Source organism: Cuculus canorus, chromosome 2 (assembly GCF_017976375.1).
Source record: "Cuculus canorus isolate bCucCan1 chromosome 2, bCucCan1.pri, whole genome shotgun sequence".
Classification (NCBI taxonomy): domain Eukaryota; kingdom Metazoa; phylum Chordata; class Aves; order Cuculiformes; family Cuculidae; genus Cuculus; species Cuculus canorus.
In genome coordinates, this window is record NC_071402.1 from 135,941,699 (window position 1) to 136,445,719 (window position 504,021).

General features: G+C 38.2%; 9 protein-coding genes and 1 long non-coding RNA gene across 25 annotated transcripts; 6 read left to right on the plus strand and 4 right to left on the minus strand.

Moving 5' to 3' along the window:
• Positions 1-7,392: 7,392 nt before the first annotated feature.
• On the plus strand, positions 7,393-22,013 carry FAM133B (family with sequence similarity 133 member B). The gene is made up of 11 exons (XM_054058661.1): positions 7,393-7,547; positions 11,552-11,649; positions 12,286-12,364; positions 14,633-14,707; positions 14,880-14,912; positions 15,313-15,381; positions 15,969-16,064; positions 17,302-17,349; positions 19,058-19,153; positions 20,299-20,343; positions 21,875-22,013. The coding sequence occupies exons 1-11, from the start codon at positions 7,524-7,526 to the stop codon at positions 21,959-21,961; spliced, it is 750 nt and encodes a 249-aa protein (XP_053914636.1). The 5' UTR covers positions 7,393-7,523; the 3' UTR covers positions 21,962-22,013.
• A 2,305-nt stretch (positions 22,014-24,318) lies between these two features.
• Positions 24,319-33,079, plus strand: CLXN (calaxin). Of its 3 annotated transcripts, none has more exons than XM_054058657.1 (7): positions 24,319-24,492; positions 24,796-24,937; positions 25,608-25,763; positions 26,850-26,954; positions 28,541-28,692; positions 30,881-30,985; positions 32,943-33,079. In XM_054058657.1, exons 1-7 carry the CDS (start codon positions 24,319-24,321, stop codon positions 32,991-32,993), a joined length of 885 nt encoding a protein of 294 aa, XP_053914632.1. In that variant the 3' UTR covers positions 32,994-33,079. The 3 variants fall into 3 exon arrangements, with proteins under 3 accessions (XP_053914632.1, XP_053914633.1, XP_053914634.1); XM_054058659.1 differs by having other exon boundaries at positions 24,351-24,492; positions 24,793-24,937; XM_054058658.1 differs by lacking the exon at positions 26,850-26,954.
• A 153-nt stretch (positions 33,080-33,232) lies between these two features.
• RBM48 (RNA binding motif protein 48) lies at positions 33,233-38,290 on the minus strand. The gene is made up of 5 exons (XM_054058662.1): positions 38,152-38,290; positions 36,492-36,682; positions 36,216-36,361; positions 34,418-34,947; positions 33,233-33,469 (listed from the first exon to the last, which is right to left on the minus strand). Exons 1-5 carry the CDS (start codon positions 38,275-38,277, stop codon positions 33,383-33,385), a joined length of 1,080 nt encoding a protein of 359 aa, XP_053914637.1. The 5' UTR covers positions 38,278-38,290; the 3' UTR covers positions 33,233-33,382.
• A 132-nt stretch (positions 38,291-38,422) lies between these two features.
• Positions 38,423-64,038, plus strand: PEX1 (peroxisomal biogenesis factor 1). 5 transcript variants are annotated; one of them, XR_008448507.1, is made up of 24 exons: positions 38,423-38,553; positions 40,670-40,813; positions 41,916-41,999; positions 42,242-42,356; positions 42,446-43,218; positions 44,625-44,744; positions 46,810-46,933; positions 47,166-47,275; positions 48,604-48,704; positions 50,226-50,358; positions 51,070-51,166; positions 51,873-52,043; positions 53,364-53,518; positions 54,778-54,967; positions 55,160-55,329; positions 56,176-56,310; positions 56,899-56,963; positions 57,432-57,574; positions 57,652-57,755; positions 58,853-59,029; positions 60,385-60,615; positions 62,313-62,521; positions 62,839-62,969; positions 63,899-64,038. XR_008448507.1 is itself a non-coding variant. In XM_054058652.1 (24 exons), exons 1-24 carry the CDS (start codon positions 38,446-38,448, stop codon positions 63,981-63,983), a joined length of 3,879 nt encoding a protein of 1,292 aa, XP_053914627.1. In that variant the 5' UTR covers positions 38,423-38,445; the 3' UTR covers positions 63,984-64,038. The 5 variants fall into 5 exon arrangements, 4 of the variants coding, with proteins under 4 accessions (XP_053914627.1, XP_053914629.1, XP_053914628.1 ...); XM_054058652.1 differs by having other exon boundaries at positions 62,313-62,525; XM_054058654.1 differs by having other exon boundaries at positions 62,313-62,516.
• A 29,044-nt stretch (positions 64,039-93,082) lies between these two features.
• GATAD1 (GATA zinc finger domain containing 1) lies at positions 93,083-98,110 on the minus strand. Its single transcript, XM_054058660.1, has 5 exons — positions 97,819-98,110; positions 96,779-96,904; positions 95,990-96,049; positions 94,115-94,298; positions 93,083-93,379 (listed from the first exon to the last, which is right to left on the minus strand). Exons 1-5 carry the CDS (start codon positions 98,023-98,025, stop codon positions 93,189-93,191), a joined length of 768 nt encoding a protein of 255 aa, XP_053914635.1. The 5' UTR covers positions 98,026-98,110; the 3' UTR covers positions 93,083-93,188.
• Positions 98,111-104,328: 6,218 nt separating this feature from the next.
• Positions 104,329-192,974, minus strand: ANKIB1 (ankyrin repeat and IBR domain containing 1). Of its 5 annotated transcripts, XM_054060430.1 has the most exons (22): positions 192,759-192,973; positions 180,188-180,280; positions 178,920-179,029; positions 161,728-161,996; positions 145,950-146,250; positions 140,549-140,731; positions 132,680-132,797; positions 129,165-129,373; positions 126,840-126,928; positions 124,995-125,139; positions 123,484-123,650; positions 119,737-119,825; positions 118,614-118,744; positions 115,947-116,081; positions 115,290-115,376; positions 115,130-115,196; positions 114,604-114,749; positions 113,745-113,923; positions 112,882-112,933; positions 109,598-109,709; positions 107,829-107,962; positions 104,329-107,529 (listed from the first exon to the last, which is right to left on the minus strand). In XM_054060430.1, the coding sequence occupies exons 4-22, from the start codon at positions 161,913-161,915 to the stop codon at positions 106,783-106,785; spliced, it is 3,279 nt and encodes a 1,092-aa protein (XP_053916405.1). In that variant the 5' UTR covers positions 161,916-161,996; positions 178,920-179,029; positions 180,188-180,280; positions 192,759-192,973; the 3' UTR covers positions 104,329-106,782. The 5 variants fall into 5 exon arrangements, with proteins under 5 accessions (XP_053916405.1, XP_053916404.1, XP_053916406.1 ...); XM_054060429.1 differs by lacking the exon at positions 178,920-179,029; XM_054060431.1 differs by lacking the exons at positions 178,920-179,029; positions 180,188-180,280 and having other exon boundaries at positions 109,598-109,691; positions 192,759-192,974.
• Positions 192,975-193,080: 106 nt separating this feature from the next.
• Positions 193,081-215,528, plus strand: KRIT1 (KRIT1 ankyrin repeat containing). The gene is made up of 18 exons (XM_054060433.1): positions 193,081-193,147; positions 194,343-194,414; positions 195,322-195,443; positions 195,879-196,038; positions 197,424-197,516; positions 198,049-198,178; positions 200,236-200,479; positions 200,781-200,896; positions 201,332-201,475; positions 202,553-202,709; positions 202,991-203,098; positions 204,717-204,873; positions 207,459-207,610; positions 208,275-208,441; positions 210,620-210,707; positions 212,382-212,588; positions 212,903-213,019; positions 213,785-215,528. The coding sequence occupies exons 3-18, from the start codon at positions 195,342-195,344 to the stop codon at positions 213,851-213,853; spliced, it is 2,211 nt and encodes a 736-aa protein (XP_053916408.1). The 5' UTR covers positions 193,081-193,147; positions 194,343-194,414; positions 195,322-195,341; the 3' UTR covers positions 213,854-215,528.
• Positions 215,529-217,731: 2,203 nt separating this feature from the next.
• On the plus strand, positions 217,732-229,920 carry LOC104057509 (lanosterol 14-alpha demethylase). Its single transcript, XM_054060707.1, has 10 exons — positions 217,732-217,893; positions 219,515-219,613; positions 220,625-220,801; positions 224,240-224,366; positions 225,436-225,610; positions 225,789-225,908; positions 226,345-226,540; positions 227,106-227,201; positions 228,086-228,254; positions 228,899-229,920. The coding sequence occupies exons 1-10, from the start codon at positions 217,741-217,743 to the stop codon at positions 229,075-229,077; spliced, it is 1,491 nt and encodes a 496-aa protein (XP_053916682.1). The 5' UTR covers positions 217,732-217,740; the 3' UTR covers positions 229,078-229,920.
• Positions 229,921-230,437: 517 nt separating this feature from the next.
• On the minus strand, positions 230,438-344,431 carry AKAP9 (A-kinase anchoring protein 9). Of its 6 annotated transcripts, none has more exons than XM_054060702.1 (51): positions 344,254-344,431; positions 321,302-321,571; positions 313,946-313,990; positions 307,646-307,699; positions 307,056-307,226; positions 304,369-304,524; positions 301,759-301,956; positions 298,828-301,272; positions 297,056-297,269; positions 296,194-296,273; positions 294,384-294,522; positions 293,836-293,957; positions 291,804-291,909; positions 291,201-291,399; positions 288,800-288,884; positions 287,877-287,969; positions 286,289-286,624; positions 285,167-285,391; positions 283,438-283,578; positions 282,807-282,907; positions 281,868-282,073; positions 274,624-274,835; positions 269,615-269,777; positions 266,192-266,404; positions 264,954-264,992; positions 263,527-263,759; positions 261,061-261,180; positions 257,681-257,857; positions 257,450-257,554; positions 256,867-257,019; positions 256,440-256,619; positions 252,049-253,128; positions 249,055-249,201; positions 248,171-248,674; positions 247,675-247,738; positions 246,870-246,988; positions 245,936-246,127; positions 244,926-245,111; positions 244,131-244,275; positions 243,160-243,379; positions 241,966-242,116; positions 240,399-241,067; positions 238,486-238,691; positions 237,481-237,589; positions 236,206-236,391; positions 235,382-235,582; positions 234,756-234,988; positions 233,679-233,764; positions 232,890-232,965; positions 231,551-231,690; positions 230,438-230,964 (listed from the first exon to the last, which is right to left on the minus strand). In XM_054060702.1, the coding sequence occupies exons 1-51, from the start codon at positions 344,299-344,301 to the stop codon at positions 230,921-230,923; spliced, it is 11,787 nt and encodes a 3,928-aa protein (XP_053916677.1). In that variant the 5' UTR covers positions 344,302-344,431; the 3' UTR covers positions 230,438-230,920. The 6 variants fall into 6 exon arrangements, with proteins under 6 accessions (XP_053916677.1, XP_053916676.1, XP_053916678.1 ...); XM_054060701.1 differs by lacking the exon at positions 307,646-307,699 and adding an exon at positions 313,036-313,098; XM_054060703.1 differs by lacking the exon at positions 307,646-307,699.
• Positions 344,432-453,197: 108,766 nt separating this feature from the next.
• LOC128851425 (uncharacterized) lies at positions 453,198-486,658 on the plus strand. Its single transcript, XR_008448803.1, has 3 exons — positions 453,198-453,223; positions 454,447-454,987; positions 480,609-486,658. It is a non-coding gene; the product is annotated as an uncharacterized LOC128851425 (long non-coding RNA).
• The last annotated feature ends 17,363 nt before the right edge of the window (positions 486,659-504,021 follow it).

Here is a 504,021-nt window from a genome sequence, read left to right on the forward strand (position 1 = left end):
CTATATCTGCCATTGAATCTTATATGGGTTTTATTTTTAATGTAATATTTAGCTGCATTACTTTGAACAGCTTTAAAAGTATAATGTCTTTGAATGCTCTAGTTAAAGAATTATACCCTTAAAAAGATGCCTTAGAAGTTGAAACGTATACTTTGGAAATTATGTTTATAACTCCTGAAAGCATCACAGGGTGCTTTTGTCTGTATGTCTGTCTTCTACTTTTCTGTGTAACAGTATGTATTTGTATTTCCTCACTAGCTCCATACTCTTCAGTCTGAAGGCCCAAGGATGCAAACACATGAATACTGTACCTCACCTGGGCAGTCCCACAGAGCTGAGAGGGGTTACTCATGTGAGGATAGGTGCTCACAGAAAGTATTTGCAGAAAAAGGCTTTCCTTTAGACACTGACTGTAGTTGTGAGGACACACGGTTAATAACAGCACTGAGACACCAGTAAATGGGGTCAGTGTTTATTGAAGATGTGGAGACATTTACCTGCAAGTTATTTGACATTAACCTAAATTATTGCTATTGTAATTCCGTATATTATTATGAAAGCACACTAGTCCTGTTAAAGGGTAGTTGCCAAAAAATCTGTCAAGTCTTGCTGCTTTGTTGTTTATTTGCATTTAGTATGCATTTTGGTTGTTGAAGTGGAGCTAGTTTCATAGAGAGGCAAAAAGCTAGGTCAAAAAAAAATTATAAATAAGCTTCATACTGCATATTGAGTTTTGCAACTAGAGTAGTATGTGTGTTCTAAGGGGTTTTATGCATTAGAGTACTTTTGTTTGTTTTAGTATGTAAAGAAATAGGATTACTTTGAAATGCTATTGTAGAGATAATTTACACATAGTGGGGGAACGTTGTCTGAAAAATTAAAATTAGAAAACATTACGTAGGCTGCCTTTGGCTTTACTGTGTCTGTAGAGGATCCAGCAGGTATCTGTTGATTCCAAATGCTTGAGCCAGCGGCCAAGTTTGTGTGGCATCTTGTAATTGAAGGAAGTTTTTTGCAATGATAAAGTTGCCCATCTGGGCCGTAAGTAAAGTTGTTGGCTAAATAAAAGCACAAAGGCAGCAGATTTTAGGAGTTTCTTTTGTGCATGGACCATTGCATGAAATAGGATTTGGGTTCCAAAGTGTTTTAAATCATTTAGCATAATTTACTCTTGTTGTAACTCCGTTGACTACAGTTAAATTAAACCAAGAATTTGACCTTGTGAGTCTACAAATTTCAGTGTCGAGCAGCTCAGGTCTAGATAAAGATACTTGACCTTAGTAAATCAGCAAGAATACTATCTAAATTGTAATGCATGGTAATAATCTTAACTCTAGTAACATTATTTCTCTTGAAACTTCTATTCATTACTTTTTTATACAAAAGTTCAGCAGTGCACTTAGTGGCATTGTGATATGTGGAGAAAAGCGTGATGCTGGTACAGAAAAGTATCAGAAACAAGATTCATTTCTTACTGCTCCAGACACTCCATGTGTGCCTTCCTTACATGTTACAAATCCCACTGAAGTTGACAGAGGACATGTATGAAGTTAAGCCTGTTTGCACCTCTCACGGGATACTGGTTTCAGAATCTGCAAGAGAAGTTATGTTTTCAAAAGGCATTATTAAAATTTGTGGTTTCAGATTTACAGAATACTATGAACAGTGATGACAGCTTCTGAGACACATCCAGAGTAACTTTATTAACTGGTGTTACATCAGACCAACATTCATTAGCAAATCAAAATCTGTCTCAGTCCCTTTATTTCTCAGTATGATTTTACAAAAAAATACCATGAAAAACATTCAGAAAGTTAAAATAGCTTTTAATTCTGTTTGCCTTATTTTTTCCCTCACCTTCCTTCCCCCCTCTCTCCCTTTGGCAATAAAATATCATTGCCTCTGGGGGTGTTTAGGATCTGATAATTCAAGGGAAACATACCAAGCAGTTTTGAATATTTTTTTTCATTCACCATAGGGCATATACTCAGCTGGTGAAAGCAGCATAGTCCCGTTGACTTCTACAGCATTATATCAGTTTATGCCAGCCAAACAGCTGGTACGTCGAGTTTTAGCATTTCAAGTCACTTTACCTACACGTGCGGTAGGATTTTGTTTCGCAAGGTGGAAAGTTACCTATGGTGCAAACTCTACTACCTAGACTACCATTGATGCCTATTCACAGGACATGATTTCACTGTATCACTTCATACTTGAAATTCATTATGTTCTTTTAATCAGGGTACAAACATAAAAAGGTGCGTGTGTTACTGTTTCTTTTAAAGGTGCGGGTTTTTTTTATTGTTCTGTGTGCTTAGTAGTTACTACTCAGTGTTCTTTACATTTTTTGCATTCAGCATTTAAAACCACCTGTGTGTGAAGCACAGTATCACCTGCAGAGGTACAGGAAAATGTAACGGTGATTTCTTGAATTGTTATTCAAACATGCTGGTTTACCTTTTAGTCCTCAGTGTGACATCAAAGGGCTACAACGCGCAAACTGTGGTATATAGAAGTACTGCACCATTGTGGTACATGAAATCTCGCAGCCTCTCTCCTCGCACAGCTGCTGATTACCATATACACATTGGAAAAAAAAAGTATGTTTCTGCTGTACAGAATGGCTGGCAAATCATGCATACATTTTGGAAACTCTAGAGCTCCTTTAGCAAACTTCCAAACCAAGCCCTTTGATCTAATTGCTTGCCTGCTCTGTGTCCCATATTTCACCCTTTGGGCTTTCTGCTTTAAGAACACTCTCAGCTGGGGCTACTTTACTTTGACTGCATTGATGTTCATCGGAGCATGCACCTTACCATACACCATACTCTAGCTTTTACAAGTTTGTAAAGATGGTTGACTGCAAAAATAATCACGTGTCAATACAGTGAAATTAAATTAAGGCACACAGAAGGTTATCAATATTGTATTTTATCAGAATTACAGTCCTTTGGAACTGAACGTTTTGCTGCTGGCAGTGCAAGAAAAGCAAAGTTGTGTATTTATTGTTGGGTGCTGAGGGTTCAGTATGAAAATCCATATAATAAAAATTTTCACGGTATCAAGTTCTTTTTAGTTGTTCCCAAATTACTGGAAATTAAAAAGGCAAAAAAAATTAGTTTTGTATTTAAAACTGCTTTCCTGAGGTTTACTTCCCCTTTCTAGCTATTTTTTTCTTTCAGCTAAAATGTAAAATGAATACAAGTGCAGTAAGTATTGTGTATTAAATACAGAAAATTAGCAACATTGTTTTCTATTTTTTATGTTTGCAAGAGCTTTTCCCAATACCCTGGGTATTCTAGAAGATCAACCACCAGACACAGAAACATAAGCACATGCACACCCTTTCAAGCATCTTACCATATACCTTTATATAAAATCTAACCTTGTTTGTTCTAAAAATCTAACCTCATTTGTCCTGATTCCTCATTTCCAAACTACTTTATTGCTTCCCTAGGATGAATTCAATGTGAAAAGAAAAAAAACATTTCAGTGATCATTTTTTCTTTCAAAAGCATAACGTTGTTGCAATAGCTATGAACACTACCTGGTTCAGGACTAGTTTGTCTTTATTGAAATCCTCTTTGGTTTTGTTTAGGTGAATTGTGCTTTAGTTCAGCTGCAATGGCTCTCATTCATTCATGAAGTGCAGTATTTTCCCCAAATGTTACTTGATCCAGCTACTGCACTAACGTGTGGTAGTTGTTTTCTCCTAAGGATTCTGCTGCTTTCATCTTCCATCTTTTAAGACTCTGAGCACGCTTTATTGATTGTTTTTTCTTGATTTGCCATAAATATGGCTAGTAACCTGTCTGGGTAGATTGAAATGCTACAAGTGCGTGTTTTGAGTCAAACATAAAACGACACAACATCAAACTCTAAACCCAAATGCATATTTTCTGTCTTTACTCCTTACCAATCTAAAAATCCTCATCAAAACAACTCAAATAAAGCTTCAGCTTCTTGGAAAGATCATGAAGTGCCCTTTAGAGCAGGATACAAGTGTTTTCTACTAACAAGGCCCCCAACGAGCCACCCGACATAGAAATCAAAAAAACTATTAGCTTAAGTGTCCAACAGATTTCAGCTTCTGGAAGAAAGTTCTAGAAAGAAATGACTGCAAAGCTCACCAGGCCCCGAAGCCACGAATGTTTGTACAACTTAAAACACAAAACTTTGTACTGCTCATAGAAACTATAAAGAACCATTAAAGTCCTTAACAAAACATAGTTATATACACTGCAGGTATGATGCAGCATTAAATAAAATCAGCAGCTACCTACATTATGTGACATTCCAAAGTAGTCTTTAAGCACATTATAAGATTACAAATAGCAGCCCATCCAGAGACAGACGCAAAATGAACAGCAGTGGGGCCTGTGGCTGGGCACAATATTCAGTAACCCATATTAGCCATAGCTAATACCTTGAGAAAAAGAGAAAAAAGCATGGAAACAGATTAAATAAGAGCTGCTATACAGATCTGGATATTATCCCATGCCTTATAACTGATACTGCTCAGCACAAGATGTCAGAGAAGAAAATGCGACAGTCTGTGGACAATTATGTAACAAGTTCTTCATAAGAAAATTTCCTTCCTAGCACTCATCTGTGAGAAGGTGAGTTATCCCTGCCATGAAGTTCATGAAAACCAATTATGGAAGAGATAATTCTATTTTTAAAAACTCCATTAAGCAATATACTAAGGACACTGCATAAATAAGCACAAATGTTACTCTTCTCCTTATCCACATAAATGTTCTCACCCTCTTTGCCTCAAAATTATCTAATGACAGTAGATGTCACATGCTTATTAGCACCATAGAAACAAATGTTCATTTTAAAAGACTTAAACACGTTGTCTTTGTCTATCATTTGCCTGCCATTTACTGAGACACCGAAAGCAAGAGTTACAGTATCTCTATCATTCCTCATTTTACACCCATCGGTTTGTGTTGCTTTTTTTCCCTCCCCTTCAATACCCATGGTCATCTTTCAGTCTCCTGTCACACAGAAGTCCTTTCTCAAAGTATTTTCATCCATTTTTAGACATCTGATTTATCTGGCTGAATTGTCTGGCTGGTCTCCCAAGCCTCCTTCACAGCCAGGGAAGAAAAGCTAATGGGGGTCTAATTAAAATACTCCAGCGTGCCCAGTAGAGGACTCCCTCCTCCCCACTGCCCACACAGGAGCCCCTCACCCCTGGCTTCCTTGGATGGCAAATCTGTGTATTTCCAGAGCAAAGCCACCAGAGCCCTATGGCCCAGTGCTTTGGATGAATCAACTCTCCTGGTTCAAATTTGGTCAAAATATTTCTGAAAAGTAATTCTGTCCTAGCAGACTTGACACAACTTGGGTATTGCCTACCTTGCTACATCTGAGCTGAAGTCCACAGAGACCTGCTGTCCTACCTCCGTGTCAGGGTAGGGATGGACAGACAGCCCTGCTCCCACACCTGGGGCCACTCTTGTCCCATCAAAGGCTGCAGCAGCGCTGGGAACATCCTACACAGGTGCAGGGCGGTGGTGTTACTCATCTAAAATAGGATTAGGCAGTGTACTCCAAAATCTGAAAACGTGTTCAGGGGGAGGATGTCACCATGCTTCACAAAATGGGTATCAAAACATACTGAGTAATACTCCTACTCGTAATTTTATATATTTTAATGCAGTTTGTTTCTTCTGTCTTTAATGTACTTCTCGAACATCACAGGCAGCTCAGTGAGTGCTTCTGCCTGACACATTTCCAAAGTAGCCCTCCTTGGCTTAGAACATACCAACTTTCTCCTAAGGAATTAGTTACTTTCTCCTAAGGAATTAGTTACCCCTTCCCTTATGCTCTACCTTGCAACTGTACATTCTATTTGCAACTGAGCAAATTTTACTTGCAATTGTGGTGTAGTCACCTTGTTAGTTTTCTTCTAGTTCCTCCCAGCCTGCCCTTGATTTTACTCAATAGCTTGGTATCACAAATTCTCATGGACTCAACAATATTCCCAGCTACTGCTAAAATATGATGAATACAGCAATGCTACTTCAGAAACAACTCGTATGTGCTTTGTATGACTGACATATTAATACGTACTCAATTTCCTTCATTTTTACAAAGCTAAAAACTAACAGGGAATCATTTTTAGCAGTAACATTGCAAGGAAAGGACGTTCTGAGTGAGTAGATCCTGGTGATTCCCAGGCTCATTTCCAGATCGGGGTGAACCAAATGCAAACTGGTCAGTCATAGAATCATAGAATAGTTTGGGTTGGAAGGGACCTTAAAGATCATCCAGTTCCAACCCCCTGCCATTGGCAGGGACACCTCCCACCAGACCAATCTGCCCAAGGCTCCATCCAACTTGGCCTTGAACACCTCCAGGGATGGGGCAGCCACAGCTTCCCTGGGCAACCTGTGACAGTGCCTCACTACCCTCATAGTGAAGAAGTTCCTCCTTATGTCCAGTCTAAATCTGCCCCTCTCCAGTTTATACCCATGGCCTCTCGTCCTATCACTACAAGCCTTTGTAAACAGTTCCTCCACAGCTTTCTTGTAGCCCCCTTCAGGTATTCAAATATTACAGTGAGCAGTGCAGATGGACAATGAGGGATGAATATCAACTTTTCTTTTCTTTTCTTTTCTTTTCTTTTCTTTTCTTTTCTTTTCTTTTCTTTTCTTTTCTTTTCTTTTCCTTTTTTCTTTTCCTTTTTTCTTTTCTTTTCTTTTTCTTTTCTTTTTTCTTTTCTTTTCAAATAGAGCCCCATTTCATCAGATGATATGCCAGGACCCGCCGCTGGTACTTCATAGTACTCAGTCTGTGCATCCGCTGATGGGAAAAGGCAAGGCTGCAGTCCCAGACATAGCTGACTGCTACAGATCATAGAATCATAGAATGGTTTGGGTTGGAAGAGACCTCAAAGGTCATCCAGTTCCACCTCCTGCCACGGGCAGGGGTGCCTCCACCAGGTCAGGCTGCCCAAATCCCATCCATGTGGCCTTGCACACCTCCAGGGATGGGACTTCCACAGCTTCTCTGGGCAGCCTGTGCCAGTGCCTCACCACCCTCACTGTGAAGAAATTCCTCCTTATATCCAGTCTAAATCTGCCCCTCTCCAGTTTATACCCATGGCCCCTCGTCCTATCACTACAGGCCTTTGTAAACAGTCAGTCTTCAGCTTTCTTGTTGCCCCTTCAGGTCGCTATAAGGTCTCCTCAGAGCCTTCTTTTCTCCAGGGTGAACCACAGGGACAACAAGCCCTCCTGGTGAGGTTCTGCGCGCACCCCGGTACCCGCTCGGGACCGGAGCACCCAAGCTCCCCCACGGCAGCCCCCCCACCGCCGCCCACCGCCATCTTGTCTCCGCCCCCTCCCCGCCCCGCAGCCAAGCCCCGTCCCAGGCGGAGCCGCGGCGGGCGGGGCTCTGCGGGTCCGGGGCCGCCAGGGGGCGCCGCGTGGCTCTGTCATCCCCGCAGTTCGGCGGCTGCTCGGGGCGGTGCGGGGAAGGGCCGCGTCCCGCGGGGTCTCGGCGGCGCCATGGGGAAGCGGGACAACCGCGTGGTGAGCGGCGCGGGGGGCGGGCGGGGCTGCGCGGGCCGCTCGGGGCGCGCGAGGGACGGAGCCGCCGCACCACAAAGGCGGGGTGGGGGGGACCCGCATGGGACGGGGCCGCGCGCTGGCGGAGCGCGGCCGCGGCGGGAGCCGCTGCCTTCCTTGTACGAGGAACGCGGCCCCGGGGCGGCGCGGGGCTCGGCCTGCACGGGAGGGGGCACCTGCAGGGCCAGGCGGGGCTGGCCGCACGCTCCTCCCTCCGCCTGCGTGTCCGTAAACTTTTTTTGTGTCAGTCAGCCATTCCCCTCATGCTCCTGATCCCTTTGGGCATGGTAAATTGACAGTTAATGAGGTTTATGGTTAAAAACAAGGCGTGTTGCCTTCATGCCCTCCCACCCCCCTTTCTTTGTGTCTTTGTGGTCTCCGTTCCGGGAGATGCTGGACTCGATGATCCAGTGGGTCCTTTCCAACCTAGTGATTCTATGATTCTGTGTCTCTGCATACTGCGGTGCAATGGTATGTCCCAGACATAGACTAGCACTGGGACAGGCTGCTCGGGGAGGGGGTTGAGCCACCATCCCTGGAGGTGTTTAAAGGAAGAGCAGATGTTGTGCTTGGCGGTATGGTCTAGTGGCAGACTTAGCAGCGCTGGATCCATGGTTGCACTCCGTGATCATAGAATCATAGAACGGTTTGGTTTGGAAGGGACCTTAAAGATTACCCAGTTCCAACCCCCCTGTGGCAGGCACATCCCACCCGACCAGGCTGCCCAAGGTTTCATCCAACCTGGCCTTGAACACCTCCAGGGATGGGGCAGCCACAACTTCCCTGGGCAACCTGTGCCAGTGCCTCACCACTCTCACTGTGAAGAAATCAGTCTAGTCTAAATCTGCCCCTCTCCAGTTTATACCCATTGCTCCTCATCCTATCGCTATAAGCCTTTGTAAACAGTACCTCCGTCTTCAGCTTCTCTGCAGGCCCCATTCAGGTACTGAAGTATTACAGTATTCTTCATTTTGCAGTGCACATGGATAATGAGTGATGAATATGAACCTTTTTTTTAATTTTTTTTTTTTCAAATAGAGCCGTATTTCATGGAATTCTATGCCAGGACAGGCTGGCACTTTATAATACTCACTCTGTGCATCTGCTGATGGGAAAAGGAAAAGCTGCAGTCCTAGCCATAGCTAGATCAGGCCTAAAGGTCTTTTCAAACCAAAATCATTCTATAATTCTGTAGACATATTAAACAAATGGATAGTGACGTGCCTTTGGTAACTGTATCAAGGGGTCAAAATAATGGTGTGCACTGAGAAAGAGTTGACAGTGTTTGCAAGATCTGGTCTATGCTTGAAATGTATTACCCTTTTTTCATGTTTGTTGGGAGTGTTTGGATGTCTATTTAGTTATTCCTAATTTTCTTTTACTAGAACAGTTGGGATGCACCTACCAATGCCAGCAAATCTTTATATTTCTAAATAACGTACGTTATGCCATGATGGCTGCTAGTACAGACAAGTTATAGGACCCTTTCTTCTCTGCTGTGATCATAGATCTTTCTGCCTGTTACGTCTTTCCCATGTCCTTTCTTAAATACGCTGTCATTTCAACTATTTGGAGATGGAAGTTTGGTTTTTTTCACATCTGCAGGATTCTTGCAAGGCAGTAATAGTTCGTCTCTAGCCCAGAGAACCCTGGGTGACCGAAGGTACCTTATGCTTTTCATGACCATGAAAGCTCTACAACAAATAGCTTTTAATAACTGCTTGAGCAAACTGCCAAAAGAAGAAAATGAATGTGCAGACAAGCGCTTTCTTTATTGAGGGTGCATTTCTGTGCTCTCTCTGGCTAGTGACAGGCAGTTTGGCAAAGTAGTGTAAATACTTCTAAGAAATGTTTATTGGCAAAGTAATTCTTTGTAAATAAAACCGTTTGAAATTATAAGAATGTTTTTAAGACATAAATTTCCTAATCATGGAATATAGAGCTGTATTCAGTCATTATGTGCTTGCTGCCAGAGAGCCACTGAATGGAGGAAGCGTCATAAATGGTTATCTGGGCTCAGTTTGGGGAAGTAGAAAAACAACTTTGGTCAGTTGTAGGCTCCTCTGCAGGTAAAGAGTTTTGTCAGGAGTTTGTTTGGTTTTTTTTTTTAGAAATAATAATTATGTAAGAAGCTAGAGCTTTTGGATGTAAATGCTTGAATGATAACCAGAAGAGTTGACTCACTTTGCTCACTGGAGTAAGCCAAGTCATTAATTACATTTATGTTGTCTTATCTAGTGGAACTAGTACAATGAAATTACTTTTGTTTAATGAAAACAGTGTTCAAATGCTGCTTTCCTGCATTGCCAAAGGATCTCCTTTTCCACTCGAAGCTGAATTCAAATGCAAAATTTTTACTCATTTGTAGATTTGTAGTACAAGAAAATGCTCAAGTTAAAGATACGTATTCACATTATTAAGTGCTGTAACTACTTGAGTGCATACCTGGCTACGGAAGAAGGTGCCAAGCTGAGACTAAACTAGTTTAAATTGGCATGCTTCACTGTTTACTTTCCCATGTGAGTTAACCTTTTTGTGTGAATTAAAGCAGCAAAACAAGGCCCCAAGAAGCAGCAGGAGCGAATGTCACACTTAGAGTTGCAAAGTCAACTTCAGTCAAAAAATGGTCCATTTCAAAGAGTCCTTTTGAGATTGCTTCAGTGTGCCCCAGCTGGTGGAACATGAGCCAAACTCAGCATGGGGAGTGCTTCCCTCTGGCCCGCTGCCCCATTCCAGGCAGAGCTCAGACTCCCTCTTCCAGGACTACATGTAGCCCTAATAGCTGAAGGCCACTAGCCTGCTCGCAGTCCAGCCCAGAAACCCAGCATTGCTGTGCCCACTTCTTCTGCAGTGGCGGGGTTGGGGGTAGGAGGGGAGGCAGCAGCAAATGCTTCTGACAGCTTTCACAACTGTTCCCCTACTATGCGTGGTGGTGCCTGAATGCTCACTCTATGGCCTGATGAAAAGCAGTGTTGGACACGTAAGAGCAACACTTACGGTTGAATCTTTACTTTGAGTCTACACAATTTTCTACTCCTAAAAAAAAAATAGATTGAGCAACAAACACTAGTCATTGTTCTGGCTATTTGATTTTTTCCCTTGTCTCCAAACTGCATACAGTAAGAACAGTGTGTGTTCTGTTTTGGAAGAGCAAACTGTGAAGTGTTCAGATGATGTAGTGATAAAAGCCCATGAGATAAGGGGGTATTAGTACCTCCCGTTCCCGTGAGCCAATTATTATTGCCATTAAAAAAATCTGAAGGTTTGTTTGCTAGATTAGAGTTTCTCCATTAGTTGGTGAGGTGGATTATGGATTCCTGATTTTAAATTAATATTTTATAACCTATTACATTTTTATAGTGAATGTGAAGAAGACGCATGGCTTTGAAAGACAGAATACCTCCTAACATTGCGTTTTGGCTTTTTTTTTTCCCTTTTTTTTCCCCCTCAAAGTAGCCCTAAGTCACAGAATTTTCATACATGTGTAATTGCAGCACAGCAGCGCTGCTTGCTTGCTTTGGCGTTACAGCAAGAAACTTTTAGCAGAATTTGTTGACACTTGTCATCAATTTTGAGCTGAACTTGAACATCAGATCTGTTGTCCCAGAGAGTAAGGACTAAAATTTAATTACATTTCCAATATACCAAGGAAGAATATTTCAGCCATCATGATACTGTACTCAGTTTGCAAAATCATTGCTCGGAGAGAGGAATTATTCTGAGGAATGTGGTCTCTTTTTGAATGAGTTCTTTCTGCTGTAGTATAACTCAAGCTGAAAGCATTTGCTCAGTCTTTCTGCCAGACAAATCAACTTGATTTGGTTAAATATTTTATATTTTTAGAAACAAATTGGAATTCTTTTTCAGTGAGTAAGAAAAAGTTTCTATGAAGAACAAAAAGGTTAGATTTTTGTTATCATAGTGCAGCTGATGAATTTTATATTTCTTTTCATTGTTTCATGTTCAAGGCTTATATGAATCCCATAGCTATGGCCAGAGCGCGAGGTCCTGCCCCAAATTCAGGACCAACAATACAAGACTACTTGAACAGGCCAAGACCAACGTGGTAAGTGCTAATACTTGTCTGCCCTCCTAGCCTTTTGAGTAAAAGATTTGTTCTCTGGTACCTACATCCTGCCCATAATACCCAGTAATACATTTTGAAGCATTCCTTGTCTCTGGCCGAGGTGTTCTTTTCTAAATACGCATTCAGACTCCCTTTTTAAAAACAGTAGTATTTCCTTTTGAAATGCAGATTTCCCATTTGTCCTTTTACCCTAATACCTAAAGCCTGCAGATATATTTGATTTTTAAACAAAGTAATCTCTAGAAAAACATTCTGCTGGCATATTCTTAGAACACAGTTTACCCTACTCAAAAAAATCATCACTTTGAGATCTTACCTACAACTTACCTCGCGTTCAGTTACTTTACCTTTTGCCTCCTCTTGTAAGGCTTTAGAGAACAATTTACCTAGTTGCAAAGTTAGGTTTAGATCTTTCAGAGGTTTAGCTACTGTACTTAAGTTATTAGGGTTAGGTTCCCATATGCATAGCAACTAAGATGCTTTCGTTCTTCTTTCTACTGGAAGTTCAGCCAAAGCTAAACCTCAAAAAAAAAAAAAAAAGCACAAAAAGTCACAGACACTGAAGAAGGTTTTTTCAGTTGTGTCAATTTGTTATCTATCGCCATTTTTATGCAGGGAAGAAGTGAAGGAACAACTAGAAAAGAAAAAGAAAGGATCCAGGGCTTTGGCTGAGTTTGAGGAAAAGATGAATGAGGTTGGTAATGTTATTAGTATATTAATACTTGATTCTTCTTATCTTATATGCTACTTTTCCTCCACTATCATTAACAGCACTGAGTACCGATGATATTTCATTTTACTCAAGTTCTTAATGAAGTTTTATTTGTATCAGAAGTTAAGGTTACCACTTAACCAATGAAGAGCTACTCTCAGTTCAGAGAAACACTATAGAAAATGTTTTGAGAATTGCTGCTGAATAAAACTTGAACTTTTCTTAACTGTGAATATAGTTACACAAATGCGTATGTTTATATTAATAAATGAAACTCATGCATTTTCCACTATGATAGACCCAAAATTCGTTGTGCTAATCTTCACTTGCTTAAGGTCACGAAATCAAAATATATTGGAAAGAGGAGTATTACTGGCAACAGAAGTCTTTGGCAAGGAACGTATGCCTAATATTAATATGGGAGAAAGTATACAGTATACAGATAGGACTGTAAAACCCTTCTTTCTCTCTCACCCTAAGCTGATTACATTCCATGCTGATTCCCCACTATAAACGCATCTGTTCTGATGCCTGTATCCAGTACCTACTGCAAATCAGCATGGCATAAGAAAGTTTCACATATAACTCTTGTTGTATAGGAAGAAATTAGTATAGAGTGAATTTAACTGTTCCTCTTCCTTCTTGAGTTCTGGCATTTTGAGATAAGCTTCAAGCAGTAGTCTTAATCATCATGTGTGAGCTTCTGGTCCACTATGCTCCTCCTCTGTTTCTGGGAGGACATAGTACCCGTAGCGCTCTTGCTATACTTTTTTGCCTAAATCGTTATATCAGTAACGATGGTCACAGGCTGACCTTCTGAGAGGATTGGTTGTTCTGTGGTCTGTGAGTTTTAGGATGGTGCGTTTGGTTTAGTATATTATCAAATTCCTTTCCTGCTTTTACCTTTACTTTATTGTGAAATAATTGAAACTGGCACTGATAGAAGAGGACAACCTTTCAGTATGGTAGAAGGGTAGGAGGGGATGCAGGAAATCATGAAATGGCCATGAGTTCTTCCTAAAGCTCCTAAGAATGAATCTCTGAACGACTGAAACGATTACAGGTCTCTGAATGCTGTCTTATCTCTCCTATTTTACTGACAGATTGTGCTTTTTTGTTTAAAGCATAATGCTAGCACAATCTTACAAGAATTTAAAGAGAACACCTGCCTAATAAAGCACAGGCTGTTAGAGACCCCTCAAGTAGCTCTGGGTAGCTGGTATATCAAAGTACACAACTGGCTGCAATATTGCATAGATATTACCTTGGACCACGGAAGCACTTCATGCACAGCACTGTGCCCAGGCTAATCTGTCATGTCTCTCAGCAGCACTGTTCAGCTAATTCACAAGGTGCTGACTTGGGCATCTGTGTATCATACTGCATTGCACAGGTATAATCTTACTTATTTCCTGCTATTTCTGTCCCTTCAGCACAGTATGTGGATTGTCATTACTTTTCCAATGCAATAGTAACATGGCTTCATTGTGAAAAAAAGGAAGATCATAATAAATAGTAATAATAGTAATAAAGAAGGGACCACATGATATGTCTGACACAGGAAGCAGGAGTAGCGCAGATTGAAGCTAGCAGCCTTTCTGTGTAATGGGGACAGGTTGGATCTTTCAGACCTCTTGAAGGGAGGATTTTAGGTAGACCTAGAGACCTTGTGTGGGAGTGAAAAAGAGGAACAAGAGGAGAATTTTATCCATGCAGTGTGCTTGGCCTAACAAAAATAAGAATGTTTCTATTAATATGTTTCTAATAATTTAATCTAATGTTGTGACTGTTGTGGGCCTTATCAACATCAACAAGAGACACCCATACTTTGAAGAAGGGCCAGGAGAATTTGTCTTGAAATTTTGTTTCAGGCAATTTTAAAACTAAGGCAAAATAGTGATTTTTCACGTAGGGTACCCTGGCTTTCTAAAGTGCTGTAGCAAAAGCACTGTGATACAAAAGCAAAAATACCATAATTGACAGCTTTCAAGATAAGTGACAGTCTCTTAAATCCAAATAACTTGAACGTTAAGGTGTGAACTAACATAATTTTTTGATGAATATTAATCTTCTGTAAAATCAAATGCATTATAGCCTTGATTGATATTGTATGCTGTCTGTATTCTGTGGATTTTATGAAAATCGTAATGTTGGGTAGAGGACAGGATTTCAAAAACAGTTTCTTAAAAGCAGCTGTTTAGAAATGACACTCCTGTCACTGTCACTGTTTCTGTTTGGTTTTGTTTTCAGAATTGGAGGAAAGAACTGGAAAAACACAGGGAGAAGTTAATGGGTGGAAATGAGAGTTCCTCCAAAAAGAAAGAGGTAAATTATTTTCAATTTCATACAGTCTGTGTTTGAAATTGGATTTATCATTGATGCTGCCAGTACAGGATGTCATAAATACATTTTAAAAGCCAGCGTCAAAGTACATAAACTGAAATGCACAACAAAAGGAACATGATGCCAAAATAACATTTGTTTTATTCTTTTTAAGAAAAAGAAAAAGGAAAAGAAGAAATCTAATAGGGTGAGCAAAATTTTCAGTTTTCTGAGCTTTTTTGCTTTAGGGTTCCTCCATTTAAGTTCTCTTGGAAAGAGAAAGTATAGCTGCAATTTTGAATTTAGCTGTTAGATTAACTGGTTTTTATTTGAGAGGGGTACATTCTATACGAGGAGAATTTTACATCCGTGTAAAGGGAGGGATAGAGCATTAACTAGATATCATTAAATGAAAAACGTTAGAAGTTACATTTAACAGTTTTATTTGAGAAACTGTATGTATGATCAGTTTCTTGGAATTAAAATTCTATTGATTAATACTTTCCAAATGAAGAGATTTTAAAGGGAGTGTTTGGATGGACTTTTGACTATCTGCCAGACAAAATGCTGCATCTCACAAGCTCCACTTTTTGTTGTGTTTGGTCAAGTTGTCTTCATCTTCCTCTTCTTCATCAAGCTCTGATTCTTCCAGCAGTTCATCTGACTCAGAAGATGAGGTAAGAACTAACTGACTAGAATCTAACTTGCTTTTGTTCACGAGGCCTATTGAACAAAGATTTTGGTAAAATATTTTAGAATATTGTTTGAGGGTTTGGTTTGCATAATGTATTGGCACATATATTCAAGTTGTGAATTTGAGATATTTATCCATTCAAGAATTTCTTTATGAACCCTATGAATTTTGGGTGGCTGGCTTGTAAACTGGAGCAATTTCTGTTTTAACATTGAATTGTTCACTCTTCCAATAGAATCCCCCATCTAACCATAAAAATGCAAACATACCATTTCTACTTTTTAGCAAAAAATCTTTGTTACAGAGAATCAGCTTCTATAGCACACACCTAAATAATAAAGAGAATCTAGAAAACCTGGATTTTTCACCAGTTTACATGTTTTTCAATCCAGATGAGCTATGAAAGTCCTCTGCTAAAAGAATCAATTGTAGTGTTCTTTATTCCTCAAGAGAACTTGCTAACATATAGGAATTTGGTGTTCCTGCTCTTTATAGTTAATGTGAGTCTTTAATTCTGGTGAGACTAAATCAGGGTTTTCTTTTTCTTTTTCCTACAATATTTGTGGACAGGATAAAAAACCGGGGAAGAAGAAAAAGAAAAAGAAGTATCGCTCCTCAAGGAAATCTTCAGCAAGCTCAACTTCTGAATCTGAGTCAGACAGCAAGGTAAATATGTAGTTGTGTTTCCCTTGGCAAGTTTCCTTGAGCTGTGTTATAAAGACATAAAATTTCTGATTTTATCATATCAGTTGGTTGGGGTTTTTTATCTTCCAAATTTAAAACCATGAAATCTTACTGTAGCTGAGCTGTGCTTGCACCTTTCCAATTCAAACGGGAGTCTGCTTCCACTGGTCACAATGCCTGGCAGAAATAATTTGATCATTGGAATATGAACATGACTTATTCCAGCTGTTTTTCTGAATTCAGACATATGCAACTTCTGTGCTGCCCAAATATTTAGTTTTAATGCTACATTAATACTTAAAACATTAAAATATTCTGTGGAATTCTTGTGAATATGGTAATTGAACACCATCTGTGAAAATACGGGTATTGCAGGATATCACTGGCCAGAATACTGCCTTTCTAAATACCTGTGGACTGAGTAGTGTCCTGTTGGAGAACTGAGCTTTTCCCAAATGCATATTAAATTGAGGGTATGTTTTTACTTTTCTGAAAGGAAAGCAATGTAGATACAGAGGTTGCCGAATGAACAAAAAAGTGGAGAAGATATATGAGGTCATTTGTTCTCTTGCGTTAGCATTTTTGTGTGTCATAGTAAATAGTAACCATAACTCTTGCCTAAATATTAATAATACAGTGAGTTCTTAAGATTCTGTGTGTAGACTTTATCGCAGGCTCTCGCTGGAATACCTACTTCAGTGTGGTATAAGTTGTGGCAAATCACTGTTGGCATACAGCTGTGAATTTGTTCTAGTGACAGTTTGAGAACTTTTGCTACGTGAAGGGATACACAGGTACCCTTACTGCTGAAACTGGAAGGCAGGAAACTCCATGGAAATACCTGCTTAAGCCCTGCCTGATCAGTGGAGATGGGCATGGACAGAGAATAAAGATTCCAACCTGTTACGTGTTGGGCATATGTTATGTATGTTAACACTAGTGATAGCTGGTATCCTTTACAGAGGCTCTCTGCATATACTGCAAGTACTCTGTTACCTGATTCCATACAAATCTTTTCACACTGCTCGTTCAGGAAATTAGCAACTCCATCAGGATTATGACTTTTTCTTATTTTTCTCATTAACTGCAAGGCCGAAAGAATAGCTTTGAAGAACAACCTTCAATAGGCAGAAAAAGACAAAGGGTCAAACTGCTTTTGGGATTTCTACCTTCTTCCTGAAATAATTTTGTCATGGTTTATGTTTTTCTCTCTATTTAGGACAGCACAAAAAAGAAAAGGTCCAAGGAAGATTATGAAAAAGAGAAGGTATTTTTATTCTTTGAAATACATCAGAACTACATTTTACATACATAACGGAGCTCAATTTACAGCTATGGAAATTTTCTGTTCAAAACTACACCGTCAAAGGTGTTCAGTGCCCCCAATTTGAGGTAGATATTTAGTTGGGCTCAGCTCTTGTTTTAATAATTGTTGTTAGTGGAAACTGTTGGATTTGTTCTTCTTTCAAAGGTAAATGAAAAAAAGTGTCTGATCTGCTGTAGTAGATCAGCTGCATTCTAGTATTTTGGGTTTTATCATGAGCTGTCACGTTGAGCTAAAAATATATGTGATGGTATTTCAGTGGCATGCCTGGCAGTATACAGGCTTGTTGCTCTAGGTTAAAGAACATCAAGCAGAGGATATATTCATCTAAATGTAGTCATAGGTACTGTACTTATGCTGACTTCGAAAATTTGCAGAGGAAAATGTATTAGCTTAAGAGAAAATTACCTTATCCTGTCTTTTCTTTGAACATGAAAACCCTCTCTTCTTTCCACTAACTTAGCATTTTGTACACACATCTGAGGACTTTTCTTCCTTCCATTATGTTCAGTGCAAATAATCTTGTTGACTTTAATTTTAGTTATTTCTACTCTTACATTTAAATTAACAATACTTTCACGGTCCACCCTAGTTTTTCTCTACAGTTACCTTTCTTATCACATTGACCTCTGCTACTCCAGTTGGCAGTACTGAGTTTGACATACAAATTCTCCATTGGATAAGACAAATGTGTTGATTTCTCTTGTTTCTGTTCCATGGTTTCTATTTCCCACCAACTTCTTCTAATTTTGAGTAGCTTCTTTTCAAAGACCAAGTGTTTATCATAGCCCTTTATTGTAATGCTGCTTCCTACACATATCTTCGGAAACCAAAAGGTGTCCAGGACTAGAGGCCTTTCCCTACCTGAAGATACCGCATCTCTCAAATGGGCAGTATCACGTGTACTTTTCCTAAGTACTTTTGGGAAAGGATTGAGATACCTATAACAGACTAAATCACATGGCTGACATGTGTGATCCTACATAACAGAAAGATGAGTAGCAAGGATTTTTTCAGTTTCTGGCCTTAGAAATTGAATGGAAGATCACAGTAGCTTCAATTTTAGGAACACCCTGGCAGGTCCAGAGCAAAGGAGATGGGGATGGAAAAGTAGCTCATCAGAACCATCTCATGCAGCATTGAAGTTTTAAAAAATAAAAAGAGACTGTCCTTTAAATAAACTGAGATGTTGAAGTGCAGCTAGCAGAGACAGCTTGTCCTGGTTGAAAACATATATAGAGGGGGCTTTCTCTTTCAATTTCATCAACAAAGCCAGAGTGTTTGTATGCATGTATTGTGACCTTTTCATTTCCTCAACAGTATTTAAAAGTGGTGAGACGTTTTATTTTCAAATGCTTACTTCATGTGTTGTTATTTAAAATAAGACTATATTGTGGTATTATTCCTCACTTTTCAAAGGCTGCTGTATCTTAGTAACAAGAGAAAGGAATATAGAGAAAAAGATTATTTCCAGTAATAGCATTTTAACAGTTGTTAGGGTAATTTGTTGATTATGAGTAATTAGTTTGATGTCAACAATATTTAATAATATTTCACAACTTAGCAATAATATTTCAATCTAAGCTTTAAGCAGAAGTTTTATAAAATTTGAAAACCCTGACTTTACTCAAAAGTGTGTTACTTTGTGTAGGAAGGCAAAAATCACCGCAGGAAAAGGAAGAAAGCCGATCGTGTTGATGGACCTTTATCATCAGAATCCATGTCGGAATCGGATCAGACAGAGGAGGTCAGCGTGAAATCTCAATTTTAGATGTTAGAATGCTTTTAGTAGGGTCCAGAGGAGGGCCACTAAGATGGACTAGGAAACCTAGCAATCAAGGCTGAGAGAACTGGATTTGTTCAGCCTTGAGAGAAGGCTTCAGGGAGACCTTATTACTGTGTACCAGTACATGAAGGGTGTCTTACCAATACGATGAAGACTCCCTTTTTACAAGGAGTCACAGAAGAAAATCTTTCACAATGAGAACAGTTAAACATTGGAATAATCTCCTCAGGGAAGTGGGAGATTCCTCTGCACTAGACACTTAAGGTTCAGCATGACAGGGTGCTGGCCATCTCATTTAAACTATTTATCACCCAAAAGATTGGACAAGATGATCCTTGAGTTCCCTTCCAACCTGTCATTCTATGATTCTGTGATTTGCATGAGTGAGTGAATAAACTAGCTTAGATTTAGTCCTCTCTGCACAGTTGAATTTAAAGGGTGCAGCACACTCAAAGTTCTTTGTGTTTTTCTCTTTAATATAAACTTGTAGTAAGAATTGTTTACCTATTACCTTCTATTACCTACAAGTAATTTTGAATTAATTTTCATGAAAATTTTCAACTTTTTATGGATGTTTTAGAGCTCTATGAAATGAGGCAAAGTGATTGGTGTGGTGCCCTTCGGAAGATCTCTCTGATGTTTATGAATAGATAGGCAGATTTCAAGATGGCTAAAATTTTTTTAGCCCCTTTTCCAATGATTTAAAAAAACTTGGACGTAAAAATCTTACTAGCACCCTTCTGTATATCTACTTTGAGGATATGTATTATTGTAGGATTACAAAATTTGGGAAGGTTCAAATGTGATGCATTTTTTCATTAGAAATTTTTACCAGTTTATTAGCTTAGTAATTTTACCCTTTTATCTCTGCTATTTCTTGTTCTGCTGTGTATTAAAGGGAGAGCGTATTCCCAAATGAGAAGTTTATAGGATAATGCATATACAACACAGATAACAAGTGCTTCTTCATGGGTTATTGTTCAGTGCATTCTACCACTGTTAGGCCATCACTCACTTATATAAAACAAAAGCTCGAACTTTTATTTATAACAGCATTTCTAAAGCTGCTCCCCCATTAAATTTGATTTAATTTTTTTTTTTTTTAGGTGCAAGCAAAAAAGAAGAAAAACAATGAGGAAAAAGAGAAAACAGCAAGTATCCTCCTTACTTATACTGTTGGTTTAGGATACAAATACTCTCTATACTTGGTTAGATTCCAATTTCACATTTTTAAGTAATACAAATATTTTATAGCAAAAGTCTGCTGCCACATGAATCTAATGTAATGATTCCTCTAGTTACCTGCTGAAATCACTTTTTCAGTTGAATTAAAGGAAAAACTTGTCACTGTAGATATTTGTCACTATATAGATACATATGATTTCAGATTTATATAAGTTAAACATTTTCTGTAGCTTATGTTTTACTCTGTATAGAGCTACGGATACCTATATAGCATTGGGTAGGGTAGCAGTTTGTTGCAGAGACATCAGTGCTGTTCCTTTGTTAGTGTTGTGTACTGTTCTTCCGTGGTAAGGAAGGCCATTGAAAAGGGCCTTGGTACATAATCGCCACAACATCTGTACTAATAGAGTTCTTCCCACTACCACAGAAAAAGCTGTCAGCAACCTGTTACTTTTCTTGATTTCATTGATTAGTTCCTGTTGATAAAAGTGAGAGGAAGGTTCAGCAGTGATTCATGTAGAATTCAGATTCATCTCATGTACCATGAGGCTCCTCTGTTAGTAGTATAGTGATTCTGAGATCCAAAATACCCACTTGAGATGTCTGTATATCTTTCTGTCTCCCCTGTCAGCAGCAGTGTACCGAATTAGACATGTCAGTTGTCTAGATAACTTGGGGCAAAGAGAAGGCTTACATTAGTCATCGAAAATACATGCATAGGAGTATTAGTGATGCTTAATATGCATCTTCCACGGAACTTGGGTTTTTTTATAATTATCTAAGCTGTTTGCCATTAAAACTTCTAGTGATTGATTGTGGGTTTTTTTCATAGAATTGTGTAAGTAGAATGTGTAAAACAAAGCTTTTATACCAAGACTGGTTTATTTACATAATGTCACACCTATTCAAATTCACACCTATTGCAAGAACACAAGATCATATTTCTCAGCTTCTGTATTACAGTGATCAGGATAATAACTTCAGGACTGAAACCAGTAGGGTTAATTGAGTGTATTCACATTTAAAATTGAGATCATAATTATTTGATTTTAAGTGAGATGCAAGTGCTGGAGAGCCTAGCCAAGTGTAGTTGAACTACTTAATTTTACACAGTAAATACAAGCACTTATTTTAAAATATGTAAATATCCTAGTTATTCCCACATATATAAGATGTCACCGTTTCTCAAAGCACTTCCCTGTTACTTCCTCAGAAATCTATAATGCACTAAAAATTATTTAAAAAATTAGTAAGTGTATTAGCCACAGTGATGAGAGGCGTGAAATAGCCAGGCCATCATGGATATTAATTGAAGGCTGCTCATAATAATGCAAATTCTTGGGTAAAGTATGAAATTTCTTCTTGTGATTTCTCAGTTGGCTTTTACAAAAATCTCTTGAAATGTAATGTAAAGATACTTGCATTTTGCATTAGCTGAATCTAATAGATGGCAATTATATTGTATATTAACTTCCATATAATTTTATTATTTTTTAGGATAAAACAAAAAAGAGAAAGAAGCACAAGAAACATGGTAAAAAGAAGAAAAAGAAGATTACTGGTTCAAATTCGGATTTGGAATAATATTTTTAAAAACTCAAGATTATCAACAGAAGTGCAATGACTAAAGGAAACTTAAACTGTGAAATGACAGCAAACTTTACCAAACTGCATGAGTTTTCCTGTGATTTAGAAATATTCCTAATCTTTCAGTAGCCAGCCAGATGCAGCTGTGCTGGGAAAGACCATTGTTATTGCCTGCTGCTTAATACATGGGGTACAACTTTAATAAAATTCCAGTAAGCAATTGTTAGGTGTTTGATACAATGAGAGATGGTAGTCCAGCTGAGGTGTAGAGTATTGGAAAATAAGACTTAACCTTTTAGGCAGTAAAAGTAGTCTTTTAAAGCATTAGTCATAGCCTTTATTTGTAAATCAGGACAAATAACATACTAAGTCTGTTGGGCAGGTTAATATTATACATAAGCTATTACGAGCTAGTGTCTGCTAATGGCATTTGCAAAATAGGACATCAAGGATAACTTTTAAAATGCTGCCTTTGTAGAAACGTTTATCATTTGCCCCATTACAGTCTTAATGCTTAATGAGAAAGGGAATGCTACTGTTTTGGCTAACTGAATAGGGTGCCTTTGCCTTTGATTCTTGCAAATCTCTGCTATTTTTAATCCATGCAGCATCTCCAGTTCTAGGGAAGTTGGAACTATTGTCAGCAGACTTTTTCTGAATAAGCAGTTCTGGGCTTCTAAGCATGTGCTTCTGCATTAAGCAAGAGCAGTGACATTTTGCAGTGTAACTGACATTCAAAACCTGAAGATTTTACCTCTGCTTCTTTGAAACAGAGAACTTTGCTAGTAAATATGCTTATTTCATTTAATGTAATTTTGATTTATTTGAACACTTCTTGCAAACACTGGTAGCTTTTTTTTTGCATTATCTTTAGGATTGGTTTGCATGATTTGTACCGTTTTAAAATTAACGAAATGCAGGTAATCGTTTGTTGTAACCAGTTCTATGAATTACGTTCCACATGCAGAGTTTCATGTATGTATTGAGTTATAGTTAAGTTCATTGCTGTGTTTAAGTGCACACTTAAAGATATTTAGCATGTAAAAAGCAGGGTTTTGATACCTTAACAGCTTCATATTGAAGCTGATTTTACTCTTAGGCAAGTTCAGTGGCAGACCTGTTACGTGATGTCTTGTTAGATAAAAAAAACTACTGCCAGAATCTCATTAAAGATACTGTTTAAACAGTTTGTATTTATATTTTTGTACTTGAGGGCTACAGAATGTTGACCTAAATCATAAAGCTGTTTTAGCTTCAGTTAGTTGCTTTAGAAATTGAAAAAAAAGCTTTTATGAATTATATGTGCACACAAGAAAACACAAGCAACCATTTGATTTTAGTTTTTACATTAAATTCTTCTATCTTCCATTGAAGTGCCCATTCCTGGGCCTCGTGTTAGCCTTTAAAGCCTGCCCGTCCATCCCGAGTGGTCAACTATAGATTGTACTCTTGATCCACCCCAGGTGCTAACTTAAAACTTACCTTTGTTGCATACAGGTGTTTCAGATATTGTATTGCCAAGAATTTTGAGACCTTAGAGACCGTGATTGTTAGTCTGCACACCGTAACTAAGAACTGGCAGAAAAAGATGATTTTGTATTGCTGTTCTACAGAGAAATAGTCTTCTCAAGTTAGGTTTTTGGGAAAATATAATCATAGAGTTGCAGCAATGTCCCTCTAAACCATAGTAAGAATATCTTGATCAAATATTTTATACTGTTGAGGTTGATGTGACCGATTCTAGACACTGTAAAGGCAAGATGCAGTAAACAGAAGGGTTTGGGGTTCATGTTTGGTTTTATTGAGGTTGTTTTCTTTATAAGTTTTGGTGTTGCAGTTTTGGTAAAAGAACTTGTAATGAACCATAGCACAAATGCTCTGTCCTGTGTGATACCTTGACTTTTACACAACTGCCTGCAACAGAAAGAAATAAAAATGGAAATGAGAGCTCCAGTCTTCCAAATATGTAAGCCAGAACGTCAATTTAGTTGTCCAACTGTAACTCTTAGTTCTGGTCAGCTGTGCGTGCTTCAGATGCTGCTGTTGTGCTTCAGAAGTGGTGTGGCTGCTCATGGAATGTCTGGGCACAACTCTTGCTTGGATGGTGAGATTACATTAACGACTGTGGTGCAACTTCTTTTCCATCCTTTTTTTCCCTGAAGGAAGAATGAAGTCCGATTTTAGCTTTCCTGATCTGTACACATACACTGAGTACATGAGGTGGTGATGGGAGTTTTGGGCACCCTGCAGATATGTTCCAAGCAGCGGGGCCGAGTAGTAAATTGTCTATGTAGGAATATTTTAATAGGTTCATGTCTTTTGACAGCAGATGAACACACTGTAGTGTACATAGAATGGTTCGGGTTAGAAGGAACCATAAAGATCACCCAGTTCCAAGCCCCCTGCAATGGGCAGGGACACCTTCCACTGGATCGGGTTGCTCAAAGCGTTATCCAACCAACACCTCCAGGGATGGGGAAGCCGCGACTTCCCTGGGCAACGTCTCCCAGTGCCTCACCACCCTCACAGTGAGTGATTTCTTCCTACTGGTAATCTAAATCTCCCCTCTTTAAGCTAAAACCTGTCATCCCTCGTCCTGTCCCCGCACTCTCTGATAAACAGCCCCTCCCCATCTTCCGTGCAGCCCCTTTGGGTACTGTGAGGTCGCTATAAGGTCTCCTCGGAGCCTTCTCTTGTCCAGGCTGAACATCCCCAACCCTCTCAGCCTGTCTATAGCGTTTCATTTTTAGGCTCTTCTTGCCAGAAACGTTTTTAGAGATTTGAAATTCGGTTATTTTCTTTTTTTTTTTCCCCCGACTGTTTTTCAGTAGACGGTGCAGTCTGGCGGCGGTGCCCCTGTGCGCGCGCGGCCCGCACCCCCCCCGCGTTGCCCGGGGAGCGACGGCGCCGCGACCATGAGCAAGAGGCGGCTGCAGCAGCTGGGGGACGCGCTGGGCCGATCCGCCAGGCACTGTGAGTCTGGGCCGGGGGCAGCGGGAGCCGCGCCGTGCGCGAGGGGTGCGGGGCCTGCACCGGCGCTGCCGAGCTGCTTCACCGTAGAATCACAGATCATAGAATGGGTTGGGTTGGAAGGGACTTCAAAGATCACCCAGTTCCAACCCCCCTGCCATGGGCAGGGATATCCCACTGGATCAGGCTGCCCAAAGCCCCATCCAACCTCGCCTTGAACACCTGCAGGATGGGGCAGCCACAACCTCCCTGGGCAGCCTGTGCCAGTGCCTCATCGCTTTCATGGTGAAAAAATTCTTCCTTATGTCTAGTCTAAATCTGCTCTTCTCTAGTTTATACCCATTGTCCCTAGTTCTATCACTACATGCCTTTGTGAACAGCCCCTCCCCAGCTTTTTTATAGCCCCTTCAGGTACTGGAAGGTCACTATAAGGTCTCCTCAGAGCCTTCTCTTCTCCAGACTGAACAACTTCAACCCTCTCAGCCTGTCCTCCTATGGGAGGTGCTCCAGTTCTCTGCTCATCTTTGTAGCCCTCCTCTGGACCCATTCCAACAGTTCCATATTTTCTTATGCTGAGGATTCCAGAACTGGACACAATACTCCAGATGAGATCTCACATGAAGTGAGTCTTACTGAAGTTCCAAACCATGTTCCCTTGTGTTTGGGCTGGCAGTTAACAGAAGTGAAGTGGAGTGCCTGATCAAGCTCTTCGACTCGCTGGTGGCCAAATCCAGGGTCTGCTCTGCTGCAGTTGGCTTTGACCGAAACATGTTCCGGGATGTCTTGCACTGCACCTTTGGCATGACGGATGACATCCTCATGGACAGAGGTGAGGTCAGCAAGTCTGAGAGGATGGAAGATTTTAGAAGTATCTAAAAGAAGATTTTGGAAAAGTATTCTGTGAGGGCAAGTGACTGCTGGCATAGAGATCCTGTGAACAGCACTGAAGGGACTAGGCAGGCAATGCAGGGAGGCAAGAGTGATGAACTGAATAACCCTTGAAAATGTAGTGATTTCATGGATGCATAACATGAGGGCCACATTTGAAGTTGATATGAGAGTTGCATGAATGATCTCTGAGGTACAGGTGTCTAGAGGACACATGAGTCTGTCATTCCTTTCAGTCTCAGGCTGCCAAGAGCTACCTCTTGGTTCAACTTTGTCCTGTACACAAAGAGTACTTAAATGCCATAGAAAATACCTTAGGGGGACACAGTCTTAAAAATGCTTACATACAAGGGGTCTGGTTTCAGTTTGCAAAAGCAAACCTATTGTTTTCCAATTCCAAAATTCTTAGCTGTGTGTGCAGAGGTGTTCCTGTAGCCAACTTACTAATTTAGCCTTCTAAAACATGAATTATTACAGTTGTTAGTTGGTGCTTTGAATTGTGTCTTGGATTTGTAGTACTATATTACAGGCTGCATGACTAGTGAAGCTGCAAGATTGAAAGTTTCTTACTTCAAGGAAGGGAAAAACAAAAAAGGTACATACAGGAGAAGGTTATTTTTCTTTGTATTGTTTTTAGGATTACTTTTTCCAAGATTTTCTGACATAAAATCTAGTAATTAAAATTGTCTTCTGAGTGCAAATCTGTGCTAGTGTAAGGGATATTGGTTTGTTTGGTGTACATCTCCATGGAAGCAGACTTAATGTAGTTGTTTAAGTCAGGAAAGCAACAAATAAAGTGAAATGGCTTGCCCCAACAGGGTCCTGGAGTGGAAGATCAATAAACTGAGGGTTGAAATCCCCATCATTGTTATGGCTTAGAAAGATTCAAGAAAGGTTATTGTACCGTGACAAAAGCAAACATCTTTAGAAAAAATATGGGTTTATATTTTCACTGAATTTAAGAAAATAATCTTTTGTTTATGTTTCCCTATTAAATAAATTTAAACTTATCTAATATACTTCCCAGTGTTCTGCATTTTTGATAGAGACAATGATAACTGCATCAATGTGATGGAATGGGTGGAAGGTTTGTCAATATTTCTTCGGGGGACACTGGAAGAAAAGATTAAATGTAAGGTTCATCTGTATGGTAGTATTTAGTAGTAATCATTGAATTAGTGAATATTAAATTACACATTGCTTTTGTCATAATATAGTAGTTACTCTTACAAAGTATTTGGTAATCAAAGAGTTTTCTTCTGTTTAATGCAATGAAACAGTTGTGAAACAGCTTCTCTGAGAGAGTTTTTTCTGTGTAAACTGCTGTTATCATAGCTGCCACCTTACTTTGTTGCTGAGGAAAACTAGCATTTGAACTTGTTCTACAGTATACAGGTTTGACAGACTGTGTGATTTTCTATTCACTCAGAAAACTAGAAAGAAAAAGATGCAGCTCAAGAGTGATTTTGGCTAAGTAACGCGATGCCAAGCCAACCAAGACCTGTGCCAGCATTCATTTAGTAGCACAGTGGGGACACAGCAGCAGTTGCATTAATTCTAGCAGTTCTTCAGCTTGGAAGCATAGTGGGAAAATTGAGTCTTTTTGTAAGATGGTTGTGAGAACCTCCACAGTAATGATGGAGAAAGATATAGGAGGAAAATAGCAATAACTACAATTTAAAGAAACAGATAAAAAAAAAAGGGGGGGGGATGTAGGGAAAGTTGTATTAGAGAAAGGAGAATGTCAGCATGTTGTTTTCATTTGATTTCAGCATCAGCTCTTCCTAATGCACTATATAAATTTACCTAGAAGGTGACCTGAGATGTCACAGCACTAGGATGGGGGCCAAGGATGTAATTCAGTATGTCAGTACAACTACCAGCAGTAAAATAGGCAGCCCCTGCTGTAAGCACTATAGCGTATACCAGTGCATAATGATATACAGTGTTGTCTGGCATTAAGTGTACTCCAGTATGGTTTTTTGCTGTACACTTAGTCTTTGTTAGGGAAAATAAACCCATCTTGCGTTCGAAAACTGAAGAGTTTTGTTTGTTTGAATAAGTTTTGTGATGGATAGTAAAGTTTATTATGGTCATAGATTTCACATTCCAGAGAGGTAGAAACAATTAGAAGATACATTAGGCAGATATTCATACATAAAATACGCCATTACAGAGACTTCCGCTTTGCACTAGGGAATTCTTCAGTTCTCTTTCCCATGCTAGTACAGCTTATTTTTCTTTTTCCTTTACTTTTCTAACCCAGCTGGTGAAATAGCTAGGATATGTTTTGTGGGTGCAAAGTCCTTTTGATAGAGACAGCTGGTCCCCACTCGAGGAGGTTGGGCTTCTAAACCAAAATGTCATTTATATTCTAAATTGACACTTTCAGAGAAGTTAAGATCTGTAAGTTACGATGGTTGCTGTGAAACGAAGATAATTTATTTGAGCAGAAAGAGATTTTAACTATGAAGGATAAATAGCCAACAACTGATTACTAAATGTATCAATGTGACATATTTTATATATAAATACTAATATAAATTAAATATAGTATTAAATATATAATATATATATTATAAATATTAAATATAGTAAGTATGGCTCAGTAGTTATGCTGTACAACATACAATTCACATTTTCTGTGTACAGATGACAGCTTTAATGGTGTGTGATGTAGTTTGTATGAACTTTAAATTGATTTATCTTTCAAAAAAGACTGTTTTGAGGTTTACGACCTGAATCGGGATGGATACATTTCAAGAGAGGAAATGTTTCAATTGCTGAAAAACAGCCTTCTCAAACAACCATCAGAAGAAGATCCTAATGAAGGAGTGAAAGACTTGGTAGACATAGTAATGAAGAAAATGGCAAGTACTTACTCGCTGAGATACTTGAGTGTCTTTCAAATATTCATTAACTGAACCTCAGAATATTCCTATGAGGTAACTAGATACTGTGACTGTTCTACAGTGGGATTCTGAGCCATGGAGTTAATTACATACTTGAGATAAACAAGTCTACTAATGAAAGACAGAAATATAATCCAGATCTAATGAGTCCCAGTCCAGTATCCTCACATGAAACTGTTAATTTAGTATATGAATGCATTATAAGCTTTATAGTATAAACATTATATATTTAAACCTATTATCTATGTGTGTGCATAAATGTATGGGCATACTCAGTCAAAACAAAAGCCCAGTCAAAAGTGGGAAATTGAGAAGTGTAATCTGCATTAATTTCAGTGTTAGGTGCCTGCAGTAGCTTTATTATTAATTACATTTGTGTTTTATCAATTGGCCATGAAATGTATTTATCGTATATACATATATATAATATCAGTATAGTAATCTCAAGGTTATTAATGTAAAACTGGTCTTACTGCGATTAATCTAGGATATCCAAATCAGCCAGGGATTGTGTTTCAACATTTTCATCAAATCGAGAATACAACCTCACCTCCTATGGTGGTGTTCAAAAATCTTGCTTAAACCCAGGTCTTGAATCCCAACTCCTTTTATTTAACCCTGTGTTTTCTATTTTTCAAACCCACCTCAGCTGAAAGGTTCATCTTACTCTTAGTTCTTAACAGTGCTGAGGCTAGTTTCACGCACAAAGCAAGCAAAGACTCAGCAATTTGTTAATCTTTGGAGCACCTACATGCTCAGCCTTCTTGCAGGTTGTATCTAAAATTAATACCCTTGCGTTTTGGCTGGTTTTGAGTGGGCTATGCTATTCCAAGCACAAGCAGTATCCTCTAGATATAATGAAGTCTTCATATATATAAGAACATGTATAAACTAATCATTTACATAATCTTGTTAAATAAGAACTTCTGCAAGCTCTGATACTTGTTTGGAGAATGTCCAGACCTGATTTGACTGCTGGGCAGTTGTCCAAATAGGATATTGCTGCCCACGTCAGATAATTAAATAACTAATTATTAGATATCCAAAAATGCATTTGTGGAATCCATCAATCAAAGAAAAAAACTACTCTTTGAGCAATTGCCTGCAGGTCCTACTGCATTGTGACTAAGCATGCCTCCAGTCCCATAACAGTGTTTTTATACTTAGCAGTATTTGTAATGAAAATGCTCATACCCTGCTTTCCCCTGTGCTGAGGAATGTAAAATGTAGAGCCTACCCAGCCACTCCATTTCTCTTAAGCATCCAGTGGCAGGCTTTCCTGTCAGGAATCTCTCTGCCTGCATTGCTCCTCGCCTCTCCTTTTCTGGATGTTAGAAGCTGTACTCCCTGCATGTTCAGCAGCTATGATGATTCAATGGCTTGATCTTAAAAAAATTTTATTTAGCCCTGTGTCTTGAATACTAGTGGTATCTACCCATGTATCTTTATTATAAGCCTTTATTTTAAGTGGTTTGAAGAAGTACTTATGCTCACCATAGCATTTGTTGGTGTTTTAAGCTGACATGTCAGTAGAACAGGATGTTTTCCAGTCACAGAAATACTAGAAACACAAGAATGCTTTTTCCACCCAGAGGAATACTCTGCTACGCAGAGAACAGTATGAAATAAGTGGGTAGGCATCAGCATTACTGTACGTGCAAAAGACAGGGCAGAATTGTGCCTGCTATAGAAACTCCTAGGGTAAAGTAGTTCCAGTCTCATTAATAGGACGCAGGTACACTTATGATGTAAACACATATACAGAATACAAAATATCCTACCATAAAATACAAAACAATCTAACATTTTCTCCTGCTTTTAGGTCTCCTGCTTTTAATTTATCTGAGTGCAACTGTCCTTGAGATTGTCCATGCAATTCTCAGCTCAGCCTCTTCCCATGCTAAAGTTTTGCCTTCTTCAGAATTCTGCTAACAAAGCCGTATGAAGTAGTTGAGCTTTCTCCACCTTTTATGCCTTATGTAGAAGCAAATGATACAAATAGTGTCTGAGCAGAGACTGATGGCCCAAGTAAAATGATTTTTGCACACAATCAAACTAATATCCATGTCAATAACACATCTGTTAAACAAAAATACAATTACTACAAGTAATCCTCCTTTGCTGAAGGGTTTCCTTCCTTTTGTAGGACTATGATCATGATGGCAGGCTTTCTTTTATGGACTTTGAAAAAGCAGTCAGAGATGAAAATCTTCTCTTGGAAGCCTTTGGACCATGTTTGCCAGACATAAAGGTACATCAAACTTGAGTTTAAAAACAAAACAAAACAGTGCAATACTTTCTGTACTATTGTTAAGGAGATGAAAATATTATGGTATTAACTGTCATTACATGGGGCCTGATGAAATCAACTGATAAGCGGTGCAGTTATGAGATATGCACGTGCCACATTTGTATCTACTTTTCACAGCACTGTTGCCCTGTGCAGTCAAACACTGGTACCAGAGGGCATAAGAACACGCTGTTATTTGATGTTCATTTGTCCTGGGTCAGCAATATAATGAATGATCCTCAACGGGAACCCTCTCAGACTAAGAAAATGAGACTGTTCTCTTAAATTGTTTATCTGAAAGCTTTGCAAGAATAAAACTTTTATTTTTCTTTCTTCAGTGCTGCTGGCAACACTGCCATCACTTCACTTACAGTCTTTTTTGGGAAAGACTGGTAACTTTCTGAAAAAAATTACCTTGAGAGTGTTCTTCACCTCAGAGTGTGGCACTGCTGTGTTTTAATTACATCTAACTGGGCTTTTTTTTATTAGTGATCCATCTAATTCAATTCAAAAATTTTTGAAGATGGCAATTTAGTGCTCATTTCCTCAGTGTTAAGTTCAACTGTGGAGAGCATTTCTGCTCTATGATAATTTTTTTTTTTCCTAATCCAGTAATCCCGATCCCATTTGAACTGTGTACCACTTTTAAATACTGAAAGCTGTGCCTTCATGGAGATGCAAAAACAAAATTCTGGAATAGATGCAGTGATTCCTAGAAGCAGAAAAGTTCTGCAAGGCTGCTGTGAACAGGGCAAGTTTTCATTTGCTAGAAGCCCACAGTCCTTGCCAGCTCACCTAACCTGGTAGGCTGGAGGATATGATCAGGGAGCCTTGTAGCCATGATTGCAGGCTGATTTGAATCACATCAGCTGCAAAGCAGCCGTTTCCAAAATGTCAGACTTCTGGCAGGCTGTCAAAAGACTTCAAAACGTTTGGGGAAACCCAGGTAAGTACTCTGGTTGTTACACTAGTGAAAAGCTTTTTAAGTTTTCTAGCAAAATTACGCTCACCAATCAGCATAGAAAAATAAGTTGCTGTCTGTCAGTGTGGGTGATAGAGCAGGTACACAGCTCAGGCTGATCGTGGTGGAAAATTAATCTTGTTTCTAGGTTACGGTATTTGGCCCTTTGTTCTGTACCCTACGCAACTGTTGTCTTTTCACTGGGTCTCTGGTTTCACGCTTAAAAGAGAACTGTTTATGCATCCTTGCAAGGTCTAAAGACAGTACATATATTTTGGCTATGAGCTTAACATCATTCACTAGCTTCCCCAGTGAGGTAGCATTGGGGAATATTAATTGTACTCGACACAAATTAAACACTCATTTGTTTTTAAGTACATTTGTAAAAACGTACTGAGCAATGTATTGGACAGAGTCCTACCACCCTAAGCAGTCCTACAAGGAGCCTGCAAAGATGCACCACGAGCTGATTCCTCGTAGATGCTTGCACCATCATCAATCCTGTGACCATCAGCACGAAGCACCTTAGCCCAACGTTCTGTTCACCCCCTCAGTGCCTGTTCTGCTGCCTAGAAGTAGCCCCTGAGTGCTCCCACTCCAGGATGTTATACCACCACGCTGCAGATATTTCCTATCTCATCACCAAGGGAAATGCCACTATTTTACATTAATTCACCCCAGTCTCTGCCAGTCCCTGGCATTCCTGCTTCCAGTTAGTTTAACTCATCCTGCAGCTGGGCCTCCTGTACCAGATCATCCCTTGGTCACACGTCACCTCTTCAGTTAGAACTGGGATCTTGGTGATGACATCATTACTGCTAGGGAATTTACCTTTTCTAACCTAAAAAGCAAGAGATAGCCTAAGTCTTAGGATTGTTACTGCTTACACAGTTCAGTTCAGCATCTTCTGATTAAATTTAAATCCTTACTGTTGTTTGTTTGTTTGTTTTTAAACAGAGCAGTATGGCATTTGAAGAGAAAACATTCCAGGAAACTCGTAAACTGTAACTCCAAGTGGAATACTGTTGTAAGACGTTTCTTTCTTCACCATTTGTTATAGTATAGTACAAATAGGAGCAACTCAAAACTATTACTTAGTTTTAGAATTCCTTTACTGTAAAAGCTTCTGAATAAACAGAATTTACTTCTGTTGCTCTACCTAAATAGTGTTCTTCAATGAGTTATGAAATACATTATGGCACAAGGTACACACGACAAGGTTGCAACAATAATATATTATATTGGTTTCTTCATTCCAAGAAACAAATTGATACAATTTTTAACAGGCAATTGCTTGGAAATACGGTATAAAATAGTTTTATGTTTGACATAAGAAAATAAGTATTTTAAACTACATCCTTTAAAAAAGGACTGTTGGAAGATGCTGCCAGCAGTATTTATATTCTTCTTCTCTGCTTTACAACTGGTTTGGCTGAGCCGCTCTCTGGCTTTTCCACAGATGTTCTTGAAACAGAATCTGCTACCTAAATTGGGGAAAAAAAAAAATCTTAGTAATTATAACCACTCCTTTTTTTTTAATTCTGGTTTTCAAGTAAGGCCATGTCTCCAACATTTTAATATCAGGAGGAACGTTATTCCTATAATCACACTTGTATTGAATTTTCCTGAAGAAAAGGGGAAGAAAAAGAACACCAAAGGCAGCATTAAACACTTCTGGAAAACAGAAGATTTAGCATTTTTGGTTTTTAACCACATAAACTGATTTCAAATACTCAGTGTTACAGATCGTATCCCCCTTCGCCCCACCAGAGGTATTTGCAAAGTAAGGTTTGGCATGCTTTTTTAACTCGGGTATTTCAAGAAGGGAAGACAAAGCAAAAAAACATGTGTTAGAAACATATTTTAGAAATTTATTTAATATAAGAGGTGCTTTATTCACAAATTCGAGTAGAGATAAGCTCTTCAAAATCAGTCTAGTTAGTCATAGCCAAGGGAGCTTTGTCATATCTTAATTTAAATGGCAAGGTCTATCAGGAGTGTTTAACCGTCTTATTGATTAACCTCCTCCACAAAAGATTATATAGCTTACGACATGATTCTCAGCATAGAATTTGTGGTTCTGTACATCTTTTAATGCCATAAGGAGTGCTGGAGCAAAATTAGGTTAAATGCCTGACTTTATTATTTGGGGGGGGGCGGGGGAGAAGAAATTGTCATTTACTAAAAATCATTTAGGGCTTTGCACTGATGTTTATACTTTCTGAAGTGTAGTGTAAGAGGTATGGAGTAGAATGGCCTGCAATATTCTGCACTACGGAAGAGTTAAATAGTAAGAACACTAGCTTCAAGTGGCAAATAAACTGATAATACTGAATACACGTTGAATTAAGTTACTTTACATTTAAGTTACTGTTATGGGTAATGAGCACATAATGCATGATTGAAAATATCAGAACTTTCAGAACCCATACCTCCTTCAGTTTACTTCGAATTAATGTAGCTGAAGTATTCAAGGAATCATCATCCATATCCACTTTAGGTATTTCTGGCAGCTGTGGACCAATAATAACTTCAGTATTGTCTGTACTTGGTCCAATGAGGGAACACTTGTTACCTTCTTCTCTCTTCCTCTTACGTTCTTGCAGATGAGTTGTACGAGGCATAAACCTATCAACTCCATTATCAATTGGAACTGTTCTTTGCTGTGTTAAGGAAGCCGGTGGGGTACATCCTCCCGGCTGTACATGTAGAGGTAGGGATGTGCTTTGACCAAAGTACCCGGAAGTTTCAGCACAATTGTTGTCATGCTGGGAAAATGTCCACAGGCTCTGGTTCTGATTCCCAGGTGGATATCCTGTATTTTGGGATACACCGTGAGAACTTGTAAGGCAGGATGGATCCCAGTTACCAGTTGTACATGACCCTGGAGTAGTCCATGGACAGTCAGAGTTCTTTGAGATGGTCTTCTTAGACGCCTCTACTTTCTTGAACACAAAGCAATCTTTAAAACAATGAGAAGAGTAGCTTCACTATTTCATGCCATAATGAGTACTAACATAAGAAAAAATACTTAATACAATTACAGAAGCGATGCCAGTGATGCTGCATTTCCAACCACCTTTCTTTGTGTCTTTTTTCTGAAGTGGCACCTTTCAAACTAAAGTTTTCCAGGCTAGCCCCTCTGCTGGTTTGTGAGGAATGCCTGAGTGGAAGTACTAACGCAGTTTTGAGAACTTGAGGCAAGCAATCATTTTTATCTCCAGTTATGATTTCAAGGATGGGCTGTCTTGCAACATTGAAAAGCACTAGTGTTTTGATGTTAAATATCAGTGATTTTATTCCCTTTCCATATCCCCATGAAATGAATAATGATATTGGTACCTAAGCACAAGAAAGGAGAAGCCTGTGCTTAGCCGTTTGGTTATTTCTCAGCTCAGCCAGCCTTCAGTGCTTCCTGGGAACTCTGCTGTACAGCAGCCTTTGTAAATCCAGTCCATTCTTAGCATTCCAGTACCTAAAATGAGCCTACAAGCAAGCTGGAGAGGGACTGTTTACAAAGGCTTGTAGTGATAGGACAAGGGGCAATGAGTATAAACTGGAGAGGGGCAGATTTAGACTGGACATAAGGAGGAATTTCTTCACTATGAGAGTGGTGAGGCACTGGCACAGGCTGCCCAGGGAAGCTGTGGCTGCCCCATCCCTGGAGGTGTTCAAGGCCAGGATGGATGGGGCCTTGGGCAGCCTGATCTAGTGGGAGGTGTCCCTGCCCACCGGAGGGGGTGGAACTAGATGATCACAGAATAGTTGGGTTGGAAGGGACGGTCCCTTCCAACCCAAACTATTCTATGATTCTTCCAGCTCCGATACATGGGCTGGAGAAATTTGCTGTTAAAGGTTCTGGTATAGTCACCTTCCTTACAAGCTATCCCTTTGGGTATGAGTGAGTAAGCTGGAAAAATGAGAAAAAGCAAATCCCAAATTTTCTGCCAGTGCTTTAAATTTCTGACAATATTTTGAAAAGAAAACAAAGGGACAAGAAAATACTTCATTTTTAAACCCTAAGCATTCTTTTAGTCTTATCGAAAAGCTAAAAGTTGCTTTGAAAAAGATACAGCCCTCTAAATATTGAAAGGTGCCTCTGTTGTGCTGCAGACATACTTACAATGCAGGTTGAAAACAGCCAGATAGCAAGCATTTTCTTTAATGGACAACTTTAACCAAAACCCCACCCACCCCTGAAGTGGTTTTGTAGGAAATGTAATTACAAACCTCTTTGATTTGTTGCTTTTGCTACATACTTTCTTCTGTCCTGCAGTTTCTCCCTAGTTTCTTGGACTGTTTCAAATTCTGGAGCATAGCACACATGTAGCAAACTACCAAAGAAACTTCGTTCATCCATTTTTTTCTTGGCCACCCTGAAGGGAATTAAATTGTATTGGCAAAACTGAGGACTTTACATCAACTGTTTATTTACAATAACTTAAGATTCTAGAGAAGGTGTAAAAGACTAAGACAGCAAGAGACAGATATTGCTTTGTCCAATACCTTGCGCACTGCAGTTTTTGGAATTTTATAAGATAAACTTCAGTAAATTGCTCTGCTGGATATTCATCTAGGGCATGATACTCTTCAATGGCACCATATAATGCAAATTGTTCGACTAGCTCCTTCATAACGCCTAATGCAGGAACTCCTTGTATTAGTAAATAACGAGATTCCAAGTTGATAGTATAAACCTGGAGGGGGGGGGGAAAAAAAGAGTATTAAAAGTGTTCCCATTTTTGCTCTACTGCAAAATTAACAAGTTTTCTCACTGTTGTTCCTCGAGTCTTCTCAGGATGGTGACAATCCCTCTCTATTTTGGCTCTAGACTCTTGTAGGAACAGTAACTACACAGTTACCTGGGACCTATCTGTCACCGAGAATGAACTGAACTCAAGCTTTCTACTCTAAGTAAAGCACAAATTAGAGTTCACTGTTCTCCACCAGGTCAGAGAACTGCCACTGAGTAAAATCTGTTAAGTCCCTGGCCAGTTCCTTGCAAGACTGACTAGTAACCAGTTAGGATAAGGCTCTGTCAAAATAATGAAAAGAACATTCTGAAACTGTTGTTTGCAGGCAGAGCGGCCACACAGATAAGATGCAGGGAGAGGAAAATAAAAAGAGCATCACGATTCCTTGTGGTAGGGGATGGCGTGCAAACCTGCCTCCTTGCTACAGTCATCAAAGAGCATACATTTTTACGATAGATACGAGATACTGAGAGAACCAAGGTGAACTTCCCCTAAAAGGTGAAATAAAACAACCAAATGACTCTCTTCTGCTTTGTGTATTGACTGACGCATAGCACAGACTCTAGGGAAAGTTCTGTGACAGCTCACTGCATCCAACAGGGAACTAAACCATAAGACCAAAAGAAATTGATTCTTATTTTGTGAAATATAACCCCAAACATTTAGACCACGTGAGTTACACTTCTTCCTCAAAAAGTCAATCGATGCAGGACAGAGAGAGAAAAGATTCAGGAAACCAGCTCTCAAACCACTGTCACAAAAGATAATCTCTGCAAATAGGCCACATCAGTGGTTCTTACAATAGCAGCTTACTCCTGCCCGCTCTCTCTCAACTCAGCGCTAGAAGGTGCCCTTACAGCACACTGTACACTAAGCGCACAGGCAAAAACCAAATCCAACATTTTTGCTGCTGCAATGGAAGCTCCTGCTCTGCGAGAGGCGAGGCACACAATGCGGGCTGTTCCCTTCGTGTCCCCAGGAGCTGCTGGACACAGAAACAGCCTTATGGATGCGAGCCCTGCTGAGACCCCTGCTGAGGTCCTTGCGGGCGTCCACCCACTACGTGTTGACCACCATCGGCAACACAGCACTCGGCTCCAAAGGTTTCCTTGTGCTGTCCTTAACCTTCGGGTTTCCCCCTCGCACGGAGCTCTCCCCCCGCGCTACACCTATTTCTAGGCGACCGATTCAAAAAACGCAACGCGGGAGCCGCTGGACCGCGCAGCCCCGACTCCAGCTCCTCCTCCTGCTGCCCGCTGCCTGCCCGAGCCGCGAGGAAGAACGGGAGAACACCCAGACAGCCTCTAACAAAGGGGGCCGTGCGGCGGCACAGCCACAGCAGCAGCAGCAGCCGCAGGAAGGCGGGGAGCGCGACTGACACCCTCCCTGCCCCCAGGCAGCCCCAGCCCCACCTTCACGGCGCGCGGCCGCCGCCCCTCCCGGTACTTGGCGCGCGACTCGCAGACCGCCAGCTGCACGTGGTGCCGGTAGGCCTCGCCCAAGCCCCCGCCGGTGCTACCGGCGCTTCCGGCCGCCATCTTCCCATCGCCCCCCGCGCCCCGCGCAGGCAGCTCTAGCCGCTTGCCGAAAGATCGGGAAACGGACGGAACGCCGCGAATGGTTCCGCGCCGCGTCCCATTGGCGGGCAGCGGGCTCGAGGCGGCGCCGGCAGCGCGTGTCGGGGCCGAGCGTGCGGCACCGCCGGCATGTGGGGTAGCGGCAGCCCCGCCGCCGTGACTGCGGTCCTGAGCGGGACCCGAGACTGCTTCCTGCACCTGCCCTCTGGGCTGGCCGCGCACCTCCGCCTGCAGCAGGTACCGGGCCCGCCGCGGGGCGGAAAGCTCCGCGCAGGGGCGTGTCTGTCTGTCTGTCTGTCTGTCTGTCTGTCTCGGGGTGGAGGGTATCTGGAATGGTGTGCCTATGTCCTTCCTTTCTCCTTGGCTGCGTTGCTGCCCCTTCCCCTTAATGATAGAATCACCAGGTTGGAAAAGATCTCTCGGACCATCGAGTCCAACCATTCCTGTCTGTCACCAAACATGTCCCTGAGCACCTCGTCTGCCCGCCTTTTAAATGCCTCCAGGGATGGTGACTCCACCACCTCCCTGGGCAGCTTCTGCCAGTGCCAGATGACCCTTTCTGTGATTTTTTTTTTTTTTTTTTTCTGATATCCTGTTTGAACCTCGCCTGGCACAGCTTGAGGCTATTCCCCCTTGTCTGTCTCCTGTCACTTGGGAGAAGAGGCCAGCTCCCTCCTCTCCACAACCTCCTTTCAGGTAGTTGTAGAGAGCAGTGAGGTCTCCCCTCAGCCTCCTCTTCTCCAGGCTAAACAACCCGAGTTCCCTCAGCTGCTCCTCGTAAGACTTGTTCTCCAGCCCCTTCATCAGCTTCATTGCTCTTCTCTGGACGCGCTCCAGAGCCTCAACATCCTTCTTGGAGCAAGGGACCCAGAACTGAACACACTGTTCAAGGTGCAGTCTCACCAGTGCTGAGTACAGGGACAGGTATCCGGGAATTCATCTCCCAGCAGAGCCCGGTCTTGCTGGCACCCGAGTCTCTGTCAGTGTTATGTGACTTGTACCAGGCTGCACAGTACCCCAGTAACTGTGGATGAACCTTCAGGTAGGGGGCAAATCCGAGCAGACACGTAATTCTTGGAGTACCTAAATCTTTCCCTGTGTGTAAAGTGCCTCCTGCCCCGCGAAGGCGCATTAAGCACACAGATCAGTTGCAGACAGCAGCGCGCCTGAGATGTTAAATGCTACTTCTCACATGAAAATGAGCAACCCCTGCATGCGCCCCTTGTGCGCTGGAGAAGTGGGCTTGTGTGAATTTCATAAGGTTCATCAAGGCCAAATGCAAGGTCCTACACCTGGGTCAGGGCAATCCACAGTTTCAATACAGGATGGGGGATGATGTGATTGAGAGCAGCACTGCAGAGAAGGACTTGGGGGTGCTCATTGATGAGAGGCTTGACATGAGCCGGCAATGAGTGCTCACAGCCTGGAAGGCCAACTGTATCCTCGGCCACATCAAAAGAAGCATGGCCAGCAAGTGGAGGGAGGTGATTCTGCCCCTCTATTCCTCTCTTGTGAGACCTCGTCTGGGCTGTTGTGTCCAGTTCTGGAATCTTCAACATAAGAAGGATATGGAGCTGTTGGAACAGGTCCAGAGGGGGCTAGAAAGGGGTGTTGGAATTAGATCATCTTTAAGGTCCCTTCTAACTCGAACCTTTCTATGATTTTATGATGTCAGGATTCTTCAGTTTGGAATTGGAATAGCTGCATGGTTCTGAAACAGATTGATAAAATCATTTTGGGTAGAGTGTGTGTGATTTGTGACTTAGTGTATTCCCCAGCTCCTGAAAACACTTTTGGAGTCCATGTGAACATTACAATGCATGTGAAGTTTAAGCATATACTTGTGTTTTCTCCACATATGGGAAACAGATATGCTTAGCCATACATTTCTGGAAGACATTTGTTTGGTAGATTATAATACAGAAGAAAGGAAAAGGAATTATTTTGCTTACTTAAAAACAGGCCATAAAAATGAAAAGCTATTTAAAAATTGAAACCAATATGTGTTTCTATGGTGAGAGTTCTGTAAACAGGTAACGTGAAGAAGAACACTAAGGAAGGTCTTGGTTATTAAGAAGTTAACCACTCTGCCAGAACTGAAAACAAACTCTGTCATCTTTATACCCTTTATTAACATGTTGTAAACACTGAAACTTTAGAACATGTAATTATTAAACAACATTATTAGTTAAAATTATTAATCACAACATTATTAATTAAAACAAAGCACGTAAAATCTAGAAAATATTTTTTGTTGTTTTGATCTCTCTAATAAATACAGTTTAGGTTGATTATTAATTATTTTGTCTCGCTTGTTTGATGTTATTTTATGTTATTTTTTTGAAACTCATAGGGCCAAGCTGTGGAAGTATCCCGTGGTGACCAGTCTGTATTTTTGAGCTGGATGGAAATCAGACATCGAGGTCACCAGAGTGAAAATATTGCAGAGATTAACAGACATTTAGCAGAGAAACTTGGCATTACAGATGGAGAACAGGTTTGAAATGCAATCTTTTTTCTTATTTAAGTAAAGAGTGTGTTGCAAGATACCTGAAAAAGATAGTAGCTTAGAAGTTAGTTATAAACTTCTTGTTTCATGTATTTAGAGAGTTACTTCTTCTATATCTGCTTATAAGAAAGATTAACAGTCCTGGAATGTCTCAGACATGGAAAGATTTGCTCATTAAATCACGAACAACTACCTAAATAATTTTAAAATAGGCTTGTGGGTAGGTCTTTGCAGGGCTGGAGCCACTATCTGCAGTACCATTAATTTTAGGAAAATACACTTTTAAGCAATAAAACAATTTGGGAGTTACTTCATGAGAATATTTTTCCTGGAGTTCCTGTTATTTTAAAGTAATTATTGACTTACTACCTGTTTCTTCTTGTATGACTTATTTGAGGTTTACTTTTAAATCCCTTTTTTCCCCTTTCATATGTCCCTGTGTGTCCTCTCTGAATGTGTGTTTAAATTGGCCTCAGTTTTCAACGCTGTGTTAGACTTCTGTTAATGATTCCGTCATTGCACAGAAGTGGAAGAGATGCCCAAGAGACAGGCAGAGCTTTCTGACATGGGACTCAAAATCTCAGCACGAAAAGGGTATTTTATATTAATAGGTAGAAATTTAATATAAAGCAATGGGGCTGCTTCCTGTGAAGCTATTAATAAAGGAGCTGATTTTGCTTTTGTACTGTAATTTTTCCTCATTTCTTTATCTTAGCTAAAATTTGTGCACAACTAGACCGGTTTTTCAATGCTCTAGAGTCCAGGACATTTCAAAATAAAAATTACTAAATGCAAAGACAGTGTGGAATCAGTATGCATTAAAAATTGATTGACTGTTACCAGCTTTTCACGTTCCCTTCCATTCACAGTGCGTTGAAGTCCTCAGGCATGCCCGATGCAATCCGTTTCCAATACGTTGAACATCCATCTTCTGTTTAGTGATTACTTAGTGTCGTAAAGAAGATGTATGTTCCAAGTGGTGAAGCATACAATGAAGGACATGTCAGCTTTCTAGTTGAATTAAAGATGGAGATTTTCTATATTTGAAAATAAGAAGTCAAATGTTTTGAAATAATGTTATTTTTGCCAGATATTCCTTGAACCCTGTTCCCACGTTGCCTCCTGTCAGCAAGTAGAAGTGGAACCACTCTCAACAGATGACTGGGAAATTCTGGTAATAAAACCTTTTCCCCTATTCAAATCCTTTTCTTACAGGTGGCAGAGATTTTGACACAAGCAGTTTTTTGCACGGTGCCCTATTGTTTTAGCCCCTAAGGAAATACTAAATGTAGTGGGGTTTAATTGTATTTTATATTTCAAATGGTGAATTAGAAAGAGACAAAGAGATTTTTATCTTCAAACAAATGTTAGAAATATATGCAGTATTTAATTTAGAATGATATCACATTTTCCTAGGAATTGCACGCTTCCTCTCTTGAAAAACATCTTCTGGACCAGATTCGAATAGTATTTCCAAAAGCCGTCTTTCCTGTATGGGTTGAACAGCACACTCACATTTACATCAAAATCGGTAAGCAACAGTGAAGGCTCTTGTGGTGTCTTGAGTTTGCCATTTTGCAGGAGTGGATGCACTCATTGACCTGCTTTGTTCATACTCAGGTACACTTGTGCCAGCAGCCCCCTATGGGAGATTAGAGCCCTGCACAGAGCTTCTCATACTTCCCAAAACGCGTGAACTTGAGGAAAATATCACCAGCACACCTTCCACAGAAAGTGATGTCTTGCTGAAAAGTTTTGTGAAAAATAACATGGAGCAAGAAGAAACAATAAAGGATCCATTTGCCAACCAACCTTACTTAAAGCCTGGAGTCCTTGAACAGAGTAAGGCTGATGCAAACGTGACGTTCAACTCAAATGTTCTCTCAAATATATGGAGTTTCATAGGGAGTGTTTTCTCTCATACATCTGAGCAGAAACAAAAGACTATGTGTGATAAAGATGAAATGAGCACCTTCAAAGACAAGCTGCTGAACTTAATTCACATGGATTCCATTTTTAGAGTATGTCAGTCGCAGCCTCCCAGCGTACAGAATGCATCCGCCACTCACGCATTTCTGAAATGCAATGCTATTCATATTTTTCCATGGAATTTAGAATTTATTGATTTGGATCCAAATCCTGTAGTATCTTATGGGAAAATTAATCAGCTGCTTTCCCCAAGACAGCGTCATCAAGAAGCAAAGCAAAACCTGCCATTTGAGAAGCAAAAGCATTTGCCTAGTACACAAGACAAAAATCATGCTAATTCTAAAAGGAATCAAGCATCCAGTGAGGGATCTGTTGTTCAAATCGTTTGGAATGGATTTGAAGACCTAAAGAGTGCCATAGAATATGGCCACAGTGGGGAAGCCCTACATGTTGGAAGAGTTTGGGTCAGTTTGAGCACACTGTCTTTTGGGCTTTTTATTGGATAATATATTCTATTGGATAATTGGAACTGGCTAATTAATGTGCAGTTTTGGGATATAGACTTTGTGTTAAGCTTTCAAGTATAGTAGTCTAGAATCAAAAAACATTTACTAGTTGTGCTTTGCTAAGCCACCTTATTCTGGACTATGTTACTTTCCATCATTCTCCAAGATGTACAGTGTACTCTGGGTTTCTGCACCCTTAGCATTTTTGCTCCAAACAGGGAAAATTCTTCAGTGTTTATGGAAGGATGCATGCTTTCTTCAGAATCTGATGCTAGCCACTGTATTCATGATGGTGTGAAAGTATCTGTGTACTTAGATTCAGTAGTGCACAGTGAAATTATCAGTCAGCACTTTAAAAAGTGCTTTGGACTCTAGATGTCATCAAACTGTAAAGTAATAGGATCATTTATCCTAGTGCCTCACAATGTTTGTAAGTGCTTATATATACTCTTTAAAATCTTAAACGTAATATCAAACAATTAGCTTTTATATAATTTTAACTATTTTAGTTTTACATACTATTTTGCAAGGTCACACTGGTCCTGATGTGCAGTCACTGACATTTCAGCTTATTCTGATAGACGTACAGCCTGCTCATGTTCTTTCTTTCCTGAAAGCATGTGTGGGATCAATAAAAATAGAGGAATTGCCCTCCATTTCACCGTTTGGCTATTTTTACGTAATATACATCTCACTTGAATTTTTGTTGAGAATGAGAACAAGAGCCTTCAGTTATCTTTACATCTCTTGAAAGATTTAGTGATAACAATTTTCCAAATGCCAGCAGCCATAAAGTCTTTCAGACTTAATATAACATTTATGAGATGTGTTCAAAATAACACAGAATATTTGAAATGTAGTTTCCTTTTTAAAAGGGTGAACTGGCTAGTATAATTTAGTACTAATCTCTGTGCTGCAGGTGTGCTTAGTTCTGATGCATATAATGGCCTATTTATGTTTACCTGCCCATGTAAAATTAATTCTAATCAGCAAATGAAAGTAGAGTTGTTGATTTTCTGCTATACTAAAAACATTCTTTAGGCATTTTAAGAAGTCCTCCTAATTCTTTTTCAACCTTTTGGGCTTTTTTGGTTTTAAGAGGTTAGTAGATGGTCAGCTATAGCAAGCACTTTCACAAGTGCGATAAAGGGCAATTAAGAATGTGCATCAGAGCACAAGATTTAGATACCGCCATCCATTTTATCATTTCCTTCTTAATTCTTTTGGAGATTACAGTAGAGAGATGGATGATGAAATGTAGAGATACTGTTAGTGATGGAGAAACTGATGTTGTATTATATATGCAATAGCTGTTTAACTTCCTGATATTTCCTTTTTCTTTACTTTTATTTTAAATATTTCAGATTCCAGATGGTCTGAGAAAAAAACTACATATCGAAATGCACTCAACAGTCCGAATTAAGTCAGTTGAATCTATTCCTGAAGTTCCTGTGTCTCTTAGACTGCAACCCAAACAGAATTTAGTGAGTTTATATTCTTGATCATATATTTGTTTTGTATATTTTGGAAAACTAATGATGTTGCTGTGGTGAAGGTTGGAGGTTTTTCAATGTTTGTTTTAGTTTGTTGATAGTTTCCAAGTTGTCTGTCACATATGACATTATTCCAAAGGGATTTCTTTTTTGAGTAATTACTTGCTTTGTCTTTTTACTATGCAGGTCATTTAAATAAAGAAAGTACTGTGATCCGCTTAAACAAGGCTTACTTAGTAATGTTATTTTGTATTTTGATCAATAATGCTGTAAACATCAAGCCATTGAATTTCATTTTGCACTTGGCAAATTTCAAATAGTTTGGCGTATTATCTGTAACAATTTCCTATTTAAAGGAACTGGCAGAGGTCACAGAGTGTGGAAAAAATATAACCGCTGAATTTTAACAATTTTAACTCCTAGTTTGCTGAAGATATTGGAGGAATGCTGTATAGTAACTTTTAAATCAGTCTTCCATTATTCTCAAATTATGTATGTCTTCAATGTCTTTCTTATTAAAAAGTATGTTGACGTCGTGAAGGAGAAATGTCAGGGAAAAGATGCATTTTCTGTCTAATCGGGTCTCAAACAAAAAATTGCTGTCAAAATGGCAACAATAATCAATAATAATTTTGCATGAGACCCTCATCAGCAGTATGTTAATACTGGTTCCAATCTAGCGAATTTTAAGTTTATACAGTTAGTTCTATATAAACAAAAAAGAGTCATAGTCTTAAAGAGGAAGCATCCCTTTTAGATCTTCTGGGAGAAGACATGCTTATCCTTTTCAAACTTTGCAACGCCCAGTGGATTTCCTAAAAATGAAAATTGCGGTCAAATTATTATTATTTTTTTAGTGTGCAGTTTAGAGTTTTGCTTCCTTTGAATGCTGATACTTTTCCCCCTCATGCTGAATATTTGATTTGCTAGAGTTATATCATTGAATCTCTTTGTTTTCCTGCAAGTGTGACATATCTTCTGAGTGAGCATCTGTGACAGTAAGAACATACTTTGTACCAGTTCTCAGTCTGTCAGATGTAGCTCTGGAATGACTTATTTCTTCATAGCTCACTGTATGCTTGTTCCTGTGTGACACTGGCCTGATTATTTCCTGCATCAGCTGCAATTCAAAACTAAAAATACAGCACTTGCCATCATAGCAAGGCTTATGCATGGTTTGTTCTTTATCACAGATATTCTGTTTTGGTGTCTTGCCTTTACAGAGGAATGGTTGAACTGCATTATTATTTTTTTTTTATATTGGAGTTAAAAGAATATTGAGCAATTTGCTAAAATTGTGCAAAGCGGTTACGTGTGTTTTTATGTGTTTTAGATACAGGTTTTTCCCTTTTTTGTTCAAACTAGACAGAAAGAAAGATGACAGTAACTTTAATTTTTCTTTCTGAACACTGCTTCTATGATCTGTGTTGATCCTCCTTTTTTAGATAGGAATTATGCTTCTATGATTAGGAACTCAGCCAAAATATATGTGATAGAGACTGAATTTCATTTCCTATTCCGTTTATCTAGGTGATCTGGGGTAAGTTGTTTGATCTCTTTCTCTGCCTGTTGAAATTTATTGTTGGTGCCCTTGATCTAGGTGAGCTCAGGTTTCTTTGTACAGGAGCAGGGTATACATGGAGGAGCGGGATGAAGTGGGCACCCGGAGTAGGTCTCAGGTTGATATTGGTGTGTCTCTTGGATGCTCTTTCAAGCCCAGGAGCTGAGTAGTGCTCTTGGATCAGGCAATACGGGTAACTAAAAGAAGAACTAAATATTTCCCTTGCCCTTACATCAGAATTTCAGAGATAATGTCTTTAGAGGTGGTGGAAAATTGAACTACTGTAGCAAGGACTGGACAGATGCTTTCCATAGAGCAGTTGATGGAAATGGTGTTGGTTGGCAAAATGTTATTTTCTTTATAAATAAAACTGGTTTGTCTTCTTCCATCTCTCTGCTCCAATAGGGGAACAAATGCTTCATGCGTAGGAAGAAAACAGTTTTATTACTAACCCCTTATTTTATCGAATTTTCCTCTTTCTTTTTCCCTCTTTAGCATAAAGATATACTTGAAGATGATGTTAAATCTGCTTTCAGTTCTTGGCTGCAGGATTCTGCTACTGATGATATTCCATGGATAACAACAAGCACAGACTGTATACTTCTGTCTCTTAAAGAAGGTGAGGATTATACTGTGCTGTGCTGTAGCTGTCTTAACTGCCCGTTGTGGAGTTTACTTAGGCAATATGCTGTTTAATCTCATGAATTATGGCTTAATAATGACGAACCCTTTTATTAATTCATTTTGGATTATATTGTGGTAACTCAAAATACATTAATCTGTTTTGGCTTGTGAGGAATAAAAATTGAATGTATTTGGAATTTCAATAGTTATTCCTTGTTTTTTTACAGGAATGGAGGAGTTTTTCCTTAGCGTAGCGCACCCTACGCACACTGAAGAAAATAAGTCTGAGAATATTTTTATACTGAGTCCCAGTTTACTGCAAAAGACTAATATACAAGTAAATATCACTTAGTATCAGGTATCAAGTAATTTAAATAGTTATATATGGTTAAAAATATGTTCCATTTTATATATAATTTTTTTTGTTTCCTTCTAAATAAATAATTTCCGTCTGTTAATTAAATTAAATATCTGCGTTCTTTATATATTATTTTAGAGCCTCAGCACAGGTGAGATTCCAGGCATGCCACACCATTTCCTGAATTTCATAGTCTATATTAAATGTCCAGAAAAAATAATCAGAGCAAAGTCAGTACTGTCCAAGTTTGAATATACTATACTTATACTTAGTTGTTCTTTCCCTTAATACTTAAACCACGGTAAATTAACTTCACAGTGTATCTGGCAGGAACAGTAGCTTGTTCTGACAAAGATGAGACACGTTCCCCATTCAAACCTACAAAGCTCATGCTGCCTTGTTGTTTATATAGTTTCTGTGCTTCTGTTTCTTCAGTTTCTTCAGACATTCCTTTCTCAGGAGAATAAATATTTCTATTTAATATTAGGATTCCTGTTTCCATTAATAACTCTAATTGAACCAGTGCCTGTAACTCCAGGTTTATGGTTATAGGAGTGAGATAACATTTTTTCAGTTTTTAACTGTTACAGTTAATTTTTAGCAGAGAATTAAGGTGGCCTGGTTTTGGTTGTTTAGAATTAGAGTTTTTGTGCAAAAATTAGGATTCCAATTTGAAAAAGAGATAAAACAAGAGCTTTATTTCTATTGCTAGTAGAGAAGTACAAGAAGACTCCTGTGAATTTGGCTAGTGACTGGTACTAAGACAAAAGGGCAAAGTGCATTCTTAGCAGCAGCATCGGCATCTCCTACCAGCCTGTTCGTATCTGTGAACTGCTCTGTTAGCTCTGCTTGCTTGCCTAGCTTTCCATGCTAGCAACCTGGTGAATTAGAGTGAAAAATTCATGCAGATGAAAAAAAGTCAGGTGTTTTGTTAGGTTACTTTTCAGCCAGGTCAAACTCCTGATCTGATTTGCTATCATGCCTTACATGCAGTCATGCCAGCACAACAGGGAGAGCACAGGAGAAGGAAACAAGTAGGAGAAGAGATGATGAGCTGCATTGTCTGGTATAAACAGCACTTGGCCTAACATCTAATCACAGATTGTTATATCAGTAAACATTGGATTTTATTTTGGAAATAGTTGTATGAATGACATTTTACCAGTGCATCTTTCTTTCAAGTGCATTAAGCTTCAGCAAAACATACATGCAACGTTTTTTTCACATAATTCCAAAAATGACTAATCATTTCTATATCTTTCTTCTGTAGTTATAGTTAATGTAAAATACTCTTTCCTTTTTTGTAGGTTCTTCTACATCCTCCTAGTAGAAAAGCTGATGGTGACAGCCAGCCACCTATGTGTGATATAGACAGGAACCTTCCTTACCGCAAACTAAATGATTTGGGGTGAGACATTTTCCTAGTAGAAAATATGGGAGGGAACGGGAATTAAAAAAAAAAAGTAGAATATTGGTGGAAATGGAGATTTTTTTTGAAAACTAAGCCACATCTAAAAAATTCCTCTGGCTTGTGTCAGGTTCAGACCTTGTCCTAGTGCATGTAGATTGTTAATTTTCTTCTCTGAGTAGTTTTACTGAAGGAAACTGAAAATTCCCCTGCCTGAAGGGAGTCATATGCTGAGAAGTTCACTGTGTCTGACAGTAGGATGGGTTGTCTCAGGACTGCGGATGTTTCAGAAGAAATGCTGCTAGTTCAGTGACTCTTCCTGTCTTCTGCATCGAATGAGACAGACCTCTGTGTAGCAGCAGGGGATGCTGGGGTTGTTGGAGGGTGTTTTGGGCTGGGGTTTCCCAATGAGGAAAAACTTATACGTTGCATTCTGCGTGTCAGTCCTCTTCTCAAAGTAACTTAAACCTGTTCAATGAAATTTAATTGTATGGATCTGAAAGAAACTTAGCTCCTAGTTTTCTCCGAATTGTAATCTGAGGAGAGAAATTAAGAATAGTTTTCTCCACTGCAAAAAGTGCAATATAAGTGCAACAGCTACTTGGTTAGCCTGCTAGATGGCTAGTGGCAGCATATAGCCTTATAACAGCTCTGATACTCGCCATAACACATGCTGGCTCTTTCACAGTCAGTAACTGAGTGATGCGTTAAGCTGTGGTCATTAGAAGGGAAGACAGTGGTACTGCCTAGCAAACTTGTGTCCCCTCTGTTCCATCTGTACCTTGAGAAACTTGGAGTATTGTGGTAATATGCTATCAGTGTTGTGAAATGCAGCTGAGGATATTACTGAGCTGTGGTGAGAGGCAACTGTGTATATTATTATTGAAGAGGGAATGGGAACTGATCTAGGAGTAGTGTGGTAGGGATGAGATGTGTTTTTAACATCCCTACCCTACCCTGAACATACATTGTTCATTACGTTTCTTATGGAACATTGTTTTTTGTGTAAAGTTGGAATGCAAAACTGGTAGCCTTGCTGTTTGTGGACCTGAAAGGAGCACTATTGTGTCAAAAGTCACAAAGATTTAGGGCCAGATGTTTTCAAAGAAATTATTCGCTGTTTTATTTCTGAAAAGGCTAAGAAGTTTTCTGACCCAGGTACACTCTGTGTTTTACCAGGTTGTTGCATTCCTTAGTAGGCTGTTACCGAAACACTCAAACAGATGAAGATGGTTAGCTCATATTTTCTGAGACCTACCTCCTGCTAGAGTGGTGTACAATGACTAGATAGCCTTTCCATTATGGAGCGGATTTGCAGTGTCTGTCTGTGTCCACTGTATCACCACAGCAGAATAATGATGCTGTGTCTTCATACTGAATTGTATTTAGCTTTTTCCTGAAAAGGTGAAGAACACTACAACGTGTCAGCATTGAAACTTCACCCTACTGCAAGCTATTATTACCTACTTCATGTGTACTGATGCCACCCTGGGCTATTTTAATGTTTTATTCACTCTGCAGAGGAGTGGACAATTTAGGAGCATCTTCCTTTGAACACATAAGACACAGTCTTCTGGGCCGTCCTTTATCTCAAAAACTGGCTACTGTTGCTGTGGGACTGCGAAGTGGAGGGGTGCTTCTCACTGGAGGAAAGGTACACTTCACTACTCTCTACTTGCAAACCCTCACAAATAGTTTTCTGCAGTTACAAAACTGTTTTCATTACTTTTCTTTGATGCCATGTGAATTCCAAAGAATTACAAAGAACAAGCCGAAAAAAATAGCAGTTGACTGAAGAGAGTTAGTTCAGTAAAACATTCTATTATATATATATGCACATTATAAGCACGCTTTATCAGTATGTATTTGTATTTCATGTGTATATATTGCTATAATGCAATTTCAATTTGTTCCCTTAGGGGATTAATTCACTTTGTGTTTATAGTGTAATAAACACTTATTGTCTCTGAAATATTTGAATGGAATGAGAATATAATATTTTGTCCTGTGTAATAACATAAAATGGCAGTGGAGCTGTTACTGTTATTTTCCTCTTGGCTCTTGAATATTGCCTCCATTTTTTATTATATTACCCTGAAACTAGCAGATATCTTCACACTGAATTCACTGGAATCAGAACACTATCTGTAGTCAATGTATCCACTATGAATTTGTTTCGGACTAGGACTTTGGTCTCTACTAAATGGTATGAAGACAGAATACATATATACTTCTCATGAGAAATAAAGCCAGTGTGCATACAGCTTTCCCAGCTTGTTAACTGGTGTACACTGGGACAAAAACTCCACGGAAACAGGAGGAAATAGTTCTGTCAATTTACATTACCTCCCATTTATTTTTGTAGGGTAGTGGAAAGTCGACATTAGCAAGGGCCATCTGCAAAGAAGCGTTCGACAGAGTGGATGCTCATGTAGAAGTAATTGATTGTAAAGCTTTAAGAGGTACGATAATTTTTTTTAATCTCAAATGTTTGCTGTCTGATGAAGCACAATTATGAATTTGTATTTAGTTTGAATATTTTTTCTAGTATTAATACTGCTTTCACAAACAGATGCCCCACAGTGAACATCTTTAACAGTTTGACGGAAATACAGCTACCATAAGCTTATTTCACACTGTTATCAGTTTCTGTCCCAGGGACCACCGTTCAGAGCATCCTTGTGTGCTTATGTCTAATTGCTACAAAACAGAAAAAAGTTGCAAGTTGAACTGAGTGGGAAAAGGACAAAAAAAAAAGGCTTTCTTACTCTTTCATTCACTAGCTTTCCCAAATAGTCTCGGTGTTACAGAGGCAGAGATTACTCAACTGTTTTCTTAGAGAGCTCTTATATTACATGGCTGTACTGTTTTTGCGTAAGTGCCTACTAAGCTCCCTGCTCAAGAGAAAAAGGGAAAGACTTATTAAGAGCCAGTTAGTGAAAACTGGTTAGTCTGATTTTAGAACAGATAGATCCCTTTAGTACTTTTGTAATAGAATATACGGACTCCTTTCTTTACTGACAGTTGAATCTGGCTTAATCTGTATTTATAGGAGTAAAGTTGAGCTACACAAATCAAAACATTGTAGTATTACTTAAGCAAGATGCAGTCATTCTGATTATTTGTTTCCTAATATGTTTTGTTATTAAAGTTGTGTTTCTGTTTTAGGAAAAAGATTAGTAAACATAAGGAAAAATGTGGAAGAAGCTTTTTTAGAGGCAACGTGGAGACAACCATCCATTCTTTTGATGGATGATCTTGATCATATTGTTGGAGTACCTTCTACACCAGAGCATGAGAACAGCCCTGAAACTGTTCAAAGCAATAGATTTGCCTATGGTAATAGTGTGCTGCCTCTGTCTGCATAAAAATATAATGCAATTTAATTTCTTGCACCTGAATTGTACTGTCCCTCTGGATGATGTGGTATTCCATGGCAGGGATTCACAAATTATGGTATGAAGACCACTTGCGGACCACTAGGTGAATCAAAGTAGTCCACTCGGGAGCTGGGAGTAGTCATTGCTAATGGTACATACACCACCATTGCTGATGGCAGTGCCTATTATCAGTACAACTGCCAGTGGTGAAGGCTTCTCAGTTCCTTTTTGTGTTAGTCATGCACTCAAACACATTTGCAGTTGCTTACAAATTATGGATGAATTTTTAACTGATTGGTAAGATCAATATTATAATTGACATATCATTACAATGTATCTATATATATAAATTTGATACTCACTGATGTTTCAAACCAACTAATCTTAGTTGAATATTAACTCCTTTATCATTTTACGTCGTATACTTCGTAGAACTTCTGAGTTATTTTACTATGTAACAATCCACAGATTTTAAAAATAAGATTATCAATAATAGTTTGACATCTTGCTACAGTTCCTTCCTATTCCCTAAAATCTAGGCAGTGATAAGTTGCAAAATAGGAAGTATCAAGATTAGTATCTTTATTTTTTAAGCTGTATTCAACTCTCATTCATGTAAAATTAAACCCACAGCAAAAAGTATCTTGCATTTTTTAGCTAACTTTGAGGGAGTTAGCATAATTTTTTATTAAAATACTCTTGAAGTTCAGAAAATATTATCATTGCATCTTTTTTAAAAATGTGCACTTAAGTTACTTGCAGAATTGTGTTAATACTTTATTTGCAGAAATAATGCATGCAACAGAGATTTAGAGTTTTAAAGATTATTCCTTGGAGATCTACCTTGCATCCGTAATTTCCTTGATTTTCATTTTTTCCTAGTTTACCTATTTTCCAGGCTTAGCATCTGTTTGTATTCCTTCCTTTTTGTTTGCATGGAGGGAATAATATTTCTAGAAAAGGGATCATAGCATGCAAAAAATCACATTTAATATCCTGTGATAGACAAGATGGGTGATGCTACAAATTTAGCTTTTAAAGAGCACTTCTGATGGTATTTTGTGAATGGGATGTACTATCCTGGAGAAAAATAACTATACATGTTTTAGTTTTAATTTTAAAAAAAAGCCTGTAAACATGGAAGTAAAACAAATGTATAATAAGATGTTACGGGGTTTATGCCCTAATACTGCCCTCCAGTATAGTACAAATGTCTGTTATGAAATGCAGAACCTTTTGTTATTTTGCAATTCAAGGAGCAATATCTTTTTGGTTTTAGTTTTGAAGGACCTGATAAAAGAAGTTATTTCCATGGGGAGTTTGATTGCATTAATTGCCACAAGTCAATCTGAACATTCCCTTCATCCTTCCCTAATTTCATCTCAAGGAACTCACATATTTCAGTGCTTCAAATCTATCCAATCTCCAGATCAGGTAAATTCAGTTACTTATTAATTTGGTTAAAAAGTTGTTTGCCTTCCCTGCAGCCTCAGATACAATACCAGAACAGCTACAAAAATAGCAGGTTACACCCAAGAACAATCCAAGGATGAGAAAAAGTATTGAAATCTTAGAAGTTCTTTCATGATACTTCAGTACTTCAGAATTTACATCTGTCATTATAGAGAAATTAAAAAAATAATCCAGTGAAAACTCCCAGTTGACCCCACTCTCCTCATCTTCCATGGCAAGAGAAGGGTGTATTCAGAGGACGTGTCAGTTCAGTGTAAAATAAGTCAGGTTGTCTAACATGGGTGAGGTATGTAGTCTTCTTGTTGCCTGTAAGGGACTCTAGAAGATCAGCTTTGAAAACGCGTAAGTCGCTAACAGTTAGATAAATGAGATTAAACCAAAGTGTGTTTTTTGATTGCTCAGAGGAATGAGTATGTCCCTAAAACATGCATTTTAAAAATATTAAAACTAAATCTTAATTTTTGGGGAAGATTTTGGTTTGGTTTTCTATATTAATTATATGCTGCTACTTTCCATTTCGAAAAGTAAAAAGGATAGAGGGGGAAGAATAAACAGTAACTTCATTGCAGGAGAAAGCAGCACCTTGTATTTCTGCGTGCCCTAATGGCATGACGAAGACATGTCAGTCATAAAATAACATGAGTTGTTCCTGCCCATTTGGCTTCTGTCACAGGCTAGCAATTAAAAGCCATTGAGGAGGGAATTCTGCATTAGATACACAGTCCCTTTCTCATGCTTCTTCAAAATCTGCCTTTTATCATTTAATACTAATACATGAATAAGGGTGTGACATCACTGAAAAATATCTCAAAAGATACCAAGTTATCAGGTATGTTTTTATCTAATACAATATATTTAATCTCAAATATGTTCTAGTAAAATCAGCAAAATGGAAGGTGTTCCTTTTCCCGTGAAACAGAAAAAATAGGTGTAAAACAGTAGAATCTGAGGGTAGAGGGTTGTTTGCTTATTGTTGTTGGATTTAAGATGGCTGTGGCAACATAAATATTTAAAGTTTTGAAACTAGTGAATTTATTGAAATTCACCTGAAGAACTGACTTTTGTTTGTATTCGTACCTGCTCAGATTTGCTTGGAAGCTTGGTGACATGTAAATATTTAATGAAATTTTTGTAACTCGTATGTATTTCCTTTTTTAATTTCTGAAATCCGTATAAATAGTAAATTCAATATACACTTGCTGCACAATTCTGTTTTTCAGAAGCAAAGATGTGAAATGCTGTATTCCATAATAAAAGAAAAGCTTAATTCTGATACAAAGAAGTTCTCTGATCTTGACCTCCAATATATTGCAAAGGAAACAGAAGGCTTTGTTGCTAGAGATCTTACTATGCTGGTTGATCGGGCTGTACATGCCTATGTTTCCTACAGGAAGGCTTTTCAAAGTGGTGGTATGTTGACAACAAAATCTCTTATTTCGTAGTCTGTTATGAAGAGCCTGTGCTGTAATACAGGAATAAAAGGCCAGGATTTGTGTTTTATAGTTAAAATTTGTTTAATTGTTATGTGAGGAGTTTCTTACTAGTAGGCTGTGTGTTTCTTTGTTCAGGATTTCTTTTTCCTTTTTTTTTATTTTTTTAAAGCAGAATTTAATCTGTCAACTATGGATTTTCAGAAAGCTCTGAAAGATTTTACTCCGTTAGCTTTGAGAAATGTCAACCTTCATAAACCTAAGGACATTGGCTGGGACAGCATTGGTGGCTTAAAAGATGTGAAGCAAATACTCATGGACACTATCATGTTACCTGCAAAGGTACCCAATTCTTTTAAATTAGTTACTTGAATTTTGTACATAATATTAGTAAGGGAGGAATGATTTTTAAGACGTGACATTGTATTTGACAGAAAGACAACAAGTATGATTTTAAGCTCCTTTTGTAGCTTCCCAGTCTTCAGCTGTCTTCATCTACTGGAAAACTTTCTCCTTCCACTTCCTTCTTCCAAATACAAAAGGCAATGACTTGTGCTTTTCTACAGATCGTGTGTTGCTCTAGAATATTGTTGTATCACTGACGTCTTTGCTACATGCTCTGTTCCAGGGTTTGTGATTAGCCTCTGTGAAGATAGCATTTCCAGCTGTCTTCTGCAGTGTTTTGACTAGAGAATTACTTTCTCTTGGATGAATGCCAGTCCATCAATTCGCCTTTATTTTACTTTGGCCTCTCCGCCTTGCTTAAAACTTCCAGCACTGAGATGAGCCATCTATTTCAGTCTTCAGAGAAATGATTGAACAGTTTTCTGTTTAATGGACAGAATCGTTTATACTACTATAATTTAATCACATTGATCAGTTAAACAGGAATTTAGAAGTACCAATATGGATATTATAAAGCTCTAGTGCATCACTTTTCTGTCCTGTTTCTGCTTGGCAGAAAATGCAACTTGTTTGTATTTTAAGTACCCGTGAAGCCTAGGAATCCATTTCAGCCATAAGTAAACTTAACAACGGTCCAGGTGAGCTCCTTGATAATAATGTGGAATAAGTAAATTAGATGTGTTATTAGACAAAAAAAAAAAATCAACGCTAATCAGTGATGTTACAGTACACTGCAGAATACTTATATCTTTTAGAATGTGTCTTGTTGAAACCCTTTTTCAGTATCCAGAATTATTTGCAAACCTGCCTATACGACAGAGATCAGGAATCTTGCTGTATGGGGCACCTGGAACAGGAAAAACACTGTTAGCAGGAGTAGTTGCTCGAGAGAGTGGAATGAATTTCATTAGTATCAAGGTAAGAAGATTTTGAAGATTAATTGATTCATTTTATTAACTGAATGAAATTGCATAATGTAATACCTGTGAGTATGTGTTCATGAGGGCAAAATACCAAAGTAAGAAACTCACATTTAAAACTTGGTATGTGTCTGAATATCCCACCATCTGACTTCTAGAACTTCAGTTTTATTACTGAAATATTTTGGTATTATTCACTAGACAGAATGACAAGACTTAATAATATGTTCTTAAGTTTCCATTTCTTTATATAAAGATCCTGGATTTTGGTTCCACTGGACAATGAAGTTGAGCAATGTGTTTTAAGCTTATTTTTAAAATACAACATAAGTTGTTGCCTTGTGATACTGTAACATATGTTCTGTTATACTAGAAAAATGGAAATTATTATTTTAAAATAAGTTGGAATGCTTACACGATTATTTTCACTTATTTAGACCCCTCAACTCTTTTGTTAAAATAAGTCACTCTTTTGATTACAAGAAAATTCACTCTAGTCTATGAAATCTATGCTGCTGTTGAATTACACATTAAATCTAAGAAATATATTGTGAATGTTCTTTTCTGATTTCTTTTTTTGTTTTAGGGACCAGAGCTGCTTAGCAAGTACATTGGAGCAAGTGAGCAAGCAGTTCGAGATGTCTTTAACAGGTTGGCTTTGTAAAAATTTATGACACTATCAATGAATTTTTGTGGTCGAAGCTCCAGCTCTGAGAAATAATTCTGTTATTCTAGGAGAATATGCGTGCTATTGGAACGTATGTAGCCTTTGTTCCTCATGTAGTTCGTAGTGCAGGTGGTCTTAGTGTTAGATGTACATAAGCCAAGACCTCATCTGCCATGATTGGATTTTAGAGCTTTCATATATATTGACACAACAACTGAGTACTTCAGAAATTATGAGGTGAGTACACGGTATGTCATAAAAATGAACAGTGATTCCATTGCAATACAATTCTTCAGAACCTCTTAATTTCTACATAAAACAGGTTTTCTGTTCTCTTGTTAAAGATAACTGTTCTCTGAAGCAAAAAACAATTACCTTTAATATTTCTAAGCAGTTTTACCTGTGACCCAAACTTAAACAGAATTTAAGTGCTGCATTTTTTTTCTTTTCAGAGCACAGGCAGCTAAGCCTTGTATTGTTTTCTTTGATGAGTTTGATTCTATTGCTCCTCGACGAGGTCATGACAACACAGGAGTTACAGATCGAGTGGTTAATCAACTGTTGACTCAGTTAGATGGTGTAGAAGGCTTACAAGGTAATAACTCATCTGTGTGCTCCTTTTCATGCAAAAGTTTAGCAAATGTTAATGATCTCTTTCTGCACTTTCCAAAGGGGTTTATATGCTAGCTGCTACTAGTCGCCCGGATTTGATTGATCCTGCTTTGCTAAGGCCAGGTCGACTGGATAAGTGCCTGTACTGTCCACCTCCTGATCAGGTGAGGAAACGAAACAAGGCAAGGAAAAGATATCAATTAATGGCCTTTATTCTTTTCTTTACATTTTGTGGCATTTCAAACCAGGAAAAATTGGACTTAATTGCCCAGGTCCAGTTATACAACCGTATAAAATGTTTCACTGATATTAGTGTCAATGTGTTCACATAGAGCTGGGGAAAGACAAGGCTCTTTACCACACTCTTCAGGATCAAATCATGTTCCTGTGGATATAGCTGATTTAAAAAGAAAAAGAAAACTAATCTACGGGAAAAAAAAATTGGACGCTGGGTAGTGTTTATCATGTTCTGTGTCTTTCTCTGAATTGAGTCCAGTGGAACTGCCATTTGCTTGAAGTGATGAACCATCACCATTTCCAACCAACTGTTGAATTATGTGAAGTTTTCTGTGCAGTTTTATTCCAAATGCAGTTGATCCCACTCTCCTTTACCTAAATTTAATTTGGAATATTCATAGATAGGAAAGGAATGCTTCCCATTGATTTTAGAGGGGTTTGGATCAGGCCTTTGAGGCCGTACAACATGGGTTTTTAATGAGAAAAAAGAAGTGCTGTTCATTTTCAGATTAGTTGGCACATTTAACAAATAGCATGTCATTTTATTCTGAAACACATGTGAAGGAAATGATCCTGTGCCTTAAGAACACAGATAAATTTTCTTTTCCTTTCTTTTTCCCCTCGTAAATTTCTAATTTAGAATATGATCAGATAAACAGAAGTTTTTCATTTCTGTAATACTTCTCTTTGCAAAAGGACATATAAGTAGCGGAGTTCACTTCATATATATATATAATATATATAAAAATCACAGATATCAACTGGATATTTAGAGACATATATTTCTCTGTATACTGTTCAGTACAGTTCCTCTTGGACTCCTCAAGAAATTGTAACAAAATGTGCCTATGTTTTAAAAATCAATTACTTTACAGTATGTCCTTTATGTACTATCACTAGATACTATTTTCTTTAAAGATCATTCCTCTCTCAGACAGGAAATTGCTTGTGACAGGGCCAAAGCACTATCTAGCAATGAGGACAAGGAAAATAGCTGACATTTTTGTTTTCTCCCTTTTTGCAGAATTCACGGTATGAAATTTTAAAAGCTCTCAGTCATTCCCTGTCCTTGGCAAACGATGTGGACTTCCAGGATTTGGCAGCTAAAACAGAACGGTTCACAGGGGCTGACCTAAAGGCTTTATTGTATAATGCCCAATTAGAGGCAATCCATACTAATTTAGGTTCAGGTTTAACGCAGGTAAATAAAATGTATTTATAATAATGTGACAAATTAGTTTAAATACTTCTTAAACACAGTGGTTTTTCATGTTATGGTAGGTGTTTAATGTGAAATAGATTTATATAAGCCAAATCTGTTTATCATTGTTATGTGGAATGGCTGACAGATCAATAGGAGTGATCACACACAGAGTTTCTTAGAAGCAGTTAGCAAATTCAGTTTTGAGATGGTACATTTTGGATGATGGAGGAAGTAGGGAATTGGTGAGTTTTGTGGAGTTTTTCCAGCAGATTGTGATCTGAGGTCAGGAGAGAAGTGGCAAGTTGCATCTGAAGTGACCTGCTCTGGTTCATCTTCCAGGCACCAGCTCTTATTTGCACTTATAAGGTACAGGATCCCACCCTTGGTTTATAGCCCTTATGTGACTGACGGGTCTTTTTCTCTTTAAGCCTCCATTCAGCCACTCTTCCTCACATTTTTAAAGCCTGTCTTCTGGTTCTAATTGGAAAGGGTCAGGCATGACTTCAACTACTTGGAGGTCAAAGGGAAGGGTTGGGTCGGAGCGCAAAAGCAAGGAGACTCCTTGGGTTCTTTTTTCCAAGCTGGGATGGGGCTCTTCATATTGGGTGGCATCTGCACCATGTATTCCCTAACAATCCCCCTTCACTTGTAGCATCAGTAGATAAGTAAGTTGTAAGGATACCTGATGATTTGTCTTAGGCAGCAGTTTCCAGAGTGGTGTGCACCCACCCCAGGTGGTGCACAAGGCAATCCATTGAGGTGCAGGAAGAAACTACTGAAACTTCAATAGTACACGTATATAAATTACAAATAAATATGTATATATATTGGGTAGAGTGTGCTTAGAATTTTTTTAGTGATGGAAGTACAATCATTTGGAAGCAACATCATTTCCACATCAACACTTAAAATGTGTTGATTGACTAAAGATGAGTACAGCAATTAGGTACTGTAAAGGTAGGCTCACCAGCCTCCTAGACCACTTTACACAGATACTAAATTGCTGGGAGGGAATGGTTGAGACAAAAGCAGTATGGTTCTACAACAGAAAATGTACATGAAGTTTTCCAACACTTGCTGTTACTGAGTGAGAGGGTTTGTAACACAAATAAAAACTCGAGATTATCTCCTCAAATTATTTTTCTAGCATGAAGACGGAAAGTTTGGCTTATAGGCACTGGATTTTCATAGCAAAATATTTGGAAGTTTAGTCACAAAGAAAGACAGATTGCTAGAATCAAATGTAAATTAATACTTCAATTTGTACTGTATATGATTTATTTTTCTTTAATGTATTTCAGATTGCACTTAGTCATGAGTTAACACTTCCAATGTTCTGTTCTTTGTCACAGGATTTTGGTTCTCGCTCTGATAGTGACTTCAGTCTCTCTTCCATGGTTTTTCTAAACCACAGCAGTGGCTCAGATGATTCAGCAGTAGATGGAGAAGCAGGGCTAGAGCAATCTCTTATTTCTTTAGATATGTCTGACTTGCTTCCTGAAGATCCAAGGTCCAACATGTATCGTCTTTATTTTGGAAGCTCTTATGAATCAGAGCTGGGAAATGGAACTCCTTCAGAACTGGTAAATTACTTACTTAATATTTTGAGTTTTCTAAATATTATCAGTTATGAAGCGGAATAACTCTGCTAGGGAAATGATTTTGTAAATACAATTATGTCTGCTTTGTCCTTCAGACTGTCTTCATCCTATAACTTGTGGTATGTGATGGGGAAGGAGATGGAGGGATATCATCTGACAAAATACAGTATGCACTTCTCTGCAGCTTTGCCGGACTTTAACATCAAAAGCCAAAAATAACAGATTCAGATTGTTTCCAAAAAGTTGATGCTTTCTAAAACTAAATTGCTCAAAGTTCTGCCTGAGCAAGTTTATCCATCATTTTGATGAAAAACGTGGGATTTTTTTTAAGATACTTTACAAGCAATTTGCTACACACAAACACAGCAACCCTTCCCTTACCAATTTTTTTACCAGCCTTTGGAAGAAATTCTGCACCAGCTGAGTAAGATCAGTCACGTCACTTGATTTTTAATACTTTATAATGCTTTATAATGAAACAAATTGCATTCATACTAGATCTTACCTTCTGGTCTTAGTGGCTTGTTGCCTTCCTAAGTTGATTACTAAGACAGGTTTTGACTTTTTGGTGTGTTTTGTTTGTGGTTTTTTATAACTTAGCTTTATTACTAAACAGTGACCATTCAGCCTCAAGAATTAAGTCATAATCTTAAGAAACAACAAACTTTTTTTCATATTCCAGTAGAGCACGCATTAGTGTACATCTGACCATGGGATTGTGTGAACAATAGAAGTAAACCTTAGTTTCCATCATTGCTCATAAGAAGCAAAATTCCTATTGTTGTAGTACCACACTGTGTAGAAAGCAGCACATTTTTTTGGCTGGCTTGCAGATAGGGCTGTGCTGGTTGGCTACCCAGCACCTACCTAGTGGCCAGTTGGCCAGCTTGTCTCATTTGGCTGCCAGGCAAGCAAAACAGAATGTGCTGCCACTGAGCTCCTTACGATGGACACATGACTTCAGAGTTTGCGTGTGATCCACAGGACAGTAATTCTCAAGATCTGTTGTGGAACTGTGATTACAAGTAGTTATCAAAGTGGTTAGACGCTTGTTGTCTTGCATTGATTCCTAGAGACAAAAATAAATTCTCTTGACATTGGAAAACTAATTACTGACTGTTAAGGTGCTTTTGTATGTTTTATCTTGCAATATAGATGATGGTGTTCCATTAATACACCTTTGGAGACTTCAGTTTTCCTCTGACTTTCTAAGTTCTTCAGCAAGGCTAGAAGGAATTTGATCTCTGAGTTTGTTGAAATTTATAGTTACATATTTTATCAAGAGCACAGAGAATTTGGAGGTGATGACTATTTAAATTATCAGTCATTCCAAAGCTACATAAACTTGCCCAGATTTAAGAACCACTGATTTTCATACATAAATAAAACAATGGACTTAGTAAACTTTTATTCTTTCTGAGATAGGCCATTGCAAGATACTTAGATTTGTTCCAAGCATGAAACACTTCATTTTCAAATTTGTACTTTTCCACAAACACCTTGGCAAATTAATCTAAATCTTTCTGTTCAGAAAGTTATGTACGTGATATATTTTTAAGAGAAAGTACTCTTTTTTTTTTTTTGCCAGTAGGGGCAAGGTTATACTGAATTGTAGACTGATGGAGTTGCTTTTTTGGATTTATAATGAGTCAATGTATTTCTCCTTGTGGTCAATTTAGAGTTCTTTGTGTTTTTCTGGACCAAACTCCATAACTCACGATTTTATCAGCATGACTCAGAGAGAGGCAGCATCATCACAGCCTTCAGTGTTTAGAAGAACAGTTTCTCAAGATGACTCCCTGGAAAATAACCAGGAGCAGCAAATGGAGCCCCCAAGGACAGAAAACAGTGCTATCAAAACCAATTACAGAAGCAAGAGAGGAGTATGGCAGGTTTTTTTTATTATTTAGTCTTAACCCTCTTCTGTTGTTTTCCTACATTTCTCAGTATTTCAATTACTAAATTCTGCAGTAGTAAAAATATAATGTAGCAAAAATAGCAAAGATGATAAATTTTACCTATTTTAGGAAAATAAGCCAAATCTTAACATTCATATAACTAAACAGTTACTTCTGTATTATTAATATCGGAGGGGGAGAAATTGTGACTGTATAATACACTGAGGAGGTTCCAGAGTCAGTGATATTCATGGCACTATGTTTCAGTGGTAATTTTATGTTGTCTGTTCGTGGCTCTCTTTTCAAGGAGGACAACACCCTTAATCAGTCAGTGCTTGCCAAGAACACTTTAATTATTACCCAGTCCCATCTGATGACTGCACTTGAGGGTATAAGACCATCCATTAGCCAAGATGACTGGAAGAATTTTACTGAACTGTAAGTATTAATTTTTTTAGTAATTGTAAATTCCGTGGAGATTTGGACTTTTCTTATTCCTAACTCATGAGAAAGAGAACAGTTATTTAATATGAGAAGTGGCAGCAGAGTTGAATAGCTTCTGACAGCAATCTTTTTCAGAAATATTAAATAACATATCAGGAAAGGTGAAATATTTTACCAGTGCATTATCTTTTATTGCAGGTCCTACATTTTTATTAATGTAGGACCCAGAAATTCTAATCACAGAGCAGAAAACCCTTGTATTTTGTTAAGAGCTATAGCGGTATAACAAGGCACCAATTCGCTAAGACTTTGAGCTAGGTCCTTCCTGTTCCCACTGAGTAGTAGCCCCTTGTATCTTCAAAATGCTGGGCTTTGACTCTCCATAGTGCTCTTTGTAGCTGCCATCTTTTGGAAAAGGCAGTAATCTGCAGAAGTATAAACATACTGAAAAGGAGAATGTATCTCCTTAGACTTGGAAATGAGTGGAGTGCAAAAGCTGGAAAAAGGCATCAGGCTGTTCTGTGATCTCATCTGACATGAAGACTCCTTTTAACGAGTTGTCCTCCTCAGCTGAAACATGGATAAGCAGATCGTATAGCAGAGGAAAGAGACAAGGACAGGAGAGGAAAGGAGGAAGAGGAGAGATGCTTCCCAGGAGTCTATAGCACACTGTCCATTTCTGTTCTTTGTCCTCCCTTCCCCCACCCCAAAAAAATTCTAAAAAAGGAGAGGTGGGGAAGCTGGGCAAGGAGCTCCGAGTTCAGTTTGTGGATGAAAACTCCTCAGGTCCCCAGGTCTGAGGAGACATGCACTCGTCCATAAAAATATACTTAGATTCTGTGTTGCATTAATGTGTATCTGAAGAGGCATATACAGAGAAAGGCATTTCATAAGCATTTGCTAATATTTGTTTCTGATTGCAGGTATGATAACTTTCAGAACCCCAAGAAGAGGAAAGGACAAGTTGGCTCAACCTTCAGACCAGGACAAAAAATTACTCTAGCTTAGTAACTTGTATTAGCTTGTAATTGTAACTGAAAATTACAAATGTGATTAAATCAGATTATTTATAAAAAATACAGATTTATTAATGCAGCAGTTGGAGAAAGTTTCTTTTAAACTTAAACTGTAAAATTGTTGCATTTTATTTTGAAGAAAATTGTTTTCCTTCAAATTCATATTAAATTTTGAGAGAACATTGGTTACATTCTATCCAGTTGTTTATCACATAAAATTTTTTATTTTTCTTTTTATCAATACGATTGCCAAAACCTAACAGTGATACAAAGGCTTAGAGAAGTGTGGTACTTCATATGTTCATCGGTAGGCAACTGTCTAATGCATCCAAAACTACTATAGCAGGAAAAAAATAATCGTATCTTGTTTTCTGCCACTCTTTATTATTCAGAAAAGTATCAAGTTGCATTGCACAACTGTATCTTCTTGGAGATCTGATGTTAGAAAGCTTTCTAATGTTACATACTAAAATTATTCATAACTACTGTCTTACCTGAAGACTGTTACAGAGTTGTCTTCCTCAGCTGACACATACAGAAGCAAGTTTTAACAGAAAGGGGGGAAAAGGAAGGGGCAGGAGAGAATTAGAGATGTTTCCGATGAGTCTATATGGCCCTTTCACAACATTTTGTCAGTGCTGGGGAGGTTTGGTTGTTTTTTCAATAATCTACTACTCACCTTCCTGAGCTAATTAGAGAACATTGATTTTTATTCTTTTGGTGGTCTTTCATAGCCAGTATATACTTTTTCACATTTCTGTTGCTTTGGGCCACGGGTCATTGTTACCCTTTCTGTGATCAAGAGTGCATCCAGGCTTCCTCTGATCACTTTGTTCAGGTACATTAGTAGCAGCAGCCTTCCTTGAGACGCTTCTAAATGTTTGATTATGTGGTCCTACTACATATTCCAATTGGTTATTTCATTTATTGAAATGTATCATGCTGTGTAAGTAATTAGAAGAACATGCCATGTGACTGTGTGATTTTATTGTTCCCTGCTGTCTAGGAGTGATTCCCATTCGCAGTGCCAGCAAATAACCCAAAGAATGTATTATTTGTGTGTTTATTCTTGCAGCCTGGTACAGGTGAAGCCTGCTTACACTGCAAGCCTTGATACAATATAAGTCAGCTCATAGCAGTTAGTACCCCCGATTTTCTTATTTATGCTGAGCTATTGCTTTTTGCTCATGCTTCAGTAGGTTTTGAAACTGAAAGTCCTTCTCGCATTACTGCAAAGCTCTGCTGTTGTCAATACCACCATATCACTAACATACTTATTTTTAAAAGTGAGTATGTTTGTTCAGCACTAGACCTATATCCTAGCTTACCTCTAACCTTGAATTCATCTTTCTTACATAGTAGTGTCACTTGTTTCCTTGTTCACCTTGTTTTAAATGGCTGTAGAGATTAATATGAATAGGGGCTGAACAGATAAGCAATTTGCTGCAAAGGAGCAAGTCATTCCCTGTCAGATGCCCCATGGTTACTCATATTTACACAGTAGTAAATGTAAGGTACTTCGAAGAAATTAATCTTTTAATGGAAGAGGGGGCAAAAAAAGCATTGATATTGTTAATGAAGTGCAGTAGCTGGCAAGGTGTAACTATTTACTGTGCTTTGTTTATGTGTTAAAATTCAAAATTCTTTGTTTGGTTTGGGTTTTGGGTTTGGGGTTTTTGTATTTCCTTTTCCAGGACTGGTAATTAATTTTGGGCATTTCTGGCCTTTGGGATGTAGTTTATTTGTTTATCAATTCCTTGGAGGTTTTTTTTCCAATGATTATTCATCCGCTTGCATTTTGGGCTCATTCAAAATACTTTTTTTCTCTTCCTTGAGCTTCTAATTCCAAATAGTTTTATTCTCTAACCTAAGGAAATGTTATAGTATCTTCTATTCAAATACTTGCATTTGAAACTTAAGCCCAGTTAATTTAATTTGTTAGTTCCTTTAGTTTCTCTAGCAGCTTTTCACTTATTCTTCCACGTACTGACCTAAAGATTTTCCAGTCAAAGGTTCTTTTCTAAAACCAGTACTTCTATAAGAAGGTGGTCTTATATCTCCTTCCTTGCTAAGATTGTTTAAAATGCTTTGTAGTTTATTATATCTTTTCTGTTTGGTAAAGAGATTTTCAACAAAATCATGCAGATTAGCTCAAAATTAGTAGTAGAATCTGTTCTTTAACTCTAGATAATGGATGTGCCAGATTAATTAAAAATATAAATGCATTAACCTTCCTAGTAATTATAATCTTGTAACGCACTGATACTTAAATCTGAAAGGACTGATCAGCGGCCAAACGTATTTAAAACAAAGTCAGTGCAATAATCTGTGGAATTATCTTCACATTTGGAATCATTTAATTAAGATATAATACTTGAGTGCGAAGTATGATATTGTAAAGTTAAGGGGGAAAGCATGCTTTCATTAGACATCAAAGTCCTATCAGTCCTTAACCAAAACCAGATATTATACTGTTGTGGAAAATGTTCTTAAAACCCAGGAAGCCTAAGTTCCAGATCTGCACTCTTCCTTGCTACATGCAAGGAATTTCACAGGTGTGCTGAACTAGCACAGATGTGCCTCTGTGTGTGTATATACACATATAGATAACCTTGATTCCTGCCACGGGTAATACTATTTAATCCAAGAAAGCAGGTCACTATTAATAACTAGTTGCTGTGAGGTGATCTTCAGTTACATTCTGAATTATATGAACATCTCATCTTAAAAGATGGCAGAGTATCTAAATGAAGCCTGGCTAAGATCTGTTACATGAGCACAGAACTCCATAATGTACCACGAGCATAAAGTCTGTCGCTAAATAGAGGATAATCCCTTCCATACAAGTGATGTGCAAGAAATTTCAGCTGGCCTGAGGAGGCTCTTTCACAAGGCCCAGTATTAAGAAATACACCAACAGTGAGAAGGGACCAGTAATGAAGTTTGTTTCATGTTGCATAGGGCAGCAGGGATTTAGTTGCAGTGGCCTGAGAAGATACCACAGGCAGCCAAATGATGGATGTTGTGTTGAACCTTTTGTCCACTGTTTCCCAGTCTCCTCCATCAAATCAAGAACCAAGTAAACTCTCTGTGAACCTGCAACTGGACAAATTCTGTGCCTCCCTACTAGCTGATTTGCAATTCTTACCTCTAAGTGATACTAATGCCAGTCTTTCTGGGTATATATTATGGGCTGTAAAAAAAGGCTAATAACCTAGGGTAGCTTTTCCCTTTCACTCCTGTCATCACTAACATTGTCAGCTGTCGCTGACCTTTTCTCAGTTGCCAACCAGTCTTTCGCTGTAGTTGAAGGACTTCTGAAGAAGTGTTAAAAATAGAGGTAAACACTTACCTAATTTCTGACATGTGAGGGATTGTTTCGCTTTGCTAATAAGATCTCTGCTTCCTCTCCTATCCCATAATTCTTCTTAAAAGAAATGCTTAGGCAGCTTTTGCTCTAAAAATTTGAAGTTACCTTCTCACGGCCTTTGAAAGCCATACCTGTTGTGAAGCAATCCGCAGTTCTGGAGTGAGTCTGTTGATGAGTGGAAAACGTTTCTGGGAAAAGGATTAGTCAGCGGAGTTGACTCAACTGAAAGGCTCCGATGTCTCAATATTGAGGGAACTTGTTAATTCCTAATAATCAAAATCTGCCATTCTTGCTGTTCCAAGAATTGAGGACGTTGAATACCATCCACTGTGTTAGGTCCTTTGACTGTTAATGCTCTTCTGCCTTAAATCACATTTGTTGTTTGTTTGTGAAACAAAATTTTTGTTGTATGGGGAAAATTTCAGAAGGTAGTTATTGTATAACTTTTAGTTCTTAAGGAATCAAACTTTGTTCCATTTCCGAAGGGAAAAAATAGAGAATATTTCTTAACCCAGCTGAAATGAAATTATAAAGTAAGCAATGTCTCATGAGGCTTAGATTACATTAACCTTAGGTTTCATATTAGACATTACCAGTTAGAACTCTGCTTGACAGTATTTTAAGCATGGCAGTTAACAGTCTGGTTAAAACATGCACGTTTTATGTTTTACATTAAATTTGAAAAGTACTTTGGATTTAGTTCATCCAAACAAGCCTAAAATTTGTGTGCACCGGTCTACATTTAGTGTCATACAAGAACTTTCTCCCTCCCCGTCTTCTGGGAAGCAAAGGAAATTCCTCCAGCCCAAAAGCAAACAAATCTTTTAAAATATAGTTTAAAAATAAAAGCATTGTGTGAATTTAATTTTTTCACAGAAACTGTTCAAATGAACTGATGTGTGTGTTTGAGAGAGTGCGTGTTGTGTGTTTATACATATATATAAAAAATACAAAACAGTATATATTTGGCTTTTTAATATCATTAATCTAATGTATCATTTTACTTGTTGCCTAATTTATTTTCCAACTCCTAGTTATTAAGAAAATTGTGAAATGTATGCATGCTGTATTATTTCACGAGGATCTGACTGTTAATTATTTAATACCTTCTAAGCTCATGTAACAGGCTGGGAGTGAAGCCAACTTTCTAAGGAGTTAAGATAATCATAAAATCATGAGCAATGCAGGAACTTGGGACAGATCAGAACAAGAACAGAATTTCTTGCATGATTTAGGAAGCATTCACCTTACAGAATGAAGCTGGGAGACTGGACTACAATTTGTCTGTGTTAATTGACAGGTATGTAATTTGCTTCACTTTCATTGGTGTCATTTGGGAATAACTTGTTTGCAGCTGCCCTGCAGGCCTAAGGTGGTTTGGCGGAGGTTTTTCAAAGCAGCATTCTCCAAACATTTCATTATAGCGGTTTGCAGAATCTCCGTTGCACTTAGTGTGCCCTCTCTTAAAAGTTGGCCATCTGTTGGCATGATCTTGGTGTCACATATAAGTATGGGTTAAGTGAAACGTTTTACATTGGGAACATAAGGGAGATGGCAACTTGGTCCTGATGATAATGTGTTTGACCTCAGTGCAAGCTGTTATAACGCTCACAAAAGTTCAGCATTTATTAACACACAGTTTGCCTCTGGGACAAATTGTGAGACATTAGTTCTATACCACGTTTTACATTTTTAGTGAGTCCTGTAGCAGATTATTTCTATTTTTCATTTACATATGCACAACAGGATTGGAATGTTACAAACCTTGCTTTAAGGCACAATTGTTAGTTTTCCCATTTCTAAAATAGCCCAAAGGGTAACAATTTGTCATAGGTACACTGAAGTAAAAATCTATTAACTAAGGTTTAGTGTGCTCTTCCAATTATAAAGTAGAGAGATCTAGGATAAAATATTTTTAGATGCATAGATGGTGGTCAGTAAAGAAATACTAAACTGTTTTGCCGGTATTCAGGTCAGAAGTGCAAGTCAGACACAGAAGTGAAGCGTGAAAAATTCCTCCTCTGTATTCTCTGACAGCTGGTGGAGCTTTTGTAGGACTCCTAAGTCCACAGCCTTCCTGTAGTGTCGCACAGCAGCAACATCGTCACAGCTGTCACAGGTGACAGGTACCTGTTGTATCAGCAGTGCTGTCCCACACTAGTCTCCAAAAAGCTTTACTAGCTTGAATTAGTTGAAATTATTTACTGAAGAATGATGATCTCAAGGAAAAGATCAGTTTGGGATGCCTAGGGGCAAAAAGACCACTTCTTTCTTCACTGTTCACACAAAGCAGCTCTTAACAGCCTGCAGCGAGGGTTATTACTTAACTTGGGCACAGTTATAACACAGCAGGTGTGGAAGTCCAGTGGATGCTGATACTAGGTTTTGGTACAGCAAAAATTATTAAGGTTATAGAGCTGTTGGGTGATTCCCCTGACGTCCAGAGATCAAAAGCTTTGTAGAATAAAAAGCGAAAGATATTTGAAAGCACCCATAAAATCCAGTCAATGCCATGTTATACAAATCCACCATAAGCACTGCTAGGATTAAGGCCATTCTTATGGTTTTGTTTCATTTTTCTATCAAGAAGATACTCGATTCCTTTAGATTCAACGCTAATCATTTCCCTAATTATTGCCAAGTTTCAGGAAACAGCAATTAAATTATTTCTTAATAAAGCATATTACTTTAATGCAATGTCTTGCTAAAGCACTATTTAAATAATTATATATAGATATATACGTAACTCAATCTAGATAGAACATCATGACCTTGTTTAGATACTAAAAGGATACAACAGTTTTGTGCATTGCAGTTTCGGTGTTTGCCAAGAGTTAACTCACAGCCCACTTTTTAATGCCCAGTTTTCCAGGAATTTAAAATTTGCCAATTTTCTGAATGTGTAAAATGCCTAAAAGGTATTTTTTTAAAATGCTTTAAAGGACCAAAACCCCCTTAATTCAAAAACAGAGTTTAAAACATGGATATAGAAAGAAACACTTGCAGTGAGCATATTGAGACTTGCTTTTCCTGTGGATCCAGGGGAGAGAATAACCCCCCTCTCCTCTTTCCCACTAGCAGATCCCATCGCCCTTCCCTGCAGATCCCACTACCTGATCCCCAGCGTGCCAGGGCTAAAGCAGGAATCTCGACCCTGGAGCAGGTGACAGGGAGTTTGTTTGTCTGTGCGGGTAACAGGAGCTCAAATCGCAGCTGCAGGAGCGGCCACGCACCTGCTGAGCCCGGCGAGTTTGGGAGCCCCCCGAGCTCTCTTAACAGCTGTTGTCTCTTGCAGAGCATCCTCAACCCGGGCACGAGCGAGAACAAGCTGTGCTTCGACTTAGTAGAGGGGAGAGTAAGTGCTGCTGTCTGCTGGCTAATTGGGATTTAACCGCTACTTCGGCTTGGACTGGTTTTAGTGTCCAGTTACCAGTTCAGCACAGGGAAAGGGATAATCGGGAGGACACGGACAGTGCAAACAGCTTTCCCAAGGACGCATGGTTTATATGTTTATATCTGCTGCTCCAGTTGCACACACAGAAGTAATTTGCCAAGTAATATTTACACTGAAATATTTACATTTTAGTTGAAAAACAGAATAATTTTGGTCTCGCTTAAACTTAATTCACGTTTAATTGAGCAAAAAGTCCAAACAGAACTGACCCAGGAGACTGTTCCTGCTGCAGCAGCAAATTCTGCTTTGGAACGCTGGCCTTCAGGAAGAAGTAGGTTTTCAAAGGGGGAAGTGAAGGCCTTCTAAGAAACTGACTTGGCTGATGTCAAAGCCAGAACTTTGACTGGAAGTGATCCATCCACGAAATGCAGACTTTGAGCAAAATTAAAGCTACAACGTAAATGTTGCGCCGCCATGCATCACAGTAAGAGCTTCTCTTTGAAATGCAACTATGAGAAAATGTCATATTGTCTAAAGGAGGTGTTTCCTCCCAAGTTGTTAATTCTAGCTCGTGCTGGAAAGCACGGTGTTCTGGCTTATCTTTTAGCAAAACAAAGGCCTAGCTGCTAGGCCGGCTTCTGCAGCTTCCCCGTTGCTTCTTGATCCTCCTTTCCACTGCCGTGGGGTAACGGATCTGCACCGGAGCAACTGCCTTTGCAGTGCTTGTGACAAGGTGTCAGCCATAAACTCGATACATAGAGCAGTTGACAGTGCTGGCTGTTTATGTTAGAATTAAACCAGTATCGATGCCACAATGAATATAGGACTGAGCCAGTTTTCAGGGGGGCACGAAGGGGGCTCCTGCTTTGAGAGCAAGAAAGCCACTGCTGGTAATACATCTAGTTTTCTTCTGTGAGAGATAGGTGTGCCGCCACTTTTCTTCTGTTGATTGAGAAGCTAATCAAAGCTGATGTGAATTAAAAGCTGATACAATAAATATTGCAAGAATTGTTAGAGCTTTGATATATCTCAGAAGTGGCTGCTGCATAATCTCTTGGGTACAGCAGGTATGCTTTTCCTTAATGTGTTTTTCAGGATCTGTTTTAATACACAACAGAACGATAAATAATTCTTCCATCATTTTCTTTCTTGTTTTGGTGATGTCTTAAAGGTGTTTTCTAGTAACTTAAAACTAAAAAAGATAAGTGCAAAGCATAAAAATAATACTCATCAATTTTTATATTCTTCATTTCCTTAAAGTTACCGAATAATGTTTTTTTTTTTAAAAAAAATCAAGTATTACTCTGCTATAGCAGAATTCCCAAGAATGCAGTGCTCTACAATACCTCTCTTTCATGTCACTAGCTCACAAGACCTGACATGAATTATCTGGAGACTAATCTTTTCCAGTATTCTGATAGACAAGGCATTTGAAGGTAAGAAGTTTATTTTCCCATTTATCACATTGGTTGTTGTCAGTGCTGGTCGTGGCTCCCGTGATGCTGGGTGTGGTTTCATTGCTCTGGTAAGCCTGAAGGACGGGTGTGTAACTGTCAAAAGCTGACAGGCTTTTGAATGGCTGTTCAGGAATTTCTTTTCTGGATTTTTGTTCTGATTTTCTCCTCACCCTTGATGTGCCACAAGGACCTGGAATGGCAAAGGCCAAAGATTCAGCGGCTTGTTTGCAAACAAAACCATATATTGATGTGGTGAATCATACTGATGCAGTGATTCAATCACTCCTGGAATTATTTGTTCTAATCTTGGTGAGGGATAAACTGAAACTCTGGGGCCTGTGAAGAATAGAGATGAAATATTGACTCCCTGAAGGTCAGTAGGAACACCACCATCACTTGGCCTGGAAGCCTGTTATCTAAAGAATTGTCATTAACTCAGGTGTCACTGTTTCTACTACCCAAATTCTTGTCCTTTCTCCAAAACCAGATCCCACTTGGGCTCAAAGATACTTTATTTTCTCATTTTTCTCATGTACAGCAATGACAGTTGAGTCACAGTCACTCTTATTCAAAGTAACAGGTGACTTCTCTGTGCCTCTGTCTCACCAAACGTAACACACTGGATATTAAAGGAAATTACATTATTTAATCAAGATCTTCAAGGATTTCATAACAGAACAAATTATGCATTTGTGCTGGTTTTGATAAGCGTCCTTCTTCTGTGTGTATTTTGTGAGGGTTTTTTTCCTGACAAATATGTGATTGCATATTTGACTTTAATTCTGTGTTCTAGCTTCAGAGAAGAAATTACCAAATTTCTAACTGACTGTGCCAGAGCTACAAAAGCACTGAATCGGAACATGAAAGACAAGTACTTTATCTATGCACCTTATTTTTCTTAAACTGATCAAGATGAATAGATCTGAACACAAATTTCAGAAAGGTATGACAGGAGGGATACATGCAAGATTTTCTGAAGTCTTAGTAGTGCTAATTTACCATTTGAAAAAGTGGTCAAGGTGTAAAACTCAAGGATTAATGTTATAGATGTAGCAGTGCAGCTTTTTCACTCTGTTGATTTTGGAATTTAAGCTAGTGTTGATATTTGTGTTGATATCAAGCTGAGTGGTGCAGTTGCCACACCAGCAGGATGGGATGTCATCCAGAGGGACCTGGATGGGCTGGAGAAGTGGGCCTCTAAGAACCTCAGGAGGTTCAACAAGCCCAAGTGTAAGGTCCTACACCTGAGTTGGGGCAATTCCCATTTTCAGTACATGATGGGGGATGACATGCTTGAGAGCAGCCCTGCAGAGAAGGACTTGGGGGTGCTGGTCGGTGAGAAGCTCGACATGAGCCAGCAATATGCGCTCACAGCCCAGAAGGGCAACCTTGTCCTGGGCTGCATCAAAAGAAGCGTGGCCAGCAGGGCGAGGGAGGTGATTCTGCCCCTCTATTCCTCTCTTGTGAGACCTCATCTGGAATACTGTGTCCAGGTCTGGAATCCTCAACATAAGAAGGATATGGAGTTGTTGGAACGGGTCCAGAGGAGGACTACAAAGATGATCAGGGGGCTGGAGCACCTTCCCTACGAGGACAGGCTGAGAGAGTTGGGCTTGTTCAGCCTGGAGAAGAGAAGGCTCCGAGGAGATCTTATAGCGACCTCCCAGTACCTGAAGGGGGCCTACAGGAAAGCTGGAGAGGGGCTATTCGTAAAGACTTGTGGGGATAGGACGAGAGGGAACAGGTACAAACTGGAGAGGGGCATATTTAGACTGGACATTAGGAAGAATTTCTTCACTATGAGAGTGGTGAGACACTGGCACAGGTTGCCCAGGGAAGCTGTGGCTGCCCCATCCCTAGAGGTGTTCAAGGCCAGGTTGGATGGGGCCTTGGGCAGCCTGATCCAGTGGGGGATGTCCCTGCCCATGGCAGGGGGGTTGGAACTGGATGATCTTTAAGGTCCCTTCCAACCCAAACTATACTATGATACTATTTATGAATTTAAGAATTTCAGGAAGTGCTGATATTTCTGCTAAGTATTTCATTCCTAAATGAAAGGTTGTCCTACTTCTTTCAGATAACTCTTATGAATGACTGTTGTGCTGATTTTGCTACTCTGTCAACTGTATTATGTGACCCCAGTGGTAAGTAAAAACTCAATTATTTTGCTTAAAAGCATTTGTTTGCAGTGAATATAGTTGTATTGTGACTTCTGACAGCCTGCTGTTACTCTTACCTGCCTGAATGAAGCAAGATGTGGTGTTTCTTTGTCACTGGCAGAGTGTTTTCAACGTAATGACTCTATTTCTGCAACGGTGGAAGACGTTTGAGATATTCGCAAACCCACTTGCTTTCCATAATGCAGTCTATGGGGTTTTTAAGAGCTTGATAGGAAGAGAAGGAGAGCGTAGAGAATGCAGTGTATTTTGAAAAATTATGAGAAAAAGAAGTGAGAACCGTGGTGGAAGCTGGAGGGAGTAGGCACCCGGGGAAGGTGGTATACTGGGTTAAAACGTGGGACCCAGAGACAATTCGGGTAACTGGCTGTGGAAAACATGTAGAAGAATTTGGGAGAGAGAAATGGAGCTGCTGCACAAGAGGGATTCCAGGTCAAACAACGGTGGTAGTGAGGAGGAAGCAGAGGTGGGAATGCAAAGCAGAAGGATGGAGTCCTAGGAAATAATCTGCTCACAGCAGAGGTGACATTAGGAGGAAAACCAGAGGTCAGCAAAGGAAAATAGTTCCCTCTCTGGTTTGGAATTAGGAAAGCCGAGTAGGCAAGCAGTACAGCAGAGAACGGGGGAATCCACAAAGACCTGCCAGGGAGGGACAGTGAGCAGGATGACTTTGGTGGCCTCCAGTGCAGCAGGCTGTGTCACCTCCATAAGACCCTGTTACTGGCACCAGAAGCCCTTGCAAGGAGGGTGGAGTGCTAGAGAATAAAGTGGTGTGATGACTTCAGCATATTGGTGACAGAAGAACTTGTTGTCAGTGCCGGTCATGGCCCCTGTGAAGCTGGGTGTGGTTTCATTCCTTGCGTAAGCCCCAAGGATAGGTGGGTTACTGATAGCAGCATGCCTGCAGGATTTTGGGTTCTTGTGCAAGAGTTTCTTTTCCGGATTTTTGTTCTATTTCCCTGCCCTCAATGTGCCACAAAGATCCAGGGGCTTGTTGGCAAACGAGACAGCATGTCTTGATATGGTGAATCGCTCCAGGAATGATTTGTTCCAGTCTTGGTGAGGGATAAACTGAAACTCTGGGGGCCGTGAAGAGAGGTTTTTTTAGCTGTAAATGATAATGTTTACTGAAGGCTACTTGTTTCCACGTCTATTTTAATATGTTCTGATTTCATTGTACCTGCACAGCTTTAACAGGAAGTCTTCTGCTTCAACGCTGACAGGCTCCCCCTTAGGTTAACATAGGAAGCCCATTCCATCTCCACTGAAATCCTGTCACGCAGGGCATTTGCGGTGTTTCCAGGAGAACACCAGCCTGGGACTACTTCCCAGCAAAAAAGTGAGGAGGGAACCTGTTTCTGGAGTGTCACAGGCTCTCTTGCTGCAACATAGCTCTTTGGCAACCATATAGTAGTAGTCCAGGGCTGCAGCAATTCCTGACGAAAAATTGAGAGCAAAACATTAACAAAATATTGAGCGCAAGATCCTTATTTGTCATTATTATTTAAATAAATACATACATAAATAAATAAAACAAGTAGTGGATCAGTTCCATTCCCTTTTCCTGAAAATATATACAACTCTCAAATCTGCTTTGCAAATGCTAAGGAAGGATATTGAGAAAGATTTCAGGTTGATTGATGTATGCTAAATTTTCAGTTTTGTTTAAATATTGGTTTGGGCCACAGTGAAGACTTTGAGATTAAATTTGATATCACATCCTTAGATTGCCAGTTTGAAATAATTGCTCATGAGAAATGTTAATTTCATTTTTTGATGTTTTTAGATAGATACCTGATTCCAGCTCCATACTGTGGTGGTATAAATTTGAAAACATGACTCTATGGTGGAATGCAGACTGTTCATGTGCCCTTGTTCAGTGAGATAAAGCTTTAGCTATTCGCATACGTTAAGAGACATTTCACAAAAAAAGTCTGAAAATGCAAACTGAAACCAAGTGAAGAGACGGGACCAGTCTAGCACTTTCAGAGACAGCCTGTCTTTTTCTCAGACTGCAGCACGACAGGAGGCTGCTGTCATCAGATGTGTAGGTTCATGTTTGTTCTGTGCAGACACTGTTCTACATTGACATGCTGAATTATAATTTGTCGGCTTAAAGTCTGTCGCTCCTCCTGAGTAAATTTGTTTTGCAGATTTTTCCCCTTAAGCACTGAAAGATGTATCTACCAGATAAGCTGTGTAACATTGGTTCACCCTTTGAAAGCTCAGTAATCTGTGAGGCAAGTCAAAGTGGGGGTAGCATCTGCCGTAAGACCAAATCATGCAGTCAGAGGGGGAAAAAAAATGATCTTTCAAGTACACAGATTCTTCTGTAAGTCTTTGGCAGTGTAGTCTTGGATAAGGACAATATTTAAAAACAAAATAGTTGAGCTTATATAGAAAAGACTGATCTTAGTTTCAGATTCCTTTATTTTATAAAAGCCAGTAGCTGTTGTACCAGCAAGAGTATTTCTCTCACTTAGAGAGTATTTCTTAACTGTCTTCTTTCCTTTTATTCGTATTTGTAATATTTTTTTTACTCTTGTTGATTATTTTTTTCTGTAGGTGACTGACAAAGAAAGTCACCTTTTCCAGTTAACAGTTGAAAAATTACAAGATGCATTGCAGAGAGCTGAAAAGCAGGCATCAATAAGTTTGATTTCTGATGTTCATGTTTTCCTAGTTATTTTGTAAGCAGCACATGTTTTTGGCATTGAAGCATTTGTAAAATTTCATCTGTGCAGATTTTCAGCTTTGTGGCTGAGGTACGTCCAACTCTTGCAACAGGAGTAAAATTGATTTCATAATCTGGGCACTGTAACCAAATGCAGAGAATCCCTGACTCCATTTTATGAAGAACAGATCTTGTGTTTCAAGACCAAGTTTGTTCCTCTGTAGATTTTGATGGAATCCGAAGGGTTGTAAACAAGCTATTGTTCTGACCCTCAGAACAGAGAATACACTACTGTTATGACCCACTCAGTTAATTAAAGAAACACGTCTTATGTGATTTTGAAAACGGTTCTTCTGAGTTCCAGGTACCAAGGAATTGCTAGCAAACAAAATATGACAAATGTAATTTTTCCATAGAAAAGAAGTTTCATTAGTTCAAAATACTTAGCATGTTCAGTGATTTTATTCTGATCATGCTTGCGTAAGTGAGGATATTGTTGCTTGTCACATACAATTTATTTTTCACATTCCTCTCTGCTTTGGAGACTGCTTTTCCTCCCTGTGGAAATGTTTGGGTTTGTGAGTGTCCACCAAATAGTGCTTACCAGTATTTCAGGTTAAAATATTTCCTATTCTTACTGTCTTGCTATTCATAATCCACTCACTTCATGGAAAATTGTAAATGAACTTTAACTTAACTATTTGTTCTCGTCCTTAAAAAGATCCAGCAGAGGAAGCACAGGCTGAATTTTAAAACATTTTACCAAAGATGTAGTGGGGATGGCAGTGATATTTAAAAGCATTAAGTGAGATAGACTTCTTTTGTCCTCCTCCAGGATAGAAAAGGAGGTTTAACAGTTGATGAAGCATATCGTTACAAGGAAGGTCACTTAGAGAGGTCGGTTGTAAGTAAGGTCCTATAGAAAAGATGTGTATTTTGGATATATACAAATGCGTGCATACATTTTTTTATAGATAAGTTGAGGCTGTCCTAGTTAGCTAATTGCTTGATCAGCATGGTGTCTATGTTTAGACACCGTCTGTATGTCTGTGCCTTTGGCAGCCCATGTGAGTTTGAGCATTCAGACACTTCTCACTTCATCCTAGCAGAGGGAGGCAGCTAACATCCCTGCTGTGTTACTGTGGCTGTCAGCAGGTGAAGTGGCTCGACAAGATGCTGTATAACAGATCAGATTAACGCTTTAGAGCTCTGCATGTGTTTGTCATCCTTCTAGAGCTGAAACTGTTCCCATGAATAATAATATTATAAACATCTGCCTTGGTTACATGCAATATCATAAATTGCTGGAGGTGCTAGACTAGCGCAGCAGCTGAGAAACTGCCATCCCACAGCAGCTGTTCCTGTGAACAATAATGCCTCACTCCGCATCTTCTGCTTAATACATGTCAGGTGTCAAATACACTGAATATACTATTGTGGAAGGAGTACTTGTTCAACAGCTGTTTGTGCTTAGTATTTGCATCTTATCTTACTTTCAGGTAATTTCTTCTTGTAGCTGGAATCAAAGGCAATACACTGAAAGTTCATTTCTTGTGAAGTTCTTGCTCATAGTACATTAATGTTCAAACAAATTGCAGATGGAGGGAAAGCAAATACCAAGGCTTAGTCATCACTGAACCTGATTTTCTGGACTTCCTAGGGAGTTGGTCTTCACAAATGTTCTCCTTTGGAGGAAGCTCGGGTGGAGTTAGAATTTGCTCTTCTAAAAGGTGGAAATGCAGAAACAAAAATACTAATTTGATTTCAAGTTTATCCCAAGCATGAAGTAATAAAGCCACTCCTCATGTTGATATGTTCAAAGACTCGAAAAATCCTTCTAGAGTCATTGCACTGTTTCATTGTGTACAATATATTTGCTGCATATCGCTTATGTTACTGTGCATTAAGATTTTTTTTTAGCAAATAGAAAATAGAAGATTTTCTGAAAAATGCCTGTAGACTTAAAAAGACTGATTATGTTGGTACTTGTAATCTAATTTTTGATCATGTAGGACTCTTCTTATTACACAGCAGAATATTTACAATCTCTTAGAATAGTGGAACAAAAAAATTTAGCTTCTGTGGAGAAAATTTCTGTAGCAGAAATCCTGCACTATTGATAAATATAATTAAAAACTAATTATTTGACCAAGACCTCTGCGCATCTCGTAGAACACCAGGTAATTAAATTTTCAGTCTTCTGCAGATTCTATTGCTTGCTTAAAGAAAAAAGCACCATTGAAAAATTAATTAATTCTCAGGTTATTAGATGTCAAGGTCCCTTTTTCTGCTCAGCTTTCCCATGTTTATTCACAGTAACTTTGCAAAGCTCTGGGAAATTATTTTATTTTATTATTTTATTATTCCTGTAAAACCTCTACATTAACCCCTACAACACCATAATCTTGCCTGTTGATATCAATGGGTGTTTCAAATGAGTGCTAAACTGATTTTCATTCACTAACAAACTATTCAGTATGGGGGGTTTTGTGGTAGTTTTAAATTATGAAACAAGGTCGGTAGCTGGAACATTAGTCTGTATTCTAATTACGGTACGTAATTAAAGAATTTTCAAATGCTGCTTTTCAGCTAAGGGTTTGCAAACTTCGTCGCTGAATCCTCACCAGTCATTGGTGTAATGTTTTTGGTGTCTCCAACCATCAGTTTTTCTTTTTTTCAGAGCATCTGAGTCAGAGCATGAATTCTGATCCACCCTGACAATCCATTAGGGGACATTAACCCAGCACACTTACTGAAAGAACGTCTAGAGTTTCTGCACAGGTTTGAGCCTTAGTGCTGTTTGTTTGGTGTTTGATTTTCTGCTAATGCAATATAGAAGTGGTGAAAAATCACCTTTGGTGATCACCTGTTCTCTGCTTGTGTATTTGGAGGAGGTGGTGGACAGGTCACATTTACTGTGTAGCTATCCTCTTTGCTTGGCCTTCCTGCAAACACTAGAATAAATTGCTTAACCTGATATTCAACAATGTCTTTCTGAATGAAATACATTTGGGATTTTTTTTTCTTTTATGTATTGTTTAAACATGTGAAGGCTTTTATTTGCGTAACAATCTTTCTTTACGCTTTAATGCATGGCTTGAAAAACTGGCAACAGGTGATTAACAGACTTTAACAGTGGTAGTAAATGTGGCCTGCACTGCCATTTGAAACATTATCAAAATAAGAAGGTCTTAACATTTGATATTGAGGGGGAAATAATTGCATTGACAAGGAGGAATCAAACAGCCTGAAGTTTTGTAGCATCTTTTCATAGAATCATAGAATGGTTGGGTTGGAAGGAACCTTTAAAGGTCATTTAGTTCTACCCCGCTGCAGCCGGCAGGGACATCTTCAACTTGATCAGGTGGCTCAGAGGCCTGTCCAACCTGACCTTGAATATTTCCGGAGGTGGGGCATCTACCACCTCTCGGGGCAACCCATGCCACTGTTCCACCTCCCTCAGCGTAAAATATGTCTTCCTTATATCTATTCTAAATCTACCCCCTTATAGTTTAAAACCATTACCCCTTGTCCTGTTATAACAGGCCCTGCTAATAAGTTTGTCCCCACCTTTCTTATAGTCCCCCTTTAAGTACTGAAAGGCTGCAAGGAGGTGTCCTTAGCGTCTTCTCTTCTCCATCCCAACTCTCTCAGCCTGTCTTCAAAGGAGAGGTGTTCCATCTCTGATCACTTTTGTGGCCCTCCACTGGACTCACTCCAACAGATCCATGTCTTTTCTGTGCTTGCCCTGTTTAGCTTGAGAGGTGCAAGCAATTCACTTTACATCAAAGGAAGATACTTCTGAAATGTCTCATCTTAATTCCCCTTCTTTTATCCTTCCTCAGCTCAGTGATTGTGTTCTAAGCTCTAACAGTCTCCTGAATCCCTTGATTTCAAAACACTTCCTTTTGAAAAGCATCTGTATTTTTTTTGGAATAGATGTATTCCTTTATTCTGCTGGTGAGCTTCTGCCAAAGAATGACTGTAAAATCACGTACATGCTTTGAAAGCTACCAGTACTTAGTTTATGGCAACGTTAAATAGAGTAGGTTGATATTAATTGTCCATTAATTACTTAAGACTGCTTTTGTTTTATTCAAATTTGAAATGGAATAACTTAACATTCTTGCATTTTTTGAATGATTTTCTTTTGATGTAAAAAGCAGTGGAGACTGGTAAAATTCAATGCGCTACATCCAGTTACCAAGTTTTTGGAAAGGCAAATATACCTCTTCTCAGAGTGCCCCATGGATTTCAAGCTGCAACCAACTTAAGCTGGTACTAAAATAATGCTATAGGATAAGGATTAGAAATAATAATTTCATTTTTAATGAAAAAATTGTTCTGAAACAAAGCTTCCCTTTAAACCAAAATATAGAGTCAGCAATCAGATTAAATAAGGTATTCTTAGAAGAGGGTGCCTGCACGTGGATGTTGAAAACCGTTCTGCAATTTTTCCTGTGTTTTCCAAATATGCATATGGCTTGTTAGTATAATGTATGATAACATTACTTTCTGTTTACTGTGGTTTTCACAGTGGCAATCTATTAGTTATTTTAAGTGCACGACAAGTCTTTTTCTAAACCTAACATCTGTATTTTGCTTGAAGTTTCACTGAAAAATCTTGTGGGGTAGAGTTTTATCGTAAACTGCTGTGTTAATTTTATATTTTAAGTAAGAGTTGGGTAGGACCATGCATATTCCAGAGAACAACTAGGTTGTGCATGCAGTTGGACTCTCTTTCAGATATATGGAATTCTATTGCTGCTGAGAAATATAAGAAGTGCATAAATAGAGGCTGGTGATGCACAAGTACTCGCAGTACACTTTATGACCTTAGGACCTCTGTAAAATTCATAGAGGGAACAGAATAGCAAATAGGTGTGCTTATGGGTACTTTGCTATGGCAGTAGTTAAGATTTTATACATATATCTGCAAATAAATATCTTTTAAATATGTTACCATGTCTATTTTTCTATACATAGATATGAATTGCATGTAGTAATGGATGAAATATATATGCTGTCTGTTCATGATACCACTTTCACCAGTGTGCTTAGCTTAGGTTGGTAAGTGTGTTTCTCAGTGGGGTTTAGGAGATATTCAATCCTAAATAGAACCCATGCCTTTTTTAAAAAGTTCTTGTTAGCTAGTGCAGCTGGTGTAGTTTGACCTAATTCCTACCTAAGTCTTTGCAACTATGAGACCAGTTAATACAAGAGATCTTCTTCACAGACAACTTCAAATTTTTTAGATCTCTCATTTCCAGCTGTGTATGACACAGTAATCATAATAAAAACAGGCAGAGCATTTAGTCATTATGTCTCTTTGCTTTTCTTTGTTGTTCCCTCTTACACAACCTGAGAGCAAGATTCTCACTGTAATGGTAAGGAAATTGCCTAAGGTTGTGCAAGTTACCTTCTATAATGAGTCTCCTTTCTGACTAGTGTGCTGTTGGACTCTTAGTTTCCTTCAACAGGGGATGAAAAGAGTAAATGTTTCAAGAATATTTAAACTTATCAGTAGGTGACTTATAAAACTTCTTCCCCTCAAAGTATGTGATTATCTTTAACTGCATACATTTCCTACTGATGGGAGATTGCCAAGTACAACCAAGCCCAGTGAGTGACAGGGTACTGCCTCACCCATACAGGATCGGGAACCATAAATGAAGCCTAAAAAGTACTTTCGTTTTTGTGAAAGTTCACCCAGCTCCATTAGGCTGACGAAGGAAGTTTCCACTCTTGGTCCTGCTTGTGCAAAGGGGAAAAACCCCATCATCTGCAATGGTACATTCAGGTGTGTTTTGTTTAGTTGCACCTCATTGTGTAGATGCATACCCTAAAATGTTCACTTTTCCCTTCTCAAGCCTGAAATGCAGCATAGCTGAGCAGCAGTTCTCCATCAAGTACAAGAGCAGTTGTGCATCACTTGTGCAAGTACTGCTTTTGTTTTAGTATGGAGTGGGACTCTAGGATATTAACTGGATCGCTGCATCTTAGTGCAGATCCTTTCTGGGTTTTTTGTTGTGTAAATCAGTGCCTCAGCACACACCTGAGAGATCAGTGTCATAGGGTAATGTATTTTTAAAAGACCTCTGAAAAAAAAAGCCATGTCACTTTAAAAAGGATTATATACCAACTTTACTAAAAAAAATACTACAATTTTACAAATTTAAACATTTTTGTAACCTGCATAACTTATTCTTCTATAACAACTGTTCTCATCTTCCTCTTTTCTCATTCAGTTTACCAGATCCAGAAAGGACACAGTTTATATGGGGTTTTAGCAAGGTACATCAAAATACTGTGTTTTTTAATTTAAGGCATTTCTCCACAGAAATTAGTTGGACTGTTCTGACATAATTTGTGTTACGGGTGCCAAACTGAGCTTCTCTTTCTTTATTAATTTGTTTTCTTCTTTGGTAACATAAAATTCATTAAAAATTCAGAGTTTAATTTGGGATCTACTTGGCAGCAACAGTTAATGCATCTGTATTAGAGGTATCGAAATATAAAAGCACATTTCAGCATGCAGCATTTTGCCTTTTCTTCTCTTGGAAGGACCAGTAAACTCGTGAATGCTTGGAAACAATAGTAAGCTATAATGGGAACAGTCCAAGGGTATGAGCCAGCCATGTTTTCATTTGTCTTACAAGCAACGATGTTCAAGTCACTGACCTCCCTGCCCCAGGGTTGTTTAGAAGTTGCTAGCTGTCTTTTTTCATGCTCTGGACTCCATCTGGCAACACTGAGAATTTACCCCTGAATGTTTTTTTTCCTACGCATCACAAGAACTTTAGACTTGGTTGCTTGACAAAGCACAAACATGAAGTAAATTTGCACCTTGATCGCTTCTTTTTGTCCTCCAAGGATTTTGGTATGAGTGGTTTCAGAGTTGGAGTGTTGTACATGAGAAATCATGAAGTTTGGAAAGCTGTGAATCAACTGGCTGCCTTCCATTGCTGTCTCAGACCTGTCCAGCACGTTCTCAGTCAATTCCTTAAGGACTTGACTTTAGAGGTTAGTCACACTAGAAACATTTCCATTGAACTGTTTTATTTTTCCATTGCACGTGAAAATAAATCAATTATATTTTGCTTGCTTTGATAGATTGGCTGGATAATGGTTTTTTTGCCACCAACAAAAACTTAACGAAGCACAGAATATTCTTGTGAATGGGCTGGCAGATGTTGGAATACCTGTGCTCCAAAGTTCAGGAGGACTCTATGTGTGGGCAGACTTCAGGAAGGTATGTAAGACATTTGAAAAGGGTGAGAATGTAAAACTTAGAAGTATAAAAATTACTTGTGTATGTCATTGCACACTTCATCAAGTCCTGGAAAATCCTTTCAATGAATTTATGCACTTGTTCAACCTTGAATAAGAAATTATCTCCTTCTTTTAGTTCTTAAAATCACAGACATTTGAAGCCGAACATGAATTATGGCAGAAGGTCCTTGATAAAAATCTCCTGATTAGTCCTGGAAAAGCTTTTTATTGTTACGAACCTGGATGGTTTAGACTGGTTTTCTCCCACTCTGTAGATAAGATTTATTTGTGTGAGTTTTACTTTCAATATGGTATGTAGTAGCATACAAGCTTTTAAGAAATGTTAATGTTATAAATAATATGTTCAACCGTAATTATTCTCTCAGCTTGTGGGGGACATTTTTAGATTTTGTGTGAACTGAGAAATGTTAGTGTGACCCCAAGCATAGCTTACAAAGCACTTACATTGGATTATGTTAAATCCCTAAAGCTTTCAGAATTTAATTTTAAATTTATTTTTATTTCATCAGCAGTAAGGAATCACACTTTATGTGAAAGGATTTTTTTGTCTTTCAAATTATGTTTTATAACATGTGGGATCCTCCACCATCCCTCATTTTTACGTGTTTCAGATTGAATATGACAAATGTATCCATCTCTTATGCTGTAAAATATTTAACCTTGAACAAATGCTTTATATTGTTGGCAAAGTGGATGTTTGTGAAGTTTATAGAGTTATAGAAATATGTAGATTGAAAGGGAACTCTTGTGTCATCTAGTACAACTTTAGGCTCAAGGCAGGGCCAGTTTCTAATTCAGAAAGCAAGTTGTTCAGGGCCTTGTTCAGTCAAGTTTGAGGCTCTCTGAAGATGTAGGTTATGCAACCTCCCTGAGGAACCTGTTTCAGTGTTTATTCACTCTTGTCATGAGCTTTTTTTTCCATATGTCCAGTTAGTATTTACTTGAGCAAATGTTGCACAGTTACATTGCTGAACCAGTCACAAACAACACATCTACTTCTGCAGAGGCTTTATGCAATCCAGAAAAAAGATTCTCCAGGCAAACCTTCAGACACACCAGCAAAAGGTATCTCCCAGGTAAAAAATATACTTGTTTATTAAAATCATATATGCGTTTAATGACTTGAAGTAATTTAGCATGCTTATGTTTACTAAAGGTGTGTATGACGTCAGTAAGGCTGTAACTTTGCATAACATTCTTATTTCACCGTGACCATGGCATTAATAATCTTGCAACTGGACATGCTAAAATTAAATTTCAAGGAAAAGGGACCTCCTGGATGTTGTGAAATTGGCCTCTGTTAAGTACAGCATTTCATTTTACTCCATTTCAAGTGTGCTGTGTGTCAGTAAAATCAGTGTCTTTATAGATACTCGCACAGCTGTTGAATTACAAAATTTTGAAAACACCAGTAAAATGGTTGTGTGTATTCCTGTACATTATGGACTGTATATTTTGATCACAATAATCAATGTAGTGAATCAAGTGATATACAAATTTTGCTAAGCTTTTGTAGCTGGCAAAATGTTCTTGTATATTCATTAGAGCTTCCTAAACATATACATCTCGAGCAATAATTACACCTTCCTGTATACACATGCTAAGTACTTTCTGAGAAAGCATTGAGATTTTTGGCTTCTTGGCTCCCTTTGCAATTATTGCTGTATGCTTGTATTCATTGGGTAGTGTTTTAACATATTAACTGTAAAAAAACTTGAAGGTCTATAATGTATACTCATTTGACAGAGTTGTGTGGGGACATTTTTGCTTTGTTTTTTATTTGTTGGGGTGTTTTTTAAAGTATTGTCAGAATTAATTCACCTTGTGCTCCATGATTTAGGTTTGGAGAGAGTAAACTAGAACTACAGACTGCTGCTGTAGAGGCTCAGAAGGAGGATTGTCTCACTGGAGACCCCTAAGAAACTTGGAATTTGTTCTCCTGATAGTAACATGGCTTTGACCTGTCTTGCGTGGCATTTAAACTTGGCAGCCTTACACTGTTCAGGCTGATCTCATTAAGATAAATAATCTGCTGTACGGCAATTTTTAAAGCTTATAGAATCATGGGATAGTTGAGGCTGGAAAGCACCTCTGGAGAGTGTATAGTCCAACGCCCCTGTGTGGAGCAGTGTCAGCCAGTGCAGGTTGACCAGGGCTTAATCCAGCTGGGTTTTGAGTATCTCCAAGGAGAGAGACTCCACAGCCTCTCTCAGCAGCTTGTTACTGGACTAGATCACTCTTCTTAACTAAAAAGACTTTTTCTTGTGTTTCAACAGATTTTTTGTGCCCATTACTTTTTGTCCTGTCACTGGACACCAAGAAGAGCCTGGCTCCATCTTCCTTACACGCTCTTGTCCGGTATTTATACACACTGCTAAGATCCCCCCTGAGCCTCCTCTGATGCAAGCTGAAGAGTCCCAGTTCTCGCCCTCTCCTTGCATTTCAGATGCACCAGTCCCTTCGTCATTGTTGAGGCCCTTCACTGGATTTGTTCCTGTATGTCCATCTCTGTCTTGTACTGGAGAGCCCAGGACACTGGGCCTCGGCACTCCGGATGTGTCACACTAGTGCTGCGTAGAGAGGGCTGTGGTGGTTAACGTACTCATCTGATCTTGACAGGGAGTGAAAAGTGAAACAGCACCAACAGCAAATTAAAAAAATAGTAAATAAGGTTTTCAGGCTGGTAAAAACAAAGGTTGGTAATAATACACTACAAAAGGCCTTCATAAAACTTGCTGACTGCACTGTATAAATTTACTGTAAGTGGAAGGAAAAACAGTATGAAAGAGCCTAACAATCATTACCTTCAGTAATGATCTCCCATGAAACTCAATGTCATTAGCCTACAATACTTGTTTCTCTTTATAGCCTTATATGAGTATGTTAAGTTTTGACATACCATTTCCACTTACCTCACTAAGCAATTAAGCCGTAGTCAGGTACTGCAAACTCTGCAGGTACGAAGCAGATGCTTTTGGTTTTGCTTTGGCCAACAATAAATGCAGCATCTACTTCCATTTCCTCCACAGTTTGTGATCAGCTTCTCATGAAGAAGGGGACAGTTTTTTTTAGCAGAGGTCTGTTACTAAGCAGTTTAGAAACAAAGATCTAAGAAAGCAGGAAAAGCGAAATAGAAGTTACTAGACTCAACACCACGAAAAACTACTGACACCTGATACGAAAGGCTTGCTTTCTCACACGTCCTACGACCATCCCACTCTTGGCTGCACGCAAAAGATGAACACAGGTAGGTTTTTTTGACAACCTTTTCTACCGAATATTTGAGAATTCTTGAGAATTCTTAACAAAGCCTTCCCTTGCCTATTCATTACGTTCTCTTCAGTTAATTCTCATTTTGAAGTTATAGTCATTAATTGTTTTGTGACATTTTGGAAGGTGAGAAATATATGGAAAAAACAACCAGGCGCACAATAAGGATCAGTGAGACAGACGATGAGTCAGCAAGATCTTGGCAGGAGAAACACCCCACCAAACGACGGAAGAGGGAAGATCTCCTGACATTCTACCTTCGTATTCAGGATGCCAAAAAAACCTGTTCCTCTGTAAACAAGAAAAAGGACATTCTCACTCTTCCTTGTCCAGACTCCTTGAGAAGAGGTAACTGGAAAATTCCATACGTGTATTCCTGTAATTTGGGAAATAGATACTCTTGAGAAATGCACACTGATTAACAGGGCAGGATATCATTGCTTTAATTCTTACTGAAATCTAGGCTTGGGAGACAAGAGCTTCCCAAATTCTGCTTACATATTTAAGATGCATTGCCACAAGCAGCATTAAAGTGTGACTTTATCCAAATGTGCTCTTATCAGAAAGAAAGGGATCATTCACTGTATAGGATATGACACATCATAGTCAAAAGGATTATTGGAGCATGACCTTCTGAAGACAAAAATAAACATTCTCACTGATGTCCCCTAAAGAACACCCCATTATGTTATGTGTTTTGAACTTGGATCAGTTAACAGAGACAGTTTACAGTGGGGCACATTACACTGACAAAGTCAGCGGTGATGATCTTCAGGAAAGAAATGGACACTAGGGCCATGAACAGATTGTGTAGGAGGGCAGCAGTGACTTCTGAAAATAGCTTTGACCCTAAAGAAAACCTAAACTGCTTCCTGAGAAAAGAGGAACACTCTTGCTGTGTTCTCCCTAAATGAAAGTGTTCAAAAGATTTCAAAGGAGCCCAAATTGCCACATGTAAGCAAACAGGCGCCTGAGTCTACTGTTCTGAATCAGCTTGATGGGCAATGTTCAGCACAATATAATCTGTATGTGTTCAGATAAAAAACACCTTTCTATCCACAGCTAGATTCCAATTATACTTCTGTTTCATTAAACAGACATTGAAGTACTTCAGCATTTCATTGAGATGCATGACCCAACTGGTGATGTTGTCCATGAAGAAGTTGTTATTGTCACTGAAGAGACTGAAGTTACCAGAGAAAAATAACCTCACAGAAGCTGTAAGCCAACTGCAAGAATAGAATCAGTCAGCAAGCAGATATTTCCCAAGAGACAGCATGAGATTGCCAACTAGAAAGGCGGAACCAATAAATTAATGTAGCCTTCCTGAAGGCAAGGCTGTGAGGGTAAGAGAGAGAGAATTGCCAAATACAAAATTCTGTTTTCAATGATTCAAGATTCTGCAATGGGGAATATATTAAAATAACTATTAGCTATTGTAAAAGTGTATCTGCTTGGGTAATCTCCTAAATGTTTCACAATTTTGGACAGATGTAGTCTGTTAGCTAAGAGATAAATTAGTTCTGTCTGTGTGGTAACAGATAAAAACTTATGATTTATTTGTCTGATCTTTCTAACTCAAGAATCGTAAAGAACAGTTGACACTACAGTACTACTTCTATTAATATTTTTGTTCTCAGTTCTATAAGGCTATTAAGGCTTTGTTAATCAGTAACCACAATAAATGTGATCTTTGCTTCTTATATAATATTCATTGTAAAGTTGAAGACTTCATTACCTGAAGTTGAAGGCTGCATTATCATAGTCATAGAATGCTTTGGATTGGAAGGGACCATGAAGGTCATCTAGTCCAACTCCCCTGCAGTGACATCTTCAACTAGATCAGGTTGTTCAGAGCCCCATCCAACCTGATCTTGAATGTTTCCAGGGATGGGGCACCCACCACCTCTCTGGACAACCTGTTTCACTCTCAATGAAAAAAATTTCTTCCTAATATCTAGCCTAAACCCTTTTAGTTTAAAACCATTAGCCCTTGTCCTATTGCTACAGGCCCTGTAAAAAGTTGTTCCCCATCTTTCTTTAGTAGTCTTTAATAGTAAGGAAAGTCGTTCCCTGTGTGTACAACCCCAGGAGTTAGAGGAGCAGAACAAAGCTGCCGTGTTCCAAGAGGAGGTGGTTAGAGACTCACTTGCTCAATTAGACACACAAGTCTATGGGTCTGGATGGGATCCATCCAAGAGTATTGAGGGAGTTGGCAGACATGCTTGCCAAACCCCTTTCCATCATCTTCTAGCAGTCCTGGCTTACTGGGGAAGTTCTACTGGACTGGAGGCTGGCTGATGTTATACCCATCTACAAGAAGGGTCAGAGGGAGGATCCAGGAAACTACAGGCCTGTCAGTCTGACCTCAGTGCCAGGGAAAGTCATGGAACAGGTAATCTTGAGTGCAATCATGGAGCACATGCACAAGAACTGGGTGATCAGGCCCAGTCAACATGGGTACATGAAAGGCAGATCTTGCCAAACTAACCTCATTGACTTCTATGACAAAGTGACCCACTTACTTGATAAGGGAAAGGCTGTGGATGTAGTCTTCTTGGACTTCAGTAAAGCCCTTGACACAGTTTCTCACAGCATTCTGCTTCAGAAACTGTCTGCCTCTGGCCTGGACAGATGCACTCTCCTGGGCAGAAAACTGGTTGGATGGCCGGGCCCAAAGAGTAGTGGTAGATGGAGTTAACTCCAGCTGGAGGCCAGTTACAAGTAGTGCCCCCAGGGCTCAGTGCTGAGTCCAGCCCTGTTCAATTTCTTTATCAATGACCTGGATGAGGGGATCAAATGCACCATAAGTAAGTTTCCAGATGACACTAAGCTGGGTGGAAGTGTGGATCTGCTGGAGGGTAGGGAGGCTCTGCAAAGGGATCTGAACAGACTGGACCACTGGGCTGAGACTAATGGCATGAGGTTTAACAAGGCCAAATGCTGGATCCTGCACATGGGGCACAACAACCCTATGCAGTGCTACAGACCAGGGGAAGAGTGGCTGGAAAGCTGCACGAAGGAGAAGGACCTGGGGGTGTTGGTTGACAGCCGACTGAACATGAGCCAGCAGTGTGCCCAGGTGGCCAAGAAGGCCAGCGGTGTGGCCAGCAGGTCCAGGGAGGTGATTCTCCCCCTGTACTCGGCACTAATGAGACTGCACCTCGAATCCTGTGTTCAGTTCTGGGTCCCCTCGCTCCAAGAAGGATGTTGAAGCTCTGGAGCGTGTCCACAGAAGAGCAACAAAGCTGGTGGAGGGGCTGGAGAACAAGTCTTACGAGGAGTGGCTAAGGGAACTGGGGTTGTTTAGCCTGGAGAAAAGGAGGCTGAAGGGAGACCTCATTGCTCTCTACAGCTACCTTAAAGGAAGTTGTAGAGAGGAGGGTGCTGGCCGCTTCTCCCAAGTCCTGTCCCCATCACAAGGGGGAATGGCCTCAAGCTGCGCCAGGGGAGGTTCAGGCTGGACATCAGAAAAAATTTTTTCACAGAAAGAGTCATTGGGCACTGGCAGAGGCTGCCCAGGGAGGTGGTGGAGTCACCATCCCTGGAGGTATTTAAAAGATGGGTGGATGAGATACTCAGGGGCATCGTTTAGTGGTTGATAAGAATGGTTGGACTTGATGATCCTGGAAGTCTTTTCCAACCTAGTGATTCTATGACTCTTATAGGCCCCCTTCTAAGTAATAAATGGCTGCGATAAGGGCTCGTTGGAGTCTTCTCTTCTCCAAGCTGAACAATCTCAACTCTCTCAGCCTCTCTTCATAGGGCAGATCATCTTAGTGGCCCTCCTCTAGACCCACCCCTAACAGGTCCATGTCCCTCCAGAGCTGGACGCAACATTCCAAGTGTGGTCTCACTAGAGCAGAGTAGAGGGACAGAATCACCTCCCTCGACCTGCTGGCAATGCTTCTTTTGATACAACTCAGCATACAGCTGGCCTTCTGGGCTGCAAGTGCACACTACCAGCTCATGTGAGACCTAATCTGCAGTACGTTGTTCAGTTCTGGGATCCTCAATGTAAGAAGGTTATGGATATCCCTTCCACCCCTATTTTATGATTCTATGCCATTCACCAAGAGCCCCAGACCCTTCTCCACAGGGCTGCTCTCAATCTCTTCATCCCCCAGCCTCTATCAATACTGAGGGTTGTCCCGATGCAGGCGCAGGACCTTGCACTTTGCCTTGTTGAACTTCATGAGGTTTTCACAAGACAACTTCTTCTGCTTGTCCACCTTCCTCTGGATGGGATCGCACCACTGAGCTTGGCATCATCCACAAATTTGCTGACAGTACACTCAATCCTATCATCTATGTCATAGATCAAGATACTAAACAACACTGGTTCTAATTAGATCTAATTAGATCACACCTTTCTTAACTTTAGTACTGCCGGTGACTCAAATGCAGTGGGAGCTGACATTTTCAGTTGAGTCTGGCTTTCATTTCACAGTGGCAATGCTCACAGTTCAGCTTTTTATGCAGTTAAAACATAAGCCTAATGCAACTTGTACGGACTTTCACACAATACATGACAGTTGATTTGGGGCTTCTGGGTACTATGGTCACATACATAAAAAAAAAACCAAAAATGCTGACAAGATCTGTAAATGTAAATTTAAGGCCACTTACAGCTCTTATCCTTCACAGGCAACAGGAACCACTAATCCTGGGGAATTCAGGCCACACAAGCACATCCAATAGCATTTGGAGCTGTTCAGTGCCAAAACCACTGGTATTTTAGTATGTGGCATTTCTCCCACTCTGCTATTTAAATATTTTCCTTTGTATCTGAGATAGTTAATATATAAAAATAGTCTTTATATCCCTTAGCAAATGTTTTTTTCATTTCAATTGCTTAAGGATATTTTTCTTACCATCATTAATTGCAACAACTGATTAAAAAAACATTTAAAATGAATTTTAAATTAACAAGGGGCACCAGGCACAAACTGGAGTACAGGATGTTCCACCTGAACATGAGGAAAAACTTCTTTACTGTGAGGGTGACACAGCACTGGAACAGGCTGCTCAAGGAGGTTCTGGAATCTCCTTCTCTTGAGACATCAGAAACTCGCCTGGATGTGCTTATGTGCAACCTGCTCCAGGTGAACCTGCTTCCGCATGGGGGGGTGGACCAGATGATCTCCAGAAGTCTCTTCCAACCCTTACCATTCTCTAATTAACCATCCAGCTAACACACACACACAAATAGTTAACTATATGAAACTCAAATCATAGGCTAGCAAGTAAATAAGGTAGAAAGTAAGAACACTAAAGGCAACTTTTAAAAGTCAATTATTTGCTTACCAGAGTCAAAGATGACATTAAATGTAGTTTTGTCCCAAAATGAGCAATAATGTCTGAAGAACGGAGCACAGAAATGACGCATCAAATGGAAAGAAGATTTCCACTTTGAAGATCTAACATAATTTAAAATAAATAAATACCATAATCGATGAATTAAAATGAACATTTTATGCGTTTTTTTTTAACTTCTTGTATGGGGTTCACAGACCTGAGAATACACTCAAAATAACTTGTCCAAAGTATTCCTTTGAAAAATTATAAATTATTCGTAACAGTCTCTTTAATGGAGATTGCAGGAGTAGGTCCCACATGAGTCCATATATAGCCCTTCTCTGGTCTTGTAGGAACAGTAGGGAAGGGAGATGATCGAGATTTGAAATATTCCGAAGGTGCATGACAAACAAATTCTAAATATTCCATTTTCCTTGGAAGATCTTCTTCTGGTCCTAGGAAAAAAAATAAATAATGTTCAAAAATAAAATTTAAAGGTGTAAAATTGGAGTATGTAGGACTTAAAAATATGTGACCACAGCCCACATCCCTCAGAGAATGATTTTTCAGTCAATGACTTCCCTGGATAAGTAGCCTCAAACACCAGGCAAGAAACTGCTACCTTTATTTTTTGCTGGGCTGATCTTTTTTTCCCTTTCCTTCCATTTCAAGCATTCAGTTATGTGAGTGAAGTACTTCAGTTAATATATTTTAAATAGATACTATCTGTGGCCTGCCTGTCAAAAGGACTTTTCTGAATCATTAATAATTTTATAATCAGTAGCAGAACACTGTCTATACCAGGGCTTGTGTGTTATGTATTTTAAGTTCCCAAGATGAAGATCAGCTAATTCGGGTGACTCTAAAAGAAACAGATTTGACTGGTGTATAAGGTTTGTACTGTAATAACTTTGATTCTGTCTATAGAGTGAAACTTGATTCTTAAAGTTGCAAGACTGTAATTGTGCCCGTCAGCACAAATACTCAAATAATTACACTCACCGCAGCAGTGCTAATCATATTATATTGATAAGATAAATAAAAAAGGTTATTCAAGTAAATGAGATGCTTACAGGATCTAAAATGTGAAAATTGCATAAATGATCTTGACAAGTTAAAAAGTTCATTTAAAAAATACAACTCTGCATTAGTCTAGGCACATTTAAATAGTTGTATAAAACGAAGATTACCTATGATATAGGATGCTGGGTCAAAACAATCTTTGGGGCTGGCTTGCGTAGGAATGAGCCAGGTTAGAGCAGCACTCTTTTCACAGTATTGGTCCTGAATAAACCCACGGATCTGAGCGTAGTATGTTTTTCCATCCTGCTCATCAACCACTGAAACAACATCTCCAATTTGATAGTATACACCCTAGAAGACATACAAACAATAATTAAACAATCTGATTTTAGAACCTTTGCTCTGTGATTCTGGTTTATATCTTAAGTACTGGTATCTTAAATTATCTCAAATTACCCCAACTCGAAAGACAGCCTTAATTCAGCCACATGCAAAAGTACAGTGGCGTACGACAGAGTGCTGCATCACCTAAGCAGTCATCAGCGCTGCCTGTCCACAGTCACCCAATATTGAGAAGTCTGAGTTCAGTCCCAGAATTGCTTTTGTGACTAGACAGGCAATTCCACATGGTGTCTATCTGCTAAATGTCTCAGAAGCAACACGGTTTCATCTTTCTTCAAGTCACAGCTCTCTCAGCTGCTCTATATCCCCCTCTCCAAAGGCTCCCATGCCTCCTGTCTGCAGAGCGGCAATGGTCTCATTCTGTCAGAAGCAGGAGAGTGCGACACCACCTTCTAGAAAAAGTAACTTCAGAAATTTCCCTGTATATGCAGGGAATGCAAACTTCTGTGTGTGAAGAAACTCACCCATTTGAATGCAAAGAGCAACAAAACACAGATCCACCTCCTGCCAACCTCCATTGAGCCCTGTAACGTGTGAGACTGCGCAGCAAAAGCAACTCACTTCATGTTATAAGTGTTGCACAGCACAACACAGTGGTTGCACTATGAAGGATCAGAGTTTGCCAAGAACCACCCAAGAGGGTTTTGTTTTTAAAAAAAGATAAAAAGAACACAAGACTCCCAAACAATCCCCTTCACAACAACACAGCAAGTACAATCCAACAACCTCTTTCAGAACAATAAGAAAAGCATCAAAATAGAAACATTTTGCATTAAAAGATCAGGTTAAACTTTTGACATAACTCATACTAATTTCTGATAAAAACAACAACAAAAAAAACAACACAAGAAAACACATTAATTCTTTTCTGAGCTAGTCAACCGCAATCAGAGATTCATCTGTGATGCCAGACATGAAGCATCTGGGGAGTATCTGGTCTCTGGGGAGTATATGGAAGCTCGGTCTACCATTTCTCTGGCTGCGCAGTCTCCCACTGGCTGTCCTGACCTTTTCTTTGGAGGAAAAGACATTTCAAATGGTTTGTTTGTACTATGGGAAAACAAAAGCATATTTCAGAACTTCAAAACCCTAACACCTTGGCATGCTGGTAAAAATGCTCTCAAGTACAAATGAGAGAATTCTTGCTTCCGCTTTCACTGCAATAGTCAACAGACCCTACGCCCAGGGTGTTCGAGGCTGCTTGCACCAGCTCTGAACCAGGGCCAGCGTGGGTGTTAGGACAGTACACCTCATCCCCTCTACAATCCATATCCTTTGCACCTAAGGTAGGAAAGCATCACACAAATTTAAATAATCAGCTATAGTTGCTTTTGCTTGACCTCTGCACAGTTAAAGTTAAAACTTTAAAAACCTTGATAGCCAGTAATTACTAAGGAAACCAGATGCATCTTTCTCTTGCAAATAAGAAATGGAACAGTAGCAACTAGATAACCTTCTGCAGTAAACTAACTTGCAAGACTTAAGGGCAATAACATAAGCAAAATCCTGCACAACTGCTAGGCAATGAAGAACGGTTTCTGTGACTACAGCCCTATTGCTTTCACTATCTGTGGTACTTCTTGAAATTGGAAATAGAAACAGCAAGACTGTTTTTGCAAACAAGTTTGAGAAAGCCATACCTTATAAAAGATTGATTCTGCTGTAATTATAGTGGATACAGACTCAGGAGCCTTGATGGGCTAAGGGAAGAATACAGAAATGGAAAATCAAAAGCATTACAACAAATCAACCATATAATGTAATTCCAGGTTGTTTTTTGTTGTGTTTTTTTTCCTCTTATACAATGTACCAAGGTAGATTAGATATTATGAGGAAATTTTTTACTGTGAGTGTGGTGAGGCACTGGAACAGGTTGCCCAGAGAAGCTGTGGATGCCCCATGCCTGGAGATGTACAAGGCCAGGTTGGATGTGGCTTTGAGCAACCTGATCCAGTGAAAACTGTCTCTGCCCACAGCAGGGGACCTGGAACTCAATGACCTTTTTAAGGTGCCTTCCAACCCAAACCATTTCATGATACTATAATTACCTTCTTTGAAAATTAGAAAATGCACATAATGGAGTCCAAACATTTCAAATATTTGTACTTTGAAACTGAAAACAATAAAGTTAACATTTTGACTCTAAAGATTTTCAGTGGGGAAGCATTATACTCACATGACCAGTTTCTGTTTAGACTGAACTCCTTCCCTCAGGAAAGGCGCCTAGAGGCCTGGATGCCGTGCAGATGCAGGCGGCTGTGCCCACACACCGAGAAATGGCCCCACTCTGGCTTTGGCAGCGACTGCAGCCACTTCCCACTTCAGACTGATTTTGCACCAGAAGCTGCGCGGCGGGGGGGGGGGCTCCCGATCCAGGACTCCCGCCCACCATTCCCCGACAGCCACCAACACCGCACATCCCGTCTTACATTTTTCAACTTGAAGATGTGCCTCCTGCCCTTGCCCTTCGTGGAAACCTTCTTCTCTGCAGCAGGTGCTGACTTGTACTTGGTGTTCCTCAGCCGTGCTGACCGCCGGTGGATCTCCTGCTTGCTCTGTGGGGGGAATCATAGAATGGCTTGGGTTGGAAGAAACCTTAAAGATCACGCAGATCCAACCCTGCCATGGGCAGGGACACATTCCACTAGATCAGACTGCCCAAGACCCCATCCAGCCTGGCCTTGAACACCTCCAAGGATGGGGCAGCCACAGCTTCCCTGGGCAACCTGTGCCAATGCCTCACCACTGTCATCATGAAGAAATTCTTCCTAATGTTCAGTCTAAATCTGCTCCTCTCCAGTTTATACCCATTCCCCCTGGTCCTATCACTATAAGCCCTTGTAAATAGTCCCTCCCCAGCTTTCTTGTAGGCCCCTTTCAGGTACTGGGAGGTCACTATAAGGTCTCCTCAGAGCCTTCCCTTCTCCAGGCTGAACAACCCCAACTCTGTCAGCCTGTCCTCATATGGGAGGTGCTCCAGCCCCCTGATCATCTTTGTAGCCCTCCTCTGGACCTGTTCCAACAACTCCATATCCTTCTTATGTTGAGGATTCCAGAACTGAACACAGTATTCCAGATGAGGTCTCACAAGAGAGAAATAGAGGGGCAGAATCACTGCCCTCGCCCTGCTGGCCACGCTTCTTTAGATTCAGCTCATGATACGGTTGCCCTTCTGGGCTGCGAGCACACATTGCTGGCTCATGTCGAGCTTCTCATTGACCAGCACGCCCAAGTCCTTCTCTGCAGGGCTGCTCTAAATCACATCATCCCCCATCCTGTACTAAAATCGGGGATTGCCCCGACCCAGGTGAAGAACCTTGCACTTGGCCTCGTTGAACCTCCTGAGGTTCGCACAGACCCACTTCTCCAGCCCGTCCAGGTCCCTGTGGATGACATCCCATCCTTCTGGCGGAACGGTAGGATAACGGCTGGATAACGACCCGGGAGGGCCCCGTCCCCCTCTCCTCACCTGTTTCCCGCCCCCCCCGCCGCCGCCGCCGCCGCCGTTGCTGCTGTGCGGGGCGGCGGCCGAGGTGGTGGCGAAGGCGGCGGGCGCGGGCGGCGCGGAGCGGGCCGTGCAGTTGTTGCACAGGATCTCGCCCTGCCCGCCCTTTTTCCACATGGACGAGGAGGTGCTGCGGCACACGCTGCACGTGGGCTTCAACCCCAGCGGCATCCTGCGGGCGGCGGCGGGGCCCGCGGCCCCGGGCGGCGGCGGATCACTGCGCCCGCTGCAGCCCCGGGCCCACACTCCCCCCCCAACCCCGCCGGAAGTCGCCTCGGCGCCGGGCAGCGCCCCCTGCCGGCAGCGCCCGACAGCGCCCTTTGCTGGCAGAGCCGCCGCGGGGCGGGTCTCGGGGCTGCGGAGGCGCTGGGACACCGCCCACCAGACCAGGCTGCCCAAGGCCCCATCCAACCCGGCCTTGAACACCTCCAGCGATGGGGCAGCCGCAGCTTCCCTGGGCAGCCTGTGCCAGTGCCTCACCACTCCCATGGTGAAGAAATTCCTCCTTATGCTTATCCTAAATCTGCCCCTCTCCAGTTTATAACCATGGCCCCTCATCCTATCACGACAGGCCTTTGTGAACAGTCCTTCCCAGCTTTCTTGAAGCCTCTTCAGGCACTGGAAGGTCATTATAAGGCCTTCTCTTCTCCAGGCTGCGCAACCCCAACTATGTACAGCTGCCATCCTTCCTTCTCACCTGAAAACCAAGAGGTGGACTCAAAGAGTCATTCTGATTCAGGAGGACAGTGACTATGAATCATTACCTCAATATACACCAGCTTTGTTCTTTATTAAGCCAACAGCCCATTTTGCATGGACCCTCGTCACACATCCAGTGATTTTAAAGGCTAGAGAATGAACGCGTCTCTTTGTGAAGCTTTGACAGGTACACATGCGGGAACCACACATGCGGGAACCATGGATTTTCCTGCTGCAATTTACGTGACCGCAAGCTATCCCTTACAGCTGTTTTGTCATCCCTTATAGAGGTTTCACCATCCCTTACAGATGTTTCTCCCGTCTGTTGTTGAGATATATCCACTCACACACAAAGACTTACAGCCTCTTTATTTTCCATACGTAGCCATCACCCTTCACTCTTAGGTGCTATTTAAACCTTTGGTGATCCATCAACTTTAAGTTGATTTCTTTTTGTCTTGTTCTCAGTGGACACAAAGAACAAACAATTTTCTCCTTTAATAACATATTTTATGTAGAGGAAAATAATCCTGCTAAAATAAAATCATTATTTTATGTAAAACAGAGGCTATTTAACTCAGTGCTATGGTGGTAACAACTGCAGAATGAATAGATATAATTTGCATGGATCTGTTTACAGCTGCTCCACTCACATGCCCCCTGCAGCTGCTGGAGGGCACAGTTGTTACTGTCCTTGTGGCTCCCCTCCGTTAGTACCGGCTCATGAGCAACTACACCTAACCTCTCACACTCCTCTCTTTCACATCAGCTTTGACTTTCTTGTCTCGGGTGTCAAATTTATTTCCGCTGTTTGATTTAAATCCTATTTTACCTTCGTCTCTTTTCAAGCTGTTCATAGTCCTTGAGTTGTCATTCTTTTTCTCTGCTTCTTTGATCCACCCCTCTGTAGTTTTATGTGGTTATCTAGCAGATTAGTGATCTTGCAGAAATGTTTTAACTCTTCCTGCTACTTTTCTTGCAGCATCTGGGTGCTTTCCTGCCCAACAGCCTCAGAAGTCCTCTACTGCTGGGCCCCCTTCAGCACTGGGTACTTATTTTTGTAACAGTTAACAGATTTTTGCTATTGGATCTTCTTGCAAATAGGGATCCTGTAGTACAGGCTTTCTGCTTAACAGGTTGTGTTTACCGGTTATCATTTCTGCTTCATTTGAGGCAGTTCTTAAGGATCTAATGCTTGGAGCAGTTTTAATACAAGTCTTTGAACAGAAATTGAATTAGCCAGACTGCATGCCACTAAAAAATATAGTAGATTTAGGTTTTATGATGCTGATGCAATACGATGCTCCTTGGGAGTCACTTCACTTGTGATTTTGGGATTCTCTCTTCGCACCAGTGACCAAAGTAGGTCCCACTGTTAACTGGGACAAAGGAAGTTTGTTTTCTGTATGTGTGCTTTTTGTTACAGAGTGTTTTCTTGTCTCCATTATAAGCCAGTATGACAGATGCAAGTCAACATTGATTCCTAAAGGCACTCGTGCACATTCCCACTATCCATGTAAATTAACTTGTTAATCACGTAGACTTCCTCTTTGTTTAATTAGTAAAACTTTATAAAGGAGATCTGACAGTTGTATAAGATTTCATACTAAGTGCAAATCAACCTCAGTTATTTACCACAGCTGGTTTATCATTGTTTTACACTTAGATTTCAACACCATGACAAAAGTTTGTCCTTTTCAGTCAGGTGCACTTAACAGATTACTTGGGATTGTCGTTGTAGTAATATTTTAATGAACATTCTCTTTGGGGTAGTGTTGTGGTTTAACTTGGCAGGCAGATAAAAAAAACATATAGCTGTTTACTCACCGCCCCCTGCAGCTGGATGGAGGAGAGAATCAGAAAAAAAAAAAAGTAAAACTCATGGGTTGAGATAAAAACAGTTTAATAGGACAGAAAAGGAAGATATTGATAGCAACGATTAAGGAATATACAAAACAAGTGATACACAGCACAACTGCTTCGCAACTGCTGACCAATGCCCAGGTAGCTCCTGAGCTGTGGTTCTCCCAGCCAACCTCTCCCCCATTTATACACTGAGCATAATTCATATGGTATGGAATATCCCTTTGGCCAGTCTGGGTCAGCCATCCTGGCACTGTGCCCTCCCAGCTTCCTGTGTTGCAGGCTAGCAAGAGAAGCTGAAAAGCCCTTGACTGTTTAGCAACAACTAAAACACCAGTGTATTATAACATTATTTTCATTTTAAATCTAGCACTATACTAGCTACTAGGAAGATAAGTATCTCTATTACAGCCCACACCAGGACAAGCAGGCAGCTCCCTGCCCCCCTGCTTCTGATGCAGGTTCAGCTGCATTTTTTTAAAGCGGTGCTCCAGTCCTTCCGTGGCTGTAGTTCTACACATTGCACGGGGAATCCCTGTTTCTGATCAACTGTGTAGTTAGAGCCTTTCCAGACTCCTAAAAGGTGGCTGGCTCATGGTTTGGTTTTGTGACTTTTTGTCTCTTCATGCAGTGAAAAGACCTCTTGTAGTAGGCAATAAACTGAGCCTGAGTTTCCTTTGTTATCTCCAGCAGGATTTCAGTGTAGTATCTGAAATGTTCCTGGTTCTGATCTTAGCGCCTGTGGCCTTTGGCATTCTTTGTGACACCCTGCAATGGCAAGTATATGTGAGTACCTGAGACAATTGTGAGTATACCTCATTTTCTGTGAAGCTTTGCAGCACATCGATCTATTTGTTGGATTCTACAATCAGTTCAAACTTGCCTAAGGTATTTTCCCATGCTTTAGTCCAGGACTTTTTCCTACAGTTTTATTCCTTGTCAGTCTCTGTTAATGAACTTCAACCTTTCTCTACTTTGTTATTACAATGGAACGTAGAACTACACTATCCTTATTTGCATTCACTGAAGTTTCATCAAAGATGGAACTGGATGGCTGTGCTGTGTTGATACAGCAGAAGCCCTGCACTCGAGCAAAACTTAGAAGGGCTGACAAGCATGAAAACAGTGCTGTAATAGGAAATTATAAGAGGACGTATTTTCTTTAGGTAACAAATTACTATTACGTGTCAGTGTAAATTTTTCCAGTGTGAGTCTACAGAGCAGAATAAGATAATTTATGAAAAATGTTTTGTCCTTCAGCTTTTTAACAGTAGCTACAAATAGGTAACGTCCTACTGTAACAGCAGCCTTTAGTACAGTGTTTTAGTAGCTTATTCAAAGTGCATCTCTGGTGTTATCTCACCCTAGTTTAAATTTCTAACACTATTTTAGAGAATACCTGAAGCAGAAAGTGCAAAAATCCATCAAGACTGGCTGTGTATCAAGGGGAAGTTACTTCGTCTAAATACCTTACACATTTCCTTGTATAATGAATAACCATTACGTACACCATAAAGGACTACATCCTAATGTTTCTTTCTGTGCCATGTGCTCTGTATGCTCACTGTGTACACAAAAAGTAAGAGTGGTTTCTACTTAGGCCATCAGTCTGTCTACCAATTTATCTGCCTTCCAGGACAGAATTAATCTAAAGTCATGGAGAATGGAGTTGGATGGCTAAATTATAGCCAAGCAGAATTTGGACTGCTGTACTATAACAGTCTCAGTATACGCTCCAAAAAACCCCAAAACTGAATTTTAAATGGGTGGCCTGCTGCTGAATTATAAATATAGACATTGTCAGAAGAGGGCCTCAAAGCCCAGATGCCTGAACAGAAAATAAAGACATCCAATTTCAAATAAGACCTTTTTCTTTTTTTTTAATTGCAGAATGTAAAAGCTTCTGCTCTAACATATATAAATTCTCTAAAAGTATTCTTTGTAATTGCATTAGTGAATCTTGCCTGGCTAATTAATACGGCATTGCTGTTCGTTTGTATCCCTAAAGGTCATGATGTTTATGAAAACATGGACATCAAGACTGACAGTGGCATTTGCAGAATAAAAAACGTAGTGTCTGAGTAAGAACTTTTTTTCAAATACATTATTACAAATAAAATTGATCTGATAATCAGTGCAGAGAAGGGGCAGTGCCCAAAATAGGATGGATGAATAATTTGAATAGCTATGTTCACTGTTGCTTATAGAAAAACACCTGAGTTCACAAACTGGTAAATACGCCTGAAAACCACTTACGTAAAGGTAAATCATTCTTACATAGTGAACAATTCTTACGTAAAAATCCTGAGACAAAATCCCCCATCTTATTTCCAGCATCTTTTGGTGGATATGACACTTATGCTTGGACAAAAACACAATAATCCGAGTCCTGAAGACTATAAATTTGCAGCATTGAACATCTATCTGGATATAGTAAATATTTTCTTGCTTATATTCCCTTTATCTGGATATTCATGCAATTGACCAAAAAAGAAAAAATATATGCAAAACACCTTCTTAAGTCCACATTTCACTGCAGAAAGCATTTCTGTAAAGATCAAGACCTCCTTCTAACAATTATCTCTAACATTTTGTAGGTGAGATGTAACCTTAAGTATCTATGAAGAGTTGAGGAAAAAAGGGCTTTGCAGTTAAGTTAGGAATTTTTTTCTTTATGCTGCAATTAATTTTTTTGGAACTACTTGAATTATTTTATGTGGTTATACATTTGGAGAATAGCATAAATTCTATCCTTACCTAAATTTGAAGTGGAATGAAAGCATATCTTTGCAGAAAGTCAAGCCTTCATTCCTTTGCCCTCATACAAAGACTGACAGCAAACACAGCTTTATGCAGTATATACAGAGAATCCATCTCCTGCCTTTTGATGCACATCTTGTGCTTTACCTTTCAGTTAAAAGGATGAGATGGTAAAAATGACCCTCAGTTTTGCATCATCATTGGCTTCTCCACATATTTCAAGTTTCCCTATCTGGCTGATCTACAGAAGAGCACTAAGACAATGATCAGTATATTGGCTAATTCTGGGTAGATTGTCTAGACAATTTTTAGTAGAGAAACTAGCTATCGTTTTATTCATGTTTGGCTTCCATGAGTATTACAGTGGGATACCTTGTGCATGCTGGGAGACGGGGGAGAAGGTATTATAATAGTGAAATTGGCTTTCGTAAACAAATCTCTGAAAATGGGCTGTGGGGCTATCAGATTTTGAAGCATATTGTAGTGAACTTAAACACCTCAGAAAGTATGTTCTAAATTTGTATATCTATTAGTATGTTCTACTGCCATAAAACCAAAAATCTCTCTTATGATACTCACGATTTTAGTAATACTCAGTACTTGCTAATTGCACCATATGCAGTGACACCATAGCAGCAGGTGATGCAAAGTGCCGTGCAGTGACTAATCCAAATTTGTATATTAGATTTTAGAAGCTCTCCAGCATCTTGGCATGCTTGTTGGAGGAAGCTAATTAAATTACGGTAACAACAAACAGAAAAGTTTAGTGCCTGTTAATGTAACAGAGGCGGTCCACAATTTTGTGGAAACAATGGAGACTGGATATTAAGTGGCACTTAATACCAATTAATAGAATCTTCCTCAAAAATTAGCCCTTCCACCCTCTTTAGCACCACTATTTGTAATGACAAGGCATTACTCTTTACAAGATCCAAGTGCGCAATATGCTGTAGACAAAATTACCTATTTTAGGTTTTGTTGCCACAGCCTAAGGAAGGTAGTTACCTCATATTTACAAATCGTAACATTTAGCTTACTGTGGGGTCCCCAGCTAATCTGACACAGGAGTGAACATACCCTAAAACTGCCTCTCATCAGCCTTAAGAATCTGCTAGTGTAAGTCTAAGATGTAATGAGACAGAACGGAATTAGTTTAAGTAATAAATGTTTAATCAAAGAATTTTACATATTATTAACAGCATTCATTTGGCCAAACATCTACATGGTTGTAGTATCCTACTTGTATATAAAGTGGGAATGTATCAAGTATAGACTATGAAAGTGCAAATAACAATTCAAGGTTAGAGTAATTTTTTTACATTATAAAATTAACAGGTTTACAAAATAGTCTTGCCAAACTTTATTTTTGAATTGTAAAGTCAATGACTATGATGTTAAAATAAGTACCAAGAAAATACAAATTTAATAGGCTAATTTCATGCTCATAAGAGTAACACGGAAACAATGGATATACTGCACAAGCTAACCAAATTACAAAAACCAGAACCCACAAACTTCACTATCTTCACAGAGAGCACTCTTACACATCTTACTGTAACTTTGCAAGACATCGCAATGCAATACACAATCTTTTTGTGAGAATCCTTCTGTTCAGAAATTACAGTTCAAGGAAGCTATGTGAGTTAAACAACTTTCAGACCAATTCATGACGATAGTTCACTAAGAACTGTTTTAGTTGAAGGATTTTATACCACAGAACAATTGAAAATAGGTATTTTTAAAAAATGTCCAAAGGTCTATGACTATGTCAGGAGGAGGAGGGTGGCCAGAGGAAAAGTTGGAAGATGATTTGAGATTATTCTATTCCATTCTCTCTAAAGATGCTTGCAAAATGAAATGGTTTGTATAGGGTAAGGGTAAAATACTCTTATTTCATTTTTTACTAATGTGAACCTTGTGACTGCAAGGTTCAAAAGCTGGATTTGCATGAATTAGTTACCAAAACACTCACTTGAACTCACAGTAATCAATACATAAACTTTGCTATCATGACACTTGCCTATACACACTCAGTAGTAATAAACTTTTTATATCATATCAACAAATCTCTGGTAACAGTTAAGCAAAACTTAAAATGGAGTGCATGTAATTTGCTCGTGTTATGACAAGTTTTGAGTATATGTAATTAAAACAGCCATTTCAACAACTTACTCTAGTTGTAATTACATACTGTACCATTGTATCTCACTAACTGTAGATTGATGCTTTTAAGCAAATCTAAAACCAGTATTTTATTTTTTTTCACGGTACAACAACCAGTAGAAGGGTTTTTTGTGTGTATGTTTTTTAAAATTTTTTTTTTTTACACTAAACAGTAATCACACAGCAAATGAATATTGTGCAATTGAACAAATACCTAGCAGTGTTTTGTTTATGCAAAAACACTGACTGAACATTTAGTTATTTACTGTAAAGGCAAGGCCATGGGTGGTTTTATGGAGGTTTTTGCAATTAATAGCATAGTTACTCCAGAACAGACACTGAATTTTAATTACTTGTTTAACTGTGGCAACTATCCAGTTGGGTTAGGCAAAGGCACCGTTACATGTTGAGCAGAATGCATCATCCGAACTTTATTTATGGGACTGGCTAATATATGAAAATCCTGTATTCCTATTTTTTATAAAATGTTATCATTAAAAGTGATTGCACTATTAGTGCATAGAATGCTTTGTAGAATTATGAAAACAAAGAACTATGATTGCACTTCCATTAAAGTGTCTCTTAAAATACAGCATAGCTGTTGCTAACTCACTGTATTTTAATATTTAAAATAACTGTTTAACAGCAGCATTAGGTTTTATTAACTTAAGATACAGGCGACATGTAATTAAATGCAGTCACCATGGCAACACATGCCAGTTAAATTTAGAGAAGCAATGCTACCCAGTGATTTTTTTCACTGCTAAGATTGTGGGATTAGTTTGATAGAGTAACACTGCACTGTTTCGTTAGGCTACTGCCAGCTAACTATGCCAGTTTGGCACGTTTGGACTGTAAATTGACATGAAAAAAATCTTTGCTTTTAATGGGAAAAAAAAACCCTAAAATGCATTCCTGGAGCAGTACTAAAGAGAAGCATTAAACACCTCCATTCACACTGCTAACAAAAATGAAAAAATGAGTAAGGAAAAGTTATGGAAAAGAAAATAAAAATGCAAATAAATTGCTAAATGTTATTTTGGTGAAAGAATGAGTTCTAAAAAATGGAATAAACTATTTCTTTAGGCAAACCAACCAAAAGAATCAGTGTAAGCCTTTAATCCGTACTTTCAAGTTAAGGATCATCAACCTAAGGCTAAACAGATGCTGCATTGTATTAGGAATGTGGAATACAACCTACTTATTCCTTTTTCTTGAGAGCAAAAAGGCAAGTACTACCTAATTAATTAAATGCAAAGGATATTCCTTGAAAGGTTCACATTATTATAAAGAACTACAATTCAAGAGAACTCCTAAATATCTGTTGTTGTGTCAGTGGTTAAAACTGAGCTGTAATTATGTGGATCAAAGCCTCCATAATGCTTACTCCACATACTGTACCATCTGTCACCACCATTCATTTACTCCAGGTTGAGATTTTATTCATACCAGATGCACATGTTCAATCCATTCACTTGAGGTTTGAGGAGTCTGACTGGAAGCATCTCCTGAAGCATCCATTGTTACCTCCCTGCCATTATCACCACTTTGTGAGACTGTTGCACCTGGAATAATGTTTTCTTCAGAAGTGCTTTCATCTGTTTGGGTTCCTCTGCCTTCGTTTTTGAGTGCATCCTCAAATAGTGCATGCTCTTCTAGAGGCTCCAGCCCTGTGTCTCTAAGATTTGGTTGCCCTGCCGACCCATCTTCAGTACTGGGTTGCTGTGAATCCTCATCCATTTCTGTACTTGTTGAGGGGATCAGAGCAATACTCTGTGGGTTCATGTCATGAAACCAGGCCATAATATTTCCAAGTAGATTTTCATTGGTATTGGGATCTTGACTGCTGGAATCAGCATCACTAGATGTTGAGTATAATCCACTTCTCATATCGCTGCAGGGGTGTGAATGAAGACGATCCGCTGAAAAGGGATCACTGCCTGCACCTAGTCTCATCAGACTGTCGCCCAGTTCTAACAGCTCTGAGCTGCTCAGAGCGCCTCTTGGGTTGTCTATACTTATGGGAGCAGAGTCCAGTCTTGTAGGCAAAGAGGTACCTATCGCTCCTAAAGATGCCTCATTGTTTAGAAAGTCTCTAGTTTCTTCATCTAAGGCCAAGCCAGATTCTTGTAACGATAACTGAATAGCTAGCAGGATGTTTGGGTCATCTTCATCCAAAGAACTCAGAGCCTGTGGAAATACAGAAGGTTGCTTTCAGAATAAAACTTCCATCTTGTTGCAGATTTTGGATGAAAAGTAATTTAGGCTCAAACCTGAGACAGTTGACAACAGAATTTAAAAGATAACTATTGTTACATTAGTGATCATTCAGCAGTTCTTACCAGTGTGAATGGATCATTTGTAGTCTTAGATTCTCCATTCTCATTGAAGAATGAAGAAAATTTGCAGAGAGACAAACTGACACAGAAAAGCACAGCAGAGGAAGGCAAGCAAAGCACAGAAAATGGAAAAGAGATTAGGTGGGATACCTGAAGAGAATCCTGGTTTTCAGAGCGACTGACAGGGGTATAGTCATGAAGCGAAGAGCTGTGCAGAATACCCATAGAAGCTGAACTCACCATGGAGGTGCCATGTCTTCTACTACTGCCACCTTCCTGAGTGTCTGTTTGGGCAATTGAAACAAAAACGGTTGAAGAACCAGTGAGGAATCCTTCTCCACTATTATTCACTGACAGAACTTCTTCCTTTCCTTTGGATTCCAGCTGTGTGTTTACTCCTTTATTCACTCTGACCCGAATAATCCAAACCCATCCTTCCACATCGACTGTTATGCAGTAGCAAAACACCACACCCATTGTTTTAGGAGTGACTGCCTGGTGCATTTGTGCCTTTCTGCTCTCAATACCCTTCTTCTCTTTGAAAGGAAGAGGTATGCCATCAGGAGCACGAGCCTACTGGCAGGAGGGGCAAAGTGCTTCTAAGGCACATATTAGATTTATGGAAAGTCCTGAAAAATACTGCACATGAACACAATACAGAGTGCATTTACAGGTCTATAGGATGAAGTTTGCTCGTTTCTTTGTTCTTTAAAAGACAGCAACTCAGCTGTAATGTTAATATTACATTAATTTTTACCAGAACATTGCAATACAATTAAGAGTAGAGTCATTAGCATATACCTCAGCAATCACTGACATTGCTGCTTTCTTAAAACAACCAACAAAAAAGAGAAGTAAAATGCCATTTCCAGAAAAACTGCTCTGCAATAAAAATAAATGTAACTCTTTTGACTTTGTAAAATGGAATTTTCCACTTATTCAAAATGACATAAGGTGACACAGGCTAATTCTCTTCTGCATGCTTTAATGGTACACATTGGTCATCACCACAGTACTCAAGTGTTCAGTCAAATATTCGTCCACCAACTAACAAGATGGTTTTGCAATTTACTTGTAATAAGGAAGGACTAAAGCTCATCAAAAATTTTTTTACTGTCTCTGAAATAAAGAACACATTTGTTCATTTCTCCTCAGTAAAGGATTTATCCTTTTGTTTTTAAAGGACAAGGTATGCCTAGGACTTAAGTTCATGAGACACAGCGATCAGAGTTTTGCAGTGTGGCTTAGGGACTAAGCACGCAATTGGCAGCTCTGAAGAAACAGCGTCACAATTTGATTTGGGTTTGAGCTATTTTTGTACTTTTGCAAAAGCTCCTGGCAGAACGGAGACAGCCCAGACAGGCAAGTTACAGTGACCTTAAGGGACTGCACTACCAGCCACAGTCTGCTTACGAGAGTGGCATGCTGGAAGCTGTAGCCCATGCCAACTTGCTTCCTGGCTGTCTTTGCCAGCACAGGAGTTTCTGAGCAGGGTTTTGGAATACAGCCTTATGACGATTTTCCAGCAGGCCTGTAGCAGCGGGAACCTTCTTCTACATTCTTTACACACAACTGGTCCTTTTAATTGGCATAAAAGAGCTGGTATATAGATAAGATTGTCATATGAAGTATGTTCCCTTCAAAATCTCTTCAGAAAAGCAAACCTGCTCTAAATAGCTGAGGAGCTGTTAGTGGGAAGATCAAAGCATTTCTCTTTAAAAAGAGGAGCAGCCACAACGAAGACAGCAACGCTTCTAAGATCACACATAAAGACGCAAAAATAAGCCTTTGTTTCCTGAAAATACAGCAATGTATTTGAAATGTCTTTAAAGTGTATCCACAGAAGAACAAACACTATGGTCACTATTAGCAATCTCTGAAATAGGAAGAGAAAAAAACAGCCTCAGGCAGGAACATACCTAATGTACTCTCGCTGGGGTCATCAGGGTCTGGAGTATTACTCAGCAGACTGTGCATGTCTCCACGTCGACGCTGTCTGTGCCTCCTCCGATACTGAAATTCAGCATATTCCTGCATAAACCAAAGGTTACAAAATACAGGGCAGCATGCAGTAATATTTTTCTGATGTAACGAGCACCACATTTTTATAAAAAAATGTGTGATTTTATATATTTATTATAAAATCACCTGTTTTCAGAAAAATAAATTGCAAGTTATATCGTGCAATGCTTCAGATGAATAATAAAAAAAATCCAGGGTAATCCTAAATCTGTAAAATAATGAATTAGCAAAGAAAAATACTTAATGTATTACCAACATTTTAATACTTGCAATCTCCCTTTTTAAGGAATTCCAAGTACACATTTTTTGTTTAAAAGCTTTGATGCCAAACTTTATATACACACACATCGACACACTTTTTAATAAATATATACCTAGTGATTTTAGACCATAAAAACAATTAATCTGAATTAGACTAATAGATCATCTCAGAGTCCCTGCTGCCAGCAGCTGCCAGTTGAAAATAACCTCTAAAAGACTACAGAAAGCTGGCAGACGTACAGCAGGACTTTTTATACTTCTTCCAGCCTGCAGGACACTATGGCTCCAAACTTCTTAAGCCACAGCTAATACTTTTTATTGAACAGTCTTTGACAGATTTTTATTCCATGACTTACAAATCTCCTCTATTTCTGCTTAACCTGAGCTGCTAATGAGCTACACCATGTGGATTTCCACTCCTGCAGCCTGTAATTTCTCATGCTGTGTGTATTTACAAAAGACAATTTATTTGTGGAAAAGACTCATTTTTTACTACCAACATCCTAAGGGTTAAATATTTTAGTACTTGGAAATAAATATTTTGATTTCCATGCCTTTCCTAATATTAAAATACTAATTTTATGCTTGAAGGCAGATTTCCAGATATGGTTTTTTGTTAGTACAGCTGACACTGACCCTGACCCATAGGTAAGATCTTTCATTAATTTCAGCTATTCATTTACACTAGGCAATAAAACTATACACACAGGAGCTCTTTAGAAAAGAATACTACTTATTACCCTGAGCTCCAAGTTGGGAAATCTGTAATCCAAAGTCTTCATTTGGCCAGATGAATTGGGAAAGATAACATTACCATTACCTTTTCTTTCTCACATTAAGTCTTCACCCTAGAATATCTCAATATGTATAGTATCTAAAACTTGAATCCAGAAGTATCATTTCTCTTACACAATGACGTTATAAATTTTGATGGTATTATGATGGTATGTTGTCTTTCCACAAAATGCTTCAGACCAAATTCTTATTCATAATGACACAGGCAAACCAAAAAGAATAGTCACAAAAATTATCAGTGGGGGCTAATTTAGATATGTAAGAAGACCCATGAATATTTTAAGAACATAAAACCAGCTGTACTGGACCAGACAAAAGGTTCTTTTAGGCAAATATTCTGTCTTCAAGAGTAGTTAGGAGTAGATAGTTGTCAGCCTATTGAACCGCATAAAAAAAAGAGCAAACATGAAGTGATTCTTCTCTAAAAATATTCTACCTGCTCCCAGGGAGCTCAGGGATTTCCTAAATGGAAGGATGTGCCGGAAAGAACAGAAAATCAAAACTTGATATAGAACAATATAACTTAATTATTTTAAAAATATATAATTATATCACTGTGAATCAGACAAAGAATAATGGGAAGTGACACAGAACACCAAGATTCATTAATCATATCAGATCTTATCTTTTAGCTGTTTGCAAGGAAATAATAGATTTTACCAAATACCATTTAACTTTTACTTGCTTTTAACCCTTAGAAAGATGTATTGATTACTACTGATAACATTTTATTTCTGATTACTTGGAACAATTTTATACATGTGAGCAAAGTAACTTTTAATTTTGCTGGCTAGGAACATCACGGTTTCACAGAGTGGCCTACAAGAAGCAGTGTTCCTTGCTAAAGCCAGTAATATTTTGTTTTCTGTAATAATCTGGTATTCACAGTCATTTTACTATTTGTCCGTAAAAGTACAGTTCTATGTTAAAAAATTTCTAGTGAAATTCACTAAAATAAACAAAGGTGACCATTACTAATTCTACAAATTAGGTGGTTGCAAGTATTCTTGATAGCTACAGAGCAAAGAAACCAGTTTGAATCATACAATGCCACATTTAGGCAAATCATAAAAGCTCATAAGCAATCATCTAAGCACAAATGCAAGGGCATCTACTGCTAAACAGCTTATCAACATATGTCTTATCAGCTTTTTCTCGTAACCAGTTCCACTGATAATACATCACAATGAGTTTGATCAGATGCAGAATTATTCCAAAAGAAAGGAATAAAGGAACTAGACAGGAGAAGCAAGCTGATCTTTTGTGGAGAAGCAAGCTATTTTCTCTCCAGCGCGATGCTCACCAACAACAATAGCAAAGGAAATATATAGAAAAAGTACACATAGGCTTCCAGGATGCTTTAAAATTACTAGTTAGAAAGAAAACAGCACCAAGGAAATGCTGAAACAAAGTCTCCTTCCTAACTGAACGTTTTAATCTAATGCTCTCAGAATATTAAATAAAAATTAAGATGATACAGGAAAGCTTTATAGGAAGGTCCTCATATTTTAGCCCAGAATCTTGAAAATTATTTACTCTTTCCTACATATAGATAGCGGACTCTTCACTTTAAAAATTATAATTTTATTCTTGTTTAAGTAGCAGAAGTTCATCTCAAATATTTGAGTATGCAGTTTCCATCCTGCTTCAACACATACAAATAAAAAGAAACATTTCTAAAGGCCAACAATATTTAGGTGCATGTATGTTTTTGTTGGGTTGTTACAGAAGGATGGAACTTTCTTCTTGTCAAATTCTGCTGTTATGTTGCTTTCAAAAGTACTTACACAATTTCATATATTTATTACTTCAAGGTTCCCCAGCACATAGGCACCAGTTCATATACAATTTTAAAACTGGTTATGTACTTGGAAAATGATGACTACAACATAGCTTGTTTAATGACTTAAATAAATAATTAAGTAACTATAGTTGTGTTAGAGGCACTGTCATTGCACAATTACCTATGCATATATTTCCTTCTATTGTGAAATAAATAAAATGGTAAGCTTAAACCAATTTGAAATGCTTTGAATCAAAATAAGGAAGCTCTTCATGCAGATCGCAATCATACCTGTGTTTTTAGAATATGCAGAACTTAGAAAAATAGAAAGAAATAGTTTACCTCGGGGGATGCAAATCCTAAATACTCCCAATCCCATGTTCCACCAGCAAAGCTATAAAATTAAGAGATACACCATGAAGTTCAGAAGTAGAACAAAGTATGAACAACCTCCAGAGCTTCAAAACCTATCAACATCTAAAAAGTAGTGCAATTGTAACTCTCCAAACTTAACAAGTCTTCTGATTTAATTCCTACCTCAAAATTCACTTAGAAAACCATACAATTAATTTGTGGACTATTCCAGAACTGCTTGATTTTTCAGCAAATACTTATAGATTTTTGGAGTGCACCAGGTATTCAGTGGCAATGTTGAAGGAAAAAAGGGAAACTGAAGCCATGACATCTACTCATTATTATATCACAAATGGGGAAACAATTTAGGCTGCAACATACGGAGCAGTGATTCTGAAATGTAATTTTCCTCAGTGAAAAGCTGTTAATTCCACAAGGATCAGGTGTCCAAGAAAATCATAGAATCCTTAGCAGAATCTACTACTAATGATCCTTAGGTTGGATCATCAAGTCCAACCCTACCTGTCTACTACTAAATCATATCCCTAAGCCCTTCATCCACCTGTCTTTTAAATACCTCCAGGGATGGTTAGTCAGACACCTCCTTGGGCAGCCTGTTCCAGTGCTTGATAACCCTTTCAGTGAAGAAATTTGTCCTAATGTCCAATTTGAACCTTCCCTGGGGCAGCTTGAGGCTATTCCTTCTCGTCCTAAAATGTCACTATTTGATGACTTAGAACCACCATGTTTATCAGCTCCACTTTACCTCACTGTCCAAGAATGACAGTGGCTCACCCACTTTGGCAGCTATCAATGAGCTTTTGACTTGCACGGTATTTTGTTTGGCTTACCTGCGTCTGGGTGCTTCTGGCGAGTCTGCAGGAGCAACACCACGGGCCACAGAGGCCAGGAACTCTTGCCGCTTCTGCTGCACAAGACAAGCTGCACGGATGATTTTATGGCGAGGAGTACGAAGGTAAGGCCTGTTCACTTTCTGTGCAAGGTCTTCAGTGACCATTTCTAGGTCTGTCTGCAATAGTTAACAAATACAAAATGAAATAATTTTACAATTAAATGAAAATCAGGCAGAGCTCTACACTACAAATACTAAGCAAAACTGTATTAGATTCCCTAGAAATACCATTCGAAATACCAAAACACCCCAAAAAGTCTGCCCTTCTAGCCTACCCTTTTACTGACCAACATGCTGTTTTCCAGCTTGGGGTAGGGCTTCCCTGCACTCTGACACATTGAACATCTGCAGAGGCCCTAAAGGAAAGGAAAGGAGGCAGCAGCCTCTGCTGCTGCTGCCACTGGCACCCAGGTACTCCCCGAGTCTTGCCCTCACCCACTTGTCAAATACATTAGTTGGGAAAGACAGGAAAGAGGAGCTACAGAAGGAGACGAAGACTGAAGTTAAAATGTTCTCTTCAGAAAAGCAGGTTAGCAGTAAATAATTATCTTTCCCTCTCCCCCAAACATGTCTTTAATCCTTTTCCTTCCGCAGCAAAGTACTGTTTTTCATTTGTTCTAAAATTGAACTAAAAGCTACTCTACCATAAAGTAATAAAAATGCGTTAGTTTTCCAAATGTGGTTACAAATACAATGTAGATACATCAGTTTTACATTACAAAAATAGCAAAAAGACAATGATAACTAATATTACCTAAAAAATAACATTAGTTAAGGAAAATATATGCATATGTTACCTGCATAAGTTCAAATATTTCTTTCTTTGTGCTTTTAGGCTCCAAAAAGAATCCATATGGATAAGAACACTTAAGAATGCGGCGAGTTTTCAGAAGCTCGTGTACTGCATCTTCAATGAATGTGGTATCAGGACAGCCTCCCTCAGCTGTAAGATAAAACAAGCACTGTGAAAATATTTTCCTGCTGATGTCAGCATTTCTATTAGCGTAAAAACTTTCCTGCAAAATAACAAAATTTATGTGCATGTCAGTTAAATATTTTGCAAGTAAACAGTAGCAGGTTCTCAATGACTACGTAGTGTTCTCACTAAAAGAAGTAAGCACAGCTTCTCCCTTACTAATCCTACTTTCTCCTTGAGTCTTTAGAATAGATAAGATCAACTGTACATTTAGCTTTTATCCACAGCTAATCAATTCTATTACTGGAGGGATCACATCACACAGCAGACTGACGTGAACTTTATGTTAGCCATAACAGAGTTGATTTGATTTTAAATCAAATTCGCAGATTACAGCAAATACTTACTTCCACTGAGAGCTCTACTCAACTGTTCCATCTTTTCTTTGGCTGTTTTTAGAAGGCGCTGTTCTAACTAGAAGAAGAAAACACAGAAAATACAATAAGATAATTATTTCTCGTTGAATAAAACAAAAACAAAAATCAGTAAAAACAGGTTGACCCACACCTGGTAGCTAAGTTCATGGTTCTTAAATCTTGTGTAATAGTGCATAAACCTATCAAGCTCTTGAAATCTTCTATGCTTCTTTTCAGCCTGGAAAACAATTGGGAAACAAAAGAAACCAAGATAAATCTTATGATTTAGTTCACCAATGACCATTAGATATAATTACATAACCAACTGTTTCTATTCCCACTATTTGTAAAGTATTGGATACGAAGCTGATGAGTGCCATGTAAGTAAGGAGATAACTGTAGTTTTTGAAATTCAGAATCTTCAAATACTATAAGCAATAAGTTGATGGACTTTTTGTGCATGCCTTAAGCAGACTTTCCAAATGCCAGAATTAAAGCATATCTTCCATAGTGCACAGCAGCTCATTACAGTACCAGCATACCCATTTCACAAAAGGAAACCATGGAACAGAGAAGTGAAATGATTTTGAGCGAAGTCAACCAGTGGCTCTTAGCAAAGCCAAAAACGGAACCAAACCATGTGTTTCTATCCACAAATAAGCAGTGTTTTCTTTCTGTCTTTTTGATATACTTAAGGTTGTATTTTTCCATTTAGAACTCAAGTTTGGAAGAATTTTGATTATACTTATCCCAAAGAGAAAACTGCAGCCTTAGCGCTATTTTTGAAATACATGCGTTTATTTGTTACCTCTACTGTCATCTCCTTGGACTGTTCCTCTACATGTTGAATAACCTCATAGCGAGTGCATCTATAATAGCCGCCAGTGGAAGAGCTGTGCTTCTTCCATTCTTCTAAGCATATCCAGCAAAAGTCGTATTTGCACTTCAGAAAGAAAATAGAAGGGGAGGGGGGAAAGAAGCTGATACATTGTAGATTTGCAGTTATGCATCATTATGGCTCCATGAACAACTGAATTAACATAATTCTGAGTGTGCTTATGGTCAGAACAATTTCTGAGGAGCCTACTTCCTGCTTTATCTACTACAGAAAATCTGTTATGAAATCATGTCAGTCATAATTTTTGCGTCTTGGATCACAAGATTGAGATGGATCTACAAGTTAAGCTTTAAGTGGATGAAATAAAGCAAATTATATATAAATATAGCAAATTTATAAATATATAAATAAAATTAGATATAAATAAAACAAATACAGCTGATTAGGCTTCTTTTTTTGTTTTATAAAAAGACAGTCACATTTTTTAAGTGACAGAGAAACTGTTCTTGAGAAAGGGTGAATTTCTTTGTAAGACCCATTAAAACATATGTGATCATCTCTCTCCATGACCACCGTACATCCTCTAATCTCTCACACTTCCAAAAGCCTTCTCAAATATCTAAGGTTCACCCAGAGTTCCCAGCCCCTCCTCCAATATTTCAGTCTCACTAAACATTCAAACCCATACCACCTGTTTCTACCCACGTCCCAAAGCCCTGAGCTCCGTTTCGTGTGCCCTCCTGATCACCTAGCAGTGCAGCAGCACTGCCTAGGCTTAACAAATCACATCTGCTTCCTGGCCACTGTCTAAGCCAAGCAGAAGAGGTCATTCCTGAGCAGTAACTGTCGAGTAGGTGTTTCAGCCTCTCTCTTGGTGGCAGCACAAATTAAGTTTCGGCACCACACAGCTATCAAATTTCCTGAAACTTGCAGTAATTTAGTAACCACAAATCCCCTCCTGTTCTTTCGTATTTGGTTCAAAGCACGCAGAAGGTAAAAAAAAATACTCCAGGTAGGGGACTGAGAGAGCGCAGGACCGCCTAAGCCTTGTCTCCTTAGAAACTGGGCTCAAAAACCTGTACGATGTCTGCTTAAATAGAGAAATGTGATTTTACAAGTAAAGAGTATCTTCCTTTACACCAAAGTATGTTCTAGCTGCCAAGACACAGTCTAGCTCATCACGTAGCTCATCCTGAGCAATGACAGAAAAGCCAAAAGCTCTGTCACAGTGGAGGAAGAGACAAGCAAGGTGTCCACAATACCTTGTGTCTGAGCCTACCAATGAGCTCAAGGACACCCCTCCTTTCCTTCTTCACTAGGCTGAGGAAGGGCAGCTTCTGTTTGCAGAGATTTCTCCACCAGAAAAGGAATCTGACCGTTTTATGGACACTTTAAGCTGTTTCTAAGGTGCAGCACCAAAGAAGAAAAGAGAACTGTGGTTGTCAGCCAGTCCCTCAGAATGGTACTGATTAAATTATCTACATTTAACAGTGTTTAATGGCCAAGGTTTCCTCCAGCCTGAACGTACTTTTGTTCGCTTGAGATAAGCTCAGTGGCAAAAGCTGCAACAAACATATCTTTTACAGTTTTTAGCACTACAGAACTTTTAAAATAATTTAAGGGGAAAAAAAAAAAAAAACCAAACAGCAAACTTGGCATAAACAAAAGTGGAGGAGAATCTGTTCTCTGCTGCCACAGACAAAACCAAAGAAACGACACACACAAAAAAGCCCCAACTTTCAATTCATATGACAGAAAGAGAGAATATCTTACAGTAATATAAAGAATACGGGATCTGCATAGCAATGGATAGAGACTAAGACATTTCCAGAAAAATCAAGAGAATTACTTTCTAAATCTCTTAGCTTTTTTTGGAGGCCAACTAGGTCAAGTGTGTGCTACTTTCTGATTTGTAATGATGTTCCCCAAAGAGGTATAAGCTGTAGTTGTGTAAGTTATTTCTGACAAAAAAGAAACAGTATTCTAAATACATTGCTTTTAACTAATTTGAGAGAAAACGCATTCTCAAATGGTACTGAACTCACAGCAAAAAATATTATTTCTATTTTGGTAACATAGTGCAAACTCATGACTAATTTTTTGGCTGCTGTCACCAGTAAGTTCTTTTTGGAATTACTCTCCACTGCATTTTCATTCCTACTGATTAATTCTTGTTTACAGTTTTCCATTTAAACATCTCTGGTTTTTTTCTGTGTTAGAGAAATAATGCAAAAGAAAAAATGTAATAAGGCGAAACCTTTATTGGAGCTTGCAGTTCCTTAAAATGTTTTATATTCTGCCAACTAAAAATGTTCTTTCTCTTCTACATTATTAAAGATGACTAAACTACTAATTATTTCTGTTTCCTTAAGCTTCACACTGTATTGCCAGTAATTCTTAGGTGTTTATGAAATTTTGATCATTACAGTGTTCATCTGCCAGCCAAACAGATTTCGCTAAATATTAATCATTCTCTAAATACATGCAACCTGCCATCTGCAAATGATCTAATTCTTGCAACAGGTCCCATCAGATCTTAGGCATGACATTTCAGAGGTTTTTGTGCTCCAAAAACATACACAACATACAAACTGGAATTATGGTTTCACAACAAATTATATCAGGGTTCCTTCTTACCTTTGCACATTGCATGTGGTTGCAGCCCTCATTCTTCTGAATTGGAGATTTGCAGTTGGCGCATGGTTTGGAGTTTGTTAGTAACCACAGGCAGTTGGCAGCATCTTCATACGCCTCACTCACTCCCACAACTTTTTGAGAGTGACAGGAGGATATGGAGCATGCAAAACCAGAGAAGTTGAAATTGTACTTGTGTAATCTTTTGTGAAAATCATATTAGAAAAGACACACGTTTACCTGTTTCTTGTCAGAATATTGCAACACTTCACTATATATTTCTCACATCTATAAATATATGCGTTCTTATATGTAATATTTTACACATATTATTTCTATATACTTCCACATCATTTCTATAAAAATTTATATATAATATATTTGACTTTTATAATATATAGATCAGTATGTATATAAGAGAAATATTGGCATAATTTCACAAAGTATGGTAAATTTAGCCTCTTGATGAAGTTTTCTATGCTTTACAGAATATTTGTAACGTTTTAGGGAAAGGCTCTGAACCGCAGTAACCAAGTTAAGTTAGTATTTATTCAAATTACTGTTAACCTTTAATTATTTTGTTAATATTGACCAAGAATATATCTGTCCTGCATAAACCCAATCTTTATTTTTTTTTCAGTAAAACTTATTTATCATTAAGCCATTCCTCACAATTCCCTTGCAGTTCATCCCCATCTCACTATTATTATCACCTGTTGGCCTAAATTACTTTTAAGGCACACAAACAACTGCATGGAACACAACCAAACGGTGCAGACTGGGCTAAAGGATTTAAAATTGCCCAGGACAAATAAAATTATATTCAGGAATAAATCAATTAATTAATGAGACAAAGCTGCATAAGGAAGGGAAAGGGTGTTGTATGCCCTGACTGAACCACACATAGATTTACAGGGAGGAATAGCTTACAAACAGTGTACCATAATGCTGAACAATAGGCAGCTGAAGTGTGAAGATGCCCCTCATTCAGGGGTTTCATTTTCTTCCCCTTTTACCCTGTCTTTCAACTGATGTAAAGTTTTTAGTTAATGTAACAAAAAAATCCCTCTAAACCCAAACGAGAACACAACAGCGAACAAAAATCTTCTCCAGGCATGATTCTTACGTTCTTCTGGTTTCATTTCAGATATTTTCTGTAGCCAGTCTGTCCAGGTTTGGCAGTCACAAGGTTCATGTGCTTCACCAAGACATTCCCTGAAAATGAAGATGTATACACAATTACTTACCATGCAGAGATTTAGAATTAAAGGCAAAACTGTTTCAGCTAAAAGACACGGAAACATGTCAAGATGAAACTTTAATTAAGTCAGGAAGATAAAAAGCCTTCCAATTAACATTCTTTCAAAAATACTCTTAGATTACTTGTTCACAAGCAAAAATGACCATTTTTCAGATTAATAAAGAATTTAAATGATACTAGAAAGGAATTTTTCAAGATGATAGTCAGCTGGTTTACAGCTTGAGTTATGCCTGGGTACCGCTTTAGTGCCGCAAAAAGTGCTGGTATAGTTTCTGTGATAAAGGTAAACTAGAATAAAGACATTATCCAACACTAGGTAGTTTGCTATAGCTGAAATGTATTTTATGTAGAGTTACTTGCATCTATTCAGCTGTAATTATTTATCTTTAACTAGATTCAAGCTTTTAATCTAGAGAAGACTGAAGCCCTTTATCACCAGCATTAAGTATTTTATGGATGTTTACTCTTTCCACCAGTCTCTTAAATGGGAGCTTTCACATAGTTACATAGACACAGCGGAGAAATGAGTCCCTTGAGCTTCTCTTGAAGTTACTACTAGCTTTAAGGGCGGAAATCACTGTTACACAGTGGCAGATATATGGCTTCCAGATTGTGCTTTGGTGTAGATGTGTCAATAAGGACTCCATATTTGTAATAACTCCCTTTTTTACTGGAATGGCAGCAAATAGCCTCAGACATCTGCCACATCAAACAAATCAGTTCAGAGGGAGTATATTTCAGATGGGCACCAGCTGCATCAGAGCATACACAAGTTTGCTGCAGATCCAATGGTGAACTGCTCTCTGCAGTGCAGATTCAGACGCTACATCAATACTCTTCTGATCACTCTTGTCCACATGTTAAGAGGGAACGCAGAAACAAAGAAAAGGTTACAGCAACAGTTTTCAACTTTTTTCCCACTAGCTAGTCTGCTATCAAACAAATGTAAAATCACCACACAAGGATCTCTTGTTTGGAGATACGCAAGATCTGTAGCTGGGAAAGACTGTGCTGTAATGAATAACTGGTCTGTAATAAGGCAATCTCAGCCCTGGTTGACAACTGATACCTTTCACTTCTGTGGGACAGTGGTATATTTAAATCATTGACTTCCAGAAAGCCAAGACATCTCACACAGTATTTATTCTTAGAAAGGACTTAAATAGCAAATATTAGGTTTAACAAACTCATTTTTAAGTTAAAAGCTCATTAGTCAATCTACTGCTGGGGATGAGGAAAGGCTGTGTCCTTGACATTTTAAAATGCATAAATTTCTGGATTTTTATTGAAGTGTAATCATATATATAGTATGTATCTCTATCTAGATCTACATCTATAGGATAGTCACAACAGTCACAACTGCTCCTCATGGAAGCAGTTCTTTCCTCAGCCTACCCCAGAACTAGGATTTTTATACTCGGATGCAATTTTTCTAGAGTAAAAGCACTGAGCCTATCACTCATAAAACTTTTTATGAAACAAAGCTGTATTTTGGATAGACTCCATGACACCACTGAATGAAGGGAACTAACACCAAATGGCTGTGAAAATTAACAGCAGCAGCCTCCCTAGGCTGCCTTCCTCAATACTCAGTAGGATGATTTGTTTGAAAGTATAGTACATACTTAATAAAACTGTATAAAGTTTCAACAATTTAAAATTCATAGTTCCATATTAAAAAAAAAAAAAAAAAAAAAGGAAAAGGAAATCGCTCAGCAGACTCAGAGAATTTTTTTGCTTTTATGGGCAGGAAGGCTACAGACCTGAAGAGTAAATGAATATCTAAGGGATGGTTGTGGCCTTCTAATATATAAATTCTATGAGATCTCTTACTAAATGCAGTATCAATTGCTATTACAATTGGTAAGCTGTAGATTATCTGGGTAAACTTGCAGAAGTGAACTAAGTATGGAAATGTGAATGTATTGATTGAACTTTAAAGAGACAATGCAAGCTCCCTTGAAGCATACAATAACGATGAAGCTAAGAATACACTTTTTTTTTCTCCAGAGGAATTCATTCATGCACAGGATTTTTGTACTATAAGACTAATAAGGCTGTTGTCAGCAAATGGTTCTGATTTATAGTACTGCAGGAAGCCTTCGTTGCTAGCAGAACTTTTTTGTCATTGCTGAAACTCTTCATGCACTTTTGTGGGGACGTAAAAAAAGCCTTGAAAAGGCTTTCCTGGACATTTTGCTGCTAAATTGAGGTCTTTTTCAAGACCGTAACCATATTTGCTTGTGCAGTATCTCAAAGCACTAACATAAAAAGAACATTCAGAAATATTATCTGGAAGCATAAAAGAGATTTCTCATGATAATTGGCCAATCAGAGGACATTTCCACACTCCAGAGTACATTCTGGGGAGCTACTGCATTCAGCCCATGTAAAAGAAACAGAAGCTGCCAGTGTCTAAAGGACCATGTTGATATTACACTAAAGTGGTCTCCAGTTCTCCAGGTTAATGGAAAAATTGATTCTTTCTGTAATCATAAGCAAGGATGAGAGGATGATACCTTCTTGTGGAATGGTACTAAGGTTTGTTATATGCTCATGGTAAAAAGCATTTTCTGCTTTGTTTCTGAATGTTTTCCAAATGTTTCTTTCCAAATTCTCCATCCACTGTGAACGACCTCTTTCCAAGAGGTTCTCTTTTTCTGGCTTTTGGTTTTTTTTTTTCATTATTTCTACCTTCCTATGATTCCTTCTTCCTTTCCATTCATATGCAGAAAGAAGTAAAATCAGTGTTATTTTTTTACTGAGCTTTTTGATATTTGGAATCAAGCAGATTTTTCAGGATCTCTTCTTCTTGCATCGTGGTTTCAATTAATCGGCTTGCCTGAATGTCTATTCTTTAGTTGTTGTTTTTTGTTTTTCCAACAGTGAAAAGGATGTCCCACTACAATAGGTATAAACTGTCAGTCTGATAGGCTCAAGGAACTAGGATAGGGCTATGCTCTGTGCTTCAGAAAAATATCCCTCCACATTTTTGCTTTTGTTGATATAGTTGTTGTCCTTTCCTTAGAACTACTGAAGACAGGCAATCTGAGGGTTGTTTTTAAAATATCTTACGGCTTTTTGCTCCTTGAGCTTTTATTCACCTTAAGGCTCAATACGAGATAACATAAAGAAAAAGTGCTGATCCTGAAGTTAAACGATTGGAGGGATCCTGCAAATAGAATGGCTATGTTCAAAGCAAAATGCCCTCCAGGGTCCTGGTTTCATCTCCAGCTTCTTTGATGTGATTTTAATAAAATTCATAAAGAGCTAAAAATTACTGATTTTCTGTTTTACAATTCAGAACGTGCCACGTTTCAATTCTACAACTCACCAGATCAGACACAAAAATCCCTCCCACCACCATCCTGCTTCTCCTCTGTCTCCTCAGAATAGACCATCGCAACAAGCCATATCGCTGCTTTGCATTTACCAGAGTCAATAATGAGTAAAATATTTGTGTATGTGAGGTCACATAGTGCATGGATACAAGATAGTATAGTCATACCATCCCATACAAAGTTCTGTTGCACATTTGGGATCAAGTGGGATATTTAAATCCATAGAACAGCAGTGACTGTGAGTTTATGTAGGTAAGTTTCTAGTACTAACCAGCAGAAAAGATGTCCTTTGCCACAGTCTACAGCAGGAGCTTTTAGCATAGGGAAGCTAAGTGTATCCGATCCTGTTGAATTTGATCCTTGTCTTGTCAGCCTTACTGCTCTTTCGCAGCCTGGTATTGGACACCACTTAATAGCAGGATTGTTTTCAACAAAGGCCTGGAGGAAGAAAGGAAAATATTTTACCATGTAAGATCAGATTACATCATTGATATAAACCAATCTGTACTCATAATCTTCCACTGAAGAACAAAGCCAAAAAGAATCAGGACAATCTTGTAGCTATGTTGATAGGCTTTTAAAAATAGTTATAAAAAGAAAATAATTTAAACGTAACCTTAAAAATGGTTGTTGTTTATTTTTTGAAATAACAACAGCACTCTGCACCTTTGCTAAGATGCAAATGACTTGCATCTCAAACAAAATGTTCAATGGGTGTAAGTCAATTCCTTTGTGATATGGCTTACTGTAAAATTCTACTATATATGGATCGGCAATACATTCATTAACAGAGCTGACCTTGTAATTTAAAAGATTTAAAACCTTATTGATTAAAACAAAAATCCCACAATATATCCCACCCACAATAAACTTGAAATCTGAGCTAGACTCAGGCATTTAGCTCCAATCTTTTTTGGTTAGTGTAGAGGTCTTTTGTAAAACTTATATCTACTAAATTACAAGGAAAAGGAACTTTCACTACTTTACTTCAAACCTATGCTGGTCACCAGCTACTTGAAATATGATCATGCAAAAGATTAATCTTATCTGGTCATTTAATTTCATCATTCCTTGTAAGACTCTGTTACTGTGTATTAAAGAAACCTGTCACACAAAGTATTGTATTGTAAACAAAAAATATTTCTATACTGTCTTTTGCCCTGCCACCACTGACAAAGTAGCTCACTACTACATTACTATAAAAGAAAAAAAGGTGAATTAAAAGACTTTTAAAAACAATTTGCAATGATGGAAATAAACACATTAAAAAAATCCAATAGGAAAACCAAATCAAGGTTTTCCTACTCCTCTTCCTATATACAGCAATCATATCAAGCACTGGATGGAAAAAAGATGAAGTAATTCACTTCAATAATACTTCAAACAGGTATTATTTCTGAATGTAAACAGCCTTTTGGTAATAAAAATAATCCAAAACCTCTTAAAATTTTACATTGCCAACACAAACAAGTCTGGCTGACTAAATGCTTCATATCACCTGTTACAAACAGAAGTTTGATCACATGATTTTATTCATACTGCACTAGGTCACACATTATGAAGAATTATTAAGCAATTAATACAACTTTCTTTTTTCTCAGTGATCTATTAAACATTGATATTGTGGCATATAAGACAGCCAGTAATTCAGTGTACATATTAACTTATGAATTTCTACATGAAAAATTACAGATATATTGCAGCATTTCACACTGAAGCTGTAAGGTTTTTTTTATAAACTGAAATACAGTTCAAGAATACAAGAACAGTTTGATAACTTACCTTAATGTCAAATTGAAGGTATCTTTTGTCCATCTCCTTGGAAACGACACTTTCTATGATGTCTACAGGCACAAGCTGGAAACAATCATATGCTGGGCAAAAAATGTTGTGAGCTTCACCCTCCTGAATTTTCAGATTCAAAAATCTGCCAGAATTTTGTCAGTCAGTATTTGTGAATAAAAAGTAAAAATTAAAAGGTTGCTGAATACTTTATACTAGGTTCACAGATATCCACATCAATTTTTTAAAAAAGAATAGTAAGCATCCTTTTCCACTTCAAAAGGGCTGCAGGTTTGCTGAACAGCATAATTAAATAAAAGAATGCTGTCATCGTTCAAAAGTGAACATCATCAGCTATGCTTAGCCCTGTGTGTTTGTAGTTTCCATCCTCACCATTTAACAGAGACAGCTATGCAATGTTTAATTAAACTTAGCATTACTTCTAACTTAGATCAGAAACAACAGGTAAGTGTAATTAATATAGGAAATAATTAATTTGATAGGCAATTAATTTTTACAACTGTGCTACTCAGAACAGGTCTGCTCTTGGAAACAAATTTCTAAATGGAGACCTTTACAGTCCCAAGCACCAGGATGCAAGACAGAATGAGCTCACAAATCTGATGAAAGCTGGACTTTACTTAACAGTGCAGAAGGTGGCTTAGTTTAAAAGCTGTAACCTACTAATCTGACATCAAGGATGATATTCAACTTATCTAACTTTAATAATCTAAGGGACAGGCAGCGAGTCTAAGTTTGTCACCTGGGATTCTTTAATAGTTGAGGTAGAGAGACTTGCAAAGTCATCCCACCTTAGAGTCATATCTTAGAATGGGATAACTCAGCCCTGGCTATGCTCCGAGTAACTTAGGGATGACTGGCCCACAAAGATGAATCGCACCGCAAACACTTGCTTGACATTGAACTGTAGCTCTGAGTGCACGCACAAATCACAGTACACATAGTTCAGCACCCAAATTAGAAGCACTACGTCAAGCCAGTGATCTCTTAGTAACTTCCAGGTTGCTGCGTAACAATTTGCAAGACAACAGAAGCATGACTATTCATTTTCTTGACACCGAAAAGAATAGCCTTCTAAAAGCTCATGTGGAAGGGAAAGTGCTCTTCCTTGACATAGCAGGAATGGGTTCATGTAAATCGGGCTGATCTGCAGCGGGACTAGCTGTGCTGATATGACACTGTAACACGACACTACGGTGGTACAGTTCAAGTAGTACAATCTCATGAATGGGGACAAAGATGAATATAAAGGCACTGCATACAGATATAATTATTCCTGGGAAGTATGATTAATATTTATGCTAGCATAATTATCCACATCTTGAGGTTTTTACTAGCATTACTATGCTGACTTTAAAAATAAAGGTAACAACAAAAGCATTACACTAACGGAACTTTTAAGCTAAATCTACTCCTCATTTATTAACCCTCAATGTCAGAAAGCATTTTAGTTCCTTTTCTGACTGGAAATGGACTTACGATGCCTAATTTTAGTGTGCTAAACTAAGAGGTGGAATTGCATATGCACACTGCCATCATCAGACATACATTGTACAAATAAAGAGTAGGCTCATTTCTTTACACACAGGCTTGAAACATTCGCTTAAGGGTTTTGCTGCGTCTGGACCAAAACAAACACTATGTAAGCCTAAAACAGTTGATGGCCACTGTGAGTGATGAATTGAATATTCGATAGGGTCGGACCAGCATCTATTTGAAACTCAAACAGTACTTTAACATTAGCTGTTTACAGTCTCTGCCCTTTCCCCTTCAAAATGGCAAGTATGAAGGTTTCCCTAAAGACAGAGAAGTGCATATACTCACGCCTCCCAGCACGCTCTGCAGAAGTCATGTCCACAAGGCATATCCACCGGGTCTTCAAACACAGAAATATTACACATACAAATGTCACACTGCAGATGAAAAAAATACTTCTGATTAAGAAATATCCTAAAACCTTTCATGTTGTTAGCAGGATTGGTATGTTGGAAAATCTCAGCAAGAATTTAGAGAAGTTTTTGCAGAGGAAACCATCTAACTGTAACCAGAAGAAAAGTTGCTTATGCTACAGAAATATGAATACGAAAGATGAGGTATCTCTGTTTCTACATCCCCCTATCCAAACAGCACATTTTGGGGTGCATTCCGTCATGTCCTTTGGCTCAGTAAGTGCTTTACCCTGCTGAATGCTGGGACCTCAGAGTTAGAGTTGTAGGGATAAACGGGACCTGAAATTTTCATCAGCTTCATAGGCAGCCAGAAATGAAGCTTGGAGATGACAGAGGCTAAAGGAAATGTTTAGGATCTCACACAATCAGGTCCAAATCAAAACAGAGCAATTTGGCTGTGCAACAGCAACAATTATTTAAAGTAATCATCTACATAAACACTATTTTTTAAAAATATTTTGAGGCTTTTGATCAAAATAAAGAATAAGTTAAGCTATAAATATTCCAGCAGGAGACACCACTGCTGAATTTTATACAACTAAGTTCTACAGGAGAAACCTAAATATTGAGACCATTACTCCGAAAATATTTAAAGCACGGGATGAAATTACTCATTGCTTGTGGTTAAGTGTGAAAATAAATACTCACATTTTTCAAAGAGTACAAATGGATTTTTCTTTCAATTGGAACAAAGATTGCATGAAAATTTACTCTAACACTCAATACACTAGATATTATACACACATGATTTTTAAAAAGTTAGCCCATCATATGCCACCTTTTAAAAGCACTTCTGTTACGGCCAAAGCAAAATCAAACCAAAAGAGTTGGCCTTTAAAGTGCAAAACTTGATGAAGTAATTTATTATTGTTTCAGTCGTTTCAGATTGTATTGCCAAAATTAAATATTTTAGAAGTTGACAATGCATCAAAAATGTTCATTATTAAATTGTTAGGAGTTACATAACTTTAAAATAAGGAATTTCATGAAGGCCTGTGTTCAAAATATCAAGTATGGAACATATACTGGATCAGTTTTAATTCTAAGATAGGACGTGTAATGCTAAATCTGAGAAGGAGTTTTACAGCTTGTGGTTTTATTTTATCTACTCCTTTTATTTTTCATTTTCATGCCAAAATAAAACAGTTTAGAAGAAGATGTATTATTTCATAAAGAACATTTTGAAAACATTATTTTGATAGCTCTTTATACCATTTAAATGTGAACAGGAATACTAAACATATAGCTCTGGATGTGGATTTAGATACACTCCATCTAAAACGGCCATCATTAGCTAAACCTGCATTCCTGCCTTATGGACCTTCAATGACAAATAAAACATACAATGTAAAGTTGAAGACATGTAACCTCTCATTACACATTTTAATTAGGAAATATTCCTGGACAATACTGAACTACTAATGTAACTGAATGTAGGATAACATTATTCCTTCTATATAACTTCTTTTTCAGCATTATAAAATTAAAGAAAGAAAAGATTTCTATGCAGGAATGCAAAATCTTAACTTTAATATGAGATCAGGGGATGATCCATTTGCAAGACTGCATATAATATTCTAGAAAAATGCTTAGGTCATGGAGCAAAAGTTTTATAATGCTGCAGCTGCAGATTATTAAAAAAGAACTCTGTCTTCCAAAAGAACCACACTGATTTTAATGAAAGGCGCTTTCATATTTCAAATTTGCAATAGCCTTGTAAACTGCTTGAAGCAGCCCACACATAGTAAAAGTAATTATACGCTTACAGTACACCAATGGGCTGACATTTCAAAATGCAGACAAAGAGAATTTTGTTTTCCAAAGAAAAAATTTTCAAAAGGCAGGGTTCACGGCACTGAGCACTTTCAGGGAAATGGATACAATGAAATCCAACATCTTGATAAGTATGAGATGAGAAGAGAAGCTCAAAAGAGCCAAATGCACCGATGCGGTTGTAGCTGGCTGAAATGCTATTTTGTGAGTGACAGCCAAGGTGAAAACAGAGTGCCTTCTAACAGTCAGATGCTCAATTGTGTGGTTATACAGAATCTTAAAAAAGTTAAACTCTCTGTTCACCACTTTTGGAAAGAGAAACACTTTACACTTATTTTCAGAATCACTTATTTTCAGCTCTCCTGTCCACGTAGGTGCACCATGTTCACAAAAAAGCTCTTTGCCCCACATCCATTTCTAAACCTACCACAGCTGTCTCAATGTCTCCTGGTGAGGGGCTGATTTCATCAGGGGAAGTTACAGAAGAGCGAGTAGTGCGTGGAGTTCGTGGAGAAGGGAGCGTATCCCATGCATTGTATCCACTTGGAGGGGGAGTTGGCATCTGAACCCCTGAACGTTGGCAGCAGTTCTCCGGATTAGACATCCATGCTTCAAGTAACTTCTCTCTGTCCCAGTCTTTAATAAACAGACAGATGCAGCATATTATGCAGCTGGCAATGTTTAAAATACATTTTGTAACTGCACTCTCAAAAGAATGTATAAACACTAAGCTAAAAAATTCAGAAATAAATTAATGTGATAAAGTGCAAGTGAATGGAACTTTAGACACCGAATTTTAGAGAACACATTCCAAGATAATATGTAATGCAATGTACGAATGTAAACATCTGCACTGCAAGCATCTCCTTTCAGAAATGAGAACTGCAGTGACTTGCAGTCAGATCAAATACATAACAGCCCTTACCTCACAGAATTTTCAATACTTTCACTTTCTATGAAAAACACAACTATTTACTATTGATTCACTTTTACTGATTGTTATTGTTGCCTATTTACAAACAGAAAAAGAACTAGTGAAACAAATTTTATTCTGTATGAAGACCTTAAAATTAACTCAAATCTTTCTTAATCATTGTTTCTTATTAGTCTTATTCCGAAGACTAATACTAAAGATATCTTAAGAATAGTGATTTTTTTCCCATTAAAAATACTTAAAATTTCTCATTTAACCTATCAAATTCCTGTCTTGATTTGAATCTAAAGCCATTGACATTATGCACAGATCGGATGAATGAGAATTTCAGAAGGAAAGAGAAATTTCTTATTTTTAAAAAATTTAAAATGGATATTTAAAATAAGTATTTTACGTTTGCTTTTTTTTTTTTTTAATTTTTTTTTCTTTTAACATTAGGTAGTCCCACTGGAAACTTAACGTTATTAATCAAAAGATCAGCGTTGTTTCTACTGAACTTTAAAGTTTATAAGAAAAAGACAAATAGCATTCCTATATTGTATTAATGCTGGAAAAAAGGTACATATTCAAAGCACTGAACTTGGTGAAAATATTGCCTCTGCCAAATAACAATTGCTATCGTACTAAAATCTGCTCCTTCCTAACAGGCAAAAGAGTCTTTTAACTGGAGATGATTGCTCAGGTGTTTACTTATCTAAGCTAAAACATATCATGGGTTAGTTGAATTTCATTTATTTAAAGACATGGATCCTAAACATATTTACACTTCAAAAAAGATAAATGTTACTAGCATTTTTCAAATTACCCTGAGCTTATAGTCTTTCAGAGGTGAGTTAACTGACGCTAAGACAAAAAAAATGCTGAAAGTTTTCTTGAGCTCCTTTGTTTGTAGTGTATCTTTAAAATTACCCAGGATTAAGATATGCCACTAAATGGCTTTCACTGTGCTTTCTTTACTAATTTATGAGTTTTAGTAAAATCTGACATAGTTTGTTGAACTGCCTTTTTTTACCCTGAAATCAACTGCTGTCTCATGGACAGAAGAGAAAGAACAATGTTGAAAAAAATCCTTGGAGAAAAACTCTAAAGTTATTTATTGTCATGATTGCCATAACAACATTTTTTATCTTGATCTAACTCTACATAATTCTGTCTCATAATTACAAAAAAAACCAAACCAAAACCCACTCTACTCTTAACCCTCCTGGCCTGTGTCAACGAATTGATGTAGTTGTTTGATAAAAGAAAGCAAAGTTTGATGGATTAAATATTACATGTCTGTAAACTGTTAAAAAGTCTTACATAACAATGGTCTTTCCAAGAATTTAAAACACGCTTTTCATAAATAATATATGAATTAAGTTAAGATTTCACATTATTCTTTTATGGATTTCAAGGTTAAATGTGAAAACATTACAGTTTGGCATTTGCTGTTTCCTAATTGTCTAAACCTTTCCGAAAGGCTCAGTTATCCCTTTTACCAGTCTGAACCAATTCTACGTCTTCACTTCATGTAAAATAAATTATGTTTGAATAATTTTCAGTGTGTGACTACAGCTGCAGGCAAACCAGTTAACTTTCTCATGACTTGCAAATTGCCTGTGCTTCTTTCTCTGCACTGGCCAATTGCATCAAGCTACCGCAACATCACTAAGGCAACATCAGAAGAACGACCTTTGCAACACAGACCGATTTCTTCTCCCCTTTCAACTCCTGCTCTCTAGATGCTGGCAGACATTTCTCCACAGTTTATATCAACCTCACTGCTTTTGGACTTAATATGACTGTACTGTGATTTGAATAGTTCTGTTACCATTTTTTTCTTCAAAATATCTGCACAGGGTACAGAATCTGCCTACCCATTCAGTCAAATTTTTAGAAACAAAAGTGTTCTGAGAATCCAAAATAGCATTCAAATAGTGCACGTATTATAAATACATTATAAGAATTAAGCAAATAATCAGCGTTAAAAAAACATATATACAAAGACTGTGCCTTAAATACCATCAGATACACAAGTTATGTTGACTTAATTCACTATTAAAAGGAACAGAAATACCCACTACTGAAAATAAAGTAAAACAGATGAGTTTTAGGTACCATACCTTCTCACGAAAGTCTGGAAAATGTCGTGGGTTTAAAACAATGTTTCCCTATTTTACTCTTGCCATTTTGCTTTCACAAGGATCCCACAGAAATAACAGGTTATGGAAGCTTAATCCAGCAATGAACATGCAAACCATGAACTGCCTAAGCAGTTCCAGTGGCATACAGTAACAATACAGATGCTTCAGTAAGCATAAGTTTTGAATACTGAATCAAAGCCTAAAGCTTCCACAGCGTTTGAGACAGATACTTTTGCTTGGACTGAACACACTGAGTCCAGTATACTCCCATTCTGGCAACCCCAGTTTAAATTACATGACAAGAGCATAGGCTGATTTCAGTAAAATTAAACTAGTTACAGATATACACATAGAAAACTATACCCTGTATGAAAAGAGTAACTATAAAAATCCTCCAAAGGACATACACTCGTAAGATCTCAACCCCAAGGCAACTTCTAACCATTTATTACAATGGTCAGACTGTTCTGATTGTAACAAAACAATAAAAAAATCCTAAAAAAAATTGATGTACTTCTATCCACAAATATGTAGCGGCAGAAAACAAATGGTCTGACAAAAAAAAGGTACAACGACTTTGACTTTTTGACATATAAAACCGTGGAAGTTCCACTTCCATGTCTCTCACGAAAACAAGAAGGCTCTGTTTTTCCACACTGCGTAAGTTAATGTCTTCCATTATAATTCCTAGCTTGGATCACTTTCCTACCAGCCTCCTTGTCTGCCTCAATGCTTTTTGACATACTGCAGCCGCATTTCTTTCTGCTTCTGGTATTTGATTAACTGTTATTTCTCTTTTACTTGGAAATAACAAGTAAGCATATAGCTGCAATTCTGACTATGCCGAAGACAGTTTCTTTAGTCTTTAAGTTTTTGGATTACCATGTGCCCGAAGTAGAGCTTCTGCCGTAAACAGTGGGGCTTGGAGCATGTCAGCAGATTCCACAATCAGCATATCTTTAAGCCTTCGCAGGTCCTGAAGTCTTAGCCCCTCATATGGCTTTGAGAAGAAGAAGAAAGACAATTTACATCTAGTAGTATTTTCCAGTTAGTCTCCAATTTCATATTAAAATGAAAACACTCAGAGCACTGTTACTGATCATCATCTCAACTGTGTGGTAATATATGACAAAATCTATTCATTGTGCAGACCAACGATGATGCAAAGCTATATGGAAACACTGTCATTTTTCAATATTTATAGTAGGATCTTTGTACATTTCAAAATATAAGTCAGTATCTTTAGAGTTCTCCATTATAGTTGGAGGCCACCTTCAAATGACGAACTAGCCTAACATTTTCACATAATCTAGCTGAAATTTGAAGTGATTAAACCTCAAATACTGTGGCATGGGTATGAAAATACGTGACTGGATTTGAACTAAAGATTTCAGGGGAGAGCAAAAGAAAGGGCAGGTTAACATATCGCATATAGATCCTCTGATCTAACTAACTTTGTACATGACTTGAGACCCACTGAATTGATCTGGAAGAGGGTACGTTGAGACATTGGGTTGTAAGAAGGGATATGCTTGTGAACAGAATGAGGTACAGGGCTTTTAAGGCAATATCCACCCTTGCAGAACTGGAGCAATCAACCATGGCTAGGATAGATGAGACCTGCAGTTAGAGGTTCACAGAAACACAGAATGGTTGAGATTGGAAGGAACCTGCGGATGTCACCTGGTCCAAGCCCTCTTGCTCAAGCAGGGCCACCTACAGCCAGCTTCCCAGGACCATGTCCAGATGGCTTTTGAATATTCCAAGATTAGGGATTCATCATACATGAAGATGTCAAAACTCTCTTTGAGAAAGAGTGGCCAACTCTGATAGCCCTACACAGTCAAAGCATCATCCAGATGCCTTCCTCGTCTGGAGCTCCATCCCCTTATTACAGAATAAAATAAAGGTCAAATTAGAAAGACAGAAAGGCAATAGTTTTAGCATTCTGGACTAGTTCCAACCAAGATACTAGAGATGCATACAGACTGCTTCTTAAAACTAAGAAAGGAAGAACCTGACAGCAAATAGTCTATTGTTAGTGTTGCAAAGTGAAAATGCCCAAAAGATGGAGAGAAAGAGAAACAAGGGGTGGGATATACACAGTGAATGGATACAAAGGGTGTGTAAAAAAAAAATTATTCTTACATGTACTGGTTTTATTTATATAAAGGACAGCTAACAAAAAGATAGACATAAAACCGGTACATGCTCAGGACTAATTAGGAACCTGGCCACCAAATGGCAACTGTCTTCACCAATTTGGAGAAGAAAGGACACAGAGCAGCAGTGATAACAGAGAGCCACAGTTAAGACCATGCAACGTTATTTTACTGTCTTTAGTTTGATTTTATGTAAAGCATAGTCCAGGACGCTCCAGTACCAGATAATATGCACACACATGTAGGCACACATACATACACAGACATGAAAAAAAAACAGTTCTGTCCTTGGAAGCTTGCAATCTAAGTAAAAGTCTACTGTGCGCATAACTCTTTGAGGATAACAAGCAGAAGGCATAAGAGATGTGGAGAAATGGATACCCTGGGCCTCTAAATAATTTTCTTCTTTTGAGATACCTACTCTAAAAACATAACATGTTTCCTACGTTCTAGATATCATACTAAAATTTATAAAATGCATCTAAAAACATAACTGACTCCCACAAGGATGTCTTCTGTAATTTAGTCAGTAATATAAAAGCAGAAACTTTGTGATTGGCAAGGATAATATGGTGCCATGACTGGGTTTTTGTCCTTTTTGAGAAAGCGAGAAAAGCAGAAGAGAAATGGACAAGTATCCTGACCTTTATCTTGATTGCCCAAGTTCAGGAAGTTGCTGTATGCCCTTCCATTGCTGATCATGCATGACTCAGTAAAGGACAACCTGAATATTAACGGCTTGCACTGAAATAAATCTGGACCACTTGATTCATAGCACGCTGAAATGTGACTGACCTATTTAATTTCTTACAAAAGAGATCATTTATAAGAACATATCAGAGAGACAGGCATACAAACAGCTGGGTCCCTGGATGATTGTAATTTCAGGAACATACTAAAAAGATGGAAGCAAAGAGTAAGTTGTCTTGACTGAATCTGAATGGCATTTTGAACTGCAATTGTAAAGCACAACAGTACTCACTTCCTGAAGACCAGACATATCATAAAAAGGAATGTCTTTTCTGTTAAACCTGCTATGTACACACAAATTTTAGGACCTAGTCCTTTATCCTGCAGATATGCTCAAAATTATATTTAACTGATTGGTTCCAGGTCAATCACCAGCAATCACCTCCCTTGAGTAAGAGACTACTGCATTATCTCAGCAGGACCACTCCACACAACCTAGCAGGGATACTGGGATCCTGCAGTTTTTAAGAATTTTATCTTTTTAAGAAATGAGGGAAATATTTCTTAAGAATGTGTTTGAAACTTTAAACATTTGTTTCACAAAATAATTTATAAAACCACAGAAGAAACTCAAAGAAAGGAACTTTTAGGCTGGGTCCCTTGCTTCAAGAAGGATGTTGAGGCTCCAGAGTGTGTCCAGAGAAAAGCAACGAAGCTGGTGGAGGAGCAGATGAGGGAATTGGGGTTGTTTAGCCTGGAGAAGAGAAGGCTGAGGGGAGACCTTATTATTCTCTACAACTACCTGAAAGGAGGTTGTAGAGAGCAGGGTGCTGGTCTCTTCTCCCAAGTGACAGGACAAGGGGGAATGGCCTCAAGCTGTGCCAGGGGAGGTTCAGGCTGGACATCAGGAAAAACTTTTTCGCAGAAAGGGTCATTGGGCATTGGCAGAGGCTGCCCAGGGAGGTGGTTGAGTCACCTTCCCTGGAGGCATTTAGAAGGCGGCTAGGTGCTCAGGGACATGGTTTAGTGGTTGATAGGAATGGTTGGACTTGATGATCCTAGAGGTCTTTTCCAAACTAGTGATTCTATGATTCTAAGTAGTTTAATCGGGAAAGTGAAGGCTTTCTACAATGAGAACTCCTAAAAAAATGTTCATGTATACAAGACATAGTCTTGTAGAGACTTGCAAAGACATAACCTTTAGTTATAAGGATTTATATCCTTTATGTAACGTCCAAGAGGTTTGGTTTTAACTACTTCAAGGATTAATGACTTAGCTGTGCACCACCACATACTGCAAAGGATTTTGATTACAGCTCAAGATGCTCAGGGACCTCCTTTAATACTCATTTGTGGAGGAGCTCTTTATTGATATTTGCTGTGAAATTGTTCAATATTAGCATCATTTAACTATATAATGATTTGGGAACATACTATTTGAAATACTACTTTAATGCACCGGTAATTCCTACTACAGATTTCAGTCCTTTTTTTATTCTCAAAACTCCTTCTTTTAAACTATTTTCTTCTCAATTTTTTACTACTAATATTTAAACATCATAAATTTTGTAACTGTTTTTTTCCTGAATGTACTTTCAATATGTAGGCTGATTATTTTAACAGTTCATTTCAAACTATTATTATTTTCTTCACTTTTAAAGTACCATTAAAACACACAAGGGCAAAGTAACTCTTTGCTACAGCGATGACTGCATAATTAAATAGCATCAAATATACTTCATGTAAATATCCTCCTTTATGGGTGGATGGAGTTCTATAGTTAATGGAGTCATATATTTAAAAAAAATAAAAATTATCTATGCTCCATTTAACTCATTCAAATACAAGTGTATACACTATATGTATATCTATGCTTATATATCTCAACTACCTGTAGTCTTTTCTCTACTTTCACTTAATAAACCATTATCTATCTGTAGAGATAAAGTATGTTTTAATCAGTTTAGAGAACTCTTTGTATTTATTATATTTGCATTATACATATTTTTATATGACATCAATTCTGAAACTGAATAAAACCATTCCAATTACTATACACTCAATAAATCTGTGATCCATTCACTAGCAGCACATTTCTGCAGTATTCAGTGGCACATGTAAAATGAACTAATTATATACTTTGTTATTGCACAAAATATTTCTCTGAGTCTGACTGAGAGCCAAAACTGTTCTGGACGACCTGCTCATTCCCAGGTGTTTCTTACGTAAGTGTAAAACACTGCATGATGTGATTGAAATGAAGGGGCCTGTTATCTTCCAGGGATACAACACCAAAACAAATATGCTCCCATGCTAGAATAAAGAGCAAATTGAAAGACTGTGCAAATAAAACAACCAAAATCTGTAAAAACAGTTTAAAAAATAATTAGTTACAGTCATATTATTTATTACAACTTAATTAGATTTAAAAGATCGATATAAACTTAAGATTTTTCTGTAAAAGAGATACTTTGTTGATAAACAGTCTCCAAAAAAGTAAGAGAAAATAATCACTACAAAGAAGGCAACCTGAAATATTCTTCTGGCTTGTTTTCTAACAACCTTTCCACTGCTGAGGCATCATAGGTGGGTATTCTTTCCCTACAAGTAACTATGCCGCTAAGAGAGTCATACTTTATACTCTGTTCTTAAAATAGTTGGCATTTCCATTTTACATAGGGAAAAGCAGGTTATTTGTGTGTTGGTACACGGCCTTCCCTCCAAACTGCATTTTGTTGAAATGCACTTAGCAATAATCATGTTTGTGTTTATATTAGGGCCCGTTTGTTACCCTTCTTTAACAGCATTCTCACTAAAAATGTTTGAGGTGTACTGAAAAAAAGCAAAAAAGAAGTGTTGCTTTAAAAATATTCTTCAGGGAACACTAGTAGAATGAGATTTTAAAAGGCTAGGTAAACGTATGACAGAGATGGATTTTATTCAGAAACCCTTGTGAAAAGAGTAAATTGAACTGACTGAAGATGAACAGCTCTTTGCAGTCGGGTTCTCAAACTTGAAATGTAGGTCTACTCAGCAACCTGTACATCTTAACAGCTTGAAAGCCTCTATAATCAAAGAAAGGTAAGTGCAAGCTATTTTTTCCACTATGATGGGCGCTGCAATTCTGAACGTGAGGACTCACATAACTCCTTGGTAATATTTCAACGTGAAGAACAACATGAACTGGTTCTCAATACCAGAAACAAAGCTTTGTTACTACTCTGAGTATACACGCTTAATTCAATGACACTGAACAGAGCACTACAAAAATCTTTTGCTCTGTATGAGAAAGAGGATTATTTTCTGCTGTACACATGGCAGGTCTGGAAGGGGAGATATTGCACACAATAATTCCAGATACTACTGCACATATCATAAATACTGGAATTAAGACCATTTGGCTGTTTTACCTGGAATAGTTTTTAGATGTGTTATCTCTTCCTCTAACCTTCATTCCAGAGATGCAATGACTTTGAAAATGCATTTCTTGGCGCTTCAAAGTTTCTTAATTCTTTATGAATTTTTTTTTGGTGTGTTTTGGAAGGATATTAAAGGGCATTACTGAACAATTACAACCCAAATACTGTGTTAAACAAGCATTTTGCATTTGCTTCCCTCAGTGCTTAATATTTTTGAAAAATGAAATTGTGAAAACAAAAGCAGAGGACCACCTTTGAGGGCCAATTCTGCTGAAGGATATATGTTCTGGGGAAAGCTTTTGGATCACTTCTCACGTGACATTAAGATAACAGCTGGATGCATCACCATAGCCAGTGCTAAGCGCAACTTTCACTGCCCAGCCCAGACATTTGTCCACAGACCTGGAGAATGAAGACATGTAGTTATTTGGACTGCAGTCCAGTGCTAGTCTTTCTAAGGCTTTTTTTTCCCAACCCATTTTGGCTGCCCTGAAGGTTAAGACTAGAAGATTAACTTCCCCTGGCTACACCTCTTGGCATCTCGTTAACATGATTACCTTTTACTCCAGTCCTTTCTAACTATCAAGTCTTTAATCTCATCTTGCTCCAAGCATCTACATCAAACAGTTATGGGACACTATTTTCTCCTGCCAAAAATCCCGTTCAAGCGGTTCTTGATTTGCTACACCTATATTTCTAAGTTCACTCTTCTCCTAGCTGTGCTGGTGCATATGCCAGCAAACACATGGTATAAATATAATGATAAAAAATATTCGGGTTAAATAAAACAGTTGCATATTAATGCTCTTTAAAACCTTTTATTCTTTTAAGACAAATCATTGCTGTGATGCAGTTGACAGCACAACCATCCAAATAGTTCTACTTGTATAACCAAAGGAGTGGCAAAGTGTAATAGTGGCAGGCAACTGCTGCAGTCTTTTAAAGTGGTTTGGTCAACGAAGAAAATAAAACGTCAAACTATAGTCTTACAACAATCTGGGTGGCTCTGTATGGGAATATTCAGATAAACTATACTGTGTTAATTACATTTGTTATTTCAAAGTACAATTCAAGTATATTAAACCCCATCTTAAAAGAATTTAATTAAGATTGTTTATGTTTGAATTTATTCAAGAAAATTAGCCAGAAAATGAATTGAACAGTACAAAGACTTTCTTACTTTCAAATAAAACTGACCGTGCATGGCATTTTTCAAATAAAGTGACCATTTGCTGGGGAGGGACTTTTTACAAGGTCATGTAGTGATAGGACAAGGGGAAATGGCTTTAAATTGGAAGGGTGGAGATTTAGATTAGACATTAGGAAAAAATTCTTCATGATGAAGGTGGTGAGGTACTGGAATAGGCTGATCAGGGAAGCTGGGGATGCACCTCCCCTCCCCCGGAGGTGTTCAAGGCCAGGTTGGATGGTGCCCCTGAGCCTGATCTCGTGGGAGGTGTTCCTGCCCATGGCAGAGGGGTTGGAACTGGATGATCTTTAAGGTCCCTTCGAACCCAAACCATTCTATGGCATTTTTCAGGCAAACAGTAAAAATGATATAAGCCTACTCATACCTAAACGTGAATTACTTTTCTTTTAAATGCCATTAGGTCATAAGCTAGTAAAGGCAAGGCCATGATGCTTTTGAAGGGAGCAGCCACAAAGAACTCTACTGTCCTTCAATTTACGCAGAAATACTTTACTGAATCATATAATTTACTTATATATTAACTATGTATTCTTATTTAGATTTTTAGTTACTTAAAATCTGATAATTGATGGGGGAGGGAGTTTTTATGCAGAATCTCTGGTCAAGCTGTCCTTCACAAATCACAGTCTTCTGGAAGGTACACCATTATTGAAGCAGATTTGTGTCAGTGAATTGTCTCTCTCTCTTTCAAAAATTGACTTTAAAATAACAACATCTGTTATTACCTGTTTTTCATACAAATTCTGGTATGCAGTAGCTTCAGGCATCGTGTTATAAAATAAGAAAGAAAACGCACTGTTTTGAAATCCTGCACTACTCAGTTGTTTTTTTGGTGACATTCAACCCAGTGTCAGTCTAGGAAGACCCACCAGAACACTCTATCCCACAGATTTTCTCCATTTCAGAATTTATCATTTTCAGACAGACAAGCACCTTAAGAAATAAAAATATGTAAAAAAATGTTTGGTTTAGAGCAACTGTTTCCCAGCTTACTGGTCTCACTGCATTTCAAGCCTCACAGCCTGCAACACTTTCAAGCCAGTCCACATAATTAAGTAAATGAATAAAACTTCTCTTCAGTTTTGACAACAGTTTTGTTACATTCTCCGATCTTAACTTCAAAGATACAAGGAACACTGTCAATATCAAATGGTTTACAAATACAGAGTAAAAAGCACCGCACCTACTGAAAAACTTCTGAGTTTCATCACAATGTAATTGCTACAAATATAAATGTGTACAACATCCCAAATTTAAAGTATCCTCTGACCTCTTTTTTGTCTAAAGCAGCATATTCAGCTTCAATGCTTTCAGCTTCAGGATCACGTGAAAATACCATTCGAGATTCCAGATTAAGAGCCAGCTCTTTATGATGTTGTTTCTCTGCACAGTCACACGGGGTATCTTTATTTTCATTTTCTGCAAACAAATCTCCGCCATGTTTTACCAGAAGCTGAAAAGTAAAACAGCAGAGTAAATAGTTATTAATTACCAACTCTAATAATACCCTGAAGACAAGTCAGCTGAGAAAAGAATAATAAAAAAAGAAAAAGGAAAATAGAAAGAAGAAACAAATATCATAGCAATGTTCTTTGGCAAACAAAGATTCTCTGTTTTCATTACATAAATTACTGCTTGATTTCATACAGAATTATATCTATACCCACCTTACATCTATGGAACCAGAAACTGTCAGAAATGCGTTACAAGGTAATGCTGTACAACATGTCTCTGTTAGGTCTGAAACACTAAAATTCTGCTCTACTGATATGGATAGTGCTCCATAGAAAATGAGGGGCTTGAGGTCTTCAAGTACCTGGCAAGATGAAGCTAGATGCTTTAAGTATTCTTTATATATCGGTGTAACTCCATCATTCTTCCCTGCACCAGTACACTGCTAGTGACAGAAGATGGGAGAGTAAGTTGGAAGTAAGTAAGAGGGAGTAAGAGGGAAGATGGGGCACCAATTCACAGACAGCATATAATACTCCTGGTGGCAATATCTTATTTTTAAGGACATGAGAAAAGCGAAATGAAAGAATTCTAATTCTAATAATTCTAATATGGCCTACTACTGTGCCTTTTCAGCAACCTTGTCCCATGCCAGTAACCACTCAGAAACGGAGTCTCTAGCTAATAAACACTTATTTTTGCTGCTCTCATTACCTTACAAACTGATTTAAGAAAGGACAACAAATGCCACAGATTTTAAAGGCGAACAGTGGACCAGCCTACAGTTACCTTGTTCTACCTAGACTTTGTAACATTGGTAAAACTTTGTTAACCGAAGCGTCACATCCAGTCACTACATTTTAAACTCCAACAAAAATTTAACTGAGGCAACTAAGACACCAACAGAGGAAGAAAAGCGATAAACACAATTGAAAGAACACTCCATAGACCTACGAAGCTCAAAACCTAGTACACACGATGAGGATTACATTACTAATTTAAAAAAAACATGAAAATGCCATTTAATGTGCCAAATATAACAGGACAGAGTGGAATATAGCTGCATAAAATCAAATCTATTCAGCATGAAAGTTAAGGTTTTTTTCTGTTCAGTATTTTGAGATAAGCACTTTCACTTTGTCCAAACTATCTTTAGCAATGGGTTCCACACAGCTGTTCTGCTCAAAAGAGAAATTTAACACGTGAATGGAGTTGGACCAAGATTGAACATTTGATTACCAGCTCTGAAGAAATCAACTAGTAGGTGGTTCATCCACAAGGTATTATGCTTGTTTTTTTCCTTTCCTTGTGTAGGTGTCGTGGGGACAGGAGAAGATACAAGAGAAGAAAAGAAGATACAGAAGAAGATGCAAAGCTATGGAAAAAGAAGGAGACTAAAGAGGAATGCTGCTCTGAAGTGAAAGTAACCACCACAAAACCAGGCAGGCAGTGAAGAAGAAAAGCAATAGGTGCTCCTGAGGTTCTAAGTAACCTTCAGTTTACTGGAGAGAGGGAAGACAACTTGAGGATTAGGCAACTCAGGTTTTCATCTCGTTTTGTTAAGAATTTTAATCCTCAAATACTTCCAGGAATAAAGGGATCGTTGTTGAATTCCTCACTAAGCTCTGTTTTGGGCTTTTCATAATGTAATATCCCTGTTCATAATCCTGTTTCCTGCTGGAGGAGTTCGACAGACTACAGACTATACTGGAGGACTCAAAATACCTCAGATACTATTGAAGGATCCAAGGCCCTCTATCCTATTGTAGGACACATAACAGAGTTTGAACCTGGGGGTATACTCTATTATGTTTTTAATTTTTTTTTTTTTTTTTTTTAACCATGCCTAGTTAGACTAAATATCTGTATCCAAACTGTGGCAAAGAGCAATCCATGTGGATCAAACTGTAAATTCTTCTTCAATGACAAACTGAAAGCAAATTAGAGTCAGAAATTGTTTACTCAATTGGACAGTATGTATTGTCATAATACAACACAGTTTATGTAATTAAATGGGGAACTAGCAGTCTAGCGGCTGGATTAATCTAATGAATCATATTACAGCCAGTGAGAAATAGAATGATAATTTATGAAGAAACACAAACCTTGAAATTCCATGGTAAGTTTAAAACCAATTGATTTTACAGTCTGCAGTTAAAAGCTGAAGCCCAGATCCAGAACCACAATCTACTCTGCCACAACTATAATTCTTTTTGACATTATAGTCTGCCTGAATCTTCTGTTGTGAGCCCATTTGCGTCATGCTCTTGAAATCGAAACTTTTGAACAACTGTGTTTACCTCTAATACAACTGTAGAGCCACATTTGGGGCCATGAAGGCAGAATGACTGGGGCAGAAGACTGCTTCCTCAAATCCCTTGTAAATCTGAAGTTTAAGTTACCTGAGGATCTTAAATACACTTATATAGAGAGAAGATTAAGAAATAAGAGTTTCTGTGGATAATGTAATTGTTCCTTCTTTTTGCAGTATATATTGATATGGGTCCAACAGTAAGCACTTTACAAATCAGTGTAATAGACATAATATTTCAATAATGTGAATAAGTGAGCTTGTAAATACCAGAAATTCAAATATGTTGGGAATTGGTTACCAGACTTTCTGTTTACTATTCCTCTACCAGAAGGGAACATTCTCACATCAAACCATTTTATAGGAGTGTTTTTCAACAACTTTGCTCAAAAAAGTCATTAAATGCTAAATCCCAATACATGTCATTTTCTGATGTGACATGCACATTTGTCCTCTAATGTACAATAATGTTTAAAAGCAAATGGATCTTCCTGGAGAAGGCTACATACAACAACTGTGACTGAAAATCCCTGTAGCCAGAATTTATCAGTCAGCTGGATTAAACAAATGACATTAAAAAAGAGAGCAAGAGAAGAGGGCACAGTCCTTTGCAATTAATATTTTTGTTTATCAAATCTAAAAAGAATTAATAGTTAACAAACAAGATAAAAGCAGCATTAACACAGACCTAGGTCATCACTTGATATTTGTACACAAATCAATAACAGCAAAAGAGGCGCTACATCAATCATATAACCACACAAATAAAGAAAGATTAATTCTAGTTGACAGGAAGAGCCAGGCAATACCTGTGTGTAATTCAGTTACCAAGTACATTATTAGCTGAGTCTGAGTCTAATTCAACTAGTAAAGACTGCTTAGTGAGTCGTCTCCCTGATGAAACTCAGTAAGCATGTAAATAATTTCTAGGGACGTGTTAAAGACAAACAGCGTCAAACAGGGAGCTTGCTGAGCTGTAACAACACAGGGCAGAGAGGAAAGGAAGTACAGGGGCAAGATTTAGGCTGTGATAAAGGGGGTTAAATATCAGAATCTAATAGCAGCATTCTCTTAATTCCTCTCTGTACTAAGCAAGGGATCAGAGAGACAAACTCAAGTGAACATTATTTAGTGATAGGACACATGGCAATAGTTCAAAGCTGTGCCAGGGGACGTTTAGACAGGACATTAGGAAGCATTTCTTTACTGAGAGGGTAAATGTTGGTAATTCAAAATGTTACCATCAAAGAACCACTTGATATTAATACCCAAAATGTTCTTAAATTCATTATTCTTGCAGAATCAGAAAGAAGACAAACAAACCACTGCCTAATTTCAGAAAGTGGTACTAAGTAAAAGCATGGAAAAAATCCTAGAAATATTGGAAGAATTTGAAGGCAGAACAACAGGCCAGAATCATATCAGTAATAAAAACCAGAAGTTGTCTCCAGGTGAAGAATATGTAAAGAAGAAAATCTGGCAAAGGCAAATGTAAAATCACAATAAAGAAGGCTCTGAATGTTTTTTGAACAGCATGCGGAGTGCATAACAACTCCAAATAAATCATTTTAAAACATCACACAGTAAATCTGTCAATGAGTTTGTAAGGTCAGTCACTGGACAAAGTGCAAAACCAATCTCAAACAACATAAAGCAGAAAAATGACATGAATTGTTGGAATCAAGATTCTCAAAAGAAAGTCTGTTTCAAATTGAAGTATCAGCAGAAGAGATTCTAGAACAACTAATAAACCAAATACTAAGATACCAGATGGTACTCATTCATGAACTCAAACACGAAACTTCTGAATTATTTATTATAAATTGCAACTTATTGATTAAATCTGTCATGGTACAAGGTTAGAAGGTGAGAGACGCAACATCACTATTAAAAATAGCTCCAGGAAAAATCAGGGAAGTACAGGGAGAGCACTAGTTTTTACTGCAGTGAGAAGTCACCAGTGAAGTTCCACAAGTGCCAGGTCCTGACTGTTTAAGATATGCAGAAGTTGTCCAGAAAAGCAGGTGAATAATGAGGTGAATAAAGAGTGTAGTCTCAATAAATGTGATGTTATACACAGAAGAAAAATAACCAAAATTTTGCATGCAAATGCATAACTGAATTCATCATTACTATTCAAAATACAAATCTTGATTTTATAATAGACTTCTGAAAATGTTAGGTGTTTGTTCTCGTGTTCTTTAAATTAAATTATCAGCACAATTAAATACTAGTCCTCATTATTTGATACAGGTTAAAAATGAATTTCATGGGAGACCTCCAAAGTCATTATGACTTCCCAATTACTCATTACTACTCACTACTTTTACAAACATTAAAGTTATTTTAAATGTGTAGAAAGCTAATTACATTTAAGTATGATTGCACAGATGCACGGCATGCTTTAAAAAGGCTGGGCACTGCAAATGAAAGACATGAAACCTATTCTTGAAACATGAACAACATTCCCCAGTATCAGCTACAGACCTCTAATTTTCTCAGAGGCAGTTATTTCACTTCTTTTTTCACATGTAGCTATGCTTATGCCTATCTTTAAAATTTTTTTCTCCAGCGTTACAGACTTGTAATTATTTCCAGTTTTTAAAAGCCTACATGAGTCTCCTTTGTGCTGAGAAAGTTATATCATGAAGGGAGTATATATGTAATCCATTTTTTTTCATTGTTCTCTATGTACAGTTATTGAGTTACAGTTATATACAGTTCTCTATATACAGTGTACATTTTGGGCTTCTTGCCTTTGTAATTTTTCCAATTAATGGAAACCAGGATTATAAAAGTTAATTTAGTATACTACATCAGATCTTTTTATCTGTGAATCAGCTTTGTGAAATTGTTCATGCCATTTACTAATAGCAGTGTATTGATGTGACTATATATGAACTTTTACCTCAACACAGGTTTTCATCCCTGAGGCAGCAGCATAGTGCAAAGGTGTATTTTTTTTGTTATCAACAGCATCAATGGCTGCTCGTTCATACTGTCCTTCATCCAGCTTTGCTCCCTTCCACTTCAGGATCATTTGCAGGCAATCTGCTCTTCTGCAGTCGTCTTCTGAGGGTCGTGTCAGGCGAGGATGAAGAGCTCCTTCTGAGATCATGATCTGAGGTCCCATACACAGTAAGTGCATAGATGTCTCATTGTGCACATTCCTTTTATTCGGGTTACCATCTCTAACAAAAAGGAAAGTTCTGCATAAAATGAAAGAAAACAGAAGAAAAACAATTAGCACACAATTACATTCATTTCCTTGAAGTAAGAAGGGCCTATTATGACAGCTTGCTTCTCTTCTTGCCAAGATTTTCACTAGTCAGAGTGATAAACATTCCTAATGGATAAATATTACTGAACAGCTTTCCATTTCTCTTAGGAGTGAATAGCTAAGATCTGGATGAATTATTGAAATATCATAAAGTACCATTTACAACTACTCAGTGTGTGACAAATTCTAGTTGGCAAAGTTTATTCTACAATTCTGTGTTGTGCTGCAATAAATGTTATTAAGTAACAAGACTGATGAAATGGATACGTTCTTTTTTCTACTCTGTGTCCTGAATAGTAAAACATTAGGTAGTTTGCAAACAGATAACGCTAGAGCAATTTCTTATAAATTCATTCTCCTTTCCTGTATCTTCAGCCAAAAGTCAGGGCAGCACTTATTACTCCTTGAAAATATATGAAATACTTTTCCTGCTAGCATTGCATGCATTCAGGAAAGAGTCTTGTTTTCACTCTAGAATACATGGAAATGCAACACAATGCAAACTCTCACCTATACAGACAACAATGGCTGGCGAGAATTAAAGTCTTCTCTTGAATGTTTTAGAGGCAGTTAAAAGTGGACAATAAACTATACTGACAACAAGGATCAGCTTAGGAATGGAAGGGACACAACAGACTGAATTCTGGAATCACAAATCTGATTCCTGACAGTTCCAGAGACAAAGCAGCTCTCTGCTGCATCCTGCCAGCAAGGAATTACAGAAGTCAGAATTCAGTTCTGAAATGTAAGAACCGAGTCATATCATATAAGCCAAATGAAGCCAAATTTGCCCTAGGCTTTTGAGGTACACTAAGAGAATAGGTTTTTTTCTTAAGGGAGAGTGAAAGGTAGGAAATGGCAGGGAAGAAAGACTGTCTCTTTGTAGGACTGGGATCAGAGAGGCAGCAATGGTGAAAGAATTCTTTCTGTAGGTGGGAAGGACAGTTCCCAGAGATGTAATACCAGGCTAGATGAGAAGCATGGCACACTCATTCAAGAAGTCACTGCAGAAACACTTGCACTGTTCTCATAAGAGCCCACACACAAAACCAGCAGAAGTCACTGCTCATCCAGGCTGTTCCCTGACTCCCAACAGTTTGCAGGTACGATAAAAAGTTGTTTTAGAATCCTCTTGAAGTCAACACAGGGGATCAGCTGCCACCCTCCCTGCCCTCACCCCAAGTCCAATTAAACTCAGTTCCAATCACTTTTAATTTAAACAGGGAGCTGAGCCATTTGACGGCAGGCATTGCATAAATACAACAGCAGACCATATTGCTCTGAACAGAGGAGAGCAAGAGAACTTGGTAACCAAACTGACAAATGGAAATGTTATTTACCTCAGTTATACTGTGGTTACAAGTCTAAATGTCACCTCCCCTTTCCCTTGTCCCTGAATATATCCCACTAGGTGCTACAGGGTAGGCCTTTCTCTTGGGAGTTCTCCCATGCTTTGTTCAGGACAAAGAATAATCCCTTTAGTAATGGAAATTCCTGTTTGTAAATCATTGAAAACAGACTGGACAAGTATTTCAGTAGAAAAATCTGGGCACAGTACATCTGATCTTGCAGTAGAAGGACGTCTTGATGAAAGCCATTCAGTCAGCTGGATTTCTGTCCTTTCTTCCATTTGAAAATCTCTGAACAGTTTGAGTTCAAAAAGAAACATTACTATTTTTTAAGCTAAAGCAGAAATAATTTTCTAACTTCTCAGCTAAGCCTCGTCTAATTAACTTCATTTTCAGGAAGTTAACCGCATTTTTTCAGACAGTGTCTGTCTCTGGAAATGATAACACTTAAAATTCATAATTATCACTAAAGTAATCGGGCATTTGTATGCAGAAAGGCCATAAGTTATATTTATTTCTATGGATATCAAGGTTACTTTTGAGTTGGTGGAATGCTGCAAGTCAAAAGAAGCAAAAAAGGGTCACACCTGCAGGGAGGGGGTGGACTGAAGATCCAAAACTGACCAACAGATTATTCCATTCCATATATCTCATACTCAGCATAAACTGAGGGATTTTGAGAGTTATGCTTTCTTCCTCCATGGCTGGGTTTAACAGGGACCTCATCTGTCCTTTTGCCTCTGATCCCAGACCCATGCATTCCCGAATCCAGTTGCCACATTCTGCTGAATACAGCCATGGACCTTTCCCCATGCCTGCTCTGCACCATCAATGGTGATGTAGTCAATGGAGGGCATGAAGGCATATATATAATATGTAGAATATATATAGTGTATATATATAAAAAATATATAATAATATATATTTGTATATATTTTATTATTTTCTTATTAATATTATTTTCCTTATTATCATCATTGTTTCATTAAAGCTGTTTCAGGTCTAGGTCCCAACCCACAAGTGTGTCTCTCATTTCTCTTTCCCCCTTCCCTGGATGGCGCTGATTGGGAGCACAGCTGCAAGCATTTAGCTGCTGAGCAGGCCTGGAGCAGGCTGAACTGACAACTGTTCTTTTAAGTGGGAACAGAGTATAAGATTCAGAGGAAAAAAAAAACCAAAACAACAGAACAGGGCAACAGAACTCTATGTTGCCCTATTTTGGCAAAAAAATGTTCCTTAGAGAAATCTCTCTCATTCCACGATAGCTGACATGATAGATGCATTTGTTAGCAAATATGAATATGCCAAACTTGAGATTAAAGATGTTGTCAAAAAAGTGCCAGCACATTTTGTTTGCTTGTTACTTATGTTTTCAGAGGAAAGGGATTTAGCAACACAGGCAAAATGCTTCACAGCCAATTAAATGAAATGGTAAGACTAACCAGCATCAAGCACTACCCAAAATACATATGCTTGTTTGAATTAGCTTTATATAGTATGAAACTAGCGACAGAAAGAAAGGAGGGGAATCAAGGTGGGAAAGAACAGAAAAACAGGATGGGAAGCAGAGGGAGGAGAAAGCAAGGAAGGGAGGAAGGAGAAAAAGGTAACTCAATGAAGGATAAGGACATGAATTCTACAGAGGCACTTATATGAGAATGCTAAATACGAGGTTTTGCAAGTACTGCAAAACCTGGATACAGAAAATACAAGGCTAAATCTAAGTCACCTTAGTCTCTATGAGATGTAACTTTGGATACTCAACTACAATCTGAGTTTCTCCACTTTTGCAATAAAATCTGCTTTATGATAAACCAGTATGTTTTCTTCTGTTAAACTCATTCCACAATTTCTTTTCATACATTTTTACTTTATGAGAAAACTGTAGTGTAAACAGAAAAACGCAAAGTTGTTCATTTTTCAGTTCAGAGTCCTTAAGTCAAGATTAAATAAAATACATCTTTTTAACTGTATTATTTCTCCTCCCCCTAACTGTGATATTTACTATCCATATGCCTCTTAATGTTCCATCCCCAAAGTCTTGCATCTTCCTTAAAAGAAAAAAAAAAAAATAGAGATCGGAACACTGGGAAGAAAGACTGTAAAAGACTTCCTTTTTCAGTAGTTTCTAAAACTAGGTAACACAGATGTTCAAGTCAGTAGGCTTAGCTAATTTTACCTGAAGTTTGTAACACAAAGTCTGCAAAGGTAGCAGATATCCATTACCTTGAAATTAGCTGTGGAATGAGTAGAGAAGAAAGTGTGTTAAAGAAGGGGCCAGATTCATTCTACAATCACTACAGTGGACTGTGGTAGAAGTGGTAAAAGTACCATTTCCTGCGCAGAAGCATTCAGCAGGGATCCCTGAGGGCACACAACTGATGAAATATTGAGATTAAAGGCTTCAGCTGGCACAAAGGCAAAGCACCAAACTCATGATATGAAGCTTACAGGAACAATTCAGTATTGCAAAGAGGGTGGATTTTGTCTTTCACACCAAGTGCCTGAACTCTTTTTCAAAGTTTGCACTTAGACTATGCAACGTGCTAAAGGGCTGCATTAATTAGACCTGCATATTTTGAATGTGAGGAGAGTCCTTTGGATATTAGTTAACAATATCTTTTCCTCTTATTCTGAGTTGCTTTATGTTTAAGGTACCAATCCCTGCACCTTCTCTAATTAAAAGTAAAATGCTACTTTAAAATTCAGAGTAGAACTGCCTGCGGTTTCCACGTTACACTGAACCAGGGTTTGAGTTTTTTTAATTGCGAGAAGACCTGCATTTTCTCCTCCCAAACTAGATGAAGTTTCTCTGGTATCTTTAGCTACCTAATTATAACCTTCTAGGCTTGATAACATTACAATGTACTTTTCTATTTTCAATATTTAGCTCCTTTTCATCACTGGAATTCCATGCTGTTGTATTTAAAAGCCCAATTCACTCCTGAATCAGCTTACAATGCAACTGATTTCAGGACAACATAACGTTTTTGTGATAATCCATAAAAGCCATAAATCAGATACTTTTTCTGATAAAACAGTACTTCACACACAAATAAAATTATTCATAAACTCTGCTAACTCTGCAAGGTTAACTGAATCATATAAATTAAAGAGACCATTCTGCCCATATTCATCTCCCTTTATTTTTTAATAAAGCTTAGTATATTCTTCTGAACTGCTCTCCCAAAATTCTCTTTAATAATCCCAAGCAACGGGGATTTCACCCCTATTTGACTACTGGAATCTATTAGTTTCCTATCACTAATATTTAAGTAGTTTTACAGAAGCACCCTCGTAGAAGAGTGAACTGTTGAATGGACACAAACGCTCTCTCACAGCTAGAGGTAGATACTTCTACCTTAACAGTTATGAAATGGTTCTGCCCTAGGCCAAAACTCCGTGCATAAAAGCAGAAACTGAAGGCTGCCAAATCAGTACCACTTTTTAAACCCAAAATCTGTTTTTAAAGTGTTAAACAATAGTTAAAAAGGTTTAAAGGTAGCTTTACTAGTAAGCAACTACTAGTATAAATTTTTTTCCACCAGAAAACTAAGCTCTTGGGTAAAAAATCCAACAAAACTCTGGTTTTATGAAGTTATGTATATCCTAATCTAAAATGGCAAGTGCTTATGTTCCGCCTGCTTGCAGGTTCTCCATTCTTAAACAAATAGAAAGGTACTTTTATTAACCAAACAATGAAAAGCTCTAGGATGGATTTGAATATTTTAACGCGTCATTGCACTGTTTTACTATCTCTTCATAACAGAAAGAATATCCCTACTCAAAAAGTCCATCTGCAACATAGATTTTCAAATCCTGTAACAAAAAGTATCAACAAATTTCCTTTTTTTTCAAATGATAAATACAAAAAACCTCCCTAGAAGGCTACTCCCTCGCCAAAGCTCAACAGTTGCCCTTTTGCCAGTTATCTGCTAAAAAATTGTCCAACTGTCCCCAAGTATGTCGAAAACTTCAGTAAGAACCATATGAAAATTTTTGAGAACAATTTTGTGGCATTTTGTAAAAAACATGATTGGACTTGGGGAAAAATTAGTTTTAATTACTTGTTCTTGCTTGTCACTCAACTTCTGCGCCTGATAAATGGGTGTGACGACCATCAGAGCAGCCAAAGGCAACCAGTACCTCACTCTGGACACATAAATGGGCTTCAAAGTACCACAGTATGTATTCCCCCTTTTTCGCTTCTTAATCTCTTCCAAAAGTCAAAGGATCAGCTCTTCAGTCTAAGCGGAGGTGAAGCCAATGCTGAAAAGCCCACCTGAACCCACAACTTGAAAGTTCAAAGATGACTAATGTCCAAAAGGGGTTAAAGTAATACTTTTTACATCATGAATTCATTATTCAAGGGGGTTCCATTTCTACCAGTGCTATTTCGTGCATAAGACTTTCATAGATCAGTGCCACAGACCCCCTGCAAATTGTTTCAGGGGTACCTTCAGAGGTATATAAAAAGCTAAATTCTGCCTGGAAATGTACTGATAGAGTGAAAATACACACTGTCTATGGGAAATACTACTTAACTACAAGGCAGACAGACTCTACTCTAGTTGCAGTTCCCAGATATTGTTTCAAGCCGTAGCTCTTTGCAGAATCCAAACTTGAGGTGACAGAAGTATGAAAAAAGTGTTGAAAAACGTGGCAAAAAAAAAAAAAAAAAGGCTGTAACATTCACACCTACTACTATCTGTATTTGCAGAAAAGCAGCAAGAGACTCAAGATCACAAGGCTGTGAACTCGAATAATAAACAACTGGCACATTCCCTCACTCCGGGAAACTAACATCAACACAATAATTTCTTTAGATTTTAATAAAATCTTTCATGTTTGGGACATAAAAGCCAACATATCTGCAGTCTCTTTGTCTCTCTAAATAAATGCTATATATTTTATAATAGTTACATGTATGTATACATCTGTACATATACATACGCATATAAAAACACATGAAAATGTACTTATCTCTAGAAAAATAAAGCCAAAATAAAAACCAGTGTAAAATCAAATTATAAAGGTAGTTCTGACAGCTAGGGATGAAAGTAAGTCTGAATCTACTGAAAGACTTACTGATTTTTAAATGCAAAGCACTTATGTATACTATATAAACTACACAGCAAAATGCAACATTGCATAAGGAAGACAAATAAGGTAGTAGAAAAAGGTGAGCTCCAGCAGTGAGGTAATCTAATCTGCACAGGGCTCACTTCACGACCCTTGAGTTAGATAGCCCATGTAAATCTATCTCTCGATTAAAAAAGTCTATGAAATCCAGTGCAGGCAAAAACCTAAAGCTCTCGGCTTTCTGAGTAAATAAAAGTATAGGTAAGCCATGAGTTACAAAAACACATAGAAGAGCCAAGCCCTGTTACTCCGTAATTTAAAATTCATATGTAATTAATTAATTAATACAATAACTGAATCGTGCAGCCTCCAACACAGTAGGCCAATAGTAATGTATTAAAACACTGAAAAATCATGGTTATTTCATTAATTCAAAGTACTTTTCTTTCCAAACGTACTACACAACTACAGTGTACAAGCAAGCACTTGAAGAGATATTTTTCAGTCATCACTGACAGCTGTATAGAAGTATGTACCTGTTTAAATAATTTTGTGAAAAGTAATATTATTAGCCTGATACTGAAAGGCACATCTAGTGAAAGTAACTACTGATATTTTTATTCATTATAAAGTGCTAGAAAATTCTTTATTAGTACATACAGTTTCTTCCGTTTCATTAAGATTCTTAAGCTACTCCTACAGTCCAGGAATCTCCTGTGTACAATAAAAATCTGGGCAGGAGACAGTGACTATTTCTATTCTAAGATAAAGAATCTGCTGACAGATCACTAACCAACTATCAAAGATAAAACACAGACTATTATCCTGACTTTTTATAAGCCTTAAATTCAATTGGCTCATTGCCTAAGAACTATTACTAATAATACCAACATTCCCATAAACATTAGTAATATCCTGTCAAAGTAAGGAGCAATGCTATACCAGTTATTTGGGCTACCAGCAAAGGAAACATCTGAGGGGCTGTCAATGATACCGTCTCCACTGCTGATGGAAGTCTGGGAACAGCTAATTCTTCCTTCCAAAATTTTCCTTTGCACGCATTTGAAGGTCCCTTACATCAAGTACACCACTCTGACCTCCGATTCTGTATTTTTCCTAAACAGAAATGCCTCTCACTTGTTCCTATCCATATCACTCCTATCAAGTATGATACACGGGTTAAATTGATTTCCTGAGTACTCAAACAATTTATGCAGATTTTCAGAGAAAACCACCACCCTGAGAACCCAGTCTATACTATGACGCACATGAATCATGTCTTTTACTCAGAGCACTCTAAGGTTCATATGGAAATCTCTGACTCTGCCAACATATGCTCTTCTGGGACTGTTTCACTTACAGACTTAATGTAAAGTTCAGAACAAAAATACTGCCTAGAACACAAGCTCAGTCTTCACTCCCTCCCAAACTGGCTCTAAAAAGCCTTACAATTTTTTCACTGTACTTCTGTGATTTCAGCTATGGTTTCCCCAAACTGCTTGTTTCTGAAAGACTATTAAAGTGATTAAAGGTAGGTCAGCACCTGGGTCTGATTTTCAGTCCTGGACTGATGGATCTTAACACAGTAGCCCATCACCTAGAGCCACCTAAGAAAGGTTTTATATAATCATGCATCAATAAAGAACTTAGTATTCTCTTTATTATAAAGATGCAAATAGGTTGAAAGGTTTCTTTGGTTTAGTGGTTTCATGTCAGCTAACGTGATTAAGTATGAACTTCTGTAGATAAATAGGAACCTTTAACTTGGTACAAGACAGAAAAAAACAAGACAGACAATGCACAGGAGTGGCAAAGGGATACAACTGCATTGTGGAGCACAGATTCGAAGGTGGCATACGCTAAAAGTGAGGAAGACAAAACTGGGTTAATTCTTACATTTTTGTACTGTAGGCCAACAAATCATGCTTCACATGTGGATCCTATGCCCATTAGGAGGAACAGCAGCACCAAAACATAGGTTTAAACCATTCCTGATGCAAGCCACATGCCACTTCTGGTTTTATTTCAATATTCTGAGTGAAATTTCAAAAGAAAAAGAGCTGAGTGCCAAATTAGAAGTGGTTTCCACTGAAGCTGGTTGCTTATCAGCAGCATTTGGAACCAGATGTCTTCTATAATGCAAAATCTGTATGATTTTCATCTCTGCCTCTGGCCCTTCCTTCTACACGTCTCTCTCCAGTTAGAACCAGTTTTTGAATTTAGGTGGTCATCCTTTCAGCCTTCTCTCTATATAATTCTTTTGAACAGTTTTGGGTTTTTTTTCTGAAAAGACTATCCACACTGAATTCTCTTCTCAGATAACTCTGAGACTATTGCTTAGACTGGTTTCAAACAAATGTCAGATGAAATAATAAGCATGAAACTACCAACAAGTGAGTTCATCTTCACCACTTAAACACACTGCTTTGTATTTCCATGCTGTGTAGACCACTATCTACACATCAACTTGTAAATCACCTAGCAGTGCATGACATCTAGTGTTGATATTATTTATTTAGCAATAATGATGAAATTACACAGCAAATACTAACAGGGTCTGCATAATTTCCATTCTATTTCTTAAACACTGAATGTATTACAGACATTGTCTCATCTTTCTCTAAACCCCTCTGCAGAAAAATCCTTTCAATCTGTATGTTGCTTCATCTACAATGACTAATTTTCATTTTCCCTAAATGTCTCAGGGAAGTAATTTTCTTTATTTAATTTGAAAAAGATAACAAATTTTAAAAAATCTAACCATCCACAGTCTATGCTTCGTCCAGAAGGAAAAGTGGGTTTATATACAATGTCACTGAATATTTTAGCTGAATATTGCATTTAGCTGTAAAACTTAGTTATTTCGGATAAATTTACTTCTGTTTATCAGAAACTGCAAGTGTCTCAGTCATTATTCCAGTAACTACTGAGCCAACAGATTTCTCTGATAAGGAAGCCACATGTGCCTCTAAGCCCAGGGTGAAGTTAAGCCATCTGACACCGTGATTCAGCAGCCACCAATCAATGCGACAGAGTCACAAACTCTACCTGGCAACACTATTAGTTGAAATAAAGATTAAATCATCCTGGCTGGCAAGGACCAAAGCTGTCCTCCTGTACAACCCAAATATAATTTTACTTTGCCTGTGGTAAAATGTTCACCGGGGTTCTACTAAGGAGAACAGACAACACAGAATAAGAAATCTTTAATAGTATAGTGCATTAATATATCTTATCTCACCAGTCACTAATGAAGCAATCTTCTACAATATCTGATTTCCAAAGAAAGAAAAATAAGAACAATGTTGGGAATAGATGACTGTTCTAAGTAAGAGCATTTGAACAGTGCCTAAACGTATGCAGGGAAGAGCACTGCGACCTAAGATTCTTGCTTTTCTAAAGGGTGCAGAAAAACCTAGCAGCAAGAAGCAGCAGTTACTCAAAACACTCAACAGTGGCACCTGTATTTGGAGAGCAAGGCTATGTAGTAACCAATGAACTCTGTAGGCATCACAAATATTCAATGCATTAAGGTTAAAATAATCAGAAATCAGCTAGAATAAGGTTGGTTTTAAGAGCTGAAAATACAGCAGTTGACTGGAATTTGAGTTTTGCTTGTAGGTCAGACTAATATTAAGACACAGCCTACCTACTGTTTTGTGAAGAAGTCAGGAGGAGCACCAAAGAAGCCACCTTGGGAAGCCACCCACCTAGTTAGTGAGAACTGCTTTTAAACGAGATTTTAAGCTTCAGGAAAAAAAACAAGGGAGTAAGTCAGTTACTTACTTGGAGTTTTTCAGCCTGCTTTAGCTGTACTTCAGAATACACTGCTCAACTGTATAAGAGCCTTAGAGAGGCCTAGCAAACACTACTGCTGCTGCTCTACATCTGTGGCTTCTCCTCTAAGCTTCTCCACCATTTTCTGTCTTTGAGAGTTTTCTCCAGTCGGGATTCAGCCACAAATTGGCTTATTTTTAAAGGCTTCTTAATTTTATTATTCCTCCATCCTCTCAACTGCTCTTCAGACTAGAAAATGACTGTTTTCTGTCATCCAGTCACATACTTCTCTACTGAAGTCAGGGGCATTTTAATTCACTCGGTCCTCTTGTTTCTTTATAAACATCCTGGTCAGATCACATTCTTCATATATTATTCTTCTACATCAGATCAAACCCTCCTTTTAGTATTTGACATTCTGAAGCATTTAGTAGGTGACTAAGCCTCACAACCATACAAAAAAACTGATCTGAAGAAGGTGTTATTGAACCAAAACCCAGGTATTTTTGAACAGATGAGTGGAATGACAATAAAACATTCACCAGAGAAATGCCAGTGCTTGCACTTGGATGGATCGAAACACTGCACTGATCATTCACGGCAGACCTCCAAAGTGAGACATTTAACACTATATCACAAGCATTATCTCCCACAAGCAGCATTCATGTCTGATATCATAAAATTGTTGAAGTGTTCCATTTATGGCTTTGCAGATACTTACTATTGAATTTTATATGATTTAGCATATTATAGGACGAGATTCATCTTCTTAGATCTGGAGATCTACAATGCAGACAACTACAGTTGATGCAGTTCTCTCAGATTGTCTTTATAATCAGTGAAAAGAAACAGGCACTTTCGGCACACAATTAATTTGAAACACTGTAGGGTCAACTTCGCAATAAAATAAATTGTGCTGTTGAATTCACTAATTATTCTCACTAGATCTATTACCTAGGTCTACACTGACTACAAAGGGAGTCTAGTGTGAATAATTGCAATGCAGACATACTTCTTTTAGGAATAAAATCAATCATAAAGAAAATTATATTCTAAATATTCAATTTACCTGTGAAATCATTAATAATTAAAAGGAAGCTTGCTTTCTGTTTTTCAGAAGTGAATAATCTAGAAAATGACACTAATAATGAAATGAAATGCAGAATGACATTCTAACAATGAAACATTATAATATATTGTAATATTTTAAGCTATTAAAACAGCACAGAACTCTTGTATCGGAATAAGGGAAAATAGTTAGGTGGGTATCTTTTACACTAAAATCAGAAGTCAAAACTTTTAAAAACTACATTTAGGAAAGAAGCATATGTAACCACTACACGTTCATAATCTCCCTCGTACGCATCCACAAATAGTTTTCAATATGGCTGCAAATGAATAAACCCCAACAAAACCTGACATGGGAAGAGGCAGTCCCAAATATGTTGTGACCAACGCAACTCTTCAGCCCAGGACCAGCAGCAACTGCTACAAACAACCCACTTCTGGCTTGAAAACTTGATGCTATGTTTGAGCACTTTGTAGGAAGCATACAATGAAGAAAATCTGTCATTGATCCAAGAAGCTTTCCAGCAAAACTACAGCACTGAAAGTCACATCACAACATATATTGTGAAATAACAGTTTATCTAAGGTGTTTTTTTCTTTCAACCATGACTGGCGTCCTTGTGATTTCCAACCACTCTATCTCAGCCACCCTCCGGAAAAGCCTACTGCTGCATTTCAGGAGCGGTTCACCAACAGCCGAGCCCTATTCAGTAACTCTCCACAGTGATACAGTCCTTTGGAACCGAGCAGTTAGATAGTCTCAAATGTACCTTGGGATTTGGCAAGAAAAAGCCTGAGGACATCAGAGGTGCTTGATCATCTGAAGATTGCATTTCCTAAAGAAAACAAATTTCCTGTGTGTCTTTCTCTGTAACATCTTTATACCCATTTAGGAAATGAAATTTAAACTATCTTCTTGAATAGGAATCTTCCATCAAGACCTTCATTCACAGGGAATCATGATGAATGCTTCAATGTGTATATTGTACAAAGCTCTCAAAATTGACAACAAGGTCACGGGGTGGATTGCTCTCCTGAGACAGCCTTGGAACAGGGTCTGCTCCCTCTGATGAGCTTACTGGGATCCTACTGCTGCTGTGCCTCTTTGCTCCCGGGGATGAATCCTCCATCATACAACCTCACCCAAACTCTAGCTATGAAACCCTACTAGCTGGGTAGAGAAAATGAGATAGCTGTCAGTTATGGGGAACTGCTGAGCGCTATGTAGTAACTTCTGGCAACTTCAGGCAGTGCTCTGAAAACTCTCATTTGTGCTGTGGTGAGCAATTTTTTCTTTTTAAACATTAAATGCTCTGTTAAAACAAACTGATCTGTCAGGTAAACATTATTTAGGGCTGCAGACCAAGCAAAAGTTATATATTAGTAGAATGTCTAACTGTTTTCCATTTTTTAATTCAACATTTCTAACACACCAAAGCTTTCTATGATACTAATGAAAAATTATCACAGAAACAATTCTAGTATTTTAACACACTTTTGCTGAATCTTGTGGAAGGAAAAGAAATTAACAGCAAATTTTCTAATTTTTACAGCTGAATTATATGCTAAATTCAGTTTCTGGGCTGTAAACACTGGATGAAACATGACTCAGACACCTGCTGTAGAACAACTACGCAGTTCAAAATCATTCAGAATGTTTTGCTGGCTTAAGCTTCTGCCGGTAGACTTCATGCTAGATTGTACAAAGTTTGTCCAGGTCAGTTTTGCTACATGACCCTTTCACCTCTTCCCCAGTTTCTTGTTTCTTCACTTCTGGGATTGCCATACCAGGATGTCCCCAACCCTCTTTCACTGCAAACTTGGTGCCTGGGCTTTCCCTGTGGCCCTGGACAGTCCCCACCAGACGCACATCTGGCAAAAGGAAGTTTGTCCCTTTGCCTCAGTATTTAGTAACAGCATTGCCAGATACATTATTTCTAAACATCCCAGAATATCTCTCTCTATGTATTGTGTTATGCAAAAGCTATACTGACAACTGCATCACACTACTCTGAGAAAATTTCACACAGTGACTCCTAGAAAATGTTAGTTCATATCCACCTACAATCATACAAATACCAGCCTACAAAGAAAAATTGAACAATATGATACACATGCAAGCAGCATCTACAGTTTGAACTACAAGTCAGAGTAACTACAAATTCTCAAATATTTTAAAAATTAATGAAGTGATAAATATAAAATATTATAGTATTATGGACAGCTCATGATTGTAAGTCTCTCTCAAAATACAAACATAAAAATTAACTTATTTTTAGCTACTTTACTTCATTAGTAAATCAAAGCATCCATTTTAATATTCAATTCATTTAATCTCTGCAATATCCAGGACTTTCTGGATCAAAATGAACAGGCTTAACTGGAAATAAATTGTGCCCTTTTTACTATCAACTTTGCTAAAAGGTACACTGTAAGTCTGATATTTATTCACTCTTACTACTTTGTTTAAAGAGGCTACATTTTTGTGCAGCATGTCTCAGAGGGAACTTCTGAACACAGCCTTTAGAAAGACAGCAGAAAAGTAAATAGTAAAAAAGCTTCAGCAAATTAGTCCTAGCAACAGTTTCTAACAGTCCAGATATTCAGAAGCAGACTCTAGCAAATAATAACACCTGTACTATGTTTACTGGCAAGACATGTATTGCAAATCTTGGACTCAAACTAGAAAAAAAACCCATTGCTTTGATTGTTCGCTTGCAATGTATGCTGTATAAAACTGAGTTGTCCTGTAAGACTTGCTTGCTAAAGGTTTCATGAGGCAAGTAGGAAAATGTAATTTCTAAACTACTCTTTTTTTAACACAAAGCAGTTATTCAAGAGCTCATCATAATGGTGCAATATGAATTAACTAGTGGACTGCTCTAAAGTCAGTAATTATAACTCCTTTTCTTTGTATATGTGCAAACAAGTTCATGTGTCCTTGTTGTTTCAATGAGGCTGTATTTTCTTATGAGACATTTGCTTGAGAGAAATAACTTAAAAATCTCAGAGAAAAAAAACCACACAAAACATAAATAAAACTGGATCCTATTTTAAATTAAGTTTAGTTAAATTTTTCCTGTAATTCAAGAATCAGGAATGGGGGAAAGTTTGAGGATGTTAAGAAAACAAGCAAATTCAGTGGTGAAATGAAAACATCAATTAAAACCAGAAAAATAAAATACATGGGGGGAGAAGAGAAAAATACTTATCAAAAATCAAGATAAATGAGAAGTTATAAAGTATAAAAAATTGTTAGGTGAATCTAAAACATTGAGGAAAAGTGTAGGGTGGGAGGCCAGATGGCTAGTAAAATTACAGCATATGGGGACCAAATAAAACTTATGAATACCACAGGCCCATCAGTAGATATAAACACAGAGACGAAAAGAACATTAATTATAATACAGTTCAGTATATCTTTCTGTTCCATTTCCTAATATAAGCAAGAGGATATTTACGACATTCTCCCTAACTTACTATCTACTGACTGAAGAGGTTTTGCAATGTCTACTCACTACTAGCTTCATGAAATACTAGACCAGAACACCTTGTACCTGCAATGTCTGGACACGGATGTTAATCTTTAATGAATCTTAGAGCACTGACAAAAAACCAGAAGAATGGAAGCAGCTAATATTAGGGATTGCCATACATGTTGGTTGCAGTAATAATAAACTTATTATCAAGATATTAATATTTACTTTATTATACAAAATGAAAAGTAAGAGCTGCCTGAATAACCCAAGAATAAACATATATTGTGCTATCTGGAAGTAGATACAATCTTTATGGTATCCATTAGGTACGGCTTTACAAATAGATTATTTTAAGAAAGGAAAACCTATCAGAAGAGTGCAATAGTCAATATTTTCAAAGAACTGTGGTATAAGAGTCTCTGGGAAGCAAACTAAAACTGTCCAAGACTAATGTTACAAGGAAGGAATAAAAATACTAAAAAAAAATTTCAAAAATGTCATTCCAGCCTGTGACTATGAACTAATTTGCATGATTTCTATTACTACTTCAAAACATCACAAATTCTCTGTCTGCAACACCCCCCCCCCCAGCTGACATTCTTGCATTTCTTAGGCCAGTTATTCACAACCAAGCAAACTCCAAATACTCACCCCAGTATACGGTTCATTCCATGCCTAGCAGCATAATGGAGTGGAGTATTGTGCTGGTATGTTTCTCCGTAAGAAGTATTTGGGTCGAGAGTTTCTTTTAGTTGAGGATTGCTCTCATAGATTTGGCAGGCCAGGTTTTCATCTCCATTTATAAGGGCTTTGCGGAATTTGGTGGTTGTATTTCCCATGTTGCTATCCTAGCTAGCAATGGCACTTTTTCCTTTCCCCTTCATCCACTTGTTGTACAGTTCTGTAACATGCTTCACAGCCTAAAAAGACAAATGATATCTCAGTTACTCTGTAAAACACTCATTCATAGCTGAATTCAACCAGAGATACAGCACAGAAAGCAGGCACATGAAGAAGCACATAGGGCCTATAAACTTTACTCATGAATTGCTGAAGTCCTTTTAGGCAAATACACACATATTCCCAATTCCACATAGATTATTTCCCTGAAAAATTGTTCCATCTACCTATGCAAATATTTTCACCACCTATACTCCTTGAACACACGGAAAAGAAAAAAATGGTCAATATCTACCTGTATTAGAAGACAGGGATGGATACTAAATTTCCATGAATAAGAAGTTAGAAGTAATTTCAAAATACAGTAGAATCAAAGCAAAATTCTTGAACAAGAAAGTAAAATTCTTTAAAAGCATGCAAAAAAAGCAGGCACCAGTTAAACTTTTACTTAAAGAAGACTATGTAAAACCGTGTTTGAAGCATCTGTGCTTGCGTAGGTGGGTGTAAACAGCGCCCTTCTGTACCAACAAGCTGAATGCACGTGAACACAGGAGTTACCATGGCCCCATCTCAAGAGTTTGGCTAAGCAGACTCTTTAAAACACCTAAATCCATTTTTAAAATTACACTGAGAGATCAACAATGAATGAGTCCATCAGGAATGATACTGGAACAAACCACTGCATCTTACAAGTACTTCAAAGTGCTTGCCAACTGCTATGCTCCCCAGCCTCTCACCTTTATCTGATGGAAGGGACCAGCAGATAGAGTTGCATATAGACAGGGCAGATAGAGCATATCCACCAGTGAGATGGGACAAGAGAAACTTATCAGGTGCTGCAGCTGGAAAGAGCACGTGTTGGCTGAGGTCAGGGGACAGACAGAGGGCTCAGCACCAGGCTGCAGCTGGTAGCAGAGTGAACCTTCTAGGAGGTCTCTTTTGTGCATGTATCCAGATTGCTCCACTGAGATCCAAATAAACCAGGCACAGCAGATTAGGAAACTGAGATTGATTATGTTGGGTGCATATAATTAGGCATGGCAGAAGCTGCTCTGTGCTCAGTACCTTACATTCAACTTGTTGGGACTATCTCAGAACTTCTGTTTCTACACTGGATTTCCAGCAGTTACTGGCGCCCAGAAAGCCTTACAGACAGAAGAAACAGAGGAATCTAACGGGACTAGAGCTGCAGAAAATTCAAGGGAATCAGGATATGGATGCAATTCATGTGAAAAGGATTTGGAGAAATCTCAGGAAAAGATGCAATGAGATATTTTTGTTCTCCCAGACTACTCCTCTCACGAGCTGTTTTCAGCTTCTGTTGTGAACTTACATGTCACATCGGATCCCAATCTTGCCATAGCTTTGCTCAGATCCTGTTCTGCATAAGATCCTACCGGCAGGAGTTTTGCATTGTCTCCTCTATGCAGTTTCTCTGAGAGGTTATTTTTCGAAGGGGAAGAAAAAGACCACTTTCATCACAGAATCACAGAGCCATAGAATCACAGAATGGTTGGGGTTGGAAGGGACCTTTAAAGGTCATCTAGTCCAGCCCACCCCTTCAGTGAATAGTAAAAATCCCTGAGGGATACCACTCGTCACAGATCTAGAAATCAAGCAGTCGACCACTACTCTCTGGAAGTAAACATCCAACCATTCCCGCTCCACCAAGCAGTCCACGCATCAAATTCATATCTCTCCAACTTAGAGAGAAGAACGTTGTGGGGGACCATGTCAAAGGCCTTACAGAAGTCCAGATAAATGACATCCATAGGTCTTCCCTTGTTCACTGATGCAATCATCACATCATAGAAGGCCACTAGGTTGGTCAGGTAGGAATTGCCCTTGGTGAAGCCACGCTGTCTGCCTGAAATTACCTCCCTGTCTTCCACGTGTCTTAGCTTCTAGAAGGATCTGTTCTATGATCTTCGCAGGAACAGAGGTGAGGCTGACATGCTGGTAATTCCCAGTACCCTCCTTTCTGCCCTTTTTTAAATAAGGCCGCGATGTTTCCCTCTTTCCAGTCACCAGGGACTTCACTTGACTGCCATGACTTTTCAAATAACATGAAGAGAGACTTGACAACTGTATCAGCCAGTTCCCTCATGACTCTGGGATGCATCTCATCAGGTCCCACAGACTTATGCATGTTCAGGTTCCTCAGGTAGTCACAAGTCTGATATTCCTTACAGTGGGAGGGACTTTGCTCCCCCAGTCCCTGCCTTGCAGTCTACCATAATCTCACTGATGCTTTCAGGGTCATTCAAGATGAGTGGTGGTCTTGGTAGTGTCCATTTTTATCCCTTCTTTGAAAACCTCGGTGAGCCAATCTTTGTTTTGAAGTTGCTGTGTCCTGCCTTTTGATGTTACTGTGCAAGATAACAATGGCACTGTGGAATCAGCTGACTCAACAGACTAAGCATGTTGCTCATGTTCTATTTGTGACAGGAGTCACCTAAATAAGCAGTAGCATTAAGTGGCTGAATGCTTATCATCATCATCATCACAATAAAGTAGGTGTTCATCTAAAAGCAGACGCACACCCTTCATATGTTTAGTCAACTACACAAACCAAAACCTGGATTATTCAATCACATTATGGATTCTGCAGCATTTTGTATTTTTCCAAACATGTAGCTACTATGCAGACACTATTTATATTCTTCAAGAAAGCCACTGCATGTTCACATTACCATCTTGCAGCTCTCGGTGCTGTAGACCGGTGTGCTTTCAGATGCAGGAACAGCTGCATTACTCTAAATACTGGACAGTTTCAGACTTTAATGAAAGACTGTACAAAAGCAAGAAAAACTCTACACTCTTTTCAGCCAACCAGCAGTACATATTACCTTCAAAAGCTAGAAGAAATAACTTGAAAGAAACAGAAATAACTTGAAAGAATGATTTTCAGTAAAGTTTGTTAAAGAAATTACTTGATTCTATTATCTGCCAGTCCCTACCGACCACCAATAGCTCTCGAGATTATAAACTAAACTAGACTAAAACAAGTGCCTGAAAGATATCACAATCTTAGAATCTTCATGAAAATCAACACTGAAAATCCCATTAGTGCCCATAAGAAAAGAAGAAAAGCACAAAACTTTCTTCTATCATTTGAAATTAGAAGGCAATAGCACCAATTGCCATGCATTTATTTCTGAAAATTACCACATTGACAGCTTGCATAAGCTGCAAAACATGCCACCTTTTGCTCCAAACTGGAACTTTAAACAAATCTGGGTAGGGGTGAGTGAGAGTGTTGAGAGTATAATGAGGTAAGATGGTGTCCTCACGCTCTCTGAAAGGAAGCTGAGGCAGAGCAGTACTATTGAGACGTTGAAGAGGAGATCTGAATGGATTCAGGCAGGGATCTGGAAATGGGTCTATGTAGGGTGGCTCTACATAACTAAGAAGCTCAAGTTACTGCAGTGCCAAAAATACAAAAACTGTAAATTTTATTAATTCTATTGCACACTGAACGTCCTTTATTTATTTTGGTGGAGTATGGATATATTCAATGGTAGCACAGTCTTCAAAAACTAATAATATAACATAGGCACACTGCTTGAGTTATTATGTTTATTACCATAGCATGTTATGTTTATTACATGCAGCACATAACGCATAATTCACTGAACAAAACAATGGTATCTGCTTCCATAAAAAAAGCTGACATCCTGTGTGCACAATAAAGAGTTATATGTGATACAGACATGATATAGAAAGGTGAATGACATAAAAAGAGTAAAATACTTGTCTGCATAACAGGACCACTCTCCAAATGAAAAGATTCTCAGTCAAAGGAAAAGGAGAACTTAAAGGATTATGAGACAGAGCAATGATGTGGCTTTGAACAGGCATAAGTGAAACTCCCTGCGAAACCAAGAATCACCATATTAATACTGAAAATTTAGCAAATGGCTAAAGTAACTGTAATTATCACATTATCAAAATAAAATGAAAGATGACAGAATGGGGACAGCACATGAAAGCCCTCCAGGTGAAGGCAAACAGCTTGTATTTGAAGTGATAGTAAGAAAACAACCTCTGGAAGAATGCAAAGAGAGAAAAGACAGGGTCAAAACTAATCCAGAAAGCAATTCCTACTTAAAATACATGATATGATAAACTGTACTAATATCTTTCACCGTCATACAGTATCCACAAGGTCCTTCATCTTTAACACTATGACAGGCATTAGGCTTTTATGATTTTGAAATTTGGTGCGCCACGCTGTAGTCTTCTTTTCTGAATCAGCCTTTAAACATGCCAGCAGAAATACAGAAAGAGAGAGGAAAGCTGCCCCTACCCTGGCGGTAACGGTTGGCTCCCAGTGTGACAAGAAGTGACAGAAGAAGCAATGATGTCACAGCTGCTGCCTCTCTTAAGCTGCTGTGGCTCATGACTGCCCTGCTGTAAAACATTCAAGATCTGCCCATCTGCAGTCTTCAGTTCATCTTTCTGCTAACAGAAAAACTACATCCACCACCAAAGCAGCTTCTGCTTCAACTCAAGGAGAAAAAGGACAAAATACAAGGTGATGCAACAAATGTCTGAATCTGAAAATGGCCGAAAGGCTCAGTCTGCCTTCTTTTTGTGTTGGTTTTTTCCATTAAGAGCCTCCAACCTGTTATGTGTTCTCAGAGGACAGTAAGTTAACAAGGCTGGTGCTGGAATCAGGTAGCGATCCACAGAAAGGAAATCTGGTTCCCTCTTTCAACCTCTCATTTCATGCTTTTGAAGGTGAAGGGCACGTTAACACATATGCTCCCCCCCCTGAAATAGGGGAAATGGGTGGTAGGGAAGGGGCCTGGAAAGTCCAGCCAGTCCAGACCCTCGGGGACCCACAGAGCTCATGTGGGCTGAATACAGGGGTTGCTACGGCAGCCTCAGCAGCTCCACGTCTCACATAGGTAGTGTGCAGTGTCAGTATCACTGGTTTTGCTTTGCCGTTTGTATAAACCCAGCATTTAAAAATCCCTAGGCTATTTTTTAATGTGCCGTACTATAAAAACATCATAGTGGAACAAAAATAACAACACAAAAATTATGTTTTTCACGTATTTTATCCTAATAAAATGAGACTTGAGCATAATTTTACAAGACAAAGACAAGATATTTGTTTGTTACATAGACCTACTCACTAGATTTTCAAGTCCTGTGATAACAGAAGTGCTATATCATAGCTCTTACTATAACCTCATAACATTTATCATAACCACAAATACCATATCCTTTTACACCAAAGAATACAGGAAAAACTAAATACAATGTCTGCTAATTATATTCCATATTATTTCAGAATTCCACCAACCATGTCATTCAAAATTAGAAACTGCATTTACTATTCTATTATTCTGCCAAATAAAAGTTCCACTGTAAACAAAAAAACCCAAAATAGTGGTTACACAATCCACCTTAAACTCTAATGAGAGATTCTCACAAACTTGGTCAGGGGCAACACACTTCTCTGCTTCGGCAATGAAAAGTAAAGCTTCTATGGACCTATTATTCTTTGGAGCTATAGCCCACTTTGATACAGAAAGACACGGGTAGAGCAAGGTAACAATGAGATTTTTAGAACAGTTGCATCAGCTGCCCAATTACTATGGACTTTTCCATTGGAATCATCAGAGAAAGTGAATTTGAAGACAGAACTGTAATGCTGCAATGGCCTAAGAGGATTTTAGAAGGAGTCTCCTTCAAAATACTGCCACAGTGCTTGCTAGAAATTCATAATGAATGATAAAATACTGTACAAATGAGATCAGGTAAGTATTTTTGAAACATCCTACTTCTAACATTAATTTAGGAACCACATATTGAACACACAAGTCTCTCACGAGATTATGCACCTCTCTCACTTTACATTTGAATTGCTTTGAGACTCAAGCAGAATTTCTCACTGAGCATAGCCCTGGCACATGATCATACAGCAGCCATCCTGTATCTTGGCGGATGAAGAAAACGAAGGGAGACATACTGTACTACACTGTACTGCTTAGGAAAGCTATCAAAACCAGTAAAAAATTTTCAGGTTTAACTATGAGAAGAAATGCTATATGTTTCTTGAACCACAAAATCTATTATCTATATAATGAGTAAAGATCAGTAATGGATCTAATTGTCACCTGAAACCATTTTACAATGCAACATTGTGCAATTCCACAGTTTAATCCTAGAAAGACTGACCAGAATTTGCAGCTTAAAAAAAAGTGGACTTCTTATTTGATAAAAGTAGTTTTCCATGCAAACTACAAGAACTTTATTGTGGAATAGCTAAGTAAGCCAACCTAAAAGAGATAAGACTTACATAGCCACTCATCATTAAATCCTAATATTATTAAAATAAAATACATTATTAACTAAAATTAGTGTATATTACATGGTTTCTACACCCTTGGAAAAACAAGTGATAATGAACTGTTTATGCAAAAAGGATAAAGATATCAAAACTACTTGTTTTTTTCAAAAGTACTCTGCTTTTGCTGAAAGTACAGCATACTACATTGTACTCAAAAACCATCTTCTGTTTCAAATACAGTTAGCTCAGAAGGCAACTATTTAATTTGCTTCAGATAGTACAGGTAGGCACCTCATTTTTAAAAGCTGAGTTTCTAAAATATTTACTGGAGAGTCTTTCCTGCATTATAAATCATAATTTCCTGCAGAAGGGAATCATGAACAGCGTCATGGTTTAGGAGAAAGCCTATCAACCTAGAATAATTAGGAGGAGCGTTGTGATGTTAATAACTTTAATCCTCATTACTGGGATGGACTAACACAGATGAAGCAAGCCAAAAGTTATGTTCAAGAAATATAAGGACACCAAGTCCTCTCCCAAACACAGCAGAAATAGCCCTGGCTAGTGCTGCTCTTCCGCCCCTACCTCCTCCCCTCTCTGCAAAGTAAAGAGCACTACAGTGCCAAAAACCTGCTCACTTTACCAAGGAGACAAAATTAAAAATCAAACATTCAAATGTGCATACCTACTTTATGTAAGGCTGGCAGAAGTAACTATAATAAAGATGAAGTAGAAAAAGTTAGGCTGAAGGTAATTTTTACATGTTTACATGTTTTACAGTTTTTACATGTTTTACAGTAAGCATTTAATGTTTGCCAAGTTTTAATTAATGGGCAAAAATTGCTCTTGGTAGATATCCGCATCTGGAGGAACATTTCTGCAAAGTATTAAGTAACAAATGCAATAGCAAAGCTTTACAGTCATTACGGAAAAGCCGTGGTGGAGGGACTTGTTTGGTTTTAGTTTGTTTGGTTTTGGTGTTTGGATTTATTTATTTATTTATTTTACACACTGAAATATTCTAAGCTTTGTGCTAAAAGTTCTGAAATCACTAACAGGAAATGATGAAAGCACTTCTGCCACATTAAACCTTTGTGAATGGAGCTCAACATTATCAAATTCAGTGTTACATTTCACGTGACAAAGTAGAGGCCAAAAAAAATAACTGATATGTCAACATCCTACCCTTTGTAGAATGATCACCATTGTAATGTTCTCTGTGTTTCAAATACCAAGGTTAAAAAGTTGTAATAATGTTGAGAGTTAATTGGAATAAAACAGTGTAGGGTAGTGAGAGAACTAATTATTTCCTTATTTATATGTTTGTGGGATAGAGAGTCTAGCAACTTATGTTACAATCTTTTTATGCTGGCATATGAACCCACAAGCAGAAGGCTAAAAGTTATTAATCAACTCAGTAACTTGAAACTTTGGCTTACTGTTTCAAAAGCACAAAGGCTTTCATCCAGGCTCCAGTCACAAAACACAGCAGAACTCTTTTAGGGCTAGCTCTTTACTCCTCAGGTTAAACAGACTAACTAAATCTAAAATAATATAAAAAAATCTGTACTCGGTGTAATACCGACACTACCACCCCTAAGATCTCCTCTCTTTAGATCCGAAGGCAAAGCAGCATGAAAACAAATGTTTGACATTTTATTAAAACTCAGTCAAGCTAAAACCAGACATGCTTGATAGTTCTGGCATTTTAATCTCAAGCACACTATTTGTTTTAGTATAAAAAGCTCACCATAGACTGTTCCACTGACTAAAGTAATTCAATACACTTTTGATATAGTGCATGAAACACTGTTAGTTCAATAAATGTCTATAAAATCGACTTCCCTACCACAGGTCAGTGCTGACAGCACCACTTTTTCATCAAGCAAAAGTGAACAAATACCACCCAGCCCCTATATGAAGAAGTACCAGCAGCTGACATATCACAGGACAGTCATCATCAGCAAAAATCTAAAGAATATGAACCAGGCACCGGTAATGTTCTAAACCAGTGCAATGTCTCTCATGTTGGCAGCATAAGAACCCCGTCTGGGTAGCGTAATGCTCCTCTGATGTGTCTTCTCCTTACCCTTACACAAACACATCATGCCCACTGTGTTGGCTGGGATGGGAGCCTCTGCAAAAAAGACTCAAACATTCTTTGTCTAACCGTAAGAAAAGCAATAAACCAGCTCAGCTCAGTTAAAGACAAATGCATGTCCCCTCCAAAATCAGTTTCAATAGACAAAAAGACAGTGAAACCACCACCGAGAGTTACAAGGCAATAGTTCGGAGAGTAATGGACAGATGGGATAAGCAGACTGACACCGCATAGAGCAAGAAGTCTGAAGATATTTGTGTGTTTCTGTCAGACTGATCTGCTTCGAAAAACTGAGGGTAAAGACAACCAATGCTTGAGAGCACTACTAGGTCGTGAAGCAGGAATGAAGACTGCAGTGCAAACACCTATAGAAAACGCTATGAGAGCTTGACTGACCAAACTAAATAGTATACAATTCACCCTGACCTTCGCTTTGACAGAGTCCAGAATGTATTTTTTGAGCACATTTGCTCAGCTTAAGACAATTTAAAAGCTGTATTAAGATTCAGGTAAACAAGTACGAAACTGCACTGTAGCCTAAAGTCCTCTGGAGAGACCCTGGTAAAATCTGACCAGCCAAAAGCTTTGTCAACCTCACTTTCAATGGCGTTAAACTGATACAATTGAAAACAAAACTCTTTGGCTGTCAAAGCATATCCACAAAAAGCAAAAATAAAGAGGATGACAACACAGGGCTGCTCACAAGCACGCCCTGCCATGGTAAAAATCTAAAAATCCTTTGCACATTTAGAAATCTTAGTGTGTTTCTGAAGCATAAGTCTCTCAGTTTTTTTGGGAGATTTTTCAAAGGAAAGAGCATCAGTTGGTAGGGTCGTGCTGACACTGATCTTGTAAATATGCAAGAGGCCTACGTGGTGGATATTAAAAAAGTAAGGATAGGTAGTACACAAAGTCAGCCACCTGCAATTAGACTGTACAAAGTAAGCATCATTCCACTACTTTCTAAAAGCGTACAGTTGTGTTTAGAAATAACGACTATCTGAAGGCATTCCAACACAAAAACTCATAGTTTCATAAAAATAAACTTGTTTTTAATAAGGTAAAAATAAAAAGGTAAACAAAGAAAAAAAAGTCTCTTTTCTTGATGTAGAATCTCCCAAAATATCATGCTGTATTTCAAACCATCAAAGGAGAACAACAATCACAGGATCTTACCACTGACTCCTCACTCGTAACTACACTACTGAGAGGACCAGTGCTCTATCTGTAGTCTTTGGTAAGACCACAGGTTGCTTTTTCTGAATAAACAAAGCAACAATAACTGTAATATCTCTATTATTATCCAAATAACTGAACGCACTGAAAAGAATATTACACACCATTGCAAGGAATAAGCAGTGTAGGCAGAGTTCCTTGTTTTCACTTTAGCAAGCTATGCTATGGGATGAAACTTTGTAAAATATACTCTGTTACATTAAAGAAGTATCCATCCCTATGCTATTCAAATAGGAGGTGAGAAAAGCACATTCAGCTGTCAGAGGAAGATGAAGAACAATGTTCACAAAACTACCGGACTAGAAACAAACACACACATACTTCCATTGTTTCCTGGAAGCATTCTTACGTGCTGGTTTTGTTCTCTGTAAAGCTAAAAGACAATGTGACCCCACTGATCTTTCAAAGAGATCCTGATTTTTTTCAGATGAATGAACAAATCAATTTCCTTTTAACAAAGAGGTAATTTAACTGGTCAGCACTCCTTCAAAGCAACACATTCATTTAGGGTCCTAACACAGAATCCAGGAGATCACTGCGAATCTAAAATGACACAGATTCCTACAGCAAAATATGTTTTCTACACAATAACTCAAAAGTATTTTATGACATTTCTGAGAGAGAACTTTAGGAACCATTTAACTCTTTCAAGTCCAAGAGCTATGAATCCTGCTTGTCATGGTGCTAAGTTCCCAGAATCTCAAGAGTCATCATTACTAAGAATGAGCCATTCAGGGAACTGCAGTGACAAGGATCATTACTTTCACCTTACATATGCCAGAAAATGAGCAGAAATGCAACTGCTGCACTTCTGATAAAACATTTAATATACCCACTGGCAAAATTCTGACTCCGGCAGGGAAAAGGCTAAAGATACACTGGATCTAATCTAACATTAATTTAAACAAACACATAACTTAACTTGAAGAAATATTTTTAACTTTTGCCAGAACACCTCTGCTGAAATACTGAGCTGTTTTTCCCACTGCGTAGAAACTGTTTAATCATTTATATAAAGGCTGTGAATAACAAAATTTAATTATAGTAGGTTACTTACGGTCTGTATTTATGAAGATTATTCTTGACTTTAGTGTAATTACAATGAAACACAACCTTGTGCCACGATAATGATTTTAGGCTTCAAGATAAATAATCAGGCCAAAGAAAACAGAGAGAAAGACAGGAAAAAAAAAAAAAGCTTATTAAAAAAATCTAAACCAGACTGAGTTTGAATCATAGAATGGTTTGGGTTGGAAGGGACCTTTAAAGATCATCTAATTCTAACCCTCCTATCATGGGCAGGCACACTTTCTGCTAGATCAGGTTGCTCAAAGCCCAGTCCAACCCGACCTGAAACACTTCCAGGGACTGGGCATCCACAGCCTCTGTGGGCAACCTGTTCCAGGATCTTGCCTCTCTCATCACAGAAAATGTTTCTCATGTTCAATGCAAATCTACCTTCTTTCAGTTTAAAACCACTGCCCCTTCTCCTGTCACTACGGGTGTTGGTAAAAAGTCTGACTGTCTTTCTTGTGAAGCCCCCATTAAATATTGAAATGCAGCAACAAGGTCTCCCTGGAGCCTCTCCCTCTCTCAGCTGAACAACCTTAACTCTCTCAGCCTTTCCTCACAGGAGAGGTGTTCCATCCCTCTGACCACTTTCGTGGCCCTCCTCTAGACCTGCTCCAACAAGTCCATGACTTTCTGGCACTGGGAACCTCAGAGCTGGACACAGTGCTCCAGGTGGAGCGGTGGAGTCTTGCTATAGGAGAGAGGAGCAGAGAAGGAGAATCACCTCCCTCGACCTGCTGGCCATGCAGTTCTCCCTATCAAAATTACCAACACACCTAGTGACTGATGTAGAGACTAACAGAATATGAATGACTGCCATTCTCTGTAAAATACTACTACTGACCTTTCTTATGCAAGGTAAGGAACAGAGTAAAGAGAAACGCAAGTTACCAGAGTCCCTTAATGTGCAACATCCGACCCATTTGGCATCAAAATCGCACGAAATGGAACAGAGTATACAGGCTTAATGTTACAAAGATTTTCAAGAATCAATCTAAAAAACGTATTCTCTTTTACCCAAGAAGTAACTGAGAAGCTTCAGCTATTCACTTGAAGCTTCCACCGGAACTAACTGTACAGACACTGGCATCATAAAATAGCTACCAGTGCTGGATGGCTAGTGGCACTTCCTCTGTGATCACACTCAGGGGTCATGATGAAGCTAGCCAGAGAAGACAATAACAGCAGTTATGCCATTTCCCCTACCCTCTCACTATTCCTGTTGGCAACCAGATAAGGTAGTGGGAAAAGAGCAGCAGGAGTAACAAGCCTGGGTGGATTGCCTGGAGCAAGAAAAATGCAGGAAACAAGGTAAAACAGTTCGCAGCATACAGTGGGTGGAAAGTGAAAACAGAAAGGAAAAGGACACTACAAAACCTTCATCAATTGTTGTTCAAGCTAAATAAGGCAAAACTAGTAGGTGTTCACTCAAACTGAAGAAAATATTAGTAAAGCGCCCACACAAGTAGATTAATTGTGGTTGCCCTGAACAAATATTCCTTATTCTGGCATTTTATATTTCTAGGAAATTATCAAGACTGCACAAGCCTCTAACACTGATTTTTCCTTTCATTAAAACTTTCTCAAGCTGTATGTATCTACGCGACTTATCAATACAATGCTCCAGTCAGGACAGTGAAGTTTCCTTCAGAAACAAAGAGAAGCATAAACAAACAATTAATATAACTACCCTTTCTGACTTCCAAGTTTAAGAAAAACGTATGTTGCAATGTGCTTTAAAATTGATATTTATATTAAAAAAACTAAGCCATAAGGAAAAAAGCAGATTTGCTATGACAAAGAAAATAATTTTTAATGCCACTTTTCCTATGTTCTTTTCACAGCTAATATTGCTGAGAATTTTGGGAGTATCAGCCAGGGAGTTTTCTGCTCAGTTCTGCCCGGCATACAGTGCAGGTCACGTGCCCAAAGAATATTAGTGAACACAGATCTACCTTTTTTTAGTTGTTCTCTTAAAATCCCGGTTACATTTGCCTTTTACAGTCTTTCTTAAACAGTAAAACTTTCATTTTAAACCCGATTTTCTATAATATAAACTATCACATTCAGGTTACCAGATTCTTACATCTTGTGTCTGCTGGAACATTTCACTATTGCATCACTGTTTCAATTTCATATTACGCCTGAAAACAAAAAAATTCACTGTTCATGCAGAAATGTGCTGTAACAATAAAAGAGCATCTATGATCCAACAAATCCAATGGCATTAGTACTGATTAAGACTAACTAGTTTGCAGTAGGTTTTCATTTTAAGTTATTGCAATACCGTTGTAGAAACACAGGAATGGTTTTGTTTTATTGGTTTAGCATAGAGGGTACATCATACCACACTTCACTACCCAACCTATACAATCAAATTATCCTTCCTTTAGAAAATGTCTTTTAAATTTGTCCCCAATGCAGCAATTTAACAGCAACTCCCATGAGTTTCGATTAAGCAACAAGACTTCACTTTGGACATCATCCTACAGTGGTGCTAAAACCTGAGAGAATGTAGAGAAGCAGAGAAGGCGGCTGTTCAAAGGTTTCTGGGGCAAGATACAATCTCAGCCAAATCTGATGATCTGAAACTACTATATATCAAAGAAATGCGTGACTTAGGTAAACGGCTACCTCATACAGGAAAAGATGAGGATGTAGAGCAGCAGTATCTGGATGAAAAATACTGCCCCAAATAATGAAAAAAAAAATCAATTTTTCATGGACGAAAGAGAGCAAGCTTTTGGGTACTAAGAAATCAAGGATCCTCGACGACAGTAAGGGCTCCTATCCCCATGCTTGCCAAGATCAAGATTAAGTAATCAGAAAGGATCAGGATGGTGCTGAACTTCTAGCAGAATCTCAGATACCCGCTCCAGAGGAATCCTGTGGCTATAACTCCAGAATTTAAAAGACACCAAAGACATTCAGGAGTTGCATTCCTCAGTTTTATTTACCTTCTGCATGCTACAGAGAAACTGTTTTCCTACACTGCAACCTCAGAAATTGATAAAATCCATTATTTTTCCTGCTAGCAGTTAGTCCTAGATTACAGGAAGAATTACAAAAATATTAGACAAATTAGATTATTCCTATCTTGAAAGAATTATATCCTTAACTACAATACTATTCAAGACACTAGCTTAAGCAAGCTGAAGATAATTTTCATTATATATGCTCAAATGTTATTAACTAGATTACATCTTCAATTCTAACAATCTGTTACCACTTCTACTGTTTACATGTCAATGTTTTATTAATACAATTTACTGTGTGCTTTCATGAAACAGCATTTCATCTGGTTTGCAGTGAAATTTCCATTGGTTTTAGATTTCACAAATATGAAATCAAATAGATGATACCTAACTTCAGTTCTTTTAAAAGTTTGCTATCACCAAGAGCGAACCGTTTGTCTTTCTCACATTGCTTCCAAGGATTACAAACACAGTCACAATAATGGCCATACTGGATGAAACACTTTTCATCGAACTCCCTGTCCAGAGAGCTGCCAGCAGAGTGTACCAACAAAAAGGACAAAACCTGGGCAAGCGTGAACTAACATTTTTTTTTCCACAATATTCTCCCAGTCTTCAACAATTTACTATTTGATGATTCTTCGGCCAGAGGTGCTGTTTTCATATTAATAACCTGCAACCCACTTTTCCTCCACTAATTTGTTCGAAAACTCTGTGAACCTATGGAAAACTTTAACAGGCACAGCATGCTGAAATTTTGCAGTTTAACTATTCATTGTGAAGAAAAAACTGTTTTTAACCTGTCACTTGTTAAATTTCATTCTCACTGTCTGCAAGAACTGAGAGGTAGAGAGCAAAAAACATTTCCTATTTACACACAACACTCCACTTGTGATTTTAGAGATTTCTATTATATCACCTTTTACAGGTGACCATCTTTCTGTCACACCAATCTTTTGCTCTTTTCCAGATTGATTAACCCAAATTCTTAAGGAATGGATTCTACGCAACTTTTGAGAATCCTTTCTGCTTTTTCGGATCTGTTTCTAATGCCATGAGTGCCTTTTCGAGTTCGGCGAGGTGGAGCTGTGAACAACATGCAAAACGCATGGATTTACATGGTGGCAGCATGGTCTCTTTCAACATTTGGTTTACTTTTTGGACTGGTACTAAAGACTAGGCTGATTTTCTTTGGAGTTTTTATTATAAGCTCAAGATCTTGTTCCTGAGGGGTAATAATTAAGACAGTAATATTCTATATAATTTTTTCCCCCCACGTATGCGAATCTTTCGCCTTTAGCTATATTGAGTTTCACATGCTATTTACCACTGTGTCTCAAAATTCTTTTGCAGTCGACACTGTTTGTGGTGTTGTCTCAAGACTATCATCTCACATCTTTTCCACATCATTTAGCCTCACATCAAACAGCAGAAGTCCTAGGACTGATCTATCTCGGACTCTATTAGTAATCTTCAACTCCCGATAAAAACCCATTTCCTATCTTAAAACCAGTAACTCCTGCACGGAACAGACCTTTCCTCTTTCCCAAAGCTGTTTGGATTCTTTTAGACTTCTAAGCAAGGAATCACATGAAATGCCCTTTGAAAACCCAAGCAGATTACATCAAATGCATTTTCCCTGCTAACTTCTTCAAAGAACTTCAGGAAGTTGAGACTAGTGACTCTAGTTGAGTCTTGTGAGACTAGACTTTCTCACATGATGTTATGTTGACTATCCACATTTATCCACGTCTGCAAATTTTGTCCATTACTACATAATTTCTACTAATATTCCAGGAGCAGGCATCAGGCTTACGCATCTGCCGTTCTACAAGCCTGTCCTGGAATCTTTTAAAAATTGCATCATGTTAAGTCATCTCTCCAGTAATCTTGCACCAAGTTATCTCTTAATAGAGAGGTTAAACATGACAAAACACAGCTTTAATTATCAAAAAGGGTACTAAAGAAAACCATACCTCCACTAAGAAAATAACCTGTAACAGAGTTTCCACAGCTTTTCCACAAGATTCAATACAGACTGACAGTTCTGAGATCAGACCTACAAAATTAGACCCTGGCTCTCATCACCAAGCAAGCACATCTCACTTTGGCAAACGATACTTGATAAAGGGATGGTGTCTATGTTAATCTCCTTTTACCTTGCTTAATTTAGCCACAATGCAGCAAGTCTGTGAAACACATCTAGACTTTTTTACACTAAAATGGAGGAGTGATTTGCTGTCTTTTAAGAACGTTGAATTATTTCACACTTCCCTCATTTTCTGACGAAAGACCTCTCTCACTACAAGATGCTGAATTATCAAGTAAAAATTGTAGCCAGATGTTACAAAAGGGGGAGAAAAGCATAAGAAGTCTAGTGTGGTTTTTCTCCTACTCTGATAATGTTATGGTATCACATAAGCAAACCTTGTCTCTCTTATTCCTACCTACTTCATAGTGACAACAAATAAAAGGTAACTTGCCAAAAAAAATGCCCATCCCCCTACAGTTCACTCCCCTGTTCTCATGCTCTCTTGTAGCCTGTAAACATTGTCACCCTTATTACTATTCTTCTCCATTTCATGTTTGCTGGGGAAGGACAAGGAGATGCCTACTCACAGAGAACACTTCAATAGCAGAAGATACTTGCAAGATTTCACTGGATTTCCCAGTACGAAGCAGAAAATTCCTCTGTCCAGAAACAGATTTAAGCATTCGACATTAATTACACAGTCTACCAGTCAGGAATTACTTTACTTTTTATGCTTTAAACCAGAACACTGCAGTCTAAAAAAGAGAATAACTATAAAAAGATCTAAATTGTAATTTGACAGTTACGCTGAATTGCCAGAACTAAGCCATCTGAGGTACCAGATTTAAGCCTGTTCAATATCAGATTGCTAATGGTCATACAGTAATGCCCTCTCCTAGCAAAAGCCTTTGGCTTGCTATCAGGCAGCTGAGATCACCTCATGCCTTGTCCACTAATCCACCTTTGTGTACTGCTCAAGTTTTTGCAGGATGGTTTTCTTTTGGATGGAAAGCTGCTGCCTTATCTCTTTTTACAGGCTGTTACTGTGCCAGCAAGCCCGTATTCTCAAAAACGGCATTTACTAGACTTACATACGCTTTGTTTCTAACACTGCTTGCCCACAAGCCTGTCTAGTATTAAAATATATAAGGTGGAGTTACTGACGCTATTCCTTACATGACTGCTCCATATAGTGCCCAGAATCATAAGAAAAAAATGACTGACCGTGCTGCGAACACAGCTAGCTCACCAGTGGATCCAGTACTTCTGATTAGGTAAGGTGACTTTTAGGACCTCTGAATTCCTTATTTGCTGCTGCACTAGACAGAGAGGTCCTGCAGAACAGAAAGATCCAGGTCATCCTCCTGACTTGGGAGGTGTCAGTGACACCGCACAGGAGGTTCTTAGCCAGTGCTATTTCTGAACGCTGCTCACAAAGTCACAGAGGACGCCTGCACATGGGCTTTCCCCACTGTGGAGGTGCTGCTGTGACTAGGACACATGCTTCTTTCCTGCTACCTCCATAGCAGGGCACGTCTCTTCACATAACAGAAGACTTCTACTTCAATGCTTAACAAACAGTGGCAGTGACAACAGACACCCAGCCAAGACGGCTTGTGGCCATCTGAGACTACACAATCCAGCCTGCTTACATAAATGAGCAGGCTTATCGCGATTGGTCAAGTCACCGTGGCTCTCCTTCGGCTTGACAAGCCCCTTCACCTTCCTCTACCACGACTGGTAAAGCTATTCTTGAGCAGACTGACCTGTCACTGGGAAAAGCATTTGCTAAGTACAGGTAGAACTTGTATTTGGCTACCTGAAATTCAGGCAGAAATCCACTGGGTTAAGGTCCAAGAATACAGCTTATTACAAGAATAATCTCATTGACAGTTTCATTGCACACATCTGCAGGAGCAAACGCAAGCAGTGGTAGATGAGACAGAAGCTCAGCGAATCAACTGTATTAGTTTCAGCAGCTCAGAGCTGTGATGCTCAGGACTCTCTTGCTGACAGCTTTATGAAAACTTTGCCCCAGAGTCAATGTAACACATAGGTACTTATTTAAGAATAGTTCATCTTGCTTATAAAGTAAAAGACAGCACAAGAACAGCCTTAACCCCCCAAAAACAAGTGCATTTATTTTTCCCTAGACGACTTGTTCCTGTCTTGGGCTGTTCTCCTCCCCCAGCTCCAGTTCCCCCTGCTGCCCAGATCAGTGTGTGACCTCTACCAGATAGCCATTATGAAGCATGCTCTTAGCAAACTGGAGATCTGCCTTCATTACCTTTTCATGACACTAAAGTTGCTTGAGAAACTCAGACTGTAGTTTCTATAGTGGCTTTAATTCACAGTAGAGCTGATCTTGCCCTTCCTATTTCTGATATGCCCCTTCTGTTCATCCACATTCTGGCACTCTCCCTTGTTTTGTACTGGCACGTGCCTTTGTGACTGCACAGAGAAGCAGAATAGCTGTAACGTAGATCAGTTACCTCTTCTGGGTTTTCTTCCTGGACGCTGACAGTCCAAACAGCCAGAGCATGGCAGCAGTGATAGGGAGGCAGGATTATTTGTACCACTGCATACTGTAAAGAGGGAAAATACTTTCAAAACAGTGTTTGTTCAAACTGAAGTGCAGACAGAAGCAAAACCACCATCAATGAACAAACTACGCAAAGCCCACAGTTGTTTGGGTGCTGGAGGCAAGGCAGGATTACAGCAGCATCACTGCACTAGTTAAAGCCAAAACAGTTTTCAGGAAATTTCTCTTGTAGCCCAGCATTATTTTATCAGCTACGACTCTAACAGTGACAGTGCATTCAGAAGAGGATGGCAGATGCAGTGTGGACTGGAGGACATAGCTGGGTGGAGAGGGAAACTGCAGATCCAGAGCAGGAATGGGGCAAGTTACTGGTGAAAAGTGTTTGGTTTAGCGGTAGGAGGCCCAGTAGGACTCTGGTGAGAACAAACTCTACTAACCGTACAAAGCTTTTTGAACAAACACAGTCTTGAAGGGAAGGGTGGTGAGAAATAAATCTCACGTAACCCCACTTGCACATCAGGAAAAGGTGATGTTTAACAACAGACAGTCATACCTTCCTTCCCTCCTGTATCGCATATCCTGATGCGTCATACTTTATAATAGACTTAAAACTTGCCAGAAAACAATCCATACACCAGATTTTCGGTTGCAGGTGGATATGTAGTAACAACAATATTTTATCAATACGGTTGACATATTCCTTAGAGGATTTAAGTCTTAAGGTCTTCTGAAAATTTCAACAAGCACAGATAGCTTTGAAAATCTACCCTCGTGCCATTCTATGCACTCATATAACATCCTGCACAGCAAGAAGCACGTTCTAATTGCATTAAACTACTCTCTAAACGATTCAGAAGGGGGAAAAGAGCAATAGACAAGAAATGAGAGAAATGGAACAGTAATTGTACTGCAGTAAAAGTACGAAGGAACTCTGAAGCAAGCACCTAACAGCTTAAAGAATAGCCATGACTAACAATACATAAGAACAAAAAATACACCTCTATAAAGAGATAAAATAAATACAAAAGACTCCTTTTTCAAATGGTGGCTTGTATGAAAACATATCGTACTGCAACAGAAGGGCCTAAGGCTGGAACGTTAAAGGAATCAGGGATGCTGGAACCACCAACTCTAAAAGGCACATAATTCACCTATGTAATAGCTTGCTCGTTTTCAGGATGTAGTCAAGTGTCTGCGGAACATGGAAATCTTATTTCCTTAATCAATTAGAATGGCAAACTGTATTAAAAAAAAAGCAAAGCCCAAACCTTTGCATTTTACAACCTCATGTTCAATTGAATACATTTTGAAAACAGAATACTGCTCTTGGGTCTTCAGTTCTATGTGGCCAAATTTTGAAGTCGCTTCCATTTTTAAGAATGCAACACATTCAAATAGAAAGAGAAACAATTCTTTATCAGAAGCATCCTCAACTGTAGGGAACAGAGGCCATAACATTCAATTACTGAATCAGAACACTTCTTGGGTGCCCCCTGTTACAGCTGTTTGGATATAGCAGCTAAGTGGGCAGTTTGGAAAGGACAACAGGAATTAGACAAAGTTACAATAAGCAGACTCAGGCAGTACTGGGGAAAATTAAGTATACAATAGCTAAAGCAAGGCATGATTAGGGTGGACTGCCTGGCTTTAGGAATGTGAAAGGATTTATTTCCACAGTAAGCCATGGGTAGGCTGGTCTGGGAATATTATTTTTGTTCAAAGTTCATACTGAGGTTTTAAGTTTCAAAAAGAAACTTTTTTTTTTAACAACTCCATTTAGCACTAAGCCAGTCTACTTTGATCTGCATGTCATCATTACTTTGAAGGAACTAAGACATGCTGAAGACACCCAGAAAAGACTGTCTGGTTTTGCTAGAAATTGTATAATTCATACAGAAGTTATTCCCAGGAAACATGTGATTTGGAGGTTTCGGATTTCTTCCCTTGCACTCATGAGCAGATGCTAAAACTGAGAACCTTTGTATATTTGCAAAATAGCGAAGGACAGTTATTAGTAACTCCTCATGGCTACCCTGATACCACAACCTACAAAAGTCAATTTAATTCAGTGTAATTTTAAGGCTTGTGACTACTTTAGGGGAAACTTGACTCATTTTCTTCTTAGAAAACCACATGAAAAGAGAAGATTGATTTTTAAATCCTAGTTCTCCATACTGATTCCTCACTCATTGTCTATATAATAGGAATACATGGATAAAAAGAAGAAACAACAGGATTTCTGAATTCAGCTCAGCAAGAGTAACATAAAAGGTATTTCTATGAAATAAAGACCAAATCAACAGGCACTTCACATTGCCTTTACAGCAAAATTATGCGACTGTTTTATTCAAGTTTGCTTACTTTGCATTGTAATAACATCCAGGGTCACAGAGACTAAAATGTCCAAATTATCTCTTTCTAGTTAAATACTACATCAAAGTATTTTACACTAGAACATGCTTCCTGTCTAATTCCTATTTCAGATAAATTAATTTAACTTTCTATTCCTTCATCAAGTAAATAAGCATAAACTTCAGGCAGCTTGCTTATGAGAAAGTCTGGATTCATGACGTTGGGAAAAAACCCTCTAACCTTGACAAACAAATAAAACCAGAATAAGCCTGCATTACAACTCGTGTCACACATTTATTTCATTGCTTGCAAGAATGTACAAGAAATGAGGCCACTTCTGTATAGCAGGAAAAACGTTTAAAGTCATATCACAGACAGACCACTCCCTATGTTATTCAAAAATACAAAACTCAAGATTAGTCTATTTCATTATAGACGTGATAATTCAAAGCATTACACTTACTCACTTCAAATCTTTGACTATGCAGAAGTCTGATTAAAAAATAGGGCTTGAGCTGTATAGTAGAATTTACAGAAGATAATCATATTGTGCTCTTCTCCAAGCTCCACAGCCCTCTGCCACACACTTCAGCTGGGACAGAACCAGATGTATACAGGGGAGGGAGAAAACGGTTGGTTGTGCAACCGTATCATCTGACATGAAGCAAACAATCACACTGGAAGGAAACTCTGGAGGTCAACTGCTTCAATCCTCTACCCAGGGCAGTCTTCAAAGCTTTGAAGGCTGCTTAAGGCTGTTCTCTATTAAGTTCAGAGTATCTCCAATGACGGCGATCCCACGGCCTCTCTGGGCAACTTGTCCCAGTGTTTGACCACCCTCATGGTGTAAAACTTTCCTTAATGTCTAACTGAAACATCCCTTGCTGGAACAACTACTGTTGCCTCTAGCTCTTCAACCAGCTCCTCCAAGAAGAATCTGGTTCTGCCTTCTCTACCCTCCCACTAATTGAAAACATGATCCTCCCCCGAGTATCCTCTGAACACCAAGGACACCCAGCTCTTCCAGATTCTCTTTTTACAGCATGTGCTCCTGCCCCCTAATTATCTTGGCAGTCTTCCTGTAGACCTAGTCCTGTATCTTCGCATCTATACAGAGAAGTGCAAAACAAGACACTGTTTCAGAGGCAGTCACACAAATGTGAACTAGACAGAAATACTTACTTCTCTCCACTAGCTTCATTCTTGCGACATAAAGGCACATGGCCGACTCACATTCAACTTGGTGTCCACCTGGGAAGTGGCAATGAAGCTTCCTAGCCATAGATTCCATGGCTGTACTACTGCACAGGGTTATTCTGCTTCAATTTTCAGACTCATTGTTGAAGACTGCAAGGTTCTTGTCAGTCCATTTCTCCAGTCTGTTAAGGTCCCTCAGAAGAGCAGCCCTGCCCTCCAACACACACAACTTGGTGTCATCCACAAGCTTGCTGATGGTGCATTCCATCATTTCTCATCCAGGTATTTAAAGATGATTATAAATGCAAAAATGCACTAATTAACCTTACTGAATACTAATTATCATGTCCTGAAAGGGATAAAGGACTTCCAGGTAGTTTAATTCAAATTAATTAACAGGTTGGTAAATGGGACATTAAAAAGAACTTGTATTTCAACACACAAGACACCAAATAAAGAGTCTTTGGTATTTTTTCTTAATGGGCAGCTTGCACTTGGTGACTCATTGAAACAGCTTCAGTGAAAGATCTCTCTCCAGTACATGTTTCTAAATATTAAGAACTAAATACATGAAGTATCTGTGTCAATGACTCTCAAGAAGTCAGAGAAAAAGACCTACATTAAAAGCCATTGTATATTTGTATGGCAATAAACTACAGAGTTGTCAGTAAAGTCTCAGTACTGCAGGCTGCGTACCTCCATATATAACCTTTCAGAGAACACAAATAACTGAAGTTCTTTCATAAAGAACAAACACTTTATCTTAGAATTGTATGCAACTCATAATGCTGTACAGGGCTAGATTATTTGGTATTACAATTTTGTAGAACTATTTCTACAGAATAAATGTGTTGGATCATTGCTGAAGAACCACATGTTCTGCTACCATGAACCCTGCCTATGGAGCTGCATATCACGAATTGAGCTTTAAAATATCAAAATCCTCACCTTACAGATACAGAGACAACTTCAAATATTTATCAAATGTGAATCAAGCTGCATCAGTCAGGATGTTCTTTAAAATGTTAAGTATAACCTCTATTATTAGCACAGCTGGAACTTTGGCCTTCACAGTTTAGTAGCTCACCACTTCTGTAGTTTCTCCAAGACATTGAGGAAATTTACCATTTTCATAGACTAACAAGAAATTTTCTGGGCTGTACTCCACCAGGAAAGTTCCACAGGTCTATCTGTAGACTTTCAACGTAACAGAGATGAATACATTTCTGGAGATGAATACATAACTGGAGATGAATACATCTGCTGGTCCATCAGTTGCTTAGACAACTAGAGCACAGCAGAGCCACCCGGATTTAAAAAGAATCCTAAAAAAGTGACAGTTCCGCAGGTAATTTACACAGGTAAGATAACAAGAACATTTCAGAGGAAAACTCTGCTGTAACAGCATTTGTACACTGCTATTGCTGAAACTTAGTCCTGATGTGCGTCTATCCTTGCACATATCTTATATTTTTATATTTTACACACGTAGTAGCTAAAAAAATTGCAAAGAAAAATACACAACTACACATCACAGCAGCACAGTAACAATGAAACTCTCAGTACTGAGAACCATTCTTTAGTAAATTACAACAGCCCTGAAATTCCTACTCTTAAGTCGATGATAAAATGTAATAGAACTAGTAGTTAATAATGGTAGTGCAAAACCATAGACAAGTATATCTATCATGATCCTTCCCCATAATTTTTTCAGCCATTTCTCCAAAGGTTAGTTGATAACAGGACACATTTCGATTATCATCATTATCAGCGCTTCATTGGTGCATCCTAAAAAATACACTCTTGCTTTTTAACACGGTAAGATTTTGAGTTTCTACACAACAGCTTTGATAGAAATATGTAATTTTTAACTTGGCCTTCAAAATTTCTATTAGAAATCCATTTGAAATAAAAGGGGAGGGGCTGACTGCTACCCCAATTATCATCTGTGAAAGTTCCTTGACAAGGAGACCGTAAGTGGACTGTGAACACAGCTCAAACTAATAAGTATAAGAAATACAATTTTCTCCACCAAGTTATTTCGTTTGTAGTAATTTACAATCAGGACCAAAAACAGCTGCACACGAACAGGACATGATGTTCCTACAGTCATTTAAAGCACCTGCTATAAGAACAAGCAGGTCCTGTTTTTAAAACAGAATTATATTCATTCACTAGAAAAATCTAATTCTTTTTTACACTGAATTCCAGGAAGAGTGCTCATCATGTGAATAACTTGGGGCAGAGAGCCAGTCTCCAACTTATGTTTACATTTAACTGCAACTGAACACAAAGTATATAAAGCAGTCAAGAAATATGCTATTAGTATATAGATAATTATCTATGTTAAGTGTATTTTCCCAGAAAGAGCTTTGAAACATGCAAAGCTGTATCTTTCCTCAAATCATCTTTCATTTAAAAAAGTGGGGGAGGGGATGAGATCACCAACACTCCTATAACACATTTTTCAAAAGTCAGTATTTTAATTACCACAGAATTAAACTGCTTAAGAACTTTCACAGTCCGCCACAATCACCTTCTTACCACTTTTCAAACAAGTTATCTCACAGGTTACTTCTAGCTGACATCATCTGTTGGAGTCTAAGTGAAACAAAGTCAGAATAAAGCTCTGTTTTACTACCTATAATCTTTAATTCTATGTGAATAACAGTTAAATATTAATTCAGGTTGGTATTCACATAAAAACTTACTTGCCTGATTTAATTTTCCCTTAGTTTATCTTACTTCTCACTAATGCTTTGCTTTATGGCCTATGCAAGATTCCTTGTCTCTCTTTGTTGACAGTGGTAAAAAACCTAAACCAACAAAACCCAAAACCCTACAACATATCTAAAAAGGTGTCACCCATCCAGTTAACTTCACGAGACAGAGGCATCAGGCAAGTACACCACAGTGTACCAGCCACTATCACAGCAGATGATGCTGAAGACAACTCTGACTCCATAAAAATGTTCTGCAAGAGCAGATCAAAGCTATGAGCCATTCATGTTGTCAACAGAATAAAGAAACCTTTATCTTCAAGGGGTACAAGAAAACAATAACACACAAAGCACTAATCAGAAAAAAATAAGGGGAAATGGATAGGAAGAACAGCAAAAAAAAAAAAAAAAAACAAAAACAAATAATCAGAAGCCAGAACATCACAGAAATAAATACAGAGGAAAGACAAAACACGAAGAACAGCTACTACAGGGTACAGCACAGCATAAAAGAGAAATAACAGATTAAAAGATATATGAAGAAGAAAAAAATCTGCCTCTATGAAATGCATTTTAGTACCCTAAGTTAATCCAGAATTCAAAAAAAAAAAAAAAAAAGCAATGGACCCCTTCTTTAATAAGCATTTATTATCTTTTATCTCTGATAATGACTCCTGAAAAAGCTCCCCCTCTCCATTTAAGAACTTACCCCTCATTACAGAAAAATGGCACAAAATTACAAACATTTCTTAAAGTTACATGTAGGAAGCACACAAATAGTGATTTACTTCCTTGCTTAATAGCAGAGAAACATAAAACCAATTGGTCTCTTTGATAGCAAAACACTTCTCTTCAGGTTCTTTTGGGTTTCAAAGCTAACTGTCCAGTTACTAGAAGTCAGGGTTCTTAAACCAACCTGTATTGTATACAGTCTTGCAGATGGTTCAGAAATCAATCATTCCTGCTCTTTTCCTCTAAACTGTGCTTTGTTTCAGAATGCTAAAGTGAGAGACGGTTATGCCTTTGCACTTGACTATCAACTCTAAATATAAATGGAATAGTTCAGATCATTTCAGCAAATTTAAGCATTCACTCAAAATACCACAGTGACTTGGAAATGCCTAGGCTATATTTTTGACCACAGCCTTTATTATAAAGCAAGGGCTAAGGGGCTCACAGCAGTTTAAAAATACTCCTTTAAAATAAATATACACCATTTGGGTACCACAGCAGTCTTTATTCCATGAAACCTGACAATTGCAGTATTTCCGAAAGCCTTTTTCCTTTATTCGTATTCTTCTGGGATGCTATTTTCACAATAAAAGCATACGTCAAAACCGAATACCTATTTTTTGTTGTTATTTTTGTTGGAAAGAACAGGAAAACCTAAATGCAGCAAAGAGACACATAGAAGTAGCAGCCAATAACTGTACTTCCCAGAATGCTATACAGCGTAGTAGACTATATCACAGACATTCTTTAGGTACATCAAAATCATTAGCACAAGCCACTAGGAAACTTCTTAAGTAGTGAAAAATCCTTAAGAGATTTAATAAAGTTTTCTCCAACATAGAATCCTGCACATAAGAACTATTTTACATGTAATTAATAATACACTGCCTCAGTTGTCATGATGTAATATTTAAACTACACTAGCTTATTGCCAAAGAATAACATTACTTAAGTGCAAGGCTGTGTGAAACATGAATTCCTAGGTACAAGTTTACGCACGTAGATAAAACGTAGTTTTAGAGAATTCATTTTGGCCCCTCATCTTCCTTGTCAGTACAGGACTGAACAAGAAAAGTTACAAGAGGAACTCTACAGACAACGCTGTCGTGCAGCTGCTCTGCAAAGCCACTCCAGCCAGGAAGGATCCCAGGCATTCAGCACAGAGGCCCTTCTATTTCCCTGCAGTAATCCATTTACACACTGCTACCGTATTTTTACTGCAATTATCCTTCAACAGTAAGAGTTCATAATTCGTGTGCTTTAAAATATAAATCAAAGCAATACCACTAAATGAAAGTGCCTCTCAAGCAGAGAGGTACTTTTTTTCCAACTGAAATCCTCAAAGAAAATTCAAGGATTACTAGCAGTACTATAAATTAGCTTTAGGTCAATATAAGTGTTTTTCTTATACAAAAACATGGCGATTCTCTTGTTCAAAGAACAGGAGAGTTAAGAAGACACAAATGCATATTTGAAACTTTATTCTACATAATAGATGAGCAGTTTGCAACTTCTAAAAAATTACTTTCAATTGCTAAGAAAAAAAGAATACAGGAAGAGGGTCAGAGCAATAGCAAGGACTCCCTCAGACCATCTCTGCACACCAGTAAGAGCAAACCCTGGCTGATTTTATACAAACACTTGTTTTATTTTTTTTCTTCCATAGTAAAATTTAAGGTATGTCAGACTGAAAACAAATAAGCACAAAGTACGCACTGTACTGTTAACAAAGCACGAAGGGTAAAGGAAACTCACAAAATTTTTTTTTTTACAAAAGACAACAAAGCAACTGATCAGTATCTGTTTTTCTGCAAAGTGATTTTTGGACTAACAAACTGAAGATATTCCACTACTGCTACACTTATTTGTATAGTGCTCCATTTTGAGTTATTTTTTCAGAGGAAACAGATAAACACATACATATAAAAAACATAAATCAAGTCAGTCTGGTATGCAGAACACTATTTCACTGATACTAGAGAAGACAGCCTAATATGCTTCAGAAAAAAAAAAAAAACAACACAGAATCATAGAATGGTTTGGGTTGGGAAGGAGCTTTGAAGATCATCCAGTACCAACCCTCCTACCATGGGCACGGACATCTTTTACCGGGGTCAGGTGGCTCAAAGCTCTGTCTGACCTGACCTTGAACATTTCCAACGGTAGCTTCTCTGGGCAACCTGTTCCAGGGTCTGTCACCATAAAAAAAGTTTTGCTTATGTCCAATACAAATCTATGCTTTTTCAGTTTAAAACCATTGCCCCTTGTCCTGTCACTACAGCCCTTGGTAAAAAGTCTCTCACATCTTTCTTACAATCACCCCTTATATACTGAAATGCTGCAACAAGGTCTTCCTGGAGCCAGGCTGAACAACTCCATCTCTCTTAGCCTGTCTTCACATGACAGGTGGTTCCATCCATCTGATCATTTTTGTGGCCCTCCTCTCAACAGTCCATGTCTTTCTTCTACTGGGGACCACACAGTTGGATTCAGTGTTTCAGGGGAGGCCTCGTCGCAGTGAAGAATCACCCGTCTTAACTTGCTGGCCATGATTCTTTTTATGCGGCCCAGGTTACAGTCGGCTTTCTGGGCTGCAAGGGCATGCTGCCGGCTCATACCCAATGTTTCACCCACCAGTACTCCCGAGTTGTTCTCAGCTGGGCTGCTCTCACCCTTCTCATCCCCCAGCCTGTACTGATATTGGGGATTGCACTGACCCAAATGGAGGACCTTACACTTGACCTTCCACAATGGCAAACAAAGACTATTTTTACTGGTTTCACTTTAAAACTGGAAGACATTTAGAGGAAAAAAAATAGTTTTCAAACATTAGGTAGACTTCTCCATCTAGAATTTTTAATGTAATGTAATCTTACATGAAATACCTTTTCTCCTGAAATTTACACATACGTGTGCCTTCAGAAACACTCCATGGAGAAGTACCTGGCATTTATTTTGGGAGCTGAGAGGCAAACCAGTAGGATTCTTGTCTGCTGATGCTGGTGTTGAAAATGCAACTTTCCCTGTCCTCCTGAAGATTCCAGAATTTCCACAGGGCTGTTCCTCAGGCAAAACTGATCTCTCTGCTATGTGTCATGATCAACTATGCAAATACAGTCATGTGATTAGAAATGTAACTGATTAAGCACACACATTTGTAACCTCAATTTTCTTTCTTACCAATATGAGTCACCTTAGCAAAGCGGACAAAATTTCAACAGTGGCAACAGCAGAGAGCAACTTCAAGTTTTCATGTTCCAAAGTGAAGTTAATAAACCAGTCAGGTAACAGTAACTACACTACCTCTCAACAGCAAAGATAAAACTAAAAAAACCCTAAGCTACACGTACACAAAACAACAGAAAGATCAAGAAAAAAAACAAACAGATAAACAAACAAAAAAAAAACACTAAAAAAAAAATCACTACAAACTCTGCCAACCAAACTTGTTAACAATAAACAAGGTTCTATTATGGAAACAAAAATCAATGTAGTGCTAATCAATCACAGTAGAGGTGTCACAGCCCAGTGGGTGAGAAACTGCTCAGGACAGATTAAATCAGCCACAGTGTTAACAAAGTCTTACACAGTGAACAAAGACATAATGACATTTTCTAAAACTGGTTTTTGTTTTTTTTATTCCATTGAACAAAGAAAACTTTTTTCCTTTTTTAAAGACTAATTTTCATTCATAATACTCTGCTGATGCATAAATATATATATATGAAGACTGGGCACCACCAACACTTTTTAGTAGCTTGCTAGAAATAATTTTACTCAGGAATAATATACTATTATTAAACTATTTCATTCTTCTGCTTAAGAACTAAAATAAAATTTGTTAAAGAAGGAATTGCTTCAGTACAGGACCACAGAAAGTCTTGAAATTAACATTTCCAGAAACCTCCTCTGTAATTTGGTCTCCTATTTCTAAGGACAGCCATTTACTCTTTGCATGTCCAGGAAAAAAATAACCACACAGTTGCTACAAATTCTACCACTTCACTACTATGTAGACATCTCAACTAAATAAGCCATAGTTGTTAGAAGCTGAGAAATGCTGCTGCTTTACATACGACTAACACCTTTTTTTTTCCCCCCAAGGACAACAAGTATTTTTCCCCTGTACCCCAGAGAGATTAAAGAGAAATTAATCCATCACACTTCGTATTGAAAATCAAAGAGCTGAAAGTAAGGATAAAACACTCATATGCTTAAGAAAGACACAGTCAACTCTCGTTGCTTACCTCTACAGCTAATAATTCTCTCGGAAGCGGTCTTTCTCTTCAGGGAATGCACTTAAATTACAGTACACCTACTGATGCTACATCTACAACTAAAACTCCATTTCTGGAGCTGGCAAGGACAGAAATGCACTCAAAGGAAAAAGCGTACTTGGTAACAGTTAGTAATGACAGGGGTCTGCACAAACAATCTCAACTGTGGGATTAATGCCTTAGGTCGCAGAGCATGTTTTTGTGACTCCACACTCCTTCTGCACACTGTCTGAACGATAAATGAAAGACAGACTGTGCAGTCACGAATCATCAAGGTTCTTCTTAATTTTTAAAAGCTGTCCAGTTTCCAGTATGTGTCTGGACACGCCTGGAAGAGCGATACTGCTCCTTACGTAAACCTACTCCAGTATCAAGACTCTATTTTTTACTCTGAGTTAAAAAAAAAAAAAAAAAAAAAAGATTTAGAACAGGAGGAGATGGTGAGCACTCAGTTTTCATTCAAGAAGGACGGCTTAGGATGCGTTACTCGGCCTGGAAGCAGGTGACTGCTCACCCAGCAGCACATACTCCCGGCTCTGACCACTCACACTTTCCCCTTTCGCCTTCAAGACAGGATTTCCATGCTAAGAACGAGGCGGGCAGGAGCTCCCCAGCCGGAGCTCCACACAGCCCGGCAGGTGACCTCCGAACTTCCCGGCGGTCCCGGCCAAGGACCCGGGGCTGCCCCGGCCCAACCCCGAACCTCAACCCCGCAGCTCTGAGGACGAGACCCCCAAACCCTGCACCCCAACCCCGCACTTCTGCGGGCGAGGAGCCCCCCGAACCCCGCAGCTCTGCGGGCGAGGAGCCCTCCAAACCCCGCATCCCCAAACTCCCCCGAGCCCCGCACTTCCGCGGCCGACGAGCCACCTGAATCCCGCACCCCAAATCCCGCAGCTCTGCGGGAGAGACCTCCCCGAATCCTGCAGCTCTGAGGGCGAGACCGCTCCAAGCTCCTGCGGGCGACCCCCCCCCCCCAAACCCCGTACCCCAAACCCCCAGCTCTGCCGGCGAGACCCCCTCAAATCCCGCGTGTCTGCGACAGCCCGAACCAGAGCCGTTCCCCCGAGGCCCCCAACCCGTCGCCCCGCAGCCCGTTCCTCACCGCCCCCCCTACCGCGCCACCGCGCCGCCCCGCTCACCTCCGCTACCTCCGCTCCCTCCGCCTCGGCGCCCCCAGAGCCGCCCTCGCGCCCCCCCGCACTCCCCGGGGCTCTGCCCACCCCCACCCCCCCGCACTCACCGGCCGCTCACAGGGGCTCTGCCCGCCCCTTCCCGGCGCCCCCTCGCCCGCCGCCCGGCGCCTCCATCCGCTCGCCCGTCCTTCTCGGCAGCTCCGCTCGGGCTGCGGCGCCCTCTGGGCGAGGCGGGCGCTGCGGCGGCGCCTTCGCTGGCTCCTCAGCGCCCCATGGCCCGGCCCGCGGCCCGGCCTCTCCCCGTCGTTCCCCGCCCGCGGCAGCAGCTGCGGCCGCCGACCCGGAAACTCATGGGCGGCCGCGGCCCGCGGGGCTCGGCCGGGAAGCGGATCCGCCGCGCCGGGGCGGGGCCGGGGCGGGACGCCGCTCGGGCGCGGGGCCTGGGCGCGGCGGCACCATGCGGCGGGGGCGGCGGCGGCCGGCGGCGGCCGGGAAGGCAAGGGGGGGCGGGGGCTCCTGGGAACCACCGGGAGAGCTCGGGGGGCGCTTCCCGGAGTGGGGGGCGCGGCCGGGGGTCCGGAGGGCAGCGGGTCCTGTCCCCGTCCCTCGAGTCATAGGCAGCGCTGGGAGAAGCCCTGGTTGTGCGTGTTGTGTAGAACCGACATCCATGGGGATGGGGACGCGACTGTTGGCATCTGGATTTCATAGAATGATAGAATAGTTTGGGTTGGAAGGGACCTTAAAGATCATCCAGTTCCAACCCCCCATGCCATGGGCAGGGACACCTCCTACTGGATCAGGCTGCCCAAGGCCCCATCCAGCCTGGCCTTGAACACCTCCAGGGATGGGGCAGCCACACCTTCCCTGGGCAACCTGTGCCAGTGCCTCACCGCTCTCATGGTGAAGAAATTACTCCTTACGTCCAGTCTAAATCTGCCCCTCTCCAGCTTATACCCATTGCCCCTCGTCCTATCACTACAGGCCTTTGTGAACAGTCCCTCCCCAGCTTTATTGTAGCCCTTTTCAGGTACTGGAAGGTCACTATAAGATCTCCTCGGAGCCTTCTCTTCTCCAGGCTGAACAACCTCAAGTCTCTCAGCCTGTCCTCCTATGGGAGGTGCTCCAGCCCTGAGTTCTGTGGTGGTGCCTTCTGAAGCTGGTCATCATTATTGTCACATCCTAACTCCCCTGCCTTTTTTCATCCTCTGATTTTGTTTCCCGGAGTTGTATTGCAGCTCTCGGGGCTGTCTGTTTCCCAGATATCCTCACCCCAGTGGGGATTTGGCACAGAGCGCTGGCAGAGGGATTTCACCCACTGCTTCTTCACCTGACCATCACCTGCCACCCAGCCCTGCCTGAGCAGGTTCCCTCCACACCAGCTTGTGACCCAAGCATAGTACATCCTGGTGCCATAAGGAAACCCAGGTTTCCTTTCCCAGCTGCCCACAAGGGATGCTTGCTTCTTCTTTCTTCCAAAACTCTTAATACCCCAAAGGGTGAGCTCTTGCAGGTCATCACCGTGCTTATTTAATGTTCCTAGATGCTACCGTAATGCTAATCAATAGATCTTTCTGCTTGGATATTACTGTTCAGGTATCACCATTAAATCCTCTAGCTAATGTATTTATCTTAACAGCGTGCACGGTTTCACTTTCAGTTATTTATGTTGAGGTTTTTAAATATGTTTTCAGGTAGTCTGATCCCGGCAAAAATACTGGACTAAGGGCATGGGAATCTGAAGACCTCTGTTTCTCCTTGGAGAGGTAAAGAATCTAGAAACAGTAACTTTAAAAATTTTGTGGAGGGATTTATCAGCAAAAAGCATAGTATGGAATGAAAGGAGGGGGGTCATTTACAGATGAGGAAAATGATCAGCTTGGAAGGTGTTAAAGGCCAGACATGACCTTCTTTCTCAAATCTAATATGTGAAGTGATTTAGCCCTAGGAGGTTTTCCCTAGCATTTCCATTAAGTTTTGTGATTGTAAGAATTGTCACTTTGAGTTTAACAGAAGGGTAAGAAAGGTTTTATCTTAAATTTAAAACCCTCTCTTCACTGTTTCTGAAAACCAAAGACGTATTCCTTTCAGAAGCTCCGTTTGAGTTATTTGTGTACCAGTTTGTGGTGCCGCTGAAGCAAAACTAAGTAAATTAATCCACATTATGATTTATTTTTGTCAGCTTTGTTACATGGGCTGTAGGCAAGACTCTGTTCTACTTCCAGGGGGAATTGGGTATTTTCTTGAAATCCGTATGGAACTCATGGGAATGCAGTACTTTGTCATATCAGATATTATAAATTATAGTGCTTGTCGCTATAGAATGGTTTTCTTTTTCAATTTCATGTGTTTTTCAGAGTCCTGAAATACTTTGGTCTTTTGTCTGGCTTGCAAAATGGGGAAAGCAGTTACTAAGTGGAAAACTATGTACATTATTTTTGTTTTAAAAGTGGGTTAGAGAATGAGGTTATTTTACTTAAATCTGTGTGATGTGGGATTTTCCCCTTTCATGAAAAGGAGACAGAAATACCAGCCACTGGTATTTCTCCAGAACGATAATAATACAAAGAATCAGTGGATATAATTACCACACACCGAAGTTTAGTATGTTGATTTTTTTTTTTTTATTTCTTTCAACTGGACTTTTACTTTCTGTTTATTCATTGTTTTCAGAGATAAAATAAGAAGGAGAGATGGGAAATCCAGAAAACATTGGAGATGTATATGTTGCTGTGATTCGTCCAAAAAATACTGCTAGCCTGAATTCTCGGGAATATCGAGCTAAATCCTATGAAGTAAAAATATTCAATTTATTTTTATTATTTTTAATAATAAGTTATAGTAAATATACAACAATTTAGTAGAAGACAAAATCCGACAATAAGATTGCTTAAATAATGTCTGTGTATGTCATAGAACTACTATGCACTGCCCCATCCTTCTGGTATTTGAACACTTTATGATTTTGTAATATCTTTGTGTTTCATTTGATTTCAGGACCTCTTGCCCTCTGGACTGCTCAGTACAGGGGTGCAGCTCTGTCTTTTCCTGTTTTAACCTTATTGTTATGGAGGTCATTCTGACTTTGCCATCCTGCTCCTCCACATTCAATCCTTCCTGAATTTTGTTACTGCTTTTAGAGTGGTACAGTAAATAAATAATAATAAAAAGAAGTCCTGTGCTTGTTTCGGTTGTGCTTAAACTGTTTTGGTTTCATTATTGTTTGAAAGATTTTGTTGCTTGAAGTTCCCATTGAAGGCCAAAAGAAAAAAAGAAAGAAAGTTTTGCTGGAAACTAAACTGCAGGGAGGCATTGAGATAACCCAGAGCATCTTGGATTATGTATTAGAAGCCACCAAACCAATTTCACCAGCCAATCAGGGTATTAAAGGTAAAAATGTTTTAATCTGATTTATTGTTGATAGTTCTATGAAATTATTTTAAAAATTAAATGGGCATGGAAAGGTTGTGCAAAAGCGTGAAGTCAGCTTGGAAAAAGGAGGTATGTTTTGAGGTTCATCGATAAAACCCAAGCCAACTGTACTGCTAAAATCTTTAATTTATCTTTGTTTCCCTTTACATTTCAACTTTATAAAATATATACTAGAAGTTTTTTACTAAGTGAAGTTCTGCCTGTCTGTACTACTTCACCTCGGATTGGGATTTAGAGCTAAACTTCTGGTAAGCCAGAATGAAGTGGCTTTTTTAAGCTTAATTTCAGCTGAAACTTGTACTAGTGAATTGATCACTTCTGAAGTCTGGTCTAAAACCAGTGTTGTTCAGTAGACAGTATCTACATGAAAATATTTCTGGCATAACTCTATGACTTACAGATATAATTTGATTAGTGCATTTTCTGTTCTACTGCTGTTGCATAGCTGGTCTAGCAAACGGCCTCACACTTGTGCTGACAAAAATTGTTTTAGCCAGCGTGTTTCATTTCTGGATTGGTATAAACTATACTGACTACAGCACTTTTTTTTTTTGCTGTGTACATCATCTCTGCTTTGTAAGTAAGGTTATGCTGGGAAGGTTGTCAGTGTGGACAAGACAATGCAGTGCTAACAATTTAAAAAAGGTGTAGCTGGCTGTGTAGTAAAATGTTCTGGATGGGAATAACTCGAATTGGATGGACTTAACAAAGCTAGTTGAGCAGCAAACATGAAATAACATAATAGCATTGACACACATGCTAAGTTAAAGCAAAAGCTGTTACACAGTTTAGAGTTTTAAATAGACTTGTGCAGGGGGCTCAAGGATTAATATGCACAGCTTGGTGTGGCTGCCGCTGAAATGTGCGGGCAAAGTCAGAAAAGCAAACAAAAAGCTAAATTCTGTAAAGCTGCGAGGGAGGATAGCATGAAAAACACTGTTTTACCACTACATGAAAAAAATATTCACCCTGATGGGGAACGTAGCACGCAGCTTTGTTTCCCAATTTCAAAAAGAGTGTTGTTTAATTTAAAGTTACATGGGCTAGAGGCTGAATGTTATGAAAAACAAGAGGTGTAGAAAAGTTGCTATGATAAAAGGGGTACAGTCATGTCATTTCTCATGTTAAAGATTATATATATATTTATGTTCTTTATCTTTTCATATGCTTTTTAGATTTTCTTAGCATGCTTTAGATTATAGCTCATAATAATCGTAATTTTTTTTCTTTCTAGAAATTAGGAAGATTGAGTCTAGTAAGCTTTAAGATAGCCAAATACAGATAGTTTTTTGTTTGTTCTGTTGCCTAATTAATTATTTAGGATTTTTTTAATCTTGTTTTAGGAAAGCGTGTCGTGTTAATGAAGAAGTTTCCTCTTGATGGAGAGAAGGCAGGCCAGGAGGCATCGCTTTACATTGTTCCGACTGTTGTGAAAGGTAACGTTGAGCATAACTCCTGAAGTTGCATCTGTTTTAGCAGAAGTTCAGTTGAATGTTTATTAAGAATTTTTATGAATATGCTGTACGGCTTTTTCTGCATTGAAACAAATCCTGAAGGAAATGTCTGTGTGCTTTTGGGGAAACTCCTTCATTTTAGTATTACTGATACACCTTAAGGATAAAAACGAATAAATGCCGTTGTTACCAATAGCAGTAAATAGCGCTTCTAGTCCTGAGTGCTATTTGTTATGGCAGCAGTATACATTTAATATTAATTCCTCAGATGAAGCTAATCACACTGATGGAATGGTAACTGATCGCTTTAAGGTTTTAAAGGCTACCCTGTTGAGTTGTGAGTAAGGATTGTATGTAGCTTCTTTGATTATCATTTGAAAAGAAAAAAGTGACTCTTCTCTAAAGTGAAAATATATTCTCAATGAGTTAGGAATGTGTAACTACAAAAGATGCAGAAGGGAAAATAATCTTATTCTTGTCATCAATGTGTCTTCAGAGTATTTTTGCTTTTTAGATAATACAAAATATGCATACAGTCCTGGATGCCCTGTGTTCTACTGTTTACAAGACATCATGAGAGTCTGCAGTGAATCCAGCACCCATTTTGCTACGCTTACTGCAAGAATGTTAATTGCCTTGGATAAGTAAGAAATCCCATCAGTAAAAGTATATTCAAATTGAAATTAAACAAGATAATTCGTAGACATAGCACGTAGTTTGTATAGCCTTCTTGTGATTAAGAAGGAAATCATTGTGATATGTTATTTTCTTTATGTTTATCAGAAACCGAAACCTTGAAGTCGTTCTAAAATTCTTTCTGCAAACTCAAGAGTATCTCAGTGCTTATCTAAATGAGTGGCTTTTTGGAAGTTCGTGCTCACAGTGAATGTTTTGTAAAATCATATAAAATACTAATGATTGATCTTCTATAAGTGACATAATTGTCATCTTTAAGAGTATCTGCCAGAGTGTAGTAAAAATATCCTGTTAATTGTATACCATTAAGATTTGCATTTAAATTACCTTCGTTTAGAAAGTGATTGCATGTTCCCCAGCCATTCAGAATTATTTGCGGTTGGGAATTAACTTTCAGAAAAGTGATTAGTTGTTTAGTCAGATTTACAGTAGTTTGAAAATTGAATATGTGAGCTTTTTTTTGGTCTTTTTTTGTACCCTTATTAAACAAATAGCAGAAGTACTTACGTATGAACTTATTTGAATTAATAAAGTTAGTTGAAACTCTTGGCTAACGTGAAAAATTGTAAGTTACAGACTATTACCTAAAACCATTCTGTGTGTTGGATTTTTGCAGTTTATTAGTAGAGTCAAATATTTCCATGTATGCCATCATGCCAGTTATATTTATTTGTTGCTTAATGAATGCCTTCAAACACTAAGCTCTACTTAAAATGTGTTGCAAGCCTTACAGTTGTGAGGGAATCCTTGGAATTATAATACAAAATAGCTTATATTAATTATTCTCTATGCACATAATCTGAAACAACACTTCTCAAAGATTCAAACTATCCTAACTAATTTATCTACCAACTGCTTGGAGAAAATGCCTGAAAATACCTCAGAGAGGTGAGAGGGTGTTTATAGCACAATAATCACAATTTTAGAGTCCTCCTTCTCAGCAGGAGCATGAATAAGTGAAGGGAATATGGCTTTTGCTGAGCTTGGATCTGCGACTTAAAAATCCAAGCGGAAGCATAAGTTTTGGACTGCGGGCCATGTTCTGCCATCCTTGCGCATGGTTCTGGGACAGACAAGATCCAAGTGGTCTGTCAGTGGATTTATCTTTCTAAAGCATGTACTTCTCTTTCTTCTATATTTCCAAGCTAAGTCACTAGATGAAATATATTGTATTCCAGCAAAGTACATGTTTATCTCAGGCTTGTGAGAAAGCATGTGCAGAAACTTAAATACGCACCTGGATTTAGACCCTTAGTTAAAATGTGCCGCATTCAACATAACACTAAAATAATTTATCAATTTGGTGAAAATATATTTATCCAAAAATTGAGATTAATAACTTGTCCTAAGCCCTGTGTTATATTTGCATATGTGGCAGGAAAAATTGCAGCAGGTGTACAGTGCTGACTTCATCCAGTAGCTCAGAGTTAAAAGGGCTCTAAAACCCTTCTGTACTGTCAGTAGGAGTGCACTTAGAAGAGAATGACTTTCGGCACAGATTTGTGAAAAGGCATGTGGTAGCCCTTGTGAAAGAGACTTAGCAATGTGGAAAATGACTTTTCCCGTCTTTCCCTAACGAGACAAATGAGTTAGAAGGCTGAAGTCAGCAGATATATTGAAACTTCAATTTACCGTTGAAAAACAAGCTTCAAGTTTTAAAATTGCTATGTTGAGGGTAGCAGCACTGATAAACTGAAAGCAAACAAAACTGTGGCATGTTGGCGTGGTTTTTAGTCTTCCCTTAGCTCATAATTCCCTTTTTTTTGAGAATTTGCATCCACAGGAAATGTGTTTGAGCAAATACATTTACTTAACTATAGTTGGTTAAAAAAATTAACATTTGAGGATTAATTTAGTGCTGTGCACGTTATAATAATTTTTTTTAAAAAATTAAAATGTATGATTATCATACATGCAACCTTTAATCAAACAAAATAATGGACAGGCACAACCAAAATAGTTCTTTTCTACCTGAAAATTAATTGCTTCCCATTCTCTCCTGCAGGTGGTTGGATGAACGGCATACCCAGTCTCACTCCATCCCAGCTTTATTCAGACCATCTCCTCTTGAGAGAATTAAAACAAATGTAATAAACCCTGCCTATGCTATAGACCCTGGTCAGACAGAAAGCTCATTACACATGGGTTATACTGCCCTGGAAATAAAGAGTAAAATGCTGGCTTTGGAGAAAGCAGATATGTGTATCTATAATCCTTTGTTTGGATCTGACCTTCAGTATACCAATAGGGTAAGAACTATTTTTTCATTCTATATTTATGGAACATAAATACAATTCAGTACAATAAATACAATTCAATTAATTCATTCATTTGATGTGTGTGCTTTATGCTTAGTATAAACAGATTTCTTTATTGCACACACTGCTAAATGTTTTTTCAAATCCTCACATTTAAACATCGTTCTCTTGAATGATAAAATGTTAGTATTGTAACTTTGGTTTCAAGAGAATAGCTGACCTGAATGAGGGATTGTTTAGCCAAATTTTGTTAAAATATTTTTTCAGTTATGTTCGAATTATGTCTTCCCAGGTTGACAAAGTGGTAATAAATCCATACTTTGGCCTTGGAGCTCCAGACTATTCAAAGATTCAGATTCCTAAAAGAGAAAAGTGGCAACGCAGCATGAGCAGCGTCACAGAGGACAAGTATTGTGTTACATTCCTTTTTCATTAATGGATAATTTTATTTTGCTATATTTTAGTAGTACTTGGTCAACTTAGGCAGAATGAGATTCCTGTCACTTTAGGGGTTTACTATATAAATATGTATTAAAAAAAATTCTGTTTGAAGTCTTTAAGTGCTGAAACACAACAATTAAAGGACTGATCAAGAAAGATTTAAGTTATAGGCATTAGGGAAGTATTTCTTAGCATAGTGAATACAGCTGTGGCTTGATTACTGCATGGCAAAAATACTAGTTGTATGAATACTGGCACATTTTAGTTGCATGAGCTTAATTTTTATTCTTTATGTAGATCTGCAGTTACTGATATATTAGTAATTTTTAAAAAGTCAGTGATCTCAACTGTTGAAATATTTCTGAACTGTGTTTTCCTCCTGTTTCCCCTTTTAATTCATAGGGAGCACCAGTGGGTAGATGATTTCCCTCTTCACCGCAGTGCTTGCGAAGGCGACTCTGATTTACTAAGCCACCTTCTGGATAAAAAGTTTTCTGTTAATCAGTTAGACAGTGACCACTGGGCACCTATCCACTATGCATGCTGGTGAGTCAGATGACTATAGTTTTGCCATTCAAACACATTCTTGCTAACAGGATCTTTTAGCACTAATCATTTCTGTGATTTATCATACAGACTCAAAAATGAAAAATCAAAAATCTGTAGACTTTTTACACTTTAACTCTAATATAATTTAATGTCAACCTTCTCAAGAGAAAGATTGCTTCAGGATTTGAAATAACTTAAGTCTGAATGGTTTCAGAGGAGACCAGGGGTGGAGATAATATCATCACTTATCTATTGCCTCTTATATATATGCGTCCTAAAGCATCCATTCTAATTCCTGTTGGAGGCACTGGGTCTAGTTTAGTGTGGTAACTTTTACGGTCTTTGTAGGTTGAAGGCACTTTTACAGCACAGCAGCAGCTGAGCTGAGCACATTTTGGTGACAATCAAGCTTTGAGTAGGAAGCTGGACAGTGTGATCTACAGAGGTCAGCTTGTCTGACTCTGATGATTTAATCTGTAAGTGCTTGAGAGCTTTCCTCAGCTGTTGTAAGAAAGCTTGTCTTTTATCTTTATGTAAGTTAATCTTCTGCATTTATAGTAGTGTCTGATTATATGAATAATATGAAAATCAATCTTGTTTTTTTTAAAAAAAATCCTATTTGATTTTTAGTGTTTGTCAGAAAGTTTGCATAAAGAGTGTACATGAGATTTACCAGTTATCAGTGTGAGGCTTGAAAATCCTGAGGATTCATCAGCGTGACAATGTGAATCTTTACTCTGATTCACACAGATTATGTTTTTACTTTTCAGGCAAGGCTAAATTCTGTTTTGCTGTACTGAAGTGTTACAACTACCCAAATCTTGCTAGTTTAAACCAAGGTTCGGTTTGTTTATAATGAAACCAATAAATGGTTACTAGACCAGTGATTACCAAAGAAGTGCAAAACTGATACTAATTCCTACGAACTCTTTATTATTCCATTGTTTTTGGTGTCATTTCAAAACTAAAAGCTCTTGAGTATGGAAATACACTGTTCCATATTTAGCATTATCTGAAAAAATATTTTATTTTACATTTGATATATTTGTTCTGTTTAAACATACTTATCTGCAGGTATGGAAAAGTTGAAGCCACTCGAATGCTGTTGGAAAAAGGGAAATGCAATCCAAATCTTTTGAACGGCCAACTTAGCTCTCCTCTTCATTTTGCTGCTGGAGGTGGGCATGCTGAAATAGTACAAATTCTACTAAATCATCCAGAAATTGACAGAGTAAGTTCTCTTTATTTATAAAAATAGCAGTTTTAGCAACTGTTTCTAGCTTGTGTATGTGGAATACTTTGTGTCCGGATCACAAGGTGTAAACGCAATGATTCCCTTAGGAGATTAACAAAAAATGGTTAGATATTTTTCAATACCTCTGCTTTTCCCATTGTATATCAATTAAATGTTTGAACACTAGGATCGAGGATTTTAATTATGTAAAAAAATGTATAAATGCTTACCTATCTCCAGTGAAAACAATGTATTAATGTTTCTGTTTCTGTTTGTAGCACATTACTGATCAACAAGGAAGATCTCCGCTGAATGTCTGTGAAGAGAACAAACAAAATGAGTGGGAAGAAACTGCGAAGCTGCTGAAGGAAGCCGTAAATAAACCTGTATGAGTTTACTTTCTACATAGTTTAAAGTTTATATTTAATTTACACATAAACTTGTAGAAGAGCTCATGTATAGCTGTTATTGGAAGCATGTGGTATACTGAAATTTTTAGTGTAAATATTGACAAGCTGACATTTTGTCTCTTTAAATGTTTCTATCTAATTTATTGCTCAAGAAATACATGCAATACTTTAAATGTGATGTTGATATATTTGTAGGAGCATCACATCAGCTACTTTTGTCTACTTTTGATCAAACAACCGTCAGCTAGCTTTATGCCTTGTCATCCTATATCTTGATAAACAGGAGAATTCAGCTGGCTAAATGTGGCTTCTGCAAAATAGGCTCTACATCAGTGAGTAAGTGTAAGCTTCCTTGGCAGTCAGTGGAGATCTAGCCAGGATAGTAAACAAAATTTATGATGTGACTTCTCTTATCCTTAAGTAGATTTAAAAATTGCCAAATGATATAACACCATTTGTTTCTCTTCTTTGACTTCGGGTGCTACTTGTACCTCTGTAGGCAGGTGGCAGTAAACCTGTCAGTTCTTCAAGATGTTTTAAATCATCTTCATTTCATGCTACTTGAATGGATCTTCCAAAATGAGGGAGGAAATGACTTCCTTTATTTTAGGGATTTTTTTATGAATTTGATCAAATGGCAGATGTGTGTGTAGTGACTCTTGAAGACTAACGCAAGCATTTTAAGTAGATTCTACAGCATAATAGGTGATATTATGTTGTCACTTATTGCTATTGAATGAATACATTTAAATAAAAAAATTATAGAGGTTACTCCAGTAGGAGTGACAGTGACTACTGCAGCAAAAATAGACTGATGTGTTCCATTCCAGCCTTATTTTCAGTCAGTTGTCATTGTTTAAGGTGTTTGTCTTTTTTTTCCAGAAGGTTTTAGGAACTCAGTTCTTGACGACTAAGAAGATTTGAAGAAGAGTACTAACAAATCCCTGCAGCTTTTTTATTCAAGCAGATGAAACATTTAATCTGTTGGAGAGATGAAAACAAGTTTAATTGATGTAGATGCTTTAAGCACCCAATTTACATTTAAGGACATCTTTCAAGAGGCATACTTTGCAATTCAGTGAAAGCAATGGGAGTTCTGAAAGGGAAATGATTTATTAGTAGTAATATAAAAGTGCTGAAAGATCTTAGTGAGATGTGTTCTTATTGTACTAAGAACTGTGTAGAGGGTGGTGCTTCCTTCTGAAAGAAGAAGTCTTTTTAGTGTAGAGTAATGAGGGGAATAATTCATAACCTGCCAGTAACAGCGTAGTATACATTTCAGGTTATTGATAAGTGGTTTTGCTCAAATCCCTGAGGGAACTTCTAAATGCCTCCTTGCCTTTGAGGACTTCAACAGAAGTGAAAATTATCAGTAAGGTTTTTCTTGGAGTTACTGTGGTAAAAAGCACAGTATAAGAGCTCACGTAGGTGATGAAACAAGCAGTTTGATAAGCGATATGCAGGAGTTGTGCAGTGTTCTTTTTCTCAACAGTGTGGATGTTGCTGAATTATAGTAAAATTGCTTTCCTCATCAGAAGCACCAACAGAAAGGATTTTAACAACGGCTTTATTTAATGTTTCAATTATTATGTAGTATGAAAAGGCACGAATCTATCGTATGGATGGGTCATATCGCTCTGTTGAGTTGAAACATGGAAACAATACTACTGTACAGCAGATAATGGAAGGGATGCGTTTGTCTCAGGAAACTCAGCAGTACTTCACTATCTGGATCTGTTCTGAGAACCTCAGTAAGTAATAAGGGAGATTGTTATACTTGAGGTTTTGTCATAGGTTTGGGGTTTTTTTCCTGCTTGCCTTTAGGAATATAATATTTTTTTAGGAAAAAAAATATAACATTTTCTTAGGAAACAAAAGAAACGCTCTCTGACAGTTCTGTACTAACCTCTTTCTATCAGCTTCTAAAATCCATCCTTTAGGAGTTAATTTGTATCTAGACTGCCTATTAATACATTTTGCTCCTGTCAAAGACTCTGTAGTCCAGGTAGGTCTCGTTTTTTGTCTTTGGCATGGGAAGTGAAACCAGTTTTTCTATTTCCTCTGCTTAAGCTTTCCTTCAGTAGATCAACTCCCGGCCTGCACAGTCTGATGTCTCCAAACTGTGCTTTCGGAGCTATAGAGAGCTTCTCCATTTTAGTCATCACTTTGGGTACCCCCGGCAGGTCTGACCCTGTATCCCTGTGGCATCCAAAATGTATTTAATCTAGGAAGATGAGACTGGTCCATATTGCTGTTCTACATTAGACACCTTTTCTGTCATAGTCCTTACAGCTAACTTACCCTAATTTTAGTGGTATTTTTCTTCTCAGAGGATCTGAAATCTGATGCACGTAGCTTTTTTTACCGATGTTTAATCTATTTAAAACTAGTAATTAAAGGAAAGCTGATTAATGTTTTTTCATTAAGTCCTTTAATTATATGAATTTTCATATGTTTTGCACCAAAATGATTTTTGATAATCAAGTTTTCAGTTATATTTGGTGGGAGAGAATTCTGATATCAAATATCATTATTATATTTGCTGCATTTTTTGGTGTTTCCAATCTAAATAAAAAGTCTACTATAGTTGTAGTTTGAGATGTGTAGCAAAAGACAAATAGAACCACAAAAGACTGAATCTGATTGTGTTTTGTCAGAAACTGTGGTAAACAGTACTGCGGCAACAAGATAGCTATGGGACACATTACAGTGGATTTACAAAGCACAGTTCAGTCTGGAAGGATGTTGTGTTGAGAGTACCATTAACACATAAGCCTTGCATTTAAAATGTTATTTGTTGGTTTTAATCTTCCACTATAGTGGCATTGTTACTTTTTTTTTTTCTTTTAACTATAAATATTGCAGAAAATCTTTTCTTCATTCTTTTTTAATCTTTCTCTCCCAGTGTTGTGCCATTTGCCTTTTTACTTTCCTGTATGTCACATGACTACTATAACCCTCAGTTAAACAGAGATGTTAATGTCTGGAAGAAAAGCAAGTGTTTGGATGTTGAAGTCTTGCTACATGTCTTTTCTAAATATCTCTGACATGTTTTAGTCAAAACATTGAAGTATTGCCCTTGCATTTGAAGGGAAAAGCTCACTGATACATTGCTTAAAAACAAGTAATTCTCTAGATTTAGTAATTTAAATTCTAGTAGTTTAGCCTAAGTTTGAAAATTAGCTTCTGGTTTATGGCTTCAAACAACTAATGGACAGGTTTCATTATAAAATGTATTTCTTGCAGTCTGTGTACAACTGAAAGTTTGTTTGTAGGACAGATGATGTTTTTCTGTGTTTGTATGTGAGGTGGGTAAGTTGGGTGAACAGATTATTCTTAGTGAAAAGATTTGGCACTATAATGTGTTCTTTGAAGTTTTTCATGTAATGTGAAATACCATGTGAAATTCATGTAATGTGTAAAAAACAGAGCAGTGAGGATGAGGCATATACAGCCTTCTAGTTCCTCACTACTAGAAACCAACCAAAATTAATCACAAGGACAGACAGGGTAAGTGAATGAGCTTCACTGAAGGTATGGACTTTGGTACATAGTAGGAATGTAGTTGAAAGCTCTGTGTTCCTCAGCTCTCATATACACAGGAGAACACAAAACATTGAATGACTGTAGCCTATTAAGCATCAAGATGTTTTACAGTTTTTTAAAAAATAATGTCTTTTCTGAAAAGTTTATGGTTTATACAGGAGGAAAAAATTTTCACAGAAAGGGTCATTGGGCCCTGGCAGAGGCTGCCCAGGGAAATGGTTGAGTCACCATCCCTGGAGGTGTTTAAAAGACGGGTAGACCAGGTGCTCAGGGACATGGTTTAGTGATTGACAGGAATGGTTGGACTCGATGATACAAGAGGTCTTTTCCACCCTGGTGGTTCTATGATTCTATATCGAAAAGTGGGAAATGCTTTTATAAGATAAGCTGTGTCTGTATTTTTCTGTCAGAAAAAAAAGATGATTGGACTTAGTATTTCTCCCATAATAATTGAGACAACAGTCTTTAATGTTTTAATGCTGTGGTTTTAAGGTCCTTTTTGTTGTTCCCTTAAATTTTTAAATACCACTTCACTCTCGAGAAGCTGAAAATAACAAACTTTCATCACTAATGCATTTAGTGAATTGATGCTGAGAGTTTTGTCAATAAATCCATATTTTCAAAACCTCGTATATATAGCACTTCAGAAAAAATAGGGAAAAATGTTTTTTTAATGAGTCCTCAGTTTAAGATACTCTGGTTTTGATGCACCATTTAATCATCTATATCTGTGTGTGGAGGCTGGGTTATTCTGTTTTTTTATTTATAAACAAAGCCTGTTATTTTTCAGGCCTCCAACTGAAGCCATATCACAAGCCTTTGCAGCATATTCGAGACTGGCCTGAAATATTCACTGAACTGACAAACCTGGATCCTCAAAGGGAAACTTCACAGCTTTTCCTGAGAAGAGATGTGAGACTTCCACTGGAAATAGAAAAAAAGGTCTGCACTTGGAAGTGATAGCATGAAATCATGGTCAGAGTCAGAACACTTTGACCATCAGCACTGTCTGTGGTTAATGACTGTAGGAATTTCCAAACTTATTTAAACCAGACCTCTCCTCTCCTTTCCTGTCATGGTTTGAGTCTTAAGGTTCTTCCCTCCCTGTCTCTCCTTCCCTCCCTCTCACCTTCCTGCCCTCTCTTTTCTCTCTCTTTCTCACTTTCCCAGCTGTTTGTTTTATCATAAGTCTATGTGCCTCAGTCTCTCTCTGTCATACAACTAAAACCAGCCTGCCCAATTTTCTTTCTCTTCCTTGTGCTCTAATTTTTTTCAGATATTTAATTGGTCAGTTTCAATGGGATTATTCAAACATATTATTCAAAATAGATTCATGGGGGAAAAAACACACAGATGTCAGTATTTCTGTCAACCTTTTGATTGGGTATGGTATGCTAGTCACCTTTAATTTTAAAGTGTGTTAGTTTAGTGAAGTGTTGAACTAGGTCAATGAAAATATGACATTTTTTCTATTACAAAGCGCTACTAAAATGTACGCTTTAGTCAGGATCACATCTTTGTCTTCTGTCTCTGAATCAGTGAGAAATTTTATTTATAGTTTCTAAGCTCTTTACAAAGAAATCATTTTATTTAAATCTTTTAACAGATTGAGGATCCATTGGCTATCCTTATCCTTTTTGATGAAGCCAGATATAATTTACTGAAAGGTTTCTATACATCACCTGATGCCAAGTTGATCACACTGGCAAGTCTGCTTCTACAAATAGTCTATGGAAATTATGAGAGCAAGAAACACAAGCAGGGCTTTCTAAAGTAAGTATCCATGTTTAAAACTTAAGATTACGGCTTTAGATTAAGTGTGTTTAGATAGCACTTACTATGGACCTCTCAAATTTTAGGTATGATATATTTATTATTTTTCTCCATCATTGAACTCTAGTTCAGAGTAATCACATAACCCTTGTAGCATTAATAGAAGCTGGACATGGGGTCTGAAAAATATATTAATCTTAATTATTGCAGTCCCAGGCAGAGGGATGAAGGTTTTATATTCTGTAAGTCTATACTTACAGAGATACAATAACACTAAAACAAGTAGCGGAATTCATGTGAATGAAAGCTTTTGACAGGACTGAAAGGAATGAAAGCTTTGAACAATGCTGAAGAGATCTTTTACTATGTCCAGTTAGACCAACTTCTGGGATTGGTTTTCCTCCCTCTTTGAAGAGGACAGATGATGCAAAGATATTTCTGTCTTCTCATTTGCATGTGGACTGCTATACTAAATTGGTCAGAAACATAGCACCAGCAGGGCTCTGCCAGATGGTGCTTTTCTCTCCCCTTCTCTCTGCTTGCCAGCACAACAGTAGTTGAGGTGTTCTTGGATATGGCTTTTTCCTCCTACATACGTTTCTACAGCAGTATGTGAGCACATCAGGATTCCAGTTCTCTACTGTGTGCACCTTCACTCCCCTACCGTCTCCACCTCAGTTCATTCATGTAACGGCAGATGTACTAGTCTGGAATGCTACTATAGTTTTCGTCTCCTTTCATTCATAGCATCATCTGAGCTGTCTTGGCTCGCTTTGTTTTGGTTGTATTCCCCACCATCAGTACATCAGGGTGCATTTTCTGCTGCAGTTACTCTGCTGTAAGTGTGGGCTGCCTCCGAAGGGGCTGGCTATACTGACTGCACTTGTTCATTCCTTTCTCTTCCTTCTGTTAGATGTAGAGACTGTACCATTACAGAGTAAGCTCAGTGAATGAGCTCTCTGACTGGAAGACTCTTGGGTGGGCTTTTCTGTAGGTTTAGTTATTGACCCATCTTGTCCTGCATTTATGCAGTTGGTAGACTGAGCGTGAGAATTGGGTTCAGGTGTGACTGCCCACCTACAGGAGCGTGCAGTTAAATACACTTGGTTTCAACAGGAAACTGCCCCCTGCTCAATCCCAGCAGCTGCAGGGCAGTGTCCCATTCCGCACTGAGGCAGATCAGCAGTGTGGTTCTGAGTTGATCCTGCTCAGTGGAAGTGTTTGACTCAATAGACAGGACTACTTGGAAAGCTAGTTTGAGCCAGATAAAGAGCCTGCTGGGCATTTGGGCATGCTTTCCATCCATATTCAAATGGAAAATACTTCAACTTGTTCTTCTTCAGACAGATGAAGAGAATTATATTCTGATTTTTTTTGTAGTTGTCATAAATGTTTATAAAAAAACGGTCATTTAAAAAATGTATCGAGGCCGTTGTTTGTATGAGAGTATCCTTGACCTTAAAGATCTGGATGCATTGCCCTGTGCTGCATTTTTGCTTGGTAGACAATGTGTGCAGTTACTGGCAGGTATAGTTTAAAAATGACTGAGTAGATTGCATCACAAGCTTTTGAGACTATTTTAATTGTGCATAAAAGCAAACTTAAAGGTCTCCTTTAAGAGAAAAAAAGTGGCTTTTTTTTTGTTTGCTATGTTTTGGAGTTTTGGGGGTTTTTTTTAAAAAAGGCACTTTCTATAAGTAGTTTCAATTTCATGTCATGCAATATATAACTTTCATGTGGAAGTTGATTGTGCCAGGTCCTTGGTGGTGCTGAATACAGCAATGAAGGGAAGAATACTTATAATTTGTCATCTTTTCTGAGTATGTGATATTCTGGTGTAAATGTATGTTGGTGCATAAATTTAGCTTCTGAACAGGAATTCACCAAACTGGTCTGTAATCAAGGAAGAATTACATATTCCACAGCTAGCATTTACTTTCCCTGCTGTGTCTATGATGCAAAACACACAAAGCTGGATCTCCATTAGCTGAGAATTACACTGTATCTTAGGAAGCCTTAGCTTACCTTTCTGGAAAGCTTCTCACCTGATGAGGCAAGACAGAGTAGGAGCTGACTGTCTAACTCAGTATGTGACTTGAAGATACGAATTTGCAGACAGGGTTCTTTCTCCTCACTTTATTTAGTAGAAAAACCCTTTTTTTCTGCTTTTTCTCCTAGTGAAGAAAATCTTAAATCTATTGTACCAATCACTAAACTAAAAAGTAAAGCTCCTCATTGGACAAACAGGATACTGCATGAATACAAGGTGAGATAAATAATGAAATAGTAGAAAATCCTATCTTGAACATTTTTTGACTGTTTGTCAGTTAATGAGCAAAAATACTGGTATATAAAGCTAGAAATTTGTATGTTTTGAATTATTGTGATGGGTTGTTGGAATGCTGTTTTTTTTGTACAGTGACAGATGATTTGTTTGTTAGAAGTAAGTATAATTGTCATCTGCTCATTTATCTTCAGTGCTAACTGTGTGTTGGGGATACTGCCAATTCAGGCGTGCACGTAAAAAAATCTACTCTGACTCATATTTTCACATCTTGTAGTGATAGATCCACAAAGTCTTTTCTGCCAGTGTAACTTGTACATTAGCAATCTGATAGCACTGCTAATGCTCGCACCCACAAACTCCTTTGACTGGAGCCATTAATAGAACAGAATTTTTAAATATGGATTTGGGCTGCTTCTGTAAAAGACATCTAACTGAGGGCTCTGGATTCCAAATGGGATCAGGGCACCTGGTGTTTAAATTGATGAGCTTCATTAAAAAAATGTGGAAACAGTGAGATGTGTCAGAGAGAGAACTGTGGCAGCTGCCAGGCATCACCAATATCAGCTTCCAGGAAGCACTGCAGAGGCACCCAGGGAATGTTCTCAGGCCTTGCCTCTCTTTTCAGATGATATTACTCAATCATAAACTTTATCTTTGTGCCTACGTAATTTTTTTTGTCAGAAACCATCAGATCATTCCTGTTCTTTTTAATAGAGATGAAGTAGGGGATGATGGTGTCCTCTCAAAGACTATGGTATAGCAGAGGTCATAGTAGAGTAGTCTCTGCTCTTTCTTTTATCAGACAAGATGTGAGAATGAGCATGGTTTTTTTGACTTCTGCTCTTAGGCCATTACTTTGGGGTGTGGGGAAGGGAAAGAAGTTGCAATCTTTTGTTCCAAAGATACTAATACATTTTACATTTTAAAAATGGCTGTGTAGGATTCAGATAGGTTGTAATGCAGAGTGTGGATCCAAAGAGTCTGGTCCCGTCCACCCCCCTGACTGTTCAAGCCTCATGTTCTCTTTCATGCCCGTGCCTTCTCACCTCACTTGCGGCACAGCCTAGGTTTGTTGTTTGTTAGGGTACTTTACATCAGTCTATTTTCAGGCGGGTGCAATCTAGGATCCTCTGTTGTGACTGTTGCACTCCACTGAAGAAGAAGAAATAGAAGCTTGTCTTATTCTGAAGGAGGGCTCCACTAAAGGAAACAAAATTGTACCTCTCTTTTGCTTAGAAAACAAATCCATGTGTTTTTTCAGGAGGTACTTGCTCATCTTACTGTGCCTCATTGGATCAGACCCCTTAAAGGAGAAAGAATGCTTAGTTTTAAGGATCATGATGCAGTTATTGTCAGATGCATGTGTAGCTGGTTAGTCTGACGTACTTCTGAGAGAGGCAGTGTTGTGGGGCCTCGCAGAGGTTACGTGTCTGTGGTTTGGATTTCTGGGATTCATACAGGCTTTCTGCCACTGTCTCTTTTGGTATTTGAGCCTTTTTGTGGCTCTAGGGTTTAATTTAGATGTTGGAAGACAGTTCTTGCAAAAGCACTTTGGGAATACTAGTTTAGTGGGAATTCTACTAGTGTTTTTTCTTCCAATAACTGCAAGTATTTGGGAAGGCTTGTTGATGGCCATTGTTCCTTTGTTTCTAGAACCTCAGCACCAGTGAAGGTGTAAGTAAAGAGATGCATCACCTTCAGCGCATGTTCTTGCAGAATTGCTGGGAAATTCCTACTTACGGAGCAGCTTTCTTCACAGGACAGATATTCACCAAAGCAAGTTCAAGTAGCCATAAAGTCATCAAAGTCTACGTAGGAGTAAACGTAAAAGGGCTGCACCTCCTCAACATGGAAACAAAGGTCAGCATAAGTGAACTGCCAATGATAAGTGTTAAGCTTAATTCTGTTCTCTTAAATTCTTTGTGCTAGTAGTCATTTCACATCCAACTGTTTAGTTAAACTTGGCGGTGAAGATTTCCAAGATTTTAAGACCTTTATAAGGCAGTACTAATGGAAAGCCTTGTATTTTTTGACTTTACTACTTTGTAAGCTACAACTAGATTGTGGAACATCCTATTCTAAGTCAGGATCCTGTCTTAAGTGAACGAAGGAAAGTTCAGTTTGTAAGTATGGAGAATATTTTCTGACTGTCAGTTTCCTCCATTTTATTGTAGGCTTTACTCCTCAGCCTTAAGTATGGCTGCTTTATGTGGCAGTTGGGAGATGAAGATTCATGTTTTCAAATCCACAGTCTGGAAAACAAAATGAGCTTTATTGTGCATACCAAACAGGTAAGTGTTGTCATTTTTCATCCTTTATGTTCAATTTTTTTTTCCCTAAACTAGATGCATGCCTCTTCTCTCCTGAGATTGACTCCCCTTACAGTATAAAAGAAGCCCATGCCAAGCCCCCACAAAAAATGATCTTAAAACTTTCTCTTTAACGTTTCAGAATGTTTGCTTGTTTTTCTAGCATGTGAATCCTTTAGGGTTCAAAATATTTAAAATGCAACTGTAACCATTAGGGTAAAATTATTTATTTTAATTGAAACTATTGCATCAAGCGCCCAATCCCTCAGACTCTTAAGGATAATTCCAAATAAAATGAGAATCACAGAGCTAGACCTGGTAACTTTGCTATCAAAACTAGTGGAGTTTGAGACTGGATAGAACTGAGTATCTGTGGAGGCAGTGTTATAAAGCAGCTTCCCTGCAACTGCTACTAACAACTTTTGATGGTGTTTGTGGATGTCTGATGGAAGATGCCTCTTTTGCCCATAGTCTGCCTCAGCGCTAATACACCATGTTAACATGTGCTGTGACAAAACTACAGCTTTGAGTATCTCGCGTAGTTGCTTTGGATTCTTATATATTAAGGGAAGTGATTGAATGTTTTGAAAACCACTTTCTGATAGCTGAGAAAAATCTAGTTTTTATTTTCTTTATTGCTAAAATGATGCAACTTCTTACTATTTTTATCTGCTTGCATTTGTCATGCGCTTGATTGCTTCATAGTTCTGAAATGCTGATAGAATTTCATTGTATACCTTTATCCAGGCAGGTCTCGTTGTAAAACTTCTGATGAAATTAAATGGCCAATTAATGCGGAGTGAAAGAAATGAGTGATGGAAATGAACAATAGTTACAAAACAGCATCTGATGGCTAAGCAAAAAACAACTTATTTCTCATCACAGCAGAAGACTTCCACGTATCTGAATTTTACATAGTAAAAAAGTATTTGTACAGTTTTTTTAACTTTGTACAGAAGCTGCATGGTTTATTTTTTTTAGAAAAACTATACAAACTATACAACATATCTATTATTTTTATAAATATTTTTGTGTTTCGTATATATAAGCTATTGTAGGGCTTGAGCTTAACCAATAAAGCTAATCGAATGTCAATGGCTTACTGAGTTGGTCAAGCATGAATCTAGTAAGGCGTTTGTTCCTAGAGGACTATGGGATTACCAGTGCTGTTGAGCAAGTCCCAGTTAACCTATTTACCTTTCATGTCATTCTGTGGAACATCAAGGAGGTTGTATATGTTACAGTATTTTTTAGACATACTTTATTTTTAAGATATTGTTGTATGCTTACAAGACCAGTTAGACCTTTGGGCAACTACTTTTGATGAAACTCTCGTTTTTTATTTGGTTTCAGACAAATGTTGTAGCTGGCTTTATTTTTAGTCTTAACTTTCTCATACTTTGTATTCGTATTTATTCTAAAATATTGCATGAGGATGTCAAAAGGGAAATACTTTAAATCATTCAGAAGCCATATTAAATGTTTAGCATGCTTGTTTTTTAAAAAAAAAAAAGATTTTAACTTTTGCTGTGCAATATAAAATGTGTATATGGAGGAGGGAGAGGTACAGTTTTACAGTGAAACTTACTGAGAGGACTTCAGAAAGTTTAATAAATCTTACCCTGGATTGCAACACATATGCAGTAATGAAAACTCATTTAGAGGGGTATTAAGTTATTTCTGTTAAACTAATTTTCCTACTGATTATGTACTTCAGTTCCTTGAGGGTACACAGTGCAGGATGCAGGAATGAAGATTTATATCGCAAGGAAGTGAGATACAGTTTGTAAGCATTCTGCCTGCCCTTTGTGGAGTCAGGACTAGGTCTCAACAAGTTGGGTTCCAAGTGTAAGGTGGGATCCCTATGCAGTCTGAAACATATCCTTGTATGTTAGAATCTTATCCATAACACCAATTTTTAAGATTTCTGGTTGTATTTCAGGGTTTTAAGTGCACTTGACTCTTTCTTCCGTGTAAACTGCATGCTAAAACGGTGTGCAATATTTTGTAAGGAAGTTTTTTAAAAAATAAAAATCAGCACTTGCCTCTAAGTTTTCAAATGGCAGTTAAGATGAATGTTAGGAACTGTGCTGTTGTGCAGTAACTTTACTCATACCTTACTACTAGTAAGTGCAGTTTAAGAAATTAGTTAACATTAACTAATTAAAAAAAGGGATCAGGAGACGTATTTTGTAGTCTTCTTAGCAAGCTATACTTTTCTACTTCACTGGCATAAAAACCAGTAAATCTTCATGGATTGTTATATTTTACTTAAGGTAAATAATGCAACAATCAGGTCCTTCATAGTGCATCCTTGCTATCACTTGGCACTGGTATCAGAAATACACTTCTCTACATAGTACTTTGTTAGAAAACTAGAGGAAAAATGCTAAAATGTGTCAGTTGCATATTTAACAGTACTATTAATATGCCTTATTGCTGTATATTTCTTCCTGCTAAATTCTTATTTATTACTGTCTAATAAATTGTTTGCAACAAGTCATGTTTGTTGTTTTTATTATTGCAGCCACCATTAAAGTGCCATCATATGTCTTGCCAGGCAGGTGTTGTTACCTAAGAGCTGTATTTTGTAACAGCTCATCTTTGCAAGGTACATAGGGAGATCCATTAGAGAAGATCATAGGGAGGTGCCCCTGGTGACTACAAATTAAGTTAATGCACCTTGGGAACTTGTCAGGAAAATTGGAAACTGCTAGTCCTGGCAAACCAGGAAGTTTGCAGATGTTGCCTGTGAGGACTGTGTAACCGAGTTTTCACTGCTTAATGACTCCACTGAAATGCAACAGTGGGCAGTTGGTTTCTTACCCCTCCCTGCCTGGTGGGACAGGAGGGAGGATCTGAAAAGAAAAGGCAGACTTGCCTTTGAGGTAAGGGTTGAGGTAGAGTTTTAATAGAACATTTAGGGATAATAATTATAATAAGAAAATAATATATTAAAATATAACCACTCACCACCTGATAATTTTGTTGTCCTGAGCAGCGATTTCAGTGAGAACAGAGAGCACAAAGATAGCAGAACACAGAGCACCAACCTCAGAACCTGGAATGCCTGCCTGCCCCCTGGCCAAAATCCCGGTTTTATACTGAGCATGATGTTCCAGTATGGAATGCCCTGTTGGTTAGCTGTCCTGGCTCTGCACCTGTACACTAGCAAAACATGAGAATCTGAAAAATCCTTGATTTCTTAGCAACGACTAGAACTAGCTGTGTATTAAGAGCATTCTTCTTATACTAACTCTAAAAATCAGCAGCTGCTGGGAAGAAAATTAGCTCTGTCCCAGCTGAGCACAAACATTACCTGGCAACAACTAAACCAATATGCGTTGTCTGCATTATTTTCATACTAAATCCAAAACTCAGCAGCTACCAGGAGGAAAATTAACTCTATCCCAGCTGAAACCAGGACAAATCCTTTCACCTAAAAGTGGGGAAATAAAAAAATTGGAACAGAGAGAAATCCAGCACTGTAGAAACATTCAGTAACAACCCTCATATCTGTACCAAACAACAACAAAACCCAATAAGCTTTTATTTTTGCCCATGCAGCTTTTCTGGTTGATAAAACTAAAAGTAATCAGAGTTGATGATAACAAAATGGAGTTTCTTTGAGATAAAGTGAAGAATTTACAAGAACTTAGGTTTTTGAACATCACAAAAAAATTAGTCAAAAACATTACAAATAATATTTGTTCAGATCCAAAGGGATCTTAACAGGCTGGATCAATGGGCTGAGACTAATGGCATGGGGTTTAACAAGGCCAAATGCCGGGTCCTGCGCTTAGGGCACAACAACCCTCTGGAACTACAGACTAGGGGAAGAGTGGCTGGAAAGATGCATGGAGGAGAAGGACCTGGGGGTGCTGGTTGACAGCAGCTGAACGTGAGCCAGCAGTGTGCCCAGGTGGCCAAGAAGGCTAATGGCATCTTGGCTTGTATCAGAAACGGTGTGACCAGCAGGTCCAGGGAGGTTATTCTGCCCCTGTACTTACACCTTGAACACTGTGTCCAGTTCTGTGCCTCTCGCTACGAGAAGGATGTTGAGGCTCTGGAGCGTGTCCAGAGAAGAGCAATGAAGCTGGTGAGGGGGCTGGAGAACAAATCTTATGAGGAGCGGCTGAGAGAGCTGGGGTTGTTGAGCCTGGAGAAGAGGAGGCTGAGGGGAGACCTCATTGCTCTCTACAACTACCTGAAAGGAGGTTGTAGAAAGGAGGGTGCTGGCCTCTTCTCCCAAGTGACAGAGGGCAGGACAGGGGGAATGGCCTCGAGCTGCGCCAGGGGAGGTTCAGACTGGACATGAGGAAACAATTTTTCACAGAAAGGGTCATCGGGCACTGGCAGAGGCTGCCCAGGGAGGTGGTGGAGTCACCATCCCTGGAGGTGTTTAGAAGACGGGTAGACGAGGTGCTCAGGAACACGGTTTGGTGGCAGACAGGGACGACTGGACTCGATCAGAGACACCCCTGTCCCTCTCCTTTCCGCGGGGCCCGGCCGCTCCCCGACGGCCAATGGCACCGCCCCCGCTCGGCCGAGCCCCCCCTGCCCGCCAATGGCGCCGCTCGCAGCCCGGCAGGTTCCGTCACGCCGCGGAGCGCCGCCGCCCATTGGCCCGCGAGCGGCCTCGCGTCACATGGGCAGAGATCGGCCGAGCGCCGGGGCGGTGTCTGCGGGCGATGCTCAGCGCGATGCCGAGCGCGATGGAGGCCGGTGGGGCCCTACTGGAGCGCGTAGCCGCCGGCAGCCCCCTGTCCCTGGCGCTCGCCGCCTCCGCCTTCGCGCTCAGCCTCGGCTTCCTCTTCCAGCGGGGCTACCGGCACCGCCGCGGCGCGGGGCAGCGGGTAAGAGCGGGGCGGGGAACACGGCTGCGGCGGCGAGCGGCTTCATGGGATCGTAGAACGGTTTCGTTTGGGAGGGACCTTAAAGTTCATTCAGTTCCAGTCCCCCAATGCCATGGGCAGGGACACCTCCCATGAGACCAGGCTGCCCAAGGCCCCATCCAACCTGGCCTTGAACACCTCCAGGGATGGGGCAGCCACGCCGTCCCTGGGCAACCTGTGCCAGTGCCTCAACACCCTCATGGTGAAGAAATTCTTCCTTATGTCTAGTCTAAATCCATCCCTTTCCAGTTTATACCCATTGCCCCTCGTCCTATCACTACAGGCCTTTGTGAACAGTCCCTCCCCAGCTTTCTTGTAGCCCCTTCAGGTACTGGAAGGTCACTATAGGGTCTCCTTGGAGCCTTCTCTTCTCCAGGCTGAATATCTTAATTGTGCCTGTTTTGTTGTAATCTCTGCCACTTTTAGATACGGCTTATTAATTAGTAAAAAGCGATAACTGATTATTAAAAATATTAATAATTATTTATGAATAATAAATAATGAAAATAACAATACTGATCTATTAAACAAGAATCTGTTGTCCAAAGTTAGCCCTTTCACAAAAGAGTTGGAACAAAACACGTATAGAATCATAGAATGGTTGGGGTTGGAAGGGACCTTAAAGATCCATAGATCCCACTCTGCAATGGGCAGGGACACCTCCCACCAGACCAGGCTGCCCAAGGCCCCATTCAACCTGGCCTTGAACACCAGGAATGGGGTATCCACAGCTTCCCTGGGCAACCTGTGCCAGTGCCTCACCACGCTCATCATGAAGAATTTCTTCCTAATGTCTAATCTAAGTCTTTCCAATTTATAGCCATTCCCCCTAGTCGTATCTCTCCATGCCCTTGTAAAAAGTCCCTCCCCCCCTTCCCTGCAGGCCCCCTTCAGGTACTGGAAGATCACTGGAAGGTCTCCTCGGAGCCTTCTCTTCCCCAGGCTTGACAAGCCCAACTCTCTCAGCCTGTCCTCATATTGTGGGTGCTCCAGCCCTCTGATCATCTTTGTAGCCCTCCTCTGGACACATTCAAAGAGTTCAATATCCTTCATATATTGGAGATTCCAGAACTGGACACAGTACTCCAGGTGGGTTCTCGTGAGTGGAGGCAGAGCCTGTGCCTGGCACCGCTTCATCAGTGCAGCCCACGGACCTGTGAAACTCAGTGCTGAGATGAGGTGGATGCCTTTGGGGGGACTGTTCAACAGATTGTCAACAGTGTTTTATTTCTGACTCATTCTTCCCAGCTGAATCATCTTTTTACTTTGCTTTTGGAGGTGGGTTAGCAAGCATCGTAATCAAGTTAGTTTTATTTAAACTCTGCTGCTTTTAAATGTGGCTTACTGATTAGTAAAAATAACTTATTATTAAAAATATTAATAATGTTTTATTAATAATAAATTATATTAGTAAAGATAACATTTATTTAAAAAATATCTGTTGTCCAAAGTTGGCCTTTTCACAAAGCAGTTGAAACAAAACGCGTATAAAGGCTCTTCTATGTTTAGTTTTAATGTAAGTGGACAAGATTTATTATTTTCTGAAGAAAATTCAATATTTGCTTTTCTCTTTCTTCCTCAGAAATACCCACCTTATATTTCATCAAGCATCCCTTTCCTTGGACATGCAATCGCATTTGGAAAAAGCCCCATTGAATTTCTGGAAAATGCTTATGACAAGGTACGTTTTCCCACACAACAAGCTGAGCATAATGCTAAAATATTGTGGTGTATCTGTCAAGTTCTCTATTTGGAACCTGTTAAAATCAGTTCATTCTAGGATGTTTGCTGCCTTGAGTGCAGAACAGGCTCCGGTCTCTTCAGATCTCTTTATGTACATCGTTGTTAGAGAAATAGTGTTTTCTGAGATATCGCTTGTATTTCAGATTTAAAATCATATCTGTGTATTTGGGTAGCGCTCACAGCTGGATCATAAGTTAATTAAAAAGCCATTTTCATGACATTATTTCTTTCTGACTCTTTATTAATTTGTGATCAGGCTGGAATGTAGCTGACCACCTCTGTAGGAAATTTGATGAATTTTAAGGCCTTCTCCAGAGTTTAAAGAGCTGGTATATAAAGCGATATAATTATATATGTAGTATAAAGGTTTTATACAACAACAGTCCAAAAGAAACAGACTAAGGCAGTGGAACCTTAGTTGCAATGAAATAAGATTCAATGATATGTTTCACATTGTCTAAAATATAAGTTTAAATCTCAGCTTGATTAGCTTAGAGAAAGCCGAATTTAGTATGTGAAAATCTGCTGGTTCTTCTTAAATCTTAAGAAGATCTTAAGAATAAGATCTTAAACTCTTATTTGCTTTTAATTACCTCTGCATAACTCCAAATCCAGAATTTTTGGGGCAGGATTTTTGGATTACTGGAGGCTGTATGTGCTGTAATCTCCATGCTACTTTTTGCAGTGTAATTGATCTTTTATTTAAGTTTTTAAAACTAAATGGTTTTAAAATGTGCAAGATCATGTATGCTCATTATAATGCTAGATATCTTTTTAAAGTATATTGAGATCAGAATTGAAATGTGGTTTAAAATATTTATATCTTTATTAAATCTCTAGACACCTCTTGGGAAAGTGATTTATGAAAGATTGTACATAAATAGATATGAATTTAATGATTTGTGTTGTTCTTATTTTAAATAAACATTTTGGGTTTTTTCTCTCTTAGTATGGACCTGTGTTCAGTTTCACTATGGTTGGCAAGACATTCACATACTTACTGGGTAGTGATGCTGCTGCTCTCCTCTTCAATAGTAAAAATGAAGATTTGAATGCAGAAGATGTATACTCTCGGTTAACTACACCGGTTTTCGGCAAGGGAGTTGCTTATGATGTCCCTAATGCAGTATGTATTTTAAATATGAGTAGAAAAGTAGCATAATTTAAATTCTGAGTAGGCAGCCGTGAGCTCTTGGCTCTATATGATGAGGTTCTGTGTTCATACACAATTCTGGCATATTGCAGGTAGATTGTCTCGGTTGGATAATCAAGACTGAACATGTTTATGTTGCTTTACTTACCGCCTGGCCATTCGTCAGTCTGGATGCTATTTTTTTCTTCTTGAAACCATCTAATTCTGCCATAGAAGAAAAATTAATAAGTTTCTTTTTTTCCTTCTGTTATAGCATGCCACTGACTACAGTTCAGTTTTCCCTTGCAAGCAACTTTAGGTCTTCTTTCTGAGAGAGCTTTAAGAGAGTGAGTTTTTAATTTATGCCACAAGAAATCTAGATACGGGAGTATTAATATGACAATTTGCACCGCAAGTTTTGTCTTGCTCAGACAAATATCAGTCTATATTTGTTGACAAAAACCAGTCCATATTTGATTACAGAATACAGTCTGCATGGGTCTGGAAGCACAATGACTATGTCTTTTGGCATTGTTTCTGAGCTAAGCCTGGGTTGCCTTCTGGTTTGTACATGTCGTCTGGCATGACAGACACTTAAACTGCACAACCCAACTTTTCTGTGTACAGACTTGCTCTTCACAGGGTCTCTTTATTCAGTGTATGTTAACATCTGCAGTCCATTGAAAAACAGGGTAGTCTGGTGGCAGAAGCAGCATTGTGATATACTTAAGTTTTGGGTTTTCAGCTTTGGCCTATTTTTGTTTGTGTAGTAGCCAGCTGTTTGAGTTGTAATAGTTTTAGTGGCCAACAAGACTTCTTCTCCTCACTGTGTTTTTTCATTCTCCCCTGCTGAAGGTACTTGAAGTGATTGTTGCTCTCTTAATTATGTGGCTTGGGTGCAGTAATCACTAGCCCTTTTTTTTCCTGCACACCACCATTTTGCAGTGACCCACAAAGTATATATGTTGATCTTACCTCATTCTTTTGGAAATCTCATGTAACTGACTGCCAAAGACTTTTCAATTCTTAAATAAATGAGAACTTACTTGTCTCCTGCTTTGTCAGGAAGTGTTAAATTACGGATAGATAGTGTCACAAAGTTTGAGGGGAAAGTTGGTTGGGTGGTAGTTTTTTTTGCACGTGATGGACTTACATAGCTCCTTGCCATCCCTTTGTGAATGAAACCAGCAGGACTGCAGCCTGGATAACAAGTAGGAGATAATTTCTTTTGTCCTAGGAGACTTCTTCCACAAGTGGGGTAATTCTGACACTCTTGGTGCTACTAGTTATGATTGTTGGAGGTCAAGTTAAAAAAATCAGTGGTGGAGTCAGGAATCCCTTCTGTAGCTTCTAGAGCGGAGAGGGAGGGGACTTGATTGCAATACGTCTTTCATGTTCCTTTTTGCTATAAACTAGTTTCAGAGAAGTGTTTGTGAATCAGACCTAGACTGCTGAGTCAGCCAGATTTTCACGGTTGTACATGTTCCATGGATTCTGGCTGTTGTGGGGTGTCTGCTTGAAACTGAGAGGTGCTGTTTTATCTCTTAATTCTATGAAAATTCATCCACTTGTTACAGCTGTCTTGACTTCTGCTTTCATGCTCTACAGTTCATGCCTGGGTTTGAAAGTGTGTCTTTCAAGAGCTAGTTTTTTTGATGGCATCCAGTCTCATCCTTCAGGAGTTTTATAGAACTTTCTATAAGTTCCTTGGAAATGAGCAACTCTTATAGTTTAACACTGTATTCTTCAGGCATATAGGGATGATGAAGGCCTACTGCATTGGTCCACCTTGTACTTCTTGAAATCGGGTCTTTTTCTAGAGTTACCCTATTCTTTCCCTGTAGTATGTTTGGATTCTGCTTTAGTCAAGAGATTAATCTTTTTGTATTCCTCAGCCATTGAGTGTCTGTGGATAAGTCTACTTCATTCATACTTTTGGTACTAGAAGGAGTTCTTTTTATCTCTGCAGATTCAGGTTCCTCAGAAAGTCACTTGGGATACTTTTTTCCAAAGCTAGGAGATGGAGGGGGGTTGTTATTGGGATCCAGGGGCTATGTCTAGCTGTGTGTTTCCCTGTATGAAGCTAGGGATGTAGCATGTCTGCTTGTGGCCAGAATGCATCTGCTAGTGGTGGGCTGTCTTTTTTTTGCGCGGTGTTATCACCGCTTTTCATTTCAGATATCTACCGGGAAGGCATTTAGAGAGCGCAGCCACTGCTTACAATTGATTACTTGTTAGAATGTAACTGATGACTCTTTACAAGGAAGGAGTTACTTGTTTACCAGTAATTTTGGTAACTGTTTGTTGATATGCATAGTCTATATATCAACTTGTATTCACTCTGTATCCTCCCGTCAGAGGTTTTGCAGATGGTTTTGCATTGAGAGGAGCCGAAATGGCAGAGGGTGTGCTCACTCCTGTGTGTCATTCCTGTCTCCATCAAGCTGGAGATGGAGATGGGCCTAGCACGTTGCAAGGGAAAATGTGCTTGTTCCTTTGCGCTGTGGCATGCCTACCCTCTGGCAGGCTGCTGGAGTCCCCACTGCACTCTTAAAACAGAAGTTTCTAGAAAGAAACCCTTCTTCTTATGCCTTTTGTTTTGTGAATAACTTTATAAGACATGCAGAGGCCTTGATGGGAAGACAGTTTTTTGTGTACTGCTCATGGTATAGCATAGATTTATAGGGCAGATGCCCTAATTCATAATTAGGGCTTAAAAATTCATTGAATACATTTCCAAGTATGTATCCTGTCAATCCATTGATTGGTTGTCATCCAGTAATGGGCTTTTTACGAGTGCCTTTGTTAGCTGTGGGTCTGTGCAAAGAAAAAGGAAGAGGTGAGAACACGAATCTCACCGTTTTCCTAGGAAGCAGTTTGCTTCCTGCTACTGTGTCTTACTTCCTGGGCAGTGAGATTAGAGGGCCTTGTAAAAGAAAGGTGCATCTCTAGACCAAGGGTGGGGATTACTGCATGAAAGAAGACAGATGCTCGCGGGAGAGAAAGCAAGGAGGCCACATAACAGGGAATGCAGACTGAATCCAGACTTTGCAAGGACAGGTCTGATCATGTTTGTGCTTATGTATTTAAAGTGCATTCTGTCTTTCCAACTTGAATTATTTTTGTATCTTGAGGTATAAAGTTTAACAAAGACATTAAAATTATTTTCTGTTTTGGTACTGTAAAAAGAGAGAATTGTAGCTGCTTTGAGGTGGTATTTTAGTTGGAAGTTACTCAGCTTTTGCTTGAAAACAAAGTATGTGAAAAATGGAATATTATCTATTATTAAAATCAGAGTATCTGTTGTACCCTACAGTCTTAATCGTAACTTCTTTGTAATCCTGTATGTTTTTATAGTACAAATGATAAGTTGTTAATTATGTTAATATGATGATCCTTGTACTGATTGCTTTTTCTGTCTTCTTCCTTCAGTTATTTTTGGAACAGAAGAAGATGCTCAAAACTGGGCTAAACATTGCCCAGTTTAAACAGCACGTATCTGTGATTGAAGAAGAAACAAAAGAATACTTCAAAGCATGGGGAGAGAGTGGAGAAAAAAGTAAGCAAGATCAGATGCATTTTTTTTCTCAGATTTTCTGGGAGAGTATTAAGGCCGTGCAGTATGGTTTTGTAAATGATATACTGCACTATTAAAGAAATAAATAATGACATAGGTAAGACTGTAAGGAACATCAAAAGAAATGTGCAAAATACAGATTTTATTTAATCAAATTTAGGGCTATTGGAGAGTAAAGCTGCTTAGAAAATTACAACAGGAGGAATGGGACTGCCTAAGTTTCGCTTTCTCAGTCAGCTAGTAGGCAGTGTACCCGTTGCCTGGCTGAATCATGCTCGATTGGCGTGATTTGAGTCAGCTCAGTGTAGCCACCTCTTAGTCCCTAGGAAAAGATACTGCAGAGCCTGTCAGAGATTGTAGCTCAGGGATCTTCTACACTGAAGAACTGCATCCTTGAAGCTGATAAAATTAGGTTAGTGATCTAAGTGGAATTCTTTTATTTCCCACCTATCTTTCCCCACTAGCCTGCTAGACATAGCCTATCACTATTGTTGCAAACCCACAGTCGCATAACAGGGTCAGCAATACTATTTATTTAAACTTATATATCTATAGTATGCATATTTTATTAATATTATGTATTTAGTTAATATAATGCCTATATTTTAATACAATCTATTTAAAGGTATATGATACAGGTAAAGATATACATATTATCATATTAAATATATAAATGTTTTTTATTTAGTAATAATTAAGTCGACAGCAAAACTGTTTTCCCATGGATCTGGATTTCAAAGTTAATTTTTGATCACTCCTTTTATACTTATTAAGAATTATGCTGTGCCGCATAGCTTAATTGGGAAGGATTACTACTTCTCCTAGAAAAACTAGAAAAACATACCTTAGAAAATAATTGTTGAAATTGATCATCTGACTAAAAAATTGTTTGTAGAGAGATCTGAAAGACAGAGGGAAATTTAAAATTAGGTGCTTTGTTGTCCTAGTAAACAGTCTAAAACTGTTTAAAGTTATTAATCTGTTAATTTTCACTTCAACACAAAAATAATCTGTAAAACACAACAGTAACATTTTTCACATCTTTCCTCAGACCTGTTTGAAGCCCTTTCAGAACTTATTATTTTGACAGCAAGCCACTGCTTACACGGGAAGGAAATAAGAAGCTTACTGAATGAGAAGGTGGCGCAGCTGTATGCCGATTTGGATGGAGGTTTTACTCATGCTGCCTGGCTTCTGCCAGGCTGGCTGCCTCTGCCAAGCTTCAGGTACCAGAAGTAACAGATGAAGCAACTTAAGCATTATATCTAAATGTCTTTTTTGTTCATGTTCTCCCTCACCCCCATTTCTTTTTTGTAAGCTATTCTAGATGTCCCAATAAATCCTCATAAGCATTTCATGCATTACTTTGTATAAAGTTGCTAATACAAGTGTTTTGAATCGCAGACGTCGAGATCGAGCGCACAAAGAAATAAAGAATATTTTCTACAAAGTTATCCAGAGACGTCGGAAGTCTGAGGAAAAGGAGGATGACATGCTTCAAACTCTAATTGATGCTTCATACAAGTAAGACAAGGGTTTGAAGACTACTCGTGTATAGATGTTTTAGCTTTGAGCTCTTCAGTTAAAACTGTCTACCAAAAAAGAAGAAATAGTCCCTCATGTTCAGAATTGTTGTTGTTGCCGGCAATTGGTCCTAGCTGTGTTCTTAAAAACAGCTTAAAAACTTCACTTGTAAATGGTTATTCTGATTCTTGAGATTTTCATCAGTGGCCACAAGGATGCTTCCTTTATTTTCACTGGCGGCTCAGTAACGGTTTTCTTCACGGCTCCTCGACAGCCTCTTGTTCTTCTGTCTCCCTCCCCATAATCTTTTGCTGCTCTAGTTAGGAAAGGCAACAGTGGAGAAGAAGGAAAAAGTACTACCTGAGTTAAAATGTAATTGCTACTGTAACTGGAAACCTGATGAAATGAAGCTTTAATGTGACACCTTTCAACCTAGGGATGGCCGTCCACTGACAGATGACGAAATTGCTGGGATGCTTATCGGGTTGCTCCTAGCGGGGCAGCACACGTCCTCCACCACCAGCGCCTGGCTTGGCTTTTTCATAGCCAGGGACAAATCAATACAGGATCAGTGCTACGCAGAACAAAAAGCAGTTTGTGGGGATGACTTGCCACCATTAACTTATGACCAGGTTTGTATGTTACATTATTCTTGCTGGGTATTTTCGTATGTTTAGATGCTTATTTAAAGAAACAAATGTGAAATACAGTCATGTGCTTTGTGTTAGAATCATAATTTGGCACAGCCACTCTGTGATAACGCTGCTTACCAACATATCTCTTCCCCTCCAAGTAAATTTTCAGCTTGCTACTGTATTTTAAAATCAGCGTTGATCAAGGAAATTGCAGTTTCTACAGTGTCTGTTTAATAAATGATAGTTCTGTACTGGAGGAAAATCTTCATATTTCCACTGAAGTGATACAGTGTGACCTTTTTTAATTAGGCACCAGAAAACACTGGTGAGACAGATGAGTAAGAAACCAGTTGTACATGATTGCACTGGTCAGAGATTTTTTTTCCTCCTTAATTGAACCAAATAAAAAAAAAAAAGAAATTGTCAGGGTGGCTCACAAAATACACATGAATGAGCTCCTTACTCTGAGTTTTGTTTGTTTTTTTTTTTAAATGGTATACATTCTGTTTGTGTCGAATAAACTTGGCTATGTTTTGATGTATTGTTTTGTCTATATTTTCAGCTCAAGGATCTCAGTTTGCTGGATCGCTGTCTGAAAGAAACTTTACGACTTAGACCTCCTATAATGACCATGATGAGAATGGCCAAAACTCCCCAGGTGAGTACCCTTGTTGGAGCAGACTTCACTGCAGTGGAGTAGGGCTGGAAATGGCCAGGTGGGGGAGTCCCAGGTGGCAAAAGGAAAAACGTCAGTGAACGGTGGTTGCTGGCGGGGTTGAAAGCTGATGGTAGCCTGGCTTATACCAGGGGGAGTGTAGCTGGTGTTGATTGAGGAAAGCAATTAATACCTTGAACATGGTCATTGATACCTTCATCTGGAATTGTGTCCGGTTTTGGACCCCTTCAGCCCCCAGCAATCAAGATGGTGATGAGATGAAGAAAGCAGAGGGCCACCACGATGGCATGAGATTGCAGCACTTGTTCTGTGAGGAGAGGTTGAGGGAACGGGGTTTGTTCAGTCTGGGGAAGGGAAGGTTCCGAGGGGATGCCATAAACAAGCATGTGCAGTCTTATTCAGTAAAACTGCCCATTTCTTTTAGCTGTTACCAGTCTCACTTGAACTTAATTTGGTGCTACCACTTAAAGATACCTTTTGCTTGCCAGGTATTTTTAATAGCCAACATGGAAAAATTGGGCTTGCATTTAATACAATACGAGCTAAACCAATCTGAAGTTTGCTGTTTGTACAAATCAGATAGAAAGTCAAATAAGTAAAATTTAATTTTTTAAATGAATGTCCCTTTTTAAAAAAAAAATTGTAGAACTGCCAGCCTTACTAAAGCAGCTGAAAGGTTCCTGTAGCTCGAACATTGTGCCCTGTTCAGTGTTCCCCAGCAAAGTATTAGGCTGCATTCATTTTAAACAAGCTTGGCCAAAATCTCTTGAAATTCAAGCCCCACAACAAAGCGCTTCAGGTGACGCTTCACAAATTTTCTCCATTTTTCTTTTTGATATTTTGGAGTCTTGTCTCTTCTCTCATAGACAGTTGCTGGATATGATATTCCCCCTGGCCATCAGGTCTGTGTATCTCCCACTGTTAACCACAGACTCCGGGACTCCTGGAAAGATGCTTTAGACTTCAAGCCTGACCGGTATCTCCAAGATAACCCAGCAGCTGGAGAGAAATTTGCATATGTTCCATTTGGTGCTGGTGAGTAAGAAAACTGAGCAGAATGATTGTGTACTGAAGGGGCTCACACTGCTCAGCTCGCGCTGCTCAGCTCGTACAGCGCTTGAGGATTATTTTTATTCTTTCTATCACTGCCTGAAAGTTTTCTTACTGTGAAAGTGCTCTTAAAAGAATGAAATCAGCATTTTTGCATTACTAATAGTATGTATGATTCAGAGTAGCAATCAAAACAAATCTTTAGGTTAGCACATGTGACATTTGACTTAAGTGTTTTAAATGCAAGGTAAAACCTGGCAATACAAAGTCAGTTTAAGGCAGAGCAAAAATCTGCAGCATCACAACTGCTCAAACAGTTTGCAAATATCTCCACGGTAAGGTTGTATTTTATCTCTTTTCTCTGTATTGCAAATGCTGCTTTGGTGATACATAAATGAACTCAGAATACCAGTCTCATGCCAATTACAGAGTCTCATCCAAATTACTGTTTTATGTAGGTACAGCTTATGAAAACAAGACTTTCAGGGAGTTACGTTATGATGTATGTGCAGCATTGGTGTTTAGAAAGAAGCAATTACTGTCCATATAAAATCCTTAAAGTTAGCTTGTTGTCAGTGGTGATGTAATAACCTAAGTATCCTCATTGTTTTTTATGGCTTTCCTTCTAGGCCGTCATCGGTGCATTGGAGAAAACTTTGCTTATGTTCAGATTAAGGCTATTTGGTCTACTTTGCTACGTTTGTATGAATTTGATCTCATCGACGGCTATTTTCCGACTATAAATTATACAACAATGATACACACCCCTAATAACCCTGTTATCAGATATAAGAGGAGGTCACTGTAAATTTTGGAGCTAAACTCTTACTTATTTCAGTTGTGTAAAGTAACAGACTTTTGAATAAAATTGGACAAAGTGAATGGCAAACGGAAACTGTTGCAGCTACTGCTAGGAAAGCAACAATAACCTACCAACAACTGCCCAGTCTTTGCATCTGTTTTGATTGCCCACACTATTTAATCTTGCCCTGTATAATTTTTTGTTCTACAGATTTCTCATGGCATTTTTTTAAAGAAAAGGTGTCTTTTCTATTCGCGTATCACCTTTAAGGTGCATACCAGCTCTTTAAGGTGAAGAAATAAGTAATTTCTATAAACAGAACTCTTTGCTTTTGAAAAGTGATCGAGAACTGCTTTTCCCTGAAAGATAGAGGGGAAGGCTGTGTACCGTCCCTCTGTATCCAATTACAGCACATCCATCAGGGAACAGGCACTGAGGGAGAATGGATGTGGTGGTGCCCTACTTTCCTGGTTCTGTAACAAGCAAGCTAGGTATCATCTTGACTGAATTCTTGGAAGTGCCCATGAGCCTGCATAACAACCTGTTACTGTGCAGCTGAGTGGTCGGCAGGCTACACAGTCTTTTTCTGAGAATTTTCTGAGAATAAGCAATTTAAATGTCTAACTTGAAGCAGCTGTAAAATGCTGAAGTTTAGAAAACAATTTCTGGACTCAGTGATCTCTGAAAGCTTGATGTAAGTGTGAAATTAACAATATGGTGCTACAAGCAACGTTAATGTTGTAAATAACATGTTTGTGTACAAAACGGTCACAATTTATGTGAAATAGCTGAATGTTGTCCCCCTTGGTACTGAGTCATGCAGGGTTGTTAAATGGTGTTTGGTTCAAGAGCGGTGATGATGAACGGTAGTGAGCTCCGGCTCATCAGAACTTTGAATTAAATTTCTAAACAAACCACTTGTGGAAGTCTCTGTGTTCAACCCTGCCAGTTCTGAAAAGCTTTTATTAGTAAATTTGTAATAAACTTTCTCTCTTTCTTTCTTTCAAGTACAAAGTTGGTCATGCAAAGAGCTTCCTCAGGGCTCACTGGAGGAAGAGCTTTGCCCTGTCTCTCCTGTTCTAAACTCAGGTGTAACTATTATAAAACCTTGGGTTTGTATCACTCACAGCAACCGAGGGAGCGCAGGCTCTTCCCTTCCAGCTCCCTCAGCTGTGCCAAGGGTCTCGGGAACCAAGCTTGTTCCTGTTCTCTCTTCTAGTAAGCAGCAGCATTCTGGAATCTGCAAAAAGTAAAGCTGCCGCTGCCACCGCTAAGAGCAGGAGGAGCACAGTGTGAATAAAGGAGTGGTTCTTGAGCACCGTTAAAAGCATGAAGTCATCTTTATTTCAGTACTTTGACAAAATACCCCATAAAATTCAAAACTTCTACCATTACAAAAATAGGTCTCTACAAGTGATATTCTGTCTGCACCGCCAAGTAGCAAATATTATGAGTCATGTAACTTCAGTAGCCTTGCCAGAAAAAGTGCAAGTAAACTTCGCTGAACGTAGCTCAATTTCGTTAATACACAAGTTTCATCTTCGCACCCTTTTGATAAATACACACTTCATAAGTTAATCATTTAAATTAGCATTCCACAAATATACACGTATTTTAATAGTAGGGAAGGGGTTTTTTTTGTTTTGTTTTGCTTTTTTCTCCATGATCACAAAGTGCCTATATACATAAATCCCATTCCGCGTGGGTGTGCCAGGATGGAACTGTATACAATCGTCTAGCTGTTCAGATTGGTCCCACAATATACACGTACAACAGCACAGAAAGAGCACAGATTTACAGAAGGCAATCCGTTAGCATCACTGCCAGTGATGGAGATGGTGAAGGGGTATTATCTTCTGATACCCAGGTGCAACTGAGTGTACGAAGTCGAACCTGGGAGAGGGAAAAAGATTTTCATAAAGGTTACTTGGATAGACAGATAAGGATTCACCAATAGCATGTTATTTAGATGAATTAATGTGAAAGATTTTACATGGAAATCTTTTAAGAACAAAGATGAGGGATTCCTCAGATGAGGGATTTTATGCTGAAGTCAGACTTCAACACAATAACAGCAAAAATCACCCCTACATCAAGTCTGATAAATTATGTCCCATTGATCTGACAATTTTATTGATGTACTGCTTTTACGGCATAGAAATTATCATCATCTACAGGAGAAAAAGGCTGTAACTTCTGTAATCAAGGTGGTAGGAGAAGAAATTCCTACTCCTCAATCTCTAGGATACATTTTTCTCCATCTAGCTTTACAATCTTAATAAGATGCCAACTGAATCCTTGCTTCACGCTTACTGGAGATTAGGGAACACTGAAGTGTTACCAATAAATTAAAAGGCTGACAATGCCTAAACCCAGATATGTTTGTTATGTATCACAGAGAAACCAGTGCATGCTTTTTAACTTGGAATGGTGCCCTGTGCTATCCAGGAGTCACCGGGATGCCTGCCTGAGCCCTCACCTGACTGCACGCTGCCAAGTCGTCGCTGCAGTGCCTCCAGCCGATTGATGTAATCTGTTAAAGCTCTTTCAGGATCATAGTTCTGCAGCTGAGAGCAGGTGAAAGAGGCCGGGTTTAAGTCCGCATGCATACTGGGGAACCTGGGGGCAGAACAACACCTGTGTTTTCAGAAAGCGACAGTTCAAAAAACCCACAAGTATCAGCAGACACTGCAAAACACTGTAAGCAGGGATGCCTTCCTGACTGTGTATCCCTTAACATGCCCTTGTGGCAGCCAGCATGTCATAACCCATTTAACCTTGCTGCCACTCATTGCCCAAGCCATCACACAGCCTCTCCAAAGAACTTATTGCCTCCCACTTCACTCAGTTGCCTTTTCTTTCTACTGCACCTGATTTGTTGTTGCATTTCTATGGGACAAATACTAACCAGCAAATTCTTACTGAGACTGCAGCAGAAGCTGTCATAGATTCATGTTTGCTTTGCTATTAAGAAGCTTGTGTGAACAAGCTGCCGCTTTTACAGCATTCTGTCTCTTCAGTACTGTCTATAAGTAATAGTCAAAAGTGGATAAAATTGATTAAGCGTCTTTTCCAGGTAAACTGTTATGGTTGCCACAGACTAAGATTACAAACATTGAAGTTTATATATAAATGAAGATCCAAAATAGCAAGAATCTGATAATCAGTATAAAGGTCAGAGCCCACAACTCCCTATGAAGTAATCAAAGGCTGATGGCACTCCTAAAAACCTTACCTTTGGTGAAAAATACACGGTTTCACTGGTATCTGATTCACTGATACCTCTGGTATCACAGTTCAGTACAAGACATCAAAAGGGTTTAATCAAGACCATGCAGTGGAGCTACCAAGCAGCTTCCATGCATGTTCTAGCCATGAGGGCACTGACCCTCCCCCCAGCCATGGCAAGTGGCCCTGCTTTTCCCTTCCCTCAGTGGAAGGCACTGGAGCCAGTCCCTCTCTCCACCACACTGCTGTTAACAGCAAGGTTTGCTTGGACATAAAGCCTAGACTCTTAATGGAGGCTGGTGAACATCGCTCCATCCAGCCATCTGCCACCAGAACATGACATAAATCAGACAGCAGAAGTCTGCAAGCCTTGGCCTTGCTCAGGCAATCAGTCAATACACACTGAAGGCCTGAGATGTAATTGTGTATCCTTACAAAAAAGTAAAAAATCTTATAGCATGAAAGATTAGAAACCTTAGCAGCAAGCACTGATACATTCATTTAGTTACACGCTATTCTGACAGACAATAATCATTTAAAATACAACATCTTGAAAGTTTACAAGACATCTAGAAGACTCCATGTCTGACCTGGATCTGTAGGAATGCCTTTGTTCTCCATAAAGATCCATGCCACCGGAGAATGAATCAGGTCGTAATTCATTACCTAGAAATAGAAAAAGCAATGTCTTGAAAACTAAAAGTAACATCTTTCACACTTTACTGGGAATCTCAAATATGAGTTTTCTGTTTGCACATTACAGTGTTTAAACAACGACCACTTCCAGACTGTTTCGGGGAAAACCAGTGGTGCAATCCCGGTCTTGCTGGTGTTAATGAGAAAACTCTCACAGACAGTGCAGGACTGAGTTTTAGCGCAGACCTAGACAGAGAAAACCAGATTTCCCAAACTTTAAGCTATAACAAAAGAATGACAGGCTTTTGTCCTGAGCAAAAGACCAGGGAGGGCTGGTCAATCGCCTCTGTTGCCTCTGTGGGGTCCTGCAGTTGCTACAATTCCTCAGCTTGTCCCTGTCCTCAGCATCCCCTTTCAGAGCTTGGGAAGCAGAAACCTAATGGCGTAGCTAAAATTTTTACGAACAAATTCCGTAGGAAAGGTTGCTATATTTTTTTCAATCCAACCCACAATGGAGCAAAACAAGACCAAAGTGGAAGCAACTAATCAGTGGCTGTGCTAAGCATAGAAACTCTTAGAAATCAGAGAAATAGGTTAATCCAAGCAATTACACCAAAAGGAAGGGGGAATAGCGCCCCGTTCATTCCACATGAGGAATATACAAATTACAAATCATCTCTATTAAGGAGTGGTGTGACTTATGAATGCCGTTTTTTTTCAGTCATTACTGGATGATGACTTACCTGTGTTCTGGCTAAAGACATCCCTATTGACGCTAAGAATACCAGAGCCCGTAACTCTTTGCCATCGACGAACCAGGAACTTCATTCTGCATTTCAAATAAAAAAAAAAAAAGACTTCAGGATAAATGAAATAGTCTGCTAAAAGTAACCTGCTTCTTGTATTCTAGAAGGCATAAGAATTTCTTGAACATCAACCAAAATTAATGGATGAGTGTCTAAAACTTGAAGAGGAAACATCCTTATATGCTTCCCTAAGAAAAACACCTTTCGTCCAGATTTGCTTCTAGCTTCACCTCTGCAATTTGGGTGACTCCAGAGGTGCTGCATAAGTCCAAGCGGACAACAAATGGCTCAAGCACTTAAGCAACAGGGCATCAGCATTTTAAAATCATACTAAATAGACATTTTGCCCTGTTGCATCCCCTAAATTGTAACGACAGAGCGCTACAGGTAAAAGCCTCATTTACATGTATATGAATAGTTCCTTGAATTTATACACACAAGGCTCAGATCAATAGCAAGCAGAAGTACTTGGGAGTTCAAACCTTTGTAAGAAGTGCTACTAGCAACATGGCAGTGCTAGGCAGTAATAACCTTCACTTGTTCTTCCTCATCTATTCCCATTCATCCTCAGTCTGAGACCCAGTGTCTTGTGAATTCAAAGGACAACCCAGATGGACAGAATTATTTCATAAATCTGTATTATACTTACACGTAAGAATTTAACCTTTAAAGGAAATTAAGTTGCAGAAAATACCTTTATAAATAAGTGCATACCCTACAACTGCTAGTAACTTTCTTTTCTCTTAAGACTTTATCCAATAAACTCCACTTTTGATTGATTATTAAATACAGAGTCATTTTAAACTACAATCAGACTTTATTCTTATTACAGATTTTACCTATTCTCTGCTCAGCTTGTCACCCTACACATTATCTACTATATTAATGACTACCAAAACCATTTATTTAAACCAGTTGGAGCATGAGAAGTTCTAGATTCCACCTGATAACTAGAAAAGTATATATTAAACTGCACGGTCATAACTATTTGAAATCTAATTCCCTCCAGTTTACCTTGAAATTGCAATGGACACTCTGACAGCAGAGCGAAATCTTGTAAAACCCTTTGAATGGTGTGTGATAATTTCAAGGTCTGTGTAGGAAGGCTGCCCACCCATTCGTGCGATGAGGGCCAGTGTGGCTTCTTCACATTCCTGGAATCCGCCTAGTAGCAGCAGTAAATATTTTTTCTGATATATGAGAGCTTTCCGAAAGCTCTCTGCTCGTAGGTATTTGCCATAAATTCTCTACAACAACGGAAAAAAAAAGGACTCATAAGCTCCAAGAATTATTGCAGTTCTAAGATGTTTGACATCATTACTCCTACAGCATTTCTGTGATTAATAATTTCTTGCTATCGTGGAGAGGACTGTGCTACTGCTCACACTTGAATGTAGCTTCCTAACCTGAGGATCACCTCAGCAGCAAGGAAAAGAGCACACGCAAAAGGATAACTTAGGTGCTAGCGCATCATTCTTGCAGAGAAAAACTAAGAGACAGGCATCTGAGGGTGAAAATTTTAAAACTGCATTAATATCTGTTTACGTACAATAAGCAGAGCGAACATAATGAAAACCAGGCCCAAATCAAAATGAAAAAAGCAGCTGTAACCAGTGTGCAGGGTAACAAAATCTTCCTACCCTTAAAACAGCATTTTCAGAATCTGATCCCAGCTCTCGGAGGAAAGCTTCGCTCCTGAGCTCTGCTCTCAGCTTGGAGAGCTCTGCATCAGCTTGCTTCAAAGACTTCTGCAGTGACAGCTTCTCTCTGTTCCAAATTTCCTTCTCAGAGGCAACAAGAGTATCGATATTAACTCCAACATCCGATGACTGTCTAGAAGACTGAAGACAAAAGAAACTGAATTTGGACCACAGAGTTTGGAAGGGCTTGAATTGTGTCAGTCTAGTCATTGGTTTGGTAGAGAGCTCATAAAATTACTGAGAGAAAAACTACTCCTTGATGAATTTGAGGCTACCCCTGTGGCCTAACACCTCAGTGAGACTTTAATAGACTGATCAATGCCCTAGATAAATATAGCTTCTCCAAAAAAAAAAAAATCCCCCTCATTGGATAATACATGACCTTGAAGCTACCTGGATCTACCTGTGACTCATCCCAGTGATGAGATACAAATCAAAAAGGAGAAGCACATGGTATTTAAAAGACAAGAGCACTTAACAACAGGAAGCTGAGTAAAATCACAAAGTCTGCAATCAACAGAGTGAGTCAAGGTATCTTGACCACAGGACAAGAATAACTCACACCAATATACTCTGCAGGAGGAAAGCCCAGAAAGACAGTCAGCTTCATCCCTCCCATTTAGGTGATGAGGACAAAGAGAGTTAGGGTTATTTCACAGCATGATGCTTTTATGCTATATATGTGTATATATACGTGTGTGTGTATATATATATGTATTAAAAAAAATATACACATCGTTCTGTCAGTGCTACTGAAGACGTACGTAGTCTCCAGAAGGTTGTTTGTGCTGGTATCTTCTCAGTTCTTCCTCCAGTTTCATAACTGCATTCCTCAAATTATTCTTTTCTTCACTCAGTCTGCTGACAAAGCCCGTCAGCTCAGCATTTTGTCTCAGCAGCCTCTCAGTCAGTGAGCTAGATGGCGTCCCTGCTGGTAGCACTAGCTTCAGCTGGAAGGAAGAAAAAAAACCAGAGCTTGTATTAGAGTTGCTAAGTTGAAAATAACTGGCTTACAATGGAAAACTTCTGTAGATAATGACAATAATTTTGTAACAAGTTATATAAGGAAATCATAAATGTACATGTAAATTATAGATTAATGCTTATCTTCTCTGCCTATCCTGTATATCACAGCAGAAATTTTTCACACAAGCTCAACTGTACGAGCTATAATGATCTGCAAATCTTTTCTACTATGTTTGAATTTATCTAACTTAAAGGGAAAAAACAAAAAAAAAAGCTCTAAAGCTTTTTTCAAGTCATGTTGAAAACCCTTGCTTAAAATGCAGGTAAGGACCCAGATGAGCTCAGTCAAAATCAGTTACTGCTCAAGTTTTTGTAATAAACCATTTTACTGTATTGCTGAAATTTTACTGGAAGCTTATTTTACTTTGTAATTGCTCATTTTACTGCGAGGGTGGTGAGATCCTGGAACAAGTTCTCAAGAGAAGTAGCGGATGCCCCATCCCAGGAGGTGTTGGAGGCCAGTTTGGTTGAGGCTTTGAGCAATCTGATCCAGTGGGATGTGTCCCTGCCCATGGAAGGGGAGTTGGAACTGGATAATCTTTAAGGTACGATCCTATTTCATTTTTTACCCAAGTGCACGCTACTCACTCTTTGACTGCCTTTCTTTGGGTAAATAGAGTGCAGTTTAAGTAAATGTGTGTATCAACACAACACTGTAAATGTTAAAAGTCCATTTTAATATTGGGAAGTAGTGAGCAAAGTTCCCTCAGTCACAGAAATACTGCTGAAAGGAAAATATCTTTTCTTAAATAAAAAGCCATGAGATTAAAATAGTTATATTTAAACTGGAAAAGTTCTAATTTGAAAGTAGAAAATTCACCTTTAAGGCAATTAAATTTGAAAAAATAAAACGAAAGAGGTTTTTATGCTTTACCAGCTCCAAACCAGCACACTTAGATTTTCCTCTATAAAGTACAGACCTGGATACATACAGACTTAACAACTCCTTGCTGTTTTATGCTTGCATCTCATTATCCAAAATCTCCCACAAAGTTACAACACTGCACTCTCACCTCTTCCAGATATGATAATCCAGGTAGTTTTTGCAGTTCTGAAATAACTTCTTCAATAGCATTTTGTATTGCAATGAAATCTTGATCATCTACTGTTTCAAACTGTAATCTGAAACAAAAGTCACAGTTTCAGCAGCAGGTATATTATGACACTGTGAGCCAGACTGACAGGACTTTCCATTGATCCATAAGTCTTTAGCAAATCACTTTGGCATAGTTACTGGAGGCATGGCAACATTTTCAAGACAGTACAGTGACTCTAAATTAAATTGGCTTGATTTTAGAAAGAATTTGCATAGAAGAGTTTCCACTGATTTTGAGAAAAGCATGTTCTACATGAAGCACATTTAAAAATGTGGTTCTGCTTCCCAAAAATTTGTTGAATCTGTATGAGCAAAATATTTCTTGATATAATGCATTCTGCTTTGCCCAAGTGTTTCAGAATAAATGTTTAATATTAGATTACCATCACAGCAAAACAAAAAAAGATTCAAACCTCCCATGGACCTGGTACCATGCTATTTTTTTTTCTTAAAGAGACAGTAACCCAAGAAAATAGAAATCAAGATCAGTTTCACTGGACCATAAATTATTATTTTTTTCTGAGGGGAGCAAAGGTGATGATCCATTGCAATAATCCCCACGTTTATCCTCTTATATAGTGAAATATTTCATTACTAAATTGTTTTAAAGTTGTCTACCTATATCAGACCCAAATATGTCTTTTCAGATATCTCTCAAGTATGACTTTTCAGAGGAAAAAAAAGACAGTTTTGCTGTACTTTACAAAGGACCATATCAAACAGCTAAGATTTAGAGCAGCACCTAATACTCGGTGATCCTGTCCTACAGCAGCACATCTCAAGTAATTGTTTACTACTACAGAACTAGAAAAAACTCAGAATCAGTTAGGCCTGCAGTCTGTGAATTATGACTAATCCCCAATTTATTACCTTGCTGATTGCTATTAAAAATACCAAGTAGCTGAATGAAGACTGGTCTAACCTGCTGGCAGCTTTCCGAGCCAACTGCTGCAGCTTCGGAGATGCACTTTGCAGCTTTTGTCTGACATTTTCCAGAATTTCAGTAGCAGAAGAGAGATCTCCTCCTCCTGTCAGTGTGGGGTAGGTTGATTCATTTGTCTCAACTCCTTCCATTTTTTGCTGGAGAACCCAATTTCTTGTTCTCTCATTGGGTGTATCCCAGGCAGTCTGTATGTAAACACATTTATATATACATATAAAAATAGAGGCTTTAAAACAGAAACATTTGATTCTGAAACACACTTAGAAACTGAAGAACATAAACAATTCTGACACAGAAAGGATTACAGTGTCACTACGCTACTGTTGTAGTCTACCACTAAACGATTATTTGTGAATGCTATAGTGTGATGCCTTGACTAAGACTGAGCAATCATACAGCTACAGCGTGAATCCATTCAACAAGCTCAGCTGACAGGAAGCTACCCAGTCTCTCAGTTTCTTCTGCCAGCAGCTCCTTCACCACTTGTGCATGGAATCTGGACAACTGTGCTCGAGTGTTTCAGTGAGCAACTCATGATCAGAGGAACAGGAGTGGAAAAGCACACCATGGCCATGGAAGTCAGTTCCCAGTCACAAGCAACCATACCACTGATGTTGCCACAAGCAGAGCAATCCACTGTACACATGTTCCTCACCCTTGCTAACACAACACTGGCCATGGAAGAACTGCTAGCTCTCCCAAGAAAACCCAAGTCTACAGCTGTGCCTTTGGATATTTGGCCATGGTGTGGTACCAATGAAAAAAAGAAGGGTGGTGCAAATGTCAAGGGAAGCACCAGGCGATTCATTATTTGAAACTCCAGGCTGATTCTGGAAAGCAGATTATAGTGTCTGTCGCTGAGGAGGAGAAAAAGGTCCCACAGCCACTGCCAACCTGATCCAAGGGAAGGCTCTTCATTGCCTACAGTGGTGGCGGTTACCCCTGAGCAGAAAAGCAAGGTGCACAAACCAAGCATGGCCCAAGGGCTGATGCTATCACAGTTATCAATATACTCAACATCCTGTTGCAGGTAATTTCCAGTGCTTCAGAAGATTAAAACCAGTAGCCAAATTGGTAAAGAGAAAAATTTCCTTCCTGACTCCACAGACAGACAGCTGCCAAAAAGCATGGATTTGGTGGCAGGATAGGCAAAAACATGGTCAGCAAAGAGGCAATTCTCTTGTCAATCCTCTCTGGGGCAACCCACAAATCAGCCACTCGGCAACACTTACCTCTTACAGACAAGTTTCTAAAGCGAGTTTCAAAAGTAATTTAGAAATAATTTTAAAACGTTCCAAACCCTTTATGAGAGAGAAAAATTTACAAGCAAATGCTGTTCTAACTTTCATTAACATAAAAATTAGAATAAACTATGAAATTAAATTTTTACTTTGATTTCTTCCTTCTGTTTTGCTTGCTAACAAATACCAATTCATGCATATGCTTGTTTGATTACTTACACAGTTGTTGAAGTTGTTGGGAGATCTCTTTTAAAAATTTCGAAGACCACTCATGGTTTACAATCTAAAGATTAAGAGTACTAAACTGGAGCATTGTTGTGTAAGAAAAGCTCATTCCTGCAACTGGGTGCAAGGAATATTCTCCTACACTGAGACAGGATCTATGTTTATACGTTCAGATGCATTTCTCCTGCTCATGCTCCTCCTTACACATCTCTACAGCTTCATTCTCAAGAGGATTTGTGTGAATAGTTTTAGGTAGCAAAACTGGAATACTTTCTTCTTCCTATTCTCTGGTCCTCACATTTTGTAATCTAGAGGCTATTTACAGGCTGAATAAAGGCACAGTGACACACAATGCTAATTGAACAAAAGAATTAAAAGCTAAATTGCATGGTTCAGTACTACACATTGCTCTCAGTCCTACAGTACCTCATTTGGATTGTGGCTTGATGTCCTTTCTGCTTCCTTTCTTCCTTCATTCTCCTGCTCTTTCTTCTGTAGTTCTTGGATCATTTCCTGCAACTTCTTTGTTTCGTTGCCTAATTTATGAACTTCTTGCTTCTTTTCTCCAAGCTGCCACTGAAGGTCATCTACTTTGGACTCAAGATCATGGAGTTTCTTCTGTGCTATTATGTTAGCATCTTGTTCTGCTTGTAATGCTTTCCTCTGGATCTGCCTTTCTTTTTCCATTTGCTGTCTCACTTGCACAGATTCCAGTTTATACTTCTCCATCTCTCTTACTAACTCCACTATACGGTCATGCTTTTCATCCATTTGTTTCTGCAGCTCTTTAAGTAATTCCTCAGATGGATTAGGTGTTCCAGCTTGCTCCTTATCTTCAGCACTTTGAAGCTGAGCACACAGCTCTTTTTCCCTTTCTAGGGCACTGCTTATTTCGAGAGCTCGAACCTTCTCTGATTCAAGAAGCACCTGCAACTCGGAATTACGGCCTCGTTCACGTGACAGCTGGGCAGCACTGAGTGCTTCCTGGGATTCAATTTTCTGTTGCAAATCAGTTGACAGCTGTTTCTCTTGCTCCAGAAGTTTAGTTAACAGCAAGTTCTTTTGTTTTTGATCTTCAAGTGAAAATTTTAAATCCTTCCATAAGAAAACAGAAGAAAAGAACTGAATAAAACAATTTGTGTATACTTTCCATTATCTTCTGCAATTGTAAATATGTTACCTCTACACACACTGCTTTTAACAGATTTTACTATTCACAATTAATGTGACAATACTCTGAGTGCTGCAGCTACTTCTGATATTAAAATATATTACAGATGTCTTTATTCTAAAATCAGATCATCTTATGAAAGAAGCATATTTGTAACATATACTTTTTAATGATACAACAACTGTAGTTCTGAAGTTGAAGATAACTAGCTGCTTTTATTTTCCAAAACTGTGAAAGTGATTTTGCAAGTTAAGATTTCAAGACTTAAGATGTAAATAAGTCTACACTATTGAAGTGGTTGGTTTTTGTCTTAATACTTATACTAGGATCCCTGCTCTCTCCCTCACTATATCAAACACTGCAGAGGTACTAAGGAAGCTACTAATACATTAACTCCCTAGTTTGGTTTTCATAAGGTGAAACTGCTGACTTTTAAAATGGAGAAAAATAATAGAACTCATTAAATAATATTCTTAAATACTATATTTTATGAGTTAGGTTGTGGTGGGGGTGTAGCCATGTAAGCAATGTCCTGTCCCCTTGAGTATCTGAAGGCTATTACACAAAGTAGAATCTTTTCATATTGGACCTGACAAGTGCAACTGAAAAACTCCTATTGATTCAAATGGAATTTGCACCAGGCCTTTTTCATTCTTTGCCACACAGCTTCTATACATACTCCTTCAGCTCTTGAAGATATAATACCGCTGCTGAAGACAGAAAACAGAGCATACATTGGACAAAAAGCTATGTTGAAATGTTAACCAAAAGAATATTTGAGTATTATTTTATGTTCCAGGCCACTTGGGATTAATGGAATACCTCAAGCTCTTCTCTTCCTCTTTCCTCACTGCGTTCCATTTTAGCTTTTTCCTTTTCCAAAGCCCACTGTAGCTCTCGTGATTTTTTCTGTTCACTGGCCATTGTATCCTTGAGAATATCGAGCTCTGCTGCTTTTTCTTTAACTTCAGTCCTAAAACAGAAATGGGCAATCTTTAGATTAGACAATGGCTCTAATTCTGCCATGCTAACATCAGTTACTATTTATTCTGTCTTGTGCACTGAAAACAGTGCTTGTGTAGTAGAGTAACAGTGAAAAGCCTATTTAGAAAAGCAAGCCTAACTAAGAAATAAAAAAAGAATTGCATAGCTCAACAACGACAGAAAGCATGCCCATACTGCTAACTTTGTAGCTGCCATTTTTCCTTAATCGGTGTTTCAGAGGCAGCTAGTGTTCAACTTAATCCAGCCACTGGCCAAAATGTGAAGGAATGGAAGGGAAATGTATCTTGCTGTCCCACGTCTCAAAGGAAAAAAATCTTGGGCTGGGAGGAAATGAAAAGAAAAGATAATCTATGCCCTGAATTTTTGGGTTTGTTTTTTTTTTTCAAATCAATTTTCCAGCAATTTGCCAAACAATCTTGCTTCTTACGGTCTTTGAAAGCTGTACGGTAATCTAGAAAATAATATCAATTAATTCTTAACGTCTTAATTTGCTATGTCTGAGGTGAACATCAAGATACTGTACACAGTCACACCCATCTGGTAAAGGCATAACTAAAAACGGCCTTCTTGAAAGCCAAATATTTTACCTGGTCCCTCTGCTGTTGACCACGCCAAAGCAACACTTAGAAGTTATAGAATTTCATATGGAAATACTTGCAAAGTCATCTTAACTCTGCAATTTTTTCCTCTGTGTTCAGTTTTAGAAGCAGAAAAACCTTTAGTAAATATGGTACGCTTATTAGCTTGTATACAGTGGTCTAATGACAAAATTTAAGAAGAAACTTGATATCCATGAATCATTAGAAATCATTAAATCAAACTATGAATCGGATCTTAATCTGTAGAATTACATTTTTTTGTCAAATGGAATGGAAGTCTTTTTGTTGTCTGCTTTACAGAAAAACTGAGATGCATTTATGTTCCATGAGATCCAATTCCTTAATAAAATCAGTATTACAATTTGAAAGGTAGGAAAGATCATCTTCACTCTCTACACAGAAAGGCTGGCACCTGATGGTTTCTAGGTCCCTGAAGTGCTTGTGCTGTGCTTTGAGGGTTGTTTCAAGCTCTAGTTTGGCTTGTGCAAGTTCATTCTTCAACTCTGCACCCATCATTCTCTCTGAATTCAGCTGTTCCTGAAGCTCTGCTGCTCGGTCCTTCATAGTCCGGAGCTCCACTTGCATCTCCAGTATCTGTGACTGCTTCTGCTGCATATTATACTCCAGCATTTCTAATAAGAGTACCATTAACATGGAAATTAGATAGTAAACAAACAACACAGTCTATTTGCATAAAGATTCCCCTAGCACAGATAATGATCACAAGGCTATTCCTATTACTTTAAAATAATATACTCTTTCAGTAGTGGAGTGAAAGCAAAACCATGCCTTTTATACTGGGATATCTTTGATACTTTCCAAGAAACCTCTTCAACTCTTAAACCACTTTAAAAGCCTATGTGCACAACCACACATATATGTATCATTTGGATTATGACTTACATAACCAAAGTTATGTATATGTGCACACTTGTCATCAAATTTTTGTGACAAAACACTGACAGTGAGTATTTACTTAATTTTTAAGTATAATTGTTCTCTGAACTTTTGTTGTTCATTCTAATTGCTTTTTAGTTTGCTCATTATGACTGACCATCCAACTTAGACAATTTCAAAGCTAAAGTTGAACCTAAACACTGAAGCACAGACATAGAAAATTGCCTTAAAATACAAGCCTGATTTTTACAGAAATTGAAGTAAATTTGTATCACTTTCAATTTGATTCAAGTCGTAAGAACACAGAAGAAATCTTAATTTTTGCAAAATTAGTCCAATAAGATTGAAAAAGATGAAAAGTACACATGCCTAGGACATGAGTACCAAAATCAGAAAGCAATGAAAGTCAGTATTTTTCAGCCTACAACGTTATGTGCACAGCCATGGAAGCATGTGGAAAGAGACACATATTACCACAGAAGTTACCTTGGCTTTTTGAATCCATCTCTTGTTCTCTCTTTGGATTATTTTTCTTACTGTTCATCTGAGCATGTAATACTTGAATCTCCATCAGCAAACTTCTTCTGTCTGCATTCTGAAGAGAGTCCATTGCTGCTCTCTGGTCAGAAGCCTATTAGCATCAGAAACATTCAAAAGTAAAACACATTTTATTAGAATATCTATAGTATGGATATTACGTTTACTTCTATATTCATACTGCTTATATATTCAAAATATTTTCAATTAAGACACAATTAGGTCAATATTATAAAACTGGAAGAACTGCCTGTCATTTTTTTTTATTTTTTGACTAGGCATCAGAATTACAGAATCAAGAGCTATCAGTTTTATGGTGAATTGTAATTTTCCTCACTAATCCTTCCATGTTCCAGAGGAGATTACTGACTTCTGTCCCATAGCAGCCTTATCACTCCCTCTTCTTCTAGCTTGCTTTGTAGTATTATATACAAGCTACCTTTTCTTAGACAGTGTAATATAAATCTCATTAACTTAATGGAATCAAGCTTAAGACAACCACATTTAATTCAAATTTATCTCTGAAGGCTGTATTTATTCTATAGCTTGTGCACCCAAAAATCACTTTCTTGCACCACATCATTTCTCTTTTTAAAGACATTTCTTCTTCCTAGAAGTTTTACTTTGTTTTCATCCCTAGACTGTCAAAACTACTACTACATAGATTTTCAAATGGATTTATACATTAAAAATTAAAATCTAATGTAGACAAACACACTTTGACTACAGTATGTTTTATATTACCTGCTCTTGTAGTCTATGCTCTAACTGATTCATCAATATCACTGCATCTCTTGTGCCCAGTTCTGCAAGTTCAGTTTGAAAAGCAGCAAGCAGAACATTTTGCTCTCTCACAAAAAGCTGCTGAATAGCATGCAGAAGTTCTCCTCGCCAGTCTGAGATGCCTTCAGATTCAGTACTTGCATAAATCTAGAGTGGTATAAAAACAATTTAAGCAGCAGAATTCAAATATTACATCAAGAATGGTCATTGTAAGCTTATGCAAAATGTGTGTTTTCAGTGGGATATCGAGCTTTTCTTACTCAACAGTTACATAACATTCATTCATACAAATGCATGTACTTATTGAACATGTTATGATTTCTTCTGCATGAATTGTGTTTCAGATGGAAACAATTTAGCTTCTTATAAATGAAAACTTAGCACCATGTAATTATTATTTATGTTACTGCATAACACTACCCTTTTAATTTTTATGTTCTTACATGTATATTCCTAGACTCTCCCAGAGCTATGTGGTAGTGTGCAGATACTGTGTATGAAGAGTATTTATAGTTAATCCCCTTGTTTCCCATGCTGAAGTAATACAAACTACTTACATATATCCAAAAGTCTAATAGAGGTAATTAGATAGGCAAGTTCTAATAAAGTTTTAACAGATTATTAATATTGCGTTGTATTTTAAAAATTTTTTCTTCTCTTTTTTTCCTCACTACAGTATGTAGTAAGTCCACTTTACCCACTATTAGAAACACAATTCAAAATAAAATTATTTTTAAAAGGTGAATCTATACAGTCAAAAGCCATCAATGCACAGAAGAACAAATGCCAGCCATAATTTAAGATATATTTTAATACCAGAAAGTGCAATATGCAGTCTTACTGCATAATTTTTAAATCTTTGGCCTTGTAGCAGTATATTTGGAGCATTTAATCCTGTATTGTGAATACACCTTGTTAGATTATCATAAATTATTTTTTATTTCAATAGAATCTTATGATATTATTGATACCTCAGCTTCTCTATGAAGTTGCATTTTTGCAATTAGGTCTTTCAAAGATGAAATGGTGCTTAGAAATGCTTTCCTTTCCTCAAGCCAAGATTCTGATTCTTGCTTAAGAGGTGGCATCTCTCTTTCACCATATGGAAATTCAGTGAGAGACAGCACCTGTATGCCTTCATGATGGACTGCTCTCAGCAAACCCTAGAATAAACACAAAAAGAAAACAGTAATGCCAGTCCTAACAACAACAGTCTTCTTTCATACATATTGCACTATTGGTACGTTTAAGTTGATCACCATAAGGAGAACTATTTATGCTTCCTCATATCAAAGACAGAAGTATTATCCAGTTCTTTGTATCTACCAAACTGTGGAACTTATTAAATATGTGAATTTTTCCTCAGTTTCAAGTGAAAATTTCCAAAGTTTATCTGTCAAATACTCAAATTCTAAAATGGTCACTGATGGAAATTGATCCATTAAAAACGAAGTCTTGGGGAGATTCCCGCTGAGCTTTGCAATACACTTTTTGAAATTACAGGGCTTTTCTGCAAAAGACTTTTTATTACATATGATAAACACATAAGTTTACTTCCATAATATAGATATTGTTCTGCACCTATAAAAGACTCTAAAATTGTTTAATATATGATCAAGACTTAATAATTAATACACAGGAAGTACAATAACCTATAATTAACAGTAGTTACGTTTCTCATAATCATAACTGAGAGCAAGCCTACAATTACAAAACTCATATTTAATCTAATCTAACATGCAAAAATGAACATAATTTATCAGAAGTGTTTTAAAATGTATTAACACAAGTGACACTTTAAAACTTATCTAAATGGCCCTCCTTTCACTAGTCAAGCACCAGCTAATCTTAAGTTTTGGTACTATCTTTCTTGTTTCATAAGAAAAATGATCATTTCTGTTTTACCTTAATTTTTTTTGGAAGTAAATCTGTTGAAGTTTCGCCTTCATCTATTCCTTCAGCTATCACATCAGATCCCTGGGTCTGAGCAAGATACACTCCTTGACTCCAGTCTGAACTGGAGTCTAAAATAAAAGGAGAGAAAAACATGAAAGCTGGATTACTGTGAAACTTTGAAGAACAGGCATCAAAAAACTATTTTTGTCTGTTGTTGTAACAGGTGGCTGAATGTCACCGGAGTTGATTCTAAGCCCGGAGATGACCTGTTTTATAGTTTTTCTTTTTCAGTTTCAAAGCAGTAACATCAAAACAAAACTTAAAAAACAACCCAAAACCAAAACAACCAAACTTAAAAATTCTAGTTTAGTTCTAAAAGAGAAATAACTACTTCCATAAACACTTCTGCTAAATCCCCCCCAACATGCTTAGCCTTTACCTATGAAAAGCGTCATATCAATAATTTTTATTGCTCTTGGAGAAGTCAGAACCTGTCAACATTGCTCACTGCTAGTGATCAATACCTTTAAATTGTATCAGGAGATGATGAAGCTACACTGAAGAGACAGTGTAACATGTAAGAAGAATCATCTGATGCCTCGACTCAACCCATCTCCACTCTAGTTATTTTCCTTCCGCTGCGAATTTGATAGACATGGCATGATCAGCACCTTTTCTTACCATGAAAGGTTTCTGCTTCGATCTGGGGAGTAGTTGTTTTTATCTCTTAGAACACAAACTCTTTAACAGTAAACTTAAAAAAGCTGGTTTAATTTATAAAGCTGTTTGAAATCTGTAAGAAAAAGTTTCTTACCACTTGAACCTCCATCTCTAGCTTGATAAGGTGGAGAACGTACTAATCCAGAAACGGTGATTCCCTGTAATTAGAAAAAAGAGCAATCAAATCTTTAATCACCCCACATCCATTCACAATAAGAAAGCTAATTCTAAGAAGCAGGAAACTATAGGAGCCTCTTTGTTCAGTTTACCCTGCCTGCAATCCAAGTAATCAAAATGGAGACAAGAAAGACATCACTCAACAGGTTGAGCTACACTTGTTCCCATATCACAGAGTAGGACAGGTCCAAGGCATTAGGCACAACAAGGAAGCATGTGATAGTTGAGCACACTCTCAAACTTAAATCGTTGAGAAAAGGGTTCACAATCTCTTTCTAGGCCATGAAAATGTGGGAACACTTAAAAGCTTTCCACTGAGCATGTGGTGGTTCACACTTATCAGAAATGGAAATTACTGAAGAAGGAAAAGCACAAACAAAAGTAGTTCAAGGAATATAAAGCAGGATACATACTTCTTTAGCTCGTAGAGTTTCTATGATTTCCTTTAAAGTATTACATTCTTCAGTCAATACTTGCACAGCAACAAACTTTTCTCTCTTCAATGCTTCAGATTCAGAGATATGCCTTGTCTCCATGTCCATGATTTCAGCAGCATGGAGTTCTTGCATCTGCTCGATTTTTTCATTAAATTCTCTTATGATCTCTGCAATCTCTTCTGAAGAACATCCATTTTGCAAATCAATTTGGATTTCTGCATTTTTAACAAGGACTGGTGAAGTCTGGTTACAGCTGTTGATTTCCACAGTCCTGTCTGTTTGCGATGATGAGCTTCTTATAATTACAGTAGACTCAGTGGCTGACAAATCACACAATATTTCTGCATCCTTTTTGCTTACAACTTTTGCCATTTCCTTGCCCTTTTGCATGTAACTTGCAAGTCTCTCTTCTGCTTTAATCAGGTTCTCTTTAACTTTGCATAGGTCTTCCTGCAGATTTATCAGACTTGCTTCTTTTACCTGTAAATATGGAGAATCTGAATTGCAGTCCTTCCAAGTACTTAAAATCTAAAATCCAAACAAGCCTTTATACCATCAGAGCTCAGATTAGTCCTATTTTAAAGTAGTTATGACACACATAACAAATATTATCTCATATGAAATACAGCTCTAGACCCACCGTTGCCCTATACTGGACCGTAAAAGCATGTACTTCGCCAACAAGTGAAATTTAGTGTACAACATCAGTTCTATTCCACTGCCAGCAGGTACTGAATCACTGTTCTTTCCTAGTGGCATTCTCAGTACAAGATTAAAAAAAACCCTATAGCGTGCATATTTGCACAAAGTTCTGTATAATCATCTGCTTTAAATACAATATGGAACAATCTGGTTCTTACTGCTAGTTCTTGCTGAAGTTTTTCTGCCTTTTCTCTGTAACTGCTCAGCTCTTCCTTAGCAGCAGCTGCCTCTTCTTTAACTTTCTTTAGTTCAACTTCATCAATAAGCACATTTTCTTTTTGACTCTCCATGAGCTGCGCTCCTACCTACACGGCAACACAAGATATAGAAAATGGTGAAGAATCTTACAAAGAATCAGGTATTAAGAGCACTGATCTTAATACTTTCACACCAATTACAAAGCCACAAATGAAAAGACCAAAAAGGATAACAAATGTTACTTGGATTAAAGTATTCACTAAAAATTAAGACTGAGAGGTGATTTTCCTAGATTACCTCCTGCAAACTGGATAAGCGTGGGAGAAAGATTTTCTCCTTACGGTTACTGAACTGCAAGCAGAAATTGGCTACACCATGCAGAAAGCATTGGGAGGAAGGTCAGAGAGGAGGAAATGAAGTCTGATAATATTATTAAATTTATTAGACGCTTATCACATTCATTCAATCTGCATTTGGATGAGTGGTCTTAGAAACTTTTCTAGTTATAGTATCATAGTACACATGGGGTTGGAAGGGACCTTGAAGATCATCTAGTTCCAACCCCTCTGCCATGGGCAGGGACATCCCACTAAAGACATCAGGGAAAAAAAATTTTCACAGAAAGGGTCATTGGGCACTGGAACACGCTGCCCAGGGAGTTGGTTGAGTCACCTTCCCTGGAAGTGTTTAAGGGATGGGTGGATGAATTGCTGAGGGGCATGGTTTAGCGAGTGTTAGGAATGGTTGGACTCTATGACCCAGTGGGTCCCTTCCAACCTAGTGATTCTATGAAAGCAGGCTGCCCAAGGCCCCATCCAACCTGGCCTTGAACACCTCCAGGGAAGGGGCAGCTGCAGCCTCCCTGGGCAACCTGTGCCAGTGCCTCACCACTCACATAGTGAAGAAATTCTTCCTGATGTCCAGTCTAAATCTGCCCCTCTCCAGTTTGTACCCATTCCCCCTTGTCCTATCCCCACAAGCCTTTATAAATAGCCCCTCTCCAGCTTTCCTGTAGGCCCCTTTCAGGTACTGGAAGGTCGCTATAAGATCTCCTCGGAGCCTTCTCTTCTCCAGGCTGAACAGGCCCAACTCTCTCAGCCTGTCCTCGTAGGGAAGGTCCTCCAGCCCTCCGATCATCTTTGTAGCCCTCCTCTAGACCCGTTCCAACAGCTCCATATCCTTTTTATGTTGAGGATTCCAGACCTGGGCACAGTATTCCAGATGAGGTCTCACAAGAAAGAAATAGAGGGGCAGAATCGCTCCCCTTGACCTGCTGGCCACACTTCTTTTGATGCAGCCCAGGACACAGTTGGCCTTCTGGGCTGCGAGCGCACATTACCAGCTCATATCAAGCTTCTCATCAACCAGCATGCCCAAGTCCTTTTTTTTGCAGGGCTGCTCTCAAGCACAGCATACCCCATCATATACTGAAAATGGGGATTGCCCCGACCCAGGTGCAGGACCTTACACTTAGGCTTGTTGAAACTCCTGAGGTTCTCAGAGGCCCACTTCTCCAGCCTGTCCAGGTCCCCCCTGGATGACATCCCATCCTGCTGGTGTGGCAACTACACCACTCAGCTTGGTGTCATCCACAAACTCGCTGAGGGTGCACTCAATCTCACTGTCAATATCATTGATAAAGATATTAAACAGCACCGGTCCCAGTATGGACCCCTGAGGGACACCACTTGTCACCGATCTCCATTTGGACTTTGAGACACTGACCACTACTCTTTGAATACAACCATCCAACCAGTTTCTTATCCACCTTACCGTGCACCCATGAAATCCATATCTCTCCAATTTAGAGAGAAGGATGTTGTGGGTGACCGTGTCAAAGGCTTTACAGAAGTCCAGATAGATCGGTTTACCGGTGTCCACTGCTGCGGTTACCCCATCACAGAAAGCCACCAAGTTGGTCAGACAGGACTTGCCCCTGGTGAAGGCATGTTGGCTGCCATTAATCACCTCCCTGTCCTTCATGTGCTTTAGCATAGTTTCTGGGAGGATCTGTTCCATGATCTTCCCAGGCACACAGGTGAGGCTGACAGATTGGTAGTTCTCAGGGTCGTCTTTTCTACCCTTTTTAAAAGTGGGCACAATGTTACCCTTCTTCCAGTCACCAGGGACTTCTACTGAATGCCATGACTTTTCAAACATCATGGAACTTGGCAACGACATCTGCCAATTCCCTCAGGACTCTGGGATGCATCTCATCAGGTCCCATGGACTTATATATGTTCAGTTTCCTCAGGTGTTCACAAACCTGATCGTCCTCTACTGTGGGAGACCAGCACTGGGTTCCATGATGTCTCTAAACTTAAGAGTTTTGGTCATCAAAGCATGTTTGGGTTGTCAAGCTTAATCAATTCTGAAGGTTGTAAATTCAGAGGCAATGTAACCAGGGGTGAATGGAAATCAGGACAAATGTATATTGGTAAAAACTGCTAATGGGAAATATCTTTGGAATCAAGACAGGAAAGCGAGAAAAAGAAAACCAAAATAAAAGCATACATATACAAGCCACCTCTGCCCCTCAGAAAGCCCCCTGTACAGACAAATAGCTATCCCTCCCTTATCATTCTAAGCCTTCTCCTAGAGAGTTTTTATAATTTTAATTTTTAGCTCATTACCTCCATGCCATGTAATCCACTCCATTCTACGTCAGTTCAAAGTAAGAATAAGAAAGTGTATGTTCAAAATCAAAAATCATCCTATATTAATGAAAAGGCAAGGTGTTTTTAACGCAAAACAGAAAATGATAGTGGAGTTCACCCAAAATAACATCCTTCTCGTCTTTGTAACTCCAGGAATAACATAGAAATTAAGATCTTCCCCAAACTGCAGAGTATTCCTGTCACTAGTCCCATTAAGAAGTGTTACATTCATTATAGTTCACAGAAAATAACTGATTTTAGTGAAAACAATCCAAAACAGAATGGCATCTACTTTACCTGATATGTCTGCATTTCTTCTTGCTTAATGTATTCCTGAATCTCTCTTTTGTGTTTTTCTTGAACTACTTCTAGTAATTGCTGAAGTTCTAAGAGTCTCTCTTCTTTCACTTCAGCTTCCTTTTGTGCAATTATTACGTTTTCTTTTTCTAGCTCCAAGTTACGATTTACCATTGCCAGCTGGTTCTCCATCTCACTAAGCCTTTGTGCTAAGATTGACAACTTTGATTTCATCTCATTTTTAGTTCTGTCACTTGAACTCTCTGTCTTGGCATTCCTGCTTGCTTCCTCCACGCATTTTGAAGCTTCCCGAGTTTCCTGCACGAATTTCCTTTGCTCTTGAACTGCATTTAGCTCAACCTGACTCACAAGAGCAGCAGCAACTTTTTCCACTAATGTTTTTTCCAGTTCTAATATCTTTTTTTCAAGTGTTTCTCTTTCAGCTTTGCCTTGCTCTTTCAGGTCTTTTATTTCATTGTAGGACTGGCACAGTTCTGAATCTTTTTCCTTAATGCATGCCTGAAGTTGTTGCAGTTGTACCTCCATCTTGCTAATGGTAACGCTTGTATTTTCATCTGAAGACCTAAGCTGTGTTTGATCTAACAATTTTATCTCACATGAGCCTCCTTCCATTTTTTCACTTTTCCCACTGCTCCCATCTTTTGTTTTATCACCTTTCATCAATGCACACTTATACGTCTCTGTTATTCTTTCATGCTCTTTTTTTAACATATTTATTTCTTGCTGTAGCAGATCCATTTTTAAGTTTGTTTCCTCAAGCTCAATCTTCGCCTGAGATGCCTCTACACTCATGTTTTCTACCTGCTTCTCCAAAGCTTCTCTTTCTGCCAGAACTGTTTCAAGTGTGTATTTCAGACTGTCAGCATCTTCTTGAAAAGCAGCAATGTCTGTAGGTACTTTTTGTTCAATATTTGCCAGTTCTTGCTGAAGCTTATCAATCACATCATTCAACTGCTCTACTTCCTCATAATTCTTTTTCTTCACACGTTCTTGATCACTTTTTAGACATTCTATCTGGGTTTCAAGCTCCCTTATGTGCTCATTTTGCTCTTCAATAACCTGAAGAAAACCAGAACAAAAGAACATCACAATGGGTAACTATTAAACCCTTAGGTAATTTTTCTCCTGGACTTTGCAGCAACAGTTTAAAAACACATTGAAACATCTGGTAAAACAAAGTACGACCCCAGTGAAATTCTTAATAGGGTATAAGGTTTTATGAGAATCAGGATATCTTCACAGAAAACTGACAAAATAGCCTGTGAACTAAATGAACTACAGAACAGGTGTGAAAGTATCAAATGAAACGAAAGCACTCGTAAGATCCATAGAGATATGAAACACTGAAGTTTAAGTGTTCATAATACCTTCTCCCAAATAGTTTGGTCCAAAGCTCAGTCTTGTCCCTCTTAGTAAAAATTAAACTGGAAACAAGTGGAGTGGTCATGTCTGTGGTGTTCAATCCTCTTATGCAATCAAGGTTTAATATTTTATTTTTTTACTCAAAAAAATCTGACAAAATAAGTTTATGAAGCTTTAAACTTACGGATAAATTATCCTGCATTATGCTACATACCGAATTTCTTTTAAAAAAATTAAAAGTATCCTCAGCCTTACTGTACACAGGCCAGATACGTTCAGTTGGGTCAGACAGGAACTGTGCTCTTTATGGGAAAGCACCATTCATTCATATGGTCAAACCGAGTTATATAGGACATAGCCAATTAAGATGCCTTGATTTTTATACTCAAATAGACCTTTAATTAAATGTGTTGAAAAGCCGCATTATAACATGCTTTTCTGACCACAGAAAAATTCTATCTCTTGACTCTGACATTACTTATCACAAACCTAAATATGTTTCTGCCTATGCACATGTTTGCATACACATATGCAGATGTGCACAAACATATGCAGGGCAAACAGCACCCCTAGTACAATCACTTGTGTGCACTACACATTTTTTAAATGAAAGTAAAGACTGAAAAAGTTGTAGAAGTATTTATGTAAAAATGTATATGACTATACAAACAAAATTCAAAGAGAGATTGTTGAAGACATGAAAAGAATGAGAGTAATACTTTATTAAATTAGTTTTAAAGACAGTTAAAATTACAGATTGTATGAGGGGCTCAAAATTGAAAGAAATTTGCGAAAGGATGTAACAGCAATTACGAGAGTGATGTCTTTACAATGCAGAATAAAGAAAAGCCATTTTTATAAACTTCTAACAAGAAATGTATAGACACAAACCCCAGAACTACTGGTGTTGATGAACGTTAAATTAAATAAACAAAAAATTTCAGATTCCAATAGAATAAGTTTTACAAAATTAATTAAAAATTCTGCTTGCTGAATTGCAGTGGAAGCAATTTCTCTCTTGAGTGTAGAACAATGCCAAAAAATCCAAAAGTTAAAATAAAGACAGACTAGATTATAAGTAGAAAGATTAAGATATAAAAAGTGTTCCTTAAGTGAATGCTTGGAGATCTGAAATGAATGGTCCTTCTATATTAAAAATGAAGAAGGCAGAGGATAATCTCAAGAATATTGGGAAATGGATATAATAAAATATAATCAGTTTTGGTACCTAAAATAGGCAAGAACTTTAGAAGGGCCTTTTAGAAATAGAAGAAAAAAATAACAAGGAAGAGAAGGAAGATGACTAAACTTACTACTAAAATAGCTGTTCTTTCCCTTTTACTTCTCATTACTTCATTAAGTTTAGTTAATTAAATAGAATAATAAGATTACTGTGTTATTTATAATACATACAAGAATAAATGAAACATGACCGTATGAATTAGAAGAGCTGATTTGCCAACCGAAGACTTATTTTCAAAAATCCACAGACACTAGAGAAAGGTAAAAAATGCCAAAGAAAATGGGAACAAAGCATTGGTTCTCAGAAGATGAGACAGCAATGCTGGTGGTTGCTATCAAGTCAGCATAAGAGTTTCTGTTCTTCATAACATAATGGAGTAAAGGATCACAAAAGGCAAATGCATCCATTAAACGAAAAGGACTTATTGCGGTAAAGATGTTGATGGCATTAGGGAAGCAATTAATTTAAGAACAATTCATTCATATGCAATACTAATCTCATAATCAAGCAAACAGAATAATTATTTCATGTCCTGGAAAATGTAATTGAGTAAAAGGATGAAATTTAGAAAACGAAACTTCATATTAAACAGCAGAAGACTCAATCATTAAAATTAATTATACCTGAATCCTGGGTATTTTTTGCAAGGCAAGTAATGTAACCCTATTACTGTGGCCACTGTATTATATATAAACCAGAACTGTTCTGGATTCTTGAAGTATGAGCTTTCCTAAATCCGATTTTCTAAATCCAACTCAAAGGTTTGTCATTATTCAGTGAGGTTCATTACAACTACACGTCACACATAAACTCAGTGAAATTACCCAGCTCGGTCAGAGCTCTGCTTCAGTGAATTCAACATGTCCTATTAGAATGTTACCTTAAATGTTCAATCAGCTGTTGAGGGGTAACAGAACTTCTAATCTTATCTTAACAAATAATATTTGTGTAACACGTTCAGAATGCAAAATTCATCCACTGAAAATATCCAAGTTTCTTTCCATAAAAAATGCAAGACCTGTGGCCTGTTTCTTCTGGCACTTACGTCAATGCAGAATAAGTAGTATTTCTATTTAAATCAAATGCATTATATCTGTATAAAATGGAAGTAACCCAGAAGAAGATGAAGCTCATTACAAAAAATGCACATAACTCAAAAATAGCAGGAGCTACAAGTGTTAAATCTCAGTAAATAATAGAGAAAGATAAATCTGCTTCTTTCCTTCTTACTCTACATTTCAAATAAAACACAGCATTTTGTTTGCACATCCACCGTGCTCCAAACTGGATAAAAGGTGCTGCCAACATTGGTATGATGACAAAGTAATCACACAAGCTCATGGAGTTCAAGTTCAACTGCTAAAAAACCTAATGTGATCCAGCAGGTGTCTCTGAAACATAACACTGAAAATAAGTCTTTGTAGGGAAGACGGTAGAATGAATGTTCAGATTGAATTAATCTACTTACTATTAAATGTTCAGAAGTATTAGAAGAATAAGGAATGTGGAAGAATTTAAGACAAAAACTCAAGCTGAAATAAGGCAGAAAAATAAAGCATGCAGGCAAAATGTATCCTTTGCAAAAAAAGAGACAAAAGAGTAAAAAGGAACTAGGGTTAAGGTATTGCTTTCAACTGAAGCATTTCCATTTTTAAATTCAGGCAGCAATGGAAAATAATGTAATTGGGGGGGACTGGAGATTTTTTTTTTTTAAATAGCAAGCAACACAATGCAGGACACTGAATAGGAATTTAAAAGTGTGTACTTTGTTGTCAGTTGTGACTTCAAGCTGCTGTTGCAGTTTTGCAATTTGTTCATGAAGATGATCTATTTCCTGCTCCTTTTCTTGTAGGAAATGAGCAAGCCTTTCAGCCACTAAATGATGGTCCTTTATGGCGACGTCTTCAGATTTCTGGATAGCTAGTCCCAGTATTTCCATTTCATCCTACAAAAAAAATCCATGTTACCATTGTTCATAACGGTTTCTGCATATGCTTGTATGAATATTTAAGGCACAGGAATTTAAATAAACAAATCGCATTAAATGAGAAGTAATTGTATGAGCTTTTCAGTATCTTGCAAGTTGAACCGTGGAAAGCTTGAGAAAGGATTTGGCATTATGGCTTTTTCCAAGAATTTTTTCCTGAGTAGGAGGGTGAACAAAGCTCTAGGCTTCTCTGTTACACAATTACCTTAAATAATTTGTTCTCTTGTTCAAGTTCTCGCAAATGTGTAGTGGACTCCTTTCGCTGAATTTCCAGTTGCATGTGCAACTGCTGAACTTCTTCATTTTTATTTTCTAGCTCCTCTCGAAATTGCTCCAGTTGTTCCTCTAGGTTTGTGACCTGTTTTTCCAAAACAAATGGTGGAAAAGGAGTAGAGAGTCATACCAAAAATTAAATGTCGTAATTCAAGTGCAACATCTACAGTAAACAGGTTTGGTATGCACAAACAAAAGAATGTATACTCAGTGACATTTTGAGTCTTTAAACTGAATGAAATTTTAAAACCCACTGTAAATCAGATTAAATCATTAAGAAGTTTTCTTAATTGGTCTGAATTTTTGATTCCAGAAACATTCTAGTATGTCATAAGCATTAACAAGCAATAATAACAATTATCATGGCTCACAAGAGACTTTCAAAGGGATTTGGACTGCTATCCCTCTGATCTGTTGAAAAGTTTCATTTGTATAATTCACTAAACTCAGCAGAAAGCAAAAAGTGATAAAACAAAATATCAGCAGAAACAGGGAACATTTCACACATATTTTACCTCCTTTTCCTTTCGGTCCACAGCTTCTCGTTCAGCTTGCAGCTGTACTTCAAGAGGTAATTCTCCCTTTACTATAATGGTGCCGAACTGCTTCCTTTCCTCCACCTTTAAACATACTTATGAATTAGTTACTTATTTGTTTAATAATAAGCAAATAAGAAATATATACTATTTTGTTCTAGAGAAAATAAGAAAGTAGTAAATACAGGATAATTTCAGACCAAGCAATACCTTTTGCAAGTTGTCTGCACTGATAATTAAGGCTTGTTCCAGTTCTCTTATCCTGCATTCTAGTTTCTCAATTTCTTCATTTCTTTCCTGTATATCCCTCTGAAGTTGCTCCTTAGAGAGCAGAAGCTCACTGCACTTGTCTGTTTTTTCTTTTAGATGATTTGTTAACTGTTCAACCTGGTAACAATATTGCAAGAAGATGAATGCATTGTACTAGATTAGAAGGCTTCACAAACAATAGCAACAGTACTCATTTTTGACAGAGAAAAACATCCCCCTTTTTTTCCTGGTAATGAAACTCCTACTCTTTAGGTGAAACAGAATGTAAAGTCGGGATCCTGTAGTGCTACATCCAACAAACAAAAAAGTCATATGTCCTGTGCTATAACACCTACCCTCTAGAACTGACCTTGTCCTGAAGACTTCAGGCTCTCTCTGGCCAGCTAAAAGCAAGGAGCATGGCCTCCCCATGCAGTCCACTATAAAGATACCTTTAATATCTAAGGATGAAATATCTTGACCCTAAGTTTAAGACATTATTTTCATCTCTGCAGAATATCACAGTTCAAAAAAATCTAAGAAAAAATATTTGAAACAAGGAGTTGATTAATGACATACAGACACCCTAAGGCTCACTGGGTCTTTAATGTCGAAGAGAATTCTTATATTTCAATATGAAGAAACAAGAAGTTTTTGTTTTCTTGCCGAGCTTGATAACTGGGACCAAAGAGAGGTGCTGGATTATATCATTCTACTTTCTAAATGGGACAAAGTATCCAAATAAAGCATTGTCAGTCTCAGTGATTCAGATATTTGTGGCTCAGAAACAACACATTAAAACAGTAACTGAAGTAGTAGAGAAAGGTAAGATCCCAGTTCTAACAGTGTTTCAAAAAAGATTAATCAAAATTACAGATAAGAAAGATGTGTAACAAATCCATGGTATTAGGCTTGAAGCACAGAGTTAAGACCTGAGTTAAACTAAGCAATTGAGCAAGAGACATGGAAAGTAATGTTTGTCCCACTCAAGAAACTGATTTCAGTATTTACAATTAGGAAGTTACGATGTAGCCAAAAGGTAGAAGACTCAAAGCATTTCAATAGATAGGAGAGAAGAGGACCAGAACATAAAGCTGTCAGGATGGTATTATTGACGTTATCCATCCATGAGTAACACCAAAGTCTGAAGTGACCACAGAAAAGTCCTGAGAGAGAAATGAAAAAAGAAAAATCAAGTCCAGAGCAGACTCTTTAAGACAACCCTCCCTGGAGTAAGTTGACAGAGTAAGCTGCAACAACAGTAAAAAAAAGAAATGAAGTTATCAACAGAAAACACTCAAGGCATTCACGCAAAGCAGAAGAGCATTTCAAAACCCGTGCAGCTATGAAAAAATAAAGCACCTATACCAGAAAAGCATGAGAAATAATGATAAAATATACATTTGCGAAACATTCCAAGTAATATTTTGACATTTAAATACACTATATAGTAAGATTATGTGCCTCATTTGATAAAAATTAAATGTAAATCTAATACACTATTGAAAATTGTCTATAAATGCATGACATCCAATATGACTCAGCTCTAAAATAGCTGCTACACCTGTAGTGCTTGCAAACATTATCTTCTCCTTCTACCTACTAAAAAATTCTAATATAAAAACACCTAATAAAAATCTAAAAAAAAAAAAATCACAGTTATTGCTGTCTTTCATCTTAAAACATGCTTTAAATTTCCATTGTAGCATATCTGCCAACTTGGAATATACACACACACGTTTATGTGCATATAAATCAGGAAGACTTTATGTATAGTTTCTGAACAGAAATAAAGGACAATTTTTACTTTGCCATCAAATTTGTAATTTTCTTCTTTTTCTTCTTGTCAGATTTTTTTTTTTTTTTACTAACATAAGAATTTTCACCAGGAATTCACACACTACCCACGCCCCAAGTTACAGAACCACAGAATGGTTTGAGTTGGAAGGGACCTTAAATGTCATCTAATTCCAAGCCCCCTGCCACAGGCAGGGACACCACTGTATCAGGCTGCCCAAGGCCCCACCCAACCTGGCCTTGAACACCTCCAGGGATGGGGCAGCCACTACTTCCCTGGGCAGCCTTATAAACAGAAATAAATCAAAATGAACTCAAAATGAACAGCCTGGGTTCAGGGAAATGAATTGTGCTAAAACGTCTCCTCCCTCCATAGGATGTATCAACAGGAGAGGAGTGCACACACACTTTGAAAAAGAAGGAAATAGATGAAGCATTGCTCCATAGGTGTTGGTTAACACACACCCAGCTAATTCCAAAAGATTTACTGTTCACAGAGGCTGATGACAGCCATATCACACAGTACTGACTGAACACATTCCCTGTAAAATTTCTTACAAATCTTTGTGTTAAAAAAATATACAAAAAAACCCAGAAATAGGCCTCTAAATCTGAGACTTATAAACAAATAAATATTTTAACAGCTTACATCTCACATATATCAATTTATGTCCCATTACTGTCTATGTTTCTAAAGTATGTAATATAGAGTACTAATTATTCCTAACATTTAAGAATTTAATGACAGCACCTGAACTACCTCAGTAAGAACTTTGATTTGAAAATCGCAGTGCAGCCTAATAAGTGGAATTTTAATACTGAAAATCAGGCAGGAAAATCATGCAAAAATATCAGCCTTGCTCAAAAAGCGGGACACAAGAAAATCCACAAAAAATAAAATGCAATTTAATTCACTGCTAAGTCATCACAGAAAACATGCAAAAGCTTCATAATATATAGCATTTGCACTGCTGCCACTTTTCTTGATTTTGCTGGGTCTAAGAATTTTCTATGACTCCCTTGAGCTCCTGTTCTACAGTCACTGAATTTGTTTCACTGGAGATAGATTTTCACTGGGGAGGTTCAAGTGTACTCAGAGAACACTGCCACATCTCAAGTGCTAAACCTTAGTAACCCAGTTCTTTCTGTTGTGTAACTGTGCTATAAACAGGATGTCATAAAACAATAGAAGAACATGTGAAATTGCTAAAATAGTCCTGAATATTTCTACAAGCTTTGGAGAACAGTGCATTTTCTAAATTAAATTATATGAAAAAGTCTTTTTGAAAGTTATGAAGTCTCTGTATATCTACTACTAAAACCAACAACCAACCAGCCTTTAAAACTCCCAAAATACTAAATAGCAAAATACCAAAATTTCACCACTTTAATCAAACACCTTACCCTTCACCCAAGGGGATTTACTTTCCTGGCTTGTAAATGGATGCAGGTTAGGTACACCATAAGATAGCTTCATTACAATATCTTAACAGCTGTCAACTTGTAACTTATATTCATTGAGCAGAAATAATAAAGTGTATTACCTCTCTGGTTTGATGTTCATTGACAGGCTGAGTCCTTTGAGGAACCTTAAGCTGTTGTTCCAGCTTCTGTATCTCTTGCTGGAATACATCCCTCTCATGCTCTCGGTCAATTGCTTGCTCCTGAAAGTTAAGAAATCATGTGGATACATCATTTGACTTAAAAAACTATCTACATTAAGTATAGTGCCAGTATTTATCTGTGTTAAAGTGAAGCTGGTAACAGTATGTCAAATTTTTAAGGTAGAAGAATCTCTTGCAACTACCACTCAAAAAACTTCTTTCATCATTTGGTGCAACAAATTTCACATTTCATATTAAAAAATTAGGCCAACATAGATACATCCAATATTATTTCACAAAAGTTATGGTTTTGTTCCTTCTGTTGCAGGTACACCACACAAATGGTAATAAACCAATATTTTATGATTTACTGTCCTAACGTATGTCTTTGATATAGGTAGCACAAATAAAAATTAAGAATAGAAATTAATTCTGTGCTAATACTGATGAGGAGCCAAGAGCAAAAAAAAAAAAAAAAAAGATCGTTTAAATTTTGCATTTCAGTTTTTTGACCAGTTTCAGTTGTTATATCCCAGTTTGACATTTGGAAAACACATCTATATATGGCAAATAATGCCCAACTGGTAGCATCCAGTGAAGCATCTCCTTTAAGGTTTATCTGTTTAACAAAGGGGCATTGAAAATAAAACAGCTTAATTATCTGATTCAAAGAGGAATGCTTCTGTCTAGCAACAAAATATTTTGCAAAACTTCAGAAAACCAAAATAAAACCACAAGCTTTACAAGCCATAGATTTTAATGTAGCTGTAATGGATTTTTATTTCTGAACCTTTACCTATTATGACACACTAATTTCAGTGAGAAAATAATCTTGTAAATGAGGAAAATGAAATAAAGCAAATCTACTTGTGCGAAGAAGTATCTGGAAAGATCTCTCCTTTCACACTGCTTCATAACAGATTATACAGAGACAGTGCCACAGAGTGTTATATGTATTATGTAAAAAATTATTCCACTGTACTGTTGTCAGCTACAAAGTTAATTGAGAAGTCACAGAAACAATAGCTTTCTTCCAACCACAGCACTGGACATTTAATAGGATGAATAAAATGGGAAAATAAGGAATTGGGGAAGATGGTGTTTGCTGAATACAGGGGAGAGTCTAAAACAAAAATGCAGAGACAGCCTGAGGCAGGAAGTTGGGTACAAGAGGCAGCTGTCAGGGAGTGGAAGTTGTAGCTTAGTATCTGGAGATAGATTCTTGGATATTATGAAGGAAGACTATACAAGAAACTTAAGAGAAACTTTGCTTTCAATTTCCAAGTACAAGTAAAGCTGACTACTAAATTAATACAATCATAAAAAAAAGTTTAGGTTGGTTGGAAGAGATGTTTAAAGGTCATCTACTCCACTCCTCCTGCAGTGAGCAGGGACATCTTGAATTGCATCAGGCTGCTAAAAGCCTCATCCAACCTGACCTTCGACATTTCCAGATATGGGACATCTACCACCTCTCTAGGCAACCTGTGCCAGTGTTTCACCACCCTCACTGTAAAAAATGTCTTCCTTTTATCTTTCCTGAATCTCCATTCTTTTAGTTTAAAAACATTACCCCCTGTTCTGTTGCAAAAGGCCCTGCTGAAAAGTCTGTCTTCATCTTTCCTACAAGACCCCTTTAAGTACTGAAAGGCTGCAAGAAGGTGCCCTGGAGTCTTGTCTTCTCTAGGCTGAACAACTCAAACTCTCAGCCTTTCCTCGTGGGAGACGTGTTCCACCCCTCTGATCATTTTTGTGGCACTCCTCTGGAACAGCTCCAATAGGTCTATGCTTTTCCAGTGCTGAGGGCTCCAAAGTTAGAGCCCTGCAGGTGGGGTCTCATGAAAGTGGAAGTGATGGGCAGAATCACCTCCATCAACCTGCTGGCCACCCTTCTTTTGATGCACAATGCTAGCTCACATTCAGCTTTTGATCCAGCAGTACCCCGAGTCCTCCTCTGCAGGGCAACTCTCAATCCCTTCATCCCCCAGCCTATGTTGATACTGGAAATTGCCCCACCCAGCTGCAGGACCTTGCACAGACTTTAGACTGATTCTAACAGACTTTGTTGAAAAACAGGGAAATTAAACAAATTGTTAAAAACAGAGGTCACAAAAATGTGTGTTTCCTCATTAGTTTTAGAATCTTCTGATTATTTTAAACATTCAAGAACTTATATTTATTAAGTTATATTTAAAAATACAGAGCAGTCCTAAACAAGCATCTCAAAAAAAATTTCAGTTTCAGAGTGCTAATGAAATTCTTGGCCGGAACCTGTAACAGTGTTACTATTGTGTGCTTCTTTATGTTTGCTCAAAATCTGAAAAACAATCCAACATTTCCTACTGAACCAAACACCAGTACCACTACCCACCCACCTGCATGGAACTAGCCTTTTGCCATACTTACATCTAGAAATTTTCTTGTTTTCTCTAGTTGCTTCTCCAAAGCCTGGTTTTGCTGCCTCAAGTCCATTAGTTCCGAATTTTTTTCTTGCTCTAGCTCTATTAAACGATTGACCTGTTCTTCCAAGTCTATTTCCAAGACTTTCACTTGTTTCTGAAGGTCATCATACTCTTTTTCAGCTTGACGCTGTACTTCAATTTTTTCTTTCATTAGCTTTTCTGTTTCCTCCAGCAATTCTGATTATGATAAAAGCATCACACACTTAGATATGAATAGTTAGTAATGCTATGAAGCAAAACCACTCCCCAAGGTATCCATGCTGTACTCTGCAGAAGGATGTAAAACTGGTTTGGGTTTTTACTATCGTTCTTTTTCAGGAAATATATTTTCTTCTGAAAATAATCAAGATAACCACTAAGGTAACTTCATATTAAAATTACAATCTTTTAGTTTCCAGAGGAATGCCAGTGAAGTTGTTTCAGATCAGTTCTCTGTTTAAGTTTCCTAAAACTCAAAAAGTCTTTGTATAATTGAAAAGAAAAGAAAATGCATGGGTGCAAACTACAGCTAAAGTCAGCACAGGACTTTACAATGAGGTACAGAAAACCTAATCCTCTTCTCATCCCCAGTGTGAATAAAATCCGCCTGCTCCCAGCCTTCACCATTTACTGTGATACATATAAGTAATTTGAAGGAAATACCGGAAGACCTAGTGAGGTTGCTGGGCAGACAGAGAGGGAAATTACTGCAGCCGGAACTTTGTAAAAACCAGTGACCAGGTGGATGTCCAATTTTCAGTCCTCATGAAAAGGCTGGCAAACATATATATAGTAAAGCCCCAAACCACTCTATTAAGACCCTTAAGCCATAGTCCACTGAAGTACATATTAACTAACTGCAAGAGTCCCTTGAGGTAAAACCCAAACTGTAAAGTGCAATTACATTTGAAGAATATTTGAAACATGATCAATATTTAGACAGAAACAATACAATTTACTTTCATTATAGAAGAAAGATCCTTTAGGTACCATCATCTTACATCATATTTAACCAATTCTCATTTCTAAGCAACCATTATATATCAATGTAACGCAGTGTTCAGTTATCAAAATGAATGACTCAACTATATTTGAAAAGAAAAAGAAAAAAAAAAGCTACAAAAATATCCCTCCAATATAATCTATGTATCTGTAATTCACAAGTCAATAAGATGATGGTTATTTATGAATTTGCTTATTATGCTTAGAGATTGTAAGAAATTTTGTTAGTGACATGTAAAACTGAGCATGAAATAAAACATCAAAGCTGCAGGCCAGTAAGAATTACAAGTAATGTCAGTAAGCCAAAAGCCCAATAATCCTGATTAACAACGTCAGTACATGTGAGTCTTCCACCCAGTTACAGATTGGCCATGCAACATACAAACACACCTGCTTGGGAAGCTGCATCGACTGCAGCATCTACTAGGCCTAGGAGAATAGAGAGAGAGAAAACAAAAAAAGAAGCAAAGTAATTCACATGCCAGCTATAGTATTCTTGTGGTGCAACAATGTAAGAGAAAATGAAGCCGAAGATAGATATGGCATTTAATGACAAAGTTGTTGAGATAACTTAGGAAATGTGGAAGTTATTTTGGTATGCATGAGATAAGTACCTACAGAGATTTACAAACTTATAGTTGTTGTACATGAAAATATATTTAAAATACTTAGAAATCTAAAACATAGCAAATAACAAAACTGAAGTCATGGACAAAGGTCTTCTTAACTACAAAGTAGGAAGCAGCAGGTTGTCCTTATAACTTCATTGTTACATATAGTGGACGCAGGAAACTGCAAGTACACACTGAGAAGTGTAATTTACAAAAACAGCCAACATTATAAATAGTCACAAAGTTTTAGAAATTAAATAAAATGGTAATTTCATCCTGCTATTTACAATTAAGCACTGCGGTCATTGAAAGATTAGTACTTCTTAAAACACCACTGTTCTAATTTTCTTCCCCCCTCAAACATAAAATATTAAGTTATTAGTTTAAGAACGAATTAAAAGACATATTTACTTCATGAAGGTAAATACTTTTGGTTTTTTGAGTAAGCAGTGAGTTAGATTACAATGACACAGTATTTATCTGCAATCTTTACCATCAGTGTTGAAAGTTTTCATTCCTGGTAGATAACAGGCTTTCCTTATCATACAACTTCTGTGCCATTCTTCCCCAATAGAGGAATTTGTTAGAAAAGTACATCTCCTGTGTCTAAAATGGACATCATGTGTAGTTCAGTCATATTCTGGTAGGTATGTTTGCTAGTCACTCTAAAACTCTGTTTGGAAAGTATTTAGACTAGTATTTTTATCCATAGGTGTTAACTTCAAGATATTCAATTTCCAACAATAACATAAAAAAAAGAGATTGTCACAGGTATGAGTTCCCTGCTGGCTTAAACAACAACTGTGATTGTTCAACCCTGTGAAAATTCAGTCAATTTTTGTTTAAATATGAAGAAAAGTTATCATGCTAGTAGGCATCAGGTTTAAAAACAACACATTTTGCCCTATCATATTTTACTAAAGATTGCAAAGGGGGGGGGAACTTTCACCAAGATTACTTATTATTTTACTTGAAAGTATAAGAAAATCTCATAGAAAGATTGTGAGGAATACATACGCTGCTCTACTGGCCCCGCATCTGCTCTCATGGCATCCTTCTGTCTGGAGAGCAACTCCTTTTCTTCCTGGATCTGCTGCTGTTCAGCCTCTAACTCCTGCAATTTGTTACCTGTACACAGTAGTTCTTGCTCAAGATGGTCAATTACATCTATTTTTTCCTGGAGCTGTTTTTCCAGAAATACTTTTTCATCTGCATAACCATCAATAAGGCCTGTAGAATATCAAATTTGGGGCAGATTTAATAGACAATAAAGAACCATTTGAATTTTTTGCATGGTGAAGTCACTATAGTATTGTCACGTGAATGCACACATATGTTAGATACTTGGCACCTTAAAACTTCTACTACTGTCCTTGCTGCTCTTCCATGATAAGCAAATTATAGGAAGGATAGCACAAGACCAAATATAGCTCTTGATTTTTGCTCAGTGCATGACTTCTGTAGCAAACAGGAACTCCAAAGACAAGAAAAAATATGTGTTTAATAAACACAGAAATAAAAAATTTCCAATAAATTCAGATGCCATTTTAGGCACCTCAAAACATTATCTGACCTTAAACCACAGTTTCTACAATATCCTGGATCTCCTGTACGCTAGGTATAATACAGATGCGTCCAGCGTCATGAGGCATGAGAATTTGCCATAGGTGTCCATGGTTAGCACCTCAATCACTCCCAAAACCTTGTAAGAGCTGACATCTAAGGAATAAATCTGTATTCTTGAGCCAGTATTAAAATGCATTTTACTCTGGCTTGAGAATACTGGAAAACTAAAAACGCTTCCATTTGTTATCAATGTAGATGACGTAAAACCTCTGTGAGCACATAGTTCCGTACCAGAGGAAAGCTATCAAGAAGGAAATTAAGTAACGGTGGTCTTTGCATATTCAGTCTGAGAAACACAGCTCTGGTCCCCGTGTGTATCAATCGTACACTGATGACCAATTTTTTTTTCTGCAGACTTGGACTCAGAGAGAACACAGCCACATAGAGGGACTGGCTATAAACAAAAGATACTGAACTAGAAATGTCATTAACAGCATTTAAAACATTTGAGACAATACAAATTCTAGTAGCTATTCCCATCACACCAGATGCTGTTCATGAGTATGTAACAGACTGGAAGTCGTGAGGGCATTGCCAGGCTAAATGGAGTACACACACCCACCAAAAAGGTATGTTCAATAAAGAAGTCTGCTAAGATCATGTGTTGTGGTATTTACTTCTGCCTTTTTCTTTTTCCTTTTATTAGAGATGTAATGACAGTTGTCAGAGTTCAGTGAACAAATTGGTGTTACCTTTTCTATCACATTAGATGAGTCCTATCTGACATCATTAAAAGACTAGAGGTTTGAAAATGTCTCAGCCACAGCAGTTTTTGTGATAAGAAAGAAATGATCAAAAATGACACATCTTATCTCGAGAATGAGCACGACCAGTTGTATTATGAACTAAGACATTGTTCTGCATACCTATCTAAGGAATTTGGTAAGAGAATGTAACTTGGCTTTGTCAGAGTATGCTCACAATGCAGTTCAATGAGCAGAAGAAATTGAATAAAAACAGTTCTATGGCATTTTTGTTTCGTTATATCAACATCAAAAAAAAAAAAAAAGGTACCTGTCATTTATAAGTGCATTAATTTCAGAAGCTCACAGAAAAAAAGGAATGAAAAATTATTTAATTAATTCAGGAATTCTAAAGCATTAAAGCAGTATGAAGGTAAAGTCAGCAAAAGACTGAACTGAATTAAATCAAATCTCTGTATGTGACATAAATCCATAAATCTGCACTATGACAAATTCCTACCATTAAAAAAACTTAACACAAACCTCTCTGCTTTGTCTTAATGTATTAGCCTATTCTACTTTATTATTGAAGATCTGTGAACAAATATTCTGTCAAGACAAAAATATCCTCCAAGGAAACGAGCAACATATGTAAAACCTGCCTACATTCTGAAATTCATCAATTCTTAACAGTTTTCTACCTCTGCCAGTGCAAGAGTGCATCTATATTTTGGTGGAAGATTTCATCTTTTTCAAACATAAAGATGTGTTTCACAGAGTGTTTCTTTCACTCTTAATTTTGTATTTAAAAAAAAGCAATAATATCTCTTTCAGATTTGAATCTATTCCCTCTGAAATCTAGTTTTGCTAAAGCTATTGGAATGCTGCAGCCAGTACTGGTGCTATTGACGCAGAATGTTTATGCTGTGTGAACTGACAGGCTACTAACGGTCACTCACACCACATTTTAGACACATAGCTTTGAAACCTGCACTTAATATCAGGCTATTTGTGTCCCAGCTATTACTAGTGTGTGAACTCATGCTGGATTATGTCTGTGTAAAAAGGGAGAGGAAGGCTGGCAGGGTAGCTTTCTCCAGGAATAGTATTTGGCTATGAAAGTAACTCCATGCTCCCACTTTGAAACAGAGAAGTCTGCTGAGCTTCAGAACTAACCAAAATCTCTTTCTGCTTACTACTCCAGAGATCCAAACATTAAGGGTGTGTGGTTTTCGTATTTTTTCCATATGCTAATTACAAACAGATAATGGTAGAAATGCTGTGTGGAAACAAAACATTCAGCTACCGGAACAGTAAAGCTACTTTTAAAGAACAAATTTAGTGTCTGTGAGATTCAAGTATATTTTCCTGAGGTCAGAAAAGATTATTAGATTTCCCTTTTTTGTAATACTCTACATTTTTTAATTCCTTCCTGAACACAGTTGCAAATACATTTAAAAAGAACATTTCAGACAGCCCAAATTCAAACATATCACAACTATATCACCAAACTCAGAGTGGAGGTTCTACATTCTTATCCATGTTTGTGTGGAATTAAGCCAAGGTCAAGAGGCAGCAGGTGCAAACTGAAACACGGGAAACTGCATTTCAACATAAGAAAACAAAAAGCTGCCCTCTTGGGCTTATTTCTTTCCTTCCTTTGATGATGGTCAAATACTGGAAGAGGATGCTCAGAGAGGTCGTGGACATTCAAAACTTGCTAACCTGTTATACCTGATGCTACTTAGAACACTGTGGGAACAGATGATCTCCAGAGACACCTTCCAGCCTCAACTATTTATGATTCTATGATTCTAAGTTGTCTATATTTTTAAATTTGTCTGAACAAACAGACATGTTATGATGAAATAGATTAATTTTTAGGATAATAACACATATCCAATCTTCTTTTTTTTTAATAAGTCAGACTATAATAAATAAGTTAAAGTTGGGAAACAGAACTGCAGTATAGTTAATGTTGGAAGGGTCCTCTGGAAATCATCTTGTCCATAACCATCCAGAAGTCTAAATTTTAAAATTTACAAAGAAGCAGATCAAACTTGCAATTTCTTTTCCCAATTAATAAGCAAGTGAGTGCAAAGTTTAACAACTCATCGAAGGAGCTACTCACCCTCAGCTTTACTAAGCTCCAAAGCCAACTGCTCTCTGGCTTTGGTTTCTTCATTAAGACGTTCTTGTAGTTCTTCCTGATACTTGATAAATTCTGTGGCCTCTTGTTGCTTTTTGAAGGACTCTCGCACGAGTTCTGTCTGAGTAATTCTAGCATGTTCAAGCTACCACAGGAAAAAAATACAGGAGTTAGACAAACCAAAGGTTTTCTGACAGATAATTATTTTATCATTCCTATTTAATCAGCAGTTGCTTTACAGAGTGATAACTTCATAACTTAACTGGACTTATGACAAGATCTTTACTGAACATTTGCAGGCTACAATAGGAAGATTGACTTAGTACAAAAGTCTAAGCAAACAGAAAGGTTTTGTCAGTATAGCGAACTCAATGAGCCACCTGGCTAAATGCAAGTCTTTGTTCCTGTAACTCCTGGTTTATGAGTTTACATTAGATCCACCTTTATTTATGTATGAGTTTTGTGCTAAATACAAGTAAGCCATCACAGACCACACACTTAGAACAACTAAAAACTATTTCATAAAACTGGCAAAAGTTTAGGTGTATATGAACACGAGTGGCGTTTCACCTCTTTCTCTCCTTAGGGTGAAGGTAAATGAGAATACCAGGAAAATGTGAATGTTGACTGTACTGTGTTTTCAGCCAACAAGGCAGTAAAGCAATGTCCAACTACGAAAATTATTAAGGATTTTTTTTATTCTTTGCTTGTCTGATGTGCATTTAACGTGTACTACCACAGATGTAGCACAATCTCACTACATTACTAACCTAAACCAAGACTAAAATGTATAAAATGGTATACTTACAGTCCAGTTTATTTAATTTATAAATTTGAAAAGGAACTATAATTTAAAAAAATTAAACTTAGAATTACAAAAGCAAAATAGTAAGGAAGGAGCCTTACTCTAATGTTAGGAGTTTTGATTACACAAAGTGTTCATCTAATGTAGCAGCACACTGGAATCAACTACTGAGCTTCTCAACAGTTAACATTTACAGACTACGTCCACCTCTGAGGGACACAAATAAAAGTTGACAGAATTGAACTGTGCACAAGTCCTTAGTGTGCCTTATATTCAAAATAAGACAACTTATTTTGAATAAGAACAACTACATAAAATGAAATAGCACACATTTCCTGCTCCTCTCCCTGCCATTCTCCTTTTTTTCTTTCCTTCCATAATATTATGGATGTTGGCAGATATTTGAACGATAGTAACATCCATGGCTTTGCTACAGTTTCTATAAACATATTCTTTATCCCCATTTCTTAAAAAATAAGATCTCCAGACAAATTAATGAAATGATCCACTTATAAATAAAACTACACCTTGAAAAGAATGTTTAAGTGATTGATACACTGTCTTCTACAAAGCACTGAATTTAAAGGCTTGATTTCTTTTCTACAGCATTCCTTTCTAGATAGACATCGTCACTGTGAAATATTTATTCTGACAGGAGTTAAAGAAAGGTATAAATACTGCAGCTGCAAATCTGAACTGGTTTGAGATATTTTAAAAATCACAGAGTATTCTTAGTCTTACATTTTGAAGTGCTTAACGGAAGACCTGTCTCAGATAAAAGGAAACTTATGATAGGTTTATTTTACAGAGACACCCATAATAAATGGCTCACTGAAATGCATCAAATACACCAATTAAAACTAAGAATAAAAATTATTCTCCATCTCTTTTCAATAATAATAATGACTCAATGTATTATTAAAAATATCAGAGGGCAAACCCAAAATAAAGCAGAAACATGAACAAGAATTTTTTAAGAAAAAAATTTCTCTGTGGCATCACTGGAAGCTATTAGCAAGATTGTCCTAGTTAATGTTACTAGTCAGGATAAGAAAGCTATAAAAGAACAATCTTAACTGATTAGAGCCTCTCCCCTTGTAAATTATTGATAATGAGAAAAATGTAGTATCATTGAAGTGCTCTAAAATGAGATTTCAAATCTCTATAATACAATATATTTCTGCGTCTGAAAAATTTCTTTTGTTAGAAATGAAATTGAGAATTGCATAATCAAAGCTTTTTCATTGTTCATTAAAAACTGTCCAGGAAAAAAGCTTCTCAGTAGCACATAATAACTTTACCGACAGAGACAAGTATGTATCATTCTTCACAGCATTCTCTTCTACTTAAGCTGCTTTAAAAAACAATTTCTTTTATAAATGTTTATACTTACTGAATAGGGAGGTGTAGGCAAGGAGATTTTAGAGACAACTTTTAAAATGTGCCCCCTTTTTTTGTGGCTGAAGTGGAAAATTGAAGTATTTACAACTACAGAATTATTCTCATCCAAGTGTTCAGTGAAAGGAAAAGGATATGGCAGAGGCACACGAGATTCAACCTCATACGTATCTTCTTCTTGGCCTTCAGTCCACAAATCACTGAACAGATTAGATGCCCAGTAGGTGCGGTAAGAATCCATCTCCAAAAATATTGCTGTTACTGTCTTCTCAGCCGTCACGTGGGTACTGTGCACTAGGTAGGTTGGTTTTAGAAATTTCTAACAGGCGTTTGCAACAGAACACATACATTTAACAGTCTTGAACACAGGTATCAGCACTGTCTGTGACAAACCTACGCAGAACCAGCAGGAAGCTTCCTATCACATTCTCAGAGTAATTCAGGAGCAGAGTAATCCAAAACAGAAAGAGGCAAAAGAAAACTTTGTACGGTCACTCCTAAAAATCCTTCTTAGAGAGGTTTCACATGAAAAAACAAAAGAAATCAATCTTCCAATAGCAGCAGGCAAGTGAATTCCAAGGCAAGGAAGCATAATTTTGTTTACCTGCACAGGTATGCTGCAGCAGACAAGCAAACTAGCAGAACAGAAACTAAAATTGATTTTTTATCTCCAGCAAATGAAAGAGAAATACAATATGTCACTCTTTGCCTTCATTCTTGATCCTGGAGTTAATTCAACAGGAAGAAATTTCTGAAACTCTGCTAGTTTAAAGGCTTCCTGTAAGGTTCTCCCAACCAAAAGAGTTCAGGGGAGTGGCCTGATTTATTTACCTATACATAACACCAGCAGGTGGAATTTGAATTCATACACCCACTACACACCTTGTCTGAAAAGATTCAAGCTGCACTCCAGTTCTGAAAGTGTGTGTTCAGACATGTCTCAAATTGTTACTTCGAAGATTTTGCTAGGCTTCTCTCACTCTTTTAAGTTTATTTTAAGATATGGGTACATGTCTGTATGCACAACACAACTGATTAAAAGGAAAGGTAAAAATCTTTTCTGTCTATAATTAGTTCTATATTTTTTTCTTCAACTCTGCAGTATTTTTACAAAGTATACTGTTTCTGAAAATTTAAAAATAATTGTTAAGTCACCTACAAACCCTTGGTATCTACAGGAACTGTAGCGAAACCAGTAAGCACACAACAGACATTGCAAAGCAGACAAGTTTGTGTGTTTGCAAAGTAACTCTAAAGAATAGCCAGAAAAGATGTCAATACTAATACTGTAGGAAAAAAAAATGTGCAAACCAATGAACATTTTTGAACTTCTAGGAAAACAGAAATGATCACCAGGGATAAATCCATATTTGTATAATTCATACTCATGAAAAAAATGTGTGTATGTGTTTGAGCCAAAACATAACTCTTACTGGTATTGTCAAGGTCTCAGCTACAGAGCTAGGAAATGAAAATAAACTTCCCTCATTAACTGACAATAAAAAAATATAAGCTGCTCAGAATATAGTGATTACTTTCATCACTATAATGAAAAGTAAATGCTTACTGTAAAAGCATGATTCACAAAAATAAAATAACTTAGGGCTATGTATAAAACTACTGCATTGAAAGAACAGCATCAAAAGTTTCAGAAAAAGAAGCACCAAGTGGAATAAATTATTGACAATACTTTTCTAATTGCTATATGAATTCTTAATTACTGTAAAAATTTGAAGTTGTTTTCTCTGTCTGTATCATCTGCTATTTAAATGCATGATTTCCTACAAATGCCTAATTATATATTTTTTTTTACACAGAACTCCCATGCATTGGAATATCTGTGTATCCTTTTTCTTCATTATGTAATGCTAGGCCTTCAGCTGAAAAAGAACCTCAAAAAACTAAACTCCTCTTCTTAATTGAACTCATGGTTAAACAAAAGAGACCTGTTGCAGAATGAGGTTGCAAGTAAATGCAATGCAGAAATGAATTTACAAGACTCACCAAATTGAGATATTGAAGACAGACTGACTTATAAAAAGTTACAGTGAGATACAGGGTATTTACTTAAGACAATTCCAAATTGAGATGTACATCATCTAAAAGTGAAGCACATGATATAAGCAGTGCGATTTGAACTGACTGAGCTAGGTATCTATCTCTCATTTCAATGAACAAGGAAACACTGCAGAGAGCAATTAACATCTCACAACACAAAGCAACCCCTACAGTAAAAAGAAAGTTGTACCCTTACACTGCCTTTTTTTGAGATTATTCATGAATCACAAATACCAGAGAGCTGGCGTACAGACTCCTTTTCTAATAGCAAGGTGGATAGGTGCTTAGCTTGCCGTGTTTTAATCATAGCCCGAAGAGACAGTAATAGAGCTCCACCTTCTTGGCCAGTCAACCAAAATGTTTGTCTAGAACTGAACACAGCTCCCCTTAATCTTCCCTCTTCACAAGGGCCAGCTCAATGTGCCCTGACACCTCCTGTCTCATCTCTGGATCGCAGCAGAATGCAGATGACCCATATGAGCAATGAAAGACTGCCCTAGATTGATAAACATGCCCAAATTCAGATTTCCTCTGCAGCCCAAAGCAGATTTCTAACACAAATCTAAACGCATTAGTAAACTCATGCTGGAGCAGTTATTTTGGGCGTAGGCACCTGAACTATTGTTCCAGCTTTCAAAATGAGCCTTACAAAAACATATTCATGAGAAAAATAAAGAAAAAAATTCATGAGAGAGAGAATTCAAAATGCTTCACTATCAGATTAGCCTACCTGATTAGAAGTTTCATTGATAGCTTCCAGAAGTTTTTCTACAGCCGCCTGTAGTCGAGAACTAATATTCAGAAAGAGTTCTTCATTTTCAGGATCAATTTCCACTCCACTTTCTGCAAGATGTTGGTTCAGCAGCCCTTCATCTGTTGCTCCTGACCACAGGTTAATATCATCATCTCCCACATTACTACCATGGTATGAGGGACAGGACTCTGGAAAAACAATGGTTATCTTTTCACACAGATCCTTAGCTCTTCAAAACATGAGAAACTGTACATCTGAGTTATGATTGGAAAGACACGTCATAAAACTACTAAAACATTTGTATTGGTCACAAAGACAGAAAGGGAAATATTGCACACTATAACTTACACAAACAAGGTACACAATGTGTTAACTAAAACCAAGAAGAGAAAAGGAGATACTAACAGAGAATATTTTAGATGTCCTTTCAGTCTGCTCTTGGGCTCTGAAGCTCGTCTTCAAACCTTTGTTACTGTCAGTGACCCTCACTACTTTGAAAAACTTGCAATAATGACTTGCAAGATTGTCTTTAAAATACCAGATAAACTCCTCAGCCAGGTTCACCACTGCCTGTCTGTGTTGGTGTGCATTAACACAACACTGCTCAAGTTCACGATTCAAAAGCACAGACTCAAGTGAGTAAAGGGAAAGACACACATATAATTCAGACAACTTCTCAGGACAAACAGACTAGACTACAGCACATCAAAATTCAGCTTTATTATTAGTGAACTGAAAATTGATTGAAATGGGTAGCTGAACAAATCAAGTACAGCGCAGAGGGACTGTAACTGTCCCTATTGATGGACCACTTGGCATCTTCCTACTCCTCAATCTTCCTGATATCTGATTCAGTTTCAGGGCATCAACTGTTCTGTCTGAAAAGCAGGAGACAAAGTTTGCCTCTGACATTAAATTGATAGTAATTCAGCTAGAAAACAGTACATTTGCTATATTTAGAATTCAGAGTTGTATCTAAGCAAGACAAGCGAATGTAAACTGGTGAGATATTTTAAAATCACACTTTCAGTATGAAATAAAAACACAATAGCACATCACAACAGTCGATAACCATTGCTGATATCATGTTTTAGAAATGTGTTCTGTCATTAGGCTAAATGCTATTGTGGAAAGTGTTTTTTATTTTTTTAAATTACAGTTTATTTTAATGTAGTTTATTTTAAAATGTATTTAAAATAAAATAAAAATACCTTATTTTTGGGAAGCAGCACTCTGACTAAATGAGTTAAGAATAGTCAATGCCTGTTTAGCAATAACATTGCAATAATGCATTATGTTTGAATTTAAGTTCCTGGTTACTCCATGAATTGTGACTGCTTAATTGGAACAGTTTGTTTAGTTACTAAAATGGAAATGAAATTATAATAGGTCAATTTTACAAATCGCCTTCGAAAATTTATTTAGTACCCATTGGATACAATTTCTTTTAAATGACTTTCAACACGATTTACCATCTGGTTTACTTACTATACTTCTATACCTGCAGACACTGTGATAATAACCCATCTACATACTGATTGCATTATGGATGGAACTGTACATATGACCCATATACAACAAACTAATCTACACCCATTCTAGTTTAGAAAAGTTTTGTTTACTTTATAATTGCTAAGATTTTTAAATGCAGATGTATTTAGCAATTTTTTTCTAGTTGTGTAATTACTGTTTCATATCTCCTTTTAGATATGTGAAATACATTTTACAACATTTTTTCCCACTCCAAAAGGAAAAAACAGAAGCACGCTATACGCATGAATGACCAGATGAATAGAATACACATTCACATGGCACCTTTCATCTACACAGGATTTCAAAGCACTTCTGAGTACTGCACTTTGGAACTTCAGTCACAAACTACAGTAGTGGAGTCACCCTAGCAGTGGCTGGCAGTCACTTTTTCCCAGCACACTCAATATTTAGAATGGGTTTGTACAGCATCAAGGCTTTCCCATAACATCCTAATATTCCACCCCCCTGTAGTGTAAGGAAGGCTGCAAAACAAACAATTTCATTTTTTTTATTCAATAGCTTTCTGATTTCTCACCACTCAAATTTGGGTTGGATCTGGGTGTCTCAAAATATCAATAGTGATGTAGAAGCTTTAATATCCTCAGAGTAGAAAGGACCTTCACTTAAGATGGACATCCAGCAGCATAGGCATTTCCGAATTCTGTGCCAAAGTACTGGTTAACTACTGAGTTGAAGGAAAACATATTCCCTACTGAGCCACTAACACACTTACTGCAGCACCTGATGCTCTTTGGAGGCCACTCATCTTAAGTACTGACCAGGTAATACCCTGCTTAGCTTCAGAGATCTCACAAAATAAAAGCCCATAGTACAGTAGCACAGCTATAAACAAGATAAAACAATGACATATTAGTTATTGCACAATCCAATTCTTTCTCAATGGAGTATAAATTACCTATGTAATGTTCCTGTTTTCCCACTGAAGCCCATAATTCATGTCCTGTAACCCTTACATTCTTTGCCTGAGAAGTACAGCCGAACCGTGCAATGATAAGTGTACGCCAAATACAAAAATAAACACTATAGTAAATAAGTGCAGAAATGTGCAGTCTGTTGCAAAATCATCTGAACTTCTGGCTGTCTGGAAACTTTCAGAAAAGAACTTAAAAACACTTCTGCCTGCTCAGGACACAATCTTCTAAAACCTAGGTCTGGGATATGTCTCCTTCATTAACAATATCACTAACATTATTACTAATTCTTGCTAGTGGCCAGAAAAGTACAATTTAGCCTCAAAGAACTCATGACGAGACTTTAAATTCCTGTTCTGCTTATGTCAGTTCTTTTGTAATTTGATTCTATTTCTGCTGGATAAATCCAAAACAAGTCAATGTTAAAATATAATTTTGTTATATAAAAAATCTCAGTAAAAACCATCATAATTTACCTGAAATATAAGTATAAAAAATGAGGAAAGAAAAAAAGAGAGCTATCACCCGAAGTATGATTTGGCACATGGAAACTTTACTACACTCAAAGATAAAAAAGGAAAATGTATCAAAAGCATCAACAAACTGTAATAATTCTGTTTATACTGTAGGCTTGGCAACTCAAATAGAAAAATCAATAGCAAATGATAAATGCAGATGCCCATGTTATAATTTCTACGAAGAAGCACTTAAGAACAGGAGTTCATGTTAGATGACTTCCTAACTGGAAAGTGAAAATCTTTGTACCTTTTTCCTCTGAAAATGGTCTTAGTACACACCTTTCCAGAAGATTTTCAGTGGTAGAAGCAAGAAATAGAAATGTTGCCAAGTCCTACTAACTGCCCCTGGCAGTTGAATGCTTAACCCCCATTTTACTAATCCTTATAATACCATTCAATCTCCCATCCCAACAGAACTAAACCCAAATTCTCTGTTCCCCTATTTTCGTTTTCAGTTGACACAAAATAATGTATAGAATATAACTGGCCCACGTAAAAACGTTTTCTTCTTGTGTAAACTCTCTCATGTAACAAAAAAACCCAAAACCAACAAAGGCTTATAGTGTTTCCTTTGCCAAAAACCTTGCAGTTCAGCACGTCAGATGTCATGGCCCGCTAAATCTTAATAAAAGTGCTTAATTATACAGTGCTCACTCCAAAGTTTCACATACAGCAGTTGCTTATGAGCTGCCAACTGACATTTATTAAATAATACATATTTTGCATCATGTTGAACTACTATCTCGGTTAACTCCTGCAATTCCACTTTGCAGAATCATTAGGGGTGACAAGATGAAAACAACAAAAAAAATCAGGCAGTTCAGTAAAAGCTATTTACTCCCTTGTTCATGATAAACTGTTCGGAAACAAGGAGCTCAGAAAGTAGGTAAGAGGGTGCCATAACTACACAAGTTTCTCCAGAGCAACCGGCATTACTGCAGTCCCTCCACCCAAGGTACGAAAGCCTAGTGGCTCTGTCACAATGATTCCTGCCCCAAATCTCCAGATGTAATTAACTCACCGGACAACTTTGCACAAATGCTGTTTGCTTCCAATGGTAACTTTTATGACTGAAATTTGAACTTCACTCACTCTGCTAGAAATAAAACCCTGCATTAGCCAATAACCTAGGCAAGGTTCTAGATAAGACTCTATATGCTCCATAAATCAAGTTGTGGTTATAAGTATGTAACCTTAATGATTTAGCTTTTTAAAATGCTGAAACTCAGCAAAACCAGTAACCATATGGATTATGTTCAGATGGTCAGAGAGTATTCACTTAACTGAACACGTTATGTTTTCTATTTTATTATTAGATTTTTATTGGCACAAATTTCCTAAGCAATTAAAGAGGAAGATCTGTTTGGCTAGGTATTAACAAAATATAATAACACATTCAGGTTAAAATATGAAAGTAGTGTCTACCTATTTCTTATTTGCAGAAAACAGCATGAAAAAAATTTTAAAAGTTTACGTCTTCTAAGGCCATTCAGTGGAATGAAAGAAATAACAACAGTCTTGTTGCTGAAAACACTAACAGAATTTGTTGTCTAATTCCATTTGAAGAAGGATCAAATACTTCAGCTGATGAAACAGTATGACTGCTACTGTGGCTGCCTGACCTCAGTGGCAGAACTACATACACAGCCAGCATGCTGTTGTGTCATTTTGAAAGGCCAAAAAAGAGAACTGTGAATGCAACATTGGAGATGGATTACAAACTATACATTCACCCATTATAGCAACTGTAAGCTTGGGTTTTCTTTAATCCTCTCCCTTTTCTTTGGTTCCTCCTCCTTTCACAATTATTTCTGAATGTAAGGAAACATGAAAAAAGAATACTGGAATAAAGAACCAGTATGTGGACAGCTCAAATGCCGCTCTATACCAAGAAGGAACATTGCAAAGTGTTATTGCTTTGTTACAGAATAGTGAAACTTGACATGCCTCTTCCAAATACACTAACAGCAAACACAAGAGTAAAAAGTCAGCCTTCACTAGTAGAATGGAATAGAGATCCCTTCTATTTAAGAGAGTACTTTCATCAGAAGACTTCACAAGAAATCAACAACACATTCCAATTACGGGGCCTGTTTTGTGTTTAGACTGCAGTATTATGAAAGCCAGGCATGAGCCTATATTGCATTCACCCAAAATACCAAATAAAGGTACTTTAACTGTGTTTTTCTTACATATATGTAAAGCAAACAATCCATATTAAGAATAGTTAATGACAATAGTGACAAATGCAAGTATGCACATTGCTGTGCAGGAGAAGGCAGAAAGCTAACACATGTGCTGTGCACTGTATGTGCCTGTGCAAAGTAAGCCCTTATGAGAGTAGCAAAGGGCAACAATCACGTATTAGCACTTTGTACATACAGTTATTATCCGAGAAAATGGAGCAACAGTCTCAGCAAATAAGAATGAAGGAGAAATGTAACAGTGCACATTCTCTGAATAGGCGTGATATAATGATGAACTTGGTGCAGTGAATGCACTAAGCAACACTGCAATAACATGTAACTGTGACAACCTGTGATCACTGCCTTCAAAACCAGAAAACGTTCTTGTTTCTTTGGGCAATGTATGTTGTGGATACGTTGTGGAAATCCCAATACCTTTTACCACCTCTGAATATACAATCTGAAGACAAAGAACACAAAGCATACTTATAAATCGCTGGTTTTAATATAGAAAACTTATTTAAAATGCAACTTTCATAAAATTTAAGACTAGCTCAGAATAGAGAAGGAGGTGGTGGTAAACTCTGAGCCTGGTCATTGTTTCTTCTACCATTTAGCTAGGAGACTCTGAGGAAAACAGTTGCCAGTGGCCAAAGACACTTACACATGCTTTAATATAAGTAAAGTCTATTCATTTCCCACCCCAAAGTAAAGTCCAAAAATATTTCACTTGCAAGAAGTGACTCCTTCAATTTTAGCAGCAGATGTTCTCAATCTTTACAGTCTCCTGGACAAGTATCAAAAATTAAGGCCAAAAGCTTAGTTACCTAAACTAAAATTTGGAGAATAAGGCAAAGCCTCAGAAGTCTGATTTTCTAAAGACTTTCCTCACAATTACATACAGCAAAATGTGGAGAAAACAAAAGTTACGAGATTTGTTTAATGAAACAGCAGTACAAGCATAAAACTGCTGTTAACTTGAAAAGTGGAAGAGGCTGTAGCTGCATATATTTCATCGCCGATAACCTTTTCAGTAATTAACTCAGAGAGATTCCTCTGTGCTACGAAGTCATACATCCTTTTTTAACTTGCCCCAAGGCTTCATGTGACCTATATTTAAAGCCAGAGGGAAGCAGTAATATTTAATAAACTACATTTTGAATGAAAGAGGTAAAGTTCATCTTCATTTACCATTTGTTTTATTACTCTGTGGTAGATGCTTTCTTAATATTGAAATGTAGTATTTGACTTCCAGTTTTCTCATTCGCAGTAATAAAAATTCCAACCAGATCCAGATAACGTATTTCAACCTGAACTAATCTGTTGTACATTGAGTCCCTTGAAGATCCATGATGAACGTACACAACCCTAATGGCACCTAAATGGTACCTAAATGGCAAAATGATACTTGCCTACTCTTGCCCAAAAGACAAATGGACAGACAATATCCTACTGCAATCACAAGAAAATAACCAGAGCCTGAGAGAGTTCTTACATACTGGTAACTAAGTAGCTACCAACATTAAAAAGCTCTTCTAGACTCGTGCCAACTAGCACTCCTCCAAACAGCTGATGGGCAAGTTATATAAATATATATACAGACTGTCTCATGCCAGCAGGCCTCAGTGACCAGCAATGTCCCTACATACTTAAGTGCACTAGTAGAGATATGGCATTTGAAACTAGTCCTCATTCCCCATGCATACAAAGGAAGGCATAAAGTTGGTAAAGACGTTATGAATCTGTGTTTCATTTTTATTCGTCTTTGCCTCCTTCAACAGAACATATTTATTTTTGTGTTTCTCAATCACCTTCCCATTCTGTTGCACGCTTTGCAAAAAGACCCTACATATGAGTCCTAATCAGCTTAGGGTGTGACCCAGAAAACTTCTGAAATGTTGTCCTTAAGCAGAAATGTCACATACATTCAAATGACATAGGTTTTGGTTTTTTTTTTTAATTTAAAAATTAAAAAATAACTTTATTTAAATATATTATTAAAGTATGCAAATGCTACTTGTTATGAACCAGAAAAAACACGCAAGCAGTACCTTTTTCAAAACCAACATGGACACAGGGTTTTACAGACTCCTCTGCTTCTGTGTCCCATCCAGCTGGTTTGGAAGGCTGGACTTTCCCAGTTCGATCCAGTAACCCAAGAACATGGTGGCCAATTGTCTCTTCCACAGCCACAGTTGTCTTCACAACTTCTAGAAGAATCTTGATGAGTTTCTCATTAGCCTTCTGCAAAACATGCCTGCAGGAGAGAAATGGATCACTTCTTTGATTTTTACCGTTTTCAAAGTGGTCTTTGTCCCTTATACACCCTTGCAAATAGGAAAAATTTGCAGTTGAAACAGTAAAACTAAGATTTCTTTCTTAAGACTAAAACTCATATCATATACATAAATACTAAGAGCAAATTTGTGTTAAAAGAAATTATTTTCATAAAATATGCATAAAGCCAAACTAGTTACCAATATTTGTATTTTTAGCTTGGTATTTTATCTCATTATTCTTTTAAAACAGAGGTCTAGTATTCATTATAAACTTACTCTTTTGTCAAAGCAACAATTAAAAAGATTGTTCCTCTACGCAGATCAAAAAAGTTACAGAATAGTCAAGAGGTATTGTCAAACACAACAATTCTATTCGTATAAACATATTTCATATAGGTACATACAATGTGTATAAAAATAGACATGTATAAATGACATATATGATTCTATATGTGTATGATGTAAAAGACAGAGTAAACCAGGTTAAATTTTGTCTCACCCTCTATGCCATTACACTGTTAGGCTTTATAAAAAGAAAGACATTGTTCAGTTGAAAGTATGTAAACGTAGAAATATGGTAACCTAGAATAAAAATACCATTATAAATAATCAGAATAAAGCATATAAACATTATTAATTTAACAGCAAGAACATGATACTCAAAATAAAAAAAAAACAAAACCAAACTGTTTTCTTAACAGTTCTAAGCACCTTTCTTTAGAAAGAAGAGCTGAAGATGTTTCAGGCTTTCTTCCTCCATTTTCATCCTCAAAGATCTGCTCTCTCACATTGTTTTGGCTGTCATTTTCACTCTGAGTAAGTTTTTGCAGAGGAAGAGAAGACAAAAAGGACAGAAATCCTGTCATGCCAGAATCAACATATTCTTATACACAAAACAATATGAAATTTAAAAGCTAGTTATTCTGTTAATAGAAGTGCACAAAATTACAAATCAATAAATAGTCCTCCTGCACAGAGAAAACTGAACTAAAACACAAATAAAAACAAAACAGGAAATCTAGGGCAGGGCCTATTAGACAGAACTTTGTTACGCTGATTAAACAGTCCTTGTACTTTCGGTTGGTGTTGCTATAGCAATATGAAAATGTGAGTTTACCTGAGCAAATAGCTCACCTCACCTTCAATCTCCTAAACTAGCTTCTGCTTATCTGAAGTAGAAAGTACGGCTACCAGAACCACCTCTTGATTCTTAAACATGCTCTGTTCAAGCAATTCCTAACATCTTTGAGGAAAAAATATTACATAAAAAGGGTAGCAGCAAAAATGAATCTTACTGGTTTTACATGACACAGCTCCCAAGATAATTGAAGTCCATATTTACCTCTGTTTGTGTGCTGCTGTTTTGTAGCTTACAAAGCAGCTTCTCTTTTCCAGGTACAGAATGTTGTTTTAATGATTCCAGTTCTTCTAAAAGCATTCTCTCTCTTTCTGCAGCCAGGCTGTCATTCTCCATTGAGACCCGCTAAGAAACAAGCATTACAGAGGCGCACACAATTTTTTAAGCTTCTGAGTATTAGTGAGTCCTGTCACTTCTAATTTTTTACATATTTTGCACAGTGAAATTTCAGTCCACTTCTTTAAACCGTTACGAAGTCATTGAAAGCTTTCTAGAATGGAACACAGCTAATAAATACTTTTGGTATCTTACACTTTCTTTAAGATTTTTGTATGATTTTTACGCTTTTCACTAAACACAGTGGTTACAATGCAAACTGGAAGGTTAACTTCTAAATATTACATGCCATAGTACATGTTTCGCACAAGAAAAAAGATAGAAATAAGTACTTTTTCTAAAAAGTCGACACATACTTTCCTTTAGAAGAGCTAGAATGTTCATAGCTTAAACATGATGCACACGTTCCTATGCAGTTCTTACGGGTAAAAATCCTTGGTATTAAAAATTGGAGAAAAGTCAGCAGCGTAAGTTCTACTTAATAATTTTCATCAGTTTCAGGAACCCCTGATGAAAGACGCAGTTGCCAACCAAGAAACAGATAAAAGGAAAAAGACACCTACAAGGCAGCTAGGAGAAATAGACACCTGACATTGCTGGAAAAGATATCTGGCATACAACTGACTGGCTCTCTAAATTCTTCAGCTCCCTGAGCCCAAACTTAAACAGAACAGAACCAGGCTTGGATAAGTTTGAAGGAACCTACGGCTCCACTCCACAATGAAATCACAGAATTTTAGAATTCACTTATTACTCTTTCCCTGTGCATTTGTGTAATGTTACACTGATAAAATTAGATCAGAACAAGACAAATTCTTCTGTATTCTATCTCCCTTGTCTTTCAAGGGAAGGAATGTTTGAAGACAAGTCTATAAATGATGTTATTTTTGCTGACTGAATTATTAAGAGAAAAATTAATGAATTTCATGAGCATACAAAACACAGGCTTTGAATATATGTGGAGTGACAGCAAGTTAAGTTTAGAAAGGCAAAAAACCAGCAGTGTTTCCCACTTAACCCCACTGATTTTATTTCATTTTAATAGTCAGTAAGGACTTAACCTCTCAAGATTTGCAAAAAAAAAAAAAAAAAAAAAGCCAAAACCTGTTGTTGTGGGAAGCCACCAATAATGTTCAAGTTTCGACCTCAAGAGGGGATAAGATAAAACCAAAGAATTCTGTAGTATTTCTAGCCATGGCTGGCGGCTTCATTGATGTAAATAGATGCTAGTATGCATCCTGCACAGTGCCATGTCTCTCTAAGGTGGTATGGTTTACGATGCATCTACACTCACTTCCTCACTCTTCTGGTTGCTCTGCAGCACCGCAGGTTTCCTCCAGGTTTACAAAAGTGCAAACTGAGCCATCACTGAATGAGCTTTGATTAAAGAAATGTGTCTTTTACACATATATGCTTACATGTGTTCATACACATACAGACACACAAACAAATATGCGTGTGTGTATATGCATGCATATAGTGAACGTGTGTGCATCTCTCAATATATAGTGAGATACAAATATAGATAAATATAAATCTGCCTGGTAGTGTCCCTTAGTTAGCCCATGTTAACTCACAGAGTCAAACCCCGTATTACCTCAGCTAATTGTACTTTAAGACTCTCAAGCTCTGCCAAGAGTTGCTCTTGATTTTCTTTTTGACGTTCCATTTGCTGCATGTGCCCTTGTCTCAATAATTCCGTCGCCTGCTGATGTTCTTGATACTGCCGCACTAGCTCCTGACGCATGTCTTCCAAACGTTCCTCATATAACAACAGCTGATTTGATGTTTGTGTGTCTGATGCCATCATTTCACTGTAATGCTGAAAATTGGAACTATTTTAGCATTTTATGTTCAATAACAGTTTCTAGTAAGTGTTTAAATAAATCTAAGAAAATACTTTCACAATTAAAGTAGCTGTAATGAAAGCATTCTCTTGCCGCTTGCTTCTTGGAAGGTCCAGGCTTAGAATCATTCACCATTTAAAAAAACAACTTTTTTAAAGTAAATGTGTTAAGTCTTACGTTTTTTAGCTGGCAGAGACATCAACAGAAAATGCTGAGGCAGACATACATGTGTCTGAGTGTGTGTGAACAATATCGCAAGTTTGAGAGAGCAGTATCATACAAAACAGGAATAGTACAGTTTATTCACTATAAAGATAATACACGATCAGAATATTTAACTGTTACAAATTTGAAAGTGTTACTTTCACTTCAACTATTGCCAAATTTAATAAAAAAATTAAGTTAGAATGAAACTGTGGAGTCAATTTCTGACTCTCTTCTACCATATTTATTCCACACTTTACCCCCTGCTCCAAATTTGTGAAATGCTAAATAAATATTTTACCTAACACAGAATTTTTGTGTTCAGCTGATATTCTTTATCACAAGAGACTCAAACTCTTTAAATAGTGTTTTTATTCTGTTCCTTGTACAAGCACTAAAATATAGCCTAGCTTACAGAAAATCATATAACCAGTGTCATATTCCTTTCCTCACAGCATAGCATAATGCTATGCTAGTCAGGTAGAACACAGGAAAGAAGGGCAGATAATTTAGATCTAAAGTTGTCATCCCTTTGAAAGGGAAATAATTAAATGGAGTTTTCATCATAATTTATTTCTTTGTAGTTTTCTCATTGAAAGGAACTATAAATCAACTGGAGAGATTAATCAGATATGATGTTACACACTGTCAATTTTTTTTACACTTACCAGTGTTTCTTCTGCCGTAAGCCCTTTGACATGGGAAAACAATTCTTCAGAAATCTCTGATTCATGAGTGGTCTGTAGGCAACCAGACTTGCCGTTAGCATGAAGCTGTTCTCCAAGTGAGTTGATCTCACCAGACTCTTCACTGAGTTCCTTGCAAAGTGATTTTGATTCTTCTTCATGCTTACTGCCTTCTGCTGATGGTTTTCTAAGAGGGACATCAACCTCTTCTTCATTGCACTGCCTTTCAATCTGTATTTGTGCTTCTTCTTCCTTCTGCCTGGCAATTCTTGACAATTCAGTCTGTTTGGCAAATGCTACACTCATTGACACAATTACCTGAATAAATAAGAAAAATCTGTTATTAGTTTATGCTTTACAGCATCTCCTACTGCTAAAGAAATCTCATTGCTGATCATCAATAACATAAATAAAAGTAAGAAAAGGTCTGAATTAGGATTCTGTTATTTTCACAAAGCAAAATGGAAAGGTATAAGAATATTGTCATCTTGGCAATCTCATCAACAGTCATGTCTTAAGATACAGACGCACTGTATTTAAGGTAGTGGTTATAAACTAAGATGTTATTTTCAACTAAAATACACTATTTAGCACAGAATTATTTAGTTGTTTTTTTAAAAAAGATTCTGTAAGGTGACTTTAAAAAGTCCCGGCATATTGACTTAAGTGCAGCTGTGCTAAGCTTCCTCTATCTAACGAAGCACCCTTTGTAAACATTCCACTGACATGGAATGTTTGGCTGTATAAAGACAACAGTGCCATGGGCCTGATACTCAGCACTGAAATTTTACTTGAAAAACTTCTACCGGCATGGTTACTTTTGCAGTTGCAACACGTTAGTAACTTTTGTATCACTAAGTATCTCCTTTCACATAAACATATTTTCCTACCCTGTCTTCCAGATCTAGAAGAAAACCACTGATAGCACAAACTACAAAGAGTGTGAAAAAAATACCATAATAAATAAAGAAGTGTTACACTTGAACACACCTAACTCTTCCTTTCCAGAAGTAAAAAAGTAAATCTACAAACACTTTAATATACTTTACCTATAAGATCTTAATTTTACTTCACACGTTTTAGAGAAAGTCACCAAATGCAAATAAAAACTATGCATTTTACACAACACATTAAAATTCAAAATTAAGTATGAACTGAAAATAGCATGAACTGTTAAGTGCAAAATCTATTGAACTGGCCAGCTGTTAAGCCTACCGTCGCAAGAAATCCACTCTCTAAGCCTCTGGATTTTCTAAAGAAATTCTAACGTCAAATATGGTTGCATGTTGTCTATTTTAATTGAAGTTTTAAAGTGAAACACCACCATCACCCTCAATATGAACACAAACTATGCATTAGGAATAGGACAGACAACTAAAAAAATCCCAAATGTTTCAGAATTTTTTTTTGAAGACTGTCTTGTTCAGAATCAGAATTTTAAAATTCACTGTAAATAAATCAAACAAAAGTTACCAAGCACTATTGTAACTATATGAATTGTCAGAAATAGCAAATGAAAATGATGCTATTTTTTAAACATATTTTAAAGTAACAAAATAAAAAACAATACCTTTGCTATTTCTTCTTCTAATCTTTCTTGGTACTGTTTTTCTAGCAACTGAACAACATCCAGATCATTTCGCATTTCAATTTCACTAGCAAGCTGCAAGAAAACCACGAAATCTCAGACCACATATTTGTCTTTTTAACATAACTTCAGAAGTTTCTATCTGACGGACCTTTTCCTCAATTAGTTTATTTTTATTTCATGCAAATCACAATTTTGTACTAGAACGTGAAAGAACTGAGTATAAGACTTTGCCATGTTTCTGCTTCAAAATCAATGTTAAACACTGAGTTTGCAATAAATCTTCTTCCACCATTATTGGAATTGTCAAATACAGAGAAAACAGTTGAGAGAGCACAGTACAAACCAGCATCACTGTTTTTCAAAATGCAGAATTTTTGAGCCAGGATTCCAGTGCCACTAGGGGAGTAATGTATGGAGCCTTTTCCACGTGTGTTTGGTTTCTAACATCTTTGGGATTACTTTTCCAAAATTTCTCCTAAACCGTGCTGTCTATACTTCAGAAGTACAAGGGTTTCACTTCTTCATAACTAGTGTTTAAAGAAAAGTCACAATATTTTAAAGGCTCCTGAAGAAATCCCAGAATTTGAACACTATTTCTTTTCTACTTCAATAAGAAGCACCCCAACCTGCATGTCTTATTTCAGAGAAGAAATAAAAAAATAATAAAAAAAAAAAAAATTAAACCCAGGCCCAATAAAGTTATATTGCTCAATTTCCAGAAATGTTTTTCAGTGAAATTTCAAACTTTTTCCTCTAACATGGACTGACTGTCTAGTAGTATAGCTGACAGTTACTTTAATACTAGTTAATATTAGTCTATTGTTAAATTTTATCTTAGAACCCAAAGCAGCTTCACTATATTGATCATATGCACATTAGCTGTCAACTAAATTATACGATACCTCCAGTGTTTCATCTGTTCTTTGATTTCCAGTGTCCTTCACTTTCCTGACCTCTTTTAGCTTTATTTGTGAATTTGTGGATACACTAAAAAGGTAAAAAAAAACATGGGGTGGGGGGAATAAAATAAAAATAACATCAATATTTCAATATGCATTATTTTTCTCTATTTAAATATGCATTGTCTGAAAATACATATACTCCACACATATTCAAAGATCCATGATTGCAAATATTTTCCTCTGAACTCACCTTTTCCTATGTCATTAATTTTATACACTTGATTTTGTAACTCGTCTGCCTTCCAAACACTAGCTCCTCCTGTCAGTGTAGCATACCATAACATCAGTTTTGCCAAGGACTCCACAAACAACTTTTCAAGTTACCTGAGAATATTTTGTGTGCAATAACTATGCACAAGAAGATGACAATCAAAAGTGCCTGTATGAATCATAAGGATATGACAGAAATCAGAACGGCTGCGTGTATGAAGCCATGGAAACACTTCAGAAAATGGTTGTATTTATTTTGATTCTTTTGTGTTGATGCTTATCAACAGATGCACTGCTTGCTTTCTTGTGTTATATAGGTGAGGCGTAGGCATAAAAAAAGTAAGAAATCCAATATGATTAATTTTATATATAGGTAACAACAGGCTGAATTAAATATATTTAGACTGACCCTTCCAATAGAACTGCTCTATATAGGAGTGCTATACATTGGTAAAAAGCAAAATAACACCACACACTACATACTGAAAAAGACTTAACAGAAATACACTGCTAAAAGGATAAGATACAGTATCAAATTACCTAAAACTGTATCTCCACCAGTATTTGTGATCTCCTACCACAACGAAATAAATACCTTGTTAAACGATAGGGTACAAAGTAGATTAAGTTAGAAGGTAAGTCTATTGTCTGAGAGACTTAAAATCTCTAACTACACTACGGTTTTATAGACATCATGAAGCTTTTCTTTTGCTCAAATCTGAGAGCTTGTTTAGATAATCTGAAATAGAGTCCAGAGCAATAATTTTATAAAACTTGTGAAACTTTTAACTACGAAAAGCAAGCCATTATTTTTAACATTCATGTTTAATTTGATGAATGAACAGTAGCAACTGTTTTCTTTTTTTACCTTTTCTGATGCTGCAATAGGATATGGCCCCTCAAAATGCCAACAGTTTTAGTTGTACCTAGATCTTAGTTTAAATGATGCAGCAACAAAGCAGGTATGGAGATTATGTACAGGGGTAACAGATCATTCAATAGCTTACTCACTACAACATTAAAAGACCTTCACCTTCTCTTCAGGCTTAAGACGTAATGAGACAGGCCTCCATACTACATTATTAAAGAAAACCAATTTATGTCCTAATCTGGAACTCCTCCTGAACTTCAGGTATGAAAGCTAAGAGAATGCAGTACAGAAGACTCTGTGGCCACTTTCTTGGCTAAATTGGCTCTGCCAGAAGCATGGCCTGAAATATACGCCAGAGCACAGATTACCCTCCCCAGCAAATGAAATGGCTATGTGAGGGTTCCCATGGAATGCATTGGATTCCATGGCATTGGACTCTTCTTGCAAATTAGGGGGGTGATGGAGATGGTTATTAGTTACTGGTTTTAGAGCTCTTTACCAGGAAGTTGTTGCATTGCAGAGTAAAATGAGAGAACTGGAAAAGGAAGTAGGGAATTTGCAGGATGCAAAGGTCATTATGCAGGAGGGGATTGCTGTTCAAGCAGAGTGGTGCTATGAACCGCAAAATGTAGAAGCGTGTAGTGCTAATAAAAGAAAAATGCAGAAAAAGTAAGTTTCAGTTTCAAAAGTTAGTGCTCTCACCTCAAAATGGCCATGGGTTCCTGAGGAATGGGATGGAAATACTTGGAGCGAATCCTCAGGCTCCAAGACTGAGTCTGAATTTGATCCAGACAGTGTCGCAGTGACGAGAACTATAAAAATGCAGTTTTGCCTCACTAAAATCCTTGATTATACCAGCAGTGAAAAATGCTGTGGGTAATGTGGGTGCCTTAACAAATACCTTGAGGGAAATTAGAGCTTTAATTTCAGGGCCATCTGTCTGGTTGGTGAGTAAAGAAAAGCTAGCAAAACTGAAAGGAGTTACAGCGTGGGTAATGAGGAAACAAATGCAGAATAATCTTGTACAAGCCAGTATTCCACAAATACTAAATTCTGTACTATTCAGCTTACAACGTTTATGTCATTTCTTTGTAACACTCTTAACAACTCTTGAGGGAACAAAAAACCACAAGAGTAGTGTGTTAATAAAGACTTCCTAAAATTTTGAAGTAAAACACGTAGCTTTACACAAATGGTTATTTGAAACAATTCTTGTTGTATGCAGTGCAAAGTTCTAAATATTAAAGAACCAATTAATACCTTGAGTGGTCAGCAGATACCCCAACACTTTGAAGCTTATCCTGCAGATGGACAATCTCTGTAGTGTACCTTTCTTCACTCTCTTTTAGCTGTTGTTGGAAATAGGACCGGAGGTGTTCCAGTTCTCGAGCATGCTGTTCTTCAAGTTGTGTTTTAAGGCTCCCTATCTCCTTCGAACAGTATTCTTGAATTGTAGGATCTATACGTAGGTTATTTGAAAGGGTGGAAGGAACAGATGACATTAAATTAACTCCTTCTCAAGTTATATGAACTGTATAATTATTGTAGTTAAAAATATCTTCTGATATTGTATCAATTATTTTTCCATAGCAAATAATAACTTAATCTTCCATTTTGCAAAACTATATTTGATATGGGAAATGGGACTTTAACTGTGGAGAACTGAAAAAGACTAAATCAGAACTGTTTCACAGAATACAACTCCAAAATATTTTAAAGAGTTAAGAAAATCAGAGTATTATACTGCAAAACCTGCAAAAATCTCTTATGTGCTTTAAGCTATAAATCAGTTAAAGTCCAGTCATTGCCTTCTCTTTCTCTCTGAATACACATATGTTAAAAACAGCATATGTATCTTTTTACCCATTACACTCTGTGAAGAGGTCTGTAGATACTCCTTTCTTATTTCCTGACAGTTAGGTTCTTCTTCCTTCCTCCTTTCTGAAGAAGATAGCCATGGTTCTTTGACCTAAAAAATAATCAAGAAATACAAATTGCCACAATTTGTCTAGAAATAATGAAAAAATATTTACTGTAATTATAAACATATAAGAAAGGCCGGCAGCATAAGACAAAATAACCAGCACAAAAATGTGTTTCATTTTACATTCTGAATGACCAAGTATACATTTATAGCTAGTTGATCGCTTGTACTGAATGTCCACTGTAAATCTTAAATTTCTCTCTCTGGATATCAACTGTTAAGCCATAACAGTTTCTCTGACTCCAGGAGCACTATAATTCCCCCCCAAGAAGGACAGGAAGGCACTAATATCCTCCTTGGGCCCAAAATGCAGTTTCAACATACAATAATTTTTTTTATACATGTATATCCATCAATAGTTCTGACCTGCAACTTAATACATGGAAGAACCTAACTCCAAATCTACTGTTAAAATTTGTCTTTAGGAGTTTGAGGCCCCCAAGATGAGTGTAAAAGTTTGAAGCAAGGAAGACAAACCTTAGTGGAGGAGGATCAGGTTAGGAAACACATTGAACACAAACAATTTGGTGGTGCCTAATGGGATACACCAAGGAATGCTGTGGGAACTGGACTACGCTATTGTGAAGCCATTCTCAATTATCTTTCAAAAGTCATGGTGATTGAGGGAGCTTTCTGTGGACTACAGAAAAGCACTCCTGCCTTCAAGAGCAGAATAAAGGAAGATTTGAGGAACTACAAGCAAGTCAAGCTCGCTTGGATCTCTGGGAAGGTGACAGAGCAAATAATTGTGGAAACCATTTCCAAACACATGAAGCCGAGAACACACTCCACTTGTGAGTAGTCACTATAGATTAATAAAGGGGAAATCATACCTCACCAACCTTTCAACACCGCCTCCCACTATGTGCCCAAAGACAAACCAATGAAAAATGAGGAATGTGAGGCTGACTGAAAACTGGCTGAACTGCTGGGCTCAAAAGGTTGTGATCAGTGGCACAAAGTCCAGTTTGAAGTCAATAACTTGTGGTTCACCTAATGAGTTGACATCAGAGCCAATGCTGTTTAATCTCTTCATTAATGTCCTGGATGGGGACAAGAGTGTACCCTCAGCAGGTTTGCAGACTGTATAAAACCAGGAGGCGTGGCTGATACACCAGACAGTTTGCTGCTGTTTGAAGAGATCTCCACAGGTCAGAGAAATGGGCTGAGAGGAGCCTCATGAAGCTCAATACAGGCAAATGCCAAGTCCTGCAACCTAGAGAGGAATAGTCCTATGCACCACCAGTACAAGCAGAGGACTAACTGGCTGGAAAGAAGCTTTGCAGAAAAGGAACTGGAGGCCTTGGTGGGCACCAAGTTCAACAGGAAGGAGCAACGTGCCATTATGACAAAAATCCAATAGCCTTTTGGGCTGTATTAGGAAGAGCATTTGCCATGAGGTTGAGGGAGTTGATCCTTCCCCTCTACTCAGCACTAGTGAGACATGTCTGGGAGTGCTGGGTCCAGTATAAGAAAAACAGCATACTGGCATGAGTCCAGCAGAGGGTCACAAATGAGATGAGGGGCTTGAAGTGTTTGTCTTACAAAGAGAGACTGAAAGAGCTGGGAATGTGTAACTTGAAGAAGACAAGTTTGCCCACCGGGCTTGTGGACTCTCCATCCTTGGAGATATTCAAATTTCACCTGGACACAGTCCTGGGTAACCTCCTCTAGCTGATCCTACTTTGTGCAAGGGTTTTGATTAAATCAGGTCCAAAGGTGCCTTCTAACCTCAGCCATTCCACCATTGTGCAACATAAGTACCAGCTTTTTCCATTTTATCAAATCATTGTCCTGCTCTGCCACCAACCCAGGACACATAAACACAATTTCAAACACATTCTTCACTTGTCCAGAGGGAATCCACACAACAGAGAAAATTTAGATGCTCATATGCTATAAAAAGTTTACCTGTTTACAATCCTTCATCAGCTGTCCTTGAAGTACTTTCAGCCTACTGTATTCTTCCATTATCTTGTGTAGAAGTGCATCCATATGCTTTTGCACAGCTAAATTACACAGATAGCCAGGGACTGTAAAAAAAAAAAACAAATAATAAATTGAACATTTTACCATAAACTTTAATACAATTAATTGTTCACAAGTTCTCCACCGAAGAATTATCAGATAAACACTACATATTATTGAAACAAGTGAGGCCCTTCCATATTTTGAATGCATTTTTACATAGTGTTGATATAAATGATTTTTTTGGCAGAGCTGCCAGTTTCTTCTAAAAAAGGAACCACATTTTTTCACCGATTTCCGCTACACCGAAAATAGCATGAGAAAATATGCATAATAAAAAAATAAAAGTCATTCTGAATAGTGAGGAAATGTCTAAATCAGCTATTTAGGCACATTACTTAGCACGTCAACAACTAATGGCACAACTGCCAGTCTGAAATACTTGAAATAAGTATTTTCTTTTATCCAGCATGGTAGTACAATGCCATTACCTTTAGCCTGACCTCTGTGTATTGGTAATTCTACATCCAGTTTTTCTTTCACGGCAGCAGGGCTATGGAAAACATCCTGTTCCCCATCACCAATTTCAACAGCAGCTGAAGAATACTCATTCTGATTGTCACACAAAATCTATACAAATAATGAAACAAAGAAAGAAGTGAAAAATTTTTAATTAATTTATCAATCACAATTCACAAAGAAAACCACAAAAAATAGTGGCAGGAAAGTAGGATTTTGTGTGCGTTATCTTCCATGTAAATGATGACATAGATTCTCTGCTAAGTCATCGCAACCGAGGCAACCTTTAAAAGTTCTGATAAAAGGAACAGATATGGAAAAGCTTCTCAGCTAAAATATAAATACATATATTTTGGAAGTTATTTAATTTGGAACTGCTAAATATTAAACTCTTGCAGAGAAAGGCCCCCTTTATTAATGCTGAAAGCAAATCGACATTGTAAATGTCTCACTTTTGTAAACTTCAACTTTACTTGGAAAAAGAATTCCTCATGGCAGAAATCCGTATCTTTTTAGGGAGTATAATTCATCTTGTTCTTAAGTATGGAACAAATAGGATAAAAAGTGATAGCATAAGAAAATACAAGCAAACCATAAGTAGAATGGCTCATGTTTGTTGGTGCTATGTGGCCAGTAGAATAGCTGCCATATTTACAATAAATAGACAAACAGAAGATTTATCTGTAGGATTTCTGAAGAAAAACACTTGAAAAGAAACAGCCTACTTAAAGCACACAGTTGGATTCTCTATGTAAAGATTTTGGACTCCACAGATACCATATTCAACTTTAAAAAGTAAAATCCTAATTTCTCCAAAAGCTCAGCATGGAATCATACTGATCAGCAGCATTCTTCCCAGCTGTGAAACAACTAATGCTAGACTCTCATTCAGCTGCCATTTTCTGTGAGCTATGACGGAATACTGCTTAGTCTCCCCTATGCTGGCTCTCAATAAATAAATACAATAAAATAAAAAATTTCTACTACACACTTTCCAAAAAAAGGCACTGAAAAAAAGTCCAGCAAAGAAGGAACACCCTTCCCTCCACCCCCAGCCACCAAAACCAACCATTTTAAGTAATGAAATTGGAAAAGTAAAGAAATTGGAAAAGTAGCTTAATTTATCCAGAAATAAGTTTAATAACTAACTTGATTACTAGTACCTGTAAAGGCCACAGATTACTAGTACTCTACAAAAATAAAGAGAAGGCAAAATAGTATTAATCAGGGCCGATACTAGAACATAGACTAAAAATAAGCTTCAATTTTTTTACTACAATATTTTGTTACTCAAGGCAATACAGACAGCAATTTTTACAGATCTTAGTCACTTTTAAGTTTCTGAAAGATATGCTTTAGCTAAGAAAGAAATTGCCACCTTATTGCTGATATAAGAGTGCAATGTCTTGTGTGTCAATATGCTTGTGACATCAGACTGCTGCTAAATCAAAAATGTATAGACGGACATACAGAGAGGAAAAAAATATTTCTGAGCTAGTATGTATAAGACAAACATTAGATATTAGATTATGACTAGGTATAAGACAGAAGAATTGTCTGGACAAAGTCATAAAACAGTTTTAGGAAAAAAAATACAACCCCCCTTGCAATATTATTTTGGAAGATCAGGTTCAGCAGTCTGTATTTTAAGAACAACGCAAAGAGAAAGGCTGCAAAGAAAACCTGTTAAAAATTATCTAGAAAAATATCATGACTCACTGTATGCATAATTTTTTGTTTTCAAAATTTCCACTTTGACAATGGCTTTTTGTTAAGTCTTACCTGAACAAGCCTAGAACACTCCTCAGTTACAGCTTCATTCAACTTTTCTATAAGTCTCTGTGCAGACTTGACTTCATCATCTAGGAACACAAATGACTCACATGATTTTTCAACCCTAGACGCACAACAACTTTTCAAAGGCCTAATTCCTGACTCAGTAAGGTTGCCTCTTCAGTTCTTAAAAGGGCATAGTTTTTGTTCCCATCTTTCTTTTTCTATCACACAGTTTCAATTATTATGGTAGAACTGCATGTTCAAGAGGAGTGTGATAAGCAATTAATGGCTTTGTTAGTGACCTGTAGAAAGACCAAACTTTATAGAAATATTCTGGAGAGCAAAGAACTTAATGTCAAAAGAATATACAAGGGCAAATTATGGGAAAAAGTAGGGATAGAAAACCAACATGATAACGTAAAAGCACACTGAGGCAAAAAGTAGTAGCAAAGAAGCTTACTTAATGTGAGCAGAGAGTTAATGCAGGAACTAAAAAAACAGAGAATGAGACAAGCCCCAAAATATTTTGCTGGTGCATTTGCTTATTATTTCAGTAAGGAACAGAATCTCATAGGTCAATCTATTAGATACCTTACTATCAACTGACCTAATACAAATAGCAAAGCATGAGTTGTAAGACTTGCCATTCCTTCTTCTTTTATATTATTATTACATTTTTGGTTTTCATAAGTACCCTTAGTAATAGTCTACTTGTCATGTGTAGCCAATTTGGTACAAAACGACTACAAAATAATCTATAAAAACAAATTACTGGACAGCTGCATGCACAAACTCCTGTGCCTGTTTTCTTTTAAAGACTCTGTTTTTCATATCAAAAGCTTCGCTCCCATAATTTTGGTCAAGTTACCTGCTTGTTGAATTTTCAAGGTCTGGAGCTCCAGTTGATGCATTTTTTTAAGATCATTAATCTCTTGTAGATGACTACGTACAAGCTCCTCTTTAAGACTGCAAAGTGCACTCTCTTTTTCTGCTTTCAGGTACTCGCGAACCTGGTCTACATGAGCTGAATAAACGAGGGATAGGCAAATGCGCTGCGCTTCCATCTGTAGCTGTAAATCAGTCTTTGAAAAAAAAAGTACACATTTAACAAAAAGTGAGAAACAAGAAAACAATGAAGTCCCAACTTTGATATTGTGTCGAACGGAATGCTGCATATATGGTATACGTTAGATACAGTTTGGAAAATCGAATTCTTACAAAATAGCATGACACTTCTACTTAAACTTAAAAGGAAAATTGAACTACAATCAAAAGAACTCTGTATGTTTACATTTCTGGTTCGCAGCAGTAAAAAATCCAATTAATATAACCCTGATGAAATAAAAGGAATACCACTATCAAAAGAGTAAGTTAAGAAAGTTCACTGCAAATACATTAAAAAGATTGTATTATTAGTAGACCTTAAAAAAGCATTTATTTCCAAGGTTTGTAGTTCTAGTCTGCACTTTCAGGAATCTCACTGCTGAAGTTAAAACATGTTTAGGATTTGCCAATATTGAGCTATTTAGAGCTCGAGTTTGAAAAAAGTTTTAGACACCTCTGGACCATAATGACTTTAGTTCTATGGCAGGAAACTGCATGACTCATCACATCCTCATTAAAAAAACACAAAATCACACTATACAGCTGTAGCTCTATTTTATAATCTTAAAACTGTTTCCAATGCAGCTTTTCTTGTGATTTTATTTCTTAGGAAATGACCGAACTACAACACAATATAAACTTAAGAGACTGGTAGTATACTTCACTGTTAGGTGGACTTTTAGAACATGAAAAAAACCCAAATCAATCAAAAAACATAACACAAGAATGGTCAACAAAAGAACAGTAGAAGAATAGAAAACTTATTTGCACACTTCTTTGTCTTTGTGTATAAATTTAAAGCCAGATTTATGATTCCAGCACCTGATTAAATACTAATATTTCAATACTTTGCTATTTTTATTGGCAAATAAGCCTTCCATACTACCTGCAATTCATTTACAATACATTTACAATAACAAAGTATACAAGAAGAATGTCTCCAGCAAAATATGGAGATTATTTAGAGTCACACAATACACGTAACTTCTCTATCTTCACACATTTCTCTTCTTGTACTCAGCATCGGATACATGTCTTAAGTGACAACAACATATACTCAAAAATTTTGCTAGTGGAGGATTAGTATTTCACAAATTTGATCAAAGATGTCTGATGAAGTCAAGAGTTTTATTATCTCCTTATACTGTTTGAATGAGAAGTGAAAAGCAACTCACAGATTTAAAAAGTATGTCCTGAATAAGGTTTCACCTCAAGTAAGTCAGTCAAATGCTATACCGAAGTGTGAAGTGCTCTAGACATCTTCTCCTTAGCTTTTATTGTTGTTATTGATTTAAGTAAGAGAAGAGTATTTCTTTCATTGAAAAATAGCATCCTCATACACATTAACTATGGCTATCAATCTGGTCCCTTAAGTCACCACTTTCAACCACTGGTCACACTGCCACACACACACAACCACGCACCTGTACTTCAAAGCAGTTGGTAGGAAAATACGATGCAAATTTCCAAGTACAAGCTCCTACAAATTTTCATAAGTAAATTATTATATTTTCTATACTGTTTTAAGCAACGTACCTGTTCTGATTTTAATGCATCCACTTGCTGCTGAAGATTATTTTCACTCTGTGCAACGGCTATTAACGATGGGTCATCTGTCAGCCTGTCTGACATCACATGCAAATGTTCTAAAAGAGACTGTTCTGCTTTCAACATGTGCTGAACTTCCTTTCTTTTTGGTACCTCATGACTGATATCTTTACCTGAACCTAGATTTTCCCTTACATTTATTCCTTCATCAACTTTATTTCTTGGAGTGGTGGTTTTGTTTCTACTTTCAGATGCTGGAGCAGCAGTCTTTGGAGCTCTAGCTTTAGAACATTTTGTCTTAGGCTTGTTACTACTACTACTATTTCCTCTCTGAGCATGGCTAATTATGACCTCTAGTTCTTTACATTTTGCTAGAACTTGCTCTTTCTCATCTTTTAACAACTTAACTTTTTCATTTAAATGGCAAATTTCACTATGCTTTGACTTCAACTGTTCAGAGAGATCAGAAACTCTTAGGGATAATTCCAGTTTTTCACGCTGTGTAACTTCAAGTTTTTCCGTAAGTTCCGTAGCATACTTCTCTACAACTTCTGCTGCCTCAAATGTGTCTGCCCCAGACACCTTGATTTCTTTACCCCCTTCAAAACCAGAAGCTTTTGTTTTAAATAAAATCAGTCTATTGCTTTGCAAGTGGTGTAGTTTTTCATTCAAAGCTTTGAGTTTGCCTTCATATTCAACTTTCTGCTTATTCTTGTTCTCTTCTAACTCAGTTTTTGCCTTCAGAAGACTTACACATTCTTTCTGCAGCTCTTTATAATTAGCTTCAAGTTTCTTCTCAGTAAATGAAAAAGCACTCTTCTGCTGTTCAGTATCCTCTTGGAGTTGACTGTTTTGGTTTTTAAGTTGCTTATTTTCAGTAATCAGCTTTTCTATTCTTTTTTGCAAGTCCAAAATTTCTGACTTGGAGCTAGCACTGTCGTTAAACATGACACTTTCTTCAGTGCTTACCAACACACTTGTCAATTTCTCTTCCAGAGTTTTGTTTTCCCCCTTAAGAAGGTTATTTTGTGTTTCAAGTTCTGAACATTTTTTTTGAAGGCTATCTTCTCTCACCCTCATTTGGTCCTGCATCAACTCAGTTTTAAGCTTTAGCTCTTGAATTTCTTGTTCAAGGGTACCTTTTTCTTTTTCCTCTTGCCTAAGCACTTCTATCTCCTTCTGCAGCTCATGGATTTGAAGTGTCATTTCTTCAGTTTTAGAATTCACAATGGACTCCTGTAAATCTTTTAGATTTGAAATCTCCAATATCAGCTCATCTTGCTTAGCGATTAATTTGTCCTTTTCATATTGCATGGCTTCCACCTTTTGACTCATTTCATTTTGTACCACATTTAGCTGCTCTTTATGGTGTGTATTCAAGTTATCTTTAAGGCTTTCAATATTCACCATGTGCTCTTTTTCTAAGTCTTCTTTAAGTCTGGAAAGCTCCTCTTCATGACTAAACAGTAGCTTTGTTCTCAGTCTCTCTAATTCTGCCTCCTGGGATTCTGCCATCCTGTCCAAAACTGCATCCTTCTCCCTTTCTAGCATTTCAAGTTTTATTTTGTAGTTTGTGACTTCCGTCTCATGTTTTAATTCCAAATCCTTCCTAAATTCAGAGGCAGAAGCCAGCTGAGTTTTTAAATCTTCAATCACAGATTGGTATTTTTCAGCTTCATTTAATTTACATTCCATATCTGCTATTGTTTGTTTGGCTCTTTGAACCTGCTCTCTTGAAAAATTCAGTTCTTGAAAAAGATCTTCAATTTTAGTTTGTTGAAGAGACCGCTCTGCTGAAATGGCTTCCATCTGTTGTGAAAATTCTTGCTTTATTTTTTCTCTTTCATTATCAGCATCTTGTAATTTCACATTCAATTCATTAATTTTAATATTCATTAAATGCATTTGATTTTCATTAACATTCTCATTTAAACAGAGACTTAAAGTTTTCTCCAATTCTACTTTTTGTTGTGAAAGACGTTGTTCTATTTCCACTGAATGTTGCTTAATCAATTCTTGCTTCATTTGTACAATCTGCTGGCCATGCATTTCATCTAATTCAGCCTGAAGTTGTGCCAGTCTCCTTTGTGTTTCTAATTCCATTCTTTGCACAGTGTCGGCTTCACACTGGCTGTCTTTATAACACCGTTTCTGCAATTCTTCCACAGTTCCCATTAATTGTTTTATTTCATCAGAACATTGTTTTTCTTTCTGTTTGTAGGTGGCAAGTTCAACTCTCACATTATTTATTTCCTGGTTCTTTAGTGAAACCTGTTCTTTCAATTCATCAAGTAATTTACTGACATCTGATAACTTTTCCTTAAGCTGAAATGAACTTTTTTCTTCTTCTCCAAGTTTTGCTTCCAGCTCTTCAATTAATGCTTCCTTTTCTTGTAGCTGACTCAAATCTTCTCCCTCATTTTTCTGTTTTTCCTTTAAAAGATGATAAAAACCATGTTCTTATTTTTAATTTATTATCTGAACATATAAGAATATTTAAATGTTCCTTAAATGGCAACTGTAATTTATAAAAACTAAATCTAAATTATTCACTGACCTCATTTGGAGGTCTTCTGTTTCTTTATACAGAACCAATCAGGTTATAAATCATTTTCTAAACAAAAATTTTGTCATTTAGTGAAGGCATTCCAGCATACAGTATACTTTCACTATTTTTTTGTAAATATTTCTGCAATGTTTTAAAACGTAATATGCAATACTGACATAAAAAAATCTGGTTTTAAATTATACACATACTATGGGTTAGTTAGCAGAAGCAGTCTTATAAAGTTAAAATCTTTGTATGCATTCTATGCAGCACACTCATAATCTGGCTTTGGCCCTTAAATTTCAAAGGCATTACAAAATGATGCAAAGAAAAAAGAGATAGGAAAAGAGATTGTTCTGTAAGGAATATACCAATTCATATGTTGCGATTCTGTCTTGAAGACATGTAATCTGTGCTTCAAATTCTTCATTCTTTTTCTGATAATTCTTCAGAAGACATTCTTGTTCTTCTAGCTGTTGCTGATGTGAAAGTATCTGTTGCTTGGCTTGTAATAAATCAGCAGCTGTGCAACTATGGCTAGTGTTCCTTAGGGCTTCACTTGCCTGCAACTTGAATATTAAAAAAAACCAAACCAATATATATAAAATCTTTCAGAAACAGTTTAGTTTCTCCTTCCACACCACAAGCACAAAGATTTTTTGCACAGTTTCATAAATTCTTATAGGAGGAACTGAAATATCCTTATTCTTTCGGAATGGCCAACCAATAAAAAATATTTTATTAATTAATAAAACACTCAACTGCTTAATCACAGACATCCATGAAAATATTTGCCTTATTTCCTTTCTGATTTTACAATACATTCTCGAAAATTAAGTTGTATATCCCACCACTAACAAAAAAAACTTTCTGTGCCTTTACAGAAAAGAGAGAAAGAGCATTTTCATTCACAAGCACCAGCCTATGGGGCCAGATGGGATCCACCCAAGAGTACTGAAGGAGCTGGCAGATGTCCTTTCAAAACCCCTTTCCATCATCTTCCAGCGGTCCTGGCTGACTGGGGAAGTTCCACTAGACTGGAGGCTGGCTAATGTTGTGCCCACTACAAGAAGGGTTGCAGGGAGGATCCAGGGAACTACGGGCCTGTTAGTCTGACTGCGGTGCTGGGGAAAGTCATGGAACAGGTAATCTTGAGTGCTATCATGAAGCACATGCAAGAGAACTGGGTGATCAGGCCCAGTCAACACAGGTTTACAAAAGGCAGATCTTGCCAAACTAACCTCATTGACTTCTATGACAAAGTGACTCGACTACTGGATGAGGGAAAGGCTGCGGATGTAGTCTTCTTGGACTTCAGTAAAGCCTTTGACACAGTTCCTCACAGCATTCTGCTTAGGAAACTGGCTGCCTCTGGCCTGGACAGGCACACACTCTCCTGGGCAGAAAATTGGCTGGATGGCCGGGCCGAGAGAGTGGTGGTAAATGGAGTTAACTCCAGCTGGAGGCCAGTTACAAGTGGGGTTCCCCAGGGCTCAGTACTGAGTCCAGCCCTGTTCAATTTCTTTATCAATGACCTGGATGAAGGCATTGAGTGCACACTTAGCAAGTCTGCAGATGACACTAAGCTGGGTGGAAGTGTGGATCTGCTGGAGGGTAGGGAGGCTCTGCAAAGGGATCTGAACAGGCTGGACCGCTGGGCCGAGACCAATGGCATGAGGTTTAACAAGGCCAAATGCCGGGTCCTGCACTTGGGGCACAACAACCCTATGCAGTGCTACAGACTGGGGGAAGAGTGACTAGAAAGCTGCACGGAAGAGAAGGACCTGGGGATAATGGTTAACAGCTGACTGAACATGAGCCAGCAGTGTGCCCAGGTGGCCAAGAAGGCCTATGCCATCTTGGCTTGTATCAGAAACGGTGTGACCAGCAGGTCCAGGGAGGTGATTCTCCCTCTGTACTCGGCACTGGTGAGACTGCACCTTGAATACTGTGTTTAGTTCTGGGCCCCTCACCACAAGAAGGATGTTGAGGCTCTGGACCGTGTCCAGAGAAGAGCAACGATGCTGGTGAGGGGGCTGGAGAACAAGTCTTATGAGGAGCAGCTGAGAGAGCTGGGGTTGTTTAGCCTGGAGAAGAGGAGACTGAGGGGAGACCTTCTTACTCTCTACAACTACCTGAAAGGAGGTTGTAGAGAGGAGGGAGCCTCTTCTCCCAAGTGACAGAGGACAGGACAAGGGGGAATGGCCTCAAGCTCCACCAGGGGAGGTTCAGGCTGGATATCAAAAAAAAATTTTTCATGGAAAGAGTCATCAGGCACTGGAACAGGCTGCCCAGGGAGGTGGTCGAGGCACCTTCCCTGGAGGTGTTTAAGGAACAGGTGGATGAAGTCCGTAGGGGCATGGTTTAGGGAGTGTTAGGAATGGCTGGACTCAATGATCTGGTGGGTCCTTTCCAACCTGGTGATTCTATGATTCTATGATTGTAAACTGTAGTTACACAGGGTAACAGATTGTCCACAGCAGCTCAATCACTGGTGCTTTTTAGATGAAGTGCTTCTCTGAAGCTTAACTTTCTTATTTAAATGACCTTCTAAAAACACCATAAGAGGCAGATTTTACCCAAAAATAGAGTAAGGACTATAGCATGAAATGGTGGCCCACCAAAGCTGATGGCTGGCTGGTTTAATTTCAAAGAGAACAGGTTGAATTTTAGCCCAAAGCTCTAAGAACTAATTACACAACCATTTTTACCTAAGATAACTGCCATCATCCAGTATTTATCAGAAGCTATCACCACATACTAGGGAAGAAATAGTCTTATTGTTTTATAATGAGTTAGTACAACAAACCAGGTATTACAATGATAATTGTAGGACTGGTAAAGTGAGACTGCTGATCTATAGTAAGAGACTAAAATCACAAGAAAATGTCTGTGTTTCTGCAGGAAGCAGCCATTTATGGACCCTCCAAAGTGACACCAATTTTAAAATATAAATAAATATTGGTAACACTGTTACTTACATGTTGAAACTGAATTTGCAGTTTTTGACTCTGTTCAGTAAGCTCTAAGAACTCCCTCATAGTTTCATCCTTTTCTTTCCGTGCCTGTTGTAGGTTAGTAGTGAGCTGAGTGATAATGTCATCTCTTTTTTTGATAGCAGCTTCAAATTCTTGCAGCTACATAAGATAAAATTTAAACTATTATGCACATCAAAGTCACAGTAAAAAAAATGTTAGCTTATCCTAGTTAAGTAAAAGCATGTCACTCCTAACCTCTTCATTTAAAACATGTCATGCTGACCTACTGGAGCATTTAGGTTTTCATGAACTCTACCTGTAAATACTTCAGAAACAGATTTTCCCCCCTAATTTAACAACATGTGACCTCTGCATAAAATATATTTATCAAAGAACAAAATCTGAACTTTTAAGAAGGTTAATCAGTTAATTGCTGTTAAACTAAAAAGATAGTCACATAAATCACTGTAAAGGAAGTCAGAGTATCTACTTAAAATGTTTTGGAAATTTTGTACAACTACTCATATTCACACACTTTTCCTACAATAAATGCAAGTTATATCATCTTTCCTGAAAAGTACAATAAATTGCGTTCATTGTACTAAAAGCATATAATAGATACCATGCAATATCCTATATTGTGAACCTAGAGAAATTATTCATAACTACATAAGAAAATCAGCTCCAGCTGCAAAACTGACACAATGTATTTAACAGACAGGTCTTTTGGAATTTGTAATGATAAAGATATTATAAAATAACAGAGAAAAGTCCTTTGAATGTGTTTTATTCTTTGTAGGGTTACACTCAGTCAGAAATTCTAAAATATTAATTGGGACAATTTTCATGTGCAGTCTTACAAATAGATACATGACACATTTTAAAGTCACTCTGTCGGTTTGAACTCATTCAAGGCTTGTGGAAGCTTCATCTTTACATACTGCAAATTCTTAAACCATCAGTCACATTCTGTAACTGTTTTGTTTACAATGCTCAAGAAAAGAAGCTTTTCCAGATTATATGCAGAATCTTGAAGTAAAATTATAATGCTTCCAGACAAAGTTTACTGATTTAGAGAATAGAGATATTACGCAGTGGGACATAAAAACCAGATGCTCCTTAAAAAGGTCAAACAGTGCAAAGAAATTGAGGAAACGCTTCCAAAGTTCTTTTCAGAACACTGCAGTGAACACCTGCTTTAAAAGCATGGATCTAGTGGAAATACTAGATATTTGTTATAGTATCCAGCAAATAACTAAGATCTAGATAAAATTAGGAACAGAGCAGACATTTAAGTGTGTCATACCTTTCATTTTGCATCTGTTGTATGAAATTGAGTAACTAAATGTATCTGCTCCAATCCACACATTGTAATATAATTTTAAACACTTTTTATCTAATATTTTTCTTTAACAAAAACACAGAACTAAAGCACACAATTTATCTTCCACATTCCTCTTTTACAGCTCTCATTTCTCCTGAGATGTAAACCATATGCATTTCTCAACTGAGATATTACACACTGCATCACTATCATACAAAAATATGCTGCAACTGTTGTGCCACAGTCTGTTTTGTTTTAATATATTTTATTTTTAAAATAGTGATCATAGCTGTTTTAAAAATGTAAAAATTTTCACTTCCAACTTTTACAGGAAAAACAAACAGAAGTCACAATCGTGAGGAACGAACATTTTGCTGATTTTCTTTATTATGCTATGATAATGACTTACATTTAGCACAACAGATAATGGACACAGTAATTAGAAGCTAAGTTTGATTCAATTGCAACACCGGAGATTCACAAACAGACAAAAGAATGACAACCACCTCCTCCAGGGCAAACAGTTAAAGATCCCTCTAACACAGTGGAAAACACGGCATAAATTTTCAGAGATAAAATACAAATGAAAGCAGAAAAAAAATTACAATTGTGCAATAATAATGAAGGTGAAAATGAGTAAATATTAGAACAATTTTGGTATTCAACAGTTCTTTGTAAAGAACACGAAAACAATTATGTTACCTGAATCCAAATTGAGAGACATAGAAGGAAGACATAAAACATTGACTTCAGTGCATTTCATCATTTGCTTAACCTGAAAGGATATGTATTTAATATTCTTTACTTTAAAACCTAACTTTAAATTCCACTGGTATTTCTGAAGTGAAAAATACTTCCCTGCAAAACCAAGTTTATGAGATGTTTATTCAAACATTCTACAGAGCTGCCTTGTATTTCTGACTGTGAAGTCTGATATATAAATACCTTTCTCATTCAAGGATCAACTCAGTCATATCATTCCTTAGGAAGTAAAACCTGAGGGTTTTTTTAATCTTGGAGGAACAGGAAAGTATTAAAAGAAAAGCAGTCTTTGCACAACAAGAGAAGAATTAGGCCTTTTTCTTGAAGAAAATAGTCATTACATTCCTGATTTGAAGAAAGTCACTGTGAAGACAACTGGAATTTTAGTCACAAAATACTGAGAAAAAGAACACACAATGGAAATGCCATTCAAAGAAATAGAGTGCATGGTATGTGACTGAAAGAAATTACATATAATTCTACACCACACATTAAATGCATTCTGAACAGCTGCCACTAATTGTGAAATCTTTCAGGTAGGTGATGCTTTGCATTTCTGCATGTAACCAAGAAACAAGTAGAAAGCAACGTAAGGTAATTATACCTGTTGCAATCCTTCTGTACCATATGTTGCCCTCATTTCTTCCAGCTCTCTGTTTAGCTCTTCAATCTCTTGCTGTTTCCCAGCCAATTCATTCTCCATCACCTCCAGCTGCGTGTGAGAGTGCTGCATTCCATGCTCATAACAAATCTCTCCAACTCCAAATTCTTCTTCCTAAATCAATCCAAGTTCCTTAACATGCCAATTTTTTTTATGTTTTATCACAGTAAATAAACTCAAATATTAAATTCTGTATCAAATGCAACCTTAGTACTTTGACATACAATACAGCATCAAAGGAAGATATTATTGCCATGGTAACATTCTTCGTTAGTTTAATTCACACCTCAGAAGCACTGACAAAAAGCATTTCTGTGAGTTCCGCTTTATCATCTTAGCCTTAATAGAAGTACTAAATTATTTTGCATTTCAAGTTTAATGATACACTATATTAATACATAACAATGCAGATGCAGAGCAGAGCATGCAAAATAAAATATTAGTCAGCAACATATTTTTTTTTGTTCAAAACAAATTGTTTGAGGATTTTAGTATTCACTATTAATATTACAATTCAATTTGCAATACTGTACCCTGATTAAGTCTGCAAGAATAGCTGTTCTTGTCAAAAAACTGCAACCATTTACCTGTATAAAGACAATTTCTAAATACATTATTTGAAATAAAGCCTGATTTCTATTTTCCATTCTTTTCAATCTCATGTGATTATTCCTGCAGACCTACAGGAATTTTTATGCTACAAAAATTTATTTCATTCGAAATACAAAACAGCTTTATACATATTAAAAGCATCAAAATAAGCATAGGTAACAGGTAAAACCCTCCCCCCAAATTGCAGTAATAGATACTACTGTATAAAAACAAAAACATGTTACAAATTTAAACATCTAGAGAAAACAAAGGAATTCAAATTTAAAGGTCAATGCAAAGCTTTATACTTTAAATGATTAAAGTGCAGTACTACTGCATTTTAAATTATATGGTTAATATTTCTATATAATACTACATATAGTTATGCTCTCTAAAAGGTATTTATACACAAGTTTTATTATATCTGAAAGTCATCAATCTCTCAATAGTGGCTGGAAGACAGTATATCATAGACTCTCATTCTCACTTTGAAGAAATTTCTCAACATTGAAAAAGAGCAGAAATTATACATTTAACGTAAGACATTTGAAAAAAATTCCTATTTCACTCACCTAACACTGCAACCTCTTTCAGCACCTATGAGAATTTTGGTTCTACAGAGCATGCAAATTAATAACCATTAATCTCCAACATGCAAGCACAAACCAAACTAGCAGATACAGGTTAAAAAAAAATCCAAATGAAAAGAATATACTGTATACTTATGAGTAAGCATAAAACAGATAAACATAAAACAGCAGACCAATGTTTTAAAACGAGAAAGCAACAACAGCTCTATTTCCCCTCAGAACTGTTTATTACATCAAATCCAGACACAAAAATAATGGTACTTAAGAAGGAAAGGCATCATGGCATTTCACACTCAAATACTACATTTATATCAAAAAAAGAAGCTATACTGTTCAGACACCTGCCACAGTCTAGATGAGGGTTTATTTACAAAGGACTATCACATGCCAGAGCAAATCAGCAAGTCACCTGACATGGAAGAACAGTCATAAATGGAATCAATACAGTCATTGTTTGTATTAAGAGAATGAATATACCTGCATTAGACCAGAATTTGCAGAACTGACACAGTGCCCTTTCAATTCCTGACTTCCTCAGTTAAAAAGGAAGACATCACAAAGAGGTTACTACCTTATTTTAGAAAGAATGAAGAAAATTGCAGCAAACAGCAGCCCAGGCAACTCACAGAGGTACTGCACAACATTTGCACATTTCCAGATGTTCACTCCGCATTCAGACATACAAGTGTCTACACAGCGCCTGGCATTAACGTCTTTCCTTGGATTTTGGTGCATGTGCCAGATTAATAACACTAGTAGTTTAACAGAATCTCTATTATGAAATAATACTTCCTCTTTTTTTAACTCTTATTTTATTTAGGCTTAATCCACAAAGATGCAGAGTATGATTCTTATAATCTGTCACAGTGGATACAGTTCTCTTCCTGTGAATCATTTCTGTGGGCAACAATGAAAGACACTCAGATGTCTTATAACAAGAACTGCTAAGAAATACATAAAAGCCTTATCTCATTAGATGTTTGAGGCTCCTTAGCAGCTGAAATTTCTACAAAAGACCTTTTATTTATAAAAGAAGCTTTGCTATACACATTCAAAACTACTGTCTGGAACTTCGGAAATCCTTCCTCATTCCACAGGAGCTCTTGGATATCACATAAGTGAACCACAATAACAACGTGGTAGTCCATGCTCTTTCTCATCTGTTACCTTCTCCTTTCAAATGCCTTATGGCAAATTGCAGGCTGAAACAAGACAACAAACTGCACTGAAATCTATGGAAAAAGCAGCCAGACCACCGCAGCAGGGCGCTACACTGATGGGAGTCTTTCGAGCGGCCTGGCAACTTCTGGCATAACAGAAATTCTGCTGTGTCAGAGCACACAGACATTTGGGGCTAAGTTGCTAGCTTCAAAATATCTTAATTTAAAACTAATTTTTAACTCATCTGCAGTATATGAAGACTGCAGTCCAGATATGAACTCCAGTGTTAATACGTGCCTACACAAGGCCTAATGCAGCTGAGTTTCACCTCATGGCCCCAGTGTTTTACTTGTGTCAAGATCTTCCGCAACCCCGTAAAAACTACTGGTGCAGATTATTATAATTTCTTCTTTTAAAGCTTTGCAGTTCACCTTTAATGCTGAAATGTCCTTCTGCCTTAATGCCTTATGATGTGCTTAGTTACACACCTCATTTAAACATCTATAAGAAACAAGCAAACCACACAACATTTTAAAATAATGGAAGCAAGGAGTAACAAGAGCTCTGGATAAAATTGCATAAACAAATAAACACAAAGTAAGAAAAAAAGAATTTTACAACACATAAGCTACCCAGGAGCAACTGTTTTGCTGAACAAAATACATGAAACAACTGAAAGTAGTGGAAATCTCTCAGAGGATGTTCTGTCTGATTTTTCTCCCTTGCTTGTATTTTCAAAATAATTCACAAAAATAGTATTTACTAATATAAAGTAAAATATAATTTAGAGACTATTAACTACAAATAAAGGTATAATTCATACTGCATTAGTAAATACATATTCTTAAGATAAATGACAGTAATATCCTTCTGGAGAAACAGAAGGAAATCCAACTTCCAACACTGAATTAAGGCAGCGATTCATGACAATTGCCACCAGAGGTCAGGATTAAATTTATGACATCAATGTACTCCTTTTAATGTTCCTTAGACCTTAGAAGAACTGAAATTATACTACAGAAACAGCAGTAATAATACATAACATGTAACTACCTATAACATTAATGTCGGTACTACAGAAATTTCCCTTTATATACACAAATTCAGCATAAATCAATGCATACTGTTTAATCACTGAACAATGTAGAAAATACACTAAAGCATGAAAATAATATAACCTATTACAGACTGGAAAGCAGACTTCTGATTAAAAAACAACTTTGATTCCATAGTACAAACATACAGAAATATCTGGAATGGATTAACTGTCTAACTTGTTACAAAAGGCATGCTGGTCCTATGAAGGATTTATCAGTCTTCAGTTTAGCCACCACCTTTGATAGTGTAGGCATTTAGAGAGCTGGCAGAGCAAAACTGAACAAGAGACTGTACTTATAATAAAATTCCTTCAAGACAAGAATTCATATATATAAACTGGAAAGGCTTTAGATTGCTTTACTTACAAGGGCCATGAGTGTAAGTAGAGCTTTTAATAATAAAGGAACCCTACAGCTGACATGACACATATTGAAAATTCAGTTCCTAAAGCATACACATCCTTAATCACGTTGTTTCCTCATTGTAGACACTAACCAACTGTAATGCACTGGAATGAAAGGGAGCTTATTAAGATAGTAACTCTTACCACTTGAGTTTGTTCTTCCCAGATCATGTTACTCTTAATAAATTCTGTGTTGCCTGCTTATGCCCTAGAAACTAACTCTTCGGGAGTAAAAAGTCTTTTTGTAGGAATGAGAATAAGAAGTGCCTAGAAATGCATCTGTCATCGCATTTTTGAGGAAACCTGCAATTTTGAGGAAATGTACAATTCTTTAAAAGGCACATTCAGTCTGGCTGTAATTCTGTTGTCTTCAGCTTCTCAAAAATTGCTCCCTTATATACTTCTGTAAGTGCCTATAGGATTCTTTAAAGAATGAAGCAAGGTAAAGTTAAGTGCTTAAATGTGAAAATTCATTTTAAAATGAGAGCTTTGAATTCAACTGGTGCTAACAACAAAACACTAAAAATCAGAATATATCCACAATTATCATGAGGCATTTTGTCAGATCTTTTCTGTAGCCTGCCTCGTAGTGCAAAGGTGTGTTTTCTTGAGCCTTAGCAATTGGTCTCCAACACTCTTTCCTAAAACCTCAGAAGTGATCAAAATTTCTTAGTCATATTTCATTATATATGTAATACATCTGACTTGTAAAAATACATGAACATCAATGCCACTGTCAACTGTTTTCAAGGGTTCATTCTTCACATACTGCATATTCCATTTAAAAGTAACCACATACCATGGTGATGCATATTCTAAAAAGGTGCAGTAAGGTCACAACAGTTGTTCAAAGTCTATTTGCTACACTCTCAATGGCAAATTGTGTGCACATACTGCCCTATCATGTTACCATACATAAAGCAAACTCAGATTCTTTTTGTTCTCTGCTACTTTAATTCCTTGGACCTCTACCCTGCTAGAGCTGGTTCAGCCCCTTGTACCCATCCCTCAAAAAAAAAATCTCCCTCCCTCCTTCCTTCCCTCCTTCCTTTTAGAGCACTCTAGAGCACCAAGACTGCAATCTGCAATCAAAAGTGCCAGTCTCAGATTTTTTTGATTTGCATCATAAAAAACATGTCATAAGAATGATCACAACTGATCAGACCAAGGGTCAATATGGTTTGGTATTCTGTATTTGAATGTAGTCAATAACAAATGTGAGGGAACGTTTTCCTTGTACTCCCCAAGTACCTTCTCCCAACTCACCAGAAGAAAGTGAGAGTACTTATAAACAAGGACAGGAGGAAGAAGTGGGAGAATCAAACTGCGGAAGAGAGGGTCAGGAAAAGATTTCAACCAAAAAGACCAAATCTATGGAGGAAACGGTAACTGGGATTTGACAAGAGGTTGGAAAGAAAAACTACCACTTTCATCTAGGAAAAGCTGAGCTGAACATTAGAAAGAAGAGAGAAAAAGGAGAAGAGTTTTTCAAGAAGGAGGGAGAAAATATATTAAAATAAGAAAGGAGGAAAAAAATGCTTGGATTAAGTTGGAAAGGCTAGGAAAGAAACTGGGCTTCAGAATGACTGAGGAAAGATAAGGAAGAATAGAAACAGGCTGAAAAGCCTACAAGACTGAGCTAAGAAACCAAGGAAGGGGGAAAAGGGGATGGGCAAGGGAAGGTGAAAAGACTGTCACAGGAGTTATTGCAGAGAAGAGAAGAATTTACGAAAAACTAGGGGACGGAAACAGACACAGTCAAGAGAATAGGCTAGTAGAAGGAGCAAGTGAAGACAGAGCATTTAATTCAGGAATGAAAAGTCCTTCCAGTTTTCAGGGCACATCTAGACTGCCCACTGTGGTAACGATTTTACTTCTGCACCATGCAGTGCGACAGGTCAGGGACACATTGTCCGGTGTGTACTCCCTTAGAGTCCACAATAAGCAGCTATAATACTAGTATGGAACAAAGAGTTACTCTAGGGCATAGTCACCTTCTCTTACAAAAGGCTAAATCAAGAGAGGAACAAAGTATTCTACACCAAATTTACTTCAGCCACAGAGACTCATTACTTCATACCGTCTTATTTGTTGCCAAGCTTAAGATTCTGGGGTGTTTTGCACAAGCTTTTAGCACAGAGATCTGCAAAACAAAACCCAGATTGTCACTACAGAAAGAGACTGAGACATGAAAAAGTTTTTTAAACTAGAAGCAATATTTACTGTACTCAGATATTCCATGGCTATTTCGTGGAAGCACATTCTTAGCCTACATCTATGCACGAGGTAGTCTTCTACTTACAAACAAACTTTTATTTGGCAAGATCGAAGTTCCATATATCCTACTATCCTTCAATGTAACAGAGATGATTAGTAGACGCAAATATGTGGCCGGTTGCCCCTGGCCAGCAGCTAAGCCTCTCCACAGTCACCAACGTACTTCTCTATCAGTGGGATGGAAGAGAATCGGAAGGGCAAAAGCAAGAAAAATTCATGGGTTGAGATGAAGTCAGCTCAGTAAGTGAAAGAAACAAAACAAAACCTCCAAACAACAAGCAATGCAAAGACAATCACTCACCACTTCTCACCAGCAGACTGACATCTAGCCAGTCACTGAGCAACGGCTGATTTAGAACTCGTTAAAACATAATCAACGTCTTAAATAGTTTCCTACAGAAAATTAGTAGAGATTATGCAGAGCCACAACTCCAATGGCACAGGAACCATACAACCATAACAATGACACTGTTATAACAGTTCATATATCTACTGCATTATTGATTATAATAGCCATCCTGTTATGCAGTTGACATAATGCTTGCTTTAATGGTACATTACTCATACCAGCAATGACATGCAACAGCTTTGCCTTTAGTATCACACCTGCTCTTTCTTTTCTTCCCTTTTTTAAAAACAATGCACAGCACTGCAGTAAACATGTAAAAGAAAAAGTTGAAAAAAAGTTAGGAAAAGCATTATTTCAGTCTTACCTCAGAACTGTAATCTTCTACTGTGGTGGAAATTTCACTTTCTGGCTAAAATAAAATATTAAAATATTTACCACAATGTCACTCCATAAATATATTAAACAAGACATTTTCCATCTGTTTCTGAGAATGTAGACAATATTTGAAAGTATTGCAGTACACACTAATTTGATTAGAATATATTAATAGAGAAAGTCACCTTCACTTCCTTGAAATCCCAGTTTTAAAAGAGAAAAGCTTAAAAGGTTACTCGCTGTTCAACTATGATCACGGAAACATTACACTTACTTGATGAAGTCCTCTAATGAAAATACAACCTACAGCAACAAAATAATACTTGGAGATTTATTTATTTTTAAAAAAGGGAGTACCAAGAAAAGGACTTTTCAGTTATAGATGGATTTTACCTAATTAAGATGATGTTGACTAGCATTTTAAAACAAACACTCATATTCTCCTTCAGCTTCCATGGAAACCAAGGAAAGGTAAAAGTGATCACGAATAACAAGGATAAAGACTCAGATCTTGTCATCTAATGAACTGGAGCAACTAAAGGTACAAAACCTTAACAAATTAAGCATAAACAGGCCATGGAAGATGCTTGAATTAAATACAGAATATCTTGATGAACTAAATACAACGTATCAGGTTTGAGAATCAAGAAATTAGTAGGAAAATATGCAAAATATTCAAATTATCTATATAAGGTGCATGATTGGGGAATAAGTAAATACCCTTCTGAACTTGAAAAGTGTAACTTTGAGTTAAAGCTACTTTAGCAAAAACGAAGTGTACATAATAGGCCTTTTTCAAAATTCACCTAACACATTAGCCAGCCTCACATTAAATCAGTCACGTCTTTACACTGTATTCTATCCAACTTATTTCCAAAGGGACATAATCAGTTTTGCATTAGTAGACATGTAAGATTTGGAACTGTCAACTGTGTTTTGGTCCGCAATTTTTTAAAAAGAATTCTGCCACTCAGATCTGCTGGAGCTCTGCAGCTTTTACAATCCCAACATCATTAATTCTACATATTTTGAATCCAGTACGACAAACTGATTTAAAATATGAATGTGGAGGCCAATATTCACATAGTGCACATGGTTTTAAAACTTCAGAAGGTCCATCTTAAAAATAAGCCACAGACTCAAACAGAAATCAAAATTATGTTTTAAAACTACAGTTTTGTCAAAAGTGTTTCTACTGTGGAATACACAATTAGAACTTATCAATATGTAATTTTTATATAAACATATATTTTATTAATATTTTATTCATATAAGTGTACACTTATATGCTTATTTGTATATGTACGCATATACACAGCAACACAAATATTACATACTTTTTATAGTCTATGTTCTTTGTCTAGGATGTCCTCTGAAAGGAATAAAATCAGGGAAAACCACATCGTTATTTATTTTCAAAATAAAGATAACCAATGTATGGCCATATTATCCCACAGCTTTTCATGGTTTGTTCCAATTCAGAAGGCTTCACAAAGAAAGATTAAAAGGATTCCTAGAGAAGCTCAAAAATATTCTTATACATTTACATATTTAATTAGCTCTAACAACTCCTGAAGTTCTTTATATAGCGCATGAAACACAGACACTTCTCCAACATTAACAAACCCAAGGATAAGTAGTCTGATTTCTTATATAGCTTTTCCTTGCAATGCTTTTGAATTATAGAAACTTTCCCTTGTTTGTGAGAAAGACAATACATGAATGTTTAGATCATAAGATAAACTGAAACATAGTAGATAGTCACAGTAGAAGGTAAAAAACTTGTGGACTGAAGCTTAGATTAGATGGAGAAAATAAGACTGCTCAAAGGAAGGTAATTACTGAAGACAATTCTCTTAATTTTTTTTCATGTTAATGTGGTCAGATCAGAGATTTTTTTGAAGATTAATATGTTGCTGGTTCCTTCTGAATACCAATCTAAAGTTATAAAAAACTAAAATAGTTTTCAAAAAATTATCAAAACCTACATAGTGCTCCATCAGTTCAGGTGTGCAATATCTGCTAACACAATAAATAATCTTTCTAAAATATCTCCTTTGATCCTAGAGAGTTTTTTGGCTATTAAGACCAAGTATTTTTGCCAAGGGATTTATTGAAGATAAGTACAGAAAGATGGCCAAATGAACCCAAGATAAATGGATCTGTCTTCTGTGCTAAGGGGTTCATACAAACTGCTAAAATTGGTTAAAAAGACTTAAATCCTATGAGCTCACACATTAGATGTCAACACTGTAAGACTTAATGCTATTCTTTCCCTGTCAGAATCAATAACATTACAAGTAGTGAACATTTTACAGCCACTTATGTTGCCCTCCAAGCAGCTCTGCTCTGTTTTTAAGACCTGACCAACCTTATTTCAAAATCCAGTTCTTTCCATTATTAAGCCATCCACTCTGTACGCTTCAATTCTTCCTCGGACAACAGAAGTAATTACATTTTACACAGCTTAGCTGCCTGAACCACAGGGGTCCAGTTTAAAAAGAAACACTTAAAAAAAAATCATATACACACAGAATGTTAGCAACACAACATCTTTTGAAAGGCTAATGCCAACAAAGCCATTCATCACTTCTCTCAGTACTTTATGGAATTTGAAATGGGTTTCTGTTACACTCTGACTTCAGGCTGTTAGTTTGCACATATCCTGCACCTATGCCCTACAGCATTACTTTGCTACAAACAGCTGTTCTCTTCTGGCAAGATGCCTTGATTATCTATTTAATATTTTCTTCACTGACAATGTGGTTGATAGCTAAAATACAGAACAACATCTCAAAGACTCATATACAAAATTGGCCACCAGAAATGAAAAGTGATGAAAAAAAGTCCTATGATGAAAGCTTCATAGGACACGGTACAACTTTTAGCAAGAATGGACATCCACTATTAAACTACACTAATTGCAATGTATGAGAACATGAAAGAGAAAGAACTAAGAACATGGAACAGAATTCTACCTGAGGTAAATTATTTACTTTTTAATGGCTTCAGTGTAAACTGTTACAAAAATGCAACTACAGAATTCTGGATTCATTCTGTAATGTGTATTAGCCAGAAGCTAAAACAAGTTTATTTTAGCCTGGCCAGTTTCACTTGAGTCACTAGCGATCCACAGATGATCACAACCTAAGTAAGACTAATTAAGATGACTGCAACTAGGAAGGAAGGCAAAGAGAACATAAACTGAAAATCCCATTCATGAAACTCTCTCATGTCATCCTGAAGTTTATGGGTCTTTATTTGCCGAACATTCTGAACATGAAGCACTATTCTTAGATACTACCTCATCATGCCTTTCTTACTTCCTAAACCAAAACCAATTCAAAGGTATGTATTCCCTTGCAATTTATAACCCAAACCGACTTCAATCATACTTAAATGGAATACATCTTAGTGGAGATAAACCACTGCCAAAACTGAATATAATCTGTGATGAGGTACCCCACCTGTTAGTGTATAAATTTCCTGTATCAGAAAATATCATCAACAGAGAGGTAATCTAACCATTTAATTAGGTTTCTATTCTTTGTTCATATGGCCTTATAAATATTTAATCTAAAGTGAAATACCCTGTACATCTGCAAAGACCATTCAATACAGGTGATTTCCATGTCAGTAGATCTATTCTATATTAGTATTTACAGAGAGAAAGGAAGGCATCATACCAGAGGTAGTCTTATGCATCAAAGAAAAGTGGCACGACACTCTGGCAAATTTTTGGCCAAACAGTGAACAGTTCTGGTTTCAGTCAGAACCACATGCTGCTACGAATCTATTATCTTTGCTTGTGGCATTGACTTTAATATTCAATAGAGCATATACAAATATTTGTTTATCTTCATTCTCCAATTTCAAAACATTTTTCAAATGGATGCTAGATTATCTGAAGTAATTGGGTTAATTTTACTACATTTTATTTTTCTGTACTTTTTCCCAAATCTTCCACCTTATTGTGCATCCCAGAATATCTCTTCTCTAATCAAAGCCTTTGGTTGCTCTTTGCTTTCATGTTTCTATCCCAGGAATGCAACACCTACTTTCACCACCTTAGCCGTGTTCATTTCTCCCTACTGCTTATGTTTCCACATTTTTGTTACTTTGCTTTCTTAGTTCTTATCAAGAATCCTACCCTCTGTCTCTTCTGATCCTCGCCTGTCAAGCCTCAGGCACTAACAACTGGATTAAGTTATAAAGATGAAACAATGAACATGGAGCTATGAACTTTATTATCTACTTGAGTAAACAGTTAAGCTATTCTTAAACTATTACTAAATGGATTTGTACTGTGAAAAATAAAATTTGAGTTACTAATCCAACCTTAGTCAATTAGCAGGTATTCTTCATTACAGAACTTAGAACTTTTCTTTTCTAAGAAGCTTTGTGTAATAGCTTTTACTACCCAGATGACTCAAGGACAATTTTACTGTGCCATAGGTTAATTTTTTTTGCTTTCCTGGCATTAGTATATTCTTGCAAAGCAGTCTACTCCAATGCATTTCTTCAAGACTCCTCAGAGAGGGTGATCTCTGCAATTATTTACCCTGAAAGCGGCTTTTGCTTTCTTCCATTTTTAATTGCAGGACTTCACAAAAAGAAGCAAACCTAAACCCAAGAATTTCATTGATCCAATTTATTTCCTGGGCTGTGCCTCCTAGATTATTTGAATTCTCTATACAGATTTACTCCTCTCTGGAAAGGAAGTCCTCTGACTTCAGATGGCAATAAGCTCCCAGAGGAGTACCTCTACTTCACTTTGTTATTCATATTGAGTAAGAGAACCCTTTGTTATGGTATTCAGACATGTTATTTGTATTTGGACATGCTAATTCCACTATGGACTAAAAAATCATACAAGAAAAACTGCAGTGAGACAAACTTCTATCTACAAAATAACCACAAAAGAGCCCAGTCAGGATTTTTAGACAGACAGACAGTATAATCAGATGTTCTGAGTCTATTTTGTGGTACAGAAAGAACAATTCTAAATATGAATTCCAGTAAGAGATGCAATAAGTAAGTGGAGTCAAAATCTAGCCAGAAAATAATCCTGCATAATGCCTCCAGTAATCTTGCCCTACTCTCCTGACACAGCAGCCTATAAAGATTTAACACAGGGTGAAAAAGCAAACAGCTCAAAGAAGCTGTCTGTAATTCTCTACTGCAGAGATTAGCCTGAAACTGCCTATTACATTGGCTGCCATTTCAACTAAGCAAGCTCTAATCCAATTACTCTAATACAAGCTCTCTGTCCAAACCATTGCACTTAAAAGGCTAAAACCAGGAAGTTATGGTATTCATTGATACTACTTCAGAATTTTTCCTCTTTTATTAATACAGCACAGATACAGATTTTAGCAACCACCTTCCAACTCCAAAATACCAATTACTTATTTATCATGAATAAGCAGGCCATAGACAACATGCAACAAAGAAATGTGTTTTTCAAATTGGGAGCAGCTTTCTCTTGGTAGAACTGCATACTGGCTTAAAAGTCACTAAGACATGATTAATTCAGGACAGTCAAGCTACAATAAATACTAATCACTGTGCTTATTCTTTTAAAGCTACATTTTAAAAACAAACAACTGTCAACCTATCTACGTTTGCTTAAACATAAGTTGCTCTGCCAACAAGCAGACTTCAGAAAAATCCTATCAATGTTAAGAATATATTTATGCGTGCAATCTTCAGCAACCGCAGCACAGACACATTTTTTTCCATTTTTAAAAGAACCTATGTCGTGTACTATTATAATTCAGAGGCCAACATAGACTACTAGTGCCAACCTGATCTAATTAGACCTGCTTTGAGCACAGGATTGGACTAGATGACTTCAGAGGTCCTTTCCAGACTAAATTATTCCACGATTCTGTACTTTACCCCATTCCTCCAACTGTAGAAGAGAAATTTATCCTGACTGACAGTACATCAACAGAATCCCTCTGTAATATGCAATTACGATGTACTTCAAGATATATTTGGTTAAGAAAGTTTCTTCATACAGTTATTATGTTTATGTTGACTATAAAAGCGTTAGAACAACAGTTTAAGTGACTCTCTCTAAAAGTTATCTGCCCTAGCAGCCCTCTCTCCTGCTGCATTTCATAAACTACACCTTTCTCTTTTCCTAGAAGGCAAGAGTCTCGCATTCACTCATGAAAACAGTCATTCTGGTATTAAATACTCTTAAAAAAATTGATTACCTCTTCCAGGAAAAGCTGTGAGTTGAACAGTTTTATTGAGTTACTACAAGCAGTTCTGAAGTCCTAACATGAACTTTGTAAGTATGAAAACCTAGCTATTAAAGGCATGTATCTTCAAAGTTCAAAATACCCAATGTCTTGAAATACAGTAGGTTTAAAATAGTAAAATAAATGGATCGATTACTTTACACGTTTTTATTCGCATATATGACTTAGCCTGTCTTCCCCTCTACTAGGGCAAACTGGGTTTTTTTTAAACACAAATGCAAGAAATTTTTTGAATAGTATGATTTCTCCATTACTTCTCAGCTGCTGAAAATGGGATAGGGGAGCCAAAATAGTTACAAATGGTCCACACTACCACAGGACTGACAAATCAAAATGCAGAGCACTAATCTGTACTACATCTCTCAGAAAGGACTGCTTCGCATGCACAGAGCCAGGAATCTGCGTCGAGTTGCTTGTTCATGATGCCACTCGCGTTGTTTTAGAAGCATTGCTTTTAAGAATGGAATAATCTATTCTGTAAATAATATCAGCATCTCTTGTCCCTAGGTAGATATATGGAACAACATATGACATCACATGAATTCATCTCCACTCAGAAATGAACTGGACTGCAATCTTCCCAAAGCATGTACTTTCACCCACTAGCAACCAGGATTATATTTCATTATGTAGTAAAAGTTTATTAGCCATCCATTTCTAAGTACTGTTCTCTGAATTCATTCCTCCTCCTCATTAACCAGAAAGACTCACATTACAGGAAAGATGTTTAGCTTTGCATTTTGCTGTAGCCACAGCTGCAGTGATCAGAAATCCAACCTGTAAACTTTTAATAAAACAAAATTTATGCAATGAAGCAATTAAAAACCCCAAGTTTTTGCCCATTTAGGGAGTACAGCAATACCAACAGACTTTCCATTACCTACACTTTACTGATTACAACAGAAAACGTGATGCCAGTAGGCAGATAGAAAGCACCATCTCTAGACATATTAAAGACAGACAGAGGAGGCAAGGAAATAATAGCCAAAATCTCATATAATTCCTTTATTCTCACTCTCAAAACTAATGGACTATTTTGCCCTCACAAAAGAAACAGCCTGAGACAAACTTACCTCAATGCCACAAGTCTGGCTGTGTTTGGTAATTTCTCCACTATGTAAAGTCCTGGTAACAGCAAAGTCAGCAGCAGCAGCAGCAGCAGCAGAAGTGGCTCCCCTTCGACTGCTGGAAATGGATGTTTCATCACCTAGAGACCGATTAATATCAATCCCATCTTGTATTGATTCATCATCTTTGATGCTTGCTGCCTTCTTCTTCTTTTTCTGCTTCTTTGATCCATTCTGACCATCAGTTTGTGCCTTCCGCTGCCTGAATTGGGCAAGCTGTACAGAAGACAATATCTCGTTAAAGGTGAAAGTTTTCCTCTTCATTACTAATGACATCCTCTATAAAGGCTTACCAGCTCTTCTACATAAAACTTCAAACTAATCACTACCGAAAACAAGTTGCAAGTCAATGCTGCATTTCTGAGACACATTCAGACTATTTTCCTGTTTACACAGTTTGCTTTAATATAAAACCAAAAAGTGAGCAAATTACAAGATGCACTACCTTGTAGCAAAACATGCTGATGAACATAAGTCACAGGTGAGCCAGGCACAGAGTTGAAAAACCAATTAGTTTGTAAGCTATGTAAGACACTGCCTTTTGAAGAGATTATCACTTTTAATCACTTCATAGTGCTTTACACAAGAAAATCCATTTAAAATATCATTTTCCTAAGAAGAACAGAATTTCTGTTCAAGAAAAGAAAGCAAGGCACATTTTACCAATTAAAATACAAAATTAAACAGATCCTACCAATAAAACCTGGAAAGAAAAATCATTATCTTCCAACTGAAAGGTCCAACATTAATTGCTACAGTATGTTTTATAAATGTAGCTGCAATGTAACTATAAAGCATGCAAATAAAGACCCTAAAGCTTTAAAAACTCTTTATAGCTATTAATACCCAAGTATCATGTATTTTTTACAAATCTGCTGCAATTTTAAGAAAAAGCTATAGAAAAGATAACACGTTTGTTCATTATATTCACCACTCGAGAAAGCCAGGCTTCCATCCAACCTCTTCAGCAATGCCCAAATCTCACAGGATGCACGGATCCCCTTTCCCAGTCACTGCTCGGTTACAATGCGAGCCATCACTTGAAGTGCTCCCTGGTTCTCATCCAGCCCCAACACAGGTGAGAAGCCCCAATCTAAATAAACGCATCACTGACAGATCACTTCTGACTTCTGGCTAGTTTACGCTTTTCTTCCTTTTAGCTGTATTTTCTCATGGGCTCCTTCAGCCTCCTCTCCATTATTAGGACGACTGACAGCTTGGCATACGGCTCCTGCTCTGTTCACAGGAGGAGGACCTGAAGATTTGCTGAGCCAAATATGCTCACCTACGTATTTAATACTTACCTCCTCCCTACTAAATCCCTAATTAGTTCAGCTTCATTTTTTTTTTCTGTTTTTAAATAGGCAACATCCATTGTTTCATCAAAAATCTAATAAAGCTTATGAACTCAAAAAAAAATGAAAAGAAAAAAGAAGGGATGGTCTCCTTCTAAATTCAAAGTTTAAGGAAAAAAAAAAAGAAAAGGAAAGAAAGCACAGATTTAGCTTCTCAAAAATGGGAAAGATGATGGTTCCAGTTGTCTCCTTACAATATTAGTATATTCTCCTGAAACTGCAAATTGACCTCAATAACGGTTTTCAATTTATCCCAAAGACAAGAATAATTTTCCAAATGTCACAACGACATAAACCACACAACCTGACTTCAAGGGTAACTACTGAAATTTTGCGTTATTTCACTTTTTATTTTTAAATAATGAAAGACATGCTGTATCACTGGTCAAGAACTCTCTTCCCCAACTTGATTGAAACCTTCTGTAATGGTAAGTTAAGTTGGCTTTTTTAAAGCAGCTTTGCAGTCTTTATTTGTCTACAAAATCAGATGTGTGGTTCAAGGACAAGTGAATTACTCTGTGTCTCTCCTCTCCTCAAGTATTTTGCATATTTTAGCTGAGGCATCTGCAAATGCTAGATTTCTCTCATTTCGAAGTTAAATTGTCAACTTTCACTTTTTCAGAATTAACAGATTCAACACTACTTGGCAGTTATAAAAAGACCTTATTTTTTTCTGCTCAGACACTGATGAAGACGGGCACATACAAAAGCTAAATGCATGAGCAAATTAAACCATTATATTAGTGTATTACGCAAGTTGTCAACTAACAATTTCTGTATGCATATGTCGTATTTTGGAAATAACTATTAGTGACAGATGCAAGCACAAATAATAGGACCTTTTCCTCTGTATTCCACAAACTTTGTAGAATTAAAACTTTCGTTAAAACATAAAAATACTTGTAGATTTTGTGTTTCTAGGAAAATAGTCATTCCAGTGTGAAAAAATGTGAAACAATACAAGCTGACACTACTATACATTCCTTTACCCTGTCTTTCAGGCACATCAGCTTGGTAATGTCAAAACTAAGTCTGTGGAGAACTCAGCACCACTTCTATCAATTCTAAATCTGCAGTTTGAAACAGTTCAATGCCAAGTCTCTATTGAATTGCAAAAGTTGCAAGTGAAAGCAAAAGATTTAAAAACAGGGGTTGCTCTTAAGAGGAGGAAGAATCCAAAACCAGAAGCTGAAGGACACTCAGAACAGTCTCTCTGCATTAATCTGCCTCCAAGAAATGATACAGAATGAATACCTTACCCATGGAAGGCATCAGGAACATAGTCTGCCTTGATGCAATTTACCATCAGTTTTCAGATGTGCTAAAACCTATCTAGAGCAACTCTTCTTTCACCACCTGCATACCTGCAAGGACACTGCCTCTACCTCTTCCCATTATGCCGATAGGACCCTGAATCCTAGGAGCAGTACTGAATCATGTTAAAAATTCCATCAGTATTTTCCAGATTTCGCTCCTTATCCTTGACTCTCCGCTTTTGCATCTAAAATGATTAACAAACTGCAATTTCCAGCTCATTGGTTTTTCAAGTCCTGCTTCTAGGTGAACAAAAGCAATCCTCTTGGAAACAGACATGTCTACTTTATAGCAATTTAAAAAATTGTATTATGGAGTCCATGTTTACTGTCTGAATTATTTCTATCAAATATCCAGTGCACAATTAAATTCTTAATTGTAATAAATAGAGGTTTCAAGTTAAACTTTGGTAATTAATCTATGTTGCTTTCCCATAGACGTATAACAAGCTACAACAGAATTGTGTAAATAGATTTAAATGTTTACTATCAAGTTTACTATTTAAATGTTTAAATGTTTACTATCAAGTTTACTATTTAAATGTTTACTATCAAGTTACTATCAAGTACAACAGAATTGTGTAAGAAGATTTAAATGTTTACTATCAAGTTTCCAGAAGTGCCATTTACAACAGCTGCTCAGTTCCCTATTAGTTGAAAAAAGGCAAGCGACTGGATGTTAGCACTAAATTCTGTAGATACACAAGATATGCTGCCTGTTATGAACAGTAAAATACTGTTGAAAGTCGCAAGACTAAAATAGAGCAGCACGCAGATAAGGAACGGGCTTACTTTTAAAATAATTCTCCACAATAAAATAACAATTGAAGAGAAGAACTTAACTATTTAGAGGATATATTTAGTTATCTAGTTTTAATTATAAGTTCTTTCTACTTATCAATCTATTATGCATGGATTTTTACATGGCTTTGATTTAACAGTTATTTAGGATTTATTAATAGTTTTGAGATTACAAGATTGGATTGTATAGGTTTTAACAACATTTGAACATCCACCAAATTAACAAAGTGATTCAACGGAATTTACTATAATCAAAACAGCAACTTACTTAAAGATTCGAAAACAGCAAGGTTTGTGTGACACTTACTGTGAGGTTAAATCAAATCACATACACACAGAGATATATGGATAGCCAAACGCACAGAGGTATGTCTATGGCCAAAATTTCCAAAAGTACTTACTTTTAATGCATAGGCATTCTCAGTGGAAGGTCTTTAAACCTCAAAGAGTCTACAGCCGACCATCCTCCAGGTATTTTGAGGCTGTGCCTCAACACTCCAGTCCACTGCATTTTTACAGAAGGTAAAGACACAATGGGAATTCATTTCCACAACATATCTGCTTACCATGGGTCAGCAAGTGGCCCAAGCAGGGGGGAACGCACCACCATAGAATCCCAAACCAACATACTAGCATCAATCCCCCATCACAGACTTCAGCAAAACTACAGATACCTGGTACAATATTACCATAGTTTTTAAATACTGATATTCTTCAGCTAGCAGAAAGTCAGAAAAGCAGCGAAGAGTCAACTGCTATTAGGAACTAAATACCCTTGAGACAGAAGGGAACTAACTTGCAGAGTAGTGGGGAATACTTGTGTAAACCATGGCAATTATGACACTTAATGTACTGCTATAACTACAACAGTAGCATTACTTATTTATTCAGCTATCTTCAGCATATTCTGACCCTTGGCAATAGTGCCAGCAATCTGGATTGCTGAGATACGCTGTCTACTGATTAATTTCAAATACAGTCTGTCTGAACTGTTTCTAGAGTAGAAACCATATATTAAAGTTGGCTCCAACAGAAAGCAAAACTTTAATCTCCCCTTAATAATTTAAAAATATATATAAAATATCTGAAGTAAAGCTGCAACATTTAATCACTGCCCACACATCAGGACAAGAAAATACTGAAAAATCCCATGAAAATTTTAGAAGTTAAATTCATAAAGTATGAATAGCTATATTTTCGTTTCATGTGTCTAACAGATTTTTTAAAACAGAAACACATTAAGCTCCATTCAAAACCAGATGCCACCTTAGGACTGCTCATTATTCCTTAACATTCTTAGACTAAGTATTAGATCTGGATAGTCACATTTTCAGAGCTACTACAGTTAACAGGAATTGAAATTGCTTAGTGCCTCTGAAGAACCTTGTTATGAAATCAGATAAACAATGCTTGCTGTTCTTATTGTTTAAAAAAACAAATTCTAATTGCTAGGACAAGTTTATAGGCTCCAAATTCTGTACAAGTACATTTGCACAGTCATACTACACATACCTGCACACAAACATTATTAGCTTCAAATTTAAACCTACTAACATCAAATGCTTACATCTCAAACTCAATGCCACACAGACACCTCTTACACAATGAACAGTGTCTGTTCAAAATCCCTGTATCTTTTTTTAACTCATATTTAAACAAGAAGCATAAAAGGACAAATGTGAACATAAAAGGACAAATTGAAGACTGACGAGAATAAGGAACCTCAGAAAAGCTGCAACAGGCAAGTAATTATTCTTTTTCATTTCTACACTGTACAGTAAAAGCACAAATGGAGATCTACATCATGGTCTTGCATTTTCCAACTACTATAATTTCACAAGATGTTCCACATACTGCTTGAACACCAGCTGAATGTGTTCTGCTCACAGAAGGGGACTTGCTCTTTGTTAGAAATTCTCAAACACCCTGGTATCCAGGCAGAAATGTTCTGTGCTGGACCAGGTCACCTTCAGATCACTCAGTCAATGACAAAGACTTCTGAATCTTCTTGTGTATAGCCCAGAGTGGTGGTTAATGGCTCAAAGTCAAACTGGCAGTCCTATAATATTCCATATCTTTACAGATAACCTGGATGATGAAACTGAATGCACCGTAACCAAGTTTTTGTGTGACACCAAACTGAAGGAAAAGCAGACATGCCAGAAGGAAGAACCACCATACAAAGAGAACTCAACATGCTGGAAGACTAAGCCAACAAGAACTGCACGAGATTTAACAAAAGTAAACATCAAGTCCTTCACCTGGATGGAATTATCCCACACAGCAGTAACAGCTGCGGACTGACTGTTCTGCTGTGTAGCTCTGCTCAAGATAACCTGGGAGTCCTGGTGGATAGTAAGCTGAATAGGAGCAAGCTGAATAGGAGCAAGCAGCATGCCTTGGTAGCAATGAAGAGAAACGATAAGAAAGCTCTTGGAGATTACTCTCAATGCCTACTGTAGTAAATGCCTAGATATGAATCCAACCACCTGTACACAAATTTTGTGATTAACAACTTCACAGTACAATTGAAAAGACCTTACACAATCCTGTGTTTGATAGCAACATACTATTTGAGAGTAAAAAAACTATTGGTTATTTGAGAATCTGGTCTTGCAATAAAGAGGAAAAAGGCCTAGTGAGCCAAACAAACAACTGCAGCTTCACTGCTTTGATATAAATGTTGCACTTCACAGCAGAAAGCATAGCCTAAACTTTCTAGCAGACTGAAATTCTCTACCAGAGCAGTATCTGTAATTAAACACATGGAGGGTAGGCAAATGTGAAACAGCAATCTATTTAAAGTGTTGCTTGGGGCTGGCCACAAACACAAGTGCCTCAGGTTTGTCTGAGAAATGGGTATTTGTTCTGAGTAGAGAGTAATTGCTAAAGAGCCCACTCTAAGCTCTTTCTGAATGTATAACATGCATTGTGGCAGACCATATTATACAAGTGATAACCGCAATGTGTCCCAGACTCAGACAGACTCAGCCTGCAAGTGGAAGATGACACTCCGGCACATCACGAGACTCATGGAAGATCATAAACAGTCCTGTGATAGAAAGGCTCAGACTATTCCAAATGCTGTAAATTCTCATCATCAAATGATAACAAGGTACAATTTCTGAATGATTACTCAGAGTGAAAGTAAAACCAACATATTTAAAGTAAGACTGACTGCTTCTTGTCTTAGAAGCTGAAGGATTAATTTCAGATTCACCTGCTCTAGTAATGACAGGTCACTACTTTCCATGACCATAAGGAAGCAATTATTGCTACAAAGGCTTTCCAGTGACACAGAAAAGCCAGAAGGCAGGGCCCTGGGACGGGATTAATTTTGATCACCTATAATGCACAGATATGTCCCATTTAGTCTTGAATTAGGTGTCTGGCAAGCGAATCAGGCCAAACCAAAAGGGCGAACTGGTATATGAATTTTGGACATAATTCAAAAGATGGAGATCTGTTCCAATTTAAGTTTTGGGTTCTCAATTCCACCTCCACCTGTATAACTGAAAAAATATCACTGGTATTTTCATTTAGTTCACTCTTATCTGTGAACTAATTTTATGATTCCAATATACAGTAACATGCTGTTGAAGATGTCCCGGCTTACTGCAGGGAGTTGGGCTAGATGACCTTCCTGGTCCTTTCCAACCCAAACCACTCTATGATTCTATGATTTTCACATTCCATGCCAGTAGATAAGAGGCCCTCCAAAGGGATAAGGAGTAGAGTCTGGAAGACAGCAACACTGAGGTTTAGGTTACAGAGCCTCAGCTAGACTGTTAAAGAATCATTTGTTATTAAGCCACCAAGCTTTGCAACAGTTTCAGAGTTTGCCCCTAAAGATGTGCTGAACAGGCTAACAGATAACTGTATTAGAGGAAAAAGTGGCACTTTGTTGCTTTTTGTCATATTCCTAAAAGATCTAAGCACTAACTTCCAAAAGGTAGGAAAACTTACACTGCTGCCTTCATCTTCCAAGCTCCTGATGCCTATACTAAGAAAAGCATAACTGAGACTGAGATGAATGGAAAATTATCCAATACAGAGGATAAATAGACTTCTTTCTAGTGAAGTCAATTAATTCTATTCTATTCTATTCTATTCCTCTAATCAATAAATAGTACCTAACTCTTTCTAAATCCTGAGATAAAAACCTACAGAAAGCAGTGAACTGAGCAAGCAACTGCAAATATGTACAACATATTATGCCACACAGCTGAAAAATTCAAACTGTAATTAAAGAACTTTGCAAGTTTCAATCTGCTTAACTGTTGAGTCACATGGAGATTTAGTTTATTTGTTCTGTTACACAGATGCTGAATTTACTAAATGGGAAATATTAGCCTGAATGAACAAGAAAATAACCACCCAGGAATGAGCTGTTTCCGATCTACTCATTTGTATGTTGCACTCACAGTCAGATTTTCCCAAGTAACAGGAACATGACCTTAGAATGTCTCCTCTTATGGAGACTTAAGTGGTTCATGAGTATTAGAGGATGCCAATAAGGCTACGAAAATTTCCAAGGAAGAAATGCTATATTTTCTACCTACATACAATTTGAGAGTCTTTCAGCTTCAAAAACAGCCACTCTGCACATCTCTGAAGAAAACCAATGGAATCACCAAAATTACAGTTACAACTGAAGTACCACAGAGGACAACTGAGGACAGTAAGAGAACGGCACGCAGTGCAAGTGTCTTCACCTTTTTAGCAGTCTATATAATGTTAGAAAGTACTGTTGTCAGTGCTAATAACCAAGGGCACTGAACTTGAATGAACCCCTCCAGATGGCACTGTGAGCTGGAAAGCTTCAGAATTAGTGTGGTTCTGATCTGGTCTGCTCTTCCATGTCTCAGGAATTTAAATAGGAACAGACCTAGGAACAGCTAAGTTCATTACAGCTGGGTTATTTTCTGGACAAGGCATGGAAGTTAAGTAAGTGCATGACAATACTCTCAAGTCAGGTTACAATGACAGACACAAGTACACCCAAGCACGTTTCAAACCCAGACTGCTTCAGGACAAGCAATGTTTGAACTAATGACTATAAAAGTTGCCTGATTGGTCTCTTAACTTACTTCTACATATATGATTTATATATGGCTCCTACCTACTTTTTAACTTTACCCTTCCATACTGACTGCTGTATAACTGCCTGATTAAAGGTAATATGGCACAGATTAAAGTAATACCTTCAAAATACACTCGGTAGAAAAATCATTAGACTGAAAGCCATAATTAGTACAATATTTCATAAAGATAAACTCTTAAGCAAGCTTCAGCATTGACATTTTTTGTAAGGTTGTACAATTACAAATTTGACTAAGATTTTAAGTACTTTTTTCCCAAATCAACTCTTGATGAAATCAGCCTTGAGAAACAAGTTATTTTCTGGAAGTAAAAGGCAGATACAGCACTCCTTAACAGAAGGCAAAAAGGAGACAGTCTGCACGATACTGAAGCATTAAAATGATGTATTGGCTTCCAAATTTATATCCAATTTTTCTTTCAACATTGTGTTTGATTCAAAAAAATTATAATACTAGGCTTTACGTTCACTGCAGTTGATTTCTATAAACCCAGTGCAGTCAAGTGGATTACAACAAGGATCTATTTTACTCATTCTTACTTCCCGAATCATACTTCATGGACTATTCACAATGAGTTATAAAAACAAAGCATACAGGAGAATACCATACACCACAAGAAAGAGAAATAAAGAAAGAAGTAATGCATATTCATAGATAATAAGCTTCACCTGGGATTCAAAAGAAAACTTGTTTTACAGCATGGTAGCAAATTAGTGGTCAAATATAGGCAGTAAATCATTAATTTATTCAGAACTTGATTTTTTTGAAAGAAGCACAGTCATCCGCCACATGTCATTAAGTATGTTGCCTTACGTACCACTAGGAAAAAAATTACTGAAAATCTGATCATTGTTTATGTATTTATTTCACTTTATTTCTTCTTAAAGCAACTGTTTCAGCACCTGTTCTTAAAAAGCATACAGTCACATCAGCTATTTAACTATATGTAGTTAAATCAACAACTGGAGGCTTATTTAGTCAATCCCTGGGAGTTCTTTCATGATAACAATTTATTTTCAGAAAACAACTGCAATACTGTAACAGGGTTAAACATTGAGTGCACTTATACCACTACATTAATTCAAAAGAAATTTCTTCCAGAATAGGAACAATCTAAAAAGCAATGATTAAATTGCAGTAATTAAATACTACATGCACCCAAAATGTTAATAAATCTCTGTCTTGTTCAGTAATCTTCTTCACCTGCTTCCCTTCTTTCCCCAAAAATAACCTTAGCAAAACAATCCTAAGACCACAAGCAATGAAAAATTGAGTCTACCTGTTCCCTGAGCCCAAACGCCAATCTAAATTTCTGTGATAAAAGTTTCCTTTTTGTAAAAAAGAAAAAAAAAATCATTTTCATGTCTAGTACTTAGTAATTTTTCTCCTCAATTATCATTTTTCTCCTTTTTGACTACACATAACTGCAATTTATCCCTGAGAGAAGTAATTACATTTAACAAAGCAGAAGCTATATTTTTATTTTACAGTATACCTAAAGTCATAGTATGTTGTAAAGTAAGCTTCAGAGAGAGAGTACACTAACTTTACACTAGCTAGCTAAATATACTAATACAAAAAAGTTCTTATACCATATCTTCAGATTCCTACTATCATTCAGTTCTCCTAGGACCTTGATAAGCTCCTAGCAGCCTAGCAAGAACAGAGAGCAATAAAAGTTATGAATTCACATCCAAAAAAAAGTGAGTTTAATCCTCGTTTTTTCTAGGATAGAGAGGAAAAAAGAAAAAGTTATACAGGTCACTCAACTTCATAGAATGGGCAGAATAACCTTGATCCTTCAAAGAGGAGATCACAGGCTTTCTCTAAAATCTTCTTTAACTCTGGGCTAGAGCAGACCCAAATACTTTATGAAGCACCACCGAAACAACCAAATCTGACTTTATGGTAGAATGTTGTTCAGTAACAGCAAGAGAAAGATCTGATGATGTCAAATCTGATTTTTTTTCCTCAGGAAAAGCTTTTAAAAGTTGCCACTACCACAAAATACCATTGATTACTTAATGAGAAGTTACTTGAGAACAAATTATTCAAAAGCTGGCAAAGAGGCCTTTCATACTATTAAAAAAAAACCAATCAAAATAGTTCATTCCAAAAATTCCATACTACAACTTGGCAAACTTATACAGACTAGTCAACACATGATATTTAGACAATGTGATTTAAAATATCATGTTATCTCTAATTCATAGACATACAAAAATCATAATCTATAGCCATCTCCATCTGTGCTTGCCAGTTAGAAGCCAACTATAAAAATACAGAAGTATGCAGAAGCAACAGCTGCCAGCATCTCCACACAGTGCTTGTCGATCAAATTACTGGCAACCTGCAAGTTTATATTTGTAACACAGACACTTTATTCCACTTATTAATTGTATTATGTGTTTGAAAGTTAGAGGTCAACATTTTACAGTTTTATAAAGACTGATCTCTTAACATTAAGTTATAAACCCACAAAATATAAAGCTTCCAGAAGGAATGATTTTCACATTTCTAGTAATAGGATCCTAAACATATATAAAAATATAAGCAAAACACTATTAAATTTATGTTTTCTACTGAGGAAAAATCACCAGAATAAATTCACTTCCTCTAGTTTTATGGCATTCTGTACATCAGTTTGAGTGGATTCCTAATAGATACACAGACACAGCTATATGGACATTACAGCCCCCCTAAAAAAGGCGTTCTTCCTACCTCCAGTAGAAGAAGAAAATAGCCAAAAATGACTTATTTTGGAGAGTATAGAAAGAGCAAAGCACTATCAGACATTACCTTAATCGCTTGTCATCTTACAATATTACATCCCCAAAATGCATTTTTTATATAATCCTTTTGTTGCACAGAGCAGAGCAGCTCCTTAGGATGTAGCAGAGTACTGAATTACTGAACATATGCTTATGTATTTGTATTTTCTGGGATTAGTTTTATGTTGTGTCTAATTCTGCACTGTGAAATTGAGTCTTTGAATATGATGCACTCAATGAAAAGGAGTATCTTATTTCAGTTGCTTGGAAATGAAAAAATAGCATGTAACTATTTTTACAGAATTAAAATAGAATTTATATGAAGTGTTAAAATCTGAACATTCTTTGGAATAACTAAAGACTAAAACAGGGTATTTGCCAAATATGAGTAAGTAAATCTGAAACCCAGTTCACAACATCAGCAAATAAATACAAAGGAACTGCCTCCCCCTCACATAATATATGCTGCAATGAAAAAATTACTTGGGTAGGAGTTGGGGAGAGGTGAAAAATAGCTGTATTGGCTTCCAGCTCCCCTTAATTTCTCAGCAATTAGTACTTGACCATATCAGCCCATTATCATCTTGGATAACAGCTATCATGCTACCAGGTAACATAATTCTCTAACTCAAGTTATATTCTTATCTTGTTTCAAGTAAAACCTACCTGAGCTGACCACAACAGAAAAGCACAGTCCAGCCTAACTTAAAGTACTCATAAAAAAAAAAAAGAAAATCCAAGCCTGAGATTGCAGGCATTTGTCAATTTTGGCCTGATATGGAGTACACATTATAGTATATCTTTTTCTCGTGGGATTGGCCTTAATCAGCACCCAGACTGCACTGAGGCAGTGTCACTTGTAGAATTACCTTCTCATTCACTGTGAATTGTAAGATGTGTAGAAAACAAGACAGGATGCTGCAGGAATATAAATGATATTGGGTTGGAGAAAGGAGAACACTGAACACAAAAACTCTGTGCTTTTGCTTTCTCTATCAATCTCTCTGCAAGTCATCAAACCCAACATTTTTATGATGTTCCTCAGCTGTGTTTTCTTCAGTTTACAGCTTCATATCCCAGAGGAGGAACCCCAAAGAGCAGTGCCAATAACTACTGTGAATGCAGGATCCCTTCTGGGCTTCAAGTTTTATCACACATCACTCTTTTTTTTTTTTTTTTTTTTCTCCCTGCCATTGGGTAAGCATGAGACTGCCTAATGAGCATAGACAGGGTCTTACTGATGACTGCAGCCTTGGTTATGATGCATTATTAGGCATCACTGCAGCTTTTGGGCGGGCAGGGCTGGGGATAATCAGCTGTTTCTCAAAAATCATGAATATTGATTAAAAACCTACAAGAAAAATCCTGACACATCTAAAGAAAACTGTAGTGATGCAATTGGTACTTCCTGTGGGATTCTAATCAACACTCCATTCCAGCTCACACAGTTCTTTCTTCCACAACACACTGTAAGCAGTCAACTGCAAATTCTAATTAACTTAAAAATCTACATTTCTAGAGCAGAGGGCCTTAAAGACGCAGAGATATTGAGACACCTTATGAAATGCATGGAGAGACTCTGTATCTGAAGAAGCTTTGTCCAGACTTCTCAATGTAGCTAATGCAAGAAAACTTAAATCACAGAAGCACTTGCCATTTCTGGTTCGTGTTGATGCTGCAAGAAAGGAACTGCAGCCTGTTGCATGTTTTTCCTGATCAGCAGGAGTCCTAAACTTCACAAAAATACACACTTTTCTTTCCTCCTGCACTATAACATTTAGCCTACACACTAAAGGAGAAAGAAGAGTTTATTAGAAGTTGGCAGAAAAGGGATAAACTATTTTTGGATGCTAGGAAAGAGCATCAACTATCAAATTTACCTTGAGTCTCTATATACAGTTTGCATTGCCCTGATTCATGTTTTTAACTTTTACCTCCTAAGAGAATAAAGAAAGAATTTATAATAGCAAAAGCTTCACTCTGATCTAAACTTTTAGTTGCATTTATGTAGAATATATCTCAGTTTTTTCCTTTCACTTCACAGTGCCCTCTTTAATAAAAATATATCTATATCAGAGATATTTAGAGATTGAAAATAAAGAAAAAATCTTCATAAGGTAGCGAGAATATATAAAGAAATGGGAAAAGCACATAGATCTGAATAGGTTCGCTCATATTTAATTTCTAATTAATTAAGAAGTCTGAAAGAAAAAGGCACCTTTAGAGTGAACAGACTATGTCTAATTAAGACTTTATTAATAACCAACACAAGATTATATTTTGTTTCAAGTTGATGAGTGCCATGGAGTTGATACAGAATTCGAGAGATTAAATCTTTGGCAACAAGACAATTTGCTTTTCAAATGCAGATCAAGAGTTTAAACTCTGTTCAAACAGGGAGTAATAGCCACTCTTGTCAATAAATACAAGTACTCTGATGCCTTCTACCCAGCTGCTAAATGCAATCTTTTCACAAATGTAAGTGTTGAGATCTTCAAAGTAGTCTGGAGAACTCAGATACATTTTCAGGGGATTATTCATAGGTATTCTGGCCACCTCTGTGCCCCAACCCTGCACAGAACGTGAAGAAAACTTTGAATTTTTATTTTAAAAACCGTTTGTGGGCTTTCTTAAAAATAAATTATAAAACACTTTAAAACAAGTAAAACTCAGTTGTGCTTCATCGTTTTCCTACCTTTTTAATCTTATTTTTACATTAATTCATACCATGTGGCACGTCTGGCACTGAACGGACAGAGTGAGAATAAGCCCCCAAACTCAGTAGGTTTGTGAGTGACAGCTCTGTGACGAGCAGAGCAGACGTAAGGAATGAACCAACTGCATGAATTTCATGCTCAGTGTGCAAGGCCTGACAGGCTTGTGTTATTTTGACAGGCTTCTATTATTTTTCACACTCTGCTGAATCTCAAAAAAAAAGAAAAAAAGCGAGCTCACAAAGACATTGATATTGCTCACAAAATTCCAAACTTGTCTGTGGACTTTTTTTTAAAAAAAGCAAAATTGAATTCCTGCAATATATTCCCAATAATGAAGAAAACCTAGGAAACACACCCTTTTGAAGAGTCTTGTATCAGGATTACCATTATCTCCTTAAACACAGCAAACTGTGCCAGCTAGCACAACTTACTACTGAGCATACCAAGACAGGGTTTTTTTTTTTTTTGTCATTCGTATGGAGCATTACCCATAATAATAAGGTATTTCTCCTATGTACCTTTGAATTGAAAACATATATTCTCAATGTATGGTACTAATGATAAATCATCAACCTCACTTAGACAATATAAATGGATTTAGGAATATTTCAGTATTTTTCCTTTGTTTTGTGGTTGGACATGGGAGGTTTCTTCACAGAGAAGTAAGAGTTTAAAGACAAGTAAAAACTTAAAAAAAAAACCACCCGCATTAAGGGATAACACTTCTGTTAAATCACAGCCTTCCAGTGAAGTCAGATTTGAGTAAACTCTTACACAATCTACTCTGCTTACTCTGGGTAACACCTATTTTATCAATATTTGCACAGAAACATACTCAGTCCCATAATCCCATCTACTCTGCCTTTTCACCTTCACCAATCTCTTTGGCTCTGCTACACAGTTTTAGAGATAGGTTGTAATTTTGCCATGGCAGAACAGTTTTCACTAAAGCTATACTTTTCTCTGGAAATATCACCAAAATGTCATACATTCTATTTAAAATTATTACCTCCAATTGTAGAGAGTCATAAAATTTCTTCATGTTTTGAGATTTAGAAGTATGATCCAAGAGATTTACTCTCTTTTGCTTTGTGATGATGCTACAACTTAGGGTTGTTACAACTGTGATTTGAACACTCCTCCACTTTCCTAAGCTTTGTGTTCGGTTTCCTGACTCTCACATTCCCTCTCTCTGCTGATAACAACTACTGAATTTGTTCTATTTGGAAACTTGTCACAAAGAAGAGGGGGCAACCAGGAAACCTGGTTCCATACTTCCAAGAAACTATGAATTGGAAGAAATCTTAATGTTTTTGTTCATTCTGCTGTCTTTTCTCCACTGGTTGTAGGAAAGGTAGTTTATAAGATGAAATGCTGGCTTCTCAAGATATCAAATGAAAACACAGATGAAGGTTTCTTCCAAGAAACAGGAACACCAGAAACATGAACACAATATGGCATGCCATACAACATACGAGTGTCTCATCATCATAAATTTCAAGATCTACTTTATGTTTCAGCATAGCAGTCAAAAGACTGCAATTATCAGTTGTATTTCATTGAACTGTGGTACATTTATAAACATGTCTTTGCAAATTCAAAGTGTTGTATTAGCTGGTACCAGTAATGAAATGATTTTGAAACAAATACATACCAATACATTGAAATCTCTAGTTACGGGGCAGATAAGACAGTACTTTCAGCTACTACATTAGGATACCCAACAATTGTATTACATCTTATAACAATTAACAACTGTGTAATAATCTTATATTGCAATACAAGGTAGGACAACAAAGTTGCACCTACTTCAGCAACCTTTTTACTTTTGTCTTCACTTTCATCAGATTTTTCATTGTTCCAACTGCTAAGATGCTACAGTAACCATATATTATTCTGCAGTTAATATCTCTCTGCACCAATATTTAATAAAACAGGGTTTTCTGGTAACATCTGTAGATGTCGAAAGGTCCCATCTACGTTCCTTGGAGTACCAGATACACTTTACTGAAAGTATTTAGAAAGAATTTGTGGTGGCAATCATGCTTATTTCCAAATCAGTATAAACAAACAATGTCTAGATACTGCTACCTCTGAGGGAAACCAGTGTCACAGTCAACCCTGTTTTGCTATTACAACATCCATACTAAGAAAATAAATAGTTGGAAAGCAGACCATAGAAATAAGGGAGACACTAGTGCTAAAATGAAGTCTTGAATGTAGGCGAAGTGTGACTTGGTGCTTTCTTTTCAGTAATTCCCTCTCTTTACACATCGAGCAGCAAGAAAACATTTTAAATTGTGTTTTTACAATGCAGTTTCTTGCTTTCATAGTGCTAACAATACTGTATTAACTTTGTTCTCAATTTTTGTGAAATGCACTAGGCACTGTGGATTAAAGACAAATTTTCTCTAAGGTTATTTTGAACTGTTATTTATCTGCATACTCAGGAGAAAGCAAGTATTAGTTAGCTCATTCTAACTTGCATCACTATTGTAAGGTAGAGAGCTGCTTTAGAGCTTTGAATAAAATAAGTTTATTGACAACCTTAAAAACAATTGATCAAGCCCTGTACTGAAAGCAACAATAGATCTCTGGACTGAGGGAAATGGAGATCAAAACCAGGGAACAGAAGAAAAATTGAGAAGACACTTAGAGGAAGAGTTTTACCAGTGCCATTTAAAAAAAGAGTTGAAATCCCATATTTCAAGTAAAGTACTATTCGTTCACAAGGACCCAATAAAGTCCAGAAGAAAAATGGACACAATGGGAAAAATAAACTTTTTCTTTTTTAAAAGATAAAAAATTACATAGATAAAATATATCTACATCTCAAATGTATATAATCTTCTTTTCTGTGATAAAATGCAGATATCTGTTGGTTTGAACAAAAATAAAAGCATTCACAGTGTGGTAAACATCTCACATTTTGTTTCTCTCTCACCTCTACTTGATTTCTGCCCTATCTGCTTTTATTCAAAGGCTTTAAAACCACACATTTTCTCCCCAGGGTAACGTTCAGTCCTTGTATATGTGATTTTCTCTGCAAGACAAAAACCAGCTTTCAAGCTTACTCGTTCATCAGCAGAATACACACAAGCAATTTCACACACCTCCTACTATTTGCATTTAGAATTGACAGGGATACAAAGAGAGAGAGTAGACTAAAGCCTGTAAAAGACGAAGGGGAGCTAAAAACCCTGAGTTCAAGCGGTCCCGAGAGAAAAAAAAATAGCTAAGCAATACAAAAGAGGAACATCTAGAAATTAGGTAGAGGTTTCTGAGGATCTTTGTGTGCAAGAAAAAGTACTCCTCATGTAAACTGTTCTAAAGCCCAGTTCTTCATTGTAGCATTTTTTCATAGTTCCACTGCACTCTCCTGCTATGTTACAAATAAAGAGAAAATGCAGTTTCCATTTACATCTGTTGAGCCAAAGCTCACCCACACCTTTCCAAGAGCCTCGAGAGTTAGCCTAGAGCCCCCTCCAGCTGCTTCCTCTCTTGTCCATTAATACAAACACAACATCTTTAGATGCAGACATAGCCCAGTCTCATTCCCATCCTGCGACCTTTTAGCCCGTAAAGCTGCTCTCCTTCATTCTTCATGAAGGAGTGACTGCAATGGCTAGGGCTTTATGACGGAATTGGCACTCTGATATGGCCGAATGCAACTTGTTTTAAGAGAAACGCAGACTGAAAAGGAAATTCTTGCTTCCAAGATTCTGTTACATTATTTTTGGTTGAAATTATTTGATGCAGACAGAGGATAAACAAAATGAACAGTCTACACCTGAAAGTACAAGAAGATGTGTTAGTAGGCCAGCTCTTTAATGAAATGTAAAGTCTAGATGTATTTAATTTATCTCCTCTGATTAAAAACTCCCAACAAACACTGAAATATTGCTTTTTTCCCTCTTCAGGTAAATTACAGGGAGTTTCAAAGGACTCTGTTTTACAAATACAATCTACGTGTTGAATTGCTATGGGAGGTTTAAATTAGAGTTTTAATCACCATGGCACATGACTATTCCATGTTCTGCTTGAGTCTTCTATTTTAAAAAATCTGATCAACAGCTTTTCTTAAGAAATCCAAATCTTCTCAGTTTGAAGAAGACAGAGATGAGGAGGTAAAACCTTTTTCTCTCCTTGAAAGAGTAGATGTAAGAACACAAACAGCAAATATTCTCAGACTCTTAGACAATAATATTTCAATAATATATTTATCATTTTCATCTTCAGCCACCTTAAATATTTATATGCATGACCAGAAGACAAAATATACCATTATTTCTTTTTACTATTCAATTTGTGATGATAACTTCTCAAATTAGTTATACAACCTGTAATACTTGCCCACTGAGTGCCATCAGAGCTTCCCAAACCAACTTCACTGTTCTGCCTGCTCAATGATTCTCTGATATAGATCAAAAGCAGTAAAACTACTTATTCTGTGCTCAAGCATTTAACTAAACCAGTTCCCCAATTTTTTAAGATTCTTGAACAATTACATGATTTCTTAGAACAACACAAGAAGAATGTGTTGAAAAACATAGAGAGAACCTGTGAAAATCAAGACATTAGATTATGTATTCCTAACATTAGACCTGAAATTCTAGACCAACCTAAGAGAATTAAAAAAGTAAGCTAGTGTCTTTGCCTCATCCACCTGTCCCATACCAAAAAAATGATACAGCTAAGAGTGTGCCCCTTCCGGAACACAAATTTAAACAGGAGCAACAGACATATTTAAAGACTTCGCAAATAAAATTTCAGTACTGTAAAATAGACCATTCCCCAAAACCTGCTAACAATAGTTTCATATCTCTTAATTTTACCAGTTATAATAGCTGTGTATTTCATATATGTGTGTATAAATTAAATATTTATTTTTAAATTTCAAAAGCTTTACCAAAATACTCTCAGCCCTTTTCTCACAGGAGAACCTGAGTTCCTGATGTTTTTATTCTGAAGCTAGTGAACAGCTCAGCTTAGTTTTCAAAGTTGATCAAAATAGCGCAAAACCCTGACACAAAAAGCCAGCTACTAAGCTGCTAAATAAACACATAAAATTAAAAAAAACCCCAAACTATCATAAATAGTATCCACTTTATGCTAGATGAGAGATCTAACCAAACTGATGCACACAGGCATACACATATAATATGTGTGCACATAAACATCACATCAAGATCTTCAACTACAATCCTCTCTAGTCTTTTTTAACACCAGATATATCTACAAATTCTCAGGCCATCAACAATGTTCTAGACTCTCTCAAGTAAGGCACAAAACATATCTGACTGATTTCTAAGTTCACTGTGTTTTGGGGTCTGATCAACTTAACAACATTCATTTGTATTTCTGTGCTGGCACACATCTCCCTTCCACCTTGCATCACAGTCAGCGTGACTTTCCTTAACCAGCCTTTCTGACAAACACTTGTCCATGCTCCACCATAATCAGATGGGGATCCAAGGTGAAGAAATTGCTTGTCTGTGGAGAAAAGAATTCTATAAAGGCATAGAGAGATAGCATTTCAATGGGTAATGCAGACAGACACTTATAGAGTCTGGGTTAATATCCAGCATATTTACCTTGTGGCAAAGGAAAATTCATGATTACAGGTCTAGAAAAGGCATATGTAATTTACTGGGTTTAACTTTGCACCTCCCTTGCCTTTGGGAGTTTTAACAGACAGAACAGCAACATATGGTGCAACTGCTTCATAATAAAGACTTGGTGTAGTCTCCAATAGTCAGCAGGTACATACGAGTGTTGGCGAGCCTCTATCACAAGCTTTTTCCTCCATTTTTCAAATTATGTACTGGCAAAGGCTGCATGTTCACACTGAGACCCATTCTGTCAGGTTTGAGTACACTTAGCACCTTTCACAGAATCAAAGAATGATTGGGTTGGAAGGGACCTTAAAAATCATTCAGTTCCAACCCCCCTGTCACGGGCAGGGATACCTTCCACTAGGTCAGGTTGTTTAAAGCCCCATCCAATATGGCCTTGAACGCTTTTAGGGATGGGGCATCCATGACTTCTCTGGGCAACCTGTTTCAGTGCCTCATCACCCTCACAGCAAAAAATTTCTTCCTAATGTCCAATCTAAATGTCCCCTCTTCCAGCTAAAAGCTGTTCCTCCTTGTCCTACCACTACACTCCTTTACAAAGAGTCCCTTCCCAGCTTTCCTGTAGGCCTTCTTTAAGTACTTGGATGGCTGCTGTAAGGTCACTCCAATCAAGGTAAGATTCACAATGCAGCTTTTCATTTCCAGTAATAATCAAGGAGGACTCAAAAGAAACTTCCATTGGACAAAATACATTTGTAATACCCTTCTCTAAAAGATCTATGTGAGGAGACAGTGTCTCTGAAGAAGTCAAGAACAAGTTCCATTGCAAATAAATTTTCACAAAATCAAACTCCATAGCTTGCCTACTCGACATTATTATCAGAAAAAACCCAAAACGCTTTACAGAAAGTTCATATTGCTTGAAATGCACAAACTGAGATTTGGTACTAGTTAGCTACCTACTTTTTGGAAAAAAAAAAACCAAAACAAAATGAAATCAAAACCAAAGAAAAATCCAAGTCCCAGTTTTCACTGTTCGCAATGTTAGCAGTGTACCAGCCACCTCCACAGCACCTACTAGACTCTTTTACCAGCCTCCCAATTACCTACATTCATCCTGCAGTTTATGTAACATCTTATTTATATTTAACACGTATAATTCCAGGCAGGTGAATCAAGGTATCTGCAGTATAGATATACCTGTGTTTTCAGCACAGTAACACCACATACTTTAATATATTTTCCCAGCTATTTCAAACAACATTCAGTGGTTAGGCTCAGAAGTTTTTTGGATGCTTGTTGCTGTGGTTTGCAAAAAATACTGGAGCCAAGCAATTTTAGGAGGCATGGTGATCATGCTACTGTGAATGTGTTCGCATCCTTGAAAAAGAAAACCAGCTGCAGGAGTAACTTCTACCTCCATTCTCTGCTAACACAATTTCTTCTTATCTGCCTTTATCAGTGACACTTGTCAGGGGAAGACTGTGACCTAGTCTCTGCAGTACAACACATTTAATTGCATCATTCACATGTAAAAAATGAAAAAATCTGAAAAACTAAGACTGCTTTTACAGTCTCTTTCCATGTAGCTAACTTTGAAGAGTTATAATGACTTAAACCACAAGGGATGTTTAAAAGCATAGAACATGACACTCTTCAGGCAAATACTTACAAGAACATCATTTGGTTTCAGTCAGAAAAGATTAGAAGGAGAGTAAGAGTTATTATAGCGCTCCTAATATGCAAAATAAATTACTAAGTGTACATATCTTTTCTCAAAATAAGAAGGAAGCCATTGAGTTCCTGCTAGAATCCTGGCTTTTGGTTCACTTTTCAGTAACTGTCATTCATCTTCTGTGTTAATCCCCGGCCAACACGGACAGGAAAAAATATAAATTCTCTTGACAAATTCTTCATCGTGGTATATAATACTGGCAAATTTACTTCAACTATTTTCTCTGCAAACTACTTCTTAATTTTCTGCAAAAGAATTAGCCAACCTGGGTGTGACAGAATGTAACTCTCACCAGTACCTGATCTGTCCCAGTGCCTTTTAATAGTACTTTATAACATTATATAAACATTGCTCTTGCTCTAAGCATTTAAGAACAGGTTTTCATATATAAACATGCCACTCCGTTCAGGTTCAGTATATTTACTAATATACCTTTTGAAGGCTCTTTCAAAAGAAACAGAAACACACTAATTCACAAAGTTTTCAACTAATATAGCAAAATAACTATTCAATACTTCACAGATGAACTACATTCTCTTTTCCATAGATCACATAAACAAGACAATGATGATGTTTTGTAGTTTCATCTTTAGCTTATCTTCTCGATGCCTGTGCTAGAAGCTCCTGCCAAGTTATATGCATATGTTTAGCATGAATGACAAATTTCTAAACTCACTATTTGGCAATGACTGCTGGAAGGAACCAGACATCCCTAATGTCAAAACACTAATTTTACCTTATTTTCCTACGAATGCCATTAATTATCTTACTGACCACACCAAAGCTTTCTTTGAAGTAGAGGTCTTCCTAGAGTGTAGTAACTCCAGTCTGCTACCTAGAAGGCGAAGTGCTTTACAGCCAGTATGCACTAAGCCAGCTTGAAGAGTAAAACGATGAGCTACCCGAGGCATGCTTCAGTAAGGTCGCAGGGCAACTCGGCCATGCTTAAAGAATAAAATCACCAGCTCCTCCAGGCACACTTCGGTAAGCCCGCAGGGCATCGCTGGAGCCACCGACAGCCCAGGTGGGGGTGATGGCTGAAGGTGGGTGATGGCTGGAGGGGATAACAGTTGGATGCAGGTGAAGTTGGAGAGGGCGATAGGCTGGAGGGGGTGACAGCCTGGAGAGGGTTGATGGCTGGAGCGGGTATCGGGCCATCGGCTATGCAGGCACCCAGCGCACAGGGCGAGGCCCCACAGGAGTCCCCACGCCTGCCCAGCACTGCCAGACAACTGTAAAGGCACCTAGGCACCTCACTGTGGACGTCTTTAATCCTTTGCCTCCCAAGGCTCCCTCACGGCATTAGCACCGCGCCGAGGAGCAGCTGTCGGCTTTATAAACTTCGTTAAAGGTTTACAGGGAGAGGCGAACGGGACCGGAGCCTCGGTCGCCGAAGTGACCTCTCCTCCGGCCTCTCGGTTCTCCCCGTGTCCGGGCAGCGCCTCCTCCGCCCGCGGCTTTGTTCGCTTGCCCCGGCCCCAGCCTCCCCCGGCCCCGCCACGCTCCCCTCAGCTCCGCCGCCTCCCACCTTGGCTTTGCCAGCCTCCAGCTTCCTCAGCCGCTCCTCGTCCTCCATGACGCCCCTGCGGAGAGCGTTACCGGTGGGAGGCGGGGCCCGCCCCGCGCCCTCCCCTCCGTCGCACGATCGCTGTGCCGGCCCGGCCCGCCTCACGGCGACGGCCGCTGCAGCAGCGCTGGGGCCGCCATCTTCCTCTCCACGTCAGCGCGCGGCCGGCGAGAGTGACGTCACGGCCGCCCGAGCCCCGAGGGGTGCCGCGGGCAGCGCCCCCCCTCGCCCCCCCCAGCCCCGCAGGGGGGTCTCGCCCCGCGAAAGGGCTGCGGCCAAAGGCGGTGGGAATTTGCTGTCGCTTCGATACAAAGGTCTGAACACACAATAGCTGCGTTTAGCCAGGCTGCCGCCTCCTGCTGTCTCGCAAGGCTGATTTGGACAGTTTTTGATTTGCATAGAATCATAGAATAGTTTGTGTTGGGAGGGACCTTACAGATCATCCAGTTCCAACCCCCCTGCCATGGGCAGGGACACCTCCAACTGGATCAGGCTGCCCAAGGCCCCATCCAACCTGGCCTTGAACACCTCCAGGGATGGGACACCCACAACCTCCCTGGGCAACCTATGCCAGTGCCTCACCACTCTCGTGGTGAAGAAATTCTTCCTTATATCAAGCCTAAATCTGCCCCTCTCCAGTTTATATCGGTTCCACCTTGTCATAGTACTAGAAGCCCTTATGACTAGTCCCTTCCCAGCTTTCTTGTATCCCCTTTCAGGTACTGGAAGGTAGCTCTAAGATCTCCTCCGAGACTTCTTCAGGCTGAACAACTCCAACTCAGCCTCTCCCAGTATGGGAGATGCTCCAGCTCTCTGATGATGTTTGTAGCCCTCCTCTGGACCCATTCCAACAGTTCCATGCCCTTCTTATTTTGAGGATTCCAGGACTGGACACAGTATTCCAGATGAGGTCTCAGAAGAGAGAACTAGAGGGGCAGAATCACTGCCCTCGCCCTGCTGGCCATGCTTCTTTTGATGCAGCCCAGGACACAGTTGCCCTTATGGGCTGTGAGTGCACATTGCCGGCTCACATCGAGCTTCTCATCGACTTAGCACACCCAAGTCCTTTTCTGCAGGGCTGCTCTCAAGCACGGCATCTGCCATCATGTACTGAAGTCGGGGATTGCCCAGAGCCAGGTGTAGGACCTTGCACTGTTTGAAGTGTTTTCTTGCTCCAATGTGGGGCTCACTAAATTCCAAGCTTTCGATAGCATGGATCTGAAGCTTGGAATCATGGAATCATAGAATGTCCTGAGTTGGAAGGGACCCACAAGGATCATTGAATCCAACTCCTGTCCCTGCATAGGATAACCCGGACATTCACACTGTGTGTCTGAGGGTGCTGTCCAAATGCTTCTTGTTCTTCACATGGATAAATTCTGCATGAACCCCCAAATCCAGCCAAGACTGATGTGTAACTGAAACCACCCTCAGCATCTTTAACCCAATCAGTTTGCTGAGCCCTGTCCAACCTGACCAAGCCTTTTTTTGAGCGTATGCCAGATACTAGGTGATGATGACAACAAAGGATGTGCAGCCGCACTGTTTAAATTCCTTAATATGCACTCAAGGTGGCGGAGGAGTTGAAATCACAGTGGGGAATATGGCACGTGGCAATTAAATGCTAATGCAATTCCTATACCCCAGCATGCACTACAAAGCAATATTCTGGGATTGCTTAATATTGTCTTCTAAATGTGTTCCTTATGTGGTCTATAGCACATTTCAATTACATGTTCATAATGTGCTTTTTCTTTCAGTTCCATTTCTGGTAGTGCAATGGATGGCACAGGCTTACACATTCCTGGAAAGCCTTTTTTTTCATTACTGTGTAACAGCTGCATGTGAACAAACAGATTCCTTATTCTGCCTTTGGAATCATTCTGCTTTATTACATACAAAATCCAAAATCCTTCTGAATTAACTTAGATCTTGGCCTTGCTGATCTTTTTAACAATTCATATAGTATTCATTCTTTCCTTGCTTGGATTTTTCACCAAAGACCAGATACACCCAAAACAGAAAAATGCCAAGAGAAAACATTATTTGCACAGTATTACTAACCAGGATCAAGATGAAAAATACCAGGACTCCTAGCAACAGACTTCCACACCATATTACTGCCAAAGTAAACTAAACCTACAGTCTGAAATTTGTGAGGATTTTCCGGTCCTCCTAAAAGACATTACATTTCACAAGAAATCATTTGTAATGCATGTAATGTGCATTTTTGTATTTACAAAACACTGTCTGCCTTCAGTCAAAAAGGAAATGAATACCATTTGTGTCAAAAGAAGAAAATACTATACATGGGAGGGAATGGCAAGGGCCTACATTATACTTTGTTCCATATTTGAAACAAGCGTGTATTTCACTTAAAGTTCTCAGACTTTGCTATTTCACTAGAAGAAAAGAATATTATAGAGAAAAATAGCAAATGAAAATGAAATGAATTAAGTAAAGAAGAAATATTTTCAGAGAAACAGAAATTTGAGTTAATTCCTTAAAAATATCTTCTCAAGTTTGTAAAAGAAAGTGCTTTGTGCAAAGCCTGTGCAAATGGAAGCTTTCCCCAGCAATTACAAAGGCCCAGAGGCCCCCAAGGGAAAAAAAAAATCTCCTTTTCTGTACAAATGACGTTCCTCTTGGCTGATGGAGGCCACTGTCAGACAACTAGCTCTTAGGTGTCAGTAAAATTTCACACATGCATGACATTATGATAGATTTCTTAATCAGTAAATATCCCATTTGGAAGATAATTACAAGCTTCCGAAATGCCACAACGAAATGGGTTAAGTTAATGCTAATAATTGATGGGTCTAATTTTTCTCTTGCAATCTTATATACATGTAATTCTAATGGATTTTAGTTAAATACCTAATTCATGACAATGAAAGTCATGAAAATCAGACTGATGAACTATATTAGAGTACTGTGGAAATTACTAATGGAATTACCACTGGATAAAATATCCCAGGGGGAAATGTTTCCATATTCTCTTAACATTAGAAGAAGAACTAGACTTTCTCTCCTAGGAAAAAACCTCATACAATATGACTTCCTACTTCAGATATTATCATTTAGGCAGGGTGAGCTGACTGAAATTTACAACTTGGTTAGCTGATTAAACTTTCAGTTACAGAAAAGCATCAGTCTGCCTTTCTTAATTATCAGAACTGACCAATACTGTTCACTTACCTAAGAATGTAAGATTGTGCCCAAGAGTCAGACTAATAACTGATTTAAAAATTGATTAACTTTCTAGCACTGATTTCACATAAGTTAAGCACGTGTAAATTGCTTTTGACAGTAGCATATGTAAACTAAACCAGATTAACAAGGTAATAAATATAGGTGAAACATTCTCTAAAATATGAATGACTGGTGTTTTGGCCCAGGCTTATTTTTAAACACAAATATATTGATTACTGGAAATGTCCATTAAAAGCTGCACTGAAACAACTTTGAATATCAAACCTAATTTTTAGTTGTGTTTGTAAACAAGGACAAAGGTCTCTTCACCTACAGCGTTTTCTCTAACAATGAAACTCCACCTTCTTCCTGCCCCTTCTGTTTCCTTTATTCACCGTTCAGTGAGGATATGGGTGGTGAGACTCACCATGGCACTTTAGTGGACTGTAAAGCCAAAACATGATGCCTAAGGACCATGTGTGATGAAGTCACAAAGTTCTAGTTAGGAGATTCAGATTCTGTTGCAGTCCACTGAAGCCAGAATCAGAGGGCTGTCAAATCATAACATGCTGCTCGTAAATCACGCCTAAACTAATGATATGACCTAATCCCACAACTAAGGAGCTCAGATATTGTGTGTTCTCAGGCATCATAATTATCAGCAATACTGCTTAATAATAAGAGTATTCGAGTCTATTTCCTTCAACAAAAAATACATATTGGAACAGAAGACTCCTACAGGAACCATGTAAGATTCCCCAAGGAGCTTGTAAAACCAAAATGTTACCTGACTTATGTTTCCCTACCACCAATACAATGACCATGCTACATGTTTCTTAAGAGAGCTACAACTGTGTTAAATTGCAAATGTCTGTATTTGGTCAACGTAATGTGGTAAAAGATAAGTCCTTCTGCTTATGGCCATGCAATCTCTGATATCATAGTATCATAGTATCATATTATAGCAAGGGTTGAAAGAGACCTTAAAGATCATCTAGTTCCAACCCCCCTGCTATGGGCAGGGACATCCCACTGGATCAGGCTGGCCAAGACCCCATCCAACCTGGCCTTGAACACCTCCAGGGATGGGGCAGCCGCAGCCTCCCTGGGCAACCTGTGCCAGTGTCTCACCATTCCCATAGTGAAGAAATTCTTCCTAATGTCCAGTCTAAATCTGCCCCTCTCCATTTTGTACCATTCCCCCTGGTCCTGTCCCCACAAGCCTTTATAAATAGCCCCTCTCCAGCTTTCCTGTAGGCCCCCTTCAGGTATTGGAAGGTTGCTATAAGATCTCCTTGGAGCCTTCTCTTCTCCAGGCTGAACAGGCCCAACTCTCTCAGCCTGTCCTCGTAGGGAAGGTGCTCCAGCCCTCTGATCACCTTTGTAGTCCTCCTCTGGACCCGTTCCAAAAGCTCCATATCCTTCTTATGTTGAAGATTCCAGACCTGGACACAGTATTCCAGATGATGTCTCACAAGAGAGAAACAGAGGGGCAGAATCACTTCCCACGACTTGCTGGCCACGCTTCTTTTGATGCAGCCCAGGACACAGTTGCCCTTCCGGGCTGTGAGCGCACATTGCCGGCTCGTGTCGAGCTTTCTCATCAACCAGCACGCCCAAGTCCTTTTTTTTGCAGGGCTGCTCTCAAGCACGGCATCCCCCATTGTGTACTGAAAACGGAGATTGCCCCAGCCCAGGTGAAGGACCTTGTGCTTGGGCTTGTTGAACCTCCTGAGCTTCTCAGAGGCCCCCTTCTCCAGCCTGTCCAGGTCCCTCTGGATGACATCCTGTCCTTGCAGTGTGGCAACTACACCACTCAGCTTGGTGTCATCCATAAACTTGCTGAGGGTGCACTCAATCTTGCTGTCAATATCATTGATAAAGATATTAAACAGCACTGGTCCCAGTACGGACCCCTGAGGGACACCACTTGTCACCAATCTCCATTTGGACTTTGAGACATTGACCACTACTCTTTGAATACAACCATCCAACCAGTTTCTTATCCACCATACCGTCCACCCATGAAATCCATATCTCTCCAATTTAGAGAGAAGGATGTTGTGGAGGACCTTGTCAAAGGCTTTACAGAAGTCCAGGTAGATCACATCCACTGGTTTACCCGTGTCCACTGCTGTAGAAAGCCATCAAGTTAGTCAGACAGGACTTGCCCCTGGTGAAGGCATGCTGGCTGTCATTAATCACTTCCCTGCCCTCCATGTGCTCTAGCATACTTTCTAGGAGGATCTGTTCCGTGATCTTCCCAGGCACAGGGGTAAGGCTGACAGGTCAGTAGTTGTCAGGGTTGTCTTTTTTTACCCTTTTTAAAAATGGGCACAATGTTACCCTTCTTCCAGTCATCAGGGACTTCTCCTGATTGCCATGACTTTTCAAATATCATGGAGAGTGGCTTGGCAACCGCATCTGCCAATTCCCTCAGTACTCTGGGATGCATCTCATCAGGTCCCATGGAGTTATATATGTTCATGTTCCTCAGGTGTTCACAAACCTGATCCTCCTGTACTGTGGGAGAGGGTCTACCCCCCTGGTCACCATCTTGCTGTCCCATGACCCAGGAGGGGCGATGAGAGCAGTTATTGGTAAAGACTGAGGCAAAAAAGTTGTTGAGTACCTCAGCCTTTTCCTCGTCTGTTGATACATGATCCCCATTTCCCGTCATCAGTAGGGGTACATTCTCTTTGATCTTCCTCTTTTGAATGAAGTACCTGTAGAAGCCCTTCTTGCTGATCTTTACTTCCATTGCCAAGTTCAGCTCCAGCTGTGCCTTGGCCTTCCTGATCCCTACGCAACTAGACAGCGTCTCTGTACATGTCCCAAGTTACCTGTCCCTGCTTGCACTGCTGCTAAGTATGTCCAACAGTTCTGCAGTGACACTAGAACTGCCTATAAGGGACTGATTCTTTTTTGCTGCCTTAAACCTCTTGTCTTCAGGTGCTGAGACTGCAGCAGGGGTAGTGTCCTTCAACACAAGCAGCACAGCTACGCTTGCAGCCCAGAGAGGTCATGCTGCAATCTTGCTGATAGGGAGAGATGGGGCAGAACGATATCTGAGATGTGCCAGAGAGCCCCCTGGAAGGAGTATCCCCCACCAAACTCAGTTCCAGAACTTTCCTAGAAGAAGCACTGCAGAGGCCCACCAAAAAAAGTATAAATAATAGTCTGCAAGAGAGGCCATTTGTGTGCTTGCCATCCTGGGAAGTGAAGAAGAGGACCAGAGTCCAGCTCCCTTTTCTCTCTTTCTTTCTTTTCCCTAACACAGATTTAGCAAGCCAATGCCAATCCTATTCCTAAGAATGCCTGTACAAATAAATTTCTTTTTGGTCCAGTTGTTTGGCATTATTTGTCTTCATTTAGCCCAGTGGGTACTGAACCCAGAAGTTTTACGAGGAGACCCAGGGTCTTACCCCAGCAACCCCTGAACCATCCAGATTGTGTCATGGCACTGCTGGTACAAAACCCATCCAACAGGATAATATATTGAATTATAGTGAAAGTTAAACAGATGAAGCGTGAAAATAAGAGACACCTCTATCTGAAAGATGACTGTGCCGTATGTTTTATTTGATCAGGACACACACCTGCTTTCACAGAACTTAGTGGGAGTTCTATGGCTGATAGGATGGCAGGGCCTCAGTGTTTACCTGTCATAGTGCCTGTACACCAAAATGATTTCCCTCCATCTCAGAGTGAGCTTGTACAAAGCATATGAGGTTGACTTAATGATTGGCTTACCTCTGCCTTTGCCACAGCCTGCTGTGCCAGCTCTGTCCCCTACCATCTGCTCTGAGCTGCACCGAGCATTGCTTTGCTCTGCAGTTTCCCAGAGTGCTGCTTTGTTGGCATGGTTGCAGCAGACAGGTGATTTAGGTAAAATGTGTAAAGTTCACAGTCTCAGCGACCCATTGTAGATACTGCTGAGGAAGGATTACAAAATCTTATGAATTTGCTGTTAGCAGGTGCAAGTCGGTTCAAATTTCAGGTGGATCTTGGCCCATTGTATTAAAATAGTCTGACTATATGTTATAAAATCATTTTTTAAGACCTTAGTCACTTTCACCTCAGGGAGTTTTGAGGTATAATATTTATGTTAGGACTACCTTGAACTGTATTTTAGAAACAGACAAACATTCTCATCTTCAAAGCAGGGCACTACAAATGCTATTACAGAATAAATGGTGAGACTTGGTGTTTAAGAAGTAGGTGAACTAGAGATGTAAGAAAAACATCTTCTAATCTAAAGTTTGGGTTTTGTTTTGTTTTTTTTTTAAATGAGTTGAGAAACGTGGTTGTATGGAAAATTATTTAATGATGCAATTGACGATAGAATTGCTTGGTTGGAAAAGACCTTTGAGACCTTCAAGTCCAACCATACCTGTCCACTACTAACCTATATCCCTGAGCACTTCATCTACATGTCTTTTAAATACCTCCAGGGTGGTGACTCAACCACTTCCCTGGGCAGCCGGCTCCAGTGCCCAGTAACCATTTTGGTGAAGAAATTTTTCCTGATGTCTAATCTGAACCTTCCCTGGTGCAACTTGAGGCCATTTCCTCTTGTCCTGTCGCCTGTCGCTTGAGGGAAGAGACCAGCACCCAGCTTGCTACAGTCTTCTTTTGGGTAGTTGTAGACACTGATTATGTTTCCCCTCAGCCTCCCTTTCTCTAAGCTAAACAAACCCTGTTCCCTTAGCCACCTCTCGTAAGGCTTGTTCTCCAGCCTCTTCACCAGCTTTGTTGCTCTACTCTGGACCCGCTCCAGGGCCTCAATGTCCTTCTTGTAGTGAGGGGCCCAAAAATGAACACAGTTTTCGACATGCAGTCAATGCCAAGTACAGGGACAGAATTGCTTCACTGGTCCTGCTGGCTAGGCTGTTTCTGATCTAGGCCAAGATGCCACTGGTCTTGGCCACTTGGGCACACTGCTGGCTAATGTTCGGTACGCTGTCAACCAACACCCCCAGGTCCTTCTCCTCCAGGCAACTTTCTAGTCATCCTTCTCCAAGCCTGTAACACTGCATGGGATTGTTGTGTCTCAAGTGCAGCACTAGGCACTTGGTCTTGTTGAACCTCATACCGTTGGTCTCCACCCATCAATCCAGCCTGTTTAGATCCCCTTGTAGATCTTCCGTACCCTCAAGCAGATCGACACTTCCTCCCAGCTTAGTGTCATCCGTGAGCTTACTAAGTGTACATTCAATCCCCCTGTCTATATCATTGATAAAGACATTGAACAGAGCTGAACCCAACACTGAACCCTGGGGAAAACCTCTTGAGACCAGCCTCCAACTGGATTTTATTCCAGTTACTACCACTCTTTGGGCCTGACCATCCAGCAAGTTTTTAACCCAGCAGAGATTATGCCTGTCTGGACCAGTGACAGCCAGTTTCTCAAGCAGAATATTGTGAGAAACAGTGTCATAGGATGAATGTATATAGAATCAAGGTCCCATGTGACTGCTAAGATTGTGTGTATTCTTTAATGAAAAAAGATACCAAAGCTTATGAAACAGCATGAGTACTGAGGATGAAAATAACATATTCCATAATAAAGAGCAGCTGTTAAAAAAATATGCAATTTTTAACCCATATCTGCACCTGTGAAGATAGACAAATTTATGTTAACCATTGCAGACAGTGTCCTGCCAAACATCTGGGTTTTGTAACTCCTAAATTAAATAAGTTTTATTGAGTTTTGCTATAACAGATGACAGAAGAAATCAGACACTAAAACCTTCCACACACATATGTGATACAGGCATTCACTTAATACAGGTATTAAAGTGGAATTGTTAACACGCTTCAGTCACACACAGTCAAGTCCAACACACAAAGTGTTTTTCTTGCTTCCAAACCCAGACATTTTTCTTCTGCTGAAAAGGCAGTAAAATAACTCATGCAAATGTGGTAAAGCGTAGACCTCTTGTGATATTACAATAACACATACCTCCTGGCAATGTGTACCTTTGTTTTCTGAATGCCAGAGTTATACAGCTGTTAGTTTGACAAACTGTAAGCTCCACATGTTTTTTTTAGGAATTTTTGAGTGCATTCTTTGTAATTTAATTAATTAAGACAAATACTGTTGGATTTGGTTCCTACTTGGATGTAAATACTGTAGCTAGGAAGAGGTAAGACTCTAGCTATTAAGTTTTGTGAGATTAATAATTTATTCTGCAGGCATAATATATCAATGAAGGTAAACTTGCAATTAATACAGCTAATTAATTAAGTGACTCAGAATCATCAAATTGAAATTTGATATTTGTGACATGCACAAAAGGTTGATTTCTACCACAAATAATTTACTTATATCAGATGTATGTAGAGCTATTATAGTACACATTTCTGTATAACCGATCACAAGTGTTTGAGTTCACATGAAGATTCAGAATATGATTCTCATGCCTATTGCATACAGAAGTATAAAAGCTAGTTATTTTCCTCCTGTTCTGGTATTTTATATGGTCACATCTTATTCATGGATCACCATTTAGAACATGGAAGAATTTAGAAACTCAACAGAATATCCATGCAGCACAATACCAGTTTACCAGTGTGAATACCAGTTTATTTTTTAGTTTATACAGACTGTTGACCTTACAGATCAACATTGGCAGCATTTTTTCAGAAATCCAGAATTTCCAGTGGTATTGGAGATGAAGTGAACTGGCAGGACAATTATAAAATCTGAATAAGCCATAGCTTCCTAAAACTCTTAACTAGTTTAATATATTTGAGTGCTAAAATGGGGAAGACTTATGTTATTATATTTTAGCAAGTCTCAAAACACATGAAAAATGTAATTACATTCATAATGATAATTACTCCTAAACTGTTGCATCATGCTGGAGGGCGTGCCTTTTTTTAGCATTATTCATGAGGAAAAATGAGCTGGCACATTGGGTAACCCTGTAAGAACTGGTAAGTGCAATGAATTTCTGAGTCTTAACTTGGATTCTTATAGGGAAATCTTGTTCTACCACCTCAAATAATGGATGACCCAGACCCAGCTGCACTGGGAGACATGTGTGTGACTTCCAAAGACCTCACTAACACCTTGGCAAAAAGATTTAATTGCTGATGTGCTATGAGAACATGCTGAGTGCACTGCAAAGACGCACAGACCTAATCCACTGGGACAGTGCATCAGGAGGAGGGAATGCAGTGCAGCCACCTTCCCACTCTGCAACTCATTCTTCCTTTTTCTCCTACATAAATGTTGTGCATCAGTGGCTGACTGGAAATGCAGCTGTAACTGTGGGAACTGAACACCACATCTGATTGTTTACTTGTTGAAAGAGATGTATTTTTTTCTTGTTGGCACTTCTGAGAAGGCATGATCGGCTGCTGCCCAGCCTGAGCACCAAGTGTTGGTGCTGGCCAGCTGGCACTCCTGTCTCGCACTCCCTCAGCGTGACTGGAGCTTTTGTTGTCACCAGACTTGAACACGCTCCTTAAACAAAGTGCTTTCTACCTGCTGCTGTAAACCTAGCTGTTTAAAAAATAAGTTAAGAACAAGAGTTTTGTAGCTTTTTAGCCCTTTGTCATGTTTATTTCTCTAATTCAAGGTCTTTTTCTACAGGGAAGCTGGGAAGGGGCTCTTTATCAAGAAGTGCAGTGATAGGACAAAGGGTAGTGGTTTCAAGCTTAAAGGAGGTAGATTTCAATTAGAAATTAGGAAGAAATTTTTTACTGTGAGAGCGATAAAACAGTGGAACAGGTTGCCCAGAGAAGCTGTGGATGCCCCATCCCTGGAGGTGTTCAAAGCCCGGTTGTATGGGGTTTTCAGCAACCTCATCTGGTGGGAGGTGTCCTTGCCCCTGGCAGGTGGTTTGGAACCGGATGGACTTTAAAGTCCTTTCCAACTCAAACCTCTCTATGCTTCTAACAGGCTTCCCTGAATCACTATTGCCACCCAGGGGACACCGCTTTGCTGGGTAACAGCTGGGACAGAAATTCAGGGATCTTTTGTGTTATGCTGCCATCTCCTGGCAAATGGCTCAATTACAAAGAACAGGGTGAGCAAAAGGGCTCTGGAAGCGCTGCCAAGCGGAGCCAGTTTCTGCCTGTCGCCCTCCGGGCTGTGGCTCTGGGCAGGGCCCGGGGGAAGAGCAGGATTCCCGAGCCGCCTCGTCGTTTGGCGGGTGTCGAACAGCCGCCTTGTATTTTAAATTTAGAGGCCACAGAGACCAAAGTGAAAACGCAGCCTTGCGATTTCTGATCAGTGATTGCGGCTTGTAGTCAGTGAGGTGAAAATACGGACTCAGTACGCTTTGGCACAGGCTTACATAAAGGAGTGGGCTCCTGCAGGATGGCTTAACCTGGCAAAGGAACTACAACTGGAACCCGTATTGTATGCTGGAACAAGGAAAAAGGAAAAGCTGGAGAATCCTTTGTTGTTGCCTCTGTTACAAGGATGGCGGCGAGCCCAAGAGCCTTTGCATTGCCTGCCTGCAGCATGCTGGGGAAGTGTGAAAATTCCCTTCCCTACTGTAACAAGCACTCTGTATAGTATAAAAATGTGTTATCTTTGTGATATATTGTGTGTGTTCATATTACAAACTGTAATGTAAAGAGTTAGTGGAGTTTTACTGTTTTTAGTATTGTTCATACCGAAGAAAAAATGAAGGATAGATTTACTTTGAAGGTTAGAGCTGTCCATGAAGGATAAAGGATACCCAGGAACAACCAAGACAAGGACAGCACCTGTCATGAGATCTCATCTGGAGTATTGTGTCCAGTTCTGGAACCTCAACATAAGAAGGATGTGGAGCTGTTGGAATGGGTCCAGAGGAGGGCTACAAAGATGACCAGAGGGCTGGAGCACCTCCCATAGGAGGACAGGCTGAGGGAATAGAAGGCTCAGAGGACACCTTATAGCGACCTTCCAGTACCTGAAGGGGCTACAAGAAAGCTGGGGAGGGACTGTTTACAAAGGCTTGCAGTGATAAGATGAAGGGCAATGGGTATAAACAGGAGAGTGGCAGATTTAGACTGTCATAAGGAAGAATTTCTTCACTATGAGGGTGGTGAAGTTGTGGCTGAGAAGCGAAAGAGTTGGAAGTTGTGGCTGCCCCATCCCTGGAGGTGTTCAAGGCCAGGCTGGATGGGGCCTGGGGCAGCCTTGTCTAGTGAGTGGTGTCCCTGCCCATGGCAGTGGGGGTTGGAATTAGATCATCTTTAAGGTCCCTTCCAACTCAAACTATTCTATGATTCTATGGTTCTGTGATTCTGTGTAGATAACTAAGCAATATTGTTTAACTAGTAAACTTGTGTGTGTGACTTTGGGGGTAAAGGGAGAGAACAAATCATGTCCAGAAGAGGTCTATTTGCTGAAGGGACAGCCTCAATCATATTGATGCAGGATATTGCATCACCTTGTGTTCTTTGCTGTATGTTTCAGGAAATGGCAACAATGTCTAAGATCTGAGTTGGTCTTCATAGGCTCTTCAGTTGATGTGGAGATGGAAATGATGTCTGGTACTTTCTGTTCATGCAACATTGCAAGATAAGGTCTGTAAATACTGACATTATATTGCTGGGGAACTTTGTGGAAACATGGTGAGAGTTTACAAACAGAAACTTAACATTACACTTATTGATTGAAAAATTTGTCACCAGCAAATGTATGTAATGTGCTCCTGGTGTTGTAGGTTAATTGTTTTCATTTTTAGTAGGACTTTTAGAGGAGGACTGATGTATGTGTGAGTCTGTTACTTGAAGAAAATTAACACATTGTTTCCATGCACTTGAAGGGTTACCACTGGGCTCTCAAGGCTTTTTAGTATGAATTCTCTTACCTAGCTTAACAATGTGAAGATTCAGTGTCATGTGCATAATTTATAACTGTTTAAATTCGAAATGGCTTGATACCATTTGGAAAGAAGTAATTTTTAAATTTTGTTTTTACAGTCAGTCTTGGGCATTGCTTTGGTGAAACCATAGCTTCTGGCCTCTCCCCATCTCATGCCATGTGTGAATTTCAGTGAACAGAGACTGGAGGGTGAATCAGCTTACCCTAAAGTAAATGTCTACTGGATAGTCACACGGATTGGACCCTAATTTTCATTTCCATTAACTATGATCACACATAGATAGCTACATGTAGATTACTGTACTGGACTGTGTTGATCTTGAGCTAGTCTTTCCTAAACTGTTGATATGATACTTGTGGAAAGAAGTGGCCTCCCAGTGTTTCTGTTGGTGGTAGTGTAGTGCTTGTTTTGTTGCTCAGAATCTGCATATTTGCTGTTAATCAGTTCTAAAAAAAGTATCAGATTTTAAATGGATATTTTTAAAGTAAAAGTAAGTTGCTTTTTAAAACACGGGAATGTTGCTAGTAGTTAATCCTGAGAGGTCTAAATGCCATTCTTCTATTCTGAAACCTATTTTGAGATTTTTATCCTTTGAAGTTTACCTTGTGAGCATATTCAGCAGCTAGGCTTTGTGGATTTCTTAAAAAAAACATGAAAAATCCCAGTTTCAGTGAACAGGACAAAAGTTTCATTCACTTCAGCAGGCTGCTTGCATCACTGGCTGAGAGAGTGTGATGAGATTTAAAACTTCCAAGCTGGATTTTGGCACTAGGAGAGTGAAGTCATTTCCTGAGTTGCGTGACTATGCTGGAAAACTCAGAAAACTAGGATTTTTAAACAACCAACTTTATTAAGCCCATGAAATGGCACAATATGCTGAAACTCAAATAGCAAATTCTACATTAAAAAATACTTCAAACCAGAGAGGAGTAACTCTGAAAAGGTGTGCTTTTTACAGCTCAAAAAATTTTTAACTTATTGCCTTAATAACATTTTGGAAAATAGTTACTATTAACAAAATAAAATAGTTAATTTCTTTGTAACCATGAAACAAAGGTGTTTTGAACCAGAATAAAGTGTCATGTTATCCTACTTTTACTGACAAAAAGTCCTTTGAAATTAGATTGCTGTGGAAAACCAGCTAGATATTCTGCTTTCAAGACTCTTATTTAGAACATAAATGTCAGGCATAGCTGAGGAGTGTTGGAGGGAAAACATTTATGGGAAGTTTTAGTTGCAACAACTAATACTGGTTCTCAGGACAGTCTGCATGAAGCTGAGAATTCTGAGACTCTAAAGTCATCCAGAATTAGGATAGTTTATCACAAGGTTCGGTTCACATTACTTATTCCTTCTCTGAGGGCTGGTGATTCTATTTTACTTTTCATATAAAATGATGCTTTGAAGTTGTAATGCAACTTAATTTGGCTCCATGACAAGATCAAACATCCATATACTGTACTTTTAAGTTTGAAGTACAAATTAACTTTTTAACAGTATGTGTTACTACTAACTTGCAGGATTATGTTGAGCCCTTTGTTTTAAGTAATTGCTTGCCTTTTCTTATGCTAGAGGGTGTTTTATCATTTTTTAAGCTGTAGCTAATGTAAAAAAATGGCGTCAGTACCTTCTTTGTTTTTCATTCAACTTGGTTTCATATGATTTTTGGTTTTCCTCACATCCAAATGAAGAACCATGCAAGAAGAATAGTATGAGGATATATACAGCTTCTAAATCCCGTGGCAATGTGACGATTTCTACACATGAAGAACACATTGCTTCTCTACATGAATGACTTCTAGCTATTAGGTTTTCAGTGGGAACTGACTGGTGCCTTCTCTGTCTTCAGAAAGAAGAGAGTAGAGTAGTGGTAGTGCAGAATCGTATGAGAGCAACCTGGAGTGGATGTCAAATTGGTAAGATGAGCCACTGAGTGTTCTTAAGAGTCTGATCACAAGCAGGGGCTGAGGCAATTCCTGAAGGCCAAAGTAGCTAGCAGTCCACTCATTGTTATCATCATTTAACATCAACTGTGATTCATCCTGTGAGTTTCTTGAAAAGCGTTGGGAAAAATACTATCACACGTGATGTGAAAACTAGAGATTCTGGAAAGCTTCCTATAATGCTTTCATTAGTCTGGTAGTAATAGCAATGTGGAGAAAAAACATTATTGGCTTTTTCTTCCTTGTTATATTGCTTTGAAAACATTTCAGGTTCTTTTTCCCCCTATGGAAACAACTGGAAGCAAATGTTCTGACATTAGTACTAGAATTCTCTTTGGTGGCCCTGAGGGACTTCTAATGCTTGATCTGCCAGATGTGAAGGTAGTGGACCTCCAGAAAAGTATTGGTGGGTCTCTGCTGAGGTCTTGAATGGAATCAGTGGTGGCACAGACTGTAACAAATGACTAGAAAAGGTTTAATTTGATAAGGTCCCTGTCACAAACAGAAAAGTAACATAATGTCCTGAAGTATGAAAAAAGGGTAATTTTGTTTGTTTCAGACCCATTTTTTATTACTGTTAAATTACAAGATCTTCAAATAGATGCATACAGGCACTTGTCTTCTGATCACGCAACTGATCTTTTTGCTTAGTCTTGATAAAAGTAAGTTTCAATTGCTTTGTTTCCTCCTTTTTAGGCTACAGTGTGTAGTCTAGGAACACCTACCTTTGGTCAGAAATCTAGGCAAAATTTAATCCAGTAACTTGTGCGCATGCAGGTTTTTCAATTTATTTTTATTATTGAATAGTTATTCTTTCTAGATGTATTTTTTAATTTCTAGTTAACAAGAAAGACATTGTTCTCTGTTAGCTTTCTTCCACAGTTGTGTTTTTCTTACTATTTCCTCTTAAGAATAGCAGAGGCAGAAGGAGGCAGGCCAGGAAGGCTCAATCTTCACTCCTGTAAAGGAGAAATGTAGGGGGAGGTTGTATTTGTCTTTTAGCAGACTTTAATTTCATTTTTGTTTTAACTTTGATTCAAAAGCTGTTATGATTAGAAGGTTGGCCCTTCCATACAGTGGGAAATCATAGTGCAAAAATAGGATTTTAATTGTCTAGCTGTTATTATATGAACTGAGAAGTGAAATAAGAGAAAAAGGATGCACATCCATCAGGAATTAATACAATTACCTATTTTTAGAATCTAAGGTAATTTACATTTGCAGTTGGTGCATAATTAAGCCAAGAAGGCTCTCCAGCAGTTTAAAGATATTGGTTTTTTCTCTCTTAGTGTAGTTTTCCAGTAACTAGAGACCTAAAATGAATGCATGAAGACTTTTTGTCCTTTTCAACATTTATTTTTATGCAATGCCATTTTTTTTCTTTATGGTGAACACATGAAAGTTACTGAGAAAAGTTAACATAAGCTGTGCTTCTAAGACAGTGTAAAATAGTAAAAGAAATAGCTCTAATAACTACTATAGATCAATGCTTGAAAACAGATACTCCAAAATGTCAAGCTGTATATGTATTCCTTGTCTGTGACAGCAATAGCAGTAAATGCTACTTTTATGGGGAGTTTCTCTGACTGCCAGCAGAAGAACTGTAACACATTTATAGAGAGTAAAAATTGGAATGAAAAATGCCAGAGTAGAACAGCAATTACTTCCTTTTTATCAATGTGAGAGAATTAATATAGTAAATCATTAGGACAGTAATTGGTGATAGGTTTGAATGATGGCTTAGTTAATAGAAGTTATAATTTAATTAAATGATAAATTGCAAATAAGGACAAGTTTGTATATAATTCACCTCAACCTCGTATTTCCATTAAGAGATATGTCTTTTTTTCCTGTTTAGTAATAAAGAGGATAAACCAGAAAATTCCAACTCAGTTATTCTAATTTTATGATGGCAAAATACAGCAATAGTAGCTCTCAAATGGAAAAAAAGACTGACCACGGCTAGTAGAAAGGGTAAAGCTTGTTGTATTTGAAGGTTAGCAGTGGATCAGAGTATAGAATCCTTTGGGAGATCAATGTGGTATTATGTTCCACCTGATTACTATACATATGAAATATGAAGTTCACACTGTGTTTCAAAGCAGTCATGACCTTTCTTGGTAAGAAGAGGTCTCCCATTAGATGCTTTTGATTATAAAGATAAAATATCTACCTCTGTAAATGCTCAAATATACTGCCTGATTTTGTTATCTAAATGCTGTTCAAGTCATCCTGGTGATATGACTGTTTTGAGATTGTGTTTTGAGACTATAAATGAAGCTTAGATGTTGATAATGGAGAGTTCATTGTAGGACCACTGAGATGTTCAGTGAGCTGGAACACCTAACAAATGAGGAGATGCTAAGGGAACTGGATTTCTTTTAGCCTGGAGAAGAAAAAGCAGAATGGTGAAGAACATAACTAATAACAGTCTTGTACTCCCTAAATAGGAATCACAGAAAAGATGAAACCAGACTCTTCCTTTGAGGTACACAGTGAAAAGACAGAAGCCAACAAGAGAACTTCTGACTAGATATGGAGAATGAGAACGGCTAAGCATTGCAACAGACTGATCAGACAGTCTGTGGTATTATCACCCTTGCAGATTTTCAGCACGTGACTAGGCAGGGCCCTGTGGTGCAACCTGATCTAACTTTGTAATTAGCATGCTGTAAGCAGGAGATTGAGTAAGATGACCTCTACAGATCCCTTCCAAATAAAATTACTGTTTGATTGTAGTGTCTTTTAATTGAACTTGATAATATGCAGAAAAATTTGTCTTGTCAGTATGAATATCAATTTTAGCTTAATAGGGAATGTAAAAACTTTGCAATAGTATATGAAATGAACATTAGAAACGTTGTTTTGTCCTTGTGGAGCTTTTTCTTAAAATGCTTTCTGGGTAAAGTATGTTTCTTAAAGTATGTTCATAAAAGCAAAATTGTATTCTCAGAATTTCCGTTCTGGATTCTTATCTTTCCCTGCAAAATTTATAGAAATCTTACCAGTAAAGATTTTTAGTTCTTCTTTCTAGTACAGTTTTCTTAGTTTCTATCAGAGGTAGTAAATGGTTTAGATTCTACTATATTTTATCACTGTAGAACTTCCTTAGTGGAAAAAAAAAAACATTTCCTCTGAAGAATAAAGATTATTCTGAAAAGCAAACAACTTTTCTCACCCTCCTCTGTACCCTATGTGGCTACAGACAGCACAGATATAAACTCTTTAATGTGACTAGGATGACAGCTATTTTAAGGACCAGAACAAGGACTGGCAGTATGTTGCTGCCACACCTGAGCTAAAAATGCTGTGTGATGGGAGAAGTGGTGACAGAGTAGGAGTTGCATGGGAAGCCACAACATAAATCATGATAAGGATCTATATTGGCCTAGATTGTTAATCCCACTTTATCACAGAATTGTGGAGAAGGTTTTAAAACAACAAAAATCCTCTTATTTTATTGTAGAATGCTTTGCCTATATTACAGCCAGGAAGACCAAACCCAATCATGCAGAACTGGTAGGTGGCAGTGTTCCTTTTCCACTGAGAATAAATTTCAGGAGTGAAGTAATTTTCTATTACAGTTTCTGAAGCAGAGGGATTTGAAAAAAAATCTGGACTCTGAGATGATTCAGAGCAAAACCCTGCACATGATGGGAAAGTGTTGTTTCATCTACATATTATATACTTTTTTTCTAGAGTAGTAAAGGAAATTCATCCACTGAACTTTTGTCACCCCCCATAGTATTTGACAGGTGTTTCTCACTATGCAAGATAAGTAACCAAATACCCTGTAGGGAGAACTGTGGCATAACTGTCTTGCAAGACAGAAGGTCTTAGTGGATTATAAGAGTTGCCAAACTGCTAGATATGTTCTAGTCCTTTACTAGCAGAGATGTTGGAAGTTCAAGGGTCCTATATATAAAATTTATATAGAAGTTGTCAATAGAAATAGAGTTCTACACAGTCTGTTAGGCTAAAAGCTAAAACATACAGGAGCTGTTTTTTCGTGGCTGAGTTTGACTGAATACCACTGAGAAGGTCCCGTGAACTTTCTTATGTATCTTCATAATCCTTGTACACGCGTGCCACTTCTAAATAAAGAAAATCGCATCGTTGATTATTAGTAAAAGATGGTGTTGCAGGAAAGATATCGCCAGGTCATAGAGAATAGATGAGATAAAGCAAATTACCCAAGTTACATAGAATTTAAGTTACCTAATGCATGGGATTTTCAAGAATTATATACAGAATATCAGTATATTGAAATATAAAAGACTACCTAGTTACTGGAGAAAGACCTAAGATATAAGGTGCCCATGTGGTCTAGATCAGCCATTGTGTCTTTCACTGAAAAACTTTTGGATCTGGAATTGAAATTAGAATAAGAGTTGGCACAGACCACCCAAAGTGGCAATTGTATTAGAACTTGTAGTCTGTATGAACTTTCAGAAGTTTTCTTTCAAGGAAATTTCTCTCACAGGAATGAGACTCTTGCTCTTTCCTCTGCAGTAGAATATAGAAATTATAAACTTGTTGATAAATTTAGAGGTGAGGCTGACCTCAGCATCCTACCAGAGTTTTGTGCATTTTGTGGGAGGCTCCTGAAGACAGAAACACTTGTTATAATTCAGTTGCTTCTGTTATCTAGGTGTCCTGGCTTTCAGTATACTTTAGACATTGACTTGGGCTCATCTTGGGACTTATTCCTATTTTTAGATGTTTCAATATTTACCAAGCTTAGATTCCTGATGTTCTGGGAGCCCAGTAATTGAGGTAATTAAAAAGGTGATCTATCTCGTGACAGTGTCAGTGACTTGACTTCATTACACTGCAATAGTGTCAGGAAACAACACAACTCCATTTCACCAAATTATAGATTTGCTGAGCACACAGCAGTTGCTGTAAGGTGTTGAGAGTAGAATCCTTATAAAAAGTAATGTCTGGATTTCCAGACAAATAAATATTCAACTATCTTCTCCCTGGCACAGTCTGAAATATGAAAAAGAAAATTTAAGAAGAAACCCAAATACAGTATACCAACTGAAAATATATTACTTACAGCTAAGTCTTAGAAAAAGTATAAGAGCCTAATTTAAGATAAGACAGAACTTCCTTATCTGAGAGAGGTTCTTGACAAGCAGTTGTAACAGCAGAAGAGATCCAGATCTCATTTCCCTTAAGGAATGTGCCTGCAAATTGCTGACCAAAGGAATGGGATAAAAAGGTTCTAGATTAGCAGAGATACTGGCAGCCAGGGCAAAGCAAGCAAAAGCCTCTATTCAGTGGCTCCTGCCGCAAATGACTAAAAATCTGAGGGCAAAAGGAATTCCAAATATTTCATGTTAATAGAGCTGAAACATTGGCATGCAGTCATATGTTTATGGTATTTTAAAAAGATGCTAGTTTTCTGAGATGAAGTGGGACAGAAAAGTGGTGCAAAAAGACTTACAATGTTTTTTTTGTATGCAAAGCCGAAATTAAATTTTAAAACTTTTGTCAGTCAAAATAAAAATTGCTTTAGGCTTTTGATGCCATAGATATTTATTTTTGCATATGCCATATGCGCATTTAAAATTATTTGTTTGAAAAATGTTGTTTCATTTGGAAGTAATCCAGAAAAGGAGGAAGTTTGCCACCAGCTGGAGTTCTGTTATAGCTGTATAAGAAGCGACAAACTATTATTTTGCCTTCTTGGAGCTCACTGATGACAAATTTAATCAAGTTGTGTAGGTCTGAATGACTCCCCAGGGAGGGATGGCAACTTTAGCTGAGAGGACTGAGTGTGCACTTCGCTAGATAGACCCATGCTGATTCTAATTTTCAATATAGGGTCCTAAAACAGGGCAGGTATTTCACAAAATTGGGACCACTGTCCCAAAATGTTTACAACTTAAGTTGACTCAATATGATTTAGCATGTTACGGAAACAAGCAATAGGAAAACAATGGATGAGGAACCAACACTGTTATCAATGAGAAAAGACATAGCTGTTAAACTCGATATTCCCACTAGGCTTCTGAAATTCACATTTAAATGAGAAAATACAAAGTACACAATTAGATTAGCACAGGGCTTGTAGAAGAAGGAATTTTCAGGAGAGGTTTGAAGCAGAACTTTCCCAAAGCTATGAGGACAGCATGGGGCATTTTATTCACTCTCCAAGCCCTATCTAGAACTCATTGCAGGTTGCTGGTTTATAGTCCAAATCCTTCTTTCTGATTTCCTGCTTCTCTGTTCTCTCTCACTTGTGCAGACCACCAGACTACACTCACTATCACATTTAAGGGTATTTCTTGAGGTGTGGTTTCTTCAGTTTGTCTCTGCTTTTTCTCACTGTCAGCAAGCTCTTTATTCTGCTATTGAGTTTCTGAATGGATTTCACAAACTCAGCTTCCTTCCTGATTGGTTGTTTTCTTGAAAATACTATGGCATGATAGCTCCTGGTTAACTTCTGGGTCCATCTTAAAAATAGTCCTCTCTTTAATTTACAAGAAAAAGTTAAAAAAAAACTGTCAGTGGTTTCCGATCACAGCAGCCTATTGTTACCTCTGTTCTTTCATAAAGAAAAACTTTAAAGTATAAAAAGTAGTACTTTTAGTATTAAATAAATTGTGATTTGAAATGACATATTTACAATAACTGACATCCTTGTGTAGAAACCAGGTCTTCGGAATTTCTTCTGCTAATTTGAATGACACTGATGTGACAAGTTGGTGACACACTGGTTCCTTTATTTTGAGTTGTCTTAGGCTGAGGGCTGAACAGTGACAGAGGGACTTCAGAATTGTAGTAATTTAAAAGATTATTCAAGCAGATTCCTTAGACTTCCCTTGTGGATCTAAGGATGCCTTGTACTGTCATGGCACAAGATGGATTGAAAAGATGAAGGAATGAAAACGCAACTTTTTCCCTACACTGTATTATAATTTCTGTATCTTGATGTGCACAGCTTAGTGGAGCTCTGTGTTGTGCAATGAAACTTGGATTTCCATGAAATTTAAGACTGTAGGTTTTTCTATAATAGAGCCAGCCCCACGTCCTGTCTTTGACAGTAACTAGTACCATGTATAATTGCATTAGGCAGTTATGAAAGAACTTAGTCAAAGCTGGTTACAAACTTTGTAATTTGCTCAATAGATGATTGAATTATTGCTCATTTACATATGTCCTTTATGAATGGCTGGGATAATTTCTAGGCTATTCATTCTGTCTGCTGGACATCTCATGTTCCGCTCACAATTCTGAAATAAAGCAAGAGAACGTCTCTCCTAGAGAAACGCCAAGACATTTGTATAGGTCTTCCTTCCTCCTGCCCCTCTTATTTATGCTTTATGCCATCTATAAGTGACCAATAGTGTGCTACAAAGGTGTAGCAAACTATTGACGACTTCTATTAGGCAGGAGTAAATATGTTTGTACAAACACAGTTGTTTTGTACCTTGGCTTACTGCCAGGATGCCCATTACTCCTGAGGCTCTTGTATGTGTCAAGACCTATGCTTGCAGGTCCCCTAACCATGCTCCTTCTTGAATCTTCTGCTGTGTTCTCTGTTTCTTCCCTTTTTGTGTCAATGTGAACAAACAGGAGAAGGAAAGGAAAGAGCAGCTCTGTTAAATTCTTTCTTGATAAGAAGCGTTTTCTTGTAACAAATGTCTTATAAAAATGGGCAGAGGAACCTTCCTCTGTGTGCTAGAGACAAGAAGTATGTGATTTTCAAGGAGACTGAGACAGACAGAGGACATGGGAAATGCTGCTGTGTAAGCAGAAGAGAACTGAGATCAACAGGTTGCTGATCTGTACTTGATTTATTTTTCCATTGGGGAAGATCGTGTATGGTTGTACTGATAAAAGACTGGAACATCATGCGTACTAATGGGCTGAGTTAAGTTCCCTGAATTTTAGTTACAACATTTCTCAACTTCTCAGTGTTTGACTGTGCATCTTTCAGATGTTTTTTTGACATAGCTGTTTCTGTGAAGTGCAGAAGTATCACAACTGTATTAGTGAAACATGATAGAATATACTTTCAGTGGGTTATTAACCAATAATGTGTAAGATCACAACTCAAAATATCCTAAACTTTATTTCTGTACAAAAATAAAATTCTATCTTATAGTCAATTAGATTTGCATTCCTTTTCACAAGGATATTTTAGTCTTTGTCAAGCTGGCCTTTCTGCTGTTTTCAGCTAGGTGGGGTGAGTGCAACACTAAAATTCAGTCTGAACACCAGTGCTGAATTGCAAAATACGGTGAATGGCTAATTTAAAAGTCCAACAGTATGTTTAATATATGGCTACACAGAAATGTTGTTTAGGTAGAAACATGTTATATGAATATCTAGTAATTCAGTAAAGAAGATGCAAATTAAATTTTGGTTTTTATGATTATTAAATGACTTTATGGCTTCACTGCAGTCTTCATATTCATCATGGCTTATACCTGTACTATCAGATTTTGTTTGCTAGGCATTGTCTGTACCATACGTTGTTTACTTGGAGGATTATATATGGAATTTGAAGGGGATAGGAAGAAGGGAACACTGTTATTTCATAAAACAAATGAAACAATCGAGGGAAAAGAGAACATTTTTTTCTTTTCCTTAAATATTTGTCCTTCAAGGCCGCTTCATGAAAGTAACCACCACATAATCATCTGTCTTGTTGTTTTCCTGCCTTATCGTTAAGAAGTTTTTAACTGCATTTTTCTTTTTTGTTAAACCATGGACAGCTGAGCCCTCATTTATCTCCTCTGTACACTTAGTTCATAAAAACATGGCAATGAAATCATGGCAAGGCTTTGAAAATAAAATGTTTGCATTTCACAAAACATTGACAGCTAAGGGTAAGAAAAAATAGGATGCTTTAAAAAGTGTTAAACAGATCCAGTTGAAATTTTTATTTATGCAAAGTTGAACATATGTATAGACTTTATATCTAGAATATATACAACCATAGATTTTATATCACTTGTTCCCTGATAATTATATACAATTGACAATACTTACTGTAGAATTTTATCCAGTAATTCTTTTGTCAATTCCAGCAACTTTGCTGCTGAACCAGCTACACATGAGGAGCTGAGGAATGGAAGGAGCACTTGACTAGCTCGAGGTCCTACAGAAATCTGTGGTAGAATTGGCAGCTGAATCCAGATCTCTTGAATCAAGGGCAATTTTGTACAAAACAACCCATTTTCTCTAATTAGCACAATAAAGCACTGTCTTTTGTCAGTGAACATTTTACCTGCATAAAGAACATTGACAAACTGTTGTAACCATCTATACCACTTCACTAGCACCAAGTTCAGAAAAGTTGTGGAGCTGCAGAATGCCACAGAACTGATTCATTGTGTTGTCTGTGATAAACTAGGCTGGGTTTTGGAAGACTCATATTTTACCACCTCTGTGGAAGATGCCTGCAGCAGTTTTACTCCATGGTTTTTGTTCTTGCTATGTAACCACACAGTAAAACATTAGCATTTTTTCTGCTTTCTTACATAGTACCTTACGTTTTCAAAGTATACTATGAATGTTCATATGCCATATCAGTCCTCCAGTTATATCAGTGTAATGGATGAAAGAGTAATATAGCATATTGTTTTACTTTTGGGGAGAATAAGGCATGAAAAGGTTAAGTAAAATGATTGTAGGAACTGTGGCCTAGCAACTTACACATGGAACCGGGTGGCAAGCTGAGTTTCAGTCAGAGCTCAAAGCCCTGTCTCTCTCATTATGTGATATTAATGAGTAATCACTTGCCCTGTGTTTTTATACTGCGAGGAACAAAAGAAATACGTGTGGTGGTGCACAGTGCTTTGTCCTGTGATCAGTCCACTATACCACACTTCTAAATACCTTGCAAAGGAGGTTATAGTCAAACAAAAGCTACAGTACTTTCTCAGGCAAGGTAAAAGGGTTGCTATGCCGAATGCTACACATACTGTTTTGCCAAGGGTACTATGTGTACCAAGAAAATGAACCATTTATAGACCTCTGAACTTCTGAATGACTGTATCCTGGCTTTGGTGGAGTTTAGAGGAGTAATTAAATGTCAGTCTGGGTTTGCTGAACAGAACAGACAATGATAAAGGGCACACTACTCTAGGAGAAAATTGATGACAGAAGAACTAGAACTGTAGATTTGACCCCAGCTTATACTTTATTCAAAATAATGTGGTCCTGTGCTGACTGCATTGACCTGCTCTCCAGTCTTGGGCTTCCTAAAAACCCCAAAGGTTCATGCTTCTAAGGGAATTGAGTCCATTGTGTATATTTTGTTTAAATAAAAGGTGTATTTGGATTTGATATTTTCAGACATTTGAGTGGGACATCTGGATTCATAACTCTTTCTCCTCTACATGCTGATGAATCAGGGAACTAATTTAACTGTGAACTGGTAAATTCAGCTTTCCTGTCACAAAAATGGGCTGGTGTTACCTTAGCCTGTCATATACACAGTTCTGGAGAGAGTCCCAGGTAGAGCTTAATGACTGTCCTCTGCACACAAGTCATGGTTCCTTGGTCATAAATAAGGTACAATAAACACTGCATTAAAGGTGTTTTCTCATCTCTTTTGGATCTAAGCAGTGAAAGATTAATCAAGTCTTCAGTCAACAAGAAGCAGCAAAAATTTAACAACTGTTATTTGAAAAAAGCCTAAATCTAGCACATGCTATATTTTTGCCTCTCAGTAGGCTGGGCAAGTGCCTTCCTACATTTCAAGACAAGTGCTTGCAAAGGGGGAGGATTGCTCATGCCAGTAGCTCTCTCTGTTGAAAAATGGAAAGCAATTACTATCTTCAAAAGTCCATGAAGGTTCAGTTAAGGTAAAATATGAGACATATGATCAAAGGACTAAAACGTACACAAATCCCAAGTGAAGGTCTGATTCCATGATGAATACTGTGTTCAGCGTTTGCTAAGAGACGTAAAGGCACCAGAGAAACCATTCTGGATGATTGAGGATACCCATCCCATGGTTCTCTTTAGGAGGATTAAGAGCACATCTGCTTCCTTTTGTCAAGGTACATATTTCCTAGCTTGTTGATGGATTAGGTTAACATCAGTAAGGTGCAGACTGCATGACATGTATCTTTTCGTCATCTTGAAGCGTTTTTTGTTTCTTTAAGAGCGGGAAGAATCCTGAAATAAAAAAAGTTGAACAAAGTGTTTTTCCCCCCAAAAAATATTTTTTTTTTTTTTTTTTTTTTTTTTTACTGGGAAAATTCAAGAAAGGCTTATTATAATTTAGCTTCAATTTACTTTCAAACATTTTTTTTCAGTCTGTGTTACAATGTTGACAGTGAACTGGAAAGTTGATCATTTCTGAATTTCAATGATTTTTACCTCCTAATTTGTAGTCCAAGGATCTGTACTGTTATGTGTTGGAGATTCCCGTTAGAGCTTTTAGTTTAAATGAAGCTCTGAAGTACCTCTATGTCTGGATGAGGAATATGGGATTTCAGACAGAAATAGGAGCCAGGAAATCTCAAACTTTCTCTGGTTTTAATTTTGTATATTTTTCTTTAAGTCCCATGTGCTTCATTGTAGGAAAAAAAATGAGGCTATTTTCTATCATTCTCCTTCCAACCATCTGTTTTAGGACAGCCACAGGGCTCCTCTAAACTTAACTGCTTTCTAATTATCCTTAAAAGACAATTTCACTTGTGGTGATGAAGATAATGGATGAAACAGAAGGAGATAAAAGACTAACTAAAGTTCACTGTGCTTTGACCTCCTATCCTGTCTCCCAGCCGCTACTCTTCCCAGACCTGGTAAAATGGAGGCCAAATCTATACCTCTTCGTAGCCTGAAACAAGATAAATCCTTCATCACTTTGTCTTTTTTCCATTTGTAGTAAATAATCTCAAAGTAGCAAGTCTGTCTCTGTGAATGAAAATCAAAAGTATGACTGTAACTACGTACTACTAGTATTAGTGATTTGGTTTAGATGTAAAGCAGCATTTCATTTAGTAATTTAATCAACAATAGGATATTCACTAATCAGGTTGCTACTGCAAAAGGTTTTGAGAAAGCAACAATCTTTCTTATGCATTATTGTAAGAAGTACAGAAAAAGTTGCTATATATGTTTATGTAGCCTACCGGGATTGCCCTTCTCAGAACCTTCTGGTTTTCAATTGCCTCTCATTTTTTGGCCTGGGCGCAACTGCTAGCCTAGGAAAAAGAGTATATGTGTTAGCCATTTACAGTGTTCAATGTTTGGTTTTCTTTTCTTTTTAGGAGGAAAATACATTTCACAGAGACTATCCACTGAATTTATAGTGCATCGCCATGGTGATCACCATGGAAAACTAAACAGTTATGAACTATCATATTCCACAAAATGTTAAGAAAATGCAAAATTTCATACCATGGAGATACATTATTTGTCAACCTCTGTTTCTTTTAGTGAGTGTTTCATTGTAATGAGAATAATTGACATAATTTCCTTTGAATGCTTTTATCAGTGAGGTTAAGAGCTTGGATTTGCTTTTACAGGATTGCTCTGCTTTTAGAGGGAACGTGGAGCTGGGGACCACATGGGGAAGAGGCAGTGCTGTGAGGCTGCAGCTGGGAAGCTGCTGCCTACCTGCAGGACTCGGAGGATGGGGACTCCTGCGACAGCAACTGCTCCTGGCTCTGGAGCATGCTCCACCCTCCCTCTTCCAGGACCCTATCTGCCAAACACAATTTATTGGCAGCCTAAACATATGTATCTGATGTTGGGTCCCAGAGCTGGAGGGAATCTGAGGAGCTGTTGTGTGGTCGCCTGACACTGAAGCACCATACTGAGGAAAGCGAGATGGAGCCAGATAAATGTGTTGTGTGTGAAGTATGAGGCTTGACAAGTCTGGCATTACACACTCTGATACTGCTTTTGACTGTGTTAGCTTTTAATCTGAGTTACACCATGAACAAATCTGTATAACTCTACTGAAGTTTACTTAACAATATTAATTATAAGAGTTTGTTTTAGTAGAGTTCCTCTGCATTTTACTGGGTGCAATTAAGATTGAAATCCTGTCTGAGTTATATTGTCTTTAATTTTGAAAAACTGAAATGTAAACAATGAATTTGGCAAACCTATGGAATAATGAAAGGACAAATTCTCTTCTTACTTTTATCTATGGAAAATAGGTGCTTAGGATTTGGCACTGGTTCCATCAGGGCAGAATGTGGCCCTGGATGTATATTTTAAACAAGATTCAAACTGAGTTTGGGTGAGGCTCACCTCAAATGGAAACTTAACAAAATATTTTCCTCTTTTGTAGTAACCACTTTCCATCTCCTATAGCCGTCCACTTTTTTCCATATTAATGATGAATTGCTTATGTTCCTGCTTTCTTACTAAAATGCTGAGTCTTCCACCTACTGTTTCCTTGTTTTATTCCTTTATAGTTGTTCCAGCTAAGCATCATCTATATGCAAAGCATCTAACTCTTTATGTGAAACATGTGGTTCTTATTTTGCTCTGCTACAGACATGATGGGTAAGTGCATAGGAAAGAAAATGAAGTAGTTCACAATGCTAACAGAAAGCTAGACGTTTTGAAAGAAAAAGTTTAGGTGAACTAAATCAAATATAGTCTTTCCAATTAGTATATTCTCCAAAAAAAATAAAAAAAATTTTCTGGATTAGTACTCCAAAAGGAAATATCTTCAGCATTGCAAATTGTTGCTTTACAGTCTGAAACTAAAGCAAAGTTTCCGAAGTCTGGTTTAAATAAGGTTATGCAAAATTTAAAGCTTAAAATATGAAGTTATTTTTTTCCCCATTTTTCCTTTTTTCCTTTTTTTTTTTTTTTCCTTTTTTTCCCCTCTTTTTTTCCTTTTACTTTTCTTAGTTCGGGGAAAACTTTCTATTTTTTTTTTTTAAATCAGCATTCAAGATGTGGAAAGTTTTGTCTCATTTTGCATGTATTCAGGAGGTAGTAGTACTTTAAAATTTATTTAACAAGGAAGTAAGCCATAGAGACTTTAGTCCTTTTCACAAGCTGACTGTGCAAAACCTCTTTCAATCGATATAGAAAATCAATTATGAGGAATACTAGAGCATCAGGGGACTATTCTTAGCTTGACTTTGCTGTGGTTTACTGTGAGAATCTAGATGCTTGAGGGCTAGATATTCAAGATTTTATATGGATGTTGTGCACCTAGAAACTGGCTTTTCTGCACGTAATTTTGTTTCTGAGCATCCATGAAAGTCTTTAGATATACAGGTTAAAAGTCATCCTGCCTGTCATAAGGAACATCATTTAAAGTGAAAGTAGAAATATATGTGTTTGTGAGAGTTTAATGCTCGCACAGAAATAAACTGGTTTTTGAGGAGAATGAAGTGGGGACTGGAGGCTGGGGGGTGCTATCATATTGACAGGTAAGACACATTCCTTCAGGCTCTGAGCTGGAGTGGTGCCTCCATCATCTTTATTTGCAGATCTATCAGATGGTAGGACTATGTATGAACGCTCTTGGACCTCTCTAGGTTTGTTTCTATAGCAGAAAGCCTTTGTGTCACAGCATATGCGATTTAGAGCAGGGGTCTGGATTCCACCTGTTATTGCAGCAGTTGCCATTCTTTTCCAAACAGGAATTCATAGCTTATGGTTTCCATTTTGAAGAGAGCTGTCTTTTGCTAACCAGAGGCAAGGAGTGCAAATTCAATCATCTACAGTACATATCAATTGCAACATCGGAGTTACTTTGCATCTCTCTGAATATGCTTCAGGAAAAGTTAGGCAACACTTGAAAGACTTGATTTTATCCTCTATTATAGTGAACAGACAGCCTCTTACTGTTTAGGTATCTCTCTGTCCCTCCCTTTCTGCCAAAGTGTCTCTCTTCCATTTGTTGCCTTACTACATCTTTTGGGACAGGAATTTTACTGTTTGTACAGTATCTAGCACAGGGTTCCTCACCCTTAGCTGAGGCTGTGATAAGTACTTTAAAAACGCAGCTAATGTTAAGGCTATAAAAATGTTGGTACCACATAAAACCAGACCTGGCAAACACAGACTTCTGCTTCTGATGGTGAACAATTTTGACTCTTTAGGGCAAATATGTAAGATAGTGGTCAAGAGTAGCAAGATATTTATTCTGATTTATCTTCCTGGATTCTGGCACTCAGCAGTATAGGAACTTGTATAGCTAAAGAGTGCGTCTAAATCATTGTGTGTAACAGACAGTAATGGACCTACCCCCTACCCCCAATTATTTCTCTAAAACAATTTGTGAAGTAAAACTAGATAAATACTACAGATGACACAAGCATTAGTGTGGGTGAACATTAATATAATAAAGAGTGGAATAATGTGGACTAGCTGCTAATACTGTTACAGATTTTAGGGAATGGTACAGCACAGCTCAGAAACATTTAGCTAATTCCTTCCAAACATATTTTTGTTCCAGGTTTTTAGCAGGTTGGGGAATCACGCCTAAATTCTACTGTTAAAAAAAATGTAATTGTTTTATTCTTTTAAGCATTCATGGCTGTGAGCACAGCAGCAACCTAGAGGTATTATTTCAAAGAAAATAATATTCAAAAGAACTATATTATGTATCCTTTGCTTTAGCAAGCCCAGCATACATGTCACATCTCATTTTTCCTGTGCTTAAGAGGTAAAGTTTTAGTCCAGACAGACTACAGAATTAACATCCTTGTGTCACATTCCTCCTTGGTCACTCCTTTTGTATTCCTAGAAGAGTACATTATCCTGTGTAATTATAAGACTGATGATTGTAGACGCATCAATGCAATGTCATATTAATAATGGTAGTGAGGTTTCACATAGATGTGGAAAGTCATATTCTGACTTGCTGTTGGACCAAGACCTTACATACCTTAGAAACAACATGGCTTGTAACTATCTCATTCTTTTCTTTCTCAACATTTTATCAGAAAAAAAAATTATCATTTTGCTCACAAGTAGCTGCACAGATGCTACATCTGATATTTTAAAGACAAATAGTTTCTGCATAACATACTCCAAATATATCTTAAAAGATCTTTAGCTAAATAAATATCCTTACATTATTTTAGATCTTGTATGTCTAAAGGAATAGCTGGGTATTCTTCAAACAGGAAGAGTATAAAAGATTGGAAACATCAGTGGGAATAGAAACAGGGGCAAAATATTTCAGGCCAAAGGTAATCATTGAGGGAAGTGCTGAAAATGGGGACTTGGAAAGAAAACTCTATTTTTACCATAGAGTAACTGAATCAAAGCTATACTACTCTTCAGTGCTCTCCACCTGAAAATTGGTAGGCTAAAATAAAGTTCAGTTTCCACCTTCATCTTTAGGTGATAAGAAACTAATTCCAGGAATTGTATTTACTCCTGAAGTCCTTCCTCAAGGCTTGTCAAGCAAAATTCACTTTAACTTGAAATAGCCATTTACCTGGAAAATGATGGCAGGGTACAGCTCATTACGAAGATTTTGTATGTGAGGTAAGAATTAGAAGGAGAAGTGAGTGAAGATAACCTTTCAAATCATGTGGACGATTAGCACCTTCCATGTTGAGAAGAAGAACAAAGAGCCACATAGTCAAGAATACCTACACAATCTGTTTTTCAAGCAGAAATTCAGTCTCAACATTGTGCACAGAAACTTATGTTTTCAAATTTTAAATTGTGGTACTTTAACATTAACAAGCTAGAAACAAATGAAAAATGCACATTTTCCAGCTTAATTATCTAGCAGCTCTTTATTTATGTTGGATGTAAATTTGTAAATGTCTTTTCAGGAATAAACTTTTCTGCAGATGGCTGATATATTTTTCTGGAAATCTTTTTTAAAAAATCTGTCTATCTACATTAGATTCTGTGGAAATATTATAAATAAACAAAAGTTTCTTGCTAATAATTTTTTCAAATATTCTGGAGAGAAAGCCGTGTCATGCCAATAACATGGAGCTGTGCTATCATAGATTATGTTCTCACTGAAACATTTTTGCTGCACATACTGGATGTGGTCTTTGATTTTGCTTATGAATGGGCAATAGTGTATATACTTTTTCATGTATCCCCCTACTTCACTATTTCTGCTAACATAAATAGTTCCTGAGTTGGTATTTTTTCAAAGTACACCTAGAAAAAAACACTTTGAACTTTGGTTGGTTTCACTTGGAAGTGTTACTTTATATCACGTATTAAGCAATTCTCTCCATTACTTCAAAGTCTTCAAATACAGCTGTCACCACTTTCGTAGCTGTAAAATCAGACATCTGATATACTATGCTGCAGCAAAAAAGAGACCTCATTAATTGGTTTTAATAGGAAGAACCTAAATATCTGCAGCCAAATTAAAATTCACCCATAGTACACAGTTCCATGGTGTACGGACACATCTTGATTTATAGAGCAGACAGATCAGGTCACTTCTGATACAAAAGCACAAGCAAGTTCTATTTGAGTCACAAATTAATTCTTAGGTAGTTGAACATGTGCCCTTTGCATAGCCCTTCCTATGCCCTTCACAACCCTTTAAATTCATACCTCATTTCTTAGATAATTTCTACTAAGAAGTCTCTGCCCATCATTATAACATGGATCCCTGGAGAGGAGAAGGCTGCTTTTGCTGTTTGCAGTATCTCATGGACGGAATGTACCTTGAGGGTTGAGAAGTACTATTTTAGACAGCACAGTCAATTATTAAACACAGATGAGAGAGAAGGGGTTATTGCAATTCATAACCTTCTCTTAGGCGACTGCAGGAGACCTGTCTACTCTGATGGAAAAGCAAAGAATTCACAATGTAAAATGTCTGTTAGGCCCAGTAAGGGAGAGAGTAGTGACTTAAGGCGAACTTTACTACCCATTGCTCAAGTCCTAGCTTTGAGGCACTTAATACATAGATAGATATGCTTAGGTGACCAGATTATAGTCCACTCTGTGACACCACCCCATCCATATGCAGTTCATCGTTAATATACAGCTAAAACAGGAAATTTCTACGATCAGATAAAGAAAACTCTACAGCATGCGATTCTGGCTTGGTCAGATGAGTGCCTCTGCATGAAAAATAATAACTCAGGTTGAATAACAAAGAACAGCTTGTATTTGAACTTGGCTGTGGTGAATTAAAATGAATTCCCCAAGTCCCTTTGCTCATGGTAGCTTTCAATTTTGTAGAATTTTTCAACCCTTTTACTCCTTCAGGGGCACAAGTGATTAATTTTATTGACTTAATCTCAACCTGATATTTTTACTGCAAATCCTTCCAATGTTCAGAGTATAATTATAGTTTAATGATTTAAATTTGTAGATTCTCTTCCCCAGAAAAAAAGAATTATATTTCACTTTTATGTTTTTAAAGCTATTTTTGTGTTTCTCTTCGAAAATGAGCAAATTACACATATGGACATCGGGAAACTTTGTTTGTTAGTGACATATTAACCACTACGTGTCTCCATCATTGATTTTTTTCAGTCCTCAATGTATAATTTTATAATGAATTATGCAAGCAATTTAGTCTTATCCTTGAAGAAGGTGGGTAGCAAAAGAATCAATAAGAGAGCTGAAGTTTAATACAGGAGGCAAAATTGTGTTCTATGGGCTGCAATACAGATCTATATTGTACATTGTATGCACCAAACCAGTATTGATGTTAATGGAAGTTCACAGCATGTAATGAGGGAAGAATATGCACTGGAGATTTCCAGTACAGCTGAAGGATCCACAGCATTGACTTTGAGCTGAATGTATTGCTCTGAAAAATAAAAATACCTACACTACCAGACATATTTAACATTAGATCTAACTAATTACAATGAAACAATTGTAACTCTGTTCAGATAGTATAAGAAAGAAGTCTGGAAAAGCTAATGAAGGTCAAATTTTCAGAGACCTGGTGTGATCTCTATCCATAGATGCCCAAGTCATTCGCACATGCTCTTTCGTCAGGTGCCTTTTGTGTTAACAAATAACTTTTAAACCCAGAACTCCTGTGCTCTGGTTGTGTTTTTTTGTTATTTCATATGGGCTGAATGATGTTAATACCATTTCTATCACTTTTGCTCTCAACTGCTAACATAAAAAAGGGGACATGCAAGAGATTTTGCTTCACATAACTACATAGTGAGTTGAGGCACATTTTGAAAATGTTGTATTCCATAGATACAACTAAAATTCCTTGACATAATAACCACTAAGGCTAATCAAGATGATTAAAATAAATATTATTTTAGTGACTGATTTATTTTTTTCATTTTTTCTATGTCTCTTTTTTCACTGTACCTCACATATCCATAATGAAATGTGAAGCTGAGAAAATATGGCATGAAGCTAGAACAGAATTTCTTCCTTTTCTTTCTACCAGATTATGCTTTTGGAACATTATGCTGACTTGATAGCAAGTTACTTCAAGTAAAATAACCATTCCAGTGGTATTGCTATTTGAATTTGCTTCATTCCAAATTGCACTAGAATTTTGTTTCCTTTAGTAGAATACTGCTTCTGCTTTTGAATTTACATTGTGGGGTACATGTGGCAGGGGATATGGTCTGTAGCAGAATGGTCAGTGCAAATGTTGATAAAAGGCTAAGAGTAGCCTAACCCACCCCTTCTCTGAGGACATAACATTGTCCCATTCTTCACTGCAGCATGGTTGGATGCTTGGCAAATACTTGGCTCATTTTCCTTTCTATAGGAGTTATTCCTCTGTCACTTCTCATGAGCATAGGAAATGAAAATTTTTTGCTGGTATAATTTGTGTAATGGAGTCACAGTTAATATTGGCAGATGTCTTTTTTTGATGGTATCCCTTAGGCAGATGCCCTGAATGAAAGGAGCAACACTGGCAGAGGGGTTTTTGACTGTAGGACTACTGCTGCACTGGGATTTTCTGCTGATGCAGAAGTGGCGCATAGTCCCACTTCTAAGTAAATACTGTTTCTAATGTATAAACATACGTCAAATAAAGAATAATGTATTTTTTTGAAAACCTCAAAGCACGCACAAGACTTCTTTGCAGAAATCACTTTAAATTCTTTCTGATGGCCAATGCCGTCTCTTCCTAGTCAGCCATGCATAGTCACTTTGTAAATAGATTTAATATAACTATTTGTATTTAATTCATTATTCTGTCTCCAACTCAGTGTAGCAACGTTTTTCATCCTTTCTTTTTCAAGAGAATGGTATTCACTTACAGAAAGCAGGGAGCAACATCTGTGATTCCTGGATTGCACAGACAGTATATGAGACAGAATATGAGCACTGGCTTCTAATTGTTGCAAACAAACTGCAGTTTTCATGCATAAGTTAACCTTCTAGAAAGCGAGAGTCAGGTCTTAAAATCCTCAGCCCACAGAAAATCCTCTGATCCAAAGGGAAGTCCTTCAGTTGGATAAAATGAATCGAAAGACTTAGTTTTTTGCAGGTCCTGTTAACACAATTGCCATAGTCCTGTGTTCCACGTGGCCGTGGCACGTGTTTTGAAGGTTAGTAGAGAAACGATTAGCTTATAAATATTTACCTGTCTATTTGCCTTTAGAAAGAGCTTGTCAGGGTTCAGCAAGCATTGCTGAATGAACATGTAATATCTTGACCTGAATTTGCTGCATTTTTTTTGAAGAGAATAGAGGTTTTGATGAACTTGGGATGAAGAGAGGCCCTGGCTAGCAGGGCTATAGACTTTAAATTTACATGAGCTGTAATCTGTAGATCATTCATTTGTTGTGGTAGTCATTCATAATGAATGAGAAGGGGGCAAACTTCTCAAGTTACTTTGCCTGTGAATCCAGGTGAGAGAAAGAAACCTGTTTGAAAGAAGAAGAAATGGAAATAGAAAGGAGTAGTTTCAAGTTCTGATTAACAGGTGAGTCCTTCTTTCACTTTTGGTTTTCGGGAGGAGAATCAATCCTGGAATAGCAGACTTGTGCAAATTTTTCTTGGAATATTGCAGCAGTTTCTTGTAAGTACAAAATGTGACTGTCCTTCTGAAAATCAAACCACATATCAAGATTATGATTTTAAATTTAATAAATCTAGCATTTGTTTGCAGTGAACACAATTTCCACGGTTTAAATACTCATTAAATATGTTTGTGGAATGTTCAACTCACTGTTTTTCACTGACTTTATATCACACTGGAGATCAATGATAATTCTTGGACGTGCTCAGAGATAGTGCATATTCAAAGAAAAAGTCAACTACCTATAAAGATATGGAAAAATCTTATCCATTTTAAGGGCATTTTTCAGAACCACTGTTTCCCCCATACATGTGTGGGAGTTCTGTTCAGCAAGGATTTAACAGATTCTGTCTTTGGCAGGTACACTTTTAAACCATATTTCAGTCCTTGTATATCCCTGTACACATCTTGAATCTGGATTTATTTTTTTTTCTAAGTTTTGCCAGTGTATAAATACGTGGGTTTGATAGGAGTTGTAATTTCTCAATTTCCACATATAATTGCTGTCTTGTGCTTGCAAAATTGAACAGCCAAACACTTGAGAACTAGAGCTGGATGATGAATTGAAAGTGTTTCAACCTTTAACCCCACATGTCTTTAAGTTTTGTCTACTCGCATAAAACTGACAAAACCACATTTTTATGGTTTATTTTCTGTGCAGCAGATCTAAAACAGCTTTCCAGAGGAAAAGGAAAGTAGATCGTATTCTACTTCAGTCAGTATCAAAGTAATGAGAGAATTTTAAATTACAGAAGCATTGTGTATTATTGAAGAAAGTATAACAAAGATTAAATACCTAGCTTCTTTTTGCAATTCCAAGCTCAGTAAAGAAGGCTGACAACTTTGGAAAAATAGTATTCTCCTTTCCTATAGTTACATGGCCTTATATGAATTGGTTAGGAGGTCATTCAGCATAGGAATTTCTACTCACTTCTTTCTGCTCTCAGCTTCAACCAAGAGATTAATCACAAACACAAATGAATTCAGTCATCTCTCACAAAAATGTAGGGTTCTTTTTTTAATCTAAGTTTCAAGTAAATTCTTTGATATAAGACCATTTCTAGATCCCTCTTTTTGCCTGCCACTTTGGCCTTTTATTGTGCTAGCTAGATTGGCAATTGAACTGTAGAAGTAAAGATAGAGTAGCAAGGATGTCCTGGTGCACATAAGATAGAGAGATAACTTCTAGCAGGAACGTATACAACTAACAATAACCCACAACTCAGGCTATCATCTGTGATGCGTTCCTTTTTATGTTTGTGAGACACCATGTTTTCTGCTTCTTGTACTGTCAGCAATTCCTCTCATCTTTGATAAAAATAGCTAACTAAATTTGGAAAAAATCTTAATGCGGGAGAAATACTGTATATACTGAACTAAAGCCACCTTCAAAGAAGGTTGAGATACCTCTTTGAAATTAATGTTGCAAGAAATGTTTTGTAACTATATATTACAAAGAGGTTAAACTGCACTAGGGAGAAAGCAAAAGGAGAACTGTAAGAGGAAGAAATAATTATTCCTATGAAAATAAGGCAGATTAGATGTGTATAAATTACTTTTCGTGCCAGAGCTAAACAGGCCCCTTAGGAAGATAATAAAGGCCTCTTGAACCTCAAAGGCTTCTTGCTGCTTTCATATGCAGCTTCTTCTATAATACCTGTTTTGTTCAAATTAAAACTCACACTCCTGTGCCACTATAGAAATCTTTTCAAGCACACTGAAGGCATAGCTCTTGGGGCCAGAAGTGGGGTAAAACATTCTGAAAAAATGTATTTTCCAAAGTGAATTTGTCATTTCTTCAACTTCAACCAGCAAACAAAAACCAGAACAAGAATTTTGATAAACATGTTTTTATTCAGAAGAATGTAAGTTGTGAATAAAGCGATTCTTGCTTTATTGCTTAGAATGATCAGACTTGTAGTGTAATTGCAAATGATAGAGAATATTTGTGCTGAAATACATTAGCTTATTTAACAGTTACGATAAGACTACAATATAAAGCATGTCTACACTGGAAGATCTGTTTGAATAATAATGGAATTTGCAAAATTAATCATAGCCAGACTGAACCAAATGAGTCCAACAATAAATTGTGTGTCAGTATACTAGAAATGGAGACCAACTGTTTAAATAATTGAGTGCCAGTTGATGCTTTTGCTACTGGAGTTAGGAATAGGTCTCAGTTTTCATTAATTTTTTTTCCATACTATTAATTTTAAAATTGATATTGGACTTTATGATACTAATTGAAAGGCATTTTCTGTTTAAAGAGCCATTACGAAAATGAAGGATGGGTAGTTTCCCTGGAAGAGGGTCAAGATATTATAGAGAGAGAAATGGAGATCTGAAAATGTTTCAGGACTGCAGGATTATGTGTGAAGGAAGGAAACAAGGTCCAAAACCAATGTCAAACCTGGTGGTGACATGAGTACTGGAAGTCTGTGGGACTGTATCTGTTGTCCAGATTAAGTCACCAAATTTATGATAAAGGTCATTGTGCATCATAAATATTTTTGTGTTCAGATGTTTTACGATGAATGAGAAGTAAAAAAGAACAGTAGAATTGAAAATTATTCTAAACTATGAAGATTGTGATTTTGGGAGAATGAGAAAGTAGCATTTGTAAGACAATTCTCAGAAGTAGAATATCAGCAAAAGTAAGGATTTATCTGGAAGTGGTAGGAAGAGTGAGGAATTAAAGAGAATATCCCGCATTCCAGGAGTGAGCAATTTGACAGTACAAATATGCAGTGGTGAAATTATTTGGGTAAAGATAAAAGGAATAGAAACTAAAAAAACCCCAATAATAATGACCATCTGCTACACATCAGATGGTCTGGAAAAGAATGGGGAAAAAGAACTCCTGGAGCTGTTCTTTATGGTGTGGGACACTGCACTTCTGAGGAATGTTCACAACATATATTTGCTGGTTAGCAAAACCAACAAGCCTGCATCACTGAAGAGGTCTGTGCAGTATGTAGAAAGAAAATTTTGGAAGCAGTGTTTAGTTGTGCCTGTAAAGTATAGGCCTGCTGTGAGGGACTGATGAAGAATCATTCTCCTCAGCAAAAACTCACATGTTTTAGATATAGTCACTGTTCTGAATTCCACCCATTTGGATTCCTACTAATGTTTCATGACATGGCAGTCAATTCAGGATGGAAGTGTGGTATGAAGAGATAAACATTTATCAAGTCTTTGTTCTTGCCAAGGCAGGGCTTAACTGAACTGTTCCTAGAAAAGCCTAAATCACCTGAGCCTGTGAGACTTTACAATATGATAAAGTTCAATGGAAGTTTGGGCTTTGTTGTATCACTGTGCATGTTTGGCTGCCCTGAAACAGTACACACAAGTCAAGGCACTGCACAGCAGGAAAGGTGAACTGTAAATACAATGAGGGTGCTGATTTTCCAAATATACCCTTGAAAGCACTATTTTGCCTGAGTTCCAAAAGTTGCTGAAACAAAGGTTTGAATTCTGTTTTTGCAACATAGAGATTACTAATGGTTGCTTTATATTAGTTTCAGGGTTACCAGAAATGTGAATGCAAGAGGTAATTTTTTTTCTGTCTACTGCATAACTTCTGAACTTGATTTGTATGATGACAAGCTGGCATCAGGTGAAAAGTGTTCACTGACAGAAAGAGAAACACACTGTTATTTCTGAGGGAAGTTAGGGTCAGAGCACAAATAAATTCTTTTTTATTTGTTTGTTTTTACAGAACTCCAGGCCAATCTGCTAAAGTTCTTCAGCCACACCAGGGTCTCCGTTTCCTGCCCAGAGAAACTTTAGTCCCACAAGATATACACTTCATTCCTGACCAAGATTAGAACCTTCCCTCTGTGGAGTTTGGTCAAAAATAGAGAAAACTGTGCACTTTGATAAGGGCAGTAATAACACATTCAAGATATACTTAGAATTTAGTTCTCGTTAATTTTGAAGTCTTGGTTTAACATAAATGAATAATGAAGCTAGTTACAAAAGAATCCCTGGGCAGGCACCTTGTTTAATCCTTCTTCAGTGCTAACCATACGGAGTCTTGGTTGAATAGTTTGCTGTAAGAAACAGCTATGTAAGGACCTAGCTTTGTTCTTCTTATGATTGCTGTGACTAGATTTTGTGGTCACAAAATTCCTAAGCAGGATTAAACTAACCTGGAACAGTAATGTAAAAATGATGGTAACATACGAAAAATATGAAATGACATTTTTTCCTCTTATAGTTTAAAAAAACAGCTGTTTCCAAGGTTTTCATAAATACAAAATTATATATGTAAACTAGGGTATTTTTCTAAGCTAAATTAGTACAGTGTTGAAAGTAACATCTTCCTATTTAATATCTATTTTTTTTAAGGAACAAAGCACACTCTTTTAAAGGCAGCATATTCAAGGAGGAATTAATTCTTAAACGTACTTGACGTGTCTTCAAGTTTATTTATGTCATAAGACAGCTTTCAGTTGCAGAGTTAGGCTCTAACGTCAGTTACAATACCCTTCAGGAAAACAAGAGGACAGTAACTTTGCATGTCCAATATCGCGCACCAACACTCATGTGATAAGGAGCACTGTGTGAAGGGGGTTTGTTTCTATTATGAATTTAACATTCTCCCATAAATTACACTAAACAACAATATTGGCTTGGATCTCAAATCCCTCTCAGCTGCTGCTTTATCACAGATTCCTCAAAAGCACTAACCTACATGACCTTTGTGTGAGTCTCAGATGACTCCAATAATTCTGCTGTGAGCTCTGATTCTTTCACACAGCCTGCCCTTAACTTTATAAAACTGGAGAGAGGGAAGGTCTGGGGGGAATGAAAGTCATATCACATGGTCTGACCACACTTTGTACCTTATGAGACAGGCCATCGAAATCTTGGATAGGTAGAAGGAAGGAATTTATCTCACGAATCTGCAGATATCAAGAGAAGCTGAGTTCCACCATACTGAGGCCAGCTGTGCAAAAGAACCGTATTCTGACAGAGTTAACTTGAAAAGTAGTGGGAGGGCAGGGATAAATGAGAAACAGAAAGTAGGTTACGACGGAACAAAAATGTGGACAAGGTTATGCAAGAATAGAGGGGTCAAGACTTGAAGAACCTTGAAAGTTATCGGTAAAATCCTGAACTCAAATCTCAATTTCAGAGGAAACCAATACTGTGGCGTGAATAAGGGGGCACCATGGTAACAGCAGGGGCAGCAGCAGTGGAATGAAGGTGAGAAAGGATGCTTTGATAAAAAATGTGTAGCTGTTGCAAGCTCTCAAATCAATGCTACTTCTATGTAGAAATTTGAGGAGAAGTCTAACTCCTACTGAACATTCTAGCAAAATTTCCATCTAGTTAGGAGACACTTTGGTTCCTAAATTTAAAGCAAGATACCACTTTGTTCTAAATCCTGCATTTCTGTGCCAAGATTTAGGTTTTGAGTACCTCTATAAGGATTTCTGTATTTTCTATTCCTCAAAATTCTGCAAATATAAAAAAAATCCCTGCTTTACATCGTGTATTAAAATATGGCCAAGGATATTGCAGGGCAATGGACAATCCTGAACTAAGGTTTTATCGGGAGTTGGTAGGAGAATCAGTTTGCCTCTTCTATAAAATTTCCATTATTTCAAAGAGTCTTCCTGTCTAAAAGCAGACTGGAATATCAAAGCGTGTTTTTGCAAACACAAACGATAACTCAATGGGTACCAAAAGTACCTATCTGAAATGTTGCAATATGTTTACCATGCTTTCTTTCAGTTCTGACCTTAAAGATTTTATGGTGTGGTTTCTTTTTAATACTTTAACTATAAATGAACTCCAATTTTGAAATAAAAGATTATATTCAAAATCACTGAAACTTACTATTCTATAGATAGATCACAATTTCCTGTTAAAAAGTTTATACTAGAAATATTTTCACTTGCCTCTGACTTTTAGCCAAAACTCAATCCTTAAAACAATTGACAGAATTTGGTATTGCCTTTGACCTACAATGGAAAACACTCGTCCACTGTTAAACTGTCATCCTCTTTGTGTGTGAGTGGAAAGTAAATTGCATAGCCACATGTGCCACTTGTTAACAACTACCATTTTCCTATACCAGTACATGTTAGTCTTGCTTTTGATGGAAGGTATGATTAGTTATTTCTATGGCTAAGCTAGGTAGAAGCTGCAGCTCTCAGACATAATGCCGATACCTATCACTGTCTGGCCTCCATATGACAGGCGGGTGCTGACTGGTTTAGACTCACTCCCTGGTGTTTGGATTAGGAGGAGCATCATTCTAGCTTTCACAGCCAGGTTTCTTTCCTGTGAAAACCTCAATGAGGAAAGAAATGCCTTTGGCTCCAAGTGGTGGGAAGCACTCATGTCTAAGCAAAGATGTATAGACATTGTATATTTAAATCTTCTTTCTGTTATTCCTTTTTGCTTTATTTATCAGCCCCTGCTTCAAACAAAGGATTCTGATTTCACTAATGTTTAACTTCAATATGGCAACTTCAAAGTTAGGTTCAGCAGTATCTAATCTATACTTTTACCCAATTTTAAACCATAAATTGAGCTTGCTGGAGACTGGGAATGTTTATACTGACTTGTCATATTTTATAAATAAACCAAATGGGGCCAGATTGTGGTTCAGAGTTCACAAATGCCTTGGGGAAGGTGAAGAAGACAAAAAGAGAAGTTTTGCCTGAGTGGCAGACAGTCATTGTCAGTATGCTCTCTGAAGGAGGAAGAGGGGAACAGTAACGAGGAGAATACACTGAGTGTACACTCCGCAAATCCTCCCTAGGTATTCCACAGCAGGTTGGCCTGTCCTCATACTCTTTCTCGTGGCTTTATGTAAATAGCTGTGATGTGATGGAAAAAAATGATGCGAAGTCAAGATTACGGTCATCACAATCATAAGTAGACATTAAAAAATAAATGTTTTTTTGAATAACATTTTATTACATCCCTTTTTTTCCTGTGTTAGTTTAAGACAGTAATACATGTGGGAAAATATTATAGCTTATTTGGTTAGTGGAGTGACTATCCTTGCACTTTTTACTAAAGAGTTTAAAAATGTTTTTCCAAGCACGAGATAGTGTTTAGGGAACAAGAGATGATCCAGCTCTAAAAGTAGATAAAAAATTAATTGTTTAAAGACATATTCACAGTGAGAAGCTAGATGGATTCTTGCCCCAGAGTATTGCCCCAGAGTATTTTTAAATGGGATGTCTCAGAAGACCTGTTAGAAACTCAAGTATTTGTAAAAGAGGTCTTAGAAGAAAATGGATAATGATAGTAAGAAATATTTTGTCTCTTTGCTTGTTTTTTAAAATAGAAGTAGTAGCTGATCCGCCAGAGGATGCAGTGGTCACTTAAGAGTTACATAGGAAGTTAACTATGAAATGAGTGAACTATTAATTGTGGCATACAGTCTTCTAAATTTTCTCCTTGCTTATGAGAAGAAAACAACACAATTTGAATAAAAAAAAGGCTTGATTGGGGAGTTGCAGATATATACATCTTAGTAAACCTGATGTCAGAATTTAGCAAATTGGTTGTGGTTATAACAAGAGAACCAAGGAACATACATAAATACTATTGTCATAATAAAGAACAGAACCAGTGAACATACATATGATTTACTGAGTAAGACACAAACATTGTGTTTACATAGAAAATTATTCTTAAAACTGTGGATTTCTTTGAAGAAGTCAATCAGTATTGGACAGGAAAACTCTATTGACAAGTTCTACTGGATTTTCTAGAAGGATTTTGAGAAACTTTTAATCAAATACTCTTAAGGAAATGGAGTTCTGTGGCACAAAATGAAGGGCCCTACTACATTTAAGTAGCAAGTTTGGAGGTAGAAAACAAACTAAAAGTGACGGATTGCCTTTGCTGTTTGATGCACCAATGGAAACCCACAGAGGTCGTTGCTAAGCTTTGTGCTTTCATACGCATATAGGCCTGGTTAAGGAAGTCAACAAAATGAAGTAACCCAGCTTTTTTTAAACAGAACTAATAATTCAGGGCAGTTTTAGAGGAATCTTACGGTGTTAACTGAATAATAAAATTGTAGATATATTTCAGTGTTGGGAGATGTAAAGTGGTGCACCTGGGGTTGACTCTGGAATTGACGGTTGGGATTAATAAAACAAGGATAGAGAACAAAATAGAAACAATCAATATAGCACTGTGTGAGTCTGTGAGGTGGACGTATCTTGAAGACTGCATATGGTCCTGCCCCCTACATCTCAAAAAGGATAAAGCAGAACTAGAAAAGGGTGAAAATTATGAAATGGCTTCCAGGTAAGGATTCACTACATAAAATTGGTATCCTGAGTAGGAAAAGAGATCACCCTTATGTCCTTATGCCCACTTTCCCTCTGACATCACTTGGAAAATCATGTTTGCTTCTCCTAAAGTGTCTGGAGCAGTTGCTGGTGTGGGGACAGACAAAGGATGACCATTCACAGCAACGTTTCCCTTGTTTTCCCTACTTTACTAGCAGCCATAAGGGCTGACTTCCTATCAGGCCACCTCTGATGAGTGTAGCCCAGCTCTGAATCCTGAAATCAGGGGTGGTAGCTTTGCATTTTGCCTGTATTACGAGAAGCTCTGAACTTTTCTTGTACTTGAGGCCTTTTAGAGCCAGCAGACCTGACCAGTAGAGTCGTTCTCACCTGCTGAGAGATTTTAGCACTCAGCGTGAAACCAGTTGGAAAGGCATTCAGGAGTTTCCAGCCAGACATATAAGTCAGTCCGGGATCTACTGGAACTTGCTCTGATTTTACTCAATCAAACAAACCAAGCCAAGCAAATAAACAGTCACTTTCAAAAGATGCCCTCAGTCTTCAGGTACAGAATTAAACTCCAAACAAATGGGAAATAGCTTCTGTTCTTTACTGGAATTGTGTTAAATGTTTTGAGTGAAGAGTGCAAACCAGACTATTTTTAGCTGACCGAAATTGTTTACGAGTATGAATCACCTGCAGATGACTTCAGTTGAATAAAGAATAAACCAGATTTTACATAAAAAAGAAGCAATTAATTTCTGAATTTTTGGAGGAAAAACAAAAATTTCATTTAAAAAATGCTAGAACATTTATTGTTTATAATGGCCCACTGTAAAAAGATAAGGTTTTAGAATGAAAGCAAAAATCACTATAGATTAGCTTGATCCTAAAAAAAAATCTTCTATTTTTCCAAACCCATAAAATGTCTCTTTTGATTAAAACTCAACTGATTACATTTTCTTTTGTGCTTTCTTTAGTGACTAAACCAAAAAATTTACTTGTGTGTCTAGTGCTGTTTTGGGTTACATTATGGAAGTTTCACAAAGTGTTTCACACTAAATTAAATGCGTTCATAACAAATTATAGCTGCATTTTCCAGCAAGACTAAATACCAGTTTTTATATTTGTTTGCAAATAATGGCAACTACCCCATGAATATTAATGAGAAAAGATAGAAAGGAGATGTTCAAAAATTTAGATTAACACAGTTATTGAAATCTTCATGTTTTAAGTGTTTAATTCTGATTAATGCAGATGCCACATTTTCCCTTTCTTCTTCATGATCTTTTTGACTTCCTCAGCTTAAGGAAAACATACAGAAGAAACCAGCTCCCCGCTCCCCCCTTTTTTCTTTTTTTGTCTGGCTATGGCTTCCCTAATTCTTCTCTTTCTTTGAGTCCTTCAGCGATGATAAATGCTTTTAATCTAAAATTTGTTTAATTACCTTATTTTTTCATGGAAAGTTTGCTTTGCTAATTCCTTTTTTAAAAAGGCAGTTTATTTTAACAGAAGAATAACTGACTTTTTTTTGTAATCATTCACTTCAGTGGGTGCTTGCCAAAAGGACCACACAAATGAAATGCTGTCTCTAATCTCACTTGGCCGTGCAGAGGAGTGAGCTCCCCACACACTTATTTGCAAGTTGATTTGAGAGAGAGAGCTGCGAGGGAAGGCAGCTCCCTCATGAGAGTGTGAATCCCCACAAACCCGAGCCACCGTCCCTTTTCTCCTCTCTAGACACCTAGGGGGTGTGTGAGGTGGCATAAGCCTGAGGAAAGCATCAGTCCCCGTAGACATTATTAGCAAGGACTTTCTCTCCCCCATGCAGTGTGTGGCACTTCTGGCTGGATCAGCAGATGCCAGTTGCTGCTGTAAGCTGCACACTGCACCGGTTCACTGCTGGCATCTTGCTATTGCTAATTAGAGATAGTTTTCACTCACAGAAAAACCCTTGGCTGATACATTAAATAGGCCAAACCTCATCCTTTCACACCAAGACCAAATGGCATTGCACACACTGCACTCGCTCTCTTCCCACTCACAACAGGGTGGCTTCCCTCCTGCCATCCAGTCTGCAGCCCACCAGCCCTCAGGCCATGCCCAGGCCAGCTGGGTGTTTTGCACTGTCTGTAGGCAGAGCTTAAGATGTAGTCTGTTCCTTGATATGAAAGGTGGCTGTAGAGCGACAGGGTGGGGTGGTCCCATGGCCTCTGCTGTGCCAGGCCTGGGAATGCAGAAACAGGTATTTCACTTGTAGTAAAAGCAGGAGGTATTTGCCCAGATTACCAATACTTAAAATCGTTGCTATTACTAATTGCCATTTTATTGTGGCAACATAGTGACAGCTTCCTCCCAATGGAAAGCAGACACAGTCTGTATCTGTCCTAAGCAATTTATTATAAAAAGGCCGCAATCCTATGCTGCTTTCTACGATGTATGTAGTCTATATTTTCATTAGGTCTTTACTCAGATCTATCTCTAGAGCTTATTAACCTTTGTCAGGGTGCTGAGGGTCCCCGTAAAAGCAGCACAGCTTCTAGAGGGAGATTTGGAGACTCACGGAATCACAGAATCACCAGGTTGGAAAGGACACACTGGATCATCAAGTCCAACCATTCCTAACACTCCCTACACCACAGAATCACAGAATCACCAGGTTGGAAAGGACCTCATTTTCATGTAAAGTTTCTGATTATAATATTATATTTTAAACTGAAAAGTTTACCCTTAGTTCTAGACTCATTCATAACTGCTCCAAAATAAACATTGCCTTATTTAATCATCATCTACTTTGACACTTCTTGCTCTTTATAATTTTTGCATTTTTAATTGCTTCACCATTGGCCATTGTGATTTCCCTTTCAGCCCCAACTAAAGTTCAGAATTTTCACTTTTCTTTTTCACCTGTTTTTTTATTTTCTTCAACTAACCATCTTTTAAAAGATATGGTCTATTGCCGGAATGGAAAAACCTGGCAGATTTTATTCTGTTGGGTTATTTTTACCCAGTTATCAAATTGGTATTGGTGGAACTGACTGAATGAGGAAGAGCCATCTACGAGAAATGTCTACTTGATCAAGACTTTAGTTACTATGGTTGAGAGACGGTAAAGTCTACAACATGAAAGACATTTTGCTTTCAGGACAGATTTCCAAACCCAAAGTGGCAAGCAGTAATTTTCTGTTGCTGGGCTGTATTGATTTTTGATGTAGTTTCCTAAAATGTAGTAGAATTACACCAGGGGGGAAAGTAAAGTCAAGTCCCAACCTGAAATTTCAGTTCTGCTTCACAGAGCTATAAATTGCAGTAGCCTGGCATAAACATCTATGGAAACACTAATTGCTTAAAACCAAGAGTGTATTTTTATGTTCAAGGAGGTCACAGAGCTCTACTTACTTTTTTTTTGCGATTATCTACCTTAAATATCCAAGCAGAAAAAGCAGATCATGCCATATACACAGAAATACTTAAATGACCACAGCAGTGAATGGTTTAGTGCAGATTATCTGAAAGATATTTCCACATTTTGAATTTTAAACATTGCCATGTTGTCCGAAAATTCTGGCAACTGTTTTTGAACAACTGCAGAGCAGCCTGCATTGGAAGAATAGGAAACTAATAGCAATCTAGAATAACAAACTTGAATTTTCAGTTTGATTTCTGTGCATTATGGGTTATGTCATTATATATAGCATAGTTAAGCTTAGAGGCTTCAGTGTATTTGGCACCTCATTAAGCAAGGCATAGTAGTAGCATATAGTGAGAGGCAATTGTTTCTGAAATTGTTACGTACAATCTGTATGATAAGAGTGGAAGAGAAGCATAGAAAAATGAAACTCATGAAGATTGCAGAGTAGATTAGTGGCTGAGTCCAGAATATAGACTGTTTCCAAATTTTTAATTGATCTCTACTAGTTTGGATACCACTGCCATAGTAATGAGATTAAATCTAAGCACTGGGAACCAAATGCTTAATTTTTCTGTAATTGTAGAAACCATTAACATCTGGTGGCCACAACTGCAAAAAAAAATTAGTTTAAATTTGGAACTTTTTGTATAAAATTTATGGATTTTGACACTTTTAATCCCACCATAAGCATTCCTTGTTAATTATAAACAATATTCTTGCCAGCTACATGGAGAGCATGGGGAAACTTATACCGGGAAAGCTAAAGGAATTTCCACAACCATTTCACTAAGGAGCTGGCATCGTAATTTTGATTGGGGTTCAGTGGCATACAGAGGGACCCAGTCACAACATAAAGTAATTGAAAACATTCCCAGGATGTCTGAAAAGAAGTGGTAATGCTCTCATCTCACTAAAATATCATTCCCTTGCAAGGAGTAGTGCAGTTAAAACAGTGTCACATTTCTTTAACAGAAGAATTTAACATTTTTACTGACAGAATCTAAAGCATGTGGTTATGGAGTGTGAAATCCTCATTAAAATTCCTTGAAAAAAAAATCAATTGAATAATCCAGCAATTGTCACTGTGCCCTCGTTGCTGTAGTTTTACAATACAATAATTCTCTCCATTGATCAGCTTTATTCTCATTTCATATAAAGACATCAGATTCTTGTCCAGGAATTTACAGCCCATCGGGGGCAATTTTGATATATCTAAGCCTAAAGCTGTAGAAATATGTTGCAATGCCTGTGGGCTGTGTCATACTGGAACATTCATGGAACTTCTCTGTACTGGTCCTCTGGAGCAGCAGCAGTTGTCTCTCCTTGCACACCTCCCCCATTTTCTGCATTGCCTTGTGTGGATGGAGATCACAGAAAAAGTCAGTGGGATTTCAGAAGGAGTTGGTCATTCAGGAGTGGGAAACAACACCAATCCAGCCCACCATGCTTAAGTCTCCTTTGGGCTTCTCCCTTTGCTCAGCTGCTTAGGGAGGAGTGTGCTACAGGACTATGCAGCCTGCAAGGGAAGGGGTGGAACAGTATGCTGATAGATAAGGGGTGTGCCTTCCTTATAAATGATCTTGTAATAGCTGAAGGTTTTTGGGAGACCTTCAGTAGCTTGAAGTTAGTCCTAGAATTTTTAAAAGTGGGAAGGGATGGCCAAACTCTGCCCCTGGATTGAAGGATACTGGAGAGATTTGATGTGAGGCTGTGCGTGTATGTATGTGTGTCCAGGATCTCTTCCAACTATTAACTTTAATAAGCAGTAGTTCTATCTTTACCTTGGTCCTGTCACTATTTTAAAGCATCAGGCAGTTCAAAAAGATTGGAGACGTGTGTTATTGAATGTGTAAATATAAAAGAGCTACTGGCTTTCCAAGTGGCAAATGTTTCTTAGATTGGAAAATATTTAAATCTTATTGCCAAGCTGTTATGAAAATATCTCTGCATGCTGCAGAGTTAAGAGTTTGTAGCTCTATTACTCTATTGGAGTCCTCACCCATGGGGGTCTCAAAAGAAAATTCACAAAGTCCTAATTTTAAAATATTTTTGCTGCCGAAGTAATTGAATCTTTGATCAAAAAAACATTTTTAAAAAATTAGATAGTCTATGAAAAGTGAATGTGTTAAAATTGGAGGTCAAAACCCGTTGCTAGCATGTGAAATAGAGAGGTTCTTGTCTTAAGATGCAAACTCACACTGAACTTTAACTGCTGAATAGCAAGACTACACCCAATCTGGACTGCTCCAGAAAGTTCAGTAGTGGAGATACTGTGATGTGCCAATGAAATCAGTCCAAGCAATCAACTGTATGGTTATTGTGAAATCATACACAAAACGATCTAGTTAAACCCATATGAGAATAGATAAAAATGTTCAGCACAAAGATGGTATATTATTTTTCTTCACATTTTAACCAGAAGGTGGCATTATATCATGTAGTTGTAGGCAAACCATGTATTTTTTTTCTCTGTAATAATAGGACTGGGGCCTTACAAACAACACTAATTCAGGTTTTTTTATTGTTATTGTTTTTTTTTTGGGGGGGAGTGGGATTTATTGTTTTTATAGGTGCAATGATACATGTTTCATTCTCTCTGAAAGCGTTCTCGCTGTGTGCTCTAACTTTGCTTACAGGCTGATACTCATATTATTGTTTTACTATCCAGATGTATGTCTCATCAAAACAATTTGAAAAATTTATCTAGAATACTCTGTTGTGAAATGTTATTCCACTCCATAACTATGTTTAAAATATTTTATAATGATGCTAAAAGAAATTATACTGCATTGATTCACAAGCAGGGCAACAATATACCACTAAATATACAAATCTCTTATTTATGGTGACTAAATAAAGCCAGTCTCTTAGAACAGAAACAGGGCCTGCTTAAAAGCCAGAAACCAAAGCAGGGATTTGAAATGGTCTGTGAATGAGTGGCAGTTTCACAAACTACTGAAATGCATATACTATTTTTCTTCTTAAATAAGATTAGAACAAATTGCAAGATACTTAACCAGACCATTAGAGTCCCTAGAGACTTGAGCAGGTATCTGAAATCAGGAAGGAATATCGGCTGTTTTAAGAAAATATGGGTGTGTGTCTGCATATGATTTTTGAAATGGACAGATTATCAGCCAAGTGTCATGCTCCTGTAGTCCACGGTCTCACACAAATTATGGGAGAAGTTTTCTAAGGGGGATGACAGCCTCGAAGATTTGTTTGGTCTCTTCAGCTACCCATTCTGTGGTCTGTGCAATGGCTTCATATCTGGGTCTGTGCCAGTTTTAGTCGTGTTCCATGCAACACGGGCAGCTGTCTACTGGAAAACACAGACACCAGCAACAACATAAGACATGACAGCTGGTTATCATCTGAACTAATCCAGCATCCTAAATACTGAAGATACATTTTAGTCATCCTTAATCAGTTTCTTAATCTATTTTGCACAGGAGCTACAAATAGTGAGCCAATGAACACTTTCTGCTGAGCTTCAATCCTACCCCAGATTTTCTGGTGCTTTGCTAGAATGTTTTCACATCAAAGTGGAAATAGAGCTGTATGTGAAAGTGAAATATATTTAACTTTTCTATGGTGATCCCACAACCAATATCTCTGCTTTTCATATGCAGAAGGGCATACGTTTCAGTGGTATGATTCCTTATGTATATATGGAGTCAGGGTCAGTACACGATAGCAGTCATGTAAATCTTCTAAATACAGCTGAAAGCAAGGAAGTGTAAGTGTCAAATTCAGAAATTCTATTGCACTAGGCTTGCACAGAGCCTATGGTCAGTGTGGTTGCCCAAAGTTTTAGTCTTTCAGAAACGGCAGATTGACTCACTCCAAGGGTCTCATATAAATGCTTTTAGAAACAGGCAAAATGATTATATCCTTAAATACTGGTTAGCAAATCCTGTTGACTGGTTGACATAGAAACATCTCTGCAGCAGCAAGTAACAAAGATTGCATCATACAGTTCAAGGGTTTGATGTGTTCCCGTGCTGTACATTGTTGCAAACCTTATGCATCCTAAACAACGTACAGTCCAATCCAAGTTATCATACCAAAAAGTTAAGACACCTAGTGATACCATATTGCATTGGCTCAAAAGTGCTGGCATGGTCTGTATTTCCTATTTTGAGGACCAAATACTGGCACTGGACATACCATGAAATCTGTGGACCATGTGCCTTCATTTTGTCACAGAACTGAATCAAATCTTGTATCTGTATTCTGGAGGGTACTGCAAGCAAAGAGCTAAGACCTTTCCATTTCTAATTATATATGATGGAAAAGGTCATGAGACAGATGAAAAACCATATTCAATCAATGCCAGACTGATTTTTCCCCCCTAGTGATTTTGGAAAGTGTTTCTGTGGTTAGTAATGTTCTGGGATACACAGAGAAAACACAGTTAACTGATGTGCCTGTAAACATATTTATTTGGCATTTTGCTTCACTGAGCATAGAAGTCATCTGTCCAATCTTAATTTTTTTTAAGGGACCATCTCAAAAAGACCCAGTAACACAAAGGAAAAACAATCTGCAAATACTCCCTTGAAATGTGGCCTTTATTGCCTAGTTAAAGAATGAAATCAATACGCAGCTGCAGATTTGTTGACCTGCACGTGAGATTGAAACTATAACAAGAAAAAAATGAAATTCTTCCCTGATGATAGATTTTTCTCTATTTAGATACCACTAGTGGGAACAATATAATGACTGGAAGGATCTGCAGACCCCTGTATAATGTTAGAGAATATCATGTGGAGAAAGGGCATATGTTCTCTATATCACTGCTCCTTAATCTTCTCAGATTTTCACAAAGAAATCATATTAATCAAATCTGCTTTCAGCTATATGAAAGTGCAGTTTGAATGGTTCACAGCTTAGGAAGAAATTGAATGTAGAAGAAAACCTTGGATAGAAATAAGCCCAGAACTTAAAATAACTTGCTGTTGTCAGTAACTCACTTTATGATTCTGAATAGCTGTGACAATTATGCATCAGAAAGCCCTGAAACTGCCCCATACTGTGGCTAAGGAGTGGTCCACGAAGGCAATACAGGATCACAGGAATTGCCAGATGAAATCAGGCTGGTGAGCCATCTGCTACTGGCTTAAAAAGAATAAAAGCAAACCCAACAAAAAAATTGTATCCATAAATACATCAGCAAAGGGCAAAATTCTGCCTGGCACTGAGCAGATAGGCTACTCTCCCACCTCACTTGAAAATCTGTTTGGAAATTTGAGGAAAATTGGGCTGATATGTATGAGGTACAGGTTTTGTTCCACTCCTGTTCCCTTTCCATTGCCCTATTGAGGACAAAGTGAAAGGGCAGACAGCAAGGACATTCCTTCAGTTTCATGCTGTCAAGTGATGGGTATGGAGGGGAAAGCGGTCGGCACTCTAAGGACTGGAAGAAGGCAGTGTACTTCTCCACATACAGGGGCTGTCTCAGAGCCATCATGCTTTCTTAAAGTAATCTTTCAGTGCTCCTTCTGACATGGAGTTGCCTCCTCCTTTTGAGTTGTTTCAGAGGCAGCCTTGAAACTGTGGAAATATATTGTTTTAGTAAACATACCAATAAACGCTTCAACATTTGTGCATAGTTGCCTCCTTGCTATTAGAGTGTGGTGTTTATGTGTCATGACTTGGTCTTGGTACCATTTAGAATACGGAGAAAGACCCATTCCCTGTGCCCAGTCTTCCACCCATCAGCATCACAGGGATCCTTACTGCTAAATTTGGATATTAAGAATAGGGTGGACCTGAAGATGCTCAGGAGTAGCACTCCTTTCGATTCTTCTTAATTTTAATATGAAACTTGTAGGTAGATGATCAGTCTACAAAGAGACTGAGATATGAATGTCAGAATGTTGGTTCTGGCAATATGATCTAAAGGTCACTTCTGTGTCACTTAAAACAAAGGTAAGAGCATTTCTTTTGAAGGTATGTTATATTTAATTCTAGAAAAAACAAGAATAGAAAAGCACTAATCCAAAAGAATTATATTGTAAATTGATGCCAGAAAAACAGGATATTCCTGAGGTCTTTCTGAACATGTCTACTTCTGTCTGGACTCTGGAGAAAATCTAGTAATAGCAAAGGCATGACATTAGATTACAACCACAAAACTGCAGTCTTGCAATCTTAATACTGTAATGAAAATGGGTTAAGTCTATACCGTTTCCTATTCCTATCATAATCCCTGCCATAAGAATAGCCTTCCCTGGAATTATTGAAAAGGAAATTCTCCCTTGCTTGCAAATGTCATTCCATTTTTCCTCTCACTATATTTGTAAGGATAGCTGAAACTGTTTAGCTTACAATTTTTCAGAATGCTATCCAAATCTGAGGGTGGCTGCTATAAAAGGAATCTAACATGGTTTAATGATTATTACACTGTGGTATTTGAAATCAGGAGTGTTTAATTACGTACAGACACATAGTGAAGTCAAACTTCTAATGAGTACTGAGAAATTACATTTGCAGTCTTTGGGACTTGCAGATGCTCAAGATCAAGGCATAAGACCTCTATCTGATCTGGTTGCTGTTGGTGTTGGGGTCTAGGACAACTCTCTGTGGACAACCATCAGCAGCCAACTCTGTACAGGACAACTCTACATGGCCAGCTCTCCACAAGGACCACTCTACACAGGAAGCCCCAAAACCTAACCCTGATCTTAACCCTAACCTAAACCCTAACAGTCCCCACACAGAGCTGTCCTTGTGTAGAGTTGTCCTGCAGAGGACTGTCTGCTGTGGAAAGCTGGCTTTGGAGAGTTGTTCTTTTCCAGCTGGTATTGACTACTCTGCACATCCCACAGCATTCCTAGCCTGTGATGAGAAGACAGCCTTCAGATTTGCAGGTCTTTTGATGGGTGGTATATGGCGGATCTCAGTAAAGTGGGAAAATACATGTGTTCAGAAAGGTAATTCTACAAGAACCTGAACTATTTTTTTTCCTTTCAGTAAGTCCCAATTCTCATGCTGATAAGAGTGGAGCTACTTAATGTAGCTAAGGCAAAAGGTGTCTAAGATGCAGTCTGTAGCTGGGTGTTCAGTGGAACGACTGAAGAAGGAAGCAAGAGAGACTGTGGACCTCAGAAGAGTAGCGATGAGGGCCAACATGTCAGTGCTATTCATCAGGTCCATACTGATTGCATGCTAGTATGGAGGTCATTGACAATGATATCAGTCAGGAATGAGCCATGGCAAGGTACAATGTTTTACACACGACAGTGAGAAGACTCACATTGTTTGTCTCCAACACAGTTGAGAGGGATATGTGCTATTAATATGACTCTTTTAAGACAGATGGGCTTTGCTGTTCATGCTGCATATTTGTGCCTGCGGAAGAGACGAGTTAGGTCCTGTCCTTGCAGTGATCCTGTGCACCACACTCTTACAGCACTGTTTGCTTTGAAACAATCACTCAAACATAAATGACTTGCTACGAGGTGTTGGAAGTCATGCTGGTTGGTGTAGCATTCAGTGGTCTTACAGCCTCAAGCTCAGTGCAGGGAAAAAAAAAGACAAATTTTTCACTGGAGTGATAAAAAACTAAAGAGAGGAGTATGTTTCTTAGATTGCCTTTCTGATGCTATTGGAAATCAGCCTATGTAGAAATTGCGGACGATCTGACGTGAGCTATGATGTTTTAAAAGCATTGATTAAAGGAGACAATGAAGCTTGCTTGCATAGAGTCAGGCTTGCTGACATGCTAAAATCCATGTTTGAAAGTATGGAAAAAAACACCTGATTTGGGAGAAAAAAAAATTTTAAAATTATTTCCATCATCTTTATATTATTCTTTCTATTGTTGCCAGATCTTTGATCATTGACTTTGAATGGCCAGCTAATATATGGAGGTCTCTGGTGTCCTGCAGCAGACTGGCAGCAGAGGTAACTTAGCAGGAAACTGTGATTAACTTGAAGCTTGTGATTCAGTTTTACTTCACTCCACTTTGCTTTTTGCCCAGACAAGTGGCTGGGATTTTAAGGTGACTCTTTTTAGAGTTGTAATGAGCAAAACATGAGCTCTGCTGACAGTAGTAGAGGAATGCTGAACTCATTCAGGTGCCATATCTTTCCAAGCACTTTGTTTATGAGGGTGGTGGTGAAGAGTGAGGAGTTTGGTTCATTCTTAATCCATGCATGCCACCGTGTAGTGTTGTGCGTATATATACATTCACCAGTGAAAGTGACAAATCCCCCAGGGAAATAATAATCATAAGAGATTGCTATCTCTCTGCATACTCACTTTCTGGACTCACTATAGATATTTTTATGGCAGGAATGACTTGTTAAAGAGATAAAACTATGTGTTCATTTCCTTCCTTGACTCAGCACTTGCCTCTTCATAGCTCAACATGAATTTCCAGTCAATTGGCCATTTTATCTGTCACGTAGGGACCGATGAGGTAGTTGGCTAGTGTGATTTTGCTTCAGAAGATTTTGAACTCACTTAGGTGGAGGAGTGAGCCAGACATACATATAGAGTAGGAGAAAGTAACATGGTCAGACTTGAAGTCCTGTGTCATTAGGCACAGGAAGGATATAAAATCCAACACTTCTTATGATGGGAGCGCTCTGGAAGTCTTCATGTGAATTGTGATTTTTGGAAAGTCTGCTCCTTATGGTAAAACAGATTGAAAAGCTGATAATCATTAAGTGTAGAGGCTGCTTCCCCTGACATTTTCAGAAAGAAGGTTATAAAATATGAACCAACGTGGTTGCAAAATTTAAATGGGTGTACATTCTTTTGCAATTCAAAAGAAAACTGTGAAATTGTTGTTGTGTATAGCCAAATACAATTTGTTTAACATGGGAACCAGATATTGGTCCATTCAAGATTGCTAGGTTTCCTCTGTCTCAGGAAGACCTAGACCTTACTCCTAAGCAACTAATCGCAGGAAGTACATTGTAGGTAGAGGTCACTTTGTACCCGTTGTCTTTCTTCTGCTTTAATCACCATCAGATGCAAGAAGCTGTGCTGGCAGAGTCTTTGCTGTAACTCGGTTCTGTTCTGAATTTATACTCTTATGTATCTCAGTTTCCATGCCAAGTGCTTGACTGCACAGACTTTTGGGAAAGGTTTGCTGCAGACGCGGTTTTCCAGCAACTGAAACCTGCAAATCACGTATATAAATATTATAGATCTCCCATTTTATAAATCTCATCATCCTACTCTTCCTTTCTGCCTACTTTTTCATTTGCTCCATGGAGTCCTCTAAAATACCAGGTGTGTTGCTCCTTCTCCAGCTACCTTCCTGAATGGAGATTATGTTTTCTTGCTCTCCTTTTCCTTCCATTACCCTAATCTAAATGCTAAACCATACTGTATTTTGAATGGCTGGTTGCACTTCCTTTTTGTCACAGGTGGCCAGGTTTGTAAAACAAGAGGGTAAAGTGTTGTAAGCCTATTAATATTATTGAACTTAGAAAAGAACAGCTAGTATAATCCCTGTCTGTCTGTCATAGAATGGTTGAGTGTCTAGAAACATTACAGCATTTCTTATATACTGAATGGGAGTTGAAAATAGGAAGAAATCATGCAGTCCAGATGAAGTGTTTGTAACAAGAGTCAAACTGTCAAGATGGGACTAGGGCTGGCTGGGAAATACCAGCATTTGAGGGAAAACCAAAAGTTTTGACCTTAAACACAAAAATTGCCTAAAAATCAAAACTCAGATATGCAATTAGGGACTTGATGCAATTTCTAGTTAGATTTCTTGTTCGTCTGTCATTTTGTATTGCTCAGTTTATCAATTCTATGATATACCATTTCTTGCTGGTCCATCAAGCAGGACATGTAGTCCATCATGTAAACCAGGCTTATGAGGGCTATTGAGGGACAATGATGAACATTTTTAAGTTTTTGTTGAGAACTAGATATTGGAAACTAATTTATTTGAGAAAACATAGGAAAGGAAATCTATGTGGCTATATATATAATCCCTAATTGAGACCAGTCTTCTACAATCCCGATAGACGTTGTGACGTGTCATAGCATGCTGAAGTAAATTACTGGAGGAAGTATACATAAGGGGCAAGAAAAATATTTTGGTTATGATGCCATCTGTCCAATGCTGAGGCAGTGGAAATGGAAATTAATATAGTACAGTTTTTGTAATCTTCTTAAATCTCAAATTAAATTAACATCAGGATTGGCACTTTTAGACTGAGTTGATGGCTACGATTACGGTTCCTTCTTGCCTTCTCTAGTTTCATTTATTGTTAGTTGCTATTATATGTTCATTAAAAAGTAATTTAATAAATCATGGGATTTCCTGCCTGTAAAACAATAATCAAAATGAATGGTGACAGCAATGTTGGGGAATATGCTGAAATTTGGTAACTCTTTGTGAAGGCTTTAATTTAATGAAAAAATATTTAGTACAATAGTGTTTTCCTCTGCTCTCCATAAGTAAGTGAAGCAGGATTTGAGGCATCTGCTGGGTTTTAACTATGTCTTTGCCATGGCTGAGTGTGTGAAGATCACTTGTGTCAATATTTTTGGCAACCAGTACTGATTAATCTGTTGGTTATTCAGATAGAAGGACAACCAAGCAATATCATGACTCTGGAGACAGGAATTCACAATTCTCTTAGCAGGTGAGTGCTGAGGACTGTACTGAAATGATTTTAAGGAATCACCGACTGATTAATTTAAAAATTTTGGAGGCCTCTGGGTATCCAAATACAGACTCTGAACTTCATTATGTCATGGACATATGTGAAGCCATTCAGGACCAGGTGCTTTTTAGCCTGTTTGAATACCTCCATTCAACTTACTTAAAAAGTCTCCAATCACACAGTAAGAGTGAGGAATGGTGGAGGAAGCAATGAAAATTTGGTAAGGGGGAAGGAGTGAGCCTGAGAGAAAAAGAGAGATATTGTTCAGACAGGCAGAGAGCATATGAGGAATAACTGGGACTGTGTTTATACCATGTTAGCTTAGGATTCAAGGTCACACTCAATGGTTTCCTCATTGCTTGCACATTAACGTTCATCCTAGCCTTGCTGGCTGTCAGGCAGAGCTCCGATCTGACTATGAACACAACTGCATACACACTCTGCAAAAGTCTAACAATTTTGAGGTCTAGGGAAGGGTTAAATTTTATGTGGAGAGAGCTGAAAGAGACTGGCTGGTGAGAGATGATGTGAGATTAAATAATGGAGTACAGGACAGGGAAGAGTTAAGCTCAGGGGTATTCAAGCAAAAGTGAGATGGTAGACAGGGCCAGCCTGGGAGACAGAGAAGGCGGTTGTCTTATGCAAATAGCAACTGTGTCAAGAGGTTTTCCCTTAGCTTCACTGAGATGCAGATTACCGGAAGCTACCTTCCTTTTGTGCAAAGCAAGGAGAGAGCTATTGAGAACAGTTGTCTTCTCTGACAGCTCCTCCAGTCAGCAGACAGCCCAGGGCACCACCTGACCAAGGAGGCTTGTGTTTCCCATCAGTGGTGAAGAGAAATTATCAGCACAAAGGTGCAACAGCAACAATTGTCTTTCCTGGGGTCCAGAATAAGTAATTCCAGTTCATGCACTATTGCTTTAAAAAAGACAAATACTTCTTAGTAATATCCCTATCACAATGGATTAACATAACTCTGAGCACTTTCTGAGAACAACACAACCTTCAGAGCCAAAGAACACACCTACACTAAGTACGATGTGTGCTTGTATGACTCAAAGATAATATTTACAGCTGTGGTGTTTCAGTTCCTTAGAGCGTGCCATGAGCTTTCATTTCATACTATATTGTCCTAGGCTGCATTTTTCTGCAAGGGAGATGCAGAGTCTGGCTTGCTTTGGAGGATGCTGGGAAGCCAGAAATTGTGCATGTGGTACCGACTCCTAGAGGATCATTCACATTCATCTCAGATGCGGCAGGCTCATTGCAGCCAATAATTCCTCCTTCAAAACCTGGCTCCTTACCACCTTCATAAACCCTGAAGCAAATATAATACTACCCTCAGGCCCTCAAGAATGCTCATATTGCAGGAAATCTGGCATCTTCTAAATGTGATTCATAGGCTTATTCATTACATTTTGCCCCTTAAAGATTTAAGAGGAGAGTCCAGGTACATTGCATACGTGAGTTCATTCCCATCTGATGAGGAAAAATGTTTGCCTGACCTGGAGGACCTGACATTTCTGATAAACTTGGGATTGAAGGAGCTGGTGAAGAAGGAGTTGAGAGTGTGCACGTGGAAGAAGAATTAGAAATAGTTAAAGTCTGTATGGAGAGTAGTGGATCATCTGGAGGATAGCCTGAGATAAATGATGGAATAATAATTAGAGATAAGAAGATTTACAAGGATTAAGCAAGTGAGCAAGGAGCAGCAATCAGATAGCCTTTGCAGTCAATGGCAGCCTGTTGAAATTACATAGCAGAAGGAGTGAAAATACCGCTGTGGCAGTTAACACTGAGTGGTCGCAGTTATGGTATCTAAGCTTCATGTGTTAGCTAGTTTCTCAAATTTACAGTGACCGAGCAGGCTTCCAAGTCAGAGTATCCAGGCATTTGCCTATAAGATGCAGAGGGCAAATTCTCAAAAACAGTATAGATTGTTCTCATGTTGCAGTATTTTCCAGATCTAGTACTTATTTTGCTACTATTTTATGAAATGTGTTACAGAGGTTTCTGTAAGTGTGAATCATGACTCAGGATGTACTGAATAGAGTAAAAATAGATGTTTTTTGTCTTCAGGATAGTCCAAATATATGACATGAGACTGCAGAAGGAAACAGAAGAGGCAGTGAGACACGTGATTACTAAGGTAGACATGAGAAAATTTCAGGCTCTAAGTTTAGTAACTTACAGATACAGGACAGGTCATCTAAGAGAACATTTAGTCTTTCACTGTTCTGCATCTATTTCAATGGAAGGTATTAATTCATTAGAAGATGCACCTTCTTCAAAGAGAAGTCAATATAAAAATTTTTTTTCTTTAATAGAAATTGAAATGGCTTCGATAACAGCTCATTGCTTAGCATGCCGTGTTCTTTACTTTATTCAAATACTGTCTCTCTGCTTTACCCACTTGAAGGGGACTGTACAATTCTTAGCAGCATTGAGTGCTGGACAAAGGTGTGCAGTGAAAAAAAAGAAATAAATTCATAAAAGGAAAGTTAATCTTGGAAGGGAGACCTTAAAAATGATACTAAAGGAGATAGGAAGCTTTGGAGGTCATTTGAGGTAAACAGAAATACATGGTCCTTATAGCAGGGGAAATTTTATATCCAGCAAATACAATTCACCATCTTTTTAAAGACCTGCATAATTTGCTGGTGAGAGAGAAACATTTCTTCTCACTATGTGGTCATTCAAACCATGCTAACACACTGGCACCCTGTGCATGTTATGGGATTGCTTCTTGGTGAATACTGAATAATTACTCTTACCACTGGCGAGATTAATAGCATGAAAATTAAGCTTCTCTAAATGCAATCTTGATTATTAGGGCTCTGAGTGTGTTGCTGGGAATGCATTGCTCAAGTGTTCAAAAAAGTGCACAGTATGTACTGTGTTATCAGTATTTTGAAATTTAAGAGTTTGACGGGAATTTCAGCATTAAATGTAATCCCATATGAAACACTCTCCAGGAGCTAATCTATTGCCGTTTCCTGTTTATATAACTACATCAACCACAATGAATTAATAAAGATACATGGCAACTCTTGACGCTCTTAGCAAACCATGTACCACTGACACATCCTTGAAATCCCTGCTGGCTTATACAACATATTTCTTTTGCCTACTGCTTGGACGTTTTGAAAGCGGTGTCTTATTTTGATATTCAGCTCAGGCACAGGGCTATGTGGAGGAGAGTGCACCTCTCCCATGCCCAAATTAGGTCCTGGGACAGCACTCTTGCTTCTGCACCTCGCATGGACTGAACTGTTCATCCTGGTAGGTCTGAGGTGCCTTTGCACAGAATAACAGATCTGGAAACACCAAGCAGAGACACAGCCATTTGGTAGTTTCGCCCCTCAGTGTCAGACCTTCTGAACATCATATTGGCCATTACTGACTTGATTCCACACCTCCTCACTTTGTGAGAGGGACTTGTAGCTTCCTACGCAGTGCTGAGTCAGGACACAGTGCCAGCACAGATCAAGTGTTGTGCCCCAGCCCTTCCTGGAGCAGGTACTCAGCAGGACTCCCGAACTTCCAGTCCTTGGGAGATTCCCATGCTTTGCCTTGTCAGCACATGCTTTTCCTGCTGTTGACATAATGCTTTGTGACAGTTATTTCTCCATCCAAACCTAGAGACACCTTGAGGACCTGCTTCCAGCAAGACATGATGTGGGAGTATTTCTAACATGGGTTGTATTAGCTCTCAACTTGCTTGGGACAGGTTTACGAGTTTTGTGTCAGCACTGGCCAAGTTACACTTATGCTGGATCTGTAATTTATGCTTCCTAGATTTTTCTATCACCTATGGTATCCTGAACATCTTTCAATTCAGATATTGGAGTGTTAATATAGGTCCTTTTGCTGTAATTTGTATTAACAATGAGACAAACTTTTTTTAAGGAAAAAACATATTTTTACCTTTTGCATTCATGAAATAGAAAATAAATAAAGTTAATAAATAATAACGAAGAATAGAAAAAGAATAACCATGGAAAAATCAACTCTGAAGTAATTTGGGAGGAAGAGAAAATAGGGCAGAAATATCCTGCCGTAACTGTTCCAATACTCAGATGCCCAATGTTTAAATAATTCTTTCAAAAAATTTTGCAGTGACAGTTCATTATTTTTTTTAAATTTTTATTTTAAAGGGCTAACTTCTAAAGAAGCACCTGAAGCACAATGAACTAATCTTATAGGACAAAGTGTGTCACTGGGTGCAGGGCAACTATCCCTGTTCTCTGAACTTGCTGTGACAATGAATTTGTCCAGATAAAGACCAGCTAACACCCATGATTCTCTCACAAGTCACCTAACTGGATTTTCTTCATGTAAAAAAACAGTTATTGAACTATTTTAAATCCTACTTAATAATGAAAAGGTTGCACTAAAATGGCTTTACTTCCATGTGACAATTACAAAACAACAGCTTAGATGGTTAATTGCAAGTGAAAAAAGAAAGGAACATTTTCAGCCTCGAAAATTTTGAACAACACCAAATAAGACGTGGTTCTGTTTTTGAGAGCTGGGAGGCTGCTTAGAGACATGAAGTAGGAGATAAATGGGCCTTGAAGAACAGTCAATATGTCTGTGTGAAGGACCCACTTTTTAGAAAAGGTATTCATTTTTGTCCAAAATTATAGTCTTCTGTCAGTTAAATAACAAGGATTAGAGCTTTACTTTTGGTTTCATTTCAGGAAAATAGTAAAGATTTTTAAGCTGAAGAACATGCCAGGTTTTCTTTGACGTATCCATTGGTACAAAAGGAAAAGTTGTAAGCAGAAATCCCTGTTTGGTAACAAAATTTTCAATTTAACTAAAAATTTTTGAAACAGCAAGTGTTTATATGCAAATTGGAATAGTTACACATCGAGAAGTCTTTGGAAGGACGGGAAGAAGATATTGCTAAGCAAACATGAAAGCAAGGTACTCAGAAATCTTGTAGTCTCAAGAACATAAATATTTTCTTTTACTTTTAAAAACATGTTTGTTTAGTAAGAAATTCACCAACTGTTTGTCTTCTGAGAGTTCATGGAATTGCTGCAAAATGTAACTTGCCTTCTTTGATTTTTTTTAAAAAAATCTGATTAAAGTTAACACTATGGATGAGAGATTTCAGTCATCTGTGCTACACCACCTCTTCTATTGCAACTCCTATCTGTCATTGCAATTCTTTAGAGCAATAGAGCTGAAAGTAGATTAGGGCATCTTTCAGAGCTGTTCCCAAACCCAACAGGGGAAAAACCTCTAGATTTACGTAGTTCTTCAGATGCCTTTTCAAATGGTTCACAATGATGCTGAGCTTTCTGCCTGTAGCTCATTCAAGCCGTAGAATGCTTCTACACAATGAGGAATTTTTCTGTGCCAGCACAATGTAGGTCTCTAAGTGGTTCCCAGATTATAGCAGTCGTTAGAGCGTGAGGGGATCAGCATCCCATCTGTCCTGAGGGAAGGGTAACATGTGGCCATGGTGTTTGTAAGCACAGTCTTGAACAATTACAAGAAACAATGTGGGAATGGAAAATGATTATATTGTGGTAAAGGGCCACAAACACAGAAGGTTTGACTGGTGATGCCATGCATACTTCTTTCTTTTCTTTTCATCATATGCAACTTGGTTGAAATTTCCAGGTAAATTTAAGTTCTGAGTCCAGTTTACACTCTCTTCTAGATGGGAATTATGTACACAGTTCTGCCATGGGCTGTCTGTAGTCTGTAGTCTTAATAAGTGTGAGAGAGTAATTTTACTTTCTGGACAACAGGTACTATGATCCTCCTGTTCCTGATTTGGGACTGCCACACTGGAAATCTCTGCTCCTTAGGTCATCTTTAATTGTCACATAAACAGAAGGCAGGTAGTGAAGAATGCAGAGATTGGAAGGCTATAATACTGGTCACATAAAATACGGAAAAAAATCAGATATAAGATGTGTAATTTTCCTTGAAAGCAGTGTCTGGTAGAGAGATCATAAAAGGCTGGGGTTTTATACCCTAACAAGGATTAGCAGTAGTTTGTTCTGTTTGTTCTATTCCTTATCTGTCACAATTCTTGCTTATTCCTGACAAATTCTTTTAAATTCTGTGGTGAGCTCAATGCCACCCTGCTTCTTTTGGCTGCATTTATTACCATCAGCCTCAATTTTTTAGAGAACATATTATTACAACTTAATTATTTCTACATTCTGTGGTTTTTTCTGTTTCAATAATTTTGTTTTGCTCTTTATGGCAGCAGTTTTCCAATTCTCTGAACATCCCTGCATTTGATGGCACTCCATTTAGATAACTGCATAATCATTCCACATCTCACTGTGATGGCAAGTCTTTGGAAATTCTCAGTTAGGACTGCCTGTGGGATTAATGCATGAAAGAGCTGCGAGGCTTTTTGTGAGTGCCTGGGAACAAAAAAACATCTACCATCCATCTCCTGAATGTTGTCCATCATTTGTTCTTTTGGGGGTATAAGACAATATCTTAAATCCCCAGTAATAGTCTACATCAATCTGCACCAATGCAGCTCTACGAGAGGTTATTAATTTCCATTACTATCACTGCCAAAAACCCAGTTAGATATGATGATCCAGGTTCTTATGTAAGTCAAGGGCTACTACATGCAGAATGGGGTGAAGCGGTCAGGACATAACTAAGAATAATTCCCCAGCTGTCAAAGAAGTGGCTGGAGCCTGGTGCTGGGAGACAGTGTAACAGTCCCTCACAGTTATTTTCCATGCTGTTTCTCATGCTCCAAAATCCAAACAGTGATATTTATCTTCAAAGAAATGGAAAAGAAAAATTTAAGGTTTGCTCAATACTATATTCAGTTTGTGTGCATATACGTAGTGTGAATTATCTCTAGTAATTGCTGACAAATCAGAAATGCCTACATTGACCATCAAAAAATGAGAAGTGACAATAAATATATGGTTAGCTGCTCCACATATTTCTGAGCAAGATTGCTATAATTAAGACTGGCAGAATGCATGACAAAAGAGCAAGCATTTTGGATGGGAAAATATCTCTAGAATTTTATTTATTCTTTAAATTGTCTTTAGATTAACTTTGTAGATCACTACATTCCTAGTGTAGGTTAGTCATTATTTAATTAGAAGATAGAGTTAAAGAAGAATCCTGTTTATAATTCTTAATCTACTTAAGTTATTATCTAACCAGCAGTCCTGAGAGAATATTCAACATATTGAACTGATTCGTGCATGCTTCTTTAGCTCTTTATATCTTAACTGTACATAATCATTCCCAGTTCTGTCATAGTTATCACAATGGAATTTCCACTGAAGTCAATGAACTCTTGAGTGTAAACTGACTGCAAAACAGTGACGGGGACAAATTCTCTCTTTATCTGAAACCTTTGAAACACTACTGGCTTGAGTGGAATTGCTGGAGACACAACTGAATTCTGTCTAATTTTCTGGTACTTATTCAAGTTAGTGCCTTGAAGACCTGGGTTCTCTCATTTAATTTTAATATTTTGAGCTGAACTTGACAAATAAGGATAAAAATAATGCCTTTAGGGTTTGGTTGAAAAGCCTTTTTGTGAAAACCTGAAAGATTTCTGTTAACATCATCAACCCCTTGACTGAGCTTTTAGTGGTCATAGAGGAAAGGTGATTGAAACCATCAGTCAAGTAATAGGGTGCTCGAAAAATGGTAATTTTTTCATGGATTTTTAAAATTACAGCTAAAAGTTTATTGCATTCGGATTTGTTCAAAATACAGCCATTTAAAACATATATGAAATGAAGTAATATTAATTTTTTTCATTCCACTTCAGACCATGTTTTCTGGCCTTTTCTGTCTAGAGTAAAAGGAAAGTAAGAGAAGCAAGGGAAGAAAGAGAGACCTAGAACAGTCACGACTAAAGAAGGGGAAATATTTGAAATGAAATTATTCCATCAGATTCTTCCTCCCTTATTTCCATCCTCCTTTACTTGTCTTCCTTCTCTCCTTCTCCCCCTCCCTTCTTCTTTCCTTCCTAAAGGAATAGGTTTGAGGAAAATAAAGGTTTAAATGAAAAGCAGTACACTTTAGCAACTGTACTGCTCGAGTAGCATATCAAGTTTGAAATGAGAGCACTTTCCAGGACAATGTGGTTAATATTGAAACAATGCAGTTAACATTGAAACAATGTGGTTAACACAGAACAACAATTACAATGTCTAGAACAACCACCTAGCATGGGAATTGTTTCATCTAATTTTAGCTGCATAAATCTTAGATTTCTAGTCCAGCTAATCATTTTGGCTCCTTTTATAAGCAATGTAGAGATTTATGTGCTTTCAGAGGAAAATTCTTCCAGCTTATGTCTGTCCTACAAAGAATTGAGTAGTCCTCAGGATGTTCTTTCTCTTTGTGTACAGGGAGTCTAACTGATCAGTTTAAACCAAATACTTGTCTTTTGAAGATGATTAATGATAGCAAAGTGAATGGCAGTCGAGTTGAGTATGGCCATGTGCACTTCCATTTGAAATATCAGAAGACCCATTAATTTCCCTTTAAAGCAGGTTCAGCAGGTATGAAAGATGTGCTGTGGATCACATTGTGGTATGCAAAGATTTTCAGATGATTCTGGTGAGGAACCAATCCTTTTTTTAAACTAGCACTCTGAAAATATTAGAGACCGATTTTGTTACAGAGAAAATGTATTTTGCACCTTTTTTTATGTACAACCTCTTCACACTGTTACTTAGTTTTCAAGCACAGAAATATCTGCTTTTGACTTCTAGAGACCTTCATGTTTGTTCTGGCTTGAGCTCAAGCAGAATTGATTTTATAACTTTAAAACTAAGCCTTGTCTAAGTAACTTAATTTTCTGAAATTTAACTACATATTTTCAGACATATCTCTAGAAGTGATAACACTTAAAATTTATGTTTATCACCAAAATAGCAGGGCACTGGTATACAGAAAGGCCATTGCTTACATCTATCTCTACGGAAACAAAGTCCATCCTCCAGTTGGTGGAATGCTGTAAGTGAAAGGGTTGAAAAAGGATTGCAACTGCGGGAAGGAGCAGACAGAACAGGTGACCCAAAACTGACCAATAAATTATTCCATTCCATGTATTATACTCAGTATGAAACAGGGATCATGAAGGTCAAGCTCTTTTCTTCAATGGCCAGCATCTAGTACAGACATTGTCTGTCTTTTTACAACTGGTCCCAGATCTGTATGTTTCTGAATCCAGTTCCTGAGCCCAGCTCCCAACTTCCACTGAGTCTAGCCCAGGACCTTTCCCCATGCCTGACCTGTAGCATCAGTGGTGACACAGTCATCAAGCAGGGTTCAATTTCATATATTTATATGTATTATGTTATTTCCTTATTAATAATGTTTTCCTTCTTATTATTACTGTTGTTTAGTTTTAGTTTCCAAACCACAAGTCTCTTTCTCTCATTTCCCTTTCCTCTTTCCCTGAGCGGGATGGGGAAGAGATTGAGAGCAGAACTGCTTGCATTTAGCTGCTGATCAAGCCGGGGTTAAACTCTGACAACTGTGGAGTTAATTTGAACTCCGCTTTGATTTTACATCTTAACAACACACAATGTTTTCTCACCTGACTTTGGTGATGGTGTAATTTCAGGATTATTGACTCAACCTGGGATAGTGATAAGATGATACCACACTCATTTCAGTTCATTGTCTTCCAAACAGGAATGCTGGCTGAGTCACTAGGGTACTAATAATTTGTTATCCTTTTCCACAAATTTCTCTCTTTATGCTCAGATGACCTGACAAGTCCCATCACAGTTCATCATTTGGGGAGCACTGTTGAGGCTTTCTGGATCGTAAGTCACTTGCCATGGTCCCAGAATTTCCAGCCATGAACACACTACCAGGGCAGTAGTAGCCCTTAAAAAAGGCTTTGCATAATGTGGGTATCAGAACAAAATGAAGACTTTCTTTCAACATCAACACATATTTCACAGGTTCCTTTTACCATAGGAGGTCCCTAGCTTGTTCTAATTATGCTACTTGTTTCCAGCCACACAGAATGATTCTAGTTAGAGGATGACACCCTTTTTCAGGAGCAATCTTAAAATGTTATGAACTCTTTCTGAAAGTAATGAATTGTACTGCAGCCTTAGCAAAACTTTCAGGGTAAATAGACTCTAAATCATTAATGCTACTTCCTAAAACTCCGGTGAGGTTTTCCACTCAAAGACTGGCTTAGCCAAAACCCAGCTGGACCTGTGGAATGGGATGAAATCATAGCATTAATTTCTGAGGCTGTAGGTGCAAATTAGGACCCTATCAGTGTTGCTGTTGTGAATATCTTTCTGAGGATTTATAATTCAGTTTTTAAATATGTATCAATCTGAAACTTGATATAGGTGAAACATTTGGTTTTAAAGGGGAGAAAGGGCTTTAGGTAACCAGTTATTTTTCAAATTTTAGGAATTTTTGCTGACATTCATGCTATAGTAATAGAAAAGGCAGTCATTAAGTCTGAAATATTGCAAGCTCTTTCTGTGGAAGATACTGTGTGCTGGGAATTAAGAAAATCTAAAGAACAGAGTCCTTAAATAAAATGCAAAGACATGCACTGGTTTTCATATTTTCATCGTGTTTACATGTTATGTCACACAAGCTATTTGTAATAGCACTTGCTGTACCATATATAAGCTATATATTCCCATGACACATTTTCATTATGCTTAAGGTTGAAGTATTAGTGGCTCCTCTACACTCTGCTCTACCAAATAACACGATGAAGCCTATAAAGCTGTAATTCTAAGGTTCCCTTCTCTTTACTGCTCTGAATCAAAACTCACAAGAGAAAATCATATTTCTAGAGAAGTCCTCTTTTAGCATGTGTGAGTGTTTGACATTACAAGTAAGCCATGTCGTGTTATTTAATTTAATTGAATTCATGTAATTAAGCTATCATTGTTGCAACGTACCCACAGACATTGGATTTGAAAAGTGAACTCTGTACCCCAGGTATACTGAAGAAGTGGAACGCAGAATAACAGCTGGAGTTCCTGATTAACAACTGGGCACTACTGGCACTGTTTACAGCGGAAAGGATCCTTATAAACTTACTATTAAATCCATGGTGCCTGCCGAGTGTCAGAGGAAGTCTTTTCCCTTTACATTCGGTCCAGCCATCAGCCAGTTCTGCCCTGCTGAGGGCAGCTTCTTTTCACTTACTGGGAGAGTCTTCTTTATCTATTTAAGGTCACAAGGAAATATGATGTGTTGGACCTAAAATTTCAAACTTAACAAACACTTCATCTTCACTGCCCTGCAGGGTTCAAGTTATAGAAGCCAGTGTGTATGCTCTCATTAGCTGATGCTGTTAGCTCAGGTCAGGCCTGATTGTAGTCTTGAAGGAACAGACATAGCTTTTGTCAACATTCATGCTAACTGCCTCCCTGACCCAGACCTCTCTTTCACGCTTTCCCTCGCCTCCTCCTGGCACCGGAGGGCAGCAGGCATCTCACCTGCTCAAGGCAGCCAGGGCATGGGTGCTGTTCTGCTTCAGTCCTAGTGAAATTAAATACTTGTCTACAGCTGGAAATTATATGAAATTAACAGAATGATATGAAGTGAGAGTACAGTAGCTGCTTCAGAATAAATCCATATGTGCTTGAATACTGTGGGTTGCCCTGATCTGTTCCAGCTGGTTGCAACATGCATAGGGACATCCTTAGGCAGCTGGAGTACCCAGTTGTTTTGCCATGCCCCCTCTGTGCCACCTCTCTGGAGCAGAGTTCCCCACTGATCAACTTTTGCCAAGCTGAAAAGTTCTTACTTATTCCCCCTATTTGTTTTCTTCCTCCTAGCCAATTTCTTATCTCTAAGCATACTTTGCCTTTTACTGTATGATCCCTTAGTTTCCTTTACAGCCTTTCAGGAGGGACTTTGTCAAAGGCTGTTAAAAATGAAAATAGTTACACCATCCAGTGTCATCTCTTATCTGCTCTTATTTTGGTGTACTTAAACTATTCTCCTGGATTGGGATGGGAGGCTGGGATAATGAAATGGAATTGGCAGTACCACTGAGACCCTACAAAGCAGTACCTTGAATAGTGCTTATTTAATGCCAGGTTTTGTATTTACTTAATTAGTGATAGAAGAATCTTTTTTACCTTTCCCAGCTTTGTGTCCCAGTGACTATCTTGGTTTGACATTTTCCCCAAATGAGTCAAAAATGAGTTGAATGAAGTGATTGTTAGAATGAAAAAGATGTTAGCTTTTTAAAGGTTATCATCAATAGTATTTCTGGGTTTTTTTCCCCAGCAAAATGTAATGACACCTTTACAGCCAATTACACATTTTTCCACTCCATTCCATTTTATGTTTTCTCTCTTTCTTTTTTTTTCTTCCTTTCTTTTTCTGTGCTTAAGCATTGGGGCCTGTAAATGGGAAAAAGATAATGGTTTACAATCAATGCTCATGGACCAGACAGCTAATCAGAACTTCACTAAAAAGTGAGTATTTAGCTGTACCTTATCAGCGGAGAAATGTCAAGCACAGAGGTAGACATGAACAAATTTCTTGCTGATTTCTCTTTCTTATGCCTCAGCGTTCAAAGCTTCATGGAAGAGTTTCAACATCAGATAAGACAAAACTGCCTTTGAAAAAAAACACATAAGAAATGACAAACTTGCGGCTGCAGAGACTAGAATTTATGAAATGAAAACATACGTCAAAAATTCGTTCTAATCTCTCCTTGCACATTCAATTGGTCACCTTCCAGTCTGTGTGATGCTAGCAGTTGATAGTTAAACACTGCAGGCAGTCTTTAAGAGATAGCAGCAGGAAATGTTTTCTCACTGAGCGAGCTGTAATTTGTTGCCACCCAAAACAAAATTGACATAAATCACTTTGAATTTTGAAATTGCTAAGGATTTTAATATATGTGTGAGATGCTGGCTCAGAATTATGCTGTTGTGCAAGAAAAACTCCTATAGCAAACAGTTTTTGTAATTAAGAATTTAACTTATTTATCACAGTGAACATCAGTTACAAAGCCTACATATAATTTAACTTTTGTAGAGGAACAGCTTTATGCCAGTAAAGAATTTAACTCTCAGCTAGAAATCAGAACTTAGTTTATTCCATTACCACTCATTTCAGAGCTGATCTCTTAATTTTAAGACATGATGACCTCTGTATCTCAAACAGAGTCATGAGGCTTCCTTAATTGGAGGATAAAACAATGCTTTTAAGAATATTCATAGCGTTGTCAGGTACTTCTTAAGACTGAAAAAATAATGGGAGAAATCAGAGATTAATAGCTATATTTGGATCCTCAGAAGTGGTCTGCATTCATACCCAAATATACGCAGTTTGTTTGGAATTGCACCACTGTTCTGCACGTTTTGGAAAGAGAAATGACATCACCAAACTTTCCATGGTCCCCAAGTATTTATAACTTGCTTTAAATTTTTGAGGAATCCCTGCCAAAATTAAAAACTTTACTTTACATTGTCAATAATTTTCTTTGTCCTTCCTCTCTTCTTTTATTCAATGAACAATAACTATTCAGAGTGAGATTTTTACAGGGAAAGAAATACAAAAAGAAAGAATCTGAATAAAGTTTTCTCCAATGACTTTGAAAATACTTCTCTGATGAGTCTATTTTGTGAAAATATTTGAAATTGGCAGTGTGTGTGTGTGTGTGTGTGTGTACTTTTCAAATAAACTTGTAGATATAGACACTTTATATTCTGCTACTTCTCTACGGTGTCTTTAAAGGTATTCAACCTTTGGCACATACACACAGCAGAGTCAGAAAATTAATTCATTTTTTGGACATGTATGGATTAGATTATATTTAAATAATATTAATCTAAATTAACACTGACATTTTCCTCAGAATGGAATATAGTATAAATATGTTACAATTTAATACGAATATTGCATTCTTTTCTCAGCCAGATTACTCATATAACAAAGCTTTTTGTGCAATGGGTTAACATACTTTGCTGCTTGGCATCACTGCTATTTTATCTTCAGTTCATAAGGAGCCTACAGATATGTAGTCTGCACTTCATTTTAACTCTACTGTTATTCTATTTTTGTTTGCATGTGTTTTTGAGATAAACAAAAGGCCTTTATGGTACTTGAGTGTATCTTCTCTTTTACTTAGGAAAAAAATACGTGTAAATAATGTCAATGTTTATTATCATGCCTCAGTTCCACTGGACATTTTGTAAAATCTGGAGTCCTATGGCTGGATTGTGGATAGGAAGGTGTTAATGCCATGGATGAGTGCAGGATGTTTGGAAAGGGTAGGCTGGGAAGAGGAGGAAAAATTTGCTCCATATAAAGGAGCTCTTTTCCTGCACAGAGCCCCAATGTGAGAGCAGAGAAGTGTCTGTGCACATTCTTTGGGTCAAGGTCATAGGGGAAAATAACACTGCTGATGCTATTGAGGGGTCTGTTACAGGTTGCCTGACCTGCTCGGTATTCCCATGCTATTCACTTTTCTCTAAACCTACGCCATCCTGTACACTTGGCAGTCAAATGACCATGAGAAGGTTAACTAAAATCAGGAACAACCAATTTATCCCAGATGCCTGTAGAAATTGTGAAATTCTTACATCTAGTGAGTGAAATTAGTGGCTGAGATTTTTGCTGACCCTGGATGTCCCCTTGTGACTTATTTCAGAGAAAGCTGCCATTGCATTCATGATAGTATGACAAGCTACATCAAAGGAAGAGAAAGGTTGCTCAATCGAAAAAATTAAGAGCCTCCAGCCCTCCATCTGGACTGGCTTTAGCTGCATTAGGTGAAGCACAGCTAGAGTGGAAGAGATTATCAATCATATCTGCATGATATACGTGTAGAGATTTTTTTCTCTACACAGATGTCCATTACAAGGTTCAGAATTACAAATTGTGTAGGGGATAACTTATCACTTTTTGCTAAGCTGAAAAGTTGGTCATTTGATGTGAACCAAAGATATAGGAAATTTGCCTTAATTTGCAATCCTAGTATAGAAACATGTATTGAACAGGTAGATTTAACATATTGTTTTTGTTCCTTTAGTAACTCTTTCTATTATGCCTTTAAAACTAATCAAGATTTTTTTTTCAGTTCAAGTATAAATAAAGGAATCAAAAAATACTCTGTAGATAGCTTTGTGTTGAGAAATGCACAAATTAAGGCCAAATAAATTCATATTTTGGAAGACTTTATAATTAAAATTCTGAGTTTCAGCCATTTAGACCTTTGGTAGGTATCTGGGTTTATTTTACAGAAAGACTTTCCTCTTTGATTTTCAGACACCAAGAAATGGAGAATCCTTCATTTTTCTTGGCAGCTTTTTCCAGAGAGTAATCACCCATAGCTATTAAAATGTTTCCTCTTCCTAGTTCTGTTTCAACTGTTGATCTTTGATCCATTTTTCTTTGGTAGGCTAAGAGGCATATTATTAACATCTGGTAAGTACTTAAAGAATAGTGTCAGATAACTCCTGCATCTTTCTTTTGACAAGCTGAGGAGATGAATTTCTTTAAAACATTCTCAATAAGGTACTCATTTAAAGTCTCAAGTATTTTTGTGGCTTTGCTTTGTAACATCTCCAAGTTTCAACACACTTTTTCTAATGTCAATACCAGAAATGAGCTTAATATTCCAGAACTGAACTTGCCAGAGCTGCCCATAAAGGCAGAACAATTTCTTTACTCCCAGCTCTTCTTTTTTCTTTTTCCAGGGCTTGAAGAGCTCTTTGGATGCGGCATTGTACAAAGACTTCATGTTTAGCCTGTAATCAATCATAACTTACAAATATTTAGCCACTGCCTCCCAAAGGTCTCATCCCCTCCAAGTACAACCTCTCTTCCTGAGCTTTGTGACTCCATGACTGCTCAGAAAAAGTCTTTGAGACAAAATACTTGGAAACTGAAAAAGCAGTCAGGGGAGGAAATGCCAGCATTCCATGCTCATGTCAGGGTGCTATGTGGACTTGGGGCCTCTATGGATGGGGAGCTCAGTGGCGCTCTTGACTGTGGGGAGCTGGAGGCTAGCCCTGCCGAAGAATCACTGGGGCATTTCTGGGGCATCACTGGGGAAGACACTGGTGACCCTGGGAGGCTAAATGGGATCCTGGGCTGTGGGTAGAGTGAGGTAGACCCTGGGGCTGGGCAGGAAAATTCAGGCTTGTTGGAGCCCTGAGGACATGGACAAGTTTGTCTGTCTTTTACATGTCTCTCCAGGTGTCACAGCTGGTTGTGTCTGGAGGTATGACATGGTGGAGAACAGTCTTCAGGTCTGGCGAGGCACAAGCACTCTTATCTTGTTTACCTGAACTGGGCTGACACTGATGTTCCCTTCGGAAACGTCCAATGAGTGCACTGACAGCCTTAGCGCTTGTGCTTGCAACACTTCTCTCTTCACTGGCCATACTGAAATGCACACTCTTAGCTTTAACACCATTGACTGAGATGACCTGGTCCAACTTGTTGCATAGAGGCAAGGTATTTACGGTTCATCCCTGAATAACCTATGCTTTTTTAAAAAAAATTTCCTTTATAGAACCTCCAGAAAACTGATTCTGTTGTCTTTCTGTTTTTTTCTCTCGCAGAGATTGTCTGCTTTTGTAATTTTGAAAGTTTTCCATTGCCTCTGACTTTTATGTCTTTGACAGCAAAATAAACTGATTTGTTCTGGTCCCGCCCCTTCTGCATTTGGAGAACAGGTGTCTTCTTGGAAGAGTGTTCTCTTGTAGTCCTCCATTTCTTTGATACTTAATTACTTTGATATTTAAACAGTGTTTAAATATGAGGGGGTTTTAGGTAATATATGATTGTAAGAGCTATATAGATTTATACTGCAGTCACGTGCATTTTATAGCATTTGCTCACTCAGAAAACTCAGTGAAGGACACTTTCTGTCACAATAATTGGAAAGAACACTGGAGCAAATTAAGGAATAGGTACAGAGGTCTTAAACATTTTTATCTTTCCTTATTTTTGTCTCAGTGCAGATTTTTCTATACAAAAGCATGTGAAGGCTCCATTGTCTGCTTTGCATCATTCAGCTGTCTGACTTGGAATGCTTTAGGTCAGGTCACATATATATCATTTCTGAGCATGGAAATTCTTTATTTTGGATCAAGTAAAATAACCTTGACTTATCGCTAAAAAGAATAATTGTCTGGAATGTCTGCTTTTAAGTCTGCTATTACGTGCTGCAAATAAATTATTGTGTGAGTGGTACAATAACCAGGGATATTTTTGAGTGACAAAACAAGCAATGCAAGCTGTAAGTAGTGTGAAATTTTGTGTCAACTCATCATGCTTATCATTAGTCACATAGGCAATAACAAGCAATCATTCATTGACATGGGGTAACTGAAAATGGTATTTCAAAACATTTATTGAAAATTGTTCATATTTCATGATGCTGGCTCCCAGCTTTACTTTGTGCATGTTTTGGATTATTTGTTGAATAAGAGCCAGCTATAAAATATAATAAAAGACATGATAGATTTGACTTTGACAGATGATGTCTTTTCCTCTGTTCAAATATCATCAGTCAGGACTAAAATGGGGTTTCTGCTTTACCACATTGCACTGCGTGAACTAAAGCACATACTTTGTGGAAAATGCATGTTTTTTTCTGAGAACTGCTATTAGTGCTCCAACTGAAAAGAAATATTTTTATCTTTTATGGATATTTACACACAGTAAATACACTCTTATCCTCTTTGGGATTTTTCTGAGAAAACATTTTTCTCCAGTGAGAAGACATTTTGACCATAATATCCACTCTTCTAAAAAGCACAGATGTGATGCCAAATATGAGATGAAGTCTAAAGAAGAAATGAAAGTATTTGTCTTGTTGCGAAACCCCTCTGGATTATTCTGCTAAGCTGTAAAGCTAAGTGAATGAAGTGAACATTAATTTTTGACCATTTCATGTATTTAAACAGGTCTTTGTTTTTAAGCGATGTATATTTTCTTGGAAGCCAAGTATTATATATGAAGAGAATGGGAAAAAGGTGTTTGATGAATGCAATTTGAGGTTCATAATTACAAACCATTAAAAAATGCTGCTGGTTGGCGAAGAAACAAAGTCATCTGAAGTAGAGTTAGAAACAATTTAAGTTCTTTTGTTGAAGTACTTGCAACGCTATTTGTTGAACAGCTCCAGTTAGCAAAGACATTCCTGTCTGAGACAATCTGAATAACTTGCCTGTGGAGGAAAAGGAAAGGGCAATTTTTTGAAACAAATCTGTTACGATGAATTATTTGCTGACAGAGATTAGTCTGAAGAAAAGAAAAAAAATCATATGCAACTGCTGAATTTGATAAGCCCTCCATGTGAGAAATTCTATTCCCTGAACACCCTAGATCATAAATCCTGTATGCCCCCCCCCCGATTTAGGAGAAATCCTGTTCTGCATGTGAACTTTGTAATCAGGGGCTGTTTTCAAGTATTTATAAATGTTTTGTTTTTCTGCTATGTGAATACAGCTGTATTGTTATACCTATGTAGATTTCATAGGGAGATCTGGTGTCCGTTGTTAGACCAACTGATACAGCTCTTCAGATTTGAAAAAGGAGAAATATTCCTATTAATCTATTATAATTACACATAATAAAGGGAAGGCAAAAGAAAAGTGATGAAAGTTAAATCTTCACAACAGATTTAAGAAACGGATTTATTTATGTCTGATCTGTAGGTTGCCTGAGACCAAAAGCAGTAGCTCTCTCTGCTGTACGGAGATTAATTTCCTTTCATTCGATGGTTCAGTCCACAGTAAACATACTATAATAACTCACACATGTTGCATACCCACCAACGCTGAGTTCCCTGGCAAACACTTCAGCCTTGATCTTCTGGGGACTCTGAGAAAATTATAATGATTCAGCTTCCAGAATGAAAAAAAATGGAAGGAGAAATGATTCAAGAAGAAACATCATCTAATGCAAAGGAGACAGTGCAACTGTACATTCCTGCTTGTGTTTTCCCAGTGTGTTACCCTGGCAACTGAGAGCAGAGAGTCACCACTTTCCTGGGACAAAGGTTTGTTTCCTTGTGCTGTTGAAGGTGTGGCAGGAAAATGCAATGTGAGGAACCATTTGGGGCTAGAATGGCAAGGGGAATGATTGCAACAGGGACAAGTGTTACTTCTTACTCTGGACAACGAATGGATATAAATGATAGGAACAAATGTCCTGGATCACATTGAAGAATTAATGAGATGTGTGTGTGTGTGAGAGAGAGAGGCAAAGAGACTGTATTTAAGGTCCAGCTGTTCAAGGAGAATTGTTATACTCTTAAAAGCTCAGCTCTAGAAACGGTGGACCAGTGACATCAAAGGCAAAAAAAAACTACAACGGAAATTGGAATGGAATTTTATGACATTTTGCAGCATTGCATTGGGAATAGGAGCTTTCTGTAGGATGTGCATATTTCTGCACTAAACCAAAACCAAGTTAAAAGAATGTGAACTCGTGCTAAGTATGCGTTAGACTGACTTTGAAAAGTAGTATGGTGGAACAAGGGAAAAATAAATTATTAAAAGTTTTCTATAATGAACAGTGAGTAAATGCAAGTTTTCAGAATAGGCTTTGAATATTCTTAGCAGAATACGTCAGAGGAGCAGAAGATATATTTATCCCTAAAGAGAGAAGAAAGCAAGAGGAAAATAACAGCCCCCTTCCATGTTTAAATAGCAGTGCTGATCATTCAGGTACCTTCAGAAGATGGAATAGCAGTCAATAGAAAGGGGCCTAAGTGGTGAGAGAGTACAGTAGGTTCTGGAAAATAAGAAAGGTGCAAACAAGTTTGACAGGAGAAAACAAGTAACGGGAAATAATTTTTTAATCAAAGGCAGGAAGTCTGTGAACTTCTATCAGTTCATCCCAATCATTCTTGCTGCCTTCCTTACCAGCAAAACCAGTGTGGGAGCCACCACCTCTTTAGGCATTTAAGACACATTGAGCTGCTATAGCACTGAAATTATAAATTCATTAAAATTAAACAAAATATTTAGTTTGGACTGGAAAATCATGGAATAATCTCATTTGGAACAGACTTCTGGTCCAACAATTTGGTTCAAACGACAGTTTTGAAATTAGAGTGGGTTGCTCAGGAACACATCCAGTTGAGTGCTATCTCCTAGAAGGGAGATCCCACAGCATCTCCAGATAACTTGCTGCTTACAATAATTTTTTTCCCTCTCATTACACCTCCTGCTTTTGACACCTGGACACCTATGCTATTTTTGCCAGCATATAGCGAATCCCTTAGGCACCAAGGAAGAATAACAGTGCATAAGATATTCTGAAAGGCTAAACCTATGATCCTCTGGTAGTCAGGGATGCGTCCTGTGACCTGTTCACTCAATTCTGCCTCTGGTTTTGGCTAACACACGGCTCATACTAAGGCCTGACTTGTGCTGAAAGCAGTGCCATTAGGTCAAAGAGAGAGCAACTAGTATTCAGGAGGCAATGGAGAGGAAGAAATAAAGATAATTAAGCAGCCATTACCACCTGCATCTTGCTGTCTCCTGCAGCCAAAATTCTTGCTGAAATTCAATACTGATTGTTTGACAGCCTATTCAGCATCCCACTAACTTATGGAAAGAGTAAAGACCAAATTCCCAAACTGAGAGGCATAAATATATCAGCTTACTAAAAAAGTTTCTGAAGTGGATCCAATGGCATCCATACTGCTAAGGCTTTCATGCTTCCTAATGAAATGCAGAGGATGCCTAAATCATGATGGCAGGGAAAGGAAGAGCACCCTCACCACTAGCTGGAGTACTGTGCCACTGTGCCCATTGTTCTTCTCCAAGAACTGAGTGACTCATGTACTTTTTAAAAGCAAAATCTAGATGGTGTTTACTATGTTGCACACTAATTATTAAGAATTTGACCTGATATGCAGAGGGTTCAGTTGGCTGTAAAGTCTAGGCAACTGAAATTTAAAGTAATAGAAAAGCCATGCTAATTGCATGTCTTTCTTGAACTAAAGAGCCCTCCTCTTATGCACTTGCCAAGAAAAGAGGCTGAAAACTTGATGCAGAGACTGACATAGACTGTTGTGCCCTTGAGGCAGCGTCTAAATGGTAGAGAGATAATTTAAGTCTAGGAATATCTCAGAAAGGAGGAATAAAGCCTGCTGATGGTGAGTTTATGTAAACACCAGATAAAAATGTCTCCAGCATTTGCAAAACAGGAATTTATGAAATCATAAGGTGGGATTCTCTGATTCTAACATGAAGGACAAAACAAGAACTGGGTGATAATCCTGCAGTGGGAGGACAGTCAAGCTGACCAAAGAGATCTTTTCATTTTTGATGATCATGGATGTGGATTCACAGAGTGCACTGAAATAACCATCTGTAACTCTCCTTCTGTGTCCTGGTGTTGCTGCAGACTTCTGCTGAGAGACCTCTGCAGTGCGGAGGCACCACAGGCTGAGCTAAACACATGCTGTCAGCTTTCACTGTAGATGCAATTTAGACTTCCACATGTTAAAATACGCTTCTATTGCACCATCTCCCACAAATTTTTTTCAAATAATCAATAAAAAGAGGAAACTTCAGATAAAAAGTAGAAACCTTTCACATATAAAAGCATTTGGAAGTTAATTCATTTACAGAGTAGGTTAAAAAAAATTTATCAGAGGCAATCCATCATCTGTGCAATTTGCATGTTTTAAAAGGCACCTACTGTCTTTCACAAGACTCATTAGGATCTAGTATGCAACTCTGAAGTTAACAATGGTAGTTTGCTCAGTTAACAGGAACTGCTAGGCAATGTTTGGAAAACATGTTATTTCCTATCCAGTAAGATAGGAATTGTTGTGTAAGATTGTTGTGAATGTGAGTTATGATATAGTACAGAAAAGTGGAGGGTTTCTTGATGTAAAGCAATACTGGTTGATCTGCTTTGTGGGGCTCCTATAAGCACACAGTTTTTTTCAAGAAATATGTACTTTTTCAAAGCAGATACACATACTCAAATAGATATTAGGAAAAAATTAATTTATGTTTCAAAACCTTGCAAGTCTGTTTAAAAATCATCAAACTACTGGGTCGTGATTAAATAGAACATGGTTGTCAAGATTCCAGGTGAATAACTTGTAGTGGAGACTGATTTGGGATGTTCCGTTTCTTACAGGTTACTGCTATTTCATTATTGTGAGTTATGTCCGAAAACAAGCCTTGGACCAAAGCCACCCCCGTTTTGATATTTGTATTTAATTTTCAAGGCCAAATTTTCCATTTTACTCCAGATTTGAGGATGTATTCTTTTCTTCATGCCAAATAAAAAGTGTCTTTATTTCTTCATAGAATCATTGAATCCCTTGGTTGGAAAAGACTTTTGAGATCATCAAGTCAAACCATACCTGTCCAAGTCCTATTTTCAGTGCTAGAGAAATCATACAGATTTTACCGTTCCCTATAGTACATTTGCTAGTATTGCAAAGATCACATGTATGTTGCCAAGAGCATAGTCTTTATCACCTGTACTTTGTATAACTTAACCTATGCTAATAATTCAGTGATAGTTAGACAGCTAGATCTTCTTGGTTTGCCTAAATCGTATCTCACATATATCGTGACTCCCACCAAACTGTCAGTGACTCAGCAACAGATGTCACCTCTACACAAGACATAACCATCTCTTTTGAAAAGTGAGAGAGACCCCTACAACACTGACACATAGCGAGTTGCATTCCTAGTTTTTATACAGGTCATCCTCAGTCCCTACACCTTCACACTTGGATAGTATAATTTCTGATTAAAAAATCAAGGAAATGTGCAATCTTTCATATACCTCAATGGCAGAAAAGGGTCAACGTAGTTTTTTTATAGGAAAAACATTCATATGGTGGCAGTCTGTAGTGGTTCTATGTGCACCTTTTGTGTTTTAACATCTGTGAAGCTGATAAAATAGTTGGGTTTGGTAATCCATACAAGACTCTTTGTTTTTTATTTCCAGCTGAGTAACAGAACAAAGAAATGCTGCTGTGAGAGTGCATGTTATGGTAGTAATAGATTTTCTGATGTTATAATCTACTTAGTTTGATGCAGATATAATTAATTAAATAAGAGAAATTTCTGTTCCTTCATGGTACTTCATTGTGGATAAAAAAAAAGAAATAATTTGGTGTCCTTCAGTCTAGTGTAGCATGATTTGTCAGCATACCTTTGTGAGAAGAGGTCCAGGTTAGTTGTTCTTCAACATCTATCCCCCTTGCAGTGAGAAGAGAAACTCTGATTCATCTGGATTTCATATCAATCCTACATACATTCCAGAGCACCAGACAAAAAGGACTATATATGAATCTTACTGTTGAATTCTTGTTATTTATTAACTCTTTTATTATTCCTGGGTAAAAGATGATATGATTAATATTTCCTTGCTTATTTTTCTTTTAATCTGGTGGAGATCTACTGAAGAGTTGCTCTAATATCGCAGCATCAGTGCTGTAATGCAACACTGCTGTGAAGCTGGGGCAGGAAAAGATAATAAAGTCAGAGAGAGAGAGTGACTTGCCCAGAATGGAATGGAAGAGAGATTTTGGAAGCAAGATCTGCCACCGGGTTCCCTACAGACACACCTTTTTCATGAAGGAAACGGCCAGATACCTGCAGAACAGTGAACGTTTTATCTTTATCTCTTCTTTCTGAGCCAATTAAGACCTCCCCATGTGCAATTTGACTGGAGGTTTTTAGAGGGAAACATGTCTGGCAGACTGTTAGAAGGAAGTTATTTACTAGGATCTTGTGAATTGGCATCAGTCCCCTGGCACTGGGAAGTGTTATGGGAAGCTAGGTCGTAGCTGAATTGTGCTTCTGGAAGAAAACAGGAATCTGAAAATCGGTGTGCATCGCCAAAGAAGGAAGAAATAAGTATACATATTTTCCAGCTTCTCACACAGATTGTTGAAGTCCACAGCACTGGGAGATCACCTTGCTACACCTGCAAAAGCAAAGGTAGGAAATACCTTGCTCCCCAAGGGGAGAGTGCTATAGGAATCAATCAGATCCAAGCTGTAGTGTTGAAGGGGTGTTTTTTACCATGTCTGTGGAGCAGTAAGAATAAAAAGGTAAGCTGCCCTCCAGCTAAGGTGGGAAGCCATGAAGTAAGCCAATGGGAGCTTTGTTCCTCTCCTAATTTAATAAATAATAAAGATCTGGGGTGAGGTCAGGGTGTCTCATAGACAATATGCTAAAACAGTAAATGTCTGAGAGAAACTGTACTGGGTCCCCTTTAGCTAATATTGAAAAACTAAAGCTCCTGGTCTAAGTGTTTCTCCGTTGAGCTACAGCTAAGGTAAATTTTAGCAGGAGCAGTTCAGTTAGTGCGTAATGTAAAGAAGGTGTTTTGAGGGCTTTAGTGACACCCCCCCCTCCCCCACCGGGTACCACAACAGAGCCACTAAGTTTGCTGCTGAAGAGACAGTCTTATGGTTAATATTGGAGCATTTGCATAAAAATCAGCTTTGGTTCTCCACTTCTTCACAAGCAATTAAGCAAGATTCTTACGTGGGCTCACAAGGCTACAGCTCTCTTCAGACATGCTAGAAAAGCTCTCATTCCTGGCACAACATAACAGATCAGAAACCTCAGGTCTGTTTTCTGTTTTCTGATGATGGTTTTGATTCACAGCTAAACTGTAATTACACAGGAAATCCAAATGTAAAGATATGTATAGCAGGAAGAGGTGCTTTTTCTTGTTCAAAAGCATCTTGCTATTCTGTGGGTGGTCGCATAATTCAGCAAACGCCTACAAATGGCAGAAGGCTGTATCAGCCGACTTCGCACAGCCAGCACCAATGTGCAATGCTGTGGCACACTTCACCTAACACTCCAGGGCACTCCATCTTTGCTAGAAGGCAAAACAGACACTGGAAACAACATTTCAAAAAGGATCATGTTTTGAAAAAATATATTAAAGAGAACAAATAGCATGTAAATCAGGATTATACTGCTCTTACCAGAGGATGTTTTTAATCCTCACTTCCTCAATGAAGTACAAAAGTAGAGAGTCCAGAAATCCTCTGATAGATGAGGATGCTTCAGTATTTTTTGTAGTTGTATGTGTGTCTGGGAAGAGCTTTCTCCATAAGCCACTTTGAAAATATGAGTGAGTCTGACTGTCAAAATTCACTGAGTCCCTGCTATCCAGTTTCTGGGCCACACAGTTTATTCTCACCTCTTTAAACTGAAAATTTGCCTTGAAAATGAAATATTCTTTATCAGAAACTTTGATTACCCAATGGCTTATATGTTGTCTCCTGAGACATTTAGATAACCAAATTGCAGCAATGCATGGAGAAAATGAACTGTGGCTGCAAATAACTATGTAAAAATTGTGCCTTCTTTCTCAGGAATATAATCCTGTCATGCATGTGAGTCCAATCTAGCTGCTTTACTGACAAAAATATAGGTTTGGTTTGGAAAGCAAAGCAAAGGCTCCAAAGTTGTAACACACTGGCTGAATTCTACCTCCAGTGCTGCCAGTCAGATTGTCAGTTAAGTTGTGATTACAGGATGTTTGCTATCTAACACAAAGCTGCTTGTGTTAGGGTTTTGTTTTCCTCTTGTCCCTGTCATCAGCATGTCTCTGCTTTCAGTGCTTGCGATCAGGAATGGATTCAGGTTTAGAAGGGTGTCTGGGTTTACCTAAATTACCATGTGCTCGAAAGTGCTCCTTTGCTGCCGCTTCCCACCTGGCTGTCTGCCCCGTGCATCCATCCTTCCTCCCTCTCCCCGCAGGATACCATCTGACCTTCCCCTGCTCCAGACCCCTTGAAGTCTCAGGCAGGGGAGGCAGCTGAGCCCCCCTGCGCCCCGGCTGCTGCTGACCACAGATCCCGGACCCTGGGAGGATGCTTTAATCCCCTCCTGCTTATGCTGGGGATGCAGGAGGCAGAACCACATCTTGCTTTAGTGATGTATGGGGGGTTTGCAGCAGGGTAATCTATAACAATAATATTTAGGCTAGTAAAGGAACTGATTATATTTAGAAGGTGTGGAAGGGTTATCTTGTATCCCCACAAGATGTCAGGACTGAAAGATAATTTATATCTGCACTTCACAAAAGGGCAAGACTGAACAATGATTAAAAATCAAGTCTGTGTTTTTATTTTGCTATGGCATCATAATAGCAGCAGTATAAACTATACGTGAGAACACATTCAAAGTCTTCATTTTCAAACACTTACAATCATTAAAAGAATAAAGTGCTTAAGGGCACGAAAATTGTCAGACAAAAAGACTTTTTTCTTCCATTTGAAAGTCTAACAGCATTGTAGCTGACCATTTATAATACTGACGTGCTGGGAGCCTACTGCTGCCAGGTCAAAATTATTTCAGCCCTGCTAGCTTTTATACATAGTCTTTTCTCCTTGTTCTTTCTATACATAGGGCAGAGAGAGACTGTCTGAAGATGTGGATGGGAGATTGCACAGACACTACCTGAAGTTGCCTGTGGGTTCCCTGTCAGCCTCCCCGATGTCTGTGACTTGGAGCACCGTGGTGGGTGGAACTGCACTGCCCCAAAACAATGCCCATACTGTCCAGTTCCCTTGCTGATTTTAAATAATCTGGTGACTATTTCTTGAGGCTAAGGAGTATCACAGTCACATGCTAGCTATAGAAATCCATTATATTCTTTCTCAATGCCAGCCCACCAATGATAACCCACGTATGTGTGCCTGTTGCAGGATATATTTGCATGTTTGTGTACAAGCACATGTGCAGGCGTGCACACACATGCACACACATATCCTCCAACAACAGCAGTGATCACTTCTTTTTTGGTCTCAGTGAAAGCTCAGCCAAGCTGGTTTATGATTTTGTTGATAATAATGTCTACAACTCACATCAGCTTGAAAAATCTGAACTCCTGTGTTAATTATGACTGAAAAATTATTGCCTGTCATCTTTAAGTATAACTGGAGTATGAGTTATGGAAACCTCGAGGGAGTAAATACTGTTTACTACAGCAAGTTGTTTGTGAACAAAAGGAGGAAAAACTATAACAGGCAAATGTCAAGATTTAAATCACCTTGGTTATTTAATCATCTGATAGTCAGAAGCTGTTGAATTGATCTTTAGCTTTACAAGTATATTCTTTCTTGCATGAAGTCTTTTAAATATTAGACATCCATGCTATCTGAAATAGCTTTGGGATTGTAGATCCAATTTTGGAAAAGAGGTATGAGCTAGAAGATGTCCTGAGCCTTCTCTGTTTCTATTTGTATAATTCTGTGTAATAATTTTGGGGCGGAACAGAATACTACACTGACAGTAATCAGAGTGCAAAACACAGCTTCAGTGTTACTTTATGTAAAGAGTAGCTGAAGGTTTTCTTGAGTAAGATACTGGAACAATTCTGTAGTTCTGCCATGTGACTGCATGCTTCCCACTGTTTTCTCTTGCACATTGATCTGCACATTTTTGACAGTTTTACTGTATATATGATGCCACTTCTGCCAGGTAGCTCTAATACTGACCTCCTACTGTATTTCACACAGTGGGCTGGATGGGGATGTTACTCTTGGCATCAGGCTGTGGTATTCATTTTGGGATAAAGAAGCTCAAAGACTGGTCAGGCAGCCAGAAGGGAGTCTGAAACAAACAAATGTAGCAGATCACATTTGGTTTGCTGGTATATTATTTATTTTGTTAATCAATGCTGATAGTAAAATCCTTTCCAACAAGTCATTCGAGTTTGTATTATTTCTTTTTGAAGCTGTGCTTCATTAAAGCCTATTTTGTTATTATCATTGAGGTTCCCCACATATAAAGGCTCGGGCTCCAGGTCAGAAACAAGGAGTTTAATAAGATTCAGATGGTATACAGGCTATCAGAGAGGTATAGAATTCTTCAGAGCTGCAATAACAGCTCCTGTTCCTGGCAGACCATAATATTGGCAGACTCCAGTTCTGCTTTCTGTTTACTGTAGATTGTCTGATTCACAGCAAAATTGAAATTACACAGGAAATCAAAATATTCAAACTTAAAGGTATGCCACAGAGAGTCTCTTTTACGCTTTGAAGACTATTTTATAGTTCTGAGGAATGAGGGCATTTTGCAGTGTTTGGCACGCTAAAAATCTCACAGGAAGAAAAATATGTGAGAGGAAAAAAGGCAACATAAAAAGATACTAATCCTCACTCAAAAACCTGCATGTTCTAAACAAACATGATTATAGAAACTTATATTTCTTATTGCTTAAAACATTGCTTCTGTTTAACACGAAAATCAGGATACAAGAAGAGAAGAGCAGTATTGGACAGAAACATATGCACATGTATCTAGCTCATCAATAACTCCTTATATAAGCTCTGATTGGATTTCTTGCATAGAAATTAGGTTAAATCCCTAAGCAGTTGCTAATCTTCCACTTAGAGTTGCAAATTTCCATGATAAAAACCATTCACATGGATGCAGAGATCAGTCTTTGCGCATGTGTTTGCATGTATGTATGTGTATATGTGTATGATACACCTATGTCTGTTCTATTTGCAGAATGCAGCATTTAAAATAGAAAATACATTCATAGAAATATTAATACTTCTCTATTTTGTTGTTTGAGAAAGATCTGATACATTTGGCCAGATCTGCAATGCTCGCAATGAATTTGCAGCCTGGAAATGATCCAACTTCACCATCTACTTATGTCCTGTTTAGTTTGCTCGTGTTATTGGCAAATTGCACCAACATACCAATGTCCCTTTCATTCCTAGGGAAATGGAAAAACTTAAAAGATGTTCAATGTTTTTTTGTGTGAAATGTAGATACCAGTGAAGGTGATAAAAGCTTCAGCAACAAGCAGAAAAGAATGAAAACTGGCAGAAATTATGTGTTCTTTCATACTCTTTCAACTGTAATTTTGGACCAGTGTGATTACAAAGGAGTTTCTGATACGTATATATATGTGTGTGCCAGGACATCCAAACAGGCCACCTTTTAACAAAGCACATTGTCCCTGGATGTGGTAAAAGACCTGTGTTCTTATTTCAGAGCTGTTCTCAAACTCACTAATTAATTCTACAACTCATATTTATAATTACCATTATCATATTTTTTAATAATGAGTTTAAATTCCACAGAAACCTGGCTTCTTTTCCTCCCTCTGTCTCCACACAGAAAAGCTGTTGAATAAGCACAATCTATTCCTTATCTTTCAGGAACTCAGGCTGGTTCACAGCATAAGCGGCTAAGCTCAAAGATTTAATTCATCTTGTTCATTAAAATTCAAATAATTATGAAGTCAGAGATGTTAACTTTTCAGTTTTACAGTACAGCTGGCAAACAGAGACTGTTGCGCCAACTGGGAGACTTAAAACCTCATCTTTGGTGGCCAGGTAATTTTATTTAACAGTTTAGTAGGAATTTAAATCAATACTTCTGAGAAATCTGTTTTATGAAATTATTATGTTGCATAATTAGTTTAAATGTGCTTTTGACAATCTCATGATGTTTCACATGACATACATGTAGGTATTGTTTGCCTGTGGGTGTGTTTGTTTCTGCCTTTAAGTATTAGATAGAGTTCAGTATAGAGAGGAATAATCCATGACCCCTTTAAGTCCTGATTCTGCAATTTTAATGGGCAATTGCACTTAATTAGACAAGGTGGGTGGGACTGCTTGAAACATTTATGCTCAGGAGACAGGGTAGAGTTAGGCTTATAACCTTTGCTGAGGCATTTTTATTCCTCTTTCTAACTTCTTGTTCTCTGAAATCCCCCCTGAAACATTTTTCTCCATTAGCTGTATTTTCCTTCTCAGCAAAAAACTTAGGATTCTTCCAAGAATAACCACTGAAAAAGTCAAGAGTATAGTTAGCTACAAAGCTTTGGCATTGTCACACTTAAAGATGAATTATTTCCACCAAGACATTTACTCTATGATATATTTTTACCTACCCGTGCTACTGGTCAGAAATGTTCTAAATGGATATGACTAACCAGTCATAAAATGAACATCTGTCCTTTGGGAAATTCCTGTGAACTTCAGCAGAAATGGTGTTCATTTATTGCTTAATTACACCTTTTCCTCTGTTTTATGCCAGAAAATGGACTCAGCTCCTCTGAGACTTGAAGAATGATGGGAATGAGTGAGACAAAGGTAAGGTATTCACAGCATAGCCAACCTGGCCCCATTTATCAGCCCTATTTCAACTTTTAACTTACTTTGAAAGAGAGAAACTAAGAATCTGAGTAGCCATCACATGGCACCTTTATGCCGTACAGATGTGTCCCGTTGCAGCTCACATGTTTGTGGATGCAATTGTTTGGATGGTGCGGATAAGGAAGCTGTTTGGACAAGCGAGTGGATGCTATCTGGCAATCTGATGTTTTTTCTTGTGTGATCAGTGATACTAGTAATGTTTATGGGGCAAAAAGGTACTCTCTGAACCCAGCCTCGAGAAACATGAAAAACTGCTATTGTTTGACAGCCAAAGGTACCTATTCTCAGCGCAAGGGCTGTCTTCTACCAATGTGCATAAGGACAGTAAGAGAACACATTGTGGGAAATAAAGTGGAAAATTCCTAGTGCCATTTTTTGTGCTCCTTCTAAATGAATAGGTCTCTCCAGCCTTTTACATTAAGTGATTAGAAAGAGTTAAATGAGCATGGAAATGCCGTGGAAATTTTTTAGGCATTAATGTTTTCTACTTCTTCTGCATTGAATGCCCTTGCGATAGAAGAGAAAGAACAAACATCAAAAGTACCTTTTAACTTCACAATTCTTTCTAAATTTCTTTAAACTTATAGGCTATATTGCTAGCTTTCAAACTTCAAAGCACGCAGGAAGATCAGGGTCACACAGAAAATTATTTCTTACAGTTTAATAAAATATGCATGTGAATTGTATGACCTGCCAGAGAAATTATTTATGTGTTAATGTAATGTTGTAACATTAATTACACACTTTAATTCCTTCCTTAGTAGCTTCTTTACTAGTAAGAACAGTACCAGTTCTAAATTGGGTTTGAAACATATGTGGTGTCACCAAAACATAAATTATTTCCAGACTGAATTGCTTTTTTGCTTCCACAAGATAACAATTCCTTTCCTTTTAGCATTTGGGAAAAAGGAAGCAATTCAGATCTTTTGCGTTTAACTCAGAGGATTCATGATGGATCTTTTTCAGCCTCACACTTCCACAGTGCTGGAGCATGTGCATAGTGTATGTACGGATAGCTTCAGAAATGCCTAGTGCATGTATTTTGTGGATGAATTACACAGCCTTTATTTACGGCCACTGTTGTAAAGTAGTTAATCCTATAGGGTTTGTTCCTTTGTATTTGTTTCCTTAGGGGATTTCCTACTTCTCTTTCTATGGTATACCTATGGTTAAAATCATGCACGTGCCAGTGCAAGAATTTATACTGAGTCCTATCTTCTGAATTGTTATTTATACAAACTTCTTAATAGATGCAAGTCTGATGTCACTTATTTCAACACTGTCCTGCAAGAACTGCACAGTTCAATTCTAAGTTGTCTGGTGACAATGAGAATAAAAGAAAATAAGTTCTTCTTTGAACCACCCTGAAAGCTTCCTATACAATCTTTGCAAATCACCTACTTGTTTTTCAGCCTTCTCAAATGTAAATCTGAGGGCTAACTTCATTAAACTGATTTGAAATCATTCAAGGGAAAGTGCTATAGAAAATACTGCTGTAAAAAGTATATGCTGTTATCTGTGTTCATTGTTTTACCTTTTAACAACTCATCAGTTACTTTTTAGTTCTTGTGGCCTATGGCCCAAGGTAAACTAAGAAGAAGAAAAAATTGTGACATCGCTGGTATCGTTCTTCAAGTTATGTGTGCCACTCATACTTTTCTTAAACAAGTAGTCCTTGTCTATTTAACCTTCTCAAGTGTCTACCTACCTACTATTTAAAAGTTTTTTAGTGATTTAATGATTATAATTTTGTGTATTTTTTTTTTGTTTAGATGTCAAATGATTCACTGCTTTGCTTCTTATACTGTCACAAAATGACCTAAACTCATAGAGCACTTATAGCTAGTATGTTTTCTCTAGGTAGCACCTCACCTTGCTTGTATTTTGTCCTGGCATCAATGTTATCTCATGGAAGAGGTCTTTACAGGTACTTCACATTCAGCCAGTCTTCATCCAGTCTTGTCATTCTTCTCAATGACCTCATGATGCCGTACGAAGCTTTTTGTCATTAACGTGCAGAACTTGGAATGCAAATTGATTTCGCAAAGCTCCTAATTTACACACAGCACTTACACATAACTAGTTTTTGGACTGTGCTGGATTTCACTCAATATCCTATACATTCAAAATTATTTACTGTTGCTAGACTTCTGAGTAATGAATATCTTCGCAGTTGCAAGGCTTGAGATGTGGATAGGAAAATGATGGCCATTCCCAAGTATAAGTCTTCACCTACATAAGAAAAGTAGCTTTGTTCCTAATAGCACCCATTTTAGAAAATGAACTGGGAAAACACAAAGTGTTTATCCAAATAATGCAAAATACCAACTCCAGAATTTCAGCTGCATTCAAAATGCATTGGAATTATTACAAAAGATGTAGAGAAGTCATAAGTAAAGATGAACAAGACATTTAATGAAAAATACCATTTAACTTGAGCTTTTCACTGAAGGACAAATGAAGCAAATACAAAAAGGTTTTGAGGTTAGGAATAGTGTTTAATTTTATGTTTTCTCACATGTTGACACTTCTTGGAATCTGCAGAATTACCAAAATACCATAGTGGTTTTTTGGGGTACTGCTGATCTAAAGGATGTCAGAAAACACTGGAATTATAGAAAGACATTTTTTCTTTAAATATCCTAATTCCTAATTTCCATTATCATTCTGGGATGCCTTAGATAAATTTCTGGCAGCTTTGGGTGGATGTCCAGGTTTTGCAATTCTCCTTCAAAACCTACTGAATCACCAAATTTTTTTTGCAATTCACTTGCAGCAACTTGAATGTTTCCATTCACTATCAGTGATACTGTGACATCTTTATTCCTTTACTTACTCATGTCCTGTTTGTAGATATAGATTCAGATTCTTTATAATTTATTGAGTAAGTGATGGAAATGCAGCGGTCTTCTGTCTAAGAGTCTTTTGATTGCTTGAGTTTAGAATTAGGACCATGTAGCCCTGAGCTCTAGACCTACAGAACCTAATGAAGAAGCCAGAGAGGTAGGAGGCAAATGCTAGACACTAAGAAGAAGAGAAGAGAAAGGGTCCCTGGGTATTGGTTTGTTCATTTTAACTTCTCAGTTTTTCTAATTAAAAAATAACACATCCTGGAAATACTTGTCTCCCGGGAGTTTGCAATACACAATCAAAAAACTCACTTCCCCTTCTCTCCCTCCTCTATGTTAGCTGGCTCTACCATGGTCCCCTCCTCACAGTCCCATTGCCACCCTAGAACTGTGTGTTGATGTGGACATTACCCCACATTTTTACAGCTCTCCTGCCACATCGTCACCTGCCTCTGCCTCGTGCCACTCTGACTGCTCTCAAAGGTTCATCTGTTAGCTCAGCTCACACCAACGTCACGTCTGTGGTACTGATTTCCCCAAACTGAATGAATTCTGCTCTTCTCACAGGGATGTTTGCTCTCTTTGCCCACCTGTCCTGGTTGGGGTTTGTAGTCAAGCTGGCAGAGGACTGCTGTATGCGGCGTGGTAGCAGGATGGGCATGATGGAAGACATAAGGAACAACAGCCCAGGAGAGGTACACTGCATCCACAGAACCCATGAGTGTGACCCAAACCCATGCTTAAGTTTCATCTCTTTTTTAGGCTCCTCCACAGATTATGTTCACTGGTTTCTGTCCCAGATAACCACTTTCAGCAAGCACTTGTCTGGGTATGTTGTGGATTACAGGAACACCAGGGCAGCCTCAAGACTTCTCCTAGTTGACTCACAATTTTTCTGATGAACCCTTCTGCTGTTCAGGCAGTCTCAAGACCTCAAGATTTTGTGTTATTTGGTTTTTTGATTGTTTTGGGGTTTTGTTTTTTTTTTTCTTTGCTTTTTTTTAAAAAAAGTACTGATGCAGACACATGCCATAAGCTTGCTCTCAATTTTGTAGTGTGCTATGGTTATACCATGATTCATCCCATGGCATGCTAAACCCATCCTCATGGCCAGATATGTGTTAACAACAAATTTCTACCTAGATGGCCCGAGCAGTGGTCTATTCCCTGGATATCTATTCTGTTTTCCACTGAGAATCAAAACTAAATCAGTACCGTTGTTCTGCTCCACCAACTTTCCTGATTGAATTGGTCTATTCATTTAGAGGACTGTCTGGCTATATTTACATACATTTTCCATTCCTATTCCTCATTATACATAAGTAATTATTTTTACATTACATTCCTAGAGGTGAGTGACAGCATGCCAATACTAGAGATGCTGTTCTGCCTCCAGCAAATGCTCTGAGAAAGTGTATGGTACTAGTAAGGACCCTGTTTCCTTGGTTACATTTAGAGAATTTGCATGCTAGCATAATGCTATTCATCATCAGAGACACTGGAGACCTGTCCATGGAGGGAGGTTTCGGAAATGAATAACCTTTGCATTCTTCTGCTTCGAATATACAGATGAGGCAAAAATAGTTGCCAACATACGTATAGTGGGAGATAGGCAGGCTGAGAAGCTAAGTCCTGGAAGCCTTTGGGAATGAAATTAAGTCCTGTATAAGAATGGCAAAAGTATCTGCAGTTGCGGGGGCATTTCATATGTTTGGCTTTAGTGTCACTTATGAATGACCACGAGATGATTAGATGATCCTCCTCAGGATGTGTCCTGAGTGCTGTCTCTGTCTATGCATTGTGATTGGGAGTGGTGGGAGTCTGCTGCTGCATGCTCACCCAATATTTCCTGGAACATGAGGTATAAGGGAGATTTTTTTTGACTAAGTTTGTAAAAGCAGTGAATCGAGAGGAGGTTAACCTAGCCACAGATGGCAGACTAGAGAATACAGACTAGCAGAGACTACCCTGGAAACCAAAGCTTCCCCTCTCAGGTAGATTATGGCAAAAGTATCACCTGTCTTCTTGAAGGGACATGTGTGCCTTGGCTGGAAGGGGTCAGCTTTGTCCTAGCAGGCACAGCTTATACCATATCGTCCGGCCATGTTGGGTAGATGGTGTTTCATTCCTACACTAATCCCTGGAAATTGAATTCTCCCATGAAGGAGCCATTTATGGCACTGTATACAAATTCAGCTATGGGTCCAGTCCTAGCTGACAGTTTCAGGGGATAATCCAAAATCCAGGTAAAAGCATTTATTTAATTTTTCAGACTTTTTTTGTAAAAAACGAAAAGTTTGTCCTGTCCATTTGGTAAACGACAGACGATGAGCCTGCTACTCACTGAATAAAAGCACTGTTAGCTTTCAGACTGGACAAGGACAAATGGCATTCCAGTGCCTTGGAAATGGATGAGCATCCAGGGGTTCTGGGTTGCTCTGCTCATGACCAGTTGCACACGTGGGTAATCCTACCTTCTGTTTGGTTTCTTGTTTCCATAAATGTCTCTGCTTTGTAAAGTGCTTTAAAAGCTATAGAGAAAAAGTGCTGAGTGATAAGCAATATGTCAGTAGCTGCATTTGCAAAGCAGGAAAAATGTAAGTGCAGTTTCCAGTAACACATTAGAAATGGATTGAACAGTAAGCCATTGATGTAGACATGCAGGCAATTGAAGACAACATAAGCTGTGAGTTTACTAAATTGAAGTACCAGCTATATTCCAAGTTGCTCCAGAATGTGAGTTCACTAAGTTCCCATCAGTGTGGTAACACAGACGGGACTATGTGCAGGTCCCCTCTCTCAGACTCCAGGTTTCATGGTAGCACACTGAACTCCTCAGATTTCACTGTTGTGTCTCCTTAGACAGCAGCAGCAGAACAGTAGTTAATAGTTTAAGTCTGGAAATAATGAACACATTTTTGTGTTTTACAAAGGAGATTCTTATCACTGTAGAAATTAATTACCTTTCCTAAAGTTTTGATATTATTTCTCATATTGTAAATTAAGATCTAGGGACATTTATTATAATGCACAAAGTACCAGTGGCCAGGGTTTCCTTGTTTTTGAAGTGCCCTTCAAGCTGTCATTAAGGAAATAAAAAAACTAGGTTGACATGTCCAGTTTAAATTGCAAAGAAACTAACTTTAAGGTATAGAAACATTTTCAAACCTGTTATTTGGCTCATCTATGGAGTTGCATTGGCAGGTGGCTTCAATGAACACTGTTTCAATCGCACTAGCTGTTGGCATTGTGGCATCCAGCTGTGAAACCAGATCTGCATGGCACAGTGGTGATAACTGGTAATAAGGGAACTCATTCTATCTTGAAGAATCCAAAGACAATTTGTGGCTGGTGAGGAACACAGCTGGTGTACTGGAATCAAGATACTGATACCATTTCCGTCTGTGCTGGGGACTGATCCGTCAGACCCAGATTATTCTTTTGGCACTGCGTCTTGTTGGGTGCTAGATGTCTTGCTTCCCAAGCAACACTTTCTTCCCTATTATATGTCTTTTATTTCCTTGGTAGCTTGTAGATTAGTCAGACCAGGAGCCAAGATCCTAAATCCCAGCTTTGTACAAATTTGCAGGGGTAAGAGCCAGCCTCAGAGCTAAAGCCATAACCACTTGCAGTAATCACCAGCCTGAAATCATAAAGGGAGCCCTCTTGACTCTGGTGAGACAGGTTTCAAAATCAATTTTAAAAAATATGGTCTTTTTATTTGCTGCTTATATTTTGTTACTGTTTTCAAGATCTTCTTTGTGAACTTAGCAGCTTTTTTCATTATAAATGAAAGTGAAATTGTCATGTAATCTCCAGATGCCAGAAGAGAATGTTGTGTCAGCTACAGGGAGATTCTTGATAAAATCATGAGAGTGGGCAGCTGGATACATGGGCCTATGAAATTATTTTAATGATAACAGAGTTTAAAGGTTCCTGCCAGGCCCCCTGTGTTAGACCCTCGTAATCCCTAAAGAATTTACAGGCATATATATTCTGCTCTAGAGTATCTCTGTTCTTGCCATGTTTGATAAACAAAACCTATCATTTGCACAGAGAAGTGAATTCCATGCCAAGGAAATAAAATAAGCTTCGCCTTGTTTCTCACGGATGAGCAGTGCTTATGGGTCTCACTCTTTTGAAAGATCACATCAGAGTTGAATGTCACCCAGCTGTCACGCCTGGGAGCAGGGGATGGGGCTGCAGGCTCTGAATTCAGGCCCTGTACGTCCTAGGCCAAAGGAAGAAAAGGGAAAAGAAAACTTAGGATATTCCAACAAGAGCTCTGAAATTAAAGATTCATTTTTTTGTTTGGTTTGTTGTTTAAAATTCTGCATCAATACACACTGATTAAAGTGCCTGGCACCTGGACTAAAGAGCTGTTTAAAGCCCTTGGCTTAACTCAAATATACAGAATTAAATATGTAGTGCGGGGTTCCACATCTAACATTTTGTTCCTGGTCAAATATGAGTCTTTAGTTCCTGGCTGATAGCCCTGGTGTGAAGCCATCTGCTCCACTGAGTACGGGATTCCTGAGGCTACACATGTGCTTCTACATTTCTCACTAGTGCTCTGCGCTCTCTTTCCTCCATGTGCAACTTCTTGGTGTCATGTGTTAATGATAGAATTCAAATTCTTCCACTCAGAGAAGAGGAGACAAAAGAAAAGTATGTGTGAAGATGGAAAAGGGGGGTGAATGGGTGTGTGTGTGTGTGTTTGTGTCTGTGTAACACAATAACTCATGTACTTCTGAGAGTCTGAGCCATATTTGGTATGAACTACATTTGATACCGAATGTTCTTGACAGCCAAGAGGAGGTATTGACACTAAAAAGAGAAAAATAATTTGATTAAAAGTATATGTTTGAATGAGGAATTCTGGAGGCAGAACTCAAATTTTCAGGGAGTCTGAGTCCATGAACATATAACTGAATTCAAGGAAATTCAGTTTAATCTATAAAGCAATCAGAGTCTAATACTTTTACCAACAGTGGCAATCTTATAAGCTAGATTGGGGTAAACATAATGATTGTGGAAATGTGATTTTCACCCTGATCTTTTCAACTTCAAGGCAGTAAAAACTTAACAATGAAAAATCTTATGGAACATGTTAGTGGTATTTCTGTCCCATTTACCTATGACTGCTTGTGTGCATGGGAGCACAGCTTTGGGGTGCAATGGGAGGACAGAGTACATCCTGGACACGCCTTTAGAGTTTCAGTCCCTCTTTAATAAACATGTTTTCGTGTATCATTTAATATCCTTTTTAAAATCACAGCTGACAAAGTAGGTACACTAGAATGAACTTAGTTTGGATAAGCATGCCCAGGTTAGCTTTTCCCATTCTTCCCAAAGAGACAGCAGAGAGCTACTTTTCTTTTTATCCTTGCAAGTCATCCAACTTTGCGATATATAGACAGTCAAACAAACGTAGTGCCTGAAAGTAATCTATGTGCACGTGCATGTATTTCCTAAGTTAGGCTGACTTATCAGGGTCATAGAACATTGGAAACTGAAAGCATATAGTGGGGAAGCAAAGCTCTATGCTGTCCTTAAGTATTAAGATATTAAGTATCAGCTTTTGGCTACAATCTCAAAGGATATCCAGTTAGTGAACTTTTGATATGACTTGGTACAACCATGCTTGGATTATACTAGGATAAAAATAAAATGCTTCAGGAAAAGACCCTATACCAAAATAAGAAATCATAACATATACAACTCGTCTAGTACACATATAAAACAGACTGGTAACTGAAGAGCCTGTGCTAGCAGTGTAAGTAGAAAGTAGAAAGTGCGTGTATTTACGAATGCGTCTCTGTTTTCAAGGGAGTGGTAAGTACTTAATTGAAGCAAAACTTCAGAGCCTATTAGAACTCAGTTCTTCATAAAGGCTTGAAACCTCAATCCACCAAATGAATCAAAAATTACTACTTTGAGATATCAGGAAGCCAGGTACTATGGCCAATCTCCATGGCTTCATTTTCAGTTCAGTTTACTAAGGATGGACTATAGACCAGCACACTGAAATGTGACTTATTAGTGGCATCCTGGAAAACAAATAGGTGTTCTGGGATGAGGCAGGGCTCATGGCTATTATCAACCATCACAATTTAAACTTTGGGTTAAGTAGAAAAAGAAGGAGAAAAATGCCTTTTTATGTGCAGGGAAGAAAAAAAACAGGCTCTGTCAATTACATGTATTTCAGCTGGGATGATATAAATCCACTACAAGTTTCCTTTTCTGGGTAGGAGTCTGAGCACTTAAGCCAGGAAAACACATTTTTCTTGTTACATTCTCAAAATTCAACACCTCTATTTTACTCCCAGAAACACAAGTATTTATGTTTCCCATTAAAAAACAAGCTGTTTGGGCTTCCATACATTTGAGTATTTGAGACTGTGCTTTTTGCTTGGTTTCCATTAATAAAGTTGATGTAACAAACTCCTGTTCTCTGACCCCGTGTTTTACCATCTTTCAAGCAGGCAGCTTCTCAGTTTCCAGAAGCAAAATCAAATCCTGTTTCTAATCAGTTCTCTGAGATAACTTGTTTGTTTTCTTGGTTCTTGATTAGGTTGAGATGATCACCTAAGAACCTGACTCACTTTGCTGAATGAGATTTTGAAAGGTGCTTGTGTTTCTACAAGCTTTCAATAAAATCTGTGGGAAATACAGAGAAGTCAAACTTGGGCATGGTGTTGATGAGAAGAACTGTCCTGAATTAACATGGCAGGTGTCAAATTCAAGACTATTTGGAGGGAATATAACGCTAATGCAAATAAAACATAAAAAATATTTAGGATTTTTTTCTTTTTCTGATAGATTCATCACATTTTGTTTTGGATGTTTTCTTCATGTATGATGAGGAGAATTTGAGGGAGACCCGAGAAGTATTTATATTATCAGACCAAATAACCTGAAAATTTCCAAAATCAATATTGTAATAGACACTAGTAACAATGAAAGATCTATCTAACAATACTGTAGAACAACCAAATGGTTGGTTCTAAAAGCAGAAAGAAAAATATTGAGGTTTTGCTACAAGATAAATGTTTCTGCTTTATACATGCTATAAAAATGTATCCCCTTCTGGACAAATTATCTAGTTCTAAAAAACTGGCTTTTTTGCACTCCCTAAATCTTTCTTTTTTTTAATGACCTCTGTGCCACAATTTTTGCCTCCAAGCGGTAATTAACCACTCTGCAAGTCACCACAAGCCAGAAATGAATTACTTTTAAAAAAAAATCTGTAACATTAATATAGTTTAAACTAAAGTAATCAAATTTTACTGCTACCCTCTTGTGTTTTTCAAGTACAAATGTTATGAAATTTTCAATAGCTTTCAGTGTCCTGCATAACAATTGTCGTTGAAAAAATGTGAAACCTAAACCACAAAAGGAAGTCTGAAATGAGCAGAACTGTCCTTGAACACACCTTAAAGTGGTTTACATTTATTATCCAGGCAAAGTGATACTCGCTTTATGAAACTTTTTTCCAACGTCTTGCATAAAATGATGGGAAAATATGTAAATAAGATTAAGCATCTTGCATTGCATTTGATCATATCTTGCAACATCTTAGGGGTGGAGAAAATATGAGGAGTGCCATCATCCAATTTTCCCTCAGGTTTTTAGTTAACCAGCAGAATGCCTGCATAGAGATCTTGATTCTTTCATTTAGGTTGGTACCAGTAGCAAGTAAATCTATTCAAGTTGACAAAACCTCCCTCAGGCATACAACGCTTAGAGAATTGAAGGCTACACATCCTATCAGTTTATAGCTACAAATCTTTCAGTAAGTTTGTAGTAAATCTCCTTGCTTCTGAGATACGACCTGTTTTGTTTAAGGAATACGTAGCAATATATTTACTATGTTTGCTTTACATCAGATTATATAGCAGCAGTATTTATCAGGAGTTCTTCTGTAACATTGTCTTCACCAAATGACTTGGACTTGCATCAAGTACACAACTTTACCATTTTTCATCATTATTCTGATCAATTTACACCAAAGTGTGACATAATTCATTATCTAAATCTCTGCTAGGTCTGCTGGAGTAGGATTCGATTTATATGAATACTGATACACAGCTGTTCCATTTTTACATGAAGGAAAAACAGATTTTTATGTAGGAATTGTGGATCAGTGTGATCAAAATATTTTACTTGCTTCTAAGGGCATATTTTGGAGTCTGAGAATAAAAAGCATCTTTGAATTTGGTATGCCCAAACTCATGAAACCAATATAAAATAGATTACCCCGAATAAACTTTTTAATCTAATGGATATTAAGTACATAGTCAATACTGGGAAGAGAACACAAAACCTGACCTACACCAATGATAAAAGACCAGAGAAGCAAGTTAATAATTATTTTTATGGGCATCACAATTTAATATTACAATCAACTTACTAGACTATATTGTGTTCATCTAGGCTGGTAAAATTTCTAGGTGAAATCTTTAGGAAATTCCCACCTGCTGTCTACCTTCATAATTGAAGTAACTATAGGCACCACAATGAAATTAGGTAGCTTTGCATAAAAATAAATAAAATCAGACTCCTGACTGCTTAGTCAATCTGATTTGATAGAACACTGAGAAACATTTGACTATGACATTCAGACAGTGATTCAGACAATGATATCAGCATTGCATTTTGCATTCATGTGTACATACTTCCTTGCATGGTACTTAGGTTTCCCCAATGTAGGCATAAATTTATTTCTTCTGAATTACACTATTTTCTCTCTATCTATATCAGAAATCTTGTAGAAGAGAAAAAAGATATTACAAAAGGTTTTCTGGACAGAAGAAGGGCCCATATCACATTTTGTTAGCACAGAAAGACCAGAGAACAAATGTAACACTCCAGGTTTCAGTAAGAGAATCTGGAAGCCTTAGTCACTTTCCAAGACTGTTGCACTAAAATACTGATCTTATCCTACCTCTTTTGTCATAATGTTGTTATTTTTGGTTGTTCTTTGATGTAAAAAAAAAAAATAATACAGGTCTTAGCCATTATGTCTGAGGGTGTAAAGTAGCAAGGGTGTTTACATTGGCTATTTCACATCACAGAAGCTGTGCAACATTTGTAAAGAATCAGGCAGGTGATAAAGGAAAGGACTAAAGATGTAAATGCTCTCTTTTTACTTCTTTGTACCCCTTCATACAGTTTTCTTTTCTCTTCCCTCCCCCTTATTCCTTCCCCCTTCCCCCTCCCTTCTTTGTTTATTTCTTCCTAGATCTCCTTTTCCACCAATTGTTCTCTTTTTCTGTATTTCTATCTCACCATTGTAAGCCTGACATTGGACTCCTGGAGAAGTGCTGCCACCAGCAGCCATGAGTCTGCTTCGGTGTGCCAGCCTCCTTGCTCTAGCAGGGCTGGCAATGGAGGAAAATCCGGCAGCAAGAGTGGCAGGAGAATCAAACAGATAATATACATCCATTTCAAGAGCTGAACTAATGGTTCTTCTGAGAAACAGTCAGAACCTGTGGATGGGGACACAGAGATCTCAAGCTCCTGTTGAACACCGTTGTACCCATTCCACCTGATGTAAAGCCTGGAACAGGAGGAGGAGCAGAAGCAGGATAAGCTCACCTAATGAATCTGTCAGGGTAGTGAAGCAGGTTGCATTCCACCCTAAGTGACTTTGCTAAGTTTGAACCTTCTCGGGGTGGACTGGGGGGGTCATTTCTGCTTTTTTTGTTGTCTGGGTTAGCATGACAACCCCAATGTTTGACACCTGTGTAAAGTGTGTCCGAAAAAATTTATTGCCAGCACAGCATTACTTTTATGCACAGAGAAGGGTTAACACAATAACATATTTCTCTCTTCCCCTGCTTGCTCCTGCTTCTGTTTATGGGAAGCAGCTTTCTCTTTTTTTGTTTGTGCCTCTGTGCACATGCTGAAAACCCACGTTCCCAGTTCCTGCATATCTCTACGCATTTCAGTTTTCCCTTTGTTCTTGGGCTCTGCCTGGGAAAGGTAAATCTTACTTGCTGGGTTTCCGTGAGGCAGATGTGGTCCCCAGTTATTGGCTGCTCGTGTTGTTTCCTCCAAAGTTTCCTTCATAGCCTTGTCTTTGGCATTGTCTCATTTCCTGCTTGTTTTCCATCAGGACTCGCCTTTGATTTAGCAGGTGAATTTAGGAGCAGATCATGTATAAAAAACATATTCGGGTGCCTTATTCCCCAGTGAAGCCTTGGGAGGGCTGTTCATGCACCTCCCTGTACTGTTCAGAGGAGTTTTTGAAACTAATTGCAGCTCCTTCTTGGCTAGCTTGGCTGCCCTCCCGCCTGCAGCTGTCTCCCAGCTCTGAAAGTCAAGGACAACTTGGAGAAAAACAAACAAAGGGAATGTTTTTTTGGCTTGTAGTTTAAAATAATTGCTTTGCTTAGACCTTGTAACTACCTCCATCATTAGCTTTTGCGAGGGACTTGTTTCCTTAAATCCAAACATATGCTCACACACTCTCTGAGAAATTTGTGACTTAATCCAGCAAGATGGCATAGCCTTCTGGTAGGAGGAATGATTTTTGAGCAGAAATTCCAGTGGCACATAGTGAACTGTGCTGAGAAAGTTGCATGCATACCATTAATCATGATGATAACAGCATCCAAAACCTTATTGTTACCTTTTTGTGTTTGTAAATATTTCATCAAAGATTTGAGGCATTTTGCACTCTATTTTTCACATATGCAGAATCAAAGATTGCTAGCAACAATCTCGTGAAGCAAACGGCAGTGAAGCTGCCATTCCCTATCTGGTATATGTATTCCTTGATTTTGTAATTCCCTGTGTTTTCCAAGAAATAGGCTGTTTTGGCTTACATGTTAATGGCACTGTGAGGTGGAGCTGAAGTGAGCTGCCTTGGAGACAAAAGATCTACAACACAGCCATTAGAAATTGCTTAAAAATATATTTCACAGCCACTTCTCTTTTCTGCTCTGCAGCATAATTATGACCTGCTTACCGTAGAGTAGAATTGATGAGATAGCAGCCAGAAAAATTCCAGAAAGGAGCTTTTCACTTTCTGCTGGGGAGAGGAGAAATCAAGAGCAATACACCAAGAGCAAAGGGACAAAAATGTACAAGAACAGTAGGTGAGAAAATATTATCCTGCTTTAGGTCACCCAGTCACCTTTTTGTGCTACGTTTACTTTTAATTTTTCAGCCAAGAAGTTTAAGCTTTTCTGCTTTCTTCTGTCAAGAAAGTTGCTTGCCTAAAAACAAGCAAACAAATAAAAACCAAGATTTCTTATCTACTGTGGTCATCCTCCTTTTCATATTCATCTTCACAGCAAATGCTTATGAGTGTTGGTGGGCATTTAACCTGGCAGTAAATTTAACATTTGTGTGGTCCCTAGTTGAGTGCTGTTGCATTAAGCAGCATATAAAACAAAAAGTATCTCCAGAGATCTCATGGTTTAATAGATAAAGAAAAAGCAAGTTGATGAGATACAAGTGAGCCAGGATAAGGGTGCAGGAAGGAGTTATGGTAGCATATGACCACTGTGATTCTGCTGTTCTTCACAATGCCTACTTATGACTAGGTTTTACTTCATTACTTACAGTACTGAAATGATCACTTTTTGGAGAAGTTTTGTTAAGGATATTTTGGCTTCACCTTCCATTTTTTTAATGGAAGTTCTCTTTTACAGGGCTGCTGTGCAAATCAGGAATAACTTTGCTCCGTACCTTAAAACTGGTAGATGTGAATACCTGTGCCAGTGATTTAACCGTAAGAAGAAACCAGTAGAATATAATGTGCCTAATGCATGCAATCAAAACTAGCCAACAGAACTCAATTACCAGTTTGTTGACACATCCAGTCAATTGCTTGTTAACAATCTGCAGACTGCTTGCATTAATTCGTTGTGGAAGAGGTTTGGACAGAGAAGACATCTAAGATTTCAGGGAATAGTAATAAATACCCCCAAACTCTAAGAGCATTGAATGCACAATTTGCAAGGGAATGTTTGCGTTTTATCTTTAAATTTTGCAATTAAAAAAATACCACAGTTGCAGCTCAATAAGAGTTATGATAGTGCATACTTCTTGAGCAAGTGCTCAAGCATACATTTTGCTCTGGTAGGGGTCTTAATCTTGCTAGATGTCAATGGAACAGCTGTTAAAGGTCCTGCCTGCTTTTTAGCAATGAAGGGACAGATTCAGTAAAAGTGTGATGCTGACAATATTTTTATAGTAGAGAAATGAAACATAAGAAAGAAGGGGTGCAAGGGCTGAATCATGACTGGGTCCCATAGACTCTGGTGTGGGTCTCAGAATAAGTCTTGAATGACCCTGTAAAACTCTGTAAGAAGCACACTATTTCTTAGAGTTTTCCATATCTACAACTATGATAGCTGCTTTAATCTCTGATTAAGAAACAGGGTCTACAAAGCATCCTACTCTACCAGTTGCAGAGTAGGCATATCATACAATGACAGAAAAGCATCAGCAGCATTTAGGTCAACCTCATACTACGACTTATTAAGCCTTTTATAAAATAAAGCTCAAAGACCTTATTAATATCAACAAGGTGTGTTATAGTCACTCTTAATGGCAGGGATTAACCTTGTCATGGTTTCCTGCTTTCGTTACAGTGCTAACAGCGAGCTAGGCTTATCATTCTGTTCCCTATACTCTATCTTTACTGACTGCAACGAATAGCTGATTTGGTCTTATTCACAGCAGTGAAATGATATTTCAGGATTTTGACTTTCAGGATATTATGAATTTCTTCTGCAAAGCATGGATCTAAGCCTTGAGATACTGTAGCTAATCAATTCTATTAATTTCTTGTTGAAGCAGTAAAAAAAAAATTTCTGACATCTTAAGCATTTCTTCAGTCATGAACCAGCCAGGAGTACTATGGGGACATGACAGACCTTCTGGCTAAAGAAAGAAAACAAAACTACAATATTGAGCTGATACTGAGCTGATAATTTAGGGGTAAATTCTAATGTCAGCTGAGCAAGGTGCTGGAGATTTATTTCTGTATCCCTGAAATCCATATTAGTGGTATTCAGTTTAGTGGCCTGTGCTGTATTAAAACTGCGAGGGTTCAGACAAAACTGAAGAAGTGTGTTTTAGAGAAGGACAGCTGTTCTGGAGAAAACAAAGGAACCTCAATGATTATCTACATCTTTCAGCCATTGAAGGAGTGCTCCCGTTTATCCCACACAGTAATCAGCCTGTCAGTATTAAGTTGGCCACATAAAGCACACTACAGTGTTTTAAAGAGCAGACAACAAACCTAGACTGCAACATTCCAGAACAGCAAGAATGTTCCCTTAAATCTATTAGATGAAAATATTTGTTTAAACTTTATCATCTTAGGCTTTTCACCTGCGAATCTTTTTTCGTGCCAGGGGAACTTCTTAAATCTGATTCCCGCTTCTATTAAAATACATGGCAAATTTTCACGGGACAGGTGAAAATACTTAGAAACTCAAATAATACATTTCTTTTTACAGTAGAATGAATAACTAGAGAGAAAAACCTGCCACAGCAGTGAATCTTAATGAATGCAATGCACATTATGTTGGAAACTAGGACAATTAACCGTTTAACATAATGACAGAACGTGCAGAAAGTCTCAAGGATGGCTCAATAGATTCACTTCAAAGTCAGGCAGAATCCACATCTGGGAAGAGGTAATGCCTTTGTCTGCAGCTTCCCTGAAGTGAGTGTTTAAACAATTTTATTCTTCCCTAACAGCTGGGGAAAAAACTCAAGGGACTTGCTGTGTTTGAACCAAATCTCAAGGTGATCTGTTTCAATGCAGCTAGTAAAGGCTGCTGTAAATACAAGGAGGAGATCAATGTGTCTTTTATAAAGGGGGCAGGAGAGGTAAAAAGGTACTTCTGCTGCAGAAGTGCCTCACTGGAGTCTGCCAGGACTTGAGGTGATACCTTGAGGTGCATGAGACCTCCAAACATACACACGAAGTGGCTCTCCATCTTGTGTTCTCACCCTTCTACCAGGCCTGGAGAATGGCATGGGTACTTCTGTGTTTTGATTAACTTGACATAATTTGTTTTAGCTTTATGTTTTGTATCAATCTGTTGAAAGTTAGGGAATCTACAGGAAAGATGGGGAGGGGCTCTTTATCAGGGATTGAGGTGACAGGACAAAGGCTAATGGTTTTATGCTGAAAGAGGAGAGATTTAGATTGGATATTAAGGAAGAATTTTTTTACTGTGAGGGTGGTGGAGCCCTGGAACAGGTTGCCCAGAGGAGTTGTGGAAGCCCCATCCCTGGAGGAGTTTAAGGCCAGGATGGATGGGGCTCTGAGCAACCTGATCCAGTGGAAGGTGTCCCTGCCCTTGGCAGAGGAGTTGGAACTGGAAGATCTTTAATTTCACTTTCAACTCAAATCATTCTATGAAACTATGATTATATGATTCTATGATTATATGATTTGTGCCAGTCATTTATGAATATTTTGGGAGAAGTGTTTTGAAAGGGAGTCCTGAATATCAATGGTGGAGAGTTATGACCCTATATGCCACATGGCATCCTATCGCCTTTTACATGTGCGAGGCGTCTGAAGATAAGGGTGGCCAGATGGTCATTTCCTGAGTTAGTACTCTGAAGAATGCATAGGGTGCACACACATGTCGGAGCGGCACTGATGAAGGAGGTTGGTGCAACTGGAACTTCACAAGAGCTCCAGCATGATGTCTTCTGCTAGTTATGGCCTGAAAGTGCTCCAATGGGTGGATGAATGAATGGCTCCATCCTGGCAGTGGATTTGAAGGAACCACAGCCACTGAAGTCTGTAATGGTTATACTGGTTTGTCAGGAGACTCGATGTCATTTGGTGCCCATTTCTGAGCATAGTCTAAGAAATATTTAGAACTTACAGTGAAATCTGATCCAAAGTTACCCAATACCTTTCAGGGTTTTGTTTTGGTAATCTTGATAACTGTTTATCTTTACAGGCTATAGTTTTGTGGGACTTCTTTTTTCTGCTTTGCTTTTTTTGCCTGCTACATTCCAATGTGAACCACTTCAGTGAAGTAAAGGAATGAGACTTGGATCTGATTTCTCCACCTGAGATGGAAAAACATCCAGGGAATACAGGGTGCCTCTTGCAGTTCTTGTGCTTTCGGCTCCAGCTACACCTTACTAATACCCAAATTGTTTTCATCTATGCTGGGACTAGTGCCAACAGTTAAAGTTGGCCCAAATACAAGGAAACTGCAGACGAACTGCCCCCTCAGCTCTCTCATGAACAAGCTAAAGGTATCAACAGACTTGGTCCTATTTTCTCATTTGTAGACATCTTTTTATGCAGATCCATCCTGTTTAGACACCAGAGACAGGAAGAAAGCCTAACGTGCCTTTGAACTATAACAGACTGTGCTTAAAGAGGGATCTGGAGGAATGATTTATATCTCTTGCAGAAACAAAGATATTTAAAATCAAGGTTAATATGTACACAAGGCAAACTGGCATGATTTCCCTTTTGCGTATGTTTTGGCTCGGCTCTAATTTAGGAGCCATGGTGTTGAGGCAGAGTGGCACATGAGGCAGGTAAGCCTCCTGTCCCATGTGGTGAAAGGGCTGGACTTTACAGGATCATTTACTTAAGAACACAATTCAAGTCCCAGGTCTAAATACTCCCTGAAGATTCAGATTTTGAATTTGAACCCTTTTCCTCTCTGAAGACAAACTAGGAACTAGACTAAAACTGATTAATTAGAGATGTCCCCAGTGGAACTGAGTTATTTTAATGCAGTCCAGAAGACTGAAAAAACAAAAGTGTCTATGAGCTGTGTGATGAGTATCTCAAGAGAAATTTTAGAACTTTCCATTGTGTTGGAATGTAACAACCCAAGTAAAGGAGACTAATGGAGCAGAGGAAACAGGAAACCTTGAGTGGTTGCAAAATCTTTCTGCACTGGTTTTGCATTAACTTCCCAGATGATTGCCCTGTGGGCTACTTCAGCTTTTCTCTTGAATAGATTTCTTCATATTTTTCTCTGAAGAAGCCAGGGAAAGACCTACTGAAGGTACCAGGAGAGCTGTAGTCTCAATGACACTGTGCCAAGTGATGGGAAAGCAGAGGAACTGCTGCACTGCCTTCTCTTCAGTGCTGCTACCGAGCAGCCCTGAAAGCAGAGCCAAGGATAAGCCTGAAGAAACCCAGAGCACCAAACTTTGTAATCAACTGGGACTAATGAGGGTAAAATGAAACCTCTTTGCTTTCCCTCACAAATAGAGTGTAGGTTCAGAAAATATTGCTCTCTGTGTGTCAACAGCAGAGCTAGCCTCCTCCTCGGGCTGTTGGGAGAGAGACAGACAGGACCGTCTTGGTGAGTGGATTAGACATCTGGAGGGTTAAAAATGGGGCAATTCTGTGTAGAGGGCCCAAAACATGGCTCCTCAGCATCTGCTTGCCAGCAGACCAAGGAGGCAGCTGACTTGAGTCACCCCCACTTCCACCTGAAGCACCCGCTATCAGGCATATCTGCAACTTTTAGGTTTTTGAAGCCAAAATCTTGGCATCACAGCAAAATTAAGAGACCTGAAGTCCCTGTTCATGTTTTGCTTAGTCTACAGGTGGGTCTGTCTCCCACTTGCTCAGCCTTGCTGACAGTGATACAATGCAGACAGGCGTTGCTTTTGTGACTAGTTTCACGCTGTGGTAATATTGTTTGATGTCATGCACATCCACATTTTTTCTGTGTTCCTTTATACAGTGAAGCTATTTCAATATAATAATTACTAAGCTTTTCCCATTTACAAGGAAATATTTTCCTTATTTAAATTTCTGAGGAAATCTCTTCTACATCATTTTTTTACCAGGGAAGCAGTAAGTCCTGCTAGATTTCTGTTTTCTTCTGAGCAATTAATGCTATGAATTTTCATCTATGCATATATAGTTAGTCTTATGTCCAATCCCACTTCTTACTTTTAGTTGTGGAAAATTACTTTAAATTAAATAAGTGTGTGTCTGCCCAACATTGTCTGCATCCTCAGCTCTCCTCTGTGCAGCTGAGGAATGCCTAGTGCTTCTTCACAGAAAGAGAAACTGAGGCATAGAGAGGGGAAGTGTCTTGCAAAGTCAGATGGAGCCAGGCACGAGTCTCAGATCTACTGAGTCCTAGTTAAGTGCCTTGGCTGCCAAATAGTCCTTCTTTAATGGACATTACAGCTATGGTTTGCAAAGAAGCTTACAAAATCAACTTATGCAAGCCCATAAGATCTGAGCACCTAACTCCTTTAGTACCTTTGAAAATCCATTTGAAAATGTTTTCTCATCCTTTTTTTTTGTAGAAAATAATGATTTCTCTATTCCTCATCTGGGATTATAACGGTTCATGAAGTCGATATAAAGTTTAAAAATATCTATGTGGGTTTTTTTGCTTGAAAAAAAGCATGTAAGACGCAATGTTTGACTGTTAACTATACTGCATTTAACTGCCTTTTGCTGCCATTGCATTGTGTAATAATTTTCATTAAGTCTTATATCCTGTCTTAGAATGAATATCTTCTTGTACAAACAACATCGCCCCTCCAAATGTTACGTTCAAAAATCTGTTGCGTGAGTATTTAATGAAAGGAGTTGGAATTGCTGATAAATATTTCTATTTTTTATTCTGACAGTGTTCCAGCAGAGAGATGCTGAAAATAACTGCTGTGTTATGTATCTGAAGAAAAATGGAGGGAGCAAATCATCCAGGAAGTCTAGATTTTGCAAAAATCAGGTGAGCATTGATTGTTTTGTATTCTCATTTTTGAACTGAGAGCAAGTAATTTCCCAGGTTACAGTAGATGGAAGAGAAGTTTCTGGGGAAGCACAGAGGACAGCCTATACAAAATGTGTGCATTTTAGGGCAAATTGTGGGGCCCTCTATACACAACCTGTGCTAGTTTAGTAGGTCTTCAGCAAATGTCACAGTCTTTCCTGTTTGCTTTACACTGGTAATATATTTGTGCATTGCAAAACCTTGCATCTTCTTGAAAATATCCTTTGGAGAGGGGAGCAGGAAATTCATATTCCTCTGTTTGGCAGAGTCTCTTTGACGTCTCCTCTCCTGTCATGCTTCTGTCTGTGCAAGGATAAATGCACTGCAACTGGAAAAGTGAGATAAATAGCGTAAGAAGAAATCATTATAAACCTCAGTGCCTGAGAGGTGCATTCTCAGAAATGTGCCGGTCATAAAACCTGACCAGGCCTGAAAAATAAAAATCTCTCAAATAATAATATAGGATCCCCATGGACTATTTTCTTGTGCTTCTTCCACAAGCATGGAGTATTAAAAGATTGAAAACTCCTTTTCACTTCATTCCATGCAGCCTGAAAAACCATGCAACATACTCCACATGCATTTATAATAATAAACTGAGGAATAAAAGATTTCTCCTTTTTGGGACTCAGCACAAAATGAACCTTGTCCCTGAAAAATTAATCACAAATAAAAGGAATAGGGGATAACCATGGTATAAGCCTAAGTATTCTTCCCATCCCTCTAGTGAAGGATAAGCTGGAAGAGTGCTGAAACCAGATGCTTCCTCTTGAGTTCTGCGGGTTGGGGAAGGTGTATATATACATTCATATGTAATTGAAATGCATGTTATATAATTTATATGGGGACTAAGCCTCTTATAGGCAGGTCCAAAGGCTTCCTTTCTTTTCTGAGAAAATTTCAAGTGCATAATGAATGTGAAAACAATGTAAGAAACCTTTGGCCACCCAAGACGTCATGGACATTGTTCTGCAGTGCTTCTGGCCTCATGGAGCTGACATGCAGTGTAATGAGTAACAGGACTCCTCCCCATGGTGCTCTTGTAGGCAAGTTACATGAATTGTCTGTGAATCATTCTTCATCCCTCTTATTAACAGCAACTGGTATAATGATTTTCTGACCATATTTATCTCCTTGAGGAAACTTTGCTGATGCGGTGTTATTCTCATTACACTTTACAGGTTGACTTCATCAGACTTTGCCTTATGCTTTGATGGGTGATTCTTCATGCATGAGAGGGAGGTGTGCTTTTTTCAGAGATTATTTACTGGGTTATTACAGAAACCACATTTCATAAATGGGGATCACGCTGGTAGAAATAAACAATTAGCACAACAAGAATTCTGCAACCTTCCCTTGCCAGCTGTGTGTAACATAACACTAAAATTATAAACTAGAAGGATCTATCATGAACAATCTGCATTGTCACTTTGACCCCTCTTTTACGCTGTTGCGTGATTGAGATTCCCAATGTGCAGGACATGAGGTATGCAAGACTGAAAGCAAGGCTTGCTCCAACCTGCAGCCTTCTGAATGGCTCACAAGAAAGAAGAAGCTGGTGATATTAATGCCTCTCCTCTGCACTGCCTCTCTCCTGCCTTCCCTGACAATGCGCCCCAGGACATGAGGAGCTCTCTGCCAGTCTTCTACTTGGTGGTAATTTTCAGCTGCTTGAACATTTTTTTAGCCATTGCTGAAGGAAAAAAACTTAAAATTGATATAGTAAGTTGACATATTTCTTCTAAGAGAGGAAATGTAAAACAGGGAGGTTTTTTTATTGCAACATTTTTATCTATCTTATAGGTAGGGTTTAATTTCTCCCTAATTATGTTTTCCCAAGATTGCCCCAATTTCTTCCTTCAGATTAACACTATTCAAATCACACATTTATGAATTTGCTACTCATGACATGACCAGGCTGGCATTTTTGTTATACTTCGACTTTATCTTTCCTTCTGAATCAAGGATACTGTCGTTAATAGTATTTTTACTGGCACACTTAGCTTCTCCTCAAAATTAATACAGCACTTTTCTTGACTTGGTATAAACACCTAAGGTCTCTGTACTGGGGAGATTATCTGTTTATGTGACCTTTCAAGATTCTCAGGCATTCTTTTAGAAATGGTGTCAGTTGAACATTAGTTCATTATTTTCTGCCTGCATTCGAGTCCCTGAAGATGTATTATTTTTTTGTCTTCACCCTCCTTACTTCACTGTTGACTGTGAATTTATTGATGTGATACACCTTGCACTGTCACCCAAATAGGTACTGAGCTGTAATGTCACTAACAATTGTTATTCAGCTTTCAGACACTTCACCTCTGCTTAGCAATCCTCCTACCCTAGCCAGTTTGATTTCTTGTTTTAGGTAGGTCTCAGCAAAAGACAGTACATCACATTCAAATATTCAATACCTCTGCTACATTTTTCCTATCTTCTTTTCACTTTTTTCCTTAAAATTGTAAGGTCATATTGCAGTGGATATAACTTTATCTATGCAATCAGAGAAGTGTCTCACTTCTTCACATGCTTTTGGATTTCTCTCTTAGCTCTTGCCAGCTTCACAGGACACAGGAGGTGTCTAAGAATTTATTTCCATTCTGGTGGAAGCTCCATTTTCTCTCCCCTGTCTGTTACCCATCTCTGCTGATCGTATTGGACTTCCTCAAGTTTTCTTTGAGACACTCAGAGATTTTCAAATCAATGATTCGCAAGTAAAGTAAGTTTGCTTGACTTTTTGCTGGGTAGACAGTACTGTTGTTTGTGTAAAGACTGTCAGATATTCCTCTTAAACTCTTAGTCAAGATGGTCATATATCGATTTGTTCATTGATTCATGCTCTGTCATCACAGTTCTTTTGGAGGAAACTGAGAAATTATTATTCTTTCTTACTCAATAAGGAATACAAAATTACCTTTTGGCACAGATATATTTAACTGGCGTTTGATAAGTATCCCATCAAATGATGCAATAAAGAATATGAGAGTAGTTCACATTTATCCCTGATTATGAATCAAAGCTGAACATGTAATTCTTCAAAAGGTATATTTTTCTCCCACTCTAAAAAAATCTCATTATCCACCTAGGTACTGTGTTCATCCTGGCTATGCAAGCACTGTAGACTGAGTTAGAAGAGTGGCTGTTTCTAAATTAACTGCGAAAAAATTTATATAGCTCTGGGATACAGAGACTGGCACCGAATTCTTATTTTTCCTTTGCCTTAGGTAACTTCTGTGTCAAATTCAGTTTTTTAAGATTTGCATTATATTGAAAAATTCCCAATTTAAAAATATTCCCTGCATGGAAATAATTTTGAAATAGTCATGGACAATCTCTGAAGCAAAAATTTATGTTAAACCAACATAAATGAAAAATTCTGAAAAGGTAGAGTTAAAAAGTCTACCAACATTAATTACCCAACATCATGCCGCACAAGGTCCTGCAGTGTATACACACGACTTTTGGAAGTTTTCCCAGCCATTTTGGGAACCTCAGACCTAAAAGGCCTAAAAGTGTCATCAAAACAGGCAAGACACGCATACAGAAGGATTGAGAGGACTAATGTGAAGGCTACAGAAGAAAGCAGAAGAAGCTGTGGAGCTAAGGGTCAAGCCAGAGCAAGAAAGCATACAAAACAGGCTTTTTGCTTGAGCTAGGAAGAGAATTCCTATTTTGAAGGAACCTATTAAGGCATAATGACTTGCATAGCGACAAAATGGTGCATCATTGCATAATGTCTAAATGATGACGGAGAGCTGACTCAGTGCAGCTAACAGCTGACCATGGTGGTACATGTGGGATCTCATTTCTGTGTGATAACTAGTTTAAGTGAGATGAGACTCACCTTTTATTTCCCTGAACTGTTACCCATCTTCATTGATTCTGTAGAAGCTGTTATTTCCTTGTGTACAGGAATGAATGAACACTGAGCTTGGGTGCTAGAGCACTACAGTCCCACCTCCTATGGGACTGAAATCAAAGCAAAACACTCTGATGGGCCACACCTTTCTCCAAATAGAGACTGCTTGAGTATGTTTTCACCGGTAAAGCAACTTGTTCACAAACCAGATTATCTGCCCATGAATAATGGAAAGTTAAAAATACAAGGTTATGGCATGCCAGCAGCATACAGTACTTTAGGACAGGATTCACCTTGCTGAACATGACATTGAAGTTTAACATCTGTAGAAGAGATTCAGTACGTGCACTGTGTATCTAAACTCTTGTGAGCTGATGGAGATCAAGTCAAGACAGCCAGTGCAACCTAAAGGATGATTCAGTACATCCTAAAATAGACAATACCTGAAGTATGTGGAATTAATTTACTTAGAGATTTTAGTGTCATAAAAGGTGTCCTGAAATAAAGATGTCTGGGCTTCAGCCTCTGATGCAGCAACATGATGTGGTATGTAATGTCTGCTAACGCTAAGGAGGTGTCCTGGATAACCCCAGGCATCCCAGCTGGCACCATGTATCTATTCTTTCATACAGATTCCTGCTGCAGCGGCTCATCAGCTGAGATGTTCTTGAGATGCAGTTGACCATCCTGACCAGATGTGATAGCTTGGACTGCTGAGTCCTTGATATTTGATATTTGCATGGTGCTCTGTAAAACATAGCAGCATTCTCTCCTCCAGTATCCATCCCACCATGCCTTGGGCTAGGAAGAATGGTAGGCTGGGCAGCCTCATAGTGAATGTGACTTTCCTTGATTTTTATTTTTGTTGCAAAACCCAAAACTTTTGGAACTCTCTGAAGGTAACTTTGTCTTTTTTTTTTTCGCATAAATAAAGTCCATATTCCTAATTCCACACATCTATGACTACTCTTCTAAACTAATTTCTTTTTGACCAAGGGAGTATAAGGTACCCTCAATGAATAACTAGCTGTTGGCCTCATCATGCAAATCTCAATGACTTTTTACTTCAAATTGGACACATTCTGTGGCTTGAAGATGAATGCTCAGTTCTGGTAGTGTGCTGATGTGATTTATCAACATTTATGCACCTGTGTGGTTGCACCAAGAGCGTAACTTTGCTAAAACTAACCTTCCCTACGGGAACAATGTGAAACAGTGGTTCTAAGCCCATCTTAGAAAGGATGAATTTATTCTGTCTGACACATCCAGCTGCGCAAACAGTAGTATGGACTGAGCTGTGTTAACTTTACTAATACATTAGGATTAGAACAGATCGTGTGCTACATATAAATGATTCCTCTGCTTATAAAATGTTTCAGTACTACAGAGAAAAGAAAGGAAATACAGAGGGAACACAAGTTATTTCTCCAGCTCTCATGAAATAAGATTGAAAATTGTACATTTCAGAACTTAATTCTTATGCATGCCAATGGCTTTTTCCTTGGATTTGTACAATATGAAAATTTCCGTGATATATCAGCTGCTAGGAGAGAAAATTGTGACGATGCCAGAATTATTTCTTCACTCCTGTAGCACAGAGCTCCTAGCAGTCTGGTGCTGTTGCCTCACTTGAGTGATGGATGACTCCAGATGGATCCCCAGTAAAAGCAAAGGAAACTGAAGCTGTTACCTCATCTTTTGAAACTATAAGTATGCCAAAACTTGCAGTCAGACATTAGGGGAGAGGATGTACCATGCTCATCAATGCTTTAAGAAGAACTGGGACCCTGTTTTCCTGAAGTTTTGTCCACTCAGTGACTGTAATTCAGGTCTGTGTATTTATTTTTCTTGCCACCTTGTCAGAGTTTACTATGTCACAAAGAGTGGGAAAAAAAAATATCAGTAGCCATAGACATGCTAGGTGTTATCAGTGTTATAAAGATACCAATGACTCTTAAGGACACTTTCTAACCAAAATTTCAAATGGTGGTCATAGAGCATGCTGCTTCTACTAGAATTTCCCCTTTTCTATGGAGCCAAACCACTGCCGACATCTCCTCAACTGGCCCAAATGTGACTACACTGTATCAACATGTATAGCTAACCTTTGCGTTCAAACTAGTTCACCATGTCAAAACATTTTCTTGTGCTCAGTGTCAGGCTCTTTCTTTCTGTTATTTTTTTTTTTACCCTTTACACCACTTTTCCCCCTTTCAGCCAGTGATGTGGGAGACCATTTCCCTTTGGAACATATGCCAGTATTCAGCTGTTGAAAGAGCAGGGGATGTTATAGATGTGTATAGAGAGCTGCTCTTCACACTTAAAAAATATTTTGTGGCCATTGCAGACAATGCTTCCTCTAACCTCTGTGACCTTATCCGATCTCAGACACAAACCTTTCAGCTGGGGTGGAAACCAGCATCATGCTAATGCACTTGCAAATCTGCTGTTATTGAGTCACTTTTTAGAAAAACGTTAATTAGTGATAAGAATTTGTGACTTTTCAAGTCCTGATAATGATTTTGGACATTTCACCTCTATAAAGACAGAAGTAAAATAAGGACAAAACCAAAAGCTTGTATAACATACAAGATGCAAGGATCTATTCCAAAATTTCTGACACAAAAGCAGCTTGAACCTTAATTAAAAAAATACTCTGTTGCATTCCTTACCCTTACCAAATATACAGTTTCACTGTCCCCGAAAAACATGGCTACTGAAAGCAGAAAAAGATGAGTAATCTTTTCAATACCTAGAAGTGTTACAGATGCAACTTCTATTTGTTCCTAGCAAGAGTGGGTAGGATAATTTGTATTTTTAGTATGGGATGCAACTTTCAGATTTAATTTTGGAAAAACTTGAAATACTGGACCCAGACAAGATATAGAGGCTCAGGAATGACATGTCTGTATCTTGCAGCATAGCTGTTTCATACTTGCTTCTTGGTTCATCAAATGTATTCTAGTTTCTATGCATCTCCTGCGCCACAACATTGGCTGTTGCTGCTACTGTTAACAAACTCAGATCTGAGCATAGTTTTGAGCATGATTGAAAAGAGCTGAATGTGTTCTTATTCCTTATCTTCTTTTCATCTTCTCAAAATTACTTTTTTTCCAGCTGAGATTTTTTCAGTGTTACTTCACTGAAAACTTCAGTCACTTCAGTGTTACTACACTGATTTTCAAGTGTTCTTTATAATATTTAGATAACTGCCATTAAATTATCATTTTTTCTTCTGTTTATTTGATTTCTTTTTTTCCTCAGTTCTCAAAGTAGAGTGTTTTTATTTTGGTTTCGTTGCATTTTGGGATTTGTTGTTGGTTTGGGATTTTTTTTCCCCAAAAATGACTTGCTGGAGGTTTGCAATAAGTATGACTGTGGGATAACTTGTTCTATAGGATTTGGTGTATCTCATCAGATTGCTAAGGATGTCAGTTGTAATATTTTGGTACCAGGACGATCCCTGTGGTGTCTCGAAACTTGTGCTGACAACTGTCTCAGTGGATTTATATCATCCGACATATTGCCAAGTACATCAAACTTGTCTAATATTATTGCAAGATTATTTGATGAAATGTGCTGAATACTCATGGACAAATATTGCACTAGACATATCTCTGTGTTGGAAGGATAACTCTTGGTTTTGCATGGAAATGTTGAAAGTCAGTATAAATAAGTATCACATTTTTAATACGTAATAATTTCCAGTCGGCATATGGACTCTATCTTTCCATGTATGTATGCCATTGGTTATGTAGTTATCTAATGTATATTTTGATGTTTGAGCTAAATGGCTACTGTTGATGTTATGTACCACAGAAATCATGCCAAATTTTTGTTTGTTGTTCTTGGATGAAAATGCCATCAAAAGATTTTACAAGGCAGTGTTGTATGGTGTTCGTTTCCCTCAGTACGAAGAGCTCATCATGCAGTGGGACAGACTATACTCTTGCTTCCAGTTTCAGACTGAGAAAATCTTTGTTGGCATTTGTTGTTTCTTCAGTAGCATGTTGTATGTCTAGGCAGAAAACTGAATTAACTTGCATATAAAGTGTTATCAGATACATTTCACAAAAGTGGTTTCACAGGAATCGTGGTCAAAGGATAAGTATTCAATTTATTTCTCAGGATTGAAGCAGTGTCATGTCTTCCATGAGTTATTGAGGATTATTAATGACTCCAGTTCTGATATTTCTCACAGCTGTGATACTGTTCCTTTTCAGTTCTTTGCCTCAGAATGCTTAACAGCAAACGTTGTTACTTGGCAGATTGTTCAAGTCTCACAGCGCTTCTTAGATCAGCTTTGTTCTTACAGAATCCTAGATGTTCAAAGTGGCCAAATGTATAGATTTTAGAGTCCAAGCTTTCATCTGCTTTCAATTTTGGTGCCTAAATCATGCACACGTGAACTTTTGGATTATTTCTGGTCTTTAGGTCCCACACCTAATGGCAGGTGTCCGGAAGTCTCCTTGGCAGGGAGTAAGAGAAATAAATATTTAAATGTTTCTCACATGCAGGTATTCAGAAGAATAGTGTCAGTTAAACCTTGCCCAGCGAGGGTGTGTGCCTTTCACAGAACAGGGAGAGATGGCTCTTTTGCCTTTATTGCTCTCAAGAATAATAATTTAGCTCTGGATGTATTCAGTCTGAAAGAAGTTAATGTGCAAATAGAATACTTGTATGACATTCAAAATCTGCTGGAAACCTTGTTAGAAATAAAAAATTGGAGCCCCCTTCTAAGCACAGTAGGGCTGTAAGATTCCTGGCTGCTAAATCATGGAAGAGAAGAAGAAATGAGAAACTCTTTGGAGGATAAACCTGTTTAAGAAGGATTAAAATATATAAACTGATTCATGCAGTTGGACATATCTACCAGCTCTGCATGTGCTCATTTTATGTCTGTTAACTATTTCTAGCTGTAACAGATGCACGTGCTGTGCTTAGGCAGTGACAATGGTAGCTCCGCATCTTTTGTATGCCATATCATCTGCTCCCAGGGACCACATCTACATTGAACCTATAACACTGTAGGCAGTATATACGCTGTATCTGGCTGGTCCTGGGAATAATCTGTGTTTTAGGATAATCCCAAACCATCACTCCAGTCTGTTCTCATTGCCTTTTCATTTAACCTACAAGGTGATGCTTGTGAATCCTGCTTTGTCAGTGACAGGTGATACCAGCTTCTAATTTGGGGGTCTCTGCTGATGCTGTGAAATAATGTTGTTTGATGGTGGTTAAGGAGCTGGCCCCATGAGTTCAGTCCATCCATCCTGCAGGTTAATGTGCACTTGCTGAATATTCAGCTGGTTTGTCCTGGACCAAAACCCAGAGATGTTCCTGCAGATCAACATCTAAGGCCAAGCAAACATCACTGTCAACAGGTACGTGATTTTGTTCTAGGACTTCAGATCTTGCCCAGCAAGGCTTCATCTACCGCGCCAAAGGAGTCTGCAGTTTATCGATGGCTAGAGATCACTGAGAGAATGACTGTTACTGGAATTCCAGATTGAGGTGTGTTTCTGAAGGAACACAAATGACTCTGAACTGACCTTGTATCTCAGAGTGTGATGGAGATCATGCTGACATCATAATTCCATGAGAAAAAAACCAAAGTCAATTGATTTTATTTCCCCCAGAAATTGTGAAAATCCAAGTAAGTTTGGATAGACAAGATTTATTGTCCATCATGAAAGCAGATTTGAGAAACTGTCGAGATAAGTTCTGCCTGGGTTTTGTATATTATATACTCAGGGAAAGGAACTGGACCTAGGCAGGATTTTAGATATTGTGTCCTTGAAGCACAAAAGCCCTCCCCATTCTTGAGGGAGAGAAGCACAGTAACCAAAGGGGAGAAGGGTAGGGAGGGCGGTCTTCACATGTCTCCTTTCATGTGCATAGTGGCCAGCAGTGAGGTCTGACTTCCAAGATATCCACTGAGGACACATTACATCCATATTCTGCTCATGGCACTCATCACTAACTATGCATACTGCTGCCCCTGCTCAGCCCCCTTCTACCCACCTCATTACAATGGTCTGGAGGAAATTTGCACAGTCAGGCTAATAAGAGACACTTCGGCCTAATCCTGCTCTCTAATTTTATGCTGGTGCTCCACCATCAGCTCCGAGTTGCAGTTTCCCTGTACCATGTGTCTTCTATGATTGCGATAAAAGTGAATACAAAGTTTATTTAAACTCTGCTCTTCTCTGCTGGTAATATTTGACACCCATTTTTCTAGATGGCAGTATAAGATACCAGGCAATGACGAACAAAACTTTTCAATCCAAATGGAGTCCTCCTGATTTGTATCACAGAAGTTGAGAACAGAATCAAATCCTAGATCGTTATTATTCAAACCAGTACAGAGACAGGAACCCTAGGCTGTGAGGGCCTGATTCGGGAAAGCATTAAGCAGCTGCTTAACTTTGTGCACTGACTTCAATGTATTTAAAGCTAATCAAGTGCTTAAGCTTTTTCCTCTATAGGGATTCTTTTCTGCATAAGGGCCTAAGAGAAAATAGATAACTATAAAGAGCAACTGTAATGAGCCTGCATATGGGCCAAAGAGAAGAGGATTATTAGTGCTTTCAGGTTTGGTAAGGACTAGGGTTTAAATATCAGCCTCCAACAGCGAGACATGAAAGACTCTCATAAATGTGTTAAATCGCATCAGGTCCATTTAATATCATTATGTTTAATAAAAGTATCTTTGCACTATAATAATCAGTGAGGACAGCAGGTGGACCAATCAGGCTCTTCTGGAAGCAGAGTATATTCCTTCTTCTAGGGTCATCCTCCTTTCTGCTGCACTCCGTAGTGTAGGTCTCCAATAAATAAGCTTCTAAGAGCTTTAATCTCTGGGAGAATCTTGAAATTGCCTTGAGGGTGGTAAAAACACATCTCCATGACACAACTGAGCTAGGAAATTAAGAATGAAGTTCTCTGAAATGAGTGTGGCAAAAGTTCTTGTGCAACATCTGTTTTGTTGATGATTATTCCAATAATTGGTAAGGAAGACCACAAAACTGTAAATCAGAATGAAATTTATTATAAAACTGAAACTACGGCATTTATCAGAAAGGCCTTTCAACAGTCTTTGTTGTTGTTCCCTCTCTCACTCTAACCTTCTTGCTGTGGACAGAGAAAAAAGACATTTTGGTTTTGGTTTTTTATGACTCTAGAGGGCAAATTCAAGCTGCTGATTTAATTGAAGCATTTAATTTTAAGCATATTTTATGATATGTAAGTGCTAAAAAGATCATTTGTCAAAACAGGAAGATGGGGGAACCTTGACCCTAAACCTCAACAGCTTTTATTATAATCATTTTATGATGCCTAAACATCTTATCAGTGAGTCTTTTATACAGCACGGCTGGATTTTTTGTGAAGTTTGGAGGTAGTCAACAGCAGCTTTTATGTTTGAAATCTTACATGGGAAGATTTTATTTTAAATAGGTCAAAGAGAAAAGCACTCTGTGAAGGAAATGCAGAGGCAGAATTTGAAATGGCCAGTTTGGATTTTACAAATTCAAAACCTAGTTGATGAGCATTTGCAAAGCTGATTTGTATTTCTTTGTCTTGCAGAAAATTTAACATAAACAGAAGCTGGTTATCAGTATTGAGACCTCTCAAAATTTCATATGTCAAATGAAATTGGGTTTTTTTGGAGGAAAGGAAATGAGCTTTATGCAACTTTGCTAAATAGAACACTGAAGCACAAGTCTTTCGGAGACATTTGCAATTTGTATTTTCTTTATAACAGTATTTTTTTGTCCTTTATGCTAGGCGATAAAGGCTTGTGTAAATAAGATGTAATCAACTACATTAACACATAATGTGACACACTCTCAAAGAAAAATACATCATTCTTTACCTCCCCTGTAGCCGTGGCCTTTAACTCGAGAAATTTCCATACCCTCATCATTGTATCCAATCTCAAATTAACCCTTGGAGCTAATTACTTCAGGATACCAAGGCATTGATGTGTTCAGGAAAGCAAGGGGTCAAATTAATGGAAAGAAATAAATCTGTCACAAATAACTTGTGGATATGAACTCTGGCTGAGAAATTCCTTGAACTGCACATTGCCAGAAGATAGAAGGACACACTTAGAGAAAAATCCCTTTATGCTTGGCCCATTTTTCTACTCCTTCTGTAGTATCTGCATCTTTGAATTTAGTCAAAGGCAGTATATAGGCTATGGATCTGCCAGTAAGGCACAGGATGCATTCAGAGTCCTTTGCCACTGCATTCACTTTTCTTCATATTTTGCTTGCAAGTGATGTAATTTAAATATTTCTCATTTAATTAACAGGCATCATAGAGCCTGTTGCAGAGAAAAGAGGTGTAGAATATCTTTCTATCCCATCAGTGCTCTCCTAGGGTTTACATGGTATGCACTTGATCGCTTTCAAACCTCTGGTCCTCTGTCCCAAAAAGATGCAGAAGTGAACCCTGGCCTAGAATGAAAAACAAAAATTAGCTGTTAATCTTCATGTTACAAGTTGCTCCTAGGTCATGCAGGGTTCCCAGAGCTGTGCCCTGAGCTGCCATCATTTGTCAGGTACAACCCTGTTTGCCAAAGTATCCACAAGCTCTGGAGCTATTGTTATAACCTGGACACTGACCACAATTCCCGAGGCAAGAAACTCCAGTGACTTCAAACCCCAAATTGACCAGACTTAGTCCTTTCCTAAAGGTTGACCTGTCATGCATAGGTCATGCATTAGTTTACACTCCATAGCTTGGAGGACAGAGGGGACAGAGTGCAAGGAGAAGAGGCTATGTGACAAATCAGGTATGTTTTCTCTCTTTTAATGCAGAAAAAGTGCTGTTTCATTCCAAGCATAAATCTACCTTATGGAGGATCTACTTCTGCATTGTGGAAAAACTCTGTAAAAGGCAATGAATTTTGTTTTGGAGTGAGAAATGTGCCATATATTAGGCCAAATTCAGTCAAAGATTTTTGCTTACCATCCCTAGGTTCATGCTGACTTGAATAGTTAATAACAGTTTTCCATAGAGTAGTAAGGAACAATAAGCAAGTCCAGTGAGAAGCATTTGTTCCTTCCTAGGGCAGTCTCTAGGTGGGTGATATAAAAGATAATTAAATTCCATAGTATTTCCATACAAGTTTTATCAAGGAGTAAAAATGATACAAAGCAGTTGTCTAAAGCTGCCTCACTGTTCCTTTAACAGCAATGGTTTATTAGAAAGGTACCATCTTATTAGACTTAGTAGAAAACTAGAGGCTGTTGAACACTTGAATCCCTCACACAGGTCTGAGAGCAAACCTTTATCAATGAGTGATATTGGAGAAGAAACAAGAATGGAGTGCAAACCAAAATGCAGACTTTTCCTTTGTGCACAGCACAAACTATTCCCATGTTTTGAATGCTCATCACTTTAAAGACCTGATAGAATTTAATTCAACACAAATATGACAAGCATATCAGTTAAATAGTGAGATAGTACCTTGTGACAGATGGACCAAGCAGGAGCTTCCAGATTCTGTGAAGGGGAAATGGACAAAAGGAGTAGGAGAAGAGGTGAGTTCAGATAGGAAAAGCATCCTTGCAAAAAAAATGTCTAGGTCAAGACCTGCATTTTTGTCATATACTATATTATTCTTGCATTAAGGTATTCTTTTTTTTTTTTTTTAACAACTAACAAAGTATCTTTCTTAGACTGCATTATAAGCACACTGTCAAACATGGTAGGGTGCCAATCTACAGTCAGGTCCAAGAGCCCTTACTGAAAACTAGGTCAGCCTCAAGGGTTATATCAAGTAAAACCCCCTGGCTAAGTTGCCCTTCAAGACTTTACAGTAAAATATTTTCTCTTTTTCCCTATTTTTCTATATTGTGAATATGAGAGCAGTTGGGAAAAGATCTCCCCTTCCTGTATCAGCACCACTCTGAGTCTGTAATGTGTGTGTTTTGGGGAGAGTGGCTTCACAAGCAGAGGAAAACTCAGAGGACAATAGCTGTCTGATAGGAGACAACGTAATGCATCTTATTTTCATTTTTTTAGTTTTTCAGAGTCTGTACTCCAAATATTCTTTCTTCCTTGCAGTATGAAAAAACATGCAATTTAAAGAGCACTGGTTGAATGTGAATTTTTTGTAGAACTTTTTCAAAACAAAATAATCTCCATTCATATTTAATGACTCCTTTCCCCATGCAGTTAGTCAATGAAAATAAATTGGGGAGTTGCTCATCCTAAAGGAATCCAAATAATTTAAAGAGTAATAAATTAGGCATATTCCCCCAGGATCAGGGCATATTATCAGTCAATAAGAAGGATTAATTTAGATTTCACTATGTTATGCTCTTCATAATCTTTGCTTCTGGTGCACATTATTTTGCCCCACAAGATTAGTCCAGAATAAGTAAGCTTTATCAGTGTTCATCTAGCCTCTGAGAATGACTTAATTTACTCAGTACCTTAATAATGAAATGTTTTTTTATCTGTTTATGTATCTAAAAGTTTATCCTCCCATTTTGAGTAAATTATTATGTTCTCAGTTTTAAGAAATTTTAACATAGAGTAGTCTGGACCACTTTAAGATATATCACCACACTGGTACTTTTCAGCATGCATATCTGGGTAGACAACAAATATTTCTTTCACTTGATTGTCAAAAAGATTTCAGATCAGGTTTTCCTAAGTCTTGTAGGATCTTATCGAACACCAACATCATCCTCCTCTCAGCAAACAGTTTGCTATACTGAAGGCTCCTGGTAATCTTCCCTGTGTCCTGCTCCAAGGGACACCATCAGCCTCAGGATACCGAGGGACAGTGGAAGAGGGAGAATAAGACCAAAGAAGGGGGTAAGAAAAAGGAAGTTTGTATATGTATATTTTTAACCATGATATGCAATTTGAGATGTGTAGTATCACTGAATCTAGACTAAAAATAACTGTTGAATTAGACTGTTAAGACTGTAATTAGATCAACAATAATTTATTGGCTTTGTGTATATGGTGTTCCTTTTGCCCATAGCAACCTGTGTTGGGATAGAACTACATGTTTTGCAGTCTCTGTATGTATTTAGTTAGTACTGGTACTAACTAAAAATCCCAGAAAATGCTGGCAGACATTCTAGCTTACTGCTGGATATCTGTGAGTTTCCCATTGTGAAGCAAAGAGGTCTTCCCTTTTTAGATCCACAAACTACACTCATTCTTCAACAATAGGCCCTTAACGCCACAAAGAGCTTTCTGTGTACAGATGTCCACATACAAGATAAAATACAATGGCAGCCATTTCTACGCACAGCAAGGCTGTAATATTGGCCATACTAGAAGATATAATCTGGGCTTAGACTCAGCAAGGTGGTCACATGTACACTAGTGTGAGACTTCACATGTAGGGCAATTTTTAACTCACACTTCTTTATAAACAGATTCAGACAGTGTGGGAAATCCTGGCCCTGCTGCGCTGATCTGCAACTGTCTTCCCTTGCTCTTTATAAATCTCTTTCCTTGCCTGCTTTCAAAATGTTATCTTAACTAGGATTAATAAAGATATACTGGGGAGCTTCTTATCTCTTACAGGAATTATGTTTATAGTGATAATAAAAAGCTTTAATCTTGGAAAAGCAATGGAGGGGGAAGAAAGATGGAAAGAAGATACTCGTGTGGAGAATAGGCAGGTAAGAGGTGAGACAAGGGCAGTGGAGGTCATGGATGGGCCTGCACCAAAACCTGAAATCCAAATACCTCTGAACTTTGAGAGCATCTGAAGATAGATGAAAAGTTATGATCTGGACCTCTTAACTTTCTTTCTGAATTAGGAATGGATAAGCTGGTTCTGATAAAAGGAGATCCATCCTGAGACTTTTTGAAATTCAAAAGAGCTCAGTTTACCTTTTAAATTAAGTTCTGAGCAGCTTTCTGACTTCTTGTGTTCAGCCAGGAGAAGATGTGGAAATATCAAAAAACAGCATGAAAGACATGCCTGCCCAGCCTGAATGAGGGCATACTGAAAATCTCCCCAGGGAGATTGATCCTCTGAGATTTCTGGGGCAAAGAAGGATGGATGCGTTTCAGAAAAATAGTTGAAGTATTAGGCATATGACTAAATGAAACCACAACATCAAACAAATTGAGGTTCACCGTGGCTTGCTGCTTAACTGGAATATAATTACATTTATTTGAGATGTATGGGATTCTCTTGTTTCTAAACAAAGACTTGCAGAGTTCACTGGCTCCTGTGCCAAACACATTCGCGTGGCTACATCTGTACTAGGAAATAAAGTGCATCCTGGCTCTCCTCTGGCCAACTGAAAGGACATGGCTCATGCTCATAGAACTGAAATCTGTCCTTCAGACAATGATGGCTGCATCCAAGCTATGGGGATCAGCTTATGGGGAACTGTCCTTGGCCCATATTCACCCATTGGACATGCCCAGGATTTCCTGAGGAATGGGCTAGGGCACAGGACAAAATATTATAATATATTGCCAAATATTGTGCAAAATATAGTGCCAGATATTGTGCTCATATTTAAAGGTATGGCAAATCATGGGATTGCAGAGGGTCTGTGCACTGGCACTTTTTATTTCAGGAATAAAGACTGAGGCAGTTTAATGCTGGTTTTCTGCTTCTGTTACTGTAGTCTCCCTTTCTCCTAAAGTATAAAGAGACCACCACAGTGGCCAGATTTGAGTATCATCAGTCTTCACTGCAACTCCATTTGCTAAGTTTCAACATATCTGAAATATGGTCTTTGTGAATGATCTAGTTTTTCTCTAGTCAGAGACAGGACATCCTTGTTCCACCCACCTGACTTTGGTTCTGTGCGTCATTTAATGTTTGGTAACATTTTCACTCTTTGTTAAGGTGTATGTATCTATTGTCAAAGTTCTGGAAAGGGACCTGGATGGACAGACCTACATCTATTCATTTTCCCATTGGAAAAAAGCCTAAATCTATAGACCAAATGCTGTAGAATATGCCATGAAGTTTAGCCACACTGTTGCGTTTATTTCTACAATAGAAGTATTTCAGGTTATAGACTTGACACAGCCTCATGACCCTGGGTAGGCCATCACCGTGAAATTTGCTTTTGATAAAGACTTGAGATTGCCTTAATTTTGAAGCTCGGTGAAAGATCAGTTTTTCTATGAATGTGTTCTTCAAACAGAACAATATAAAACCATATTATCATACTGAAAAGTGGATAAGCCCTCAGCTGTATCTTGTTATGACATTTCTTCAAAATAGCCTTATTAGTAACATCATTTGGATTGTCTGGATTTTAAATTGAGATATTAGATAGTGTTCAAGGAAATTTGTTAGCTGAAGTTACATACTTAAAATGAAATCTTTGCCTATATTATTAGTATTATATCTAGCAATTATCTAGCAGATTTTAAATAACTTGATCTGTCTTCAAAAGACTACAAAAGAAGTTGGAAAAGCAAGCCCACATTTGTGTCAATTTTCCATCCACCACTTTATAAAGCTTATAGTACTCTGATTAACTCCCAAATCATTATTCAGCAACACCCACATACACACACTATTCTCAGTTGGCTAAAGAAATAATGGACTTTGTGTTCTGCCTGACTAAAGAGTTTGAATGGAAATGAAGGCAAAGGGAGAGTGTCTGTTGGGTGGTCATGTGGAGGACAAATTGCAGAAGAGATAGATTTAAAGAGATGAGTTTTGTTCAAAGTTCTGAATGCAATGACAGCTGCAGCAATTACTTTCTGCTTCAAGGGGGCTGTGCCTGACTCCAATGTAAGATCTCTGTCCTGCACTCATGCCCCCGACACCGATCCCTTAGTTACTTGAGTAAGGTATTGTTATCCCAGGAAAACCCATATATTTCATAGAATCGCAGAATCACAAGGTTTGAAAAGACCTCTTGGATTGAGTCCAATCATTCCTATCTGCCATCAAACCATGTCCCTGAGCAACTCATCTACCTGTCTTTTAAATACACCCAGGGTTGGTGGCTCCACCACCTCCCTGGGCAGCCTCTGCCAGTGCCCGATGACCCTTTCTGTGAAAAATTTTTTTCTGATATCCAGTCTGAACCTCCCCTGGCGGAGCTTGAGGCCATTCCCCCTTGTCCTGTCCCCTGTCACTTGGGAGAAAAGGACAGCTCCCTCCTCTCTACAACCTCCTTTCGGGTAGTTGTAGAGAGCGATAAGGTCTCCCCTCAGCCTCCTCTTCTCCAGGCTCAACAATCCCCAGTTCCCTCAGCTGCTCCTCGTAAGACTTGTTCTCCAGCCCCTTCTGATACAAGCCAAGATGCCATTGGCCTTCTTGGACACCTGGGCACACTGCTGGCTCGTGTTCAGCCACTGTCAATCAACACCGTCAGGTCCTTCTCCTCCAGGCAGCTTCCTAGCCACCTTTCCCCTACTCTGTAGCACTGCATAGGGTTGTTGTGCCCCAAATGAAGGACCTGGCATTTGGCCTTGTTAAACCTCATCCCATTCATCTCAGCCCAGCAGTCCAGCCTGTTCAGATCCCTTTGGAGCCTCCCTATCCTCCAGCAGATCGACACTTCCTCCCAGCCTGGTGTTGTCCGCAAACTTGTTAAGGGTGCAAGGTTTCAAAGCCACCAAGACTGTGAATGTGATCTGGATACTATGCACTTTAACAGAACCCCATGGCAATTGAGAAACCAAAAACTGATTGCCAAAGCATAATAAATACGATGTCTCTCTGATGACTGTTTGTCATGTTCTGTGAAAGCTGTTTTTTTGGAACAAGGGATGAAAAATTGTTATTGGGTGTAATGATCTGAAATACTTAAGGATGAAGGTGATTACACATATCCTTTGCTGGAGCTGAGAATGTTTGGATAGAGCATGGCTTCCCAGCTAGGGAATGATTTCCTTTTGTACAATATGAACTATGCTTATATGCATATCTTTTTAATGCGAGTAGAGGTTTGTGTGAGCATTTGTGTCTGTGTGGAGGAGCTGGAGCACAAGAAGAAAATACAAGCACACAAATGAAAAAAAACTGTTCTTCTGTGAAGAAAATGGGTCTGTTCTCTTTTGGTTGGATTGCTTACATAGTTGTTAGTTTAATCTTTCTAATAAAGAGGGGTTTGTTTTTTTTTTTTTAAAGTGTGTGGCAAACTGGCTGGAACATAGGTAGGAATAATATATTTGGGTTACAGGAAAAAAACTGGCATGACTTTAAAGGCACACATTTCATAACACCACATGTGCAAAGCATTATAATAATTGCACTGTACACATTTGTAACAGACAGAGTGAACAATGAATATTAAAACCACATTCCTAAAGCTGGCCCAGCAGCTTGGCACCAATATTTTATATGGGAGACCTGTACTAGTGTCCAAATGCTGGGTCTTCTGCATCCAGAGGTGGCAGGGGTGGTGGCTGAAGTGATGGGCTTGGGTGCAGGTGAGATTTGTGGGAAGGAACATGACAAGGCTGCTCCATTTGCTGTTGCTTCATTCCCCCACTTGCTACTCTACAGAAAATATTTCACTGAGGAAATGAGTGGCTGATGTTCTAAATCACTGTAGTGCTGGAATGAGGAGGAAAAGGGATAGATGTGGGAGCAAAATAGTGACCAGATAATGGTCTGAAGGCTGTGCTAGGAACACCTAGCCTCTCCTCCCAACAAGGATACAGAGGCACTCAGGTTTCCCGAGACATGCACTGCTGGGCAAGATGGGCAAGATAACTACTCACACCAAAGTTGTGTGGTTCCTGCTAATTGGTGATACATGCCATTTAATTAGTGGTCTGTGCAGCATATGAAAGGCAGGTTACAGGGAAGAATGGTGGGATATCATTCAATCAAGACGCTCCTTGCAGGCAGTGGAGAATGCAGTAGCCACCTTTCAAGGAACGGTTCATCTTTCCAGTAAAGAGCCAACCATGAAACAGTTTAAGTTTCTGGTATTGCTTCATGAAGCAAAAAGCAGGATACCGTGTTTTTCATTTTATAGCAGCAGGAGACATGCCATGAAAAACCCCAGAACTCAAGTGTCTTCCACAAGCACAGGAGAGTAAACTTCCTGCCAGACCCTAGAAATGGGATAGATGTCAAGATGTCCCAGCTCTGAATCCAGTGGCTTTGCCATGAGATTGCAGCTGTGAAAGCAACACCCAAGGTTTTATTATGTCCTGTAGAAAGAGGAATGTGGAACACTTGGTCTACAGCCCAAATGGTAATCATTTAACAGGAAAATAATCTTGTATTACTTTTTCTGTGCTTTCTTGAAGTCATTAGGGCTGTTTTCACCCTTTCCTTTTCCTTCTTTTTGCACCTTAGAACTTTTCTCTATGGATGCCAACAAAAATTAACAGTTCTCCTGTTTTGCTGTTACATTTAACACACTCGACACGAATATTTCACCGTTAGCTTTTACTTCTACATTTATCAGTCTATACCATAGATTGAGAGCATGAGGTTTCTAGAGGAAAGACCATCCTTATATTATGTGCTCATATAATGTCAACTTGACCCATGACAAATGCACAGAAGTTCTATGGCAATACTGCTATGTTAACCACCACTAATCCACCCGTGGATAAATCTTTAACAATTACCATATATGACAATGTCAAATCCTGAAAAATTGTTTTGGACTATAACAAAAATAATGTCTTAATTGTCATGAAACATATTTTAAGATCATAGTATTAAAAATAATAAATAATGAGACTTTTCCTGAGGTAATGCAAGATAAATACTTAGTTTTGTGATGGAAAGTGGGGATTTGCCAGCAAGTCTGCAACATTAAGAGCAGGAGCTTAAATGAAAAACAAGTATTAAGAGATTAGCAATAGTCATAAGAAATGAAAACATTGGATATTTATAAGCTAACACTCATAAAAATCAGAAATGCAATGTATTTTGATAGTAAACATGTCGGTCATCAAAACAAAGTCTTAATTTTCTTTCTTTTCTTTTCTTTTCTTTTCTTTTCTTTTCTTTTCTTTTCTTTTCTTTTCTTTTCTTTTCTTTTCTTTTCTTTTCTTTTTTCTTTTTTTATTTCTTTTCTCTTTTTTCTTTTTTTCTTTTTTCTTTTTTCTTTTTTCTTTTTTTCCTTTTTTTCCTTTTTTTCTTTTCTTCCTTGACATGCTTCTCTAGTTAAATAAACTAGCTGAACTGTGGATTGCTTAGCCCAAACATGTAGTACTTTCAAAGACAATTCACAGCATTCAGAAAAGCCCTTTGATGTGAAATTAGAGAAAATTAAGGTATTAGAAAATATGTGCTTGGATTTTGCTTAAGCTACCCTGTAAAGAGCCATTCTGAAGTGGAGGGGTAGAATTTGTATTCCTTAAACAGCTGTGTCACGGTTTGTCTAAACCCAAGCAATGGGTCTCTGTGCGTTAAATTCAACAAGGTTATATAGGCAGAGTACTCAAATGCTATGCTAGTAAACTTCCTTATCAATATGTCATATATGGTCTCTATGAAAAACAGTGATCTAGATATTATGAAATCTAAAAAGTATTGACGGTTAACTGTTCTGATGTTACATGAGTCAAAAAACCACTGTAACTGTCTTGCATCACTGCAAAGAACAGGAAAGCCAGTGGGATTAGAGGAATGTGCTAATTAAGGAATGCACTTGGAATGTAAACTCAGGTAGTTTTCCAATGGGCACATGGGGAGAAGATGTCCGATCCTAGCTGGCAGGAAAAAGTGAGTTGTACTTCATATAAATTTTAAACCTGCATTCCCAAGAGCCAGAGATAAAACTAAAACAAAAGGAAGGCAAGAGAAGAGGAAAGGGATCTATCTTAGGCAGAGAATGCAGCCTGAAATATGTCACTTATGTTGGTGAGTGCTGGTGCGGTTTGGATGTCTGTCTGCCCTCACCTCCTCTATTAGTGTTATAAATCATCCCTGAAAGAGGGCATAAAAGAGAAAAAGAGCAACTAAGCTGGTGCCTTGCTTACTGAGGATGACTACAATCTCGAAGTGTATGATCTGAAATAAAGCACCCTCAAGGCGAGTCTAGTCAGGATCTATTGACACTTATCATAGCTAAGTAATACCTCAGAAAAGTCAGAAATGGCAACTTGAAGAAGAGACTAATGCCAGAGGTATTTTAACTTGTTGGAAGTGTTGCTTTTCAGGATCCAGCCAGCTCAGGAATGGTCCAACACAGTGAGCAGGAAACCAAGGAAAGATGTCAGGAGGGCTGCATGGATGACCAAGGAACTCTTGTAAAAAGTGAAGCATAAAAAGAAAGTGTAGAAGGGATGGAAGCAGAGTTGGATTTCCAAAGAGGAATGTAGATATACTGTCCAAGGTGTTATTATGGGGCTATGAAAGACAAAACCCACCCAGGGTTGGGTCTGGCAAGGGAAATGAAGGGCTACAAGAAAGGATTCTAAGGGTATAATAGCAGCAAAAGGAAGGCCAGGGAAAGTGTTCACCCATAGATGAATAGAGTGTGAGACCTGGTGGACATGGAAGCTACCTCTTTTACCTCTTTACTGGAAAGGCTGGCCTTCAGGAATCCAATATCGCTGAGCCTAAGGGGTAAGTCTGGATGGAGAAAGACTTAGCCTTGGTGGAGAATGATCAGTTTAGGGAATATTTACACAACTAGGATATTAATAACTCTATGGGCCCTGATGGGATACACCCATGAGTTCTGATGGAGCTGGCCAATGTCATTGTGGGTCCATTCTTGGTAATCTTTGAGAGCCCATGGAGATTGAAGGAGACATGTGAGGACTGGAAGAAAGAAGATGTCACTACTGTGCCCAAGAAGAGCAAGAAGGAAGAAATAGAGAACTACAGACCAGTCAGTCTCATCTCAATCCCTAGGAAGTCAAAGAAGCAAATAATTCTGGAAGACTGACATCCAGAGGGACCTCAGTTCAACAGGGGGAACTGCTAAGTGCTACACCTGAGGAGGGATAATCTCATGTACCAGTATATACGGTGAACCAACTAGCTGGAAAGCAGGATGTGGGCATCTTGGTAGACGACAAGTTGAACATTAAAAAACTATATGCTCTTGTGGCAAGGAAAGCCAGCAGTGGCCTGGGCTGCATTGTTCTAGCAAGTCTGAAGAGGTGATCCTTCCCCTCTACTCAGCACCACTTGTTCTCATGGATCTGAAGATTCACAGTCCTGTTCTTCAGAAAGGCCGAGTGTTGCTAGTAGGAGGAACGTAGAGCTGTAAAGCTTCTACCAGCAGCTTCTGTTGCTGCTGCAAGAAGACATCAGGGAGGTAGTACAGTTTGATACAGGGATACTGGATATTTCCATAGTCTGGGTTTGTAGCAGCCAGGGAAAAAACAGAGATGCTCTGGACAGAGAGTTCATTGAGCAACGGCTAATGGTCTTTTCAGTTATTCCTCATATCCTGTACACATTTTTGCAAGAACTTCCAGTACAGTCCTTTAAATCTGAAGCTGTGAAAGCCACAGGAAATATGATCATTCACTAATAAATATGTTGATACGGTCATAATGCATTAAAATAATTAATGCTTTTAAATGAAACACCACAATTCCAAAGATGCTATGTAAAATCTCTTCTGTGGTATCAAATTCTTTTCTTTTCAGGAAAGAAATCAAACACATTTATGTAGCCTTGGGGAACAGATTGCCTAATGGTGATGTCACAAGGTTCATGCAGCCAGTATCTAGGATTCACCTATCAGTAAATGACAGCTTGCCGAGAAGTCTGTCTTCATTTACATACATAAAGTCAGGAAAAAAATTAAGTGATACAATTTTAAAAACAAGTTCAGTTTGAAAACAGTCTTAGATGTTGTAGCAATGTAGTTACATGAAAAAAAAGTGCTTGACGACAGAATTCAAGAAAATGCTGTTATCCTTTTTAGCATAGCTTATTTCTTTGGAAGGTTAGATAATGAAATCCTGTTCTCTTCAGTTGCTGGATAACCTTGAAACCACATTTATGATATTAAGGATGCACACTAACATTAGCTAATCTCTCTGATTGCAATTCTACACAACTTATTCTAGTCTTAAGGTATGAGACATTTCCTTCTCCAAAAGACAGGTTTAGAGTTACTAAATTCTATAGGGAATAGATGAATAACACAATATATAAATTATTTACTTATCTATTTACTTATCGACATTAAAATGTTCCTAGAACATAAAGTCATGTGAAAATATGTATCATATGTATCTTCACCTCCACACTTAGAAATACAGGACTAGATTAAAATTTTACTGTGGTTCTGTTTTGGATATGAGACTTCATTAATTTCTAGGATTTACTCCAGGCTTATTACCAGAACAAAAATAGATGAAAGTTCAAAAGATAATGAAAATATGGATTTATTGATAATATTTGTGATTTTAATTGTTGCACTGCTTGGAACTCTTTTTTGTGTGAACTTCTTTTAGTTCACACAAGAATAAGAAGAACTAGTTGTAGGATTGCTATGTGTAAACGCATGTCCTACTATTAATAAGTGTAATTTGTCTGAAAGATATGAAGAAAAACCTTGTCATTATACTGGCATATAGAAAATGTTTCGGCTTCAGTGAACAGAACAGAAAAAAAACCCAAAATTGTTCGGAAAGAAGACACTTATGTCTTAAATTAAGGACTTCACTATAGCATCAATATTATTGCCCTGGAAGTATGAAAGCAAAATATTGCTTTTTATAAAATGAAAATTTTGCATCTTTTATGGCTTTACTTTGCATTGTTCACCTGTTAGTGAACCGTATCATATCAGAAAGGCAATGGAGGGCATAGAGAAGTGCTGAAAAAATCTCACTGAATTGAAGGAACTGTATCCTAGGAATCATTCTTCTCTTTCTTTAACATTTTTACTGCAGTAGTACTCAAAGACTGTTGTTGTATGTGAGATACAAGCACAGTGATACAAATGGACTGTTCTCAATGTGCCTGCAATCAAAGAATAAAAATAACTGAATAAGCAGGGAGACATAAAAGAAAGAATATTTAAAAAGGATAATAGCTTGCAGAGCTTGTATGAAGGCTGCTTTGCACTCTTAGTTCTGACTCTGTATTTTAAAGGGTCTCAGCCGCTGATGGAGGAGACATCTTCAGCATCCTAAGCAAGGGTAAGACTACAAGATATCAGAGAATTAAGACTGGTTTGGAAAGGACTGAGGCCCGATAACGTGTAATCTGGATTTCTCATTTTTAATATTATTCCAAGTTAATTGTCAATTTAATAGGCAATAAATCTAGTTGATCAACACACAGAATTATTACCACATGGAAAAAGACTTTTTCAAATTAGACAACAAGATGATAGGATCATGGCACACCATAAACCCTGGAAAAAAAATTATCCTGAGTGATTATCAAATAATTTACAGCTAGTTTTGCACAGCTGTCTGAAAGAAAAATGACTGGAGAGAGGGGGAGGGAGTAAACCCAATATCTGCTGACATATAAATGTGAGAACTAAAGAGCAAAAGAAATTAGGTTAACCTTCAAATGACTGTGTGAGGTGAAATCAAACCTGTACATCTGCATTCATTTTTGCAAGTAGTGAAACTGAGCAAGGATGTTTTTAAGGTAAACTACTAGATTTTGTGAAGGGAGAATTAGATGGAGTGTGAAAGAGTCTTTTTTCAGTGATGGTCTCAGCCTGGGATCTTCAGAGAACTTTGAAATTGTTTGCAAAAGGTGACTGTGAAAATCAAGCTCATAAATATTCTGTAACAATCCACATGTGTTAATTTTCACTGAGGTTTCCACTTCTCTGAGAGAATTGGTAAGGGGTCCACAAATCAAAAAAATTTTGAAAGCCACTGGGCTGTGGGCTAACCTCTGTCCTTGGATATGCATCCAGTTCTCATCTCTCATGGCTGAAGAATTGGCCCTATTCATCCAACAGCCATTAAGAAAGAAAAGTCATCCCTGGCTGAATACTGAGTAGACGTAGGTGTATGTCAGATAATGGAGAGCCGCAGTGTACACAGAGATTGTAATTCACCCATGGGGTCCCTGCAAATGCATGTGCTTGAACTGCACAACAGTTTGAATTCAGCCTTGTGTTTGCACCGCAGCCATCTGGTGCTATTTAAAATATATACTTTTCAACTTTGACCTTTTAATCTTTCTGGTTTAAAAACATGCACCAGTTCAAAGGTTACCTCTCTTAACCTTGAGCAATTCCCTTTCAGGAAAAACAATGAGGGGTTTTTATCATCATCACTTTTACTGGTGCTCATGAAAGGGTAATTCTCTATTGTGATTTGTACACATGTTTCAAGATAAATCAAAACATGATTGTTATATATTTAAAACTACATTTTCTCTGTGTGTCATGATTTTTAGGTGCCTCTGTTCTGGGAAATTCAAAATGAATGGGCTTCTCAAGGGCCTAATTATCAGATGGGCCGAACATTTATAACCTCTCTACTGCCCTGAAAATACCAGAATTGGAGGCGCCCGGGAGTGGAACTAATGATTTAAAACTTTGGCCATAGATGGCCACACTGATGCCCACAAATCACTCTGTGAGACTGTGTTCTTTTCTGTCTGTGATAACAGAAAAACATAAAGTCACCCCAGATTTGCTTCCCACCCCAGGACTGAGATGCAAAACATTTCAGTCCTTTTCCTTCCCACAGCCAGCAGTGAGAGTTTTCTTACCTTTCCCATAAGGAAAGGTATTATAAGACACAGAAGGACCTTTATCTGGCCAGTATCAAGACAGCCTGTAGGTAAACTTTATGCAGTGATATCCATTTTTTTTAGTGCCCAAAAAGTAGCCTTAACAACCAGCTTAAAGTCTTCCTTTTAGCTAATTACTTATGTTGAATATAACCCAGATAGGTTAACGTAATGTGAAGGTTTCCATCAGGCAGACTCAGGCACACAAGTAGGAACCACACTTTCTGTACCTTTTCTGTGTGGAATTTGTACTTTTATTTTAAAAGAATGCAAATTTATGATATTATTTGAAGATAAACTATTTCCTGAACCAACCTAAGAAAAGAGCGAACTTGATGGAGACTTAACTCTAGCTCTATATGTACCATTTGAAAGAGCTCAGACCTAGACCTCCTATGTTGTCCTCAGATTGAGATTTGGATTTCCACAACTGCAATTATTTTGCTGATTATTTTAACAGGGCTCCAGAACCTCTGGGACTGAGCGTAAAGTATGAGAATCATATCTCTCATTTGTTGCCAGTTTTGAGCCTGGGTTTGATTTTTCTAGCAAGTTAGATTAATTCTTGTTTCTACCCAACTTGATTCACAAACACATAGTAATTTCAACACCAACTTAAAAATTATACTGAGGAACACAGGTTGGGGGCTGTAGTTTTACCATCATACAGCAAATTTTGAATATCACACAGAGAATACAAGAGGAGCCGATTCTCTCCCTTACATAAAAAAAAATATTGGAACTCCTAAAAAGGATTTACACATATTGCTTCAGGCTGCTAGCCATTTGCCTACAGGTGGGTGGTGTTTGTTTAATAACTGAAATAGTTTTTGACTTGACTTTCTGTTTTTCTTGTTTCCCAGGTGATTGATTCTGCTGTTTTTAGAACTGTCTACTGCATCCTGAACATTTTCCATGCATCAGTGACTGGGAACATTTTAAGCTGGCGTCAAAGATAGAGTCTGTGGGGAAGTCTGCACACAAATAATACTTCTTCATTGTTCCTGCTCAGCAGTGATCATGCCTTTTGCAAGCTGCTTCACCCATTGCAGCAGAAGACTAAACTAAAAATAATCAATCAGAACTTTTTTCCCTAAGCAATCTATATTCTCATTTTCAGAGCCAATGTACCACTAGATGAAAGAAAGAGAAAGTGCTCGACTCCATTAGCACCAGCCATCCAGTAGAGCTCGATTTGGAAGGCGTGTGATAACATCCATGTAAGGAAGCCTAGGAGAGGCCACACAGGAAGATTATATAAATGAGAACCACAGCTGTAGATGAATAATGAAATACAATGAAATGGGCTAGAGGATACTGACTATCCTTTGGCATAAGGAAACAATCAAACTTCTGCAAGCCTTTATTCAGGAAAAATGCCCTGACATCAGCCTATATAGACAACAATCTGCAAGAGTGGCATAAAAAAATAACTCCAGATCTTGAAGTAGTCTCCTAAGCAGAGACACTTAAAAAACAAAGGTAGTCTTTGAAAGTGTAGTGACTATAGTTCCCATTCAAGTCAAACCCTAATCTCCTAGGAGAAGAAGGTGAACAGGAAGGAGTTGTACACAACGTTTGAGCTTATGGATTTGGTCAGGGTCATTAAAATGGTGAAGGCCTTCTTCACAGGCCAGCAGAGAAACAAGCAGAGTGATAATCTGTTTCTGAAGACACTCTGGGAGAAGCATTTCCCAGGTATATGTGAGCAACCAAGATGTATATCCATCCCGTCAAACTGGATCTGGAGGTATCACAACTGTGGGAACTACCGTGGCTACTCATGTATACTCAGCTGTGCAGTATCTGCCAGCAGCTCTGGGCATGGCCCTAGGCAGCAGAGAGCTGTGCAAGGCAAGGAACAAACAGATAATTTTTGTCAGTGACTTTTTTCCTCTGCATTTGGTCTGAGTAAGAAATGGTAGGAAGGGAAAGGTGAAAGCAAAGTATAGTAATATGGAAAGATACTGAGAATACAGATACTCTTGACCTTGCCTATACAGAAGCTAGAAGGAGGACAATAATCTAGAAGTGGTGCAAAAAAGGGAATTTACTCATAAAGAAAAAGTAAAGAAAGAGGCTAGAAGTCCAGAAGGAATATGATTTTTAGTGAAAACCCCTCTAAAAAGTAGTTCCCTTGGGAAAGAGCTGGTTGCTGCATTCAGATATCTTTGACTATCTCTAGGAGCTCTCATAGCTGCTACCTCTTGGACCACAAATGGGTAAATTCCACTTACTGGCTCTGTAAGAAATCTTAGGTGTCAAACCCGAGAAATTCACATAGCAACCAGGTTTTGGAAAGGAAAAGAGTTTAGGTCCCCACAAAAAGCTCATTGTGGATGTTTTTATGGAGAAGGAGAGTGAAACTTTCAGGCCTTCAAGTACAGGCCAGAGAATTTCAGCAATGTAACACCTGGATCTTGGAGGGACAGCTAAGCTGAAGCCAGTAGACATGGAGAATGCTCTCAATCCCTGTAAATGTGCATACAATTCTAATTTTGCTTTCATAATTTCTGAAAATAGCCTCTGATGAAAGAAAAGTGCTATGTTGAGTGTCCTGTATGCCCTCTATACATCTTTACTGCCTCTATTTGCACACTTTAGAAACAAGATAATTCTGCTTGTCCTCACATTTGAATATTGAGCAGGAAATCCTGTTTACCAAGTTACTACTTTTCTGGGTAAAGAGTTCCTTTGCTAGCTCTTTACTCCTGGGACAGACAGAGCTCTAAGGAAAAAGAATAATTTGCAGCACATAATTTATTTGGCAAAAGTTAGCCTTTTGCTCTTTTTTTCCATGAGCGCAGCAGCAGCATGGTTTCTTGAATGTACTCATTATTCAAATATATTCTCTGAATAAACAGCTGAACACTCTGTACTGTCAGATTTTGCCATGACATGTTGACTGGTGATGCATCCCTCCAAAGGCTTGGCTGATCACTCTGAGGTTGAGAACGTTTATGCCCAGAAAATATCCTGCTGTGGTTTGTAATTTTCCTCTGAGCCCGTCTCCCTCTCTGGTTCTGAAAGGCTGATCTGTGTGATTATAAAGGCTAAACTGAGATGCAGGTGGTGGGAGGGGGCATCAAAGAAAAGCCTACTATTCTGCGCTACTGTAGTGTCTGATAGGACAAGCAGTCTCATATCAAGAGAGTTTTTCTCTGTTTCATTATTCAGTAGGAATTTCTGGAGAGAGATGGAGAGTAAGGAAAGGCAGAGTTTTGTATATCCTGAAGCCTGACTAACTTGCTCTGATGGTGGTGGTCTTTTCTACCTAGAGAAGACTTCCCTTTCTGCCTGCATCTCAAGTCAAGCTGCTGTGTCACAAGTCCAGGGTGGGAAGATCCGTCAACTATCTCTTTGAGCAGTGCAGGCAGAGCTGGGATGGCCCAGGCATGTGGGAGAAGTTGGCAGGGTGCAAGGGAATGAGGTATTGCCATCGGCACAGTCACAGGAAGCAGCTGGCAGGAGAGAGGAACCCAGTCAAGGCCAGTCCTTTGTCATCGGAAAGAGTGGAAAAATGCATATGTTTCCTTATCTAACACCTACACCAAACAGGCTCAGGAGACTGTGCGTAAGACTGTTGCGGTGGCAACACTGACAGCCTCATTGTCTATCATATCTCTTGTTCAGTAACTTTGACTTTAACCTTGGACAAAGCAAAAATGTCAATATATGTTGGACACGCCACAGTTGGAAGACGTCACCTGCCTGAGCATAAGAAGCAAAATCAACAGTAAGATAAAAGCTTGAACACAAGCTGATCTAAGTTGGCAGTTCTTTACCTTCACTGTTCTGAAGGCAAATGCACATTCTGCATCACAAATTGAATTTAGAAAAAAAAACACAGATAGATTATTTGTGCACAGAAGCTATAGTATTTTTTCCTTTTATAAGCTTTATAATAACGCATAACTTTCCTTGCTAGCTAATGTGGTTATTATCAAAGGCAGGTCTTAACTCTGGTGAAAGTGAAAGACACTACCAGGACTCCAATTGAACAGGGCACATCAATTGTTATAACCTCAAATCATCAAATGATGGTTATCAGTGTTCACACTGGGTCTGGAGCTGAAAAGCACCAAGTAGTTTAAACATAGAGGGGCTCCCTGCAGGGTAGTTGCAATTTTTCTCATCTCTCACAACCATGTCCCATCACAACAGGAAGCCCTGGAAAGAAGGGAAGGGTTGGTTATACCAGTGCCTGTTTCTATTCTTCAAGAGAAGCTTCTGTGTAATGTAAACAGCTCTCTATATCAACAGCAAGGATTGCAGAGGGTGCAGATTTAAAAAAAAACAACTCCGCCCCAGACATCTTGATTGCAGATGTTATTAAATGATTCTCTGGTTCTGGAAATACTCATCCTGGCTGCATGTTGGTCATAGAATACATTCTGTTCTCATGGTTTTCTGACTCAAAGAATGGAAGAAGTGCATCAAAATCTAACAAGGAAGAAAAACACATCTATATGTGGTGATAGTTCTCCCTATCTTTTGGTCTGGGAGTCAGGTTCCTGCCGGAGGCGGCCTGTATGAGGGGCAGTGAAAGTAATTATTCTGTCAGCTTAAATGTGATTTTCTTCTATGTGTCTATTTCTCATGATGTCAGTTGACTAATCTGTCAGTCATCTTTGCTTGGCCTGTGGCCATGTGATGCTATATGCTGACGTACATGCTTTATTGTCCTAGCCTAAGAGAAAATTGAAAAAGGCTCCAACTTAAACCTTGTTTCTTCATCTATGTGTTGTATTTTTCTTTTGCTTCATCTTACCTGTTCCTCCTTTTCTTGACTCATTTCTTTCTTACTCAACTTATTTTTTTTCTCCTCCCTGACTCAGTCTTTCCATTAATTTGTTATCTTGGTTCATCTCACTTTTTCTCTCCCACACCATGGTTCCACTCCACCCTTTTCACATCCCTCCAACCCATCTCCTCATTGTTTCCACATCAGGGTCTACCACACAGACCACTTTGCCTTTGCCTTTGCCTCTTTTACCACACGGTGCTCCTCTCAGTCCTCCTATGCTGGATATGAGCCATTCCAAAGAAAAAGAAACAAAAGAAATCAAAACTCACACATTTTTACCTTAACTGCCCTGATTTTCTCAGAAAAACTGGGGCCAATCTAGAGATTGTTATAGGTTACATGTAAAACTTCCCTGTACTAGTGAGTTTTACACTTTTTCTCAGTGGTACCAGGATTTCATCATAAAGGATTTCACTTGAACACCCCCAAATGGCAAGTCCACTTTATTTATTACCTCATTCTTCTCCCTGATTTGAGATTAAAACATTGAGTCTCAAACAGAAATCGTGAGAATTTTATTTGCGGAACAATATCTTAGCTAGAGCCTAGCTGGATGGGAGGAGGATTAAAGATGAAGGCTTAGCATGACAATGGTTGAAATCAGTAGGACAGCTATCAGATTCCTCTAACTGAAGCCAAAATACATATATGTTTTTTGTTAGCTTGGGATGCTGGGATTGTAAAAATAAAAAAATAAACTATTTCACCCACATCTGCTTTGAGACCCATCTCAACACAGAGTGGCCATGTGAGAGATTTGGATATAGGTGTTCCTATGTCAGAAATTAAATAATCAGGTGCAGCAGACGTTCACATTAGCAAGCTGGGAGGGGGGATTATGGGAATGCATTCCTCACACAGACTATATCTATACTTCAGATTTCACATGGGCAATGTGTTTTCCCGTCCGGATGGAGGTCAGTTTTATATGAATTCTGGTCTCGGTGACCAGGAGTGGAGACATAAAAAGAACTATTCAGTGTCTCTGGTTACAGAGATAAGTGAAAGAGTCATTGGAAATAACTCTGTAATAATAGCAGCAGTAAGTACTGGGCATGATTTGAATCTCTTGATAGTGATACTGGGATGCCAGAATATTTATCAAGCCATTAGGAGAGGCTGTGCCTAGCTGATAAGATGACTACAACTGATGAAGTCCACCTGAAGGCTCTGATGGTGCTGGGGCAGATTTGCAGCCAACAACGGCAGATAGCAGGGAGTGCTGCCCTTAAGAGCGGCATGTACCATTCGTCAGCAAAAGTATACCATCTCCTGCCTGGGGCAAGCTTTTGGAATTTTTAATAAATGCAGTAAAGAAACATCTTGATGTATACTTTCCTGATGGCTGGGGAGCCAGTAAGAGCCTGCCCTGCCAAGAAACACTTTCAATGAGTTGGTGGCAGAGGGGAGGGGGCTGGGAGAAGTTGGTAGAGAATCACTTCCAAAAGTGATTAATCCAGGGCCTCATTTTAAATTATCTCTATATCAAATTACCAAACTTGTGATGGTTCTGTCTTTGGAAGATGAAATTGCCCCATTTATATATTTCAATGTCTCTTAGTGTCATCAATTAAAAAAAAACATTCTGTCATTTTGACTGGAACTAGATTTGGAACAGATTTTTTGCTATAATCATCTGTAAGCAACATGAATGGGGAAGGATTTGACTCCGCTTTTCTGATGTTTAATCAGCCCATGTGCTGTATCATGGATGAGATCAGGTGCTAGCACTTAAGTTAAGAAGTGTTTTTCTTTGAGTGGCTTTTGTTAGTCAAGGTTTTAATAACTGTAGAAAGATTTTATTGCTTATTTTGCCCCAATTGCTTATTATCTGCTCAAGTAAAGCACTGAAGTTAATGCTGGCATTTGTTTTTTCCTTCTTGCTTTGCTGTGTAACTTCCCTCTGCTCATGATCGGAGCCCTCTGGAATGTGGAAACTGGTGTGGCCGTCAGGCTATGCAAGTTCAAGACATTTTCTGTATTTCTGTGTCTCTGTGTGTGTAGAGACATAGAGAATTCAGCATAAACAGACAATTTTTTCCTTAAAGGTATTTTAAAGATTATAACAATGAAGTACTTACAAATAAAAAGGTTTTGTGCTGTTTACTACCAGCAAACAGAAAACAGTAGAAAGAGAGGAGGAATGGAGAACCAACTTGTTTTGCTGTTCACAATGAATTAAGTGTATAAATTCTCAACAATGAATAAACATTATTGACAGAGAAAAGTAAATGCATTTTAATTTTTTTCTGTTTTTAAAAACAAAAAATATCAATAGCAAGATTGTGGTTTCAAATGTGTTTTGAATTTGAAAGTGTCTCTTCGACATTTATGACGTACAGTGATGAGTATGCAATTAAAGTTCTTTGCTTATTTTTCAATGTTGAATTCTCAGTCTTCCAAATTTCCTTTGAGCTAGAGAGTGACTGAACAAAGGAGGAAGGCTTGCCAGTGAGTGGCCTGTTCCCATGTACACCATGCTGTGTTCGCCTTTGAACCGAATGCAGAGCCAGCCCATATGCATGCACTGAGGAGCCTCCCTTCTCAATGTATATGGGGTTTTGTTTCAATTACCACAAAAGGGCTAAGTAGGGAATAGAATGTTTTCGTAAATTTATTTGTCTTTCTTTGTGCCTAAATATGAAGTATCAGACATTTCATGGCAATGAGAGATGTTTTCTTGGGAACTCATATATCTGGTATGACTGCAAATAAAATAGTGTGTAAGCCTGGAACGTTAGCACTAGATCCACAGGTAAGGAATTTTGCTGTAGGCTATTTTTCAATTGTTGTTTTCACTCCTCGAACCCAGAGTGTGTCTTTCAGTAGTAAGCCCCATGTTCAGGATTACAGCACCAACACTGCAGCCTGGGAGGGTTGGAGTGGGCTTAGCTGTGTCGGTAGCACAAGCCCTTGAGCCAAAAATCTCGTTGTCACAAGCACACAAAAAGGAACAGCACTGAAGCTGTTTAGAGTCTTTCACTGTTTGCATACAAAAATCATCATTTGAGTAGGACCATAGGTAGAGATACATGTTTACCTGAAATTACTCATAAAATGCAAATTACTATCATAAACCTGAGCACTGCATTAAATATCCACTGGTTAAAATACACAGAGAGACTGCAGGTCAGTGACAGGGACTTGAGTGTTCTCCTTACTGTCTGCTTGGCTCCAGATTGATGTTCACTCTTACATTCTCTGACCAACCACCAGACCGTCCTTTTGCTGGAGATGGGACATGTTAGTTTAGATTCTTTCTGATGAAAAAGCAAAGTGGACCTGAGAAGTTTGGGTGGAACTGGAATTTTGCTGGTATGTAAGCCTTTACATTTGATACCATAGTCTTTTTGTGAATTAATTCTTCCTAGGTAACTTGCTAAATTCATACAGAAAATCATCAGCCAGTATTGGGATTGAAGATGAGTCTCCAGAGGCCCAATCCAGGATCCTCCAGATACCCTTTTCTGAAGGTGCCAGAGGTTGGATACCTAAAATGCATGCATTCAAAATTTCTTAAATCTTCAGACATTAAAACATAGAGTAACTATTTCAAACAGAAGGCTAATCTGTGACTGGATGCTGAATGACTGCTGTAGGAAAGGCAGATGAGATTGCTACGGGCAATTGCTTTAGGAAAAATAGTATAAGATTCCCCTGAGGGACTTGTAGGAGCTCCTTGAGAGAGTGGAGTTATGTCAAGAGAGCAGCCAAGTGTGGCACAGCTTGATCAATGGTGGATAGAAGCCAACTGTAGAGAGAAGTGTGTGATCTCTGCAACACGTGAAAGTTACTTTAGGGTTATCTTAGAAGGAAAGTGGAGCATGGGTCCTGTATCCATTCTCTGTTGTATGCAGTTGATTTACTCTCAGCAAATATTGTTCTAAAAGAGCCAGCTGTCAGATTTGCATCTGTTGAACAGATACAAAACACTGATCTCAGTGGGAGGCAGGTACCTACTCTGCATAAGCACTTTTGCAAATCCCAAAAGGCATTTCTTCATCTTCAGGCACTTCAATATCTTTGAAAATCTTGCCCTTTGTGCCCAGCTTTACCTCTTTATAAAACAGAGAAATCTGCCTCCCTAGGAAGTGAAGTAGAGTTAAATTTATTCATATTTGCTTTAAGCTTTGGAGCCACAGAGAAGATGTATGGCACAAAGGTGTACTTCTGTTCGACTTATTATACAATGAAACACCTGTGTGTTCAGTTATTGTCCACGCTGTCATTGGCCTCATTTTGAAAGATATATCCATGAATCAGTGGAAGGCAAGGTGCCAAGTTAATGAATGATAGCTATAGAAAGACCACAGTACATAAGCTATAGTGTTTTGTGATGGCCCAGCAGTTCTTTTATGAAAGACACAAGCAATAAGATCTGCTTCAGGTATCCTCCTGTGCTTGAATATCTTGCAGAAAAGAGGTAGCTCATTATGGTTATTGTGCAAGATGTTTGGTTAGATAAAGACAGCAAAGAAGATGACTATATGCCCGGATATTCAATTCTGGTGAAGAAGAGCTCTCAGTTTTCAAAAATGAGTCCTGTACTCCATGTACTAGGGTCTTTGAGTGGTGAAAAATACCAGAGCTTCACTGGGTCTTCTTGGTTGCAGAGGTCCCCTGGCCCTCACATCAGTGTTTTCTCTTCTACATCTTGCCTTGACTGTGAATTTCCTCATCTTTCAGAATTTGTCCCTGCCCTTTTTTTTGGTAACCTGAACAAAAGCAGAGGTTGCATTTGTGCCCTGTAAAGTCTGTTTGCCCTAGTTTTTCCATGGACTGCCTGGGGTGGAAGTTATCATCTGATATCCTACCCTCAGATGCACGTGTTAATCCAGGCTGCTCATTTCCTGCTTATCTCAACTTTGGTCTTTTATATCCTCTATTTTTTTTGCTGGGGCAGCAGCTACCCTGCTAGTGGAGCTATTCTAGCCTCTCTGGGATTCTCCACCCTCAGCCTGAATACGACTTCATTCTCTGGCTCATCCCAATTTTCCAGGTAACAGCCTGTGCTCTACACCTGGGAGTCATCCACCTTTCTCAGGGGAATTTCAAATGATAGTCTCCTGCTTTCTGCTTCTTCTGTTTGCTTGTCTGCACAGACAATACCGTGCTATGTGAGTGTGGTGGATTTTCTTAATTACCCTCTACTTTGGCCAATTAGAGCTTGAGATTATTTTGGTTTATTTAGCTGGAGTGTTCTTAACCTTTCCCAGTAGCAAATGCTGTAGAAAGCCATACCAATACTTTACTCTTTTCTTAAGTAGCAGGACAACATGTCTAAGCTTTCAATATCTGAGAATTATGATAGCTGAGAGGCAACTGGGAGACGAATGACATGATTTGAAGCCAGAGTTCTTTGTTTTAGTGCCTGGCCAACCCAGGTGTGGTATTCTGGTCCTCTGCTTATAACTTTTCCATTTACTGCTATGGATACAGAATTATGATCAAAGAAAATAAAAAAAGGAGGATCTGCAGAAAAGTTGTTTAAGCATTACTGAAACATTTTACGTTAGCAGCGCCAAAGGCTGCGAACTCTCTTAGTGTGTTAAAGCCTTTTAATAATTTGAGATCACATTATAATCCCCTTGTCCAGAATCCTTATAATTTATACATGGTTTAATGCTTGCAATAAAGTTAGACTCTCAGTCTCTCTTTTTCTTTACTTCTATGCCACAGTCAAGGATAATAAATTTAAATGCTGAAATGTATTAAAAACATTAATTGCATGAGTTAAAGTATTTTATTTTGAGTTAAAGTCACTCAAAACTTTAATATGACAGATAAGATATAAAGCAATAATTCTAGCTATGTCTCAGAACAGGAAACAAATCCTGACTTTGATCTGAGTAATAACACTTCTCTCCCTGACTGACAAGGTTGCTTTCATGCTGTACTGAGCCTTAACACCAGGAGCACCCAAAAAGCTGCTGGCTCCCAGTGCAGAGGAGGCAGCTTGCAACCAGCAAGTGCTGGAGCTTGCCCCAGGCTCAGGTCTGCATGCTGGCCACAAGGGAGGGAGAAGAGAGGATGTCCCACATCAACATCAGCACCCCGGAGCAGATAGGAGCAGTTTGCCCCAGCTCTCTTAATCTGTTTTAAAGCAGTCACAGAAATTAGCTTAGACCTCTTCTGGCACAACAAAATGTGCTTCAACTTATCATACATAGTTGTGTAAAGCTGGAGCATTTCATGCATTTGGTAGCATGACAGACGAGAGACAGCAGAAACATCCGAGGAGAGAAAGGGCAGCTGGAACAAAAGTGTGAGGGACAAACATGGGACAGTGGGTCAGATCTCCCTGCAAGGGAAGAGGGTACATTTCCACAGCCTTGGTTCAGCTCCCAGCCCTGGGGGAGAATAGTAGGGTTTAGCTTAGTGCATACTCCCACAGTGATTCGGGGCATAAAATACGCATACTAGCACAAAAAATTTGAATGAGCCTCGGGTTGGAAATCTAATCACATTCTGTGCTGCTGAATCCATGTGCTAGTTCACCTTAGGCCTGCTAATCACCTTTGGGGATACAGTGAAGCTATTCAGGGATGGATTTCTAAAAGCTCGAAGGGCAAGCTGCCACATTAGTCTCACTTGAAGACACCTAGAGAGAGATTTGGGTGCCTGAATACGTATATCCAGCACAGTGTCAGATGCCCTACATTATCCTGCCTCATTGCAGAAGGTCATGTTCCCATATACCTGTCAGACCACATGAGCTTTTTCATCCGAAAAAGCACTAGTCACCTACAATTAGGCACCTGAATATCCCCTCTAATGCCACGTTTGTGCTTGCAGCTCTTCCACCTTGTGACAGAGAAAGACAAATCTGCTCAGTTCTCCAAGCTTATTTCGGTAGGTGACTTCCACCGATGTTACAAAACCACAGTGAGCTGCTGGTCTTGCAGTTTGCACAGATTTTCCCAATTTTCAAATGTTTTGATTGGGAAGAACTCAGACTTCAAATTTTTGTGTGTAAAGTTAATCTAGCATTATTTGGTTTCAGAGTAACTTCTATTTGAAATAACCTAACTTCTTCACCTCCTAGGCCACCATCCTCACTGTGTCAGGTGTATTGAAGGAACGTTGGTCTTGGCAGTGTGTTTGCAAAGTTACAGGAATCCACTTAAGCAACATCATGGAGGAAATTTTTGAGAGTTGTATGACTTTCACAAAAGATAAGGTACCAGAAACTCTCTTTTCCCCCTCAACTCCTCTGGTGATGGACTTGATCAACTTGGTTTCAAAATCTGAAGGTCTGATCAAAAGCAACCAGTGCAAATACTGTGACTCAGTCCTCCCAGACAAAGGGAATCCTGTTCTGGGGAACCAACAAATGGTTACAGGACTAGTGCCAGAGCCAGGAGTTCAGCTACTTAGAGCATAGGACTTGCTTTGAGATGCCTGGTGTATTGCAGGCTGAGGGGGTTCATCCGTCAGGGAAGGGGAAGAGCATCTTTGGTCATACACTTGCCAACCTGGTGAAAAGCACTTCAACCTAAAGCTGTCAGAGAAGGGGAGCCTCAGTCCATCCCATTCCTACCAGTTTGGTGACAGTGCCAACAACAGATGCCCAGAGCCTGAAGAAGGATCACAGGTCAGCAGGAAAGCACCTAAAGAGCAGCACAAAGGAATTCCAGACACTCCAGCCAGTGAGTCAGCTTCATCAAGGGCACAACTTAAATGGCTGTATGCAAACACATGTAGCATGGGGAATAAACAAGAGGAGACAGTTTCTCTATCTCTTGGATACAAGCTCCTTAGGGTGATATGCAAGTCTGTGACTCATACATAAAAATCATAGAAGGAATTCATTGCCAGGTGATATCATCAGAGGCAAAAGCACATAAAATACGCCAGTGCCTGTGATGTGAGGTCAGGGAGGTGATTCAAAGCATCCAGCATGGCTTCACCAAGGGCAAGTCCTGCTTGACCAGCCTGGTATCTTTCTGTGATGATGTGAATACATCAATGGACATGGGCAAACCAATGGATATGATCTATCTGTTTTTCTGCAAAGCCTTTGACACAGTCTCCTGCAATAACCTTCTCTCTAAATTGGAGAGGCATGAATATGATGGGTGGACTGTTTGGTGGATAAGAAATTGGTTGGATAGTTACATTCAGTGGTCAACAGCTTGATGTCCAGATAGAGATCTTGTGACAAATGGTGTCCCTCAGGTATCCATACTGGGACCAGTGCTGTTTAATATTTTCATTGGCAGTATAGACAGTGAGATCAAGTGTGCCCTCAGCAAGTTTGCAGATGACACCAAGCTGATATAGTTGTCACACCAAAAGGATGGGATGTCATCCAGAGGGACCTGGACAGGCAGGAGGAGTGGGCCTGTCTGAATCTCATGAGGTTCAACAAGGCCAAGTACAAGATCCTACACTTAGGTTGGGAAAATCCACAGTTTGAATACATGACGGACAGCAACATAATTGAGAGCAGCCCTGCGGAGAAGGACTTGGGCATGCTGGATGATGAGAAGCTTGACATGAGCCAGCAGTGTGCACTCACAGCCCAGAAGGCCAACTGTATCCTGGGCTGCATCAAAAGAAGCGTGGCCAGCAAGTTGAGGGAGGTGATTCTTCCCCTCTACACTGGTCTTGTGAGACCTCACCTGGAGTATTGTGTTCACTTCTGGAATCCACAGCATAAGAAGGAACTGCTAGAAAAGGTCCAGAGGAGGGCCATGAAGATGATCAGAAGGCTGGAGCACCTCTGCTATGAGGACAGGCTGAGAGAGTTGGGGTTGTTCAGCCTGGAGAAGTGAAGGCTCCGGAGATTCCTTATAGCGACCTTCCAGTACCTGAATGGGGCCTGCAGGGAAGCTGGGGAGGGACTTTTTACAAGGGCGTGTGCTGATAGGATGAGGGGGATTGGGTATAAACTGAAGAGGAGCAGATTTATCTTAGACATTAGGAAGAAATTCTTCACAATGAGTGTGGTGAGACACTGGAACAGATTGCCTGGGGAAGTTGTGGATGCCCCATCCCTGGAGATGTATAAGGCCAGGTTGGATGGGGCCTTGAGCAGCCTGGTCTGGTGGGAGGTGTTCCCGTCCGTGGCAGGGCGGTTGGAAGTAGATGATCTTTAAGGTCCCTTCCAATCCAAACCATTCTATGATTCTATGATCTCAGATTCTGAGTGTCAAACTTGATTCTCCTCAGAAGGTTTTTATTTTCCAAAAAGTAGTCGACATTTGATTTTTGAAGGTCAGATTCATTAGACACTTCAGGAAATCAAAACCTAAGAAGTGGAGCTACATTAATGTATATTCATTATGTGTGTACATCCAGAATATGTATTAATTTTGAATGAAGGCATAAAACCCCTCAAGTTTCAGTCCATTAAGTCAGAAATCACCAGAGGTCATGAATAAATTTTGTCAATGAACAGGTTTACATTTCAGTTACTGCTTAAGGAAAAATTGTATTTTTGCCTTGCTTTAATTGCCACAGGCTGTAGTTTCAGAGGAAAGACTGACTGGCTAAGTAGTGAGCAAAAAAATGATACCATTAGCACATGATATATTGTGCTAGTTTCTGTTCCACGGATTCTCTTCTGTTATTGTTCCATCTTACTCAGATCTCGCAACAAACTCCAATCTGTCTGTCTGCAGCCTGGCTGTTATTCCTGCTCAGATCAATGTCTCCTGGTTGGTTGTAGTTATTTAATTTTCCCCAGACACATAATGTACTGACTGGGGTCTTACTGTACATGTAACACTGAGGATAAAGGGTCTGTGACCAAACCTTTCTTTGAGCAAAAGTCACTTAACACATTTTTGCGTTACAAAATATCCCACAGTGAGATCTCACTGGAAGCAGATGTTCATAGCAGAAAGCATATGGCAAGAGGATGTAGATCCATTTTTCTTAAGTTCTCTTGAAAAGTCATTGTATCATAGCCCAAATTCTGCTGAAATTCATGCTTATAATCCCAAAAGTCTTTTCTCAGTTAAAAAAAAAAGCACGTCTCTGTTTTCATTGCTTGTGAATCATTTCCACATCCACTGATTTCCAATGGTTTGCAAAGAAAGCAGCTGAGAAGAGAATTTGACCCACAGTGTACAAGGTGTGCATGAAGCTTGAATGAATGGAACATGTGTGAAGAATTACTGAGTGAATGTTTGTCCCAGAGAAACAGAGACAATGGCCAAATAAAAGTCAGTCTTTGTGTGTTCCATAAATATTTAACCTCAACTTGAAGAGAGAGAAATTTCCAAACAATATGTGTGTTGTTTATCATATTGTGTCATCTCATATTATACACTGCCTGTTAGTGCACAACAGCTGCCTAATCTGTTTATGTAGTTGGGCTTAATCAGGTGAGTTTGTTCTTATTGTGTGGATTAGGGTGTCTGACAACTGACCTCTTTTTAAATTGAAAGTCTGCTAATACAGACAAGACCAGCGCCCTAAAAAAACGATGTAAGCCAGTGCCCTGGGGTTAATAAAGGCTGAACGAGTACCTCAGCAGTTCACTTAACCACCACAAGTCCATAGATAATCCATTTGCCAAAGGGATCAATCACTATTCACTGCTGGTATAAAATGACCCAGCAAAAGCCTAGTTGCATGATCAGACACACATCCTTCATGCCAGCAAGGCACAGATCTGGCCCTGAGAGGCACATTTTGAAGCACGGTGAGTAGACATCCAGTGCCCTGGACAGGCAACAGTACCTGCTTCCTCTCCTGCTTGCTCTCTCACCTCACAGCTGAAGCGAGAAGCTTAGGGGTGGCTTCCTCAACTCACAAGAAGTGTGAGGCTTAAGGTTGGCTTCCTTGGTGGCCCAATCTCTACTGGCCATTGCACGTCTGGTACTGCTGCTAGCGCTACTGCAAAGCATGGCAGAGGGAGTACATGAGTTTACAAGTGTCTGAGGAAGTATATGCAGAACCACACTTCAGGTCTTTCTATATGAGAAGGTCATAGCCAGCCATCCTTAGGCACAAGCCAAGCTATTCTGCATAGAAATGTTCCTATTTCTTGACTGTATGTGGCCTCAGCAATAATAGGAAAATTGCCAGTCATAGTAATAACCCCATTCTTTTATCACTTTGCTCTTCACTTGGGGTCTTTCATGCAATTTCATATTTTAAAAGTAATGCTTTTGTTTTTAGTGCCTGCAACAGCATTTGCAATATGTAGGAAACAGCAAACTGGACAGGACCTCCATGGCTTGACATTTAATGAAGTCCAAATATATGGATTATTTTACAAACCAAACGTGATATTGCAGCTGTGCTCAGAAAGAAAAAGCTGACTTTGTTTGTAGGCTTTAAATAAACAAATAGCATTTTTAGTTCCCATCTGTTTCTTTTATTTAAAGACATATATAAAGACATTTTCATGTACCATATGTAGGTGCAGTAACAGAAAACTTCAAAATACATGATGAGCTGGTGCAATAAGACAAAATAGAAACTCTAAGATCACCGGGACAACTAAGAATGCCTTTTACAATACAAATATTTGGTTGATAGGTGTTACATGGTTTTGATTTTTGACAAGTTATAAAGGCATCATTCTCAAGCACTCAAAGATTGCAAGTCAGGACCATATTTTTACTCCATGTTTTTGTAAAGCCATAAAGCCTTTAAAGGTATTATATAATATTGATATATAATCCTTTATACAACTGGACTTTCTCTGTGATTACCTGAAAGCACTTCTTATCCATTGATGACTGAATTCACACCATATTCTTTTTTAGAGACTTTTTTGCTAGTTTCAAGGTCAGTGACCAAAAAATAGGTTGCACATATGCGGGAAATGTTTTACTGGTGTAGGAGTTCCTATAAATCTGGGGAATTAAGTACACTTAGGCTTTTGGATTGCTTTGTTCTGGTGTAATAAAATTATTTTACCCTTCAAGTGACACAAACTATACTAGTAAAGCACAACTTTACTAGTGTGACTGCAAACCTAAATGCTTCTGGACAGGTCTTCTTTATCTAAACAAAAATCCTGTTGGAGCAGATTTCTGGGATTTTCTACCTTTGTCTGGACTTTATGAGTGGATGCCTCACAGCCCTAGGGCACAGCTGAGTGTCGCAGCAGCTTTGGCTGCTCTGCTGCAAAGTCAGACATTTGGGAGATACAAGCATGAGCAGCAGATCCCAGATCCAACCGTTGGATGTGCTGTGTGACGTTGGTGCTGCCACTGTGGATCTATGCACAAGTGCCAGCACTGTCAGGTTGTCTAAGCTGTCAGTGCAAATCAGTGGCAAAGCCAGTAGCAGAAGTCTATCTCACTAAAAGCCAAGCCATGCAATGAAAAGCACTTCCCATTGAGTTCCCTCAGCAATAATAATGTAGTTTCTTTTCAGCGGGGCAGTTGTGTTGCTGTGTGGCATTTCTAGGATAGCAGCATTCTTCTATGTACTGTATGGTACTCATGTTGGGTTTTGAGGCTTTCAGAGAAGGGAACATTCATAGTCTATACATATATCTATCTCAGATGTAGGCCTTTTTCACATTGTTGCTGATAGTTCTCATAGTGTCAGGTAGATACCATTCATGAATAAGGCAGTGATTTCTGTATGGTCTGCTTAGCAGTATCTGACTTGAAAGGTATCTCATAACTCTAGAGATTCCAAGCAAATACAGAAAAATCCTCAGAATTTCTAGACAGAATCCAGACATATGGTAGAATTAGTCTCCAGCAATATGAAAATATAATTAATGTATTCTGAAGCAACTTTTCAAGGTTACACCTTATTTTTCCAATTTTTCCATTGCTTTTGTACTGTTGCAAATTTATCTATTTGTTTTTAACCTTAGTTTCTGTAGCAATTCTTCTAGTAATCAGGCATATTAGTTAGAATCAGAAAATTCTCTAATCCTACACATCTATTATTCCATGAGGTTGAAGGGAGTCAAATACAAAGCAGACCCTTAAATGGAAAACAATTCCTTTCTAATATGAAAACCTGACCTTCTTTACCTAGTGCTAGTAAAAGACCAGAAACAGATCACTTAAAAACTAGTATAAGATCTACAGCCCTCAATATAGGGAGCCAAACATTATGCAACTTGTTTATCTGAGCTTATACAGGATTAAATCACTGTAATGGAAAAAAGCATATGAGAAATGGGTTTCTCATATCATTTTCACATTTCCCAATTTGATTTAGAATTATGTAGAATCAAGATGACCTTTCAGGCCAAGCTGTATATGAACCATTATCAGTTACGTTTTATGTCTTGTCTTCCAGCTACAAACGCACACTGGGTCAGGAATCCCTGTCCTCCTGAAACATGGTCATGAATACCTCAGACATCAGGTCAAAGAAATGTTCCTGACAAAAGGATTTCACCTGCCAAAAGGATTTCACCAGCCAAATGAGCACATAACTTTTGGTTGGGATTCACTAGACCCATAATCCCCTGCCTGAGGACTGTGTTGCTCAAGGCAAAAATTCTGTCTTGCCAAGATGCAGGAATCAATGAGCTCCTAAAACAAGAACTGGCACATTCCTCTAAAGGTTTAAACAAACCTTCCAAAGTATAAGTTCAAAATAGATTATACCCAAAGTGGATTTACAATTGCCAATACACACCTCACTGACTTGGAATAATTTTTGTAAGAGGGAAGAAATTTTTTTTGAGGTTATGGCCGAGAAGCTGTATTGCGGAGGTGTTTTCTGGGGCAACTGTAGCCTCATTGCGTGAATGGGCAAAGATCTCAGGAAAATGCTTTAATATCATAGAAAGGGTTGGGTTGGGTTGGAAAGGACCTTAAAGATATCTAATTCCACCCAGCCTGCCATAGGCAGGGACACCTCCCACTAGATCAGGCTGCTCAAGGCCCATTTAACATGGCCTTTAACACTTATGCACAATGTAGATGCATAACATTAACTATCAGTAATTGGGGAGCAAGTTTGAAAATAGGACCTTTAATGTCTTTGTACTGCATTTTGCTCAGCTACACAGAGGTCTGTTGGGAAGCTTAATTAATGCTTTTTTTGTCCTTCAAGAATGATACTACAGAAACACAGGATTCTATCAGTTCTGCTACTCTTTGCCCTTGAAGAACAATTAACACACAAGTTCAAGTGATAATGCCTGAACACATCCTTTGCCAGGTATATGCTGTGCCTTTAGGATGTATTTTGTTTCCTCCATGCCCTTTGTCTCCTGTGTATCCACACCCAGAGACCATACCCTTATTTCTCTTATCTCTGAGGTCAGTAAAAAATTTATCTGTGTGAGTCATATGTACCATTTGTATGTTGGTAGCACCCATGGCGTGCAACCCTAAATACAAGTGGGGAAGTTGGCCTGAAAAAGTTTCTGTTGCTTGATTTTGTTTTATTAACAAGATAACTAACACACAGTAAATACCTTATTGCATGTAACTTTTCTGCTTGTGGTTGTCTTCTCCAAATTACCTCTCAGTATAATAACAGTCCTTCCCTGGGGCCTTTCCCAGGCAGAAAGCTCTGTACTAGAAACCAGAAAGAAAAGCTGGATGCTGAGTGACGGAACACACTTATCCTATTAACAAGGCTGAATTATGGAGGCAAAAGACAAACAAATAGCACTATCTGCATTGACTGTTGGATCCTTTCCTAACAATTTCTGATGGCAAAGGAGAGGTTTAGCTTCAGGATATTAGGGTCTTGTCTCCACCAAAGTTTTAGAGTAGACAATTAACATGAGCTATACCTACCAGAGCTAAAACCCTCTCCATTTTTGCCAGTGAAGACACAGTATAAACAAGACCAGGGGCCCTATCCAATGTTCGATCCTTTTTTTCTGCCAGGCTTTGCTCCTCCAGGAGATTCTGAAAAGCAACGTTTCCATGATATGAGAAGCTGTCAAAGTAAGGTACTGAAAGAAATGCTGCAAGTAAATAAATATCACCAGGATAATTTATTTCTCTTTCTTTTGGCTCAAAGGAGTTACTGTTTTGCAATCCAGCCCAGAGAGACTGAACTCCCCCTGCTATCCTGCAAAAAGCCTTCTAATGTCACCAGATATTTATTACTCTGCTATTTAGTTGGTGGTACCACCTCTTTATCTTCATATTTTTTCAATTGGTTTACATTCTAGAGACGTTAAAATAAACATGGCTTTGTGATTTTTGGACCAAGAAAGTATAGGCGAAGGGCTGTTGTTGGAAATGGTACGTGATTAGAAACTGTATTTTTGCCACATGATCCCTAGGTACACACAAGTCACAAAAGGTAAGGGAAAAAAGAGTGCTTTAGGCATAACCTAGCATTCTTTCTGTACCCACCTCAGTCATTGACCTCAGGAGGAGATCTGGACATTCAGGGAAGTAAGAGCTCAACACTCAGGATCAGGTGAGTGTCTCTGATACATACATATACAGACACGTTTAACAAGCCTAAAGAGGTAAATAGGTGCCCAGGTACTTCAGATAACTTAGGCTCTGGGTGCCTCTAAAGATTCCATTAGGTGCTTTAAATATACTCAAAAAATGTTGACATTACCTCAAGTAACCTGGGCCCTGGGTACCTCTAAAAATTCTATTAGGTTCTTTAAATACACTTAAAATAATGTTGACACGCGCCCACAAGCCTGTGCTTTATTTTTATGTATATATTCCTAAGTTAGTTACTAGATCTTCTTTTATAATTAGTACAGGAAAACAGGCATTTTTAGACACAACTGATTTCAGTTGAAAGTAGTTGTCTAGTAACAATTGCTCTTGGAACTCGGGGCCTTGAGCTCAGGTACAGCTGTCTACACTGCAGACAAGTTGAGCTGGATGAGATGAATCCTACACTCGAAGAATTACTTATCACTTCTTGCTGTGGTTTCCTGCGTGTAAAATTTACCTGTCACTTGAAGTTTAATTCTGGGGTGGAAGTGATATATGACATATAGATATAGGCATGGTTTAGGGAGTGTTGGGAATGGTTGGACTCGATGACCCAGTGGGTCCCTTCCAACCTAGTGATTCTATGATTCTGGTAGAAGACAATGGTCTGGCAAAGACTCTGGGCATTATCACCGGCAATTGTTGATGACACATTTCACAAAAGTAAGATCGCACTTTTGTCTTTGTTCTGCACCAAGGGATACCTCCCTGCCCTGACAGTGCAGGAACAAATGTGCCCAGCCATCATAATCAAGTGTTAATAGAAAGACTGGCTTTTCATTTTGTTCAATCTGTCCCTGATTTTGAATTATTGATGCTCTAGAATTCCATATGTTTACTCACATTCCTCTGACTGACCATGAGCTTCTCTTTCATGAGCTGAAGACTATGAATAGCACCTGATTTTACTTGAAAACATGGAGGCAAGCACCTTATGTTCAGCTGTGTTTGGAGTTTATTAGAGGTTGGTTTGGACTGCTGGCTTTATGAGGGGGAGATCCAGCCACTCTCTTTCTCAGAAACCCATACTTAAAATCATGTATTCTCCCTCAGCTGACTCCAAATATTTCTGCACTCCAGAACACCTCTTTATTCACATGATCATTTCATATGTCAATATGCTATCATTACCACATTTAATTGAATAATACATAATGTATATGTGCCAGTCCACATACATCACACAGGCAAATTTGTTAGTGTTTCTTTCTCTCGCAATAGTTTTAACAGTCCTATATTACATTGGGTTATTTGAAGAACAAATATTCCCCATGTGTGTGAAAGAGAGAAAGGAAAAAGAGTATGCAGAAAGTCCTACAGGCATACAAGTCAAAACACTCTATTATACATTTTGTCCGTATGGGATAATGGTGAGACTTCCACAGTATGTGGCCTACTTTTCTCATAGACACAAGATTAAAATCTTGAGAACTGAAAAATGCACTGAATATTTGCTCCGTATTCCCTTTTCACACTCACATAAAGATCCTGATGTGATAGGTTCAGACCGCCCTTCTTCCAGCAACCTGCAGGACCACAGCCTAGTGTGGGAGTTCTCTGATCTGTTTTTTTAAATGAAGCCTAAATGAGACATTTCTGGAAATAATCCAATGGTTTATTGGGGAACAAGTGAAGGGGCAAAAAAGTCATCCCCATCCCCAAAATTTTCTACAGGACATTTGGGACTAGGTCTCAAAATAGTAATTTTTGAGTAAAAGTTCAGATGGGTATCCTGGTCAACTTCCAGTTTGAATAATTGCCTTTTGTTGATTTGCAGTAACACTCTCTTTCTGTAGTATAATACATCCCTTACTAGTATGGGCCTTGAAGATGGCTGGATGAACATTTTTCCTGTTCACACATATCTTAAATCAAATCGGATTTCATGTTGCCTGCACCACTGAATTCCAGCAAACTTTTATGTGAGACTACTTTGTCTACACATATGCCTGGGGAATATAATTTCTGCATATAATTTGAGTAGTCTAAGGCATCTTATTTTTATGAGTCCTGTTATTGTGATAGCTGGATGCTGAATGTTGATTTGCTTAGATTTTGATCTCATGTGAGGCTTTGCACAATCTTGACTTGTATTTGAAAATGTAATAAATTATAAACCCTCAGATCAGTGGTTTCCCAGAAACTGTTGCTAGGTGATCCTTCAAAGCTGAATGAATTCTTAAAGTCTTTGGGCTCCAGGAACTGGGCTAATAACCATTAACCACACGTTCAAGGGAAAATGGACAATCACTGCCTTTCTGATCACTTCCTAGTTTTGCATCCTTACACAGTCTGCAACAGCTGTCCTGGTTTAAGCTTCTTCTTCCTTGGAAACTGGATAAGGCATTTACAAATACTAGCTAGGTAGAAAAATCAAAATAAAGCATGTCTATGTGTACCTCCTTGCTAATTCTTCTGGAAGCTATGTAACAATGTTTATGTTAAAATACAAATGCATGGATTTATATGCATAAGCATTCACTCAAAGGTACTCATGAACTCTAGAAAAGCTGTAAGCCTATGTTAGTAGAAATGCAACAAAATCATTTTTTAAAACAGCGTATAGAAATACAGACTGTCTTAAAACTCAGTCAATTTAATCAGAATTTATCTCAGAAATGGTTACTTGTGTCCTTTAACACATAATATTATCCTAGAAAATCTTTCAAATAAAACTTGTAAGATTCCCCTTTTTTTTGGCTTCACTAAATGTGTTTGTATTTCACAAATCTTAAACCAGCCCATACTGACTCTGCAGCACATGGCCAGACAACATATATGTTACTACTTGCAAACAGAACTGGGAATGTAAGTGAAAGAATAGTTTGTATGAACGTGATATAGTGGAATAAAAAGAAGCTACAGCCAGTAAATCTAGATTTTTGTGGCTTTGTCTTGACTTCGTCTCTGCTAGAAGATTAACAAGGTGTTCTAAACACATTGTCAAAATTCCACTGGAAAAGAAGGAAAGTTCTAGCTTTCCATAATGTTATCAAGTTTCCTTATTTCTAGATAAGGTGAAAATCCTTCTTCTGTCTCCCTTGATACTGCCTACCTTGATCAGAATATTCTCTTGCTTACGAAATATAACTCCACCTCTTTCTCTAAGCCAAGGTCCACACGTCTGCTGTAATGAGTACAAATGATGGCAGATGATGAGGGCAGCCTTCTAAAGGTCTCTCCTTTTCTCCTGCCGCACAGGAAAGTCACACCAAGATCTCCTGGCTTTGTGAGAAAAACTCCAAACCTCATTTCAGACCAGCAAATCCACATCAGTGTCGCAGACAGACAGTTACCTCACTGTGAAGTTATCTGTGATTCTGTAATTAAAGGTCATAAGGTACATATGCACCACAGAGATCAGATTAAGCTTGTACCAGAAGCTTTCGTATTCAAATTGAATTATTGACATTTCAGTCTTAATAATGGTTAACTTTGATTCTGCGTATGATTTCATAAGCTCAGTGAAAACTAAATTTGGGAAAAATAGGTCCTAATTTTAGTTATCTGCAATCTAGGTGTCTAGTCTAAGCAAATTATCTAGTCTCTCTGGATGGAGCCTGTATGGAGATTTGCGTCTTTAGAGTGTTATTCATCCCACCTACCATGAACACCTATATTGAAACTGAGTGATCGATACTGTGAAAAACTCCATCTTTCTCCATTGTTTATCAAGGAATTCTGATGAACATTTACAGTAGGCATCTGCCTGGTAGATAATTGAAGTTAATTAATCCTGTTCACGTGTTCTAGGGAACATTATTATTTCTTGTTCTGAGATCTCCTGGATGGTTATAAATTTATTACCAGATTTCTCTGTATTGCTTATCCAATACTAAATATTGTTTTTTCTCCTTTTCTTTGGGTGTAAGACTTCTTGGTGTTTCAGTGCCAAGAGAAGACAGGTGGGCTGTTGTACATAACCAGTTTCAATTTGGATGGACATGGTCAGATGATCTGACACAGCGTTCTGCAGAGCCAGCATGAATATATCTACTGGGCGCAACCCAAAAGGAGATAATGAGGACATTTGCACTTACTTAAATAATTCCTTTAAAAGAGATTATCAGCTTGAGGATGGCACTGAGACTGATTTGTGTG

Coding starts and splice junctions, on each gene's coding strand:
- LOC104057509 (XM_054060707.1), top strand. CDS start 217,741: ATGCCGAGCGCGATGGAGGCCGGTGGGGCCCTACTGGAGCGCGTAGCC. Junction 217,894..219,514: donor GCCGCGGCGCGGGGCAGCGG/GTAAGAGCGGGG, acceptor TTTCTTCCTCAG/AAATACCCACCTTATATTTC. Junction 219,614..220,624: donor TGGAAAATGCTTATGACAAG/GTACGTTTTCCC, acceptor TTTCTCTCTTAG/TATGGACCTGTGTTCAGTTT.
- KRIT1 (XM_054060433.1), top strand. CDS start 195,342: ATGGGAAATCCAGAAAACATTGGAGATGTATATGTTGCTGTGATTCGT. Junction 197,517..198,048: donor TGTTCCGACTGTTGTGAAAG/GTAACGTTGAGC, acceptor TTTGCTTTTTAG/ATAATACAAAATATGCATAC. Junction 213,020..213,784: donor TTATTGTGCATACCAAACAG/GTAAGTGTTGTC, acceptor ACCTTTATCCAG/GCAGGTCTCGTTGTAAAACT.
- CLXN (XM_054058657.1), top strand. CDS start 24,319: ATGGTTCGGGTTAGAAGGAACCATAAAGATCACCCAGTTCCAAGCCCC. Junction 24,493..24,795: donor AGTGCCTCACCACCCTCACA/GTGAGTGATTTC, acceptor GTTTTTCAGTAG/ACGGTGCAGTCTGGCGGCGG. Junction 28,693..30,880: donor ACATAGTAATGAAGAAAATG/GCAAGTACTTAC, acceptor TTCCTTTTGTAG/GACTATGATCATGATGGCAG.
- ANKIB1 (XM_054060428.1), bottom strand. CDS start 161,915: ATGGGAAATACAACCACCAAATTCCGCAAAGCCCTTATAAATGGAGAT. Junction 123,651..124,994: donor ACCTTCAATTTGACATTAAG/GTAAGTTATCAA, acceptor TTCTTCCTCCAG/GCCTTTGTTGAAAACAATCC. Junction 112,934..113,744: donor CCAGAAGCACCCAGACGCAG/GTAAGCCAAACA, acceptor TTAATTTTATAG/CTTTGCTGGTGGAACATGGG.
- AKAP9 (XM_054060701.1), bottom strand. CDS start 344,301: ATGGAGGACGAGGAGCGGCTGAGGAAGCTGGAGGCTGGCAAAGCCAAG. Junction 313,991..321,301: donor GCCAGACTTGTGGCATTGAG/GTAAGTTTGTCT, acceptor ATTTTATTTTAG/CCAGAAAGTGAAATTTCCAC. Junction 283,579..285,166: donor TTAAAGTACAATTAGCTGAG/GTAATACGGGGT, acceptor CTTGTTTCTTAG/CGGGTCTCAATGGAGAATGA.
- RBM48 (XM_054058662.1), bottom strand. CDS start 38,277: ATGGCGGCCGGAAGCGCCGGTAGCACCGGCGGGGGCTTGGGCGAGGCC. Junction 36,683..38,151: donor GGCGGCCGCGCGCCGTGAAG/GTGGGGCTGGGG, acceptor CCCCCCCTCCAG/GTTTATACTATCAACTTGGA. Junction 34,948..36,215: donor AAAAGCAACAAATCAAAGAG/GTTTGTAATTAC, acceptor ATTGTTTTAAAG/ATTGCTTTGTGTTCAAGAAA.
- GATAD1 (XM_054058660.1), bottom strand. CDS start 98,025: ATGCCGCTGGGGTTGAAGCCCACGTGCAGCGTGTGCCGCAGCACCTCC. Junction 96,905..97,818: donor GCGGGGGGGGCGGGAAACAG/GTGAGGAGAGGG, acceptor TTCCCCCCACAG/AGCAAGCAGGAGATCCACCG. Junction 94,299..95,989: donor CAGAATCAATCTTTTATAAG/GTATGGCTTTCT, acceptor TATGTCTTCTAG/GGTGTATACTATCAAATTGG.
- FAM133B (XM_054058661.1), top strand. CDS start 7,524: ATGGGGAAGCGGGACAACCGCGTG. Junction 7,548..11,551: donor GGAAGCGGGACAACCGCGTG/GTGAGCGGCGCG, acceptor TTCATGTTCAAG/GCTTATATGAATCCCATAGC. Junction 16,065..17,301: donor AATCTGAGTCAGACAGCAAG/GTAAATATGTAG, acceptor CTCTCTATTTAG/GACAGCACAAAAAAGAAAAG.
- PEX1 (XM_054058652.1), top strand. CDS start 38,446: ATGTGGGGTAGCGGCAGCCCCGCCGCCGTGACTGCGGTCCTGAGCGGG. Junction 42,357..42,445: donor TCACATTTACATCAAAATCG/GTAAGCAACAGT, acceptor GTTCATACTCAG/GTACACTTGTGCCAGCAGCC. Junction 51,167..51,872: donor TGATTGTAAAGCTTTAAGAG/GTACGATAATTT, acceptor TTTCTGTTTTAG/GAAAAAGATTAGTAAACATA.